Source organism: Sphaerodactylus townsendi, linkage group LG10 (genome assembly GCF_021028975.2).
Source record: "Sphaerodactylus townsendi isolate TG3544 linkage group LG10, MPM_Stown_v2.3, whole genome shotgun sequence".
In the NCBI taxonomy this organism is placed as follows: domain Eukaryota; kingdom Metazoa; phylum Chordata; class Lepidosauria; order Squamata; family Sphaerodactylidae; genus Sphaerodactylus; species Sphaerodactylus townsendi.
Window position 1 is genome coordinate 24,681,003 of NC_059434.1, and position 423,264 is coordinate 25,104,266.

The following is a 423,264-nucleotide window of genomic DNA, read 5'->3' on the forward strand; positions in this document are numbered from 1 at the left end:
GCTTTGCTGCTACTCAGTCCAGGAACAGTTTATCCATGCTATGGTCAGGCATGGCGCCTGTGAAACATTAATCAATAGAAGATAGGTCAGAGTGTGTTTTTTTCTTTCACCTCTGTGTCTGTGGGGAGTAAAAGGCAAGGTTTCTAAGAAAACTTGATCTTAATGTTATACCATTTCTGGTTCTGGATTTTGCTATAGATAAACATGACTGCCGGGGCTGGTTCCATGTTTTGGGGGGTCCTGGGCAGAGAGTGCCTGTCTTGTCACTGTGCTCCCCATTCTCATGCCTAACCTCTCAGACTCTTGCATCATTTCCCTCCGTGAAACCCTCCCATTGCCTGTCTTCTCCAGGGAGTAAACAACTATGGACAGCAAAATGAGAACCATCTTAATATCCTGCCTCACACATGCCAATATGCTGCATCTTTCTTGACCTGCATGTTGGTCTTCGTATGCGTAGCAAGGCTGGTTTCGTGGCTGCTGGCCTCAGAGTAATTGTGGCGTAGAAAGCCTGCCCCGTCCCCTGGTGGCCAGAAGAGAACTGACAACCACTTCAGAATGTTGCTTATTGTGAGGGATGGTGGGTGGAGCCAACAGAAAACCAAGGAGCCAACTGCCACTATGAGAGTCTCATCTTCTATAAAGTTGTCCTTTAAAAAAATTGCATGACTTTCAGAAGCCGCAGTTAACACATGACTGACAGAAGAGTCAAGTCAGGCAACTCAGACACCACATATGGGAAACCATAATGTTTTATATATTGTTGAAGGCTTTCACGGCTGGATTCAACTGGTTCTGGTAGGTTTTCTGGGCTGTGTGGCCGTGGTCTGGTGGTTCTTGTTCCTGACGTTTCACCTGCATATGTGGATGGCATCTTCAGAGGTGTATCACAGAGGGAAGTCTGTTACACACTGTGTCCAGAGAGAAGGGAATGTTTGGGGTATATATTGTCCATGTCCCAGGGTGGGGAACCAATCAGTAAGTGTTTTGTTTGGCTCTCAGTGGTAGGTTTGTATGGGATATGGGATAAATCTACTGTGATTATATTTATTTATACCCTGCTTCTCTTCCCAAAAGGGACACAAAGCAATTTACATCATTCTTCCCTCTTCCATTTTGTCTTCATATTAGCCCTGTTAGGTTGAGAGAGAGAAAGAGACTGACCCAATGTCACTCAGCAGGCTTCCATGGCAGAGTGATCCGAGTCCAGCGCTGTAACCAGTGGTGGGATTCAGCAAGTTCGCATCACTTTGGCAGAACCGGTTGTTAAAATGGTGCTTGTAAACAACCAGTTGTTAAATTATTTGAATCCCACTGACTGTAACCACTACACAATTATGTCTGTTACAGCTTTCAAGTTTGCTGGGAAGACCCATGTTCAAACCTCCATCAGCGATGAAGGTCACTGGGTGATGCAAGACAAATCACACTCACTTGGTTTTTAACTTTTCTCATCTTATTAGGAGGATATGAAGAGTGGAAAACAAGTACTGTGTCTGATTTCTAAAATTTAGGGGGGGGGGATCTAAAATACTGCAATTTCTCATTCTTAACTGGAAGCCATGCCCTCTGGCATGAAAGACAGATTGCCAGTGGTAAGAGAAAGACACACAACACATATACAAAGGCACTTTATTCAAAATCCAGGCATTCCACATTTACGTTCTCAGCCTGCTACCAGCTCCTGAAGCTAAGCATCCAGTGATTTGTGGCACAAGCCCTGAAAGATGGCAAATGGCCTAGTAAATGTAATCAGTCTTTGAGGTGCCACAAGATTCTATTGCTTTGGCTATAATAATCAAATAACTATCCTATTGGAATTACTATGTATAATTAGCTCAATAACAGGCTATTGATAGTTATGTGTTCCTAATGTGAACTGCATTTATGGCACCCATCTTTCCCCGTTTACACTGTTAAGTTTCACTAAGTATAGTTTTATAGTGATGACAGGCATCGATGTAATGCTGAAGACCATAGTAATAGTTTTATAGCTGTTTTGTTTCAACAGCAGAAACATCAAAAATATGTAAGAAGGACCTGTTATTACAGTATTAGTTGTTTCAGAAAAACACTTACACCATAATGGCAAATCCTATGGCAAGACTCATGAAAAGGATGGTATTAGAACTGAAAATTCTTCATTAAAATATTCTCACTGAAAACAGCTCACCACTGAGTTCCTTTATTTACAGTGAAAAAAATGTAATAATCCTGCTATGGACAATGTCTTTTGCATGCACTCATCTAAAATCAACATTATTTTGTTTACAGCTTTATTACACATAATTGCCACCATATAAACATAAAGAAACATAATTTTAAGATGCTCCAAGGGGAAAAAAAATAAAACGTAGTTCATTTTAAGAAATTTACACATTAGATGGAATATATCTATATTTTAAAAAAATACTTGTACACATGATAAAGGTCGGGATGCTTGTGTTGTCTGTAATCCTACAACAATTTTAAGTCAAAGAATGAGGAATCCTAAAAGGGGGAGAAATAGTTACATGAAATGAAATGCAATAAATTACATTATCCCACTAAAAATAAACTCTATAGCTTTGGAATGGAAGTCCTGCATGAAGATTACAGGTGTTACATTGCCCTTTACTTATTTGTATTGCATTGTCACGACCATTTGTATTGCATTGTCACTTCCTTCTGAAACGTCTTCTTGCACTCTCAGATTCTCCCCTTAAGGTGGATTTAAAAGGAGAATCTGGGGTCCCTAGTTTAAACACCATTAAAAATTATGCTGTTTGGGGGTGGATTCCAGCATCACAGTGGCTGCCCATTGGGGGTGTGTATGTGCAAAACTTAGATTTTGCACTGGGCTCCATTTTTCCTAGCTATGCCTCTGCCCGGAGGGGAGAGCAGAAGGGACTGTCGGCTGCCAGCTGGGAGCCCAGCTGAGGGGGCGGGGTGGCAGGCAGGGCAGGGGAGTCTGCTGTCCCTGGCCTTGGAGAACTGCTTTTATAAGCACTGAAGCCAAGGGTGGGGCTAGGAGAGGCGTGACCATGCCCCCAGGGGCAGGTGGGGGCATGGCCCCTCCCCCGAGCCCCCCATAAAAAAATCTATACCTACGTCCTTGCCTGGCACTGCCTGTTTCTCCTGGGGGTTAGCAATAAAACTATCCCATACCTGAACACCAAGATAGAAACGATACACCTCAGGGAATCAGATGCCGGGTGCGTCTCTCCCCAGTACAGGGATGGGCAAGACTCAAGCGTGGCAGGAATGAAGTGCCAGCCAGTCTGCTGGAGCATATATCAGTCTTGGATTCATATAGGCGCACACTCATTAAAACGGGAGCTCAAAGCAAGTTCATAGTGCTGTGGACCACTTTTTAACCAATAGTTCATACGCAGCCTTAACAAATACACCAGTTACGCAAAGGAATAAGCTGCAGCACAGCAGCCAAAACTCTGCTCAGATCTGAGTTCGATCCCGATGGAGTTGGTTCCAGCTCAAGATTGACTTAGCCTTCCATCCTTCCATGGTCATTAAAATGAGTACCCAGCTTGCTGGGTGTAGATGACTGGGGAAATCAATGGCAAACTACCCCGTAAACATAGTCTCCATAGCACTGGCGTAATGCCCATTGGGCAAGGTGGGCAGCTGCCCAGGGCATCACCTTGTGGGGGGCATCAAAATGCTGGGTTCGTTTTGGGGTATTTTAGTGGTTTTCAATTGTTGGCCTGCAGGGTGCCCCTATCCCCCATTGTTTCCAATGGGAGCTAATAGGAGATGGGGGCTACAGTTTTGAGGGTCCATAACTTTGGCCCCCCTGAACAAAACTGCACCAAACCTGGGGGTTATCGTTAGGGCAGTCTCCTGATGAGACCCTGAAAGTTTTGAGACTTTGCCTTCAGAAATGTGCCCCCCCCCCAGCCTGCAATCCCCATTGACAGCAATACAGAAAACTCAATGCAGAACAAAGATTCTTGGGCAAATTTTGGGATGTTCTTGCAGGGAGGGCATTCTTGGATGTATGAGCACCAAAATTTCAGGGTATCATCTGGAGACTGTCATGATGGCACCCCCAATGTTTGGTGCAGTTTGGTTCAGGGGGTCCAAAGTTATGGACCTTCAAAAGGGTAGCCCCCATCTCCTTAGCAAAGAATGTGGGATGGGGTACCCCATTTGAGGGTCCATAACTTTGGACCACTTAAACCAAACTGCACCAAACTTGGGGGGTCCCATATTGCTGTCAATGGGGGTTGCAGGCTGGGGGGGGGCACATTTCTGAAGGCACAGTCTCAAAACTTTCAGGGTCTCATCAGGAGACTGCCCTGATGATACCCCCCAGGTTTGGTGCAGTTTGGTTCAGGGGGGCCAAAGTTATGGACCCTCAAAACTGTAGCCCCCATCTATTAGCTGCCATTGGAAACAATGGGGGATGGGGCACCCACTTTGGGAGTCCATAACTTTGGACTCCTTGAACTAAAACTCACCAAACTTGGGGAGTAGCATAAGGACAGTCTCCTGATGATATGCTGAAATTTTGGTGCTGATATATCTAAAAGTGCACCCCCTGCAGGCACCAATGTCCTGGTGCAAAAAAAATTTGGTCGTGGTGGAGTGGCCGCTCATGGGGGGGGGGGCATCTAACTCAGGTTTTGCCCAGGGCTACAGTTTGCCCAGGGCTGCCTCGTTACGCCCCTGCTCCATAGTAAATGTTGTGAAGTGACATCATCCCATTACCTGGTACTTGCACCGGGGATTACTTTTACCTGTACACCATCTTATCCATTCTACTTTAAAAGTTTCCTGACAATAAACTAGATTATGTAGCTTGCTTTTTAAAATGTAGGTTTTAAGTTACACCTGTAATGGTGAGTCAGGCTTTGAATGTGTTTCCTGAGTGAAGTGTAAGATAAATACCTTTCAACGAAATGCAGTTGATCTCCTCCCATTGCGTGGCTAAAAAAAAAAACACGTGTCAGGAAAGAAGGGAGTAGTTTTGAGTACATCTAACAAGAATGTCAACAAGATACCCTTTTCAAAGTGCATTTGCAGTATTGGTGGGCTTGAAGAATATTCAAAAATGCTTTCCCATTTCTGTAAATCAGTTACATAGGATGTTTCATTTCAGAGGGCAGCCATGTTTGTCCGCAGTAGACTGGAGCCCAGAAATACCTCCATGTCCTTCATACTTCCCAACAACTGCAGATAGCATTGCTCTCTTTACTAAATATGCCTTTCACATTAGAAGGAGAGCCTTCCAATTCTGCATTCATTCTTCAAAATATTTGAATATGTTTGTTTTACTGTTTGCTGAAACCTTATCTACCTGTTTCAGCCCAAATAGACCAGTTTGGCCTGAGCTCATCAGGGTCTTGGAACTAAGCAGGGTCAGTCATGATTAGTACTCAGGAGACCACCAAGAAAGTCTGAGGTTGCTACATGGAGGAAGGCAATGGCAAACCATCCCTCCACTCCTATAGTCTTGAACACCACAGTTGGGGTCACCATGAGTTGATTGCCACTCAATAACACATACATCTTCTCATCTACCTGTTTACTACCTACTAGTTCTGCCTGCTGTGCATAATTAATAGTTAATGGAAAACAAACTGTCAGCTATTAAGCATGCATAGTGTTAACAGTGCAGCAAGTTAAAGTTCAAGCAAAGGCTTGAACTTTAGATCTGTACCAGGATGGGATAGGCCCTGCTTTAGGGAGACAGATGGGTTAGGAGAGCTGCAAGAGCACTTGGGCTCAATTTTCAACCTTTGACCTCACTGCCAAACATCAGGATGAACTGTTTTTAATATTCCAGTTCTGGGTCAACAAAAAAAAACCACAGGAGCCTAGAATTCTACATCTTTTAGGAACTTTAGCCTGATTCCTGAGAATATGACTGGTCTCAGCAAGACGCTCCCAGGCTGAAAGTAAAGGACATGAAAGGCTGCCAGCATGGTTTGGGGATCATTTCCAAGAAGGAAAAATCTGTCCAAAAAGCTTTTGCCTCATGCTCTCTTTCCACAAGGAAAAGGTAAAGTCTCCATATAGGCTTAGTTAGCATTACACTTTATTGTTCTGACTGCAGTAATTGCCTTCAAAGTATTGCCAGTTATTTGGGTTTTGCAGAATTTATGCTTATCTATTAAAGACTGGATAGCACTGAGCTTCTCTATCTCTTTCCCTTTTTCTCACATGTACACTGATCTCTGGGGGTGGGGGCAACAATATTCAAGGGAGATTCAGAGGAAAACAATGAAAAGAAGAAGAGTTTTGGATGTATATCCCCCTTTCTCTCCTGCAGGAGACTCAAGGGGGTTTACAATCTCCTTGCCCTTTCCCCCTCACAATAAACACCCTGTGAGGTAGGTGGGGCTGAGAGAGCTCCAAGAAGCTGTGACTAGCCCAAGGTCACCCAGCTGGCGTGTGTGGGAGTGTACAGGCTAATCTGAATTCCCCAGATAAGCCTTCACAGCTCAGGCGGCAGAGCTGGGAATCAAACCCGGTTCCTCCAGATTAGATACACGAGCACTTAACCTCCTACACCACTGCTGCTCCAAGGACTCTTGATGTTGGCAGACATTTTAAAGAAGGCTTGGTGAGAACTAGTTTGCCACTTCAGAACCTCCTGAGATTCACTTCCAATTGATCCCTCCATTCAAGCTACTTGTTAGCATCATGAGCTATCTGGGAGGAGGGGCATAGAGGCTTCAGCATCATGAAACATTCTTCTCAAGGCAAGATTTTTTGGGGGGAAGCCACCTTGAGTCACTATGGTTTGTGGGAAAGATGACACATACATATTTCAACTAATTAATTAACAGGGGCATTCAGTTATAATGTTTTGTATGCAGTGGGGACTGATGTACTAAATTAAAATTTTACAAATACCCTCACAGCACCTACATTTCAAGGGGTGGGGGAAATGTAACAATCAGTTTGAAAGATAGAAAATAAAAATTGGCATACCCTGAAGATAAAATATCCCCTGCTTTGAACTCCTCCAGGTATTCGAAGTTCTTCCTGAAATGACAGTAGATTTCAAACATGTTTAAATGGAAACAAACATGTTATAATGTGATAGTTTTATTAAAGCAAATAATGGCCTACGATCTGTGAGGATTTTATTTTCAAAAAAATTTCACAAAGCCTGGTTTCTTTTCAGTTCTTGCAGAGAGCTGTCCACTTGATCAAAACTATGTACTAAACCAAATGTGGAGTCTGGTTTATAATGACGATATGTGGAAGAAATAGAAGATGATGTAACAGTGATTAAGTATATGTGCCATGAAGTTCGAACCTCATTTCAGTCATGAAGTAGGTTTTCCAAATCGAGGCCTGCCCATGTTTTGAGGAAGATCATTGTTTTGTTATGATCTCTTTACTGGTAAGAGTCAAACTAGGTAAATCATTTGGCCAGAAACTCAGTCATGGTTCCTGACCCTGCTCACATCACTGCCAAACATTAGTTGAGGGAAATGACATTTCCAAGTATGCTATACTCATGTTTGGCTTGGGACTGTGTTATGGGGGAGTAGGAGGAGGTTATGTCTCCCTCATGCCGTTTTCCCAACACAAAGTGGTCCAAGGGTATTATTTCCTCAGTGCAAGCCTGCGCATGCATTGAATATTGCACATGCAGCATGCAGGGGGTAATAAAGCCTACTAGAACCAGTTCAGGAAAAAGGGGAAGGCAGAGTGCCCCCCTCCCCCACGCATGCCACTGTTTTGAACCAAACTGTGTCTCATCACACTCACAAAATTTGTTTCTGTCAACTCACGTTTGGCAGGGACATGATTAGAGTCAGGTCAGGGAATTGTGGCCAAATACCTAATCTTGTTTGGCCCTGAGACACATGCAGAGGCATGTCATGAAACCCAAATGACTTGCAGTAGTGGGAAAGGATTATTTGCCTTCTCTACTGTTCCCCCTTCCTTCTTCCCCTCAACCTGTGTTTCTGCCCAAAAGTTCCAGACATGTCCCCCCTCACAAACATATATCTAGAACCTTGAGAAGGCAGGTATTTTTGAGGAAAGACATACAGAGAAAATGTGGTGTACTTTGGAAATGATTGACTACCTCCAGAGAAGGTAGCCTTCCCTGGTTTAGTACCTGCCTAACATCTATTTAATCAAATTTAATGGCATGCATGTAAATATTACCTTCGATTAGAATAAAAAGTAAGCTGAAATTAAATTTTCTCTATAATTGTAGTATTTTCTGTAAGGCTAAAACAAGCAAAAGGTTAAATGAGATCCCACAATAACAAATACAGGCTGCTCCACCCTTTAAAATAACTAGGTAAGCTGTCAATGTGAATAAAATGAATGCCAAATGAACAACTCTCATCAGCTTTGAGAAACAGTAGGATGCAAGTAAGAGATTCAAGAAGAACTAAAAGTTGACACTTTAAAATAGGTGTGACCAGTCGTGCTACCAATATCGACAAGGGGGGTTGGGGGGAAGTACCACTCAAAAGATTTACCAAGAGAGCATGTCAATGGGGGCTTACTCCCAGGAAAGTGTTCTTAGGACTGTAGCACAAGAAGCAGGAAACGAGGCAGAATTTAAAACAAAATGTCATGGTAGAATTAAATAGAAAGTATCAAAACATACATTGTGCATCTGTTGACAGGACATAAGGCAAATATAATGTGAATAAAGCATGGTTACAGCTAAATATTTTAATTTAAAGTAGCCTTTTGTAGAACTAATTTTTAAGATTTTGATACATGCATATCACAAGATTCCACAGAAGTCCGGGAGAATGGAAACAATGGAATGCTTTATATTACAATTTCTGCTACATTCAAGGGCTAGAAAGAGTTCTAACAAACATAAAAATATGTTAACTGTTTCTGCCATACAACTTCAGACACCCTCCCTTCAACTGTCTTTTGAACAGCCCACACATTATCTTCTACTAACAGGGATGTTAGAAACCTCTCTGAGAAAGTATATTATTTTCATCACTACTCTTTTGGATTTTCCTTAAAATTTCTGGTGTTTTCCTAATGAAAAAAAACTTACAATGCAGTACAATACAATAACCTTTATTAGGAATAAAGTGGAAAAAAGTCATTAATGAATTTCAGAAAAAAAAATCAACGTCAGCTCTAGAAAACAGCCATGACAAGAGTACCTCAACTGTTTCAGTTTTGGCCTATCAACCCTAGCAAAAATCAATATGGAAGAAAGGCTGATTCCGCATGGGCCAAAAACAGCAGTGTGAAAACGGTGTGAAAACGGTGTAAAAGGGTTTATACTGTTTTCACACTGCTGTTTTGGGCCCATGCGGAATCAGCCTAAGTTTTATTGGGTAAAGAAGGTTTTTTTTTCTTTGAAAATAGGTTCTTTTGATTTCTGCGAGGAACACCTCCATGAGGAAATTTAAGATGCAGAAGAAGACATCTGGACATGATGATTCACATTACTATAAGTATAGTTCCAATTCTACAGCTGTCAAGAGAGTAATCATCTTACAAGAATTTTCTAGTTTCAGCTAGTTGTAAGCCTCTGCCAGGTGCAGAGTGCATTTCACTCCCACACTTACCATTTATCTCAAGGACAAGTTCCCAGGCTAATCTGCAGCTGAGAACTTCTGGTGGGAAAGGGATGATCTGCTCATTCTAATTCCCCTCCAATTGGGAGGGGGCAACTTGTTCAAACGCTGCAAGATTCTGCTAGGGCAGCCCCACAATTGGTTGGGAAGGGTCATCAGACTGTGGCCAGCATTTCCATAAGATGGTCCAATGCAACAGTTAGCGATTCCCTCCCCCCCGCCCCCCCCTTGCTGCCAGAAAGAACCTTGCTCTAAGTGCTGAAACCTTTGAATGGGTTGGTCTCTATTGCTCTTTCTCTTAAGAATAATGCACAGCAAGGACGGAGGTAAGGGGGGGTTTCTCGGGTTCAAACCCCCCATTACATGTCCGAAGCTCCACCACCACCCCCCCACCACCCCCATTTGTGGGCTTTTTGTATTTTTTGTGTTTTCCGGTTATCGGCCTGTAGGGGGCACTAGTTTTAGGCTAGCAGCACCAAAATTTCAGGGATTTGCTGGGTGACTCTCCTGATGATACCACACAGGTTTGGTGAGTTTTGGTTCAGGGGGTCCAAATATATGGAATGCTCCATCCCCCATTGTTTCCAATGGGAGCTAATATAAGATGGGGGCTAAACATTTGAGGTCCATAACTTTGGCTCCCATGAACCAAACTTCTCCAAACCTGGGTGGTATCATCAGGAGAGTCTCCTACTGATGCCACTCAGGTTTTGTGAAGTTTGGTTAAGGGGGTCCAAAGCTATGGACTCCTAAAGGGATGCCCTCATCCCATTGTTTCCAATGGGAGCTAATAGGAGATGCGGGCTACACATTTGAGGGTCCATAAATTTGACCCCCATAAACCACACTTCACCAAACCTGTGTGGTATAAGCAGGAGACTATCCTAAAGATACCCTGAAAGTTTGGTGCTGCCCCAGATTCTCCTTTTAAATCCACCTCCTTCGGCATGGATTTAAAGGGAGAACCTGAGGTCCCAGTAAACATTGAAAGTGATGCTGTTTAAGGGTGGGAGATAATCCACCCCAAAGCAGCATCACTTTTAATGTTGTTTTAACTGGGGACCCCAGATTCTCCCTTTAAGGTGGATTTAGAAGAAGGAGGAGGAGGAGGAGCAGGAGGAGGAGCAGGAGGAGGAGCAGGAGCAGGAAGAAGAAGAAGAAGAGGAGGAGGAGCAGGAGTTTGGATTTATATCCCCCTTTCCTGTAGGGGACTCAAAGGGGCTTACAATCTCCTTGCCCTTCTCCCCTCACAACAAACACCCTGTGAGGTGGGCGGGGCTGAGAGAGCTCCGAAAAGCTGTGACTAGCCCAAGGTCACCCAGCTGGCATGTGTGGGAGTGTACAGGCTAATCTGAATTCCCCAGATAAGCCTCCACAGCTCAGGCAAGGCGGCAGAGCGGAGAATCAAACCCAGTTCCTCCAGATCAGAATGCACCTGCTCTTAGCCACTGCTCTTAGCCACTACACCACTGCTGCTGGGGTCCCTAGTTTAAATACCATTGAAAGTGATGCTGTTTGGGGGTGGATTCCAGCATCACAGCAGCCCCCCATGCGGGGGAGGGGCGGAGGCACAAAACTCAAGATTTTGCACCAGGCTCCATTTTCCCTAGATACCCCTCTGCCCAGAGTGGAGGACAGAAGGGACTGCTGGCTGGGAGCCCAGCGAGTGGGGGTGGGTGGGGGAGGGGAGTCTGCCGCCCTGGCCTTGGAGAGCTGCTTTTATAAGCACTGAGGTTTGGGGGTGGGGCTTGGGGTGGCATGGCCACACCCCAGGGGAGGGTGGATGCGTGGCCCCACCCCCAAACCCCCCATAAAAATCTATTCCTATGTCCCTGCTGCACAGGAATAAAATGTGAACACATGGACCCCCTGTTAATCTGGCTACAGATCCTGTAACAAACTAATTTCCCATCTCCAGGTTCAGTTTGGGTAACAGAACAAACTGTCTGCCACTCTTCCCGATTTTATTTATGTTTAATCAGAGGATCAGCATTACTGTGCACTCATATCTCACTTTTTATTTCTAGACCAATTTTCAATAAATTGTGAAAGTGTCTGTTGGCTGATTACATCCTTTTCCTTTGAAAACTGGCTAAGTAAGTTCTATACCCCTCTAAAATATTTATGAGTAGGTCATGTACTCATTCTTTTTGTTCTGTCTTTTTCTCTCCTTAAAGGCAAATGATAGGTTGGATAATTCATCTTTAATTATCTCTTCAGTACCTCGTGGGACAGTTCTAACTGAATCAGATTCTCTCAAACAGAGAAAGAAGGAAAATAATATTTATAAAAAGAACAACTTAATTTTATTCAGATGAGCAAATCCTCAACCAAAGAACTGGATGATTAATTCATATCACTATGAAATTCAGCTTCCTTGTTGCCTTTTTGGCTCTTCTGCATACAGAACCCACGCCAGAGCTGCAGTGCCTGTCCCCATTAAGCAGCTTTTCATATTCCAAAATAGTTGGTGAGTATTTTAACTTCTCTTTTACCTTCCAGCCCTTCCTTAAATCCGTGTCTTCTCTATCTCTCTTTCTCTTTGGTCTCTATTTCCCCACTTATCTTTTTCTGAGGTATTTGATGCCTTCTAATCCCTCACCCTACTCTTTCTTTTTTTATGTTTATTCAAATATTTATAAAACACCTTTTTACTATCTAAGGCTTACATCAGCAAAAACATACAATAAAACCCTTGTGAGTGACCTTGCTTGAATGGCCTTGCCTCTACAATAAAACCCAATCAAACTACAACAGTAAAAATGCAACTAATCAATAAAAACCATATTGCACAGTATTAAAATTCCTTATTCTACAAATTTAAACAAGGTCAAAAGCTCACTGAATCAAAATTTACTCATTTGCTTCCTCATAGAGTCCCCTGGGAGAACCCATAAATTAGATGCTGCCATTAAAAGGGAATCAGAGGTTTCCACTCACACGTCTTATGATGCTTTAGACAGCATCTTGATGTGGGCCTGGAAACCAAGTGAGAACAAATGTTGCTATAGCAAAGCTGTACTGATAAGAGGCAGCTATCCCCTGTTAACGTGCACTGGTTTGGATGAACTCCAGACATTTTTTCAAGAGCAGCTCTATGTCCAGGACGTTGCACTAGATCAGTTTACCAGAGCATCTAGAATGTAAACAGATCCCTTCTGTCCAACAAATCATGCAGTTGGTAAACTAGACATCCCTGGTAAAAAGGGTTCAGCATCACTACCACCACCTGAGCATCCACGTGTACCTCTGGATGCAGAAACACTAAATTGCAAACCTACATCTTAGCAGTGTTGGAATACAGCCTCATTCAAGGCAGGCTGGACTCCTATTCCACTGTCAGTTCCATCTGTGATGATTAGCAAATGGTTTGTGTTCCCCGCCCCCCACCCCACATTACTCAGACTCCTGACCTTCATCTTATTTGCCTATGAAATCAATAGTTTCCCACCTTTTCTGCCAATAGCACAGCACCTCTTACCTCTAAGGCTTGCACAAAGTTTTCCCCAACCAATCAGAGATTTCCCTTCATTTACAGATCCTGTGCTTTTATACAGTAGTCTGAAACTGTCAGCGTCCCATGAGCAGTTCAAATGTTTGAACATGTCATCCCAGCTGTTTGAGGGAAGGGTGGGTTAACTTCACAACCAGTTTGTAGTTGATATGATTTGTCTTTGATAACTGTATTTTTGTAAAGGGCCATCAAGCCACAGCCAACCTATGGTGACCTCAGAGGGGTTTCTAGACAAGAGGTGACAGAAGTTGTTTGCCGTTGCCTGCCTCTGCATGGTGACCCTGGACTTTCTTGGTGGTCTTCCATTGGTCCTTTCTGCATAGCACAAATTAAACATCTTGCAGATTTTTTCAAAAAAACCGCTTTGGGTTTTTTGTTGCACTGAGTGGACAAAAAACCATTGCCGTGAAATGCAGGTCTTTTCCCCACCTCCCCTACCTCCACTAGCTCTCACTCGTGCCCATCCTTTTCTCCCACTTATGATTCTCTGTCCTGCCTGCCTTTAGGTAAAGGTTTCCCACGAAGGTTTCCTCTGCTTGTAGCTCATCTGTGCATGATTTCACTGTGAAAAGTACATGAATAAAGTTTGTTTTGCCTAGTAATCCTGTACACATGTTATTGTGTTCTTTTTTGTTTCGTTTTGTGTTGAGGGAGCTGTCTGCGAAGCTGACAGCTCTAAATATGCGCATATTGCAAATTCTCATATCCTGTCATCATATTCGCAGAAAGCTCCCTCAAAACAAATTTTAAAAGGAAAAATGACACATATGTGAGATTGCTAGGCAAAACAAACTTTATTCATGTACTTTTCACAGTAAAATTGCATGCAGAAGAGCTGCAAGCAGAGGAAACCTCCATGGGAAACCTTCACCAAATGGCCGGCTGCATGGAGGATCTCTGCAGCAACACAAAATGGCAGGCACAAGAAACAAAAACAAAAGAGTGTTTAAAATCACTTGGGAGGAAAAATAATATGTTTCCTGCTCTCCACAGACCCCATCTTGGCATAAGGAATCGCTCGTTTAGCGTTTCTTAAACCCCCAGGTTGAGCTGAAATAAAACATCCTGAGGGCATTTAGGGGAAAAAGCTGTGCAGAGTTCCTCGCCAAAACACTCCCCCCTCCCTCCTCTGGGTGTTTTATTTAAGCTGTGCACTAAGGACCTTTCAAATACTAATCAGAGCTGATCCTTCTTAGCCTTTGAGATCTGAGGAGATCTAGTTAGCTTGGACCATCCAAGTCAGGGCTGAATACACCCAATTAAGTAGAGTGATATGTGGAGAAGTAAAATAGTGCTGACCAAAAAACGGACCAAAAAAAGTACAAATTTAAAACTAACCAAGAGTTGTGCCGGTCAAACCTTTTAATCTCCTTCAGTCTAATTTCAATTACAAAGGTCAGGTTCTATAAATCAAGTCTGGATTGGTGTCTGTTTCAAATGTAAGCCTTTGAGAAATTTGAAAACGAGAATGCAAATTCGCAGTGCAAATTCTAAACAGACTAATATTCTTACTCTCCTACATAGTAAATTTCTACTGCAGTTGACTTGGAAATATATGCTACACAATTCCTCGGTTAAACTCATGGTCTAAAAAAAACCTCTACACAAATCCAATGCCTTACAGGATGACACTGATTGTTCTCAGAGGAGCCAGGGCAACTTCAATAAGAGTTAGAATTTTGCTTCAAGGAAATCTAGTAAGTTTGCAAAACTGTGGCATAGCAGTCCAATTAGAGCAGAAATAGAGAGGATTGTAACAAAACTACTTACTAAATGAAAATCTGACTTTCCTTGTTGAGTTTTTTTAATGGTTATTACTAGTACACTACCATCCTTAGATTGCCTCAATGTAATCTCTTTCATCAAACATTAGTAGGAACTAAAAATTAGTTCCAAAAGTCAAAGACCAATCATGATATTTTGAAGACAGAAGATCTAAATGGGGTTCTTTGTAATAGTGAAATAAAGTAATAAAGTAAGCAATTGGCAGTTTTCCGGGTTGTATGGCCATGTTCCAATAGAATTTTCTCCTGACGTTTTGCCTGCATGCAGGCGGAATGTCAGGGGAAAATGCTACGGAAACATGGCCATACAACCCAGAAAACCCACAACACTCTAGCGATTCCAGCCGTGAAAGCCTTCAACAATAAATTGACAATTTGTTTCCCTGAGATGGCGTCCTAAAATCTACCACCTCAGATAGTTCATCCCACCACATCAGAAAGGAAAAGTTCATTCTTGTAATAAGGTGAATGAATGAATGAATGAATGAATGAATGAATGAATTTGTATGTAGCCATAAGCCATTTAAAAAACACCAATTATATAAAAATGTTATATATATATAACAAGGTGAGATCTATTAGTTGTATGAATGGTAACTGATATCATGGAAGACATAGTAGCCATTTTATCCACCAACCAGAAAATATACCTCATCAAACTCAGCAGGACTTAATCCTGATTACATATATTTATGGTTAGGGTGAAGCACTTCAAAGAGCAAAAGTCTGAACTGAATAGTAATCCTGAAATCACCCACCCTGTGACTTCTTCTCTCTCATCACTTTAAAGAAAATAGTTAACCCCCTCCCAAACATTCAGATAGACAAGTGGAGGGATTCAAGAGGATACCCCAACTTTTGGTACCAGTATGATGGACAATAAACACGCTGAAAAATGCAAGGCTTGTTTGTATAGAACTGCACTATGTTGTACTAACCCATAGGGTCCTAGCCAGTGGTGGGATGCTGCAGGTTCGCACCACTTCGGCAGAACCGGTTGTTAAAATGGTGCTGGTAAACAACCAGTTGTTAAATTATTTGAATCCCACCACTGGTCATAGCTCTATTTGGTTTTTTAATTATTTATTATATTTTTATCCCACCCTTCCCAGCCAAAGCCAGGCTCAGAGCAGCTATCAGTATGAAATGATTGCAATTAAAACCATAAACATGTATATATATTACAGTATTAATAAACAATTGCACCCTGATCATGGGCCCCAGATGATGGTATTATTTCAGATTCATTCCCAGCATGGGGAGTCACAAGATGCTGATGGATAGGAAAACTGGAAAGGAGAGGAGGGAGAGGAGAGGAGAGGGGAATTGAGGGAAAGAGAGTAGGCAAATTTTTGGGAGGAAGGGAAATTCTGGACTGTAATATTGAAAATATTTATTTCAATCAGGACTGCAGAACTTTAAATGGAAAGATATCGTAATTATTTATTCATTCATTCATTCATTCATTCATTCATTCATTCATTGGATTTTTATACCGCCCCATCCTCAAGGGCTCTGGGCGGTTTACAGATTCATTTACAGATGAAGGGCTCTGGGCGGTTTACAGATTCATTTACAGATGAATGCAATCACTGATAGAATTTATTTCCAGTTTTTGTTCTCCTTTATGTAACTTTTTAACATACTGCATGACACACATGCATAAATGTCTGAAGGTAAAAATAATGCATAAGAACAGCAGGAAAAAACGGAAAGTGCGATAGCCTGATGCATCTCAGAAATAGAAGGAGGGCATTTTCAGAAAGCAGGGAAAGAAATGGGCATGCATAATTAAAAAGTTACATACGTCCACTTTGTATCTCTTCGGTCTCCTCTCATGCAGTTGGGAAACAAGTTGCAGCAAAGGATGCAGGACAGACGACTGAGAGAACATGAATAACAATGAAATCCCGGACTTCAGATGTGAAACAAACTCTTTACTGCAGCATGAGCTTATGAAGAGATCATGCAAAGCAAAGGGTGGAAGATATCTGCTGCAATCCTATTTTGGAACAGTCTTGGGGTGATTCTGATTTTGCAATTTCCTTCATGGATGTGCACTGCAACTGTCTTCTATGATGGAAATCATGATGTCAGGTTCTCTCATGCCTATGTCTATTTCCAAATTTTACTTGGACTATTCAAAGCCCTTTCCAAGAGGATGCTGTAGCTGGAGAAGCCAACAGTAGTTTAGTGTTTGTTATCCTCCACCACTTCCCATCTAAGATCAAAGGTCTCCAGCATTCCCTGCCTGAAGGAGCAATTTTAGGATTATTGTAAACCTTGACATCTCCAGGCAATATTATCTGACAGACCATACCTGGATTAGGAACACATAGCAACATAACCCTTAGTATTCAAACATTCAATCACAAGAAGGAACTTGTCTCGCTAATTGAAAAGCAATGGTGATCTTCTCACTTTAATATGCAACTTATCCCTGAAATCAGGCTCCATCCCTGAAGACTGGAAGATGGCCAATGTCACACCAATCTTTAAGAAAGGATCTAGGGGGGACCCGGGAAATTACAGGCCAGTCAGTTTGACATCTGTTCCTGGTAAATTAGTAGAATCTATCATTAAAGATAATATAAAACATGTAGAAAAGCAAGACCTGCTGAGAAAGAGTCAGCATGGCTTTTGCAGAGGCAAATCCTGTCTTACACACTTACTAGAGTTCTTTGAGGGTGTAAACAGGCATGTGGACGGGGTGAACCGGTGGACATTGTCTACTTGGATTTCCAAAAGGCTTTTGACAAAGTTCCTCACCAGAGACTGTTGAGAAAACTCAGCAATGAAGGAATAAGAGGGGAAATCCTCCTTTGGATTAAAAACTGGTTGAGAAACAGGAAACAAAGCGTGGGTGTAAATGGGAAGTTCTCACAATGGAGAGATGTCGGGAGTGGTGTCCCCCAAGGATCCGTTTTGGGACCAGTGCTCTTTAACCTATTCATAAATGACCTGGAAGTAGGGGTGGGTAGCGTGGTGGCCAAGTTTGCAGATGATACCAAATTATGTAGGGTGGTGAGAACCACAAAGGATTGCAAAGAGCTCCAAGCAGACCTTGATAAATTAGGTGAGTGGGCTCAGAAATGGCAAATGCAGTTCAATGTAGCAAAATGTAAAGTGATGCACATAGGGGCAAAAAATCCAAACTTCACATACACGCTACAGGGGTCAGTGCTATCAGTCACAGACCAGGAAAGGGATTTAGGCGTCTTAGTTGATAGTTCCATGGGAATGTCAACTCAATGCATGGCAGCTGTAAAAAAGGCAAACTCTATGCTGGGGATAATTAGGAAAGGAATTGATAATAAAACTGCAAAGATTGTCATGCCCTTATATAAAGCAGTGGTGCGACCGCACTTGGAGTACTGTGTCCAGTTCTGGTCGCCTCATCTCAAAAAGGATATTGAGGAGATAGAAAAAGTGCAGAGAAGGGCAACAAGGATGATTGAGGGACTGGAGCACCTTCCCTATGAGGAGAGGCTGCAGCGTTTGGGACTCTTTAGTTTGGAGAGGAGGCGGCTGAGGGGGATATGATTGAAGTCTACAAAATTATGCATGGGGTAGAAAATGTTGACAGAGAGAAATTTTTCTCTCTTTCTCACAATACTAGAACCAGGGGGCATCCATTGAAAATGCTGGGGGGAAGAATTAGAACTAATAAAAGGAAACACTTCTTCACGCAACGTGTGATTGGTGTTTGGAATATGCTGCCACTGGAGGTGGTGATGGCTACTAACCTGGATAGCTTTAAAAGGGGCTTGGACAGATTTATGGAGGAGAAGTCGATTTATGGCTACCAATCTTGATCCTCCTTGATCTGAGATTGCAAATGCCTTAACAGACCAGGTGATCGGGAGCAACAGCCGCAGAAGTCCATTGCGTTCACATCCTACATGTGAGCTCCCAAAGGCACCTGGTGGGCCACTGCGAGTAGCAGAGAGCTGGACTAGATGGACTTTGGTCTGATCCAGCCGGCTTGTTCTTATGTTCTGGCTTGTTCTTAATGGTCTCTTGACCCACTCAACAGCACAAGGCCTAGATGCCACCTCTTCAGAGAATCTCTGTCCTCTTTCTGTGATATCAGGTTCATAATGCAAAAGAACCCAGATTGAAGCCCTGCAAACAATTGACTGGCAGTTCAGATACTGGCCCTTTAAGATGTCACAATAGCCATAGCTAAGGCAGTTTTCCCTGATCCTGTATTAGAAGAAGAAGAGTTTGGATTTATACCCCACTTTTCTCTCCTGTAAGGAGACTCAAGGTGTCTTACAAGCTCCTTTCCCTTCCTCTCCCCACAAAAGACACCTTGTGAGGTAGGTGGGGCTGAGAGAGTTCCAAAGAACTGTGACTAGCCCAAGGTTACCCAGCAGGAAGTGCAGAAACACATCTGGTTCATCAAATAAGCCTCTGCCACTCAGCTGGAGCAGTGGAGAATCAAACCTGGTTCTCCAGATTAGAATCCACCTGCTCTCAACCACTACACCACTCAATAGCTGAAGTAGTTACTCCTTGGCTTCCTCACTCCTTAAGTATTGCCTCCTTGCGTTCTCCTTCAAGGCATTGCATTCTTCTGGTCACCAGGAGCTCAAGTCCATTCTGCAGCTCTACAACATCCAGCTACTACTAGTCACAAAGACTCTCTGTACTTGCACAACTGTAGATTGGTAGGAAGGACATACAGTATAATCAGTTTGCACTACACATACTACAATAAATGCATCGTTAATTAATATTTTTGCTTCAATGTCTGAAAACTTTTCATGCAACAAACATGAATAAGTTCAATATAAATACTGTGTGCAAAAGATATTGCATCATTAGCTGCTTTGCAGCAGGAAGTTCAAAGGTTAAAAGATCAAAGGTTTAGACTCGATATCATTGTTCATAATCATATAGTGAACAAAGTGCACTTCTAAGGTACTTCTGTTAAAAGACTCAGATAGAATAATTTACCTAAATACTAAGAGAAAATAAACCCCAGTTTATTTGACCATTCCATTTCCTTGTATTACCAGAGGTATGTAATTAGGAGAGAAGTTATAAAAAAAATACCATGGAAGCTGCAAACCCCATTGGAGCAATGATTGTTGAAGTCACTTAGCAACATCCAGGAGCACACAAATGTAAATCCATAGTTGTTATATTGCCTCTAGCAGTAAGATGTTGTGTTTCTAACAGTAGAATCCTAAGAGCACTTTCCTAGGAGAAAGCCCTACTGAATACAAAGGTGCTTGCTTCTGCCTAAGGCTTATCTCTCAGTGTGTAAAAGTTTAAAACAAAGATTCAGTTCTATTGCTCATAAATACTTATACAACATTGGGCCCAATAGAAAATATCAACTGGAAGAGAAGAGTAGTAGTAGTAATAGTTTGGATTTAAACCCCACTTTTCTCCCCTGTTATGCGTTTCAAAGAGGCTTACAAACTCCTTTCCCTTCCCCTCCCCATAACAGACACCTTGGGGCTTTCCCCACTCACCTTCTGCTGTGCGCCGCTCTCGCGCCCCCTCAGCGCACATCATTCCTGGCGCGGGGTCATCAACGTCATCGAAAGGTGCCGTTTCTTCAGCACCAGGAATGATCTTGTATGAGTGGTCCTACTAAGCGGCAGCGTCAGCGGCTATGATGGTTGCAGCCCTTACCAGAATGAGGGGAGCGCCGCTGGATCCCGCGCTACTTTCCCGGAGTAGCGTGCAGCAGAAGGTAAGTGGGGAAAGCCCCCTTGTGTGGTAGGGGAGCTGAGAGAGTTTGAAAAAAAAAACGCTGACTAGCCCAAGATCACCCAGCAGGCTTCATGTGAAGAAGCGGGGAAACAAATCCAGTTCACCACATAAGAGTCTGCCACTCATGTGGATAGACAAATGGAAATGGAAAACCGTAATGTTTTACTTCAAGTCAGGGTTTCCATATGATATGACAAGGAAGGTGTTTTAGCATACTTGAAAAGCATCAGCTGATTAAAACACATTTTTAGCTGTTTAAATTTATGCACAAAATATCTGATTGTTTCAAATGAAACCCAAAATAAAAATTAAAATAACCTTCTACATTTTGAATAAATATTTATTATTCAATTGACATTATTAACATGTGCCACTTGGATCAATAATTGGTATAAATCAGCATAGATTATGTAGTATTTTAAGGAAATAATATTATGTTGGACGGAAAACCATCCCCAGCACAGCAGGAAGTTTTATTTCAGACACTGCTTTAGTCTCTAGCACAAATGTTCTTCATTCATTTCCTTCCTAAATATTGAATTGTTGACATTCAAACATGGCTGCAATCTGTTTTCCATTAGCCTTCAATTTTTAAAGAGAAAATGGCTCAGTGGCAGAACACCTGCTTTGCATGCAGAAGATCTCAGTATCAACTTCAGCTTAACAGGATGAGGTAATCATGAGGTAAAATGACTCTACCTGGGACCCTGGATAGCTGCTGCCAATCAGTACAGACAATACTGACTGTTTAGGGTCAACCCCACAGGGGACTCAGGAAGAAGGTGACATTAGCATTCCTGACCACAGCTGCCAGACCCTGAATATCCTCACTACCCTGGGCAACTTTAAAGTAGAGGGCCAGGAAAGGGGGCAAACAAAGGTCATGTGGGAGATGATGCCCATCACAGCTCAACTTAGTGGTGTCAGGAAGGATGGTCTGGTGTCAAGCTGACTCAACTGGGTGGGGGAGACTCCCCAAAAAGGGATGAGAAACCAGAACAGGAAGGCAGGACCAACCAAGGCTGTGCCCCACTAGAAACCATATTCTCCCTTTGTTTTCTGTAGGCTGGGTTATTCATGTAGGAAGCACCATAGATGAGGGATGGACCTACCCAACAGGGCCTGCTTCACACAGGCCAGGGACTCAGTCCAAGGAGAACTTGCCTCAGCTCTTCCTGCGTCTAATTGGTTGGAGATGAAAGTAGTTGAGGGACAGGAAGAAAAGTAGGCATGCCTGAACCCCTTTCCTTCTAAGTACTATGGGCTATTTATGACCAAAGAGTGAAGCCATGGGGGGAGGGGGTGGCCTGTACCCTGCCAACTTCAGTGACATAGCATAGGCTCATACAGGCATTGAGAGACCAATGTTCTGCCTCACCATAGAACATCCTTGTGTATTTAACCAAGATCTATCATTTATATTTAAAATAATTTCACAGATTACAAATGATCTCAGCCTGGAAGAATTAGTGGAAGTTCAAATAATGATAAGTTTGATTTCTGTTTAATTACAAATATGTGTTTCACTGACAGGGGAAAGGGCAGTTCGACTTACCAGAACATCTGAGTTGCCCGTGTCATGGGTCTTAGAATAATGAAATAAGAACTGTTCAAAGAAATTAGAAGTGGAATTTACTTTGAGAAAGGTTAATGGGCTATGACTTTCTAGACACTTATAACACAATCAAATAAAGGACAAATGAAAACACACTTACTCTTTTGGTGTTGTCTTTTTCATCTGACTCCTATGGAAACAATAATTGGAAGAGAAATTTAAAAGAAATCCAGCACAGCACAGATCATTTGGGATGGGATGGGGGGGGGGTGTACTCTAAACACAGGTAAGGTAGTTGGTTGTTTATTATATGGAGGCTCAAAGGGGCTTACAAACTCCTTCCCTTCTCTCCCCACAACAGGCACTTTGTGAGATAGATGGGGCTGAGAGAGTTCAGAGAGAACTGTGACTAGTCCAAGGTCACCCAGCAGTCTTCATGTGCAGGAGTGGGGAAAGAAATCTGGTTTACTAGATGAGAGTCTGCTGCTCATGGGAAGGAGTGGAGAATCAAACTTGGTTCTCCAGGGCCATTTCTGTAGATTCCTGAAAATGTTTGCAAAACATTTTCTATCCCCCACCCAGGTTTGTCTGCACTTACTCCCTTAAATCAATTCCTGGCTGCCATTTTGTGGTCATTCTGGTTTATTTATTTTTTTACAGATCTGTAGATTTGATGCTACAAGGCTTTAAATCCTAATGCTGTGATTCTCTAGGGGCCATGCCTTCGAAGCTATGGAGACACCCCCCAAAATTTAAAAAAACTGAGGTAAATACAGTGCGAGGTAGCCAGCACAAACTCAGAAAATGGCGCCAATGAGGAAGACTGGGAATTGCAGAGTATTTTTAAAGAGATCCGCACAGCAAGTGAAAACACTTCTACAAAAGAATCACTTCCAGAAAACCATTTCCAGAAAAAAATCGCTAAAGAAAAGGGTTCATTTAAAATATTTTCAGGCTGAAAATAAAACGTTTTGGATGAAAAGCCATGTGGAACTCCACAGAGGAAATGTTTTATTTCCTGCCTCAAAACATTTCATTTTGGTTGGGCAGGAAGGGTCCAGACTAGAGTCTACCGCTCTTAACCACTACACCATGCTGACTTTCAATAGAAACTGAGCATTTCTATCCTTTTTCTTTCCATTTCAGTATCATAGCTAGAAGTTACTTTACATCATTGGGCAAGAAGTTACTTTACATAGTTGGACAATAGTATTAGACAAATGGGGTGGAAGAGATGTGCAACCTGCACGGTAATGTCATGATTTCATTTTAAAGAATGAAATCCAGGAGTGCTGTGTGGTTTCCGAGCTGTATGACTGTGTTCTATTTAAGTTTTGGCTGCGTCTTTGTTTCTGCACTGACCCTAACAGTTTGTCCCAGTTAGAAATGAGAGAGCTTCAGCTTTCGAAATGGTGGCTACATATTGAAAAAAAGATCTTTTCTTTGGGCTTCTCTTGGGAGGCCCTACAAATGCTCACCGCTCCGGAGATTTACCATCGCTTAAAGACTAGATTATTTGATCAAGAGTACCAATTTCTCCTGAGCAAAGCGCAAAGCTCTTGCTCTCCAATATTCTTTGGGATTATCCCTCAGAAATCTAGCCCTGCTATATACCTGCAACAACTTATTACAATTGCAGATGGGTCATGACTAGAGCAAGGTGTAACTCTTTTCCATCAGTACATCTTCAAGGTCGCTTCTCTGGTATTCCACAAAATGAGCGTCGCTGTCGATTTTGTCCCGATACAACTGATACACTTTCTCATATTCTGCTTCATTGTTCAAAGTACAACAACATCAGAACCGATTTGAGAACTGTGTTACCAACAGAATTTATGCTCCTTTCTGATAAAATAAAAATGGCTAAGCTTCTAAATAGCTCTAGTGTTTAAATCTCTGAAGCTGTTGCTATGTTTTTGCTCTGTGTACTGCAAGTTGAGCAATAATGATCTTTTTATTGTATCTGAAATTCTTGGCACTGGTTTTATGCCTAATAAAGGTTTTGGATCTGGATCTGTGTTCTAGCAGCATTCTCTCCTGATGTTTCGCCTGCATCTGTGGCTGGCATCTTCAGAGGATCTGATGTAGGAAAGGAAAGCAAGTGGAGTATATATACTGTGAGGTCAATAGGTGAGGCCATCTGAATAGAAGTAGCTTGGCATGTGATTAACAATGAAGTCTGTAGCATGTGAGTCACAATGAAGATAGCAAGGTCAATAGGTGAATGCAGCTGAATAGAACATGGCCATACAGCCCGGAAACCCACACAGCACTCCAGTGATTACGGCCGTGAAAGCCTTCGACAATACAATGAAATCCAGCACAAAATATTATAGCCTTTTTGATGCCAGTATTTCTATGCACATTATTTTCTCCTTATCCTGACTTCCAGCAGCATATGAAAGTTGCCAGACAACATCCTTTCTGAGGAGTTCTTCCACACCCAGAAGTCGAACGCCAAATATGATGATGTTTCAAGAATGATTGAAGAATACATTTCTGTGAGCTGGAGGATCTGATGCCAGTATTTTCTGGCTTGGGTTCACTATGATGTGTACCCATACTCTAAACACACACACACACACACACACACACACACACACACACACACACACACACACACACACACACACACACACACACACACACACAATATTTTGGCTGATTTTGTATTAAGCTGAATTCTACAAAATACACTGGTTCTACAAAATAAGTAAATGCATATTTTTGCTTATTTTCCGTGCTGCTTTTTATGGAGAAGAACAAATGATTATCACATCCTCGCTCAATCAAAATCTTATTTAGTTGGCCCCTGGTTTTTCTTGCCCAGCATTGCCAATACTTTCTGGCATATCTCTGTAGCCAACAGAGATAGAAATTATTTCTTAAAAATAGCAAAAACTCTCTGAATTGTGAATTGTGCATAACGTCAAGATGCAAGTTCTTGACATGTACAGATACACAAACTATACAAATTTTCCACAAACTACACATCACTTCAGTTGTAAAAACAAGCGGATGCACACTACAAATAGCCATTCTGTAAAGTGGTTTGCATCCTAATTTTAAATTGACATATGATTTGCTTTGTAACTTCCATAATTTGGGACAATGTATTGGCACAGTAATGTATAATCTCCATCAGAGTTTGCTGACAAAACTAGTTTTAAGACTGAACTATACATGTGTTCATATTTTGTTGCTCTGGCACAAACACAGCTGAAACCAGTTTTTCACAGCTAAATCCATGTTTTGACATGACTCTCCCCTTCCTCTCCTCTTCCTCAATAATAGCAGCATCTCAAAAGTGTTCAGAAATCAATAAAAGGTATTTCTTTGTCTTGTGAAAGAAAGTGGCCCAACTCCGCACTTGAGACTGTCCTGTAATTTATATCCTAAAACTGCAAAACGTAAGGGGAGACACCAATTCTAAACCATAAATCATGGACAAATAAAAATTTTGGCTCTGTAAAGCAGCACCCACAGCTTCTAGGCTAGAAAACTATTGGGGGGCAAGAAATGCAAGGAGGGGTTTTTTAAATCACCAGTACCCCTTCTCTGCCCCTAAACAAGTAATACAACTAACAGTGCCAACTTAGCAGTCTGTGGATAATTCTGAAGTGACAGTTGGGATACCACACATTGCAGAATCATCTCTCTTAATGACTTGGATCCAGCCTAGATTTCCACAGACTCAAAGGTGATTTTTACTGATTCCCCCTTCCCACCAAATACTTTTTATTCCTTCCAAGCTATTTCTGAGAGTTGCCATCCCCTAACAGCAACATTTCAGAGGCATTTTGAAATGCTATAGGAGGGGGGAGGGGCAGAAATCGTACGCATACATAGAAATCTAGGGCCTTTCCCCACTTATGGTTTGCGGCGCGCTACTCTCAGCACGAGCGATTTCCGCTGTGGGGTCGTGTTCCCCACTGCCCCGCGCTCTGCGTGGGGCAGTCAGAAGGTGCCATTTCTTCAGCGTCAGAATTGACATGCGCTGAGGGGACGTGAGAGCACAGAGTCGGGGCAGCTGCATTGTCGCCGCCCGGACTTGTGGGGAGCGCTGCTGGACCACGCGCTATTTGCAGAGAGTAGCGCGCAGCAAACCCTAAATGGGGAAAGGGCCCTAGGCAGGATCCAACTTACTATCTGAATGGATGTAAAGAATTAATTCCACAACACTGAAAAATACACTGGCTCTCAAGTTTTAGAAATACAAAAATTAACTGCCGTTACCTGAATTTTCTGTAGAAGTTGCAGAACCATAAAGCAAAGCTCTTTCAATGTGTTAGATGACTAAACAAACAAACAAACAAAAATAGAGTCTCAGGATTTAGCTTACTAAATTGTCTTGTATTTGAATGAATTTTTAAATGAACTAACCTGAGGCTGAGCATCTCTGGCCAGGATTGCAGAACACACATCATCTATCTGTAAATATCGACAAGATAATACTGCTATTTCTTACTTGTGGTACTGAATTTTTTTTCAAGGTTTTCAGAAATCTTTCTTTTCTCAGCGAAGGGTTCACACCTCAAACATTCAGAAGACAGGATCAGAAAATATGACACCCCTTCTTTGAGATCAGTTTGCCTTCCCTAGATGTAGGGCTTCAGGAAATAACTCCGCTTGTCCAACGCATTTCTGCAACCTTTATGCAAAAACTTTTGCTGCACCCAAATTCTGAGCTGCTAATATGTTGGTTATATATATTAAACAAATTGCTTTGTTTTCCCTATCTGTGATTTTACAATTGTTCTATTTTGACAATGGCTACAAAGGTCTTCTGGAGAGGTACAGGAAAAAGTAAGAGATATTTGCCTGTAATGATCTTTCCCCACTTTTCTTTATACCAGGCTGGAGGTGAATTGATCTAACAACTCATGCTCTTTGGACAGAAGTTTGAAATAAGATAGGCATCATCTTTTCCTTCTCCACATTGTCACAACTAGCACTCAGAGATTTCTCTTCAGAGTCCAATTCTAAAATTGAGCAGCAAACACCTGGAGAAAAGTAGACAACCTTCCTAATTATGGGTTTGTGTTATGGGCTCCAGGTTGGTTCCAGACTAAATTAGCAATTTTAACAGATTCTTTGTTCCCACTGCAGACTCTCTCAAATTGGTTGTTGTGGGTTTTCCGGGTTGTCGTCTGGTAGATCTTGTTCCTAACGTTTCACCTGCATCTGTGGCTGGCATCTTCAGAGGTGAATAACAGAGGGAAGTATGTTACACACAACAGACTTCCCTCTGTGATACACCTCTGAAGATGCCAGCCACAGATGCAGGCGAAACATTAGGAACAAGATCTACCAGGCCACGGCCGCATGACCCGGAAAACCGACAACAACCAGTTGAATCTGGCCGTGAAAGCCTTCCTCTCAAGTTGTTCCTCGGGGTTCCCTATCCCACAGGAACAACATTTTGTGGAGATCACTAGATTTCCATGCAAGAGGGGAGACAGGAAAGTTCAATTTTACTTCAGGAAACTTTATCCTAGGACTAACCTTCTGCCTATGTGAGCACAACAGCCTTCTTGGAGCAAGAATGTGTTCCCTCTCCTCATAATAGCCTAAATGTCACACCAAAAGGCTACAGTTGGGGGAAGGGGGAACCTCGAGGAACAGCTTCAGTGGGGAGATGAAGTCATGAACCGGGAAGAAAAAATCAGTTAAAAGAAAAAAAACCCACCTGCAGAAATCTTCTGCGTAATCAAAGCCCATGTCCAAGGAATCTTAGTTATGAATTCCTTCCTTTATGTACAAAAAAAGGCAAATACACAAAATCAATCAATAAACAATAAGATTCCTGGCAGATAACATGGAATATTGCTCTCTACCTCATTCCATAATTGCAAATCTTGTTCTCCTTGTAGAACACTGGCTGCCATTGGTGCACCTGGAAATAAGTGAATAAAATTGCTAATTATAACATTATTCATTACACAAAGCTCACTACACTTCCATGTGCATTTGCATATAAATTAATATTACCACAAACAGTATTTTTTCTGTAAAAGAAAGAGGGCAAACGAGATATTAGAGAGTTGGAGCACCTTCCCTGTGAGGAAAGGCTGAAGAGTCTGGGACTTTTTAAAGAAAAGAGATGACTAAGAGGGGGACATGATAGAGGTTTATAAAATTATGTGTGGGATGGAGTGAGCTGGCAGAGATAACGTCTCCTTCGGCCAAAATACTAGAGTCCAAGGGCACCAAATGAATGACAGATGGTAGATTCAGGATAGACAAGAAGAAATACCTCTTTTCAGAACAAGTGGTTAAAATGTGAAATTCTCTGCCAGAAGATGCAGTGATGGCTAGAAGATGGCTTTTAAAGGAGATTAGACAGTTTCACGGAGGGTAGGTCTATCAGTTGCTACTAGACATGGAGACTAAAGGGAACTTCTGTGTTCAGAAGCAGTAAGCCTCTGAATCCCAGTGCCAGGAGGAAACATCGGGGGAAGGCCTTGTCCTCTGTGCTCTGTTCTACCCCTCCAGAGAAACCAGTTAGCCACTGTGTGAGACAGGATGCTGGACTAGATGGACCACTGATCTAATGCAGCAGGGCTCTTCTCATGTTCTTAATATTAAGGACTATTAGCAAATTCAGATATTAAATTAAGCTGAACACCAAAAACTCTGACATCTTCAATGGTATATTATCAGCATTACCAGGTACTCAGTACATTATATTAACTATAGGCAACATTAGCGGCATTTAAACATCAAACATATCCTTGAAAATGTTCTTTATGTCTACAATATACTCAGGAATTATTGGGAAAATATTTCTACCATACAATTGGCTCCCCGTGGAATTCCGAATCATCTTCAAGGTGTGGGTTTTGACCTTTAAGGACTTACACGGCCTGGGACCCTCGTACCTTAGAGACCGCATTACCCCATATGCCCCTACTCAGCCTCTGCGTTCAGCAGAGGCCAATTTGCTGGTGGTTCCTGGCCCTTCAATCATGCGGCTGGCCTCCACACGGGCCAGGGCCTTTACGGACCTGGCCCCAGCCTGGTGGAACACTCTTCCTCCAGCTGTCCGGGCCCTGCGGGACCTTGGTGAATTTCACAGGGCCTGCAAGACTGAGTTGTTCCACCGGGCCTTTGGAGTGTCCAGTCACTGAGTAGGGCGCCCCCCCTTACTCACTTACCTTTTACCACCCTATTTTTGTCTACATCTACGTTACCCTCCTAGGGAGGAGTCCGGCCGTTCCCCCTTTTGGGGAGACTTTTTAATAAATTGGGTTGTGGGACGCCTGTTATTATTGTATTGACCACTGTTTTAATGGATTTTAATGGATTTTAGTAAGTGTAATCATTGTTTATGGGGTCACTTATTGTGATCTCTTGTTATAAATTGTATATGCGTTGATTTTGTTGTGCACCACCCAGAGCCCCTTGGGGATGGGGCGGTATACAAATCTAAACAATAAATAAATACATAAATAAAATTCTGAGAAAGAATTTCCAATGCATTTGTCCTAAAATGCGTTCAAATTATTACAAAATATTTCAAAAGAGGTTTTCCCTCCTATACTTTCAGATGTTTCTAGTGAAAACACTGAAAAAAAGTGTGTGTGTGGGGAGGCGGGGGGGAAGACTATTATCTGGACATTCTCATTTCTAATTTCACTAAAACATTGTTTAAAGGGGGCACAATCCAACTTGTGCAAACTTCAGAGAACTGAAAGCCAGCAATGTAAGAGTAACCACTTCATTTCATTGGGTTGGTGCAGGTAGTAAATTTATCCAAAATCAATGGGGCTTAAGCATGCCTATCTGTATGTTAAATTCTAACCAACCTGGATTATCTAGAATTATTTGCAAAACACCAACAATTGACTGCTAGCCTTCTCATGGTAATTTTTTTTTAAAAAAATGACTGGTTTACCATTTTAATTCTTGTAAACGGGAAAAAAAACACCATAACTTCAAAACTCCACGGCTGCACACTTGGATATGCTTTTTGTTTTTAATCCAGTGGATTTTGTTGCTTTTTCCTTTTCTGAATTCTTTGAATATTTCTTTGGGCAGATCAATTAGACCTAAATAAAGATCCTATGCAAAATTTAAGAGAGAGTGAGATGTATTGGCAAAATGGTTTTTCCAAATCTTGTTTGCTGAGATAATGTTAGTGTAGTTGTGAGAGACTCCCCGATCAGTTTTTCCACAATTGGAGCCCAATTGAAGAAAAAGTAGTTAAAGGGACATGGGTGTCAACCACAGGGAAGGAATCTACCCCTGCCCTCAGACTCATATTTAGGTTCCCTTGGGAAATAGAACATCTATTTTCTCCCTTATTTTTAAAACATAGGGTTTGTCTATCTGCATCTAGTAATAAAAATGCCAAAATAATGCACTTTGAAATGTTTCCTATGCATAACAGCTCATATAACGCTAACCTGAAAAAAACCCTTTATACAATCCTGAATAACATAATTACACAAAAACACACACATGCACAAACCATAAAAGATCTGCAATACTAACAACTGTGTGTGGGTTATAAGCAAGGAGTCATATATTTAAAACATTAAAGTTGTCTGATACTCGAACGGGTAACTATACAGTAATGTGAATTAACCCCATTCACAAAAAACTCCTAACTTTTTAAACACATGCTGATATGGTCAGTGAGTCAGAAGGAAGGACATTTGGTTTTTTGCGGAAAATGCAATGAAAATGTCAACTCAGTGTGAGGATTATTAGAAAGTGGGCAGAAACAAAACAGTTGATTTTGTAGCACTTCTGTATAGATCTATAGTATGGCCTCATTTGGAATACTGTGAATGGTTCGGTCACCTTCAGTGCAATCCTAAACAAAGCTAAGCTCTTCTATACCCACTGACTTCAATGGATTTAGAAGGATATGAGCAGGGCGACATTTTAAATCTCAAAAAGATATTGCAAATCTGGAAAGTACAGAAGAAGGAAACTAAGATGATTTAAGGGGTTGGGAATATCTTTCTCATAAAGTTTATAATAAAAGAAATGTAAAACTTCAATCAAATAAGAAGAGAAATATCTACAGAAGCAACCAGTAGGACCACTTCTGTGAAGCTGAGCTGCTGTGGGCGCCTGAGTTCCTACAACGTTCCTTTGTGATTTGCTACTCTGCTGCCCTTTAACCCCCTTCTTCACAATTGATACCATCAGCAAAAAAAATGGTAGCAATCTAACATCAATAAAACTTAAAAGATCTTGGAGCAAATAAAGTCAGCTTTGAAGGCCTTTTTACATCTAGCTTATATATTTTGGCTTACAAAGATATAAACTATCCTCTTCACTTTTATAAGAGTTTCTACACAGAAAATACACTTTACAAAAATTAAAAATAGCCATTGACAACCTGCCACTTTTTCTACTTATACAAAGGGGGAGAAAAGGAAAACTCTATAGAAATTTCTTTGGTTATAAATAAAGCGTGCCTACAAGTAAAATGAACATCTGAAAGTTAACCATACACACACACACACAAAAAAATCCCAGATAAGACTAATATAAAAAAGACTAAAGCCAAATCTATTCAGGGATTTCAGTAATGGAAGATACCTATAAAGAAAGTATGTTGAGGACAATGGATGGCAGAACTGTTTAAATATATTATTGAATATAACAGTCTCTCATGATTTCGAATACCCGGTAAATTTGTATAGTTCCACTGCAGCTCTAAGAAATTTAACTGCAATCAGTCACACTAATATTAGCTCTTTTCTTGCTTTTGGAATGCTTGGAATGTAAATGATTCATGAAAATTGTAAGAGGTTTGGCGGGGGGGGGCGCACAATAACCAGTGACTTCTAAAAATTAATATGTAGAATAAATCTCCCTAAAACTTTTGCTTTTCAGTTCAAGGCAACTAACAATTTGTAAAAAACTGTGTTTCCACATAACTTTCCCAACATGTTCAAATATTGTAGTCATGTGGGATGTAAATTGACTGGTGTTAAATACCTCTTACCCATAATTTGCAACAGGATTTCTTTGATGCTAATTGATGATGTTGCTGTGCAGATTTCAGATATGCGGGCCACTTAAATGTCAGTCAAAACACTATGAAAATGCTCCGAATTGTCTCCAGATCTGCTTATGACTGCATGAGCTCAATGAATTAGATTTAAAACTTTCTAATACTCTGATCTGTCAGAAGCATGCAAAAGTATTCATTCAGGTTGACATTTGATAGGTGGAACCGGACATGGTTTTAAAACTGACTCTCCATTCTTGTCACTGCAAATCAGTACGTAATGGTGGTTGCGTATAAACAATTGTAAAACGTCCCTTCGACTCTTTTCTAAAGAACAAAAGTAACATATAACATAGACAGAAAGTACAATGTAGGTAGAATAACATATTTCACAAGAAAAACGAAAGTTGGTGTAAAAGGTCACAAGCTTCGGAATTCACAAAATTCTTTGCAGGGCGTGTAGTTACCGAAGTGTGAGCTCTGTATAGAACATTCTGAGAAGCATTATGGTACACTAGTCAAAGTAAATCTCCACTTGCCATGATACTTAACTGGGTAACCCTGGGAATAAGTCTCTGTCAGCCTCATCTACCTCAAGGGTTTGTTTCAAAGGTAAGATGCAGGAAGGGAGAATCACCCAAGCACCTTGGACAGCGGGTGGGATAAAAATGCACTCGCAGTGCAACCACAAGAACTCTTTCCTGTGATAAAGCCCCACTGAACGGAGCCAAATATGACTCAGAGTAGGGTTAAGGATGCATTCTAAATAACTTCAACGCATCAGCTGTCAGGCACATACACAAACTTTCCTTTGGCCAGCGGCTTTGAACAGATGCGTGACAAATTATGCTCTGGAATAGCTGTACCTTACCAGAGTCCAGCAGAACAAAAGGGCCAGGGTTAGTATCAATCACTCCTGTCATCAAAAGTTACTTAGATCACTAGCATTGCTAACAACATGGTACCGAAAGGATGGCAATAGCTCATTCATACGTAGTTTTCCATGCGTATACGTATGTTGGGAGAGGGGGGGGGGGGAAGGAACAGGGGAAATTAAATGCCTCTGTTATAATTATATCCCCTCTATTTGTCATTGATTATTTCAATTGGATGTTGTGAGTTTCCCGAGCTGTGTGGCCACGGTCCAGTCGTTTTTGCTCCGCACACTTCGCCCGCATCTTTTGCTGGCATCTTCAGACGCCCTTCCAGATAAGGTGTACACATCTTACCATGCCATGATGCCTCTGAAGATGCCAGTCACTGATGCAGGAGAAACATTAGGAGCAAAAACGACCAGACCACGGCCACACAGCTCGGGAAACTCACAACACCCACTTGATTCCAGCCAGGAAAACCTTCAACAGTTACTTAAATCATGGTCAGTGATGTCAGAATGACTACCTTGAAAAGATGCCACCTGGACACGAGATTCTAGATAGGCAGTCAATGCCAGGCACAAAATGCCAGACAGCAATGCAACACAACATTAAGCCCATCCAAGTATTTTGCAGGTTGCTAAAGTTGTCTTAAAAGTTTAACAACTGAAACCAACGCGGGGAGAAAGGAAAGGACTCTGCAGTGGACGGGAAAGCCCCGCTAGAATAACTGGACGCTCCCCGAGGGGACAGCAGGGCTGCATCCAGGGGGTCCGGGCTCTGGAAAGGGGAGACCCCACCCTTACCTTTGCACGAGCTCAGCCAAAAGGCGAGGAAGAAGAGGACGCGCAGCCGCCCGGGGGCTCCCCAGCTGGACTGCCCCTTCCGAGCACTGAGGTGGCCGCTCCTGCCTAGGCACGAGGCTGGCGGCAGCTGCTGCTGCACCTGGCGCTGCCCAGAGCTGGCCCTTTGCATGGCGGCTTCGCTGGCTGCTGTCTCGCTCCGGCTCCCTTCGCGCGCTCTGCCCCGCCGCGGGCTCCCTGCCCAGCCCGCGCTTTTAAATCTCCCGCACGCGAGGCAGGCGGCGGCGGCGGCGTGACTCGGGCAGGACGCGTCAGTCACCTCCCCCCCCCCCCCCGCCACTGGCCCTCCCGCTGGCTGCCTCGTGCCCTCAACAGCCCCCATCCCCCCCCCCCGCGCCCTTTGCAGGATTCGAACAGGGATGCTCCCTGGCTCTGTCAGGAAGCTGCAAAGATCTAAGGAGGGGAGACAAAAAAAAGAGGGGGGGGGGATTCAGTTGCCTGTGTTTGCAACGTGGTGACAGAGAGCAAACACAGGCAACTGGATACCCCCTTTTTTTTGTCTGCCCCCTTAAATCTTTGCAGCCACCCCAGTGTTTGAATCCCACCCTGGGTTTTTGAGCACTGGTGAAGACAGTGGCAGTGCTCCTAGAGAGCCTGCATGGTGTAGTGGTTAGGAGCAGGTGGGTTCTAATCTGGAGAACTGGGTCTGATTCCTCACTCCTGCACTATCTGGTGAACCAGATGTGTTTCCCCACTCCTACATTCCTGTTGGGCGACCTTGGGCTAGTTACAGTTCTCTCAGAACTCTCAGCCCCACCTACCTCACAGGAGGGGAAGGGAAAGGAGTTTTTAAGCCACCTTGAGTCTCCTTACAGGAGAGAAAGGTGGAAAATAAATCCAAACTCTTCTTCTTAATTGTGAGGAGCGTGAGGAATGTGGATCTGCTGAATGTCAGATCTGCCTATAGCCAAAATATATAATATTTTTGACACCGTCCTAGGCCTTTCTTACACATGTTGTCTTAATACACTGTAGTCTCTAAACCAGGGGTGTCCATGCTGGCAGGGACTAAATGGCCATGCTGGCAGGGACTGATGGGAATCGTAGTCCATGAACATCTGGGGCACCAGAGTTGGACACCCCAACTCTAAACAACTCCTTCAGTCTTTTTTCCTCGCACTCCATTTCAGAGTAATACTGTCCTAAGCCAATAACTTGACACTAGCACTGATTTCTGTATTGATTTTGTCCTTCCGGGACTTCACTGAAGTGAACCCCATTATACAGTTGTGATGGTGGGGTTTGGGAAGAAGCTTTCAAGTGGAATTGCCTGGGGCTTCTCTTCATTTTAATCTGGCTAAATGATATTATTCCTTTCAGCTAAATTGGGTCCTATGACTCACTTTTACCAAGTCTTCCTCCAAGAGAGACTTCCTTCAACAAATCAAAGACTTTCTCTATCAGACTAACAAGTGCAATCCAGATCAGAGTTATTCCAGTCTGAACCCAGTGGGTTTAGACTGCAGTAACTCTGTTCTGGATTGCAGTGTAAGTCATTCACCATTGGAAGAAGCCTTTCTCCCTGGAAAGACTCCTTAAAAATCTTACTAGATGTGTTAGAAGAGGCTTATGCTGAGAGGTCGTTAGTCTATCACAGTCGGTTAGGCTGACCCACCACTGATCTTCCATCACTGCTGCTCCTCAATAGGATTGGGTGGTGTTGGGGGAGGGGGGGAGAGATGGGAGGTCAAAATAGTAATGCTGCAATATCATAACTGGAAGTGACATCATTGCATTGTGAGACACTCTAGGATTTCCCCCTCCCCCCAAAAATTATGTGGCTTTTGAGTGAATCATAGAGCATCCCATGATGTGGTGACATCACTTCTGGTTACATAGCCAGAAGTAATATTTCAGTGTCACAGGATGCCATTTGGGTAAGCCCTGTCCCCCACTGGCTCTTGTGGTTTCCTTGTTGCTGCTGCAGCTGCCAGCAGAGCACAGCAACAACCGTGCTTCCACATGGCAGGTTCCCCTGTATTTTCCCTTCCCCAATCTCTCAGCAGCAGTCATTCCTCTCTTCTGTGCCACCAGGGTCTTTTTCAGGCTTTTAAAAATTGGAACTTGAATATCAGTATGATGATTCAAATTCTCTGAATTCCCAACTTCCATTTAGCACAAAAAGTAAATCTATATTCCCATCCACTGCTGAGATACACCTAGTCTTTCTCTTTTTTTAAAAAAATGAAAGCTGAGAATTCAGGGAATGTGACAGATTGTTATAATAATATGCTAATTTAAAAAAAACAAAAAAACCTCTGGGGGCAGGCAGGGAATGGCTGCTGAAGGGACCGGACAGGAAAAATGGGGCAGATGTGGGTGGAACCAGTAGCATCCCATGCACACGAGTGCCAGACTGGCACTACTGTTGTATTTCTTAAAACATCTTAGCAAAGAGAAAAGACAGAAAAACTTATGAGTACATAGTAGCATCATCATGCTGTAGGGAACCAGGAAAATGATCCCACTTTCCAATAAAATCTAAGTCTGGCCAGGACAAACAACCTGTGAATAAGTGTAATCTTACTTGCAGTGGCTCTCCAGAATATGAGGTCTTTCACATATGAAGCACTGAACACATAAAGCAACATCTTTCTGTGATCTACAATAGTGATCTACCAAGATCAATAGTGATCTACAAAGATCACTATTCTTTGCTCGTACCAGGAGTGGCTAGGGGCTTAAGCAGAGGTCTTCCACACAACCTGATACCTGATATTTTTAGCTGTGGCTGTTTTTGAAATTTTGGCACTTCATTCAGTGGCAATGGATTTCATTTCCTTTTATGTTCAATTGTACAAATATAAGAGCCTTTGTCCCTTTCATCTCATGTGCAGGCCATAAGTCTTCAAACTCATCACCATTTGCCTACTTCTTGGAAATAGCAAAATGGAGGTAATCCTCTCTTTGGTCTGTAGAACTTCACAATGCATGGCAATGTGCCTTGAATGCGCCACTAAAATTCACACAGAATATTAGAGCTCTGAGAACAGAGTTCTTTTGTTGCAGACTAACATTTTCCCCTAGTTTTCTAAGTGCTAGGAAGTTTATATATCAAAGAGCAAAGATATGAACGCCAGTCTATAGTGGAATTGCACAAACACTGTCTTATTTCTAATCTACTTATCTAAGCCTTAGTACGGGAGGGGGTTGAGTTTTATCGCCATCTGTTTACATTGTTTACATTGTTTACATTTCTAAAAGTTCCTGTTAGTACTGGTGGATTTGTGTGTTTTTAATTGTGTGTTTAAATAGATTATAATAATATGTTGTTTTATTTTGATGTTCACCGCCGTGAGCCCTTCGGGGGGCTATCCATTTAACAAATAAATAAATAAGTTGTTGGCTCCAGTGAACACAGTGGGTCATACTTTTGAATAAGTAGGTATAGGTTTCAATTGCTAAAAACATCAGGAAAATATTTGATAAATTGGTTCAGTCCCAGCTGGGGTTATTTAAAAACCTGTCTCAAATTGCAGAGGTTTTGTTTCAGACCTTGGAGAGCAACTGCAGGAAGCACCTGACTTTAGACTTCCTCAACCAACTGAGGTGAAATTGAGGCCTTCACGTGCAAACCCCAATTCCACTAGCAAAAAAAGGTGTGGGGGATGAGAAGCAGTGAAGGAGAATAGTCCAAGGTCAGGGTCATCACAAAGAAACCAGAGGTTGTTTATGGCATCCTTAGCTGAGTTACATGCTAAATCCAATAAAGTCAGTAGTGATAGAAGGGTTGTAACTCGATTTGACTGCTCTGTAACAGTGGTTGTTTCCGCACTTACCTCAACCCAAGGTTGCTGCGCACTACTCCCAGCACGCGTCATCTCTGGCGCGCTCCTGGGCTTCCCCACGACCCCGCACAAAGGCGCTGTTTCGAGGAGCGCCAGGAATGACGCGTGCTGAGGGGGCGCAACAGCGGCAGCGTCGGGGTGGCTCCGTTGTCGCCGTCCCTGTAGTGGGGAGTGCTGGGGGACCCCGCGCTACTTGGGGAGAGTAGCGAGCAGCAGCAGGTAAGTGGGGAAGCGACCAGTAACTAAGTTCAATGAATGCCACGATAATAAAGGTTTTATTCCGAACCATCAGAAGGCACCAAGCAATTTGCATGTACCTGCTGTTCTAATGCACTCTGGAAAGTAAACTTTTCTTAACTAAAATTCCCTGTTACAGGAACATATATTTTCTTCCACATGCATATGTTAATTAGAATTTTCTAGACGGGCTCCTTCTTTGTTATTCAGAGCTGAAGATGATCTTTTTCCTAACCTTCGTACACTTTCACAATAACAGTAAACTGTCTTAATGTATGCAGAATCATTTTGATCAATCTATTTTACTGCTAAGAATAACCAAAACAACACGGAAAGTGGAACAGCAACTCACAAGAGAAAAACTGGGAAAGGAGAAAAGTCAGAAAAAAAGCAAACAGAAGGGGGGGGGCTTAAATGGCTGCCATTTACTTTCCCACTATTTAATATCTGAACACAGAGAACTGCTTATAAGGTTGTTACCTATCAAGTAATGGGAAAGCAAATGACAGCCAGGTTCTTAATAATATACCTGTTATTTCAGATCAATTTTTTCCTCCAAGCGGAGTTCCTGTGATGGCTTTCCAGTTCCAGTCTTCTAATATATACTGTTGTTTTAGGGACTAAAGCTTAACCTACATATTGTAAAGAAGCATTTATAGAAGCTGTGTGCCTCCAGAATTTGGAAAGGAAATAAGTAAACCATGAAAAAGCTTGCCTTGGAACTTACTACCTCTTAGGGAATTGGTAGCCCAGTTCTAAAGACTGTCACAACCTTTGAAGCCCATGGACATCCATTAACTTAGAACAGAGGCTGATAGGAATTGTAGTCCATGAACATCTGAAGCACCAGAGTTGGACATCCCTGACATAGAAGAAGTAACTAGGGTTACCAAGCAACCTGTGGGAGTGTGTTGGGGACATGGAATGAATGGCCATCAGCAACAGCATACCTCTGGATTTCTCCAGAACGGGCATTTTAGAGCTGCTTCTGGGTTTTTCCAGAGCTGACATAAAGCCATCATTAACAGGGATTTAGAAAAAAACACCCGACCACTGGAGTATCAGCAGGCACATAGCTAACCTATGTGTAATTGTTTAGGACTGGGAACAAGCATTGTATCTTTCAGGAGAATAAAACAACAACAAGGTAGCTTAAAGCTACTGCTAATTTTGGACATCACTGGACATAGCACTGAATCTGCTACATTTTTAAGATTTTAGACTATTGTTACCTATCAACACTGTCACAAGGCAATTAAAAATTAAAAATAGAACTAATGTGATTCAGAGTAATTCAGAGCAAAAGTAAAAGCAAGAAGGCTCTCAGGTTCCTCAAAAGTTGTCACAGCCACCAAAAAACCCTCTAGCTCTTTAAAGTTTAAAGTTTAAAGTTTAAAGAGAGCATAAAATAAAGAGAGCATAAAATATCTAATTCCAGTTTAGAGAAGCCCTTGCAAGCAAGGTGGCAAATGTCCCCTAATGCCACAAGAGGCAAATTTTATTGCATTTTTAATGAATTTTATTGCACTTTAAATGAAAGCACCTACTTAATTTTTTCACAGGGAAGTCAGAACGATGTTAACAATATTAAAAATACATCTAAATGTTACATTTACGATCTCAAGGATGGGATTATATTAATGACCAATATTTAATGTTTTAATCTGGGAATTAATTGTGTCTCATTTCTGTTCTGTTTTTTTAAAAATTATATTTATCCTGCTGGAGCCATTTTGAAGATGCAGGAGTCTAGGAGTTCTTAAAACTCAGAATTGCAATGGGATCCCAAGCAGAGTTCTTGAAACCCACTGAAGTCAATAGTCTTAGAAGGGCATGACTCTGTTTAGGACTGTGTGGGAGACGCCACTCTGTTGTAGAATGGGATGGAGAAGTTACATGACTCTGATCCTAAAAATTCCCATGAGGAAGATTTTTCAAATGATTCCGACGACTAAGAGAACTTCAATTTATGGATTTGCTTACTTCATTTATATCCTGACTCTGTCCCCAAGGTGGCTTACATTGCCCTCCTCTTCTCTAGTTTCTCCTCACAACAACCCTGTGAGTTAGGCTAGCTGGAAAGGGTGTGTCTGGCCTAAGGTCATCCAGCAACCTTCCATGGCATGTGTGGGGATTCAGACCTGGGTCCTCCAAATCCTTGTTTGACTCTAACTGCTACACTATAATATACTTGGGGGGGGGGCTTTGCCTTCATCTTCAGTGTGACCCCTTTTCCTTTATTACTTATTAATTGAGCACTTGTGTTGGGTCATCATAGGCACAATATTGGAGCAAAGCACACACAAATATATATGTTCAGGGTTATTTCTCCCGGTCCCTCAAATTGATGCCTTCACAGGGGCTGTTCAGAAACACTGGACTAAGCATAGAAAGGAATGGTAAGGAGAATGTGCTAAGGTCAACGTTCCCCTCAAGGATCTCTGGTTCCTAGAATTTGCTCAGCTCTCATGTTGGTGAACAAAGTGCAAGTGAACAAACTGGACAGTGTGTAGCAGACTTCCCTCTACGATACACCTCTGAAGATGCCAGCCACAGATGCAGGCGAAACATTAGCAACAAGATCTACCAGACCACAGCCAAATAACCCAGAAAACCCACAACAACCAAACTTCAAGTAGGTTATATTGGCTAACTTTTCTGTTACAGTTCCATGCAAACATATTAATGCCTAGCAGACGAGCCTTCAAAATTTAAAAAAATTATTTACATTTTTGGGGAGCTGTCAGGACTTTATCAGATTAATGTGGTTTGATAATTTGCATCTTTTGCCTGCATTAAGGGAAAATTATACAAGATGAAAATTAGTTATATTCAATATTACGTGTCTTTTTGTTCAGAGTTTTGCCAAACTAATGGAAAATTATAAAAACAGGGACAGCTTCTGGAGACCCGACTGGAGTTCCTTGGGACTTGTTTGTAACTTTATTGTAATTGCAAAAACAATATAATGTCTAAAATTAGAAGTACATTACCATCAGAACAGTTACTGAAGCCATTTTGAAATTTCTGAGAAAACTGTTATTGCTTTTTTTTAAAATTCCCGAACCGATCCTTAAAGCTTTTGCAGAGAGCCATAGATGACAATTATCCTTGATAGCTGAAGACTTTCTTCAGCAAAATGTGGGATGTAAAATTTTGCCTAGAATAAGGATGTTGGCAAATGTATCACTGAAATTGATTTGTAGCTTTTGAGGGAACATAAAATATGCAGCAAGTAAGTCCAATAAATAATATTTACTCCTGTTATTTATTTATTCAGAGGAGTTTTTATGCCATCTCTCCAGGAATCTACCCAACACAGCTTACAAAAAAGGGGAGAAAGCGGGAGGGGGAAAGCCAGCGTGGTATAATGGTTAAGAGCAGTGGAATCAAATCTGTAGAAGTGGGTTTGATGCCACACTCCTCCTCATGAGTTGCGGACTTTTATCTGGTGAACTGGAACTACCAGCAGCAACCAGCCAGTGGTGGGTCACGGGGAGATGGTGGGTCATGGTGGTGATGTCTGTATCCAGTTTCCAATTTCTGTTGCCAAGTGATGTAATCTTGAGATCGTCTGTCACAGTTCCTGTTATCTGATTCCTGACTGGTGTTGACATTGTACTTTGGATGATATGCTGTGCACTGACTTTCATAGATTTAGACTAGGATTAGAAGAAGAAGAAGAAGAAGAAGAAGAAGAAGAAGAAGAAGAAGAAGAAGAAGAAGAAGAAGAGGAAGAGGAGGAGGAGGAGGAGGAGGAGGAGGAGTTTGGATTTATATCCCCCCTTTCTCTCCTGCTGGAGACCCAAAGGGGCTTACAATCTCCTTGCCCTTCCCCCCTCACAACAAACACCCTGTGAGGTAGGTGGGGCTGAGAGAGCTCCAAGAAGCTGTGACTAGCCCAAGGTCACCCAGCTGCTGTGTGTGGAAGTGCACAGGCTAATCTGAATTCCCCAGATAAGCCTCCACAACTCAAGCGGCAGAGCTGGGAATCAAACCCAGTTTCTCCAGATTAGATACACGAGCTCTTAACCTCCTACACCACTGCTGCTCCCTACATGGATCTACATTTTCAAAGCCAAAGAAGAGACACAGAAGTACAGATACGTATAGTTCTGGCAAATGTCTTGACATACACTTGACATACACTAGTTCTTGACATACACTTAAATGTCTTGACATACACTGGACATACACTTGTTCTTGACATACACTTAAGTCTTGACATACACTTAAGGTTCTTGTTGGAGGTGGGAGTGATGACTGGAAGCATACTTTTGAAATAAGTGGCCTGAATAGTGGACCGTCAGTTCTTCCCTTGTTCCAAATCTTTTCTGCTCTAATGTTAGATTCCTATGGCAAACCATGAGACTACACAGAAAAATCCCAGCTCCAAAATTGTTAACACTCCTCTTCTGTGCATTCAAAATGTGTCTCACCTTTGCTATGCTGTTAATATGAACTGCCTTTTCAGAGCACCTCTCATTTCCTGTACAGATTCTGTACAGGTGTAGTGGTTAAGAGTGGTAGACTCTAATGTGGAGAACTGGGTTTGATTCCCCACTCCTTCACATGAGCGGCAAACTCTAAAATGGTGAACAACGTTTGTTTCCTCACTCCTACACATGAAGCCTGCTAGGTGACCTTGGGGCAGTTGCAGTTCTCTCAGAACTCTATCAGCCCCACCGACCTCACAAGGTTTATGTTGTGGGGAGAGGAAGGGAAAGGAGTTTGTAAGCTGCTTTGAGACTCCTTACAGTTGATGGAAGTGGGGTATAAATCCAAACACTTCTTTTTATTTAGAAGTATATGCATCTATCTGAATATTCCTCCGCCTCAGCACTTTACTACCTCACCTGTCCTATACTCTACCATATGTGTGGACCAGGCTTAGTTTTGCTTAAATCTGGGAGATTCACTTTTCGGTAAACTGAATTAGTAAAGAGAAGGTAAACATTTCCAAGTAGTCTCACTAAGTGACCCTCACCAGTATTATAAGTGAAATTTGCATGCAAGATTCACAAGTGAGACAAGCTATGCTTGGTGTATGAACTAAAGTAAAAGTTTTTAAAGTTCTCTTTGCTCCCCCGCCCACAAACCTTCCAACTAATCATATGGGGGGGGGAGGGGGAGATGTTCCACTACACCTTCTTAATGGGCTGTACTGCAATAATTTACAACATTCCACTGTTGTCAGTGAAGAATGCAACAGCACAACATGGTACATCAAGCTTATAAATAATGAACTAGCAAATGCTAAAATAGCCAGACAGAACGTAATTATTTGTTTTTCTCTTCTGAGCACAGTTCACTGCTTTTCTGGGGTTCATCATGTCTAAAGAAAGACACAAACAATGACCGTAGCAGAAGAGCAGTATTTTACCTGTATCCCAGCCCTAAGTACATAGCCTGCTTGCACCTTTGTTTTAGTTACAAGGATTTGGGGCACATGTTTAGTGTATACATTCCCAGCTTGTGGATGCTGTACATGTGCATCCCTACTTAGGGTACTGGGTGTATGTATTTACTGATTTATTTAAAACATATTTATGCTACCTTGCCCCCCAATCAGGCTTTACAAGGTAGCAAACATAATGCCAAAGCATTTAAGCAATTAAAATATATTTAAAATTATTAACAATTCAAGTAAAAACACATAAACACCAAGAGGGCCAGTAACCCTTATTGAGGGCATGTGTTAGGGCTCAACCTGGTTTGAATGGGAACCCCTGGGAGGAAGATTTAGATAGAGAAGAGGGGATAGTGGTGGTTCCAGATTCTCAGGCACTTCCTGTAGATGCAGAGACTGAACAGCCAGAAGTTCCTACAGGACCAGATCCTCAGGCTCAGGCAGAGCATTCAGGCTGGGATCCACAGCCAGATCTAAGCTCTGAGATTCCCCAACAAGAACTTAACTCTGAGACTTAGAACCAGGGGGGACCCTGACAGCTCCCTCACCCCCCACCCCCCACCTGTAAGGAAGCACTACAATAGTCTAATGTCTATGTTACTAGGGCAGGCAACGCAGTAGCAAGATCTTGTCTGCCCAAGGAGAACTGCAACCCACTGAAACTGGTTAAAGACATCCCTGGCTACTGCTGTCACCTGCCTCTCAAAAAGGAGCACCCAAGCTGCAAACCTGCTCATTTAAGGGGAATGTGACCCCCTCCACAACAGGTGCTAACCCATTTCCTGGGTCAAACCCGTAGCACATCTGCTTTGTTGTGATTACGTTTCAATTTGTTAGCCCTCGTCCATTCCAAACAGCCCCCAGGCATCTGTTCAGCTTCCACAAACTTCCTGGCATCTTCTGGTAGTGTAACGAACTAGTAAAGTCCAGGCAAAAGTAACCGTTCTCAGTTCTTTATTGTACTGGCAGTCGTAGTCGAATACAGGCGATGCGAGTTTTGAGAGACTCAGAGGTCCTTTCCACATGGAGGCGGAAGGGCTTGGGTCGGCGTTACTGACGCCGACCCGACGATGCCGGGACCGTCCGCATGGACGGTCCCAGAAAGAACCGGGAAGATGGCGCCAAGTTGGCTACCGGCGTTGCCGATACTTACTGCTTTCAGCGCCGCTGCCGGGCCTGGGGACGCCCCTGCCCTGCACGCTTCGCTTCCGTATGGCCACAGAGCAGGGCGTGTCCGCAAGCCCGCCACGCCGGAGGGCCAGAGAGCAGGTAAGGAAGGGAGGGAGTGGGTGGAAGCGTTGAAGCCGCTGCCGCTCGCGACGGCAGCGTTTTCCAGCCGGCGTTTCAAAACCACGCTGGGGAAGCTGCGGGTTGAAACCCAGCTTGGCCAGTCAGGCGGCGCTGAGGCAGCGGCCGCAAGCAGCCAGCGCCTCAGTGAATGGCAGCCTGGGGACGGCGTTTTTGCCGTCCCCAGGCCGCCATATTCCGCCCATGCGGAAAGGGCCAGAGTTTTGATAATAGCTTTAACACAGTAGCAAACCTCTTTCCCGCCACAAGAAATTAAACAGTACATAGTTTCACACAGGCAAGCAGAGATAAAGTGTAAGCAAAAATCCCCAGCCTAGGCAGACAGCCAGGGCTGATAGGCGAGAAAGATTCAAGGACAGTGCAAATACTAACAACATCCTGACAGGTAGCAAACGATAATGCTGAGTGTTATCTACATATTATTGGCAGCTCAGCCCAAGTCTCTGGATGACTGCTCCCAGCAACTTTACATAGCAGTTGAAAAGCATGGGGAAGAAAATGGAAACTTGTGGAACCCCATAGCCAAAGATCAAGGGACAGAGCACTGGTCCTCCAGCACCACACACTGAAACCTATTTTCAAGTTAGGACTAGGACTACCACAGAATAGTTCCTCTCAGCCCCAAAAGGGGATCCAGAAGGGTACTGTTATCAATGGTATTGAAAGCTGGCATGAGTTCACAGAGAATTAACAGGCTTGTACTATCTCGCCCGTCTCCCAGCGCATGTAACCAAGGCCAACTCACAGCACACCAGGGTAACCAAGGCCAGTTCAACCCCATAACCAAGCCTGAAACCAGATTGGAATGAATCTAAACACTCTGCTTCATTCAATGATCTTAGGAGTTGGCCAGCCAGCACTCATTCAATCACCTTCCTCAAAGGTGACACGTTTGAGACTGGATGGTATTCACTCAGCTCTTTAGGAGTGCTCCCATCATTGCCTGCTTCAAGGCAGGAGCAACCACCCTGTCTCAAAGGACTCAATTGCAGTCTCCTGAGCCCAGCTCACCCCTATCAGATTTAAGCAGTCAGGAGGAGAAAGGGTTGTAAAAGCAGATGAAATTGCAGATGCAGCTCCAGTTCATTTTAAAAAAAAATCCTGTGCACAAGAATGCTCCAGTGGACTGGCGTGCTCTTAAACTGCTTCCAACTTGAATTTAGAGGCAAAGATCACTTACAGAAAATCACTTACAGCCTATCAAGTGGATAATATTCTCTTGCTACTTACTAAAAGATTACTGATTGCTTTAGGTTGCAGATTCATTCTTTCCAAGGGAATAATTTTTAGGACAGTTTTATTTTTTTACGCCTGGGAAAGTATCGAGGGGGGGGGGCTTCAAGCAGCTGAAGGGCACTTTTAAAAACTTTAAAGCAGTCCATGCACCAGGTCTCGATTGACCCACTTGTGAATCCTGCATACAAAAATAGACACACTTGGAAAAAAGACACACTTGTATCTGCTGAAGTTGACTAATATTTTCCACCTAAATTTCTATTCAGATTTTCTGATCAGTGGGAAATACTACAATCTCATCTCTTTCAAGTTGAAGGATTACTGGGGTGTTGTGTGGTTTCCGGGCTGTATGGCCGTGTTCTGGTAGCCTTTTCTCCTGACATTTCGCCTGCATCTGTGGCTGGCATCTGCAGGCGAAGCATCAGGAGAAAATGCTACTAGAACATGGCCATACAGCCCAGAAACCACACAACACCCCAATGATTCCGGCCGTGAAAGCCTTTGACATACATTGAAGGATTATTTACTGATTTAAAACATATTCCAATCTTTCCACCCAATCAGGGTTCAAAGGTGACAAAACATAAAATTAAAACATTTAAGCATTTTTGTTGAATGCCGCTGCTTCAGTATGTCAAGAAATCTTTTCAGATGCTCAGCAGCCAGGAGATAGTGATGCACAGGGCCAATCACCATACTTTGATCAGCTTTCTCTTGCTGGCCAGGGGCGTCTTAGCTATCTAAACTTAAAGACTACATTTTTATTTATTTTTGAGTTGCCGTAGCCTTCTTTCTATCTCTTCAAGTTCCCACACAATGTTCAGTATGTTTATGGGTATTTCATGCAAAAAAACAACTCATTCAAACACAATTGCCTAACTGAACTGGGATTTACAGAATTACATTGGCTTCCAAATTCTGCTAGATGATAAGGCAACCGTCAGCCACAGACAAGTGGACAGAAGCAAGAGAGGACCGGGGAGGGGAAACGGCCCCGGAACAAGGCCAGCTGAACAGTCCCTGTGGCACTGTGAACAAGAACTTCAGAGGTCATTGCACTCAGTGGCTCCGGCAGTGGGCATTGTCTCACCCTTTGACTCATTCCACAAAATGGCAGCAGTAGAGGAGGAATACCAGTGGTAAGCTGGCACTGATTCCCAGTGAAAGGCATGAGCCAAGTGGCCCTGAGGCACTGGCAGAGTTGATGGGGCTTGACCCCCAGTAGCATTCTGGGGCAGCAGCCTACTGGGAAATTTCCCTCTAAGGTAAATAGCCAATCTACCCCTGCCAGTTATTATTATTATAAGCCTATTATTTCATTTATGCCCCATGCAGATGAGAACCTGAACTTCTATTGTCAGGTGATAACAACCTTCAACCATTCTCATCCTCTATGTGTCTACCTGGGTCCTGCTGATCAGATGTGCTGAGAGAGTTACACGCTTGAAACTTAATTCCTAGGCATGTTGGGACTCATTGAGGATAAGGCCATGTTGTGAGAAAGAGCGGGACTTTAGCCCCCTTTCCATGCCTTTTTTGTAACTGTAATGCCCCCAAGGGAATAGCTATATGCCGTACTATGACAACTTACCTGTACTAAGAGGCTCCATGTCCACTTCTGCAGTTCGGCAAATAACAGCTCCCAGTTGGAAAATGGCATGGGGAGAAAGGCTTAAGGCCCTCTCTCCCTGAGCCCTGTGCCCCAATTCAAACCAGGCCCAAGAAGTTCTGCAACATCAATGAAAAGAATACATGGCGGCTACAATAGCTTTGTAGTGAATGGTTTGTCCCTGAAGTAGCGCATCCCAGACATACCTTTACTGCCCAATCTGCTGTTTGTGTAGGCATACACATGTCACATATCGGTCAACAGGAGAGTGAAGATGGGGATGACAGAAAGGTAGGTCAGAAGGTGCATCAATAGTGTAAGAGTGGAACAGTCATTGTTACTAATTGATGTTAGTTTTTCTTGGCAGAAAGAATAAAAACAATGGAGAAAAATATTCCAGGAGCAAAAAGAAGATTGGAAAAGAAGGGAAGAATTCCATCAATTTCTAATATATTTATTTTTATTTTATTTCTACCCTCCCCCCCTTTCTCCCCAATGAGGTCTCAAAGCGGCTAACATTGTTCTCCTTTACTACACTGTATCCTCACTACAACCCTGTGAGGTGGGTTAAGCTGAGAGTAGGTATCTATCTCCTTAATTTTGCTGCAATGCAAAAGAAGCAAAGTTACTTCAACATATTTAATCAGTATTAATGCTCAAAGTTTTCTGGAACAATACTAAGGAAATCTACTGGGAAATAAACCACAATTTATTCAGTGGGGCTTACTCTCAGGGAAGTAGTTTTAGGATTACAGCCTTAGGCTAGAGTTCTTGCCTTCTCTTAAATAAGGGCTTGGAGCCCATGGCCTAACACTTATTACATTTTATCAATAAATGTCTTCAGGTGAAATGTGTACCTATTTGAGTCAATGGGATCTTATGACAGCAGAAATATTTTTTCTAGTGATATGCTATCCAACTCTTTGTCAATAAAGTGCTCAGTCTTGAGCTATCCATTCGCTGGACGATATTGTAAAGTCTTTTCTCCCCTGACAGTAACATCTTCATCTATGATGGACAAATTGCACTTGTTAAAAATCTCTACAAATCCCCCTTTTCTTACAGTATCCTCCTTGTCCTCCATGCCTCTTTTTGTTGGCATTTTTTGTTTGCTAAAATGCAGGTATTCACTTCCTGGAGAAATGTTGCAAAGCCTGAAACTTTGAAGTCATAAGATGAATTTTCCTCCCTGTCAGTGAATTTCTGCCACAGGTTAAAACAAATACAGTAAACACCGGACTACGAGGCATTGCCCCTTGCCCGTGTTTAATTCCCTGCTCCTCCACATGAGTGACACACTCTAGAGAACCAGGTTTGATTTCCTGTTCCACAGGAAGTCTGTTGGGTGACCTTGGGCTAGTCACAGTTCTCTTTAAACTCTCTCAGCCCCATCGATCTCACAAGGTGTTTGCTGTAAGGAGGGGAAGGGAAGGCAGTTGTAAGCTGCTTTGAGACTTCTGAAAAGGTAGAGAAAACCGGGGTATAAAAACCAATTCGTTGTCTTAGAGCGTTTCCGCACTCACCCTGATCCCCCCTATGCCGTGTGCTGCTCTCAACGCGCGGCATCCCTGGCGCGCGCCTGGGTCATCAAAAGGTTCTGTTTTCTCCAGCGCCAGGGATGCCGTGCGCTGAGGGGGCGCGACAGCAGCAGCTTCGGGATGGCTGCGCTGTCACTGCCCCTGTCGTGGGGAGTGCCCCGGGACCCCGCGCTACTTGAGAAGAGTAGCGCGGGGCTTAAGGTAAGTGGGGAAAGGCCCTTAGTCTGTAGCTTGCAGCCTGCAGTCTTAAGTGATGTGGCCCATTTGAATCCTGGACCAGAGCTTGATTTATACCGATTTTGGTATTCTTGCTGACTGTTTGTCTAATTGTACTGTGGGGTTGTTGCCAGATTCAGAATCTGGGCCCCTCAACTTGGTAGATTCTGGATCTGGTAATTTAGCACAGTGCACCAAGGCTATTGTGCTCAGCCAAGCCCATCTAGTCTCTGTGCCAGCAGCAAAAAGTTACCCCAAGCCTGTTTATCTATTCAAACTAATATACTCCATTTATTATAGGAACTCCATTTCTGGATATAATAAAGTAAATATAGCTTCCTAATCCAGAAGAAGAAGAAGAAGAGGAGGAGGAGGAGGAGGAGGAGGAGGAGTTTGGATTTATATCCCCCCTTTCTCTCCTGCAGGAGACTCAAAGGGGCTTAAAATCTCCTTGCCCTTCCCCCCTCACAACAAACACCCTGTGAGGTAGGTGGGGCTGAGAGAGCTCCGAGAAGTTGTGACTAGCCCAGGTCACCCAGCTGGCGTGTGTGGGAGTGTACAGGCTAATCTGAATTCCCCAGATAAGCCTCCACAGCTCAGGTGGCAGAGCTGGGAATCAAACCCGGTTCCTCCAGATTAGATACACAAGCTCTTAACCTCCTACGCCACTGCTGCTCCTGTAGGATGGAGGAAGATACAGGACCTGCATGTTGACCTCCATTTGAGGTCAAGATGGAGAAGAGAGTGTATGTGCAAATGGAGTATGAAAACAAGGAAGGAAGTTTCCCCAAGATTTTCATTCTACATGTCAAAGGGATAGTGTCAGAGCAGTAGAGAAAGGATACCTTTACCCCTCAGTCTTCCTGACTCTCTTGTCAAGTTCTCCTCTGATGTCTGAGGTTGAAAGGCAGTGCAAAGTCATTAATTTCCAACTTTCTCTTCAGTGGAGAGAAAGGGACTTCTCTAGTGAGGACAGGTGCCTCTAGAAGGCACTTTTGTCAGTGAAACACAAATTTCCACCTCTGCTCTCCCATCACAGCCCACAGGGTCAGTGGATCCTCAAGAGAAACACAGGGGCAAACGTCATGTCTGCAATGGGAGGGCGAAAGCAGCTGAAATTCCCACCCTCCTTCTGTTAGTAGAACATTTCATCTGGATCCAGCCCAACGTGTGAAGAGAAGAAGCAACAAACACATTCACAAAAAGCTCATTTCTATTATGACAGCGTATAAAGGAATGGACAGAATACAACCCAAAGCTGGAAATACCTTTTTAATAAGGATATGCTTTATTCCTGCTAGCTCTACAAATTAATTTCATTAAGTAATTAAACAAGACCAGACACAACAGCACATATTCCCATCCCACCTTCTGTTGTTGAGAATGCATGCAGCTGTTAAGAACATGAGCTGGCAATGTCTGGTTCAAATTGGATACTACCCATAAACTTACCAGCTTCAGGCAAGTCACAGTTTTTCAGCCCCTCCTTACCTATACTCTGGAGATAATCATTGTTTATGAGGTGTTGTTATAACTGTTATTTGGGGTGGCATTCAATCTTGAGATTCTCCTATTTGCATTCTGGAAGAGTAAGATTGGTGGTCCTGAATGAAGTTGGTTTATTAACAGCAGACCGTCTTGAACTGGGTTCTCACCAACAATTAACATGATCTTAGTCTAGACTTGTTCAACATGATATATCCTAGTTAGGCCACTGTGGGGGAGGCAGGGAAAATAATAAAGGCAGTGAAACCAGCACTTCTCAAATCCTTCCAGAATCTGAATGTTCATCTATAAGATGAATGCTGGTTTCACAAAAAACAGTTAAAATAAACCATGGTTTTGCGTCATACCTGTGCTGAGGTAGATCATGGACAAAAAACAGCCTTAGCTACCATTAAATAAGCATACCATGCCTATGTGTACTACTTGTGTACAAGGTGATAGATAAATAAGGTAATGATGGACTGATTTAGAATCTTTAAATAACCAATGGGTTAAATGGCTGACATTTTGTCTGATTTTGGCCTCTGTGTTTAATACTAGTTGACAGAAAAGTAAAAATATAACAACTGTATGTGTTCTTTAAAAGGTTTGGTTCATTTCGTCATCACCTCTCCAGAAAAATATCTGTCCAAAGCAGGGTTACAAGCTATGGGGAATTGCTGGATATTTGGGGATGGAACCTGGGGTGGATGGGCTTGGGGACAGAAGGGATTTCATGCCACAGAGCCCACCTCTAAAGCAGCCATTTTCTCCCGGGGAATTGATCTCTGTAGTCTGGAAACCATCTGTACTTCTGAGAGATCTTCACGCCCTACATCAGTGGTTCTCAACCTTCCTCATGGCGAGACCCTGTAATACAGTGCCTCATGTTGTGGCGACCCCCGACCCTAACATTTATCCATTTTACAGATGGAGAACACTGAAGCAGAGAGTCTTAGGCGACCCCTGTGAAAAGGTCCTTCGACCCCCCAAAGGGGTCGCGACCCACAGGTTGAGAACCGCTGCCCTACATGCAGGTTTGCAGCCCTATCCCAAGGGAGCTGACGGTGGTGTAAGATCAAGATAAAACTGTAAAGCAGTCAACAATTAAAAGATCAGTGATGACATTAACAAAGACCCAGAGCAGCAACAATAAAATTATAAAAATGACCAAAACCGGATCAGAAATTAAACAAAAACAGCAACCATGGCAACCAAACAACAAAAGCAAAACCAGTCAGGAGTAAAAGCGGCCCGATTGTGAGCCCATCAAACTCTGCTATTCTGCATCGTCCTGGGAACTTCCAAAGGCTTCCAATATAGCACGCTTAGCATAGTTAATAATCCAGCCATAATGTACACTGTGACAGGAAGAGAGCTGTGTTCTTCCATCAGCGGTGAAAAGCAACAAGATGGCTTTTATTCTGGGCATGCCACACATTTTTTTTTAAAAAAAAACCAATACTGAGGCTGATGTTAAAATTATGTTTAGTCTTAAGAGTTGCCTTTTACTTCTAGAGGCACACTGCAAAATGGAATTAAACTCCTTAAGCTTGCTCTCCAAAAGAAACCTCAGTGGGGGAAAATTAATAATTTGGTTCTATATAATTATTGCTTCTTCAGTGGCATTTTCATCTTTAGAGTAACATTATCATTCCTTGAATGTGTCTTTTTGTAGTGCCCCTAGAACTCACACAGCTTTGAATAAAATTGAATCTGTTTCTTCCCCCAGTTTTCCACGTCTTGAGAATACTTCAGAAAAATAATTTTTAAAAAAGAAAAATCTAACTTATCAGGTCATTATACACATTTCCTTTCACTGAAATATGAGCATTGAATGGTTTTTGGGTTGTTAAAAGCCCTTTATAAGCAGCAACACATTTATTGTGAAGAAAATAGGATGTGAATCTTTTCGTAGTTTTTCTTCTTGGGCGAGGGGGGGGGGGTGTTAATTGTCTTTCGAGACGCTATTCAGTTTTGTGCATAAATCCCATTGCTGTGGTTGAATAGCAGTCCCTTAATTTCAACAGACATTTGCACAAGAAAACTTTTTACTGGTTCCTTTTCCTCTGATATATGTTATTTTATTAGGAATGCTTAGGAAACAGTAGATCTGTTATTTCTGCTGTATTTCCACTCATATATTTCACTAGCAGGGCACCTGTGCTTCGCTACGCATACTTCATCCCAGGCTCTCTATGAATTTCAGGGTGACATTCAACATACTTCTTTACAGCCTGTTTGTGAACTTTGGGGTGACATGCAGCATATTTCTTCACAGACTGTCTGTGGACTGATGGGCTTGTTTTCGCATATTTTGCAGCAGCTTCCTGTAGTTGTCTTTTTCCAATGCAATGTGTTATTGCTCTCTTTCACCTGGTGGGCTCCAAAAGACGTCATGTGGAAGCAGCCGTTGTATTTTCAGGATGCAGAAAGGAAGTGTTCTGCCATTGGATGCTGATGAGTGAGAAGGCTGTGAAGAGGTTCAGGGTAGGGTTGAAGGGCAGGGAGCTGGACTGTACCGCCACTGCAGCACATTCCTGGGGACTCATTCTGCAGAGCACGACACCAAGCACAGGGTGATCGGAGGCCGAGAGCAGTAAACTTGTATACACAGTAATCAATCTAATGTCCATATGCAAAACTCGACAAATGTTTAGTAGTCCAAGGTGATAGTGTGGTTTGTAATTTGTTTTGATAGTATTTGGCTGTAGCAATGTTGTTAACGTGAGGGTGGTTGGAGGAGTACTTTTTCACAGCCTGTCTGTTAACTTCGGGGTGACATTCAGCATGCTTTTTTGCAGCCTGTTTGTTGAAGCTGTTGGTGTTTAACTGTCACCCTTAGAATGTTCGTGCAGCATGTCTGTGGACTGAGGAGCTGGTTTGCCCTGAGAATGTTCACGCAGATGGCCAGAGATGAGCAGTCAAAACAGTAAATGTGTAATAACTCAAGTAAAACTGAATATTTTGAAAAATCCTTTCTTAGCACCTAAACCACATAATGAGACAGTGTGCCAAATTTCAACTTTGTAGGTTCGGTGGTTTTTGAGTTCTTTTGATGAGTCAGTCAGTGAGTCGGTTAGTGATATTTTGTGTTTATAGATATAGATTAGGTGGATAGCCCAGGCTTAGGCTGATCTTGTCAGGCCTCAGAAAGTAGGCAGGGCTGCCCCTGTTTAGTATTTGGATGGGAGATCACCAAAGAATACCAGTGTCCCTATGCACAGGAAGGCAGTGGCAAACCACCTGTGTCTTGCCTTGAAAACCTTACTGGGCTGCCATGAGTCAACTGTGACTTGACAACACTTTATACACACATATCATTAAACAAGCACAGACTGCAGTTTTGAAGAGCCACTACCAAGAGATATCTTAGAGATATTAAACCCAAGGATGAACACCCTGACCCCCATTATTGGAAACAATGAAAATTCACAAGATGTTGCTTGAGCTTTCAAGTTTCACAGAAGTCTTCATCGCACGGGACTTTTAACAAAGCCAAAGAAGGGGGGGATGGTGCCAAGATCTGTAGTTCAAAATTTAGGATGGTAGTGAAGTTCTCACAATCTACTTAGGCTGAAATATATTTTGGGAAAGAAAACTATGAGTAGCACAAATAATTGTAGGGTTGTCCTCTTTCGTAAGGGCTCTTTAATAGGGTTGCCAATTCTAGGTTTGGAAATTCCTCAAGATTTGGAGGTGGAATCTAGGAGAGTGGGGTCTAGGGGAAGGACCTCATTAGGGTATAGTGCCATTCAGTCGTCCTTCCAAAACATTTCCTCCAGGAGTAGTGAAATAAATATTTTAAATAAATGAATAATAAATAAGCAATTAATGTAGTCTAGAGATGAAGAGGAAGAAGAAGTTTGGATTTATATCCCACATTTCTCTCCTGTAAGGAGACTCAAGGTGGTTACAAGCTCCTTTCCCTTCCTCTCCCCAATAGACACCTTATGATGTAGGTGGGGCTGAGAGAGTTCTGAGAGAACTGTGACTAGCCCAAGGTCACCCAGCAGGAATGTAGGAGTGTAGAAAACACATCTCGTTCACCAGATAAGCCTCTGCCACTCAGATGGGGGAGTGGGGAATCAAACCGGTTCTACAGATTAGAATCCACCTGCTCTTAATCACTCTCAATTGTAATTCCAAAAGATGAGTTGTAATTCCAAGAGATCCCCAGACTCCACTTGGCAATTGGCAACCCTACATTTTAATCTACTTTGGCTTCTGAAGGCAACGGATTTTTTTAATTGTTTCACATACCTTGATGGTAAAACCCACTTTGGCTTCTGAAGGCAAACAGACAGTAGCATACACCTTATGAATAAAACATTGTCCTCGAGCAATTAATGAAGCTTTAATCCAGGCTTTCCAAAATCTGTTTTGATATAATCAACCCCCCCCACACACACACACATATACACCTCGTGCTGTATTCTTTAGGTGTGTGAAACTTTAAAAAAAATCTGATTGCCTTCAGAAGCCAAAGTGGGTTTGAAGGGACCACCTTGGAGAATGTAACAACTAGCAATCATTTGTCAGAATTCACAGAACCCTAAAAGTTCTCATATTCGCAAATCTGGAGGTAAGGTACAAAGATATAGTATGTGAGGAAGCAAAAGAAAAGAAAATAATGGATTCCGCAATTGCAGATCTATTTGTTGTAATGCAAGATCCTACAAAAAGTAGCTATGTCACCTTGAACTGGCAGAATGACATCAAAAGGTTGAGTCCTTCCTTGAGTCAGGGTGTGGTGAAGATAACGGTAAGGAGACATGGCATCTACAAGATGGCCGCATGCAGGTCAACAAATCTTTTTTACATTTACATGTACCAGTCTGTTTACATGCTATAACATTTATTTATAATTGGATAAACTGTGATTGTTATACAACTGAGCAGAGGTGTAGCTGGAAGGAGACAGGGGGGCACGACACACCAGGTGCACGCCCTGTGGGGGAGTGGCGAGGGTGTTCTGGGGGGCATGGGCATTCCAGAGCGAGGGCGTTCTGGGGCGGGATGAGGCAGAGGACGCACCAGTGTACCAGGCTCTTTCCCCCCTTGCTACGCCTCTGTGACTGAGGCTTAGTACCTTTCAGCCCCATTCAAAGGGGTGGGCCAAATCTGCCAGTGCAAGTAGTGCACAGCCGCACTGGCAGTTTTACCCTTCATGGGGCACTTGTCCTGGGAGAGGGGCTATTCTACTGGTGTGTGGCTGCTTCAGCTCTCCCCAGTGGTAGGATGCAATGTCAGCATCCCTGTGCTCCTGTGGCCACTGCTGGAGGCGATCCAGGGGCCTGGCTGGAGAAGGAGCTGATGCAGGTTGGCTCCATCCTAACCATTGCCTCCATTACACTGGTAGTCCGGACTTGTGACTTACACCACTGAAAAGGCCCAATGGAGGCTCCCTGATGACAGGGAGACTATTTTGCTTTGCAAGCCTTCCTATGCTGCTGGGAAACCTCCATGGGAGCTGTGGCAGTGCACTGGGGTGCCCAATCCCTTGGATGGGGCTGTTTGTTATATTGACTGCTTTCTGATGGAACTTTACCTTCAGGTTTGTGTTGATTGTTTGTGATGTAGGTCATGTCACAGACTGTGCCAATCTACATAGTAGCCCTGTCCATCAAGTTGGGCTCTTCCATAGTGATGGCTGCAATTTATTACTATGATGGGAAAAGGTAACCTCTACACTTGGTCGTAAGAGCGAAACCTGGTTTTATTCCTGCAAATTAAACGGCAATCTTAAAGGATCATTACCAGCAGATACCTTAAGAAGGCAAAAGCTTCAAGTGTGAACAACTTGCTCCCCTTTCTCATCCTCCCCTGGTCAGAGTTTCAGTGGATGAGTACAGTGTTTCCTCCTTAATGACAGACATTTTGCTAACAAACTAATGCTCAAATGCAGTTTGTTCCAATTCCTGGAAAATCTTTGAATCGCCTGTCAAATTTATAACAAGACAGGCTGAAGCAGGTTTCTGTGCTTGTCAGAAGACTTGTGTTTGGTATCCTGTTCTGTCATCTTTACTAACCAATTACGAGCCGTTTTTAGGGGCAACATGACAGCTACAAGGCACCTGGAGTTGTTTGTGCCTTTGCTTATTACTTTTGGCTTCAATTTGCCTTATTTGTGAGATGCCCTATTCACAAATGAAATCAGAAGGGAAAATATTTGTAACTTCCTTGTGAAACCGTATTTGACAGGGCTTGTTAAGAGGTTGGAACACAAGTCTTGAAGTATCAGGTAGACCTCCCACAGAAGGTTAAGGTAGTTACTAAAGGGGTATATTTACATTAAATATCCTCCATAGTGGCTACTTGGGTGGGGGTTTTTTGTGAGGGAAAGTGTCAAGAGCCATCCAGGGCTCAAATGTGTGAGGTTATCTTAGCCTATAACCTGCACATGTTGTTCCCAAATCCCTAATGTGTATGGGTCAATAATGAATGAGGGAACTGTGTTTCATAGATGTTTGGAAACATTCTTTTAGAGATTATTCCTTCATATGTTCAAGGCAGGAGACCTGGCATACAAAAATGCTTCTGTGGCAAGTCTTGGTTCAAGTTAGGAGTTCTGATTATGCTTGCATGAATGCATATGTTGACTGAATGTGAGAACTGTTCTGTTTTCCCTGTCAGTGTGTCAAAGGCAAAAGGATCTCTCTGTGTTATGATGATGATTTCTTGCTTCTCTTGGGATACATCTTTGGGTCCATAAAGTTTTGCTGACTACAGTTAGGCTTTTTAAATTTTATAACTGACTCTGAGATCCAGTCAAAGACAAGGGCTGCCAGCAGAAGCTTCTATTGTCTTATTGGTTTCTACCAGTTGTTCAAGGAGCCTCCTGTTGTAATCATCTTGTTAAATATGTGAAAATTGAAAAGGTGCAACAGTTTTTTTTTTCTGGATATAAGATGTGTTTTTCAAAGGTTTCGGACCAGCAGATTTGCACCACTTCGGCAGAACCGGTTGTTAAAATGGTGCTTGTAAACTATCAGTTGTTAAATTATTTGAATCCCATCACTGTTTATATAAGGCCTTGGCCTATGGCCATACCACCCTGAACATGCCCAATCTTGTCTGATCTCGGAAGCTAAGCAGGGTCAGGCCTGGTTAGTACTTGGATGGGAGACCGCCTGGGAATACCGGTGCTGTATATAAGGCCTTGGAAATCTGATTTTGTTTTATACCCAGGAGGTTGCATAGGAGACCATAACTGTTTACCTGTGAATTTCTGAAATTGCTAGAGATTGTATTGACTTTCTTAAAGCTTGATCTTATGTTTGAAGGCTTTCCTGTTCAAATACAAAGGGTTTCTCTCTGGTACTAGGGTTCAACATTAATACAAACTTACCAGTTTTCCCATTTTGATGAATTTTTGGTTCCACTATTTTTTGCAGCATAAAGGTGTTCCCTAGTCCTGCAGAAACCACATAAAGGTGTTCCCTAGGCCTGCAGAAACCACTCACCTGTTTAGTTGTTTGGTTGGCATTAGGCTACTCATTTTGCTGTTAGAAGACATGATTACTCATGTGTGTGTTTAAAATTTTTCACAGCATATATACCCATTCTGGTCAACAGAGAATCACACTTCCAATGCAAGCACTGTTTCTGAGCTAACTGCAACTTTGATTTTTCATTTTTAGCTTCTTTTTCCAGATACATCCCCTTCTCAGTTCTGATTTCCCAAACATTTATGACTTCTTCCTATTTTTGCCAGTGTGGTGCACAATAATTGCAGTCAAAACTGGAGAGATTGAATAGCCACCAATTTATGAAAGGAAACTTGGCTAGTCACTCTTGATATTCTTCCAGATTGCTAGAAGGGGAAAACAGGAAAGTCTACACACTTTCTGAAGCCGCTGCAGGAAGGGCAAGATACAAAAGATGGTCAATAAGTACTGCCTCATTTATTAGGAAAATAGCCATTCACTTTGAGAGTAACTCGTTTGTATATAGGATATATAGGAAAGACCACAAACACATGCAAATAGTATGACTGCTCTGTACAAAGAAGGGCAAAAGAGCCCAGATGGTCGATTATCTCTGCATTTATTCCTTTAAACTAGGGATTCTGTGTGAACTTTAAAGTGAATATATTCAATAGGCAAACAAGCCATGTTAAACAGCTATAATCACTTGTGAGCTGAAACTCCAATCTGCCTTGAATGCTGTTGAGCAGCTTTGCAGCAGTTGAGGTGGTTACATTTACTTGCCTTGTGGAGGCTTTTACATCTGTGCAAAGAGGTTGATTCTTCCCAGGTTTATGAATGGTCAGGTAATTAAACGATATATTGGAGGAACTGCTTCTCCAGTAAGTCTATGTGAAAAGAGCCCGTATCACATGACACAAATAAAATGTCTTGGAGATGTTTAAAAAATAAACAATTTTGGCTTTTTGCTCCTGCACAACATGGGAAAATAAAACAGTTTTTTTTACTGGCTGTTCCCCACCATTAGGAGTGCTAACTTTCATTTTCTCCACAGCTCGTGCCCACCATTTCGTGCTGCTGCAGGCTTCTCTGTGCCACCCACCATTTGCAGAAGGGCCCCACAGAGGTTTTCCTTTGCTTGTTTGTTGTGAGGGGGGAAGGGCAAGGAGGTTGTAAGCCCCTTTGAGTCTCCTACAGGAGAGAAAGGGAGGATATAAATCCAAACTACTCCTACTCCTCCTCCTCTTCTTCTTCTGCTTCTTCTCTGAATCTGTAAACTACGTCTGAATGTCTCTTGCCATGAAAACCTTATGGGTCATAAGCCAACTGTGACTTGATGCCACTTTCCACCCCCACAAGTGTGATTCAGCCAGAATATAGCAGCAAGAAAGTGATACACAATTTTGGGCAATGGTTCATATGCATGTAGAATTCTTGGGTGTAGTCAATCTTTCACTGCTTTGTAAAATTTAGCATTCTGTAACTTATAACTAACTCCATTCATACATAATAGATTCTTAATTTGTTAAATCTCTAGATAGAAATACCTTTTTAATCTTGTATTAAGCTTAAAATTAAAACTGTGATTATCATCCGTTTTCTTTATACATAATAAATAACATTTGCTAACCAAGTCCATTCTGAACCCAAGATACCTAATCCCTGATCTTGTTGTCTGTTCCAGGTATTTCACTGGTATGGCAGGAGTAATACTGACTGCTGCTAACTTCATAAATGATGCGAACAATAGTCTGGAATGTTCAATGTAGAAAATTTACTTGAATTATGCACCTCTTACCATGACAACTATTCCAGGTTTGTTCCATAATTGGTGCACCCCACCATGGCCCTAAACTGGACCCAACAGACTGATGGTACAACGCTGATAGCTCTGCAAGAAGGTATAAATGGTTGCCCTATCAAAAACTGTAGAAGAAGAAGAGTTTGGATTTATACCCCACCTTTCCTCCTGTAAGGAAAATCAAGGTGGCTTACAAGCTGTTTTCCCTTCCTTTCCCCACAACAGACACCTTGTGAGGTAGGTGGGGCTGAGAGAGTTCCAAAGAACTGTGACTAGCCCAAAGTCACCCATCAGGAATGTAGGAGTACGGAAACTCATCTGGTTTACCAGATAAGCCTCTGCCACTCAGGTGGAGGAGCGGGGAATCAAAGCCAGTTCTCCAGATTAGAATCCACCTGCTTTCAAGCACCACACCACACTGGCAAATGTGAAGCTTATCTTAGGTGTGTCATAAATAAGCTTCCTTCTTCACCTTTTTACATTCCTTCTGGCTCCCTATTCTTCAATCAGGAAAATTCTCACCTGTTGAATTTTTGCTTTTTATGTACTTGTGATTGCAGGAAGTACCCATTCCAGATAAGACATCTCATTTCATGTTGAGTTTAAGTAGGATTTGGATATGGTAGTTTACTGAGTTGAACATCGAAGAGTCAGAGTGGAAGAGAATGGAATTGGATTCATAAGCAGCACAGAGAGGGAAAATGAATCCAGTGAGCACTGTGGCCAGACCTAGGGTGAGGCTGGATTTCTTGAAGAAGAAGAGTTGAATTTATTCCCCCCTTTCTCTCATATAAGGAGACTCAAAGGGACTTACAATCTCCTTTCCCTTTCCCTCTCACATCAAACACTCTGTGAGGTAGGTGGGGCTGAGAAAGCTCTGAAGAACTGTGATTAGCCAAAGGCCACCCAGCTGGCATGTGTTGGAGTGCACAAGCTAATCTAGTTCCACAGCTCAAGTGGCAGAGCAGGGAATCTTGGTGGGCCAGTGGGGAAACAGGATTACTTCTTCCATATAAGTTCTCATTGATCCCTCCCTTATTCTGCATGAAAGCACTCTCCAACACAGAAAACTTTTTTTCATTCCTGTGTGTTATCGCTTCACAACCCTGTTAAAACCAAAATTGATTCAAACCTATTGCCTTCCAGCAACGTAAATTTGACCTAACCATATTCTGGATCAGGGTGAAGTCCGTTCCTTATTTCCTTGGATTTTATCTCCAAGGGAAACAGCAGGAAGAAAACAGTGTGCTGGTCAAAACGATAATTTGCCTTTGGTTTCCATCTTCAGGTCATTTCAAGACCAGCTTTCCCATCTGGCCGTACCACTTCGGAAAAGTCTAAGACGTCTGTCAAAATGTGCAGAAATCATTGTAGACCACAACAGTCTATTTTATTATTGATTCCTGTTGTAAAAGTACATTTTGAGTATAGAACTTTTTTTCCTGTATCAGATTTTATTTCTTGTGCCAAAGCTGAAACTTGTTCTGCACTGTAGTTACTTTATGATAGAACTGTGTCAAGTTTCCTTTGCAATAATGATAAAGCACTGAGCATTACAAGTGTGCTAGGATTGCCATTGTAACAGCTGTAGTAATTTCTCTAAGAACTCTTGATTATTATTGTAACAAGCTTGTCCATGTGTAAAGTGCTGTAATAGTAATCTTGTGACATAGGCAGGCCCTGGTTTTTCTTGTTTTATAGACACTTGCGTTAAGGCAACATGCAGCTAACTCACAATAAGGACTCAGTTTCTCCAGCAATAACCCCCTTGCCAAGGGTCCACAACTTTTTGGATCTTGAGGATACATTTAGAATTCTGACACGATGTTGTGGGCACCACAACAATATGGCTGCCAGATAATGGCTGCTGCAGGAGGTGGAGTCAGCCACAAAGTGATTGCCACAGCTTAACTTCAGTAACACAGTGCAGATACTTGTGCTGTGGTGGCAGCTGCTACCAAAGCAATATTTAAAACAAAATCTCTACAGCCAATCAAATCTCCAAAAGCCAGTGGTGGGATCCAAAAATTTTAGTAACAGGTTCCCATGGTGGTGGGATTCAAACTGTGGCGTAGCGCCAATGGGGCTGGGTGGGGCACGACGGGGGCGTGGCCGGGCATTCCTGGGGCCAGGCATTCCTGGGTGGGGCTGTGGCAAGGACGCACCCACTGCGCCGGTCCTTGGGCGGGAAATGAATGCACAGGCTGCCACACACGCCGGTGTACCTGCTGCTAGACTGCTTCAAGTTCTGCATGCTACTGCTGAGAGGAGGGATGTAACTAAGGCAAAAATCACGGGGCAAAATCACCAATTAGTAACCCCCTCTCAGCACACACAAATAATTAGTAACCTACTCTTGGGAACCTGTGAGAACCTGCTGGATCCCACCTCTGCCAAAAGCTGTAGGTGAGCCCACCCGCTTCTTAAAAACACTTGGCAGGTGTCAGAAAACATGTTGATGGGCACCAAATTAGGACCCCCTCCATCAAAAAAGGGAAGAACAATGTCCTTCAAGGCCTCAGCCTTCCCAACCACTCCCATTCCCTGCTGCTCATTCTAAACAGTCAGGTGGGTGCCATGCCACATGAGTTTGCTTCACTTTTCTGGTGCCATTCAGTGAGTTTGTATCGTATGTTTAATTTATATGCTGCCTCCCCCGAAAGGCTCAGGGTGGTGTACAACAACATAAAAACAGCATCAGTAATTATAACATCATACTACAACCTCAAATCATAACATCAAAAAACAGAATCAAGCACAGATAATACTAGTAAAAGCACAGATAATACTAGTAAACAGCCTTACATCTCCCAAAATACAAGCCTTGCAGGGCAGAAATTTAATAACTATAATAAATTAAAGCTTTTTTAGATTTCTGCCACTTGGAGCATATTTCCCATCTGGCAATTTCTTTTTTCTCATTTTGTTAAGAATTATGGGATATGTTTGGTAACTTCAGAGAAGATCAAGCACCTGTTTATTGTAGGTTATTTATTGGTTGCAATAAAAGAGCATTGAATGGAGATTATTTTTTAAAAATTAGTGTTTCAAATTACGGTACTTATATTTGGATCAAATTGCTGTTGTAGAGGGGAAAAGCTGCAAGAGGAAATTATGGATAGCAATCCTCCAGATGGAGATAATTGGTCACTGGAGATTGCCTCCTGGAAGCATTATAAATTACGGAAACACAGTCACCACATATTTAGCATGTCCCACAACACTCTGAGTCAATGGCCAACAATCCACAGAGGGAAGCCATGGAATAATAATAGTCCCAGACCCATGACTTCTGGGCTCTCTTTTCAGAGGAAATTCAATAATTATACATAAGGGAAACAGGCACAAAAATCAGCACATTGCTCAGAAAAGGCCAGCAAAATGTCACTCAAGTAATCAGCAGCCGCTTGCAAATTAAGGTTTCAGGGAACAAAGCAGGCCACAGTTCAGTAATAGTCGATTAGACAGTGGCCAGGACATCCTTCACAAAGAGAAAACTCTCTCTATGGAGAATTCTCAAAACCCTCATTGACCTATAATTCCAGTATTCTTTAATTGGTATATAATTTGAATGTCTGCAATATAGACATTCCTTCAGCGTAGTAAAAATTTATTGTGTTTAGCCAAAGGCCATTACAAAAGAAAACAAAAGATAAAACAAGAACGTAAAACACTCAAAGTAGAGTGAAATTTATTACAAAATTAAGATTTGTCAGCCACTTGACACGAAACATGGGAATCAATATCAGAAGTGGAAGTTCTTCAGCTCGAATCTTCTTGGCTGTGAGGTGAAAAAGAGCCACTTGACACGAAACATGGGAATCAATATCAGATAACAAATAATTTCTCAGACACTGACACACAAAGAGTCCTCAGAATTATTTTTTTCAATAAATCTGTCCCTGGGTTCTACATATAAGGGCCAAGTAAAACTTAATGTAGGAGATCCTTCACAGCTAGGTTCCCATAATTACAAACATGTTGAGCCATTGAAATATGAGTTCACCTATAATTCCAGTATTCTTTGGCTCATTCTGCACATGCAGAATAATGCACTTTCAAACTAGTTTCAGTGCTCTTTGAAGCTGTGCGGAATAGCAAAATCCACTTGCAAACAGTTGTGAAAGTGGTTTGAAAATGCATTATTTTGCATGTGCGGAAGGGGCCTTTAATTGGTATATAATTTGAATGTCTGCAATACATAACACCACCAGAAATGTTTATGGCCTGATCCTGTTTCAGTCTCCACAACTATGCTCTGAATTAGTACCAAACTACTAGAGTTCCATGTGGATGACTGGCAGACAGGCCTACAATGGGGGAAGCTCATTTGCCTTGGAGCTGCCAGTGGAGAGAGGGAGTTTTCAGTTTCCCTCCAGTTGTTTCTGCTTTGGCTCCACAAGAGAAAAAGAAGGCAAATGTCACCCAGAGTAGGATGGGAGGGAAACTGGAAGTTCTTCTAAGTTCTTCCATACTTCTTTGTTCCTCACAGAGCCAAGCGAATTAGCACTTTTCAAGGTACATTCCTCCAAAGTACATTAGGTTGCTGGTCCTGTCACACACGCATGAACTGACATGACACTTGGCAGATGTATAGTGTAGTTACGGCCTCAATCAGGCTACAATAGGAGCACCTATAAATCACCTTTTTAATTTTCATTGTCTATCACAAGCTTAGACAAGCCAGGTCCCACCCAGAAAATGGACTAACAGACCTTCTGAAAACATGGTAGCTATTGCTAAGAAGTTTGATTAAGATACTGATTTATAAAATGTTTGATAAGTTATGTATTTGTGAAAGATCCTCTGAAAAAAAAGTTTAGAAAAACAGAATCAAGATAAAGTGCACTTTGGATTGTTTTTCACAAATTCTTTTATTTATGCAGAAATCACAAGTGTACGCCAAATATATTTCAGGCATGTACAACAAATACACTCACCAGCAAACATTAATAGTGGCTGGAGCTTTCCTATGACATCTTTCAAGGTACTGTCCGATAAGTTTGGTCTTGTACGTGCTCCATTCTTGTTGTACAATATAGCTTTCGTGGATGACACTCTCTGCAGGATAGCTACTCGCCATCTCCAGTGCTACCTGCCTGGATTTGGAAGGCGCTTCCTCTAGAAAAAGTTTTTTGGGAATAAATATACAGTCTGCACCTTCACTGATCTGGAAAGAAAAAAGAAAAAAAAACCAAAAGCCTCAGGCTACTCAGAATAAAACGTTCAATGCTTTTTAAACAGTATAAATAAAACTGTTTAAAATGTTACATGTGCCATGTCCTGGGGTCCTTGGTTTCTCTCTGGCCTGCCCACTATGCTCTGTGGGCTCTGTCATGAGTCCAACACTTCTCTCCAGAGGAGAGTAGCCTCTCTGCCTGCTATCTCGCCGTCTCCTCAGGCATCAGCCAGCCAGTCTTTCTTTTCTTTCTTGACAATGAGGACCTCAGGCTTTTTATCCCTTTCCCTGTGTTCCCTGCTCCCTGCTTCCACCCTAAACCCTGCACACATGACTGGGCTCTTCCCCATGGTGTGCCTTTGGCTTTCCTCCCTACTTGGCCACGCTTTCCCTGCTGTGGTTCTGGGTGGCAGCTTAGTTATGGGCAACATCAGTAAGCCAGCCATTTTTTTTGGCAGCAGTGACTTCACACCAGCCATGGTCTGCCTGACTCCTCCTGGCTGGGCCACTGATCCATGGTTCATCCTGAGCTCTGCTTCCCTTCAGTGGTGGTGGTTGGTTCTGGTCAACTTCCGAGAGCTAGGGCCCTCTTTTAGCTCTTTTCCCACCCTGCCTTCTCTCATGCCGTCCCAGCAGATGGGCCCCCAGGGACTATGTCTTTCTTCCACCAGTAGCACTTCCGCTGTGTTGTGATCAAATTTCAGCTTGTTAGGCCTTATCCATTCCAGAACAACATCCAGGCACCTGTTGTCAGTTTCCACATTTTCTCTAGAATCTGCTGGTGGCATAAGATAGAGCTGAGTGTCTTCTACATATTGGTGGCAGTTCAGCTCAGATTTGGACCCCATGCTGACTTCTTCCTGCAGCTTTACATAGATTTTGAAAAGCATGAGGGACAAGGTAGAATTTTGGGGAACCCCATAAGCCAAAGACTGAGGGGCAGAGAAGTTCCCTAGCACCACACTCTGAGAACTACCTTCGAGTTAAAACTGGAATCACCACAGAACAGTGCCTCCCATTCCCAAAAGGATATCCAGAGGGATACCATGACAGGTGGTATCAAAAGCTGCAAAGAGAGCCAGGAAAATGAACAGAGACACATTTGCCCTGTCCACCTCCTGGTGCATAATACCAACCAGGGCAATCCAGGCCATTTCAGTCTCATAACCAGGCCTAAATGGATCTAAACAATCCTCTTTATTCAGGAATCCCTGAAGTTAGTCAGACAGCATTCATTCATTCACCTTTCTCAAAAATGGTACATTTGAGACTCAAAGCCTTTGAGTCAAAGGCAGTGGTGGGATTCAGCAGGTTCGCACCATTTCTGCAGAACCGGTTGTTAAAATGGGGCTTGTAAACAACCAGTTGTTAAATTATTTGAATCCCACCACCGGAACTGGTTGTTAAATTAGTTGAATCCCACCACTGGTGAAAGGTATATTGAATCATATTGAATTATTTATTAGAAATAATTATTAGAAATAATTGATTTTTTGTTGTATGGAATCGTTTTAATTTAGTCTGGCCTTGTGCTGAGAAAGAGTGGGATATCAATCTAATAAAATAAAATAAATATTCAACTCTCCTGGGTCCAGAGTTGGTGGATGCACCACTGTCCGCTTTATGGTAGGAGTGACTTCCATGTCTCTCAGGGAAATGTTTACCATCTTCCAGATCCAGTCCACCACTGACGCCCATCAATGCAGGCAAACCGCACTTCCTCCCATCCCTTCTTTTCCCCCTCTTCCTTCCCCCCCAGCCCTGATTTCATTTTTAAAAAAATGCAAAGCAACATTGATAGAGTGAAAAAGGAAGGGGGCTGTCCCCACTTTTCCACCCAAGGAAAGAACTTTTGAAAAATTATAATTAATAGAAGCTTGCAATTGGAGACTGTTTCTTGTTTATTTATTTATTTTTACAACTGGAGATTCTCCGATTTTAAAAATGGCTACTAGAAGAAATCAACAAAGAATCCTCCCCCCAGTGAAGTGTTTTTTTGAAAAATCATCTCACCCAAACTGTTTTGTACATTCAAACTCAGGAGAACTTCTGCCTAACCAACTAATTATCAAGAAGGAAGAGGGCGGGTCTTGCAGCATTACATCACTGCGTCTGTATCCCTAGAATTCATACACATTTTTAAGGGAGGGGGTTGTTGTTATGATGCCACTGATGGTGACAACACCCTTGCTGTATATTTCTGATTATTTCAGCATGTCTGGAACAAATATACCAAGTCTACAACTGAAATACTGCAGAGGACAGATGGACAGATCTGTCTATACATCTATACCCAAGCCAGTGCTTGGGATCATCTGCTAAGAAAACTTGTAATAAGTTCAGCATGTGAAAAAGCCCACAGAAGGGCTCGGGGACAGTTTTTTCCAGAACAGATCTAATCACTGCCTCTTTAAATATGGGTGACATAACTCATAACTTGTTTCTTCACAAAGTTCATGCATCATTACCAATATTTTCTTTGGGATATGCTACTTCATGATGTGTTATAATGATGCATTGGCAAGAGTTCAAAGCATAGGAATATCATGACATTATTTTTCATTAGGACACGCATACAGATTGAAACGTGGCTATGTTGTGCCTTGTTTGAATGTCTAGCATGCTATTTAGATGAATGAGAAAAGGCACAACTGTGGTACTTATATTGCTAGACAGCATCACTCTTTCTATTATTCTCCAGAACACTGCTTGCTCATCATTAGTTTTAGATTTATAAGAATTTGAGGGAGCTGCTATATAGTGAGCACTCTGCAGCTTTCCTTCTAAAGCACTAATGTGTGTTCAGTCATATATTCCATTGTTTTACAAGAGTGGACTACAAAACAAAGTGATAAAATTAACAAGGGAAGGTTTGTCATTTTCAGAGCAACCTCCCGCCATAAAAATATCAATTCAAGAGAAAACTGGACTTTTGGTGGGACCAGAAACGATCTTTCACTAAGCAGATAAAATCAGCGGTCTCATAGGTATCTGTCTGTTTCACAGGTCAGCAGCTAGTTTTCCAGAATGCTATTCTGAGAAAGCGAGGGCGAAAGATAGAGACGAGCAAAGGCTCTCACCCAGAAAACCTGCCAAGTGCTTTGCTAGAAAGGCTACTTTCCACACATTATTCCTTCCACGACGATTTGTTACATGTAGGTCAACAACAGCAGATTTAGCCTCAAAACAGGGGCATTTTCTGAAGGGCAACAGATATATTTACAATATATACCAAAATCCTGTCAAACAGAGTAACGATCAGAAATGTGGATTGTGCGGCATGTTAAATTAGAAGTTATCTCTCAAGAGACCAGCCATTTTACCTCAGAAGTTCATAAACATGAAGAGAACTTTAACTGAGAGAGAAAAATAAACAGTATATACATATCAACAAAGTATCCCATATACATCGTTACATTCACAGCTCATCATCTGTTACAATTTGGTTACAATAGTAAGCTTATACAGTGTCTTTAGTCAAAAATAAATTTTACACAGCATTGGTTAGCAGTACACAGAGAAATCTTTTTTCTCTCAGTCAGGGAACAACAGAACTACCAATGGTTTTTAACTGTCACCTTTAGAATGTTCGTGCAGCTTCCCAGAATTCCCTGCTGCTTGTGCTGCTGCTTCATGAAAATTCCAACATTTTTCACACAACACAAATAAAACATTTTAAGGTATGTTTCCGGCAAGAAATCCTTATGGTTGCCCCCCCCCCCCCAAAAAAAATGTTTTGGAAACATTTTATTTCTGCCTCAACCCATTTTATTTGGAAACACTAAACTAGCAATCTTTTTTCCAAAACATTTTCAAAATGTTTACTACTTGCTGTGTGTAGTTCCAGACATGTTTTATTCCTCCCACCCAATTTTGAAGCTCTCAATTTCATTTCTTATACCCACCATTTTCTGCCACTTCAGTGATTCTCCATGCTGTTTGCTGACCATTAATATGGACGTTTCCTCATCTACCATCGCATCTATCAACTATTTCTGTCACTGCTGTGCACCAGTACATTCAGATTTGCCTGCCAATTCCAGGAACACACCATTCTTCCTTTTTTTGGGGGGGGGGAGTTGTCTTTGAAGCTACCACAACATGAAATCTGTGCGTATTGCCAGTTCTCATATTGTGTCATACTAGCTTCAAAGACAAATCACCCAAAACAAAAATTTCCTCCCCACAAGCATTTCACCTTTGCTCTAATCAAGTGGATTACATGTATCTTTGCATCCTTTACAGCCATTCTTTACAGCACCCTTCCCACCTTCTGACTGGAATAAAAGGACTCACTTCTATTCTATTATGTCTGAGGAAGGGAGCTTTGACTCTTGAAAGTTTACACTTTGAAACTCTTGTTGGGCTCTAAAGTGCTACTGGACTCAAATTTAACTGTCCTGCTGTTCTACTGTTGGTTCTACAAACCAATATGGCGACCCTTTGAAATCACCACACAGATACGGTGTTTTTGTGCCTCTCTTGAGTATGATCTGAAATGTCAGCCAGGCTAACATTACACATGGTTCTAATATAATTTATTCTTCAGGAATGAATGAAACTTCCAGGGTCTGTGTTAAATCAAAGGGACAGGTTTCTTTAAAATGTGAAAGGCTGCTCCCTTAAGGTGAACTACACATTATATATAACATATATAATGACAGTCTTTAATGTTAAACGCCACTTTGGGAGGGCATGAGAGAGGGAGCTGAACTATTGCCATGACTAGTGTTTCTCCACTCCATATTATCCCAACTCAAGAGGATTTTTCCCACATAAGGTTTAAAATCTGTAATTCAAGGCAGCAGAAAATGGGAAGAGGATTTTAAAATAGAAAAGGCCTATAGAACAACACTTATCGATAATTGCATGAAATGATGGCTGTCAGTGAATCATTGACGCACCTTGTTAAACACAGTATTGGAAGGGAAGTAGGAGGGAGGAAACCCTTTCATAACATTACATATATGAAATTTTCAGTATTTCTTTCATGCTGTTTATTTATATGTTCACTCTCCACAACCTGAAAAACACAGTTTTCTCAGCTTTGGAATGTACCAGTTAGTTACTGGCCTTAATATAAAAATGATTTAAAATTCTCAACACTGCATATAAAAACATGTTCAAAATAATTTCTTACCAAACTCAGCTGAAGAGCACAAAATTTGTTCATTGCCTCCAACAAGCCCTATGATGACAAATACGTAGTTTAAAAGGTTGAAGGAGTTTATATGCATGACAAATTTCTCCACTTTTTTTCTAATAATGTATGTATGATGAAATGGTAATCGCCCACCCTGTTCCCACATAATTTTTTGGGGGGTGGACATCTTTTAACCATTATTCAAAAGGAAATACTACTCTGCTATCCACCAACAAAAGGATTCTGGTTTGGTTTTCCTTAATTTTCAGTATTTACATTTTTGCAGCTCTGTCATCTTGAGGTTTTGCTATTGAATCGACATTAAAAATTTGCATTAAAAGAATGATTAAATACAGTATTTTAAATAAATGCAATTTACATGTTATTTACAATGACGCTGGAGCCACCATAGACCATAAAGGTTTATTTTTCATGTTGCCTTAGAAAAGTGGGGAAGATGAGAAACCATCATTAGCTGAAACTGTTAAGTTCTAGAGAGATCAATTTTCAAAAGCTGAAAGAAGACCAAGAATAGATGAAATGGTTATATAATAGCTTCCCTCTGGTGTTGTGAGAGGGATGTAAACAGCAGGAATATTAACGAAGGAAAGGCCTGCATTAAGTCATTCTGTGTGTGTGTGTATAAAATCTTATCAAGTCACAGGTGATTGATGACAGTCCCGTAGCAGGTGTCTCCAACTCTTTTGAGCCTGTGGGCACTGTTGGGATTGTGACACAGGGTGGCAGGTGTGACCACAAAACTCATGAAAAGCCTGATGCAACAATCAGGCCTTATCACATAGCTGATCAACATGCTGATCTTTAGATTCTAAAACTGATTAATTTCTTTGAGCACAGTTAGAAATCTTACAAGAACCCGCCTTTTACTCCAGCTGGGGAAGGAGGAGGTCTTTCCTCCCCTCTCCCAGCAAAAAGAAAACATCCCATATCAAATTAGCATTTGGTAGGGACAGTATAAGTATCACCTACTGCAGGAATAAAAAAGTCACACTAAGACAGCCATAAAAACTGTAGCAGATCAAATAAGTTAGTTGAGCAAGGTCAGCAGGATTGAGGGAATCTCTCTTCCATGTGCTAAAACAAACACCCAGTCAAAATACAGGCACCAGAACAAAAATCAAGTCAAATCTGTCACATTCCCAGGAAGCGTGGGCAACTCCTCAGCAATCAAGTGAATCAGGGCCTTGTGGATGCTAGCAGGTGGGGCTGTAGAAGCAACCAAGACAGGATTAGCTACCATGCTGTGAGAATCTGAGCTTTTTCTCCAGTAAGAGCTGTTGCCTGAAGCCCCCTCTTCCTCCAACATACTAGTATTTTCCCAGTCTTCACCAGCCACCATGTTAGGCTGAGATGGTAAACTCGGGCTCACTTGCGGGTCCCACTGTCCATCACCTCTGCCTCCTGGCACATATGGAAGTGCAAGCACCCCTGCTTCCTGGAACCTCCCCCTCCTTTCAGCCTGGGGTTGTGATAGAACCTCTGGAAGTTGTGGTGGAGCTTGTTCTTCATACCAATAGTCTATTCCATTTTCCTATCACTTAGGATATGTAAGAGTTATGCCATCAAGTTACAACTGACTTATGGCAACCCTGTAAGGTTTTCAAGGCAAGAGATATTTGGGGGTGGTTGCCATTGTCTGCTTCTGCATGAGCTAAGAGAGTTCTGAGAGAACTGTAACTGGCTCAAAATCACCCAGCAAGCTTCATGTGAAGGAGTGGGGAATTGAACCCATTTCTCGATATAGAGTCAGCCACTCTTAACCACTACACCATGCTGGCAGCATAGATACTCACAAAAATGTCACTCTGTTCAAGATTCCTAATCTTCAGGAACCTACAAGTTAATGACGGTACCTAAGGGAAAGGGGGAAAATGTGCTTAATAAACTCATTTGCTAGCAGTATGCAAAGATCAATAAGTTGAGTGCTTAATTAGGGAAGGTAACAAGGATTTGTTTTGACTGAAAAAAGGAAGAGGAAGATCACTATAATGTAACTGAATACACTGTAGGAAGATTTGTTCATTTATTGTAAGGATCACACTGAACTAGAAGGAAATGATTGCAGGAAATTTAAGTATAGGAGGGAGAAAGGAATGCATGTTTGTGTTGGAAAATGTGCATAAGCTAGCAACCAACTTAAGCCCCTACCACTAGTCATCATGATATCCATCTGCCAGCACCTCCTTTAGACAAGCATGAGTCTACCTTACACTAGGTCTCAGGTAGATGTCTTTCATCTCATCTATAGTTGATCCTTTAAGAAGAGAACCATGAACATTCTACATGCCAAGTAATCCATGGCACAGTCACCTTTCAGTTAGATTACTGCAAATTGCTCTACACAGGGCTTCCCTTGGGCCCAATCTGGAAGCTCCAGCTGGTCCAAAATGCAGCAGCATGGGTCCTCACGTGAACCCTGTTAAGTGCACATATTCAACTAGTGCTACACCAGCTGCACTGGCTCCAGGTGGAATCAGACTCTAGGTTTTGGCATTAAAGCACTAAACAGACTGGGGCTGGCATATTGATGGGATCCACTCTTCTGTTGCATCCCTCAAAGGCTGCTAGGTAAGGCAAATGAAAATCTGTTAGTGATCCCTGGCCCAGGGGAAGTCTGGCTTGCCTCAACCAGGGCCAGGGCCTTTTCTGTCCTGGCCTTGCCTGGTGGAACACTGTGTCTGGAGAGACCAGAGCCCTGAGAGATTTAATACAATTCCTCAGGGCCTGGAAGACCAAGATGTTTCACCAGGCATATGGTTGAGGTAGCTACGGTGATCCATCAGTGGCCCCTTCCCTTTTTCCAGACTATTTTCCTTTAATAACTTCCCTCTCTTTCTTCCCTTTCTTTCCCCTTCCCTGGTTTGCCAATCCTTTCTGCAGGGGTGTCACCCAAACTAAACGATCCTGTGTGGTAGGACTCAAGCAGTAACTGTTCGATGGCTTATGACAGTTTATGTCACTTATACTTTAGATTTAGATGCATTTTAGTGCATGAGTTTTAAAGCATTTATTATGACGTTGTGTTGTTTTAACTGAGGTTGTAAATTACCCTGAGTCTTTTAGGGAAGGGCAATGGAACAATTTAATAAACAAACAACCAAGATGTCCTGCCACTGAGCCATGGCCCCTCTATGGTTCTGTCAACTTGATTTAATTTGCATGTTCCACAGGTTGGTGATTTGTTTGTATGCAACTGTGTAGTTCTCCATTAATCTATTTTTTAAAATAATGGACAATTCAGAATGGGAGCAAATAATAAAGTCTCAGTAAGAGGACCAAAAAAAAAATCTAGGGGGGGTGGTTGAACTAAGAAATGCCTGTGTTCTTAGACTCCACTTTGTGGCTAAGGGCAAGCTAAAAATATAAACATAAATGGAAATATGCATGGAACACTTCTGTGGAAATACATATTGTTTTCATGCCATTCAGCATTAAACAAATGGGCAGATATAATAGTGGAACAAGTTTCATAAATAATTGTTGTGCATGGTTGACAACCCCACATTTTTGATTCTGTAATTTTTTTTTATCATTCCTGTTTAACTTGGAGTAACTATGTAAATTTGATCATGGGATAATCCTTTTGCTTCATCGAAACAAGTTTTGGTTCTGCCTAGCTAATTTTAAAACAAGCATTTTGTGTCTTCCATTTTCTTTTACAAAGAGAAAAATAAAAAAAATTAAGAGGGAAGAAACACATTGTCATTACCTTCTTCGTCCAGTATGTCCTCTGTATCCCATCATTATCTTTTATAATTAAGCCTGGAGGAGAAAAAAGGAGAGCTCTTACTACCAGAAAGGCCCTCGAAATGAAGGCAATTCTATTTCTACCGTACAGTTTGAACAGCTGTGGGGCAAGCAAATCCTTGTGCTACTGAATTTAATGAGGCATTTAGTTTTTCCCACCTATCATTTATTCTATCCTTTTGGCTTCTTTAATTTGCAGAAATGACACAGTATCAATGAAGAGGCAAGACTGGTTTCACATATCTAGGGATATTGTGAACGTAATATAAGCCCAAGGTGCAGCAATGCCTCAGCGAAGAGGAGTACAGGATAGGGCTATTGACAGTGCCACAGTTAAATATCATAGTAATAACACCTAAGTATCTTCACTATGCTTCAGAAATAAGCACTTTCACTGTAGCAGACAAAAGGCATCATAAGTGTCAAATTAATTAAGCACACGTCAAGTTAAGCAAATGTAAAGTTCCATTGACCTCAACTGGTGAGAGAGCTAGGTGCTCACAACTTGTACAGAAATCAGTGAGCCTAATATTTGGCATCTGACTCAGAATTAAGAACAATACCAGCGACATAGTTTAAAAATAGGAACTGACATGGCAGAATCAAATATTTTCATATATCATTGATTAAACACCCAATATAAGAACAACTGGGAAATAACATGCTGCCTAAATACAAGTGTGTAGGGAAACATCAGGCATTAATTGCAACGTAGGAACTGTAAGGAGAATGTTAGAGGAAGTGGAAGCATGCCTGCTTAACACAAGATGCAGAGGTAGGTTAAATCAAATGTCTTACAGAGAAAATTTTATTTGGTGAAACTGAGTCACAAATAGTAGGATAAGCCACTGGAGGCCAAAGATATTTCCTTAGAAGTATATTACAAATTTTCTGCATTGGACTCATCATCACACAAACGGCAACATTTTCTGCTTGTGGGTGCTTCATTACCTTTCTCTTCCAGGTCACTGACATGTTTTCTTACCCCAGATGAACAATATGTCTCTGCAGTTACCTATTAAAGGGAACAAGGAAGATATCACAAGAACAAATTGCTGAAAGTTCAGATGCATATCTTTTAGGAAAGTATTTCATTTACAAATAATTAATTCACACATTTCTCTGTGTTTAGTAAATAAAAATAGCCAGGGTATCAATTAGAAGCATGCCATGGCATAAAGACACCAGGCAAAATGAATAGGCTAAACAAATGTTTAAGTACAATCTGAACTGCACAACAAATTCATTCAGTCTCCCCGTTGTTCCCTAAAGGATGTTGCACTGGGGTTGCCTGTGTTTGGGAAATACTATGCAGCTTCGAGCTGAAGATGGCTTCCATGCAGGCACCAAATCTGCACAGATGCTACCCATAAACACCACCTCCCTGTACAGCAGATTCTGGTATAAATGTGGCTTCACAGAATCTTCAACGGCTTTCTGGAGCCTAGGACATTTCACAGTCAGAGTTAGAAGTGGAGAGATAGACGCAGTCCGATTTGAACTGTACGAAAGTCTTATTATGCATATTTTGATGCATATGGAAAATGAGCCACTGAAGATTCTATGAAGCCAGAACTTGTACCAGAATCTGGTCGCTCATTTGTGGATTTTCACATTAGTTTAGAGAATTTTGTTATCCATGACACAAATTATGATGTGTTATTGATGTTTTCACATGAATGTTGGAGGGGCATGATATGTAGCATAGCCCCATTGTAGACACTGATCACATTGTTGAATTAGTAAATTGTTAAGTTATTACGTTCTTTCACTGCTAGCCATTTTTGTGCTAATTGCTTTGGTTTTGAACCTTCAGGTGACAGCTGGAGATCTTTTGCCATTACAATTGATATCCAAGGGATGGAGATCAATTAACGTGGAAGAAGAAGAGTTGATTTTTATACTCTGCTCTTTCTTTACATTTAAGGAATGTCAAAGCAGCTGATAATCATCTTCTCTTCCCTCCCCACAACATGCACCTTGTGCGGTAGGTGGGACTAAGAGAGTTCTGAAAGAACTGAGACTGGCCCAAGGCCACCCAGCAGTCTTCATGTGGAGGAGCAGGGAATCAAACCTGATTTACCAGATTAGAGTCCACTAATGTGGAGGAGCGGGGAAGCAAACCTGGTTCACCAGATTAGAGTCTGCTGCTCCTAACTACTATACCATGCCTGCTCCACCACGTTGGAGAAAATGGCTGCTTTGACAATCAGACCCTCACTGAAATACCTCCCCTCCCAAAATTTCACCCTCCCAGGCTCCATTCCGAAACTCCAGGTTTTTCCTAATTTGGAGCTGGCAACCATATGTCTAACACCAAGGAATTAACCCCTCCCCCCAGTCTCCAGGACCATTCACTCTGAGTGGCTAGTTTGGATGATTCCCACAGCTTCCTTGGAAGCCTGAGGGTGCTTGCCAATCTAAATAAATAATGAGCACCTAATCTGAAGAAGTCTGCTAATGCCAGCTAGAGCAAATAAACAGGAAGCAGGTACATAAAGGTCCATTATTTTGGCCAACCAGCTAGAGACCCCAAAAAAATCCTGCTCAGCCACAAAGCAACTAGTGACCTCAATGCTGCCAGAACAGTGGGACGGTGAGGAACTCCAAACAAAATATTCACTAGGTAAGGAAAAACAGCCTTAAATAGCTTCCTCTTTCTAGGTATCTCATTGGCCACACTGCTTAAGGCAAAGTTTCCCCCACCACCCCACCCACAGAGAAATCATCCTTGCCACTAATTGGGCAAGAAGTATGCCTGTTAATTCTACTGGAGCCCTGGCCTAAACTGCCCCTAGCTAGCCTGACCTCAGTCAGATCTAAAAAGCTATGCAGAGTCAGCCTAGCAAGTATTTGGAGGGGAGACCTCCAAGGAATGCCAAGGTTGTGATGCAGTGGCAGTCAATGGCAAGACATCTTTGAACATCTTTTGCCTTGAAAACCCTGTGGAGCTGCTGTAAGTCAGCTGTGACTTGACAGCAAAAACCAAACAAATAAATTACAAGTGGAACTCCAGGATACATATATTGGAATCATTGGCCTTACATATTTCCTATGATACAGCATTACTTATTTTTGACTCACTTTTTTTCTTATTGCAGTTGCCAAGTTTCAGCCCAGTCTCAGTATATATATTATACAAACAGAAAAAAGTGCCCAAAGCTATCAGTTGCAAATATATTTGACAAAAAATGGATCCCTGGTAACTATCCAGAGCAGACATTTGCAGTCTTACATATTTTAATATAAAACATTGCCTTCTGCAGGAGAAACAGAAAACCGCAATGTTATTATAACCACATGTTCATTAATTTAATTTAACTCTGATGGATTTGCTCCTGCAGAGGCACACAATATTTTACTTTGGCAGCCCTACCCTTATCTTTTTTTTTAAAGCTTGGGGGGGAAGGTCACATAAATCTCATTTGTGCCATCTCTGCTCCTGCTAGTGTGTGAGCCCATGTGATGCAGGCGTTACGAGCAGAGGACTCTAATCTGGAGTACCAGTTTTGATTCCCCGTTCCTTCACATGAGTTGCAGACTCAAACATGGAGTATCAAATTAGACTCCCCCCATTTCCACATACTGGATGGTTTTGAGCTAGTCACAGTTCTCTCAGAATCCTCTCTCCCCAGGGAGAGGAAGGGAAAGTGATTGCAGGCTGCTTTGAGACTCCTTTCAGTACAGAAAAGTGGGGTATAAAAACCAACTCTTCTTCTTCTGCTAACTTCCCACATTAACCCCAACCCACACATCTCCTCAAAAAAGTACTTTGAAATGTTGTTAAGGGTATGCAGAGGAAGGAAAAAGAATATTCTTTAATTACCATCCCTTTTGTCTATTTAGCAACCTACTGGATTTGACCAGTCCCTATCCCACTGGCTCACAATATTCATAAAAATGCAACAATAACACCTCTTGGTTTAAAAAATGAAAGCTGTAAAAGATCTTGTCAGAAGAAATGTGGGTAGGGAATGAAGAGAATGGGCTGAAAACACGGCACTTTAAAATATCAAATATAAAAATATCAAATATAAAAAACACGGCACTTTAAAATATCAAACCCACCCCACCCCCAAAAAAACCCTCTCCTAAGAAATGGAGAAACTAGGGCAGGGAGAAAATGAAGGGAAAGCATAAACTGAATCAGGAGCTAGCATATGAGATCATTGCCTGCCTCCATCCAGGCCCTAGACATCATAAATATCTACACCTGGGCTATGATCCAAATATGTTATACCTTTTTGGAAATAAGCTCCCTCACACAAAACAAAGACATTTAGCACTCACTGGAGATTCACAAAAGTTCATGTTAAAATTGCCACTGAACTTTTGTTTAAGTTTGCAATAGCAGATTAACACAACTACCCCTTTGCAAAGAAATGGAAGACATTATCGGGACTGGGCAGCAGTGGCTGGAACAGAATTGCAGCTCTAGGTTGGGAAACATCTGGAAATTTTGAAGAAAGTGGGGTTTGTGGAGGGGAGTGACTTCAATGCAATATAACACCAAAGAGTCCACCTCCCAAAGTGGCAATTTTCTCCAAGTGAACTGATCTGTTGCTTAAAGACAAGTTGGATTAATGGGAAATCTCCAGCCACCAACTGGAAGTGGCAACAGTAACCTGGAACCAAACTTAAAGTGGGTTTGCCACAGTTCTAAATACATGCAGAAAATTGGCACAACACTTTGGTGGGGGGAGCACATATTATGCGTCCATGTATCTGCACACGTTTGCACATAAAAAGGAAACAAAATGGTTGTCCTACCTGTGCTTCCCGTTTTCCAGATTTATATTTAGATGTCATTTTACACATCGCTGAATTCAGATGTCCATGAAAATGTTGTAAAATATAATAAGAGTCAATTAACTCATTTTTAATATTAAGACATGCTTTCAAAAGGTACTTAAAAAACCCTTACTTGATAGCTTTACAATAAAGCTTACTTTATATGCACACAACACAGCATCCTTGAAACATTTCTTTCAATCTAAATTAATAATTTGCTGGTATCTCAAACTGAGCCCTGATTCTATACAAGTTTTTTTTCTCATTATGCCAATAAAGGTTGTCATTGATTGAGAATTTGCTGGTCACGTGTACTGTGTAGAATTTAGTGTGATGATACTGACAGCTTCATTTTGTTTTAATTACAAAGCCAAGATAAAATCAAGCAGGAAGCAGAGTTGCCCCAATTACGTTCCATTACTGCACTATTAGGCCAACATGCCTGTGGAATTGGCTTCCTGTTCTTTAACGGGGTCAGGGGGCCTCTGGCCATCCATAGCACCATTCCCAACATCTGCATACATTAATTTGAAGTAATTAGTCACTGTAGTAATTCGTTTGACATTTCACATTTTAATCTGCATCACAGTTTCCCCACGACCACCAAAAAGAAAAGGCCTATTAATTTTCAGTGGATGCACCCACATGACAGGCTGTACAACCACCTGTCATAATTTACAACTACAACACCAGAGGGAAGCTATTATATAACTAATTGCGTTATATATTAAACAACATTTAAAGCCGACACTAATTTTTGGGGACCCCCAGGCAAGATACATCGGAGTAGAAATAAATGTGACAGGGGAAAAAATATTATTGCTAGGGCTATATGCTCCTAATGAGAAAAAACAGGAATACTATAAAAACCTAACAAAAATATTAGCAGCTTACCACTATGAAAATGTGGTATGCATGGGGGACTTCAATGGGATTGTAGATCCATGTAAAGATAGAACTGCAGTTAAAAAACTAAAGAAAGGAAAAGGGGTAAATAAAACTAATTCAGTAAAACTACTCCCCTAAGGTTTTGCTTTTGAACATGATGGAAAGCCACCATTTAAAAGATGTCTGGAGGAGAAAAAAAATGGGGAGAAGCTACAAAGACTTTACTAACCTTCTCTACTACACATATAGGCATAACTCCTCCACCCGAATAGACATGATATGGACATCCCCATATCTATTGACCCCTAAAACCAAAGATATTTCCCTACTACCAAAAAAAATCCTGTCTTGGATCGTGCCACAATCCGATTACATGGCGATTGGAATTTGATACAAAAGCCAAGGACAGCATGGAAACTAAACCGATTATATTATCTTTCCTAGGAAAACAAAGAAGTAGAAAAGAATGTGCAGAAAAAATATAATCGAGAATACTTTCAATTTAACGAGAAGGAACGGTAGAGGGACATAAAGAGGTCATATATGGGATGCTCCATAAAGCTTTCATCAGAGGGAATCTTAATACAAGAAAGAAGTAAAACCTGGAGTGAAAAAGAAAGAAGAAAAGACAAAAGAGATAAGCTGAAAGAACTTACCTCTGGAACAGCAACAACAACAACAAATAACCCAGAAGTAAAAAAATAACAAATAAAAATTAAAAATTTTGAAAGATTTAGTACAATCGGCTAATGGTAGCAATTGAGAGGCTTTAACAATAAATTAAAACGAAGACAAACAAAAAAAACTTCTTTTATAACGCAAGAAAAGTGCGAAGGAAGTGGGATTTCAGCATTAAAACAAAAAACAAGAAAAAGAAAAGGAAAAAATAATAACTAAATTAAAAGAAGGAGAAAAAATTATTTTGACGAGATCCAAAAACATGATAATAGAAAAAATTAAAATAAATATTACGCAGATTTTATATAAACAAGGACAACAAAATAAAATTAGAAATATAAGGAGGAAACTATATAACTAATAATGTAAAAGGGTAGAATCAGGAAAAAGTACATCTAGAAAGGAATTAAATAAAACCTTTGGTTTGGAAGAAAATTTTAAAGAACGTGCAATAATAAAGGCAAAAAAGAATAAGACCCTCGGGCCAGATGGCTATACAGCCCAATATTATAAATTATTTCAGGACATCCTGCAAGCACCTAAATTAACTGGAAGTCATAAACAATGTGGCATTGACAGCCCAAATGCCAGAGAGACTTGTGGTATGGAGACAAAGCTAACATCAGCTTAATACTCCTACAAAACTTATCTGAACAAGATCTAACAGTAGGCTAAGTTTTAGACCCGATATCGCCAAGCTTAACGTAAAGCATGAATTATAAAATCTTTGCAACAGTGCTAGCACAGAGATTGCAGAAAAGTGATACAGAAATACCAAGTCCAAAAAAAAGATCAAACTGGATTTATTAAAGCGAAGAAGTGGTCACTCTGGACAATATTAGAACCGTGGATAAACATAATTGAATTCCCTGAACTGGAACCCCTAGCAACAAAGCAGCTCATATTTTTGTCGATGCCGAAGGCATCTCGGATAACATCAGTTGGCAATTTATGATAATGTATGTTACAAACAAATGGGCATGCAAGGAAGCTTTATAAATTCTGATTAGCAGTAGGTTATACCGACTTGCAAAAGAGCTAACATAATTATAAATGGAATAAGATCAAAAGAAATACAGATACAAAAGGTACACGGCAAGGGATGCCCGTTATCGGCCAAGTTAATATTTAACCTGGTCCTGGAGGTTCTACTCTGAAAAGTTCACTAAACTACGAGCAATTGCTATAAAGGGACTAAGGATAAAAAAAACAAATGTAAAACTAAAGGCATATGCCCGATGATGGGTAGTACTCTTCATAAGGACTCGCATCCAATTGCTAGAATCTAACACAAACCATAAATACAGTAGAACAATTCTGACAACAAGCAGGATTTTATCCTAAATAAAGAAAAAAGACCAAAAAATTCTCAGCTTTTAATTTAACAGACAAAGAAAAAAAAAAGAATCCTATTTATAGCTTAACAAATATACAAGAAGTGGAAAAAAAAGAGTAAAAAATATCTTGGGATAGAGATTGAAAACAATAATAATCAATTGTTTAATAATAATTATAAGAAAAATTGGATGGAAATAAAAAGACCTGTCCAAATGGAACAATCTACCCATCTCCTTTACAGGAAAAATTGAACTGATAAAAACGATGGTACTGCCCAAGATATTGTATCTATTTCAAAATTTACCAGTAATATACAGTTTAAAAACAATTATAGAATGGAGAAAAGATCTTCTGAATTTTGTTTGGAATAAGAAGAGACATCGCATTAAGTATATATCGCTAATAGAAAACAAAAAAAAGGCAGGCTTCGCCTTTCCGGACCTACAAACATATTATGACGCGGCAGCGTTGCTATGGGTTCGAGAGTGGATAAATCTAGACAACGAAGAACTTCTAGATATAGAGGGTCACAATATCAGGGCAGGATGGCACGAATACCTTTGGCCTACTAGAAAAGAAAAGGATAGGGACGCCCAACAACCATATATATTTAGGAGGAGCGTTGTTAACCTGTATGGGAGAAATATAAATATCTCTCTATTATAGTAGAATTACCTTATTGGGTGTCAAGAACCGAGAGTTGTTTAAATATTCAAAACAATAGCAAACAAACCATGGATAACATATATCTCGATATTCCTAAGTTGGATGCAAGACAACACACCTAACTTTAAAAGAAAGACAAAGAGATAACAATTGGGCAAAGAAACATGTCATTGGTTTACTCTACCAACAAATACAAACACAATACAGGAAAGATAATGACATAGACTGGACAATTAATAAAAAAAACCAACCGAGTTAGATAAGATATTATTATTAGAACCAAACAAAAGACTCTCCAAATTATATAAGTTGTTAGTGAATTTACAAACAGAGAAAGAAAACGTAACAGATGTTGCTATGGTGAAATGGGCACAGGACATAAGGAAAACAATAGCATATGAAGATTGGGAATTCAGCTGGGAAATAAATGCAAAATTCTCAGCAAGCTTAGAGTTGAGGGAAAATTATCTTAAATTATACCATCGATGGTACTTAACCCCAACTCAATTGGCAAAATGAATAAAAATATTAATTCGAACCCGTTGGCAACTGCTTCATCAAGAAAGAGGGAAATATGATGCATATGTGTGGTGGTTTTGTCACAAAATAAGAAATTCTTTAAGTGATTGTACATGAAAATATAAAAAAAATAATGAAAATACAAAATAGAATTTAATGCCAGAATTATATTTATTGAATGTGCAGGAATTGGGAAAATTCCCAAAAAAATAAATATTGAACTGTTCTTGTACATGACCACAGCGTTAAAGTCTTTGATAGCCAAAAAACTGGAAAGGAGAAGGCTATCTAACAAAAAAGAAGAATGGTTACTTAAAATTACAGGCTATATGGATATGTAGATAGGCTGTCAATTAGAAGCTTAAAGAATTACCCCTTTGGAATAAATTTGAGAGGGACATGGAAAGATTATCTTCAGTTTATAGATAAGGATAAAAAACAAACAGTTAATAAAATTGTGTTTAAAGAAAACTGAAGTAATGGTATACTATAAAACAGTATGTTTAATATGTATAATGATTTAGTTTGAATACATTATTAGAAGAATCTATACAATAACAATTATAATAACTCTTATTAGAAAATGTTTTTTTTCTTTTATTGTTCTCAGACCCAACTAAACCAATGCGGAAGTCTAAAAGCTGTAAAGATAGATGGAATCAAGCCAAACAATTTGTTTAAAAAAAAAAAAAAAAAAAAAAAAAAAAAAAAAAAAAAAAAAAAAAAAAAAAAAAAAAAAAAAAAAAAAAAAAAGAAACAAACAAGAAAGCAAAAAAAGAAGAGAAAAAAAAAAAAATATAAAAAAAAACAAAATAAGAAAGAAAAAAAAAAAAAAAAAAAAAAAAAAAAAAAAAAATAAGACGATAGAACTGGAGAAACTGAAGCTGGTAAGGGAGAGAAAAAAAATGAAATAACTTTATTTATTTTGTACAAATGTAATTGGAATGAAATTGCTTACTTTTGTGAATATTTACTTTTAAATAATAAAGTTTATGAAAAAAAATAATAATTTACAACTAACTATAAGAAGAAACTTTTTAACTAGCTGAATCCTTACATTTGTTTGCATCATCACCATTGTGATTATTGTTGAGGCGCTAGCTTTCAAATTAATCATGTCTGCCATTCTATGCACAATGTACTGAAAAAAGAGTGACATAAACATAGGCAGAGAGCCAGAATGGTATAGTGGTTAAGAGTGGTGGACTCTGATTGGAAGAACCAGATTTAATTCCTCATTCCCCCCACATGAAGCCTGCTGGGTGATCTTGGGCTAATCTCAGTTCTCTCAGAACTCTCTCAGTTTACATGGAGGCAGTCAGTGGTAAACCATCTCTGAATGTCTCTCACCCTAAGTCAGCTATTACTTTATGGCACTTTCGACCACCAAACATAGGCCATTGTTTCTGCAGATATACTGAAGCTAGACCGAGGCCCCTTCCGCACATGCAGAATAATGCACTTTCAATCCACTTTCAGTGCACTTTGCAGCTATGTGGAATAGCAAAATCCACTTGCAAACAGTTGTGAAAGTGGATTGAGAGTGCATTATTCTGCATGTGCGGAAGGGGCCCTAGTGTGCAAGATACTTACCTTCCAAAGGTTGCCCAGTGAAATTGATCTTCTCTTTTGAGAATGGTTTTGAGGAAATTTGATTAAGATGATCTGAACAATCTTCATCATGCGCTGCATCCATCTTTGCTACTTCCACACAACGGCCCTTAAGGAATGAGGATACATTTGCCTTAATCTGCTTTATTTTATTACGTTTAAATTATTATTTTTCTTTATTAGCTGCCACCAGAATTTTGAGAAATAAAGAGATCCTCAGACCAAACCCTTCCCTCATTCCCAATCAATTCCCATTTTAATAAGCCCCAAGAGTTGCACTGTGTTCTATCTGCTCTCATCCTTTCAGCTCCAAAGAACAGAAGTGGCCTTCCGTAGATATTTTCAGGATCTCGGAATTGCATCAAGCCTCTCTGCTAACAGGTAAACTTATCAGTGATTCTTGTCCTGGGTGAAGATTACTTTTCCTTCAATGCTATCTCATTGGCTCAAGAAAATCATAAGCTTGCCCTACTCCGCCAAATGGAGAGAAGGTATTCTTCTTCACTCATTTAGAGGGATGTGGGCGCCTCTTCAGCTGCCTACAGGAAAGGATTCTCTTTGGAGGAGCCTGCAGAGCTTCTGGGCACCAGTCCACATGATTCCATGAAAGCTCTCCAAAACACTTCCCTTGGAGGAGAACGGATCCTCACAAGCAACATCTGGAGGAAGTGGATGTCTGTAGTGGAAGAGAAGGTGGATATTTGTGAAAACTGTGTCCCACTTCTGATGATCCATTCAGGATATCAGTTTCGCCTTACCCCAGGAGGTGACACCTTTATGTGTTAGAATGGCATCCTACCCATAAGCACAGAAATTACTAGGTAAGAATTATTATTATTGTTATTACTTACTGCAAAACCTAACATGACAACTGAAATTATCAAACACACACCAACTGTCCTCGGAATTAGAAAAATATGTGCTAAAAATTTAATTCCTCACTCTCAAAAACAGTTTTATTATTATATCAGCCTAACATACTTACAGATTTCACAATAACCAGGAAGAAAGAGTTCAGGCTGTCAGGGACAACAGTTGAACCTGCTCTGTGCAAAAAGCAAAATGGAAATGATGTCAGGATATCTATATATCTCTATACATTTTAGATGCTTTTGATTCAAAAAGCAGCTGGACAGCATTGCGATTTTAAAAAGATCCAAGTGTTCTTTTGCAAGTACTGTGTTTGTTTTTACAGGCACAAGTTACAAAATGGAATTCCCCTTTCTCACTGGCAGCAGAACCAGGAAACAGTCATTTGAGAATGGTTTTCATTCTTCCCTATGCCCAGTCTGGCCTGCTTTTAACAGACATGCAGTGGGAAGTGAAGATTCTTCTTGTTACTACTTTTTCTGTTCTCAGTAGACTTTGCTGAGGTCAGGTGGAAAGCAACAAGTGGATTTGTAGGAACTTTCAGAGGACCCTCAGATATTTCACTTGAAAGGAGATACCTTAATCACTCCAATATCTGAATGAAAAAGTCCTCAGATTCTAATCACCAGTTCTTTAATTAAGTGGAAGGCCACATTGCTGGCCCACTGAATGGGCTAGATACATCAACATTGATAGCATTGTGGAAGATAAACCTAATCAGTTCCTTGGGTAGACAACTTAGGGCATTATGTAGACATGGGATATAGTAATTTTGTTCAAAATGTTTGTGCTGAAGTCATGACATACTATATAGCAAATATCCAACCGTCTGAGTAGAAGAGGAGTTTGCCGCTCCCAACACAGCCTATCCCCCCACCCCCCCAAGTTTTGTTCTAGGATCATCAGACTCTTAGGAACAGCATACAGTGTGGGAAAGAAGAAGTGGTAAAAATTACAATCCTGTCTTTGAAAGATTTGCGCCATTAAGTCTATAGTGCTGCATGCTTGGACTTATGCCAATGTATAATAATCAATATAATCCAGTCTGGTGGAGAAAATGGAGAACAGTCCCAGCTTCAACAACAACAAAAAGGCAAACTCTGTGCGAGGGATAATTAGGAAAGGAATTGATAATGAAACTGCAAAGATTGCCATGCCCTTATATAAAGCAGTGGTGCGACCGCACTTGGAGTACTGTGTCCAGTTCTGGTCACCACATCTCAAAAAGGATATCAAAGAGATAGAAAAAGTGCAGAGAAGGGCAATGAGGATGATTGAGGGACTGGAGCACCTTCCTTATGAGGAGAGGCTGCAGCGTTTGGGACTCTTTAATTTGGAGAGGAGACATCTGAGGCACCATGATTGAAGTCTATAACATTATGCATGGAGTAGAAAATGTTGACAGAGGGACATTTTTCTCTCTTTCTCACAATACTAAAACCAGGGGGCATACATTGAAAATGCTGGGGGGAAGAATTAGGACTAATAAAAGGAAACATTTTTTCATGCAATGTGTGATTGATGTTTGGAATATGCTGCCACAGGAGGTGGTGATGGCCACTAACCTGGATAGCTTTAAAAGGGGCTTGGACAGATTTATGGAGGCGAAGTCGATCTGTGGCTACCAATCTTGATCCTCCTTGATCTCAGATTGCAAATGCCTTAGCAGACCAGGTGCTCAGGAGCAGCAGCAGCAGAAGGCCATTGCTTTCACCTCCTGCATGTGAGCTCCCAAAGGCATCTGGTTGGCCACTGCGAGCAGCAGAGTGCTGGACTAGATGGACTCCGGCCTGATCCAGCAGGCTCTTTCTTATGTTCTTATGTATGTTCTTAACACCCAGTGGATAGCCTTGTGTGAAAGAACCAAATTAAGATTGTGTTTTATTAGCAGAAAAAAAGATAAACAATAGGTTTATTAGTAGAAAAAAATGGTAAACAATAGGTTTATTAGTAGAAAAAAATGATAAACAAAATCCTGCTCCCAGTGTCGGTAGTGTAGGAGAAATGTAATCTCTATGATGCCAGGATATTTTATCTTGACAAAATTCTCCAAGTTACAAAATCTAGTTAAATTATTAACATTAGAATGTATCATTTTTATATACACCTGAAGGGGGAAAGCTAATTGGAATATTGACAACCTGTAAAATCTTTGTAGAGAGCAATGAACAAGGAAATCTATTTTTTCCGGTGGCCATGTAGAGAATATTGGGAGTTTTCTGTTAAGAAAAAAGATAATGTTAGAGTCAGATTTTTTTATTTTTTAGAATAAAGATTTTTTTTCTTGATTACACTTGAAATAAATCTATATTTCATTTGGCTTTTATACTAGACTACTAGTGGACCAGCATGGTGTAGTAGTTAAGACAAGCAGACCCTAATTTGGAGAACCATGTGAAGCCTCTTGGATGACCTTAGGACCAGCCACAGTTCTTGAAGAATTCTCTCTGCCCACATGGAGGTAGGCAATGGCCATTTTCGCACAGCACAAATAAAACATTTTCAGGACAGGGGGAAAAAGTGTTTTGGGGTGTAATTCTGCACAGATTTTCCCTCAAAATGTTTTATTTCCAGCCCCAAAACATTTTAAATGAATCCTGTTTTCTAGCGATTCTTTTGGCTGAAACATTTTTAAAAACGCTTCACTTGTCTGCTGTCCCTTTAAGACGCCTTTTTGTGGTCACTCTTTGCCTGCAGAATGCTGCTGCATGCATTTCAGAGCATTTTTTATAATCTGGGGGGGCTTAAACATTGCAGCATCGACTACAGAAGATTCTGGGAACTGCAGCATGAGGCTATGAAGCACCGATTTGTCCACTTACTGCAAAAAAAAGGGGGGGGGGGCAGAAAATGACAGCCAGGAATTATTTGAAAGGGATGAGTGAGAAAAAAGGGGGGGGGGATTAAAAACGTTTTACAAATGTTTTAGGAGATTTGTGCAGAAAAGACCATTGGCAAACCACCTCTGAATAGCTCTTGCCTAGAAAATTGCAGTGTTGCCATAAGTCGGCTATGACTCGACCGCACCCACACATACACTAGTGGTTCAGTTAGCTGTAGATATGCCTGTTCTAGATGGCATATCTGTTCACATGTCCCCAAAGGTAATGTGTTTACATACTCCTGAATCCAGCATGGCTGCTTGATCCTTGCCAGCTATGATCTGTACAGCCTTTTATCAGATTCTAGTTCTTTGCTAGTAGCACTCTCTGCTGGAAGAGAAAGAGTTGTCTATTTTCCTCATGAAACAAAAGTCCAATGGCACCTAAAAGACCAGCTCACACATGAAAGCTTGTATGGAAATCAGTGCTGTCAGCATTTAAGATGCTAGGGGACATCTTTTGCAATTATCCCAGACACACTACACTTAGGCCCTTTCTGCACGGGTCATATACAGCGGCCTGGGGACGGCAAAAACGCCAAAAATGCAGCAGCGCCGACCTGGCTCCCCTCCACCACCCCCAGGGTGGTGTCAGGCCGCCTCCTGGAGGGAGGTTTTTGGGAAAACAGCGCGTTCCCGCTGGCGCGGTGCGAACGGCACAGCCGGGAACACACTGTTTTCCCCGTCCCTCTCCCACTCACCTCGTCGCCTTCGTCGCTCTACTGGACTGCTGAGACCCTCCCTCGCTGTCCTCCGACCCCTAGAGGTCGGAGGGCAGCGTGGGTGGGTCTCAGCAGTCCAGCAGAGCGACGAAGGCGACGAGGTGAGTGGGAGAGGGACGGGGAAGAGGCGGCTCCATGCGGAGCCGCCTCTCCTGCAGCTGGCACTTCTGGGGGGCTCGCCGCCAAGACTCCCGGTCGCGAACGTCTTCCCACCCCTCCACCGGCAGAATTCCTGCAGGTGGAGGAGCGCCCTTTCCGCAGTGCCTCAGACAATTACCTCAGGGAGCAGGCAAGTTCTAAGGAAGCTTGTGATTCCTTAAATCCTAGCATCTTGTTGTACCAAGGTTTATAGTTCAAAAGCTGAGGTTTCATTTCACCTACACAGCGTTAACCACCACCCTTCCAGAGATCGTCTACTTGTTCCTGCTTGTCTTTGCATTCCTAATCTTAATCCTGGTTGCTCTCCTAACTTTTGGTGCCAATTTCCTGTTCCTGGTTTTTTTCCCCTCTCCAAACCTTCAACCTGAAACTTTATGCTGTGAAGGTTACAGTTCTTATACCTTCATCCACAGTCTCAAGTTGTTTGAAGTATTTCTGAAAGTTTATTAAAAGCTCTCATCTTTTTTAAAAAAAAAACAACCCTAAACAATGAAGATCATGAACAATAGTTTTTAACTTTCATGATATATTGCAGCTCAAGTGTATTTATTTTATTTTAAAAATACAATTAAAGGTGTAGTGGAATGGAATCTATAATATAAGGAAAAACCTACTATACCAATGCTGCTGGCAAGGGGTTGAACAAAGTGCAATTATTTAATGAAGTGCTATAGATAAGTTAAAATATACATATCAGTACACAGAGTACAACAAGCTAAAACCACATCCAAAATCTCATCAACTAAACAGCAAGCTACATGTGAAAATGCAACAAACACACGTCAAAATCAGAGAACAAATTATGGGGAAAATATTGAAATACAGGGTATAGTCACATCAGTATTGGGTTGTACTGTGCAATTTGCCATAAATATCTTTTAAGACTCCATCAGGTAAGCAAAGTCAATAGGGAATTCTTCCCAGCATTTCAGCATATCAGTTTCAAAATCCAAATGGGATGACCACCCATTTCACCAAGGTTTGATCACTTCAAGGTGTTTGTTGCATGTTCACGTGTAGCTTGCTATTTTGTTTGCAAGACTTTGGATGTGGTTGTTGTACTGTGTGTACTGATATATGTATTTTCACTATTTATTGTCTATAGCACTTTATTATATAATTGCACTTTGTTCAACCACTTGTCAGTATTGGTGTGGTGAGTTTGTCCTTATATTATTTATTTTATTTAAAACATTTATTAGCTCCCTTTCCCTCTTGCAGAACCCAAGGCAACTTACGATATAAATAAAAGATTAATTAAAAACGCAATAAAGAGCAGGTGAAATTTACATTGCTGCCTGGGGGTGGGGCAGGGAAAGGAGCACGCTCAGTGCTAGCATCCAGCCCAATGTGGGGCTGGGACACCCACCTGTCGGCAAGAGCAAGTGATGTGCCTGGAGGAGACTGGGCTGCGGCCTTATTTGGGGAGGCTGGGCCATCCCACACCTCTTCTTGCCCGAGCGCTGATGTCTTCTCCCACACTCCCTCCCTCGTGGTCTGAGTTTTTTTGTTGTGGGCATTCTGATTACAGTGACTGGTGCTGTTATTTGCATTTCATCTGTCACAGCCTGGCAGGTTGCGCCCCATTCAGGGGCAGAGGAGCTTGCATGCCAGTCCTCCCCATTTGGAGGGGACCCCATAAGAGTCCTGGGGGGGGGGGGTGGAGCGAGCCTGTGAACCACATGCCCAAGCAGTGGCTGCTGGTGGCTCGCGCCCCCTAGCAGCAAGGAAAGTTCATCCACAGGCCAGCGCCCAGATGGCTCCCATTATCTTGCTGCTCTGGGCGTTGGCATTTTCCCCCATGCATCAGGCTGGGAGAAAGTTATTAATGGGGGACAGCTGTCGTGCCGCCCAATGCCGGATCCGTCCCCTATGCTGCTCCTGTTTCCTTTTGCCACGACCCCAATAAAACAGCGGTGGCCAAATTTCACCCACACAATTGGTTTTTTGTGTCTCCTTCTGCACCCTCTGACTGCTTCCTTCCTTCTTTAGGTGGCAAAAGCAATACAATACAAAATAACAGTTATAGGAACCCATAAAAGTCACGATTTAAACACAGACTGTTTGCAGCTCTGAAAGTACATATTTGGCTGTCCTAATGAACACCCCCCAGCAAAAAAGTTTGATTTACATTTTTAGAAATATGCTTACAAATATAAGTAATGTGGCCAGAATGAATGTGATAATAAATGACATTTTTCTGAACCTGAAAATGATATGAATTGGAACTTTCTGCAGCTAGCCTCAGAGGTTTAATTCTGAAGTAACAAAGCACTTCACTGACCTCTACTGGCTAAAGATAAAAATTAATAGGATGAAAAATTGTGGGGAAACCATAGGAAAACTTAGAAGATTGCTCTTGTTGACTAATGTTCCAAAGGTGTGTTTGACAGCATTTCTATATCCACACTCTTATTTTCCCTTTCCCTCTGCCCTCTTCCTCTGTCCATCCCCTACATTCTTGTTTGATACACCATTATAGGGATGGTATTGAATATTGTCCCTTGTACATTTTAAGGATTGCCAGGTTTTATCAGAGTTATTTGGTGTTTTATTGATTGTTGTTAATCTTTTGCTTTAAACCTCCCTGAGCCTGCTGGGGAAACAGAACAAACAATAATAGTAAAAGTAACAACAACAACAATAAATGGAGCAACTTGTAAATGAAGAATGATCTAGTTTGGGTTAATTACAGTAATGTTTTCAATTTCCTAACCAAATAATAAACAGATTTATGTGGAATTCAGTGCCTCTAAAATTGAAAGCTTTTATGCAAAATGTCTAGGAAGAAATTGATCACATATCTAGGCAAGATGTGCTGATAATCATAGGTGCAAGGACCCTCAGAAGTGAGAAACAGAGTAAAATTTTGTTGGAAAAGTTGGGCTAGATGCACAAAGGTGCACAGGAGAATGACTCCCAGAAGTCTGTGAAAACAACAAACTGTTTGTTGTATGCTTCCGTTTCAGGCAACTAAACAGAATATATGTGGACATCATTGAATGGCCAAAATCAAATAGGTTACATAATTGGAAGCAGAAGATACAGAAATTCTATTCTCTCTGCTAAAACAAGTCCTGGAGCTAACTGTGGTACAGACAATGAATCGCTAATACTGGAAATTAGAATAAAGCATTTATAGTGCCAAAATACAATCTAAACAAAACTCCTGAAGAGTTTAAACCCCATGAAAAGAACAGATTTGTATTACTATGTTCAAGTGAACAGGAATCGGAAGAACTGTGGGTTGAAACCAAACAATTATGACACAACAATTACTGCCCAGTCAGCCTAACATCAATACCAGGAAATATCCTAGAGCAGATCATTAAACAGACAGTCTGTAAGAACTTAGCAGGGAATGCCATGATCGCTGAAAATCTAACATGGGTTTCTCAAAAATAAATCATTTCAGACTAATCTTATCTCTGCTGTTGTTCTTTTGGATAGAGTAACAAGCTTGCTGTGGATGTAGCATACTTCGATTTCAGTAAGGCCTTTGACAAGGTCCCCCATTTTATTCTTGCAAGCAAGCTGACTAGACAATGCTACTGGGTTTGCAATTGGTTGATTGATTAAACCCAAAGGGTGCTCACCAATGTCTCATCTTTATCCCGAAGAGAAGCGAATAGTGGGGTGCCAGAGGGTCTGTACTATTCAATATTTTCATCAATGACTGGAATGATGGAATAGGAGGCATGCTAATCAAAATTTGCAGATGACACCAAATTAGGAGGGGTAGCTACTACCCCAGAGGACAGGGTCGGAATTCAAAATGACCTGGGCAGATTAGACAGCTGGGCCAAAACGAACAAAATGAATTTCAACAGAGATAAATGTAAGATACTGCACTTAGGCAGAAAAAATGAAATGCCTAGATACGAGGTGGGTGACACCGGGCTTGACAACAGTATATGTGAAAGGGACCTGGGAATCTTGGTACACCACAAACTGAACAAGAGTCAGCAGTGTGATGTGGCAACCAAGAAAGCTAATGCAATTCTGGAGTAGGAGTATAGTGTCTAGGACAGTGGTTCTCAACCTCCCTAATGCCGCGACCCTTTAATACAGTTCCTCATGTTGTGGTGACCCCCAACCCTAACATTTATCCATTTTACAGATGGAGAACACTGATGCAGAGTCTTAGGTGACCCCTGTGAAAGGGCCGTTTGACCCCCAAAGGGGTCCCGACCCCCAGGTTGAGAACCACTGGTCTTGGACTATAGTATCTAGATTGAGGGACATAATAGAACCACTACACTGGTCAGACCTTACCGAAAATACTATGATTAGTTCTGAGAACCTTAATTCAAGAAGGATATTGACAAGCTGGAATGGGTCCAGAGGAGGGCAACCAAAATGATAAAAGGTTTGGATTCCATGTCCTATAAGAAGTAGCTTAGGGAGCTGGGTATGTTTAGTCTGGAGAAGAGAATGTTAAGGAGTGACATGTTTAAATATTTGAAGGAATGTCATGTTGAAGAGGGAGCAAGCTTGTTTTCTGCTGCTCCAGAGACTCGGACAATGGATTCAAAGTAAGGAAAAGAGATTCCATCTAAACATTAGGAAGAACTTTCTCATGGTAAGAGATGTTCAGTTGTGGAATACACTGCCTCAGAGGACAGGGTGGAACCTAATTCTTTGGAAATTTTTAAACTGGGGCTGGATGGCCATCTGTCAATGGAGCTTTGATTGTGTATTTCTGCATGGCAGGAGGTTGGACTTGATGGCATTAGTGGTCTTTTCCAACTCTATGATTCTACTATCATGGAAGAATGTGCAAAGGCTATTTCTGTAGTCAAAACAAATGAATGATGGATGAAACTCTTAAAATTGCTAAAATATAGTCTAGAAGCAAAAGTAAAAGGTGACAAATAGAATCAGAAGTCTGAATGCAGCATTCTAGCAATTTGCTCATAGTGACAAAGAACTATTATAATCAGTGTACTCTGGACATGAGGCTATTGTTGGGGCAGAATATGGAGAAAAAGAATGGTTTTCAATTGACAAATGTGTCGGATTGTTACCTGAATAGGTGGTCTGCCTTCTAATAATTAATTAGGGAGAGTTAGAGGATAGAAGGCGGCCCAGCAATAGGCAGGTAACAGTGGGATTCTCCACCAATGTATACCAGGATGCTTCTTTAAGAGACTAGACCCGAAAATAATGAGGACAACTTTGACTACAGAAAGAGGCTTTTATTGGAAAGATTACAAACAAACAAGGGAACTGCAATCATACAGAGTCTAAGAAAATAAAGTGTAGTGGAGGTTGTAGAGATGGAATTGGTTCAGGGTGATGCAGCACCTGTCCAGAAGACCAAGGAACAGAGAGCAATGCACATCAGGCACATGCTGACTTGAGGAGATAAGGATGATGCAGGATGAATAAATAAGACCACTGCACACAGGAGTACAGTTTTACTTCCTAATTTATAGGGCGAAACATATCCTGAAGCAATGATGATGAGCGTGCCTCATGAGAACAAAGTGTTGATGAGCTTATCCATAAGAGCTGCGAAATTAGGCTGGGAATTGGGAATGAAGTGACTTAAGCTGTCTAACTTGCATTGTTAATCTTATTGGGAATGTTTTAGTTGCATATTTATTGAATTTTTATTTTATTTTAGATGTATATGTTAGCCACCCTGATCCCGGTTTTGGCTAGGAAGAGTGTACTCAAATATATAATAATAATAACTATTATTATTATAATTATTATCAGAGTATGATGCATGTACCCAGATACTTCTGAATGGTAGGCCCTGGTCTTAACAAAAAAACATATTGAAAAGGTGAATATGACTCTTAATGGTAATGCATGCCTAGCAGATGCAAAATATTGATTTTGCAATATAGACACATTTTGGTATTTAGACAAATGTTATGAGATCTATGCCAATAAACTGATGCATAATAAGAACACTTTGAAAGCAATTCGTGTGTGTGTATGTGTATGTGTATATATTGCCTTTTCATGCTAATATTATTCAGACATGTACACCAAAACCACAGCTCAGCCATCTCTGTGGCCTCTTCCACACATGCAGAATAATGCACTTTCAATATACTTTCAATGCACTTTGCAGCTGGATTTTACCGTACGAAATAGCAAAATCTACTTGCAAACAATTGTGAAAGTGGATTGAAAGTGCATTATTCTGCATGTGTGAAAGGGGCATGTGTTTCACAGTGAAACTAGCCTGAGTAAAACAGGAATTTGTTTCTCTTAGCTTACAATATACATTATCACTCCATTTTGATAACCAATAGACAAACAAAACATTTAAGGTTTGTTTTCACTGGCCATTGTGGGGAAATTCATGACAAAAATTTAGCAACTATGAAGATTAATCAGAAGTAAGAGAAGAGTTATATTGTGTATCTTCAATGTCAGAGAGTAATTGACACAATATATTTATCTAAACAGACATACATTAATTATGGATCTTAAAGTCCTGGAGCAAAAATAACCCTAATGTACATGAAATATTAAACGTGTTTGAAGAGCATTGCTTACCATGCAGTAGCCTGTGTTACAGCTTTGTCAAAATACTAACAGATGTTGGGAAGAATATTAGACATGTCACAGTACAGAGAGATTGCCAATATACAACTTGTAAACAAGTTTTGTATGGTCCCAGGGTTCACATTAGAATTGTGAGACCCACAGCTTTCTTTACCAATATGTTACTATCTCTCACGGAAGAAGATGTACATTTTAAAAAGAGAAGGCAAAATTCTAGAGTGGGCAAGGTAGTGAGTGTCGCTACTGGGCTGGGCCTAGTTGTGTGGCTAACATCTGCTGATCACCTTCTTCGTAAGGGGAGGTGATAACAGAAAGCATCAGGATCATTTCAAGGACTGTTTTGATCTCTAAGTCCACCCTTGCTTTACAGAAACCGAATCCTGCAAGGCTCAGCTATATTGCTGTGATTGACTAGCAACCTTCAAAATGGTCACTGAGAGCTCAGCGGGCATTCCCTTTAAAACTACAATAATTGTTTCTATTATCTGGGGAATTTTTAGCACTCCCCTTTTTTAAAATTTTCGATTTTTCTGCAAACCTGGAACATTTTTCAGGTTTGTAGAGAAATCCCACATCTGTTCCTGGCTCTGTTTTGCAGATGTATTGATCATATTGTCTATGGTGCAGTAAGATATTTCATACTCTGAAATTACTTTAGAAGAGCTATGACGCCTAACCATGTTATCAGAAATATTTTATCTAATAAGGGCTGTTTCCTCATGGAGACAATTCTGCAAACGCTGTTTCCCCCATACTTTTCTTGCCTCAGTTCCTTGCAGCCACTATTAGCCCCCAAGGGTTATTATGATCTATTACCATGATCTATTTGTTCATCCAACTTTCATTTCTCTAACGTTTTTGTTGCAGAGTCATTTCTCTAACGTTTTTGTTGCAGAGTTCTAAAGAGAAGAGATGTGATAACTTTGCAATAAAAAGGATAATTTTTACAAAATAAAAGCTGGAGCTCATAGATCATGGCAATAAATCATTATAAATCCATTGCAAACTAGAAATTCCCAATTAAAAAAACCCTTTAAAAGTATTCCTGTGTGTGTGTGTGTTTGTGTTTGTGTGTGTGTGTGTGTGTGTAAGAACTAGAGGCTGAAGCAAGCAAAATGGTGCTGATGAGGGTAAGACTTGAAAAAATGAACATGTTCCAGTCCCAGAGGTGTAGCTGGGGAAAATGGAGCCCGGGGCGGACTTCACATTTTCCACTCTCCACCCAATCCCCCCCCCCGCACCACTTTCCCCCTGCGCTTGGTCCCCCACACCCTACTTACTTCTCCTTCATAAATCTGTCCAAGCCCCTTTTAAAGCTATCCAGGCTAGTGGCCGTCACCACCTGTGGCAGCATAAGGCTGCATAATTCTTTCTTTCCATTTTAAGACCATTATTAGGTGGGAGGATGGGCTCCTTGCTTTTCTCATGCAGGCTCACAAAGAGTTCTAGTGAACTCCAAACCATGCTCACATGTTACATTTGAGTAGATCTTAAAATGACAGCTACTGCTTAATAGTAGCTACTGCTTAAAATAGACAACTTAAAATAGACAGCTACTGCTTCTTAGCCCTTATAATCTAGTTGAGTGTGGGGAACGCAAGATCAGGAGCACCCAACACAGCAGCAATTAGCTATATGGCCATTGCCATTTTCAGAAGGGAGCAGGGAGCAAAATCCTGGAGCTCCATTCTTTCATTGTCATAGCAGAAGAAAAAATGGTTTTATGTTGCCTGGCCTGGGGAGCTTTGCCTCAGCTTTCCAGTAATGCTTCTTTCTCAGCTTTGGTGTTGCTGCTGCTGCTGTCTGAGGGGACTTACTTTAGGGGTAGGACTGGAGCTTTGTCCCTGAATGTCATTTTCCCTCTTACAACATACTTGGGAAATTGTGGGAGCTACTGCCACTTATTTAGATATTTGAACATCACTTTTCTCCCCAATGGGAATTCAAGACAGTTCATGTCATCCTCCCTGCCTCCATTTTATCCTCACAACAACTTTGTGAGGTAGATTAGGCTGATTAGAAAGAGATTAGGCCAAGATCACCCACTGTGTTTCCATGGCAGGGTGGGGATTGAATCTGACACCCTAACTACCATATCACATTTCATTTGTAAGGAAGATACAAGAGCAGCCCTTAAAAAAAAGTGGTTTTCCAGGGATTGCTAAATTTCATGAGGTTGCAGTTTAACCATACCACTTTAACAGTGACATCTATGTTTTCATCAGCGTGAAACGCTTTTGACTTTTTTAACATTAACGCTTCATAGCCAGCTTCCACAGAAGCATTTTGAAGCTGCTACAGGAAAGTAAGTGAAATCCAAAAATCCAACACTCCAGAGCCAATTGAAGGTATCAAACTGAGGCCCTCTCCAGGATTGGGTTCCCTTTCCAGGATCAGGTTTGTCCACACTGTAAAAACCAAGTGGAGACTGGTGCTCACATTATATTCGATTGTCCGAGATATGTGGGTATTAGGAATTTCTCTCCTTGGCTGGCACCAGACAAACCTGAAAGAGACTCTGACAGTTCTGTTGTGGAGGTTCTGTTAAACAATACAGACACCGTGATCTTGGAAAAAGTAGCAAAATTTCTTTTACAAGTGACAGAACTTTCTAAGTAATGTCCAATGCTAGATACAGTTTCTCTGTCTGTGTTTTGAATGCATCTATTTGTACTTCATAAATGTCTGGTAATCCTCTAAAGTCTATTTTATATGCCTAATAAAGGTGGTGGTGGTTGTTGTAACAAACTGAGGAATCTTTGTTCATACGCCACTATAATTGAACATGTATTTTAGGTTAATAGGCAAGTTGCATTTTAAATTCTCTTTTTCCTGTTTATGTTCATGCTTACACCTGCACCCAGTAGCCCCAATTGATAACTCATTTGGGCCAAACAGGCTACACACACACAAAATTAAGCAAAAAACATTAGGAAGAATTAGAAAGCACAGATTTTTAGAGGGGGAAAGGTTACCTTAGAAAGTAAGATGTTGCAAGGAATTGTTCATGTCGCAAATCAGCAAGAATACATTTAAAAACCTGAAAAAATTGAAAATAGGAAAAAATTATACTGTTCAATAACTGTGGTCATCTTTTAAAAAAACATTTCCTGCTATTTTAGAAAGCATTTAAGGGATACATGCTATGAACTGAACCTTCTTTTACATATGTTTATTGATAAAGAGCAAAGACACAACCCGTATATCTAAGAATCAATATGGTTCCATCTGTGGATACTTAAATCCACGGATTGTGTGGACACAAAAGGGAGTCAGGGTTGCAGAAAAATCCTAAAAGAAAAGAAGTATTTACCAAAGAATAAACTAAAAAACCTGTGCAAGTGCACAAAATTGTTCTTCAAATGCAGAAGGCATGAAAGGAGGAAGATATGAGAGAAGGAACAGAAGCTGCCTCACTCCATTGCTAAGGAAGTGATAAAGGAGACAGGTGGGAGAGTAGATACAGGACATGCCAACTTCTTTGCTGTTGAGGTGGCAAGGCTGAGGTGGTGACACATGGGACAGGCAGAGGAGGAGGTGAGGGATTCCCCACTTCTTCCTGCTGCTGGGGCAGAAACTCTCCCTCTCCTCCAGATCCAGCCAAGAGGGTGATGCTGGAGGTGGGCAGGGAAGGGATGCGGAAGACATCATTCCTTCCGCTTCCTTAGCTGTCAAGGTGGAAGTACTAGAGGTGGGCCCGTGAAGGAGTAGAAACCTGAGACATCATGGAAGCAGGCCAGTGAAGGGGGTGGGGGGATAAGATCCTCCCATGAGTCTCACAGGTCCCCTTTTTTGAAACCTGGACTTGAAGGTGGTTTTAAAACTACACCTGATTAACCTTTATTTTGGTGAAGATTCAGTGCTACAATATGTTTAACAAAAGAAAGGGAAAAGTTAGCAGCACACAAATCTGGGGGAAACTCCTGTTCTCCCAACTTAGAGATTGGGAATTGTTAAGTTTAATTTCAGAGTGTGGTTCAGTACAAGGGGGGAAAACATATAAGGAAGAAGCTGTAGTTTGACAAGAATATTTCAACATACATTCGCTTCCACACAGAGGTGCCAAAATGCATCTGCTGAGGAAGGAGAAATGAGCTGGGTGAAAGTGGGCAGGAATGGCTTCTACATTGTCCTTGCCAGTACCAACTGCCTGCTCCCTTCATCCTTTCTTCATCATCAGTGCCTCTACATTAACTATGGGTAAACTATGAAAAACACTAGCCTTGATGCTGTTCAAGAACAACCCCTGTAGGCCTCAACAATTGCTCAGCTATCAGAAGACATCAAAATCACCTCTGCTCCTCATTGGAGGTAAAGGAAGTTCTGGAGGGAATGGGTGCACCCCTTCTTCCTAGTCACTTGACCTTGGTGGGAAAAGTAGCTAGCCCAGGCTAAAACTCTTAATATGCTATCTAAAATGCTCCGTGGTTGACCCTATGCCAGCACAGTCCCACATGTACCTGTACAGAGGACCACTAGATGCACTACTGTTAGGGTAAGCAACACTCATTTTCTTACCTTATAATCTGTCATGTCAAGGCAGAACCACTGAAGGAACACAAATCATCCTCTCCCCCCACCCCAAGTACGAGCTGCACCCTTTCCCCCTTTCACAGCTGACCAATTGTGTGTGGGAGATGATTAAAGGGTCAACTTCCCCTTTCACATCAAAGTGGCAGTATTCAAAGGCAGCTCTGACTCTAAGGCAAAACTGTTAGGTGCAACATGCATTGTGCTTGGAATGAGCATGACATTGTGGAAGAAAAAACAATATCGAGGTGGATAGGTGACTAAACAAGGCAAGGGAAGCATATTTACTTTTCTCAGTGAAAACATAAATATTTAAAGTTAATGCCTAGAAATTGGCACCAACTACAGACATGATGACACATCTTCTGGTACCTTCATTCACTACACTTTCAACCACAAAAGAAGAAGTTATAAAAATGCATGCGGAAATGCTATAAGTATCAGTGCTTATCTTCAAGGTCTACATTTCAGAGGGAGCAATATTGGAAGTGATTTTCACCTAACTGACCCGATATTGTTGTGGCTTTCTCTGAGAACTAAACAAATCAAATTAAACAAATATTGCTGAACACTGCTTTTCTAGTTTTTCCCCTGCCACACTCATTAGATAGGATTACAGCTGATCTGTGCCAGAAATGCAGCTACGTTGATTAAACGCTATTCCATCTGTATTACAAGGCTGAAAGTTAATACTAAAAGGAAAATAACTACAGTGATTTTGTTGTGGGAATTTGTAGCTGCATCATGCATAACCACGGACAGCTAGATTTGGGTTCCAACATCTGAAATCCCTTGGAAAATCATGGCCAACCACTGAGCAAACGCTATACAATTTTTGAGTGCTGGCATTCAAGGAGATGAATGCCCACCAACCAGCTACTAGTTTTCTTCAGCACCTCTGCACTGCAAGATAGACAACAGGGCTATAAACTGAATTTTGCAGCATATAAAATACATTTTTGAATTTAAAAATATTCTTGCAATTATTCAAAATGTTGTGCATGTTTTTTTAATGAGAAGTAAATTGTAGAAGGGAGTGAAAGGGTTGAAAGTGTGAAGTGATTGGTTGACCCTTGAGAGAGGCAGGAAAGGGTTTTTGTTTAAGGAGAGAGAGTCAGTCTGTCCTAAACTAAGAGTGAGAAGAGGCTGAAGTAAACAGATGTCATATTTAGTCACATATTTAGTCACAAACCAAAAAAGGGAGTGGTCATCACAACACTTTTCCCATTCCCACAAGCAAATGGTTGTGAAAAATACTGGGTGAAATGCACAGACCCAGGATCAATTACTCCAACACTCCCAGGGTTGCTAATATAATGTTCTTTGGTCAGCAGCAATCTCACACAGCAGTTTTGCAAGGAAATAACTCTGATGAGGAACATTACAGGAATATGAACAACATGTGGTGCTAATGGATCCCAAGAGAATCCATGTACAAGTTTGCAAACCACCATCTTTCACTTCTGGTACTTTTAAGTGCATTTTGGATCCAGACCAGAATGGTGTTAAAGAGGGAAGGAAGAAAACCCAACACTTATTTTCCCTGAAAGCTCTTTTCAAACTCCTGGAAATGCCGCTTTCTTCAGTAATAAACATGTTAGTGGACAAATGCATATTTTGTAGTGACCACAGGGAAATTTTTTTACCAGTTCCATGAAATTATTTTTATAATACAGAGTACAACCAATTAAAAGCTTCAAAAGTATATTAGACAGGTTTTTAACTCTGTAAATCAAGCTCCTCATTGGATTTGCACAATATGTCGACATCACTATTGGTCAGGTCACACAATGTTTTTTGCAAATAAAATATTTAAAAGTTATCTAAATTTCCTGCTTAAACTAGCTTTGAATGTGTAGATTCATAGCTTTTTCCCACCAATATGTAATCATGTAGGTCAGTTCAAAAAACTTCTCCTGGGTCATACTATTTCAGAGTGAAACTGAATCAATCAGCATGTTCTACCATGAGAAAAAAAATAATCCTACCTAAAGAAAGTTAATCTCAGGGAAAAGATCTAGATAGAATTCTTCTTCCCGATGTCTAGATTCCTGTGTGTTTTCAGGACAAGAACACATACAGGAGAGCATGATTTCCCCAGCGTATACTTCTTCAGACTATAATCCAGAAACAAAATGATCATATGATGACTATTTATCTAGGGCTGCCTCCACACCGAGATTTCCCCCAACATAGAAGTCCTCAAAATAATTGACGAACAACCACATTCTGAGCAGTACTTGTGGACTTCCTAACATTCTCTGCTTAAACAAATTACAGTGGCTGTAGGTAGAGCACCAGCTTGGACATTCCACCTGGTGCTATATTAGGGAGATGGGTAGGGCTAAGCTCCACTTCCATATCGTTCAGGAGAGCTTACTCTCTTGGATGGAATCCCTTCCTTAGCCTTTTAAAGGGCTTCCCCCCACTTTATGTCATTATAGTGATCTTAGTGCTGCTGGGGGGCAGATGGACCTGCTATCCCTAAGGGACTGCTGTGGCTGCTGTGGCTTCAAGGTTCTAATAATCCAATATATTTTACCCTTCCTCAAATTAACAGAGAGGGGGCTAAAAATGCCAGCAAGTCTGCCTCTTCATCTGCCTCTTCTTAAGTCAAATACTTTCTTCTGCCTGCTCTTTTGAGGAGCCCCATGGCACAAAGTGGTAAGCTGCAACACTGCACTCGAAGCTCTGCACATGACCTGAGTTGGATCCTGGTGGAAGTTGGTTTCAGGTAGCTGGCTCAACGTTGACGCAGACTTTCAACCTCCCATGGTCGGTAAAGTAAGCTTGCAGAGGGTAAAGTGTAGATGATTGGGGAAGGCAATGGCAAACCACCCCGTAAACAAAGTCTGCCTATTAAACCTGTCCACTAAACCTTGTGATGTGACATTACCCTATAGTAATGACTTGATGCTTGCAAAGGGTTTTATCTTTACACTGTATCTGGTCTTTACCCCTCCTGTACTGCAGCAGTGTTCTACCATGGACAGCATTCTACCATGGACAGCGCAGCCTTTTAAGTGGGAAGGGATAGATATCCAGAGACACATCAAGGGATTCACAGCCCCAAAAGTAGCTCTTTTTGCAGCTCAGCCTCCCTTAAGCATGATGCCAACAGGCATTCCTGTGCCCACTTTGTAATACTCACTGTCTTTGAAGGAAGTGTGCCAAATGTCTGCCTGTCTGCTCTGTAAATGAGATATTTAATTGCTCATAACACTCTGAGCCTTTCTCCTATTGGCCTGACATTTGGCAGAGAGGATCCCTTGGGTGGGGAATATAATCCCCACCAACTTCATTTCAGTTGGATGGAAACCAAAGTTAAGGTTTAATTGTAAGCTTTACACTGAAGCCTGTGACAAAACAAATGCAAATATCAATTTTTTAACCCACAAATTAAATGAAAACAAAGCCTAGTTGTTAAGATATTATGCAAAGGAAAGGAAAAGGCATGTACAAAAAATCTATTATGGGAAAAGGTGCAATTAGATGCAGTTTTTTTAAAAAACGAGCAGCTTTTTACTTTACTTTTTAAATACAGCTCAAATTACAATGTTGAAACCTTATTGTGACCCCAGCGATTTCCAAATTGCAGACTTCATATAGAAGTTCAGAATAAGGCAGATAAATTTATACATCACCTTCACTGTTTATGGCACTTTTCAGGGAAACATAAACAACAAATGATGAGCATTTAAATTTCACATATTGACAATGAGGAAGACAACAAATGGAGAAGGAAGTACTGCACCACTAGCGAAGAGGGACAAAAGCTTGCAGCCAGTATGGAGCCAGCTGCTGATTTTCTTGCCAACCCTAATATAAGAAATCATAATCTCACTGGCCAATGAACTTCAGTCATTATTTTTTCCATGACTGAGAAATCACAGAAAAAACATTAACAGGAAATAAGTGAGCACAGTAAATCTAGATCAGTGTCATGTTAGAAGTGTGGCAGTTGAAACGCATCTGGCAAAGTGGGGTAGTCTTTCAAAGTTCCACCAGTGTTTAATTTTTAATCCATATTTATTTTTAGAAATGTTTAGACTTACAGAGACATCTTACAAAATAAAAAATGTATCTATAAAATATATTTCTGCTCTCTGCAGATTGCCAGAGACAAAGGAGGACTTTTCACTGATTTTTTTGGTAGGTGCAATTGCTCCTAAAAGTAGAGTTCTGTTCTTCTTTGCATCTGGCCATCCTTATCTCAAAAGCCCTAAGCTCTAAACAAAGAAACCACAGAAGAGGAGGTCACTTTTGCAACCCATCTCCTTAGATCAGAATGTGACTCACTCTTGAATCCTAGTCTGTTAGTTCAAGACCAATAGTCTACATGCAAGAGGGCCATGGGACTGTGAATAACCCCAAGATAGTTTTGGCCAGAAACCTTATATCTCTAGGATTGACATAGCATTTAAATGTGACCTGCAAGCAGCTATGGTTTCTACAACAGTTGTGAAGGCCAACAAGCATGCATTTTCTTTAAGCAATGAGGAGAAAACAATGTGAACTGCTTTGTGTCCCCATTGGAGAGAAAGATGGGATATAAATGAAATAAATAAATAATCAAACATGCATTGCGCTGGGAAAGCTGATTCAACTCTTCATACTGATGCTTTCAGACTAATTTTTGTATGATGCAAATGGAGGCTAATGATGACTATGTTGTACAATCTTATGCTCGGGATATCACAGAACAATAAATTGCCAGTGACATTGTTAGGACTGATGAATTAAAATGCTAAAAATCAGAGGTGAAGAAGTTTGTGAAATTCCACGAGGTTCTTGTCTGTTATCATTCCCTGGCAATAATACAAGTATTTTTATCAGTATTACAGAGTGATCCCTTTAGGCTAGGTTAGGACTGTAATTTAATGAACAGATCAGATTTAACCCATCAGGTTCCGTCAGAAAGTCCAAGCGTTTTATTCCTGTGCTGCACTTCTTGTAGTTGTGAAGCAAAGGCTTCATTTCCTGTTCTGCCCCCTACTTTCAGCCCCAGGAGTTTAGAAGGGCTTTTAAAGTATTTTTTAAAATTTCTTTATTCCATTATTCAATTCCCTTAAGTAGATGTATTCCTACGGAGTTGAAGCTTCAACCTCTGGCAATATAAAGCAAGAGGACTGAGGGCACTGGTGAGTTTAAAATATTAATAACACATAAAAATTAGTGAAGCTAGGCTTTTCTACAGGTGACTGGCAAACACTCTCTTTTTCTCGGAAGAACAGGGCCTGCAAAATGAAGTTATTTTGCATAATTGTAGACTGGGAAGAGAGTACATTCCACTATCTGCTGCTGCACACGTTTCACCAAACTACCACCCTTAGCTTGCCTGGCTCCAACTTTTACCTTGCTGTCTGCTTTCCACTCAGCATGCTGATCCAGACATTGGCATAAGTGCCTGCCATCTACGAAGGATACAACAGCCACCTGCTAGTTTCTGGCATCCACCTCATCAAAAGATCTCATGTATGGGTTACCATAATAAAGGGCAGAAAACAACTGTTTAACCTGATGTTTCCAAAGGGATGTGAGCGTCTTGGCCTTTCACACAGAACACAGAAAGGGCATGTTCAGTCTTGTCTCAGAGGCCACATAGACATTCAAGATGATTTGCTAGTGGCTGCAGTAAGTAGAAACCAGTAGTTAGATTAACCACTAGCTAACCACCTAGTGCCTTATCGATCAAATCACTTGGCCTATGCAGGAATGGAAACACAGGAAATTAATTCTACTGAGCAATAATTATAAGTAATGATATTTTATGCTTCTTTGAATTCGATAACTCTAATGAGATTTAAGGTTCTGGCAAAAATGGTCCAAAAATGGCAGACCTAGTCATATAAATATTAGTTGCGGCATTTATAAAAGAACTGAATCAACATCACTAACAGTGCTAATTCTATTCATGAGTTATCAGCTTTGCAGTTCCATGAACTGAGGATCAGAACTAATTAAAACACGGCCAACTTTTTTTCTCATTTAGGAAAACAACTAAATGTGTGTGTAAATTGCTCTTTGAATGACAAGAGGCTTTTTCAGCAGAGCACTAAGAAATTTCTAAGAAATTCTAACCACTAACGTGTCTACATTAGCAGTTATTCACCCCAGGGGCAAAAATAGTGACTTGGGTTAGACATTGTTTTTCTTTTCTACTTTATAAATAACACAATAAATATGAAGATTAAACAGAGAAAACCACAGACATTAATTGATTTCTAACTCTTTGCAACAATACAGGCAAGCTTTCTGTTCATATAAGAAGTGTTGTATGGAAAAAGTGCTATTGAAACATGATTTCTATAATCGTTGTTGACTTCTACCATCACCTGATTTTTATTTATCCCTGTCTCAAGAGCATAGTTTAGGTCACAGTGTTTAAAATTACATATGGAACAAACAAACAAAATTAAGCACGGCATCACACCTAATTTACACAGAGCAAAACTGCAGCAGGTAGAAAGAAGTTCTCTTCTTTTCCAAAACCAGTTTAAACTTATGACAAAGACAATTCCAATGGGAAGAAAGTATTGGTCTAATTGATTCCATTGACATTGTATCTAGGTTACTTTTAGGTCAGCCTTCATGTGAATGATTACACATAAAACCCCCACATCCTAGACTTACCCGGGACCAGGTTTGCAGAACGGTGACCTGTTCTGATGGGGTGGGTTGTAGACACAGTGGCTATCAGCTGCAGATAATATCTGGGGGAAGCTGGAAGGTCACATGACCCTGAGTATATGTGACTCCAATAGGGGTCACCTCCTTTATATAAGCAGCCTTCTTGGATTGATTACACATAAACGGAACATTGTTACTTGTGGGTGAACATTTCACTCAGCATAACTACTCTTGTCTAGGATTCTTAGCAATTCTCTTCGCAATTTCTCATAGCTATGTATGTCATAGCTATGCATATGTGTTTTTTCCTGAAAGAGACACAGAAAGTATAAAGGAAAGACATTTTAAAGATTTCACTGGCCATGGCTCTTCAGCATGGGTCTAACTGCTTGTTTGGACACACAATCTTTTCTTCAAACTTTGTCTGTTTACTTGGTAAAACATTAGCTGTGGTAAACACAATCCTGCATGACATAAGTATCAGTCCTTGCCATCAAAAACTGGCTCAACATATTTAAATAAAGCATCTGGGAATAAAATAAAACTAAGGCTCATTCCGCACATGCAGAATAATGCACTTTCAAACTGCTTTCAGTGCTCTTTGAAGCTGTGCGGAATGGCAAAATCCACTTGCAAACAGTTGTGAAAGTGGTTTGAAAATGCATTATTTTGCGTGTGCGGAAGGGGCCTAAGTTAAATAACACTGGATAAAAAGAGAGACCCATAGCTCCTGCACAATAACTCTACAGCTATGCTGATACATGCTGTGAATAGGCCACTCTGAACTGACTACAAATACTGGCAAATATGACTTTCAATCACAGCAGCAGAATGGGGAAACAAACACAAGTAACATTCCAACCAATCTGATCACCAACAGGCATTATTCCTCCCACCCTTTTTCAAGCAGAAAAATCATGTGAGCAAGGGCTGTATATCAGTGTCTGAACATCCTGCTTTGGTTGCCAACCTCCAGGTGGGGCCTTGAAAACTCTTAAAATTACAACTGCTCTCTAGGGCTGATTCTGCATGGGCCAAAAAAAGCAGTGTGAAACCGTTGTGAAAATGGTGTAAAAGGGTTAAAAACTGTGGCTGATTCCGCATGAGCCAAAAACATCGGTATGAAAATGGTGTGAAAACAGTACAAACCCTTTTACACCATTTTAAACCCTTTTACACCATTTTCACACTGTTTTCACACTGCTGTTTTTGGCCCATGCGGAATCAGCCTAGGATACATAAATCAGTCCTGCTGGAGAAAATGGCAGCTTTAGAAGGTGGGCTTTGAGGCATCACATCCTCACTGACCTTTTCCCCCAAACTCTACTTTCCCTGGGCATGGTCCTGAATTCTTCAGAAATTTCCCAAGCTGGAATTGGCAACTTTATGCCCTGTACAACACTTTTCCAGCCCTGACAGCTGTGGAAACGGGGCTACTTCGGATTGTCAAATATGAGAATTGTTATAATATTCCAAAATAATTAACACCACATATTTTCACTTTTGTCAGAGAACAAATGAAGAGTTCACTAGGGAGCAAGGGAGCAATTCTGCTATCTAAAATATGAATATATAAATCATTAGCATAGACATCTATACTTAAATCACCTGCGAGAGCCATTGGTGTTCACGAAAGAGACAATTAAAACCTTTTGCCTCATGAAAATGAACTTATAAATATATTTAGAATTAAAAGTGTCCTAGAATCAGCAATAAAAACTGCAGAAGCTTCAAAGCCAGAGTAGTTAAGATGACAAACTGTGATTCCACTGCCAATAAAATTAAATCAGGTTTTTCTGATGGTTACATGATTGACAGAGATCTGGATCTGTGATAATGTTATTAATGTGTGTTTTCTGCTAAGAACAGCAGTCTCCATTACAGCATTACCATTGCTCATTACCATGTTTATCCATTTTACGTCTATCCATTTTACAAGAAATATATATTTTACAAGAAATATAGTTATATGACTAGAACAAATATAAGCTTAAAATGAACAATGAAACAATTTACTATGCTGTATTCACTTCATAATAAGTGTTCTAGGGCTACTTTGGATCAGCATTAACAGAAATGATAATGCAACCCTGAAATTAGGTAACTAAGTTTTCTGCATCTTTATAAGTTTTACTGCTGTTTGCTTATTTTAATTATTATATTTTTAACCACCTTCACCCTTCCAGGTAGCTTACAATAATTTAACAGTCATAGCTATACATATCCTTAAGGGCTCACAAACTAGAGATGGCAGATAACAAGTGACATGTGTTACCACACCGCCCTGACATAGTGGAGGGAGTGCTTATTCACAGGTATCCCTGCCCGTGTGCCAGCCTAAAGGATGATGCTGGCGTTGCAAAGATGGGAAACCCATTCTCTGGCAATAACCAGATCTACCAGCAAGAAGCTTCCAGGATGTTTTTAAATGTCTGTTCTCATGCTCTCAGCTTGCTTGCCATAGCAGCAAATTTTCAGCTCCACAGCCAAGGAAGAATGTGCCCTCAACATGATACAGTAGCCCTGTTGAATGGATTCTCATTTACAGCCATAGGAGGATCCCTGATGACATGGCCTCCCCTGATTAACTTAACCCAAATATTCCCTTCTGCAACTAACTTCTCCTGACCACCTTACAATGTGCTCTATTGTTTCTCAAACAATCCATCCAGACACCTCCCAAAGGTCGTCCTGACACCACCACCACCACCACCCCGAGGTGGTTCTTCACCCTATAAATATCCTACCCTCCAAAGGGCCAATTGCCCAGTATCATTGACACTTTTCCATCTTTTGTCACTGTGCCCAATGAGTTACCCCTGGAACCAGATGCTGGTTGTTTGGTTCTGAACCCCGGATCTTCTTCACATCGCGATCAGGTCGTATTACCCATATATATTTAGCTAATGTTTGCCCACATTAGAGACTGTGTCTCCATCCTGGGTAATATCTGGGCCCCCCAAAATATTTTCAGCACTTTCTTCCCCATTCTTGCACCCCATTTGACACACAAGATGCAATCTGACCTAGTAATCGACTCTCCTCCAGAACATATTAATCTTACCTAATTTCCTGCTCTCTTGTGCCTGTCATGTGAAAAATAATGCTTCGCATGCCAGACCTGGCCAAAGCTGCTCTTCCATCAGTTCGCGAACACAGGAAAAAAAAGGATCTGCCAAGTTCTTCTGTCAAGGGACTCAAGACTGCTACCTAACTAAGCTGTAGAGGCTGGGCAACAAAGATGCCATTGCTGGGATGAGGGGGGGACAGGATGTCTGATCATGGTCCAGGTCCCCAAGCTGGTTGGCCATCAACAGCATTCAGGCTTTGTCCTCTACAGTGATATTAATTAATGGATGTGCTGTTATCTCAATTTACACATTTTAATCCTGAAATTACTTTAATAAAAATAATAATTGTTGTTGTTGTTGTTGTAGATTTCACAGCTGTCAGATCTTTAGCTGGTTGTTGGCCTTCATTACAATTCGAGCCTTACCCAGAGGCCCAGGAAGTTGTAATGTAGATCCAGCCAAAGGAGCAACACCTGGAAACTACAGGCCAATAACATGTTTACCCACGATGCTCAAACTGCTCACTGGCAATAATAGAACATAACATCATGGACTACTTGGAAGCAAATAGCATCCTGCCAGTGGAGCAAAAAGGGAACAAAAGAAGGAGCAGGGGTACAAAAGATCAACTCCTGATAAATAAAATGATAATGGAGAACTGAAGAATCGAAGAACGAATTTGCATATGGTCTGGATCGATTACAAGAAGGCATTTGACTCACTGCCGCATAGTTGGATCATGAAATGCTTGGAAACAATTGGCATCTGCAAAAACATTCGAGTATTCACTGAAAAAGCAATGAGACAGTGGAAAACTGAACTGACAGTCGGAAATGAAAATCCGAAGGGCTCTGGGCAGTCACAACATAAAATACAACAAGTGGAGTACATAATCAAAATACAGATTATAAATAATATAGGCTCCATTAACCATAAATTAAAACCCATTAAAATACAGCGTACAGTACAAAATTGGCGGCGTCCAACATTAAAACCCTCATAAAACCCTCCCAAGGGGTGGGGGGACGATAGGCCCCATAGGTGTGAAAGAGACCCAAGATATAAAGGAGAACAAGCACATCAGCGGCCAGCCCCTCCAAAAGCCCAGTGGAACAACTCAGTCTTACAGGCCCTGCGGAACTCACCAAGATTCTGGTTGGCCCGGACAGCTGGAGGAAGAGTGAACTATTGGTTGACGTATTATTTCTGAAGCCAACCTGGGACAGTTGACTGCAATATTCTAAGCATTCACATAGAAAAAGTTAATGCAAAATGAACATATGTGTTATTCTGGGTGTGATTTGTGTACATACCTGCTTGTCTATCACAAGAAGTTCTGCATCAGATGTACATATAACCGAAGCAGGACGTTTTACATCAGTCAAGAGGCAGGTTTCCTGGAAAATAATATAAGAAATCTTACTTTTTCTTCTGTTTTACAGGTTCCGTGCATGTATATGTATGAAATATTCAAATATTTCCTACAAGAATATTTATATTTAGTGTTAGATTATTTTTCTAGATAAGTGATACAATTTTTTACTAATTTGCTGGTTTGCAAGTTTCCTTCTATATCTTCAGTGGTGTTTCATTTAAGACAGAAAATTGTTTCTTAACTCTTCCACATGGCTATTGTTCCTTTTTAAGTCCCTTTAATTTCAGTACAAGGGATGAAAATATTTGATAACTTGACCATTCTAAGCAGTTAACCTTCTAAGCCCATTGACTGCAATGGGCTCACCCCAGTTTATCCTGCATAGGACTGCACTGTAAACATGCTTAACATTGGCTTGAGCATCCTCTTACGTCATGCAAAATACCAGGCCCTAAATCAAACAGTAGGTAGGTGTGGTTGATGATAGATGCAAAACCAAGCCACCTGCATACATGCAGGAAAACCCTTTAAATTAACCAAATTAAATTAACTAAAAGAAAACCCTCCAAACTTAGCCTTAAATATGTGACTGGAATATTGATACCCACTAAAAAAACAGCTGAAAGGAGAAAAATTAGGGAGGAAGAAAAAATAAGACTGTGTGTAGAGAGAGTGGCTATGTTAGCTTAACCATCGCCATTTTGTATGCAGTTATTAATGTAACCGTTACTAATGAACTTTGTAACAGTTCAACATGTTACCACAGCCTTCTTGGCCCCTTTGTTGTGAGTCCAAGAAGTGGTTCTTGAAAATAATTGCCTATCTTTGGCTTCCCACCAGCTTTCCCATCCTGGTACCGAGTAACGGTCAATTGAAGGTCTTGGCCCAGCTGCACAAAGTTTTGCTAACGGTTGGAACTTCAATAAACTTTTAGCCACAACACCTGATAAGAATGAAGATTTACATCACCTGCTTTAGTTAATTGGCACCAAGTTATGATTGGCTCACTAAGATCACCTGATGCGCAATTCTCCTATATCTGCTTTTCCATATTGTAAGAGAGGCACCCCTTTTCCCTGGCTTTCCCCCTCCCTTTTCACTCCCAATATACGCAATGCTACCTCATGCTGGCTAGAGGCTGTCTATTGAAGTATGAGAACTGTTTGATCCTTTTCTTTTTGCCTGCTAAGCAATGGAGAAGTTTTACATTTTGATTTTAGTAGGTTCAGTTATTTTGTCTCTGTTTGCTCTTATTCAGCTAATTGTATGCATTATATGCCATCTGACTATCGTTTGTTGAATGATGCCGAGTTCAATAAACTTGAAGAACTTGTTTTAAAGAAACTGCCTTTTTTCTGAGTCGTGTGAAAGTTCAAAATCCAAACCCACGTTTAAGGAGAGTAGGTAACTCATCCTCTACACTGTGATTATGCCAACAATAACAAGCGAAACCTTCATGGTCAACCAACCCTCAAACTCAGGATTCCACTGCTATAGCACAAATTGCCAGCTAAAGAGCCTTTTGGGGAAGGGGCGGTGTATAAAATGAATGAATGAATGAATGAATGAATGAATGAATGAATGAATGAATGAATGAATGAATGAATGAATGAATGAATGAATGAATGAATGAATGAGCAGGGAAGCTACTCATCCGGATGAGAATCTGAGCAATCCTTTCCTCTGCCCAAAGAGAGATTTTGTGGACAAACTGCATTTGTGGACATGCACCCCTCCCCCAACCCTATTTCAATTTGCCTAATATACTTTCCATGATAATATTAACAGCTATGAATTATGCATTGTTCAAAGCTTAAAGAATCCTGGTAGGGGAGAGGCACAATTAATTAGGTCTGGGGGAAGTATTTTCCTCCACGCCTAACTGTTAGGATTGGGGCTTAGAAGTGGGAACTCAGAAAATTCTATAAAAGATCCCCTGACAAAGCAAATTGCGAAACACGTAGAGATCTAGAAGAGCTAAATAAATTATCATCCTTGCACTTTGCTCTTTTTTGTCTTCTCCTGACCCCCAGATTAGGAAAGAAAAGTTTTTCTCGATTTAGAAACTACAAAATTCTTGTCAGTTCCACGTATTATCTCTTAATTCAAGGTCTTCTTAATACAAAATGCTGCCAAGCCCACCTTCTTTGTCTGATTAGCATATCCTCCATAGTCTTCATTGGATTCCCAGCAGAAAGCTCCAGCTAAATATTAATTATTTCATTTTTGTCACTACAAAGACCTGTGTTGGGAGATATTAACTGACCCAAATTATTTCCATGGTTAAGAGGATTTGAACCAAGCATCCTAGGCTCAAGCCTGCTACTTTATTCACTATACCATGCTGGCTCTACAGATTTGTAAGATCCCATTTAACTCTTTCCCACTTGGGGGGCAATTAAAACTTTTGGGTCACAGATAACTTGCAGGCCTTAAATATGTGTACAGAATGTATCAACACACATAGATACAAAGGTCATGTTATTGAAATTACCTGGTAAAATTAATGATGTGTCCCTCAAGGGCTATTCTTTTGTGTATTTTTTTAACCTCTACATTGAGAAGCCCAATTTCTCAAAATTATTTGATAATCCAAATATGAAAATAGCTACCCCTATGAAATCTCCTTCTTCTGCTTCACATATTGTTTCAGGGATGAATTCCTTGGATCTGGAATCTACATCTCCCATTACAATTTTTATTTTTCCAGATAATAACAAATAGCATTCAGTTGCCACACGTCCTTGTTTTATAACAATAGTTCCAGCTTCATACCTAGAGAAACGATATAAAACAAAAATGGTCAGCAATAATGGCTGCATGGATAAAAGGTTTTGTTGTTTTACATTCATGGCAAATTCATACCGGCAACCCAGCATCCATGAGGGAATTTTCTGCACAGTTACTGCCATCGGTCTCCATGTGCCTCCAGAGGCTTTTCTTTCTTTAAAAAAAATAGTAAATGGTATAGAACAGAGGTCTTCAAACTATGGCCCTCCAGATGTTCAGGAACTACAATTCCCATCAGCCTCTACCAGCATGGCCAAGTAGCAGGGCTGATGGGAATTGTAGTTCCTGAACATCTGGAGGACCATAGTTTGAAGACCCCTGGTATAGAACTATGGTGTTTTTCACACTGTTATTGTTCTAAAGATTTCAATAGGGCATCTCAAACTAACAGACCTGTAAAAGTAGCACGGGATAAGCATAACTTTTTTAGACCAACTACAGTTCTTCTGTATCAGCCTCCTGGGTAAGGGCTGTGGCCCCTTCCGCACATGCAGAATAATGCACTTTCAATCCACTTTCACAATTGTTTGCAAGTGGATTTTGCTATTTCGCATAGTAAAATCCAGCTGCAAAGTACAAGTGGATTGAAAGTATGTTATTCTGCATGTGCAGAAGGGGCCTCCATGTTCTCCTCAGGTGAGACATCACAATTTGATCGCCACTAAAAAGTCACTCCCTTGAAAGCCTAAATGCAGTGTGGATTCCTGGGACGAGTTGCAGAGAGTTCATCTTGCCTGCCATGTCCATCACAGAGGTAGGGTGTCATTGGTATGTATAAAATATTCACATAGCCAGCCCCAAGGCATGAATAATACTATCATACCCCCTGCTTCAAGGGATGCTTCATCAAGGCAATATGGACCACTTCCTGTTGATGGGGAAAATATCATGTCCAATGGAACTAATGACTGAAAACAGCCCAATATCTTATCCACCAATAATGGACCATTAGAGCAATTTACCTTCATTTAAAACCTCACAAAAGGGCTTGCTTCATTTTTGTCTCAGCTTATTGATTTCAATATCTTATTCCGATATTTTAATTAATTGAAAATAATCAGTAACTAGTTTTTGCAATGAGGGCAAATTACATAGACCTATTACGCATGGAACACTTATCTTGGGACTCGTAGCTGACAGTAGGGTTGTGGAGTGATCTCCGGGCATTTGTCTGTACATGATTAGGCGTTCACTGCCTGCTCCACAGCTTGCTTGCTGAAGTCTTAAGGGGCCTCTGCTTTTCCTGGTTCTCTTAACTCCACCCATCAATTCCTTCTTAAAGGCACAGATCTCTTTACACCCAGTAGTTGCAAGATAAAGGGTGTTGTTAAAGCCCTTTACATTGCAGTTATATCAATATACCTGTGACTGTAATTATATTGATATTATAGCCCTTTCCAAAAATAACCCTCCCCAAAGAAAGAGGAAAAGCAATTCCCTGGACCACACTCTGGTGAAGAAGCGGGCCATGTCGTAGAACTGACTCACCATGCTCATACATTTTGTGCTGCTGTTGCCGCAGTAGGAGAAGCTTGTTAGTAAATGGTTAGCCCAGCATTCCTAATTCATCCTATAGATATTCCTTCTCCCACCCCCACCCCGTTGTTAACTGCAAATGAGAGCACAAAAGAAATGGCTGATCTGCCATTTGGATGTTTTCAAATGCAATAAAAGACAGTGGTTTTGTAGTGATTCTCTGTTTATATTAATATATCAATATAATAACAAAAGTTGAAATAATAACAAATATGAAAAGGGGGAAGGGAAGAGGTGTGCACGGGAGTGGGTGAGGTTGGTGGAGGGTGGAGGGAAGGTGTTCGGGGCAAAGCTGTGCTCGCTGACAAATCTCCCCTGCTCTAGCGGCGAAAAAAATTAAAGTTGCGCTTAAAGTGTTGACACTTGGTGCAAGGAAAATGGAAATTGAAAGCAGGGCTTGTAGTCACATCCAGTATAAGAAATCTTGTTAAGCTTATCGGGACATCTGCCCCTCACCTCACATGCAAGAGAGTACATCTTATGAAAACACAGGCCATAGACTGAGATGTAACATTTATGGGATTTATATATAATTTTGCTAGATTCTTTCTTTCTGGATTTAGGCACAATCACTTCCGATGTACATACAAACACCCTGCTGTGATATAACAGCTTAACTTGCTAACATACGAATTAACAAAAATTGAAGAAGCCAAGCTCACATCATGACTTCACCCTGACTTAAATTTTCCCATCTGCAAAATAAAGATTATATTATTTTCCTTCTTTAAGACAATTTAAAAGCCTTGACACACATTTCACAGTAAAGGCTATAAAATAAAAAGTACAGTTTTAATGCAACTTTGTACACTACTCTGTGTGACTAGAAAGTGCTGATAATATCTTCACAATAAACTCAGTTGTTTTTTGTTAGTCACCAAAGGCCCAGAAGCTCTCCATTAAAAGCCTGAAGGTGAAATAACAAGACACCAGCAAAGTATTGTATAGCTTCTATTTGTCAATATTTTATTTTAACAGGGCAGATCATTTCTGAAGTATGATAAATATTTAATCAAAAGAATTTCAACCTTATTGGAAAATGTTCACCTTCTGACCCAGCTTGCTGAAGGAAGCAAATGGCATGGATCCAATGTTCAATACACCAGTAGCACCCAGGCTTTTTACTTACTCTTGGTAGACTAGTGCTTGGCATAACTGGAGTTGTGCTTTGGTAGGCAAACGCTGAAAGCTTCTGTTTGTCTTCAGACATGCTTGAATCTGAGGGGGGAAGACCATATTTTACATTTAGTATTACAGAAAGACTATGGAAGAAACAAGACATTACCCAACACCAAAGGAAAAGGAATAGATTTTTTGTACTAAGGGAGGGCATTATGTACCAGCTGCCATCAAACTTTATCAAGCAAAAATCCTGACACAACTCACGTATGGAGTTTACTACAATAAAAAACAGCAGCAGATAATATCATTAGAGAGAACCCACAGTAAATTCCTGAGAGCCATTCTACGGTTCCGCCTGATATACTGAATACCTTCTTAAGATTAGAGACGGGTCAAATGAAAGTTGCTGATAGAATTTTTTTATTATCAGTTTATCAATGGCTTAATGTTTACAGACCTTTATCAATGGCTTAATGTTTACAGACATAAAGGACTAGGGCCTCTAATAGGCCAAGACTCTAGATGGATGTGTGAGGTTAGGGAGGGCCTGCACAAGAGAGGTATATCACCTAGCATTCTCTTGGCACAAGACTTGTCCTCAGTTAAGGCTACAGTCAAGCTGAGAGTCCAAGATATGGCTCGCCAAAGAGATATAACAGCATCCCCAAATTTTAATCTTAAACCATCGAGCAAATATATTCTGGGTCCTTCCCCCTATCTCTATGACTTGGACATTCAGTCACTTACCAGATGAGATGCCCTTCCCTCAGCAATGCTAGAGGGCAGTTATAAGAAAATTCCATACATCGACAGGCTGTGTCCATGTGAAACGGGGGAAATAGAGACCCTGATACATATCTTCTTACAATGCCCCATTCATAAAGAAATGAGGGAAAATCTGTTTGTCTCTCTCCCAACAACAATTTTTCTTGGCCCCGATTAATGCACCATGAAAAGGCTATTGGAAGATGCTAATCCTAATATTACCAGAGTGGTGGCAAATTTCAGCACATATGTTGTTAAAAGGCGCGGACAATAAGGCATGGACAATGAAGACTAGATTTCTAATTTATACCTTGTTTAAACATTATTCCAGTTTTTAATTTGAGCTTACATTAGGGTTTAAACAATCAGTTTCTGGTAATTGGTCACCTTAATTTTATTTTGTATATTTGGTCTGGAAATGTATATTGTGCATCTTATATTTTATATTTGATACCTTTTAGTCTATGACCATAATAAATATTGATTGACTGATTGATTGATTGATTGATTGATTGATTGATTGATTGATTGATTGATTGATACATTTGGTATTAGGAGCAAGGCCATTGCTGTATCAATCATTTTTATGCCCAGAGGAAATAGTTAGTGGAAGTAACATTAATTATGCTTAGTTACTGGTAGCGAATAACAGACCAAAGAGCTATAATGCAGAAGCCAGGATCTTCCAAGAAGATCACACAACAGAAATGCCTCCACAAACAGGTTTTAAGGGGACAGTTTTGCTACAAGTGAATAAAAGTTTACCTGACTGCAGGGGCAAAAAACCCTTATTTACTGTTTAAGTTTAATTGTTCTCCTTTTGGCAGCCAGTATCTTGATATAATCTTAATGGGGCTTTTCCATTTCTAGTTGTGACATTTTCATTTCCCACTCTTTTTCTCTCTCCGCTCTCTCAGCCATTTCTCTACTTTAATTTTGGCTGACTTTTTTTTCTTTATCTGCTTGCATTTTGGCTAGCTACATTTCTTTCTCAACCCTAGCTTTTTCATTCTCTGCCTCAATCCTAGCCATTTCAACTTTTAATTTCATCATCTCCAATTCCTGACTAGGATTTACCTCAGGAAATGTTACTTCTGCCTCAGTCTCCTGGGTCTGTCCATCTCCTTGAGCCTTTTGAGCTTTACGAGGTGATAAGGATTTTATTTCTCCTCACAAAATTTAAAATACTTTATTTTATTAACAAGGATATTGATTTATGTGTTCTTCTTTTTTTTTGATCCCACCACTGCCACTACTTTGAGACGGACCCCATTACTTTCTTAATTCACGCAGGATAACCACTTTGTGACCAGACTTGTCAGATATTCCACCTTTTCACAAGGACTGAGCTGCTTCAGATACTAGCAGAGTAATAAAAACTGTTTTCCTCAGACCTGTAACTTTCCCAGAAGGTGAAAGGTAGCCCATTATGCTAAACTTTCTGGCAAGCCCCTTAATAAGGCACACAAAATAATATTATACAGGCAGATTTAAACAATTTTCCACCACCAGGCCTCTTCAAGTGCCCTGACACTCAAAAGTAGTATGTATGTCACATGGGAACCTTACACCAAGGATATTCAACATCCAGAGAAAGCTCTCTTTAACAGAAAAACATCACATTTTATAATTACAATGTATTTTCCCTAAATCTATTTCTAGAGTCAAGCTAGTAGTAGAATCTAAACAGCTGCATGACTGGCAGGAGATGGATGGTTTAAATTTGTTGATCCTGCTCAAAATTTTGGGAAATAATATTTTATACAGCACACTGAAATAAAACTAACAAATAAAATTCTGGCATGGACAGGCCCTTATAGAAAATGACTTCATAGTTTGTTCTTTATAGATTCAGCAACACCCTGTGAGGCAAACATTAAGAGGCAGAAAGGTTTTGTCAATATTTGTCAAATCTACATTGAACCATGCTTACAAAAAAGGTTTTTATATTGAAATACTTAAACCAAAAATCTATGAGCTCCCAAAGCCTGTTTATTTTACACATAGCTAACAAAATGAATTATCGGCTTCTTTATGACTTTCAGTATAATCGGGGCGTGGGGGAGAAAGTTTTGTGGAATCAGTATGAACCCCATAGCCAGTATAAATGCCAGTTCACATGGTGCAAGAAGAAGAAGAAGAGGAGTTTGGATTTATATCTCCCCTTTCTCTCCTGCAGGAGACTCAAAGGGGCTTACAATCTCCTTGCCCTTCCCCCCTCACAACAAACACCCTGTGAGGTGGGTGGGGCTGAGAGAGCTCCGAGAAGCTGTGACTAGCCCAAGGTCACCCAGCTGGCGTGTGTGGGAGTGCACAGGCTAATCTGAATTCCCCAGATAAGCCTCCACAGCTCAGGCGGCAGAGCTGGGAATCAAACCCGGTTCCTCCAGATTAGATACACGAGCTCTTAACCTCCTACGCCACTGCGGCTCCTATACTAGTGCTGGGGGCACTTGTGCCGGCTACTTGTTGCCTGGGCTCAAATGTTGCTGCTGTTCTTGCGGTGCAAGAGTCCACGCCAGCGCTGATGGGACATTCTCATGGGCAGAGAAGACTTTAATAGGCTTCCTGAGGGCTTTTAGCCTGGGAATGGCTCCTTTTGCTGGCGTAGACTTACGCTACTAAAAAGGGTGGCATTGACACTTGAAGTTCGATTGGTAAATTTTCCTCTTTTTTTGCTTCCCCCCGCCCTTTGCAAATCTCTTTGGAGGCAGTGGGGCTGTGCTGTGCCTGGCCAACGCTCATCTACCCCAACCCCTAAGTGTGAGAGGATGAAGAGGCAAAAAACACAAGTCACCAAAGACAAAGGCCCACTCCGCACGTGCCGTATACAGTGGTGTTTGGCCAGTAAAAAAAACATTGTGGGGGAGGACTTCGCACAGCTGCCACTGCTGGTGCAAAGCCACACAGACCCATTTCCCCCACAATGGTGTTTACATGACTCACTAAATGAGTGAGTCTTTTAGAAAACATCAGCGTCCACCTGGTGCTGAGCAAATGGCACTGGGTGGAAGGGGCTGTTTTTCTACATTCAGCACCTGATTCCACATGCAGTGAGGATTCCTTTTGACAATAACACGCACACAAATCCGTAAGAGCTTGCATATTTTAAAATGACTACCATGAGATTTGGGATAATAATCAGATAATTGGTTATAATAATACATTTTAAAGTTTACTAATAGAGTATTTTCAACAAAAGCCACAGGATGAATTGTGCTGAACTTGTCATTTTTACAGCTCTGAATACTGTGCAGCTGTATTGAGCAGCAGTGGCGTAGTGCTTAAGAGCAGGTGCATTCTAATCTGGAGAACCGGATTTGATTCCCCGCTCTGCCATTTGAGCTGTGGAGGCTTATCTGGGGAACTAGATTAGCCTGTGCACTCCAACACATGCCAGGTGGGTGACCTTGGGCTGGTCACAGCTCTTCAGAGCTCTCTCAGCCCCACCCACCTCACAGGGTGTTTGTTGGGGGGGGAAGGAAAGAAGATTGTAAGCCCCTTTGAGTCTCCCTACAGAAGAGAAGGGGGTTATAGATCCAAACTCTTCCTCTTCTTCTTCTTATATAACAAGCTGTTTCTCTTACCTGCAGGAGGTCTTGCTGTCTTCTTTGTTTTGGGCAAATGTTTAATAGATGCTTAAGCTTTTCAAAACCTTTCTTCTGCTATACAAAGAAAAGGCAAACATTACTTTTTCACTGAATATAGCCTACCTGTTCTCTTGGATGTTTTAAGCAACTTGCAGAGAATAATAGTATTCAGTGCTGCCATAGATACATCATTCAGCTCTCTGTTTACTGTTAATCCAGGTATAGAATATTTTAAAAACAAATATTACTTTGTGAATATAATAAAGTTCAAAAGTTAAATCACAAGTAGCACAATCCTATGCATGTTTTCTTAGAAGCAGATTCCACTGAACTTAATTGTAGATTTATGCCTATTGTAAATTAATGTCTATTCAATGCCTATTGAATTTAATTGTAGATTAATGTGCATATTGGCTGCCTTTCTTATCCACTTCCACTTAGTAATAAATCAAGCCAAACTCAGTGGGACTTACTTCTAAGTAAATCACACCACTGAGTTCTTAAACTCATGGACTGCACAGTGCAAGTAATAACTCTGGTAATAACCATGTATTCTGTAGTTTTCCAGGATTTCCACACACTCCCTCCCCCAATTTATTAGTGTGTAGGGTTTGTGTGTAGCGGGGCAACAGTGCAAACTGGAGTACCTTTTTCCTATGAAAAGGCTCTCTGGGTCAAAGCCATAATTTAAAACCAATTTAAGGTTTTGTTCTGTGAGACACTGAGCACCTTGTTCTTGAACAAAAGCTATTTCCATTAACATACTCAGCACTTTCACGCTGCAGTCAAAATAACCAAAGAAAATTTTATTTATCAAAATAAACATTTTGATTTTAAAAAACACATTAAGCTATACATCTTATTTACTATGCTGATTATGTGTAATTTTTGTGTAATTCTTTGTTCTGCTGAGCCAGAATAATAAATACTGTAGTTGGGCATGCCATTTATCACTAGGCATGCTGTTACACAATATCACACTTCACTGAAAGTAGACTGCTTATTTCAACAGGAAGCCATCCCACAAACAGTGTCCAAGCTGTGGTGCTATTACTGCCATTTGTAGATGGGAAAATGAGGCTGAAAATCCATAACAGAACTTAAAACTGAAACCCAGTTTTTTCTGAGTTCAAATGTAACACTTAAGTCGTGTTATTTTGCAAGTTAAAATGCCTCCCCAGATTTGAAAACTATTTGAAATTAAACAAAAATATATAGTTTCTGGGGGGTTTCAAATGAGCAACTAAGCACTTAAGTGAGGCCAAAAAGTATTTAATTATTGAATCTGAATAAAGAGATTCACAGAATTCTTAAGACAAAATATTCTAAATTGTGCCCCTTCATTCCTCAAATGCATTCTGCACCCTAGCTGTAAACAATTTCTGAGTGATCTACTTACCTGTCTATCACACATTTCAGTAACAAAAGTACTTAGCATATATATCACATTTCAAGCATTCCAAACTGTTCACACACAGTGTTCTCAGTAATCTTTATGACCATTTTGTAAGGGAGGTCAATATTATTATCCCCATATCAAAGATGAGAGGCTGAGGCTTACCTAAGGCCACTGAACAAGAATCACAGCGCCTTAACACTTATGAAATATAAATACTCACAAACTGTTTTTTGGAATAATCACTGATGCTGAACATGAGGTCATTTTTGAAGGTCTTCTGCATCTTCAGGTAAAACTTTGCCCACTGTAATACCTGACTCCTTCCAATATAGCTGTATGAGAAAGTACACTGTGAGATACTTTGAAAGTTTAAAAGCTTGAAAAGTAGTCCTTGTAGAATCCGTTATGTCAGTGCATTTCAATTTAAGAGTGTGACTTTGCAAGCAATTGAAAGCTGATGTGGTATAGTGGTCAGCACAACAGACCAAACAATTAACTGTTTTTCCTTTCCTCTGAGAGGTTTGTTTGCGTTGGTCTGTGTTTTTGTTGCTGTTTCACTGCATGGTCTTCAGTCATGTCTGTAAACTCCTCTAAGCTACATAGGCAAGGCAAATAAAATATTTTAAATAAGTAAATCTGATCTTCAGCCTATGGAGAATAATGTACTTTCAATCCACTTTCACAATTGTTTGCAAGTGGATTTTGCTATTTCGCACAGTAAAATTGAAAGTACATTATTGTGCGGTAAGGGCCTCAGTCTGTGTGGTTATTCCAAAAGCAACTAGTTGCTATAGAACTGTATTGGAGATAGAGAAGCTTCATCTGTAATTCTACTATGAATTTGTTTTGTGGCACTGTCAGAAACACAATACATTTCCACAGCAGCGCTGAAAAGGAGCACCCAATGAATAATACTTTCCAAGGCTGCTTTATTAAATGTAGCATGGGATCTTTGAAAGACACAGTATACATATATTGAAACTTAGATATCCTGGCTGCATTGCCAAGATCAGCAATAAAGATAGTGGGAAATGCAAAAATACTTATCATGTGGTATCAGAACAAATAAAACACAGAAGAAGAGTTGGTTTTTATACTCCACTTTTCTTTACCTTTAAGGAGTACCAAAGCAGTTTGCCTTCCTTCCTCTCCCCACAACAGACACCTTGTGAATTGGTGAGGCTAGGAGAATTTAGAGAACTCTGACAAGCCCAAGGTCACCCAGCAGAGGTGGGGAAACATACCCAGTCCATCAGATGAGAGTCCACCACTCATGTGGAGGAGTGGGGAATCAAACCTGGTTCTCCACTGCTCTTAACCACTGCACCATGCTGATGAGCATGGAAAAATGTCCTTCTTAAATGTGTTCTGCTGAGGTTCTCTGGTTTGACATTGGTTCTGATGGGCTTCTCTTACAGCATTAGCCCTTGGTTCTGTAGGTCTTGCAAAAGTGCTCTCTTTGGCCGTTTCCGCACGGCCTCCTTCCGCCCCCACGCCGCCAAGAGTGCGGGCGGGCGTGAGCGTGCTCGCGCATGCGCGGCGCGTAACTACGGTAAGCGAGGAGGTCGGCAGATGGCGAGGCGGCTCCCTGCACGGAGCCGCTTCTCTGCGCGCTCCGCCCCTCTCACGGTGTCCTCCTCGCAAATTAGCCTGGGGCCATGGCGTCACAGCCCCGCTTCACACGCTGCCCTCCGACCCCTGGAGCCTCGGAGGGGGACAGTGAAGTGGGCGAGGGCTGCGACGCCCACTTGTAGGCTTAATGGTAGGAGGACACCGTGAGTGGGGCGGCAAGACGGGAGACAGCATCTTCCCGGCGGCCCAGTTCGCAGACCGCGCCAAGCAGGAAGGCGGCTCCACTCTCCAACAACAACCCTTTAAAGGGTTACATTTGTTTAAAGCGGCTTGACGCCGCACTAGGGGAGTGGAAGAAGAGTCAGGTCGCCGCTGCTGCGCTATGTTGCAGCGAAAAGCAGGCGCCTGTATCTTGAGCTCTGGCGGCCTGGGGGCGCCTTTTTTGGCGCCCCCAGGCCGTCATAAATGGGCCGTGCGGAAGCGGCCTTTGAGAGACTTTTGACCAGGAGTTGCTTTGCTTGCTCTTGTGTTTCTGGCTTTTTTTTGCCCTGGAGAAAGCATAACCCCCACCCCACCGCCACCGCCCATATCAAGCAAACTGGAGGGACCCCCTTCAGGGGCTCATAGAACTGTGTGTCTGTGCATGACCCATCCCTTTTTTTGTGAATAAGTTGGGTGAGTGAGATTTTGGGTTCTTGAGAGTTTTTAAACTGGAGTTTTCACAATTTTGTCATTTGGATTTTGTTTGTTTATTGCAGTCTGTTCTGAGACGGTGGTAAAGGGCAGCAAATAAATGCAAAACAATTTTTTTAAAGTAAAAAAACATCCTTCCAGCCCTTGGAACCAAGCCAACCCTTGGTTCTCTCCGATTGAAAAGAAAATTGACTCCATTCGACTGTAACTGGATTCACCATGTTTCTTGTCCTATTCAGAAGTTTATAAAAGACAAAAAGGTTGATTACTGGATAGAGTTTTCCAGGTTAGTTACAGCAGCCATGAAAACCTGCTCACCTATGCATTTCTCAATCTCATTTGAGCAGGGTCATATGGCCCATTATTTACTCTGCTTAGTTAACCCTGTTCTAAGAAGAGCCTTAATGCTTACTAGGTTTAATATCATGCCTTCTGCTTCTTTATTAGGCAGATTCAACAATATAGATTGTGCCCTTGCAATACAGGACAAGTTGAATCCTTGGCCCATCAATTATTGCATTGTTCTAGGGAATTAGATCTAAATTTGTGAACCTTACTCCCTTATTCCAAACTGATCTCCCTGGTTTATTCAGACCAGTGGTTCTCAACCTGGGGGTCGGGACCCCTTTTGGGGTCAAACGACCCTTTCACAGGGGTCGCCTAAGACTCTCTGCATCAGCGTTCTCCATCTGTAAAATGGATAAATGTTAGGGTTGGGGGTCACCACAACATGAGGAACTGTATTAAAGGGTTGAGGAAGGTTGAGGAAGGGTTGAGGAAGGCATTAGGAAGGTTGAGAACCACTGATTTAGACTACTCTATTTGTTAGATAACCCAGACCTCTCTTTCTGTGTGACGGTTGCAGATTTTCTTTTGGAAATAATACAGAGTCATTAGTAATTTTTAAAATATATTCTATGTTGTTCATTATTTTATGCAGTTCATGCTTTTATTATACCTATTCATGCTTTTATTATACCTAGTCACACACATACATATTCTTTTTTTCTGTTATTATTATGCCAATAAAGGCTTACTGTACTGTTGCTATTATGCCAATAAAGGCTTACTGTACTGTACTGAAAACATCCTTCCATTAGCGAGCACTTGGTAAGCAAAGGTCCCGCTCCCAGAGTCCCTGTGTGCATTCAGAGCACAGTCCCTTCAGCACTATAACGCTGGACCCCCACTTCTGAAAACGAGGCAGGAAGCCTCCGCGGTTTCTGTCCTTGCAAACTGGACTCGCTGCAAACATCACGAGGAGGGGACGTGGAGTCCGTGGAGCCGACCGGCTGCTTTGCTGAGCTGACTGACCTGCTCACCTTTTGCTTCTCAAGACCAGCCCGCAGAGATGGGCCACCGTCCGGGCTGCTCGGCGGAAGCGCGGCGCCCTTCTGGCTCGCTGCAAAGGAAGGAACCCACAAAAGCATGAAGAGGGGTCAACACAGAGCCGCGGCCGCCTGAGAAGGAGAGAGCAAAGTTTACCTCCTCCAGCTTCTCGGCAGCCTCCATCATAACTCGGTCTCCAGCAACAAACTGCCTCGTTCCCGGGCTGGTTCAGCTAAACGCCCAGAGAGGAGTCGCTTTCTTTCCCCCCGCCCCCGGTCAGAAAAAAGCAAGGGCGGGAGCTCGCACTGAGGCTCTCTCGGACTGTTTGCCTAAGCGAGCAGGGCCCTTGCGCAATGATCTTCCCCAAGCTTAGGGCGGTGTAGGTGTAGCAGTGATGGGGTCATGGGTTCAACTCCTCCACCTGACCATGTATGAAACTGGCGCTGGGCTTTAGCCCTCTCTTGCAGCTTGGCCTATGGGGAGGGGAGAGAAGTAGATGCACCACTTTGCGCCCCCTCCCCACCACCACAGAAAGGCAGCAATAAAGGTAGAATAAATAGACAAGGGCCTCACTGATCAAGCCTACCTGTATGTAGCTGTACCTCAATGAGGGGAATGCATTTTGCACATTCTCAGAAGCACTTGCCACCATCAGGACAACTCACCTCCTCAACTACTGAAACAGAACCCAGAGCTTAGCAGAGGAGGTGATGTGTAGTGCTTCTGAGAATGTACCAAATGTATGAGAATGTACCCCCTCACTGATGAATGTATACATTGCTATACACAGTTAGGGTTGACTAGTGAGACACCTCCCCCCACCCCTTCTAGCTTTACCAGTCAGGATTTCAAGACTGACGTTTCAGTAAGATTCCCTGTTTGATTTAAACAGGTCTTAAAGAGTAAACTGTGACTCAGGAAAACTCACAACCAAATGTTGTTACCCTGTTTCCCCGAATATAAGCCACCCCCTGAAAATAAGACGTAATAGAGGTTTTGCTGAAGTGCGAAATATAAGGCATCCCCTGAAAGTTAGACGTAGCAAAGTTTTTGTTTGGAAGCATGCCCGACGAACAGAACACAGAAAAATAAGACATCCCCTGAAAATAAGACATAGCGCATCTTTGGGAGCAAAAATTAATATAAGACACTGTCTTATTTTCGGGGAAACACGGTAGTCTTCAAGGTGCTAGTGGACTTCTTTGTTTTATTTTGTTTTGCGATAGCAAACAAATACAGCTACACTTTTTATCTCCCTGGTCCAGCATTTTATATTTGGAGGGAGCACTAGATTTCTCCAACACAAGGAATGCCAAGTAGAACTTCTCAAATAATTAATTGCTACAGTTAAATATGTGTGCCCCACCCCCCGACCACTGGTGGAGGAAAGGGGGTTTGGCCAGATTCAGCTTGGGAAACTGCAGGATATTTGGGGGTGGAGCCTGGAGAGGAAAGGGACCTCAGAGAGGTTCAGGGCCACAGAGTCCATCCTGCAAAGCAGCCATTTTCTCCAGGGGAACTCATCTTTGTAGTCTGGAGATGAGCTGCAATGTCAGGGGATCCCAAGGTCCCACCTGGAAGATGGCATCCCTACTATAACGTAGCCGTGCAACTGAAGAGACAGCCCAGCAATATATTCATCGTTTATGTCTGTCCTTTCAATCTTTAAATATTCCTGACCTTTTACTGAGGTATCCTATTTGTATGCAGATTGATGCTGAAAATACTATGAAAAATACTATGGTGCCTGAAACTCACTTGTCTGGGTGGCTGCCAGTTTAATTATCAGATTCTTTTGCATATTCACTCATATTTACTATGTGAGAGGGGCTCTGGGGCACTTTGAAAGCAAAAGGATGTAATGATCCTGATGCACTTGAAAAGATCAGAAATCCACATATCCCATCACATCACATGATATCATCTCTTTTCTGGCCAATAATCTCCTGTTTTACTTTTTCAAGTCATAGAAATTAATTATCATTTGGAATAATATCAAAATTTGGAATAATATCAAAATTTGGAGTAATATCAAGAGCATCAACATGTATTTAAAACATCCATAAATTACATACATATATTATATGCATACATAAAACTGTGACAGTAATTTAATCCAAGCGTGGCTCTGAATGCAGTGAGACTGAGAAATATATCTGTGCCTTTGAGCTTCCTGTGCATGTGTGTATGTTATTAACGCAGGTCAGAAAGTGAAAGACAACTCCTTTAAAACAGAATATTCATGCCAGCCAATATACATTCTGCCTTTAAATTACAGGTACGGGAAATGCTGAGCTGATTTAAGCATCACTTATGAAAATAATCTAAGTGACTGTGTGTTGTTAAGGATCTCCAAGTGTGTGCGGATGGGAGGAGGCAAGTCAGAAAAAAGGAAAGCAGTTCTACTAATGAGCGAGATGAATTAAAGATATTATTCAAAATCAATAATGTATGCAGATGCTCTTTCCAAATTGTCTTTGCAAGGCTCAGGTGGCCAGCTGAGGGTAGCATGCCAATCTAGCACTTCTTCTAGAAGTTACTTTTTTCTAAGGGCTTGCTCTTGAAATGGACAAGTTTGTTAAATCTAATGGGCAAAAACATAAAAATGAGGGTGAGATGAGTCATTAATATTGAACAGAAAAGATAAGTGGTTCAGATATTTGTGTAAAAGTTTAGGTTTTTTCTGTTTTGGAAAGAAAGATCAATTTATATAAAGTATGTGAAACCCCAGCTATCATTTGGGTGTAAAATTTTAGAAGGGAGAGTGTTATGTAGGGAAATATCCGTTTTCTTCAATACTATGGCCCCATGATGGACTGGATTCCGCCATCCCCCATGCTGGCACAACTAAAAGCAGAGGTCTGGATTTAGTGCTGAAGCTCTTTCTGAACTGGCAAGTGGTTTTACAGCAAGAACTGGCTGACTCCTCTGTGCTCTGATGTGATGCACGTAGACTTGTGGGGAAAGTTAAGTGTTTAGGAACAGCGGCAGTGCTGCAGGTGGGGGGTGGATGAGGAGATGTTGCGCCTGCTGCTGTCTCCTCTTGTGCCAGTGGTAATATCCTTAATGGAAGGATCATCCCAATCAATACCTCCGAGCAGCTGTTAACTGGCTGGGATAATGGAATCAAAATGAGTTAGTGCGAATGGAGCTGTCTTGCCTCTTTGGTATGAAAGATGCTTCTGCCCTGTGATAGTCAGGGGGCTGCTAAGACCCACAAGAGAGACTGTCTTGGCACCCCGGCAAACTATAGTGGAGCAGCAAAGCTTTTTTTGTTGCACTGGATGCGGAATGGGGTTGTTTCTGCTCCTCTGGCCAGCAAGCTGAAAAATTCAAAGCTGGGAGCCATGGCCTGATTGCTGTCTAACTTAGTCAAATCCCCAAAGTCTGGAGGGACTCAAAGAAGAGAGACAACCAGCAGCATTGACCTTGATCAAAGGCAAGGCAATGTCATCGCTGGTGAAGGAGGATCTTAACAAGAAACTGTTCAAATCCATCGGGCAGAACTTGTACGAGTTCATTGAAGTTGAGTGCTCAGGCAAGGACCGCTTCTACCTTTGTGCTTCAGGTAAGTAGCACAACACTAAAGAGTGGGGGGACTATTTCCATGATCCAGTGTCCAATAGGGCATAAATAAGTAGCAAAGAGTGTGAGTTGGGAGTCAGGAAATGCTGGTTCAGAGCTCAACTCAGTCAGAAACTGACTACATGAACTTAAGTAAACTACTGTTTTGCAATAGGGAAATGATAATATTGACCTGTTTTACAAGGGTGTTGTAACAAATGACTGAAATAATACATGTGAAGTGCTTGAAATATTCTGTTAACTGATATTTAGCAGGGACTGTCTGGGTGGTGTGGGTTCCTGTACAGTTCTCAACTGTAATTTATTTACAAGTTTAAAAAGTCAGCAGTTTGTTAATTTGTGAGCAAAATTGGAAAATGGTTGGGAAAATTATCTGTTGGAACGCTAATGGAATGAATTCTCCGGTAAAAAGAAGGAAAAAAAATAGTTTGGAAATTTTAATTGTATCGCACTGTGTGAGATTTTTTTTTGTGGAGGGGGGGACAGTTTAAAGATTGTACCAGAGAAATTAATACTCCACTTCTTGAATGCTGGCTGCGCTATAAAACATATTTTCGTGGGCTTGTTTTCAGGTCAGTCAGCTCAGAGTTAGTTTGTCTGCCCTATGAAGCACTTTTGACATCAAGATAGTCTAACTCACCATAATTTGTAGTTTCCTTCTCTTTTCAGGTTGTTGGAATTGTAATTAACTGTTTAGAACTAATAATTTTCCTAAGAGTCAAATTTCAAAGAAACAGAAAGATACATGAATTTGTTATATTAGGTCAGATACATTGTGTTTGCTGCTATATCTAATACACACAAACAATTTCCTAAACTGTTAGCTTGTGGATTTTTTTATTTTTTTGCTTTGCTAGCATTTTATTTCTGGCAAGTACTGCAGAATTTCTTTCTTTCTTTCCTTTCTTTTTTCCTTTTGCTTCAGATTTCAGTAAGGCTGCACACTTATTTAGATATTTAACACTTTTGGGCCCTTGATATTTTGAGTTCAGCAACAGAAATGTAGTTATTATGTAGACATAATTTATTTCTATACGTAACCACAAATTAAGTTATTTTGATAATGGTGCAGAAATAATAATTGGAAGATGTGTGTGTATGTTTCTGAATAGTTAACTATGTAAAATCTCTTGTGAAAAGAGATTTTTTTCCTCATGGAAAACATTTTCGGTTCTCCTAACTTGATAATATGTGAAATCATAGCACAGACACAACACCTTATACTGTAACCAAGGATATACAGACAATAATTATTTGGATTGTGTTATTCCATTATAGTCTACTGTTTAAAACAAGTGCCTTATTATGACAAATTCTTGGAGGAAACGTATAAGGGTGCACTGATACTGTCTTGGTAGGTATTTCCAAATAAAATGAAAAACCAAAAGTGTGCATAAAATGATGTTCAGGCTTTCTCCTTAAAAAGTGGTAGAAACTGTGTTGTGTAAAAACAGATGGCTAGAAAGAAAGTCTAGGCTATAGAATGTAAGGAAAAAATAAAGCAGGGAACTCTCGCCCATACTGTCTTCTGAATTGATCTGATGAATACATAGAAGTTGTATTTTTAAAGGTGACAATGAATGGAAGCATGGTTCTGGAGTAAAGACTTCTTTCATGATCTGAAGCCAATGCCATGAAAGTCTGTTATTTAATAATCTTCACTTGTTGTTCCTGGTTTGGCTTATTCAAGGTTTGGGTGGTGTTTTGCAATCTTTGAAGAGGCTATTGTCAAAACCCCTTCCCAAACCATCATTGTTCTTTGCTTAATGTCTGCACATTTCTTATTTACATCTAGTATTTGCTTGCTGTTCAGTGGACCGAAATGACTAAAACTTAAGTAAAGAGTGGGAAGTTTACTAGGGGATTTCAAAACCTGCCTATATTGCTGAAATCCACGTGGATAATTTACATCCTTCAGTTTGCTTGACTAAGGGCTTCACCCTGACCTCTATGCTCCCGTAACTTCAAAGGAGAACTAAATTTCACTTAAATACTTAATATTACTTAACAAATACTTAACAAACACTTAATATGCTTGATAGCAGAATTGTGCAAAGAGAAACTGTATAATATTCTCTTGTTCCAAAATCATTTCAAAAGGAAAATCACATTTATGTCAGACAGTCCTATAAACAATTCAAGAATGACCTTTTAAATTGTTTAAAACTGTTTGGGGAAGTGTTATAGCATCAGTGAAACACTGTCAATCAGTCTTCTTTTAACAATACTAGAAACCATTCTAGATTTTGCTTTCAACAAGAAATTTGTGTATACTATTAGACTCTTAAAGGTTGTATATCCCAGTGAATTGAACTATCTTCCCTCCAGGATCAATAAAAATGCTAGACTTCTTGTTTTTTAAACAACCACATAATGAACCACTTTGGAAACTATAGGACTTCCCAAAGCAGGTTTTGACATGCCCCGATGCTCCTGCCTTACACGGGCCTCCAAGGTAGCAAATAATTTAAAACATATGTGATAATATGTATTAAAACCATTAAAATGAACCCCTCCCAAACATACCAGATTAAGACAACTTTTAAAAGAGTTAAAAACATAATTAAAATACATTTAAAGCAGTTATAATGCACACTAACTCCATGAACTCCATTGATGTCAATCACAATCCCCTCTACGTGGTTCTATGTTGAAAGAGTGGAACACAAATGCCATCTTGGTAGTTCATGCTTGTATTGGCTGTGTACTGTTTCCTTCAAGGGAGTGTAACTTCACCCACAATGGGTGACACCTTAAATCCTAGGTTGGACCTTCCGCCCACCAGTAGCACTTCTGTCTTGTTGGGATTAAGGTTCAGTTTATCAGCTTGAACACACTCCAAAACTGCCTCCAGGCCCTGGTTCAGGGTTTCTACAGCCCCCACCCCCGGGATCAGCTGGAACTCCTGAGTGTCACCTGCATATTGGTGACTACCCAGCCCAAATCTCTAGATCACCTCACCAAGCAGTTTCATGTTTAAAAGCATAGGGATGCAATATGGAATCTTGTGGGATTCCATAGGTCAAAGTGCTGAACAGCTGTCCCCCAGCACCACCTTCTAAGAGTTACCCTCTGGATAGGACCAGAACCACCATAGATTGGTGCCTGCCAAACCTAGTTCAGATAGGTTGTCCAGAAGGATGCTTTGATTGATGGTTTGGAAAGCTGTTGAAAGGTTTAGGAGAATCAACATTCTTTCTGCCCATCTCTTGATGCAAGTCATCTACCAGAGAGACCAAGGCTATTTCTGCCCCCTTAACCAGCCATGAAATCCAGTTGGAAGAGATCTAAACAATTTGGCTTATCCAGGAATTGTGTCAGTTGACCAGGTCATTTCATTTCAGAGGTCAAACCAGGGCATCCACTTGAACACCAACCATATCAACAGGAAATTCCCCTAGAGCCGTGGTGGCGAACCTTTGGCACTCCAGATGTTATGGACTACAATTCCCATCACCCCCTGCCATCATAGCAATTGGCCATGCTGGCAGGGGCTGATGGGAATTGTAGTCCATAACATCTGGAGTGCCAAAGGTTCGCCACCACTGCCCTAGAGCCATCCTCTGGCTCTGGGGATGGATCATCTTAATAAATCCTCCACCCCCTGCAGAGTCTTGCTATCCCTGTAAGTCTAAATCCAAGCAGGTGGTAAACTGTCCATGACAAAAGAACAATGGTCAGTTCCTCCACCTCAGATCATATCCCTCTTGCCCAGAACAAAATACCGGATCAAGAATGTGACCTGCATGATATGTAGAACCAGTTACTACCTGAGAAAGGTTCATGGTTGTTATGGAGGCCATGGATTCTTGAGCCACTCCTGAAAAGACAGGTTTGACATCTCCCATTACAACCAGCAGGGGAGTCTGCAGCACCACCCTCAAGACCAGCTCAGTCAGGTAGAGACACTCTTTGGCAGCAGGGTGGGCAGTACACCAACAGAATCCCAATTCTGTCTCTCAATCCCAAAGAACACACCCTCAAAACTAGTAGCATTCTGGATGGAGCATTGTGCTAGACTACAGCAACACCACCTCCTGACCCACCAAATGTATCACTTTGATCATGTGTCACTGAGTCCCCTGGAGGACACAACTGAGAGAGGTTAACATCTCCCCTACCACTTGCCAAGTTGTGCATATGTAGGTTATACGTAGGTGTCCACAGAGCAGGATGAATGCATGGGAGTGAGGCCAGTGAACATCACCATATTCCCCTCTCATGTGCTCACTGATTAACTTAGTTAAAAGGGGTTTTCTACACATGGTGAACCACATCTGACTTATCTAGAGTGCACATACTTATGTCAGTCATCACACATCTGGCAGCCAGAAGCAAACTATCATGCAATATTTTACTATTCTCAAAATTGATCTATCTCTAAAATTTCCTGTACACTTGTGAGTCTTCCTAGTGTTCTATATATTCCAAGGGCATAAGTTTAGCCACTGTTTGATGCAGACTAGCAATTTCCAATTTCCCCTTCCTGCTGTAGACCCCCCCCTCGTCAGTCTTCAGGGTTTCCTACAGGAGCCAGCATTTTACTGAGATGGTGGGCTGCAGTGGGAAAGGGGCCACAGCAAAGTTAGATTCCACAAATGGAAAATGTAACTTAGACCCAAAATGTTGCCTAGATCCAGGGTGCTAGGCTAGATAGACCTCTGATTGAGAAAGAGGATTATTCATAAGCATAGACCATGATTTCGACCCCCTCAAAAAACCTAGTTTCCCCCAGTACTCTGCTAGTTGCTCTATCAACATGAATATAAAAAAAACCTTTCTCTGAATAATTACAATCTATATTTCCTAGAAATGTGTTTCAGTAAAAATGTTGCTGCCATTCAGCACATCCTTTTTGAAGCAAACCAATGGGAATGCAAAATGTGGAAAAAAGCTTAGTTGTTTGAGAAAATTGAACTTTATGGAGGCAACTATAATATTTAATGAACCTTCAGTTTGTTCCAGATTATGAGTGCACAGACTGACTGTTCTGTTTGTTGTACATCTCAAAAAACAGAGCTGAGCTGCAGTGAAGACACTTCTAACCAGCGAGCCTATCTGTAAACCTCAGTCAGCACTCTGGACAGCTCCTGATGTACTTCAGCTGCCTTAGGCAGTGTTACATGGACCTGCAAAAGCTGCGGGGATATACATGTTCAGTATTGCCAGTACTGAACTATTTCAAAGTAAAATAGTAGATGTGCCAAACCTACAGTATAGTTAAGCCAATACAATCAGTGAGTGCAGCAGAGAAACCATGGTAGCATACCATTGATCTGCAAATATACATAGGAAGGGAATCACTGTATGAAAGCTATAACTCTGTCAAACTCTGTCAAACACACATGAATGAAAATGTCATTTCCTTACATTTTCAAAATGCATTGAAATTAATATGCTAGTCCAGAACTGAAGACTGCAGGATATTTTAAACACATTATTCCCTTGTGTTTCCACTCAGCTGAAAACAGCACACAGTGTCTGTGATGTCACCACATAATTTAAGGAGGAAAAGGGAGTGGGTGGCCAGTGAGCAAAACTCTTAGTGTTGGTTAGGATTCCACAGGGTCCATCACTAAGATGGATTTCACAACAGATCTTCTGCAACCAGCTCTCTCCTCCTTTCAAACGGAAATTCCTTCAACTGATTAATAAATTGTTCCTGATTATCATAAGGGCTGTTGCAAGGCAATGAACTGCAAAGAAAAGAAGAGAGGACAAGGAATTTGCACAGAGATGCACTGGGTGCACATAAAACTTTTTAGAACAGGGCACCTTTCTTTACAGTTGCACTGAGGACTTTGACATGTTAAGAACTTTCTTATAAAACTAGAACACACATATGTACTTGTGATGAAGTTGTCCTATAACTGTATCTGTAACTGTATTACAAAAAGTCACACTAGCCTAACAAGCTCTTTGATCTCCGGATGGAGGACCAAAAGGTGGTAACCAAGAGGAAGCCCTGTACATCAAAGGCTAGATTGCCTCATGGCAGGAAGCAAATTTTCCTGGGAAGTAAGGGACAAAGACTTGGGTGATTCTAATCCAGGCTGAGCACGTGTGTGCGTCTCGGAGCTCAAGCGTGCTAAAACAAGCTGAGAAATATTTGTATCAAACATTTTATTATTTTCTGTTTTTATTTTCAATAAAAATCATTGAGAACTCAGCTGGTTTCAGAGTATCTGGAAAAAAGAACCCAGGGTTTTAGGAACAAGCATGGCTCTCCAAGGCTTGATTTCGTGATACGGTGGCAGCTTTTGTGGTTCCAGTACTCTATTTGGGCACATTCTTGGTTTGATTTCATGACAGTATTCTTTACCCTTTCCCCCTTAATATAATGTAACAGTGTATTAATGCATGCTTGCCATCCATACCTTTCCTGACTCCCCAATAAGAGTGTTTTCTGAGGACAACCATGCAACTTCAACCTCTGCCAACCTCTGGGATCATGAAGGAGCAGACAGGTTTAGCTAAAGGAATTCAGTAATACATCCAGGAATTCAATGATAACATGGTTGCGACAGTTCTAATTCATCAATTACAAAAGGCTTTAATAGTATAAATTGAAGGAGTGCCACAATGGCCAGGAAGGGGGCAAGTTTCCATTCAGATCATCTGTGGTAAAGTCTCTGTACTGCTTTAAAGGGCAGCACAATAATTCACATGAAATAACACAGGAATTGATCAATTCATAACAAAAGTCACTACACTTTTGCCATAAAACTTCCTACAGTAAATTAGCTTGTTTTTATTTAAAAAATACTAACCATTTATTTATGACATTTCAATTTGCTTTTTTCCCAGAAAGACTCAAGGCAGGCTCTCATTCACATTTTTAAACCTTTTACTGTCTCTAAAAGAGCTATTTACCTTATGATCTTCTGCTTATCATTTTTGTCAATAAATGTTATAGGAATGCAGGATACAGTATATCTGCTAAAAGCAACCAGGCTTTGCATGTTTCAGAGGCTTCTGTTCTCCACTTACCATCATGCAGTGTTTCTAATAGCATCCATTTTGAGTTGCCTTGTTTTCCCCCTTGCAGTGACCAAAAGAGAAGAAGTTCAAATATCTATGGTGAAACATTTTAGAGTAGGCCTTGATGAGAAGTATGAAATCTCTGAAAAATGGTTTCTCAATGACCTGGAGATGATTGATGGAAAAGAAGCAGATACTGTGAGTGTTGCATTTTATTATAAGGCATATTCGTTCTTCAGTTTGTGATGCAATTGCTGGAGCACAGGATTAATGTTAAGAGTTATTACGTTAAAATGGCATCATGGGATTTCAGGCTCAATATTTCTCAGCATCTCTAAACTATGCTTGCTCAACTGTATAAGCAGTCTCGGATACAGATGGGGAAGTGCCTGCCAATAACCTTTTTATGATTGCTCTGGACTCCATACAGTTTAGATACAGACAACACACACACACACACACACACACACACACACACACACACACACACATGCATCTCCAGAGTCCCTGCTGATCCCATTGCTTAGAACAAAACACCTTTCTAGGAAGAAACTGGGCACTGACACGAAAATTATATTGTACTGCATTATATTGCTGCATTAAAAATGAAGCATATTTGGGATTAAGCAGCAAATTTCTCTTTGCAGAATGGATGGGATAAGCATTCATAGGTTGCTTTGCATTCTGCATGGCATTGTTTTGTATATGTGTATGCTGAAGTAATATTGGATCATAACCGGCTGGCCATTCTACTGGTAAAAAATATCTATTCTGAATCGAGCAGATGTGATTACAATGAGCCCACTGTTGATCCTTACTGGTCCAGATAGCAGATCAAAGACTGTCAGGGTTTGGAAAGGCTACATCCTCCAAAACAATGTGTGTGCCACAAAAACAGTGTTGGTTGAGATGTTTTATATGCAATACCTACCCCTTTAGCTAGTCTCTTGTGTATATCAGGTTTACTGTGTTTGGGTGGCTGCATCTTCTAGTCGCCCATTTCACAGAGTGATGTCGAGCATGAGAATGATACGACAACTCTGCTCTTGAGATGAAAGGTGATTTGCCCCTTTTCTCATGTCCAGGTGTAACATGATAGGAATTCAAGCCTCTTCTGGATTGGAATGTTTACTAGTTGCGCATATAGATCTTTCTCTACATACTGCCTGGCCCTATTAAACCTCTCCTACAAGTCACTCCAGTGACATTCTGCTTTTAACTGGTGGTAATGTAAGAACCAAACAGTAACCAGGTTCTGTTGGTGCTATCGATAAGTTTCAGAAAGACAGAAAACCATTATCGGCAGCAGAAGCTGTTCTAAAAAAGATACCAACTTAACTACATCTTCCCCAGGGTGGTATTAGCACAGTACATTTCAGGAACACATTAAAACTATTTAAGGAGGCAAAATTTCTATGTCAGCAAAAATACTGCTGACTTCTGTGAGTGTATTTCTCTGTCTTGTGAAGGACTGGCATGGGAACAGCTCAAGCTTTGGAAATATTTCCAAAATCTATTTTGGCTTTATAAATACTTGATGAATTCACAATAATGTGCCAAATGCTACAAGGTGGCTGAGAAGTTTTCAGTGCTGTAATAAAAATAATAACTATTCTCTCTTCTTTTTTTAAAAGGATAATCCATGGTTTGATATGCATTTCAAGAAAGTCTATAGTTGGGAAGCTTACAGCTGTGCCTCTAAGTATGCGTTTGCCCGAACATTAAATAAACTGAATGAGATGTACCTCCAAAAGGACCTGAAGATTGTGAACTTTGATTATACCTACATCAATGATGACTCATTCTGGTCTTCCAACAATGGAGACTGTCTGGTTCTTATGAGGATCTGCTTCTATGCGTCTAACCTTCTTTGTCTGTCTCTGTGCCCTCTGCCAATAGGGTGAGAAGCTATCATTCTTGCCTCATTTTGGACAGGAGTACTGTACTGTATCAGCAGTTGTAGTTTTCACTATCATTAACATGGTTTAAGCATTTACTTCAAAAAGACAGGCACTACAATATATGTGTGTTTAAATATGAATTCCTACCTAGCTATTTTAATCACATTGTCAGATGTTATGTACCCTACAAATTTACCTCACACTAGTCCAGGGGTAGGGAACCTGCAGCTCGAGAGCCGCATGCGGCTCTTCTGCCCTTGCACTGTGGCTCCACGAGCCGAGCCACCGGCCCCATCCTTGCCCGCCCTGCAGGCAGCAGGGCGGGTGCACCAACTGCCCACGGTCGGCTGGGCTGCGCTGCAGGTTTCCCCTCTCGCCCGCCCTGTTGGAGCGGGGCGGGCGCTTTTCCAGCGGCTGGCAAGGCTGAGCCACCGGCTTCATCCTTGCCTGCCCTGCAGGTAGCAGGGCGGGCGCATCCATGCGCTTCTTAGAATGAGCAGAGTAAAAGGTTAAAAAAAACCCTATATATATAGTGTTATCTTTATTTTAAATGTCAAAAATTATTTGCGGCTCCAAGTGTTTTCTTTTCCTGTGGAAAACGGGTCCAAATGGCTCCTTGAGTGTTAAAGGTTCCCTACCCCTGCACTAGTCTGTCCTAAAGAATTCTGGGAATTATAGTTCAGTGAAGATTCTGGGTGTGCTTAGGAAGGGAAAAGTTGCCCTTCCTTGCATGCAATGATCTGAAGGGCCACATTTGTTACAGTTTTGGAAGATGATTTTCCATTTCTGATTCCTCTGGTCCTAATCTAACAGGATGCTTAGGATGCAATGAATATCCATTCATGCAATACCCAGTGTCGGGGAACTGACTGTAGCAAGTCTGCACAACTTGTGGTGTGCGAGAGCCTTGATAGACTTGCGTCACAAGCAAGTTTAGGAATGCACAACACTGGTGGAATCCAGGAGAGCACAAAGCAGACTGTAGGCTGCAATTTAGCTTTCTGGGTCACAGACTGTTCTGGGTTAGATGCTAAAAATATTTCCATTGCATCTGGATTGCAGCTGGCAGTGATGTGGATTTAGCAGATTCTAGAAACAAGGTCTAGATAAGCTTCCTCTATTATGACATCCAGATTTTTGCTTATGCATTGTTGAATAAAACATACCTTTTCCCCCCTTCAGTTTAGTTACTCTACAAGAGGCTATAGTTCATGGCTGAGTGTGCTGTGACAAGCTGACATGTGCTCATCTACCTTATGAGAAAGGTAGCTGATTCAAAAGCACTTTGCATGTTAGCTCAGGCATATTTGTGTTTCTTATTACACCAAAATATCGTACAATAAAGAGCCCGAGGCACAGAGAGGTAAGCTGCAATACTGCAGTCAAAAGCTCTGCAGATGACCTGTATCCAATCCCAACCAAAGTAAGGCTCATTCCGCACATGCAGAATAATGCACTTTCAAACTGCTTTCAGTGCTCTTTGAAGCTGTGCGGAATGGCAAAATCCACTTGCAAACAGTTGTGAAAGTGGTTTGAAAACGCTTTATTTTGCGTGTGCGGAAGGGGCCCCAGTTTCAGGTACCTTACTCAAGATTGGCTCAGCCTTCCATCCTTCTAAGGTCAGTAAAATGATTCCCCTACTTCTTGGGGAAAGCAATAGCAAACCAACCCATAAACGCAGTCTGCCTACTAACGATCATGATGTGGCACCACCCCATGGGTCAATAATGATCCAGTGCTTGCCCAGGGTTCTACTTTCACCTATTATACAACAATGTAATATATTTTTTAAGTTTTATTGGTTTTGATTTAGAATGAACAAACACCAAGGTCGTGTGCCTCAAAATACAAACCTCAATAAACTGTGGGATAGTCCACAGTTATCAGCAGCAGCTTTGGAGTAAGCAGGGACTGCTGGTGAACTTGCAGCCAGGCTGTGCTCATTGAGAAATGCAGCTTATATTACTAGTCCTTCCATGTGTGAAGAAACTGTATATTCAGACATCAATGACAACTTTTGTTTCCTCCCTGTATAGTCTCTATATGAAGGAGCCAGTTCAAGTCAAATTGAACTTTTTTTAATCAGGGAAGTCCAGGCATGAATCTCTGATGTCCCTGTTCATTCCCATGGTGTGAACAGGATCTGAGTTTGAATGAAGAAAAAAAATTAAAGATTTTTTAAAATAGTGGTTGATGATAGAGGCTGCTTTTCTGAGAACATATTGCTGTACATAAGCTCCGTTGAATAAAATGAAACTTCTGATAAGAACAACATAGACTGTGTAAGAGTGAGGGTTGGGAGGACTTTCTGAATATCAGAGACTCCGACCTGATAGTTCCCTCTCCTCTCCTTGGGATAAGGTTGCCAGATCCAGGTTGGGAAACTCCTAGAAATTTGGCGATGGAGCCTAGGAGGACAGAGTGGAGTAAATTACCATACATTCTACCCTCCAAAGCATCCATTTTCTCTAGGAAAACTAGTCTCTAAAGTCTGGAGAAAAACTGTAATTCTAGGAGATCCCCAGGTTTCATCTAGAGGCTGCTTCCCTACCTTAGGGGAGGAATGTTGTTGTGACAATATTATGGGGTGTAGGAGACGTTATTATTACATGTGCTACCAAATTAAACTATGGAACAGAAAAAAGTCCAAGTAGCAGGTAACCCTACCTCAGTTCTTAAGAAATATGTCCCATTCTTAGGAAACAAGTACCACTGATTTCAGTGGAGTCAAGTAAGTGAGTCAGGGATCATAGCCTAAATCACAAACTCTAGTTAGCTGTTTTGAGGAAGATGTCATTGAAAATATCTTAAACGTTAAACTCTTCTTAGAAGTCAGTTCTAACATGCTAATTCACCAGTTTTCTACATTTGGATTATTCAACCGTTATATTAATGCATTCCAGCTATTCATTTCCAATAATATAAAATCTAGCTTCGGGATGACACTGCAAACATTTTTTTTAAATGTCACTTTCATTTTCACAAATCTTAATGTCTTCTCACATTATCTTTTTAGATGTACATATGTGGATGTGACATATGTGGATGTCTGCAAAATGCCTATTGTACAAGGGTTCCTCCTCTGAAAACCAGGCTCAGCTGATATTGGCCTTGGAGAATACATGTGATGGTCCTAGAGTAGAAAAAATCTATGGGAAAACCAAGGGCAAAAAAGTAGCTCCCAAGTACAGGGAAAAGCGTTAGGAGCCTTGTAGTACAAGTCTAAGAGCACTTTCCTGGAAGTAAACCCCATTGAATAAAATGGGACTAGTTTCAGAATCAACCTGCTTAGAATTGTTCTCATAAACACCTATTATATTGTTTTCGGAAGAGTGCAGTGGTATTGTGGAATTATTTTTTCTCATGTCAGTAAGGATTCGGGGGTGGTAGAACATAATTTCCCTGCAGCAAAATTATAAACAGGCAATCTCTCAAATCATATAATCCAGCCCCATGCCGATGGAGAATTGTTCCCTGTACTGCTGCTTTTGAAAATGCTTGCACCACACAGCTTTGAACATTTAGCCCAGCATTACCAATGGAAATTTAGGCCACCATTTTATTGGCTAGGGGTGGGGAGGTTGGAGGAAGGAATGAAAAGCTTTATGAATTTCTAGAAAACACGAAGGGCAGGGGTGGTTTACCACCACGATTCAAATTAGTCCTAGACGAAAGAATGGACGTTAAAGGGAAACCACATTGCTTGTCAAGATTGCTTGTCAAGATGTTTTCAAGACTACTTTAAATGGCATGATCATGCAGCATCAAAGATGTTCTTAGTCGCGCTGGGCCATTTGGCAAAGTGAAGAATATAGGGCTGCCAATCTCCAGGGGGTGGTTGGTGACCTCTGGGAATTACAGCTGGTCTCCAGGTTACAGAGATCAGTTTCCCTGGAGAAAACGGCTGCTTTGGAAGGCGGACTCTGGCATTATACCTCACTGAGGTCTTGCCACTCCCTTAACCTTTTCCTCCCCAGATGTCACCCTCCCCAAATCTCCAGGAATTTCCCAATCCAAAATTGGCAACCTGACAGAGAAATGACATTCTTTAGTGTAACCTGGTAATTGAACAGCCAATATGAATACACAAATTTCAGTCGTGTTGCTAGACCAGCTGGAAACATCCTGGAGTGAGTGGTATAGTGCCGTGATGATCAAGCCAGCTAGGAATCGAGCCTCCAGAACTGGTTTGGGTTTGAGGAAACTGAGAAACAGAAAGATGTTACAAGGAATCTTCTACTGCCTGAGTGTTTGTTTCTTACTTGCTAAATCTGGACACTTGTAAATAAATTATTACAAAGATGCCATCAGTGTTCAGTGTTCTTTCTAATGAAGCTACAAAGGATGTTAGTATCTATTTCCCCTCCTAATAACAATCACCATGAGTGCTGTCTGACCCACCCTCAGTTAAACTGGTTGGTTGCCGGTGGTCAGGGATGATCAACGGATTTTTTTCTCAAAGGATAGGAGCTATTTTTCCTGAATGAGAAATTCATCCATACAGAAGGGAATCTGAGATGGATGGTCTGCAGGGCTGGGGATGTGAAAGACAGAAAATAACTTAGCAGTTCTGAACTGAAGTTTGATAGTCTAAGCAACCTGGGGACTGCTTTGGGAATCTGATGCAGAACTGGAGGATTTTGCTGCCTTCTGTAGGAGAATATTCGTTCTGTTTGTAAATCAAACAGGGATTACAAATGGTTGCTGTGGGTTTCCTGGGCTGTGTGGCCGTGGTCTGGTAGATCTTGTTCCTAACGTTTCGCCAGCATCTGTGGCTGGCATCCTCAGAGGTGTGTGATACACTCTCTGTGATCACAGAGAGTGTATCACACACCTCTGAAGATGCCAGCCACCGATGCAGGCGAAACGTTAGGAACAAGATCTACCAGACCATGGCCACACAGCCCAGGAAACCCACAGCAACCAGTTGAATCCGGCCGTTAAAACCTTCGACTCAGAATTACAAAGATAGAATAGCTTTCCAGAAAACTCATTCTTCCATAAAACCTTCTGCCACTCAGAGATGCCATTTGCTGCAAGTTTCTGAATATTTAGCACAGTGATTGAAGGGTTAGGACCTATTATTATTTTACATTAAACTGTACCTGCCTTCTGTCTACTGCCCATCTTCAGTTTCAAGAAATATTTGCATAGTTATTCATTTACTTTGTTCCTACCCTGCCTTCCTCCTCACTGGGGACCCACAGCAGCACCTTACATCTTCATCTTGTCGTCTATTTTATCCTCACAACTATCCTGTGAGGTAGGTTAACATGAGTGTATGTGACTGGCCCAAGGTCTCCCAGCAAGCTTCCGTGGCAAAGTGGGGATATCAAACCTGGGCCTCCCAGACACTCTAACCACTCCACCATACCAGTTCTCAGTGCTGTGAGTCCATAACCCACCCTAAAAGATAATTTCTTTTGAATGTTGGCATAGTTTTTTCACCTGGAACCCTTTAGTACAACTCCCAACCTGGTTTCTACACATGACATTACTTGGTAATAAGAACCAGTGTGGTATAGTAGTTAACAGCAGCAGACTCTAATCTGCAGAACTGGGTTTGTTTCCCCACTCTTCCACATGAAGCCTACTGGGTGACCTTGGGCCAGTCAGTTTTCTCAGAACTCTCTCAGCCCCACCTACCTCTATTGAGGGGAGGGGAAGGGGTTGTGATTGTAAGCCGAGATTTCTTAAACGTAGAGAAAAAGCGGGTTGTAAAAACCAACTCTTCTTCTTATATTACTACTTATCACATCACAGATCTGAGCTCAGGAATGGTGACTGGGGAGTTTGAGGCAAAGGACAATGTCATCTGTGGGAATAAAATCTATTCCAAGGATCAGCCCTTGTTCAAACAAAGCATTGCTGGTCACTGCATTGCTCTCCCCTTATTGATTCTCTTCCTTCAGGAAACTCAGGATTCACACTGACGGATATGGATGCCAATTTTCTCTTCCCTTTGCCTTTTAATAGCGGGATGACAGGTTGAAATCCGCCGCTGGAGTAATTCTTCTCCGTGATAAGGGAAAGCTGCACCTGTTGATCTCCGCCTGTCAGGCAACTGTGAACAGAAAGATTTCCAAAGCGGAGAAACAAGTTGCGGGGAAGAGAAACCGATTAACTCTCCAGATTCATAAACACAAAATTGTTAATGCAACGTTGCACCACTGCTCCTTAATTATCATTCCTTTGATTTCGACACCGTGGAGAAGGAAAAGGGAAGATCCCTCTTCTGTCCTCCAGGGGGCGCACTTCCCTTAATCAAAGCTTTTCTAATTTTCCACATCTTCTCGTCGGCTCCCCATAGTCTCTATGGTGCATCCTTATTATTCCGGGTTTGTCACGTGAACGGAAAGAGGAAGTACAGAGGGGGCGAATCTGCAAAGCTCGGTCCCCAGTGACAGCTGTGGAGAAGGGGGGTCGGGAAGGGTCTGGGGTCCGGCTCAAGCTTTATGGTAAGGCGCGAGAAGCCACTTTCAGTACCGGGAGTGGGCGCGGGCTTGGCTTTCTGGAGCCTTGATGGCGACTGTCCCATTGACATTTGACTTCCCTTTCACACCACAGTCTTCTTTGGGGATTACAGGGATTACAGGGATACACCCTTGTGGTGGGGTGGGGTCGGGTCACTCTCAAGAGACTTATCCAGTTTCCATGACAACCTTGGTTTCTGAGTGCGAATACAACTTAAGCTTGTCACTGTATTTGTGTTCGAGCTTTTGTCCTCTTTCATCACCTGTTAGTTGTAACTGCTAATTCTATTAGTTATAACTGCTAATTCTACTTCACAAAACTTTGAAGGGTGACTCCCAAAATCTAAGCTTGAAGGATCAGTGGAGGAGATTCACCGTCTAACTCGCTCCGCCTGTAGTATTCTGCAAAAGAATTCCCAGCATGATTTTACGCATCTGAAGAAGTGAGCTGTGACTCCCGCAGGCCAATATTAAAATAAATGTTATTAGCCTTTAAGGTGCCACAGGACTTTTATTTTGTTTTGGGTTTCTGAGGTTGTCTCTTCTGGATGGATCACTCATTGTCAGCTGTGCTTGGAAGCAAATCCCATGTTCGCTATCTGCTGGTGTAGTACGTTGTCATTCATGTGTCGTTCCACCATTATTATTTCTTATCCTCACTGGAGAAAAAGAAGATGGAGAGGGGCTGCGGTTTATTGAAATATTCATGAGATGGTGAAAATGGATGCTCTCTTTCTTACAAAATTCTAGAACTTGGAGGTTGTCCTTGAGGTTGACAGGCAGAAGATTGAGGATGGGCAAAATGAAATAAGTTCTTTACTCAGTGAGTTCAGTGGCAGGGGATGTAGTGGTGGCTGCTGGTTTATGTCGCTTTACTAGAGAATTAGACAGATTCATGGAGAGTAGGTGCATAACTGGCTACTAGTCAAGATAACTAAAGGAAACCCTGTGTAAATTTTTAAATATCATTGCTGGTGGGGGGGAGTGTTGGCTGGCGGGCTTCTGTGCATTGCTGTTGGTCCTTAAGGGCAACTTGTCTGCTTTGTGAAATGGGATGCTGGATTAGATGGACTACTAGTCTTACCCAGGAGGACCCCTCTTTTGTTCTTATGGTCTTTTCTGAGCGTGTATCACTAGTTCTAGATCACTCAGTAAATTTTTTGACAGTGTGAGGATTTGAAATCAGGTATCCTAGCTCCTTGCCTGATATTGTAACTATTACACCACACTGGACTGAACAGGACTGTGTGGAACTGCAGTGCAATGTTACGTGAAAACAGTGTGGAGTTTCCTTTTTTCTTTTGACTCATCCTCATGGATTGCTGCGTACAAAAGGTATTCAAACAAATGTATCAGTTGCAAATGAAAATTAATCGTTATGTTTTCTAACTCTGAAAAATCCTGATGCTTTGTCGCCATTCAGGTTGTGTCCCTGGTTTAAAAAGTGTCTGAGTTGTGTAGAGGACTCCAGTTAATAACTTTTCTTTATTTTGGTATTTTAAACTCTGATAAGAGATAGCTGATATTGAGTGATTCAAAACATTCACAATGCCACACAGATGCTGCTACTTTCTGTCCCACGAGCTGACTGTTTTGATATGTAGACTTGACAATCTTGGAGACAGAATACTTTTGCCTATTTTTAATTATAAAATTCTTTGGTTACACTTCAATCTGGTTCATTTTCTTTTACGTATAGCAGCTTTTGCAATGTGAGGCAATTATAGAACCACTGATTCAGTTGTTATTGCTGTTCTGTGTGATTACTCTTGTGGCTTATGTAGTAGAGATTTGAAACCACTTCGGGTTGGATCTAACCAGTTTGTCTACTGGCAGAAAAGGGAGGCAGAGTTTTCCTTTGATAAACAAAAAAGCTATGCTGGGAATCCTGGATGCTACATGGGCAAAAATTGGCACTGTAGCAAGGAGAGAAATTGGATGAAATTGAATGAAACTGGCTGGCTGCAACTCCTTAGTATGTGTGAGAGCCTTCTGTGCAGTACCACACTTGACATGTAAAGCTGATATTTCCCCTTATATTATGTATTTGAGAATGCTTTCAATATAAACTGTTGGTATTCCTCTAAACAGTTAGTGTTAAACCAATTGTTCAGTTGCACCTTACGTTAAGAGTTTTATGCTTTCTTTGCATTTCAGAGTAATATATGTTGTAGTATCATTTTTCAACTTGAAGCGTTCACACACCTGAACAGTTCCTTGTTTGATTACTAGGAGATCAGAGTTCTTTGTAAGTGAACCAGACAAGCATATTCATCTGTGGTGACCTGAAAATTATCTATATACAGCTCAGAGAAAATGACTGCAATCAAGCATGCCTTGCAGAGGGATATTTTCACGCCAAATGATGAACGCTTACTGAGCATTGTTAATGTTTGCAAAGCAGGAAAAAAGAAGAGAAACTGCTTTTTATGTGCCACAGGTATGGGTTTTTGAAGCTTTTACAACGCTTCTGACAATAATTTACACTGATATTAATTTATTTCTAAAACTTACAGTGAATCTGTTTGTTTTTTGCACTGCACAGGGGATACTGCATAATTGCTATCTGCATTGATGGCACAGTGTAAAGTAATATCCTGATTTGGCAGGAAGATTATATAGGTACTTGTGTACAGTAGCTTATTTTACGTTTTTAATTGAAGGTGGACCACATATTTTATGTTTTTAATGTTTTTAATTCACTCTTCTGTGAAAGCTAGCATAGAATATCATTTAAGGTCATGAACAGGTGGTGGTTAAGAGTAACACCCCAAATGCTAGTATATACTCTGTTACTATATAGCCTGTAGAGAAGATTCTTGTCAAGCAAGTCAAGATGAGCAGCTGTGCATTTATGGACAGTTGAGAAAAATTGGAAGTTGATTGTGGCTGTGGATACTGGATTGCAAAATTTAGAAAAGAAGAAGAGTTTGGATTTATATCCCACCTTTCTCTCCTGTAAGGAGACTCAAGGTGGCTTACAAGCTCCTTTCCCTTCCTCTCCCCACAACAGATAGATCGTGATGTAGGTGGAGCTGAGAGAGTTCTGAACGGGGTCACCCAGCAGGAATGTAGGAGTGCGGAAACACATCTGGTTCACCAGATAAGCCTCAGGTGGAGGAGTGGGTAATCAAACCCGGTTCTCCAGGTTAGAATCCACCTGCTCTTAATCACTACATCTCGCTGGCTTTACAAGTCTTTATTATCATCCTTATTCAGAGATAGCAGAAAATGCCATATGTCTTGGACACCAACATTTTTCATGCCTGGAATTTTTCAAGCCCTATTTGTTACATATGGACTTCTTTCAGATTTCATCTACATCGCACTGAAATCATAGTATTTTTGAAGTCTATGGTCTTCTGTCTCATAGAAAAATTTAAAGCTTGTGTGATTGAAGAGCTGGAGAATCTGTTTTAGAGCTAATGATTTATCAGTTGCACCAAGGAGGAAAATCAATCTCTGCTTATATAAATCACTTCTTCTTTTAGAGATTAATAATGTACTTTTCTTTGCAGTGACAACTGAACGCCCAGTGCAGGTGAATGTAGTAAAAGTGAAAAAGTCTGATAAAGGAGACTTCTACAAGAGGCAGACCGCATGGGCACTTCGAGATCTTGCAGTTGTTGATGCCAAGGATGCTATCAAAGTATGTCTTAGGGCCTCATCCAGGGGCAGGGCTGAAAGGGTTTGGGGGAGGGGTAAGGCCTTGCACCATTGTGTTTTTCCTCTCCGGGGCACGCACTTTGGTGGATGGCTGCTCTGCAGCAGTGAAACCTGGAAATCCTGGTTGCCATGGAACTGTGCTGGAATCCTGATCAAATGCAGGGGGGAGGGGCAGGGCATTCTGGGGGCAGAGTCAACATTAATCATCTTCCTCCTGGGGTTTGGCTCCTCAGACTTATGCCACCCAAAGGGTCCTTTAAGCCCTGTAAAGGGCTTTCTGGAGGAAGGCTGTTGTTGTTTTGTATTTTTTGCTCCCTGTGCTACCAGAAAGCCCTATTGGAGGCAGAGGGGCAGTTTCTTTTGCTTCCATGTACAAAAAAGGACATTTCTGCTGGAGCAAACATAGAAACTTTCTTCTGAATAGTGACATGTTTGAATTTGTGTGTTTCCTATAGGAAGTATGCTTATCTAGAATTTATCAGGGATTCTGATCACCAGCCTTTTCATTGATCTCGCTATGGAAGTATTAAACCGTTGTTCTCTTTTTTCCCCCCAATGGGAATGATATTATGTCCATGTTGCTTGGGCAGCATCTTGCATACTATTAGTACTCAAAGCAATCCAGGGGCCTCCATAACTTGCTTGGCCTTGTTTCTTGCTCGGTTTCAGGAAAATCCTGAATTTGACCTACATTTTGACAAGGTATACAAATGGGTTGCGAGCAGCAGCGCAGAAAAGAACACTTTCATTTCCTGTATTTGGAAACTCAACCAGCGGTATCTCAAGAAGAAGATTGACTTCATGAATGTTAGTGCTCAGCTTTTGGAAGGTAAAATGTTTCGACTGATTCTTTTTCTTGATACATTGTGGTTGAAAAACTGATTCAGCCTACAAAATATATTTTTAAACATGTGCATCAGTCACAATCCCAACAGTAAATGAAATTTGTTTTGAATTATTGTATGTCTCGTACTTACATCCTAAACACACTGCAGTGATTTCAATGGGACAGTCACATAATGGTGGTGTTCTGGAGCCGTCACCTGCTGCTTTATAATTTCTCAATCCTAAAGCAGAAGCCTCAGATGAGTTGCAATATTTTTGTTATATTTGTACCTGCAAGTTTTCCAAGGGCTTTAAGGCAAGAGTAGCAGCAGCCGCTGTAATTTGCCACTAACCTTGCAATGACTGTGAGTGATGGGTTAGTCTGAAAGACAGTGACTGGCTGAGTAGAGATTTTGAGCAGATTCCTGGCCCAAGTCAAACACTCTATCCATCATTTCACACTGACTCTTATAAAATGTCTAATAAATCATTAACATTGTTTCATAAATTCATCAGCCAATACAAGAGTCTATTAGAGTTCCCAGAACAGCTCATAAAACCTTGGCAAAATGTTTCCTCATGCCTCCTGAAAAGGAATGAGCTATCTCTCTGGAGGTGGGTGAAGTTCTGCAACTTTATCCTTTGAAATGGAAACATGCCTGCCCTGCTCAGCAACCAATCACACTCTAGCACACATGGATCTCAAAAGACCAGAGATTCTTACCATGGGGGAGAGGGCATGTAGAGAGAAGTTCTCTTACAATGCCCAGGGCATTTAGAGCTTGTAAATATACTAATCATGGCCTTAAATTGAGCCCATAAACAGTTGAGAGAGACACTGTGTTCTTGATGTCCCACTGCAAGAAACAAGTAGCAGGGTTATGAAGCCATTGTTAGCATCATTCCTGTTAGGGCTAGAGGTGGGTAGATGTATCTAGAAACATAGCTGGCGTAGGGGAAGCCTTGTTTATATATGTGAAATGCATTAATGATTCATGCATTTGTTTTGTTGGAAGCCCCATTGTGATTCTTGAGAGTGTTGCAGTGTTTTATAAGAACTGTTAAGTACGTTCAGCTACTCTGGTAGATGGCGTGACTCCTTTGAAGAGAAAGTGTCTACGTGACACTTAAGTTTGAGTAGAATAAATAAAGGGCTGTCGGAGGTTAATGGTCAGAATAACCTCTGAAGGCATGTTCAGAGTACTGAGAGAACTTGCAGATGGTTTGTAATAATAATCATAAACATGAATGCTGGCATGTCTATGATGTAGTAATTGACTCAGTTCAATTTCTGCAGTCTCCCAAGCATTGTAAATGTATGATTTGGAGGGGTTTTTTTGTAATCTTCTTAAAAATTCTCAACTTTTCAAACCCTTGTGTCTGTAACTCTCAAAACTTGTTGCCATTAAAAATGTGTTCATTCTCTGCTTAGCTAATATTCTTTGCTTCCTTTCTTCTGCTTCTTTTATATCTTTTAACTCTCCAGAACTGCCTAAAGTTGCAGAAGGTGCGTAACACCTTTATCTTTTTTCCCTCTCCTCTTCTATGTGACTAACTCCTCTTCTATGTGACTAACTATGTGACTAACTGTCAAAAGTGTCTATTTTTCTATGTAGACCAGTTAAGAGTATATTCATACTATAAGGAGAAGTTAATCTTCATACTATAAGGAGAAGTTAATCTATTAAAATGAAAGTAGCTATGACTATGTATTAAACATGTATATAATCAATATCAGTCTGAATTTTCAAAATCTGCCTTGTGAAGGACAGTCCTTATTGTGAAAAGTAAGCTACTCTTACAACTAAAAATATACGTCTGACATTTCTGCCCATCTCAGCCTTACTCAGAAATTCACCTTTTGATGTATTTGAAACTGTTGAAATCAGATATTATTTTCATCATGTTTCTTTTATAATACCTTGACGCTGAAAGCATTTACTCCGAAAGATTTGGTATGCAATAAATATTCATAAGTAATTAATGTAAATTGCTTTTCGTTTTTCTTAACTCAGTTCTTAATAGGGGGGAAATGATGCATAGTGTTTCCTGTCATTATCTCGACAGTCGTTAAAATCCGTACTTACCTGATTGTGCTTTTAGCTTAATAGTTCCAAGTCTCAGGATTTCATTTCAGGTTAGCTGAAGCATGTGGATAAAATGTCAAACATCATATATGTTTTCTTCATTGGGACTATCAGCCATTGACTGGGCTAACTCAGTTCCAAGGGAGAGAAGGCAAAGTACTTTGGACATTGAGAAAAGCTGATGCATTGATCTTTAGTTGCTGAAACTTAAAATGACAAAATACAAAACGGAATAAATCTTCAATAGGCTTACTTCGTCCGTGAGAAATAGGTTCTTCATTGCTGTTTGGTTTTTTTAATTGACACATGCTATAGCTGTGGAGCTGTTTGATTGCCTGTTGAAATGACAAGATCTCTGGAATTCTATAGATTACATAGTTTTATGGGGACAAGTTTGCCTGGGCCATACTTGCAATGATGAAGTGGGAACTGAGAAGGTAATTTATAGACAGTTCTCCACATACGTAATGTATGTATAGATTATGTCAGGTTGCCTTCAGGATGTTTTGCTCTCTTCGGATGGCGGTTGATCGGAATGCTGGAACATTCTCCGCAGATGCATTCCACACATTAACTATTTCAGTCTGGGTGTCTCTGTTTAAAAATGCCGCCAAGATCAAGCGGAAAGAGACAGCAGACCAGAACTTGCAACGGTAGTTCAGGTTTCTCTGTTGTAGAGTACTGCTGTATCCTTTTTCATATCAAGGTTTGCACTCACAGTATTAGTAAGCTGACATCAGGAAGCACTCTTGGCCGGATGCTGTTTGTACTGTAATGCTGCGGAAGACAGCACTACCTATTTATCAGGCAAAAAATTGAGGCAGTTTTTGGAAAGTCCTGAAGCTAAAGTTTTGCTGTGCAAATAGTTTTGGGACCCCTTCTTTATTTAAATAATGCTGAATCACACTCTTGTGAACTCCGAGGAGGCAGAGATCCTCATTGCTTGTTCCTACAGCAAGTGGAAACTGGAACACGCGCCACACACAGTCTCTGGCAAACACAGAATAATGTATTTTATACCAATTATATCAATAGTATTTTATATCAATTATATCAGTTATATCAATATTAATTATATTAATAGTTTGGACTTTATGAGAAAGGAGTGAATAATTTTGGACTATATAACTTTTCTATTTTGTAAATTGAGGCGTGAATTATTAACACTTTGGACTTCTTAAAAGTTGGATTCTATAACTATTGGATTGTTCGTAATTGAGTTATATAATATTGTGAACTTGATATAATTGGTATAAAATACATTCTTCTATGTTTGCCAGAGCCTGTGTGTGGCGTGTGTTCCAGTTTCCAGTTTTTGACGGTGCACACAATTGTTTGTTTGTTTGTTGTGTTCCTACAGCAAGACCATAACTTGTGTAACTGTCACAATCACGTTGCTAGAGAGGCAGTAATAGAGGTTGTGATGGGAACAGGCAAAACTGTTGTATCTGCCACCATATCCCTGTTTTTAATGGTTTGTTCTCCTTCCTCAAGAATCTGTTCCTAGTGGAGAGAATCAGAACGTGGCTGGGGGAGATGAAGAGGTGGTGGATGAATATCAAGAGTTAAATGCCAGAGAGGAGCAGGACATTGAAATAATGATGGAAGGCTGTGAATATGCCATTTCTAATGCAGAAGCCTTTGCAGATAAGCTGTCCAGGGAGCTTCAAGTGCTGGATGGGGTAAGGAACTTTTTAGGAATATGTTTGCTTTAGATCTCAAGGGGTTCTGAAAGATCTCAAGGGGTTCTCTTAAGTAGCGTGTGGCTGAGAGTAGTTTCAGGCAAGAACGTTGGGATTCATCTGAACAGAGGCAGCTGCTTTCTGAAACCCCTTCAGTTCTGAAATTTGGCTCTGTCACCGCTTCACAAGCAGCAAGTGTGATGATTATAAGGAAGCATTGCTTTCCATTTAAAACAACTTTGATGTGTTCCAAGATGGTGTCGTGTTTTGCTGTTACTTCGCATCTTCAAACAAATTTCATGAATAAAGAATCATGAATAAATCTTGAATAGATAATCATGAATAAAGATTGGAAAAGGATCTTTTAAAAAATGCAGTTTTTGCTCTTTGCTTTGTAGGCAAACATTCAGTCAATTATGGCCTCCGAGAAGCAGGTGAACATCCTAATGAAACTGCTGGATGAGGCACTGAAAGAAGTGGACCAAATTGAAGTGAAGCTGAGCAGTTACGAGGAAATGTTACAGAGCGTGAAAGAACAAATGGACCAGATTTCTGAAAGCAACCATCTCATTCATCTTAGCAACACCAACAACCTGAAACTTCTGTCTGAGATAGAATTTCTTGTCGTAAGTACTAACAGATTTGTTAGCCCACCCCATCCAAACACTTGGAAGACCAACAAAATACTTAAAGATCCATTAAAAGTACATCACAAGTTGGGTGTAAAGGAATAATATTCTGTCACATCCACTCAGAGAATCTGGACCAATTAGACCTCAAATAATTGTTCCTTTAGGGCTATTCTGTTTCAGGTATCTTTAGGATCTATATATAAGGTTGTCTGCAAGCCTTAATTTCAGATATTTGCCCACAACAAGATAACAGTTGTAACTCTTTTCTCACGAGGCAGGGGAGGCCTACTTTACTGCAAAGAATTCAAAGCCGTAAAGCATAGGTCAAGGAAAGAACGCATAAATGGCAATGGTTCCATATAACAGAGCTGGCTACATATATCAGACTAGACATTGGATTACCATAGATGGCTACATTGATTCAAGAATGCATCCATTTCACTCAGATAAGCATCCCCCTGACACTCAACTCTTTGTCTTAATTAAAAGGCAATAAAGTTAATATTGGGGTGCTGTGTGGTTTCCAGGCTGTATGGCCGTGTTCTAGCAGCATTCTCTCCTCACGTTTCGCCTGCATCTGTGGCTGGCATCTTCAGAGGATCTGAAACGTCAGGAGAGAATGCTGCTAGAACACGGCCACACAGCCTGGAAACCACACAGCACCCCAGTGATTCTGGCCGTGAAAGCCTTCAACAATACAAAGTTAATATTTCTGTGACTACTTTAATTTGAAAGATTTTTTAAAATCCTTATGCAATCAGAGTTGACCAGTAGATGAACCGATAGTTGTAGCTCTCACAACTACATGGAAATATGCATGATCAGCAAGAAGACCTGGCATTTAATGAAAATCCTTCAACCGGGGAAATGCAACTTAACTGCAGAAGCAAAGAGCAAGTTTCAGTGAATGATAAGTGGAGGTCTGCTTGCAGTATCGGATTTCCCATGGTTAATTTCCTAAACCAGGAAATCTTTGGTTTCGGCTGCAAGCATGAAAAAGATGCGGGCAAGCCCAAGAGCCAACAAGGTACATTCTCATTACAAACAAACCTGAGTGAGTTTGTGATGTCTGAATGCAGCCTAATTCTTGTCGCCTGCTCTTCACTAGGAGGTGCAGCATCATATTCATTTATTCATGTGAAATGCCAACATGAGAATCTGTTTCCAAAATCATGGATTAAAATTCCCCCACTGTGGTGCAGTGGTTAAGAGTGGTGGACTCTAATCTAACCGGATTTGTTTCTCTGCTCCTCCCCGTGAAGCCTGCTGGGGTGGCCTTGGGCTAGTCACAGTTCTTTCCAAACTCTCTCAGTCCCACCTGCCTCACAAGGTGTCTGTTGTGGGAAGAGAAAAGAAAGGCGTTTATAAGTTTGAGAGCTAGTGTGTTGTAGTGGTTAAGAGCAGGTGGATTCTAGTCTGCAGAACCAGGTTTGATTCCCCGCTCCTCCACCTGAATGGCAGAGGCTTATCTGGTGAACCAGATGTATTTCCACACTCCTACATTTCTGCTGGGTGACCTTGGGCTGGTCACAGTTCTTCAGAACTCTGTCAATCCCACCTACCTCACAAGGTGTCTGTTGTGGGAAGAGGAAGGGAAAGGAGCTTGTAAGCCACCTTGAATATTCTTACAGGAGACAAGGGTGGGGATAAATCCAAACTCTTCTTCTTCTAAGTCACTTTGAGGCTCCTTACGGTTGAGAAAAGCGGGAGTATAAATCCAAACTCCTTTTCTTCTCTTCTAAAAATTACCGTATATACTCGTGTATAAGCAGAATTTTTCAGCCCTGTTTTAAGGCTGAAAAATGCCCCCTCAGCTTATACGCGAGTCACCCCTTACCAGCAATCACAAGTTGCTTGTTGCTGCCCTCCCCGGAGGGGGAAGGGGAAACCCCTGCAGCTGGCGGGCTCTTCAGGCCTCTGCCGAGGCTGGGGGCATGGCCCAGGACGACCTCCGTGCGGCTGCACAAGCTGCTTGTTGCTGCCCTCCTCGAAGGGTGAAGGGTTCCTCAAACCCCAGCCGGGAGGCAGAGGGAGCTCCTTATTTGGGCAGTGACTCCCCCTGATGTCACTGCCCAAATAAGGAGCTCCCTCTGCCTCCCCGCTGGCTGGGCTTCCTCAAACCCCAACGGAGGTACCACTGTATCTATTTTATTTTATTAGTATCTATTTTTATTTTTGAAATTTACCAGTAGCTGCTGCCTTTCCCACCCTTGGCTTATACGCAAGTCAATAAGTTTTCCCAGGTTTTGGTGGTAAAATTAAGTGCTTCGGCTTATACATGGGTCGGCTTATACACGAGTATATACGGTATTCTCTTTTTCTCCAGAGCATGTAACATGAAGGGAGCTTTGAAAAATAAATATTTGTTTTCACAGAACCATATGGATTTGGCAAAAGGACATATCAAGGCCCTCCAGGAAGGAGACCTGTCATCATCCCGGGGCATTGAGGCCTGCACTAACGCGGCAGATGCTCTCTTGCAGTGCATGAATGTTGCTCTTCAGCCAGGTAAGTTTATCTTTTGCAAATAGATAAGGGGGAAGCGTCTGTTTCCTTTTCAGGTCTGTGTCTTTTCTCGCATCCTGCTAATTTGTTTCCCTCTTCCGATTCAAGGGCATGACATGCTCCATGCGGTCCAGCAGCAGCAGCAGCGATTCAGCGACCTGCGGGAGCAGTTTGCGCGGAGACTGGCCAGCCATCTGAACAACGTATTCGTTCAGCAGGTACTCTTTGACTTTCCATTCTTTGGCTTTCATAGCTTTCAGATGCCTACATTTTTGTTGTAGCTTTTCTCACGCTGCTGGAGAAGTTCCCAGGTTTACAGGTAGTGATCCATCACCTCAGTGAATGGAGGGAGGCCCAAACAATCCTATGATATGAATTGGCCAGTAGGCCACATTCTTTAACTGAGAGAGTAAAAGTGGGTGCTTATTTCAATACTGGGAACTCCAACTAGGCATCAAGAGCCTCAGCATTCTGATTAAGGAGCATTCTGAACTGCGATTTACATTGCAGTCCTAAGCAACGTTTCATCCTTAAGAACATAAGGAAGAACCTGCTGGATCAGACCAGAGTCCATCTAGTCCAGCACTCTGCTACTCGCAGTGACCCACCGGATGTCTTTGGGAGCTCACATGCAGGATGTGAAAGCAATGGCCTGCTGCTGCTGCTGCTCCTGAGCACCTGGTCTGCTAAGGCATTTGCAATCTCAGATCAAGGAGGATTGAGATGGTAGCCATAGATCGACTTCTCCTCCACAAATCTGTCCAAGCCCCTTTTAAAGCTACCCAGGTTAGTGGCCATCACCACCTCCCGTGGCAGCATATTCCATACACCAATCACACGTTGCGTGAAGAAATGTTTCCTTTTATTAGTCCTAATTCTTCCCCCCAGCATTTTCAGTGTATGTCCCCTGGTTCTAGTATTGAGAGAAAGAGAGGAAAATGTCTCTCTGTCAACATTTTCTACCCCATGCATAATTTTATAGACTTCAATCATATCCCCCCTCAGCCGTCTCCTCTCCAAACTAAAGAGTCCCAAATGCTGCAGCCTCTCCTCATAAGGAAGGTGCTTCAGTCCCTCAATCATCCTCATTGCTCTTCTCTGCACTTTTCCTATCTCTTCAATGTCCTTCTAAGTTCATTGAGGCCCCTGGGCTTACAGGGGTGTAACTGTGCTCAGGATTGCATTGTTCAAATTATATCCAGTTGCCAGGTTCAAAGAGAGGGAGATGTGGCTTTGGGGCTCCAGCCAATGGCTGTACCTTGTGGCCATCCCCTCTTCATTCTGCTGTAAACAATGAGTATGGCAAAAGGGTGGTCCCTGCATGTGGAAGCCACAGTGTGATATCACAGCCCATCCATCCCACCCCAAAACAAAACTAGTCTGCCGCTTTGATGGAAGCAGCTTGACCGGCTTTGCACATTCTGCTTTGCTTAGATGCCAGACCAAGAGGGTGAGAACGTGCAATATGATAGTGTGCTTCATCTTCCTTCTGTTTTATACTCTTTTTCCCTGAAAATAAGATGTACCCTGAAAATAAGCCCTATCATGATTTTTCAGGCTTTTTGGAGGAGGCTTAAAATATAAGCCCTGCTCCAAAAATAAGCCCTACCGGTAGTTACAGATCAGGATGGTGTGATTCACCAGGGTGCTCCCTGCCAATGAGGATGCAGCTTGTGTCACACCTGATGGGGAAGCAACAGGGCTGCCGAGAGCCCGCCTTAATGAATTGTGAAGGTACCGTATTTCCCCTAAAACAAGCCCTACCCCCAAAATAAGCCCCAATGCATCTATTGGAGCAAAAATTAATATAAGACCGTGTTTTCAGGGAAACACAGTATGTATCCATGTACGTGTGTGTGTGTTTTTTTTCCCTTTATGGTCTTTTCACTCAAACAGGTTTGGACTGGCCTGTTCTGTCCTCAAGCCCCCATATGTGGTGCACTTATAGTTTAATCTCTGGGAATCTGTTGTTCAGGCAACCTCTACTCAATGCAGTGTTTATCCCTGTATTTTATCTCCAAATAGTTTACTGAGACTCTTCTCCAGCTCTATAACAGGCCCTACTATCTTTCCGTCCCCGTGAGTACAGAGAATTTGAATCGAGCGGCTCTTGTCATTCTGAGGCTGTTCTGTTTTTTTTATTTACAAAAAAGCTTGCTAAACATAACTATCCTGCAGTGTTGGCCCAACCAAATAAAAACTACAGCTTCTAAATTGAGGGTGCAAATCCTCCAGGTTGGTCCCTCAAGCTTTACAGCTTCCTGCTTTCATGATTAACATGCCTTGCAAGAGATGTCCAATGTAGACAAGGAAATACTGGATCGCAATTGGAACAGTCTTGTCATAAGTGTGTTGTTGGTGCATGATTGCATTATATCTGAGTCAAGGCGGGGCTGGACGAGAAGACGAAGGACAGGCACGGACAGTGTTCTAGTTACAGCAACAGAGTAATTCTCAATTTCTAAGTATGATCTCTTTCCAGATGGTTTTTAAAAATTAGCTTAATGGTTCTGGTAGCAGAGGGAAGGAAGAAAATATTGGGGCTGATTACATTTAACGTCAGCCGGAGAAGAGTTGAAACTGTCCACGTAAATTGTGTCCAGTGGTGAAGTTGCAGCACTGGATCTCTTGGACTGGTATTGGGCAGTGTCCTGATCTGGTGTCTCCGCAGGCAGTGTATCACTGATACACAGTGGTTTGGGGCCCACCCTTCTAAGCACTGTTCACTAATATGGCACCTACTCCTTGTTTCGAGAGAGTGGGCAAGACCCTTGTCTGGGGGTCGGGGGGAGCTTGTGATTGATAGATGGTTCCCATCACCAAAGGAACAGGAAAGCCATGAGACTCCCTGTGGTGTAAGCCCCACAATGAGGATGGAACAGGTATGCTGGTACTTGTTAATGTGGCTTTCTGTGAGCTGCAGAATGAGTACCACTGACTCTGATTCTGAATCATGCCGTAGACAGTGGATCCCCAAAAACAAATCCACACAGTGGAGCCAGAGAATGACTGGGGGCGAGTTCTCCAAAACTGAGCATTCTGCTGGTCAGAATGCAGAAAAATTTGAATTTTTGAAAAGTTGTTTTAGAAGAAATCCTCTAAAATAGTACAAACAATTTCTCTAACTTTAAAAGATGAACGCCCGCTGAGATCTTGCGAGGTGGAGACCTCTGCGTTCCATGACCTGGGTGGCCCATTTGGAGGATGGCTGAGGAACCGTAATAGTATTGCTAATCCTTGATTTCTGTCAAGTCAAAGATACTGGGGAATAGACTGAGAAAAGCAGAAGATGTGAGGAGGGGAGGAAACAGTCAAAGAGGAGAGGAACAGAAACGGAAAGAAGGGAAAACAGAAAAGGCCGTTAGGACAGGGAAGATGGGAAAGCTTAATTCAGGGTGAAGGGAGGAGCATAAAAGTGAAATGGTTGATGGGTAGAGAGAAGGAAACTGTGAAATGGAAGAGGCTGTGGGGGTTCTAAAGGGAGGAAATAGTATGGGGGGGAGACAAGATCCGCTCCCCCCCTCATGAGACCTTGTGGGTCCTCTGCTCATATTATGTATTAACTAACACTGAGATTGTGTTGAATTTCTTGTCCAGAGTTGCATTTCTTCCTGTTTCTTCCTGTTTCAAACCAAAGCTTTCTGAAAAATATGGCTTAGTGAAAAATATATCAAAAAAGAGAAGAAAATATTTTATTTGTTTTTCTCACAAGTGACTGTTGAAACTTATTACGTGTGATTAGCTGAGGCATCAACATATTTACTGCATTTCAAGGGGCAATATCTTGCCCCTGAAACACAAGTTAAAAGAAAGCAATGCTGAAATGTCAAACGGAAGAGCAACTCCTGATGAGAATGCGTTGTTTGCAAGAAATGATTCCTAACACACAACTCAGCATTTTATCCTTTAAACACTTGTTTTCTAAACTTTGTTTTGTTACAGTTTTCTATCTTTCAAAGTACTGATAGAAACACGAAGCAGCTGGCAGTGCTTACCTTAACAAACGGCAAATAGCGTTGTTTGTATCTGATAGAAATGGCAGTTTCTCAAGCGTCCAAGCTTGCAAGAGTCTACCAGTATGTTTGCACAAACCGTTTTCTTCTGTTGTTGTCTTCTGTCAAGGGCTACGATCAGAGTTCTACTCTTGCTCAGCATTCTGTGGAGTTGACATTGCCAAATCATCACCCCTTTCACAGAGACTTGCTCCGCTATGCTAAACTCATGGAGTGGTTAAAAAACACAGACTATGGGAAGTATGAAGGACTGACAAGGGTGAGTTCCTCATCATTTATTTATTTATTTTATTTATATCTTCAATTTCTGAGATCAGCAGAGGCCAATTTGCTGGTGGTCCCCGGCCCCTCAGTGATGCAGCTGGCCTCCACACCTGCAGGCCACAGGACTTTCCACAGAAAGCCGCTGGCTCCTGCTCTGGTGGAACACCACCTCCCACTCACTGTCCCAGGGCCCCTGCGGGATCCTTTTGTGAGTTCCTTGCAGGGCCTGTAAGACTGTGTTGTTCCACCGGAGCCTTTGGAGTGTCCAGTCAGCTTGATATGGGTGCCCCCTACTGCTCCTGCTTTGGCACTGGTACAACAGAACTCCTCATATTGAGGGGCCTGCCGTCCCCCCCTTCTTGGGGTGGGTTTTTAAATTGATCCTGAACGCCTCTTATTTAATTTGCTAATTGTTAGCCGACAGAGCCTATGTTTGTATTTTACCGGATTTGCTCCTGCTTATTGTTTATATATTATGTTGTTCACTGCCCGGAACCCTTTGGGGATCGGGCGGTATAGAAATTGAATAAACAACCACCACCACCACCACCACCACCACCACCACAACAACAACATCATACAACAACAACAACAACAACAACAACAACAACAACAACAACAACAACAACAACAACAACAACAACAACAACAACAACAACAACAACAGCAACAACAACAACAACAACAGCAACAACAACAACAACAACACCAACAACAACAACAGCAACAACAACAGCAACAACAACAACAACAACAACAACAACAACAACAACAGCAGCAACAACAGCAGCAGCAACAGCAACAACAGCAGCAACAGCAACAACAACAACAACAACAACAGCAGCAACAACAACAGCAACAGCAGCAGCAGCAGCAACAACAACAACAACAGCAGCAGCAACAACAGCAACAGCAACAGCAACAGCAACAACAACAACAGCAGCAGCAACAACAGCAACAGCAACAGCAACAGCAACAGCAGCAGCAGCAGCAACAACAACAACAGCAACAACAGCAACAGCTATGGCAACTGTAACAGCCCATCACCATGGATCCCCTGAAGGGCTCCGGGCGGTGAACAACACAATTCAAAAAACATTAGGCAGGAGCAAATCATACACAATAGGCTCCATCCTATTAATCATCAATAAAACATCTTAAAAACTCATAAAAACAGCGGATAACAATTAATAAATAAATAAACAAGAGGCGTCCAAAAATCCCAATTAAAACCTACCCCAAGAAGCGGGACGGCGGGCCCCTCAATATGAGGGGGCTCTGATGTAACAGTGCCAGGGCAAGAGCAGTAAGGGGATACTTGAAGCATGAGAACCAGGAATGTATGCTTGATTCCTACTCAACTTTTCTTCTCTGCCTTGCCCAAGTCTCTTCAACGCAGCCGCTCTTTCTTGTGGTTTTTGGCCAGCTGGCTATCATGATCCTTGGCCTTTTAGGTTGTTACCAAAGAACCCCCCTTTTGCTTTGTCAGTAGAAAATGTGGTAGACTGTAGCCTATAGTGCTACTTTGCAAAAGTCAGACGTGGCTACTAATAAAGTTGGCAACTTGAAGTTATTAACCAGTGCACAGGTTGCTAACTCTTGAATGTCAGGGAAACTATACCTGTTCACTTTGAATGGATGTTATAATAGTTTTGGTTTTATTCTGGACAGTTTTAATTCAGAAGATTTTATCCTTGGTATGTAGTTTATTTGTAGTCTATGTCTTTTAACGTTTGTTTTATATATTGTTTGTGACAGCCTGTGGCTAATGCAATAAATACTACTACTATATACCCGTGGGCTTTCTTTGTGATGCTCTGTGGGGCTGTACTTAACATTTTGTATTTGTTTTCCTTCAAGAACTATATGGATTATTTATCACGATTGTATGAAAGGGAAATAAAGGAGTTTTTTGAAGTTGCCAAGATTAAAATGACAGGTGCAAGTAAGGAAGGAAAGAAGTTTGGTAAGTTTGTCACCAGCATTTTTTTTTGTTTTCAGATTTGTGTTGGGGTGGCCAGTGTTATCAGACATGTTCCCACTTTTCTAAGTAGCATCAGCAAAAAAGTACAGCCATAAGTTTCTGTCATTGAAATCCTACACTGAAGATGTAGGGAGAGACACTAGCTTTGTTGGTTATGTGATGTCCCTGTTTCCGAGACAGAAACTGTAGGATTCTGCATTGCCTGTGGAAAAGGTATTATGTGACCACTAGCGCTGTACTGCCCAGAAATATGATTCTTTGAGTCTTTTGAATGGTAACGCTAACATCCATAATTGAGCTTCATTCAGATGTCTTTATAAAACACGACATCAGTGCAAAGAGTAAGAATGCATGAAATTGTCATGACATTTTATTACAGTGGGAGCTAGTTAATGCAGTACAGTTGAACAGTAACAGCGTTTCTATCCTAAGAAGCATGTGGCAAATTTAATCTTGGCTGCAGATTTCAAGAAACAGAAGCAAGTTTCCCTTCCTGAGCATTTTAAAGGAGCATAATGAATCAAAGGGGAAACTTGTGTGCTGACAACCTTTGCCAAATTTATCATTTCTAAGTGTTAGCCAGTGATTTTGGCTCTCCTGCAGGGGCAGGACCCATAGATCGGGGGCAGAGCTGCTACTTTGCATGCAGAGGGTTTCAGGTTCCATAACCAGCATCTCCAGTTAAAGCAGTGATAGCGAACCTGTTTGAGACCGAGTGCTCAAATTGCAACCCAAAACCCACTTATTTATCACAAAGTGCCAACACAGCAATTTAACCTGAATACTGAGGTTTTAGTTTAGGAAAAACGGTTGGCTCTGAGGCGTGCGTTACTCGGGAGTGAGCTGGGTGGTAGTCAGTGGCTTTGCTTTGAAGCAACCGTGCAACTTTTCCAACGGGTGAATCACGACCCTAGGAGGGTTTACTCAGAAGCAAGCCCCATTGCCAGCAATCGAGCTTACTCCCAGGTAAAGATCACGCTTTAGTTCTTCCCATGAAAATCAGTGGGGTTTAACAGCGCTTAACAGGGTTACCTACACTGCTTCCTCAAAACTAGGTCTTAGGTTTAATGCTAATAATCGAGCCCAGCGGCCCAGGCCGGCCTAGATGTGTGTGTGTGTTGGGGGTGGGGGGGGGTGACCACCACTGAGTTAAAGGATCACATAGTAGGTGGGGTGAAATACTTCTGTTGGAGACTCTGGAGAGCCTTTGCCAGTCAGAGCGGATGAGACTGCCCTTGATAATCCAATGAGCCAGTTCAATATAAAGCAGCTTCTTGTGCTCATCAGTTCAGCTCTGTGCCTACAAGAATTCCCTCCTTAGTGAAGCCAGCTCACTGATAAAATTCCTTCCTTAGTGAAGCCAGCTCATTGACATGAGCTTTAACACAGTTGATTAGAATGGCAGCCGGCCTTTAGTACTATACTCTGTCTCAGAAAAAGATGTCAGTACGTTCAGTGGAGGTGCAGCAGTTGAGAAATCTGTATGCTTCTGCATTAGAATATCGTCCCAAACAAATTTGAGAATTAATATTCATTTTTATGTCAAAACCATTATTTTGGAAATTATTGAACATGGTACTTTAATGCAAGAGTATTGTTCATCAAACAACTATCACTAATATTTGCCTTTGAAGGGGGGGGAGCAGGGCTAGATAGGTACTAGGGTGCAGGCGGAGCATTCTACAACAATGAAGGTCCGGCATGTTGAGTTCTGGGGTGGAAAAGTATACAACCCCATTAACATCTTTTTCTGAGACAGACTATAGGTGATCGAGAGAAGCAATTAACAGTGGCCAAGACAAGACCTGCATCTAGGATTGCTGCAGATGCTATATTGGGACATAATTCCTGGACAGTGGGTAGCTGCTGCTAATAAGAGAGACGGAGAACCCAAAGAGGTGCACAAAGAACCACTATGATTTTATAAGGAATTCCTTTGGGGTACATCTTTCCACTTTGCAGCCTTGAGCTGGACTTGGCTGTTCCATGTCATGGCAAGAGAAAGCTTCATGGGTATTCTGCCATAGCATGCACAAGGGAGACCCCTCCCCAAGCACACCCAAGGCCTCACATCCATTGGGGGTTTTTGTGTGTGTTTCTTTGTTGTCCTCTGACTAAATATTGGTAAATCTGAGATGAGCTACCCAAATGTAACGCTCGTTTCCTGCATAACCAAGTTTTCTAGGCCGGGACCTTCCTCAGCTGTGTATGTTTGCAGATGTAGTTATTTGCTTCTCATAGTTCTCTGCATGTTTCTTTCCAGCTAGTGCTTAACTTGCATCTCGTGCATGGTTTGTGCCAAAATGCATTTTTAACTTGTCTTTGTCTTTGATGCTTGCAACCTAATCCATCCTAGCTACACTGCCTCGAAAAGAAAGTGCTGTCAAACAGGAGACGGAGAGTGAGTATGATGAGCGCTTGAAGTGCCGGTGCATTCTTGTCTCTGTAAGAAGTTAACTGTGTCATGGCAAAACCTGTTAACACCCAAACTGTTGGTTGCAGTGACTCGGTGCACATTTTTCGTGTGCTGCGTCACGTTTCCACTGGGCGAAGAGCCAGAGCCAGACATGATGGGTGGTCCATGCATCTTCCGTCTAATGAGTAGATTTTTTCTGTGGCAAAGATGGAAGAGATCTCTGAAAATGTTCTGACCTGTGGGTTATGTGCAACAGAAATGTGCTTGAACTTTGCTTCGAGCCTATGGGGTGACATATCTGCATACGACACTGCTTGGAGGCCAGATGTGCATCCAGCTGCTGAAATTCACGTGGATTGTGTGCTTCAGTCCCTGGTGGTTCCCACCAGCGTGTGCTGTGGCTGGGGTGACTGCAAGGCCACTCCGGAGATAGCACCCACCATTACCAGAGGAGCATGGGAATTCTCTTGCCACACATAATCATGGTCTTTGATGGGGGCACTCACTCACCCTCTTGTGCAGAGTGCAGCATGGGCATCACATCGCAGGTCCAGACTCCCCATAGGACTTGTCTGCCTTGCAGCTCCGATTTCAGCCATTTGACGTCAGTCTGCTCGGCTTGTCCTGCCGTCTGCACCTGGTGGTTTCTAATGGCTTTCAGTTGTTACCTGTGTTTACAGAACTCAAGCTTAACCCATTTCACATTGCCGCCTTGTGTCTCAGTGAGGAAGGCAGACCATACATGAGATGAAGTAAAGGAATACAATCCCCAGACCTGACGGGTTGAACTTTGTTCCACACGTGGCCTCGATGGCAGAGCTTTGCTTGTCCGAGAATGACGAAGTAACATTTCAGACCGCCACTGTGCACTGGGTTGGCCGACTTCTTTAAGCTTTAGGCCAACTCTGGCCCTCCAGATGTTCATGATGGGACTCGTAGTCCATGAACATCTGGGGGGCAGAGTTGGACACCCTGCTTGTGGCCATGGGGATTGCATAAACTTACTCCATGGCATGACCACCTCCATGGGCATCTGTGATCCATACACTGATGTGAGCTTTTTGGTTGCAAGTCTGGTTGCAACAGTCATGGCGTTGCATGGCTGGAAGCTCTAGCAACCTGCTCAAGGTACTCTAGGGCAAGTTGTAAATGACCACCATGCTGCAGAGGGTTGTTGGGAAACCATCTGTGTGTTGTCCTGTTGGAAAACTACTTTTTGCGTTTTAAGTTTTTCCAGCCCCCAAAAATTGCAACGGTATCTTTCCATACCAGTCGCGCAAACGTAGGCTTTGCAGTTCTGTGCAGTCGCAGAGGGAGAACCTGAACTGGGAAAATACCTGCACATAGTCCAAAGGCAAACTGTCCTAACACATGTTGCGCTAACTACACTGTTGACCAGGAGAAAAGCCTGTGCAAGTAAACACACCTTGCAGCTGACATTCTCAAACAGGAAGGGGCCCTGAAAACATGGGGGGCTGCCATCTTTCCAGCAGGTGTTGACTACTATTTTCCCCCTCAAGAAAATAGTCATGTTTTGCCTTTGTTCTGCTTTGCTTTTAGAAGATGGCCCTTACAAACTGCACCTGCATTTTCTCTCTCTTCTTACCTGTGTTCTTTCCAGAATGTTATTGGCCCCACAATAGCTGTTTTGCTTGCTGCTCCCAAGTGTCCGTCATTTGGTGTTTGTTTCTCAGTTTCTTCACCTGAGTGGAGAAACCTGTGAGCACAACAGCAGACCTCTTTAGTTTGGAAGGAAAATACTGAGAGTCTTCAGGTATATAGTGGAAGGACAGGCAAGAGCGTAAATTAAACAACTATGCAGTTCCTTGATGTGTAGCAATGACATTAGTCCATCTAGGACAACTTTTGATACGGGACCTATTCTGCCACAGGTCTTCATGGAAGCTCTGGAAAATTGACAGGTTCCACTTCCAGCCTAAACAAACTCTCAGTTCAGAGTTCAGGAAGCCGAAGGTCTCAGTCATCCTCGCTACTGGATATGGGGAACATGTCCACCTCTGATCTTGATGTGGCCGATAGAACAAAGTTTGATAAGGTAAAGCAGGGGTGTTGAACTCATTTGTTACAAGGGCCGGGCATGACATAAATGTGACTTGGTCTGGGAGGTTGCCTAGATTGGCAAGCCCACAGTGGGGCGGGGTGGCTGCCTAAAAAGGGCTTATCAGGCCCATAAGCCAGCTGAGGCACCCCTCCCCCGGTATCAGCCCTTATGGGCCGCATATTTAACACTCCTGAGGTAAAGCGTCGGAGTGTTGTCTAATACTGTCTAATACTGTAGTAGAGAATAACCATATTGTGTGCGTTGAAACATAACCATATTGTGTGCGTTGAAACAGAAGAACATAAGAATGAGTCTGCTGGATCAAACCAGAGTCTATCTAGTCCAGCACTCTGCTATTCTCAGTGGCCCACCAGGTGCCTTTGGGAGCTCACGTGCAGGATGTGAAAGCAATGGGCTGCTGTTGCTGCTGCTCCTGAGCACCTGGTCTGCTAAGGTATTTGCAATCTCAGATCAAGGAGGATCGAGATTGGTAGCCATAGATCGACTTCTCTTCCATAAATATCCTCCTTGTGTGCATTGTGGCACAGGAGCTACAAAAGGGACGCTGCAAGCCCCAGGGTTCTTGGAAGGACTGTATGCAGGTGGCCATCTCCACAACACTGCCGCTTCTCCTAGAAAATGGGGCCAAACTGGTGTTGGGAGGAGCTTCAGCATGCACTCGTCCAATCACCCAGGGCTTCCGACATTACCTTTTCTCAGGTAGCTAGTATGCAGCTAGTGTGTAGAATCTGTGGGTGGGTCTGAGGGAAAGTGTGATCACGGGGGTGATTCATCTATCTAATAATAATAGACTGTTCCTCAGTAAAGCCAGTGAAGCTCTTACTTCATTGCTGTGTCATGCTGTATAAACCATGGGCAATATTGTTAACCAATGGGTTAGATATGGATTCATCAGCATGGCCAACAGCTATGCAAAATCTTTGTCATTTTCATTCAGTATTCCCTGTTCTTAAATCATTTTGGTGAAATTCAGAGAAGCTATTTAGATGTGCAAGGTTTTTTGTTTTTAAAGCAGAATGCCTCTTCAGCTATCGATCTTCTTGCATCCTAAAATAATTTTGGATCATGGACATTGCCTAGAAGCAACTTCTATTTAAACAACATGAAAGCTATCACTGGGAGCTTTAGATTTCAAGAAAAGGGTAGCAGTGTTACTGACATGGTGAAAATGTACACACACACCCCGAAATCCTACAATAAAACAACTAGATTAAAATGTTTTCTCCATTTAATGGTAGCGGTCCAGTTTATTGAAATGTACACCTTAATCCTTGCAGATCTTTGAACAAGTACTAAGTGAACTGGAGCCCTTGTGTTTGTCAGAACAAGACTTCATTAGTAAATTCTTCAAACTTCAACAGCATCTTAGCCTTCCTGGAACCGCAGTGGTACGGCTCTTAACTTTAACATTGTCAAAACAAAAGTGGGGTTATGTAATTAATGAATGACCTGCATTTTAAACCATCGCTTTTTCAGGGTGATGCCGAAGAGATGGATGGAGGAGTTTTGTCCAGATCACACAATCCTGGTGGTCCACAGTCAATATCCTCTGAGTATGTGAAGTTGCATGCATCTTGTGATTCGATAATAAAGTTGTAGAATTTCCTATGAGGCGTCTCTAGCTCTTTTCGACTGCAAGTCTTATTAGTACTTTGCCTCTGGTGTGTAAGGGCTGATTATCTCATAAACCAGGGGTCTGCAACCTGCGGCTCTCCAGATGTTCATGGGCTACAATCCCCATCAGCCCCTGCCACCATGGCTAATTGGCCCTGGTGGCAGGGGCTGATGGAAATTGTAGTCCATGAACATCTGGAGAGCCGCAGGTTGCAGACCCCTGTCATAGACTGAAAAGTCAGCCAGTAGAGCGGGTCTGTGCATAGAATGTTAGCCTAGGTCCTGAGTGAATCAAATTCAACTGTGGAGAGGGTTGGCTGGCTCTGAGCTGATCTCTGCCTGTTAGCCAGCTGTGAAATCCTGAAAAATGATCTTGGTTACAGTATCCTGGATCTTAAACCGAGCCAATCTTCACTAGCAGAAAGGTGTGGGTGGGAATTTTTGCCTGTTCTTGTATTTCTTTCAAATAATTGTGATACTAGGGACATCAAATAATTGTCACATTGGGGGTAGTTCTAAATCTGTATTTAATGTACGTCCATTGTCTTAATTTCCCAGGAACCACATGATCCGGCAGATGATGATAAAAATATTTCGCTGCGTTGAGCCAGAACTGAATAACCTTATTGCTCTGGGGGACAAGATTGATAGCTTTCATTCACTTTACATGCTAGTGAAAATGAGTCACCATGTATGGACAGCGCAAAATGTGGACCCTACTTCCTTTCTCAGCACAACGCTTGGAAATGTTTTAGTGACTGTCAAGAGGAACTTCGACAAATGCATTGTAAGTTTTCCAAACAGTTTGAATAAGTTATTTTGGTCTAAATACTTACCTGGAAAGTTAAATAAGATTTCATGAAGTAGAATGACTGCTCTGTTGCCCTTTTGGGTCCAAATGTAGGGCTATAACATCTAGATAGTGTGTGTGTGTGTGTGTGTGTGTGTAGAATCCTCTATATGCTGCCAATAACTTGGAATCCCTGAAAATCTAGACAAGGAAACACGTACAGATGTTTCCATATGTAAGCCATGTAGACATTACAGTAAATTAATAGAGAGCTCAGAACTCGATGGGCACAGTTGTCCAGTCCTGCCCTGCATTGTACCCAGTTTTCTGAACATAAGCCATCTCTGTATTCTCTGTATCTTAGAACTTTATATCTTAAAATTAGGAGAACTTTACCTTGGGAGTGGTGGGGAGGGGACATACTTCAGTCAGAACTGTACGGGAGGAAAATGGCACCTGGGGCAACACCTACCCTGGGAGCCCACCCCCTGCGCGCACACACACATACACACGCCTCACTTACCTTAGGAGCAGCCTGGCGGAGCTGGGCTAAGGGGTAGCCCACAGCAGGCATCCCTCACGTGATCCAATGGGGAGCGCCTGGGGTCAACTGACCCCCCATGTCCCTCTGGCAGATACACCACTGACTTCAGCCATGGCTGCTTTTAGAAGGCTGGGAGATCAACTCCCTGTTACTACATTCCTCTGAAGAGTGAAGCCACTGTCACTGATGTTTCTTGTTTGAACATAAGAAGTGTAAATGTCAGTATTTCTCAGTTGAAAGATGGCTGAAGAGTAATTAGGCATATAAAAGTGTGACGTTTAGAAAGCTGCCCACTTTAGAGAAGGAGTCAGAGGAGAAGGGGTATGCAGAAGTTCAGGTAAATGAAGTTGAAATATAATTAGAGGCCCCTGGATCCTGTTGATAGGCATCTGTGTTGTTACACGGTGTGTCAGATGTCAAGGTGCTGCTCAACTGGCTTCAAAAGACCACACCAATTAGTGCCTTTAAAGCTCTTGGGTTGTTGTAGGGATGTTTCCCCCTTCCACTTTCCTTCTGCTGCTTCTTTTGACCTGAGAAAAGGCATTATTAGGCTCAGGGGACCCACACAGAGAAAAAATCACAAGGGGACTGTTACCTAGCTTAACAGTTATGAATATATTTTTCAAAATAGCAATGGGGAATTACTCAGCTTGGCAGTGCGAGAGGCAGGCTAGGTGGGATATTTTAGACAACTATACCAGAATTGGCTTTTGAAACGTTCTACAGAGAAGGCAAAAAGAGACCAAATTGTAGTTTAAATATTTTGATATTTTGATATAAATTTTGGTTGCAAGCAATCATACAGTGAGACGTTAAGGCTCATACACACAGTTCCTAAGTATATAAACAGGGAGGAAAAGATAGGTTTTGGATGATAGAATAGGAGGGGAAGCAGGGGACTTATATGTTACCTAAATTCAGCTGAAGAAGTTCTTGAAGAAGGCAAGGATCTCTATGCCAGCATAGGAATCCAAGCGAAGGACGATATATCGCGTCTCAAACCAATGTGACCAAGAGAGGTTCAGGCTAGTATTGCGCACTGAGGCTTGGGAGTGCAGTATTTTTATACCTCCTTGCTCAGGTAAGGCGGGAAATTCAAACTTAGGTGTCGTTTCTCTGCAACTGCTTGGGGTTTCCTTGCTGGACTTACGGGTTTGAGCTAATTAGCAGCTCTATCTATTGTTTCTACTTCCCGGGACAATAATGCCAATTGGTCCTAGATCACATCAGTGAAATCTTGAATGGTTTATGCAGAGGTACTTCCTAAAGTCTCTGCCCAGAGTATTCAAATTTGGCTGAGGCTTGAGTGAATCAGGAAGGGATAGTTTTGTTAGGGAGAAAATACAAAGAGATACAACAATCTCAGGACAGGATGTTCCTGTACTATTTGCATATCTGCAACCGTGGCAAGGTGTGGTGTCCAGGAGTTCTACAGATTCCATTATGTAAACAGAGTGCTCTGGCAGGGTGTGATAATCAAGATGCATGTCCTTGTTTCATAATGTCCAGATTGTATCACTGGAGTAACTCATAGATCTAATCTTTGCAAACAGACTGTTTTGCCTTAGGCTTGCTTTCAGCTTGGACACTCTTCTGTCCACCCATACAAACATGGAAACTGGCATTTTATAACACACACAGTGTAGGAAATAATATGAAAATCCAATATTTCATAAGGCAGGGGATAAAGGGCAGGGTTACAGTACAGAAGGAGAAACTATTGTGATCACCCCTCCTCATTTCATCAGTAGATCACCTAGGACCATGGTGGCGAACCTTTGGCACTCCAGATGTTAAGGACTACAATTCCCATCAGCCCCTGCCAGCATGGCCAATTGGCAGGGGCTGATGGGAATTGCAGTCCATAACATCTGGAGTGCCAAAGGTTCGCCACCACTGACCTAGGACATACAACCCAGTTGCTTCTAGAAATTCAGTTTCCATCATTCCTTCCAGAAGCTTGATCGTGCCAAAGCATCGCTACTGTGCTCACTATAAGCTTATTTTTTATTGCTAAAAATGCTTCCAATCCCTCTTTCTAGCCCAAATTGAACAGCTGAACATTCATGTTTGGCTTATGGTTGGCTGCAGATTGGAACTATCTGCCTTTCTTTTATCTGTTTTTTCCATGCAGTTACTTCAGGGTACATAATTTCCATCCCATTTCAATTTTTAAATTTTTAAAAAATGTTCTTGCAAAATTCAATTTTTGTACTACAAAATCCAGTTATCAAATTACAGAACATATAAGGACTGTGCATTATAAAGAAACAGTCTGGGCAAACCCATCAGAAAGCTTACACCAGCAACAACCTCCTTAGCCGGGCACATCTACAGGACCTTGTCAAACAGGTTGACATTGCAGATACGCTCGGAATCACCACCCAAGTCTTACAAAAGATGGAAAGATAACAAGGAAAAGAAACGCCAACTGAATAAAAACAACAACACTTGTTAAAACATCTCAACACATTATTAATTTGTTTGATATCACAGCTGCCAGTTCTTTAGCTGATTGTTGGCCTTTCATTACAATTCGAGCCTCACCCAGAGGGCTAGGAAGTTGTAATGCATCAGTGTAGTATTCATGTGGATCCCAGCAGGATTGCCTTCTGAATCTGATAGATGTTAATTTTGTCAATTTGAAGATGGCTTCAATTTCAGCCTGCGCTGTTGTAACCATACAACCACAGCCTGCAGACACTGGACCAAAATATCCGGGGCAGCAGCTGGCTGGCCATCTATCAACAGAAAAAGTTGGGTGTCATCCGCATATTGATGGCTAACCAGCCCAAAGCTCCGGACCAGCTGTGCCAGGGGTCACATACAGAAGTTAAATAATATCAGGAACAGGATTGCCCCCTGCAGCACCCCACAAATAAGGGAGTTCCACTGGGACGTTCTCTCCCCTAGTGTCACCTGCTGTCCCCACTCCTGGAGAAACAAAACCAGCCAGCTCAAGGCTGTTCCCCGCACACCAGCAACTATGAGGCGGCTGGCCAAAAAATCATAATCGATCAAGTCAAATGCTGCAGTGAGGTCTAAAAGCACCAGCAGTGCTGACCTACCTCAATCCATCTGTCGACGGAGCTCATCTGCAGTGGCGACCTGCATGGTCTCCATCCCATGGTGAGAACAGAAGCCAAATTGGAATGGATCCAGGGCTAAAAGGGCATCCAAGAATACCTCCACTTGTTGTCTGACCACTCTCTCAACTATCTAGAAACAATAGATTCAATACTGGGTGTAGTTGGATGGATCCAGAGATGGTTTCTTAAGAGCAGTCATACCACCACCTCCATTAGCCTTCCTGGGAAATTTTCCTGCTGGAGGGACTATCCCTAAGGTATATATTTAGATATTCCTAAGATATATTCAGATAGATTTCAGAAAGGAATACATTGACATATTCTTTTAAACATTAACATCTAGATTTGCTCAGCTGGTAAATATGGCTCTCCTAGCACAGGGGTCTGCAACCTGTGGCTCTCCAGATGTTCATGGACTACAATTCCCATTAGCCATGCTGGCAGGGGTTGATGGGAATTGTAGTCCATGAACATCTGGAGAGCCACAGATTGCAGACCCCTGTCCTAGCACAATATCTATAGAACCAGACATACTCCTTTTGGACTAGCCAAACTCAAATCCCACCATCATTTGCTAATCAGCCGGTATACAGAAAGCAAAATGGCCTCTTTGAACATAGAGTTTTTGGCCAGAATGTTACAGATTCCCTGAGCAGCAACAAGGAATGACAAAAGGCAGGAACATATCCCAGTGCAAATTTAAAGCTAAACACAAAACAAACTTGACTACCATTACTTTTTCATTTCAGAGTAATCAGATTAAACTCATGGAAGACGTAAAGATATCAAAGAAGAGTAAAGTTGGTATTCTTCCCTTTGTGGCTGAATTTGAAGAATTTGCAGCACTTGCTGAATCGATTTTCAAAAATGCAGAGCGACGAGGAGATCTAGATAAAGCCTACTTAAAACTTATCAGAGGCGTTTTCACGAATGGTAAGCTCCATTTGATGGTTAGAAATTCAGTGTTTTTCTTTGTGATAAAGCCAGCTTCTCATTTTGATGAAGAAGTGGACTAAATCAGTCAACAATAAAACAGGTGTAACTTTTACCTGTTAGTTGTGTATTCAGATTGTGGTGTTGTAACTATAGCATGGTGTTTATATACCAGTAATCGTTTATTAGTTATCTGGATGCTAATTCAGGATGCTGTCTTGTCAGCAGACAGCATAATAATGAGTATTATGGCAGGTCATTAAGCATAAAAGTTTAAGCATCGATCCAACATTTTAAACAAGCTTAACTTGTTCGTTTATACAGCTTAATTAAAAGTGCTTAATTGTTTGGAGAGTTGCCTTTATTTTTAGGTGTTCATCAGTGCAATTGCAGTACTTCTCTGGATACTTTTTAATTGGTTCTGTTGTATCCACCTCAGAAATCTGTAGTTTCTGATTTTAAAATCACATGCGCATCCTGTCCTGACTTCAGCCATTCCTGCAAAGTATATTTAGTTTATGTGATCAGAGACATGCATAGATAACTTTCAAGCTGTTTTGTAAGTTGGCTCTTGTGATTGTCTCTTTCAGTGGAAAAAGTAGCAAATGAAAGCCAGAAGACACCTCGGGACGTGGTCATGATGGAAAATTTCCACCATATCTTTGCGACACTGTCTCGGTTGAAGATCTCGTGTCTGGAAGCTGAGAAAAAGGAAGCGAAGCAGAAGTACACCGATCACCTGCAGTGTTACGTCATCTATTCTTTGGGACAGCCGCTTGAAAAATTAAATGTAAAACCCTCCTGTTCTATAGCTTTGTTTGGATGCTCAGTCAGATTTGCTAATCAACTATAGCATGAGTGTTGTGGGTTTTCCAGGTTGTATGGCTGTGTTCCAGTAGCATTTTCTCCTGACGTTTCGCCTGCAGCTGTGGCTGGCATCTTCAGAGGATCGGATCCTCTGAAAATGCCACCCACAGGTGCAGGCGAAACATATAGGGAAAATGCTCCTGGAACCAGGCCATATAACTCGGAAAAGCCACAACTCTCTAGTGATTCTGTCTGTGAAAGCCTTCAACAATACTATAATGTGCTTTGTGAACATTTTCCTAATCTTTGTTATATACAAACACACCAAGTGGAAACAGGGGAGGTGGCCTATCTTCCCTCAGCAAAACAACAGCAGTAGCCACCACCAAGTGCTGCCTGCCTTTTTCACGTATTGTTAGGTAGCCTGTTAATTTTGTTCTTGCAGCCCTAGGGCACTGTCTGAATTGTTTTCTAATTACTGATTTAATTGTGCAAGCTTATCTCATAATGAAGTATTTGAGGGGGAAGGATTTTGTGACCTTTGTGAATGGCTTCTCTTCAAAGTACTGTGGAAGAAAGGCATAATATAAAGTCTGCAGTGATATGAACATAGACCAGATTCACAGCTGCTCTTAGGTTGTCTCCACTGCTCTATTTATATTCTGTAGTCTGTTTTCTCTGTTTGCATTTTTATTGATCTCTCTCCTACTTTCTCTTTCTATTCTTACTGATTCCTTCTTTCTCTCCTCTGCTCTTTGGGGCAAGAATAGTGGGAGTCAAACCTGAGCACTTGTTTGAGAATGTGAATGTTATTTCATTTCAGCATTTCTTTGAGGGTGTTGAAGCTCGTGTGGCACAAGGGGTGAGAGAGGAGGAAGTGAGCTACCAGTTGGCCTTCAATAAGCAAGAGCTAAGAAAAGTTATAAAGGAGTATCCTGGAAAAGAAGTGAAAAAGGGATTGGACAATCTCTACAAGAAGGTGGATAAACATCTGTGTGAAGAGGAGAACCTACTCCAGGTACATGCAAAGAATGGCTGAATACGATGGAGGGAACAAATCTCTTGATCACCTGGCTAATCTTGCATTCACTTGCTGTGCATATATCTTTTCTATTGCTTTACTTTAGTCAAACCCAGAATGTCAGATGAACGAGGCAGGAGAATGCCTGGCCTTGGGTCAATGGGATATATGGGTTACCGATCAATATCCAGATTGGTCAGATACTTGAGAGTGCATATCGTGGGGGATTTGAGAGAGGGATGTATTTGAAGAATGGTCCCTTTTGGGTCACTCCACTTCGCACACCCTTACAGTTAATTGTTTGTTCAGCTGTGACCCCCTTCCACAGCTGGGGCTGAATCTTCTGTCCGGTGTTGTGTGCTGCCATGCCAGCAGATTTGCCCTTCCCAGGACATTTATCCCAGAGGAGGAACAATCTTGCTGGCATGTTGTGCCCCCCTCCCCCCAGTGCTGGGATGTGATGCTGAATGCAGCACCAGTGTCCCAGGACCCAGCATAGCTGGTGTGGGTGGGGGCGTGGACAGGGGAGGAGCCAATCTTAGTTGGCTCCTCCCCTGGCCACGCCCCCACCCGCTATTTGCTGGGCCCCCAGCAAAACAGAGAAGAAGAAGAGTTGGATTTATATCCCCCCTTTCTCTCCTATAGGAGACTCAAAGGAGCTTACAAACTCCTTACCCTTCCCCCCTCACAAAAAAACACCCTGTGAGGTGGGTGGGGCTGAGGGAGCTCAGAAGAACTGTGACTAGCCCAAGGTCACCCAGTTAGCATGCGTTGGAATGTACAGGCTAATCTGAATTCCCCAGATAAGTCTCCACATCTCTGGCAGCAGAGCGGGAAATCAAACTCGGTTCTTCCAGATTAGAGTGCGCCTGCTCTTAACCACTACGCCACTGCTGTTGGCCACTCACATGCTTGAATACCTTCTCCAATTGAATGTTCCCTTTACATAGACTATTTGATGGTGGAAAGTGAGAGATTCCCTGATGTGCAATCTGAGCCCCCACACAGACCATTCATGGCTTTCTGGGCAAGGAGTAGGCTTTGATGATATGACACTGGGACTTATACTGTGGTAAATTCAATAGTCATTGAGACTTTATTTTTGTTGGGAGCTGCCTCCATGTCCTTAGAAACTACTTTGTGTTCCTCCATCCAAGGCTGGGGCAGAGTTTCTACCCCCAATATTGAAGTTAACAAGAAGGGTTCTGCAAAGGTTTGAATTGGAAGCCTGCATAACATTATTGAATGTTTCCTTCTCTCTCTCTCTCTCTCTCTCTCTCTCTCTTTGGCAGGTGGTGTGGCATTTGATGCAAGATGAGTTCATTCGCCAGTACAAGCACTTTGAAGGCTTAATAGCACGTTGTTATCCTGGATCTGGAATTACGATGGAATTCACTATCCAGGACATTCTAGACTACTTTTCTAGTATTGCACAGTCTCATTAATTTCTGCACAGGAGTAAAGCAAGATAAGCTGCCAAATTTGCAGGAAAGGATGTGTTTTGAGAGATGCAGTTAAGGGTTCCCTGAATCCTCCTGGTGCCATCAACAGGTTGCTCAAGGAGAAGTGTTGATGGCTTACAGGATAAAAACAGTGTTAAAAGAGACATTTTCTCACACAGCTTAATTCATGCATAAGACTGATTTTGCATTTTGACCATTATGTATATTTATAAAACGTTAGCCGTCAAACTCACCTACTTTCCTCTATATGTTGTAGAGCTCCTAGAGAATATCAACATTTTGATAAATTTCTTTCTGTGTTTCAAAGTTTAATATATGGTTCCATTGGACATCCAAATTCACACCATTAAGAACGAATGTACATGTAAGTCTTTCTGATCTTAAATAAACTGTACACCAAGGAATTGCTTCGTTTCCTGAGGAAATGTTTTTAGCTATAGCAGATCATAGCAGAATGGGAAGATTGTCAGCCAGTTCTCCAATTAAGCATCCAGAGAAAGCGAGAAACTAACTTGAGTTGTCCTCCCTAATGGGAATCCAAAATGGCTGTCAACATCATCCCTCCCTATTTTATCCTTACAACAACTCAGTGAAGTGAGTTAGGCTTCCAGTCACCCCAGCAAGCTTCCATGGCAAAGCGGGGATTTGAACTAGGGTCTTTCAGAACCTAGTCCAGCACTTTAACAGCTACTCTATATTGTATCAGTGAACAAACACTAATGGCATACTGCCCAGGAGAATATATGGGGCAGCAGCCATTAGTCACCCCTCCCCGGGTCCATTCACTGACTTGTTTGGTGAATTTTCCTAGAGACGCCTCTGACAAACACACAGTTGACATTTTCCACAACAACACTAACATTTCAAAATTAATGAACACAACTTTAAATGTATGTCATTTTTCCCCTTATGAAGGAAACAGCAAGGCTCTGGAAGAACTCCTGCTCCAATTATTCCAATAGTCCAAAACAAAGGAATTGTTAAAAGATGGTTTGTGTGGTTTGTGCATGATTGGAGATGAGTGTGAAAGAGCCTGTTCTGTTGCAGGAAGGCTCCAAATTTGGCTGAACGACCACTCACAGTGGCCCAGTTGAATTACTGTGTTTTTGTGGGAGACATATACAGCCTCAGTTGCATATGTACATTCTCAGAGGGCAGCACTGATTCCAGAGGATGTTGCTGTGTTAGTCTGTTGCAGCAACAGAACAAAACCTTGTGACATGTTAAAAGATTAACACACTTTAAATCCATTGTAAGTTTTTATTGACTAGAGCCCAGAGCCCACATCTCGAGATGCTTACGTAGGGGAGCCATGATTGCAAACCCCCTTTAAATTTTGTCACATTCTATCGTCACCTTTCCTTTATTGGCATAATAAAATGGAACACCTAGAAAGGAAAAATAAAGCGGATAAAACAAGCAAACAGAAACCATCAGCAATTTTTTTTGTCACATTTGAACTGCTGAAGAGTACCAGAAAACTGCTTTGTGTCATTTTGGTTGCCCCTAATGAAAAGGCATTATGTGGGTTATGTTAATTTACTTCATTTGTATCCCATTTTCTTCTCCATTTTATCTTCAGAACAAACCCGTGGAGTGTGACTGGCCCAAGGTTCCCCAGCAACCTTCTGTGGCAGAGTGGGGATTCAAACTCCTAGTCCAGCACTCTGACCAGAACACCCCTCTAGCTTTGGATTTTGCTTTTGGGCCAACATGGCTGTAACAGTGTTGCCAGCCTCCAGGTGGTGACTGGAGATTTCTGGAGATTACAATTGATTTTCAGGCAACAAAGATCAATTTCACTGGAGCAGGTGGACTCTATCACATTGTAGCTCGGTGACATTGTAGCTCCCAGACTCCATCCCCCAAATGTGAGCTGTAAACAATATTCTCCATTGCAAAGCTGTGACCCAAAGTTGTGTTTCAGTCAGAACAGGGCAGACTGACTATTAACTTTGCTGGGAATCCCAAGAGCAGCACAGCCACCGTGGCACCCCTTCTGTTTTTAGCCCTTCCCCCCATTGTGCCAAGGCCAGCAAAGGAGACCATGGGATTGCAACAATACAAGTTGCACCCTCCAGATTCCACGTTCTGCAGCAACCAGAGAAAAAAACCTCCGTCAAGGCGTGCGCGCGCAACTCTGCTCACATCTGATTGGTGGAGTAGAAGCAGTTCCCACGAGCCGCCATCAGGAGCCGCTGCGTCTGCGCAAGCTTTGCTTAGCGCTGTGGTCGGTTGCTTCCGAACGCTCGCGGTTGCCGGAGCGACACCACGCCCGGGCGGAAGTAGCCGACGCTCGGCGCGCGCCATTTTCAAACGGCTTGCTGTGCTCTTCCGCTATCTTGCTAGGCTTTGGAGGGCGGATGACGCGGGGTGAAATAGGAGGGCCGTGGCCCAGTAGGTCTGCTCCCGTTTGTGGTGAGTAACCCATCTGCTTGTTGCTTCAGGAATGGGGTACGAAGAGGCATGGGGAAGACGCCGAAGGACGGCTGAGATTAGAGGCCTGGTTTCCATGGCGATAGTGATGCTGTTGGGGCGATGACGTCACTCTGGAGCGACCCACCCTCAGCAGTCAGGCTTCGATCTCGGCCGCCTGTAGATTGGAGCGCGCTGGAGTCGATTTCACTCCGCAGCTGCCCGTCCAGGTCCTTTACTGGCCCTACTCGCCGCTCCCACTGTTATGCCCCCTCCCTTGACACGGCGGAAGGATTGCATCCTTCATCCTCCTCCCATTCCTCGCTGTGCAGCTGCTTTGCTTGATATTCAGCTCACTGCGTTTGTTCCTCCCTGAGCTTCCTTAGTGTTGCCATGCCAAGTAATAGTGGAATTTCTAAGCCGAGGGATGCCTTGGTTTGGGGCGCAACCCAAACGCTTCCAGAGGGGCAGCCATGTTGGTCTGTAACAGCAAAATAAAACAGGAGCCCAGTGAGTAGGGTTGCCAAAACCAGCTGGAGAAATTGGTAGAATCATAAAGTTGGAGGAGACCACAAGGGCCATTGAGTCTAATCTTCTGCCATGCAGGAATATGCCATCGAAGCACTCCTAACAGATGGCCATCCAGCCTCTGTTTAAAAACCTCCAAAGAAGAAGGCTCCACCACCCTCTGAAGCAGCGCCTTGCACTATGGAACAGCCCTTACTGTTCTCGAGGAGGGGAACTGCAGCAGGAGTGCAGTGTCATAGAGTCCATTCTGCAAAGCTTCCCTTTCCTCTAGGAGAGCTATTCTCTGTGGCCTGGAAAACATCTGTAATTCAGAGGTCTCCAGACCCTGCCTGGAGATTGGCTATTCAGATTGGCTGTTTAAGAGACTTATGCGTTTTAGCCCATCTTATGAAGCAAGTTTTGACTTGTAAAAACCTATGCTGGAATATTTTTGTTACTTCTAAAGGTACTGCTGGATTCCTGTCTTATTTTGCTTAGATTGGTGGCTTCTGCACAGCACACTAATAACATGTGTAACATGTTATTAAATTAACCCAGTGTTCGTCTTTGCACTGGAGATTTCACCCCTCTAGGAAACGATTGCAAACAGTCTACATTGCTGTGGCACCTTTGGTTCCTCCAAAAAGATTGCTAGTGTAGCGATTTTTGTAAAAACTTGGGTTGAAGGAAATATAACAGGCTGAATCTGTTTTGGGGAAGGGTCCTGTGTGTAGTTCTTCTCCAAAATGGAATAAATAGATTCTTCAGCCTGTAATATTTGGGCTGTGCAGAAACCACCATTATGATGCTTTTGTAACTGTTTGGCCACATCTGTCATCTCCTGGCATCTATTTAATACATGCAGTGTATTATGTATAGAAGCCACTAGTCTGCGTTGTGTTGGCATCCACTACTGTAGTTGCCTGACCGCCTCTTACATGATGTCTAGTAACTTTGGAACTTGACCAAATTAGGTGTTCCTTAACTTGGTATGAGAAGAAGTGAGTTTCCAACTGGCATCATCTTATGCTGCTTGCGTTCTCTCTGGTTGAAAAGTAATGTCAGAATTGGTAGGATAACTTGTCGTCCTGTATTCCCCAGACGGGACTTGTCAAGAAAATAATGGGCTTGCATTTAACACGCTTGTGTAACATGTTGTCAGTTACAAGTCTTTCTTTTTAATTGTTTCAGATCCCTACTTTTAATAAACTTTATGTAAAGACAACCTCTACAATGGCTGCAGAGCGAAAATTCATTAATCTAAGGAAGCGATTGGATCAGCTGGGCTATCGACAGCCTCTGGGAGTGGAGAGTTTACCTTTGGTGGAAAAGTTGTTTAGGTATCTGAAGAGAAGTTCCACCCCCTAAACCCCCCCACTCATATCCATTGTAGGGATGGTGTGTGATGTAACTGATACCAATGGAAACTGGTCTTTCTTTTGACAGCTAACCTTCTGTGTTTGTACTGCAATGCAATTTGAAGGAAGAGCTTCACATTTCACTAGGATTCATTGTCAGATGCTTTCAAAAACTTGTGTAAAACAAATTGTACCAGAGGCGTAGCTGGGCCAGAGTGTGTCGATGCACACTCTGGCTTTTTCGTATGCCGCCTGCCCCCGCCCCCATGGCGCCCCCCCACACACACTTTAGCAAACAGAGCAGGCTGGAAAAGAGGCCTGCCTGTTCCCTTCCAGGCTGCTAATGACCTGGCATGAACTACATTTCCCAGGGTCTCCGAGGGTCTCCAGCCTGCTCGGTTTGCTAAAGTAAGTGTGGGGGGGTGTCACAGGGGGGCGGGGTTGACTGAGTGGCCGGCCGACAAAGGGGGAGGGGTTGGGGGATTTTCTGGCCCCCCACGTGACCCAAAGCCGTGTGCGTGGCGCACTCCCCACCTCCTGGTAGCCCCGCCACTGAATTATACTGACAGCAAGTTCTTGGAAATAAAGGACTCTATGCAGGGCCTAGACAAGTTCTGCCAGGCATGCACCTGTGCCACAGTACAATAAGCTATGTGATGTAATTTGTATCATCCATTGTAACAGGGTGTAATTTGAGCCAGAATTCTCAGAACCTCTTCTGAATGTCAGTGCAGCCCTTCACATATGGAATAATGCCAGGGCACCTTGCAATCACCATGAAAGAAGCCAAGCTAGCTCCTGCGTTTCTGGGACTGAGCAAGTCAGGTGTTCACTAAGGGACCTTTCTGTAACAGTTACCATGGCACAGAAATTATCCTTGAAGGCTATAATTGCACCATCAGACTATCAGTTTGTGTGATCCTGTGGTAATTCCTAGCACTTATCAAGGAGAGGCAGTTTTTTTGGGTTTGGGATTTCCTGCATATACACTCAAGGTTTTACCAGCTATAAAGTGCACATTAGTCTGGGACAAAGAAAATATCTGCTTACCTGCCTCAAGCCTTCACAGATTTATTTGCAAGTGAATCTCATTGACTTTGGCGAAGTCTTGGTTTTGAATGAAAGTTTAATATTTTGATCTGTGCAGTCGTGTTGAAAATGCAGAGAAATAGACAAAATGTAGTTTTACATAAAACTTCCTTGCCATTGTTTTGAAAAGTGTTGGAACTTTACTCACTAATCCTAGAGCTATCACTGTCAAGATTTTTCCTTGAGGGGGAACCCTTTTTGACATTTCTATATACTTGAATATCTACAATGGAATCCCTGTGTGTAGATAGATGTTTGTTATCATGCCGAACTTCAGAAGAGACATCTGTTCTGCAGGCCCTTCATGGCACTTAGCTTTTGACACAGAGCTCAGCATGATATGGGAGCCCCCCTACCTCCATCAAGTTTTCTGTCACACACAGGGCTTGGCAAGAGAGGGTTTAGACAACTTTGGGTTGGCTGGTAAATCAAGCCAACATTTGCGGTCAGGTTTGGGGCTGGTGGTCTTTGTAGCAGGGCATCTGTAGGAGTATCTTCGCCATTGCAGAATTTCTCTTTGAAATGTGTTTCTTTACTGGCCTTGCATTTCAGTGATCTTGTTCATACTACTGAGAGTCTCCGGAGTGCAAAGCTATCTTCTGGAAAAATAGAAAAAGAATTCAGCAACTTTGATGCTATTCTGGAACCTTATCGAGAAGAAAATGCTAGGCTCACCCGTGAAAATAACGAAATACACCTGGAGATTCTGAAACTGAAAGAGCAGTCAGAGCATCAGACTAAAGGTAATATGAAAGTTTTGTATGACGGGCCCCTTCCGCACACGCAAAATAATGTGTTTTCAAACCACTTTCACAACTGTTTGCAAGTGGATTTTGCTATTCCGCACAGCTTCAAAGAGCACTGAAAGCAGTTTGAAAGTGCATTATTCTGCATGTGCGGAATGAGCCTTAGCTAAGTTTTGGTAGTTTGCAGCTCTCAAGTATTCAGTATATTCACAGTTTTTCTGGCGGGTGGGGAGGTGTTTCGTCATTTAGAAAATTACTGGAAATTTCTAATATTATTGTAAGAAGCTTTTTAAATCTCCCTTAAGAACTGAAGCTTGCATTGAGGAAGGTGGAACATGAGACTGCAGACATGAAGTTTCTGAACAACCAATATATACATAAAATTCGAGCACTGGAGAAAGAGAACAAAGCTAAAACTGAAAAAATCCAGCAGCTCCAAGAGAAAAATTTGCAAGCAGTGGTGCAGACTCCAGGTATAGTCTCAGATTATAAGTGGTTCTTTGTGCACATTATTCCAACCTTCTAAATTTTCATTTACTATGACTGTAGTCCTATACCCAGTGATGTTTTTGGAAATTCAGCATTCGCTATTGGGAACACAATTTCTGTGCCAGTGCTTGATCTGCGGCAGCTGTCACTTATTTACGTTGGTAGAGGAAGCACATTCAGTTCCCTTGAAATCTGCAGGGAAGCCCATGCAGGTGGTGGGAGTTCTAGGTATCCACTGAAGGACTGAAACCTTCAAGGAATTGCTGTATTGGGACGCAAGTTCAGGGTAAAGTGTAATTGTCTCTGCTGTTAGGCTGAGCCTTACTCATGTATTTCAGTCATGATAACAGTATGACATGTAAAGTATAGGCTGCTGCAGCTGTGGACTGGCTAAAATATAGTATTATAGATCCATTTGCTAGTAATTTAAAATAAATTTTTAGTTAGTATAAGCATTATCCCTGTACTACTCTTTGGTATCTTGTACTTCTCTGCCAAGCATTATATATCGAGAATGTATTTAGCGTGACTCTAAGTAGGAGTATGCAAAAATAAGTCCCATTGAGTTCACTAGGATTTACTCTTTAGTAAATTTGCTTAGGGTTGAAGCCACTGGCTGCTTTAAAAGAAACCAAAGCTGTTAAGCACAGAATTATAGCCACTATGCATGTAATCCTTGTATAGCAACATTTTAATATTATTACATGCTTTTGGTCTTAGGTCAGCTTAGTGTGGCTTTTTGTAAATATGCTATAATTAAGAAATAGTTTAAACAAACATTTTATTATGGGCTTTATTTATCCACTTGCATTAAGAACCGGTGAAGTAAAAAGGGTAACAAGATAGCTATTTTAAAGAATTACTTCATCAGAGAGCATATGATACCGTGACCCAGTTCCTCTGCCTAAATTGGCTTTGGTAGACCTTAATAAACCAATTCCTGTGAATCATTAGGGTTGTTTCTTCATCCTTCCTGTGCTTTCTCTTTTCTTCTCCATCTTTTTCAGCTTTGTCCCCTCATTAGACGTTTCGTATCAGAAACAAAATCCTGTATGGTTCCCCCTGCCCTACCCAATATTTAGGTCCTTGAAAAGCTTACAGGGTCAGCAGAAAAAAATAAACAAATAAATAAACTGATTAGCAAAGTACGTTTGGGTGAATTTAAAAAGTTGTGCCTATTTGTCTTCATAGGTGGCAGGAAAAGGAGTATTCCATTCAGGCGTCAGCGTATGCAGATAGATCAGCCAGTCCCACCCTCAGGAGTTGATGCCTATCCAGTTCCTCAGCCAGATGACCCGTACATTGCAGATCTCCTTCAAGTGGCTGATAACAGGTGATCTATGCACAATTTAAATGTATAACTTTTGGTAATGCTGTTCTTGACATTTCTCTCCTGTCTTCCGTATATGAGATAGAATGAAATAAATAAGCCCTCAAGATGCACAGGAATCAGTTTGCGTCTTCAGCCCTACTGTGTGTGGGGTTCCCTCCCACCCCCTTTATTGATAAAAAGTGCATTGGAAGAATGTCTCCATTTTGCAGATTGCTATGTATGTATCCCTGAATTAATATGGTTAAAAAATTAGAGGGACCAAGGTGGTTTAAAAAATTGGAGGCACCATTAATACTGAATCTGCAAAAGACAAGTCTCTGTCTCTCTCTCTCTCATAGTGAAGTGTCCCCCATCTGCAGATGTCTCAGTCTATGGATCAGGGCCACACTGCCATAAAACAGATTTTTGTGCAAGCTGGGGGAATCTCCCCAGGTTTGCCAAAAAAAATGAAATGCTAAAATTGTTTAAATTTAGATGGTTTAAATTCTGCCTTTCATGCGCATGTACGTTTACCTTCGTTCTTTAAGCTACTGGATTTAGCTGGGAGCTGTTCGAGACCTGGTGGTGTTGGAGCCATTCTGGGGCCAGAACAGCTCCCAGATACCACCTCTGCTGTGGATGTTCTCAAAAGTGGGTGATGGGCCCTGAAGCTATGCTGGGCTCAGTAATGGGGGGATGAGGAAATGGGATCCCTCCCACAAGTCCCCCTCTAACTAAAAATAATGTTTATTAGTTTGCTTTTTACAAATAGATCGAAGAATGCAATGAAAAAAGAAATACATTTCCTGCTGTCAATATGTATTTTCACAGAACATTTAAAATATCTGGCATTGTATGTAATGAATACTATGTATGTTTTGTCTTTTTATTAGTGTTTTAAAGCACTATATTATTTTTTCTGTGTTTCTCATACTGATTTCTTTCCAAAGTAACTTACTGGCTTTTGGCCCATTTCTTTTGAGTGGCCAGAGATCATAGTGATAAAATTATCTGTCTGAGGCAAATACCTGGTTCATTTAAGATTCCCCAATTAAACTCTACACAAATACAATATATTTCAGAATTCATGAGCTGCAGCTGGAAGTGGCAGACTATCAGGAAAGGTTAGAGGTAACTGAACGTGGAATGAAAAATTACAGCAAACAGGTAAAAATAAGACCCATTTTTTAATTGTATAATCAAAAGATTGGTGCATCTTGATTTGTTTCTGAGGACCCTGATCTAATTTTTTACAGTTGACACAGTGGATGTTTTAGTTTATTTTTAAATATAATATCATCCTAATGTTATATGAACCTTCTGTGACTTCTGACTGTGTTTGTATGCATATTGTAGCTTCCTAAGTGTTTATACTGGGCGACCAGGCTGAGAAAGTGTGATGAGACATTGTGCTTTATGGGCTATACTATCAAAAACAAGAGAATATTTTTATATTATTGTCAGTCTGTGTAGCTTTTGACACTTGAAAGGGCCATACGATACTATATATGGATCTTGTGGGTTTTCCGGATTGTATGGGCGTGTTCCAGTAGTTTCTCCTGACATTTCACCTGCAACTGTGACTGTCATCTTCGGAGGATCTGGTGGCAATAAAGCAAGTATGTTAGGGGTAGTGGCACTGCCTCTGTGCTACCATATCCTTCATGGTAACTCATTCGCCTTTGGTCTTTTCATCACATGGGGAACAATGGAAACTGCTGGTGCATATAAGTTCGTAGTTTGTACTGTCATGAATTATATTTTGATGGATGACATCAGTTATGGGACTAGCATTATGTACCAACTGCATCTAATAGAAGAATCGTGGACTGATGCTTCCTGTATTGATGATAAACATTTCAAAGAAGTATCAATTTTGTCATTATAGGTTGAGTTACGAGATGCTGAAATCGAGCGTTTAGCATTAGCTCTGGATGGTGGTCGCTCTCATGATGTTATATCTCTGGAGGCCAGAAACAGAAGTAATGAAAAAATTATTGCTCATTTAAATTTGCAGGTAATACACTTAAGACTTAGATTTGTCCAGAGATATGCTATGAAACGAGCTACTTCGAACTGTTTCTCAAAAACTTCAGTGGCTTCAGAAAACATTGTCCAGACTGTGGTAAAATGTAAGATAGATTAGTTGGGCCTTATATGTGGGGCCACCTCTGAAAAGTCTTCTGAAAGCTCAGCTGGCTCCACCTTGAGTGGTCAGGCTGTTGATAAGAACCTGCCTTAGGGATCATATTATTTCCATTATGAAAGATCTTAATTAATTCCTGTCTGTTTCCAGGGACAATTCAGAGGACATGTTTTAATCAGTGATTCCCTAGATTGCATGGAACCAGGTATCTGAAGAACTATCTTCTCCTAGGTGAATCTGCCAGCAATAAAGATCTTATGATCTTGGCTATTAGAGAAGGATTTTTTCTACGACGGTGCCCCAGCCTTAGAATTTCTTTGCTAGGAGATCCATCTTGCACTGTTTAATAGTCATTGATGTTGCATTGTTGCGGGATTTCTACTACACTTTGACTATTTATTTTCACTCTTAATATTGTGAATTTTATTGGAGGTTTGTAAACACCTTTGTAGATTTTTTTAAAGCGGAATGGTACATATATTGTGTTTTCAGAGTAATAAAAATGGCTGATCTTCACGTGAAGTACTACTTTACCAGTTTCATTAATGTGCAGTCACTTGTTTTGGTGTGAATGTATTTTTAGGTTGAATTTTTGCAGCAAACAAACAAAGAGCTTGAAATGCGCATTCAAGACCTTTTGGACAGTAGGACCAATGTGACAAACGAGGTGGCTCATTTAAGTAATAAAAATGAAGAACTGTGCCAAGAATTGAGCGAAATAGATCATTTGGCCCAACAGTTGGAAAGACATAAAGAAATTGTGCTGGAGACAGCAGATAAAGAAATCGGAGAAGCAAAGGTAAGGGAATTCTGTCCTTTGGTAGAACGTCAAGAATACGTTCCAACTCTCTTTGAAAGTTTTCAGGAGTTGTATCTGCTGTAAATAAATGTTCTTATTTTCTACAGTTCCTGTTATACTTCCCAAAATAGAACTATAATCACTAGGGTGTGATTTTCCGGTCGTGAAAGCATCCGACAATACATTGAACTATAATCATTCACTACAGGAACTGTTTAATGTAGTATCAGATTTTGTATAGAGCGCTGTATCCTCAGATTGCAAATGCCTTAGCAGACCAGGTGCTCAGGAGCAACAGCAGCAGCAGAAGGCCATTGCTTTCACATCCTGCATGTGAGCTCCCAAAGGCACCTGGTGGGCCACTGCGAGTAGCAGAGTGCTGGACTAGATGGACTCTCCCCCACAGCAAACAAGTAGAGAACAAAGCTAAGGTGAACGCTGCAGCGATTCTTCGATTTTTCTATTCTAAAGGACACCAATTTGTCCCCGCTGCACTGAAAATCTTCAATGCAAAGATAATCCCTCAGCTATTATACGGAGCCCCAATATGGATTACCCAAATTAAATCACCTTTTGAGTCAGTACAGGCATACTTTTTGCGAAGAATTTTAGGGTCACCAAGGTGTGTCCCCTATGACACCCTACGTAGAGAAACTGGACAAAATAGCATGGAATTGATGGCATGGACAAGAACATTTAAGTACTGGACCCAAATTTGCACGAGCCCGAGCAATAGCTTTATACATCAACTCTTATCAGAATCTGCTTCTGTGAAATGGTTGGCTGACATAGATAAAAAACTTAACAACAAGGGCTTAACAGCTGACCAGTTCCAAACTATGTCTGCCATCAGAATTCAAAATGAAATCAAATCTGTTTTAGTCGAAAGAGAAACTGGAAATGGTGCGGGAGGGAAAAGCTGCTCTCCACAGGCCTTGGGAATTGTCCGATCAGACCATTGTGCCAACTATTTGTACATTTTGTGCAACCCCAAACATCATAGAGCATACACTTTGGCTCGTTTTAGCAGCTCTGCCTAAGCTATGACTCTTGGCAGGTATAATAACACTCCATATGAGAACAGGTTATGCCAGTGTAATATGGCCCGTTGTTGAGACTGATTTCAACATGTACTATTGGAATGTCAATGTAGTCGTTACGCTCTATATACATCTGTCCATTGATAGAGAGCTCAAACGATGTTAGGCTACCATCTGTTATGAATTTTCTACTCAACGGTTCCTGTGATCTTGTATGTGAGAATGTTGCAAGTTTTTTGAGGAACTATTTGGTAAGGCGCAATCATTGCCTACATAGTAGCAATGGCTAAATTATTTTATGTGTGCATGAATGTTGTGAATGTTCAACGCTGTTTTAATGTATTTTAATATTTGAATGTCTCAGTTAGTAGATAAATGCACCTTTTTACTAACTCTGTAATTTATAATGCCAATAAAGGCTTTGGAATTGGAATTGGTTTAGATGGACTCTGGTCTGATCCAGCAGGCTAGTTCTTATGTTCTTATGTTCTTATTCTTATGTTGTACACACACACACTTTTTTTGTGTATAGGTTTTCCATTCTTTATATTTAGAACACTGTCATCAGTTTTATGACGAAAGTAGGGTTTTTTCTTTTGTTCATTTGTTTTGCAATGGTATATAAACCTATGTAATATATTCCAAATACCTTCAGTGCCTATTCTCCCTTAAATTGCATTAATGTAAGTTCTAGGGACAAAATGTAGCACTAGGTTTTGATTCTTAAATTTCAATCAACATCTTTCTCATCTTTTATTAAGCAAACATTCTTCAAATATAAGTAAGAGAAACAGTTTCTACCTTATGTAATAACCTATTTATAAAAATGCTTAGCCATTATTAAGTGTGTTTACTTATGATTTAAAGGAAGAAATTAAAAAGAAGGACAATGAAATCCAGGATTGTGAAGAAACTATAGCCAGACTTAAATCAGTAAGTAGTGCTGCCTCATAAATTGAATTTAGTTTAACATTTTATATGATTTTGCTTTGGATTCAAATAAGTAGTATTTTTATAGCACTGTTGGTTTTTCATACCAGTTTCTGTTATAATTTTTTATAAACAAAAATGTAAGAAATCAAACATTCTTGTATTTATTAGAGTTAACTGTTAAAACTTTTGTTCAAAAAAATGACAGTAGGATTGGATTATGTTGGAACAACAAATTTTGAAATAGTGATACTGAATTATCTTGACTGGAAGAACTTGTATATTGAGTTCCACTAAGAGCAATGGCTGTTTATTGTATTTTATTGCTTGACCACAATTTGGTCTTTTTGACAGAGTTGACAGAAGGTCCCAGAGAATAGGAGAACAAGATTAAGTTAAAACATTTATCGTGAATTTGGGATGACCTTTGAGTTAGTCCAAACTTCTGAACAGAGGGAATAGTAGCTGTGTTGAAATCACGCTCTGCTTGAGTGGGTGCAATCCAATTAAAACCCATTGATTTCAGTGTTGAAGAGTAGCTTGAGGAAGCAGTTTCTCCCCACCCCCCGCTAGAACTGAAATTCTGCGCTTCGATGTCTTCTTATTCTTTTGTGTAAACACTCTTCACACTACTAGCATTTGTGTCTGTCTACTTGTTTCAGAAATAGTTATTCCTTAAACTCTACCATTATGGGTAAGAAGTAATATGATAAAGTGAAGTACTGGCATCTTCCCTGCACTTATGGATAAATTTTCCAAATTTTTTGTTACTTCAGGAGTTATTTTCATCTCGTAGAGAAAAAGACAGACTAGCAGAGGAACTCTTTAGAAAAACAGATGAAAAGCAAACTCTTGAGATTGTGCTGAATCAGGCTCAACAAGAGAACCACAGGCTAGCCAAAAAAGTGGAAAACTTTGAAATTATAGGTGAGTAGGTCACGTAATAAGGTCTGCAGCTCTAAATGCATAAATTATTTGCTTAAAAGACTGATGATCAAGCAACTAGTCTACATTAATTGGCTGTGAAATAGCATAGGTGGTATTGAACATTGACAAAAGGGAAAGTTTCAACTCTAAGATTTACCAGTCTTTGCTTTTTTTTTTTTTTTAGCTTTGTGGAGGATTTTGAGTAGAGGTAGGAAGGTTACAGGTGGAGTTAACCTTACAGCCTCAGAAATTTCTTCTAGGGTATTTGATTAGTTTATGGTGACTACATTCATATTTCTTGGTGTCGTTTTCTTTCAGAACGGGAACTTGTTATTGAAATAGAGCGAATGAGACTAGAAGGCGGCATCTCGCTTGGAGACAAGTCACCGTCTCGTCTGGATGCGTTCGTAAAGACTATAGAAGAGGATAGGGACTACTATAAGCGAGAACTGGAATGTCTTCAGAAGATGTGTAAACGAAGATTGAGCCCACTGAAAAAGTCTCCAGAAAAGGTAATGTCTGCCTGTTGTTTGGTTGTTAATTATTTCTCCTGCAGTACTTCATTCTTCAAGTCCCCAAACCCTCAGAAGCATCTGCTTTTCATTGCTTTTAATGGTTTTGTGTAATGACTGTCTTGGTTTGTAGCAGGGCCAAGATAGCTCAAAGTGGCAGGTGTGGTTCTGTTCTCCACTTGTATCCTACAGAACCCTGAGAAATAAACAGAGAGGATGGTTGGCCCAAGGTCAACCTGTAAGGTTCGTAATGGAATGTGGATTCACAGTGCAGTAGGCACATCCACATAGCAGTTTCCCCCACACTTTCTTAGATTCAACTCTTGTGACTACCACTTTTCCCCTCTTCCACCTGAGTGCTTAAAAAACCTCAGGGATTGCTAGAACATAGTAATGTTGTAAAGATTTACTAGTTTCCAGCATGATGTAGTAGTTAAGAGCAGAGGACTATAATCTGGAGAATCGGGTTTGATTTCTCACTCCTTCACAAGAACACCAGACTCTAATCTGGTGAGGCAGGTTTATTTCCCCTGCTCCTCCAGAAGCCTGTAGGTGACCTCAGGGTAGTCACAGCTTTTTCAGAACTCTCAACCCCATCTACCTTAGAAGGAACCTGTTGTGGGGAGAGGAAGGGATTGTGATAGTAAGCCACTTTGAGACTCCTTAATAGTAGAGAAAAATGGGGCATAAAAATCAACTCTTTCAACTTTTATTTTTTTTAAAGTACATATCTACCTCTTCCTAGAAGAGCTTTAAGTGGGAGAGTGCAGGATGCACATTCTCCCTTTTAACTTCAAAAGGTCTAGGCATACCTTATTTAAAAATGAAAGCTGGGACCTGGTAGATCACGGCAATAGATCATTATGATATTAGAAAATAATAATAATATCATTATGATATTAGAAAAGGCTCTCCGATGGAAGGGGAGTAAAGGGGAGGCAAGAAAAATGGTGTAAATATGCAAACCTTCCAGTCTACATGACATCCAAAGGTGGTCTGACAGTAATCTTTGCTAAAAGGCCGTACCAAATAAGGTTTGAGAAAGATTGCAGAAAAGCAGAGGAAAACAAAGAAGCAGGATGAGTAGAAGATGACGTTATATGGATGCTCCCTAAAACAGTGCTTCTGCAAGGATGAGCAGAACATCTTCATGGAAACAGCCTGCTGTTTGTTCCTTGTTCCTAATTAATTTTTCCTTTTTTGGTTTCTGTTTTCCAGAGTGACGATCTTAGGTTGGTCACTAGGGAGAGAGACGAGCTACAAGCTATGCTAGATCGCTTTGAAAACCACATGATCCAGATTCAGTCTAATGTCAAACTTCTAACTGCAGAAAGAGACAAACTCAGTAGTCTGTATAAGCAGGTAAACAAATGTGAACCTGATCAGTTAACAAATGAGAGTCATTCTAAGTTTCTAACATGGACATGGGAGCTGAGATGTGTGGGGAGGTGACTCAGGTTGAAACATTGTGAAAGTGTAACAGAGCCAGGCTAAGAGGCAAAGGTATGAGGAATGGATGCTGGGGTTAACAGAATTGATAATAGGGGGTATTCCTGCTGGGCTTAGGAACGTGACTTTAGATGATCTGTAGAACTTTTTTATTTTCCCTCCTAGAGCCTAACTCCTACAGATGCTGCAGGAAATAACAGGGAATGTGGTTGTGTGAGGTTGCTGGGAGAAGCAGAAGTACATTTCAGTGCCAGATTCTTTTTCTCGTATTTTGGCAGAGCTTAGTTCATTCTCAGTTTTACGCGCCCACTTTTTCTTTTTCTCACCCCTTCAAACTTATCTTTCTCATGTTTTGCACGTGCATTCTCTCTTAGTGTTTGTGAAACATGTTCTTTTAGTCTCAGGACGAGTTGAACCGTCTACGGAGAGAAACAAGAACTTGTCTTTTGTCCCAAAGTCACGTGGAAGAGGAGAGAAACGTTGCTCTGTCTGATTTCAGAAAAGTGGTGGCAGAGAGGGAAATGCTGAGAGAGAAATTAAGGGTGAGCATTTAACAAACAATGCTCCCTTGTGATTACTTTGGGTTACTTTTCATGTCTCGCAAGAGCAGCTCATAGCCTTTGGCAATCTTCACCAGGTTACTTTGGTGTGAAGCCCTGAACTCTTGAGTTCTGTCATTGGCATGGGAGGATTACCACTGAAAAGAAGGCAAGCATTTGGGAAAAAGGATGTAAAGTCTTACCTTATTGCTTTTCTTGCTGCCCTTCTCATCCATCTATTGGCCAGATCTGAGATCCTGTAGGAATTCCAACCAGATGAAGTTTTCCTTGTTTCCCCTAACTGCTATGTTCCAGGGGCCCCCAGGTGGCCATTTCTGGAAGATGCTAACCTTTTACTTTTTACCTACTAAGGAAGTTAACTAATGTTTTGTTTAGATTTTACAATAGTAAATAGATATGTACCATAGTGAATAACCTTTATTGTTGGAATGTATTTATTTTCTTTCTTTTCTTAGATTGTGCAGGAAGATGTTGCTTTAGAAAAATCAAAGCTGGAGGAGGAAATAGCAGAGCTGGAAAACACTATTCATAGAGTAAGTGATTTAAGGTACCTGCAAATAACCAAAGTACTGACTCAAGGGTGCCTGGGAGGGCAATATCAGCTGGACCATCAGGAAACTGGGATGAGAGGAGGTGCCATCTGGATGCTCCCTGAGCCCTGTTGCTATATTAGGTTTTTTACCTATACTGCTCATGGGCACTTCTAAAAGGAGTCTAGAAGAAGATCTCCTCTTGGGAGGTTACAGGAGACTCCAATAGTGAGAGCACTACAAGATGTTCTGATTGGTTTGTTTCTCTCTGTCCAGTTTTACAGCTTGCTGAGTTGAGTTCAGGGGTGGTTGGTACTAGTTTATATCACAGGTATGGGAGGGCAAATGGATTGGTGGAATTCAGAATACAGAAACCATTGGTCTCAGGGAATTTAGTACCCACACTGAGGCTTTGCAGAGTAGAGTAGCTCAGGATTTCATGACAACCCATTGGTCTGTGACACTTCACACACAACAACCCTTAATTTTCTGTCCTAGGCAGATCAAGGTAATGGTGATCCAGAAGGTGGGGAAGTTTCTGTGGCTCCATAGGCAGATTACTACCTGGTTGGGTTTAAGTACAAGATACCTGTTGGGGGAGAGGGTTGGAGGGATTAAGGATGATATTCACCTGGGGAGGAATAAGTCCACATGGTTTCATGGTGTCTCTGAGAGGTTTTCAATTTGGTAGCATTTGACAAGAGGTTAGTTAGAAATTAGGACTGAAGCCATATATTCTGGGTGTTTCATTTCATCTGTTATTTAATGATCTTGCAGGCACAAGTTGTTAATTTCTAAAAAGGCTTTCAAAGTAAACACACTCAAGAAAAATAACTATATTTACCAGATTCAGAAAATATCAGTTTTTGTTGGTTGTAGCTGGAAACTGAAGAGCTGGATCAAACGACTACAGTCTCATTGCTGAAAGACAAAATAGCCTGCTTGGAAGATGAATTAAATGTCAAGTCTCATCAGCTCTCCGAGTTAACTGAAGATGCTTCACAATTTAAGGGAGAGTTAAGCTCACTTCAGTAAGTTTAGCTGTGCATTTCATATTTTATTGCTGACATTGGTACTTTATACAGTGCTTTTTTATGTGGAACTTTTCCATCAATGTTCAAGCTCTAAGAACAGGTACAAGTAACCCATATGTACCTGACAATCATACCCTTCAACCCAGGAGCCCTGTTCCATAATGTTTGGTTGTTCAGTAATGGGAAAGGGAGGTACTTTCCATGTGCATACATAGAGTACTTTTTCCTTTGCTCTAGGGCCCTTACTATGTTCTAGTAGTTTCAATGTTAAAAACAGGTTTCAGGCCACATCTTCACTTCAGTGAAGCTCTCACTTTGCATCACTTTCTGTTGCAGTAAATGAAGTTTCATTCCTTAAAGGTATATGACATAGACTTAGTTCACATATTAAGTTCTTTTCTTCTGAGAAGATTAACCAAAAATGATGATACATTCTCAAGGGAAAGGAAAATTTGAATAGCCATTTATGGCACTTCTCTTATGGACAAACTTGATGCAAAATGTCAGCTTTTAGAAGTCTTCTTCTTTCTGAACTGGTTTCCTGCACGTGTAGTTTTGTAACTATATCTCCAAAGGTCACGATTTTGAGTGTCTTCTGGGGTAAGGTTAGCTTTTAGAAGTGATCCAACAATAAAGCACTCGTTTTAAAAAGTGTAAATACTTGGTGTTTTAATAAATAGGGTTTTGAACCATAATGACGTACTGAAGCTATGATTTGAAGTTTGGTTCTCTGCATGATCCTGTTATTTACCAAGCTTTTGGGATTATGTTTATGGTTACATTAACACCTGCATTTTGTTGGTTTTGTTTACCCTAAATGGGCACTGATTTGTCAGGCTCCTAAATGATCAGATACAAAAATCCCTGGATGAAATACAGCACCGATTCTGTCTTAAAGAGGACGAGCTTCATTCAGCTCAAGAAGAAATTTTGATGCTGGAAGACAAAATTGGTATGTGCTGTATCTCTATGGTCTGTATCTTTCTTTTTTTTCTGATTTCAATGTTTAAAGTTGGAAGAGACTTTAAAGGTTAGCTAATCCAACTCCCAGCTTTGAGGGTCAGCGGCTTCTGTTTCTCTTGTTTCCCCAATCAAATTGTATTCAAACTCAGCATCTAGCAGCCCAGGAGCTGAATTGGGCCCCTATTTTTTTCCTGGTTCTGTCCTCCCCCAAGCCTTTTTGAAATGCTGAGGGCGACGTAGGTGATACACATGGGAGAAACGTCTGTTCCTTGTGAATTGTTTACACTCTGAACTCTTCTGAACGGTTTTCAACCTGGAAAAAAATGAGGGAGAGGAAGCAGAGTGTGAGAAGCAGCAAATTCTGCAGCTGCCCCAGTCCAGCTGAGGAACACAAGACGAGGGTGCACAAGAAAAAAAGTACCTTCTTCTTGTCTTTGTTACCTTTTTCTCCCTTCAGGCACTTATGTAGAACAGCAAGAAGTAGCCCACCTTTGACAGTTTTCTTGTGGCTGTCTGCAGGCAGGATTTTAACTTTTGGAAGTCATTAGCTTCAACAGAGGTTGATATTCTGTTGGGTTGGCCCTGAACTCCCACCTCCATTCAGAGTAGCCTGCCTATGAAATGATTTGCCAGTCAGTGCAAAGTTAGGTCAGATTGGCTGGTCATAAGGTGAGTGTAGCAGCGTGGCTTAGTGGTTGAAACAGCCGACTCTGATCTGGAGAACTGTGTTCAATTCCCCACTCCCACGTAGGAAGCCTGCTGGGTGTCCTTGGGCCAGTCACAGTTCTCTCAGAACTCTCAATCCACATAGAGGCAGGTCATGGCAAACCACCTCTGCACACACACACACACACACACACACACACAGAGTAAGTTGCACATATCTCAATCAGCTGTACGCAGTTAACTCAAGCAAGTAAGCTAAACTCACTTGTGTGTTTGTTTCTTTATGTTTAGTTACATTAAATAATAAACATGCTGCCCAGGATGAGACCATCAGTGTTCTCAGAAGTACCGTTAACATCTTGGATAAGGAGAAGGACAGCATTCAGGAAAGAGTAGATGAAAAAACAGAGAGAATTGCTTGTTTAGACGACAATCTAGCTAACAAGGTAGGTACATGGAATATTCAATTGTTCAAGTAATCTGTTACAGCTCTACCTTTAGCCTATACTGTGAATCATGCGGGAAGTAGTTCTTTCCCAAACTTATATCTAAAAGAAAGAGAATTAAAGAAACTGGTTGCCCTGGAAGATGAGTAAATAAAACATTGATGAAATACAGTGCTTGTCAGTATAAAATTGTGCATAGTGATCATGATACTTAAAACTGGATTCTGAACTCAAGAATCCCTTGAGTTCAGAATCCAGTGTTAAGTATCATGATCAGAATCCAGTGTTAAGTATCATGATCAGAATCCCTTGAGTTCAGAATCCAGTGTTAAGTATCATGATCAGGTCAGACTGAAATTGATAAAAACCATTTTCAGGTTGAAATTCATTAAAACAGCAGAATGTTAAAAAACACAACACTGATGGAAAATAAGGCAGTAAAGATTGGTTGGTTTTTTTGCATCCAGTGGATTTATTCATACTCAGAGATCTATATCCTTGTGCCCAAGAAGCTCACCACTGTAAATATAATGTCTTGAATATGAAACAGACTCGCAATAACAAATATGACCAAATACTGATTGGTACCAACCCTCTTTCAGTTCTAACCCTCCTTTTTTTCCTCCTTCATCTTTAGGGCTGCTGGCTGGGAGTGGGGTGGGGTTAAGAAATCTTGTCTCACTGTCTTCAGAAGTTTCCCCTTTCATCACAGCTGGCATTTCAACTGTGACTGGGTAGGGGAAGAGGCTATGGAAGAAATATCTTTTTATCAGGTGACATGTCTAAGAATCCAAAAGTAGTAATGGTCCAAAGAAAACTGACATCAAAAATGCAAATGTTGTCAATGAACAGTAAATATCTAAGACTATGAAGAAGTTCAAGTTATCTAGCCCTATTCTTCAGTCATCCTTAAAACTTAGACTACCAACTACTAATATTAATTGCTAATAATAGACAACTGGGCGATTAATAAAATACTGTCCTGGTCTTGCTGCAAGGTTCATGAAACATCTGTATTTGGTTGTCTGAGAGCAAATACTAGCATAGTGAACCACTTGTAAAGAGCTGTTCTTACACACTGGTTTTATTCCCATGCTCTTGTAACTTTACAGTTGGGTTACTGTAATATGCTCGAATTTGAGATGCCCTGAAAGACCAACCGCTTAGAAATTGCAGCTGGTACAAAATGTGGCCGCTCAGTTGTTGTCAGGAGCTGGTCAAAGGGATCGTAATCCATCCATCTGGGCTGCCAGTTTGTTTCCAAGTCCACTTCAAGGTGCTGGTTATGACCTTTGAAGCTGTTCATCGTCCAGGACCCATGTAGCCAAAGAACCATCTCCTTTCATAAATTTCCATGCAGGCTTTCAGCTATTAGTTGCCATCTTCTGGCTGTTACCTTACTTAAGGTGGCCTGCCTAGCGTCAGCCAGAGCGTGTGCCTTTTGCTCTGTAGCTCTTACTTTATGGAATGAGATATCTGAAGAGGAAAGGAGACCACTGTCATTAGAAATGTTCAGAAGATTCTACAAGGCCCTTTGATTCGCCAGGGTTTTTAATGGGGTATAGCCTCTTAGAATTTGGGTGGCATTTCATACTTCTGGTTTTAAATTGTCAGTTTTAATTGTACCGTGTAAGCCAACTTGAGGGATGAAGAAAAGTGGAATATAAATATTTTACTAAATCTTTCTCTCCATAGGAAAAAACTATCCTCCATTTACGTCAAACACTCAGTCATCTGGAGTCTTCCTTAGAGTAAGTAGTGGTATTAGAAATTATTGCTTTAGACTGTTTCCCCTTGTAACTGTCAAGTTATGTTTTTAATGGCAGGATTAATTATGTTTCTAATTAAGCCTTTGCATCTGAACTGCGCCTGTGGAAAATAATTAATGTGATTGCAGGAGATGGATCCTTTTTTCAAAACGGTGAAGCTTAGAAAGTACTACTAGAGATTTATGATTGCTTATCAAATTGGACAGTTATTGCATCTAAGCTATTGCTACGTCTGCTTTCAAAAACCTGGCCCCTGTGCTGATGGTGAAATTTTGTTTGCAAAAAATAAGATTGTAATGACAGTTGAAACAGCCTCTTAGTGCTACTATTGTGTACTGTAGGTGTGTCCTTCTCACTGCTTCACTTCACACAAATGAAGTGAATAATTTCCCAACAAATCTGCCACTTTTACTTTTAAAACCATTGTGAGTTTTCCAGAGTTATAAAATATTTAAAAAGTCACCAATAAAGCAGCCCCACATGCTCCACTGAAGCTGATGTGTACCATTCTTGTGTTCATTACATTACTGTTCATCTGTCTTCTCATACAAAGTGTGATTAAAGACCCTGGGGTTGTTGCTGGTTCTAGCCCCCATTATATACTAGTTCAGACAATGGGTTATGTGGAGTTTATTTCCCACAAGCCAGGATTCTGTGTGCAGATTAACATAGTTTAGATTTTTGGTCTGTACTCCTTTGCATTTCATGTTATGGGAAACTGGAGTTGATGTCACCCAGGAGTTTGTAATTGAACTTTTTAGAGGGGGTGATGGTGGTTTGTGTATGTTCTGTCTCCCCTAACTGGAGTTTCTGATCTAAATGCAGTCAAAATGTTAATGCTAAAATATGTTGTGCCATGCTATAATCAACAATTAGCTTTCTAGCAGTGTATTCTTTGTACTTGACAAATATATTGATTTAAGAAAATATGTACAGACAGTCTTTTCTGAAGTGTTTTATGTTCCAGTATTAATCAAGAAATATACTTTACAAGATAAGATTAAAGAAATATAATCAAGGGGAAAAATGTAAACTGCTGCCCAGATCTTCTTAATTGATCTTTTCTTGATTTGGCTGCATTTCCTATCAATTATTTTCACACATTTTCAGTGCCTTTGGGAAACTAATTATATTTATTGAACTGGTTGTCACTAGATTCACTTTCTGTAGCGTGTTACACATACAGCATTTTAAGAGTCTCTTTACAGACTTTTATGGAGAAGGGTCTATCTGTATTTCTACAAGATCAGCTGCTTAGAAGTTCTTTGGAGCCATAATAAAATATGTATTTGCAGAATGTATTTGCTTACTGAAAATTGTTGTTTTTCATTCTTATGGCTAGATCTAAACAGCTGCTGCAGATTTAAATATATTTTGCCACTGATCTTAAGGCCCTGTGTTATTTGATGGCATCCGGTTAGATTAATGATAATTTCATGTCTTTCCATGCCAGAGATATGAAATAGAAGGAAACGTAGGAGCTATTGCATTTAAAGATGATAAAGCTGTTACTTTAATATTCAAAAGTGATGTTTGTTGATGTGTTTCGGCACTCCTACATTCCTGCTGGGTGACCTTGGGCTAGTCCCAGTTCACCGGAACTCTCTCAGCCCCACCCACCTCACAAGTTGTCTGTTGTGGGGAGAGGAAGGGAAAGGACTTTGTAAGCCATCCAAATTCTTATTCTTCAAAGCATGGATCTTGATACAGCATTACTACTGTCATACAGTGTACTAGTGCAATGTTGTTAGGCATAACATTGTGTCTTAATACAGTGCAGAGACTTGCAGGTTTACTTAGGGTTGAGTGTTGGTCAAGCATTGTAAGAGATGCATATTCACTTCAAGAAAAGAATGTATTTTGGAGCATGTTTGTAGTAGTCAAAATCTGTGGAACACAATTCAGAGACATAAGAGTCTATTGATACGAACGGTCAGAATGTCTATTGAGTCTATTGATATGAATGGTCAGAATGTGGCCACTACCTTTGTAATGACAGAATTGTATGTTATGCCATAATGCAAAAAGATAAATCCAATTTAACGTTTTCCAAATCCCTCACTTGCTAGCCAGTTAAAGGACTCCTTGAGCGGCAAAGACCGTGAACTAGCCAGTCTCCGTCGCCAACTTGATGTGGCAAACTCTGAGCTTGGAGACACCGGAATAATGAAAGAAATGGCTCTGAAGGAAAACCGAAGGTTACAGGATGATCTAGCTACTATGGCCCGAGAAAACCAGGTACAGAGCAACCCCTGATGATATTTGCAGTACATTACGAAATTCAAAACAGAGGCAGTTTTCACCTTTTGGATCACTTTTAAATTTTGTATTCAAGAAGGAATCCACTATTAAAGGGACTCCCATGTTTTGGGGGTTCAAAAAGCAAAGTCTGAATCAAGACATTACTAGTTCTCCTGATGAGTCTGGCTGCTCACCCTCAGGTTGCGGATGGAGGCGTATGAATGAATGTTCCTTCATATCCCCTCAAATTTTGTGTTTACCAGCAACAACAACAAAAGCTAGGATGTAAAGGAAAAGTGTCACAGCCTAGGCTTCAGCCAGACAAGCAGATGGAATGTTTTGTGTTGCAGAGCATTTTGTCACTTGAGCCTCATATAAATTGAATAAATAATCATAAATAACAATACCTGCCATCCAGTTGTATTTACTGTCTCTATGAAACAAGTCATTCATATTGAACTGACGCATAATATATTGTCGAAGGCTTTCACGGCCAGATTCAACTGGTTGTGGTGGGTTTTCCGGGCTGCGTGGCCGTGGTCTGGTGGATCTTGTTCCTAACGTTTCGCCTGCATCTGTGGCTGGCATCTTCAGAGGTGTATCACAGAGGGAAGTCTGCTACACACTGTTTTAGTGGGGTATAAATTTTCAAGTCCCTGGGTGGGGAACCAATCAGTAAGTGTTTGGGTGGAACTTGCTATGCAGGTTGATAGTATAATATTGCAGGTGGGGTTTTTCAGTCCAGGAAGTGATTCACATTAGCGTTCCCTGTAGCAGCAGTATTGGTGAATGCAAATCCAGTGTTTGGGTGGAGTCCATTGTCCATAGTTAGCATGCCCTTGGTTTTTGCTTTTGGTGTTTTTAAGTACTGGTAGCCAAGCTTTGTTAATTTTCAGAGTCTCTTCTTTTTTGTTGAAGTTGTCTTGGTGTTTGTGAATTTCAATGGCCTCCCTGTGCAGTCTGACATAGTAACCTTTTGAATTGTCCAGAATTTAAGTGTTTTCAAATAAGATGTTATGTCCAGTTTTGTTTAAGTTTTGTTTGTTATGCATAATAGTTTGTATGTAATCTTAATAGGCAGTCTCAACTGAACTGGAAGCAGCTTTACGTGAAAAAGAAGAAATGAAAATCAGAGTTCATCATTATATAACTGAAGTATCCAAATTTGAAAGCTTAATAGCTTCCAAGGTGAGAAAATGCATTTCAAACGTTATCATGAAAAGCTGGTTTTTTTAATGACGGAGAGCCTGTTGTACATACTCTGCTCTAAGATTCTTCAGCCTTTGTAAGCTGTGAAGGTTAAGTGAATTTATTGCCTTTAATTCTTTAATTTCTTTTGCTAAAGAGAGAAGATTATGCAGGAATTTAAGACATACAGCCTTGATCACTGGGAATCTTGCTGAAATCCTTTCCTGGCTTCAGCAGTATTGTCTGTACTTAAGGGCATAAGAAGGGCCTTGCTGGATCAGAACAATGATCCATTTAGTTGTGCATACAGTTTCACTCTGTGGGGAGCATCCAGGTGCATTAGAGGGCCAAACAACCAGGGCCTAGATAATGAGGCCTCTCCTGAAGTTTCATCCTGGCAGTGATAGTCAGAGGTTTGCTGCCTCTATATGTGGTTGGTTCTCTTTAGTCCAATGTTCCCTGTAAGGCGAGCAGATAAGAGGCTGCCTAGGAGTGAAAGCTCTCCCAGGTGGCTCAGTTACACTCAGCCCTGAGGAACTTGCTCGCAGCTTGGGGGGGGGGGTGGTGGTGCTTAGACGGACTATTGTTTTAGTCACCCGGACTAGTAGCCATTGATGGATCTCTCCTCTATTAATCTATCTAACCCCCCTTAAGGCCATCTCATAGCACATGGGCTAGAAAGTTGCTTTTAAAATGAGAGCAAAGTTTGGGCATTATCCTGTGCTTATAACCCATAAGCACCATGTTGCTGTAGTGAACACACTGCTGTAGAGGGGTTGGTGAAAGTTGCATACACTCATGGGCATTCTTGGGTGTTTGGACCACAGGTTAAAAACTAACCACATGGACAACTCCATGGTATCTTGAGTTCTGCATCTCTGTGTAGTGTTTACTTACTTAGCATTTGTCTTCCTCCCAGTATACAAAATGCAGAAACATCACACGCATCTCAGGAAACTAAGTTTTGAACCCAGTAGAAACCACCATATATATGTATTGTTATCACTGACTAGGCAAGGCTTAAGAAATCACACACGCTATTAATTACTGTAGAATGGAATAACTTAGTATAAATTAAATCTAACATATTGGAAATAATAGGAAGACAGACTATCCTTTGGGGGTGTAGGGAATGAAGTTTGGGAAAGTATGTTCTTATCAATATTTGGGTATCCATTTTGATGCACTTGCGTCATGGAAAATCCGTTTTAAATATTTAAGTAGATTTCAGCTTCTGAATGCATCCTTGAGAAAATTTTATTTTACGAAAGATGGGACAGTCCTTTTCAGCACTGCTCAGATTATATATAACTCTAAGATATTACCTGCAACCTTGCATGTGTTTTCATTATGGCAACATGTAATAGTTAAAGATCTTGAGATAACTTTTTTCCTAATCATTTTGGGAAATCCCAGTTGTGTCTCCAACTCGGTAATTAGATTAGAAATTGGATGCACATATGCTATCAAGATTTGACTAAAGTATTATTGCTAGAACCTCCTAGTCAATTAGTATGTCTTATGAGGCAAGACTCATTCTTATCATCGAGACTTAATGCTTTTCTTGGTAAATTGCATGAACTGGGATTTTCAGAACATTATAATTTATTTATTGCTCTGGTTGTTTACTGAGCATCATAAACGGAACTGTTTTATATTGGTCTGGGTTGCAAATGAGGACTGGAACTTGGAAGAGACTTTTTGTAGGAAGTGTTCTCTTCTGAATTTTGGGTACATTCCCATTACTTGTTTTATAGCTGCCAACTATTTGATCATTGTGCAAAACCCTAAATAACAGTGCTTAATTTTATTAGCATGGTGCAATTCACTTCCAACAACAGAATATTTTGGAAGGCTAAAAGCCATTCCCTTGATGGAAAGTAAGTGTTCTTGTTCTTATGGAAAGAAAATGTTCTTGTGCTTTTGGAGCAACAGAAACTGTTCCACCCATGTTGATATGCTGACCTTATTTGTTAAAGCCAGGTGCAATATACTGGGGCTTTTGTCAATTCTGATTTTCAGTTTTCTAGTAATTACATTATTATTCTTGTAATTATATTATCTTGAAATGATTGTTTTCTAATGATATGAACTGGTTGGAAGTGGCTGCCAAATTCCTTGCATATATTTCAAATTGTTATAATATTTAATTTCATTGATCTGTTGTTCTTCTTTCCAAGTTCTACCAACCTATGATTGAAGGGATAGGAAATAATAAAAGTAAAGTATTGTTATTGCAGCACCAGACTGCAGAAAGCCTTTCACATAACTCATGAATTCTGGGATTAACTCTGTTTAACTTTGTTTGTAAAATGCTTTAATTTGGCTTTAAATCTGAATTTTCTGACTGAGAATAGGTGAAATATGTTTATCGTTTCTGAATGCTGGCTGCTCTTGTTCTAAACTCTATAACTCCAGTGGGGCTCCGGATAACTCACAGTCAAAGTCCTTCATCTTATCTCCATTTTACTCTTTGAAATTAGTGCTACAGACTGAAAATAAAGAAGAAAAATATCCACCTCATGTATAACTAGCAGCATTTTTATCAAGCTTCAAAGATGGCATCTGCTACAAAGACGGCCCTTTTGATATCCTATCTCATTATTTGAATTGCAAATCAAATGTTTATCTTGGTCCTAAAAAGAATGAAGGTGTCTTTTTTTGGATAGTGTGTGTGTAAATCAGGGATGGCCAACCTATGCTCCAGATGTTCATGGACTACAATTTCCATCAGCCCCTGACAGCATGGAAATTGTAGTCCTTGAAGTCCCAGAATTCATGAACATCTGGAGCACCATAGGTTGGCCACCTCTTATGTAGATGAATGTATGTGTAAAATGTGGAGAACAGCACGCATCCAGCTTTCTATAGCATGTACATTGCTGATTTGGCTTGCCCACTTAAATACTGCTGATTTGGCTTGCTGGGGTAGAGGGCACTTGTCACTGTGATTCATTGCTCATTGGATGCATATTTCTGATTGAATTAGGAAAGAGAAAACAGGGAATTGCTGGAAAAATTCCAGATGCTCTATAGCCAAGCAGAGAACTGGGAAGCAAAGGCCCACGAAGCCGAAGGAAACAGCAACTCAGTACGACTGGAACTTCTCTCTGTTGATACTGAGCGAAGACACCTTAGGGAGAGAATAGAGCTATTGGAAAAAGAAATTCAGGAGGTAATCTTCGGTGTTCTCTGAATTATGTCACTAATGTTCCTTTTTAATCAAACGCCTTGGTGTTAATTAGAGATTTCCCCAAGGAGCAGGTGGTGGTAATTAATCATCATTGTGAGCTCTAGGAAAAAAATGTTTGGGATCTGCTTCTGTTCTTGCTTGATACTTGTTAGGTCTTGCAAATAGTAGTAAGTATGTCCTGGACGAATAAAAGAGAGCTTGATTTTACATTTTAGTGTACAGTGAGGCTGATGATCTCATACGTGAATAACAGATTTGTTTTTGTCTATCGGTTAGCATATCATTGCACACCAAGCGTACGAATCACAGATCTCTTCAATGGCAAAAAATATGGCCAGACTTGAAGAGAACCTCAAGCATGAAAAAGAAGACAGGGCTGTTGCAGCGACCGATGTGGCTTCTGTCAGAGATCTTTGTGTGAAGCTGGAGTCCAGCAAAGAACATCTTTCTCGTCAGTTAACATCCAAAAGTTTGGATTTTGAGAGGGTGAGTGGGCGATTCAGTGAAACTAGAAACAAAAGAGGTGGTTTTCAGACTGAAAGATGCCACCTGGAGGAGACATTAAGAAACTTACATCGGTGGAACCCAGTTTTTTTCCTGTGGCATTTCTAAGAGTCAAAGTTCTATACAGTTTTATTATTCTTACCAGTACTGCAGTCAGATAGTTTACAGTTGTTTCTGTTTTCCAGCTCAGGAGCTAAAGCTGAGAGTGGCTTGATCAGAACTAAATAGGTATTTGAACGCGGGTTCAAAGCCCATTATTCTGTCCGTAGGTGAAGCCGCCTCTGGCTGCATTACCTTACTCTTGTTTTGTGGTGCCTCTTTGCATGTCAGTTTTGGTTTCCTAGAGTTGTGCTGCTAGCCTTGATAGTGTTAACTTGTTTGGGAATTTATCCTTTGCTCTCTAAACCTGTGGCTGTCACTTCCACTGCCTGGTATAGAACTAATTCTTATTCATAATTAGAACTAGCTGTGGTTTGTTGCCCTAATCTTTATTTTTACTATTATTATTTACGTCATTTATACCCCACCTTTCTCCCCAGTGGGGAGTCAGAGTGGCTTAACTTGCTCTTCTCTGCTCCTTTTTATCCTCACAACAACCCCTGTGAGGTAGGTTAGGCTAAGTTTATGTAACCACCAGAGGTCATCCAGAAAACATCCATGAAGAGGAGATTCTAACCTGGGTCTCCCAGGTCCTAGTCTGACACTTTCCGCACAGATCACCTAAAACGTTTGGAAAATGTTTTCAGTCCTCCTTTTGTTCGCACTGACTCCCTTGAAACGGTTCATGGCTGCCATTGCATGATTTCCCCCTCCCCCTTTTTTGAGTTCTGTGTTGAACTGACGCTTCAAGACTTCACAGCCTTGTGCTGCACGCTACACTCCTCATATACTTGATGCTTTGAAGAGTGTCCCCCCCCTTCAATAAAAGAGCAGATAAATGCTGCCAATGAACAGACTAGGGGGCACCGAGTGAGCTCAGAAAATGGCACCAGGGAGGAAGTTCAGGGATGCAGAGAAGCGTGGGAAACATGGTCAGTGAATTGCACGGCAACTGAAGACGTTCTCAAAACATTTCAGTCAGAGAATTGTTTTGAAAGGGGATTCATTTAAAATGTTTTGAGGCTGGAAATAAAAAGGGTTGCAGGAAAAAACAATGCAGAACTCCACAGAGGAAAAGTTTTATTTCCTTCCTCGAAACTTTTAAAGTAAATTGTGTGGAAAAGCCCGCTAACCACTTCACTATACTAGCTGTCATTTAGATTTTATATGTATGGTAAACATATGACTTTAACTTCCCAAGGTAACAGTGCAGTCCTAAGCCGAGTGATTTCAATTAGAAGAGTATAACTGTAAACTCTTGACTCCAGAGGGAACATATTAGAGGGAGGCCAGAGAGGCTAGAGATATGGGGAAAGAGCCTTATCCATGGTTTGCTCAGTGGGAGAATTAAGGCCTAAACCATGGCATGTTAACCTACTTCAGATTATGGTTGTACTATCCTGCTTTGTGGCAGTTCTTTACCATGGCTTTCAGTATTCAGGTATTAAAACAGTTTAGTATAGTTAGGTGTATTTAAGTGTACTGTAGGACTTAACTGTTAGGTGTGCACAGAGTCCATTTTGGGGGGTTGTGCGGTAGAAAGGTTTCTCTTAACATTTAATATTAAGTGTAGGGCTATGGATTGAACAAATTATTGTTACTCTGTAGATTCAGTCTGAATTGGAAGATGCAAAAGCAGAAGCAGAGCTGTTAAAAAAGCAGCTATCCAGCGAGCGGCTAACAATACAAAACCTGGAAACACTCTTGGCAACCAGCAGAGACAAAGAATTTCAGAATCATTTGGCCACTCATGAGAAGGATTCAGAAATACAGCTGCTGAAAGACAAGCTCACGCTCTCGGACAGTAAACTGTATGTTCCAAAAGCCCAAAGTTTCCATTCTTACAGCTTGCTTCAACTGTTGCTTGCAATGTAACTCAGAGATTTCTGGCTTCTTGAAAACCTTGCTCCTGTCGAAACCTTCTACGTTAAACAAGAAGGGGATTGGTAGGAGAGAACAAACCTCATCCCCTGGCCCAGTTCTGTTTACCTGACTGCTCTGGTCGTGGTCGCCTACCACAACTCCCTTGTGTCTGAGGCAAAGGCGTTGGCAGACATGGAGGGGAGGTATTATCAGAACCAGCATCAGCTTTCCCTTCCTCACCTGCTCTAAAACCATCATGTTTTCTTTCATGCTGCTGTTCTGGTAGGGGCAGGGGGGTGCAATGTTTTGTGAAGACCCTGGCTCTTAACCAGTGGCGTAGTGGTTCAGAGCAGGTGTACTCGAATCTGGAGGAACTGGGTTTGATTCCCCGCTCTGCCGCTTGAGCTGTGGAGGCTTATCTAGCGAATTCAGATTAGCCTGTGGACTCCACCACATGTCACCTGGGTGACCTTGGGCTAGTCACAGTTCTTCTGGGCTCTCTCCGCCCCACCTACCTCACAGGGTGTTTGTTTTGAGGGGCGGGAAGGAAAAGGAGTTTGTAAGCCCCTTTGAGTCTCCTTGCAGGAGAGAAAGGGGGGATATAAATCCAACTCTTTTTCTTAATTCTTACTGTTTTTGAGGTTTTTTAAAAAAAAATCTTTGCTCTGCTTCTTTTTTGAAACCAGTTGTATTTAATGCAAATTTGGAGTTTCCCCAAGTAGCTGTGACCAGCCCACTTCTTCTGCATTGTTTTTAAATCTGTGGAGTGGTGGGGTGGGGAGGAATCAAGCCTTGCCTATTAAATTTGAGAACCTACTGCCTAAGATCTTTCAATCCTAGATGTCCTAGACTTTTATATCAAGATGAAATAGAGTCTCTTGGTAGTAAGGGTGGCTTCACGTATCCCTTCAGTAACAGTGAGGAGACGGCACTTCTGTGCAACAGGGTACATCATGCACAAACAAGTCAAATGCTGATTGTAGTTCCCTAAAGGAACAAGCAAAGCTATTGTAAGGCTGGCTCACTTATGCCCCCAGATCAAATACTCTCCTATATTTTGCTGCTCATTGTCATCTCACTAGCCGGGCATTTCCAGATCATGCAGGAATATCCCCATGTAATCATGGGAACATGGAAGGCCAAAAGCGATGCTCATAAAAGGAGGAATTTCTGCAGCAGGACATGTAATCTGGTCTTGAGTCTCAGTTGTAACTGCTGAGTTTCTAAGAATGCAAACTTTAACTGTGCTGCCTTTAAAAAAAACATTTCCCCTTAACACTGTGTTGCAGCTGAGAGGCCCTCATTTTGCAGAGCAGAGCCCTGGTGGAAGAGTAGGGGAAAATGCATATATTAATTTATTCTTGTGTGTGTGCTTGATTTGATTGTGGTATTTTTAGTTTTCTGAAAAATGCCATCTGTAAGATTTGCAATTGTTCAGACCTTTCTTTGTCTGCGATATTTTTAGAACGAGTCTTAATAGAGAAACTTCTCTGCTCCGAAATAAACTTGCACAGCTGCAGACTGATTACGATATTCTCAAAAGGCAGCTGACAACAGAACGATTTGAACGGTAAGCAGATTGACATGTTACAGATGTGCCATGGGCCTGGATCCGAACATTTCAAGAGCTTGCTGTGTCTTACACATTAGTGAATAGAAAGTAGTAGTTACAATTAAATTTAAAATATAACTCGGGAAATATTCTCTTTCCCCAGCACCATTCCTTTAAGGTTTTGAGAGATCACTTTATTGATTTAATTTGTGCCTCACACTGGACCTGTGTTTTATAATAAACTTATCATGTGCTTCGCAAATATGATAAAAGCAATCAATAACAATAAAACATAGCCACACAACTATTTACAGCCAAGCCTTTGTGGAAAGAGAACGAATGTGACTTTCCATACTGTGTCACTGAGGTGATTCCAGAATGAAGGGTTAGCCATTAAAAAAAATCCCAGTTCCTGCCTTAACTGGAAGTGCGATAGAACCATGAACCTTGCCTTCCCCCATCAAAATGGGCACATGTGGGGAGAAATTGTCCCACACCTATGTGGGCCCAGGTGATGAATGCCTTTAGAAGATAAACCAGGAATGCTTGAATCGAACCAAGAACCAAACTGGTAACACATGCAGGTGCACACGCTGTCTAACAAGAGCAGGACAGTGCTGTTGTTCTGGATTACTCTAGTCAGGCCTGATTCAGTGATAGGCATGCAATTAATACACCTTGGGCATCTAGTTAGCTTTTCTACACCAGATCATTTAACTGCTAGCCAGAGGTACACCTGAGAAATGCTACAGGTTAGTCCTGATGTCATATACAAGTAAATACTATCAGAGAGTCTCTGCTTAGATTCTAAGTTTCTTTTATGAAAGCATAATTACTGAATTCTTAATGTACACTAAATTAACGAATTGTTAAACCATATATCATCCATCATTGTTACATAGATAACTAAAAGATAATAATTTCATAAGAATTTCTTACCCAAAAGTAAGTCTTTCCTGGTCACAGGAAAGGCGCTCCTTCTGAAAATAAGTTCTCATCAATAGAATTTCCCATATTTATAGGATTTTTGACTAATCTCCTAAGAACGACTAACTGTCCCTCTTAGTAGGGAAGACATTATTGGCCAATTCATTACCTTATACGTTCAAACACTCTACAAGGTTATCTATAGTTAAAATATCTGTTTAGCGTAGATAAAAATGTTGGTTCATTCTCAGTACTTTTTATCTTAAAGTCTATTTAGAAACCATGATTACAAGTTTCTTATGCATATGAATATCTTTTGGCCCTCAACTGATATTCCCATTTTTTCAATCATATCTTGACTTGGACATTCTTGCAATTCTCAGCTGTTTCTGCCCCAGGCCTGAACAAATTTTACCTATTACAAATATTACAAATTTTACCTATCACACTTCCAGTTAAGGCAGGAACTGGGATTTTTTTTTTTTTATGGTTAGACGACTTCTAATCTATGTCAGGCCATATAATTGTTGCCATTCTGTCTTCTTACTGATCCTCAAAGTTATTTTGTTGTGGATATTGGCATCCTTTGTTCTATTTATATGTACCGCACCATCTTCAGTGGTGGTCTTGGTTAAGTCTAGCAACTGTTTCACTATATTTCTGGCCATATCCTAAACATTATGTATTTCTACAAGCATTACAATGAAGAAACTGGCTGCTGATTTGAAAAAAAAAAAGCTCTGTAGTGTGTATATATAAATAGAGCCATCTTAGGTAGAGCAAACCAGGACCTCTGCATTTCAACATGGTGACATGGAGCTGTTGGGAGGAGACAGAGCCAGCTCCCAGTGGGCGGGTTATGACTGACTGGCTGAAATGGGCGTGAGCCATAACAGGCACAACATTAAGATGTCATTTTCATGCATGATGTTGACCATGCCTGCCTCCTTTCCTGCATTCGCATGGGTGAGGGTCAGTAGGAACTGAAGGAGCCTGTGGTATAAGGAAAGAAGCAGCCAAAAACAAGAGAAAATGCCAGATAGCACGGAAGGAAGCAAGAACTGGGGACCAGTCCTGGAAACAAGGGTCCTGGGCAGAGAGGTGGAGGGTTAGTCCTCCCCAGTGGTGGGATCCAAAAATTTTAGTAACAGGTTCCCATGGTGGTGGGATTCAAACAGTGACTTAGCGCCAATGGGGCTGGGCGGGGCATGACGGGGGCGTGGCCGGGCATTCTGGGGGCGGGGCATTAATAATTTCTCTGTTACTATAAAAAACTCTTACTGTAAAAAAAAGTTCCTAATTTCCAGCTGGTATCTTTCTGTCCATAATTTAAACTCATTATAGCAAGTCCTATCGTCTGCTGCCAACAGAAAATTGACTGCCTGTCAAATAATACTTTCAAATACTTAATTTTGTTTCTAGAAATCAAAAGAAGGATACTTTCCTTAAACAAGGAACTTTACCATATTTCTAAAGCATGTTTTTAAAACAGCCCAACAGGGAGAATTATCCCGTTTTCTACCTTCACTAACCAGCCACATAGGAAACAACAGGACTTTATGATTTTTGGACCTAATGGAATTTCTAACGGAAAAGCAGACCCAATTAGTAACCCCTTCTCGGCACACACAAATAATTAGTAACCCACTCTCAGGAACTGGTGAGAACCTGCTGGATCCCACCTCTGGCCCTCCCCCACCAAAAAAAAGGACAAAAATATTAGGGGGGACCTGTACAGGTTAATTCATTTTGGTCCCTGTACTCCTTCCCCCATTAAGTCAGCTCTCTGCCCTCTTGGAAAGGTAGATTCAAAATATGTTAGAAAACAAATGTGTGAAGCATGATCAGGCCAATCCCAACCCTTTAAAAGCTCCACAATTTAACCTTCTTCTTTAACTGCACAATTTAACCTTATTCTATTGCCATCCCAGAGATGCTAACCCTCCACCTCTCTGCCCAGGACCCTTGTTTCCAGGACTGGTCCCCAGTTCTTGGTTTTTTTGGGGGGGATGTGGGAGGTTGTTTACTAGTTGGCCTAATATAGTGTGGAGAATTATGCAAGGTACACTTATTTTGGGACTCTTCTCTGAGCAGTGGGCTTGCAGTGGGCTCTCTTCACATGTCTGTTTATGCGTGAGGAGGCACAGTTTTTCTGCAGAGAACTCTCCTGGCCTGGTTCTTTTAACTCTGCCCATCAACTTATTCTTAAAGTCACAGATCTCATTACACTCAGTAGTTAAGATTGCTGGCTTAGTCTTTAAACTGCACTTTTATTGATATTACTGTTCCAAAAATCATCTCCCCTTATTCTTTTTCCTTTTGTAAAGATTTATAGATTTAAAGAGCTACAGTGGGAGCAGCCTATTACTTTGGCAGGCATAGTAGTGATCTGTTTTTCAGAATGGGGAGACGTGCAAAGATCTTCCTAAATTCCAGTAATGTACACAACCAATTTTCTATTTGACAGGGAACGTGCAATTCAAGAGATGCGGCGGCATGCCTCTTCTGGAACTGTCATATCTCCATTTAGTTCAACATTGAGATCTCCTTCACCTTCTCCAGAAAGAGCACTTCCATCAGCAACAGATCAAACTTCAAAGTAAGGAATTAGACCAGGAGTCTACTTTTAAGGCCTTATTTAACATCCTGGTTTGCATAGTGGCAGTGAGGAAGAATAGTTCAAATTCTAAATGTCAGAGTGCACTGGGTGTTTTTTCAAGCAGTCTGACTTGCAGATCAATACTGTGCAAGATTTTGCTTTGAGTGACAGTGTATTGTCGTGCCTTCTTGACCTCATGCCTGGATGTCTGCCACCTATTTCTTGGATGTAGCTGTGCCTGCTAGCACTTGTCCAGCCAACAAAATGAACACTCTACCAGTCTCTATAATGAAGACATAGTTTTGATCGTATTATGAGCTAGCATGGGGTTTGAGTAAATGTCTGAAGAAAACAATGCTCTTGCATTATGTTTTTAAACAAATAATGCTTTCAGTGTAATGACTAATCTTTTTTTCTCAGAAATGTGGGTTTCAAGGAATGATCAGTGATTTTAGCAAGAACAAACATGTTTGGATTCTTTCAGTTGTCAATGATAACATGAAGGCTACCTCTAAAACGCTGTTCAATCAACACTTTCTGAAAACTGAGGGTTTAATGTGCAATCATCTTTGTAGAGGTCTACTTATTCATTTAGCTGGAATATTTGTTCTAGACAAAACCTGAGTTGGAGTAACTGCACTGTTAACCTCACTCTGAATTTTTAATTTATCCATATTTGGTTAACCCAGATGTGGATTCATGGAATGTTTACAGCAGAGCCCAGTGAAGATCAAAGGCCTTAAGCCACCCCCTATTTGTGAGTGCTTCTAGGTGTATTAGATTTTAGTTTGCATCCCACTAAGTTATGTAGCTTATAATGGTGATGAATGTAATTTGAAGATTTCTAACATCAACAAAATTAGAAGATACAAAAATAGAAACCACGCTGACTGGAATACTTTTTGTTAATTTTATCCCTTAAATTAACATTTTGTTGTGTCTTCAGAGTAGGGCCTGAATTTTAAAAATGGTCTTAAAAGGTAATTCTAAGAAAACTTTTCCCTTTTTAAGCCCTTTGATTCCAGTGAGTTTAGGAAAGTCTAGCTCTGTTTAGGATCACGTTAATGTTAAATGACCAGTTTTTTGTATCTTAGTGTGATCAGGCAACATCATTAAAAATTTTTTGTTTGTTCTTAAAGTTTAGAGACAAACTTTGAATTCTTCCCTGCTGAGGACCATAGCTGTTAAAGCCATAAAATGAGGCAGGTTAGGATAGAGAAGCTACTAGGTAAGTGAAGTAAGGATTAATCTTATTTCAGGAAGATTATTAAAGTTTAAATTCTTGTCACAGTGTTATAATATAGTAGCAGTGTATGTTATTCACTAAATACATTCAGTTTAATGCCATGTTGATTACATCATCCCACACCCAGCAGCTTTTATTGAACTGCAAGTCTGCACCAAAAAATGGAGCTCCCCCAATAGTTTGCTTCATTTCTCAAATACATTTCTTTGTATAGACAAATATTGTCCCTCTATCATGTGGAACAAAAAGCTATTTACACAGGAGATCATGTGGGTATTAAACCCGATGTGATATCCTGATTTAAGGTGTGTCATTTGGAGAAATAACAGCTTGTTCTTTTTCTAAGTTAATATTGTTTTGTATATTTTGCTGTACATGTGTCCTTTGTAATCTAATATATAATGATAATGTACTAATTACTGTTATGCATTATGAACAGATGAGGAACTTGCGACTTTCAGAGATAATTGCAGAATGACTGCTGCATCTTTGAAGAAAATTCTGTATTTTCCAGTTACCTTTATAGACAGCTATAAGAACTACAGAAAATGGCATATAACAAATATGGAAGACCCAAATGCTAAATGTGGCTGAGCCTCATCTACTTTTAATAAAGTGTGTGTTTTAATAAAATATTTCTGAAGTGGAATTATAGTCTTTCTATAATAGCCTAATTTAAGGATCTTTATTGTTACCATTTTGGCTGTATGGATTACTTATTTGATAGTACCAATGTTGAACTTCCTGCATTATTCAGACTGCAAATGACAACAGAACACAAAACGGGGTGCGATGGAAATGTGTTTTTAGCCTGCTATAGTGTCTCTGCTTCATGAGTTATAGCAGAAACTCAAGCTGCGCTTCTGCTAATGCCCTTTTAATACTGAAAGCTATTTTAATATCTTTCTTCAAAGTTGTTGCAAACACTGTTGACATCAGTGGTAAAAGCTACTTGTTAGCATGTAAGGTAAATGAATAAAATAACAGTTCTTGGAAAGTAATGCAGTTGGTTTTAAGGAAGCTCACAAAATCATGACACTTCCGTGAATCGGGTGGTGTGAATCCCACTCTGTATGCCACTCTGTTGTTGTCAAAAGCTGCTACAATGCAAAAGCCCCTGGGGGTTTCCATCAGTCGGTGATGTGAGTTTTTCAAATAGGTCTGAAGATATGACTCTTATGAATCCGTTGCCATCCTTCCATATTTTGTATGTTGTAAACAATGCAAATAAAGTTATTTAAATTGTGTTTCCATTTTAAGGTAGCCCAGCATTTCTTAAATTACAGAAAAAGGAGGTGGGCTCAGGGTGTGTTCACATTAAAACTGAACGCCACACAGGAGAATTAAAGCAGACGAAATCCCTTAGGTGAGAGGAGGATGTAGCTAGATTTTGATTGGGAGGCAGTCCGCTTGTCCTCTCTGCTTCAGCCCAGGGCATTCATGTACAGGAGCAGCCTCCTATGTATACTTCCTGCCTATGTGGGGAACCCACGTATACAAATGTGCTGGGTACACAAGATCAAACCAAGGAGATTTTGTTTTTTTCCCAGGAACTCATAGAGACTTGTCACACCCATGTTATAAGTGCTGGACAGGCAAACTGGCTGTTGTCTTAATTTGCTTCTGCTTGAAAGCTGAAAAGCAGCAGAAGAGTTGAGCATCTTCCCCACCCCTCCCCTTTCTTGAAACTGATGAATCCTTGGAAAGTTGAACATTTTGCATTACTTTATATTGTGTAAATTGGGTTTTAGCAGAGGTTTATTTCGCTAGTGCCTTCCCGATGGATGGAGATAGTGGAATGTGTACATCTATTTTATTTTACGCATATTGTAGTACGCAAATGAAAGGAACCTAGCAGGAAACTCTGACCTTGTCACTTAGCTTCTCTGGCAGTTGCCTTCACCCACTAACCAAGCTCAAGCTTTTTTCTAGTCCACTCACAGATATCCCAAGGAATCTGCTGCCTCTGGTAACCTTCTTGCATTCCATGCTTTTTCTGTTTGTGTCTCAGTGCTGACTCTTTGTACCTCCGAATGGTCCCCCAGTTTTCCCCTTCCACACATATGTCTCGCCTGTTGCGCTTGCCTCCATTTTACCTCTTCATTTCTTGCATACATCTGTACCTTTTTACCCCCGTTGCCCAGTTATTCTCCCCTTCAGTGTTGCCAGATGCGTGACATGTATAAGTTTACAAAGCCTGCGTACGACATGATTCCTGTACTAGTGTTAGTGGTGCTACTTCCAATAATAAAGTAGTAATTCCCAAGCAGTTCTCAACCAAGAACGTGAGAAGGAAGAATGTTGTTTTTGTGTTTGTCTCAGTGTGAGGCACAACAAGGTTATGGGTGTAGCAGTGGAGTGGGGGGGGGGGGGGGGAAGATTCTCAGTTCACCTATATAGGTGGGAGAGAATGTGTCCATTAAGTGGCTTCCAACTTCTGGCAACGCTGTACATTAATGACCTCTAAAACATCCTGTCATTAACAGTCTTGTTCAGGTCTTGCAAACTGAGGGCTGTGGGTTCTTTGAAGCAATCCATCTCGTGTTGGGTCTTCCTCTTAACCTGCTGCCTTCAGCTTTTCTAACATTACTGTTTTATGACATCATCAAAGTACAATAGTCTCATTTTGGTCATTTTAGTTTCTAGGGAGAGTTAAGGTTTGATTTGATCTAGAACCTGCTGATTTGTCTTTTTGGCAGTCCTTAGTATCTGTGAAACTCTCCTTCAACTCTACATTTCAAATGAATCAGTTTTCCTTCTGTCATCTTCCTTCTTTGCCCTATTTTTACACCTGTACATAGAAATGGGGAATGCTATGGCATGATTTATCTTGATCTCAGGCACCAGTGACACATCCTCATACTTAATCTCTGCTAGCTCCTTCATGACGGCTCATTCCGCACACGCAAAATAATGCACTTTCAAGCTGCTTTCACAACTGTTTTTGCCATTCCGCACAGCTTCAAAGAGCCCTGAAAGCAGCTTGAAAGTGCATTATTCTGCGTGTGCGGAATGAGCCGACTTCATTTCTTGGTTGCTGATGGAAGCAAGAAATGGAAAATCTTTAACATTGTCTTCTTTTCACCCATTTTAAAGTTATGTAATTCCCCAGTTGTCATTACTTTTGTCTTCTTGATCAGCTACAATCCTACTTTAGCATGTTCTGCTTTAACTATCAGTAATCGTTTAACTCTTAACTAGTTTCTGCTTTAGTCATCTGTATATCTTAAATGTTCCTTTCAACAGTTCTCATTCTGCCTTCACCCAAATCTAATCCATTTTTTTCATGATATGTTTTGCATACAGACTGAACAGATAGGGAGGTAAAATACATCCTTGACATCTTTGCCATGTGTAAATCATTCAGTTTCTCCATATCCTGCCCCAATTATAGCTTCTTGTCCAGAGTACAGCTTGCATATCAAAACAACCAGATATTGCAGAATACTCATTTCTTGTAGAACCAACCATAATTTTTTATGATCCACACCATTAGACTTTTTGCTGTAACCTGTGAAACACAAGCTGATTTCCTTGGATGCACCAGTAACCAATGTAAATTTGCAGTATGATCTCTAGTGCCCCTTGCTCTTCTGAATCCACCTTAAAAATCCAGCATTTTCCTCATTCCATATATGGTAACAGTCTTTGTTGTAAGACTTTAAGCGTCACTTTACTTGCATGAGTAATTAATACCATGGGTGCAATAGTCTTTGACATCTTTTTTTCCAGAATTGGAATGTTGATTGATTGTTTCCAATCTGTGAGCCATTGTTTTGTTTTCTGTATTTGCTGGCATTTTCCTGTTGATGGATTCCATTTCTGTGCCTTGGAATACCTCTTTTGATATCCTGACTGCTGGTGCTGAGTTGTTTCTCCCGATAGTTCTCAGTCAGCTTTTTCTTCACTTCCTAAAATTGTAGCTGCTGCTTCAAACGTTTTTTTTCTTTGAAGGAATCTGTCATTCTTTCATCTTTTTTGCATAGTTCTTCAGTGTATTTCTTTACTTTGTCCTGTCCAGTTAATCTATTCCAGTTGATTTTTCAGTATGCCTTGCTTTTAGATTTCTCATTAGTTTCTTGGATCTTGTAGAACAGGTCCCTTGTTCTACCTTTTTTGTTCTCGTCTATTACATTTCACTGGTTATTACAATAGTTCTCTTTATGTGTGCCATTTGCTGAAATGCTACATTTAGCCTTCTAATTCTATTTCTGTCACCTTTCACTTTTTCTTCTTGTGTGTCTTTAGCAATCTGAAGAGTTTCATCAATCATCCGTTAAGACTTTTGATTTCTTTTGGCTACAGGAATATCATTTCACATTCTTTCTTGATAATATATCTGGTTCCATCCCATAGTTATTCTGGGTGTGTTTTCTTGAACTTAGTAATGCCGATCTGTTCTTTATGTGATCTTTAAACTCTTCAGGAATGTTGCTTAAATTGTCTTTTGACACAATGACACAAAGGGTGAATGTGAAAAAATAAGAAAGGTGCAGGAGGAAGTGGAGGTCTAGTATGAACAGATTTCTGATCTGAAGGGTAGAAGTGGGTTGAAGAATTCCACTGTTTGCTTGTGGACCTCAGCTTGTGCAGACCTGCCATAAACCATAGAAAAACAAGGGAAAGACAAACCTAGTTCTTGGTGAAGTTCTCTGGTATCTAATCTGCCTTCACGAGACTTAATGCTTCTCCTTGCAAAATGAAATGTTCAGTATATAGTAAATAATGTAGCAGGGAGGCTAGGCTCACTGACATGTTAGTTCTCTATAACTGATTACGCACAAGGGATCTGCTGCACAATGGAGGCAAATGTACATTGCCACAAGACTTCTTGTATTTCCTCAAGCCCCGCTTTCACTTTCTATTCCCCTAGCGGCAAGCAAGACCTACCTCACAAGCACGAATTCTAGCACGAATTTAATTTTGCTTCGTAGCCAGAGCGGGCAGAGTTGCCAGTGAGCACAGCTTTGCCCTGGACCTCTTTCCTTTACCCATAGCCAGCCTGCCTAATTTCACCCCCACTCCCTTGCACTGCTTTGCACACTCCCCCCTCTGCCTCTCTAAATGTTTGTATCTATACATCGATAGGAACAACACAAGCTGTTTCCGATTATCAGGAAGGCATTTTTAAAACTTTCTTTCAAACAAGCTTGTATTTTAAAAACCAATCCCTTCTCTTTGGCTTTTGCAAAGGAACAACACAAATAGGGTCTTTTTCTGTCCCCATCTTACTTCCCACACTCTACTTCCACTTTCCCTTTTTACAACTTTATTTCAAACGACTATTTTTTAAAAAATTTCCTTGCTGCAGTATCTGCAGGGAGAGAGAGTGTATTTGTGGAGGGGAAGGGAGGGGGATCTAACATGTGGTCCCCTTCTTCAGCAGCATGTGGTCTAAGAAATGACCTTGTCTCTTTCTTTGAGGGGGGTTATGTTGGAAAATGGGTTACAGTATTGATATACCTGCTATCATAGGTATGTCGATATGAATGCAATTTAAAGGACTTTAACATACAATCGTAACCACAGCTAGAGTCATTGTAGTAGTGCAGAAGAGAAATTGGTTTTTATACACCCCCCCCCCCTTTTCACTACTGAAAGCAGGCTCAAAGTGGCTTACAAACTCCTTCCCTTCCTCTCCTCAAAATAGGCACCTTGTGAGGTAGGTGGGGCTGAGTGAGAGAACTGAGACTGGCCCAAGGTCACCCAGAAGGATTCATGTGGAGGAGTGGGGAATTGAACCTGGTTCTCCAGATTAGAGTCCACCCTCATGTGGAGGCGTGGGGAATCAAACTCAGTTCTCCAGATTAGAGTCCGCCGCTCTTAACCACTACATCATGCTAACTGGATCAGTATAATCTGAGTGCATGGAAGAACAAACCAACATGGGAACCCAACTATTTGTAGGTTTGCTAAAATGCTCCAGGTGGCTGTTCTTAAAGGGAGAGAGCGAGAGAGATGCAGGGAAGACTCAGACCCATAGCCTATTAAAGATAGCCCTCATTTCAGAATTCTTTATACCCACTTTTCTCTCCAAAGAGGTTTTCCATATACCCTCACAACAATCCTGCGAGGTAGGTTAGCGAGAATTGGCGCTTGGGTCTTCCGCCTCTAACCACTACCCTAAGCTGGTCCTGCCTTCTGAACTCCTTTGACCATCCAGCGCCCTGCTTTTAACAGATGCTGCTCTGTGTCAAGTCTGGAGACGCCGAATCCCACCCACAGGCTCAGCGACCCGGCGAGGAGGCATCAGCAGCATCCTGGTTCGTCCCGGGCCGCCAAACCCCCGAGCGCGAGGCTCAAGCTCCTGGCCGCCGCCGCCGCCGCCTTCTCAGCTGGAGGTTGCAGGGCGGGAGCATGTGATCATCTGGTGAGTCTGCTGCTTGCTTTGCCATGGTGTGGCAGCAACGGGGAGAGCAATGGAGGCGCCTTGAGGGACGCGGCCGGACGGCTGCTGCTTGGCTGGATTCCTCGCCCGAGGGGGACCCCCGCCGAGCCGAGCCTTGAACCCAGGTAGGACTTTGCGCGGCCGGCTTTCTGTCGCGCGCGCCCCCCCTTTTTGCAAGCCTTGCTCGGGAGCAGAAGTTTCGCGCGCGCCCCCCTTTGCAAGCCTTGCTCGGGCTGCGGCTTCCCGACCTTCAGGCGTTTGCGCCTCTGCTGCGAGCCTTTCCCCGGGCGAGGGGGGAGACCGGAGGCTGCTTTGTGGCGGGTCTGACTCTCCGCGCCTTCGCCGGCTGGCTGCGCGTCCTGCCGGTCAGCAGCGGGGACGGGTCCGTCTTTTTGCTCCCAAGATGGTCTTTCTCCAGCGCCCACGCCGGGCAGCTGTGAGGCAAAAGCGGGGGGAGGGGGGTGTCACCGCACCGAGAGAGCAGTTTTGGCGGTGGTCCCTCCTGGACTGAATCAGACCAGAGCTGGTGGCAAGGGGTCGTCTTCTCAGTATCTGTGCATGGGTATTGCAGGTTTACATGTGCTGACTTAAGATTTCATCAATGACCAAGCCTCCTAGGTTCGTATTTACCGTGCCTTCATCTTCCTCATAGACAGAGGGAGAAAGAGAGAGCTTACTTTTGTTCTGCGCTATATGACTCTTCCCACCACCCTGCCTGTTCCTGGAGCAGCCTTGCTTTGTCTAACCTTCTCCAAAGCCATTTCTCATACAGCCCCCAGAACCCTGTCTTAATGAGCTGTGAAATCTGTTAGTTGTCATGGTCGAATAGAAGGGGGAAAAATACATCACTTTCCTACATCCCCCTCCCCAACAAAAAATCCTAAAACAAGCAAACTCAAGATTAGACCCCTAGAAATGTGCTTTGCGCCCAGCCTCGGCATTCCTTTGATTTCCAGCCTCCTTTCTTCTCCTTTCCATCCACATAATTGCAGACATCTGAATGGTAGGGCCAGCTGCCATTGCCAACACCAGATTCTCAAGGAGGGAAAGGTGATTAAAAGGGAAATGTTAATTTGCAGGGGTGGGGGGTGCACAGGCATTTGTCAGGATTTAGGAACGATCCCGTTTGAAGCGATCCTCTGCTCAAGGGGTTAAAGGAAAACTGGAAACCACAATGGTACATGTTGAAATTTTAATAGGGTTAACAATAGTGTGGCTGAAACTGAGCTGGTGGGGGCGGGGAAAAGGTTAGTAGACGGGAGATGCCAGTCACAATGCAAAATGTCAATTGCAGTGCCATTGAAGCAGATACTTCATGTGGCAATCTTTCTTCGCTTCCCAGAAGTAGTAGTGTTATTATAGCAATAATATGCACATATTTTAGGGGCTGGGGGGGTGGGGGGTGGATTTCCTTTATTTCTCAAGAACAAACGATCTATAATATTGAATGTAATGTTAAAAAATAGCAATACGACTTCAATAATTCTGAAAACATATTGTTACTGCTAGTACCCCTCCTCCCCCCAAATAAAAGATGGGGAGGTATTTTGCCTAATATGATGTTAAGGTTTTTAACATAATTGTAAACAGCCCGCAAGAACTCATGCTCAGGAAAAACCACAAAGGAACTGGTTTTTGTTGCATATGTAGCAAACGTGAGTCTGTTCCATGGGGATGCAGTCTAGACAATTTGACCCAACCTTATTAGAAATAGTGGGCAAGAATCTTCAGATACAAAAGACAGTTCCTAACAACAACAACAACAAAGCCCATTGTATTACCTCAGAATACTCAAACAATATTGTGGACATTTGAGAGAAACATGTAGTCTAGAATCCAAAGAACTATTTGCAGGTGTCTAGCTGTTGTGGCCTGTGCCACAGCGAGAAACACATCTTATTGTGACATGCCTCTGAAGATGCCAGCCATAGATACGTGCAAAACATTGAGAGCAAAACCACCAGACCAAGGCCACACAGTCCGGAAAAACCACAGTAGCCAGTTGAGTCCAGCCATGACAGCCTTTGACAATATATTGTAGGTGTGTCTAATGGGATTTTTAAACCCACTGCGAGCTTGCCAGTGCAAACAGCCATCCCCTCACTCCCAGTCTGACCTGGTGAGCCACCTCTCCCTGTGCCAATCTAGACTGGTGAGCCCTCTGCGGGCTTGCGAGCTGAGGTAGACACACACAGGCCTGGCAGCCTGTCATGCCCAGGAATACTTTTCCTGAAACAAAATGATGGATGTGTTTTACCAGTTCTGACCAGAGATCATGTTTAGAATTACAAAGCACAGACTGTCCAGTACTGGGCCTGGCAAAGCTGGTTCTCCATCCAGCTTTCCAACTTGGACTGGCTTTCAGTGATATCTTATGAGGAGACATAGACATCGTTTTTGCTCAGGCTTGCTCTTGTGGGAGAAGACAGTGGGTTGTGTACTTGCTTGAGCCAACAAAATACCTTGAATCCATAATGGACCATGGGAGAAGAATGCAATAATTTTCTAAGTGCCATTGGCATGTAGAGGAAATGTAAGTGTGTGCCCTGGCTCACAGAAATCTGCAAAACCTAAAGGTGAGCATAAGAGGAGCTTTGATACATCAGATCAAAGATTTATTTAGGCAGCATACTCTTTTTATCAGCGAGCAGCAACAGGAAGACCACAGATGTCAAAAGTGTCTCCTGCTCTTTGCTTCCTAGCAATTAGTTTTGAACCTTGAGGTTCTGTTAAGCTCTCCTGGTTAATAGTTGTTGATAGATCCGTTCTCCATGCTGTTGAATCCCCTTTTAAAGCCACCTAAGCAAGTGGTTGTCACCACATCTTGTTACAGTAATTTCCATATATTAACTGATCATTGCATGGAGAAGTACTGTATTGATCTGTCCTATTGGCATTCATTTTCCTTTCCTAAACCAGAGGTCTAGTGTTCAGAAAGGAGAAGAAACGTTTTTCTTGATCTGCTTTCTCAGTACCGTGCATTATTTTATAAATCTCAGTCAGTCTCCCAGTCATCTTTTGAAAAACAAAAGTTTACCAATGCCTTAACCTGTAGTAGAGGGAAAGTTAGGTACTCTAACACCTTTACCATTTTGAGTACCTTTTCTGTATCTTTTCTTTCTCTTTTGTATTTTTTAAGATCAGGCAACAAGAAGTGATCTCTGAGAGTTGTATCCCATTACTCTTCAGTTATGGGTGGTGTATAACATTGGTGCCAAGTGCACTTTATAAGAGAAAAGCATGGGCCTTCCCCACTACGTAGTTTCCTTGGTTGACACACCCTTCTTTGCTCTCTCAGTGGGGGTTGTGTGGTCCGATACAACCCAGTGTTTAATCTATGTGTCAAGTAGATTTTTATCTTACCCTTCATCCAAAGAGCTTAAAAGTGGCATACAGTGTTCTCACTTCCCCATATTATTCTCACAACAATGCTGTGAGGTGGATTTAACTGACAGGGTGAAGGTGTGACTGGATCAAGGTAAGCTCTGTGGCTGAGAGGGAGGTTGAATCTAGATTTCCAAAGTCCTCCTCAGAAACTGCATCTCACTGGCTTGTCAGTGTGACCTGGCAGTGTGACCATACATTCATAAAAAGCCATTATAAGACTGAGATGGCATGTTCATTAAAGTAACTACCAGTGCCCAAAGGTCTTTTCCTGGATAAGACACTGTGAGCGCAGTCTGCAGTATAGACATGAAGTTCAGATTTTTTTACCATTTTCCATTTACATATGCTAGTTCCCACTTTCCAATTCAATCCAGTTTGCAAAGATCGCACACCATCTTGCCAGTTTACCAACCACCAACCAGCAACTACCATTATTACCACACACTTTTAATTGAGTGCCCCCCCCCCCGTCCCCCATGTGCCCTTCCAATTTCCTCGATGATACCTTGGAAAAGCATTATCAAAAGTCCGGGAGATATAGATTGTAGGCTGAATTATCTTATTATATTACCTGCCATCTATTGATATAATTCAGGTTTTAGTATTATTATTAGTTTTACTGTAGACTTACAATATTTTTATATGTGACGTTTTACATGTCTGTAAGCAGCCCTGACCTTGAGTATGATCAGGAATGGGCGGGATATAAATGCAGTAAAATAAGGTAAAGAATTCGGACAAGCTGGACAGATCTGACTGCCTACTTCTGTCCACTGCCAAAACTGCTTCCTGATCTTTAACGAGTTTAATGATCTTTAATGAGGGCTTGGACAGATTTATGGAGGAGAAGTCGATTTATGGCTACCAATCTTGATCCTCCTTGATCTGAGATTGCAAATGCCTTAACAGACCAAGTGATCGGGAGCAACGGCCGCAGAAGGCCATTGCGTTCACATCCTACATGTGAGCTCCCCAAGGCACCTGGTGGGCCACTGCGAGTAGCAGAGAGCTGGACTAGATGGACTTTGGTCTGATCCAGCTGGCTTGTTCTTATGTTCTTATGAGTGGTCCTCTTTGATGAACTGTGTCCATCTTCCTTGGGGTTCTACAAAATTAATTATTCATGTTGATGGGATGGTGGGGTAGAATGACTCTGTAGTTTTTAATGTTTCTGAATGCTGGGTAGAGATTCCTGGTCCTGGTGGCTTATGAAACAGGGAGTGTTATGATTCAAACATGTCACTGCAGCTTGTTTATATCACCTCTTCAGGAGACAGCAAAGGGTGCAGCAGAAACCAGCTGGTTATTTACTCATCCGTACATCTCATTTGCATTTGGGTTTGTTCTTACACCCTGAAATCTAGGTCACTTTTAGTTTTATGTATGGGATATAATGACTGTGAAACAAGTGCCTTACCCAAAGCTATTCAGTTAAGCTGTAGCTGAAAAGGGATTTGAAACTCAGTCTCATAAGCAAAAAAATCTGTCCATTGGATTATATATAAATGGGGCTGCCATCTGGATTCCTACAAAATTGATCAAACATAATTTTAACAAAACACATTTTGGGGTTCTCCTGTGTCCTCTTTACAGTATCCATCAATATGGTTACTCTTTCAGGGCAATCCTAAACAGAGTTACACTTTTCTAAGCCCACTGACTTCAATAGATCTAAAATAGTACAACTCTACACAGCTAGTCCTTCTCCCAAAGTAGATATATTATAATTTTCATTATTCCATCTCCTTTGTTCTGCAGAGTCAAACAGTCACCATAAGCTGCTATATTTATCCATGTAACTTACCCAGTCTCTGTGTTTTGTCTCTTTCCACTGACCACACTCTGTCCATGGTTATGTCTCTTGTTACCTTCCACTTTGATTATTGCAGTGTTCCAACTAGTTTGCTCATCTCCCATATGGCATCAATATATCTAATTTACAAAATGCACCTATCTGCAGGTGCCTAGATTTGTGAACTGAGTCCATAGAAAGAGAGGAAGGAGACCTTTCTACAAGCTTAGGAAAAACCCCAGGTTTTCAGAAAAAACTGAAACCTCCTTTTTTAAAGGGGGGGGGAGATATATTAAACTCCCCTCCCAAACTCCATAGGCCCAGCCTCAACAATGAGGGGAGGGAAGATGCTATGGAAACTGCTGATATCTACTGCATGAGCTACAGAGGTGACAGGTGGGTGAGGGAGTAGGAAGTGGCCCCCTGGGGTATGAGCCACAGAGCAGCAGCAATGCAGGCAGGTAAAGGCAGAGCAGGAGAGGTTACAGCTGCCCCCACTGTCACTGTGTGAACTGAAGGGCTTTCAATGTAGGAAGGCCGAGGGAGGCACTGTCCCTACTGCCATCATGGTGTGAGCCATGGAGGGGCAGCAAAGCGTGCACGTTGAAGAGCAGAAGCTGCTGCCACTGTGTGAGCTGTGATGGGGGCTGTGGAGTAGAGGTGTAGCAAGGGGGGAAAGCCACAGAGCAGCAGAGGTGCACCGGTACGTCCTCCACCCCCGTCCCGCCCGAGAACGCCCTGCCATGCCCCTCCACGCCCTTGCTACACCCCCACAGTGCGTCGCCCCCCTGCCCCCTTGGAGCTATGCCTCTGAGTGGAGGGAAGGGGAGGAACAGGAATTTCCGAGGGGGGGGGTTCCAACAAATTGTCAGGAGTAGAATGAGATTTCATCCTCCTCCCATGAGTCGCACAGATCCCCACTTGTACTTTCTTATTTCCGTTTTTAGTTCTCATCACATTTGTTTGCCCACAATCTCCTCTTTTCAAGATCATCAGTGGCTCTCCAGCCTTCTTCTTTTTCCCTCTGGCTCTTCATTCTAGATGACCTTTAGTCTCCCTTGTGAACTACATCTTCTTTCTACGGTTTCATCATGTGCTTTCTATTGTTCTCCTGAGGCTTCTAGACACAGGAAAGCTCTTCCTACCCAAAATTTATTGGCTCTTCTTTATCTGCTTTTAGAAAACATTCCTACTGTAGGTATATTTTCTGAAAGCAGATGAAGTACCTCCTTATTTCTCCCACTTTTTCCAACTTGCCTGCCATTTCTGCTTTCTTGTTCTAATTTCCCTTTCTTTTTGGTTTCTCTTGACCTTTAAATTGTCAGTTGTTGTGTAGGGATTGCCTTTACTTATCTCTGCACAGTGGATAGCTACAGTTTAGAAGTCTCATTTATTTAGTAAATGTTTATTTATTTAGTAGATTTTATGCTGACTTTTTTGCTTTGGTTCTACAAGAACAATAAATCTCTTTGAATTATTTAAAACATCTTTAAAAACTAATGGAAGGATCCATTAAAAGAGAAGATGGAACAGTTCAACAGCCAGCCAGTAAACTACTAGTTCAAAGATTTCTTGGAACAACGTTCTTCACATTTATCTACAACGTCTGCAAAGATGGGCCAGGGTTACCTCTTCAGGGAAGGAGTACTGAGACCCCCCCTCCCATGATGCTCTGCCAATCATACCTCTGATAGAACAACTTCCCACAAGGCTTTCCACCATTAAATGTAAGGTTTGGGTAAATTACTATGAGAGAAGATGGTCCTTTGGATATTAAAGGAAACTCTGACAGGAAAGGGAAAATTAAACATGGAAGCTGTAACGCCAGCCAAAGTCAGCCCCACTAGACTGCAGAGCAATCTGAACGGAACTAAACTATGTCTGACTATGGGCAAATTGGACTTTTTGTCAGAATGGCCACAGTGAAAAACCAGCCTAAGAAAGAACACAGCCCTCTTAGCAGTTTCTGCCACTTGCCTCTTCATGAATAGCTCCTCCTTGCTATGTAACTGGAAATAGGCCCCATCCATTTGACTCCTTCATCCCACAGTAAATAGCTCACACCTTTCCCTGCATCAGCCTTATTACCAACCCATGGCATTTCTCTCCTGCCCAGAGTAAATTCTGATTGATTAACTCATAGCCAGACTTTCATGATATCCAAACACTGATTCATTGTTTGCATTAGCGAGAGCCCGATTTCATACTTGTTTATCCTGAACTCTTTAAAGAGCCAGGTGTAATGGTTAAGAGTGTTGGACTATAATCTGCAAAACCAGGTGCTATTCCCCACTCCCCCACATGAAGCCTGTACTAGTCTCAGTTCTCTCATAACTCTCTCAACCCATGTAGAGGCAGGCAATGGCAAACCACCTCTGAATGGCTCTTGCCTTGAAACCCTACGCGTCCAACATGAGTCAGCTGTGACTTGACAGCACCCCCCCCCCCAAACTCTTTTGCTTCCACTTAAGTTACATGTTCAAAGGTAAAACTGAACATACAAAGCTGCCTTATATCAAACCAAACTATTGGTCCATCTTGTTCAGTATTATCTACTGTGATTGGGAACTGTGAGACACTTGCTTTTTGAGATAATTCCTATCAGGAAATACCAGAACTGATTCTGGGACCTTCTGTATGGAGCAAAAAAGTGTTTGGCTACTGAGTGAGGGCCCTTCCCTTTCTCCTTGAAAAAGTACTCAGTGCCCTGGTGATATCAGGAGCTCTTGATTCATGCGTTAGTTTGCTTATGCTCTGCTTTTCAGCCAAGATTATGTCCCAAAGAGGCTTACAAGAATTAAAAATCCATAATGAGCTCTGAGAGAGAATACCTAACGGCAGCAATAACAAATTAAAATTCAATGTGCAAAAATATAGAAAGAAAAGAGTAGAACAGCAGAAGCTGAACCATCTAGTTCTCAAAGTCTCTCCAAATGCTAGTTGTTTTAGTCTGAACCAGCTTCTACCTCCAGAGCTGCAGCAAAAGGAGAGACCAGAGAGAAGAGGAAGAGTTTGGATCAGGGACGGAGCGAGGGGGGAAAGCACCCAGTGCACTTGTGCATCCTCCGCCCCGTCCACCCTGCCCTGGAACGCCCCCGGAACGCCCTCACCACACCCCCGCAGGGGCGCACGCCCGGTGCATCATGCCCTTGGAGGTACACCTCTGGTTTGGATTTATACCCCCCTTTCTCTCCTGTAAGGAGACTCAAAGGGGCTTACAATCTCCTTCCCTCACAACAAATACTCTGTGAGGTGGTGGGGCTGAGAGAGCGTCAAAAATGTGACTAACCCAACACACCCAGCTGGCATGTGTTGGAGTGCACAGGTTAATCTAGTTCCACAGATAAGCCTCCACAGCTCAAGTGACAGAGCAGGGAATCAAACCTCGGAGAGGGGTGACAACATTTACAGTTCTAACCATAGTCCTCTTGGGGTTACTGCTAAGCAAGTTTTCCACCTGCTACGGCTGCTGTTACTCCTTGAGGGCGGAGGCAGCCACAAAGGTAATACCCCCCCACACACACACACCAGAAACAATCCTGTTGCCACATTGGTGCATAGGTGCAAAGCAGTCCAATTTATGGATACAGGTAAGGATGCACCCCAGGAGCTCTTAACCCATCTCTGAGCTTCCTGATAGCAGCCTCTTTTCCTCTCTTCTTCAAGGTCCAATGGGAGGTTAGAACGAATGATAGCAGGGAAGCTCAAGTGATTGCAAGGTCACCTGTCTCTCAAGCCTACAAGTGGCTATTAGCAGAGTTACACCCTTCAAAGCCCACTCATTTCAACGGATTTAAAAGGGGACAACTCTGATGAACATTGTACTGTATTGTATCCACAAATATTTCCTAGAAGGCTTGCTGGAAAAGATCATAGTGCCAGGAAAAGCTGAAGTCAGTAGGAAAAGAGGAGGATCCACTTGAGGTGGACTGCGTCATTAAAGAAGCCATAGACTTTAGTTTGAAAGTCCTCAGCAAGGCTGTTAATGATGGGATGTTTGGGAGGTTACTAATTCATAGAGCAGTGATGGCGAACCTATGGCACGGGTGCCAGAGGTGGCACTCAGAACCCTCTCCGTGGGCACACGCAAACAGAGTGCCCCCCCACACACACATCTAGGCTGGCCTGGGTCGCTGGGCTCAATTATTAACATTAAACCTAAGACCTAGTTTTGGGGAAGTAGTGTAGGTAACCCTGTTAAGCACTGTTAAACTAAAGTGCAATCCTTTACCTGGGAGTAAGCTCGGCTGCTGGAAATGGGGCTTGCTTCTGAGTAAACCCTCCTAGGGTCGTGATTCACCTGTTGGAAGAGTTGCATGGTTGTTTCAAAGCAAAGCCATCTACTACCACCAAGCTTACTCCTGAGTAACGCACACCTCAGAGCCAACCGTTTTTTCTAAACGAAAACCTCAGTATTCAGGTTAAATTACTGTGTCGGCACTTTGTGATAAATAAGTGGGTTTGGGGTTGCCATTTGGGCACTCGGTCTTGAAAAGGTTTTCCATCGCTGTCATAGAGTTTCCAGAAGTTGGAAATGACCTGACGGCACATAACATGCAGAAGTTCGCTCAGTGTCAGTAGGAAATATCCTACCCAATACATACCTCAGATGGATTATGGAATTAGGCTGTTCATTATTTTAGTACAAATGAACAGAAATGCTGAACTTGTTGATCTCTAGTAACTTACAGTATCCTCACGTGTTGCTGTTTCCACCTTTTCCATATGCTTAACTGGATACAGTTCTTATTCAGTAGTGTTTTGAGACTTTACTATGTATGTCCATTATAGGTTTGTGTTGTACAAGCAGCCCCCAGAGCGGCATGAAATAAATTGCTTTTGAGTAAGGAGGTAAACTCAGCATGGATGATATTTTAAGCTGTCACATTAAAATGAGCAGTTTGAGAAATGTGTTTATTAGACCGACAATATAAATCTTAATGGCAACCTCTGGCTTTTTGTGTGTGTGTCTTATTTAACCCTTGAGACATTCCCAATTCATTCTTTAAATAGCATGACCTCCCATGTTCCTTTCCTAGAATCCATACATAAAAAGAAGAGTTTGTACACCTTTCTCTCCTGTAAGGAGACTCAAGGCAGCTTATAAGCTCCTTTACCTTCCTTTCCCCACAACAGAGATCTTGTGAGGCAGGTAGAGCTGAAAGAGTTCCGAGAGAACTGTGACTAGCCTGAGGTCACCCAGCAGGAAGGTAGGAGTGGGGAAACAAATCTGGTTCACCAGATTAGGGTCCACCGCTCACATGGAGGAGTGGGGAATCAAACCTGGTTCTCCAGATCACAGTGTGCCTGCTCTTAACGACTGCACCATGCTGGCATTCATACAGAAAGGCAAAATTTGTATGAAAAGTTTTAGACAATAGCTTCACAGCAAGTGAGGAATTTTGCCAACTTTTCTATAAAGAAAGAAGTCCAGTTTTTTTAAAAAAAATGATAAAATGTACTCTACAACTTACAGCATGGGGAAAGGACTACAGCTGAGGGTTGCCAGTGTCCAGGTGGTTGCTAGAGCTCTCTTGGAATTACAACTGATCTCCAGGCAACAAAAATCAGTTCATCTGAAGAAAATGGTCACTTTGGAAGATGGACTCTATGGCATTATAGCCCACTGGGCTCCCTCCCCTCCCCTCCCCAAACCCCACCCTCCTCCAGTTCCACCCTCAAAATCTCCAGATATTTCTCAACCTAGAGTTGGGAGCCGAGCATCTGCTTTGCATGCAAAAAGTTCCGGGACCAATTCCTTAAGTGACGTGAAAGACTTTGGCCTGAGACTTTGGACATCAGTTGCCACAGCACAGCAGACAATATTGACCATGAATAGATCCCAAACCTGACTCCAAATATGGCTGCTTCATGTGTTCATAGTAATGGTATAAACCAGGGGTCTGCAACCTGTGGCTCTCCAGATGTTCATGGACTACAATTTCCATCAGCCCCTGCCAGCATGGCCAATTGGCTGATGGGATTTGTAGTCCATGAACATCTGGAGAGCTGCAGGTTGCAGGCCCTTGGTATAAACAGTTGAATTCAGTATTATAGTATTCAGTGCCTTCTCGTTGGCTTCGATAGCATATAATGACTTTGCATCTCGTAGAATACTGCTTTGTTGCATATATGATCCTGGAATGGTACACATTCAGTTGCTCATGGTATCCATCCAATCACTTGTGGTTTTGTATTAATCTTGCTGTAAGCCTCTGTTTTCTCTTTTTAGGTTACATTGACGAGAGTTAAAAAAAACTGCCGTCTGATTTTAGTAAATTTCAGCAAACATACTTATGAGAAATAATCTGTCATGGCAAGGGAGGTTTGGGCTGCAATCGTATCAGCAGCTGCTTAAATCCCATTTGATCTCATTTGACTTCAGTGGGATTTAAGCAGTCCAACTTCACCGAGAATTATAGCCTTGATCTCTGAATTCAGATTCTCTTGAGAGATATGTCTGCATATTGCACTGAAAATAATTTTTTTAATCAGACATCTTCTTTGTAGAAAGCAGACATTGCCTTCAGTCATTGTCTGAATTTGCCTTGAGGTTGCATGATTAAAAAATATATATAAATATTCCATTTTTAAAACAGATGCCTAAATACTGGCATTGGTGAAAAGGCAATTCAAAATGGCATCTCTTTCTCCAATGATCAGTGACATATAGATCAGGAAGAATTGTTTTTCTGCCAAGTCGCAACTGACTGATGCTGATCTCATAGGGTTTTCAAGGCAAGCAATATTGGGAGGTAATTTTCCATTGCCTGCCTCCCTTCCATAACCCTGGAAGTATTCCCTGGAGGTCTTATCCAAATACAAGCCAGATCTGGGCTGAAAGTGTGTGACAGGCCCAGCATGAGTGGGGTGAGTGGGGATTAGAACCTGGGTTTCCAGGTCCTAGTCTGACACCTCAACCATTACAGGCTAGAAAGGTTAAATTAAAGGATGTGCTGTTAGTTTGAGATGGAGGCCAACAAATTCAGTTTCCCAGTCCCCTTTCTAAATTATCTTTAAAAATATATATATTTATTGTATAGTTTGAAATAATCGTTCTATTTACATCTTTCTGATATAATTTCCAAACAATACATTTTTCCTTTTTTCCCTCCCACTCTCCCCTAATATTATGTTTTACTTTTCTTTAACCAAACAGCAGTAAATTCATTCGTTGTTGTCTTCTTATCCATATGTCTTCTTTGACTCCCGTCTCCTTCATCCAATTCTCATAACTTGTCCATATCTTCATTATTTCATTCTGCTTTTCTTGCCATGTTTTATTCTTTGATAATATTTCAAAAATGTCTTATGTCACTTGTTCCCATATATATTCCAACCATTTCTGAATCTTCCATTTTTTCTTATCTTTCCATCCAAACGCTATCACTGCATGTATTGCTCTAATCAACGTTTTATACATATTTCTATATTGTATATCTATTTTTTCATCATCAATTATTCCCATAAATAATAGATCATTTCTTAATTCCACTTTATTTTTCACCAATTTCTCTATCCATAGCAATGTTTTTTCCCCAGAATCTTTTTACTTCTTTGCATTCAATCCACATATGGCTATAATGTGCATCTTGGTTTCCACAGTGCCAACATTTTGGGGATAATCCCTTAACCATATATGCAAGTTGTTTGGGAGTTCTATACCATTTTAAAATCAACTTTCTTCCCTTTCTAAATTATCATATTTTGGTGACATGATGAGAAAAGAGTCACAAGAAAAGATAATAATGCTAGGAAAAGTTGAAGGTAGCGGGAAGAGGAAGGCCCAACATGAGATGAACTAACTCAATCAAAGAAGCTATGCTTCTCAGTTCACAAAACCTGAGTGACGCTGTTAAAGATAGGATGCTTTGGAGGTCGCTAATTCATAAAGTAATCAGTAAGTCAAAAACAATTTGATGGCATTTAACACATTCACAGAACCCTTGAAAGGTGCTGTCCAAATTTTTCAAAACATATAAAACCTGTTCTTTGAAGATCTGAATAAATGTCAAGTGGGACATTGGGCGGGGATAAAATTGAACACTGAATGAAAATGTTCCTTATAAGCTTTTTGATAATAATGGAGTTTTAAATTTGTGATTAGAAAAAGTAAATATCTCTTATGGGGTTAGAAAAGAAGACAGACTTTTATTTAAAACATAGTTATTATGTAAAATGTTATTATATTAGTTGAATATCAAGGTCTGTGTCTAGGCGACACGTATTCCCTCAAGTTCTTCCCTCAATCAAAACATCTTCAAGTGACCAGAAGAAGTAGTAACTCTGGTGTAAATGGTATCTTAACTTGCTGCTGAATTTTCATCAGTTGAGACCCTCTCTGTATGTTCTGGTTGAAATTCCGAGGAATCAACAAACAAACAAAAAATACCCCCTCATTCTTATTTTGCTGAGGAAACACAGCTTTTTGTTTGCTGGCTTTTTTTCAATGTAACTTTTTTGCTATTCTTGGTATGAAACCAACAACCTCATACAGTGAGCTGACCACATTTTAAACATTCTGCATTGTCAGTCAGATCTCCAGTGGCCAATTAGAAGTTCTGCTGGACAAAGCCCCGCTTTTCCTGGTGAGCACAGTCGCCATGTTGGGGACCCCTGCTTTATAACATGGAACAGGGAGGGAGCTCAGTAGGGTATGGTGCCATAGAGTCCAAAGAAGCTATTTTCTCCAGAGGAAAGGCTCTCTATAGTCTAGGGATCAGTTGTATTCTGGGATATCTCCAGGATCCTGCTGGAGGCTGGTAACCTTATTATAGGTCAGTTAAATTCAGGAAGTTCAGGTCTTCTGCCTCTTGAAAGACTGGCAGGGGCAAATGAGATGATCTCTTTGGCATCATGCTGATGCGCAAAATCACTTCCATTGCAAAACTGTGGATAGCGTTCATAAAGTATTTACTCAAATGCAAGACTAGGGGTTGCTTGTTTTGCCAGGTATGCCATAAAAAGAGGAGCCATCTTACTGTCACATAAAATTATCATCATATCTAGTAATAATTGTTTTTTGTGTGTGTACCATTTTTAATAAGGTTATCTTACATTCAGGGTCACTTCCCTTAGGAGTAAATACTGTAAACAGGTGTAGCAAAATAATCAAAACATATAAAGCTCTCATGTGTCAATCAGAAGATAAAAGGCAGCTTTGTCAAAACACATTTGACCTTTTAACTTCTGATTAGACAACATGGCCATTCTGTCTAGTAAGATAATTTTGTCACATGTACCTATTAAATGCTATTAATGCAACTATTTAGCTTAGGAACTACTGGAGTTTAGTGTTACTTGCAAATGTCCCTCAACTTCTTTTGTTCTTAGTCTTTTGGTTGGTTCCCCCTCCCTCTCTTGGTGCCTAGCATTCATTCATGACACACTTTGTGCTGCAAATAATTACTGGAGCTTCTTTGGGGGTGGGGGGGGGGAATGATGCAGATTAAACTGCTTGGCCATGGTTATAACAGATCATAAAGTAATGCAGGACAAAACCCATTCATTTTGTGGACTGCAACAGCTTCATGAATGTGTCAGTAAACTGCAGCAGAAGGAAAAAACAGTTATAAATCTGCAAGCAGTTTTCTTTTTTAAAATCCACAGCTCCAGCCCTATATATCAAATAACAAACAGAATGAAGATGTTTTTGCTCAAGAAAATGAAATGTATAGACAGCTTTTCATGCCTCGAGGGATGCATTAAGTTTACATCTATAGTTATTATGACAGGTGCTGGTGCTTTACAGTCAACTACAAAACATCTTTTTGAGCTCAGTTGCCACATTGGTAAATTACAAAGGTCATTGCTGCCTGAGGAGGGGAAGAAGCGGTCTGAGGGTGCAGAAGGAGACAGAGAAAACCCCATTGGGTGGGTAAAATTTGACCACAGCCGTTTTATTGGTGTGCTGGCAAAAGGAAGCAGAGGCGCAGCATAGGGGACGGATCCGGCTCTGGGCAGCATGTCTGCTGTACCCTAGTAATAACTTTCCCCCAGCCCTATGCATGGGAGAAACACCAACGCCCGGAACAGCAAGATAGTGGGAGCCATCTGGGCGCTGACCTCTGAATAAACTCCCCTTGCTGCCAGGGGGTGCGAGCCACTAGCAGCCCCCGCCTGGGCAAGTGGTTCACAGGCTCGACCCACCCCCATCCCGACCTCTTATGGAGGCCCCCACCAAATGGGGAGGGCTGGCATGCAGGTTCCTCCTCCCCGAATGGATTAGTCCCCATGAACAACCCGCCAGGCTGTGACGGATGAAATGCAAATAACAGCCACAACCACCATAATCAGAATGCCAACAACAAAAAACTCAGAACCATGGGGGAGAAAGGGCGGGAGAAGCCCTTGGCGCTCGGGTGAGAAGAGGCGCAGGATGGCCGGCCTGCCCATATAAGGCTGTGGTCCTGCCTCCTCCCGGCACATCACTTGCTTGTGCCAGCAGCTGGGCAGTCCAGCCCCACGCTGTGCTGGATGCCGACACTGATCCTTCCCCTTTCCCTGCCCCACCCCCAGCCAGCAATGGCGGCCAAGGTAAATCTCAGACGCTCTTTCTTAGTACAGAATGGTGTTCTTTTCTGCAGAAGCAGAGCATAGGTAGTATTTAATAAATGCTGTGATAATGTAAAATGGGAAGCCCCTTTTCAAGGAGTGTTATTTCTTGGCAGGGGATCATGACCATTCAAGAGGTTCTTGAATGTGTTTCTTGATCTTAGCATAATTTTTGCATTTGTTTGTTTTCAGAAGTCGGTATGCATCTCTCTATGTTGCTCTAGCCGTCTCATGTTTTTGGAGGTAGCCAATGTTAATGGTTTCTCAGAAACAATAGTTGGATAATGCTATAAAGGAATAACTGGAAGTTCAAATCGAAGCAAGGAACGTGTAGGTTTGGCCATACATAGGACCCCAGCTACAGACAATGGATATCAGCACAGGAGACAGTGGGGAATAACATGCTGGCAGGGAATGGGATGTGCTCAGCCAAGAAACAATTCTTCTAGAACTGTTTGGTTTCAGGTGTTAGAACACAAGGCAAACAAATCATTTCTACAAAGGATGCACTTTCTGCCTCTGCAGATATGGAGAACATAACTGGCATGGAACTTGGTGGACAAGGGGTGGGTTGGGGCATTCAATGGGCCCTGGAGCCAGCTGAGCTAGGTGGACCTGCAGGTGCTGCTGGAAACGGTGTGGCAATTCTATCTCAGTTCCATTCTGACCCAAAGGAGCTCTCCATAGCAGTGCTCCACAAATAGTTTTTCCAGCAAATCCACATTGGAAAATCCAGTCCAGAGGGTGTGTGGGAGGGAGTAGAGTAGTGGTCAGAGAGGGTGCCGCCACACTGCCTCCACAGAGGCAGTTGGCAGCACGGGCACTGGGGGAGGAGGACAAACTCCTTTCTCCCCCAGGAAAACCCAGAGAGGAAAATGACTTACACCATCTTTTGGGTGGCATAAGTATATGAACCACTGAAGAGGGGTGTTGCCAGGTTGACAGTTCTTTGGGAATGCCCCCCCCCCCCGCCCATGCTGGCGCTGGTATTTGCAGCAGTGAACAGCAGCCACAGGGGCTAGCTTCCAGGTTTGAGTGCTGCAGCAGCCGACCACCCTAAGTGCAGATGTCTGTGCCAGTTTGTACCATGCTGGAGGCGCAGGTGCAGGTGCAACGCTTCTGCCACTTCCAATATGGTTGCAGCCCCCTACCCCTTTGGATTACAAAGAATAGGTCTCTTGTGCCCTCTTCTTCCAAGGGAACCGACCAGGGTAATCACTGTCTCTCACCACTCAGAGAAGTGGGCACATACAACAATATAACATTTTCTTCAGTGGGAAAAATAGCAGCTTTAAATTGGGGCAGGTAGTGGTGGTGCAGAAAGAGCATGAGCAGGAGGGAAAATATTAAAATAACCTCTTGCAACATCCAGTTTACAGCCTCCCTTGACTGCTTTTAAATAAAACTGAGAATGTCAGGAGATCTTTGATCATCTGGGCTAGTTATCCCAGGTTGCCCTATATTCTTACAATGGAGTCACACAGCTTAGGCAATGGTACTACTGTTGGGAATAGATGTTTATCTAGTAAACAAAGGGATCTTGTTTCCATTCATTCTGTTCTTGCTCCATCTTTTCCCCTCTTACACCTCCTCTCCTTTTGTTTTCTTCCCTCTTTTAGACGGCAACTCGTCACACAGGGACTAGCTGTTTTGCTCATGTTGCATTGTAAATAATATTGTACCTTCATGAGTTGGATCCTCTGGATTCATCACAGTGGCAGCCTCGCTTTCCTTGGGCTGACGACATCACCACTGTCGGAGCCAGGGCTGCAGAATCCAACTTTTTGCAAACAATAACATGGAAACGATAGATACCAATGCACTCGTTGAAATTTCCCCCCACTGAAAGTCAACGTTCGCTTCCATTCAGTAGTCTGCTTTTCCTGAGAGAGATAATTTTCACATTAGAAAGAGGATTAGATTAGTGAAATGGAAGACTGTCTGCTAGTCAGATATGTGGAGGAGGATTCGCCGTGTGTTGGGAAACCCGAAGTATCTGAAATGGAGCTGAGACAATTACACATACAAATCATGCCTTTTCTTAATTTGCGGGCGCTCGAGGTGTCATTTTGATTAGGAAGCGCTGTACCAATAATCCTTCCTTTCTTTTTTTGCTGCCTGGCGGAGGGAATGACATGGGATAATTGCACCCGAGAAACAAAGCTCGTCATTCAGTGGTTGACTCACAAGCTCAGGTTTCCTGTGTCTGTTGGGTCTCTCATTACTTTTCGAGAAGGGCGTCTAAACCGAAATACGAGGATTAAGTCTTACACATTAACCATTGTAAATAACATTTCCACAGCGCTGCTAATAAGAGATGTAAATCATATTTGAGTTGTATGCGTGCAAGACTCTATCAAATGTACCTCCTTCAATATCACAGTTGCACGTAAAAAGAAGTCTCTTCTTGAAAATTAAAATATCACAAGGAAATGTACGTTTCACTACGCTAGCTTCCTGAGTAGCTTCTTTCCCTGTCTCAGGATGGGAGACTCGGTCTGATGCTGCTTTTGGGGCAGTCCAGGAGGCGTTTAAAAGGCTGTGTTGATTTTTGTATGGCAAACGTCAAAACAGCAGGGAGCTGAGTGAGCCAAAGGGCAGAAACCAAATTAATGCAAGGGAAGGAATGGGGCATACGTGTGGGCGGACTCAGAAGAGCACACGAGACCTGAGAGCAGATAAAGTGTGGGACCTCTGCTCTTTCCCAGTGTTGTCTATGATTTAAATGTCTCCTTCAGCACTTCCTACCTTTCATAGGGGCTGAACTATTTGCAAAGTATGTGCTGTGCCAGCTGACCCTTGTCTTCCCCATCCCACCCCCAAGGAAAGGAAGACAGCATTTTTGAATACAAGTTATCAAATGAGTAGACAGGTTTGACAATGTGATGGGAATGTGTGCTCACTTAGTGTTGTTGCTGTTCAAATGGATTCACAAATGCAGGATATGAAGGTCCCAGACTAAGCACAATGTGCAATCATAATGCAGAGAAAAATTAATCCTCTCATCATGTATGCAGGAAAAGCAAATTAGCTATGGGTTTTTTTTGTTAATGGTGTGCTTTGATGATGTTTCAGTTGAATTATCTGTCTAGCTTGCGGGGAGGCATTTGAGGCTGTTGTGGGATGGGGGAAAGCAGGCAGGAAAATTGTGCTGCTTAGTTGGAAATCCTTGTGCCCCTGGAAATGTCTAGATCCAAGCCACGGAATAGACCCAACAATAGGAATCCCTAAAATCCAACTATCTAACCCAATAATCTAAGACCATAATACCAATCAATAACCTAAGACCATGTCATGTAATACCAATCAATAACCTAAAACCATGCCATATGATTAAAAACCAGATGTGCATTACACAACAGTGAATTTGAAGTACCAGCACAGAAAAATCTCTATTCTGAGCCCTAGAGAAACATTATTTCTCTAATCTCTAAAGACCCCTGGCCATCTATTCTGAACTTTTATTTTGAAGTTCAAAGACTTCAGAAAATGGACATCTCTTAATGCTTTGCTCACAAATTACAGTGCATGTATATACAATCTATCCCTCTACACATAACCACTCCTCGCACTGATTGAATGCATGGAGAGAGAAAACAGGATGGACCTCACCCAATCCCCAAGTGATTCCTAGCTCAGGAGCATGGAGCATGTGTGTAGAGGCTGTGACCAGGCTTTCTGACCACAATCAACATTTGTAAAGCAGCGTTGAATCATAGAATTGCTATCTAGTCCAACCCTCTGCTCAATGCAGGATCAGCCTAAAGCCGTGGTGGCGAACCTTTGGCACTCCAGATGTTATGGACTACAATTCCCATCAGCCCCTTCCATCATGGTCAATTGGCTATGCTGGCAGGGGCTGATGGGAATTGTAGTCCATAACATCTGGAGTGCCAAAGGTTCACCACCACTGGCCTAAAGCAGTGGTGACGAACCTTTGGCACTCCAGATGTTATGGACTACAATTCCCATCAGACCTTGCCAGCATAGCCAATTGACCATGGTGGCAGGGGCTGATGGGAATTGTAGTCCATAACATCTGGAGTGCCAAAGGTTCGCCAGCACGGGCCTAAAGCATCGAAGAGCTAGCATAGTACAGTGGTTAAGAGCAGGTGGACTCTAATCTGGAGAACCAGGTTTGATTCCCTACTCCTCCACATGAGCAGAAGACTCTCATATGGTGAACTGGATTTGTTTTCCTGACCCTACTTGGTGACCTTGGGCTAGTCACAATTTTTCAGAACTTTCTCTCAGCCCACTTACCTCATAAGGTGTTGTGGAGAGAGGAAGAAAAGGAGTTTGTAAGCCCTTTTGAGTCTCCTCAAAGGTGGTGGTGGGGATATAAATCCAAACTTTTAATTTATTCTGATGCTTGACTTCTCCATGTTGCTTGCCATTTGCCAAAGATCCCCTTAGAATAAATTAAGCCAGCATGGAGGTAAAGAAAAACCTTCAGCCGTAGGATGTGGGCCTATTGTGACCCTTGGTGAGAGGATCAGACCATTTTGGACTTTGGCATGACTTTTCTCAATTTCTGTGCAACCAATCCTGTTTCCTTCAAGCAGTTTGCTCCTGGACAGGTGGATTACTCCAAGAAAAAAAGTTATTCACTGTTCCTTTCCTCTCTAGTTTTTGCTTTATCAGCAACATGCTAATCTGTGCAATGCTTCTTTTGTATATGGCCAGAAGGCTAAAATTTAATTTCAGTCAAGGAGCTATTAGATTCTTCACATCAGTCACTTTAATAACTGTGTTTGGGAAAGCACGCCAACATTTTTTTCAGCAAGTGGTCCTGCTGATTTCGATAACGTATAGTTTTCCCGAGTTTTTAAACTTTTTCAATGTCGTGTCTTCAAAGCCACAATGACTCGAAATGAGAATCGGCATGGATTCTCATTTTGAGTCATCGTGGCTTCAAAAAGACATTGTCATGAGCCAGCACACACATCATCGAAAATGTTTAAAAACTGGGAAAAATATATATTGCCAAAATCAACAGGAAAAGCCGAGTTCAATAATGTACTCTATTGATTGAATAGGTGGGCATCTGCGATGCTTGCAGAGCTAATGTCACAGGGGATCTTCAGCAAATGGCAAGCGACGTGCAGAAGTCAAGCATCAGAAAATGGTGGGCAGGGGAAAATGAAAATAGCTTATGAATGGGGCAGGAAGAATAAAACTTCCTTGTTCTGCACAGGCAAGGGAAAACGGGTTGAGAAAGACTGGGGGGGGGGGACGACCACTATTTTAGCATTTTCAAAATACATTCGGTTGAGCTGTTTTGCGGGGAAAGCTGTGCAAATTTCCCCCCAAAAATGCTTCTTAATGTCCTCAAGACGCTTTATTTGTGCTATGCAGAAAAGACCAAAGATCACTAGTTTGGCATTTTCAAAATATGTTGGGTTGAGCTGAAATAAAACATTCTGAAGATGTTTTGGGGGAAAAGCTGTGCAGAATCCCCCCTCCCCCAATGTTTCTTTTAATGTTCTCAAGATGTTTATTTGTGCTGTGCAGAAAAGAGAAATGTAGGATTGTCAAGTCTGAAGTGACAGAAATCTGCCACCTCAGGGGATCCCTGGGATGAAGCTGAGAGAGATGAAGGGGAGAGTCTGAGAGGGAATAGATGGCCAGAGTCCAATGAAGTGAAGTGATAAAACTTGTTGGTAAAGGCAGTGGTGGGATTCAAATAATTTAACAACTGGTTGTTTACAAGCACCATTTTAACAACTGGTTCTGCCGAAGTGGTGCGAACCTGCTGAATCCCACCACTGAGTGAAGGGCTTAGTGTACAAGAGAATGGTGTAGTAAAGATACAGAACCTCAAAGATGGCTAAATGGTAAAGAGGTAGAGCCCCATAAAGTACAGCCATTCCATTTGCTTACAAGTGCCTCATCCCCAAGCAACATAGCTATACATAATGCCAGGTCAACACAACATAGTGTTAAACAGCCCAGTCTCTGAGCTGAGCTTTCACATTAAGTCCCATGTCTAACACATATGCACAAAGCAGGGACATAGGTATAGATTTTTTATGGGTGGGGTTCGGGGGCGGGACCATGCCCCCACCTACCCCTGGGGCATGGCTACGCCTCCCCAAGCCTTGCCCCCGCCCCCAGTGCTTATAACAGTGGTGGCGAACCTTTGGCACTCCAGATGTTATGGACTACAACTCCCATCAGCCCCTGCCAGCATGGCCAATTGGTTATGCTGGAAGGGGCTGATGGGAATTGTAGTCCATAACATCTGGAGTGCCAAAGGTTCGCCACCACTGGCTTATAAAAACAGCTCTCTGAGGCTGGGGACAGCATACTCCCCTGCCCCGCCCTCCCCCACCAGCTGGGCTCCCAGCCGGCAGCCCCTTCTGCCCTCCCCTCTGGGCAGAGGCGTAGCTAGGGAAAATGGAGCCCGTGCAAAATCTGAATTTTGCGCCCCCCTCCCTCAGGCAGCCGCTGTGATGCTGGAATCCACCCCCAAACAGCATCACTTTCAATAGTGTTTAAACTAGAGCACCTAAATTCTCCTTTTAAATCCACCTTAAAGGGAGAATCTGGGGTCCCCAGTTAAAACAACATTGAAAGTGATGCTGTTTTGGGGTGGATTATCCCCTACCCTGAAACAGCATGTCAGTGTTTAAACTGGGGAACTCACATTCTCCCTTTAAATCCATGCTGAAGGGGGTGGATTTAAAAGGAAAATCTGGGGGAAATTTGGGGGTGCCTGCTGTCAGGGGTGCAATTATTAAGCTAGCAGCACCAAACTTTCAGGGTATCTTTAGGAGACTCTCCTGATGATACCACCCAGGTTTGGTGAAGTTTGGTTCGGGGGGGGGGGGTCTAAAGTCATTGGAAACAATAAAGGATGTGAACACCCCTTTTGGGAGCCCATAGTTTTAGACCCCCTGGACCAAACTTCACAAAACCTGGATGGTACCAGTAAGAGACTCTCCTGATGATATCACCCAGGTTTGGTGAAGTTTGGTTTGGGGGGGTCCAAAGTTATGGCCCCTCAAATGTGTAGCCTCCATCTTCTATTAGCTCCCATTGGAAACAATGGGGGATAGGGCACCCCCTTTGGGAGTCCATAACTTTGGACCCCCACGACCCAGACTTCACCAAACCTAGGTAGTATCATCAGGAGAGTCTCCCAAACAATCACTGAAGTTTTGGTGCTGCTAGCCCAAAAACCGCGCCCCCTGCAGGCCAAACACCAAAAAACACTAAAAATACCCCAAACCCTACAAACAGAGGGTGGGGCTTCAGACAAGCAATGGAGGGGTGAACCTGAGAAAAACCCCTCATTACCTATGTCCTTGGTACAAAGCATGTTAATAACAGCACTAGAATCAACTAGAACGTAATTGCGACGGCAGGGCACATGGTGAGCTCCGGTGCATGAGCATGCGTGCCCTGGGCAGGCTGGTTGGCTGAGCCACACCCAACCCTGATCGCGTGATATGCACAACTGAAAGGGTGGAGCACGCTCCCTATATATTAGGCAGCACACGGTTGCTCCGGCCTTCTTCAACGCCTTGATCAAAACTTCAAATATTTAAACATGTGTCAAACCCTGGATCTGTTACCAATATCGGACTCCGTGATTTCAATCAAAAGCCTTTATTGACAGATGGCAGCATGGCCTCAGAAGAAGCCAGTTCTAAAGACTGGTTTCCCAAGCACCCTTTTATGCCCACCAATGTGTCCCCCTTCCCTCCACCCCACCCCCCCAGATATCAAAGCAAAAGCCATACAGAGCAGGAATGTGAGAGCCGTAAGTTCTCAAGGCCAAAGGAAGGGCTATCAGTCCAACTGGCGCTTTGGCACAATCTACATTGCTACAGGTTACAAAGTGCAAAGACAGCAGGAAATTGAAAGTACAAAACCCCGTTAGCATGTCAGAAACCAGGACCCATTTGATGTCAGGTGTCCCGCCTGGTGACATGGCTGTCATGTAACTCCTTAATCTTCTCTCCTGCAGACTAAACATACCCAGCTGCCTAAGTCACTCCTCATAGGGCATGGATTCCAGACCTTTTACCATTTTGGTTGCCCTCCTCTGGACCCATTCCAGCTTGTCAGTATCCTTCTTGAACTGAGGTTCCCAGAAATGGGAACAGTATTCTGGATGAGGTCTGACCAGTGCAGAAGAGAATGGTACTATTTGTGTGGAAAATGTTCACTTAGAGATAGGACCTTTGAAAACCACTATCTTGAGTCAATGGTAGTCATCCTGTTCGTTATGTGTGCCACAAAGAAAGTACAAAGTGTGTATTATTTGACAACTATACAAGCAGCTGTCCATCATGGGAGTGAAAACAACAGTTGATTTAATTCTCCTCACAGCAGGATCTAAACTGCTTCTCTGGAGACAGCCAGAGCTGCTAGATAATGAAGTTAAATGGAAAGGTGTTGGAAGAAAAATTCCAAAGGGACTTGGCACAGAGGGAGGGGAAAGGTAGATTGTTAGAAAGGTAACTTTGAGAAGCTTTGAATAATGGTTGAACTCCAACATCCAGGCTCCTGAGATGCAATACAGAGATTTAATCACTGAAAAGGCAGAGGAGTTGTCTTTGAAGCTGTTCCCAGTGCTCAGGGTGGATTTCAGGGTCTGAATCGTGCTTATCCTAAATCAGGTATTAGTATTGCAGCTACAGATGTTCAGTTCCTGTGGGTGGGAAAGGTCATGGCTTTCTCTGATTTACTTCTCCAGAGGATGACAGATTCCTCTGCAAGGATGTTGCCCTGTCTCTTCCTGCTGAAATAGTTTAAAGATTGAAGAGAGAGAAGAGACAGTGCCTGGTTAAATAGAAGAGGAGGAGTTTAGATTCATATCTCACCTTTCTCTTCTGTAAGGAGACTCATGGTGACTTACTAACTCCTTTCCCATCCTCTTCCCACAACAGACACCTCATGAGGTAGGTGGGGCTGAGAGAGTTCTGAGAGAACTATGATGAACCCAAGGTCACCCAGCAGGCTTCATGTGTAGGAGCAGAGAAACAAATCCAGTTCACCAGACAAGAGCTCGCTGTTCATTTGGAGGAGTGGGAAATCAAACCCGGTTCCACAGGTTAGAGTCCCCCTCAAACAACATAGCAACCCCATGAATTGGCAGGATCTATGCACCTTTGGCAGGCTCCTGATGTCCATGGATGCAATATCTGGATTTCTCTGTTTGAAGGCTGTGTGTCTCTGAGTACCAGATGAGGACAAAAGACAGAATCTTCCTTTTTAGGGGCATCCCACAGGCATTAGGAAGATCCCTGTAGGGGGGGTCTTTTAAGGACAGCAGCTGGTCATCAAACCCTGTCCACCACTTAAAACATCGCGTCTGTCTTTGGTCAATGAACTATTGTGTTGGGTCAGCAAAGCATTCTTTACATTTTTGTGTCCACATAGTAGGAGGTTCTGCCTATGGTGACCCCTGCTCCTGGCAACGGGGACATTCAATTACTGACAATCAGCAGAAGCTGCAGTTTTGCGTTTACAAAGCCTGTGGAATGGACTGCTCAAGGTTTTTTGACATTTCTGTTACTAACAAGGAGCTGGTATAACAAGGAGGAGTTGAACGAAAGCAGTAGCCACGTGAAACGGCATTAATAAAAGCATACAACGTCTGTTATAAAGAGAATTCTATTGACAAAAGCTATTATAGTGGATCCGACTCCCAAGGTCTAGGGTATAATAGCACACTGACACTCTTCCTCCGCACTCAATTTGAATGCTCAGACTCTGTCCCAAACTGGGGGCAGTCAGCTCCGTCGAAGCAGCTGGAGAGGATGGCTGGAAAAGAATGGGAACCACAGGAACAGCTCTGGCAAAGTTGTTAATGAGTACGCTGGCCTTCATGTAAAGAGACAGACTCTCTGCTCAGTCTGTTTGCACTCTCCAATTTTATATTATGAATGTGAACAGGGATTTTCTGTGGCCTTGTCTCCAGTTTTGTAGATTCCCTCTAAGTGCTAGTTTGCAGTATCTTGAAAAACAAAAGCAACATGTGTGATGAAAGCCACACTCTGTGTTTTCAGTGCCCAAAAGGCATGCTGTACATCCAGAAGGTTCAAGCCCTGGCATTTCGTGTGTAATGACTGGGAAGGCCCCTGATTCGGGGCCAAATTAAATTGATTATTTATATAGCTATTTAGACTATCATACTCTGCATGTCTCTGCAATGAGGACTTCAAGCAGCGTATCAGATCATTCTGCCCAATTTACCTTTGTAGAGTTTACCTCTTTATAACAGACGTTTGGATTTATATCCCCCCTTTCTCTCCTTCAAGGAGACTCAAAGGGGCTTACAAACTCCTTTCCCTTCCCCCCTCACCACAAACACCCTGTGAGGTAGGTGGGGCTGAGAGAGCTCAGAAGAACTGTGACTAGCCCAAGGTCACCCAGCTGGTGGGTGCCGGAGTGCACAGACTAATCTGAATTCCCCAGATAAGCCTCCACAGCTCAGGCGGCAGAGCGGGGAATCAAACCGAGTTCCTCCAGATTTGAGTACACCTGCTCTTAACCACTACGCCACTGCTGCTCCTAGTGACTGACCCAAGATCCCCCAGCAAGCTGCCATGGTAGAGTGTATATCTGAAGATAGAGCTCCCAAGTCTCAGTCAACACTCATCACTATGCCAAAGTGATGTTGGTAGCTTTCTGACTGGCACCTGTAACATGTTATTCACCTCTAAAAAGCAACTGTGGATGATGGGCTGATTGGGTTTGGGGTTATAATTTTCTTGATCAGAAATGCCCCTGAAACTGCTTTCAATAGGAGAATAGAGAGGGGCTAAGATAGGAACCTCTCTTTCCCCTGCTGGGTCATAAAACTGTCTTCCCCAATTTTTGATGATACAAATAATCGGGAGAGAATAAAATCTTTCATTTACACAAGCATCATCCACATCAGGCCATTCTTCCCTTCACAGGTACTTTTTAGGATCCATGTGAAATGGCCTTATTTAGAGTCAGACTACTGGGCTACCAGGGCTGGTTCTATTCTACTCAGACTGGAAGTTGCTCTCCAGGATTTGAGACAGTGGTTTTTGCATGACCTACCATCTGATCCTTTCTTAAACTGGAAACCGAATCATGGATCTTCTGCTTGGAAAGTAATCCAGGGACCATTCACAGAACTGGGATATCCCATGTCCTTTGGCCCTCAAATGTGGAAGACCCTGTCAGAGTTGGCAGTCCTGAACTACCAGAAGAGTTGTTTTTCTCTATTGTAAGGAGGCTTAAAGCAGCTTACAATCACCTTCTTCCCAACCCCCTAACTGGCATCTTGTGGGGTAGGGGGGGCCCTAGAGAGTTTTGAGGTAACTGTGACTGGCCCAAGGTCACCCAGCAGGCTTCATGTGGAGGATTGGAGAATTGAACCCAATTGTCCAGATTAGAGTCTACCACTCTTAACTACTACACCACACTGGCTCACAAGGGCGTGTGTTCTGACTCTGGATCAGACTGCTTCATGCATCCTTTCCTTTTTAGGAATGCGCAAGGGGTGCTTGCAAAAATGCGATGCGGTTAATTATGTGTGGTGAATGACACTTCCTATTCTTTGCAGCTCTGAAACTGAAGTCAGTTATCATCCCCAAGCAGTGCCTGTTCCCAGCCTTCAAACAAATCAAAGATAAATACTTGTTTGGTACGTGATGACTGTACAGACTGCAGAGCTGTTGCCTGGTATTCTGGAAGTCCTGTTCTCCCATCCATTCTATGGGGAAAAATTAACTGGCATTACTTGGTATCATGAACTAATCTAGCAGTAGGTCCCAGGGGAAGTCCAGAAGCTTTGTTTTGGACCAGGGTTCTAGAATGCGCTTAACATTCTATCATGTGAAGCTGTAGAATAAAAGACGTTTGAACAAAAACCTGTGTATTTAAAACACTTTTTAAAAGGAGAATTGGGGTTGCCATCCAATGGCTGGTGACTGGTGCAGGGAGGGGAGGGATAAGAACAAGAAAAATGGCGCTGAACCGTTGGCATACAGTCACTGTGTGAGAATACCAAAGAGGACATTGTGCCACCAGTTATGCTCAAATCCTAGGGCCGTGGTGGCGAACCTTTGGCACTCCAGATGTTATGGAGTACAATTCTCATCAGCCCCTGCCAGCATGGTCAATTGGCCATGCTGGCAGGGGCTGATGGGAATTGTAGTCCGTAACATCTGGAGTGCCAAAGGTTCGCCACCACTGTCCTAGGGCATCACCGTGACATCACTTCCAAGTATTTGCCAGAAGTGATGGCATACTATTAGCATGCTGCCATTAAAAAAAATGTCCCTCCCACTGGCCCTCACCAGACTGGCAGGCAACATATAGCAGGACCCAGAGTTGCTACTTATGACTGGTTTTCATGTCTGTTATGTTAGAATATGAACGTAAAGTGAAACATTTGCTGCACTCATGGGACCTTGCTAGAGATGTGACGATATGATAAGGCAGGGTTGCGTCAGCTGCAGGTGCAGAAGGAATGTAGCAGGCCACGAAAGTATGAAGAGAGGGAGGTCGTGTTAGTGTGGTGTGGCGGCGGCATAGCATTGGAGAGTGGAGCGTCTGGAGCCGGAGTAAAAGTAACAGCTTGCACAGCGTTCGTTTGTTTACTAAAGCAACAAGATAAAAAGCCTTCCTGCTGGAAAGAAAACATCTGTCTCTGACTGTTCTTTGTGTTGTCTTGTCTGACCAGGGTTGGTGAGATTTAAATTTGCATCAGGACTCTTTCCACAATTTACTTATTTGATTCATTTATATCCTGCCTTTTTCCCCAGTGGAATTTCCCCTGTCCTCTATTTTATGCTCACAGTAAACCTGTTGGTCAAAGTAACGTTTTTACTAAGAAAAGGAAAGATAGGAAAGGAAAGGTAGGATGCCAGTTCTTGGCCATATTGCCCACTTTCACTGGGTAGCCAGCAAGCTGCAGTCTTACTACCTTAAAGTTTTCCAGCTGCTCCCAGGGCCTAAGGGCATGTTATGTTTTCCTCTTTGGTATCCACAGATTGTCTCAAGAGACGTATTCTGCCTTAGGCTCACAGCATGAGATAAAGAGCTCAGAACTTTCTCCAACAGCATTTTTCTGATCTGGAAGGTCCCTAGGAAAGGGCTGTTTGCACTGTTTGGGATCATTACATATACTTTGCCAGTACATGTGGAATCTTACATGCAGCAAATGGTGGTTTCCCAGCTCATTTGATGCCAGGAAAATGGTGCAGGGGGAAGTTCTGACCTCCCATTCCCTGGGTCCCTTGATCCTGGTCTAAATTAGGGCTCCATGCTCTGGGGAAGCACAGGACACACATCTCTCATACTGACCCGTGGACATCCTTTATATAAGCACAGCATTTTAAATACTGTCATTCCTGAGGCTTATGAAAATGTCCTTTGTCTCCCCAGCCCTGGTGCTTTTACCTCTTATAGGAATTCTTCAGACTGGTTCTGCTCATCTATTCAGTGAACACTGCATTTGGACACCTGCTCAGCTAAATTATCAGAATGGACCAAAGTGATTACAGCCATGTAGCTTTCTTTTTTGTGTAAAGGAGCCAAATCTGGAATAAGGGGTTACTTACCCCGTAGGGAAGGGCTTCCCCCATTCCTGGTGTAGCTAATCAGTGGGTAAGGTTTTGTGCAAAAGAAAATAATATCCAAAGCAGAAAAAAAAATCCAGGCCACAATATGTGGCTATGAGATGCTGAAATTAATTGTACAAGCCAGCATGGTATAGTGGTTAAGAGCAGGTGGATTGTAATCTGGAGAACCAGGTTTGATTCCCCACTCCTCCACCCGAGTGGCAGAGGCTTATCTGGTGAACCAAAGGTGTTTCCACACTCCTCCTTTCCTGCTGGATGACCTTGAGCTAGTCACAGTTCTTAGGAACTCTCAGCCCCACCTACCTCACCAGGTGACTGTTGTGGGGAGAGGAAGGGAAAGGAGTTTGTAAGCCACTTTGAATCTCCTTACAGGAGAGAAAGGTGGGATATAAATCCAAACAACAACTCCGCCTCCTCCTCCTCCTCCTCCTCCTCCTCCTCTTCTTCTTCTTCTTCTTCTTCTTCTTCTTCTTCTTCTTCTTCTTCTTCTTCTTCTTCTTCTTCTTCTTCTTCTTCTTCTTCTTCTTCTTCTTCTTCTTCTTCTTCACAATCACGATGACCCTGAATTAACAGCCTGGCAGGGCAATCCTCAACAGAATTACACCCTTCTAATTCCATAGGCTTAGATGGGTGTGACTCTGTTTAAGGTTGTATTATAAACATTCTTCAGGCTATCAACTAGCCAAAAAACAGCAGCTTGATTTATTTTCCATTCCAGCCATAGGGTTGCTGACTCCCATTTGAGAAATACCTGGAAATTTGGGGGTGGGACAGAAAAGGAAGGGATCTCAACAAGATCCAGTGCCCTAGAATCCACCCTCCAAAGCAGCCATTTTCTCTAGGGGAACTCTGATCTCTGTTATCTGTAGATCAGTTTGTAATCCCAGGAACTCTTCCGCCCCTAATTCTAGGATTGCATAAATCTTCAAAATTCATAACTCTCTATATCTGTGAAATGTTTTAGACAGTTTTCCAAATTAACACCTTCATTTGCCATTTTGTCTTCTGTGCTGGCCAGTTCTTTTCCTAGCAAGTCTGGAAGCAGAGTGAGTCTCCCATTTTTTACACCATCCCAAACTGGCCCTTTCCATCACCTAAGAAATCCTTACTACCAAAGATATTGATGCACCAGTAATCCTTATCATCCTGTCAAAAAGCAAAGATAAGTTCTCCCCAGAATGTATTGTCAAACACTTTCACAGCCGGAATCAGCTGGGTGTTGTGGATTTTCCGGCCTGTGTGGAAGTGGTCTTGTGGTTTTTGCTCATAAAGCTTTGCCCACCATAGATGCAGTTGAAATGTTAGGAGCAAAAACTACTAGTCACAGCTCAGAAAATCCACACCACTCACCATGCACGTAGGTAAGGGGGGGGGGGGTTCTCGGGTTTGAACCCACCCACCCCATTCATGTCCGAAGCTCCGCCCACCCGTTTGTGGGTTTTTAAAACATTTTAGTGCTTTTTTGGTTTTGGCCTACAGGGGGCGCATTGTTTGGGCTAGCAGCACCAAACTTTCAGGGATTGTTTGGGGGGCTCTCCTGATGATAGTACCCGGATTTGGTGAGGTTTGGTTCAGGGGGTCCAATGTTATGGACTCCCAAAGGGGGTGCCCCCATCCTCCATTGTTTCCAATGGGAGCTAATAGAAGATGGGGGCTACACCTTTGAGGTCCATAACTTTGGACCCCCTGAACCAAACTTCACCAAACCTGGGATGCATTATCAGGAGAGTCTCTTACTGGTACCATCCAGGTTTTGTGAAGTTTGGTCCAGGCGGTCCAAAGCTATGGACTCCCAAAGGGGGTGCCCCATCCTCCATTGTTTTCAATGGGAGCTAATAGAAGATGGGGGCTACACCTTTGAGGGTATCTCCTAAAGATACACTGAAAGTTTGGTGCTTCTAGCTTAACAGTTGCACCCCTGACAGCAGGCACCCCCCAAATTTCCCCAGATTCTCCTTTTAAATCCACCCCCTTCGGCATGGATTCAAAGGGAGAATCTGAGGTCCTCAGTTTAGAAGAAGAAGAAGAGTTTGGATTTATATCCTCTCTTTCTCTCCTGTAGGAGACTCAAAGGGGCTTACAATCTCCTTGCCCTTGCTCCCTCACAACAAACACCCTGTGAGGTGGGTGGGGCTGAGAGAGCTCCAAAAAGCTGTGACTAGCCCAAGGTCACTCAGCTGGCATGTGTGGGAGTGCACAGGATAATCTGAATTCCCCAGATAAGTCTTCACATTCAAATGGCAGAGCAGGGAAACCCGGTTCCTCCAGATTAGAATGCACCTGCTCTTAACCACTACGGCACATTGAAAGTGATGCTGTTTCAGGGTGGGGGATAATACACCCCAAAACAGCATCACTTTCAATGTTGTTTAACTAGGGACCCCAGATTCTCCCTTTAAGGTGGATTTAAAAGCAGAATTTGGGCTCTCTAGTTTAAATACCATTGAAAGTGATGCTGTTTGGGGGTGGATTCCAGCATCACAGCAGCTGCCCGGGGGCCGGGGGGCGCAAAACTCAGATTTTGCACCAGGCTCCATTTTCCCTGTATGCCTCTGCCCAGAGGGGAGGGGCAGGGCAGGGCAGGGCAGGGCAGGGCAGGGCAGGGCAGTCTGCCATCCCCGACCTCGGAGAGCTGCTTTTATAAGCGCTAGGCCAGGGGCGGGGCTTGGGGAGGCGTGGCCATGCCCTAGGGGCAGGTGGGGGTGTGGCCCCCCGAACTCTCCCCATAAAAAATCTATACCTACGTCCCTGCCACTCACCACAGAATCACTTGCTACTGGCTACCAGCTACCCATCAGGAACTTTCCTGGTAATGGAATCCTAGAATTTTCACACAATTGATGATTTTCTAGCTATAGCCTAGGGCGGTGATGGTGAACCTTTTCGAGACCGAGTGCCCAAATTGCAACCCAAAACCCACTTATTTATTGCAAAGTGCCAACACGGCAATTTAACCTGAATACTGAGGTTTTAGTTTAGAAAAAACGTTTCTAGGCGTGCGTTACTCAGGAGTAAGCTTGGTGGTAGTCGGTGGCTTTGCTTTGAAGCAACCGTGCAACTCTTCCAATGGGTGAATCACAACCCTAGGAGGGTTTACTCAGAAGCAAGCCCCATTGCCAGCAACAGAGCTTACTCCCAGGTAAGGGATTGTGCTTTAGTTCTTCACATGAAAATCAGTTTAACAGTGCTTAACAGGGTTACCTACACTGCTTCCCCAAAACTAGGTCTTAGGTTTAATGCTAATAATCGAGCCCAGCAGCCCAGGCCAGCCTAGATGTGTGTGTGTGTGTGGGGGGACTCTGTTTGCGAGTGCCCACAGAGAGGGCTCTGAGTGCCACCTCTGGCACCCGTGCCATAGGTTCGCCATCACTGGCCTAGGGTTCTTCATTGACTTTTTCTTCTCCTTTTTGATACCACCATCCATTTTTTACTTTATAAACATACAACAAAATTATACTATGACACTTCCAAAATCCTAATATTTGAAATCCTACTGTTTATATACAATGATGCAGCCCTGATTCAGGACAGATGAAGTGCAGTTGAGACAGTTAAAGTGCAGTTGGTCAACCCTTCTTCATATAATTCTGTGAGATTTTAAAAAATGCTTAACCTTGGCTGGATTGTGTCTGCATTTTGTATTTGTGCTTAATTTCACATGTATGGCATCTTATGCAGTACTATGTGCTTTTTGTTTCTTGGTGATACAGTTTTGTCAATTTCAAGTTGTTAATTTCACCGATTAAGCATCAGGTACACATAGGATTGCCAAACTCCACATAGTAGCTGGAGATGTCCAGCTATTACAACAAATCTTCAGGCAATAAGGATAAATCCCCATGGAAAAAAAATGGCCAATTTGGAAGGTGGACTCTATGGCATTATATCCCATTGAAGTCTTTACCTTCCTCAAACTCTGCCCTCCTCAGCCTCCAACCCCAAAAATTTCCACGTTTTTCCTAACCCAGAACTAGCAACTCTACATACACAATACTCATTGAACAACAGAATTCCCATCTGCTTCTCACATGATGGTTTTCCTGGACAGATAATAGTTCTTTATAGAAAAGACCATGCACACAAGTATAACAAACACATTTGTGTCTATGTTGTTGAGGATAATGCAGTGAGAAACCTGTATGGCTTGTGTAGATCATTTTTCATATGTGGAAGTCATTACTGATGTAGAAAAACAGTTCTATACGTGGCATGTGATCTTTTGTGACCAAGCAGTAAATTCAAATTGTAGATGAAAGCCTGCATTTGTTTTTTTCTGTATTGCAGTCCACAGTAGGAGCATCTTGGATCACCACAAGATCACTGTGTTCTTTTCTGAAACAGGCTTCTGTCAGCAGCGCAGCACCGCCCATGTACGCTGCTTTGAGAAAATGCCCAGTTTTAATTTTACAACCCACATTATCTCCAGCAAAATGAGATGAATGGGACCCTGTTTCAAGAAGAGAGCTGAGAACAAATCAGATCCCTGGGGCTAAATTCCAGTCAGATCGTTATATTTTCATCTGTTGACAGTCAGGAAGACTGAAACTCTGGAGCTATATTCTAGCCTGGATGTTCACAATGACCTCCTCGTAAAGACAACCATTTATGACCCAAGTGAATTCACTTTGCACCAAAGTCTCAATCACGTTAAGCTGAAATAGCTAAGCAAAGCAGCTCACAGATCAAAGGTGATTTCCTCACTGGCGATTAATCCTGGGATAGTCACCCAAAATCCTAGAGATCTCCTCACAGCCGAACTGTGGAACACAGATCAGTCCCGTTTCTGGCGCCACCCCCCCCCCCCCCCCCATTACGGGATTTTCCTGGACCTGCTTGTATATGCACCTTTTTGAAAAAACACTCCAATGGGAGCTAATAGGAGATGGGGGCTACACATTTGAGGGTCCACAACTTTGGCCCCCATAAACCAAACTTCACCAAACCTGGGTGGTATCATCAAGAGAGTATCCTACTAACACCACCCAAATTTTGTGAAGTTTGGTCCAGGGGTCCAAAGCTATGGTCTCCCAAAGGGGGTGCCTGATCCTCCATTGTTTCCAATGAGAGCTAATAGGAGATGGGGGCTACACATTTGAGGGTCCATAACTTTGGCCCCCATAAACCAAACTTCACCAAGCTTGGGTGGTATCATCAGGAGGGTCTCCTAAAGATACTCTGGAATTTTGATGCTGCTAGCTTAACAATCACACCTTGGCAGCAGGCACCTCCCCAAGGGGCAGGCCTCGATGTCTTCACTAGAAACATGCTGCAGTGAGGATGTTGGAACCTGGATGAAAAGGTGCCGGATTCTTTTGAAACTTGGTTATATGTAGATTAAATTTTCAGTAGGAATTTGGCCAAAATGTTTCTTTTTGGTGTGAGCCCTCATAGAATTCATCTATGTGGAGCCTGCAAACAATCCTTGGTGTTTAAAAGAGGGAGGAGATGGCAGCCAGGTAGGTAGGAAGAGAAGAGGAGTTGGATTTATACCCCGCTTTTGTCTTCTGTAAGGAGATTCAAGGAGGCTTACCCTTTCCCTTCCTCTCCCCACAACAGACACCTTATGAGGTAGGTGGGGCTGAGATAGTTCTGAATGAACTGTGACTAGCCCAGGGTCATCCAGCAGGAATGTAGGAGTGTGGAAACAAATCTGATTCACCAGAAAAGAGTCCACCACTCATGTGAAGGAGTGGGGAATCAAACCCAATTCTCCAGGTTAGAGTCCACCTGCTCTTAACCACTGCACCGTGCATGTCACATGGAAGGTGTTGAGGAACGGGCAGAATGAAAATATAATGAAAAAACTATACTGAGCAGTAATCCCTTCGTTTGTTTTAACAAAGCTGAACTGTTGGGTGTATGACTCTTATTCAGGAGATTTTCCTGCCTCCCTTCCTTGTTAGGCTATTATGAAGCAAAGGGTACCAGTAGTTCAGGCCAATGGCCAGGTTGAAACTCCTCCCTGGCTAAACAGCTTTCAGAGCAAGACTTCTCCCTTTAATAACCTCTGTCAAAGGACATAAGAATAGCAGACCAAAGCTCCCTTTAGTCCACATGACATTCTCAATGTATTAGGTAGCCATTTTGTGTAACTAGGACAATACATAGATTTTCAGGCTTCAGTACCTTGGTTGGAAATCCAAAGTTTGGAGAGTATGCATTCGCTCATACTGAAGCTGGAAAATATACACATTGCCAGTGGTGGGATCAAAAATTTTTAATAACAGGTTCCAAGGTGGTGGGATTCAAACAGTGGCACCGCTGCACACATACGCACCGCCAGTCCCTATTGGGCAGGGAGGTTGCGTTAGTAACCCCTTCTCGGCACTCAGAAAAAATTAGTAACCACTTCTAGAGAAGTGGTGAAAACTGGTTGGATCCCACCTCTGCCCATTGCCATCTTTGTCTTGGGGTTCTGCTTCTGTTTAGTGAACAGTGCGATATTCACACTGGTGACCGCACCCATCAAGCTTTCCTGGTAGGTGTGGAAGGGCTACCAAAACCATAACATTTGAAAAGGAATAGTGAAAATAGTGGACACAGCCCCAACAAAATCAACCTTTCCAAAGTCACCACAGTCCTGCACCTTGGTCAGGTACATCATGCATCAGGATTGTGGAGTGTGCTGTGCCTCTTTTGCAGTGGCGGAGTGCGGGTGGACAAGGAACACGACACTTATCCAGGGCCAGTTTCCTTCCCCTGTCTTCTCATGCCCATTGGTCAGGCAGCTGCATCTAAACAAATATATGACATCTTGTCCCAATAGTCCAAAAAAGGCAGCCTTTAGGCTCTTCCCCACCCTAAATTTGTTATACGAAGAATTTGTTTGGAGTCTACTGCAGTTTTCCAGGAAAGCTGTATGACCTCTGCTGTCACTTGATCCTTCTTGGGTTCATGAGCAGGAGAAAGTGGCAACCATATTGTCCCTTCACTGCTAAAACCCATTCATTTGACACGAGGGCTGACCCATTCATTTCATTATCACTGAAACTTAGGTGTGTTCAGACTCTCAGCATGCACAGAGCTTTCTCCTGCATCAAAGTAATCATCATTTTTATGCAGTAGAGCACCATGTGTATGTTAGGTCTTCAGTAGGCCCATCAGAACTGCTTAGCCAAGATCATTAATACATGATGTGCCTTTTTGTGAGGAGGCCACAATCTGGGTGTTGGTTGGACAGTGCCTTCCATGTATTTTAGTAGCTTTATATTGTGATAAGAAAGTGTGCAGTTCTGAAAGGCATTTTCTCCTCAGTGTACAGGGTAAGAAAGTGGCAAATGTATGGGAATTATACTTGTCTATTGCCTAGTATATTTTCTGAAGTCTGTTGTATCTTGGGAAAGAACTTTACTCAAGTCTAGCCACTGCGGTTTCTGCTGTGCTCTTCCAAGAGTTTAGAGACACCTTCTGTAAGAGAGCTTTAATCTAAAAAAGTCTCTGTAGTCCTCCTTAGAAAAAAATATTACATAGCCCTGATATCCTCCCATCCTGCCTTTATCAGCAGTTTTATTTCCTACTGTATGGGATTTGTGCACATACTTTCATCTGTGGCCCTTTCAATAGTCACTCAGATGTGACAGTAGAGCATTTTGCATCACTCCACGGGGGAGCAAAAATATTTGGTTGGTCTGTTCATCCAACCCAAAGCAGGACCCAGTTTCCTGACTCAGCACAGGAGTCACTTTGTTGTTATGAGTTTTATCTTGTGGGTGATAGGGTTAATAGTGTCTTCTTGCCTCACCCTGCTTTCATGTAGCAAATATGCATTTCAGTCTTCAGAGTACATTCTGCAGGAAGACATGAACCTTAAACAGATCTCAGGGCATTTTTAGTTCCGCTTCCTCTTTGTTGGTCAGCTGATCAAGATGTAATTATGTTTGATCAGAGCTAATATTAGTTTGTCTAGAACAGTCTTTTCCACTAGTCAAATGTTTTTTAAAAATCATTTTTATTCTGATTAATTCTGATTAAACTGATTTAAACTGATTAAACTGATTTATTCTGATTTAATTCTGATTAAACTGAACAGAACATAGAACTAAAACAGCTGACCTCAGCTTCTGAGAACATCAAATATTGATCAGAGTATATAGTCAAATCAATTATTCAAATCAGATTTAGGTCATATGTGAAGGAGCAATGGCAAATGCAGCAACTGAAACCTACCATACTCATAAGGACTACAAACACCTGCTTCTGAAGCCATGCTTTCTTCCTGTGCTTTCCTGGAATTATGGCATATACTAGAAACAGGCCAACCAAGAATATAACATGATTTGAGTTCTGAAAATCTCTGAGCTTGGCATCTTAGCCTTACCTGGACTCAGAAAAGAAGCGATATTGAATCTACCTAATGCGTTTTTTGTGACGCTGGCACCTCATCTGCTAATGAATTTGTTCTTATGACATAGCCTTCATTTCGGCTGTCAGTGATTCTCCTTGACAAGTGCTGACATGGGTAATCTGATAAATAATGATTCATAGGTACGGCTGCAGTTGTTGGGTGTTTTAGGAAAAAGGCTATAAGTCATCCGGTTGATTGAACAGATAATAAATCAAGCCATGTGTGCACCAATAGTAGCTTCCATTAGTGTTTATATTGGATCACGTCTCCAAAACAAAGTACAAATTCTCATGGGAAATGACAGTAAGAATATTATTTCAAAGCATTGGAGATGTGTGTGGTATGGATTTGCATTTGATTAATAGGTGTGGTGTTCACGCACACACACAAATTTCACCATCATACAGCTCAGCTTGCAGTATAACAGTATGAGAATATGCAGCAAATGATATAATCCTCCTTTATTATTTTTTTAATGATACTGCTCATTTAGCTTTCAGGCATTGAGCAATGTCACACTACATATAACAATAAATAAATAAATATTAAATCAGTTGCTGTGCTTGAATCCTTTGAATTTGACTATAGCGAATTTAATTCCTAAAACCATACCTGCCAAGAGTTTCTTAACCTAATCTGGTACTGACAGCCTTTCATTATTGCAGAAAAGAGAAGTAATCTTCAAATTCCTAATCCTGCAAAAGGTACCACATTCCAGTAAGCAATGCTCCAAAGTTTCTATCTGGCCAGAAGCACAGACACAAAGTCTCTCTGAGTATGCAGTTTTTTGCCTTCATCCTTTAATTACTTGAGAAGGGACAGAGTTTAATTTTGCAAGCATAAATGTTCTCCTGTATTGAGGAGCAATTTAACAATCTGAACATGGTAAGGATGCTTTTATGCAAGACAAATCAAAGTATAAAAGGGAGCGTACTGATAAAGTCCAAGTTGTGCAGGTGTTTATTCACTGCTGCTGATCTGCTTATCTTCCCAATGATGTTCATAAAAGTTCAGTTTAAAAGTTTAAAAAATATAGTCACATCTGTACAGTGGCAGAAAAATCAGTCCCTTCCTTGTGATTTAATTTGCTAACCACAGGCTACAGCACCCCTTTGTGCTTAAGTCAGTGGCCTGACACAAGATGAAGCCTGTCAGGTCAGAGAACTAAATATTATCTTGGCATGCGTGCAGTCCCAACCTATATTTCAAGAGTTCACAGGAATTCGGGGAGGAGACTCATACGGGCAAATACTGGTGGGTAGGAGAGGGTGCTCAACACTTTATTATTTATTTATTTATATTATTTATAACCTACCTGTCTCACAGAGAGTCACAATGAATTACACGGTGGCCCTTTCCACACAAACCAAACCAAACATTCTGAGGCAGGAAATGAAATGTTTCCCCCACGTGTTTTTTAGCCCAAAAGGTTTTATTTCCTGCCTCCAAATGTTTTATTTGGATGCTGTTCCCCAGAGATCCTTTTCTGAAAACAGTTTTCTGGAAGCGTTGATTTTCACTTGTTGTCGAAATCTCTTTAAAATGTTCCCCACGCTGTTCTCCAGTCGCCATACTTCCACGTTGTTGCCATTTTGTGAGCAGGTGCCGGCCAATGTGCTCTGAATTTTCTTTTTCTTTTTAATTTCAGGGGGTTGTGTCTATGCAGCTATGTAGACACAACCCCCAGAGAATTGCAGCATGAGGCTTTGAAGCCTCGTAGCACTGAGGCTACAGATCCAGTGGTGGGATTCAGCTGGTTTGGCCCAGTTAGGGCTAACTGGTTGTTAAAATCCCCTTTGCTCCCCACTCCCCCTCCCGTGCTGCCCAGCTTGGCTCTCCTCCCTGCCCCAGAAGCCCAGGGCGGGGAGGAGAGCTGAGCCAAGCTGGAGGCTCCCGGATCCCACTGCTCCACCCCCCCACACTGTCTCCTTGGCCCGGCCCTTCAGCTGGAGCAGCCTGGCGCAGCTGGGCCGAGGGCGGCTTAAGGCAGGCTCCCCAGCCACCCCTCAGCCCAGCCCTGCCAAGCTACCCGAGGCTTCTGCCACCCTCCTCCACCAACTGAGGTGAGTAGGGCATGGGGGGGGGGCAGCAGGAGTGGGGGAGAACCGGTTATTGATTTTTTTAGAATCCCACCACTGTGCAGATTGTAACAAAAAAAATTGGAATGACCACAAAATGGCAGCCAGGAAGTGTTTTCAAGGAGGTGAGTGCGGACAAATGAGGGGTTTCGAAAACATTTTGCAAACATTTGCAAAATGTTTCCAGGGGCTTGTGTGGAATGGGCCAGTGTAAGTCAATTTAATCAACAAGATGAACATCTGTCTCTTCAGCAAATGCCCCCAGGCATTTTTCCTATCAGCCAATGTGGGGAATCCCTGAAAAAATAAGGAGAAGAAAAAATTAAGCTACTTCTCCTGTATTAGCATTGTCAGAAGAAACAGTGGGGTCAGAAAGTCTGCTTTGCCATTGTGACATTTAGCTTTACTAATTTAACAGGGTCATTATAGCTACTTTTGTAATAGGTTGCTAAAATGCATTTCATTGTGGCTTTATTATTGTCTGGCGAGTGCTTCTTTGCCTGGGAAACAATGGTGTAAGTATTGGGGGAAGGGAGGGGGGAATTATACAGCACATTTTCAGCTTTAAGTCTGTATAAGGCAGTCAAAATAGAATACTAATTTCATCAGTACTTTTATCCATTATGAACAACGTCCTGATCTGTTTGCTCCTACGAGTAGCAGCTCTCAACAAGCAGACTCGTGGTTTACCATCCATGGTCAGGAGATGTTGAAGAGCGAAGCTCCAAATTTCTGCAGACATTGCAGGTGTTTTGCCTGTAAACCACAGTCCCTTCCGTAGTTAGCAAATAGAACTTGCAACACAGATTCTGTTATGGTTCCTTAGAGAACCAAATATTACGTCAACTAAGCAACTTTACCTCAGGCATGTGCAACTCAGCAGTGGTATTCCCCTTTGGAGGTGCCAGCTCTATATGTTCTTGGTGGAAGGTATTGCCTCTGTTGATCAGGACCAGCAGTTTCCAATGGTAATACAAATACAAAGCGCCATTTGATATTGTTTGCTTAGTGAGATTTATTGAAGTCATTTCAGGAAGCAAAACACCTCCTGGAACTGAATATGTCCTTTTGGAAGAATGAGACCCTTCAAGATTAAATTGCAGAAAGTAGTCACTCTTAAGAACATTTGTTATATTGGCTTTTAATCTTTCATTATGAACAACAATGAAGGCGGGCCTGGAAAATAATCGCATTGAGACTGGTGGTAAAGCCACCAAAGGGTCAAGGGGCAGAGCTCTGTGGGGTGAAGAGGAAGGCCTAACATTTAAAGGGAGAGCCCTTACATGTGGGGTGAAGCCTGGCAGAGCAGAGTTTGGGCACTGCAGTAAGGGAAGAACCCAGCACAAAGTTCCCAATTGGCTGAAAACTATCCTGTTCCTTTAACACAAGTTTCATGGAATGTTATTTACCAGGTGATGTTACTTACTCTACCCATGATATCTCTATTAAAAAGATAGGGCATTTTTTCACCAGGCCTCTTGGCAACCCTAGGGCTCACCACTAAAGGCATAGTGATGATGTAGCGATAGACATGAGCAGAGATGGCTTTAGAAAACTTTTCTAGAAAATATTTGTCCATGGTACAGATAGGAAACAGGCTGAATCTCTCTAGTTAGCCAACAGGGCTTGAAGATATAAACAGGATTACACACACACTTCCTCTGCTTCTGCCAACCTAGCTGATGATTTGGAAAAGGATAGGGGTTGCCCACTCTGGGCTGGGAAATACCTGGAGATGTTGGAGGTGGAGCCTAAGGTGGGTGTGGTTTGGGAAGGAACTTCAGGGCCATAAAACCTACCTTCCAAAACAGCCATTTTCTCCAGGTGATCTTATCTCTGTCGCCTGGAGATCAGTTATGATTAGGGTTGCCATCTCTGGGTTGGGAAATACTTAAGATTCTGGAGGTGGAGAAGGGGAGGGTTTAAGGAGGGGAGGGACTTCTAATGCCATAGAGTCCACCTTCCAAAGCAGCCCGGTGAACTGATCTTTGTCACCTGGAGATCAGTCGCAGTACCAGGACATTTCCAGCCATCACCTGGAGGTTGGCAACCATGGAAAAGCAAGCCTTCAGAGATGGAGTGGCCTGGCAATGGTGGAAGATGGCTGCATGCAGAGCCGGAGCTGCTCACTCCAGGCGCCACCATTGCAGTCGTGTTGGGGCGGAGCCAGGGTGTGTCTCAGGGGCAAGGCGGGGTGTGTCGGGGGTGTTTCAGAGCATTTTGGGAGTGGAGCAGGGAGGGGGCGCACGGGCAGTTCATGTCCCGGATGCAGTTTCCCCTCCTTTCATCACTGGCTGCGTGGGTAAATCCAGCTACCTCCCCATACCTCTTTTCCTATTACAAAGGTTGCCAACTCCATCTGGGTAAATTCCTAGAGAGTTGGGGGTAGTGACTGAGGAGGGCAGAGTTTTGGGTAGCAGCTCAAAAGGAGTGTAATGCCATAGAGACCAACTTCTGAAACTGACATTTTCTTCAGGGAAACTTACCTTTGTAGTCTAGAGATCAGATATTGTTCCAGTGAAACTTGGGTCCCATGTTAGCTATTGCTGAGGCCAGGCTGGTGCATTCAAGAACATACAAGAGGATCATCCAAACTCTTCCTTGCCACCACAATTGTGGGAGGGAAAACACAGCACATGGCAGAGGTTATTTTAATTTCACCACTTCCCTAGTACTTGTGGCATTATATACTCTGTGTGTGTGCGTGCGTGCGTGCGTGCGTGCGTGCGTGCGTGCGTGTGTGTGTGTGTGTGTAAAGTGACATCAAGTCGTAGCCAACTTATGACAACCCAGTAGTGTTTTCAAGGCACAAGACTAATAGAAGCAGTTTGCCAATACCTTCTTCTGCATAATGACCCTAGTATTCCTTGGTGGTCTCCATCCAGGTACTAACCAGGACCAAGTCTGCTTACCTTCTGAGATCTGCCAGGCTCAGGCTAACTTGGGCAATCCCGATTAAGGCACTATACCTGTAAACACAGTCATATATGCTGGGTCTTCCTTTCCCAGTGTGCCCCTATTTATCTAACGATACGTTTTTATCCCACTCTTTCTGCAAGGAGTTCCAAGCTGTGTACCTGGCTCCTTCCTGGCATTTTGTGCCCAGAACAACCCCTTGGGAAAGGTGGTACCAAAATACCATGACTGGCCTAAGATCATCCAATGAGCTTCACTGGGTAGGCATTTAAATACAGATCTCCTTGGTCTTCAGACTGAACTTCTCTTCACTATAGCATACTAGTACCGCCCCACCCTTCTCTAGACTCCATGGGATTTATATAACTTGCTGCTGCAGGAGACCTTTGAGGATGGTCAAGGTAAAAATTGAGGGGGGAAATGTTCCCTATTTCCCTCTATTCCTAAGCTTCTTTGCATCTCTGCTGTTAGCTTCTACAGCTCCAAGGGCAATGAAAAATGGCAGTGTTTAAAAGAGGAAGCCAATCCATATCCATGACAAGAGGCTCCACTCCAGGCAATGATATATGGTTACATAAAATCATTAGATTCCTTAATTATGGCAGATTTACAACCACGGATAATATTTACCGTTGCTGAAATAGAACCATCCCTGGAAGGTAGCAGCTAAGAATGTAATCAGAGAGGAAATCAGTACTGATGTTTATGTTTCGGTCTTGCCCATTTCAAATAAAAAGTATGTCAACACCATGCTGCAACAGTCTTCAGTCTTGTTGAGCCCATGGACACTTCTGGAGTTTTGAAGCCAGGGTGTACATTTATACAAAGCTGGGGATCAGTGCTATACAATATGACCAGCCATCAGATCTACAGCCAAGCAAAACTATCTTGAGTTATCTGCGCACCAGCTCTGTTTAGGTATAGTGAGTTCATTGTTAAATACCTTGAACTCTGATGAGCAGCAGTTCCCAAACATCACAAGCAGAGATGTATTGTAGAGCAGCTAGCTGAGATCTTGTAATGGGAGGTTCCAAGGTTTGATCTGGGGACTCTGTTTGACAGGTTGGAGATTTTGGGAGTGGAGCCTGAGGATGGTTGGGGTTAGGGAGGGGAGGGACATCAATGGGCTTTAATCCATCTTCCAGAGTGGCCATTTCCTCCCTCTACTCCCCTTGCATGCCACCCCTCCTTTCCCTCCCCCTCCCTCTGCTAGAGTGGGTGGGCCATGCCCACCCCTCCCTCCCATCCCTTGAATGGCACCCCTCACTTCCTCCCCTCACTCCCTCCCTTTCCCTTGTGGGACACCCCACCCCCTCCCTGGGTCAGGCAATATTTTGTTGCAATATTTTGTTGCTAGAACCAAAATGTCTGAATGTTTTGCAAACTTCTGATAGCCAAGGCACACCTTGTTCTGAATTAAAACTGGAGGAGATTAATTTCAAAGAACAGTTAACTTTTAAGAGGTAAGTGTTACCCACTCTTACAGCAGCCCACCCATGAGTTTCTGCCTCAAAGTTTAAACTGTGCCACCTAATCAGAAATAAAGCAAAGCCAGAGTAGTAAATCATGCAGATACAGCTGGTGTCTACCTTTGCCAGCAGGCAATTCCTTTGCAACAGGAATGACTAGATAATCAGAGTGCATCTAATACAGAGCTGTGGCAGAATTACCTTTCTCCAACAGAGGCTGAATAGTACAAGGCAGGGCCAGAACAGTAACTAAGGCAGAGATACAACAGGCACTCTCCCTTGTGGAGGTCTGGTGTTTGAGGTGAGTCTTCAGTTGATTAATAAATGGATCTTGGGCAGCACATAGTTTGGGAATGATGTATAATGGTTTATTGTAACAACAACAAAAATTATATTAATCTGCTGGCTTCCAAATACTGCAATGTACTGGTTGCTGGACCTGTAGGGTTGCCCACTCCAGGTTCAGAAATACCTGGAGATATGAGGGTGGAATCTGGGGAAGTGGGATTAAGGGAGGCGAGGGCATTTGGTAGGGGTTAATGCCATGCAGTCCACCTTCCAAAGCAGCTCCCCCCACCCCCGAATAAGTGGAATAAATCTTGTAAATAAGTAAACAACAAATAAGTAAGCAATTCATGTAGTCTGGGGATCAGTTGTAATTTCGGGAGGTCTCCAGCTCCCACCTGGAGGTTGGCAACCCTAGTCATACAATAGGATATGTGTATCGTGACTCTTGTATCCTGTGACATCCTTAGGCTGCAATCTTGTATATAGTTGATTGCTTGAATGGTACTAAATGAAAATTTTAAGCAGTCTAACTGTGTGCTGGATTGCATTCCTGGTTGGCCCCCTTCAAGACAATGAAGGCTCTATTTCAGTTCTGTGTCAGATGGATCAGTCGGTGATAACGCTCGATATTCTCTGAATATAGGTTTGTTGTATTGCATACATGCCAAAATCAATAAGGCCCTGTGAAAATGAAAGCTACGTGTAGTAACCAGCGCATTAAATGCATCGATATACAACGGCATGAGATGCAGTGAGCACTTTATTTTGATCTATAAAAGCCAGCAGCGCATAACACGCTGCGGGTCCTTAATGCAAATCGCAGCAATAACGGATAACGCAAAGTAGGCATTTGGCAATAAATAATATTCTTTTTAAAACCTGGTCCTTAGCGTTCACTTTAGGCCCCGGTATTCCCCTCCTGTTTTCGCTTGCTCAATTCTACCTTGCAATCGTACACTGATCCTGTGTTCAGTGGGAGTGGGAAGCGGAGAAAGATGGGGGCGGAGTTGTTGTGAAGTGAAACCGCTTGGTTGACAAGCCAAATGAGCTTCCCACTCCGATTCCAGGCAGCTATTTTGAACCTATGGGCCCAGGTACATTCTATTCCTCTGTACGTATGTTTATCATTCAAGATATTTTCTTCAGCCATAAAAATGATTTATATCCGGCCACAATGAAATATGGATTACTCACAAGTATATGATGCTGAGCCTGTGAGGACTTATTGCCCATTAAGGAGACTTTGCTTTCAAGTTCCGTGGAAACGAATAAGACTGAGGCAACCTTATTGTGCAGGATCACAGCCTTAATGTGTAAGCATTAGTAGTCTCTGCCGGAGGTTGTCAGATCTATACTCTAATATTTTTCAGGTGTTATGTATAGGTTTGCTAGGTCCTCCCAGCCACTAGCGAGGGATTGGGGATGGGGTAGGGTTGCTAGATCCAAGTTGGGAAAATCCTGGAGGTTTGGAAACAGCCCCTGAGGAGGACTGGCTGGATTCAACTGGTTGTGGTGGGTTTTCCGGGCTGTGTGGCCGTGGTCTGGTAGATCTTGTTCCTGATAGCAGCAGTAGCGTAGTGGCTAAGAGCAGTGGCTAAGAGCAAATGCACTCTGATCTGGAGGAACCGGGTTTGATTCCCTGCTCTGCCGCCTGAGCTGTGGAGGCTTATCTGGGAAATTCAGATTAGCCTGTACACTCCCACACATGCCAGCTGGGTGACCTTGGGCTAGTCACAGCTTTTTGGAGCTCTCTCAGCCCCACCCACCTCACAGGGTGTTTGTTGTACTCCGTGGAGTACAATGCCATAGAGTCCAGCCTCCAAAGCATCCATTATGTACTGGAGATCTGATCTATGTAGTCTGGAGATGAGCATGAGCTGTAATTTCGGAAGATCCCCAGGTCTTACTTGGAGGCCTGCATCCCTACTGAAGTTCCCAGGGCTGAGACTGCACAGACAGGGAGACGATGCCAAATGTGATCTTCTTGATACAAGGAATTTTTCTGAAAGAAGCAATGTGGATCTTTTCACATTGAAAAATGTGGAAATGTTGACCATGTTAAGCAGCAGGATTGCCTGTAGCTCCCTCTCCAGTTATGTGTGATAGCCATACTAGAACTGTCAAGCCTGAAAAGGTCTTTTGCAAGTACCCATCTGGTGTTGAATGCTAGCCCACCAGGTAGCCTGATAAATCTCCTGTTTTGCTGCTTGCTTGGACAGCACCAATGCAGAATTGTTAAGAGCCCCCCTGAGCCCCCGATGAAGATTCCCTCTGATTGCCAACAGGACCCAACACACACACCGTGTAAAAACCTGTCACATAACTTGCTTGCATTCATGGACTTCCAGGGTCCTGGAATTTTGCCCCGGTCCTCTCCTCTCAGCAGTTCTGCACAAATAGTGGTGGAGGCTGTTGTGAAATTGTTGGCCTGCTGCATTACATAGCTGATGAACTACACTTGTTTGGTGGGTTATGGAAGCAGGCCTAAGCACGACTCATAAGAAAACACTCAAGAGAACACAGATTACAGATCTGGATCACAGATTTAGGTCCTTCTGTTCTCTGACTGTAGATTCACTATTTTATTATGAACTTTGACACATACATTATGTATATGGCTCTGCCCGTGCAGCTGTGCCCTGTAAAAAGTCAGGGTACAGACTGTACGGACATTTATATTGCTTACACGTGTACAGTCTTTGTGCAGAAGAGTCTTTCCACATGTGACAGTTGGGGGAAAGGCTACCAGGCACAGTTCCTCTCACTCCCCCTATCCTTCCTGACTGTACCCTGATCCCCCCCCCCCCGTTCATTTAAACACTGTGCACCATTCCATCAGCACAAGGACCTGCTTGCCTATGATGAAGATCAACCAAACTAACATAGAACAGTATGCAAGTTTTATCGTTCTCTAGAACGCTTTATCAGCCTAGGTTTTTTTTAAAGGGGGGGGGGGGAAGAAGGGGGAAGGAAACAAGGAGGTTTCAGGCTATGATATCAAGGCTTCTTGTTTGCATCCTACATAGAACATCTTTTTTAATGCTAGATGGTGGTGCTGGGCAGGACAAGATGCCTCTTTAGCCCAATAGTCTGTGGTTCTTTTAAACACATAACACTAGTAGAATCCCGCTGCTGGATGATTAAAAGGGAGGAGGAGGTGCAGTGGTGGGATCCAAAAATTTTAGTAACAGGTTCCCATGGTGGTGGGATTCACACTGTGGCGTAGCGCCAATGGGGCTGGGCAGGGCGCCTGGCCAGGCGGGCCGGGCATTCTGAGGCGGGGCGGGCGTCCTGGCAGGGCTGTGGCAAGGACGCAGCTGCTATGCCGGTCCTTGGGCAGGAAACGAATGCACGTAGGCGCAGGCTGCCACGCACGCTGGTGCACCTCCTGCTAGACTGCTTCAAGTTCTGCGCACTACTGCTGAGAGGAGGGGCATAACTAAGGCAAAAATGACATGGCAAAATCACCAATTAATAACCCCCCCTCTCGGCACACACAAATAACTAGTAACCTACTCTCGGGAACCTGTGAGAACCTGCTGGATCCCACCTCTGGGGAGGTGTCATAAAATCTGCAGTTGTTTTTGAGAGATCTAACATGTCTTCGTCAATCAATCTCCTTATGTGGGCTATTCAGCCTTTTTTTACTGTTTATATACACAGGGTCTCAATAAACAGTAAGTTCTAGATTCAACCAGATTTTTGCCCATGACTGACCCGAGTCCATCTTGACTGCTGCTTCTGGTTCATCCCTGTGCTAGTCTTTTGGAAATATAGCCATGGCTGCTGCTGAGTGTCTGGTAATCAACCAAATGGCTCCTAGCAGTGTGTTCCCTAAACTGCTCAAGGGAATATCGGAAGAAATCTAGGAGCCATTTGGGCGATGGCCCAAATGGCTCCTAGATTTCTTCTGATATTCCCTTGAGCAGTTTAGGGAATACAACATTAGATTAATCTATTCACTTTTAATGCTGACATTTACATTAAAGACCCACAAATATCCAGAAAGCTCACTGTACATTTTTTGGATTAACAGCCGTATTGATTTAATGGGACAACAGTTGTCAAATAACAATTCTTGAGCAACAAAATATATTCATTTCTCTGGGCAGCATTAAGATTTCAAGCATGTGAAGAACGTCAGGTCCACATTCACTAAATCATCTGAGTCACAGACAGTGTTAATGAGTTGCTCATATCATTAAAATGAAAAATCACTTGTTTTACAAGACTGTAAAAAATATATTAAATGGCCTTTTACTTCCTTTCCTTGAGCAGCTGGGAGGGAGCATAATGGATGGCCCTGAAGGAAAGTGAATATGCAAATCGCAAAGCTAAGCATGGCACGATTGTTTATCATCTGCTTGGCTCTGTCTGCATTCACATCTATTAGACAAAGAAAGATGCATCACAGAATAACAAATGGAGGCACGCTTTGCCAGCTGTTTCATAGGGCAAGGTTACCGGTATCTGTAATAATCCTGGAATAACTATCAAAGGTTTGCAAAATGATTTTTCTTCTGGGGAAAAGGGTTAGAAAAGAGCACTCACAGCAGTTCTCAGCTTGTATCCAGAAAACCATGTCTTATTTATGCTGTGACTGGCTGCAGAGGAGACCTGGGGTATGAGAATCCAGTGTGTAGGGTAGGGTGCCAGTGTCATAGACTGGGACTTGCAGGGTTAGTGGATGGCATCCTGCGATAACCAAGGCTGTGAACTCCGTATCTTGTTTCTTATTCATTAATGCAGGGGTCTTCAAACTATATGCCCCCCCCCCAAGATGTTCATGAACTACAATTCCCATCAGCCCTGCCACTTAGACATGCTGGCAGGGGCTGATGGGAATTGTAGTCCGTGCACATCTAGAGGGCCATAGTTTGAAGATCCCTGCATTAATGTATTGTTTTATTTAATTTATATTCTACCTTTCTTCCCAATGGGAACCCAAAATAGTTTACATTAGGGGTGGCCAACCTATGGTGCTCCTGATGTTCATGGACTACAATTCCCATTAGCTTCTGCCAGCATGGCCAATTGGCTGGGAGGGGTTGATGAGAATTGTAGTCCATGAATATCTGGAGCACCATAGGTTGGTCACCCCTGGTTTATATCATTCTCCCTTCTTCCATTCAGTCCTCACAACAATCCTCTGAGACAGGGTAGGTGGTAATGTATGATTGCCCAAAGTCACCCAGTGGGCCTCTATGGCAGAGTGGAGATTGGAACTTGTGTCTTCTCTGGTACAACTCTTGCTTTAGGGATGAATTCATTATATGGCAAGCTACTCCTTTCAGCTTCCAACTCTGGTCTGAAATATGAGGATAAGAGTGCTGACTTTTTATAGGGTTATTGAAGTGATACTTATTGAAGTATGAATATGATATTTTCCTTTTTAGGTTCTGGGGCTGACAGTTACTGATTATTTTTAAAGCCTCTAGAGCCCTCTGGTGACATGGGAAGCAATGGTTGCTGTGAGAGACCGAGTCAAGGAAAATTCTGATGATGTAGGCCAGATCTGCAGAAACTCTGGCCTTCCCATCCATGCAATACACAAAGGTGCTTTGGCTGTGACCTTTCACAAACTATTGTACGAGAACAAGTTTGAGAAAGATCGCAGCAAGGGGGTGGGGAATGGCGGGTGGCCGTTAGGGGAGGGCATTAGGTGGATGTCCCCAAAAACCCTGACCCAGTTTAAACATGACACCAGAGCTAAGCCACCATTTGGAAGCAGTCTGGCTCAAGGAACAAGGAATTCTGAAGAAAAATAAAATTATGACAATGTAAATAGATTTTCCATGTGTAGCCACCTCAGGCCAACTTTGACAAATCTCTGCAACATTTCACTTTATTTTCAGAAGATGGATGCATCCTTAATGAAAAAGACCATAACTTTACAGCAGGCTGCTGCCTGAACGTTGATGCATTAATACAGGGCAGACAGATATGAATCGTGGTGTGCCAGCAAACAAAAAAGCTTATCGCATCAGCGTCGAGGGCAACTTGGGTCTTGCCAGTTGCTAATATCAATTAGTTAGTTGGGGATTCTGTCCAAGTTATGTTTTTGCAGCATACAGGCCTACATAGCTAGCTGCCACTGACCGGGTGACTGATTCCATTGTGCCTGTTCATTCATCCTTAGCCTTTGGGTGACTTATAATGCAACAACCAAGTTGAGGACCTGAAAGTCACTTTGTTTTCAGTAGAGGAATGAATTGTGTGCATGGGTGTAGGGTTACTGCTTGAAGGTGGCAATGCACCATAAAACTTTCTGCGCAATGATGATTCAGACAAAAGAGAGGAGGGATACGTGCAGTGTAGTCTCAAGGAGACCTACTCTGAATCCTGCTTACCAATGTTTTTAGGATTGCATTGGTAGTTCCTTAAGAGGAAGTATAAGTGTCCATGCTTACTAACTGGGCTACCAACAATGAGAGACAACTTTGAGGTTTGGCATAGTGTTTGGATGCAGATTGTTGCAATGATAATAAGAGTTACAAACTCAAGTAGAAACTGTTTGAGTTTCCAACTTGATTTGGGAATTCTCTGATGCACAAGAGGAAAAAATGGACCAGTGTGGTGAGTGGGGCTTGTGATGGGTGGTGCATTCTGCGAACTTGGTAGTACAAAGGCACAGCCATGCACTATTGGTGCTACACCTATAATCGCCTTTGCTTAAGTCTTTGCAATGAAAATTAGCTATCCAAATGTGACATTTTCTTATGTGCTGGATACAGAGACTACATTCAACATGTCTGTGTGTTAGAGCTCAGGGATCTTTAAATTAACATGGTAGTTTTTTGAAAGTATGAGGCACATTCTTTTGATGCAAGAAAAAATCTAGAATGAAGGAAGGCACTATAATTAGCAGAACAGATATCTGGGATCCAACTCCAGGGCCCCTTCCGCACATGCAGAATAATGCACTTTCAATCCACTTTCAATCCACTTTGCAGCTGGATTTTTTATCTGTCTTGAATAGCAAAATCCACTTGGTAAACCAAACAATGCAAGTGAAAGTGGGTTGAAAGTGAAATGCATTATTCTGCATGTGCGGAAGAGGCCCAGGTCTATAAGGCTTTTCCTTTATAGTATTGATATCACTGTAGGAAAAGAAATCATGATTCTAATGGCTTACTGATGTATAGCCTCTTCTTCATACAGTCCCCATGTTCTGCAAGCTTCCTGATTGTGAGATGTGGCCCAATATATATAACCCTCAAGTTGGATTCCTGAATCAGCAGGCCAAGAATTATGCAACTAGGGCAGGGACTGTAGCTCAGTGGAAGAGCCTCTGCTTTGCACACAGAGGCCCCTGGTCTAACCCTTGACATCTTCAGTTAAAAGCACAAGGCAGTAGGTGATGTGAATCCTCTACCTGAGATCTTGGAGAACTGCTGTTCACTCTAATTAGACAGTGCTGGCCTAAATGGACCAATGGTCTGATTCAGCATAAGGCAGCTTCATGTGTGTTTGTTCATATGTTCAGCCTCAAAATCTGTGATTCCAAAGTGGCCTTAACTAGTTTTCAGCCTTGGAACACCCTTCCCTCTTTTGTCACATACTCAGAATCTCTTGAGAGATAGAAGCTAAGGGAGCATAATCCAAAATCGAGTTTGTGATTTTTTTTTTGTGTGTACTGGGCTAAGGCCAAAAAAGAGAGACACAAAATTCGTACCAAATTGTCTTATTAGCCCTTCCCACACAAATCTCCAAAAATGTTTCTAAAATATTTTCAATCCCCCCTCTTTACCATGATATATCTCCTCCTCCTCCTCCTCCTCCTCCTCCTCCTCCTTCTTCTTCTTCTTCTTCTTCTTCTTCTTCTTCCTCCATTTTCCATTTTCCATTTTCCATTGTTGTTCTTTTTCTTTTTCTTCTTATTATTTTTGAGTACATTGTCCAAACGATGCTTCCATGCTTCACAGTGGAGTATTGTGATTCTCTGTGCCTTCTATAGTCCAATTCCCCGCTGATTGATGTTAATAGCCTCCCAAAAATGAAGAAGAAGAAACACTGCTAAGAAAGGCTCAAAAAAAGTTGAGGGAGAGGAGGGGGAATGGAGAGTGAGCAAAGAAAATGGTGCCGAGGAGGAAGTTCAGGGAAGGCAGAGATGTGTGGGAAGTGTTTTAAAAAGACCGCACAGGCAAATGAATCTGTTTTGAAAATATTTCCACTAAAGGATCATTTTAAAAGGACATTCATGTAAAACATTTTGAGGTTGAAAATAAAACATTTTGGGATTAAAAATATGTGGAACTCCATGGAGGAAACTTTATTTTCTGCCTCAAAACATTTCAAAGTATCTGTGCATCTGGGATGGTGCGGTATATTATATCATCAAATAAATAAATAAATAAATAAATAAATAAATAAATAAATAAATAAACCACCACCACTACCACCACCACCACCACTACTACTACTACTACTCCTCCTCCTCATCATCATCATCATCATCATCATCATCATCATCATCATCATCATCATCATCATCATCATCATGTGGCAGTGGTTCCAGCAAGCTCTTTGGATTCCAGCTATGCTATTTTTCTAATTACATTTTTATTCTACATTTATCTTATTTTGACAGAAACCCCCCACAAATGAATCCTGTGCGTAAACTCCCTCCTAACTCTTTAGGATGAGTGTGTGTGTGTGTGTTCTATCCACTAACATATGCACATATGACTGCAATGCACACCTCATTAACAATTAATAAGAAAGCTTTGCAGAACTGTCCTGAATTCAATCTTGACATGTCATAATATAATCATTCACCTTTCTGACGACAGCAGTGGCAAAATGAATTCTTCACACTCCCAGCTTAATTGAATTATTGCCTCTGGGTGGCTGGGTTTTATTGCAATGCTTTGTGAAGGTCAGATATGGTGAAATGGCATAAGGTGTTTAATTACTGAACTGAGGGCTTGTAGATTGTCCTCTGGAACCTGCACACATATTGGCAACACAGCAGAATGCCTGAAAAGAATGAAATTAGAAACCAGGCAGCAATACCTCCCATCCACTACAACATAAAGACATCTGGGCTTGATTGAGTGTGTGATTGGCTGGCTGGTCTGAGTTTTCCTTACCATTGCTCAGTGGTGACAGACTACAGTTGCCCTCTCTGAGTAAGGGAATTCCTGGAGATTTGGGGGGACAGATCCTGTGGAGGGACCTCAGTGACATATAGTGCCACAGAGTCCACCTTTCAAACCAACCATTTTCTTCAGGGGAGAAAATCTTGAGACACCATTTGGAGACTAGCTGAGGGGGAAGGAATTTCTTTCATGCTTCCCCAGTTACAGAAAGGAAGAATGGGTTTGTTTGCCTGTCTGCCTGTAATGATTTATATTAAATTACCCCTCTGGGTTCATAAGGCTCCCCAAGCTCTTTGCAAACTGATTTTGAAACTTACCGTGTTCCCCCAAAAAGGAAACAGGGCCTTATATTAATTTTTGCTCCAAAAGATGCGTTAGGGCTTATTTTCAGGGGGTGTCTTATTTTTTGCGCCCCCCCCCTCACATGACCAGATCAGCTGCGCCTGGGGAATCTGTAACAAGGGCTTATTTTTGGAGTAGGGCTTATATTTCAAGCATCCTCCAAAAATCCTGAAGTATCATGCTAGGGCTTATTTTCAGGGTAGGTCTTGTTTTCAGGGAAACAGGGTAGTAATCATACAAACGGATAGCTGCAGATGGAGATCAGTGGGATGTCTGTGTGAGAAACCACGGACTAAACAGGACGGCATCCTCATGGCCTCTAAGAGGATGCCACCACTACTGTAAAGACATTTCGAAATGTCGCCCATGGCATGGTGCTCTTGTGGTTTTCCTACATGTCACTCCACTGTCTTTCGTTTTCAGTTAAGCACAAAACAGCTGCAGGAGGCCTGCAGTCGCTTGGACCGTGAAAGGGTTGGTAGGAAAAGGTTGTTCTAATTTGCCCCCCCCCCCAAGTAGATCTGTTTTGGTGCCCTGTACTCTGGCTTCTAGGACAGAGTGGGGGAGACACAAGCCAGGTTCAACAGTTCTTACAATAGGTTTATTACTTGAGAGAATCAAGACCCTAACTCCTCCCTTGGGTCTATCTCAGTGGTGGCGAACCTATGGCACGGGTGCCAGAGGTGGCACTGCCAAGAAACCCTCTCTATTGCACAAGGAGTCCAGCCATGTGATAATAGTGTAATTATTTCAGGGAGATTATTAGCATTAAACTTAACTCCTAGTTTTGGGAGAGCAGTGTAGGAACCTGTTTGGGGAACCCGTTAAGCACTGTTAAACCCTACTGATTTTCATGGGAAGAACGAAAGCGTGATCCTTTACCTGGGAGTAGGCTTGGTTGCTGGCAGTGGGGTTTGCTTCTGAGTAAACCCTCCTAGGTCATGATTCACCTGTTCGAAGCATTGCACAGTTGCTTCAAAGCAAAGCCACCGACTACCACCAATCTTACTCCCGAGTGGCGTGTGCCTTAGAGCCAACCATTTTTTTCTATACTAAAACCTCCTTAGGAGAGTGGAAGATTGGGTCAAGCAAGCAGAAGTAATAGGACCGGAGCAAATTGATTCATCAAAAAAATAAATCAAATACCGGATCATGTAACAGTTTTAGCACACTTAGCTACAAAAGATAACTATAATAACCGGGGAACTGTTTGCAGTCTTCCTGATTTAAAAAGGGCATTTGACTCCATACCCAGAGCCCTACTGTGGGAGAAAAATTGACGGTTGTTACACATGGACCCCAGACTACTGTTTCTTATAAACAGCTACATTGACTTGCACTAGCTGCTGCAGAATAAGAGCCGCAACAAAAGGACCGCCTACAGAAAAAAATATCATCACAACCAGGGCCAAACAGCAGCTGTACATTGGCCCCCACTTTAATAATATATTCCTTAGTGATCTTAGTGCCAACCCTCCAGAAGGCCAATGGGCATGTTCCCAACCAAGACTAAACACGCGTCTGCTACTGTACATGCTGACGACACTGTTCTTTCTTCCTACACTAAAGTTGGTCTCACTCGCTCTCTAAATTGCTGTGCTGAATATTGTAAGAGGGAACCTAAATCTCCGGTAATTAACTATGAAAACCAAAAATATTGGTCTTCGCTACATCTCTAGTCATACATGGACCATCAATAAATGCGACCCATAGAACAAGCAACCAGTTCAAAGACGGGGCATAACTTCTTACTAGCAACCTTTAATTGGGCAAAAGTACATAGGAAATTAGCACTCGCCAGCTAACAACAGTGCCCTAGCAATTCAAGCCGCTTTTTTTTTCACTGTGGCCACCAGTATATACCATCCGCATTGAAGGTGTTCAACAGTTAAATGCGCTCTCCGCTCCTCTATGGAGCACCTATTTGGATCGGAGCTATAAACAAAAAAATATAAACACAGCCCAGTCCCCGCTTTCTTCCATTAAAATTGCGGGCTTACTAAATTAATAAGTCATATGCAGCCCTATGTTTGTGAACTCGGCAAAATATCATATGCCACCATGGCCTGGCTGAGAACTGGTCAGATACTGCCACGTGATCCACTATTTGCAGGATCACTCCAGTTTGTTGCACCTCATGCTTTCCTCGACTATGCAAATTCTAGGTGGCTGAAATCCAGTTGAGGGAAAAAAATCAACACCTTGGCTTTCATTAGAGTCATAGTCCCTCTTTCCCTATCAGAAGCATATAGCTGCTTGAAAACTAAGCTATTAGAACAAGAGTATCGGGATAGCGATAACAGCCGCGAGGAAAAACGGTTCCCTCTGACCCCTGCTTATTCCAATTGAACAAGGACACATGGCCAATTATTTACAGTGTATCACCAACCCTAAATTAAGAAGAGCTTTAACACTGGCCAGATTCAATCTAATGCCTTCTATGCTGCTCTATGGCAGATATCAACAAATTGATAAACAGAGGAGGCTAAGCGTCCATGCAATATGGGTCAGGTGGAGACACTCGATCATACCTCTTCATTGTGTAAGGCCTGGTAAAATCAGAATGTCACAATCTGCACTTATCCCGTTTCTGTATTACAATGTAACTGATGCTCTTTAAGATACCTATGCTTTGAACAACATGGATCCTACATGTGAGAGAAATGTGGCAAAATTTCTGCTAACAATAATAGACGCAAGTCTAGATGAATACCAACCAATGTCTATATGTATTATGACCAATATTGTGCAGTAATTTTTCGTATTTGCCGTATCCCATGACGCTTTAAGTGAGTTAACTTCTAGCTGAAGGAATGTCCTATAGTTACAGAATATCTCACATGTATTGCTATTTTAGTATTTAGTATTTTAGTACCAGTGTCTATAATTGTGAGCAATAATGGGCAAATTTTGTATGCTGATTTTGTATGTTTATTTTATGCCAATAAAGGCTTGTGACTGACTATACTAAAACCTCAGTATTCAGGTTAAATTGCCATGTTGGCACTTTGCAATACATAAGTGGGTTTGGGGTTGCAGTTTGGGCCCTCGGTCTCGAAAAGGTTTGCCATCACTGGTCTATCTAATCAGAGTACTTGCTTGTCTTGAGCAGGTTTGAAGCTGTAAACTGTTTCTTCTCTTGGCTGCTTTCAAGAAAGTCCACTTCCTTTCAGTTCTCTCAGTCTTTGTCTAGTTCTAACTACTGTTAAATTTAACTTGTGCTCTATGGACCACCATATACTAATATGTACGTCACGAATTTTCCAGTCTCCAACTACCCTTGGCACCTCATTCTGACTGACTGTCTAGAACTAAAACAGGGGATTGCTGGGTAAAAAAAGGAAACTGCCTATTCGAAAATGTCTTAAAGGGACAGGGGCTAACTAAAATACCCTCCCTTAGAAGACTTAACAATGAACTAAAACCATGCTAACTATGGGGAAACTAAAGCTTAATGGGGAAATATCAAAAGCCTCTGTGGGGGCATGACAGGGGTTAACAAGAGCAATGGGTTGCCGGCCTGATCAATCCCTTGTGGCATTTTAAAACATCTTTAAAATGGCAGTGGCATCCTCATGGCTGCCATAAAGTTGTCTAACATTTAGTTTGGCCCCAAGCAAGTTGCACCTTTCTAAGGTGTTGGACTGCAAACAACAAGGTAAATATGCAAGATACCATTCCCCTCATAGTAATAGTGTGTCTGAACGATAGGAGAAGTAAAGCTAAAAGTAAAATGGGACAAAACGTAATTTCTCTTTCAGGGGTACACACTTGTTTTTACATGTTAACTATTATATGCCACGCATCATACTTGCTCCCAAGTATGTTTACTACATGTTGTCAGCTTAGTTTTTCTCCTGGGACTGTGCATCGCCATGTTCCATTAATTTTCATTGTTCATGTTGGAAAATACCGACTGTACTTTTAAAAGCTATACATGAAGCACTTGCTGATGGAGCTATACTACCAATGGGGCACTTTTCACCACAGAGGAAGTAAAAAATGATTTGATGTGTGAAGAGCTTTTGTTTCCCAACCTGCTAAGAAGCAGCCCCACTGGCATATGCCTGGTGCTGGCAGGCCGTGATTAATTTTCCCTTCCTCTCTGCAGGGGAAGTTCAGGTTCGCATGCCACCTAGGGCTCTTTTTAACTCTTCTTTTATAAATGCACACTTCAAACCACACACCGAATTTACAAAGATAAATGTGGAGCAGGTTGGATCCAGCCAGATTTTCCCTCTGTGTTGCTATGACAAGGAGGGCTGTTTTGATGGTCAGAAACATATGGCACTCAAGAGGCTTTTTGAAATACAACTTAAGAATAGTTTTATTTGCCTTTTTTGTGAGATTTAAAAGTCAGGTTAGCAAATCTTCACAACAAGAGCATGGACAGTAACAGATTAGCAATTTGATATGTTTAAGTTCAAGTGATATATTGTCCTTCAAAATGTGTATATATATATTGTCGAAGGCTTTCACGGCCGGAATCACTTGGGTGCTGTGTGGTTTCCGGGCTGTATGGCCGTGTTCTAGCAGCATTCTCTCCTGACGTTTCGCCTGCATCTGTGGCTGGCATCTTTCCCAACATCAGATCCTCTGAAGATGCCAGCCACAGATGCAGGCGAAACGTCAAGAGAGAATGCTGCTAGAACACGGCCATACAGCCCGGAAACCACACAGCACCCAAATGTATATATATAATTTTTCTTTTAAAGACTGTGTATATGGGTTAGAATGAAGTATTACGATGATTGATGTCCAGGGCGGACTTGATATATGTTTGTTTTCTGTATACACAAATAAAATGTTATTTTAAAAAAATGTGTCAAGGTGGTATACAAGAGTTTAAATCTTTATTGTCCACTGGGAGTGCTTTCACTGGTTTAAACTTAAGCTTCTTTTATACTTCTTTAAATTTAAGTTTCCTTCTTTTACACAGTAGTTCTTTACTGGTAAGAGTTAGGACCTTAATACACTTCCCCATTCCTCTCTTAAACTGGCCTGGGATCCCTCATTTTATGGCAGCTATCTCTCATTAAACTCTTAAGAATCACACTATAAACTTTAGAGCTATTTTCCTTATATTATGGATCTTATCCTGATCCAGAAACTAAAAATGAGCTCCTTTTCACTCAGAGAGAAATCTGCCACCAGACAGCTGACTGCTAACACAGCTGTTTCCATGCTCTTTCTGTTAACTCTCTCCCAGTCAACTGTCAGTTTGTGACTGCCAGAGATCTAACTGCCACTCTCAGAATTCTAGTTGAACTCCCTGCCAGTTGCTGGGGTTCTGTGACTGGGACAACTCCCTGGAGAACAACTGTCCATCATAGTTGCCCAATTATCTTCCTTACTATTTACTACATTTTTGAAGGGGGGAAATATCGTGTCCCTGGACTATTAAATATTGAGATTGAATTCAGATGGATTTCTTTATTATGAAACAGCATCAGGGAAAAGCATTTACCATATATACTCAAGTATAAGCCGACCCAAATATAAGCCAAGGCACCTAATTTTACCACAAAAAACTGGGAAACTTATTGACTCGAGTATAAGCCTTCGAACTTGACTCAGTAGCAGCTAAAAACAGAAGATTTAGGAGCAAGATGAGATAGAGATGCTTAACAGATTTTGCATTAGGGATGAGCAGCTTTCCAGCACTCTAGGAACACAAATGAACCACTGTTTTCCTCCAAATGTAGAATAATTCTGGGATTCATAGCCATGCCAGCCTAAACTTTGCTCCAAAGAAAATCTTTGTCTTCAGCAACATCAGTATTTGGCAGTAAACTGCTGTATGAAGAATTGTATTCATCTAGAATGCAATGCACCAATAATCCTTAGACGAGAAATGCCTCAGTTTCTTTTAACGCACGCACGCACGCACGCACGCACGCGCGCGCGCACACGCACACACACGCACACACCCTAGTTGTAATGCTATGCAGGCTGTTCTTACAGCTTGTTTTTACGGCTCTCTGGTGAGTTAGAAAAAAAGCAGCAACATGCTTACCGATCCCCACAGCAGCCCCAGCTCCTGCCGCCATCTTGGAATTACCGTATATACTTGAGTATAAGCCGGGGGGGGGCTTTTTCAGCATTAAAAATGTGCTGGAAAAGTCAGTTTATACTCGAGTATATACGGTAGACTTCTGTTGCCAGAACTAAAGTTTAAATGCCCAAACACCTTCTGTTATGTTCCATGCCATGCCCTTCCATGTCACACAACACCACCCCAAACACCAGTTCCCAAGGGGGGTTAAGCTACCCCCAGTCCCCCTGTCCAGAGACAGCGCGGCCTTCACTTAGATCAAAACAACCCACATCCCCAGTGCTGTGGACAGCAACAGCAAGCAGGTGTCTAATAAGCAGATTAGACTTTGCCTGGGAAACAAAACTAAAACAAAAGCAGACAGGGAGGGAGGAAGGAGGAAAAGACGATCCCATGTCCCGCCCGGGAGACATAACATGATCAAAACAGAACTGGGCAGATCCTGACAGGAAAAAGTACAAATTGATGCCCTCATATGGTATATGCATTTTTCTTTATTTAATCTGCTGCTGCCACTACTCCCTCTCCCCACATGCTAACCTGGGTAGGTGCCCCCTTACTCCCCTTCACAATTCAGCCCTGGTTCCCGTAGAGGAAATGGCTGCTTTGGAGGGTGGATGCTATGGCATCATATCCTGCTAAAGTCCCTCCCCTCCCCAAATCCATCCCTCCTCAGGTGCCAGACATTTCCCAACCCAGAGCTGGGAACTCTAATCGAAAGGTAGACACAGAGCTATAAAGCTGTCCTTTTAAAAGCTGTGTGTGTGAGAGAGAGTAGTTAAGGTGTTGACATTCCTAAGCCCCAGGCAGCATTCATCAGGGAGGCGGAGCGGGGCCAGCAGCAGATTCTATAAAGATGTGGAAATACCTGAGCAATTTGACACGTTCCCTGGATCAGTGAGTTGAATGTCTTGTATCAGGCTTGTTGAGCAATCACACTGCTGTGCACACACTTCAGGATGAAAAGCAAGAGAAACAAACTTGATGGTGTGTGATGACAACTTCCAAGAGGGGTCAGTATCCCTAGGGGAAGGGATGCGAAATAACAGCCCGCAGCCTCTTAGTGACAGCATGTTCTTTGTTGCCGAGGAGCTGCACTCTTGACATCTCTGTCAGAACAGTCAGAAAAACGCCCTAGCAGTTTGTCCAAAGGAGAGAACACTGAAAATTAAGCAGTATCTTGTCTTGTCGTTGGAAATTGAGGGCCATTTTTGGCACGTTGTATCTCAGTTCCCCCAGGCCATTTTGTGTTCCCTTCATTCACAAGGCAACTGCAGGAAATATCGCTTTAAAGATTAGAGGGAACCCTTTTCCATGTGAAACTGCGATATTAGGGGAGGAGGGGCTTTTGCCTCCCCCCTCCCCCAAATACTGTTTTTAGAAGCTGTAATGGCCCCTGGCAGAGAATTACTAATATAAGAAAGCTGTTTGCATAACTTTGGAGTAGCACATGATTAGAATATTTCAGCCCTCTTCCAAAGACCACTTCATCTTCTCCCTTGTACTATTTCGATCTGAATATTGGAAAAGGGCCAGCTGGCTGGCTGAGGTGGTTGGAATCCTGTATGGTGCAATGGATGGTCCGTCCGTACCTAATGCAGTGACTGGTCAGTGAAAGCTTGTATGTACCTGCCAGCATTAAAATGAATTCAGACCACACTCTAAAACCAGTAGCCAAAATGAATATGCTTCGGCCAGGTTTCTTTTTTGACTGTCTGGAGACCTGTGCTGCTGATCTGTTCTCTAAAAACAACAACCTGTAAATAAATAAACAAACAAACAAATGAATAAATAAATCCTGCCTCAGCCATCTCTGTGTTCTTCTTGTTCAGCACACAGCTTACTTCACAGCAGTGAACACTTGCTACCTAAGAAATCTTATAAACGGGAGGGAAGGTCAATGGCATATCTAGGGGAGCCAGAGGGAGCAGATGACCCAGGCGCCATTTGCCCGGGTCATGTGGGGGCATATTTTGGCCACCACTTCTTCCCTCTCTCCTCCCCCCCCACCTCAGGCTTGAAGTCCAGGCCACCCAGCACCTTCAAAGCTAAGGAGGAGCCCACTGCCAATGGTGGCAGTGGTAGCAAGTCAGACACACCCAGCCCCAGAGGCAGAGAGGCGCAAGAGGAGCTTCTGCTAGAGCGCCCTGCACAAGTACCTGTCTGTCCACCAGCAGCCGCCTGGTGCATTTCCAGAGGCTGAAGAAGCAAAGGCACTGAGCCAGGCTGGCAAGGACCACCTGTACCTGGTGTGTAGTGAGCCCATCTCCAGCAAGAATGGTGTGGAGCACCACCTCCGCCTGCTGCACACCACCCAGGCCTTCCCCTGCAAGTACTGTCCAGCCGCTTACTACAGCTTGCCATGCCTCACCTGCCACAGTTCTGTAGACAGTGCCAGAGTAATGACCCTGGCACTTCTCTTCTACTACTACTCCCGGCCCAATATAGAAGCTGGGGAATAGTGGTAATTGGGGGAACAAAATCCTTCCCTCTAGTTGAGTTTGTGAGCAAGCATGCCAGGATTATGGGGTGGCTTTTAGAAGCCACTGGAGCAAATCAGTTCACAAAGACAGGTAGCCTCCCTTTCCTTCATTCGTTTTCTTTTTCATATTTTTTAAAGCTTGCAAACGAAGAGGTGCAATTTGAGAGCTTGTCCTGGGGGCCAATTTCTGTAGATACACCTCTGGGGAAGGTTTACTGTTCAAAACCAGTATGGTTCCATGCAGTCATAAGAGACTGGATGGGTCCCCTCAGTTGTTAAAAAGGGCCTGTCAAAGCAGTCCTAGGTCGTTTCCCCACTTACCATCTGCTGCGCGCTACTCTCGCCAAGTAACGTGGGGTCCCGCGGCACTCCCCACTATAGGGGCGGCGACAACGCAGCCGCCCCGACGCTGCCACTCTCGCGCCCCTTAAGCGCACGTCATTTCTGGCGCTCCTCAAAATGGCGCCTTTTGATGACCCCGCGCAGAGCATGGGGTCGTGGGGAAGCCCGGGAGCACGCCAGAAATGACGCGCGCTGAGAGTAGTGCACAGCGAAGGGTGGTCGATGGTAAGTGGGGAAACGACCCTAGACACAGTTAGGATTTGCCCCAGATTGAATCTCTTCACTCCTCCCTTCTGGCACTGATGTCACTGAACCACTTTAAATCTGCCATGGGAGAAGCCAGAAGCAGGAGTATCTTGTACACTATCCTCTCATAAAAGACTGACAAGTTATATTTTACTGTCTCAAGCAGCCATTACATTTTAATGTTAACACATGCTGGATTATTATAGACACAGCTTTATGAAAATTCAAAACAGTGAACAACACAAGAGAAAACCAGCTATATGTAATATGTTTCCATTTTAGAATTGGTAATATGCTAAAACCGTCAATTACAGAGTAAAAGTTGTCTGAAACCAAATTATAATACAATCACTCTTTTTTTCCTCCCCAACAGCTGGGAAATACAATTAGTTGGTATACCAAAGGACTGTATGCAAGATTCTGATATTGCGGGAAAGCCTGAGTGAAAACATCTGAGAAGACTAAACTCCTTGAAGGTACGGAATGCAATATAAATGAAAATTCCAGAAAATATCTTTGGAACACAAGTAATTTCTGAGACATCATTAAGTATGGATTGTAAATCAGAGGAAATCACTATTAATTGAGTAAACTTTGGCATCTCCTGGTAGTACTGTTGGCAAAATCCAATACGTTTTGCTCACTCTGTATCAAACCTGGCTACCCAAGAAAGGTATTGATAGCAAACATCAGCAAGAAATAGTTGTCGTTTCTCATAGAAGGTATGTACTTTCAAATATTGTAAACCTGGCTTAGGTTAAAACTCATTTGCCCAGTGATAATGGCGAAACTACAACTGATATGTACGCAATACAGAGTACACAGGTTGGTCCAGAGTTCTCAACCTGTGCTCCAGATGTGAATTGTGGGCACTCCTCAATTCATGCACGTGGTACACAACTGTAGCACTCAGAGAGAAGGGGCTTCACCCACTACACCTGAAACAATGCCAAATAGCAACACTCTAAGATCTTTTAAAGTTGGTTAAATGAAGCCCTTTCAGCAGGTGCACCGAAGTCACAATTGGAAGTCAGAAACCACATGCACAGGAATTGAGGAGAACCTTCAGCTCATGAGTTACTGTTACACAGGACACAGGTTGACAAATATGCCAAACAGCGGCATGTTAAAGCATTTTGCTTGGCATGCAAGGCCATCTCCCAGACCAAAGGCCAAGGTGAATCCAGAGTCCATGAGGCTGTGGTAGTACTGTTGGGCTCAAGCACAGCCCTGGTCCATTCCCCTCCCTATTTGTTTACTACACACCAGCATGTAGAAGTTGCAGATTTTTGGAATGCAGATCAAACAAGGTTACCTACCCTTCAGCAAGACCAACATTTAAGAGCCACTCTATCAGTAGAGGGGGGAAAGAAATTCACTTGAATTGATTTTATGGTTGTTTAATTATATTCCTCTCCCAATATCAGGTAAAACTAATTTATATCAAGATTTTAAAAGTAATTTTGCGAGTGGGACTATTGCTGAAGATCTGAAGAAGGGTGGGGATGAAATTTGTAGGAGAAGGAAAGAGGGGAAGAGAAGGAAAGAGAGATCTTGGAGTAGTCAGAAGGAGATGTCAAGGTTGGAATAAACTTGGCATAATGGCTTGTGAAGTATAGTCTTCCACTGAAACTGTACCATCTTGTTTCACTTGGGATATTTTGTTTTGAAAGCACCCCCTCATAAAATCAGAGGTTTCCATGGGTAGCATATGTATTAAGGAGATAGGTAAGTCTTCTCCCTTACACATGGTTAATATTTGATACAATTTACATGGGGAGGGGTTACTTTTTTAAAAAAAGATATCTCCTGTGACATGCTTCCAGAATATCATGAAAGTAAAATTACACACATATAGGTGAATGTATATATCAGATATCTGGCAGAATGGCAATGTTTCATACTTTACATAGAAAAACACAGAATTGTACTGATTTGGGCTTTGCAAAAACATTACCCAGGAACCCACCATTGTCTGGAAACCAATCCCAAACTGATTTAATTATAGTTACACACTGTTATCTCGATAAGATTGTGAGCTAAAGGCTTTCATTTTTGTTTGAATTGAAGTAATGAATATTAGAAGGCAGTTTTCTTTTTATTCTGCACGGAAGGAAAATGATTGCAAGTCTGTGGGATCAGTAGGGAAGATTTGTTGACCTCCCATTGTTTGGTTATTCCTTCAGACATGTGGTGTGATTAACTACTCAGTATCACTTACTAAAGAACGTGTTTTGAATTTGGAGTTTAAGGCACACGCCCATCCTGCATACTCAAGGATTACATGGCCTCTTGCGAGTGAGTTGGTTACAATGTAGCTTGCCACCAAATGCTAGTTTTTTCTTTTAATTCCACACTTTCCCCTTTTGTTTTCAGGAAGGTTTTCCTTTCATTTTTCCTCTGTTGTTTTCCCAAGCACTTTTAACTGTGATTTTTTTTCCAATCTGTTTCTGAGCCAGCTTCCCTTCCGTGTGTGATCATGTTGAAAACGTATTTATTTCTCTTCCCCACCAAACATCTGGCCCTTATCCGCATCCCCATGTGCTCACCCAACCTGCCTTTCAGCCATTTCCTCCTCTCCCTTGTCCTCCATTTCCAGAAGAATTTAATTTTTTTTTTCGTCATATCCGATTAGCCATGTATTGTTGACATAGAGAAATAAAGAAGCAAGGTCGATTAAATCAGCTTTGTCAGTTTCACATAGAACTTGGACGTTACGGTTCAGGTACAGCTATCATGGTCCTTTGGATCAGTATCAATTTCACATAGTACTTGCAATGTCAATGTTCAGGCAGAGATTCAAACCAGCTTGGTCCATTGGATCAGCTTTGTGAATTTCATATTGAACCACCAATGTAATGTTAGGGCAGAGAGAGATTTTGAACCTGGGGGTGATTGCATCAGCGATAGACTGCTGAGATGCTGGGATGATTGAAAGCGATACAAGGAGTAACCATTGCATGAAATCAGGGAGTGCTGCAATAACTATTGTGCATTGCTGCTGATCAAATTTGGCTGAAAAGTGTGGTTTTGTCTGTGGGGGGGGAGGGGGCTACATGTTTCTGTTCCTTCAGGTAATGGTGCCTGCTCCAGGAGTTGTTTTGGCTTCCATTTTGCGTTGGTAGTTCTCAACAGTAGAAATGGAGCCTATGACCTTTTTGAACTGTCACTTCAAAATGTAACTGTGCAGTAATGCTAGAGTGCTTGCACAAAAGGAAAAAAAGGAGGGAAGGGTTGCTTTTTTGAGTAATGGATGACATCCTACCACCATCAGGAATAATACATTTTTAGCAGTAGCATATGGGATCGATGCAAGAGACAAGGGGGGGAACCCCAAAACAAAGCAGGGGTCCCCAAACTACAGCCCGGGGGCCAAATGTGGCCCCCTGAAGGCATTTATCCGGCCCGCCAGGCATGGCAGCGATGGCTCCATTCATGTGCAGTGGGGGCTCGAGGGAGAGGAGGAACTGGCCCTAACGACCGTTGATTGCAGTTACATGATGGCACCCCCAAATCTCCATGCATTTTCTGACCCAGAGTTGGAAACCTTACATGTGGCAACGCCTGCTTTGCCCTTCCCTCTCAGCTACTCCATGTGTTGCTCTCAGGCTTTCTGTTCCGCCTCACTCCCATTGGCATCAGCCAGGCTGGCGAATCGCTCGCTGGCTGCTAGGGAGGAAAGAACCCAGGAAGATACCTGATTCTGGGTTAGATGGAATACTTCATTGGGAAAGTTCTGCTTTTTTTTTACAGGGGAAGGTATTCCACAGCCTCCCCAACAATATTTGGAGCCCACCCTGTACTTGACATACTTTGGTCACTGTTCTAAAAATAGACCATGACAGAAAGGCTGAAAGGTGAAATCAAACATTTTACAATCATTTGTGCATAGGAATTTGTTCATAGTTTTTTTTAGTCCGGCCCTCCAACAGTCTGAGGGACAGTGAACTGGCCCCCTGTTTAAAAAGTTTGGGGACCCCTGCAACAGAGGAAAAGAAGATGTGCGGAATGAGTTCACTGAGATGTTTCCAAGAGGTAAAGTTTGACCAATGGGAAAATCTGTGGTAAGCTGTGCATGTGGAAAAGGCCCACGATAATTAGTGCAAGTAGTTTACTGCCATCTTTCCTTCTTGTCACCACAAAACCCATCCTTTACTGCAATGCGAAATAAAAGGAAGAAACGAAGCCCTGGATAAGCTTCCTCCAAACAAATGGCTGTGTTTCTGTGTATCTACTCCCTGCATTTTGTTAGGCTGATGTTATTCATTGGGGCCATTAATTATTTGATACACTAAAGTAGCCTAAGGGTTTGATGGCCTACTTACTGCTGCTCTCGCTCCCCCCCTCTCTCTCTTAGACAGATGTTCTTCAGTCTACTCAAGACTCTCAAACCTGCTTTTCCATTTCCCGTTTCTATTAATTGCTGATCGCTTCTGGTTCCTTTTTTTTTGTTCTAGTGCTATTTTTGGATGTGCCTCCAAAGATTTCCCCCTCCTCTTCCAGACATTCTGCTTTTTTGTTTTTAAATTCCTTGGCCCGATATGAAATGCAAAAATCCTTCCTTTTCTTCTGCCCTATTAAAGTCATCTTTCTGTGCTTCACTGATTGCCTCATTCCCTTTCTTCCATTTTCGTTGCTTTCCTGATTGCCACGTCCCTTTTCTTTCTCCGTGCATTCACTCCACACCATTGCAGCAAAAATAGGAAGGGAGACCATTCACACAGTACATCAGAGATCCTGATAGGATATAAGGTTGCCAACTTTGGATTGGGGAAATTCCTGGAGATTTGGGGTAGATCTTGGGGAAGGAGGGGTTTGGAAAGAACCCAGTGGCATTCCAGTGCCATAGATTCTATTCTCCAAACCAGCTGTTTCCCCCAAGGGAACTAATTTCTCTAGCCTGGAGATCAACTGTAGTTCTGGAAGTTGTCAAGGGCTAGGGCTGTCAGGTCTCCCCTGGCCACTGGTGGACCTGTTGGTGATCCCTGGCCCCAAAGCGATCTGGCTGGCCTTTTACAGCCCTGGCCTCTACTTGGTGGAACAGGCTCCCAGGTGAGATCAGGGCCCTGTGGGACATACAGAGTTTCCGCAGGGCCTCCGCAGGGCCTGCAAAACGGACCTGTTCCGCCAGGCATTTGGCCAGCCGGGATAACATCGGATATTCGCTACAAATAATGCATAGGCCGAATTCCCACTGAAAATTTAATCTAGATACAACCAAGTTTCAAAAGAATCGGCACCTTTTCATCCAGGTTCCAACATCCTCACTGCAGCATGTTTCTAGTGAAGACATCTAGGCCTGCCCCGGGGGGGGGGGGGCTGCTATCAGGGATGCAATTGTTAAGCTAGCAGCACCAAAATTTCAGATTATCTTTAGGAGACCCTCCTGATGATACCACTTAGGTTTGGTGAAGTTGGTTCAGAGGGACCAAAGTTATGGACCCTCAAAGGTGCAGCCCCCATCTCCTATTAGCTCCCATGGAAACAATGGGGGATGGGGCAACCCCTTTGGGAGTCCATAGCTTTGGACCTGCTGGACCAAACTTCACAAAACCTGGGTGGTATCAGAAGGAGACTCTTCTGATGATACCACCCAGGTTTGGTGAAGTTTGGTACATGGGGGCCACGGTTCATGGTTTGGTTCATGATTCATGGACCCTCAAATGTGTAGCCTCCATCTCCTATTAGCTCCCATTTGAGTGTTTTTTCAAAAAGGTGCATATACAAGCAGGTCCAGGAAAATCCTGTGATAAGCGGGGTGAGCACCAGAACTGGGACTGGGGAGTGGGGAGATCGCGAGGAAACCTGGATGTTTCGGGAGACTATCCCAGGATTGGGGTGCTGTGTGGTTTCCGGGCTGTATGGCCGTGTTCTAGCAGCATTCTCTCCTGATGTTTCGCCTGCATCTGTGGCTGGCATCTTCAGAGGATGCCAGCAGCCACCAGATACAGGCCAGCTGTCAGGAAGCTGCTGCTAGAATTTCACCGACCCTCCCAACCAGAGAAACCCCAACTTACTGTGATTCGGCTTCCAACCAAGCCTTCGACAATACATTATCCCAGGATTAATCGCCAGTGGAAAATCACCCATAGTTTTTTTCATGCAAACTCGAGACCAGGGGCTTAACTCTGCAGTCAAGGTCTGGATTATGATCTTGATCCCATGATAATAGCTTCTATGAGAACTCAAACAAAAAAATGTCAGAGTACTGCATTCACACCTCCTTGGGTCTCGGTAAGGTTGCTAACCTCCAGGTGGGCTCTGGAGATTTTCTATATTTACAACTGATCCACAGAGACCACTTCCCCTGGAGAAAATGGCTGCTTTGGAGGCTGGACTCTGTGCCACTATACTCTGATGAGGCCCCTTCCCTCTCAAAATCCCACGCCCCCCAAGTCTCCAGGAATTTTCTAACCCAGAGTTGGCAACCCTATCCCAAGCTGTTGTGTTTGTTTATTTCTGCGTTTTTCCATCATGCTTGCGTTTTATTGCACTGTGAATCTCATTTTTGATCCCTTATCAGTGTAATATGAAGAGACTCAGGAGCTGGAAGCGGAAAGATTGCCTGCCTGAGGGCACAATCTTGCTGACTGTGATGTGTTTAGGCTCAAGAGGTCTCTCCAAAAAGGACCAGGAAGTGCAATATGGGCTCATACAACTGGCAGGCTATATGTAGCTTTGGTATAAATATCAGCTGTGGTCTTCTGTCTTTGCCCGGTCACATACCTTCTCTTCACAGCAGTTTAGCAGTTCTCAGCTCACATCCTCTAGCTGCAGACACTAACCTGAAAGATTCCAAGCAGGAGAGGGTCACTTCTTTAACTTTCATTTCTTTCTCTTGCTCTAGCTGCTCCTAGGTATCGTCTCAGTTAATTCCTTTATTTTTTACATCTCTTCTACTTGTTCATCTCACTTCTTTTCTTGTAGTCTTTCCACATTTCCCTCTGTTAGGCTGCCCAGTCCCTGCCATACGGCATTTCTTTCCTTCTATTATATCAGTTTCCCCTCCCTTACTCTTGTTCCTACGAATTTTTAATTAGTTTGATTTTTGCCCCACTCTCGTCCCCCACAGCAGGCTCAGAGTGGCTTCCAACATTTAATAAAATTACAAAATTACAAATAACAATAAATTGGGAAATACAATCAAATTCAATTTAAAATCCTAAGGTGCTTAACCAACCAAGAGGGGAGTACTTTCAAGACAATTCCCCTAGCCTTTCGACTAAAATATAGACCCACTAACCAAAAGAAGAGGAGATGTGGGGAGGGGGGAAGAGGAAAGGGCAAGGGAGGCCAGTCACCTGACATAACCCTGTTGCTGTCCTGGGAAGTGAGAAAAGTTGCGCAGGGCCCTGGTCTCAGTCAACAGGGCATTCCACCAGGCTGGAAGAAGGGCTGAAAAGGTTGTTGAGGACAAGCAGACACTTTTTGGACCAAAGATCACCAGCAAGCTGTTAGCAGTGCACAATTTTCTGCAGCTAACACAAACCAGGAGCTTGGCGACTGTACCTAGGGGGAGTATTTGCTACCTGTGACCCTCCTGAAATGCATAGTCATCATGTTGTCTCAGAAGAGGCAACCCACATATTCTGCATGTGCAAAAAGCTTTCGTATGCGTACTGTTGCCAGGCACGTGCCTGGACAGGGCATGGAGGAAAGCGCATCAGCAACACACTGACATCATTTCCAGAGGGAATCCAGAAGTTATGTCACCGACTTAATTATAGATGAGGAAGATTCTTAGAGTGTTGCCAACATTCTCCACCCTTTCCACCCACCACTGACCAATTAAGGAGAGGATGGGGGAATGTCGAAAGGAGCTTTGCCCACCAAACCTTTTGCATGAACCAGAACCATGGAAAATCCAGCGGTTGGCTTGTGCTTATCAAAGTTGTATGCAACCAAAGAACCTCATGCATCAGGAAGATCTAGCCACACTTGCCGACCTCCTGATATGCATGGCGTGGTGTCATGGTTAAGAGTGGCAAACTCCAACCTGGAGAACTGGGTTTGATTCTCCTCTCCTCCGTAGGAAGCTTGCTGGGTGATTTTGGGCCAGTCACAGTTATCTCAGAGCTCTCTCAGCCCACGCAGAAGCTGGCAGTGGCAAAACCATCTCAAAAGGTCTCTTGCCTTGAAAATCCTACGGGGCCCCCATAAGTTAGCTGTGACTTGACAGGACTTTCTACCACTATGTCTGAAAGGGCTTTCCATCTCCCATCTACAGCCTTCTCATCCCCCTCCTCTTTAACAGCCTTCTGCTTGCCACATTCCCTTTCCTCTGTCACTTTTAGCCTTTTCTCATTCACATTCTTTTCCCTTGCCTGCCTTTCTTCACTCTTTGCTTTCTCTTTCTGCCATTGTTCCCCACCCCCACCCTCTGCCACCATTCTCTTCTCTTCTTTTCTAGCCTAGCTCTTCAGAATGCTACCTGACTCTTTGCTTTCCATCCAAGATAGAGTGCCCTGGCTTGGTTTCACGCTAGCTTTTTAAATGTCAGATTTCAGTTGACAAGCTTCCTTGAACCATATTGTTTGCTCTCTTCTCCTTGACTCCTGGGGCAGTGAGCAGCTGGTTCAAACTAGCTCTGGTAATGAAAAACAATTATACGGTTCAACCCCGCTATTCTCCTGCTCATCTGTTTCGCTTGATGACGGTACAAAATACAGAAATTACTATAGTTGCCATTGTTTATGAAAGATAATCACAGTTCCAGTGTGGTGTAAAATTGCAATAAAAATGTGCCAGGACCTTTGCTTTCTTGCATATTGCATTTCTCCAAAGAATGCGAAGATGTGGGCCCCTTCATTGTTAGCCGACAATGCTGAAATGACTGCGCTCAGCCGTGAATTCCATGATTTATTGGTATAAAACCGTTGTGCTGTTTGTTTTGTTTCAATCACCTTTAGCAAAACCATGGCTACTGACGAAAGAGACACTGAGCAGAATGCTCAGTCAGAAGTACTGAGTAGAGATGTTGCAGGTACTGGAAAAGCTGAACTTGTGTTTTGCATGCAAATTAAAGAGACAGTTGCTCCATTTACACAGGTGCACTTTAAAAAAAGTGAACACTATACTTCTTCCAGCACATGGCTTGAGAAAATAATATTATACAAAGAGAGCAGGTATTACAAACTCTGAAAGTAATGAGGAACTTTGGCTCAATTAAACAATTTAAGTATTGTTTATATGCCAAGCATTTGTGAATAACCCACCAGTGTTGCAAATCTGTTGAGTATCTATGGGCAACACTTGTTGGTTACAGTTTGCAATGACAAAGAAGAGTTTGGATTTATACATCCCCCCCCCCCACCCTTCTCTCCTTTCAGGAGACTCAAAGGGGCTTGCAAACCTCTTTCCCTTCCTCTCCCCACAACTGATACCTTGTGAAGTAGCTGGGGCTGACACAGTTCTGAATGAACTGTGACTAGCCCAAGGTCACCCAGCAGACTTTGTGTGTAGGAGTGGGGAAACAAATCCAGTTTACCAGATAAGACTGCCACTCAGGTGGAGCAGCAGGGAATCAAACCTGATTCTCCAGATTAGAGGCCCCTGCTTTCGACCAATACGCCATGCTAGCTCTCCTTTGACTTATGGGGGACCTTCAGAGAGCCACAGAAAATGCATAGAATATGCACATTTCCACAGTTTCAGAGAATCAACTACAAAGTGGATCATTGGACGAACATCCGTTAGTGCTGGATTATGAAAGATGTCAAGGTTTTGCCTGATGAATCAAAAGTTCCATGTAACTGATTGCCTGCCCTTATATCAAGAGAAGCTGTTGTAGTTAAAGGTAACCACATGGGAGGTAGTATAGTCAAGATTCTGTTTTGTATGTCTTAGCTTCAGGCACAAAAGCCCTGAGAGATGTTAAGTCACATCATACAAGGATTCTTGTGATAAACCAGTGCTTAAAGGTTCTGCTGCGATGCAGCAGTCATGATTTTGCAGTGGCTAAAGAGGTGATTTCAAAACCTCTGTTTCACTTGCATTGCGGCTTGTGGAAGGATTGATTGCCTTTCCTTCAGCTTGCTGTCCTCTGCCACAATGGAGAACAGAAACCTCTCCAAAGAAATCAGTCTCACCACCTTGGGAAACAGGCAGTAGGCTAAGGGTGTTACTGGTGTTACTGTAGCCGAGGCGTGAAGCAGGTGCCATCTGTGAATTATTAATGACCTGCTTACATTTGCTTTGTGCAAAGTAGTCAGGAGAAAACTATGGAGGATTTGAGTCAGGTCAGTAGCCGACAGTTGAGTCCAAGGGTGAAGGGTTGAGAAGAGGGAGAAAAAACCTCCACACTTGAGGAATAAAAACACCAAACATTCTTTAAAGATAGGAGGTGTGCTGAGTGTCCTGGAAACAGCCTAATTCGGCCTGCTTCTGATACGGCATTTTGCTTTTCCAGATGCCCCTTTTTAACGTGCTCACAGAAATGTCTACTGTAGAAACATTGCTTGGGCTTTGCTTGTTCACAGAACTTTTCCAGAAATGAATGTTTACCTGGAAGCAGAGCATAGGAGCCCAGTGGGAAATTTTTCACTGGCCAACAACAAGGAAAGGCTCTAAACAGAGCCAAATGTTGCAGAAGCTTTATTTATCTTATTTATTAATTAAAAGTATTTATACCCCACCTTTCTGTCGTCATATTCAAGGTGGCTTACAAAATACCATCAAATACAATACACTACAATAGCATATACAATAACAATAAAACCCAATACACTACAATGAAATCACACCATACCATAAAATATCCAGCCTTTAGTCACCAAATGTGATGGTTCTGTCTCTTTCTAGTCGCAAATGGCCTGGGGGTTTTTTTTGGTCAGTTCCGCACAGCAAATGTATAATGGGTTGCAGTCGTTATAAAGGAGCCCATTTTCCTTTTTTCAGTTCACATGCATGCCCTGCAGGCAGCGATTGGAGCCCATGGAAACAATCCAGGTTGCTTTCGTGCTTTCGCACAGAGACACTTCTCTCTTTTTTTTTATTTCTTGCGACACATGTGTAGCTATGCAGGCATGCAGAAATGAACCCCCAAAGCCATGCCAATTGTCCCACGATACGATCACCTGCACATTTGCAGCACACAAAATAAGGAAAAAGAAGAAGCCTCCCTGCAGTGGCAGGCCGATTCTCCCTGTCCTTGCCGGCATGGTGGCAGGGAGTGAAACAAAGTGCCTCCTACCCAGCTGTTTGCAGGGAAGTGGTTCCAACCTGGGGTTTTGCAAAAGGATTGCTGGTTTAGCGATTTTTTAGAATCCCGGGTTGAGGGAAATAAAATGGGGCAGGTTCATTTTGGAGACGGTCCCCACCCCCACCCCCAATTTATATAGCATCCTGCGCTCATTATATTTGCCCTGTGCGGAATTCACCTTTGTTTTGCTGTGATTATTATTTCTGTGCCTTGACATGAAATTATTCAGGTGAATAGAATAACTTCATGGCCTGTTTGAAGTGCGGTGTGACTTCTCTAGATTCAGGGCCTTTGCTTTGCTTTTCAGTGCATCTTTCCATTCCCAGCTGCCGTTTTTGAAATCGCTTTGGTTCTACGTGAAGGTTTTCTTTTCTCTTCTTTTCCTAAATCCCAAATTCATCAGAGGCGACGAGTGGATTTTACCTGTTGGCAGTTTGGCAGACACTCGAAAAGCAATAATGGGGGGAGATTAAAAGGTCTGCTGTTTTAATTAGGCAGGGAAGAAAATGTGCCAGATCTCGATGGGGTAAAAATGTCAGTATGAAGAGTTACGTTGGTTTTGAACTGCAAGGATGAGCATTAACTGTAAAGTCTGCTCCTCCGGGCAGACTCAGCAAACACTTTCAAATATCAGTCAGTCTGTGGAGCCTTTAAAATGTTATCCTACCTGTCAAGGTGCTCGGTTGCCAGCTCCTGGTTGGGAAATACCTGGAGATTTTGGGGTGGAGCCTGAAGAAGGCAGAGTTTGAGAAGGGGAGGGACTTCAGTGGTATATAATACTTCAGATTCCATCTTCCAAAGTGACCATTTTCTCCAGGGGGCTTTACCCACTGACAGAGTTGAACTGGTTTCTACCTAGGTTCGCCTCAGTGAATCCCCACTGCCACCGAGCTCAACATTGTTTTGTCTCAGCCCCCCCCCCCTCAGAACTGCGACATCCTTGTCGCAGCTATGAACAACACTTTTCTGCTGGAACAAGGTCGATACCGATTCGAAGCTTCGAAGTGGGGAAGCATCGAAACAACACCTCATCCGTTCAACCAATCACTAGCCGCTTTTGTGGCATGCGCAGAACGGGAGAGTCGTGGCGGGCAGAAAGCGCATGTAACTGTAAACTGCAAACTGTAAGAACTGTAAAAAAAGAACGCTCCCATTTCCCGCCATAACACAAGTGCCAATCATGATCAAGGAGTGAAACAGGCACCAAGATGATCCTGCCCACTTAGCTCGGTTCCAGGGGGCCAACTCAGTTGCTGTGGGGACAGCCTGGAATCGCCCTCCACTGAAGGGAACCGAGTCGACCTTAGCTCCCTTCTGTAGTGGGGAAAGCCCCCAGGTGAACTTTCTGTTGCCTTGGAGATACCAGGAGATCTCCAGCCACCACCTAGAGGTTGGCAACCCTACTGGGAGCTCTGGGAGCGACTTCTGGGAAGCTGGGTAATGTTCAAACTCTCCAGTCATGTAGGCTGGGGCCAATAATGTAAATTGCAATTATGGGAAAAGTATTCATTTTAAAGGGGTTGATAATTGCGTGCAAAGACCCACACAGTATATTCCTACCCACAAGGCTTGGACACTTAAATGCTATGCCACCTGTGCAGGAACCATGAATGGAACAGTAAGTCTCATGTGGCTAGAATAACAGGACTTTTGTATAAATGCCATTTCATTACAGCAGTCGAACAGCATCCTTGGAGCAAGTAAACTACCTACAGAACATGCAAAACATGTAATTCACACATTACGGGAAACAGATCTTATGTCCTCTGTGTCCAATTGGGATTGCAACTGTGATGCTTGTTTAGAAGAAGCTTCATCTCCCCTGCCCCCAACAATTTTACTGAGATGCAACAATGTGGGGAGCACCATTAGATAGCTGGGCTTAGTCATTGACATTTTTTTGTTAATAAGACACATAGAAAAGGTTTAGTGACATATCTAGGAAGCAGAGGGGTCACTTGACTCTCCGGCCCTCTCACTTTCTGGTAAGCCGGAGAGGAAGTCTGCTCAGAGTGCCTCTGGCTCAGCGCAGCCTCCCTCCTGGCTACCTTCCCGGCTTAGTGGAAGTAGGGAGGGAGGCTGCACTGTTTGCTTTCTTGCTCACCCACCCTGTGTGCCTTGGAGTGAACCAGAGGCACTCTGAGTGCAGCAGGCCTGCCTTGTTGAATCAACTGAGATAAGCACGGAAATAAGCATAGTGGCAAGGTGGTTTGCAAGGATTTGATATGCTTCATATCATTGTCATCAACAACCAAGCCCTGTGTGGGTATGTCTTTGGAGTAGGGGCTTAGACTGGACAAGTTGCATGATTATCTTGATCCTGTGTATAACTCATCCTTGATTCTGGGGTGAAAAAGATGTGCCTGAGCAGATTAGATTCATGCATATCTGGGCCTGTAACCCGTCCTTCCAGCTTCGTTGGTCAAGAATGTCATCAAGTGCTATTTATAACAATCATATAACTTAGCAGAGCAGAGTTCAGACTTTTGTCAGCAGAGGACTGATTTGTAATATCCATCTAAGTTTGTTCCATTGTCTGCACAAAATGGAACACAAAGCACACACAATTTGCTGTAGCTTTCCATTACTTCCATATGTGTCGATTTCCTCCATCTGCATTACTGTGGTAAAATGCTGCACAAAAGCAATCTTGTTTAAACTGTACTTATGGTTGCATAAAGATCCTTGTAATGCAATGTTTCACTCACATGTAGGAATAAATGTGCAAATCAGAAAAATATCAGCAAAACCCCAATAAGAATTTTGACGCAATCATATATATAATCATACCTAGATTTGTGTGTCTATGTCTGTGTGGTTTTGTAAATGCGCAAGTTCATATTGGAAATATGTTGTAGGGCAGTGATGGCGAACCTTTTCGAGATCGAGTGCCCAAATTGCAACCCACTTATTTATCGCAAAGTGCCAACATGGCAATTTAACCTGAATACTGAGGTTTTTGTTTAGAAAAAATGGTTGGCTCCAAGGCGTGTGTTACTCAGGAGTAAGCTTGGTGGTAGTCGGTGGCTTTGCTTTGAAGCAACTGTGCAACTCTTCCAATGGGGGAATTACCCCTTGGAGGGTTTACTCAGAAGCAAGCCCCATTGCCAGCAACTCAGCTTACTCCCAGGTAAAGGATCACGCTTCAGTTCTTTGCATGAAAATCAGTGGGTTTAACAGCGCCTAACAGGGTTACCTACACTGCTTCCCAAAAACTAGGTCTTAGGTTTAATGCTAATAATCAAGCCCAGCGGCCCAGGCCAGCCTAGATGTGTGGGGGTGGGGCACTCTGCACGTGCCCACAGAGAGGGCTCTGAGTGCCACCTCTGGCACCCATGCCATAGGTTCGCCATCACTGTTGTAGGGGAAGATGCAAGTGAACTGAAGGGACTGAAAGGTGTGGCAAATATTCTGGCTTCTGGAATCCTTAAAGATATTTGCATTGCTTTGTCATAGCTGTTTGCATTGCTTTATGATTAGCAAATAGAATAAATCATGCAAGTTTGTTCAATGTGCCCAGTTGACTCAGGATCCAGAATCCACCCTTTCTTGGTACAGAATATGGATTGTTTGGGCAATTTTTGTATCACAATGAATACACAACCCTAAATTATAATGGGGATGGGGTTATCTTAGTTGTGAGCCCTCTCTGTGTGTCTGTTTTTGAACCTATACCCTTCAGCTATCTAAATTTCATGGGATTGCTGAAAATAGACCTAAACCAATCAGAATGAAAACAATATTTCAAGCAAAACATTTGTGACTCAGAGCTACATATTGAGAACAAAGCATGCCCAGAGCTGATCCATCTGGAGAAATTTTCGGCGAAAATATTTATCTTCCAAGAAGCTTGTAATTTTTGCCACGACAATGCTGAGAGTAACAAAATTATTAATAATATAAAGTCTATTGTATTAGGTAGGCTTAGTCTACTTGTGAAATATGGCTATTTTTGTTTATTGAATAAATGTGGGATGAGATGGAATTCTGAGATACAAATTTGTACCCTATTGAGTGACATGTCTGTTGAGCTGTACAGACTGTTTCTAATTTTTCATTCAGTTCCTTAGATCTTTCGTCTGCTATTCAGTATTCTTGTTTTTCTAAGGACATTAAGGGTCTAGTTAAGGAAAACTTTGAGGCCCAATCACCCAATGTGCTTGGATCTCAAGATGTTGAAATGCCCACCAATCTACGTCAGTTCCTCATCAACTCTTCCCACTGTTTTGCTGGCACTTGAGACAGTAGTGGGGAGGGTGGCTGAAGGAGTACAGTCATGAGAACCAGCACAATGTAGTGACTAAGACCAGGTCAACTCTAATCTGGAGAATGGGGTTTGATTCCCCCCTCCTACACATGAGTGGCAGTGTCTTATCTGGTGAACCAGTTTTGTTTCCCTACTTCTAAATTCCTGCTGGGTCCCCAGTTTTGTTTCCCTACTCCTAAATTCCCTACTCCTAAATTCCTGCTTGGGCTGGTCATAGTTCTTTGAGAATTCTCTCATCTACGCCTACGTCACAGGGTGTCTGTTGTGGGGAGAGGAAGGGAAAGGAGTGTGTAAGCCCCTTTGGGTCTCCTTACAGGAGAGGAAGGGGGTTATAAGTTAAAACTCTTTTCTTCGTAAGCAGACAGCAGATTCTTGCTGGGGAGGGGTGACTTCTTGCCAAGGATCCAGTAAACAGCTGGAGTGGGCCCCAATCCAAGTGGTATTCCTTGTCTAGGAAACCAATTTCACTCTTCACATCATTGCTGAGCATCCTGAGGCTTTGCTTATTTGAGGAGGTGTGATTTTTGCCTCTTTTACTAATTTTTGTTGGCTCACAATTTCCTAACATCCATCTCTCCTGACAGACATCTGGAGCTGACTTGGTCAGCTCTTTCCTTCCAGCTTGTTCAAACAGGAGGCGTGCTTGCTGAACAGGCATGTTGTCGTGAGTTCAAGGCCTAACAATGATGCAAATTAAAGCTCCCCTAGTGCTTTTTCAGTATTGGGAGTCCAGATGTGATGCACAGTTGAAAGGCAGAAAGATGCAGGTTACCCTGCCCCAATAAAACAACAATGAAAGATTTATAATCTAGAGTTCAATTCAAGAAGCTCTGAGTGGTCCCAAAGGCTATCGCTCATCCTGAATCCAAATGGAGGCAAAGTGAAAAACGGAAGGCAGCTTAAGCTAAATTTGTGCTAACGTTGCTAATTAATATTCCTGAGGGTCGCTCGAAGAGTTGTTTGATACTATTTTCACCTGTTCATGTCTTCAAGCTGCAGATGGAGAATGAGGGGAAAGGGGATGGGAAATATTTTCCTAGAGTTGGGGATATTTTCATAGGTCTGAAGAGTCCATGAGGGACTGAGAATGCTGTTCTCTTGAGCAAAGTGAAGTGGCCCCTGGCCATCTTTCTAGGCTTTTGGTTATAGATGGATAGCTAACAAAAGAGGTTGAGTTGGAGAGTTTGGATTTATACAGGAAGCTTACAAACTCCTTCCCTTCCTATCCCCACAACAGACACCTTCTGAGGTAAATAGGGCTAAGAGAGTGCTGAATGAAATGTGACTAGCCCAGCAGGAATGCAGGAGTAGGAAAACAAATCTGGTCCATGAGATAAGACTCTGCCGCTCATGTGGATGAGTGGAGAATCAAACTTGGTTTTCCAGATTAGACTTTAACTGTTCTGAACCACTATACCATGCTGCCGTATTGGTGGTTAACTGATGTGCCAAGACCCTGTAATGAAGGTTGTATCATACCAGGCAGAGAATCTGATAAATGTTCTGCCTGGAAATGTGATACAGCTGTGGGCAGTGAATCCTCCTCTTCCCTGCCACACTTTCCACTGGGAAAACCTCTGGTGGAGCTGGAGAAAATCTCAATGGGGATGAACTGGTAACAATGTTGTGCAGAAGCCTTAGAAGAACCACGGTAGATTTTGAGGCCCAAAGTACTTAGATGACCCCAGGAGGACCTGTTTATATTTAATTGCTCCAACAATTCCAGGACAAGTTGAAGGGCACATTATAGGAAATATTAGCTTGGAACCCAATATGTCAGTCCCATGTTGCATTCCTCATTTTCCTTCGGTAGCTTAGCTCAGATCCTGAAACATTTCCTTGGCCCTGTTACACGGTATTGGTTGTCATATATAAGAACGGGCATGATGAGGTAGGTTGGGCTACTCGTGGAGATAGTTGTGAGTCAACACAAGGGTAGCATTTTCAACAGCAATCCTATGACTCTGATATGGTATAGTTCTAAGTGACCAGTTATGTTTGCCAAAAGAGATGCGTGTCTTCAGCTGGTGTTGGTGTGGTTAAGTCAGTGGTCTAAGCAAGCAACTAGGTGGTAGCATCTGATCTTATTATCCCTCAGCTCAGTCTTACTGACTCTTTCTGAGTGGGAGCAATTCCTGCTAGAGGCTTCTTTACTTTCCAAAGACATTTGTAGGTGTTCTTTTTTCCCCCTGACATCCAAATATAGCCTGTGTATTTTCAACTTGATCCACCAGGCTGTGCCCACACAAACTTCATTTGCTTTAAAATATTCCTTTTACCAAATTGGGGGGTAAAATTTTCCATCGTGATCGCACAGATTCAGTTCTTCCTTCGAAGAGGATCGAAGTAGGAGTCTCTTGCTTTCTCTCTCCCCTGCAGTATTTAAGAATGATCAATTTGCTTAAGAAACCTTGTAAGTAAAATGCCTAATTGCATGGATTTAACACTGATCTCTCATTTAAAAGTGGTGATGCGTTCTGACTTAGTTTTGATTTCTCTTGCGGAACAATTGAAGGTATAGCTTGCTGTTGATTATTTGTGCAAAGCCGAAGCCAGGCTGCTCTCGGTATCAATAGGGATCTTTCTAAAGAATATGTGCAAATTAGATTTGGGATTAAAAGCAAAAATGATAAGATCAATTTTATCATTCAATATTGTTCTGTTCATTTTCGGGCAACTTCCAATGCATCAGCTGCAGTTCTTTGCACAGAGATAAAAGAATGTACATGATCTCTGTGACTGGCATTCAGACTAGCAATTAGTATGTTCTACTATAGAACATGTTGTGTCTATTTCCATTTTTCATTATCTTTAAATGTACCAACTGTGGCTTAATTGAACACTTAACTATGCTGTTGTTGGAACCTTAGAGAGCAACTACAGTCTTTATCCTCAATATCAGTAATTCAGGAGTGAGAAATCTGGATATTCTTTTGACCCAAGAGGGTAAGCATATGGCAGTAGACTTGAATGCTCCTGTGCAATTGCTGGGCAACTTGATTGTCATTAGACCATCTATTAAGAAACATAGTAAAGGATTCCTAGATTCTTTAAAGTGTTGCAAACAAACAAATACACTAATCTCTCTCTGCCTTTGTGGCATTAATTTTAACACAAGGCTATGCTTGGAAATGTACTAGTCAGGAAAGACACGGATTTAACTCAGATCCCGATTAAATCAAACAATAAGTCAGTCTCACTGTTGGGTCAAACATTTCATTAGACATTTAAGGAAATGTAAGGGAAAGCAGTGACATGTTAAGCAGGCTGAAGATTAACCCATTCTAATAATTCATTTCAAGGAGGCACTCTGAAGGAAGAGACTTGTTTTTGTGTTGCTTGGGGGTCATAACAGTAGAGAAATCACTGAAAGTGGTCCCCTTTATTAACCTTTAGGGTTGCAGTAGGGTACAAAATATGTTACTGCCAATAAATCATGCTTGGGTTCCCCGCCCCCCCTTTCTTTTAAGGCAGAGCAGCTTCAGATGGCTGCACTTGGCTGGCATTGTTTCTCTTTAATGGCTCTTCCTCTTGGTGGTCACATAGGCAAGTCAGCCTAGATCCAAGGTTGAGAGGAGGAGGAGGTGGTGGTGGGGAGCAGTGTAGATTCATCTGGCCACACATTGCAGAAGTGCTGCCAGCCGGCTGTGCACTGGAACATATAAAGCATCTAGGAACTGTTGAAGGCTTTCCCGGCCGGATTCAACTGGTAGGTTTTCCAGGCTGTGTGGCCGTGGTCTGATAGATCTTGTTCCTAACATTTCGCCTGCGTCTGTGGCTGGCATCTTCAGAGGTGTATCACAGAGAAAAGTCTGTTTCACACTGTGTCTAGTGAGAAGGGGAAAGTTTAGTGGGGTACCCCTAAACTGCCAATGTTTTTCAGATGTAATGATTAGGTGCATGGGACCCTGATTCAATTTGACACTATGGCACAAGGGGAGTTAAGCTTTCTCATGTTTTCCTGGTCTTAAACCAACATGTAGAGCTGCTGTTTCCTTTACTGGGGGCAAACCTATGTGTGCTGAGGTTGTATAGAAATAGAAAGGTTTTGGTCAAGTCAGAGGATAGGATTCGAGGCCTTTGAATTATTAGGGATAAAGTCTGGGGATTATGTTGTATCAAGTCCTGTTCTACTAGGTGCTGAGGGCAACAGAAAAAAATCTCTACAGGTTTAAAAAAACAGACCATTTACTCAACAAAATACCTGGTACCAAATTTGAGACAAATGTAGCAGGCAAATAAAACACCCAGTGATATGCTGAAGTCTAGGGACTGGATCCAACCAGAATTTCTGTGAAGGAAAGAGAGTTCCCTTTGACCAACCAAAAGCCTTTACTATGGATCATGGGACCTGCATGGGCAAAAACCTTGTGGGACAGCAGCTGTAGTAAAGAGAATTTGGCCAAGATTAAGCTAAAATATGGCTAGAAATTACAACACAGAGAGAGAGAGAGAGAGAGAGAGAGAGAGAGAGAGCATATGTTCAGACACTCATCAATGCACTGTCTCTTCTCAGAGTTCCATTTCTCTGGGAACACCTTTTCAGTAATGTCCAATGCTATTCTCTGGCTTCTGTGTCAAGGCAACCATCTCTGATCTGTTGCTAGGAAAATCATGTTTTCCTGTTTTGGAACAGGAATGGCAAAGCACGCATGCTATCAGAGATCTGTGGATAGGATTTCTTGTTCTTAGCAGCTTTATCCCACCCTGGCCTGTCATATCAGTGTTGTGGCATTGTAAAAAAAGGGGTGTGTAATTCTTTCCTCTTGCCTAATTTCCCAAAAGTCAGTGTGGTATAGTGGTTAAGGGTAGTGGGCTGTAATCTGGAGAGCTGGTTTTGATTCCCCACTCCTCCACACGAAGCCTGCTGGATGACCTGGGTGGAGCAGTACAGTTCTCTCAAAACTCTCTTAGACCCACCCACCTCACAAAATGCCTGTTGTGGGGAGGGGAAGGGAAGGAGTTTGTAAGCTGCCTTGAGCCTCCTTACAGGAGAGAAAGGTAAAGTATAAAAAACTCCCCCTCAATCTTCTGTTACAAATGTTGCATAACACTACAGTTTTCTCCACAATGAAAAAAATCATAAACACAGATGCTGTACCTGGATTTTCCCACTGTAGAGACAGTTGCAGCCTTGATGGTGTGGTGTAGACCAATGAAATAGAAAAGCAGGAAAGAGTAAAATTCTTCATCCCCAGAACCATTTCCGTCTCTTTTTCTACAATGCTCCAAGATGGGAGTGGTAGAAAATGCTGTTGGATTGCAGCTGGGTTATTGTGACCCATAGGGTTTTCAAGGCAAGAAATGGACAGAGGTGGCTTGCTGTTTGTTGCCTCTGCTTAGCAGCCATGGACTTCGTTGCTGGGCTCTGCTTAGCTTCCAGCATCTGATGAGATTGGGCTATCCTGGTCAGAACATTAAGAAACAACTATGTGCAAGGGTAAAGGCAGTCCTGTGTGCAAGCACCGGATGATTACTACCCATGGGGTGACATGACATCACAGTGTTTACTAGGCAGACTTTGTTTATGGGGTGGTTTGCTATTGCCTTCTTCAGTCGGCTACATTTTACCCCCAGCAAGCTGGGTACTCATTTTACCAACCTTGGAAGAATGGAAGACTGAGTCAACCTTAATTCAGCTACCTGAAACTGACTTCCGCTGGGACAGAACTCAGGTCGTGAGCAGAGCTTTGACTGCAGTACTGCAGTTTACCCCTCTGCACCTCAGGGCTCCTTTAATTTTCACAATACAATGGTTCAGGTCCCCAGTATTAATTTGAGCAGGGGTGCCCAAAGAATGAATATCTGCAGGGGTGCCCAAAGAATGAATATCTGCAAGATCTGGAATACTGTTTTTCTTCAGAACTGTAAATTAGATGATTTTCTGGCTTTTTGCACTCGAGATCCGAAGTAAAAGAAGCTTCTGCTTTATAAATGTGTGTGGGAGTACAGTGTGCTAGCTGAATACAAAGGAAAGAATTCTCTGTTGTCAAACTGAACTTCTTTTGGCTTTCTTCTACTGTAGCTAAGGAAGTTTTTTTAAAAAAATGTGCCTGAAGAAGAAATGCTGAGTTAAAAAAATGAGATAGGAATGTCACATTACTGTCTTGACAACAGATATAGAAGGATCCTGAATCTTCTAAACTTGTGGGTGATTTCAGGGTTTGATTTGTTTCTGTTCACTTTCAGTTACTACTAATCAGAGCTGTAGCAAGGGGGAACTGTGCCTGGGGCATGTGTGTGCCCTACACCCCTGCCACACACACCCCCGCCCCAGAACGCCCAACCCACGCCCCCGCACTGGTGCACACCTGGGGCAAGATGCCCCCCTGTTCCCCTGGGCGCTACACCACTGCTACTGATATAGTATCTCCTGAATTTCCACCTTCTTCAGAATTATGTATGTGACTGGGTGTCACCTTTTACAGCCCTTTGTGTAACCAGGATGCTGCTTTGGAGCTGTAGTGGATTGCAATTGCCCAGTGCTCAGAAAAACTTCAGTGGTTAAAAAACTCATCCATGTGTATTTTGCTCCATTTCTCTGGTCCACAGGCCGTCTTAGAGGTTAGTTTTGGATTCAGGCAAGACATTTTCATTCACTGTACTCAAGACACACTCACATGGTGGCATTTGGTCCAAAAAGATGGAGAATTTTCTTCTTTCCCTCTTTCACTCCTGAAGCCATTGTGCATGGAGGGGAACTAGGCTATGGGAGCATGTTCAGAGCTGATTCTTCCCTTATAGCACTTTAAATTGAAAACAGGCAGTTTCCATCACAGTTTCAAGCATCTTTTATGGTGGCTGGACTTGATGAAAATATTGTGGAGACCAAATATCCCCCAGCACTAAGTTTCTCTTGATTCCCGATGTTCATAGACTGACCCCATGTGAGCTGTATCTAAAAGAGGGCATGCAACTTTGCTACTGCAGCAGCAACTGGCATGGGAGTGTGTTGGGAAAGCATACACACACACACACACACACGCACACACACACACACACACACACACACACACAATCCTATTCTACTCTGTGCTGCTGTCCCCTGCCACTTTCCTTCCTGTTTTCCCCATTGCACCCAAGTAAAGCAACAGTGATTTTGCTGGAACCTCTTCCCCCATTTTCCCTTGTACATCTTTAAATGACTATAAAGAAAGGGGCAAGACAGCATGTGACAGTGAGCTACCCCATGCTGTTTTGAAAGCGGACCTGAGTTCCACTCACCCTTCTCATAGGGCACTTTCGAACAGGCCAAATAATGCACTTTCATCCCATTTTCTCAATTGTTTGCATGCATTTTGCTATTTCGCACAGTAAAATCCAGCTGCAGAGTGGATTGAAAGTGCATTATGCTGTATGTGTGAAAGTCAAAGTGTCCAGAGTGATGACAGAGGGTGTCCACACAGCAGATTCCCCTTTAAAATGGGTTTATTTTTAAACTGGTCTAAAAGGGAAAACCTAGGGGATTCCATGAGTCATGGCTGGAATAATGATGACCTCACGTGGGTGTTTCCCTTTAATATGGGGATCTTTCCTGCTTTCTGTGTGGGGAAGAATCCCTGTGTGGAAGCAGCTATGGTTGTTGGGATCCCTTTCAGGAATCAAATTGGTCTAGGAATCTGTTCTTTGAGCTGGTCTGCTGCCAATCCTCTAAGAGGCCAGTGTGCATTCATAGACCTCAAACTTTAACTGGACTCAGACATTTTAGCGGTAGGAAATGATATCATGTTTTTAAAAACTCAACCTTTCCCTGCATGTCTTGAGTACTTGCAATAGGCAGAAACCCACCCTGATCAACTCTTTGAATATTTTTGTGCAGCAAAGTTTGCTACCAGGGAGGGTGATTGGATGAAAGCTTGCCAATATTAGCTTTGTGCATAAGCTTTATTTTTAAATGAGTAAAATCATTTAAACATGTTTCAAATCATTTAAGAATATGGAACATGGTTTTGTGGCACTCCGGAGAATAACCAGTGTTTGTTTCAGCATAAACTTTCACTTTGCAGAACCACTTCCTCAGATGCATGTGGTCAATTAAAGCATAAGATAGAATAGAAAGTTGTTGATCTTTAAGGTGCCACAAGACTCCTGTTTGTTTTCACTAAAACAAACTGACATCTTTTATTTCAGTGAACTTGGAAGGCTGTGAATCTCCTTAGGGTAACATTTTAAATGGCTACTTTGCTGAAATACAAACTGTAACGGATTTCCTTCTACTATGTTTTCATTTACTAGCGGTAAAGTACTCTGCATTGGCAGTGAACTTTAAGGATTGCCTGTAGAAATCTGGTTTCCCATTTGAAGGTGAATATATTTAACAACCGAAACCAACATCAAATAGGTCCATTAATCTAGTTAGGGAGAAGGTCAACATGTCTATTGTCAAGCCAAAAGAGCATCATGTAAACATCAGTGGCAGCAAATAAATCATGATGAGTTATTCATATATATCTGTGCATTTAAATTAATGAATAAATCATCTTTCTGGTTTAAAAAAATATCCAAAGAGAAAAATACCAGTGTGGTAGCCATAGTAGTCTGTTACTTCCCAAATAAATTTGTTAGCCTTGGAGCAATTTAAAGACTGTCATTCATTATGACATAAATTGTGGAAGTTACTCTGACTCTGTCTCTGATTGTGGGTATTATCAGGTGAACAGAAAGGGCAGCAGTTCCAAGAAATAGGTGTGTTAGGTTGCTTTGCAAATCAGAAATGACAACACAATTCAGTCAAGGGTAAACAATGGATGTAGTCCATTCCCAACTTGTGAAGATGTGGCAAAGCAAGAGCAGACTTCTCAAGAGACACAGTTGCTTTAAGTTGCTTTAAGCTAGCCCCCTTCAGAAACTACAAGGTACCTTGCGCTAGAATTTGTTCTCCATAACTGTAGATTCCAGACAATGGTCCTGCCAAAAGCATTGCCCTCCAACGTTCTCCCTGCTCTCCATTTGATATTTCACATGCTGACTTAAACTGCTTTATTTGGCTTCTAACACAATGAGAGCACAATTGTAGCACAGTACTCTTGTCACACCTGACACAGAGGAGAGGGTTGTTGATCCGACAGGTTGCCTTCCTGGAGTGTCTTAGCTTACATTAAGTAGAACCAGTGTGGCATTCCAACTTAATATATGTCAATTTGTGCCAACCGTGCCCTTCTCCAAGGGACAATCTGTACACAAAATAATTAGTGGACACAAATCTGACATTAAAAATCAGTGGTCAAAAACAGTTGGGGGTATTTTAACCACCTAGAATATACTGTTGCTGATCCTCAGGTTATTGTTCTCCTTCCAAAGAACTTCAAAGGTAGAATTTGCTGAAGAGGGGTTCACTAACAAAATCAAGACCATGTTTCCCCACAGCTTGCCATTGTGTCATACTCTTGTCTATTTCCCCAGTATGTAAAATAAGGCCCAATGATTATAAACTTTATGCATCTAAGGAAGTGAACTCAGATTCAGAAAAGTTTATATGGAAATAAATTTTGTTAGCCTTTAACATACTACTCAACTCCTATGTACTATTCCTTCCCTCAGTCTCACTGTTTCTTTGATGTCCATTCTCTCTCTCTTTTCATTGCACTGAAACTGACTGAATTGGAAGCTTTATTATTTTTACCAGTGCCCTCACAGGTGGCTTCACGTTTTAAATTTAAAATATTAATTCTTGCACCCATCTTGATTTGCATAATACTCCTTTGAGGGAAGGAAGCCCTTCTAAAGCCTTCTTGGCTTTCATGCAATGATGGCAGGAGTGCAAAGGAGTAGAGACTGTGAAATTTCCACCACCAGGTGAAGGAGAGGAGAAGCTGGGGAGGTGGGTCAGTCTTCACAAGGGCATTGTGCAATCAGCTGTCTTGACTTTTCTGTATATTCTCACCCTTGTTCACTCAGCTTGGACTGTATGACAGTGCTGCCCTAGAGCAACCCCTTGTCTTGCTTGTAGTTCTCTCTCCTGCCCTCTTATGGATGACTCCCTTACTGCAGCAACAGTTGACAAGAGCGCTCACCCACCAGCTGTATACATTCACTGTGGGGTGCTCCTACTGCTGGACCAACTAATACAACAGTGATAGGAGGCTGTTGGCAATAGCAGTCTTTGGGCAGGGCTCCAGTCAAAGTCTTGTCTTGCATTCTTTGGATGCTACTGTTGTGGGTGGGATCTGAAACCAGCATCTTCCCTCTTCTTGGAGCAGCAGTGGCGTAGGAGGTTAAGAGCTCGTGTATCTAATCTGGAGGAACCGGGTTTGATTCCCAGCTCTGCCGCCTGAGCTGTGGAGGCTTCTCTGGGGAATTCAGATTAGCCTGTGCACTCCCACACACGCCAGCTGGGTGACCTTGGGCTAGTCACAGCTTCTCGGAGCTCTCTCAGCCCCACCTACCTCACAGGGTGTTTGTTGTGAGGGGGGAAGGGCAAGGAGATTGTCAGCCCCTTTGAGTCTCCTACAGGAGAGAAAGGGGGGATATAAATCCAAACTCTTCTTCTTCTTCTTCTTCTTCTCCAATTCAGCTATTCCAGTGATGGCGAACCTTTTCGAGACCGAGTGCCCAAATTGCAACCCAAAATCCACTTATTTATCGCAAAGTGCCGGGCCAACGCATTGGCGAATTTCTGACTGGCCTGAATACTGACGCTTTTTTAGTCCTGCATGCCACTGCTAAGCTTTGTACCTCTGCGCTTGCTTCCAGCACCTCCAATTCCCCAATTCTTTCCTGCCTCTCACACTCCTTACTCCTGGGCTTCGAAAGCTAGAAATTTGGGCTCAACCTGTTCTAGCCTTCCCTCCTGGCAAGTCCTTCCGCGTGCACCGGGCTTCTGTGCCTCTCTAGCATATCTCAGCTCTCCCCTCTGCTCCCTTCGGGCATCAGCCACCCAGGAGCACAGGGTACCTGTGGCCTCACAGCACGAAGTCCTCCCTGCTCACCGTGGGGTGTTGTGCCAGCAGCCCAGGCCAGCCTAGATGTGTGTGTGTGTGGGAGGGTGATGAACTCTGTGCGCGCATGCCGACAGAGAGGGCTCTGAGTGCCACCTCTGACACTCGTGCCATAGGTTCGCCACCACTGAGCTATTCCATCAATCCACACACATTACAAAGGAGAAGAGTGCCTAAGAGAGCCATGCAGTGGACTGCAACAAAATGTGTGAATGTGTGGAAGGTTGGTTTTTGGTTTTTGTTACTGTTAAAAATACTGAATTGACACAAAAAATTATGCTATTCCCCTAAACCCTTTTTCTTGTCTAGGTTGTAGATAGGACATCAGTATTTTAATTTCAGTGGGACTTCTTTATATATTATCCAAAGGCAAGCATATGTAAAAATTCACATGGTACAGTTATTCCAACAAAATGGTGTAGTGGTTGTAGTTGGCCTAGGACCTGGGAAAGTTAGCTCTGAATCCCCCACTCTGCCTGTCACATACTCTCAGCCTAAACTACCTCACAGGGTTTTTACAAAGATAAAATGGAGAAGAAAATTACCACTTAGAGTCCTCATTTGGGCATACACTAGGTAAATAAATAAAATAACAACTTCAGATTTCAACATATTTAAATGCTACAAGTCCAACAGAAGGCAGTGAAACTTATTAAAAGTTTTGAATGAAAGGCTGACGCTTTAATTAATTAAAAGGACTATCTTTTCATCTGTTTCCTCCTACTCGAATGAGAAAAAAATTCTTCGTTACTCTTATGAACTGGTTTTAAGACATTATGTAAGAGATGTTTTTGTTTATGACACCCCATCCAGCCCTAAGTTAATCCATGCAGGTTGTAGGCGGCATGTGGAAACAAGCTCAAGCTACATTAAAATATATATGCATGCAGAAATAAACATAATAGTTCACTGTGGTGCACAAGTCAGAACATGTGCTAGTTAGCAGGGACTGGAAAGTCATGTTCGGAATCATTTTAATTACTGCAACTTAAAAACTTAAAGCCAGAAGGGTACCAGAATGTTCAAGCAGATCATTGAAAAGGAAAAGAGATGGATGATGATGGCTTCATGCCCTGTCCGCTTATTCTACAGCTTATTGTAGATAAAATGAACAGGTGTCTTGTGGCCCCTTAAAGATCAACCAAGGTTTGGATAATGTCACTGTGGCCATACAAGAAATAAAATATCAAATCAAAGCTTAGAACATGTAAGCATTCGAAAACTTTCATTTTGGTCAGTATACTCCTCCTCTTATGGTAATCAAATAATTGATTAAAAAACATGTAAACACATCCTGCAGATTTTGAAACCTCTGTAGATTAGGGTTTCAGCTGCAAAGTGTTATGTAATGTTTATGAACATTCCAAGTACACAAAAGTTTTTTTTCTAATTTTGTCTGATTACAATGTCTAGAAATATATAAGGCGGCAGATAAGCGAACAGACAGCAATGGTGTATGGGCATATTTTTAGATATTTGGAAACCTTTTGATGGATGCTTATATGTTGACTTGGTACTATTGCTGTTATATTTTCAATTTCTTTTCTGTTGGGGTTGTAATTTTTTTTAAAAAAAATAAAAGGGAATAGAGAAAGTGGGATGTAGTCAGTGGTGGGATTCAGCAGATTCGCACCACTTCAGCAGAACCGGTTGTTAAAATGGTGCTTGTATACAACTAGTTGTTAAATTATTTGAATACCACCACTGAACATAGTGTTCACACAGTGTGATTGTGTGAAGGAGAATGTTGTGAAAATATGATGCAAGTGTACTGGGCTTGTGTGCAAGAATTAATGGGAGAGACAGAAAGATATATATGTCTATAAATTTTACTGCAAGTACTCAGTTAAGAGAGCAGAAAATTTGGAATGTGAATGAATCTACAAGGAAGGTACACAGATTGTTGAAAGAGTTATTGGATGGAGGGGAATGTTATGAATATCCAAAATATGTTCTGATAAGTCTGTTAGACCGAATGTTTTCCTCTACATGGAGACTTTCTAAGAAATTTATTTTCCAGTTATTTCCTTTCTTAGCTGGATAGAAGTATCTGGTCAGACATGAGAAGAGAAAGGAGTATATTTCCCCAAAGCAGCATTTAGAATCCCTGCTGAGATCACACAAACTAGTGGTAAGGCTCAAACAGTAGGGTGTATTTTAGATAGATTTTTCTGCCTCGAAGTTTCACTCTTAATTTAACCCCAAAGGCAGAGCCTTCCGCTTGCCTCAAGACTGGGCTAGCCATAATTCTTTCTCTGTTCAAAATTGCAGTTGGATCACTGAAAAAAACCCCTGCATTGATGCCTTCTCTGCCAGTGTATTATTGAGGACACTGCCCATCACCCCTCCCAAATTTAAAAAAAACAAGGCAGCACTCAATCTCAGTGGTTCTCATTGAGCTCTATGGTACAAAGAGCTTTGTTTAAAAGAAAGTGTTCACACATACACTATGCACAGCAATTGACTGAGCAAGGATACAAAGTAAAGGTGCATATGGTCGAAATCTCTTATTATTTTGAATTCTGGAAATTTGTTCTCCATAATGACATTAAGCCCCACTCAAACATATTACTAAGAAAGCAGCAAGGGAAGGCATATGGTTGGTCAGTACATTTCTGGATCCCTAAAGAGTGCAAGTGTGATAAGTCATCCCTGTAATGCCAAATTGGAGTGAGTGAAAGATATGGGCACTAGGCGGAGTCTGTAAATGGCAGTGTGGACAGAGTACTAGGAGTGCTGGCAGGAGATACTAAATGACTAGCAGGTGGCAGCATAGATGCCCAGAGAAAAGTGAAGTAGGAATGTGTGCTCAGATACAACTGAGCCAAATATATATCGCTAATACCTTATTAATATTTTTCAAATATATTTGGTTTTCTGAATGGTATCCCAAGATTTTCTGGGGTACCAGTAACTGGGTCCCAAAAATCCCAGAAATGTTTGAAATTGTTTGGGCATATTGGGAGTCAGAAATGTTTGGAATTGACTGGGCATACCAGGAGCCAGATTCCCAGGACCTTTTTTTCTTGTTCCCCCGCCCCCAGAGTTTCTGTGTTTTCCTTTTCCTGGGCTTAATATCAGCTTTCCAGTTGGTTTGTGCTAGGTTATGCCATTTCACATTGTTTTGGTTGACATTTGCAAAGTTGTGTTTTTTGCTCAAGTTGCTTCATGTTGCGTCTCCTTTTTTGTAGTAGATCAGGGGTAGGGAACCTGCGGCTCTCCAGATGTTCAGGAACTACAATTCCCATCAGCCTCTGTCAGCATGGCCAATTGGCCATGCTGGTAGGGGCTGATGGGAATTGTAGTTCCTGAACATCTGGAGAGCCAGAGGTTCCCTACCCCTGTAGTAGATTCTCAGCTTTCACATTGCTGTGGATTCTTGGGTTCCACATAGATTCTTGGGAGTTTACATTGCTACAGATTCTCAGGTTGTACATTGTCCAGATTCTCTGGTTTTACATTTGCTAGACCAACAACAACATTCCTATTCAGTTTGGCTTGGGCAATTCTAAGGTTGTATGTTGGTGGTGATTCTTGGGTTTTTTTTTTAAAACTTTTTTTCTAATAGGAATCAATAGAGGATAGCAGGGGCAAGGGACTAATTCACTTGAAATTTGGAAATTATTTAAAAGACAGACACTAGCAGCTCTGCTGCAATTTTGGTGCCAGTAGCTTTACAAACAGCCTTCCAGTCCCCCAGAAAGATTCTCCATATGGAATAACGGAGCCAAAAGATATTGGAATCTGTGTGTGTGTGTGGAAAGGGCCGGGGGGAGGAGGGGGTCCAAATACCAAACTAGTATGTGGAACCTGGTGTCATGATTAGCCCCTGTTTGATCCTGCCCTTTTCTTCTCATTCCCCCTCCCTGCTGCGTTTATGCTCTCCTACTTTGCTTCTCAGACTTTATCAGCTTATTAGAAGCTGCCATTGTAGCTCTGTCAGTAGTGTGGAATGTAGGTTTTGACCCTGGCAGCAGTGGCCTTTGGTGCCCTTTTTAGGTTGCCAAAAACTAATTTGATGAAAGCGTGGGTGAGTGTATCTTGCCTGTAGCACATGTTCATGTCAATACCCACAGATGAATACTAAGCCACCATGTAGGGCATAACCTGTCACTTCACAGTTCCCCAGATACATTTTGAACTGTTGATAATATATTATTGGACAATTGTGTTTTTATAGTATGGCTTTGACCAAAAGATTAAAAATCTTCTCAGATATTAAATCAAAATAGGGCAAGTCACTATAGATTCAAAGGATATAACTTAGCAGGTAGGCTAGAACCCCTCCATGACATGTATTGCCCTGAGCTGGATGACCAGGGTTCCCCAGTCTTGTCAGAACCCAGAAGAGATCTGGCTAGTATTTGCGTGGGAAACCACCAAGAATCTCAGGGTTGCTAAGCAGAAGAAGGCAGTAGCAGGCATCTCTGAAGTTCTCTTGTCTTGAAAATCCTGCAGGGTCACCGTAAGTCAACTGAGAGTTGACAGCACTTGACACACATATAGCTCGTGTGTTAATCTTCAATATGAGAAAATAGGTGTTGCGATGTGAAAGGATGTAGAGAAGATCCTCAGCAATATAAACAGCCCACGTCTTCTGTCAAATGTGAATTATTTTGTAAAACCAAGCTAACATTTTACTACTGGAACATACGGAAGAGACAGCGTTAAAGCTCCCTTGAGCCAATTCTTCCATTCCTCTTTGAGACTGTGCTGAAGAATTTTTAATATCTTTTTTTCCCCAATGGATGAATGAAGCCAGCCTTGAACTTCAGAACATATTCACTTAGCTCTAAAGTGGAAAACACTTGATGAAAATTATATAAATCAAAAATTGTTTCTGGTAAGTCAGTTTTGATCTTTGCAGGCTGTCTGTTTTCCTATTATGGTGGTGTAAGTGGTATGCATTGGTCTCCAAAGAAAATGCAGTGTGACCCCAAATGATTTTCTGAAGGGATTTTGTTAAGATTAACAACTGGTACGCTCTTTCGTCAGCATAACAGAACTTGTATTAACTTCATTACAATATAGCTGTCCTTGTGAAGGTCTCCCCTAGATAGGCTGAGCCTATACAATGTTGGGCCCCTTTACCATTACATAAGCATAATGCGAGTATTTCTTTCTCACACCATGGAAATTCTGGGTCACGTGAGGGAAGCCCCCGGTGGCTCTGTCCTGTGCCTCTATCTCTGAAAATCTCAACACTAGCCTATCAAGGAAGCATGCTGCTGGCTTCTCTATTGTGAATCCTATACTGTTTATGAATGGAAGAAATCTAGGTTCAGTTATTTTTTTTCATGTCATTTTGAAGCAGCGGCATCTGGAATAAGTTATATTTGTTACGTTCTACAAGACTATAATAAGGCCTCTCCCTTGAAACTGTTTATACGGGCAATGTTTGTTAGGCCCGCTTCACGCATTGCTTGGTTTTGCTTTACCAGACTAGTTTGCACTTTAAGTCTCAAAGCAGAATGGGCGAAATGAAAAGCATTCTACCTGGGGTGGTAGAAAAACAACTGTGGTTGCTTATCTTTATGATCGCTTCAAATAGTCCTTGGATGAACATGCACCTCTGATCCAGCCCTGCTTCTGGTTCCTCAGGTGCAACATTTTGCTACTTCTGTTGCCCTGGGAAGGTCCTACAGAGAGCAGGCCTTCCTCTGCGTAGCAACCCTGGTGTTGCCCCTTCCAAGTACTCAACAGGGCTGTCCCTGTGTAGCCTCTGAGATCTGATGAGATCAGGCAAGCCTGGTCCATCCAGGTCAGGGGAGGGATGGGGGAGGAAGCTGTTTTAAAATGTCAGTCACCTGAGGCAGGATATTATGTGAATTAAACTGAAAGTAACAGCCTGCGACGCTCATCTTCAGAGGAATTTTTAGTTGGGTTTTGTTTTTTATCTGACAATCTTTTCATGTGGCTGCGAAACCGTTATCAACTTTTGAATTCATTTCTAAAAATATATTGCTAAAAATATATCTGCTAAATCCATCTCCTCTGAGAAATAAAATTCATAAAAGACTTTTGAATAGCGTTCTTGCCAGTCATCATTCTGAGGGAAACAAGCTCGGCTGCAAAGTGTCCTCTTTAATTAGTGCCTGATGTTTTTGTAATTCTATATCTGAGGCAAATCTGTTGTGAAACCAGACTCTTTATATTGCAGTTTGGCTCTAGTAATGTGATTATGGAAACGAGATCTAGTTTCTTGTTATTTCTGTTTCCAGACTGAATGTCACTGAAGTTGTCTATATGTAACAGTGTTCAATGAGAGTTGGTCTTTGGGGCTGGGCTGTTGGGGTATTTGTTTATGCTTTAGCTGATCCTTGACAAAGGGAAAATCATTTTAAAAACACACCTGATTTTATACAATCCCAGTTTTTTTAAATAATGTAGGTTGTTTTGGCAGCTTTAGAAAACCTGTGTACCTATGGCCTTACTAGCAGAGCAATCCTAAAAGGGTTGCCATTCTCCAGGTGAGATCTGGAGTACTCCTAGAATTACAAGTGATCTCCAGACTGCTGAGGTCAATCCCCTGAAGGAAATGGCAGCTTTGGCAAAACAGTATGTGAACAGGAAATAAAATAAGTGGGGGCACCTCAAAGCAACCTTAAAGTTTCTACAAGCAATATGGAGATGCAGTTTATGGGATGGTTCGGAAGTCAGATTTAGGATAGCCAATCTCGGGTTTGGCTTGAAGATCTCCCAGAATTACAGCTGATCTCCAGCTATTAAGGAAACTCTAGAAGCTTTGGAGGGCATCACAACCATGCTGTGCTCCTTGCCCTCCCCAAACTCTTCCATCTCCAAGCTCTACTCCCAAATCTCCACAAATTCAATGTGTTTTCAAAGGCTTTCATAGCCGAAATCGACTGGCTACTGTGGGTTTTCTGGGCTGTGTGACCAGATATGCCAGCTAGAGAGGCTGGTGAAATGTGGTTCAGAGATGCAGGCAAAACATTAGGAGCAAAAGCTAACGGACCACATCCACTCAGCCCAGAAAACCCAAAACAGCCGCTCCAAGAATACCGGAACCTGAAGTTGGCAACCTTAGTCAGGAGGGAATAATCAATAAAAATCTGAGCTATGAGGCATCATCATATGATTATGGACATTCTGAATATTGGGTTCAAGAGACAGCAAAAATGGTTTATGTATACAAAGAACTGTGACCTGTTGGGTATACCTGCCTCCAGGTGCGGCTACAGAGATCAGTTCCCCTAGAGCAGGGGTCCCCAACCACGCCTCGGGGCCAAATGTACCCCCCCTGAAGGCATTTATCCGCCCTCCAGGTACATGGCGCTGATGGCTCCATTCATGTGCAGTGGGGCTCAAGGGAGAGGAGGAACCGCCCCAACGGCCAAGCTGATTGCAATTACATGATGGCACTCCCAAATCTCCTGGTATGAATTTTCTGACCCAGAGTTGGCAACCTTACATATGGCAATGCTCCCTGCTCTCAGCTACCCATGTGTTGCCTCCTAGGCTTTCTGTTCCACTCCTCACTCCCCATTGGCATCAGCCAGGCTGGCTTAATCACGCTGGCTGCTAGGGGAGGAAAGAACCCAGGAAGATACCTGATCCAGGGTTACTTTTAACGCTCTTACTGGGAAAGTTCTTGCTTTTTTTTTTTTACAGGGGAAGGCATCTCACAGCCTCCCTAACAATATTTGGAGCCCAATTCCTATACTTGACATTACTTTGGCTCACTGTTCTTAAAAATAGACCATGACAGAAAGGTTGAAAAGGTGAAATCAAACATTTTACAAATCATTTGTGCACACAGGAATTTGTTCATAGTTTTTTAGTCCGGCCCTCCAACAGTCTGAGGGACAGTGAACTGGCCCCCTGTTTAAAAAGTTTGGGGACCCCTGCCCTAGAGAAAATGGCAGATTGGGAAGGCTCTGTGAGGGAAGACTCTGTGGTTTCTCTTCTCTGATGAGCTCCACCCCTGCCCCACATTAACTTTGCCCTCTCTAGGCACCCCCCCCAAAAAAAAATCTCCAGGAATTCCCCAAGCTAGAGGTGGTAGTCCTAATGGGAAAAAGTGCTTAAGTGGTGCAGATTCACATTCATGCTCAACTGCTAGGTTGCGTATGTGAATAGTGTGTGCTTCTGGAAGAGGAGAAGGAAATATGAAAACTACAGAGAACATAACCAACATACCATCTCTTCTTAGACAAAATTCTGCCATTGGGGTATTTCTGAGAAGGTCATTTCAGTCATTATCATCATCTACCACTATCCATCATCATCATCATCATTATACTACACATAACAACAACACAAGTGTCTGGAATTCATCTCTGAATATTGAGTCCTTCCCAAGGACCTAGGACATTAGAGGTATTGCGTAGAATGTGTGCAGTTCCTAGAAGTGCTGCTTTCTGCAGCATATGGACTGATGTTCTGTCCAAGTTCAGGCTTTTCAGATGCTTTTCAAGGTTTCTTGGGAATTCTTGACCTAGAGCACCGACTACTATTGGGATTACTGTTGTTCTTTTTCGCCACAATCGCTTGACTTCAATTTGTAGGTCCTTGTATTTTGTGATCTTTTCCAGCTCTTTGTCCTCTAACCTGATGTCAACTGGCACTGCAACATCTATAATCCAAACATGTTTTTTCTCTTCCACTGTTATGTCTGAGGTGTTATGTCTGTCTGTATTCTAAAGTCCCGGAGTATTTTTGCCTCTTCATTTTCTGTGGTATTCTCTGGCTTGGGCTCGTACCAGGTCTTGCTACAGGGCAGGCCATACTTTTTGCAAAAGTTCCAGTGCACCATTGCTGCTAGCCTATTGTGACGTTCGAGATAGTTAGTTTGGGCTATTTTCGTGCAACAGCAGATGATGTGCTTGATGATGATGATGATGATGATGATGATGATGATGATGATGATGATGATGATGATGATGATGATGATGATGGTAGATTTCATAACTGCCAGATATTTAGCTGGTTGTTGGCCTTCATTACAATTCAAGCTTCACCCAGAGGCCTAGGAAGTTGTAATGTATCAGCATAGTATTCATGCGGATCCCAGCAGGGCTGCCTTCTGAATTTGACAGATGTTAATTTTGTCAATTCGAAGATGTTTCAAGTGCTGCCTTAGTGTTTTCGGGATGGCACCTAGCGTGCCGATTACCACTGGGATAACCTCAGCTGGTTTGTGCCATAGACGATTTGTTTGTTTGTTTGTTTGTTTTCTCATACCACCCAATCCTCGAAGGGTTAGTTATGACTTGGAATATGTGATATTTATTCCATAGATTTTAGCTCAAGTTAACAGACTCTTCTATTTCAACAATACTACTTATGTAGTATAACATTTTATCAGTGTATTTCCTCTTGTTGGATTGGTGTTTGTTAGGCTCCTGCAAAAATGACCTATCGTGCTTCACTTCCTTAGAATGAGCCTCCCTTTCCCTTAGGAAAAATAAGGACCACATTTTGAACTGGAGTTGTTGTCTGCTCACATTCACTCAGTCAGACTAATACGAGCCAAATCATGGGAGCCTTAATTGAATCCTGGAGCACCAGATATCTATTGTTATCAGTGGTGGGATTCAAATAATTTAACAACTAGTTCTGGTGGTGGGATTTAAATAATTTAACAACTGGTTGTGGTGGGTCATGGCCACACAGCCCAGAAAACCCACCACAACCAGTTGAATCCAGCCATGAAAGCCTTCAACAATAAATTTAACAACTGTTTGTTTACAAGCACCATTTTAACAACTGGTTCTGCCGAAGTGGTGCGAACCTGCTGAATCCCACCACTGATTGCTATTGACATCCAGTAGGATGCAGTAGTTAAGGAGTCAAACTAGAATATGGGAGACTCAGGCTCAAATTCCCACTCCGGCATGAAGCTTGCTGTATGACTTTGAGCAGTGGGACTTTCTCAGACTAGCACTACCTCACACAGAAGTATAAAATGGAGGGAGAATGATGTGTGCCAACTTAGGCCCCTTCCGCACACGCAAAATAATGTGTTTTCAAACCACTTTCACAACTGTTTGCAAGTGGATTTTGCCATTCCGCACGCTTCAAAGAGCACTGAAAGCAGTTTGAAAGTGCATTATTCTGCATGTGCGGAATGAGCCTCAGTTTCTTGGAGAAGGGGCAGTATGACATTGTGCTAAATTAAAAAAATAACATCAAGTGTTAAGACGAGTCAAATATTAATAAGGCTCTTGTCCAATGTACAGGATTGGGCTTCCTGTCTCCCTAACTGCATGTTGGTTCTTTCATCAAGTTAAATAAGATACAATAAGAAGCATTTATTGTCATTGTGCACTCACAATGAAATTTACAAGCATTCCCCGAAGCCCACTGTTTCAGACCTCACACCCCATCCACACATTCCCCTTCCTCCACTCATCCCTACACAGCCCCAAACACATCAACACGAAACCATGGAGTTCAGCATAGCCACAGCTCTAGAATAGAAGCTGTCTCTAAGCCTATTTGTTCTTGTTTTTGTAATCCTGTATCGTCTGCCAGATGGTAACATTTCAAAAAGAAAGTATGCCGGATGAGACAGGTCCTTCAGAATATTCTGAACTTTCTTTAGACAGCGGGAATTATAAAGTTCTTCCAAAGAGGGGAGAGAGCCAATAATCCCCTGGGCAGTAGTGATCACCCTATGGAGCGCCTTCCTATCTGCCACAGTGCAACTGGCGAACCATGCACAGATGCAGTATGTTAAGACACCCTCTATAGCACAGCGGCAGAAGGTCACCAGCAGATTTCATTCAGTTGTTGTTTCCTTAAAAGTCTCAGATTGCTATCTTATAGTATTGTTGCTATCTTATAGTAATGGATTTTATGGAAACCCCACCATGGTCAATGCCTGCTTATATAGCCAGAAGATTATTTCCGCGGAGTAAGAGACAACGCCCAAGGTGCTGAGATGCAAACTGGAAGCACGATGATGACGCAAGATAACAAACCTTGAATTAATGTCTCGGGCAAGCCCAGCACAGTTCGTCCAAACCTCTGTTGTAACTAACCTTTTTGTTTGCCTATAGGAATCTTGGGCACTGACAGCACCAATCAAATAGCAGATCATAAAGTCATTTGCAGATCTGCTCTTTGAACTGTGAAGTCTAGCACCTGCTGTAGACGTCACTCCTTCAGCACAATGGAGACAGAGATGTATTTTGCAGCAAGCCTTAAAAAAAAGATGAATCCCACTTTGGATGCCTAGTGCAATGTTATGCTGTTGCAATTAGTTTTTGTCCCTTTTTGTCCCTTCTTCTAAAAATTAGCCTGCTCTGACAGTGGATGTAAATAGAACTTGAGAGCAGATGTTTTAATGGCTTTAGTGGTGCTTTGTCACTACTGATGGAAAGCGGCAGCAATACATTGAAATTCTAAGCACATCGTCTGCTTAGGGTTCCTGCTCTCTGGCCTCATTTTTCCTTGCCGAGTGCTTAACTAACTGCCTTCTTATACACCCTTTTGCTCTGAGGGTTAGCACTGATAAGCTCTGTTGTGCCTGCTTGTCTTGTTATCTGCAGACAAGAAAAAGTCAAACAAATTCCAGCCTTTCAAGAAGTTTTTCAATCGGAGGAAAAAACGGGAGGTGACACCGGATCGCGAGGATGCCAAGCTGAAGCCCAGCCATTCCTTTGGAAATATCTGCAATGGCATACTCTCTTCCGACGAAGAGACAAACGATGGCTTGAGGTAAAAGCGCGATATGGTTTTGCTGTGGTAGACCTTTTTTGTATTGAGCTGATCCGAAAGGATAATTGTAGGTGTGGCGAGTATTCGAGATTCAGCCATAAATATTTGCATTTAAAACCCATTGTCAGCGCTGCATCTTTCAGATTAGGAACACTGTTGATAAACCTATAAGTAATTATTTGAGAGAAATTCTACTGAACTAAGACCTTCCCTAGTTAGACTTCTCTGAAGTGAATTTGTCCTGTTGCTTCTGCATCCTGTCTGTTCATAATCTGTGAGAAATTCTTGAAATGTTTGTGTATTTAACTTCATAATACCATGGTTACTAAAGCACGTATGGTTGTTGAGTAAATCCAGAGGAAATGTATTAGCCTGTTAACAGCAAACTTAAGCGGGAGTCAAGCGGCACTTTGAACACTAAAAACATTTACTTCAGCATGAGGTGTTTTGAGTCAGAGCTCTCTCCATCAGAGACCTAGGTGGTATGCTTTTACGAGATACATTTATACTCAAGCCACACAGAGTAGCCTTTTTGCTAAATCTTGTTAGTCTTTCAGGAGCTACAGGAGTTCTGTATAATATAGGTATTTAGGCACTTTACCAAAGATGAATAAAGGAGACAGGACCTCCTTTCCTCATTACAATTGAACATTTTCATGCAATTATGATTGTTTAGTTGCATGAGGGGGGAAAAACACAGTTCATGATGGATGAGACCTTCACCAGTTCTGTTACTAATGATTTCAAGCAAAACAATTAATTCCCTCCTTCCAAATAATGGATAATTGATGGTTCTACTTCGAGCCCATTCTGAAGTTTTCCTTTATTGTACAGCCAGTGACTTCATTAGGTGTGTGATGGTATCTAAGGCCGTTTCCGCACGGCCCATTAATGGCGCCCTGGGGACAGGATAAACGCCGTCCCCAGGGAGCCATTCGCACAGGCGGCGCCAAGCTGCAACAAGCGAGCAGCTCCGGTAACCTGGATTCCGGCCCTCTCTCTGTGGGCGGGCAGTTGTCGGGCCGGAAAAAAACAACCCTTTAAAGGGTTGTTTTTTCGCCCAACAGCGCGGTTCCTCGGGCGATGCGATAAAAGCGTAACAGGCACCCACCGGGAACACGCTGTTTCCCTTCCCCGTTCCACTCACCGTGTCCCCGTCGTCGGCCTGCTGGCCGTTGAAGCCCCGCCCACGCTGTCCTCCAGCCCCTGGCTGCAGCAGGCTGACGACGGGGCCACGGTGAGTGGGACGGGAAGAGGCGGGCCTCCGCGGCGGAGCCGCTTCGCTCGCTCTGCCGGCCTGTCTGAGTGAGGCCGGCCCACATGCTTCCCATGCGAGCATTCACTTCCACGCTTAGCGAGAATTCTGCCGGCTTGGAGGCGCCTCCACGGCCATGCGGAAACGGCCTAAGTTCTTCCCCCAGCCCTTCATGAATTTTTCCCAGCCCCACAGTCCCTTTCCTTTCCTCAAAATGTAGCAGAGTCTTAATTTTAGGAGAGTCTTAATGATTGAGGGATCTATTAAAGCCTGGTTGCACAGGTACCAGGATCTGAGTAATGTTCCTAGCAAGAATTTCAGAGTCCTGAAAACGACATTTCCCGATTTCTTATGCCAAAGATACTATTGTGAACATGTAAAGCAACATCTGAATATCAGGAACCTTAGGATATATAGTTCCCAGTTTCCTAATATTCCCAGGAACAGGGGCATATTTTGGGTGGGACAAGCCAGGGCATTTGTCCTGAGTACCACATGACTGGGAGCACACTAATTGCCCCTTCTACCCACCCACATACACACGCCCTACCGCTGAGCCTGGTCTACCTCCTTGGTGTTACCAGACCAATCCATGGTGGGAAGGTGGGGCTGTATCCATCCTGTGCCTCTGCCATCCTGCCTACCTATCCTACCAATAGTGGTGCCTCTACCCATCCTGCCAACCCTCGAGGTGCCTAGCGGTGCAGTGCCAAAATGTGGAACCCATTCTGTGCATTGACTAATGTACCCACAAGGACACAGTGAAATCTTGTCTGGACTTGCCTTCACTCACATCTGCCTTGCAAATAGCCACTACATCCTTCCTAAAGGAGAACAAAATACCCCTGCCCTGGAGAGCATTTGCATCTACAGCCCTGGACTATACACCCTCCAAAGGCAAATTGGTAATGTGTTTGTCCGAAGCATTCCTGTCAATATTGTATAAACCAAAAACTTCTTCCTCTGGCTAATCTCTCTGATGACCATTTCATTCACCTTGTCAATGGTACAGAAGCTGTAATCAACTCCCAAGCTTGTCCCATCAAGCTAGTGCCTCAACTATTAAATTAATGACTCAACACTTAAGGTTGATATCTGCCTCTTGTCTTTCCCCAAAAAGACAGGAATCCTCTTTATCCTGGGAGATTAAGGACCACTCTGCATAACCCTGAGGGTCCCTTGTTCCCTATAAGAAGCCCCCTCTCTCAGTGTTCAGTATCTCTGGACATCTCTCTGTTGCTATTGTCCCAAAACGTGTTGTTCTTTCTTCTACCAGAGCGAAGTGTACAACTCTGTTCATCAGACCATTCTGCTACAGAATCTGGTGACCATAGCCCTTAGTCCCTAGTTCCCTTCATCTGTTCCAAACCTATCCACTGAACACTCCTTATATCCTAGTCCACTTGGTGGACTAGAACCAAACTAGATAATAGATATATAGATAATAGATATATACGAGTCAGGGTGTTGAAACTCAGATCTTACTGAAGAACAAATCATCTAGTTTGGCCCTTGGACCAAAGACCACATATTCTAGCATTATTTGCAAGAATCCCAGCAATCAGCATGTACAAGTTGGTCCATCATAAATTTGTCAGTAATCCAAGAGTGGATCACAGCCTGCCATATATCCACCTTTCTTATATCATGAGTTGAGCTATGAGAACTTGCTACACTAAGACCACCAATCTTATATCATGAGTTGAGCTATGAGAACTTGCTACACTAAGACCACCATTATCTGTGCAAGATATAACAGGACCTATGCAGTGATATAGTTAAGGGGACAGTTTTGAAAGTCTGTGCATGTGAATAATGTATGTCAAAACATTGCAAGGAACTGTTTATATTTGACTAGACTCTTTAGACTTCCAACTGGTGTACAACCCTGAGGAAACATCATGCTCCCTATCCTAGTTTCAGTGATGAATATGTGACATTTAAATATTAACATAAAGGGCAGGCTATTTATTTTTCTGCAGCCCATGTTGAATGAGAATTGAATCACAGACTATTAATGAGTCAAGTTGCACCAACCTCATGAACGTCAGAGTGAGACTTAAGCCATTATAAAAAGTCTTGGGTCTGTGTGCCAGAGCCCTTCTCATTTTAACAGAGGTGGCATTTCTAGACCTTAAGGATATCCTGTTGTACATCAACTGTTCATATGTATGATGTAAAAAATAAAGTCCTTGTTTTATTGCAGTGTTCTGCAAAAGAAACATATTTGCAAAAGCAAACTTGTAATGCATAAGCTATTCCTCAAGGTACAGTTTCTGTTTTAATGTGAAAGATATAACATGTCATCTCTTACTGTGCTTCTTTTAGCATTAGTAAGTCATAATTGGGTAATGTGTTTACAGATCTTTCATAAATGTCCTTCCTTCATTTCAGTGCCATGGCTTAACACTTACCTTGCCCTGGTACTCAAGTTGCTTTTATAAAGACAAAATAGTCTCAATTTGACATTAATTATGGTTCATTCCGCACATGCAGAATAATGCACTTTCAAACTGCTTTCAGTGCTGTGCGGAATAGCAAAATCCATTGAAGCTGTGCGGAATAGCAAAATCCACTTGCAAACAGTTGTGAAAGTGGTTTGAAAACGCATTATTTTGCATGTGCGGAAGGGGCCTATGTCATCCAGAGAGCAACCTACCCACTCCATCTGTTCATTCGATTGTTACGCTCCCATCATGTAACAAACCCAGTGCAGAAATGGCCTGAAAGACCAGGATTCCAAATAATTCCACAATCGTGGCACTTTATCCAAATTACATAAACCTCATCACAGAACTCCTGTGTCAAGATGGTGTGGCTTGAGACAGGCATCATTCTCCATCTCATGGGGTTCAGAAAATGACAATGGGAACTTGGACAATGGAGTTCTTTGCACAAAGAAACCACAACAACCAGGGAAGACAAAAAAGGATATGAAAGGAAGAGAGTAATATTTGTCACCCTGGAACACTTACACGTTCACTGGCCAAGGACTTTAGACACCATCTCCCACAAACAATTCCAGGAGGGTTACTGCAATCAGACTGTAAGGAAAAGGAACATTAATGTAACGTGTGCAAGCAGTATTCACATGGGAGATACAGGGTAGAGGACAGCCATACCTGCTCTGTTTGTTATGCAACTTTCACAGTCACAGGGGTCCAAGAAGAACAGAAAAGTTAGCAGTCCAATTTCTCTTTGAGGAAGCTTGCTATTCAATGGGTAATGCTAAGTAAATGTTCCTGTGGTTTTATCTCTATTGTCTCATGATGTTAGCAGATAGGAAGCCATTACCACTTGTCCAGAACAGCCATCTCAAATTAATCACCCAGTTCACACATTCTGCAATTAACGAGGGATCAGGTAACAAAAACTCAAATTATTAATATCTATGTGTGAATAGGGGCACAGTATGCATGCAAATTATGAACAAGTAGCTTGTACCTGTTGTGTAGACTCAATAAGAAGACGTTGGAGGAATCCAAAGAATTCTGCCCCTGGAACAGTGTTTCATGCGTAATTCTTTTGAGGGTCAGGAGAGGACAAGTTATGAAGTTAGGAATATTGTGGGATCTCATGCAGAAGGCTGCATATATGGGAATTATTTGTGGACACACACCCCTTCCCCCCAAATGAACAGAAGTTCTCTAGCAGAAGCTGGGATGAATCGAGCTTATGACTTCTCCTGAAAAAAAAAGAAAAGAATTATTCCCATTGTCCAGATAGGTGGTTGTGTAGTACTGAATACCTACTTCTGTAGATATTCCAGCTATACACTAAGACTTATCCCAGCATTTTCTCACAATTTCTTTGAAGCATGGGATTGTAAACAAAAGGATTTATTAACTCAGTTGCTGTCAGAGGCACATTCAACCATGTTAATGCCCATGTTCAATTTCTAATAAAATGCAGGGGTGAACTCAGCCTTAGATGGAGAAATCACACTGAGCTGAGGAGCCACTCACATATGTCATGGCAACTGTTGTCATGGTATTACCATGGCATTTATATAAATGGGTAGTTAAAGCATATAGTTTCAGCCTGCTCCAGGCGTATACTTGGATTCACATGCACTGTTAATTTTCAGCATTTTAAAAAAAATCAAATGACACTCACCAGCTGTTCTCACTGTTGACATTATTATTTCCAGAAAAGGTATAAATAATAAGGCACAAAGGTTCAAAAGAATTTCATAATCAAGACATTGTAGAATGTTACATTCTTCTGTATTTTTCTTGTTTCTATTTCTGAGTGCCTCAATGTGGCAGGGAAGGAAGATTTCTACACTCCTAAAATAAGTGACAACTCAAGCTTTTTTGAACAAGAATAATGCTTTGGATTGGCTTTGTGCAAGAGCACAGCAGGGCCGTGGTGCATATAAATCCCCTATATTTGGAAATCTCTTGCGTCACTGTAGGTGAATATGCTTACACTAGAGAGGTGCCCAGAACAGAGGCAAAACAAATCAGTTTATGTGGCTGAGGTTGGCATAAAATGTCAGACTCCATTCACAGAAAATGCCTTTGCAGATGCTGTCTGAGTCCAAATTTCAAATTATATTCAAAAAATTGTTCCAGTGGCAGACTTCTATGTTAGACAGAGGTACTGCAGACAGACAATGTGATATACTGGTGAGTGTGAAAGATTGAGCCTGAGAAGACCCACATTCAAATCTCTGCTAAGTCATGAAGCTCATTTGTAGATCTTGGGCCAATCACATTTCATCAGCATAACTGACCTCACTGAATTATTGTGAAGATGGAGAAAGGAAGTCATGTATAATTCACTGAGCTTACCAAGGGAAGGGAAGGAATAATTTGTAATCAATATTGAGCATTCATCTGAATCCATTAGATTCTGTACTTCAGTCTACAAAAACTAGTAGGTTTGTGGAATAAGGCAAATAATGATTTGTGGATTGCAGAAATATCTTTCATGCCCATTACCTCCATGTTGATGTGGCAAACAGCTGTAAAATAAATATAGTTTAAATGTGTTTTCCTTCACTTTGATACTTCAACAATGGGTGAAATACATATTAGAATAAATAAATATTAGGGAACACAATGCAGGGAATGAGAAAAGACTTGGTTATGGTTGGTTGGACTTGCCATTTGAGGCACTTTTATAAAATAAAATCCTATCTGTGCTTATCTTTCAGGTCTTCTGGTTATAGTATGGGAACACGGGCTTTTTCCCATGACAGTATTTTCATACCTGATGGGCGAGCAGAGAGTGAAGAGTCTGTTCAAGCAATGTCACAGGAAAACATCCTAGGCAAAGTCAAAACTCTTCAGGTAAGAAGTAGCAACCAGTGGGACTCTAGAGGTACAACGGTTCAAAGTCTTGTGGAATGGATTCATGCCTTCCATTTCCATACAGTCGTTATTCCATGTTTTATGCTGTGCCTATCACTGTGGAAGGGGCCATACCGTCAAGAGAGTGTTAAGATGGATCCAGGTTTGCAAGCCGTTCCTCATCAACTTACAGAATGGAGACCATACTAAAAATAAGTGCCATTTTCAAATTCCGTCCTCCAGCTTTGAAGTTGGAGGATAGACCAAAGTTAGACCAACTTTGAGCCCACTATGATGTGTGTTGTGTTTTGCTGCAGTTTGATCTGTTGCTTTGTGGTAGCTGGATGTGTGACCCAAGAAACACAAAGTGGTTTCTGTTTTACTATAATTCATAAGAACATTCACAATGTTTCATTATAATTCATAAGAACAGATCTGCTGGATCAAACCCATCATCCATTTATCCAGTTGTTCTTTCTGCACAAACTTTTAAAAATATTTTGAGGTGGGAAATAACACATTTCCTCCATGGAGTTCCACATTGCCCCCCCCCCTTTGGTTCCAAAAACATACCCTTTAAAAACTATTCTTTAGGATGAAACACAGGCATAGCTAGGGAAAACGGACCTCAGTGCAAAATCTGAGTTTTGCACCAACATGGCTACCAGGGAGCCGGGGGGCGCGTGTTGCACCGGGCAAAAATTGCAGGTTCGTTTGTGGTTTTTTGGTATTTTAAAATGTTTTTTCATTTTGGGGCCTGTAGGGGGCTAGCAGCACCAAAGGCTCAGGGATTTTTCAGGAGGCTCTCCTGATGATACCACCCAGGTTTGGTGAGGTTTGGTTCAGGGGGTTTGGTTCAGGGTGCCCCATCCCCCATTGTTTCCAATGGGAGCTAATAGGAGATGGGGCTACACCTTTGAGGGTCCATAACCTGGGACCCCTGAACCAAACTTCACCAAACCTGGGTGGTATCATCAGGAGAGTCTCCTAAAGATATCCTGACATTTTTGTGCTGCTAGCTTAACAATTGCACCCCTGACAGCAGGCACCCTCCAAATTTCCTCAGATTCTCCTTTTAAATCCACCCCCTTCAGTATGGATTTAAGGGGAGAATGGGAGGTCCCCAGTTTAAACACTGAAAGTTATGCTGTTTCAGGGTGAGGGAGAATTCACCCCAAAACTGTATCATTTGTTTTAACTGTGGACACCAGATTCTTCCTTCAAGGTGGATTTAAAAGAAGAATCTGGGCTCCCTAGTTTAAACACCATTGTAAGTGATGCTGTGTGGGGGTGGATTCCACTGGAGATATTTTGTGAGAGATGATGCTGACATTTGTTTGGTAAATGTTTGCTGGGGGTGATTTGTGAGAGCTTTACATGCTTAATACCCACTTGCACTGGCTTGGAGCTGTTTCTCAGGCTAACAACCTTCCTCATAGGGTTGGTGTGAGGAGAAAATTAGGAAAGAGAGTTGGTGGGGAGAGAGCCATGTATGTTTTGCTGGGGATGGGAGGCATTTTGTGAGCTGGTACAAAAAAATAATTGTTTGGTCATGGTGGGGGAGGGTGGCCGCCCATACCAGGGGGCCGCCAAACTCAGGTTTTGTCCCCAGGCTCCAGTTTGCCTATATATGCCTCTGCACACATACACACCTATCCAGAGGCTGGGGGCGATCATCTTGTGTAGGCAGTGTGGGCCTGCACCAGTGGATTTCCCCTCCCTGGGGCACTTACCCCAGTGGAGAGGCAAACATGCTAGCTGGTGGATGCTGTGGCCTCCCAGGACACCCAAATGTGGCACTAAGCACTGCACCAGTGCTCGTGCATTGCTGCTGGGATGCGGCAGAGGTGTCCATGTTAGTCGGCTTCCACTCCAGCTTTTCCGCTCCAGTTATGCTGCAGCCCAGGGCCTGGACTTACACCCTTTACGGTGGCATAAGTCCATTAAGCCCCATGGAGGGCTTTCTGGCAGCATGCATAGCCATGACTATTATTTTTTGCTCCATAAATATAGTTTTAATTGTTTAAGCATACCCTTAAACTTCACTTTTTCTGTTGCTTGAAATGTGTATTTCTCTTTCTGCCTGCAAGTTCTATGAACAGGAATGGCTTCTCTCTTCCAAATTTAGAATCACCGGTAATCATAATACATGTCCGCTCTAGTCACTGGAGGCTGTAATGAAGTTAAATCTTCATTAAATCAGGTTTGAATAATTAACAGCTAAATGAAGCTAAGGCAAAAAAAAAGTTCAAGAAACATATATCCTATTTCCCATAGAGCTTGAAAAGCACAAGAGCCAAAAATCATACTTTACAAACACAAATATCTTTTTTAAAGCATACTTTGATTAAGTATGGGTGTATTTACTTGTAAGTATATTGCTTGAGAAAATATAGGCCTAAAAAGGAATGAGATTGGGAAATCCATAGTTATATCTTCCTGGTATATTAAAAAAGACTAATAACTTCTGTGAGGACCAAGATTCAGACCGGGACCGTGGTACTGGGAGACAAGAGATTTAATTCTTCCAAAACAGTCCTTGAAACAGTCTTTGTTTTGTTATTAGCTTTGCAATGGGGGAAAAGACAGGCAAAGAGAAAAAGAGTCGTTTCCCCCTTTCCACATCTAGTTATTGTATGCATGGGTCTTTTCAGATACCAAAACTGGTGAGAGGGAAGCACTGAACCTCTCCACCCTTCTTCTACAGACATCATGTGAATCAGGACCATTTTTAAAATAGAGAGAAGTTCCAATCACTAATCTCCCAGTGGTGCATCTATTTTGATCCTACATGTCTGTTAGTACACACAGGGCAGAAGTTAGACTTTGCCATGTTGAGTTTATAAATAATCATTAAGTAGTCTCAAATAAAAGTGATTTTCAAAGAAGAGGACTCAAGGACAAGACACACCTTGCAAACAATATGGATCTTCTGCTGAGAAAATAATATCGGTGTCTAGTTCTTCCTGTAACCCAGAAGATCTCATTCTGCATATTATACTGTCACCACTTTGTGAGTTGTCTTGAATCCACTTCACCTTATTGTTTGTACAGGTAAGGTTGGGGAAAAGCATAATGTTATGGGGATGGAGCAATGGCCAATTCATGGGATCCAACCAGTGGTGGGATTCAGCCTATTTGCACCTACTTGGTAGAACCGGTAGCTAATTTTTTGTCTAGTTCAGAGAACTGGTTGTAATCCCACCATTGAGTCTTTTCAGAACCGGTTGTTAAATTATTTTAATCCTACCACTGAATCCAGCCCCTTGCTTTGGTTTCCCTTCTGCCTGTACAAATCAAACCAGTTTCTGTACTCAGGTATCATTTTCTGCTTCCTTGTACAATTTTATTCCATAGAAATTAATACATTTTCAATATCATCTTTACATCAATTGCATATAAATGGTACATAGTAGAAAAGAAATTGGGAACATCTCAATAAAAATAGGTAGAAAAACAACATTTTTTGGGGAAAGAAATAATGCATTTTTGTGCATCCCTATTAGAAGATTGCCTTAGAATTAATGTACTGAATTTGCTTATTATGCCAAATATGAAAATGGAAGAAGCTTGAAACAAGCAGACAAAATCTCACCAATATTTCCAACACCTACATTTTCATATGAATAACTAAAAGCTATCACTTTCGCAGTGCACAATGTGAATATTTTTATTTGGAAAGAGCAAGACTGCAAACTTTACCCGTGTAGCAGTTTCATCACTAGCTGAAGAACATTCTAACAGGCTATTGTTTTGCACGGCTATTTAAGAGTCTAGGCTTGCTATTAAAAGAAAATGTCATCGCAAGCTAATAACAGAATGGAGCAACACGGCAAAGTTTTAATGATCTGTTTGCCGAACTGACATTTAATGCTTGTCATCAGCTCTCGAAGATGTTGAGAGAAAGCAGACAAACAGAAGTTCTGAATGGAAATATTTTATAGGAGAGCTTTAAAAGGCCCAAGGTGCTAGAGTCTCCTAGAGGGTCCAGCAGTAGTCATGTCTGTGTGACACTCATCATGAGAATTAATATCCTCAAGGTGAATTTCCTAGTCCTTTGGAAATTAGTTCAATTTGTAGTATGATTCAGGATCATTTGGGCAGGAATTTTCCATGTTCCTTCCACAGCTGTAGCAATAAAGCATCCACATAATATTTCCCCCAACACTTTTCTTAGGCTCATTCCGCACATGCAGAATAATGCACTTTCAAACTGCTTTCAGTGCTCTTTGAAGCTGTGCGGAATGGCAAAATCCACTTGCAAACAGTTGTGAAAGTGGTTTGAAAACACATTATTTTGCGTGTGCGGAAGGGGCCTTACTCCAGCCCACAGGGCTGGAAACCGCTCCGAGTCCTTTTTGGAGAGTCGGTGGGATATAAATGGAAATAAATAAATAAATAAACTCTCCCCAACACCACTAGAGAGTCTGGGGAAGGCTTTTAAAAAACAGCTATTGACATATCACTGTACCAGTTTTGAGCAAGAGTGACATGTCACTTTCATTTGCAAAGTGACATATGGCAGGTGACTAACGCAAGGGAAATGGTGCTGATGAGTGGGGAGCCCCCCCCCCCAGCAAAAATACACTCCTTCTCATCTACACAGCATGCAAAAGCATTTTGACTGCAATCTTTTCTAAAGATTGTACCAAACCAGATTTGAGAAAGCTTGCAGCCGAGCAAGGGGAAACCTGGAAAGTGGAAATTTGGGAAAGACGAGTGGATTAAAAAAAAATCCTTCCACTTTGGACACAAAACTAGACCAATATATCTGTGTGGGAGAAGACTAAGGAGTGACTTTGTGGGTGATTCTCATCAGCATGAGGGGAGAGCAAATTCACTGTGTGATGGCCCCAAATCCGCCTGGTAGGTTGTATTAAATGGTTCTGGGTGGAAGGAGTTCATCATAGGGATGCAAAATATTTATAAACTATCTTGAAGACTCAGCTCATTCTTCCTGCTTAGCATGAACTTGGATGTGGAATGTGAAATTCCCATAAAGGGTGGTGGAATGGTTACCGTGCTAAACTAGGATCTGGCAGACCCAGATTCAAATCCCGACTCCCAGGCTCACCTACTTCACAAGGATGTTGTTATAAGAATAAAATAGAGGACAGAATAACAATATCATCAGTCACTTCGGGATCCTCCTTGGGAAGAGGAGAAGGGGATAAACACCAGAACAAAAAGGGTTTTCATCTCTCTCTGTCCATAGCAATATCAATTTTTGGTCTTGCTTTCGCTGCAGTCAACTACTTGATCTAAATAAGATTCTAAAATGTATTGTCGAAGGCTTTCACGTCCAGATTCAACTGATTCCACCCAAACACTTACTGATTGGTCGCCCCCCACCCTCATCCCCGGGACATGGACAATATATATCCCACTAAACATTCCCTTCTCACCGGACACAGTGTGTAACAGACTTCCCTCTGTGATACACCTCTGAAGATGCTAGCCACAGATGCAGGCGAAATGTTAAGAACAAGATCCACCAGACCACGGCCACACAGCCCGGAAAACCCACCACAAGGTTCTAAAACTTTGTCTCTGGTTTCTTTGCAGTTAATTCGTTTCAGTGGTTTATTCATTTCTTCTCAGAGACAATGCAATATCTTGACCTGATCCAGATGAGTCATGATTCTGCTTTAATTTAATCTCATTTCTTCTGTAGTATATTTTATCTTTCCTCTGTTTGGAGGAGTACCTTTACATATATTGGAAATATTTCTGCGTATCAGACAATCTCATGTTTAAAAAAGTTCAGCACATATCCTTTGCTCGAGCATTCATTTCCTGTAGATTTTCACACATCAGATGACAGGCAGGAAAACCAGACCTTGTGGGGAAATATCTGTAATTTACAAAATAAAAATAATTAGCAGTCTCTTCTCCTCTAGCTGGGTATGATTCATTTAGCTATTTCAGAACAACAAATGCTACATTTTTCTACTCGCCTGTTCAGTATGCTTTAAAAGAATTTAAATATCATATCAAATGCACGTCCAATTTTTAATTTCTTTCAAGCGCAGCCATAAGAGATACTCTTTTGGTAGAGTGAATATCATTACTAAAAAAGAGACAGTCCTGTGTCTCATGACTTTGGGTGGTTATAAATGATGGTTTATATAGAAGGTGATGTTGTGAGTGGTTGACACAGACATGACAAAGCCCATGGGTTGGATCTGTGATCCCCACTCTATACAACAGTCAGGTGTGAGCTGCAGGTTCTCCTCCATGCACATGATGTGCAAGTTGGATCAGGACTGCAAAGGTCATAGAGAAGGGCCTCTGTCCATTTTCCCAACCTGAAACGGGCCAGAGGAGGGGCTCTTTGGCCTATCAAAGAAACCCACAGGTATTTCAGGGAACTGTTTTATATATCTGGTAATTCAGCAGACTTCTCAAAGGCTATTTTGGGCAGCAAACCCCACCTGTGTGTGCCAGGAAGAAAATTACTTGGAGCATTTTATCTAATCAAACTAATATACTTTATTTATTATAGGAACTTCATTTTTGGATAGGACAGAGTAACTATAGTTTCCTAATCTAGTCTAACCAACTAGGACCCGTGACTTGCCCTCATGGTTGCAAGATGGAGAAGAAAGTGTGTGTGTGAGTGGAGGTCTAAAAAGGAGAAAGAAAGTTTTCTGAAAATAGATATCTGCACAGCAAAGGAATAGTGTCAGAGCAGTAGCAAAAGGAGGCCCAGTGCCTTGACGCCTCTGTCTCCCTAGCCAAATCCTCCTCTAAAGTCTGTGGTTAAGAGGCGGTGCAGAGTCCTTCATTTCCAACAGGGACCTGTGGGTTTCTCCAATGAGCCATATTGCACCCCCAGCCCTAAATGAAATCTGCAAGGGTCTATATTTTAGAAGAAGTTGAGACAGAAGAAGTTGTGAGTCAGCCATGTGACATCTTTCTGTGCTTCTGCTTAACACATCAGCCATCTCTAAGGAAGGAGGGGGATTTTCCAGACACCATGAGGAAAATTTAGTGAAACTCCCATAAAGAGGAGGGGAATAATAAGAATAAGAATAAGCTGCCACTGTTAGGGTTGCCAACCTTCAGGTGGCACCTGGGGAGCTCTTGCTATTACAGTTGATCTCCAGGCGACAACGTTCAGTTCTCCTGGAGAAAATGCCTGCTTTTGAGGTTGAACTCTATGGCATTATACCCAGCTGAGGTCCCTCCTCTCCCCAAATCCTGCCCTTCCTAGGCTCTGCCCCTGAAATCACGTACTTCCCAACCCTGAATTGGCCACTGTGACCACTGCACTCATACCTGGGTTGCCTTCTTTACAAGGAGGAGGCGACAGCCGTAAAGAGGGCAGTCCAATTAACGAGCAGCATCTCTCTTCTTGTGAGGAGGAGAATGTAATGCCTTTCTGAGGAACCAGCAAGAGGAGTAGGAGTGGTTCAGGTGTTAGCAGAGCAGTCTCTTCCTCCTCCTGTTCCTCAACTCATCACTTGGGCAATTGCTGCTCTTGCATCAGTAAGAAAAGGCAGTGGTGGGCCACAAGGAGAGGCAGTCCAGACACCAGTGCCAGGGGCTACCGCCACCATTTCCTTGCCACAGCACCCGCTTGCTCAGCATCCCATTTAAATCAGACCAAATGGTTTTAAAAGGCAGGAAAATATTCCTTGAGGGGCTGCTGTTTTCTATGCCATCAAATCACAGCTGACTTCTGGTGACCTCATCGTTCTTTCAAAGCAAGGGATGGTCAGAGGTGGTTTGCTCTTGCTTGCCTCCCTGTGGAAACCCAGGAAATCCTTGGACGCTTCCCATCCAAATAATAACCAAGACCAACTCTGCTTAGCTTCCAGGATCAGATGTGATCTGGTTACCCTGGGCTATCCAGGCCTGTCCTCTTTTGATTTTGTTAGTTAGTTATTGGTTTGCCATCAAATCACATCTCACTCGTGGTGACTCCTGATGGGGTTTTCAGGGCAAGAGAAATTTGTCATTGCCAGCCTGTGAAAAGGTTCCCCAAAGCCTTACCAGTAATGTACCGAAGCCAGTACTCTCAAACAGCTGAGATTTAAAAATTTTATTAAAAGGAAAGAAAAAGAAATGATAAGATCAGTTCTCTCTCAGCTCCAGACAGTTTCAGGTATGAAAACAATACAATACAAGGCTGTTCAGCCTATGGCATAATAACACTTTCTTCACACAGCTCCCACATCATGACCTTGGTATTCCTTTTAGGTCTCCCATTCACATACTTTCCAGGGTTGACTCTGCTTCCTGGACAATCCAGGTCAGGGTTTTTTTCCAGGTAGGTTCTTTAAACGATAGAGCTATGTTATTATCCCACCACAAAAAACCTGTATAAAACTACAAATGAAAAGAGCCCATTCAATCTCTTCCCCAGTTTCAATTGATGTTTATGTACCTTCTAACATACAGTTTATGTTGTTTTTCAGCAACAGTTGGCCAAGAATATAAAATTTGGCCAACCCTCACAAATGACAGTTTCAGTGAAGACAACTGGGGAGTCAAACGCTAGTTTGGAGGCAGATGTTTTACTGAGCAGCCCCATGGAGACTGAGATGCAGCAGGACTTGGCCATCCCAGAGAACTATAATAAAGTAAGCACTTAAATCAAACATATTCACTATGTAACTGGAACAGTAAAGTTCACTGAAGCTTAGCTACCGTGTGCCCTGGAAAGCTCACTGAATTATTTTATAGGCAGGTTTAATAGCCCTTGGTACATGCCTGTCCAACATAATTTATGTGTGTTGAGTACACAGGGAAAAAAATGGATATCAGTCTGTGAAAAGGTCACCCAAAGCCTGGTGCCTTACCAGTAACAAACCGAAACCTGACAAAACCAAATGGTTGCCTCATAAAAGACAAGATAAATGATCTCTGAGCAAATTAAAAGGAATACATACACTTGCTTCACAAAGACCCTACCTTCAAAAAAAAAGTTTGGGGATGCCATGCAGGAGATAGTATTGACTTTTAATCCTGTTCATTCATAAACACATGAAGCTGTATTGTCGAAGGCTTTCACGGCCGGAATCACTGGGGTGCTGTGTGGTTTCCGGGCTGTATGGCCGTGTTCTAGCAGCATTCTCTCCTGATGTTTCGCCTGCATCTGTGGCTGGCATCTTCAGAGGAGAATGCTGCTAGAACACGGCCATACAGCCCGGAAACCAGACAGCACCCCACATGAAGCTGTGTTGTATTGTGTCAGACTATTGGTCTGTGAAAGTCAGTACTGTCTGCTCAAACTGGTAGCAGTGCTCCAGGTTCTCAGGGTAAGAGGTGGTCTTTCAAAGCATGTAACTACCCCTTTTAAACGGAGATGCCAGAGGATGACCCCGGGGCCTTCTACATGCCAAGCAGATTCTCTGTCATTAAGCTGCAGCCCCTCCACACCTTCATATTTTCTCTTGCTTCACGATTATGCAAGTCATCAGTCAGTCAATCCAATATTTAAGATCAGCATAGACCAGCATAAGAAACCAGAAGTGAAGGATAGAAGATAATGGAGGAAACACATTAAAGTAGTAAGCATAAGTACTACAAGGGATAAAAGGGATTTAAAAAAAACTTAAAATACTATAAAAGGTAGATGGTTATAAAAAGACACTACAGTTGTCATCCATTCATTAACCTTTAATGGCATAGATAAAAGATCAAGGGTAATAACATATTAAAATTGTTCAGTTTATACATTTGGTAAAATAGAGACAAGAAATTTATCCACATCTTCGGTTCATCCAAAGTTACAGTCGTTTAAAAGCAGCCGAATCTTGTCCGAGTCGGAGATAGGTGAGCATCTGTTGATATGAAGCTCAATAAATAGTCTTCTCTGCTTTTTGTGGTTGGAGCAGTACAATAGAATGTGTCTGGTGGTCTCAACTTGCTTGAGGAAGCAGTTGCATAAACGTTATCTCTACAAAGGGTTATCTCTACAGTTATCTCTTCCACATCATGACTATCCCCACCGTGGTTTTGATATACCATGGGTCGGCATGAGAAATTAAAAGGGGATTTTGGGGAAGTTTTGCAGAAGCCGCAAATGACAAATGAAGGCCAGCAGTTGACCCAGAAAAAGTTTAGAAACTCAGGAATGCATAAAATATATGTATAATATTGTTTAATACCAACATATTTTATCTTTTAATGCCACAAATAAACACAATTTATTTTTTAAAGTTAAAAGAAAAAATTCAGACTTGTTCGCTGCTCTGAAGTGAGGGCCAAAAATGTTTAAAATGAATTTCCAGATCATGGGGGGTGGGGGGGGGGGAGGCAGGCACCATGCCCCTAACCCCAGAAAGGTGGAAGGGATAACTGTAAGGCTACTTTGTTGCACAGACCATCCTGCAATGTATTTCAAGTGCTGTTATGCTGAACTTAGCCACACTGTAAGTTATATCAGGACTGACGTCTGGAGATATAAAATTGTTTTGTATAACCTGAGAATTTGTACAACACTAGTAAAATAAAACTGATGCATGTATTTTTATAAAACTGATTTGCATTGCCTTTGATTTGTCTAGGGTATCAGCGGTTTTCTATTTACCCAGTGTCTCTCATATCTGTTTCTCATCTTAGACTATGTACTGATGTTGTGTTACCACAGATACATGGATCATTCAAGTTCTGAAAGAATTTTGTCAATTATTTGCTTCTGGGCAGAATTCAAAGCGTCAGCTCTTCCCTTTAAGACCATAAAATACTTGGGACCTGAGTTGCCTGGAGGTCAGGGGCATAATGCCCGTTGGGCAAGGTGGGCAGCTGCCCAGGCCACCACCTTGTGGGGGGCATCAAAATGCAGGGTTCGTTTTGGGTATTTTTAGTGGTTTTCCATTTTTGGCCTGCAGGGGGTGCAGTTCTTAGGCTAGCGGCACCAAAATTTCAGCATATCATCAGGAGACTGGTGTTATGCTACCCCCCCAAGTTTGGTGAGGTTTGGTTCAGGGAGTCCAAAGTTATGGACTCCCAAAGGAGGTGCCCCATCCCCCATTGTTTCCAATGGGAGCTAATAGGAGATGGGGGCTACAGTTTTGAGGGTCCATAACTTTGGCCCCCCTGAACCAAACTGCACCAAACCTGGGGGGTATCATCAGGGCAGTCTCCTTATGAGATCCTGAAAGCTTTGAGACTGTGCCTTCAGAAATGTGCCCCCCCCCAGCCTGCAACCCCCATTGACAGCAATTCAGAAAACTCAATGCAGAACAAAGATTCTTGGGCAAATGTCTGGGATGTTCCTGCAGCGGGCGCATTTTTGGATGTATCAGCACCAAAATTTCAGAGTATCATCCGGAGACTGTCGTGATGGGACCCCCCAAGTTGCTGTCAATGGGGGGGGGGGCATCCAACTCAGGTTTTGCCCAGGGCTACAGTTTGCCTCCTTATGCCCCTGCTGAAGGTCCACCTCCTTGTGAACTGGCCAGCCCCCCAGCTAAGGTCATCTTCCCAATCTCTGCTCCCTGCGCCCCTTGTCTGCAGAGGTGAGGCAAGCGCCAGTTAGAGGCAGGACTTTTTTGTGGTCACACATTGTCTTTAGAGTGCTCTTCCCCCTCAGCTGCTTTGGGCAAGCCTCTAAAGGCCTATAGTGCACGCAGGAGCCTGAGGATGCCCTTCAGTCTGGATTGAGATGTTGGCATGCAGTAGGAAAGCTGAAAGCATTTGCCGTGCTCTTCCCGTGTGGTACTCATCCCTACTTCCGCACAATGAAGACAGTCTTATGCATTCTGTCAGTGCGGCTCAGGTTCCACGGGCCCAGTCATTTGAGAACGTTTTGCCTTTTCCTTTCAGTGGTGTCGGCACCTGCCGTAATGGATTTAGGAAAATGCACAAGTGTCTTTCTGTGCTGGCCTCGTTATCAGCGTAATAAAATAGAGAAGAGGTGCTGCTTCTCTTGAGAGGCATGGCAGATGTGTCTCTTCTATTGACTATTCAAGGAGAATTAGAGCTGAATGGACCCTAATTATTGGCTCCTCTATATCGGTTCCTCTAAATTGGCCACTCCACTCGTTTATATGAGCAAGGACATGTCATTGCAAAGAGATTTGTTTTTTAAAAAAAATACTACAGACTGAAAATTAATGCCGGGAAGCAAATGGACACTCGTTCTTTCAAGGACCCAGATGCAAATACTAAAAAAAAAGAGAGAGAGAGTCAGATCTGGTCTTATTTCAAAAACCAAACTCCAATTAAATACATTGTTGTCTTCTGAGCTTTTGAGTGAACCTGTCAGTCTTTTTTTTCTTTTTTTTTTAAAGTAATTTTCAATCAAAAGCAGAAATAATCTGGAAAAATAAAAAAAAGGAACTATAATTTTCCTGTTATTCCCTCTGGGAAATTCCCACGCAGATATAAATCATGGAGATTGACAGTGCCGTCCCGAGCAGGACTGTTCAGAATCCTACTCAAATAGATAACAGTTGGGTTGACCTGCAGGGAAGTATTTTCAAGATTGCACCGGAAGACTTGTCTGTTAATGGATCTTGCCAACATTTTAACAATAAAACTAGAAACTCTGTGAGACTCTGATTTAGATTGGAGGTCTTATATGTGGGGTGTGGAGCGGGGGGGAGAGAAGAGGTTTAATCCTTCAATTCACTCATGGTTTGCCCTTACTGGTTAAACTTGAAAAGAAAAAGAATTGGTGAAGAATCGGTGCCTTCTAGAGTTTCGAATCCTCTGTGTGATGGCAGTTTTGTTTGTTGAAACCGGTCCGTTCCACCCAGATGAGATAAGACATCCTGAGAACACAAAAAAGGGAGTCCGAGGAAGGCACCCCAGGACACACTAGGACACACTGGAAGAACTGCACTGGCTCCCTATTCACTATTGGGCCCAATTCAAGGGATTGACAATCATATATAAAGCCCTAAATGGCTTGGGTCCCACCTATCTAAAGGTGCACCCGTACCCAAATGAACTGGCTTATGCACTGATTTCAGGTGGGGAGGCCCTCCTGGTGATCCCATCTGCTGCCGAGGTGCAGCGGGAGGGGGCACACGGGAGGGCTTTTCCTGTGGCAGGCCTCATGCTGTGGAACAGCCTCCCTGCAGAAATTTGCCAGGTGCCGACACTTTATGGATTTTGGCGCTTAGTTAAAACCTTCCTTTTTACCCAGGCCTTCAATGTGTGACACCTCTGTTCTGCTCCCCAGGTGGTTATTTAGGTGCCCTGCACCCGGCCAAAGCAGAATGTAAGACTCACTGATTCAGTTAACAGTTCAATACTTAAAGCTTTAATTGTAACAATGTTGACAGACCCTGACTCCTCCCGGGTCTAACTAAATAAAGGTTACTTTGTTGCAGAAACTTTCTGGAGTCTGGAATTTATTGTAAACACTGTGAGACTATAACATCTATACTGTGAATCTATAACATCTTTGACTGTTAAATACTGAGAGTCTATAACATCTTGGACTGTCTAACTTGTTGCTGTCACCCAGCTTCCGTTGGCACCTAACTGCCAAAACCAGACGGGTTGCTGGGTAATAACTGCCATAGAACACCAGCCCTAGGGCTTCTTAAAGGGACAGAACTAAATTAGGTTCCCTCCCATTGAATACTATACAAAACATAGCTAAACCCATTCTATATAAAGGGAAACTAAATCTTAAAGGGTCTGTGGGGGCATGACACTCCCGCCTAAAACTTCCTCTGGAAGTTTTACCTTTATCAACTTCCATTAACTATACTTAACTATTCTTACTGTACTACTCTTAATAACTATCTATCCCTAATACATAATATCAACTATGCTAACTGTAAATTTCTATGCTAACTATAACTATAAACTTCTATGCTAGCTATAAACTTCTGACAATCTTGATTGCAGAATTCAAACTGCTTGTGGTTCACTAAAGTTCAACATTCAGGAACTCTGAATAAAGAAGAATCTCCATCTTCATTCTTAAAATCAGGGTTAAAGTCATTAAGTAGCAGAAAATGGACGTTTTCCACAAGACATTTATCCACCGCTACCAAGAGAGAAGTCTCTCCTTTCATGTTTGTCTGTTGCCACACTGTGGGGTCTGAAGCTTTCAGAGTTATTTCTAGAATATGTTTGTTGAGTTGAGCTGCCGCATCATGTAAAGGAAGGCAGCCATCTCCGTCTTGCTCCTGGAAAGCTGAACTGTGGCTTATCAATTTCAGCAAAGTCTCTTCTTCACCTGTTGCGTTAGTTGTCTTTATTTTAACCTTACGCACTCTGTGGTCCTCTCCTGGAACTACTTCTATCACAATGGCCAATGGCCAGAACCTTCGTGAAGATTCTTTTTCCTTCATCAAGACCACGTCTCCTACTTGAAGATCTGGTTGGGGTTCTTCCCAGTTGCTTCTTTTTTGTAACAATGGCAAATATTCTCTCTTCCATCTCTTCCAGAATGCATTAGCCAAAGACTGCACCTGTTGCCATTGTTTGTAGTGTATTCCTTTTAAATCTGAGGCTATAGTTATATCAGTCCACTCTGGAGTTTTAAAAGTTAACAAAATTGCTGGTGTTAAAATGCTTGGATTTTCTGGGTCTGATGAAATTGGCGTTAAAGGCTGACTATTGAGTATAGAGACTACTTCTGCCATCAATGTAACTAAGACTTCATGTGTGAGATTGCTAACATTCAAAAGCATAGCATCCAGGAGTCTTTTTATTATCCCTATCATTCTCTCCCATGCTCCTCCCATATGGGATGCATGTGGTGGATTGAAAAGCCATTTGCAGCCTTCCTGCTTTAGAAATTCTTGTGTGTTTCTGAGAGAGGATATTTTCATTTTTACTTCCTGTTTGTGTTGACCTGTTATTTTCTCGAACTTGTCCAGAACAACATTCGATTCTGTGACATGTCTGGAACACCTCTCAGAGTGCCAACTGTTTACTATGAGATCATCTTCTGGATCTGAGATGTTTTCTATCTCCTTTCCTGGTGCACATCTCTCCTCTTGCTGCACAGAGGATGTAACAATCAACTTAGGCATCAAATCATCTATCTCAGGTTCTGATTCAGTACCATCTCTTCTCACTTGCCTTGATTTTACAGCGAGCTGATTTTTGCTTTTCTGTACAAGACTTCGTTTTTCTGCCCTGCTGATGATCACAGGAGCATCAGGTACACTGTTATCAGATGAATTACTGATGGATTCATCATGCTCTAAATACTGGGGGTTTTTTTTCCATGTTTCTTTGTAGTTCTTTCAAATGTTGCAGTGCCATGACACGATTATTTGGTAACTTGTCTCTGGGTTCTTTGAAGGGTAAAGGTGCGATCCAATTTTGCTCATCCTGCTGACACTCTCTTTCCATTATGGCTAGGAAACGTTTGTCTTCTATGGACAAGGCTGGCTGGTCATCATGGATTGTAATTTTAAACACTGATGACTCCAACTCCTCTATTCTATGATGTTGTATCTGGATGTGATTTGGGCAGTCTAACATCTGCGTGGGTCGTCCATTTGGCATAAAACCCATGCAGAAAGTGTCAGCATGTTCAGGTATTCTTTTGTGGTTCAAACAAACTGGGCCTAGAATGGTCCACCCCAGCCCTAAGCTCTGAGCAAATGGCATTCCTGGGGGACCTTTCACTTGCTCTTTGACTACGAACACCTCTGGACAATCTGTGCTGATAAGCAGCAGAATATTAGCATTTGGGTCAAGCTCTGGTATCTTGTCTGCTATGGACTCCAGGTGCTTGTGATGCGTGGCGATGCTTCTTGTTGGGATTTGTCTTTCGTCTTTAGGAATATGTTGACATTCAAGGAGAGTGGGTAGTTTAAATTGCTCTGTCCCATCAGTTGATTGCAGAACAAATCCTGGTGCTGTTCTTCCTGTCATGATTTGATTTCCACTACATGTGGTCATGACATATTCTATCTCTTCTGAGCGTATGTTAAACATCTCAAAAAACTCTGGAGTGGCTAATGACGTATCGCTTTGTGCGTCTAATACCACATACATACGTTGGGCTTGATGCGGTGAAGCTTTTGAGTAAACATCTGCGAGACAAATCGGATGGCAAGTACGTATCTTTTTTGTTCCATCGCACATGGCAGTGCATGTCGCTGTTGCCGTTCTGTCCTCCTTTGGTTGTGATGGTTTCTCCAGGATATTTTCTGCCTCTTTGGTCTCTTTCTTTGGTAACTGAAGTGGTTTTGTGCGATGCAATGCTGAACAATGCTGTTCACTGGAGCATTCTTGGCACTTTACCTTTCTTTTGCATTCGTTGGCCATATGGTTCTTGAAAGAGCAACATTTAAAACACAGTTTCTGTTGCTTTATGTAGGACAGGCGCTCTTCATATGGCATTTCTCTGAACTCTTTGCAGTCATTGAGGTTGTGCAATTTTTTATGAACTGGACACATAATTTCCAATGGCTTACTTGAGAATTGTTTAACTGAGTTTGTATTTGTCTCTGTCTTCCTAACCATAACTTGAGGTTTACCTTTAAACTCTTGGAACGACTTCTTCTCTTCTCTAACACCTTGGTACAAAGAAGGGAATCCTGTTTGAGGATCATTTCTTTCTTTAGCCAGTCTTGATATAAATCTTACAAGATATGAATATGGTGGATACCTTTGCTGATGGTTCTCTTTGTAATTAAAAACTTCTTTACCCCATTGCTCTTTCAGGGGGAAGGGCAACTTGTCGATAACTTCTCTTTGAGTCAAATGCTGATCCAAACATGCAAGTCCTGGCAGCTCGGGGTTTTCTTTTGCAGACTCCATCTCTGAAAGCAGATCTGTCAAATCCCACAGTTTCTTGCAATCTTTCATTGCAAGTTTGGGAAAGGTTTTAAGCCTTTGTAGAAGTGAAGCTTCTATTTCTGAAGATGCTCCATATCTTTCGTCTAATCTACTCCATGCTCATTCTAAAGCCATGTGAGGGTTTCTTACATGTGCTGCATAGACTCTTCTTATTTGCGCTGACGATGTTGTTCCCAACCAAGCTATAAGCAAGGTCAGCTCTTCCTCGGCATCTAGTTTCAGGTCTTTGAGAGCTCTCTGGAATGTAATTTTCCAAAGTAAGTAGTCTTCTGGCTTATCAGAAAACTTCTGAATGCCTCTGTCCGCTAAATCTCTTCTAGGATTTTGGGGAAGGGTAGCTTTCAAAAAACATCTGACAAATTTGGGATGTCAGGTTGCATAATGGGATTGGTTGCCTGATGATGCGGAGTGGAGTATAACTGTGAAGCTGATACTCCAGGTACAACTGTGTCTTCAGGAGACTTCTGCTCCTGTCTAAAAACTGTAGAGTCGAAATTGGGCATCCCAACTGGATTTGTAAAGGTTTTCCTCCCCTCATTCTGTTCATTTGCTAACTGACTTTGCTTGTTGATTACTTGGGGCAGCCTATCATTTTGTGGTACTGTTCGCTGACTCACCACTACTGGCGCAACTACATGCTATGCTGTGGCTAAACTGGACCATGGATTGCTGCACTCTGGACATCTGGGACATTAGTTCTGCTGATTCTGCAGCTGCCAGATGTTCTGTCACTCTGAATTCTTCCTAATCAGCAGTCACTTCTCCAAAGTTGGATGTCTGCTGGATTAAATATGAAGATACTCTTCACCATAGGGTCTTCTTCCTCTATTTCCCCAGAGCGGGAAGGTAAATAAACTCTCTTTAAGGCCTTGCTCCAAAACTTGAGCTCTCAAGTATCAGCTTTTTCTGCCTTTGCTCTTTGTTTTAGTGTTGACAAGGCTGTTTCTACTTTTGCTTGTCGAGTCATTCCTGGGCTTTCAAATGAGCTTGTTCTTCAATGATTTCTTCTTTTCGCTTTGAAGAAATCTACTTGTCTTTGCAGCCGCCGCCAGACCAGCTTTGGCTTCCAGGATCTTCATTTCCATAGCCAATCTTTGGGAAATCCATAAGAGGCAATTCGCCATAATTTGAGCCTGACTTAGTGCTGCTTCTGTTCTGTGGGATGTGTGGGAAGACGAGGTTTTAGTTGCAGATTTACTGCCACAATTTGCTTGGCACTTCAGGTGTAACCTTTCTTGGAATGTGAGGTGCACATTCCTCTTCCTATGCCTCTGAGTAGGGATGCAGTGTCTACAGTTGTTTTGTGGGATTGTTCTTTCTTAAGTGCTGGATCTCTGATTGTTGACTTGCTTGCAACCTCCTGCAACTTTGCTGGATAAAACCACACATAATGTTGTTAAAGAAGTTTTGTCTTTTCTCTCTGATCCTTCTCCATCTTTGTCTTGATATTCAAGGCTTCTTGATGTATTCCATACTTCTAGGAGGGAAATCGTGATCTCTTAGCTGGACCTTTCCATAAAAGATACCGTTGTTGTAAGGTCTCCTTACAACTTAATATTTCTTCTTCTTGTACAAGGCATTTTCCAGATTGATAAATAGCTAGGAGGTCTTGCCACGCCTTAGAGCATTTGAGCTGCAATACATTCACCTGATCTTGCAAAGATGCTAACATTTTGGTAGTGGGCTTTTTATTTCTAGCATTGCTTTGTGAAATAGAGCTTGTTGGCTCTGAGTGAGTTTCTTCTCTTTCTTGCATTGCCGGTGCTCCTAGCAAAGAAGACTTCAATTTTCCTATGCCCAGCTTCTTTAGGGCTTATAGGAACCAATCTCTCTCTTCTGCCGGTGCTCCTAGCAAAGAAGACTTCAATTTTCCTATGCCCAGCTACTTTAGGGCTTATAGCAGAGGTGGGATGCAGCCGGTTCGCACCGGTTCGATAGAACCGGTTGTTAAATTTTCTTGAGTTCGGCGAACAGGTTGTTAAAGATTAACTTCAACTCCTTTGATAAATCTTCCTCAGTTCTGCAAACTGCAGGTTAATGATTAACTTCAACTTCAACTGACCCATCAAGTCTGTTAATGTTAACGATTAATCCCCCTCCCCTCCCCCTCCCCTCCATGGCGAGAGATGCGCCCACCCTGCTTTGTTAAACGTTCTACCCTTGTGGCATGGGGATGGGGAGTGCAGAATTTGGCCAGTGTTCGGAATACTATACAAAACATAGCTAAACCCATTCTATATAAAGGGAAACTAAATCTTAAAGGGTCTGTGGGGGCATGACAACCTCTCCCCCCCCCTCCCCACCATGGCAGTGGCATAGTGCAAAGGGGGCAGGGGGTGCGACGCACCGGATACAAAGCGTGGCGGTGTTCCTCAGCGGGGGCATTCCGGTGCATTCCAGGGCAGGCGGGAGCATTCCAAGGTGGGGGCGAGGTGGGGGCGGAGGGCACACGTGTATTAAGGCAGCTGTACTAAGGTGTACTAAGGTGTATTAAGGCAGGTGTGTTAAGGTGTACTGAGGTGTATTAAGGCAGGTGTATTAAGGTGTACTAAGGTGTACTAAGGCAGATGTGTTAAGGTGTATTAAGGTGTACTAAGGTGTATTAAGGCAGGTGTGTTAAGGTGTACTGAGGTGTATTAAGGCAGGTGTATTAAGGCAGGTGTATTAGGGCAGGTGTATTAAGGTGTATTAAGGCAGGTGTATTAAGGTGTACTAAGTCAGATGTACTAAGGTGTATTAAGGTGTACTAAGGCAGGTTCTATTAAGGTGTATTAAGGTGTACTAAGGCAGGTGTATTAAGGTGTTTAAGGTGTACTAAGGCAGGTGTATTAAGGTGTATTAAGGCAGGTGTGTTAACGTGTATTAAGGCAGGTGTATTAAGGTGTATTAAGGTGTACTAAGGCAGGTGTATAAAGGTGTATTAAGGTGTACTAAGGTGAACCAGGGCAGGTGTATTAAGCGGTTTTAAGGCAGGTGTATTAAGGCAGGTGTATTAAGGTGTATTAAGGTGTATTAAGGCAAGTGTATTAAGGTGTACTAAGGTGTACTAAGGTGAAGTAAGGCAGGTGTATTAAGGTGTTTTAAGGCAGGTGTATTAAGGCAGGTGTACTAAGGTGTACTAAGGTGTATTAAGGCAGGTGTATTAAGGTGTACTAAGGTAAACTAAGGCAGGTGTATTAAGGTGTTTTAAGGCAGGTGTATTAAGGCAGGTGTATTAAGGTGTACTAAGGTGTATTAAGGCAGGTGTGTTAAGGTGTACTAAGGTGTATTAAGGCAGGTGTATTAAGGTGTTTTAGGGCAGGTGTATTAAGGCAGGTGTACTAAGGTGTACTAAGGTGTATTAAGGCAGGTGTATTAAGGTGTACTAAGGCAGGTGTGTTAAGGTGTATTAAGGTGTACTAAGGTAAACTACGTCAGGTGTATTAAGGTGTTTTAGGCAGGTGTATTAAGGCAGGTGTATTAAGGTGTACTAAGGTGTATTAAGGCAGGTGTGTTAAGGTGAAACAAGGCGTATTGCTGCTATAAGTGCATTACGCGGCAGGTGTTGGCTGCGCATTGCTGCGTTAGGTGCATTAAGGCAGGTGCATTAAGGCGTCCGTCAGCAGGTGTATTGCTGCGTATTGCTGCGCACTAAGGCAGGTGCGTTAAGGTGCATTGCTGCGTACTAAGGCAGGCGTATTATTGCACTAAGGTGAATTAACGCAAAATTCAAGACAGGCGTATTTACGCGTACCTGCTGCGTACTTAGGCATATTCTTATTAACGTGCATTTAGGCGGCATTAAGGGCAGGTGTATTATTGCGCATTACGCAATTAACGCATTAATGTATTAAGGCGCATTAACGCAGGTGCATTAAGGCGCACTAATAAGTATGTACTAAGGCGTACCGGCGCGCGGCATTAAGGCATTAAGGTGTACCTAAGGCTTAAGGTGCATTACAGCAGGTTTATTACGGCCTATTAACGCTTTTGCATTGCTGCGCATTAAGGTGCATTAACGCAGGTGCATTAAGGTGCATTAACGAGCACCAAGGCAGGTGCATTTTGCTGCGCACTAAGGCGTACCCAAGGTGCATTACGGAAATAGTTTTAAGGCGCTTTAACGCAGGTGTGTTGACGCAGGTGCATTAAGGTGCATTAACGCGTATTAAGGCAGGTGCATTAAGGCAGTACCAAGTCAGATGTAAATTAAGGCGGCATTAAGGTGTACTCAAGGCAGGTGTATTAAGGTGTACCTACAAGTATTCTATTACAGGTGTATTAAGGTGTCTTAAGGCAGGTGTATTAAGGTGTTTAAGGTGTACTAAAGCAGGTGTGTTAAGGTATGCATTACGTTATGGTGCGTTAACGTGCATTACAAGCAGGCGTATTTGCTGCGTATTAAGGTGCAATTGGCAGGTGCATAAAGTTGCGGCATTAAGGTGTACCGGCGAACCAGGGCAGGTGTATTAAGCTGCCTTTGCTGCTATATGCATTAAGGCAGGTGCATTAACGCGCATTAACGCGCATTACGCTGGCAAGTGTATTAACGTGCACCAAGGTGCACCACATGCGAAGTGAAGGCAGGCGTATTGCTGCGTTTTGCTGCTAAGGTGCATTAAGGCAGGTACCATAAAAAAATGTGCTAAGGCGTATTAAGGCAGGTGCAAATCTAAGGCTGCGTACTCACAAGCAGGTGCGTTAAGGCGCATTAAGCTGCAGTAAGTTGCAACTAAGGCAGGCGTATTGCTGCGTTTTAAGGCAGGCGGCATTACGTTAAGGCAGGTGCATTGCTGCGTACCAAGGTGCATTAATAAAGGTGTTGTTGCAAGGTGTACTATGGTGCATTGGGGTTGCTATATTTATTATTGCGTTTTAGGGCAGGTGTATTAAGCAAGCAGGTACCATATTAAAAAAATTAAGGTGTATTGCTGCAGGTGCATTAACGCGTACTCTACAGCAGGTGCGTTAAGGTGCATTATTGCGTACCTGGCTGCAAACCACGCCAGGCGCATTACAAGTGTTTTAGGCAAGTGTACATAAGGCAGGTAAATATTAAAATTAAGGCGCATTACAAGCAGGCGTGTTAAGGCGTACCTTAAGGTGCATTAAGGGCAGGTGCATTAATAAGCAGCAAGTGTATTAAGGCTGCTGCGTATTAAGGTGCATAAAGGCAGGTATATTGCTGCGTATTAATACAGGTGCATTAAGGCGCATTACGTTAGGTGCATTAAGGCGAAATACAAGCATATTGCTGCGCATTGCTGGCAAGTGTAATAAGGCGCATTAAGGTGCAATCATACCGGCGCATTGATGCGCATTAATGTTGCGCATTAAGGTGTACCTACAAGCAGGTGCATTAACGTGCATTAACGCAGGCGCGTTAAGGTGCATTAAGGCGGTTAGGTGGTCAGGCAGGTGCATTAAGGCGTCTTAAGGCGAGGTGTATTTAAGGTGCATTAAGGTGCACTAAGGCAGGTGTGTTAAGGTGTATTAAGGTGTACCTTACGTTAGGTGCATTAACGTACACTCATGCGCACTAACGTGCACTCAAGACAGGTGCATTAAGCTGCACTACAAGTGCAATTCTATAGGCAGGTTTATTAAGATGTAATGAGGTGCATTAACGCAGGTGCATTAAGGTGCATTAACGCGTACCAACGCATTAACGTATTAAGGCTGCACCAAGGCAGGTGCATTGTGGTGCATTAAGGCAGGTGTATTGCTGCGCATTACAGGCATTGCTGCGTTAACCTGTACTAATGCAGGTGCACCAAGGCGTACCACAAGCAAGCGTAGTATTATTGCCATTACGTACCAAGGCATAGTGCATTAAGGCAGGTCGACATGTTTATTAACGCAAGCGCATTAAGGTGCATTATTGCATTTTCACAAGCAGGTGCACCAAGGTGCATTACGTACCAAGGCAGGTGTATTTAAGGTGTACCCAAGGTGTACTAAGGTGCATTAACGAAGGCATTTTAAGGCGCTTTAAGGCAGGTGCGTTGATGCAGGTGTAATAACGCGTATTAAGCCGTTATGCGCATTGCTGCGCATTAAGGTGTACCAAAGCAGGTGCATTACGCGGTAATACAAGCATATTAAGACATTACATTAAGGTGTACCGCTGCGTACCTGTGCCAGGTGCATTAAGGCGTACCAAGGTGCATTAAGACATGCGCATTAACGCGCATTAAGGCGTACCAAGGCAGGCGTATTAAGCTGCTCTTTGCTGCGTACCACGGCAGGTGTATTAAGGTGTTTTAAGGTGTACTATGGCAGGTGTATTAAGGTGTACTAAGGCAGGTGTATTAAGGTGTACTAAGGTGAACTAAGGCAGGTGTATTAAGGTAGGTTTATTAAGGTTTACTAAGGCAGGTGTATTAAGGTGTACTAAGTCAGGTGTATTAAGGTGTATTAAGGCAGGTGTATTAAGGTGTATTAAGGCAGGTTTATTAAGGTGTATTAAGGCAGGTGTATTAAGGTGTATTAAGGTGTATTAAGGCAGGTGTATTAAGGTGTACTAAGGTAGGTGTATTAAGGTGTACTAAGGCAGGTTTACTAAGGTGTACTAAGGTGTACTAAGGCAGGTGTACTAAGGCAGGTGTATTAAGGTTCACTAAGGCAGGTGTATTAAGGTGTATTAAGGCAGGTGTATTAAGGCAGGTGCATTAAGGTGTATTAAGGTGTACTAAAGCAGGTGTATTAAGGTGTACTACTGTGTATTAAGGCAGGTTTATTAAGGTGTTTTAAGGTGTACTAAGGCAGGTGTATTAAGGTGTATTAAGGCGTATTAAGGTGTATTAAGGCAGGTTTAAGGTGTATTAAGGCGTATTAAGGTGTATTAAGGCAGGTGTATTAAGGTGTATTAAGGTGTACTAAGGCAGGTGTATTAAGGTGTATTAAGGTGTACTAAGGCAGGTGTATTTAGGTGTTTTAAGGCGTATTAAGGTGTATTAAGGCAGGTGTATTAAGGTGTATTAAGGCAGGTGTATTAAGGTGTATTAAGGCAGGTGTATTAAGGTGTATTAAGGTGTACTAAGGCAGGTGTATTAAGGTGTATTAAGGTGTACTAAGGTGAACTAAGGCAGGTGTATTAAGGTGTATTAAGGTGTATTAAGGCAGGTGTATTAAGGTGTATTAAGGCAGGAGTACTAAGGTGTACTAAGGCAGTTGTATTAAGTTGTATTAAGGCAGGTGTATTAGGGTGTACTAAGGTGTATTAAGGCAGGTGTATTAAGGCAGGTGTATTAAGGTGTACTAAGGCAGGTGTATTAAGGTGTACTAAGGCAGGTGTATTAAGGTGTATTAAGGTGTATTAAGGCAGGTGTATTAAGGTGTATTAAGGCAGGTGTATTAAGGTGTATTAAGGTGTATTAAGGTGTATTAAGGCAGGTGTATTAAGGTGTACTAAGGCAGGTGTATTAAGGTGTATTAAGGTGTACTAAGGTGTATTAAGGTGTATTAAGGCAGGTGTATTAAGGTGTATTAAGGCAGGTGTATTAAGGTGTATTAAGGTGTACTAAGGCAGGTGTATTAAGGTGTACTAAGGTGTACTAAGGCAGGTGTATTAAGGTAGGTGTATTAAGGTGTACTAAGGTACTAAGGTGTACCAAGACATGTGTACTAAGGTGTACTAAGGCAAGTGTACTAAGGTGTACTAAGGTGTACTATGGCAGGTGTATTTAGGTGTATTAATGTGTACTAAGGCAGGTGTATTAAGGTAGGTGTATTAAGGTGTATTAAGGTGTACTAAGGCAGGTGTATTAAGGTGTACTAAGGTGTACTAAGGCAGGTGTATTAAGGTGTACTAAGGTGTATTAAGGCAGGTGTATTAAGGTGTATTAAGGTGTACTAAGGCAGGTGTATTAAGGTGTATTAAGGCAGGTGTATTAAGGTGTACTAAGGCAGGTGTATTAAGGTGTACTAAGGCAGGTGTATTAAGGTGTATTAAGGTGCACTAAGGCAGGTGTATTAAGGTGTATTAAGGTGTACTAAGGTGTATTAAGGCAGGTGTATTAAGGTGTATTAAGGTGTGCTAAAGCAGGTTTATTAAGGTGCACTAACGTGTACTAAGGCAGGTGTATTAAGGTGCACTAAGGTGTACTAAGGCAGGTGTATTAAGGTGTGCTATGGTGTATTCAGGCACAAATGGACTCCCATTTGTGAGAGCTTTACACTGGCTACAATGGAGCAAAGTTACTGCCAAAACAAAGAATCTTGGGCAAATTTCTTGGGGTGCCTGGAAGGGGTGTATTTTTAAAGCTATTGACACCAAATTTTCAGGGTATCATCTGTTAACTATTCTTATGATGCCACCCACGTTTGGTGAAGGGGGACCAAAATTATGGTCCCTCAAATGGGTAGGGGGACCAAAGTTCAGGGGGACCAAAGTTATGGTCCCTCAAATGGGTAGCCCCCATCTCAGGTTAGCTCCCATTGAAAACAATGGGGATGGGGCACCCCCTTTGGGGGTCCATAACTTTGCTCCCCCTGAACCAAACATCACCAAATTTGGGTGGTATCATCAGGACAGTCTCTGGATGGTACCCTGAAATTTTGGTGCCGCTAGCCTTAAAAATGCGCCCCCTGCAGGCCGGAACGTGAAAAAACACTTAAAAATTCAAAAAACACACAAACGACCCTGAAATGTTGGCGCCCCTCCACGTGACCAAATGGGGGCACCCGGGGACATAGGGGTGCCCGGGGGGGTGCCCGGGGGGCGCCCAGAGACCTTCCCCACCTAAGCTGCCTGCAAGACATTCCCTGCCTGGCTGTGTTCAGGAGGTGTCTTCTGTTTCCTGCCTGACATTTTGTGTACAGCTGAAGAGATTCTCCCTGCTGCCATTTGCTAAAACCCAGGATGTTTGCTCTGCAGGCTTAGATCTGGGGTGCAAAAAAGTTGCACTCACCTGGTCCTGCTTATTCTGGCAATATGTAGTTTTCCTGTTCTTTTTTTAATTTTCAAGGAGCTATCTTGGTAGCTATTCAGACCAAAGGTGTAGATACAAGGGTGTTGCACTGGGCACGTGCTTGGGGGGCAGCAAAAATTTCAGGGGTTTTTTTGGGTATTTTTAGTGTTTTTCAGTGTTTTGCCTGCAGGGGGCACAGTTTTTAGGCTAGCAGCATCGCAATTTCAGGGTATCTTTAGAAGACTCTCCTGATGATACCATCCAAGTTGGGTGAAGTTTGGTTCAGGGGGTCCAAAGTTATAGACTCCCAAAGGGAGCTTTCCAATGGGAGCTAATAGGAGATGGGGGCTACACTTTTAAAAGTTCATAACTTTGGACCCCCTGAACCAAACTTCACCACTGGTATCATCAGGATAGTCTCCTAAAGATACCCTGAAATTGTGATGCTGCTAGCCTAAAAACTGCGCCCCCTGCAGGCTGAAAACTGAAAAAACACTTAAAAATACAAAAAACACAAACATGGGGGAGGCAGCAAAACTCAGATTTTGCACCGGGCTACATTTTCCCTAGCTATGCCTCTGACTCAGACACACATAAGAGAGTGTTAGGTGCTCAGAAGATGGGTTTGGCTCCCATTGGAAAGCACTGGGTTGACTTGCCTCCTGCAGACCGACAGGTTTTTTTCTTACTTATTCCTTACTGCACAGAAAAACTGTCAGTCTGCGGAGGGCAGGTCAACCCTGGGCACAGAATGCCCAAGGACATCACCAACTCACATTTATAATGGCAAAGTGGTGGTAAGATTGCCAAGTTCTTGCTGTGTCAGAGGTCTCAAAACAGGCCTAAACTGTATTCTCTGCTACATTGGCCCCTTCCACACAGGCCCAGGGAGCAGCGGGACACCGGTGTACATGACACCAGTGCAGCCCCGAGGCCCTTCGCACACAGAAGCGTGCCACTTAAAAAAAACTTACCTCCTCTTCCCTGTGTAGCTCCATCAGAATGAGAGGACACGCCCCCGTGGCCTTGGTAATGTCCTGGGGTTGGAGGGTAGGAGGGCATGTCTCTCATTCCCATGGAGCTACACAGAGGAGGATGTAAGGGTTTTTTTAAGCAGTGCAGCGAAAAATGGTGCCTTCCACCCAGTTCCGTTCGCTCAGCACTGGGCGGACGCTGCTGTTTTATAAAAGACTTACTCATTTAGTGAGTCACATAAACACCATTGTGGGGGAAATGGGTCAGTGGGGCTTCTCACCAGCAGCGGCAGCTGTGCGAAGTTCTCCCCCACAATGGTGTTTTTACGGGCCACACACGACTGTATATGGCCCATACGTAGTGGGCCATAGAGGGAGTGGAGTCGAATGGGAACTCCAGTGTAGCGCTAAGGTTCTGCTCAACCCTGCAAATCACAACGATCAAGCCTTCTGTAGATTTATCTCATGGCCTTATTTGTTTAACTTGGCAGGGTAACATCAGAAACAGAAGTATTTTTGAAATACCGCTCTTTGTGCATTTCTGAAAGACTAATTGCTGAGAATTTATGCAAATGAATCACTGTTCTGTCAATGGAACACAAAAATAACCATAGAAAATATATGCCGTCTTTCAGATTTGGAAAAGTCTTTGAGGAAGCGGATTGCATTCAGTCAGCCATTATTTCAAAGGTGTGAATTGCCTGCTATTCATAACATTCAGTGCTGCATGTGCTGAAATCCAGAGTGAGCTAGGGAACCTGTGGTTTCCGAGAGGCATGTCTTGGCTCTTCTGCCCTTGCCTCGCGGCTCAGAGCGAGGATGGCCCCCCCATCGCCCTTGCCAGCCCTGCAGGTAGCAGGGTGGGCACCCTTCCCAGCCCGGCTGGGCTGCCTGACCTTCCCTCCTCGCCTGCCCGTTGGAGGCAGAGCAGCTTCCCGAGGGCAGCTGAGGCAGCTGACTGTCGCACCTGAGCAGCAGAGGCGGGCCTCCATGCCTTCCTCAGAATGGCGGAGTAAAAGGTAAAAACCCCAATATATACAGTGTTATCTTCATTTTAAATATCAAGAAATTATTCACGACCACAGTGTTTTCATGCCTGGAAAAGCGGAGGTCCAATGGCTCTTTGAGTATTTGCGGGATTCTACCTATTAGATGAAGTAATATAGTTACTTAATCCCTAGGAGGGATGTGCTGGAATTGTTTAGGTAAGCTTTTGTAGAACAGGACCGTTGCTTGTTGGTAATGGGATCTACTTGGAGAAATCTGCCACTCAGGACTACTGAAGAGTAGGAGGCATTCAGTCGGGCTGGCAGTAGAATTTTCAGGAGATGGTGAGAAGATATATTGTAAAGAAATTACCTTGTACTGAAGGAAGAAGGGTGCGAGAACCTCCTTGGTAAAATACTTATATGTAGTGAGTAAGAAACGCAATTGATTTTCAATGTCGAAGTAGCAATAGCAGAGCAAGAAGTTTTATTATCCTTTGCTTTCGATCCATGTTTATGAGAAGAAGTCTAAAAGAAAACAAAACCCTAAATTAATTTTTTCTTGATTAAACTCCAAGTATGGAAGGTAGGAGTCAGCATTGATAAACTTTGTTAGAGCTGTCCTATTATGGAAGTAGGAATGGAGAAACATTGATATATATAGAAGCGAGAGAGCCATATCGTGTTTAAGTGAAGATTTAGAGCCTAATTTCTGAACATAAAGAGAGATGACACACTGTTTGAAATTCCAAATGGTTTGTAGAAAGAAGCTAGATTATATGGAGACTCAAGAGGCTTTAGATTATGAGTTTAGCCAGATTGGAGGGCGCCATACAAAGGTTTTTTAGGATCGGAGTTGCCTTCAAAGGCTCTCACTGCTGCTGAGACGCTTATTGACCCACACACCGGAGTAGAAAGAACAAGCCTAATTGCTGCATTTGTGATTGGTGGAGAGGAAGATGTGGCATACTGTTCCTGTCCAATTCAAGTTTAAATTGGAAGCAGGATTTAGTGGTTGAGAAACTTTTGAAGAGCACAGCTTAGTCAATTCTACTACCTTTTGTTCCCATTGATAAGACCATGCTGCACAAGTTTCCGCACGCTCTTGAGAATGTCATGATTTTAGTACTTCTCATGAGACTTTATTTGTAAGTTGATTGCGTTAGCATGATAGTCTAAGAAGGCGTGGGAAGTGAAGCAACTGGGCTTCCTCTTGGTGCGCTTGAGGAAGTAATGCAGTATAAAGTGGCATATAGAAGGGATTGGTCAAGGAGGCATTTGCCAGGATGGGAGGAGGTGGAGAGCTCGAGACAGGTTGGAAGGGGAATTTGGAAGGAGATCCTGTAGAGGCAGTTTGAAGAGTGAAGGAACTTGAGACCTGGCCTTATACAACACCCTTATTCAGGAGGAGGACCCATTTAGGGGGAGGTGCATGAGCATTAGGAGTTATAGCAGTATGCACAAGTGGTAGCAGTATATAAAAGAGTGCTTTGAATTAGAGGAAAATGAAAGCACCTCTATCCCACGAAGGCACTTGGGTTGTTCCCAAAGAAGTTGCCTGGGGATTGAATCAAAAGCACTCCTCAGGTGCGAGAGCACTTGGCATATAGTCCAAGTTCTTAGTTTTCCATATTTCTGGCGTAGACACTCAGTACCACAGTGGTAAAATGTGTGGAAAGTAGCCCTTGATCCAAGAGCTCAGGGCTGGGGACGACAGTAGGGTAGCCCATTCCAGAAGTTACTCACGGAGGGGTGATCCTCGTACCGTTTCCCTAGGGACTAGATAGGAAGCTGATTGGCCTGTAAGCGCCTTGGAAAGGTGTATCATGTTTAGCTGCTAAGAAAGTGGAAACAACAGGCGCAGGTGCAATCTTAGGAGTAATTAGCAGCTATTATCAGATGGTAGAAAGGTTTCCATGTCTCTAAGGAGACCCAGGTTTAGGCATGGTTGAGTAAAGATTTTAGGGAATAGGCCAAAGCCTCTGGACCAGGGCGCTTTCCATGATTTGGAAGGGATTCCTACAAATAAAGCCCAGGAGGCCACCTCGGTGGGAGAGTGACTCAAGGCCATCTGGGCGTCTTCAAAACAAGTAGCTCCCACTTGGGTTGAGATTAGGAATCTGGGTCAGAAGATTTTATTATGAGTGCTCCACAGCTATGTTGGAGAATTGATAGAGGAGGCCCGAAGGGGTATCTGGAGAGTAGAGATCACGAAACTGCCCTTGGAAACTTGAGGTTCCAAAATTGTTTTGGTAATTTCTTGAAAGTTGATTGTAACAATCAACAAGAATAAACTGGGGTTTTGCACCAAATTTACCTCAACTGTTTGCCAAATGGGACTTTTGAGATTTTGGGTTTTAGGAGTGTTTGGTATTGATGCATACGATCCAAGCAGTTGCATTTTCTAGGAAAGATAGGTAATGCGAGGAAGGGGTCCTGAGGTGTGCTTTCATTTTGATAAACACTCTTAAGTCAAACCACCTGGATATTTTCTGTCTTCAGCGGCTGAGTATGGCACTTCCATGTTGGGAAGACTGGCCTTTATCCAGAATGATAGGGATTCATACTAGCAACAGGATCAGCTTCTAAGGAGGGTAATATTAAGTGTGCCAGCCTCTGACAGCTGTCCTTTTGAGCCTACATTATCCAGAAGCCGAGTTTGCACCTAGGAGCCATTTGCAGGTTGCAAGGAGGCTTGGGATGGAAGAGACATTAGCTTTGGTTGAGAAGTTTGCATGGAGGTTATGCGTTGGGAGGCCAGAGTCATGGGTGGATTCAGTGAGTAGAAATGGAGTCGCTTTCCGTTCTGTTCCTCTATAGAAGGAGGACCTATGGAATCAGGGAGATTGCGGTGAGAGAAGCGATCATGTAATCAATCAGCTCCTTCCTTTACGTGAGAGATATCATTGAAGCTGCACTGAGTAATCCTGCTTTAGAAATTTCCCATTAGGATTGGCTTTTATTTTATTTATGAGCTGAACATTGTGGAAGTTCATGGCAGCTTTTGTTTGTTATGGAAGTCTTGAGATACCCTCAACCAAAATGGAAGTGTTGTTTTGGGCTCATTAGTAAATAGAGACAAACAGAAAGAGGTAGGGATCTGTTTGGCAGCCAGTTCACCAGCATTTAAAGAATGGAAACTATAAGCTTAAATCCAGCTCAGGCAAATTGTTTAATCTAATTCCTCCAGAACAAGACCGAGACTCTTTCCATTGAGCACTGGGGAGTGTTTATGATCAACATTTAGTGGAAGAGTAGATGTGCTTCACTATTAGCAATTTGAATTGTGCTACTGTATGGTAGGAGAAGCAGGGGCCAGGGGCAGACGTATGTTATTAGAGAGGTACACTTAAGGTCAGGATAGTTCAAGGCGGCGAGAGTCCAGCACCAAATGGCCTTTTTTTGAGGGAGGCGTTGCGGTGGCTTTATGTATGGATTTGAGCGTTTGTAAGAGAATTGTTCCAGAGGACCATGAACGCTTGCAAAAGATGATATCATAAGTGGTTCTGAAAATTCTTTGAGGTCACCTCGTCCACTGGAATTCCTTTTTTTGCCAGCCAGCAATATTCCATGTGAAAGGCAACAGAGAATCGGGGTTCTGGTGTTCTGGATAGTTCAATAGGGGGGTATGAAGTTCTATGCGAGTTATCTCCCGATGTCATGGAGAGATACACTCATTTCCATCAGCAGGAAGGTTTTGCAGGGAGCTATCACCAGGTGATGGATTGATGACCTCCCATTGGGACTGCTTGTGTAGGAAAGGAGGAGAATTATATATTGGAGATTTCAGCAAGTTCTTGTGCCCGCATGATTTTCCTGCTTTTTTTTTCCTGGCCTGGAGCATTATTTAGAACTACGGCTTGACCATCTATCTACTTTTAGCAAGCTCAAGGAAGGATGCTGCACATACATCTTGTGGCCATCAAAGAGTATAGATAGCGAAGGTTTTCCTTGTTTTGTCATGCTGGTTATTGGCCAAGGAATTATCTAATAGTAAGAGGAGAATCAGGACCGTTGGCGGGTCTCTTTGGAGATAGCGCGTCTTTGATGTAATCATGCACTGCTCACTTGAGGGGCTCAGGCGTGTCAGATCTGCGTCTGTTAAGGAGATTGCCCATTTGCTCCTGCTGCTCATTTTTATTTATTTATTTTATACTTTCAGCTTTTATACATGCGTCCCGGAGGCTCATGTTTCCCTATTCGGCCCTCATCGATTTTATTTTTCCCTGTTCCGGCCCTATCATTTTTATTTTTTATTTTATTTATACTTTCAGCTTTTATACGCCCCGTCCCGAAATTTCATGATTCCCTATTCGGCCCTATCCATGAAGGTTTTGTGTATGAGTCCACGGCCTATTTTAGCGCATTTTCCTTCCTTACCCTGGGGCTGGGGGAGCTTCAAATTTCAGGATCTTATAGGTGTCTGGGACCTTAATAAAATCAAGGTGGTTTCATTCTAGAATTGTAAATTGGGTATCCTGAGGCTCTTTGTAGATTAAGAAAAGAGGGTTGGATGAAGGTATTTTTACAAAAACTATAAAGGAATAAAATCTTTATAAAATACTCCAAAGATAAAGGTAAAATCTTTATAAATATAAATATAAAAGATAAAAGATAAAAACTATATAAAAGATAAAATCAAGCCTTCCGGTTTTGCCAAGCTGAGCTCTACTACTTGGAGTAGCTTTTACGAGTTATTCTAAGATGAGTTGAAGTTAGCTTAGAACCCTTAGTTGATAGTTTCATAGTCCATCATTTTTTCTACTGAGCATGATAGTCCCTCTGGAAATGGTGGCCCCATCTCAGGAGTTAAGCTCCCATTAGAAAACAAAATGGGGATGAGGCACTAACTGGGAGTCCATAACTATACCCTGAACCAAACAACACCACATTTAGGTGAGTATCATCAAGGAACAGATCTCTGGATGGTACCTGAAATTTAGTGCCGCTAAGCCTTGAAAATGCATTCCCTGCAGGCCGGAGCTGTTGAAAAACATAAAAAAAATTCAAAAAAAATCCACAAACGACCTGAAAGAATGTTGAAGCTACCCCATTGACCAAATGGAGGCAGCTACTGGAGTGCACCTTCCCCACCCTGGCTACTACCGGGGCGTTTCCCCTGCCTGGCTGTGTTCAGGAGGTGTCTTCTGTTTCCCCATGCCCTGACATTTTGTGTACAGCTGAAGAGATTCTCCCTGCTGCCATTTTGCTAAAACCCAGGATGTCATTTTGCTCCTACGAGAGGAGGCTTAGATCCTGAGGTGCAAAAGTTGCACTCACCTGGTCCTGCTTATTCACTGGCAATGTAAGTTTTTTTCCTGTTGCTTTTTTTTTGAATTTTTCCAGGAGCTTATCTTGATGAAACAGCTAATGGCCCCAGACCAGAGAAGTGACGTGGAAATCACAAAGACATTTGCACTGGTAGCTTCCTAGGCAGGGGCAGGCAAAAGCTCCAGAGGTTTTGTATTTTACAAATTGTTTTCCGTTTTTTTTTGCCTGCAGGGCTGCACAGTTCTTTAGGCTAGCAACATCTACAATTTTCAGGGGTATTGCTTTAGAGAGCTCTCCTGATATTCTACACCCAAAGTTGCAGGTGAGATTCCGGTTCAGGGGTCCAAAGTTGCATAAAGAACTCCCAAAGGGAGCTTTCAATGGGAGCTAATAGGAGATAGGGGAATTTACGCTTTTAAAAGTCGCATAACTTTGGGGCCCCTAATGAGACAAACTTCACCACGGTATCATCAGGATAGTCTCCTAAAGATACCCGCAAGAATTGTGAATGTAGCTAGCCACAAAGCTGCACCACAGGCTGAAAACAAAAACACTTAAATACAAAGAAACTAAATAAACATGGGAAGACAACCCAAAGAGCTCCAGATTTTGCACGAGGCTGCATTTTCCTAAGCTATGCATATGACTCAGACACACATAAGAGAGTGTTAAGGTGCTCAGAGAGATGGGTTTAGCTCCCATTGGAAGCTTATTGGGTTGGCCTGCCTCCTGCAGACGAGCGAGTTTTTTTCTTACTTATTCCTTACTGCACAGAAAAACTGTCAGTCTCTTGAGGAGGGGCAAGGTCAGCTCCCTGGGAGAAACACAGAATCGCCGAAGGGACATCACCAACTTCCACATTTTATAATGGCAGAAAGTGGTGGTAAGATTGCCAGAGTTCTTGCTGTGTCAGAGGTCTCAAAACAGGCCTAGAAGCTGTATTCTCTGCTACATTTGGCCTTCCACAGGCCCAGGGAGCAGCCCGGGACTTTGATGTACATGACACCAAGGTAGCCCAGGGCCCGGAGCGCACACACGAGCATGCCACTTTTTAAGAAACTTACCTCTATCTTCCTGGCAAGCTGGCTCCATCAGAGTCAGAGGACGTACACCCCTGTAGCCCTGTGTGTAATGCTCCCTGGGGTCAGAGGGCAGGAGGGCATGTCCCCTCACTCCCACGGAGCTACACAGGGAAGAGGAGGTAAGGGTTTTTTTTAAGCCCGGTCGCGGCGAAAAATGGCACCTTCCACCCAGTGCCGTTAAACCAGCTTCTGGTAGCGGCCTTCCTCTTTGTTTTATAAAGACTTTGCTCATTTAGTAGGAGTCCACGCCAAACACCATTGTGTGGGGAAATGGGTCAAGTGTGAAACTTCTCTTTCAATAAGCAGCTTCGGCATGCTGAATCCTCCACCTCAGCGTTGTTTCATGCGGCCAAATGCGGCTGTATATGGCCCGTGCGTGAGAGTGGGCCATAGAGGAGTGGAGTAGAATGGGAACTCCTGGAACGATTCCGGTGTAGAGCTAAAAGGTTCTGCTCAACCCTGCACAAATCCTAGCGATCAAACCTTCTGCCGTTATCTCTGCGCCTTATTGATTTACAACTTAGCGAGGTGGCTGCATCCGAAACAGAAGTACCTTTGAAATACAGCAGGCTCTTCCTGTCGCGGTGCAGAAAGACTGAAATTGCACGAGAATTTAATACCGTGGTCGCTGTTGCACCAATCGAAATGGAGTTTGCACAAAATAACCATAGAAATATATACGCGTCTTTCAGATTTGGAAAAGATCTTTTTTTTGGGAAGCGGATTGGATTCTACAGGTCAACCATAATTTCAAAGTCAGAGATTTGCCTTTGGTATAAACGCACTCAGTGCTGCATGCATGTAACAAAATCCGGAATGAAGAGCTGTTTTAGATAGAAGTCAACTTGCCACTTAAATAGAGGCCAATTTCTGAACAGAAAGAACTGAAAAGTTATTGTATATTGACAGTGATGTTTGCATTAAGTGACACTATTTATAACAGGCGAGACATCAGAGGGCTCTACTGCCTCCCCCCGCAGTTCCCGATTTGTGCCACTGAAGTTCCTCCCAGCCTTGTGGGATTAGAACACAGCTGATACTAGATTCATGCTACACGCATTGAGAAAAGCAGGACAGCTTTGCCCTGTTAACAGTGCACTTAATTGGGTCATAAGAAACCTGAATGGTGCTCCTAATTGTGTCACTGGCTTGAGCCAAAAGAAAGGCAAGCTGTTTATCTCTTGAATCTGTCATTGACTAAAATGTTAAAAAGCCTTTGATGTCTCTTTTATGTCACGAGCTCCCTCCTGAATCAGGCTGCCGGTGTTGTGATCTTGGCAAACGTTATCTTCTTTTTTTAGTCAGGTGGCACGCCAGACTCGTTGAGCCCAGCAAGTTTGCGTGAAACAGGACATGAAGTGGAAGAGAAGGTAACTGCATCTGCTTCAAAAGACCACTTGCGTATTATATTTTTACCTAAAACCTAAGACTTTCTAAATGTGTATTTATAAGTGTGGATGCAGGCATTTCCGTACCATGTTTTTGCTACTGATCTGCTTCTTTATTTGTATTGGCTTTTTCTCTCCCTTACACACCATCATTTGCCAGTTAGTGCTCTCCTGTTTTTCCCCAAATTTTTCTTGTGTTTTTTCAGAAGTGATCTCCACCCTACAGTTTTCTGTAGAAAAAATAGGGTAGCCATGAGTCAGCTGTGACTTGATGGCAAAAAAAGGCCTTTCCCCCAACCTTGGCAAAGGATTATAATGGATGAGCCATGCACTGCAATCCTTTGCAGTGTTACTGCAGAGCTAGCATGGTATTGTGCTTAAAGCAGGTGGATTCCAATCTGGAGGACCAGTTTGGTTCCTCACTCCTCCACATGAGTGGCAGAGTCTTATCTGGTGATCCAGATTTGTTTACCCACTCCTCCATATGAAGTCTGCTGGCTACCCAGCCAGGCTAGTGCAGTAGTTCTTCCGGTGCCTCTGTCTCCCCACCACTACCTCACAAAGGAAGTGCTCTGTTGTAGAGGAGGAGGAAGAGGAAAACAGTTAGAGAGTCCACCGAGTAGGCTGATTAATACACAACACAGTAAATACTGTATATACTCGTGTATAAAGTCAGCCACATATAAATTGAGGGGCATCCTAATTTTACCACCAAAAGCTTGGAAAACTTATTGGCTGGCCTAAGCATTATAGAGGAGTCGAAGAGATTAGGAAATGCAGCAGCTACTGGTAAATTTCAAAAATAAATATAGATACCAATGAAATTACATTAATTGAGGCATCAGTAGGTTAACTGTTTTTTTGAATATTTATTTCAAAGAAAAAACGATAAACTGCTCTGTAGAGATTGGAAAAGAGGGTCAAGCTTACAAAAGAACTTATTATGGTCTCAACAATAACTTTAAAAGTTACAAAAACCTTTAACTCAATCGTCAGCCAATAGCTAAAACACAAAAGGTTAAAATCCTTCAAGAGCTGGATTTTTTTTGGTCAGGGGAAGGAATGTTTATGTTAGCAGTACCAAAACATTTCCAGAGTATCTTTTAGAGACCACTCACCGGTGATGATACCACACTCCAGGTTTGGGTAGAAGGATTTAGGTTCAGAGTTAAAGTTATGGACCCTCCAAAGGTAGCCCCATCTAATAGTATAGCTTCAAAACATTGGAAGCAATGGGGGATGGGAGGACACCCACTTTGCAAGATCCATAACTTTGGACCCTAAGACTAAACATCACTAAACCTAGCTATTCAACAAAGATTATCCTTATGATACCACCTGGGTTTGAGTGAAGTTTGGTTCAAAGAGGGTCAAAGTTATGGACCCTCAAAATGCTCGACACCTGTCTACTATTTGAAGCTCTTATTTGGAAACAATGGGGGATGGGCACCTTTTTGAAAGTCCATAACTTTGGACCTGAAGAGCTCAAATTTACCAGAAACGTGAATTGGTATCATCAGGAGAGTCTCTTGAAAAATCTCTGAAATTTTGGTGCCACTAGCCTAAAAACTGTGCCCCCTGGCGGCTGACAAAGTAAAAACCCTAAAATATTTTTTTAAATATACCTCACTCACGTATAAGTCGAGGGGGGCTTTTTCAGCACAAAAATGTGCTGAAAAAGTTGACTTATATGCGAGTATATATGGTAAGACATACTGGGGATGTCTTTAAAAAGCCACCTCCTAATTTTGTATTCAGCCATTTCTCATATGCTGTGTCTTGACTGTATGACTGTACTCCTGTCTATCATAGTAACACCATTATCAAATTTGCTGATGACACAACGGTGGGTGAGGGCTCCATCTCCTGGAGGGATAGAGTCTGCCTATGCTCCAGGAATAAAGTTAAATGACTGCTCTCCTCATGGTGCAGGGAAAATAACCTGGTTCTTAACACTAACAAGACAAAGGAGCTCATAGTGGACTATAGAAGGAATAGCTCAGAAATTCAGCCCTTGACTATAAATGGAGATCAAGAGTGGAAGCGGAATTGGCTAGTTTAAAATTTCTGAAGCGTTATGATTAAAGAGGACTTGACCTGGAGTAAGGACTGCCATGGCTAGTTTAAAGAAAACCAATAAAGAACTATACTTTCTGAGACTTTTAAAGGAAACCAACAACTAGATGGGAAAACTTCACTGGTGTCACTTTACAACAATGCTATAGAGAGTGTCCTAACCTTCTGCATGTCTGTATGGTTTAACCGGTGCACAGTGGCGAATAGGAAGAAAACTTCAAGAGGGTGATCACTGCTGCACAAAGGATTATCGGCAGCCCATCTTCCCTCCTTTGGGAGGAGATCTATAATTCCCGAAGGCTAAATTAGGCCAGAGCTGGAATGAGGGACCCGTCTCATGCAGCACCTCTCTTTTTAAACTGTTACCATCATGGCAGGCGATACAGGAGCCCTCCCAGAGCTAGGACAAAAGGAAACTAGAGACAGCTTCTGCTCTAAGAGCTGTGGCTATGCTAAACTCCCGCTGCTTCATATTGAGTGTATTTAGGGCTGTGTAGGGATGGAGTGGAAGGAAGAGGAAAGTGAGGATGATGTATGAGTCTGAAATTGTAATGATGCATCGAGGGAATGCTGCTGCTTAAATTTACGTTGTTGTCACGTGCACAATGACAATAAAATGCTTATGCTTATGCTTATGCTTCAAAGACAGCTCCTCCAAAAATAAAAAAGGAAAGCTATATATTGTTGGAATTGGCAAGACCAGCTGGACATGTACTTTTCAGACTGAAAAGGTGCTCAAGCTCAGAGCCTGCAGAGCAAACTTCTGGGGTAACCTTCACCAAAAGCTGCATGCCTGGAGAATCCCTGCAGCACAAAATGCAGGCACCAGCAGCAGAGGAAACTGACAAGAGGTTTCAATGGTTGGGCGAGAAAAATAAGATGTCTCCTCAGCTCCTGAGCTCTGTACAGCTAGCAGGAGACAAGTTGCAGACGACTTCAGGAAAAAGGTCCACATTTTACTGAGCTTCAAAAGAGACAGAGGCTCAGGAGCTGAGATAGAGGGTGTCCTGAGAAGACATCTCCTTGGGAAGAAGCTGTGTGAGGGTTTCCTCCCTAGACACTTGCTATTCCCGCATCCTCAGGAGGTCTTGGCTTTGTGTTACATTACCAGAACAGACCCTGGAGTCCTCACCTTACAGGAGAGAGAAGAGTGATTGTGTAGAAATCCTAAAGCTACTGCTATTACTCCTCTTCTCAAAACTGCACCAAGGGCCTCCTCAAAGTAATTTTGGCCTCATCACTAGCTGAGTTAGCAGAATCCTGCACCCCTGGTACTTGGAAGCCCCAATACCAAGCAGTATAGTAAGTGCGAGTCAGGAGGCAGCTGAACTGGCAGGCAGGAATACAGGAAACATAGAAGGTGGACCCAAAAAGGACTGTGAAGGAAAAAAAGGCAGGAGAAGAGGTTCGATAAGCTTGAGACTGAAATCTCATCAGAGGAGGCTTTTCCCATTGCTGTAGCGTGGAAGGGAGGAAAAATAGCACTTGGTAGAAATTCTCTTTTATAAAGAGACCAGGAGACATATGTAGAGGTTTAGACCTGGCAACGTTAATGCAGTCGGTAGAGAGCCAAGAAGCAGTGGGAAGTGGAGTGCCTGAATTTAACCTAGCCAAGCCAAAATGCGTTGGCTCCATATGTCTGTGTAAATAAAATTTGAAAAGTTAGCGGCGTTAACAAAGTTCAGAAATCTAATCCTAACTATAAATGCTTCAACAACAATACTCCATATGCAGACCTGTAACCTGATTCTGCTCTCACGTCTACACTGTTGATTAGGAGCCTTTAATCTTGCTGGCATTTTCACTGTTTTCTGGAGAGCATCTAAGGAGCTGGTTAAGCACCAACAAACATTAGGTCAAAAGCCAGTCTGCACGAGACCTCAATTTGAGGTTAATTAACGATGTCAGAAATTTCCCTTCCTGAAGGTTTACACTTCTCACCTCTCTATCAATGTAGTCCCGTTTTTAAAATCTGGGAGTTTAAAGAAACGGGTTCTAGCTAGAGGAGCAATGAACTATGGAGCTGTGTGAGTTCCAAGGCAGTGACTCATCAAGTTCAACCGTGAGTCTCCCAAAAGTGGTTATCCACAAGGATCGCTCCTTTTAATCACTTCATGGAAGCAAAGAATGCGTTTTCCGATGTGCTTTGGCCTCTCTTTTTTGGGAGTGTTCAGGGTGTTGATGTACACAGCAGTTTAGAAAGCATTAGGACTGGTCTGGGAATTAATGTGCTTTTATTGCCCAAAGGAAAAGGACAGAGGAATGGAAAAGGAGAAGGAGCTACCAGTATTCCTCTTTATTAACTGGAAGGTCAATTTATGGATGCAGTACTTGAAGTTGCTTGCCCGCATCCGTCAATAATGGGGCATGGCAGAGAAGCCCTGCACCCTCAACCCTAACCATATTTCCCATATGGCCAGTGGCGTTTTCACTACTTACCTAGAAGACAGAGGTACCCTATGTCTCCCGGGCGCCCCCCATTTAGTCCGCGATGGGGGGGGGACCAGCATTTCAGAAGTCGTTAAGTGTTTTTTTTAATTTTTTTTAAGAAGTGTTTTTTTTTCACGTTCTGTGCCTGCGGGGGGCGCTTTTTTTGCAATGCTAGCAGCACCAAGATTTCAGAATTTGCACATCCAGGGACTGTCTTGATGATACCTGCTGGGGAGATTTGAGTGATGTTTGATTCAGGAAAACAAGAGTTATATGGACCCCCAAAGGGGGGTGCTTTATCCCCATTATTGTTTTCAATAGAGGAGCTAACCTGAAGATAAGGGGCTACACATTTGAGACCATAGCATACAGAACCCTATGAACATAACTTTCACAAAAAAACTTGGGTGGCATCATAAGAATAGTTAACAGATGATACCCTGGACATTACTATCACTAACTTTAGAATACACCCCCCTTCCAGGCACCCCAAGACATTGCCAAAGGTTACTTTGTTTTACAGTATTGACTTTTGCTCCATTGTAGCCAATGGGAATTTTCTGGGAGTATGTAGCCAGGCAGGCTGCATTTTGAAGATAGAGGCACAACACTTTCAGGAGGTGGCTCCAGGAGGGCCTCCCTGGTAGCCAGCCGCTCAAAGGTTTGGAGCCCTTTGGCTTCTGCTACAGGGTTGTCAATTTGATGCGGCTAAAAGAAGACTTATTGTCGAACTCGGCTCCACCATGCACACTTGAGAGAAGCCTGTGGGCTGGAGTTCTCTCAGAACTCTCTCAACTCCCCCACCACTCCAAGAGCCAAAGACTCACCAAGCTTGGATGCTATTACTCAAGGCCTCTTGGAGCCACATGAAAGGGTTAGCATGCATGTTTGGAATTGGTAAGCTTACACATTCAGACATTCCCCAGAATCTGCCCACAGGGCTCTTCAGCAGGATTCTGTGGTAGGAAAAATTACATTTCTACACCACTTAGACTTCAATAAGGGCTTTCTGTTATGCCCAACGATGGTAAACACCTTAGTAGAGGTTTCAACAGGAGCTTCCATGGCAGGGATTTTGCTCTGGGTGAGGAGGCATTTCCTGCCAACTGCTAGGTGTGGAGTCCTCCTGAAAGGCCAGCCAATAATTGCTAAGAAAATATGTATGGAAGGAGGAAATGCTGTAAACATGGGCACAGAGTTGGAAAGGTGAATCTGATGCCCCACAGCGTTGACCATCACAGGCAAACTTTTAGCAAAGTTGAAAACTGGTTCCTTTCCAGGAGACTCACACCCAGCAGCCCTGCCACAGAGGAAATAGAGGTATGCTAAAGTGTGACCAAGGTGTACTTCATTTAGGTATATTACAAAAAATTGTATTAAAACGTGTGAACTAAGGAAGTGTATGACCAAAAGATGAAATAGAATTAATATTAAAGACAGGTGTATTAAAGGTGATAAAATGAACAGGAAGTATATTAGAATGGAGATAATGCAAATTACTAAAACAGTTAATAAAGAGTCAATGACAAAGCAGAATGTAAGGTGACCAAAAGATTGTATTAATGCATAGTCATAACTAAGGCAGAGTGCTGTTAAAGGTGTCGATTAAAATGCACTTAAAACAGGTGTATTCAAGGAGCTAATCATGCAAAACAAGAATCATGTATGGCTAGGTATGTCCAAAAGGTGTGATTTCAAAAACATAAGAACTTTGGTGCTTGAATTCCAGGAAATGTAACCAATAGAACAATACTAGGCAATTAATGAGATTAAGGTGTCAAATTGATAAGACAATACTAAAACTGGAGTGTATCTAAGAGTGTGATAAAATGCACTAAGGCAGATTGTGGCTCAAAGGTGTATTTCAAAGGTGTATTAAAACAGGTGTAATGATAAGATGATAAAATTCATTAAGAGTGTGTGCTATGTTTAGATGTATTAAAGGTGTATTAAGAATGTACTAAGTCAGGTATGTATAAGGTGTATTAAAGTGTACTAAAACAGAATGTATTGGGGCTCAACAACTAACTTCTGTGGTGGGAAAATTGCTTTCCACCATAGACCTCAATAGGAGCTTTCCTGTTGTTATGCCCAGAATGGCTCTGTGGTGAGAGGTTTCAGCAGGAGGCACTGTGGTAGGGATCTTGCTCTGGGGTGGGGGGCACATTTCCTGTAGCTGCTGGGTGTGGAGTCTCCTGAAAGGAACTGCAGCCAGAATTTTGCTTTAAAATGTGTGTGGAGAGAGGAAGAAAATGCTGTGGGCACGGAGTTTGAAGGTGAGAACACAGGATGCCCACAGCATTAGAGCCCATCACAGGCAAACTTTAGTAAGGTCTCTAGAAGTCTAGACCTTTTATGCCAGGAGGGCTTCCTGGATCCACCTTGAGAAACTCTGGTGCCTCTATCTTCAAAATGTTGCAGCCTGCCTACACACTCAGAAATTCCCCCCATTGGCTACAGCACAATGGAGCAAAGTATACAAAACAAAGAATCTTGAGGCAGTAATGTTTTGGGGTGCCTGGAAGAGTGTGATTCTTGCAAGCTGAGTGACCCAGCAATTTTCAGGGAGTATCATAACCATTAAAACTATTCTTATGATGCCACCCAAGTATAGGACATGAAGTTAGGTTTGGGAGGACCCGATTACTTCAAGGTCCCCTCAAATGGGTAGCCCCATCTCAGGTTGAAAACCCATTGTAGAAACAATGGGGATGAGGGCATTCCATTTGAGCATCCACATAACTGCTTTCCCTGAACCAAACATCACCAAATTTGGCAGGTATCATCAGGGCAGCAGTCTCCCTGGGTGAGTGCCCTGAAATTGCCTGATAACTGCTAACTTTAAAATACTCTGCACTCCCTGCAGAGCCTAAAAACACAAAAAGAAATGCCCCTTTAAAAGCCTAAATACCTTGCATTCGCATTTGTTCATATTTGGGCAGGACACTTGTCGGACAAATTTTCCTGTCCGAATGTACTTAATTTGTTTAGATTCCAGCTGAATCTGCTGGCTGTTTTCATCTGAATCTCAACCCTCAAAAGTGATGCTGTTTCCCAGAGTGGGGGAGAATCCACCCCAAACAGCATCACTTTCCAATTTTAATTTTAACCCGGGGGGGACTTTAGATTCTGCTTTAAGGGTAGATTTGAAAGAAGAATCTGAGCTCCCTGGTTTAAGCTTACCATCTAAGAAATGATGCTGTTTGGGGAGTTAGCCTCCACTGAGGTGTGTTTTTTGTGAGAGATGCTGCTGACATTTGTTTGGTAAAATGTTTTTTCTGGGGTGATTTGTGAGAGATTTACATGCTTCATACCACTTGCACTGGCTTGGAGTCGTTTCTCAGGCTAACAGCCTACACTCCATAGGGTTGCATTTGTGATTAGGAAGGAAATAGGAAAAAAAGAGTTGGTGAGGAGGAGAATGCATATATGTTCTGCTTTCTGGGAGTGAGGAGGAATGTTTGCCTTGGCTAGTACAAAAAATCATTGTTTGGTCTCATGGTAGGGAATTTGTTTAGCCGTATCGCCCGAGACGAGCCATACTCAGGTTTTGTCGAGCCAGTTTGCCTAGGTACGCCCCTGCCTATGGCTGTGGCAAAGAGAGACTTAGCATGTTTTCCTTTTACTTCGATTCTAATGAAGCACGTACTGTTACTTCTCCTTGCCCTAGGAGTGTGAATTACAGTACAGTTGGTCATTCCAAGGACCAGGAACAACATTGCCTTGTGTTTCTGCAGAGGGTCTTTCCCTTGGCCTGGTTCAGCATTTTACTGCTAAAGCTGAAATATCAGAAGTATAACTCAGCCTCCACTCCACACAACAGTTGCATGGGCCACTCTGTAAACTGTGAAATCTGTGCACTGTTTCCAAAAGAAATAGAGGAATATCCCCATGCTCAAACTAAAACTGCTTGCATTTTAAAGCATTCCTGGTAGACACTTGAGAATCCTATAGAGGTATTTTCAAATGTTGAGGGATGCCAAATGCGTGCATGTATTTGTGCATGATATTTGCGCTTAGCATGTGGCGTGCAGCATCACACACTGTTCTGCGGCGAAGCCAGGCATCCCAGCTGTAGCCGCGTCAACAGACAGATGGAGGAGATTAACTGGCTTAAAGAGTGTGGTCAGACAGTCCCACGGAGTCAAGACGGGTGGCAAAGCAAATACGCATAACTTGAACAGTCCAGGAGTCAAAGCAAGTCCATAGGGATTCCAAGCAGTCGGAGGCTCAAGCACTTTGAGAGAGAGAAATTACCAAGGCAAGAATTTGGTGCATGGAGCTTTCCAAAGAAACACAATCATTGCACCCAGGCTGAGCCAAGTCCAAGATAGGGTTTATATAGCTGGCTGAGGCTGGCTGAGGCTAGGATCTTGCAAGGACTCAGTCCTCCTCAGATTCAGATGCCTCCGTTTTGCAGAGCTTTCTGCCCTGCTTGCAGCTAATGCAAGAGGCACTTGCTCCTTTTAGCACTTAGCCTGGCTGCTGCCTGTAACTGCGTTCTTCATGCGAAAGCCCGGCATTACTCGAAAGCATCGCAGAGTTAACTGATGGGTCTTCCAGCTACACAGCATCAGGCTATGTTACTCGGCTGGCAGGGAAGAGCTTGGGGTTGGCTCTGTTACCTGGTCCACAGTCAGTGCCTTCAGGCTCCCTGTCAGATTCTTTGTCTCCCAGGGACTGGCTCATGACACCCTGGTGCTATTTCTGATCTTTCTTATTTTAAATCCTTTCCAAGGCATGGGAGAGGAAGGAGTAACTAGCCATGGTGGATGGATCTGCGAACAGAAGATAGGCTTTGAAGATGGCCTACCTTTCCTGCAAATTAGATCTTTTAAAAAGATTTATATCCCCTCTTTCTCTCCTGTAAGGAGACACAAAGGGGCTTACAAACTCCTTCCCTTTCCTCTCCCCACAACAGACACCTTGTGAGGTAGGTGGGGCTGAGAGAGTTCCGAAGAATTGTGACCAGCTCAGTGTTACCCAGCTTGAATGTAGGAGTGAGAAAACAAATCTGGTTCCTCAGATAAGTCTTAGCTGCTCATAGGCCATCTTCAGAGAATGGTGGAAACTATCATTTTGTTAGACCCTTGAAAGGTTGAGAATACTGCGTATAGGAAATCATGCTGGGAAAGTTTGGAAACTTTTTTTCTGTTTAAAGAGCCACCACCTGCAACCTGTTTAACACCTCTCTTATCTGAGCCTCTAACATTTGGCTTTGGTGGGTAGCACATGACTACTATGTTGCTTGTGAGTTTCAACTACACTGATAGAAAAGGGTGAGTTAAAAAGTCACGCGTTTTTCCCCTGGGAACTACCTTTGTGAAATTGTGGTCACCATGGAATGAAATGTCTGATGTTCTTATTGATTTCATTGCTGAGATACTGTTGGATACATACTTAGTTAGGTTTAAAAATTTTTAATTCAGATGTTTAACTCAATTTACTTCTATGTGTGATATGTACAGGTTACTCCGGTCAAGTCATCTCGGCCAAAAAGACACCACTCTCCATCTGGCACAATTGAAACCGTCAATCTCGATGCAATCCCTCCGGCGATCGCCCGTCTGGACAACAGCGCAGCAAAGCACAAACTTTCTGTTAAGCCAAAAAATCAGAGGGTGTCAAAAAAGCACAGAAGGTTACTAAAGGTACTGAACTGTGATTTTTGTGGCCAAATGCCTTCGTCAGGCATTTTCAAGGCTGGAGTTATTGATTTGAGCAAAACGTCTCGGGGTCATGAATTCCACAAGAGGATTCTGTGCAGTGTGAAATTGATTTGAAAATATAAACATGAAATAAAAAATAGCCATATTTTGGATTCATGTTTATGTTACTAAATCAATATCTATGTTGCACAGAATCGCCTTATAAATTCATGACCCTAAAATATTATCACTTAACCATCACTACTGCAGCCTTGAAAACAAACCCATGACCTTTAATAACCGATTTTTTTTTTGCCATCAACTCACAGCTGACTTTTGGTTACTCTATAGAGCAGTGGTGGCAAACCTTTGACACTCCAGATGTTATGGACTACAATTCCCATCAACCCCTGCAAGCGTGGCCAATTAGCCATGTTGGCAGGGGCTGATGAAATGTGATCCATAACATCTGGAATTATAAGGATTCGCCACCTGATATAAGTTGTCATCAAGGCAAGAGACATTTGAAGGTGGTTTGCCATTGCCTGCCTCTGTCTCACCCTGGTATTCCTCGGAGGCCTCCCATCCAAATACTGGCCAGGATCAGAGTTGAGAGTGTGTGACGCTATTAAGAATCACCCAGCATGTATCCACCGCATGGTCGCGGGTGGGGATTTAGAGCCTGGTTTCCCAGGTTAATACTTTAATGCGAGTCTGCTTATCACCACAAGTACTCATTTGTGGTCTACAAAAGTTTCCTGGCTGACTCTCATCTTGGAAGCAGGTTTCATAGAGACCGCTATTATTGCAATAATGTGTCAATGCTTCCAATTTTATTAAAGACATGGCCAGTAATTATTCGTCATCATAAAGAACATAAGTAGTTGTATCATAAATAAGAAAGGAATCTATAAGAATGGAGGGTATGTGGTTAGGTGAAGGATGCCCATGATTTCCAGAGGCTGGAATCATCTGTTTGGTCTTTGTCTGAGACAGAGTGCTGAGCTAGGAACACCTTTGATTTCACCTGACAACACAATGCTCTTTTGCTCCCATTATTTTGCTCCCTGCTGTTCAACAAGAGATCCCCTCCTTATCATTTGTAGCTCTGACATTTTCTGAGATGAACAGAAATTTAATATTCCAGAACTCATACATTTTTAAATGGTGGGCTACTTGTCATTACTGAATCATAAATAGATCTCTTGAAGAAGGCAATATCTCATGCGAAAAACCTTCAGATCGTGTAACGATGAATTCATATTCAGCATGTCCTGGCATGTTGAGATCACAGCTAATCACATCCTGGGAACACCTTTGAAATGTGGGTTGACCCAGGAGGTGGTAAATCACAAGAACTGTCTGTAGTTATGAAAGGAAAAACATATATTCAGCATTTAAGCCCAGGTCATCTGAATGGCCCTGGCATTTGTCTTCTGAGAAAATCTGCCTGTGCCCCCCCCCCTTCCTGTCATAAATTTTAAATTTTACTGCAGCCTCCATGCTAATGTGCTGTATGCAATTATATTGATTCTGGCCTCATTGACAAAATGTCTGTCATTCAGCAATATTTTCCTTATACAAAAATAGCAAAATCCAGACTTTGGTCCTTCCAACTCATTGATTTCTTTAAATGTTTATAGCCCTTGAAAGGGGGAGGAAGTAGAGGAAGGCTAAAGCAGCTCACATATTTGGGCAAAGTAAAGAATTACAGACCAATTCTTTTATTACAATTCTTTATTCCAAATGACAGACCGATCCTAACATATAATTCACTAAGGAATGGAATGTTGCGATGACGAACGTTCCACCAGTTGGCGTGCTGGACTCGCAAAGTGGGTGTGATTCCATCTGCTTCCCCGCCCGCCTCCCCCCAACCCAGGTGCAAGCCAGGCTCCTCTAACCCCACCAACAGCTTCCCAGTTTCCCCCACCCCTACCCGCAAAAGCCAAGCTATCCTGCTGGAACAGTGACACCTTGGAGTTCCCCCTCCCCCGGCTCCCAAAAGCCAGCTGGCCCAATAAGACAGTGGCACCTCAGTGCCCACTGCTCCATCAGGCCTGCCAACATCTTCAAAGTTCCCCTACCACCATCCCCAAAGCCAAGCTGCCCAGACCCCCATTTCCCACCCCAAGACAAGCCCAGTTGGCAGGACAGCAGTGCGTTGCCACCTGCTGGCCTACTGAGCCAGCTTCTGGCATCTCCATCTCCCTGCCCACCAGAGGCGTTCCTCCCATTGGGCAAAGTGGGCAGTTGCCCTGGCCGCCGCCTTGTGGGGGGTGCAAAAACTGCAGGTTCATCTGTGGGATTTTTGGCCTGCACATGGCGCAGTTTTTAGGCTAGCAGCACCAAAAATTCAGGGATTTTCCGGGAGACTATTCAGATGATATCACCCAGGTTTGGTGAGGTTTGGTTCAGGGAGTCCAAAGTTATGGACTCCCAAAGGGAGTGCCTCATCCCCCATTGTTTCCAATGGGAGCTAATAGGAGATGGGGGCTATACCTTTGAGGGTCGATAACTTTGGACCCCCTGAACCAAACTTCACCAAACCTGGGTGGTATCATGAGTAGGGTCTCATGAAGATACTTGGAAATTTTGGTGCTGCTATCTTAATAATTTCACCCCTGACAGCAGGCACCCCCCTGACAGCAGGCATTTCCCCAGATTTTCCTTTTAAATCCACCCCCTTCCTGCCAATGCTTGTTTTCTTTATTTCTTTTATTCTCTCAATGCCTAATAAAGGTTATTATTACTATTTTGAAAGCATTTTGAAAATGTTTTCAAAAAATATTTCTGCTGTGTTCAGATTTGTGAGTTGGGGCATGTTCTATAATGTGATGGTGACTTTGAAACAACCTGGTGGAAAAAATTTTTTGTTTGGTCACGGTGGAGGAGGGTGGCTGCCCATGAGGGGGCATCAAACTCAGGTTTTGCCCAGGGCTCCAGTTTGCCTAGGTACGCCACTGCTGCCCACCCTCTCCCACCCACCACAGACCATGCCGGCCCAATCCCCCGCCCTTTCTCCCGCTTCTCCAAAAATCTACCAGGGGGAGCAACTTGTCCGCCCTCTGCCCCATGGCCCCCATGATCAGCCACCACCCCCTTCTGCTGTTTTTCCTGCCATCCCAGTTCTCTCCCCCCCACACACAGCCCTGTCTAGAGCCCGCTGCATTCTTTACTACAGCAGACTCTATTGCTAGTTTTACAAGAAAACAAAAATGGATATCTTTGTGCAATTCAAAATCAAGACTTTGCTGCCATCAATGAAACACACGTCTTCCTAAGTAAAACCAATTTACATGCTTTTCTAAAAGCAAGTTGATTGAGGTGAAACAAATCTTTGTCTTAGCAATAACATAAACGTTGTCTGATTGCTGGAATTTCTTCTAGTTTGTTTGTGACATATAGGCAAAGGAAGAACAGAGTGTGTAAAGAAAATGAGTGACTTGCAGGCAAAGAACAGTTCTTAGAGTAACATAAATCTCTGGGAAAGATAAAAATTGCCAGCTTTGCAGTGTGTTAATATCTTAATATTAATAATATTTTAGTATAACAAGAGAAAGCATGCACTTAATTCCCACAAACATTTATTAAAAGTGGTGGCCTTTGATGGAAAAAGGAGCAGCAGTCACGTAGGAGGTTAAGAGCTCGTGTATCTAATCTGGAAAAACCAGGTTTGATTCCTAGCTCTGCCGTCTGAGCTGTGGAGGCTTATCTGGGGAATTCAGATTAGCCTGTGTACTCCCACACATGCCAGCTGGGTGACCTTGGGCTAGTCACAGCTTTCCGGAGCTCTCTCAGCCCCACCTACCTCACAGGGTGTTTGTTGTGAGGGGGGAAGGGCAAGGAGATTGTCAGCCCCTTTGAGTCTCCTGCAGGAGAGAAAGGGGGGATATAAATCCAAACTCTTCTTCTTCTTCTTCTTGATGGGAAGAATCAGTTTAGTAGTAATGGGGCTTTTGCTGCTTTCCAGCTGCCGGTGCAACTGTACATTCTCAGTTTCCTGCCCCTGGTTAAGATGAGGCAACCAACTTACAGCTTTGGGTATCCCTAAGTATGCCAGTTTGGTATCTGGATGATCAAGATTAGGTGATTTTACTTGATTATGTAATTCCGACATGGCAAATAAAAAGAAGGATCGCTAAATCCATAAAATGAGAACGTGTTCCGATGGAGGAGATTTGCCTATAGACAAATTTGAAAACTTTTAAAGCTGAGAGGGCTTCAAAATCCTTTTTTTTTTAATTAAAGAAAACTAAGATATCAGCTGCCATCTTTGAGGATGCTCCTAAGGTGCATTGAAAGTGGTGGAGGGATGGCAGCCAGGACTGAAGGAAGACAATGTTTGGGGGAAATGGACACCGAGCTCTCATGGTGGTTGGGGGTGGAGAGCCTGCGTGGCAACTGCAAAAGTCCACTGAGGGACGACAAGACTGCCAGAAAATGGGCACTGAGTGTTGGTGGTTTTTGATGGTGGCTGCTGCTGCAGAGAAGGTAGCAGGCAGCAGTGGTGGCCAGCACAAAGAGGCAGGGGCTGTGTCTTTCTCCCACAGCTGCTAACTATGCCAAGGGGAGAAGGAAGTCAAGAATGTGGCAAGTGCTGGAAAAAGGTAGAGGAGGAAATGCTGCTGCTGTTTCCTTTCTTCCATACCCCCACATGGGAAAGAATGTGACCAAGTATGATTTTCCTCTCTGTGTCCTCCTTTCCACACCTGCTGCCCCTCCCTCTGCAGGGAAAGAAATGGGCAAGCAGAGACAGGCATGAGGAGGAGACAGAAGCTTCCATAAGTCCCTTGTGGGTCCCTGATTCTCTATCATATTATTCATATGTAGGGAAAAAACATCAAAACATTAACATTCACTTCAAGACTACATCCCGAGGTTTCTATTAAAAAGCTGACTAATTAGTTCACCACACACCTGCTTACTATGCTGTAAAGTGGAAGGGCGTGGATAACAGTCTGTTTTTGTTTCCTCACACTAGGAGCCACAAAACACAACTGAGTTTGAACAAGAAATCACAGAAACTCGAAGGTACGAAGGTAAAGTCTCAAAACACAATGGCCATCATGTTGCAGACAAGCCAATCCAAGATACAGAAGGCCAAGAACAGAAAGAAGAAAAAAGAAAGCAAGAAGGCTATTGGCAAAATCTGGATCCTGAGCAGAAAGCGGAAACAGCTGAAGCAGAAGTGAGGCAACACCTGGAACATAAAAGACTTCAAGAGAGCCAAAGGGAAGAAGAAGGGAAAAAACAAAAGCTCCAGGAGGAAGAGCAGTTTTTCAAAGTGGAAGAGAGAAAGGAGCTAGAAGAAGAAAGGCAAGAAGAACAGACTTGCAGACACAAAGGGCTGGAAGAGCAGAGGGTGGAGGAAGGGCCTTGGGAATGGCAAGAACAAATGCAACAGGAAGGACAAAGGCATCAGGAAGTGGAGAAACAAAAGCCACAGCAAGGACAAAAGCCATCAGAAGGACAAAGGCACTCTGAGCTAGAGGTGCAAAGGCTACCTGAAGAGCCAAGCCATCAGAACTGGGAAGAACAAATGCCGTGGGAAGAACAGAGATGCCAGATGTCAGGTGAACAAAGCTCTCATGGGTTGGCAGGACAGGGAATGGAGAAACCAAAAGGAAAAGAAGAAAATGGTAATCAAGAGTTAGAGAAAAGCCAGCATGAAAAGCTGTTACAGCAGGACTGGAAAAGCAAGAGAGAAAGTCAGGAGAAGCAAACAAAACAAACAAAAAAGCGAGGGCAGCAGGAACTGAAAAGGCAGAGACGACGAGAATTAGCAGAACAAGTGCACGAGACTGACAGGTGGGTTGCCCCAAGCCCAGAAATGCTGCAAATACAAAAAAGAAAAATGGAACAGAGACAACAAGGAGAGAAAAGTGGAAATGTAGAAAACAATGAAAAATTGCAAGTGAAAGGGACAGGTGTGAAGCTGGAGGAGCAAAAGGCAGAGGAATCTCTGCAGCGTCTGGAGCAGGAGAGAAAAAGCAATGTTGAAGAAGCCCAGAAAGAAGAAGAGAGGCAGGTGAAGCCAGGAGGGCATGAGAAAGGCCAACTGTCACCATTAAAACAGTCTCCAGCTGAAAAGAGGGTCCTACAGGAAGACTCTGTAGAAAGGAAAGGGGCGCGCCTACCAGAAGGACAGAAAAGTCCTAGTCTAAAAGTACGCCAGCCACTGGAAAACCCAAAAGAACAAGACAGGTCCTTCCAGTTGCCATTGGACAAACACATGCATGCAGAAGAGAAACATTTAGAAACTGCTGAGCTCCCTGTTCAAGAAGAACGAAGCCCACAAAAGGTAAAGCAGCCGGACAGAGAGCTGAAGGAAGATGAAACACTCAGACACAGTCCGAGAAGTAACGTCGATACTCAGGTGAAAGACAGAATTCTAGGAGAAGAGCTCCGCTGGCAGGAAGTGGATGCAAGGCAAAATATGCCCAGGGGGTTCACCTTTCAAGTTTCTTCTGGAGAAAAACAAATCATATTTCAAAAAGTGAATCTGAGCCCAGTCACTCCCATGAAAGAGGCACCACCTCCTTCTGTCTCAAAAGAACCGAAGGCTCCTCAGTCTAGTACGGGTGCCCATGCTCTTCCGTCCTCTTTGTGTGTCCCACATACTGCAATCTTGGTCACTGGAGCACAGCTCTGTGGCACTGCGGTAAACCTGAATCAGATAAAAGACACTGCCTGTAAATCTTTGCTTGGTCTAACGGAAGAAAGAAAAACTGCGGACGTCGCACAGGCAGAAGATACGCCAAAAGGGTCGCCTGACGCCAAGCTTAGTGGCAGTAAAATGAAGACGGCTCAGGATCCATTGAGCAACGACGCCATATTAGCTGAGTGGGCTACGATTCGATCCAAAATCCTGAAAAGTGCAGAATCTGGGAAAGTGAATGAGAAAGACCGAGGGAGTATTAGCAGGCACAGCGATGACTGGACCCCTAAAGGGCGAGGGGCTTCTCATAGTAATTTAAGAAAAACCTTGTCAGCAAATGCAAAGTTTTCTATCACTCCTGCGTGGCAGAAATTTTCAGAAACCACAAAGACTAACATAGATGCAGAGAGCAAACCTGGTCCTGAGACAGAGGACTTAGCAAGACACTTGAGCCCATTTACAGGTGCGAACCATGAAGCAGTTCCTAAAGAGGGATTGCAGTCTAAATTTAACACACTTGGAATATCTCTAGGGAAAAGTGAGGAGCCCCACGAAATGGCAGATCGCACAGAAGGCTGTAAGTTTGCCAAAGATCTTCCCTCCTTTCTCGTCCCAGGAGTCCCTCATTCTTTAGAGAAAGAAACATCTCCGTCAGAAACCGCTGAATCTCTGCAAAATGTTGGTGTGAGGAAAATAGACAAAGGGTCGCCCAATGGAGAAGAGAAAGTTTCTCCATTTGGAGTGAAATTGCGGAGGACAAACTATTCTGTGCGTTTCAACTACGATCAGCAGGCAGAGCAGAAGAAGAAGAAGAGATACAGTGCAGGAGACAGTTTTGATGGGGTGCCCACCCCACTAGTTACCCCGGACAGTGACAAAGATTCAAATAATATCTTTTTGAAAGAAAACAAATCCCCCAGCCAAGAGAAAAAAGAGACCGTTATTCATTCTGCACACGACACTCCAACCAATGTCAATCAAAATTACACCACAGCTGCCCCAGCGTGTCCTTCAGCGAGCAGTCAGGGGTCTGTACCTAGTCAAGAGAGACCTATCTGTAAATCCCCACTTCTGCAAAAGCCAGCATTAGCTCCAAAGCCCACCAGCCAAACCCCACCCTCGTCCCCTCTCTCAAAAATGCGCCGATCTCACCTAATAGAGTCAGTTGGGCTGAGGGTGGCTAAAACAGAACCCGATGCCTGTTGGAGAAGAGCGGAAGTGAAAGGGAGCTCTCTGCTCGCTCAGACTCAGGATGAACGCAAGAACGAGGAGGAGGAGTCGAGGGAGAAGAAGTCGTTTTTCCCATCCATTACCATGCCCTGGAGAGAAAAAACAGAGAAAAAGCCAGAGCCACTGAAAAGAGGTAGGTGTTAGTTCAGTCCTTCCATAAGCCAGCCAGAGAGCTCAGTGACCACTGGGTCAGTCTTAAAGACCAATGTATCATCATCATCTCAATATAGTATTCCCGAACTTTTTTCTTTGTGCTTACTTTTAAGTGTATATCTTCAGTGACTGTCACTTCAAGTGATGATTTTCAAGTATAAAGCAACAATCAACTCACATCACTGCAAACCAGATGGTTTCCATGGAGGCAGTTTGCGCATTTCGTCTTGCTTTAACAAGTGTGCGTGCATGAATCTACTGTAGAGGAAATCCTGTTCCAATAAGGGCTATTTCACATTTTCCTAATGCAAATGCCTTCAGGCTTGAGCTTGCCTGTGTTTACAACCATCAGGTGAACCAGAGATACACGTCCTATGTACTGATATGTGTGCAAACATGAACACTGCCTGTGGGCGTACTGCCACTGCCTGTGGGCATACCGCCAGGACAAGCCCTGGGCACCGCACCGAGTTCCTGGTCAAACTCCCCCACCCTACCCCATTCCCCTGCCAAACTCCCCCCACCACACCCCCACCACCACCCCCACCCCCCACAGCCCTTCTCCCTTGACTAACTTTTTCCTCCGTCGGAGCAGCACTGGCCAGCAACACACTGGAGCAGTGACGTAGGTATAGATTTTTTATGGGGTGGGTTTGGGGGCCACGCCCCAAGCCCCACCCCCGGTCTCAGTGCTTATAAAAGCAGCTCTCCGAGGCCAGGGACAGCAGACTCCTCTATCCCCCCCCCCCCCCCCCCCCCGGCTGGGCTCCCACCCGGCAGCCAGTAGTCCCTTCTGCCCTCCCCTCCGGGCAGGGAAAATGGAGCCCTGTGCAAAATCTGAGTTTTGCGCCCCCCCCCCCCCCATGGGCGGCCACTGTGATGCTGGAATCCACCCCCAAACAGCATCACTTTCAATGGTGTTTCAACGAAGGAGCCCAGGTTCTCCTTTTAAATCCACCTTAAAGGGAGAATCTGCGGCCCCCAGTTAAAACAACATTGAAAGTGATGCTGTTTTGGGGTGGATTCTCCCCCACCCTGAAACAGCAACACTTTCAATTTTTAAACTGGGGACCTCAAATTCTCCCTTTAAATCCATGCCGAAGATGGTGAATTTAAAAGGAGAATCTGGGGAAATTGGGGGAGGGGGGTGTTTGCTTTCAGGGGTGCAATTATTAAGCTAGCAGTACCAAAATTTTAGGGCATCTTTAGGAGACTCTCCTGATGATACCTCCCAGGTTTGGTGAAGTTTGGTTCAGTGGGTCCAAAGTTATGGACCTTCAAAAGTGTAGCCCGCATCTTCTATTAGCTCCCATTGGAAACAATGGGGGATGGGGCACCCCCTTTGGGAGTCCATAACTTTGGACCCCCTGTAGCAAACCTCACCAAACCTGGGTGGTATCATCAGGAGAGTCTCCCAAAAAAGCTCTGAAATTTTAGTCCTGCTAGCCTAAAATCTGCACCCCCTACAGCCCAAAAACTGGAAAAAATACAAAAAAATACAAAAAAACACAAATGGGGGCAGAGCTTTGGAAATGTAATGGGGTAGTTTGAACCTGGGAACCCTCCTTACCTACGTCCTTGCACTGGGGGCAGGGACAAGGTCAGGGCCCCCACCCCCAGTGTGCTGCCAGCCAGCACTGCTCAGATGGAGGAAAAGGTTTGTTGGAGGGGGTTTTGTGGGGGCGGCAGCAAGCAGTGGGGGGAGTTCAGCTGGGGGCTATGTGTGAGACTGCCCCTCTAGATATGTCAGTGTCTGTGGGGTCATGATATCCCCTGCCGAAGCTTCCGCAATAGTAAGAATTGTACCAAATGCACACAGTCCAATACACACGGTCATGGACAACTACAAACATGTTTACGTGCAGGACATGTGGCATCACTGCCGTGTGCTTAGGTCAGTTCTTGGGGCACAGAGTAATTCAGAAAGAGGAAATATAGTTGGAACCATAGTTGGCAGGTGCCAGTCAAAATTCAGATTTATGTAAAGCTAGATGTATATAAAACCTGTAAGTGGGTCTCTGTCACTGTTACATAGCAGAGCTTTTCTCAGTTCTGATGTGTAGTTCAGTAAAGATGCCCAAATACTGAGGAGGCGGTGCTGTGCCACTTTGAAAACATAACTTTGGCAGGATACATTCATTTCCACAAACCTCAGCACCCAAATGCAGCTCTTCCTTGCTTATTTCCATGGAGGAGTTGGCTGTGTTTATTCTTCCCCTTGCTTATGTGCAGCAGAGCTGCTTGATCCATTTAAATCTCACAGGGAACCCCATGCTAGCAGAGCAGTACCACGGGGAATTGGAGCCCCTGGGACTTCCAAAATTTATTATGGGGCTGGGAAGGAGTCCTTATGGACTTCTTGAGTTTGTTTTTGAAGCATGGAACACTGACAAACTTGGAAGTTTGCTCACATTTCCCCAAATAGTGCATCAAATAACTCCAAAATTTACCCCCACAATTTCCAGAAATAGATGGAAGTGTTAGTACTCACAGATGCTTACAGATAAAACGAGTCTTGACATTTCTAGGCCAGCATGCTTCGAGATCTGAGGATGCAAAGAATGGATAACAAACTTTTGAAAAAGTCCACAGTACTGGAGTCTCATCCAAGTATTATGCCAGACATGTACAGTCTGGATGACGATGAAGGGGAAAGTGGAAAAGAATGAATTTTATGTTGTGGGAAAACTTGGTTCAACTACTAGTGAGGTACATCTTGTCATGGAAGTGGGGATTAGCTGTGCTGTGCGGCTAGTCAGTTTGCTTCAGAAGTGATTAGGGTGGTCAGCTCCATTTTGGGAATTCCCTACAGATTTGAGGGAGGAGCCTATTAAGGGTGGGGTTTGGGAGAGCAGGGAATCCAAGGGAACTGATCTTTGCCATCTGGAGATAGGTTGTAATTCTGGGATAATTTCAGACCCCACCTTGAGGCTGGGAGGAAAGAGATCAGGTCTCAGAAAGGAAAAATCTGAGGTTCATGTGTTTGTGTTGGAAGTGCCCTCAAATTGCACCAATTTATGGCGACCCCAGCAAGGAGCTTTCAAGTGAAAAGCGGAGGTGGTTTGCCATTGCCTTCCTTGGTGGTCTTCCATCCAAGTACTGACCGTGCTTAGCTTCTGAGACTGGAGGAGGTGGACCTGTACTGTGCTGCCTTCCCTCCCACAGAGCTTCCTAAGGGAGAGAAAATGTTTCACAAAATGGCAGAGAATCATTGTGGCGATAGAAGCAGACCTGCTCGTGGCTGCCAGAATTGTCATTCCTGTTACTGTAAATTTTTAAAAGTTACATGAGCAGTCCCTAAATAAATAAAGCAAATGTTTTAAAAAAAACATTTTAAGCAACAGAAAGTGAGGTGACATTTTGATAAGACTATTATCACGGGACCATAAACACTGGAAATGGATGAAAACGGTACATTTTAGGCCACTCACCAGAAGTTTGCAACATAAAGTTTACATCCCAACTGCGCTCTATGGGACAGGGCAGACAGGCCTCTTCCCTTTTCTGGGTGTTCCCGGGGGGGGGGGGAAGGGGGGTCTACTGCCCTAAAGGACTGCTGGTACCAGGAGAAAGCTGAGCTAAGTTGCTTTTGAGGTGCTGGCAGTGCTTAGTACCCTCTCAGACCAAACAGTGGGTGTAGGACACAGCGCCTTGAGGGTCAACTGGGCTCAGCTGGCTCCAGAGCTGTTTTAAAGCCCCAGCCTGCCCCTCCTAGGAGACCACAAGCTGAACCACGTACCACCCCCACCCCACACCCCCGGCAACAAAATGCAGGCAGGGCGAGCCCTTTCTTTCCACCCTCTACCACCAAAGCTTTTGTGTTTTGTTTTGCCTTCTAGAAAGGCCTGTTCTTCAGAGCAGGCATTCCATAGATGGCTCCAAGGTGATGGAAAAAGTGGAATCAGCTCAGCCCCTCTGGATTACACTGGCTCTGCAGAAGCAGAAGGGTTTCCGAGAGCAGCAAGCAACGAGGGAGGAGAGGCGGCAAGCCAGAGAAGCCAAGCAAGCCGAGAAACTGGCAAAAGAAAATGTAAGTACCTAAATCTGCAGGGCTGCCAACATTTTAAAAACAAACCCAAAGCAGATGATATGGAAATACTTCCTGTGGTTGGCAATAGGCAGGTACTTGTTCATGGCAAAGAGCTGAAATGGAGTGCTCAGAGACTGGAAAGCAAGTCAGCCAAAATGCACAGTCTAAGCATCATTCATTCATTCATTCATTCATTCATTCATTCATTCATTCATTCATTCATTCATTCATTCATTCATTTGGTTGCTACTTTGCCCTCTCTCAACAAGTTAGACCCAGGGCAAATCAGCCAAAGTGCAGAATCCAAATATCATTCATTCATTCATTCATTCATTCATTCATTCATTCATTCATTCATTCATTCATTCATTCATTCGGTTTCTACTTTGCCCTCTCTCAACAAGTTAGGCCTAGGATGGCTTACAACATGATATAACAATTTTAAAACACACATATCAATCTAATTAGCATAAAACTCAGTGGTGACTTAATGTATGCAAAACATCGGAGGCCAATAGAAAGGAAGGGAAGGGACATCTAAGCCACTAATTAACCAAGGGACCTATTCTCTGTTCTGAAGGGGGTCCCCCAGATATTTTTACGTGAATTTCCAGATCATGGGGGGTGCCGCACCCCTCGTCTCAGTGACATGACTCCTACACATGATGCCTGGCTGGCTGACCTTGAACTAGTCGCAGACCTTCAAAACTCTGTCAGCCCCATATACCTCACCAGGTGTCTGCTGTGGGGAGAGGAAGGGAAGGAGTTTGTAAGCTGCTTTGAGACTTCTTTCAGGAGAGAAAGGCAGGGTATCAATCCAAACTCTTATTTTTCTTTATGGAATGACCTGCATGGTACAGTTAAGAAGGTTCTCACTCTCCTGCAGAGGTGTAGCAAGGGGGGGGAAGCGCCTGGTGCACAGGTGCGTCCTCCACCCCCATCCTGCCCTGGAACGCCCTTGCCACACCTCCACAGGGACGCACGCCCGGTGCATTGCGCGCCACCCCACCCTGTCCCCTTGGAGCTACACCTCTGCTCTCCTGGCATTCCTCAAACTGTACAAAACTGAATTACTTGGGAAGTAATTACTTGGGAAGTAACACAAGCAATAGAGCTGAACTTAAATATTTCAGGAAGCTCTTGGTAAGGATGAGGGACTATGGACTATACTACTTTGTATAGTATGTACTGTCTGTTGCTGTGAATACGTTCCTACTGTGTAATTTCTGCATCATTTAACATGTCATATTTAAACGCTTATGCTTTGTTTCCACTCTGTTTCAGATCTCTGCTCACTTTCAGATTTCTGCCATCCAGACACCATCGCATTGTATTTTATTGGCTGTCCCATCCTGTTGATTGTCTTGACTTCTACTGTGTAATCCACCTTGAGCTTCAGTGAGAAAGGCCAATTGTGCAGAACATAAAGTCACTAAATGTTATATACATGTTTTGTAGCGTAACAGTTTTTCTTTTTGTATTTTATATTAGGCCAGTGTAAACAATCAGCCGGATAATAAAAGCAGTGGTATCAGCAGGATAAGTTCATTGCCGAAATCCGCAACCCAGGAAGAGGAGAAGAAAGTTGAAACTCCCTTGACAAGGCTTGAACGTCGAGAACAGCTAAAAAAATCGAACACTCTTCCAACATCTGTGACAGGTATCTTGAATCTTCTTATACAGGGGTGTAATGAGGGAGCTCTTGCCCTGGGTGCCAGTTGACAGCGGGTGCTCTGGCTGCCACTCCGCTGCTTGAAGGATGCTTTAATTGCCTTTAATTTAGTATGAGATGAGTGACTGGGAAGAGACTGGGGGTGGTAATAAGGCCAGGGAAGGAATCCTCGGGACCCAAGTTAACTCCCCCCCCTTCCCGCCCCTGGGCTCTACTGCCCAGGAAGGACTGTGGAGGCTATACTAGGAAGGTGGAGTCTACTTTTTACATTAAAATGCCCCTCAGAGCAGCTGCAAGCAGAAGAAAATCCTGGGGACAGTCTAAAAATGGCTGCAGCAGCACAGAACCGGGCAGAAAATGGTGACTGCTATTATAAAAAAAAGCCAAGCCTTGCTGATAGTCATCCAATGCACTATAAATGCTATTTTATCAAAGGTCCATGTTTAATACTGCACAGAAAGATGTTTTTGACAAAGGCGCCACTTAAAAACTATTTTTTTAAAAAAGCTGTCAGAGAATCAGAACTATTTTTAACATCTGCTGTACCACTCACTAAGAAATTTTGAATGGGACAGGTTATAGACTACTTACAAATGGAGAAAGTCAGCACTACCTAACTCAGGCCCATTATGCATGGAATGCTTACTTCGGGGCTCTTCACCCTACAGTGGACTTGTTGTGGGGTGAGTGGAAAAAGGGGGGCTGAGTGGATGGGAATATTGGGTGTATGGCGGGACCAACAACTCTTTGTTATTATTATAACAAGATATTGATATATTGATACAGGAATTTAGAGGTCAGTGTTGTTTTGGCGAAGCCTGTGTGGCTGAGCTTTTTCTCTTTGACTTCCACTTGCTGCCACCCAAAGATGCCAGCAGGACGAATAGAAAGTAGGAAGGAGCCGGCAACATGGAAGGGAGAGTGTTCTATGGACCAATTCAGACTCTGTAACTTTGGGTTTAGAAGCCTTTATTGATAGAAAGAAGCTAGTTCTGAGAACTGTATATCAAACCCCCCTTTATATTTCCCCCTCCCAATTCTACTCCATCCCACACTACCCAAAGCTTTGCAGAAAGGAATGCAAGACAGGCTCAGGTCAGGAACACAGAGATAAAGCTGCCACCTGGCCCCAGACGCATCTACTTCGTTACATTAGCCAAAAGCTAAAATAACCCTCCATCATCATATCCGTCTCCCCCTACTCCTTGGTGCAGTCCTGAGGGATGCCAGGCTCCATCCTGACAGGGAGTGAGGGGGAAGGCATGGATGACAGTGCGAGAGAATGAGAAAGGTGAAGTTAGGTAGCCTGGCCATGAGCGGAGAGGAGATGTCCAGGGCAAAGCTGTTCTTACTGGCAAATCAGCCCTAGTGGTGAAGCAAATTAAAGTAGCACTAGAAGTGCTGTGGAGAGAGTGAAAAGTGAAAGTGGGGCTTGAGGAAATATGTCTGTACAAGAAATCTTGGTGCGACAGACATTTGCCCCTGCAATGCAGCAGACACCTTGTGCATAATCAGCCACAGGGTGCATTTTGCTCAGCAGCAAGTAGCTACAGACAGACTCTATTTTCTTATATTAACCGTGTGTGTGCGTTTGTGTGTGAAAAGTGCCATCAAATCACAGCCAATTTATGACAACCTCATAGGGTTTTCAAGGCAACAGATGTTTGGAGGAAGTTCACCATTGCCTGCCTCCATGTGGGCTGAGAGAGTTCTGAGAGAGTTGTGATTGGCCCACGGTGGCCCAGCAGTCTTTATGTGAAGGGGAATTGAACCCAGTCCTCCAGATTAATACACCATGCTGGCTCATGTACTAATCATGTACTAGTCCTAACTTGAAGACCAATTTACTGTTAGAGTGAATAAAGGGTGGATAAAGTGTATAATCTGTGAATACTGGATATACACAGAGAAAGAAGGGAGGTGACCCGGATGGTTTTGACCAGGAGTCTGCAACCTGTGGCTCTCCAGATGTTCATGAACTAAAATTCCCATCAGCCTCTGCCAATTGGCCATGGTTCATGTAGTTCATGAACATCTGGAGAGCCGCAGGTTGCAGACCCCTGGTCTAGACTAACCTGATCTTGCTAGACCTCAGAAGCTAAGCAGGGTCAACCATGGATGGGAGGCTACCCAGGACTACCTGGAGAGGCAGGCAATGGCAAACGACCTCCGAGCATCTCTTGCCTTGAAAACCCCATGGGGTTGCCATGAAGTCAGCTGTGACTTGACAGCACTTTTCATCACCACAAGGAGACCTGATGCATATTTTCAAAAGTATATTTTAGTATACTTATTATAATGTTAACCACTGAATGTTATTTCGGAATCAACATATTTTGGAATGATTGCCTCTAATGCATAAACAATCAGTGCAGTGAGAAAACAAAAAATTCAGCCCTGCTGAATAGCGTTTGAAGTTTACCCATGTTTCCAGTGTTCAGATTTCAGCAATTGCGGCTTAGAGAATTCTTACAGGTAAAAGGGGGAAAAAATGGGTCAGAGAAATGCAAAATTAATCAGGACACATCCCGTCCTGCGTAGACTTTGAAGGGATTTGTTTTTCAAGGTTGTGGATGGTTTTAGAAGCCGATAGCAAAGAGTGAGCAGCAACTCCATGTGGGATTGAAAGTTCAGTGGAGAACAACATCCTGACTCTGGCAGGTGGATTTGTTCTCTTTTCAAAGAGATGTCTTGCTGACAATCTGCCTTCATTAAAGGAAGCAGGCTTCTTCAGAGGCAGGGGGTAGGGAATAAGACAGAATAATAACAGTTGTATGGCGTCAAGTCACAACTGACTCATCCTGACCCCAGGACCATAGGGTTCTCAAGGCAAGAGATGAGCAGAGTTGTTTTGCTATTGCTTTCTTCTGCATAGCAACCCCCAGGGCGGAGTGAGGGGGAACTGCACCTGGGGCATATGTGTGCCCTGCACCCCTGCCGTGCCCTGTTTGCCCCTGCCCCAGAACACCTCCTCTATGCTCTCACCATGATGCGTTTTATGCATTGCGCACCACCACCACCCCGCCCCCTTGGTGCTACGCCACTAGCAACCCCAGTCTTCCTTTGTGTTCTTTCATCCAAGCATTAAGCATAGCCAACCTTGCTTAGCTTCCGGGCTCTGAGGAAAGAGGGCTAGGCTGGGCTATAAGTACTTCTAATAAGGTGGAAAAAATAAGCTGTTAAGAAATGGAAGGAATAAAAGAGAGACTGCAGCCATTTACACGTGTGGTCTTCTTTGCTTTGAGCGAATGTTCCCTTGGGGTTTGATTTTCATTTATGCACATTTTTAGCAGAATGTCTTTTTCTTTCTCTCTGCAATGGAAGGGGCTACAGGCTTCTTTTTCAAAATAAAGTTGGGAATTCAGAGGAAGGAGCACATAGATGGTTATAATATTATCATCATCATGTTCTAATTCTTAATATGGTCCCAGGTGTAGATCCTTAAATTCACAGATTGGGGCCATGTGCACAGAAGAGAGATCTTTCTACAATCTTGGAGGAAAAGCCAGGTTTGCAAAAGAATCCAAAAGGAGCAGTTGCAAAAAAATTCAAATTCAGAGAATTGTCTGAGCTCGTGCAGACAGGAAGCAGATCTCAGGATGCTTCATGGGCAGGAGTGAAGGAAGCTGATGGTGGAGGGGAGGAAGCCAGGCTGAGGGAAGCTGACAGGCAATCAGAGGCGTAGCAAGGGAGACATGCACCCGGTGCACCGGTGCATGAGAAAGTGCAGGGAAATCTGCTAAGTGGAGCCCCTGTTGCTGCTGTGCTATTTATAAAATAAAAAAGTGAAACCATTTTGCACAATAGCTATTGCACATAAATGGATATGCATGAATGTGTTCACTGCAACATGTGAACAGAGCTAGTGTAAGCAAGACATGCGATAACACACACCCCTTTCCAACTGAATGGCATTTTTGCTTGAGCTTGTTGGCAGTGAGGTGATGCACAAAAAAAGGGTCAAATCGGGGACATTTGAGGTCGCATGGTGACCTGTTTTGGACCTCAATGCTTCAGGTATTGCCTCAATTTTCACTTCCACTCCCCTTATCTATTTTTCTTGTATGTGATTGAATAAATTGATAATAGAATGATACAAAAGTTGACATAATTGGACTTTACCTTGTAACAAAAAAAATCCAATATACATAGCAGGGATCATCACGTGTGTGTGAGGGGCCAGTTTTTTGGCGTTTCAAACCATGCAGACTTATATCTGAAGCTGCCTTCTGCTGAATGATGCTGGCAAGGGATGATGGGAACTGTAGTCTATAACATCTGGAGGGCCGCAAGTTTGACACCTGTGCTGTGAAGGGTCTTCCCAACAACAGCTCCCTCAGATCCTTCAACTGGAGATGCCATCTACTGAACCATTACCTGGTGTTTGTGTGTTTCAAAATATGCTGCTGTTTTGCAATTTAACCTTCAACCGATTGCCTGAAGATCAATCAACCAAACTTGAATCTAGAGCAGGACTTTAAACTGCATGAATGTTGTCATCTCCAGCTTCTTTCTCTCCCCAGCGAAATGGTCGCACCGCCCGCGCTCGTGCAAATGTAGTTGGATGGATTTGCACTGATGGATTTTGTTTTTTTCCTTTTCCTTCAAACAGTGGAGATATCCAATTCTGTTCCTTCGTCGCCCTTGGCAAAAGAAGTCGCAAAGAGATTCTCCAACCCTGATGCTAATCCCGTGTCAACAGAACCCGCCTGGCTGGCTTTAGCCAAGAGGAAAGCGAAAGCTTGGAGTGACTGTCCACAAATCATCAAGTAAATGGTGCTGTTGCGGCTGGTCACTCTCACTTATTAATTGCTCCCAAGTTTTTATTAGTTTTTTCTCATGACAGAACAAAATGAACAGAATTAAGTGCAAATTGTATAAGAATATGAACCCTTGGGACAGTTTTCCATTTCTGTTGGCTCACTGCAGAGTTCATCTACATTATAGAATCTATTACGTTCAGCCTCCAAGTAAAGGGGAAGAGGCATGCAGGTTTCATCTGTCTGAAAGATATCGAGAAGTTTCAGATCCTGGCCACTTTCTGCTCCAGGATTCCTGAATTTTGGCTTTGGATTTCTACTTGTCTTTGCTATATTATTGCAAACAAAGTAGAGATTCCAGCTGCTTCAGTTTTGAAAATGAATGTAAGGTGCATGTTTCTAATTTTTAGTTGAGAATGTAATGCCATTTACTGGAAAATTAAAAAAATCTCTACTCAGGTACAGGATTTGGGAAGAGCCATTCCTGTCTTAGTAGTAGTATTCAGAGTATATAAAGATTAGTTTGTATTAATGTAACCAACCTAGTGATGACCTGGCACTGAAATAATTTCTTTCAAGACCCATAAAAGCATGAATATGCCTAGTCGTACCACAAGAGGTTTGTAATCTAGTTTTTCCAAGTGCAAGTAGCAGGTTAGCTGCCCAATAATAAGATCTTGTTTGGATATTTTCACGGACTGTAATTTTAAGATTGATCATTGCAAACCTTGCCTTGATCAGAGCTTCCGGCAGGAAAAGTCACACTATAACAAACACACTGTAACTATGATAAATTTGAGGATATCAAATGCCTATTTTCCTACTGCCTTCCCCATGTGGTTCTCCACACCTTGCAGAAGCACACATGAAAATTGCACTGTGAGATTTTCACAGACGTGGACACCTCTCTCCTCACTCTCTTTCACCGTCGAGGAGCATCATGTAGAGAAAAAGCACATGTGACGGCAAGCCCTCTAAATTTTGCAAGCGATGCAAAATTTAAATGTTACCCATAGACCCGCTTGACAGAATAACCATTTCCGTGTATATTTGGCTCCAATAAATCAGACCAGTAGGCAACTGAAGAATTAAGGGGGGAAATTAACTAAAATTAGCATGCTCAAATTTTGTGACAGACCTGATCCTCTGCCAGTTTTCAGGAAAATAATTCTGTCTTTGGTACTTTAATTAGAACTTTGGAATTTGATACATGTTCCAGACTAACAAAGCGTGATGCTAGCAAAATATCACTGCAGCATTGTTGTTGATAGCATGTCGAGAAGCAAGGTAGCAGCCACATTCTCAGTACTTATGTACCAGCACAACAAGCTAGGAGAATCATTTTTCTGATTGTAGAACCAAGTTTTAGAAAAAGAAACATCAAGTGAAATCTTGTGTTTAAGTCCTGGAAGAAAATGGCCTCATGATTTCTTTAAAATGGTTCCACACCTGAAGGATCTTAACAAGGCCCACAGAGCAGTAAATTCTGATCAGTTTCATTGACTTCAAGGGATTCAAATAGAATTCCATCTTAACTAGTTTTGTGGATTCAGCTGCAAAAAAGGTGTCCTAACTATTCCATTTGTGATGCATCATAAGAGACCAGGCTGGTCATTCAACCCCACATTTCACATAATAGTTCTTTCAGCAGAATGAGGGAGAATTCTGAAGCTGATACTGGAAACAGGATGAGACCTGCGGTTCTGCTGTAGAGTGCAGAAATGGCAAGATGGCAAATGCTGTTAACAAATAGGCATCATCAAAAGATCTACTGTAATGGTGTTCAAGAGCCCGCTAGGTATACTGGTTGTGTGGCTACACCAAGCAGAGTTGTTCTGTGGTTGCTGGATTATCAAAGTAATTTTTGTTTCTTTCTCAATTCAAACCATCAACATCCCCAGAAACTCACTGGTTTCCAAAAAGATTATTATCAGCTTGTGGTTTGGGGTCTTCGGGCTGTGTGGCTGTAGTCTGGTAGTTCTTGCTCCTTAACATTTCACCCGCATCTATGGCTGGCACCGTTTGAGGCATGTCACAGTAAAATGTATTTCTGTCCATGACACAGATTACTATTAGCTTCAGGAAAGGAATATGCTGCTTTTAGGAATCTCTGAGTGATCTTATCAAACAGGATGAAGTTGATGTTGCTTGCTTCCCTGTGTCAAGTGGGGAATTTCCCAGCCTTTGGGTTATGCTGCACCTTTTCTTCAATCCATATGAACTTTCCATCTCCATTACAAGCCAGAAGCACAGTTTGGTCTCCTTCCTGGGTGAAGCTGCAGCAGGAAAATAAACTTTGTGGATTTAATTATGTGGCGATCCACAGACCAAACCCTCCATTATCCTAGAGCCATGGTGGCGAACCTTTGGCACTCCAGATGTTATGGACTACAATTCCCATCAGCCCCTGCTAGCATGGTCAATTGGCCATGCTGGCAGGGGCTGATGGGAATTGTAGTCCATAACATCTGGAGTGCCAAAGGTTCGCCACCACTGTCCTAGAGCAATATAAAACCATGAACAACAGGAGGAACACCTATGGGAACTGTGACAGCACACAGAAGAAATGCAAACCAGTTACTTTCTTTGATTGGGGTAAAAGCCTCCTGTTGCTGGTATAAAAATAGTTTTAATGCACTCTTAGATTGGTTAAACCTCCAACTGCGTAACCTGTGATTTAATTTTCCTAAGATCCAGCCCCAAGATTTGCTTTGGGGTTTTTTGGAAATGAGTTGGGGGAAGGGAAGGGAAACTATCAATATGGGTGGGATACTGCAAAAAGAAAGAAAATATAATTTTTTTGAGGGGGGGAACATATGTTTACAAGGAAAAATAGGTGGTATTTGCATGACAAAAAGAAAAAGGCCTACCAAAAGGCACAGTTAGGACACAGTATAGTTAGTAAATAGTTCTCAAGTTGCAAAAACAAAGTGTTTTCAAGCATGAGGGTATCTAGCACACTGGAAATTGCACTTATAGACTCCAGTCTGAGGAACAAGGAAGAAAACAGAAGAGTGTGTTTTCCCAGTTTGTTGTAGCAGCAGAGTCCCATTTACATCCCACACACTGATCTAACAGCGTTCTTAGCAATAGTGATAGTTTCTTGGGCAGATAGGGCACTTAGGTAGTGCAAATAACTTACTTTGCTTTCACCCTGCCTAAGAAGTAATCAGTGTATCAGGTGGGAGGAGGCCAGATACCAGAGGTGGGGCTCGGCATAGCTCCTTTTTGTAATTATGGCAAGGGAAACCCATTTCCACTCATAGATCAGTGTCTGGGTCAGAACTGGAGTATGTACAATATTTGTTTGGAAACATTTCCAAAAGCCTTTATTTTCAACATTGTTGTTTTGTGTAAAGTCAAAATGAAATTTTGCACTAAATACCCATGAAGTGTTACTTGGCTATGGCTTTGTGGCAGCCTTTCCTAATGAACAAACTGCTGGAACACGGTATTGAAACAGACTGATCTAAACACTATGTAGAATATGGCCTCAATGGGGGGGGGGGGTAATTTAGACATAAAGGTTTTGGAGGGAGCAAATTAGTCCCACTCAGATCCTGTTGTGAAAACAAGAGAGTTTAAGACTAGTCACATGACTGCGCTAGCCCTCTGATTTCACTGGGAATTAGGCATAAATAACTTTCTCTGGACTGGCCTAATATTATTTCTGAGGTTATGTATGACTAACCTCTGTGTTCATATAGTGGTGTACAAAGTATAAACAAATGTATAATTGTGGGGTTTTGTTTTGTGTATTTTTTTAATTTTTCAAATGTTTTAAAGTGCAATTGTTTCTTATACTAATGTCATTTTAATTCCTATTTAAATTATAACCTGCAGAAAGTTATTAGATATATGTATTCATTGTCTTTTTGTTAAAAAAATATCAGATTTATCTTACAAAGAGGGCCTGAGTTGCTACAGGAACTTAATTATGTGTTTTTACCAACAATAAAGCCTGAGTAAAATTACCTATGACTAAGGAATATGTTAGTGCAATTTCTATTTTCAGTTTTTGATTGTCAAATTTCAATGTAAATGGTCCATCACTGAAAATTTGTTCTATTTAAATAAAAAAAATCTTGCAAGTGTTTATGTAGCTACGGAAGTCGTTTTTATTCATTTGTTCATTCATTCATTTTTGTAAAAAGCTCACAATGATGACATGGATATTTAAATTAAGACTCTCAACTTCATCCTCACTGATTGGCAATATGCGAACAATTACAGTACAAGGTATTTCTTATTACCCCCTAGATTAAATTACCTTCTTTCAGCTGGAGAAATTATCTTCTTTCATCTAGAGAAAAGATCAGTTGAATATTACAACATGCATCGATGAGCTCAGCCCACAAATGTGAAATGCTCAGGAGAGATCCTAAGCAGTAAGTTATACTGAAATATGACCTAAGAGGTGGATGCTTTTTTGAAAAGCTCTTATGTGCAAAGTACACAATTCTTCAACATGCCATGAATATGCCAATAGTAAAACAAGTGATATGGGGAAACAAAACAGAGCAAGTAACCTAAGGAGCCAGGAGCTTCTATATTTGGAACTACCAAAACATCTTCAATATTTCCATTTAATTTATCATTCATGCAACCTTTCATAATTGCAAGAATTCAGAAGTGAACCGGTCAACTCTATGGAAAACTGCATAAGTCAGCTCATCTTTTCCTACAGTATTTAAGTCCTTAGTTAACTACCCGCTTTTGAGAACTGATGCCATCGTTCAATAAATAACATGCCCCAAACAATTTTTGCTGCAATCAAATTATTATGTCTCAGTACCGTGATGGCGAACCTATGGAACATGTGCCACAGGTGGCATGCGGAGGCCTCTCACTGGGCACATAAGTGCCCGAATCTCCCCCTCCCCCGAGCAAGTCGCTGCCGCCATTCCCCCTCTGCTCAGGCAGAGGGGGAGATGGCAGCGGCGACCTGCTCGGTGGCCTCCAACAGTCCAGCCTGGGCATTTTTTTTAAGCCGAGAAAGGGACCCTTTCTCGGCATAAAAACCCCCCAAACAAATGCAGAGGCTGGAGGTCCCCTCTCTCTCTGAGAGGAAGGGCTGAAGCCAACTTCTCTCTGAGAGGCTACCTCCCAGAGACAGTGGCACTCCAGTCTCCTTTGATCCATCCACCCCCCCCACCCCTTCAAGCTTTCTCTGCCTATGGATCACAGGGTTCATGGGCAGTGACAGCTTTCCCATCGCGCCCCCCCCCCCACCATCCCCATCAAGCTATCTCTGCCCATGGATTACAGGATCCATGGCCTGCATCTTTGTCTGGCATCTTCAGAGGTGTATCACAGAGGAAAGTCACAGAGTGTATCACAGTGTGTAACAGACTTCCCTCTGTGATACACCTCTGAAGATGCCAGCCACAGATGCAGGTGAAATGTTAGGAGTAAGATCCACCAGACCATGGCCACACAGCCCGGAAAATCCACCAGAACCTGTAAAACCTCAGTATTCAGGTTAAATTGCCATGTTGGCACTTTGTGATAAATAAGTGGGTTTTGAGTTGCAGTTTGGGCACTCGGTCTCGAAAAGGTTCGCCATCATTGTCTTAGTATCTTCGCAGACTCATGTAGTTTCTAACAAGTTATTAAACATTAAACACTGCAATTGGCCTTAAGAAGAATTCAATTCCAGCTTTGAAAGTGTGCTAGTGAATAGTGTGTGGCAACTAACAGTGCATATTCAAAAGCTTTTCATTAGTTTGTGATTAAAAATATTTAATGTGCTTACTACAGGATTCACCATTATCTACACAAACAAATAAAATCTCCTATTTTTAACTGTTTGGCAACCAAGTGGGTACATTCCTCAGAGTCTCTCATATTGTTAGTTTCAGCTACTAACACAACCTTCCTTTGGATGCTGTTATCTATGTTTTTCTACACATGAACAGGGTCAAAAAGGTGCAGAGTTTGAACAACCAGGGCTTAAACACCCGGGAGGGGCAGGGAGGAGGTATGAAAAGGAAATTGCTGCAAATTTTAGACAGTCTTGCTGGTTTGCAACATACATAAATCTAAGCAATAAACATAGTTATTTCTACAGCCAACCATGAGCTTAGTTCCCCAAATGACAGGAGATGAGAACACCTCTCCTGGAAGCTTCCCTGAACCTTCGAGTACACCAGTTGCAGCATTCAAGACCCATATCCTACCATCGGTAGATGTGATGGCCAGAAGGGTTTTATTGTCCAAGTCACAACTGCGGAAAACAAACGGCGTAGCGTACACAGTTGATGTGGTTTCAAACTTCCACATTAAATGACCGTCCATATTACAGCAGTAAATAAAGCGGTCGTGGGAGCCAAAGAATACTTCTCTAGCAAAGCTGGAAATGCACGGGGATGAAAAAATGGGTCCACTAGTGGGAAACTGCCAAACCTGTAAAACAAAATTAAGTTAAATACATCATTTAAATTTTAGTTGATGCTGCCAAGAAAGACATCCATTTAACATAAGGAGCAATGATCGTGATCTCTCCCCTTACAATCTGTTTTATAAAATATATGCAAGGAATCGTAGTGGATTCGGCACTGTCCGCTGCACAATATTTCACACATTAGGTAAGAAGAGTTGTTTTTTATATCCCAGTTTTCTCTACAAAAAGGAGTCTCAAGCAGTTTTCAATTGCCTTTGCATCCCTTTCCCCACAACAGACCCTTTGTGAGGTAGGTGGCGCTGAGAGAGTTCTGAAAGAACTGTGACTAGCCCAGGGTCAACCAGCAGGCTTCATGTGGAAGAGTTGGGGAAGAAACCTAGTTCACCAGATTAGAGTCCACCGCTCATGTGGAAAAGTGGGGAATGAAATCTGGTTCTCCAGATTAGAGTCCACCACTCTTAACCACAACATTTTCTAAATATCAGTATTAAGGAGTTATTGTTACCTTTTGTCCAAAGTGGCTAAAGCAATACAAATTTCCATCTACACATCCAACACACACACAGTCCTTGTTGCAATGTGGTGACGAAAAGATAGGTTTCCCACACACACTTTTCCAGAGCAGGTTCCCCATAACCTGTGAAGGTGTACCAAACATACAGTTCATGAATCTGAGTAAAGGGCTAACTGAGCAAAGATCTGAGTAAAGGGCTAACTGGACACCTGAGCAAACTATCTGCTACAGGGAGAATGAGAAAGATTTCTCTATAAAAAGCAGAAAAGCAATGGGCGTTCCTGCACTGGTTAGTGTACCAATTTTGCCTGCACTCACAGTTTCTGAAAATATGGGAGTAGATCCATCAGCATATAGCTCACATTACTGTTCAATTACTCATCCATCTTTGCTGCATTTTGTATGAGGGACCATAGAAAGGTACATTTCCAAACAGAATTCCTAAAAATGCTTTTTTTCAAAGTACTGCCTGTCCTTTTGTACTCGAGGAACTGTTGTTGGATTTACTGAGACAAGACTGCCTCATGTGTGGAGAGGAGCATGTAATTTCTCACAGGGGCTAGGAGGTAAAATTGTGCATACTGCTATACTCCAGGCAACCACACTGTAAGTGAAAGATGTGTCTCTCAATTCAGCTTTGCAGTTTGACCCACAAGCTGCGGAAAACATTCAAAAATGTTCGTCCTGTACTGCAAATAGAGCTATTGGTGCAAACCCCAGATCTTTACATGCCCAACAAATGCCAGAGCCGCGAAATAGCTGAAAACGTCATGAACTAATTTGGTGGAATAAATTCACAGGTCTTCGATCCCTTAGTGTGTTCTGTTGATGGAAAGGGGTGGGGGGGGGCGCTCAAAGTATGCTGATCAGGCAAGAGTTCTGAAAGGCTCCTACCAGAACAGTCAGGAGGGACCTTCATGGCTACTTCCGTCACTTACTCAGCCGCACGATGCTATCCTTTTTTTTTTAAATATTTTTATTGATATTTCGGAATTATTACAGATTTATATTGTATACTTTATATACATCCTCCATATCATTTTTCCCCCTTTCTCCCCCCACCCTCCTTCTTCTTCTCTTCTTTAGATGCGCAGCAGCAGGTCCATTCTTTTCAATCTTCTTGTCCATTTTTCTTCTGTAATTCCAATTTCGTTTAGCCAGTCTTTGAATTCCATCCAAATCTCCTTCATATCCTTTTGCTTTTCTTGCCATATTTGATTTCTTGACATTGTGTCGAAAATTTCTAATTGTATTTGCTCCCATATATATTCCAACCATTTCTGCATTGTCCAGATTTTTTTGTCCTTCCACCCCAATGCTATTACTGCATGGACCGCTCTAATCATGAATTTGAAAAGTTTTCTTTTTCTTTGTTCTATTATAGTATAATCCACTATACCTATAAATAGTAAATCTATATTTATCTTTATTTTTACCTTTACATATTTTTCTATGTATTTTATCACATTTTCCCACATATTTTTTACTTCTATACATTCTAGCCACATATGGGTATATATTGCATTTTTTTCTCCACAATGCCAACGTTTCGGACTGAGCCCACTTATCCATATGCCCAGCTGTTTCGATTAATTTCTATACCATTTTAATATTAATTTCTTCTCTAGTTCTGCATATTTATCTATTTTTGTTTGTTCCATATTATCCTATAGTCCCTTTTAATAAGGTCTATGTCTTTCACTCCCATGCTTGTTTGCCATTTTTCCATTATGATTCTTATCCTTGGATTCTTGATCTTCTATCATGTTTTTGTATGTAACTCCTAATGTTGTCCCTTTCTTTTTCCTCATATATGTTTATGCAACTTTTCATTATACACTCTTCACTCCCCTCCTGGAGGCTTTTATCTTTTCCAAGATTCCTCTTAATAGTAACCAGTTTTCTTCTTTACCTCCTTTCTCTATAGGATTTGGAAGCGGTATTAGTTCTCCTCTTTCATTTGTTACAGTTGTGCTGCCTTTGTATATTCCTTGTCTGTGTAGGGATCTTGTTGTTTGTGCTCCTTCCTTATTAAGCCATTGCTTGAGAGTGGATTGCCTTAAATAGCCCTGGCATCCCATTTTCCCTTCCATTTCTCCCGGATTTCCATTAACACCTTTCTAGGGGCCCAGCACCCAATTTTTGATGCTTTCTGTTTTTTGAACAACTTGGATATATTCCAAAGCTACCGATGTTCAAGTTTATTTCATTTCCAGACTTCATCCATCTGTCTCTTTTTATCTAGTTCCCATCAGAGCTTTTGTTGGGAAATGCCATAAATATTAATGTTCATAATGATTTTTGGAGGCCCCAGCCAGTGGTTTAGACATATAGACTATTTTATTCATCACTCTTGGTTTCTTTTGATTAAATGCCCATAGTTTAATTTTTATTATCCCATTCTTCAAAATTGTTTTTTCTTAATCTCAGCAGCGACCAAAGAGTACGAGATAGATAGAGTTTTGAAATTATACATTTTTTAATGCTACTATTCTCTTAGAAATAGATGGGATTCTTCCCTTGCCACTCCTTTGAGATTGCTTGGTTTTATTTTTTTCCATATTGCTTCGTAATTATATTTAAACATCTTTTCCTTCTTATTTGTTAATGTTATACCTAAATATTTAATCTTCTTCTTCACCATTTCTTTTCCTAGTAGTTTTTTTTCTATATTTATTCCCAGGATTTCAGATTTCTCCATATTAACCACCAAACCAGAATGCTTTTGAAAGTCTTCTAATATTATTTTTAATTCTTTTAAAGTTTCTACAGGGTTAGTTGTTATTAGTAATAAATCATCTGCAAATAAGTTTAATCTTATTTCTTCTTTATTGATTTTATAGCCTTTGATCCTACCATTATTTCTAATTCTATCCGCTAAGTATTCCATTGCTACTACAAATAATGATGGAGAAAGTGGACATCCTTGTTTCACCCCTCTTTCTATCCTAATTTCTTCCGACCATCCATTATTTATCATAATCTTTGCTTTATTGTTTTTATATAATTCTTTTAATATCATTATTAATCCCTTTCCAAATCCCGTCTGTTCCATTATTTGGAATAAATATGCGTGGCTAACTGTGTCAAATGCTTTATAGACATCTAATTTTATCATGGCATATTTTTTATCCTTACCATGTTCCATCACATTCAATACATTTCTTATGGGATAGCTAATATCTCTATCCTTCACGAATCCGTATTGATCTTGACCAATTATTTTTGGTAATATTGCCTTTATTCTGTTCGACAATATTTTAGTAAATATTTTATAATCCTGGTTTAATAAACTTATAGGTCTGTATGATTCAACCTGTTCTGGATTGCGCCCTGGTTTTAATATAGTGATTATTTCTGTTTCTCTCCATGTTTCTGGTATTTTCTGTCCCTTTAATATCTTATTATATAACCTTTGTAATTCAGGTATTAATATTTCTGCCATTTCTTTGTAATACTCTGCTGTAAATCCATCTAAACCAGGAGACTTGTTGGTCTTTAATTCTTTTATTACTAAGCCTATTTCTTCTTGTGTTATATCTTTCTCCATACTTTGTTTCTCCTCCTGTGTTAGATCTTTTTTATGTATTTCCTCTATCCTTTCTGTGTCTATCCTTTTAAATAATTTTTGATAAAATTGTGCAAACCTTTGTCTAATTCTTATGTTTCCTGTTATTCTTTCTTTGTTTTCACTTGTTATTGATTTAACTCTTTGTTTTTCTTTCTTTTTCTTTAAATAATTGGCTAGTTGTTTCATTGACTTTATATTGGTTCTTTGAAGTGATTTTTTTTGACCCATGTGTCTTTTTTCCATAACTCTAATTGATCCAATTCCTCCAGTTGTGTATTTAGTAGTTTTAATTCATTATAGTCAGTTATATTATTTTTGTTCTGTAGTTTGTCTCTGCGGTCTTTGATTTTTTTCCACTAAGTGAGTGTCTTTTCCTTATTTAATGCCTTTTTCTCTCTTTTTTCTAGTTCCTTACAATGCCCTCTCATTACTGCCATTCAGGCATCCAACAGCATCCCGTCAGAAGCGGTGTTTCTATTTTCTAAAAAATAGTTTTTCATTCCTTCCTGTAAAATCTTCTTTATTTCTTTCATTCTTCATTATAATGTGTCATATCTCCATCTATACTGTTTGTCCTCTTTTTTGCCAGTCACAGGTGTAGCTACCACCGGAGCATGGTCTGAGACCCACTCTTTGTCTGGATCTCTACACATTGTATAGACTCCATGTTCTTTGTCAGGAATATGAGTCTAGTGTATGTAAATTTTTTATGTCTGTTAGAATAGAGAGTTGGATTTGTTGTGGTTTTCCCGTCTCCTCATACATATTAGTTATATTCCATTGTTTAAAGCCCTTATAAGTTCTCAAATCCATATTACAGTCTCCCACTATTAATGTTTCTCCTTTATATTCCCTTTGTGCTCTGTTAAATTGTTTTTGTAGGAAGCTCCTTTTGCTTTTTGTTAGGTGCATATAAGTTCATTAGTGTTATTTGCTCATTAAGAAAACCATGTAACAAAATCCATCTCCAATTTTGATCCTTTAATATTTTGTATGTTTTATATTATTTTTCCCTTTCAAAATAGCAACACCATTCTTCCTTCCTGCCCTTGATTCACATAAAGGTTCTCCAGCCCGGTAGCTTTATTAAAGGAGCAATATCTACTGTATATGTTTCTTGGATGCAAACCAAATCCCAGTTTTTCTTTTCTTAACTAAGTTTGGCTGGTTTAATCCTTTTGAAATTGGAATTTAATGGATTAATATTTACAGATACAAAGAGTTTAAATCTCCTGCCATAAGTAATGATTTTTGTCTACTATTTTTCGGACCTGCTGCTGTTTCATATTTGTTCTTTTTTCCCTGTTTCCCCCTTCTCCCCCTTCCCAGATGTTCTGGGGAGAGATTCCTCCCTCCATCTTGGATTTTGAAACCTCCTATGATTCTTCTCCCAGCATGTATTTCTTAGTCAATTCTCTCTGTTAATGGCAATCAATCAGTTTAAAAATTCTTATAGCATTCCAATAAAAAGATACTTCTAAATACATACATATCAACTAAATTGCATATGCTTACAACCTATTTTTCCCTCAGAAGAGAGTTTTCTGTGTCTGGAGCATTCCATTATTTTGATGTTTACTGAAACAGTGTTAAAAGCTAGATAATACTATTCAAAACAAATGTCTGGGAACCATACACCTGGTGTTAAAGAAATAAACAATGTTAGAGCAGATTACTGTTTTAATATCTTCCAAGAGCTACATACAAGAGTTATTTTAGTTGGTTGGTAGTTGTTATTCCAGTTGAATTCTAACCAGTACATAGAGTGTGAAATGTTATATAGCCATTTAAAAGAATTTTTGAAGAAGTCTTGGCTTATGTTATTTTTCTTTAGCGCTTTGAGCGTCTGGTATCTTATTGATGCTTGGCCTGGTCCTGCATGTCGTCTTCTTCTGAATGCTGTCTGTCCTGAGGTTCTGCAGCTTCCAAGGAGGAACGGATTTGTATCCAGGGTTGTTGTGCCTCTCTTGGGGTTCTTGCTACTATATTTCTGATTGTTTTTCAAAAGTGGGATAAGCCATTAGTAATCTCCATGAAAATCTTCTAACGCTTTAAATAAAGAAGCGTTTGCATATGGCATTAGTTTTTCTTCTTGATTTGCAGCGTTTCTGGTGAGAGAGATCTTGTCTCCACAAAAAATTTTCTTGCAACACTTATACATCAAGGGCTGAGCATTTCTCGGCTTCTTGTATAGTGTTTCTTTGATCTCTTCTGTGGTACATTTGAAAATAATGTCTGGGATTCTGTTTCCCTGAGAAAATCCTCTGTGGAGCTCTATCTATCGATTCCGGTGTCGTTGGAATGTTTATAGAATTGAGCCACTGTATTAATTGGTTTTTTATATCTGTTTAGATCCTCCATTCTCGGGACTCCAATTAAGCGAAGGTTCTTGCGCGTCTTTGTCTATCGAGAGGGTACGATTTCAAGAAGTCAATATCGTCAGTGTTTTTCTTTGGCCCGTTTCTCGTTTTTAATCCTTTCTCTCTCCGCAGTGTTAGAAAGTTTCTTTGACTTATGTCTTGTATGTAACATCAATTACAATCAGGTTGTTCTGTGTTGATGTAGTAAAGTCATCAAAGGAAGCCTTTATCTGATTTGTTAGCTCTGACAAATCTGTTTTTTTAGTTACGCCAGTTTCCCTTAGGCGCCATGTTTTTGCTTCGCCCTTTATCTTTTTAGTATTTTAATTGGACTCACCGGTTTGTTTTTCGTCTCTTCAAAGCTGTCCGGTGTTCTCTCTTTTGAGTTCTCTGTTTTAAGTTGATTATTAGTCTTTATCTTCTCTTTTATGCCATTAAATCTTTGTTGTTTGCCGGGAGGGTGTCGAAAAGCGTCTAATCCTTGTCGGACATGCGCAGAAAAGCCCGCACGATGCTATCCTTAACCCTTCCTGTTCCTTCTTACAGAGCTCTGAATACCTTTGACACGTTTGTTCAGTATATGTTTCTGGACCGTAAACAGCAAGAACGTTACATACCGGGCTTACAGCTAGCAATGCCCCTCCAAGTGTAGCAATATATAGGTGGTGTGGCAAGAGATTTACGTGCGGGGAGGAAAATACAGCCCCAGCTTCACTGGGTAACTTCCAGACACACTCTTCCTTCTGCCAACACACCAAAAGGAAAGTACAAGGTTAGGCCATTTTGTGATGGCTAAAGGGTAGAATGATATTTTCAAAGCTTTGCAAACCAGTACAGCTGTCCCAATTCCAAAGCCTTTACTGGCATTATAAATTGCAGACTTTACTGGCATTATAAATTGCAGACATTAAAATACATTAAAATCTACATTAACCATTTGCAACCAGACCTTGTAAACCGCGCACATGGAAAATTAAATTAGCCCTTACTACTTTGTAGGCAATGATTGCGCCTGACCAGATAGTGCCTCAAAAAACTTGCAACATTCTCACATACAAAATCACAGGAACCATTGAGTAGAAAATTCATAACAGATCGTAACCTAGCAACATTTGAGCCCTCTATCAATGGATAAATGTACATAGAGCATAACGACTCATATATAGGGCATTCCAAAAGCACATGTTGAACAGTCTCAACAACGGCCATATTATATTGACACAACCTGTTCTCGTATGGAGTGTTATTATACCTGCCAAGAGTCATAGCATTAGGCAGAGCATTAAAACGAGCTGTCTTCTGACTACGGATAAGCTTTGCAAACCAGATAAGTCTTCTGACTAAAGATACCAACTCCACTACTTTTCTTAAACAATCATATTTAAAAAGGAATTATGTTCATAATTATGCGCTGTAAGCTAACAGTGCTACAGGCATTCAGAGGAGAAAAGTGCACATGGAGAGATGTGCCAACTCAGCAGAAAAACAGCAGTGATGAAATTTTTGTTTGGTGTTAGCAACGATGCATATACTAATGTGGCAAAATAGAAGAAGCAGAAACAGAAGATGCAGAAGAAGAAGAGGAAGGGGCGTAGTAGTTTGGATTTATACATACTCCACCTTTCTCTCCTGTAAGGAGACTCAAGGTGGTTTATAAACTCCTTCACCTTCCCCTCCCCGCAACAGACACCTTGTGAGGTAGGTGGGGCTGAAAGAGTTTTGAAGAACTGTGACTAGCCCAAGGTCACCCAGCAGGAACGTAGGAGTGCGGAAAACACATCTCGTTCACCAGATAAGCCTCTGCCACTCAGGGGGAGGAGTGGGGAATCAAACCCAGTTCTCCAGGTTAAAATCTACCTGCTCTTACCCACTACACCACGCTGAAATAGGATTCTAAGTATCACATAGTCAATTGATATTTTAACGTCTAATTAACCTGAATATTAAAAAGTACGTAAATAAGTCTGGTACAGAGCCAGTCTTGCTTATCAACAATAAAGGCTGCAATTCCAGACACCCTCACTAGGAAATGAGTTCTAATTAAATTGATGAGACCACTTTGAAGTCAAACAGGCATTCATTCAATGAGATATCTTTGTTAGTTCTTGTGTGCTGTACAGCTACTCACATAAATGTCTAGAGCATATACATGTTGGTCATGGGATCCAATGAAGACCAGCCCTGTGGAAGGATCCACGGCTGGAGAACTTTTCACAGCATCTTCTGCAGCAAATGTCCAGTGTATTTCCCCATTACTGCTTCTGAGTACATAGATTAACCCATTGTAACATCCTGCACAAATTAAGAGGCAAAGAACAGAAATATTTGGGTACAAATTGTAACTATGGCACTGTCAGCAAAGAAAAATGTTTTAATACTTAAAAGACACTCAAAACATATTCAAGTATCTGAACTCAATTCATAATCCAGCATGAACTATGGATGGGCAAAATCCCACAGGCTCAAAGGGCACAGCCATTTAAACCAGAGAATGCTCTGGGTGGGGAGTGACAAAACAATGTGTTTCAGACTATTCTGCCATAATGCACTATTTCCAGACATTGTCCTTGAGCCCCCACAGAGTCAAAAGGTTTCTTGCCCACTCCTGTTCCCCGCTAACTACACCTTGCTGTGGCTACAGCTGTCGCTGTGGAAGGTTGGGAGCCAATTGTGAACAGGCAGACAGAGCCTTCCCACCTCCTTCCCTAGCATCCTCTTAAGTGCTGTTTTGGCAGCAACTGAGATGCCAAGATGTAGCCAAGATGCTGCTCTACAGATGCAGCCACAGTGTGAGGAAAGAGAGAAGCAAAGGCTCCGATATGTAATCCAAATCCTCTGGCTCCAAAAACTTAGGATCATGAAATGTTGAAGCTTGTATCCTAGGTCAAGACAAACAAAACTTGGGCAGCTGCTAACGATACACTTTCTCCACTGATATGTTTGCTGTATTCATGTGTTAAAAAAATCTATTGCCCCATGATACAGGTTTATTCACAGACCTGTAATTATATACTATTCCTTTTTCAGGATAAAGATGACATCAGATTTGAGAATTCATCTGCCATTTCCTGGATCATCTTTGTTCTAGAATGCTCCACTTGGGTCCCAGTGTTTTGGGGACTGAACTAGGTAGGCACCAGGACCCAAGTGGATCATTCTAGAACCAAGACCGACCAGGAAATGGCAGATGAATTTTATCCTGAAAAAGATACAGAGCGCTAAGGACTGGCCTCGAAAAGCATTCAGCTGCTCAGTAAATTTTGTTCAGCACATCCAAGAAAAACAAATTTACATTCATACCAACAATGATGAAGTTTCCACACATCGATACACAGGCAGAGGACTCTATGCGATCTGCAAGGTATCTCTCCCACTTCACTTTTCCGGAATCCAGGTCAACGGCTTGAATCACATGCGAATGAGATCCAATATATACAGAGGCGGATAACTGATCAATGGCTGGAATTACAACTAGAGGAGATGCGTCTACACACTTGCCCAAATCTGCTTTCCACCTTACGTCTAACGTCAACTTTCCAGCAGTCCTTCCAAGGCTCTCTTTTAGGTGCGTTCCTTGCACAGAATCAGCTTCTGTTCTGTTTGCCTCACTGGCAATTGTTTCATTAGGCTTCAAAACTTCATTCCCTCTCTCTTCACTTGCAACAGGTGAAGAGCGCATCAATTCTCTGAGCTGAATTCCCGCACTATGCTGGTTCTTCAGGTGTTCATTTGTGAACAACAAATGATTTCCACGGCTCACTGCAACAAATCCAACAACATGTGCTTCCTTTTTGAGAGGCCCTCCAGCTTCTGGCTCCACACGCTTTCCACTCGGTTCCTCTCTGCTATTGTCTCTCAGTTTTCTTTTCACAGAACTGTTGGAACTTAACTTTTGATCGTCGCTTGGAAAAGAAGTTTTTAGGACATGCTTGTAGACTTCAGCAATGGAACGACTGAGAATTACTTCCAGGAGGCCAGGAACGCTCCTGCCAACCAGATTTTCAATTTCATCATGGAGGTGCAATGACTTTAAAGAATCTCCGCCATTGTTCAAAAACAATGAATCTCCTGAAACACTACTGGAATCATCTGGAAGATTCAGAAGAGACTAGAAAAGAAGAAATTCTCAAATTACTGACAGAAAGGCAAATATTGCACATGAAGCAATCTCCCAAAAGTCCTGGAAAAATTCACCCTGTTTACAATTACTGCTCCCATTTGAATCTCTAACTTTTGGGAAAACAGGAGTGCTGTTGCACAGAATGAGAAGCTGCGATTCTGCAGTCAAAGCTTTTGTCACAACCTGAGTTTGATCCTGATGAAAGTCGATTGCAGGTAGCCAGCTCAAGGTTGACTCAGCCTTCCACCTTGCCGGGGTAAAGTGTAGATGACTGGGGAGGATAATGGCAAACCTCCCCGTATACATAGTTTGCAGAGTAAACATTATGATGTGGCATCACATAATGCTTGCACACCTTTACCTTTTTTGGGAAAAACAAAGGGTTTCCACACCACTCCTTTACTTTACCTTCACTTGTATCCCGCCCTACCCCAGTCAAAGGCCGGGCTCGGGACAGCTTACGCATAGTCAACAAATAGCATATACAATCAATACATAATACAATACAATACATACTCAATACAATAATCGATACAATCTATAAATAATACACAGTACAAATAAGCAGTGCAAATAATTTAAATCAGATCAATAAATAGTTAACATTTACAAAATATACAAACTTTACATTTTCCATTTCTATCTTCAACAATGGATAAGTTGACCCAAATAAATATATTGGATATAATAAAAAAAGAGTTGCCGCTAAAACCTACTAGGCCTGCCCACCCACCTCATTTCTCCAAATATACAAAGTCAGACCAAAAATCAGTCCCCAAATAGTCCCCAAACAGGCAGCGCCTTTGTCTGCTCCCTTGGTAGCTGCTGCTCTTTAAGTAGCTGCCCTGCCCCGCCCCGCCCTCTCCAGGTGTTCCAAATGGGATGGGGCAGGACTCTGCAACTACTGCAAAGAGCTTCACTGAAATGTCACATGAATGGAAGTAGCATTGGACAAAATGCGCATGAGGCAAGAATACTTAGCCTGCACTCTTCACCCTCATTCAAAGTACCTACGAGAGCCCAACTTATATATGATGTAGTTGCGCCTTAAAACACCTACCTTCCAGAGGCACTGCAGTCTCTCCCACAATTCCTCTCCCTTATTCAGCTTCTTTTCACACCTTCTGGAATTCAGACGGCTGCTGTAGATCTTGCTCAGTTCAGACAGGTCAATTTTGCCTTTAATCAAAAAAAAAAAAGGAAAATAGGTTTGCATGGGATTCAGGGGACCCTTGCCGACTCATTTAAGAGCTCTGTGGTTGTACAGGACCCAGCATTATTGTTAGAGAAGGCAGTTGCAAAAAAAGGCTTTCTTCCATCTCAGCTTTGCATGGAAAATGACTCCTGAACTTGATCTGGCTGATCTGGCCACTGTGATACATGACACTGAGACAGAGATTCTTACACACTGTACATTGGTAGATCCTCACAATCAATTTGGAAGCTCCAGTTGGCACAGAATGCCACAAACTGACTACCACTAGAAGTGAGATGGAGCACGCCTGTTACTCCCATTCTACAGTCACTTCACTAGCTGCCCACCAGTTCCCGGGCTCAGTTCAAAGTGCTGGCTATGACATACAAAGGCATTCTTTTGCCTTGGACTCTCATACCTGTGAGACCATCTCTCACCCACCATGACAGCTGCACTTATGTGAGCAAATTCTTCTGCGGGTGCCAACCTGCAAATAGGTAATATCAGCAACTGCCGGTACACGTGCCTTCTCTGTGGTGGCCCCCATGTTGTGGACTGGCCTGTCCTGGCTTTCTGCAAACTATGCAAAACTGAATTATTCAAGTGGGCTTTTCTATGTAGGCAGTAGGGTAGCACTGCAGTAAAGGTTACACAAAGTTGCTTGGATAAAGTACTGGGGGTTGCATTCTGTACTATTGTGTATAGTTTGCCATGGGTTGGCTCCTGTGGTGTGATTTTGCATCATTTGATGTGCCACGTTATTACTTAGCTTTGCTTCAGTTCTGTTTTTAGACTTCTAATTGGTTCTACGACTCAAACCCTATTTTATTATTTACTGAATGTCTTGTTGATTGTTGATTGACTCGCTCTGTGCAATCTGCCTGGAGGCCAAGCAAGAAAGGTGGACTTTATAAGCAAATAAAGACATTACTTTGAACAAAAAAGCATTCCTTTGTACCATGTGACGTAAACGGCAGAGTGTCCACTAACAAAAGCTCGTCTGGGACTGCATAGCTGGGGAGTCGTTCCCGGAGTTTTCTCAAAAGATCGCCTCCTTCAAAGCTGCCTTTGGGCACAACAAACAGAATTAATTTTTCTTGTCGGTACCACATCACTGCACAGGCTTCCACGTGACAGCTGTCTTCTGCAAGCTGCAAAATAAGACCATTACTCTAATTTACTCTGACAAGAATTACAGAAAGTCCCAAGCAACATATAAGGGGGGAAATGCACATCTGTACTTCCTCAACGCTCTCCTTCTTTTACAAATAAAACATTTCACAGCCATGAAAAATGAATAATTATACTGAAAAAAGGAGTGTTTGGGATTATTTCAGCTTTATACTTTACATTATTGCACTGCGGGAACCTTAAGTTTTACTTCTATTGGGAAAGGAACATAGAAGTGTTTCAGTTGAGAGCTGAGGCCAGAGGGATGCCCCATCCCCAAATGCTAGATGCTTACCAGCTTGAGCTGAGCAGCTGCAGCGCCAATCCACTTCCTATCATGGCTTTCGAACTAGAAAGATGGATGTCTGAGCTCCCTTAACTTCAGAGATGAAGCTACTATGGAAACTCATTGGCTCAGGGATGAATGCGGCATTTAGGTTCTTACAGTGGCATCAAGTCAAAGGGGCTTAAGCATTCTCCACCTCTTGCTCTCTCTCTGTCTCTTATGGCTCTTGAAGACATTACAGAGGTTTTTCTTATGATGGGGGTGGGGGAGGACCGCCCTCTGATACAAACACCCACTAAGGCCCATTTCCTTTCCCTAAATGGTCAGACCCCCTACAGCCTAAAGAACCCCAGAGAGGAAAATTACTCAGACAGTGCGCCTTAAGGGCACATATTTGCCAAGGCCAACAACACCTCCCCCTCCTGCTCTCCCTCCATGGACTGCTAGCTTCCCTTCAGCCTAACAGTTAGTCCCTGCTTATGCCTGGATACCGGTCTCTGCAGTTAGCATCCACATGCATGGACAGCTCTTGCCCTCAATGCTTTTTTTTAAAAAAAAAATTGGGATAGGGCTGGTTTTTAAAAAACAAAACAGGATTTTCCAGCATTCGTCTAATGTTTCCTGTGGGAACTCCCCCTCCAGTCCTAATCCTTCCCTGTTTTTCCCATTTAACTGAGAAGGAATGATCTCCACAAGTAACGACACAACAACAGCAAAGTGAAGACATGAACATTCTCAAACACTAGGAAGCCCTGGTAAAAAAGGATCACCCTGCCTAATTTTAACAACAGGTGGGAATAGAAAGCTGTCTGTGTGGAGGACAAACTGCATGCAAAGGGAAAGAGGGCAGAGGGAAAGAGCGACCAACCTTCTTGATTTCTCAACTGAGGCTGGACAAAGTGAGTGCTAGGTCTGTGCTGGGTAAGTATCTACATTTTTTTTTAGATTTGCCTTGCCTCTGGTTGTTCAGGAAAAAAGCTGAAAAAATACCAGACAGTGAAGTGTCTAATAGTTTTTCCCAGTCAGTGAAAGCAGTGGACTGTCCAGATCAACTGGCAACCTTACCAAGACCAAACAATGCAAAGCACACTGTTTGTGCTGACAGGGAGAGAACGGAGCCTCGCGTGTCTGATATATATATATTTTTAATCTGGCAATCCTAAACCCAGAGTGGCATCTATCATTCCCTCCCTCTGCTTCCTGTTTTTCATCATAACAAGGTAAGTTAGTCTAAAAGAGAAACTGGCCAAAAATCACTAAGTGAGCTTCATGGCACAGTGAAGATTTCAACTTGAGTCTCACCGGTCCAACTTTGACACAACAACACAACAGCTACTGACTGATGATCCAACTCTCCCCATGTAATTATTTCTGTTCAGAGCAGGATCATTATTGTTCCTGAAAATACAAGCTGTGATAGAAGATACTCAAATACAGCCAACACTTAAACTATCTTCCTAATTCCTTTCTCCCTAATTGGTCCCCATGGACTTCTATCCTCAGATACCGCTCCTCTCAAGTTTATCCACCCAGAGCCTTTTTTAACCATCTTTTGTCTCTCATCGTTCTCATGCCCCTTTCTTCGGAGAGAGCAGACTGAAAATGAGGTGGTATGATCATAGGTGAAGCTACAAGGGAGCAGGTGTGTGTGCCTCGCACCAGGTGCATGCCTGGGGCGGGCGGAAAATTGCCCCCACCCCCACTCCCGCAACCTCCCCTTTGCGGCTCCCCCCTTACCTTAGTTCTTAGTTTCAGGTTTTGTTTCAGGCTGAAAAGTAGCCTGTTCCGTTCAGGCTGAAATGGGCCCTTGTGGGAGCTACACTGCTCAGGAGACATTGCGAGCCCCAAGGACTCCTGGGTAGTGTAGTTACCATCCAGGCTTTTTTCAGCCTGAACTGAACAGGCCACTTTTCAGCCGAAAACTAAAAGCTAATGTAAGTGGGGGCGCGGGGGCAGGGTAGGAGTGGAGCCCGGGGGAGGGGGGGGGCAGAAAATGCAGAGTCCGCCCCGGGCAGAGTTTGGCCCAGCTACGCCTCTGGGTATGATCTGGTGTGCACTAAATTGCTAAATTCAACTGAGTAGCCATTTCCCCTGTAAAAATCTTGGTGATCTTATGAAAGGAAACTTCCCTAATGAAACCAAGTGGTACCAGTTCTCCAGGCACTTCACGATCCAAAACCAACTCTCAGGCAACTTCAGAACTCTCTGAATGACGTTGTTATTTATTATCTTACCTGCTGAACGAATTCGATATTAAGTCTCTTGCCATGACGCTTAATCTGATTGTCTTTTCGCCCCAAGTAAAACAGTTCAGCATTCTTAACTTTTACAAAATCTCCAGTTGCTCTCATGGTGCCCCTGGGCAGTGTTACTTCATCATCAAGGAAACAGACACGTTCTTCACCTCCTGCAGAGAATGAGATCAAGCGTTAGGTCAGTACCGCCATGACTTCACATAACACCAACTTGAAGGCTACCTGGAGGAGCAAGAAAGATGCTGCACATCAAGTAGCAAAACACCCTTTGTGAGTCGTGGCAAAAACAAACAACCAACCAAAAAACACTTCCAGACATACAGTGCCTAGTATACCTGGTTACAACAGTGGCACAAGATACTCAAGATTTTGATGCAATGCTATGGTTTCTGACAAACTTTGTCCTAAAAACTGCCTTATGAATGGCTCCTCAAATTATAGGATCTGCCTGTTCATCCACATCTCTAGCTAAATATTCAAAATGACACCAATAATATAGTATCTGCTATTCACCCTAATTTTCACAGTACATCACTGAACATCTGATTAATTTTCCTAACATTTCTTAGCATTTTTATGGTCTCAGTATTAACAATATTTTCACCTGCACCCTGGTGAAATCAGCTCGGCGGTCCTCTGGATCTAGCATCCTTTTTTACACATTGGCCAACCTGTTACCTTGGAGGGCCAACAAACAGGGATGAGTGGCCAAGGCTTTTATGAGAGGACTCTAATGCTGCAATCTTATGAATACGAAGATTCACTGAAGAAAATGGAACTAACTTCTGAATAAACATGCACGGGACCCCACTGAAAATCAGCAGGATATGCTGCTAGTTACAGGATATGCAGAACAATACCTGAATTATAGATAACACAGATGAACATATAGCCCTACAGAGACCCTAGAAGGAAATCAATATTTATACAACTTTCACAAATAACAATCATTATCACAGCCACGAATGTTCACAAAAGACAACCATCTTCCAAACTTAAAGTCTGATTTCATTTTTAAAAAGGTTTTCTTGTTATAATAGCGCTCAAAAATCAGCAATTTCACTTCCATTTTAAAGTATTTAGGAATATAGGTAGTAGGTGCTTGATAAAGCCAAACAGAAAAGACAATGGTTTGGATCCAACTGTTTTTTTCTGCTGTAGCATGTGAGTAACAAAAGATAGCAAGGTAACAAAAGATAACAAAAGATACCTTGCTATCTTTTGTTACTCACATGCTACACTTCATTGTTACTCACTTGCCAGGCCACTCCTATTCAGATGCCCTCACCTATTGACCTTTACTCACAGGTATATATACTCCACTTGCTTTCCTTTCCAATTATCAGATCCTCTGAAGATGCCAGCCACAGATGCAGGCGAAACGTCAGGAGAGAATGCTGCTAGAACACAGCCATACAGCCTGGAAACCACACAGCACCCCGGTGATTCCGGCCGTGAAAGCCTTCGACAATACATCTCTAGCAATATTAAAAACCCGTGTATGGTTTCCAGGCACAGTGTGGCAAGCAGCAAGACTCTAGTAGGGGTCATAGGGGACACCATTATTTTATATATTTGATTTGATTTATATCCCACACTTTTCCAGTGAAGCAACAATATGATGTCACTTCTGTCACAGTAACAGTATGATGTCACTTCTGGGGAAAATCCAAAAATGATATCAGTCAGCTCTAAAAATTGCTGGAAACTCTGTAGTACATTCATAGCTTGCTCTGTTGGATTAAACAGAAGGACTATCTAGTTCAGAATCTAGTTTCCAACACTGCCCTCTTGTTTACACTACATTCTGTGACTGCCTCTTAACATGGAGGCTCCATTTAACTTTCACAACTAATATGCATTGACAGATCTCTCCCCCATGAATCTGCCTAGTAGGCTAGTGGCACAAAGTTCTAGAATTCAAACCATAAAACAGAAAATCACCTATAAACACTTGGCCTTCACCTTCCAGAATGGCAGAACCACTGGAATCTCTGACTTCAACTGTTGTTCCAGATAATGGGGTTCCCAATGGTACAAGGGAATCAGATCTAAAAATCGAGAGGAAAAAGAGAAGCAGTGGTGTAGGGAACAAACTACCAGCCAATCAAGAAACAAAACCTTCAGACCTGTATATAGAGACTTCATCTTAATTGAACTGTTTCTTAAAAAACCAAAACGTACAAAAATACACCACAATTCGCCGTTCACAATAGGACTGCTATATACTCTCAAGGCTGTGTTAGTCACAAATCACATAAAGGGCCTTGCTCTGAAACTGTCCCTCATACCAAACACCCGCCTAAGTGCATAATGGTTGATCCATCTGAAGGATTGAAGACTTTTATCATTTATTCCTCAGGTGAACAAGCAGTAGATAAAAGAGAGACTTTTCCTACCGATGATCAGAAGCAAACCATACTTCGGGGATCTTGTAGCATGTGGCCCAACAAGAAACTTCTGTAATGCCATAGATATTAAACACTTGTGTTTTATTTCCGTTTGTTTTCCAGCTTCTCAGCACATTCAGGCCAGGAAAGGCTTCTCCGCCGAGAGCTAAGACTCGAAGTGAAGTACTGGCAGAGAGCACGGTTGATGTGATGCACTGAATTCCAAATCTTCTCAGAAGGGTTGGCGTAGCCTACACACAGAAAATAATACTCCACAGCATATAGTATGTATACCTTTAAGCTCAGAGGGCCAAACTTCTCTCTTTCTCTTTAAGGGTGAAGAACTAGCAAACAAGTCTTCTGCACACATGTGCATTCTTGTGGATCACCTCTTATGAGTCCATCATGTGTCCATCTGTTATGGGTCAAATAAAAAAGGGGTGTATATGCCCAATCCTCTGTCACAAGACCACAGTCTTTGACCTCTGATCCTTTAAGCATCTGAACGGGACCTAATAGCTGGTTTCCTCCTGCATATTCATTACTAGTGACTTGTGAAGAATCAAGCTGAAAGGGAGAATTGGCTATCACATATTTAGTTCCACTGACAGAACTTTTCTATCATCTCACGCCCTATGGGGAAACATTCAGAGACTGAGGCACCAGTCATCAAAGGTGCTATAACTAGGATAAAACCCCCAAACAGCATTTTTTTTGCCATCAAGTCACGGCTGACTTATGGCTACCCTGTAGGGTTTTCAAGGCAAGAGATGTTCAGAGGTGGTTTGCCATTGCCTGCCTCTGTGCCACGACTCTGGTACCTAATCTGTATCTAATCTGTATCTAATCGTGTATCTAATCTGGAAAAACCAGGTTTGATTCCCAGCTCTGCCGTCTGAGCTGTGGAGGCTTATCTGGGGAATTCAGATTAGCCTGTGCACTCCCACACACGCCAGCTGGGTGACCCTGGGCTAGTCACAGCTTCTTGGAGCTCTCTCAGCCTCACCTACTTCACAGGGTGTTTGTTGTGAGGGGGGAAGGGCAAGGAGATTGCAAGCCCCTTTGAGTCTCCTGCAGGAGAGACAGGGGGGATATAAATCCAAACTCTTCTTCTTCTTCTTCTTCCTGTCCGAATGCCTGCCAGGATCAAGGCTGAGAGTATGTGACTGCCTAAGATCACCCAGCAAGTTTCCGTGTGGCAGCGTGGGGGTTCAAACTTGGTTTCCCCGGATCCTAGTCTAACACCTCAGCCACTAGAACACGATGACTCTTTAACAGCAACACAGGGAGGGACTTCCCTGCACAACTTAACAGTCATTGCAGTCCAATTCCATGCAGAAGCAGTATTCATGACAAACAGGACGCTACCTTGTCGCTCCCTTATCTTACCTGTAATACAGAGACTTTGTGGTGTTGAAAGAGAGCCTCAGACAGTTCCTGCGGCATCATTTTAATCAGGTGGGGTACAATAAGCAAAGAAGCCCCGCTTGCTAGAGTGACAAACAGTTCAATTACAGACGGATCAAATGTCAAGGGCGAAGCCATGAATACCACATCATCTGGGGTGATTTGAAAGAGATCGCTAAAGGAAAAGATCGATAATGCATACCTTAATAATTATATATTTTGAAGTCTGAACATGGGCATAGCAAAAAGGTAGTGAAATAATTAACGGTCTATGTTACAAAACAATCTGGATAGCGGAAAATAATACAATGCTAAGGCATACATTCAAGGTTGCCAGGGCATAAAAAATAACGCTTAAGAACCCAAATGTATTGAAGGCTTAATTCAGTCATGCAAAAGGCATATGGTTTATTATTTCTCTTCTGAAAACAGAGCATTTGTGCAATCAAGTAGAATTACGCCAAAAGCATTCTGGCAAAATAAGGACAGAAATTCACACAGAAAGGAAAGAGACAAAACGTTCACGATGGAGTCTCTGTGACCACTGAAAAAAATATGCTGGGGAGTAACAAGAGTGAACAAAGTTGGCCGGATTCAACTCATGGTTAGGGTTATTTTAAAAGATTTACTGCATAATCCACAAGGGTGCTTGTGTGTGTGGGTGAGAAAGTGCTAAGGAGGAGGAGGAGGAGTGATGTTGAGAAGCAGATATCCCTGCACCAAGCACATCCATCCCATTAACACTGTGGACACATAACGGACGAGATGCAAACATACCCTTTCATATTACAAAAACAGCTCAATAAACTGACTTATTTTCACTTGGTCAAGTTTTATTAGTGAAATACATGCAGTGCTTACAGTGTTAGAAGTTGTTTTGAATTTGCAGTAGGCCTAATACCATGGAGGTGTGTGTTCATATGTGTGTGTGTGGGTGGGGGCAGTAGGGATGTGGCCTGGGAGCCAAGGGGGCAGTAGCCCAAAAAAGTTTGGGAACCACTGATTTAGGCTGTACATCTGTGAGAAGCGTGTTTCATATTATCTTTGTATCCAGAATTGCCAATTTTAGACACAATAATCATTCAGTCTCTATCCGTTCACCTTTATACAACAGCAATCTATGAAAGACACTTACCGGAGATGAAGAATATTTGGCACTATGCATCTATGGGGAACTTTGACAATTTTGGGAATCCCTGTTGTTCCTGATGTATGTAAAACATAGGCTAAGGAGTGTTTCTCTCTGACATCTAATAGCTCTTTGAATTGCTTTGTCTCATTTCGGTCTAGAGTAGTTTCCTTGGAGTAACTTGTCACTGCAAGCCTTTCATTTTCATCATTTTCATGATCGATCAACAGATTTACATCAATAGTGCTGCTGTTTCTTTGGAAAAGAAATAGGCCAACGTTCTGGATTTCAAGCAAATTATGGAAGAACAAGTGTCCAAATGAGACTTTAAATTTCTGAAATAGAATGAAAAGATCTGTTATACTGTTGTATGTTTACATTCTATTAGAACAATGGAAACTACTTTGGTGAAAAAGCCGATTATGTATAAAAATAAATGAATAATCTTTTTAGTCATCTCTAATGCAAGCAAGACAGGTTGACAAATTTTGCATATGTGGCAAATATTACACATCTGTGTAAAGTTCACATTGTAAAATACCTAACAAATTTGAGGTTAATAACGAAACAAATCAATATTTGAACCAAATTAGGCAGCAATTATTAACATGCCATCTTGGGCATACCTCCCACTGAAAACAGGGGTTTTTCCCATACAGTAAAGAAAATAAAACATTGCACTTACATCAAGTTTTTCTTTTTCTACAAGGACATATTTGAGGTTGCACTTATTTATAACACTGGTAGTCAGGGTTGGCAGAGCATCTGGATCAATAGGAGAATAAGCAGCTGGCACTTGGAGAATTCTAAAATAAAGTATTTCATTTAGCAAAGTAACATTACTCTCAGGGGCCACCCATTTAAAAGCCTACATTTTCATGAATATTTTTGACTTGACCTTAATGAGAAGGCGGGAATATTCGACTTCCTCCTGAGCAATATCACAAATATCTTCTCATAGACATACCCTATAATCCAAGAAGGCAGGTTGATCCCTGGATTGCAGTACAGACCTATCGCAAAACTGTCAGTGAGCTCACACGTTGCTCTCAAGAAATCAGTTAGTTCTGTGGCTAGGGCGATAACCGCTTTGTATGTGTACACAGCGGGAATCTTATTGTTGCACCCATCAAAGCATACTGCTCTCCTCTCAGGATATAGACTGGCTGCTGCTTGAACCATCTGGTGAAGAGTCATCCCCAATCCGTAGAAGGCATATCTGCATAAATTAAAACAACAATCAGAATGTATCAATCTACAGTTCCAAAAGTTTGCAAAATATATCGTATTCTGTAAGTTAATTGAAGTAAAATGAATAATAAACTCTTAATATGTAGGGGAAAATACAATTGACATTATGTTTCTATTCAACAATATGAAATAATAATTTTGGAGTACAGAAGTACCACAAAACCCAGCAACTATCACTTACTACAGGTTCTATTCTTTTATTTATAACAATCCTGCTGATTTTAACCCAATATTTGTAAATCAGGCAGAATATGATTAAACTCGTTTGATTTTTACAAGGTGAAAGATATGTTTGGACTGGCACTCATAGATCATCACCTATACCTATAAGGAGGTAAAATTATATAATTATAATTACCATCTGTAATGAAATATGAAATGCCATTAGGCCAGAGAGGTTTTCTTTTACTATCTAGAGAAAAGGAAGATTTGGTTTTATTTTTTTTCTTCAGCTAAAAGGATGCCAGTTTTAAACTAACCTACAAGTATCAACTAGCAATCCATCACACACAATCCTGCATTCAAAACTAATTTTGAACAAAGAGGAACATGTTACACCATATTGCTACACAGATCTGGGACTTGTGGCTGCTACCTATCAATGTTAAATACATACTCAACAACACAGGCCAGGATGCAAAAGTGGTTTTTGTTTGGGGCTTCCTTGGGCATAGAATAGGCAAAAAAGGCAAAACAAAACCTTAAAACCATGCTGTCAGGAGTAACGTTTTCCATCCCTTTTAATCAAAAGAGCCTTTAATTTCTGAAGTCGAAAACATTTTCAGATAAGAAACAATGAAATCCAAACTGCACAAATGCATACCCTGCAAAGAACAGTAGAAAAGCAGCATGTGCAGCGCCCTATAGAAATCTTTTCGAAATTAAAGTGCAATATGCACTGCCACTCAAAAGCGCTCTGAGTGGATTAACACACATAACTGTAATTACCCCTGAAGGGCTATCAAGTGATTTTACTGGTTCTCTGAATTCCTGGGATATGGTGAAAGAATGTCTTGCATCTCCCTACAAAAAAACAGGACTGCCTCCAGGCTGTAGACAATTCCCTATCACTTTGGGAAGCCGGAAAGGAACAATGTCGCGGACGCAAGTCTCTTGTGTCATCCCATTTGGCGGAAATATGGCAGACACAATGCGACACTTAACCAGAAAGAGGATACTGATTCGGCTTGTATGACCTTACCGGTCCTCGATTTGCCTGTTTGTTGCTATGGAAACTGATGATGGCGGAAGGAGACAGGCGGTGGAGAATCGTATGCGCGTGCACCCACCGACTCCGTTCTCTCTCCCCTCCCCTGCTTGGAGTCCCAGTCAGCCCACACGCCGCGTTCTTCCGCAGAAAAGTCTGCCTCTACCCACCATGGCAACGTGATAGTCAAAGCTGATTGGCTGGCTGGATTTGAATTTTTCTGATTGGCCCATCTCTATTGCAAAGGCGGAAGTAGGGAAAGAATCCTCAAGCGCATCGCGTGGACTGAGGAACGCGCAATTCTGATTGGGTGGTGACGGGCAAATCACAGGTCCGTGTGACGTCAGTCAGTTCTATAAGCCCGTCTTCAAGTAAGCGGTTAGTTTGATATGCAGTGGGAGAGTGGCTGATTTAATGAACTGGTTCAGTGTCTTTTAAGTGACTTTTGGGAGAAAGTGGAATCTGATCTCCATATCAAAATGAATGCCTCGTGCTCAGATGTAGGCCTTTGATTTAAAGCCTCACTTCTAAAAAAATAGGGCAAGAGATTTGGTATGCCCGTGGGAGAAAGTATTCTGCATTAATGCGGGAGCTTCAACCCAAATCTTTCTTTCTTTGACAATGCCAGATGGAAGGGAAAAGGTTTCCCCAAATTACTATTTCAGCGAGGGAGAGATGTTAAGCCCGTTGCAACAAAAAGTATGCAGGAATGTCAGCACTAGCCTTTTCTTTGATGTGAGCTAGTTGAGCTTCTCGCCCACCCCCAGTTCCTCTGTTGCAGACAAACATGGGTTGGGTATGGCCGGAGAAACCGCTTCATTATCTCTAGCCATGATGAAGCAGGTGACGCTGAACCATTTCCCTCAGTTTTGTTGTGAGATGGGGAGAGGTGGGACAGCAATCAAGGCTGACTTTGCTGACTTTATGGAACTGGAAGTAAAGAGAGGAAAACCCAGCCTTCGCAAACCAAAATTGTATTTAAGATACTTAGAATTACTCATGCACACACGTGTGCTGTGGTTTCACAGTAGCAGCAATTTGCTTTGTTTCTAACATATTGACCTTCATCAGGCACTAAAAGGTAAACTTTTCTTGAACCAATGCAACCTTCAGGCACCAAGTTGCATGTGGTGGATAATGCATAACTCTGACCCAAAGAGTGAGGGACACCGCTTTTGGGAGTCCCTAGCAATAAGATGCCCTCTTCCTCAGAGCAAGAACGGAGCCTTGGAAACTTACTGTGAGGCTTACTTCTGCTGTGAGGTAAGGAGGGCATCTTGCCCACCTGAAGAGTGAAAATGTGGTAATGTGATAAGATTGAATTGCTGCAGAAATGAAAACATGGACAAGAATAATACTTGTCAGCAGCACTTTCGTGGAATCTTACGGAGTCTGGTGTCGGAATGGCCGAATTGTTGGGAGATGGGATTTCTGTCTGGTGTGGTTCTGTCTGTTTGATTCAAGGAGGTTCTGACATCTGGTTTGTCTTTGTTTTCAGTAAGTGTGTAGCAATCGGCCATATCTCTGCAG

At 42.4% G+C, this 423,264-nt stretch overlaps 7 protein-coding genes and 1 pseudogene across 25 annotated transcripts; 5 read left to right on the forward strand and 3 right to left on the reverse strand.

Annotated features, from left to right (window-relative positions):
- Positions 1-2,169: 2,169 nt before the first annotated feature.
- Positions 2,170-34,020, reverse strand: NMU (neuromedin U). Of its 3 annotated transcripts, XM_048509658.1 has the most exons (10): positions 33,771-34,020; positions 27,954-28,012; positions 26,500-26,547; positions 26,353-26,412; positions 22,277-22,306; positions 22,117-22,167; positions 16,639-16,713; positions 6,940-6,993; positions 4,891-4,929; positions 2,170-2,490 (listed from the first exon to the last, which is right to left on the reverse strand). In XM_048509658.1, exons 1-9 carry the CDS (start codon positions 33,937-33,939, stop codon positions 4,894-4,896), a joined length of 582 nt encoding a protein of 193 aa, XP_048365615.1. In that variant the 5' UTR covers positions 33,940-34,020; the 3' UTR covers positions 2,170-2,490; positions 4,891-4,893. The 3 variants fall into 3 exon arrangements, with proteins under 3 accessions (XP_048365615.1, XP_048365616.1, XP_048365617.1); XM_048509659.1 differs by lacking the exon at positions 22,117-22,167; XM_048509660.1 differs by lacking the exon at positions 16,639-16,713.
- A 23,673-nt stretch (positions 34,021-57,693) lies between these two features.
- On the forward strand, positions 57,694-57,811 carry LOC125440455 (annotated as a pseudogene).
- Positions 57,812-64,734: 6,923 nt separating this feature from the next.
- Positions 64,735-126,286, reverse strand: LOC125439689 (cyclic nucleotide-binding domain-containing protein 2-like). 3 transcript variants are annotated; one of them, XM_048508813.1, is made up of 17 exons: positions 126,185-126,286; positions 126,022-126,101; positions 122,655-122,766; positions 121,033-121,107; positions 116,688-116,776; positions 113,845-114,007; positions 111,171-111,254; positions 98,602-98,666; positions 87,478-87,555; positions 85,452-85,512; positions 84,449-84,575; positions 78,746-78,795; positions 74,927-74,990; positions 73,938-73,990; positions 72,022-72,081; positions 70,205-70,252; positions 64,735-65,055 (listed from the first exon to the last, which is right to left on the reverse strand). In XM_048508813.1, the coding sequence occupies exons 1-17, from the start codon at positions 126,212-126,214 to the stop codon at positions 64,822-64,824; spliced, it is 1,473 nt and encodes a 490-aa protein (XP_048364770.1). In that variant the 5' UTR covers positions 126,215-126,286; the 3' UTR covers positions 64,735-64,821. The 3 variants fall into 3 exon arrangements, with proteins under 3 accessions (XP_048364770.1, XP_048364769.1, XP_048364771.1); XM_048508812.1 differs by having other exon boundaries at positions 121,033-121,110; XM_048508814.1 differs by lacking the exon at positions 87,478-87,555 and having other exon boundaries at positions 121,033-121,110.
- A 2,980-nt stretch (positions 126,287-129,266) lies between these two features.
- EXOC1L (exocyst complex component 1 like) lies at positions 129,267-138,685 on the forward strand. Its single transcript, XM_048510127.1, has 3 exons — positions 129,267-129,596; positions 136,662-136,792; positions 138,229-138,685. The coding sequence occupies exons 1-3, from the start codon at positions 129,476-129,478 to the stop codon at positions 138,496-138,498; spliced, it is 522 nt and encodes a 173-aa protein (XP_048366084.1). The 5' UTR covers positions 129,267-129,475; the 3' UTR covers positions 138,499-138,685.
- A 6,156-nt stretch (positions 138,686-144,841) lies between these two features.
- Positions 144,842-177,790, forward strand: EXOC1 (exocyst complex component 1). Of its 8 annotated transcripts, none has more exons than XM_048509561.1 (21): positions 144,842-144,953; positions 147,201-147,408; positions 148,487-148,617; positions 149,304-149,463; positions 150,946-150,966; positions 153,041-153,228; positions 153,627-153,854; positions 156,236-156,368; positions 156,474-156,583; positions 158,391-158,444; positions 160,488-160,637; positions 162,503-162,608; positions 164,983-165,027; positions 166,935-167,098; positions 168,403-168,513; positions 168,602-168,678; positions 169,298-169,526; positions 173,912-174,095; positions 174,686-174,885; positions 175,726-175,920; positions 177,216-177,790. In XM_048509561.1, the coding sequence occupies exons 2-21, from the start codon at positions 147,285-147,287 to the stop codon at positions 177,366-177,368; spliced, it is 2,763 nt and encodes a 920-aa protein (XP_048365518.1). In that variant the 5' UTR covers positions 144,842-144,953; positions 147,201-147,284; the 3' UTR covers positions 177,369-177,790. The 8 variants fall into 8 exon arrangements, with proteins under 8 accessions (XP_048365518.1, XP_048365521.1, XP_048365522.1 ...); XM_048509562.1 differs by having other exon boundaries at positions 144,856-144,953; positions 147,275-147,408; XM_048509564.1 differs by lacking the exon at positions 164,983-165,027.
- A 1,831-nt stretch (positions 177,791-179,621) lies between these two features.
- On the forward strand, positions 179,622-215,738 carry CEP135 (centrosomal protein 135). 3 transcript variants are annotated; one of them, XM_048509966.1, is made up of 27 exons: positions 179,622-179,804; positions 181,500-181,648; positions 183,308-183,498; positions 183,807-183,974; positions 185,182-185,323; positions 186,385-186,469; positions 187,191-187,319; positions 188,032-188,247; positions 190,155-190,220; positions 190,994-191,144; positions 191,463-191,656; positions 192,875-193,018; positions 193,504-193,647; positions 194,121-194,198; positions 195,075-195,226; positions 196,066-196,181; positions 197,150-197,304; positions 199,000-199,055; positions 201,143-201,311; positions 202,392-202,502; positions 205,492-205,677; positions 205,972-206,181; positions 207,907-208,109; positions 209,627-209,731; positions 213,108-213,239; positions 214,379-214,467; positions 214,925-215,738. In XM_048509966.1, the coding sequence occupies exons 2-26, from the start codon at positions 181,542-181,544 to the stop codon at positions 214,425-214,427; spliced, it is 3,459 nt and encodes a 1,152-aa protein (XP_048365923.1). In that variant the 5' UTR covers positions 179,622-179,804; positions 181,500-181,541; the 3' UTR covers positions 214,428-214,467; positions 214,925-215,738. The 3 variants fall into 3 exon arrangements, with proteins under 3 accessions (XP_048365923.1, XP_048365922.1, XP_048365924.1); XM_048509965.1 differs by having other exon boundaries at positions 214,379-215,738; XM_048509967.1 differs by lacking the exon at positions 214,379-214,467.
- A 5,078-nt stretch (positions 215,739-220,816) lies between these two features.
- CRACD (capping protein inhibiting regulator of actin dynamics) lies at positions 220,817-393,092 on the forward strand. Of its 3 annotated transcripts, XM_048509829.1 has the most exons (11): positions 220,817-220,998; positions 284,220-284,322; positions 321,767-321,935; positions 328,352-328,487; positions 336,911-337,075; positions 363,730-363,798; positions 373,791-373,973; positions 378,955-381,994; positions 385,854-386,044; positions 387,536-387,704; positions 392,329-393,092. In XM_048509829.1, the coding sequence occupies exons 4-11, from the start codon at positions 328,368-328,370 to the stop codon at positions 392,487-392,489; spliced, it is 4,098 nt and encodes a 1,365-aa protein (XP_048365786.1). In that variant the 5' UTR covers positions 220,817-220,998; positions 284,220-284,322; positions 321,767-321,935; positions 328,352-328,367; the 3' UTR covers positions 392,490-393,092. The 3 variants fall into 3 exon arrangements, with proteins under 3 accessions (XP_048365786.1, XP_048365784.1, XP_048365785.1); XM_048509827.1 differs by lacking the exons at positions 220,817-220,998; positions 284,220-284,322 and adding an exon at positions 301,630-301,726; XM_048509828.1 differs by lacking the exons at positions 220,817-220,998; positions 284,220-284,322; positions 336,911-337,075 and adding an exon at positions 301,630-301,726.
- Positions 393,093-398,201: 5,109 nt separating this feature from the next.
- AASDH (aminoadipate-semialdehyde dehydrogenase) lies at positions 398,202-421,865 on the reverse strand. Of its 4 annotated transcripts, none has more exons than XM_048509831.1 (15): positions 421,729-421,865; positions 420,244-420,495; positions 419,962-420,082; positions 419,283-419,611; positions 418,130-418,322; positions 416,750-416,991; positions 416,295-416,401; positions 414,330-414,502; positions 411,598-411,790; positions 410,505-410,623; positions 408,625-409,432; positions 407,453-407,616; positions 405,942-406,067; positions 399,385-399,516; positions 398,202-398,881 (listed from the first exon to the last, which is right to left on the reverse strand). In XM_048509831.1, the coding sequence occupies exons 2-15, from the start codon at positions 420,471-420,473 to the stop codon at positions 398,483-398,485; spliced, it is 3,336 nt and encodes a 1,111-aa protein (XP_048365788.1). In that variant the 5' UTR covers positions 420,474-420,495; positions 421,729-421,865; the 3' UTR covers positions 398,202-398,482. The 4 variants fall into 4 exon arrangements, with proteins under 4 accessions (XP_048365788.1, XP_048365787.1, XP_048365790.1 ...); XM_048509830.1 differs by lacking the exon at positions 421,729-421,865 and adding an exon at positions 421,351-421,402; XM_048509833.1 differs by lacking the exons at positions 416,750-416,991; positions 419,283-419,611; positions 419,962-420,082; positions 420,244-420,495; positions 421,729-421,865 and adding an exon at positions 417,035-417,155 and having other exon boundaries at positions 418,130-418,268.
- Between the last annotated feature and the right edge of the window lie 1,399 nt (positions 421,866-423,264).

Bases quoted from the DNA above. Each gene is read 5' to 3' on its own strand.
- NMU (XM_048509658.1), bottom strand. From the start codon at position 33,939: ATGCAAAGGGCCAGCTCTGGGCAGCGCCAGGTGCAGCAGCAGCTGCCG. The intron at 6,994-16,638 runs GTATGTAACTTT...CTGTCATTTCAG, and splicing joins CGAAGAGATACAAAGTGGAC to GAAGAACTTCGAATACCTGG. The intron at 4,930-6,939 runs GTATGCCAATTT...TTTTTTTTTTAG, and splicing joins GGGGATATTTTATCTTCAGG to CCACGCAATGGGAGGAGATC.
- LOC125439689 (XM_048508812.1), bottom strand. From the start codon at position 126,214: ATGATGGAGGCTGCCGAGAAGCTGGAGGAG. The intron at 114,008-116,687 runs GTAAGTAAAAAG...TCGTTTCTCTAG, and splicing joins CAAGCACTAGTCTACCAAGA to GTATGAAGCTGGAACTATTG. The intron at 73,991-74,926 runs GTAATGAAGCAC...TTTCTCCTCCAG, and splicing joins CAGTGACCTGGAAGAGAAAG to GCTTAATTATAAAAGATAAT.
- EXOC1L (XM_048510127.1), top strand. From the start codon at position 129,476: ATGTCATCGCTGGTGAAGGAGGATCTTAACAAGAAACTGTTCAAATCC. The intron at 129,597-136,661 runs GTAAGTAGCACA...TCCCCCTTGCAG, and splicing joins CTTCTACCTTTGTGCTTCAG to TGACCAAAAGAGAAGAAGTT. The intron at 136,793-138,228 runs GTGAGTGTTGCA...TTTTTTTAAAAG, and splicing joins ATGGAAAAGAAGCAGATACT to GATAATCCATGGTTTGATAT.
- EXOC1 (XM_048509561.1), top strand. From the start codon at position 147,285: ATGACTGCAATCAAGCATGCCTTGCAGAGGGATATTTTCACGCCAAAT. The intron at 148,618-149,303 runs GTATGTCTTAGG...GCTCGGTTTCAG, and splicing joins ATGCCAAGGATGCTATCAAA to GAAAATCCTGAATTTGACCT. The intron at 168,514-168,601 runs GTACGGCTCTTA...TCGCTTTTTCAG, and splicing joins GCCTTCCTGGAACCGCAGTG to GGTGATGCCGAAGAGATGGA.
- CEP135 (XM_048509965.1), top strand. From the start codon at position 181,542: ATGGCTGCAGAGCGAAAATTCATTAATCTAAGGAAGCGATTGGATCAG. The intron at 185,324-186,384 runs GTGATCTATGCA...AATATATTTCAG, and splicing joins CTTCAAGTGGCTGATAACAG to AATTCATGAGCTGCAGCTGG. The intron at 205,678-205,971 runs GTAATCTTCGGT...TCTATCGGTTAG, and splicing joins TGGAAAAAGAAATTCAGGAG to CATATCATTGCACACCAAGC.
- CRACD (XM_048509827.1), top strand. From the start codon at position 301,702: ATGATCAATTTGCTTAAGAAACCTT. The intron at 301,727-321,766 runs GTAAGTAAAATG...TGTTATCTGCAG, and splicing joins CAATTTGCTTAAGAAACCTT to ACAAGAAAAAGTCAAACAAA. The intron at 328,488-336,910 runs GTAAGAAGTAGC...GTTGTTTTTCAG, and splicing joins GCAAAGTCAAAACTCTTCAG to CAACAGTTGGCCAAGAATAT.
- AASDH (XM_048509831.1), bottom strand. From the start codon at position 420,473: ATGACTCTTCACCAGATGGTTCAAGCAGCAGCCAGTCTATATCCTGAG. The intron at 416,992-418,129 runs GTAAGATAAGGG...TTCTGTGTGTAG, and splicing joins ACAAAGTCTCTGTATTACAG to GCTACGCCAACCCTTCTGAG. The intron at 411,791-414,329 runs GTAAGATAATAA...CTTATTTTGCAG, and splicing joins ATATCGAATTCGTTCAGCAG to CTTGCAGAAGACAGCTGTCA.